Source organism: Symphalangus syndactylus, chromosome 5 (genome assembly GCF_028878055.3).
Source record: "Symphalangus syndactylus isolate Jambi chromosome 5, NHGRI_mSymSyn1-v2.1_pri, whole genome shotgun sequence".
NCBI classification, from domain to species: domain Eukaryota; kingdom Metazoa; phylum Chordata; class Mammalia; order Primates; family Hylobatidae; genus Symphalangus; species Symphalangus syndactylus.
The window spans coordinates 20,614,787-21,169,470 of NC_072427.2; the positions used below are offsets into that span (position 1 = coordinate 20,614,787).

Below are 554,684 nucleotides of genomic sequence, written 5' to 3' on the forward strand. Positions count from 1 at the left end.
GGGAACTTTGAATAGATGACCAACCTCCATCAGCCTGTTTCTTCATCTGCAAAGTGGTAAAATAGCTTTATTCCACAGGGTTCTTTTAGGGTAGAAAAATACAGTATAGAATAATTATGGCCGGGCGCGGTGGCTCACGCTTGTAATCCCAGCACTTTGGGAGGCCGAGGTGGGCGGATCACGAGGTCAGGAGATCGAGACCACGGTGAAACCCCGTCTCTACTAAAAATACAAAAAAATTAGCCGGGCGTGGTGGCGGGCGCCTGTAGTCCCAGCTACTCGGAGAGGCTGAGGCAGGAGAATGGCGTGAACCCGGGAGGCGGAGCTTGCAGTGAGCCGAGATCGGGCCACTGCATTCCAGCCTGGGTGACAGAGCAAGACTCCGTCTCAAAAAAAAAAAAAAAAAAAAAAAAAAAAAGAATAATTATATATAATATAGTTTTTATTGTATAAAAATACAATATGCAATGTAAATAAGTATATGTAATATTATACATAACAATGTAATTCAGTATTTAGCACAGCACTAGCCAGATAATAAATGCCCAATAAGTATACAGAAGAAATAGAGACGACAACTACCAGTGCAATTCTTTTTTTTTTGAGATGGAGTCTTGCTCTGTCACCCAGGCTAGAGTGCAGTGGCGCGATCTCGGCTCACTGCAACCTCCACCTCCCAGGTTCAAGCAATTCTCCTGCCTCAGCCTCCTGAGTAGCTGGGATGACAGGCACACGCCATCACGCCTGGCTAATTTTTGTATTTTTAGAGGTTTTGCCATGTTGGCCAGGCTGGTCTCAAACTCCTGACCTCCAGTGATCCACCCACCTTAACCTCCCAAAGTGCTGGGATTATAGGTGTGAGCCACCATGCCCGGCCTACCAATGCAATTCTTAGAAACTGCTGAGTATGTTTTACTGATCTAAGGACACTTTGTTAGGCTAGGTCAAGGATTTATAATTTGAGGTTTATGGTGCCTTAGAGAAACTTACTTAAATTTTATGCGAAATGGTATATTTATGGGCATTTCTCTAGGGAGAAGGCGCAGAGTTTTCACCAGATTCTTAGATTCTCTGCTCTGGATAAGGTTAGGAACCAACATGGTTTCTATTTCTTAAGCCCACACCTCACTCCCATTAGGATGGCTCCTATCCAAAAAAACAAACAAAAAAAGGCCAGGTGCAGTGGCTCATGCCTGTAATCCCAGTACTTTGGAAGGCCAAGGCAGGCGGATCACCTGAGGTCAGGAGTTCGAGACCAGCCTGGCCAACATGGCAAGACCTCCGTATCTACGAAAAATACAAAAATTAGCCAGGGGTGGTGGCGGGCACCTGTAATTCCAGCTACTCAGGAGGCTGAGGCAGGAGAATTGTTTCAACCTGGGAGGCAGAGGTTGCAGTGAGCCGAGATTGCGCCATTGCACTCCAGCCTGGACCACAAGAGTGAAACTCCCTTTCAAAAAAAAAAAATAATAACAGAAAATAACAGAGATTGGAACATTATTGTATCAGGCTGTTCAGGCTTTCGTAATTAAAAAAAAAACCTACAGACTGCAGGTCAGGCATGGTGGCTCATGCCTGTAATCCCAGAGCTTTGGGAGGCCGAGGCAGGCTGATTATTTGAGCCCAGGAGTTCTAGACCAGCCTGGGCACCATAGTAAAATCCTGTCTCTATGAAAAATACAAAAAATTAGCTGGGCATAGCGGTGCGTGCCTATAGTCCCAGCTACTCGGGAGGCTGAAGTGGGAGGATAGTGGAGTCCAGGAGGCAGAGGTTGCAGTGAACTGAGATTGTACCACTGCACTCCAGCCTGAACAACTGAGTGAGAGCATGTCAAAAAAAAAACAAAAAACAAAAAACTACAGACTGGGTGGCTTAAACAACACAAATATATTTTCTCACATTTCTGGAGGCTGGATGTCCAAGATCAAGTTTCTGGCTGATTTGGTATCTGGTCAGCGCTCTCCTCCTGGCTTGCAAATGGCTGCCTCTTGCTCTGTCCTTACAAAGCCTTAGTTCCTTCGCATGGAGAGAAAAGGGCTAGCTCTCTGGTGCTCTTCTTTTTTTTGAGACAGAGCCTCGCTGTCTCCCCAGGCTGGAATGCAGTAGTGGTGTGATCTCGGCTCATATCAACCTCTGCCCCCCGGGTTCAAGCGATTCTCCTGCCTCACTGCCTCAGCCTCTGGTGCCCTTCTTTTTTTTTTTTTTTTTTTTCTTTTTTTGAAAAAGAGTTTCACTTTTGTTGCCCAGGCTGGAGTGCAATGGCACGATCTCGGCTCACTGCAACCTCTGCCTCCTGGGTTCAAACGATTCTACCCCCTCAGGTAGCTGGGATTACAGTCATGCGCCACCTTGCCCAGCTAATTTTGTATTTTTACTAGAGATGGAGTTTCTCCATGTTGGTCAGGATGGTCTCGAACTCCCAACCTCAGGTGATCCACCTGCCTTAGCCTCCCAAAGTGCTGGGATTATAGGCGTGAGCCACCACGCCCAGCTGCTCTTCTTATAAGAACTTAAATTCTTATGTTTTTGAATATTACCTAATTTAACACTGGTTACTTTCTTACTCCAAATACAACCATATTGGGGGTTAGGGCTTCAATATATGAATTTGGGGGGCATGCAAACATTCAGTTCATAACACTTTTTCAGCTTTAAAAAGGAAGGAGATTCAGACACGTGCTACAACATTGATGAGTCTTGAGGACATGATGCTAAATAAAATATGCCAGATAAAAAAGGAAAAATGCTGTATGATTCCACTGAGATGAGGTACCTAGACTAGTCAAACTCATAGAGACAGAAAGGAGAAGGGCAGTGACCATGGGCTGTGGGGAGCAGGGAATGAGGAGTTATTGGTTAATAGGTACAGAGTTTCAGTTTTGCAAGATGAAGAGTTCTGGAGATGGATGTTGGTGATGGTTGCACAACAATGCGAATCTACTTACTACCATTGAACTACATGCTTAAAAATGGTCAAGATGGGCCAGTGCGGTGGCTCCCATCTGTAATCCCAGCACTTTGAGAGGCCGAGGTGGGTGGATCACCTGAGGTCAGGAGTTCGAGAGCAGGCTGACCAACAAGGTGAAACCCTATATCTACTAAAAATACAAAAATTAGCCGGGTGTGGTGGTATGCACCTATAGTCCCAGCTACTCAGGAGGCTGAGGCAGAAGAATTGCTTGAACCTGGGAGGTGGAGGTTGCAGTGAGTTGAGATCGCACCACCGCACTCCAGGCTGAGTGATGGAGCAAGACTCCGTCTCAAAAAAAAAAAAAAAAAGGTCAATATGGTGAATTTTATGTTATATGTATTTTGTCATAATTTAAAATGATAAATAAGGCCAGACGCTGTGGCTCACGCCTGTAAACCCCAGCACTTTGGGAGGCTAAGGCAGGCGGATCACTTGAGCCCCAATGTTTGAGACCAACCTTGACAACATGGCGGAACTCCATCTCTACAAAAACACAAAAATTAGCTGGGTATGGTGGCACACACCCACAGTCCCAGCTACTTGGGAGGCTGAGGTGGGAGGATCACCTGAGCCCACGTGGTCGAGGCTGCAGTGACCTGTGATTGGCCACCGCACTCCAGCCTGTGTGACAAAGTGAGACCCTGTCTCAAACAAAAATAATACAATAACATAATAAATAAGTAAAGCCACCCTAAAACCATCGTCCAACTCCTGCACCACTGGGTCCTGAGGAGTGGTTAAAGGTGTGCGCTTTGAAATGAGATAGACCTGGCTTCTCATAGACCCACACATGAACTTGGAAAAGGTAGATGTTCAATCTTCAAAAATGTCTCTTAAACCAAAATATGCATTTTATCTTTCAAGTGACTAAATCTTACTGAGCACCAGGTTCCCTCTAGACTTCTTGGGACTCTATTAACAAATTGCCAGTGGTCAGGCTGTTTGGACAGTCCCTGAATAGATTCCCCAGCCTAAGCCGGGACTGGTAACATGAACTGGCCTGTGAATATTTCAGAGTGTCCACTGGCTTAGCTCTGTTCACCCTGTTGAAAAGACAGCTCTGTATGTATGTTTCAGACAGCATTTTACAAGGGGCCACACCTCTGATTCCAGAAATAAAGAGCAAGTAACTCCATTGTCCTTAAACTTGTCAAGTTTGTTCCCTGCGAAGGTACTTCATGGATCTAACACTGACACCTAGAAAGACCCCAGTTGGTTATTTTGATGCATCTAGCCCAACTCGGTAACAGAACCAGTGACAGCCTCGCCAGGCTATTAGTTCCACCTCAAAGAATGGTTGGAATTCACCCCAAGGGATGTTTGACACGGAAGAGCCTAAACGATCATTTCATCTTTCCCCATGCTTTGCTTGTTTGTTTGTTTTCAGATGGGAGTCTCACTCTGTCGCCCAGGCTGGAGTGCAGTGGCACGATCTCGGCTCACTGCAAGCTCCGCCTCCCAGGTTCACGGCATTCTCCTGCCTCAGCCTCTCAAGTAGCTGGGACTGCAGGCGTGTGCCACCACACCTAGCTAGTTATTTTTTATTTTTAGTAGAGACGGGGTTTTGCCATGTTGTCTAGGCTGGTCTTGAACTCCTGACCTCAAGTGATCCTCCCGCCTCAGCCTCCCAAAGATCACAGGCATGAGCCATGGCTCCTGGACCCCATGCTTTTACAAATGAGGAAACTGAGTCGTAGAGAGGGTTAAGCAACTTCCTGAATAGAAATAAAAAGTAGGAATGGGAATCAAACCTAGGCCTTTGGGATCCAGTGTGGTGGCACGCACGTGCCAGTAATCCCAACTACTGGGGAGGCTGAGGCATGTTTCCACGACAACAGGCTATCTCACAAAAATGTGTCTCATGAGTCTCTAAGTAATCTCAGTTTAAGGACCAAGCCAACTGTCTCTGTAATGCTTCGGTTTTAATATATGCACTGTCAAAGTGAGCATGTATAAAAATGTACATTGTCAGCTATGATAATTAAATCCTACTCATCGGAACACTCCACTATAACAGCAAGCATCACATCATTTTGTAACTGTCTCTTAGCTGGTCCACCTCCTCTACCTCCTCCACTAAACTGCGCATTCCCTGACAACAGGGTTGACTTGTTCCCGTCTTAACCCCTTGTCTGATACAAGGTATTATGACCCTAGATATATAGGAGTTAGATCATTGTGCAAGTGAGACTTGTGCCATTTATAAGGACAAATACTCATTTTATATTTTAGTCTTACAAGGAAAAAGGCATCTGAGAAAACGTAGGGCATATGCAAGGGCCCTCACAAATTGAGCATAACACAAATCTGCAGATATCTTGCTTCGTTATTGTTGCTTGGGGTTGTGTTTTTTGTTTTATTTTTTGCTTGATAATAAGATTAAAGCCTCATATGTATGTCAGAAAGTAGGGTGGCTGAATCTAATATCTTAGCATGTCCCATATTTTAAGCATAGTAGCTGCTCTATTTTCCAAATTGTTGACCGTTTAAGTATCAAGAAGCCATGTGGTCCAGTCAGAGAAACATGCATCTAACAACTAAAAGTGACTTCAGGCCAGGCGCAGGGGCTCACGCCTATAATATCAGCACGTTGGGAGGCCCAGATGGGCAGATCACTGGAGGCCAGGAGTTTGAGACCAGCCTGGCCAACACAGGGAAACCCCAACTCTACCAAAAATACAAAAATTAGCTGGGAGTGGTGGCGCACGCCTTTAAGTCCCAGCTACTTGGGAGGCTGAGGCAGGAGATTCGCTTGAACCTGAGAAGCAGAGGTTGCAGTGAGCCGAGATCGTGCCACTGCACTCCAGCCTGGGCAGCAAAAAAAAAGAAGAAAAGCAAGGAAAGGAAAAGAAAAGAAAAGAAAAGAAAGAAAAAAGAAAAGAAAAGAAAAAACAACTTCAAAATAATTCAGATCCTTCCCTTGTATTTCTCAGAAGCCATGAAGCAGGGCCAAATAAATGGTCCAGAGCAGCCCTTATGAGAAAGCCCTTTCCTTTTCTAACCTTATACTCTAGCTGCTTCAGCGCCTCCTTCTACATATTTTTGGTGCTCATCTGGATCAAAATGTTGGAATAACACCACAAATTTATCTTCTCCCCAATCTCAAACTCATAAAATGCTACTAAATTAATTTAAAAGGCATAAACCTTCAATGGTAGAAGGAATAGCAGGTGGATCACACACAAGAGATTTCAGCAAAGCTCTGCAAGATGAGGAGCACCTGGAGAAGAGTAACTACTGGGTGGGCTGAAGAAGTCCCAGCCAAGAGTAAGGTGTTCAGCGTAACACCCGGGAAGGATGTCAGCAAGTCTTGCACAAACTTAGAGAGACTTGGGATTCAGAAATGCTTGGTGGGAGTGAAATGCGAGCTGAAATAGAAAATTATGGAAGATGTCCATATGGAACAAGCGGACTCACCACCAACGTTCAAATCCACCCACTTCACATGCACCTGTGGAAACACAAACACCTGCGAACAATATATATTCCCTCCAGACGAACTATCAGATAATCTCTTCTTCAAGAAACTGAATGTTCCAGGGGAAAGAATCCTGTGTTCTAGCCTTTAGGGGCCCAGGATAATGGACAGCAGCCCTCTGGGTTACCCTGACGCAGAGACTTCCATGGGAGAAGCCCCACCTACAAAATGCGAAAGAGTGCAATCCCTAAGAAGGGGGATTTAGCAATATGGAGCAAAATTACATATGCATTTGTTCTCTGACCAGCAAGCCCACGTCCACAAATCTATGCAAAAGATACATCGACAAACTATGAAAAAGACATATATACAACAGTATTCATTGCAACTGTATTTGTAACAGCAAAAGACTGGAACCAAATGTCAATAGGAATGGGTCGACTAAACATTCAACCCAAAACAATGGAGAGCTCTGTAACTATAAAAAGAAATAAGGAAGATGCCTGTGAACTTCTAGGAGTTGATCTTCATGAAGTATTGTTCAGGGGCAGGGAAAGCCAAGCACATTCCCTTTTGTGTAAGAAGGGGGAAATATAAATATGAAAACATATATTTATCTTTTGAAATAAACAATGAAAGAGTAAAACACAATCGATTTTTAAATGCTTATCTAAATATCTCAGTTAAAAGGTGGAAATTGGCAGACTCAATAAAAAAAGCAAGACCCAACTACTGTATATGTTCTTTATAAGAAATACATTTTATTTTGTTTATTTATTTATTTATTTATTTATTTTTAAGATAGAGTCTCGCTCTGTCACCCAGGCTGGAGTGCAGTGGCTCACTGCAACCTCTGCCTCCCGGGTTCAAGCAATTGTCCTCCCTCAGCCTCCCCAGTAGTTAGGATTACTGGCACGTGTGTGCCACCACGCTGGCTAATTTTTTTTTTTTTTGAGATGGAGTCTTACTCTATCTCCCAGGCTGGAGTGTAGTGGGACGATCTCAGCTCACTGCAACCTCTGCCTCCCAGGTTCAAGCGATTCTCCTGCCTCAGCCTCCCGAGTAGCTGGGACTACAGGCATACGCCACCATGCACAGCTAATTTTTTTTTTTTTTTTTTTTTGTATTTTAGTGGAGACAGGGTTTCACCATTTTGGCCAGGATGGTCTCAAACTCCTGGAATCAAGTGATCTGCCTGCTTTGGCCTCCCAAAGTGCTGGGATTACAGGTGTGAGCCACCGTGACCAGCAAGAAACACACTTTAATCATAAAGACACTTTGCAAGATCTACCATGCAGGGCGGATCACGAGGCCAAGAGATGGAGATCATCCTGGCCAACATGGTGAAACTGTCTCTACTAAAAATACAAAAATTAGCCAAGTGTGGTGGCAGGCGCCTATAGTCCCAGCTACCTGGGAGGCTGAGGCAGGAGAATCACTTGAACCTGGGAGGTGGAGGTTGCAGTGAGCCGAGATCTTGCCACTGCACTCCAGCCTGGCGATAGAGCGAGACTCTGTCTCAAAAAAAAAAAAAAAGAAAGATCAACCATACAAACTCTAAACCTAAGAAAGCTAGTGTGACTATTAAAATAGCAGGCAAGGTAAACTTCAAGAGAAAGAGTATTCCTAAAGATCAAGAAAGACATTTCATTCCAATAAAAAGGTTGATTCATCAAGAAAAAACAGAAGGATCTTAACTGTGCACACACCTCATAACGTAGTTCCCAGATACATGAAACAAAAATCGATGGTACTGATTTTCAGCACAGTTCTCAGCAACATTAGGAGGTAGGTCTCTCATTTGTCACTTTCAGAGTGCACGTGGAGTTGACAGCTGGCTGTCCTGAGCCTACCATTAAAATAACAAGTGTGCACCACAATCCTCATGCCTCTCATTGATGCATGGCATCCGAGGGCCACAGCCACTGCATAAGCAAATACCTCACTTTCCACCTGTACCTTACCCAAATTCACTGCAGGCCAAAAGCTTAATAATTTTGATGACACTGCATACCAGGTATTACCATATCCCCCTCCCAATCACTAATAATGAGTTCCTTGAGATGACCTTAAGGTGAGTAATCCTGCTCCAAAATTCTTTTTTAAGGGTCTGCTTTCTAGGGTCATGCCTGTTATTAAATATGTTGGTCAGAGCTTCCCAGACAACCGAACCTGAGGCAATCCCAAGGAGCTTGGTGTGGGTGGTGGGGAAGGAGGGAGAGCAACGGAGGAGGCACTACCAGCTGGCCCCAGCACAGTCAGATAGGACCATCAGCTTCTCAGCACAGTCTGTCTGGGAGGGGAGAAATGGGGAAGAATTGATCAACTGGCTCTATCTTCACCAGTCAAAGCTTGGCCCTAAGGCTACACTGTTAGGGACACCCACTGCGGACCCACTGTGTCTCCCACCTCAGTGTGCGCAGGGAAACCTTCTGGGCGTGAGGGAAGAATCACACAGTGTGGCATGAAGAGAGTTGCTGTCAAAGTGTGTCTGGGATGGTGATCAGAGCCCGTGAAAAGATGCTTCTAGCAGCAACAGCTAGAACAAGATGTGAGACAGAGAATCCAGAATGATGCATGGGAGGGGTCTGATAGAATCTACTAAATCTACACCTAACGGCACACTTAAATGTGAAACAGTGAGTGTTCTTCCCCCGGGGTCAGGAACAAGACAAGTTTTCCCATGAGCACTGTTTTTATCAACAATGTACCAGAAGTCAGAGGCAGTGCAAGAAGGCAAGAGGAAGGATAAGAACCATAATGGGCCACGCGCATTGGCTCACACCTGTAATCCCAGAAATCTGGGAGGCCAAGGTGGGTGGATCATCTGAGGTCAGGAGTTCCAGACCAGCCTGGCCCTGAGGTCAGGAGTTCCAGACGAGCCTGGCCAGCATGGTGAAACCCTGTCTCTATTAAAAATACAAAAAGTTAGCTGGGCGTGGTGGCGCTCACCTGTAATCCCAGTTACTGAGAGGCTGAGGCAGGAGAATCACTTGAACCCAGGAGGCAGAGGTTGCAGTGAGCCGAGATCGCTCCACAATGCTCCAGCCTGGGCAACAGAGTGAGACTCAGTCTCAAAAACAAACAAACAAACACAAAACCATAATGATTGAAAATAAGTAAATAAAACTGCTATGATTCACAGAAAATTTGAAAGAACCTATAGATTAACCATTAGTATTAATAAATGAATTTATTAGGGAATCTGGAGATAAAAGTCAGTTCAAAAATCAGTTGTATTTCTATAGGGGAGCAACAAACTAATAGAAAATGAAATTTCAAGCTAAATACCATTTGCAACAGTATGAAAAAGCATCAAACAGTTCCTGAATCTGGAACCCACAGGTGTACATTGAGTCACTCAAGGCTGATCATTTAAAAGCAAAAACAACGTTCAAATCCACCCACTTGCACCTGCACCTGTGGAAACACAAACACCTGGGAACAATATATATTCCCTCCAGATGAACTATCAGATAATCTCTTCTTCAAGAAACTGAATGTTCCAGGGGAAAGAATCCTGTGTTCTAGCCTTTAGGGGCCCAGGATAATGGACAGCAGCCCTCCGGGTCACCCTGACGCAGAGACTTCCACGGGAGAAGCCCCACCTACAAAATGCTGTTGGGCACCTGTAATCCCAGCTACTGGGGAGGCTGAGGTGGGAGAATTGTGAAAGAGTGCAATCCCTAAGAAGGGGGATTTAGCAATATGGAGCAAAATTACATATGCATTTGTTCTCTGACCAGAGAGCCCATGTCCACAAATCTATGCAAAAGATACATTGACAAACTATGAAAAAGGCATATATACAACAGTATTCATTGCAACTGTATTTGCAATAGCAAAAGACTGGAACCCAGGAGGTGAAGGTTGCAGTGAGCTGAGATTGTGCCACTACACTCCAGCCTGGGTAACAGTGCGAGACTCCATCTCAAAAAAAAAAAAAAAAAAAAGAAGCCTGGATTGGCATGGTAGAGTTCTAGGGCATTGTATCCACACGGTTGTTGGGTTCAAGTGTCTAAGATTGACAAGCTTTAAAAAATTAAAATTAAAAAAAGCAACACCCTGTCACCCAAGCTGGAGTGCAGTGGTGCAATCATGGCTGAGTGCAGTGGTGCAATCATGGCTCACTGCAGCCTCAGACTCCTGGGCTCAAGCAATCCTCCCGCCTCAGCCTCCCAAACAGCTGAGACTACAAGCAAGCACAACACCACCCAGCTAACTTTAAAAATATTTTTTGTAGAGATGGGCTCTTGCTATGTTGCCCAAGCTGCTTTCGAACTCCTGGGCTCAAGTGATCCTCCAGCATGGGCCTCCCAAAGTGCTGGGATTACAGCCTTGAGCTACTGTGGTATGACCTGGTTGGGAAGCTTTTAAAGGGAATCTTAGAAATGTTAGATCCCAAGAAGAATGGATGGGCTCTGAAGCATAAAAGGCAACTCAGAAATTAATATGAATACATGTTTAAATATAGCACTAGACAGCTCGTCAATTGCAGCTCAACTCAGCTCTCACCTGGTTCTGTATGAATTACATTCAGTATGGCAGGTGGTATATTTTCACGTGCTTTGTGGGGAGGTGCAGCCTCTAATCTGAGGTGTGCCCATCACCTTTTGTGGCCTTACGTGCCTTGGCAGAGTTCCCAAGCTGGGCCTTCAGGTTCACAACCTTGTGGAAGCCTCACAGGGTGAGGATTAAGTGAGATAATAGAAATTAAACGACTTTGAAAGAACATGATGTACCTGCACAAATACCAAAAAATGCTTTAGGTTCTTTGAGGACTTCTTGTCATTCTTTTGTATTCTCCTTTCTCTTCTGCTTTTAGATGGAGTCTCACTGTCTCCCAGAATGAAGTGCAGTGGTGCAATCTCAGCTCACTGCAACCTCTGCCTCCAGGGGCTTCTCCTGCCTCAGCCTCCCAAGTAGCTGGGACTATAGGCGCACACCACCATGCCCAGCTAACTTTTATATTTTTAGTAGAGACAGGGTTTCGCCATGTTGGCCAGGCTGGTCCTGAACTCCTGACTTAAGTGATCTGCCCGCCTCGGCCTCCCAAAGTGCTGGGATTATAGACATGAGCCACCAAGCCCAGCCTGAGCCAATTTCAATTTCTTCTTCACCCTCATCCCTCAAGCCAATCTCAGGTACCTCTTGGGAGAACCGCCTCAACCCCAGCAAGCACTGCTGTTCCGACTCTTGTTATGCTTGCCTGGACCAGTGCGGTTGTCTACCATTGATTGGTCTGTCCACCTGGAGCCTTTGTACCTCTAGTCTTCCACTCCTCTCCAGAAGATGAAGCTTCCTAAACCTCAGACCACATCATGCAGATACAGGAATGTTTCTTTGCCCCATAGTCTATCAGGTTAAAAATGTTTCCTTCTATTATTAGTAAATAGGATTTTTTTTTTTTTTTAAATCCGGACAGGGCATGGTGGCTCACGCCTATAATCCCAGCACTTTGGGAGGCCGAGGCAGGCAGATCACTTGAGGTCAGGAATTTGAGAGCAGCCTGGACAACATGGGGAAACCCTGTCTCTACTAAAAACAGAAAAATTAGCTGGGCGTGGTGTCGGGCACCTATAATCCCAGCTACTTGGGAGGTTGAGGCAGAAGAATCGCTTGAACCTGGGAGGCGGAGGTTGCAGTGAGCCAAGACCATGCCACTGCACTCCAGCCTGGATGAACAGTCTAGAAGAAAAAAAAAAAAAGAAAAATAAAAATACCCAGGAATGGGTATTAATTTCATTAAGTCTCTTTTTTTAGTATCTCTTAAACTTCTCATATCAGTGGGTTCTTATTGGACCCACTGATATGCCATATCACAGTAACATATTTTCCATTTTTATACCATTTTAACCCTCCTGAGATAAACTCTTCTTCATGGTGATAGTAGATAATTGTTTTAAATTGAATTCAATTTGCTAGCATTTTGTTTGGGATTTTTTATGGCAATAATTCTCCATAATTAGGACTGTGCAATAGAGGTAATTTTCAAAAAGCAAGCTGCACAGCCCTTCGTTTCCACAGAAACCCAAAATGTAGTTGTGGGTGGGAAGCAGGCAGGAAGGGGTTTGTGGTGGAAAGAGTGGGAAGAGCGGAAGGAAAGTAGTGACTACAAGCTCCCCACTCTGTTTCCACCAGCAACGCTTCATCTTTTACAGCCTTTTCACACTGGGGTTCCATGTGTGGTTTTTTGGTATTGACATTATCTGAGTAAAATAAATGAAATGGTTTTCCATCTCTTCATGTGCGCTGAACCACTTTAAATAACATGGAAAATTATCTGTTTCTTAAAACATTTTAACTCAGATCCTTTTATGCAGGGAGGGACAATGAGAGGGTCAGTAAGTTTTTGATAATTTTTTTAATTGACATTTTTGTAGAGATCATTGCAGATACACATGCAGTTGTAAGAAACAATAGGGGCTCTTTGTACACTTTGTCCAGTTTTCCCCAAGGGTAATAGTTTGCAAAACTATAGTATACTGCCGGGCACGGTGGCTCAAGCCTGTAATCCTAGCACTTTGAGAAGCCGAGGTGGGTGGATAACTTGAGATCAGGAGCCCGAGACCAGCCTGGCCAACATGGTGAAATCCCGTCTCTACTAAACATACAAAAATTAGCGGGGGCAAGGTGCAGTGGCTCAAGCTGGGCAGGGTAGGCCTGGCATTTTGGGAGGCCAAGGCAGGTGAATGGCCTGGGGTCGGGAGTTCAAGACCAGCCTGGCTAACATGGTAAAATCCTATCTATACAAAAATACAGGCCGGGCCCGCAGTGGCTCACGCCTGTAATCTCAGCACTTTGGGAAGCCAAGGCAGGCATAACACGTGAGGTTGGGAGTTCAAGACCAGCCTGACCAACATGGAGAAACCCTATCTCTACTAAAAATACAAAATTAGCTGGGCATGGTGGTGCATGCCTGTAATCCCAGCTACTTGGGAGGCTGAGGCAGGAGAATCACTTGAACCTGGGAGGTGGAGGTTGTGGTGAGCCGAGGTTGCGGTGAGCCGAGATCGCGCCACTGCACTCCAGTCTGGGCAACAAAAGCAAAATGTGTGTATATATATATATATATATATATATAAATATACAGGAAACATACCTGTATCTGCATGATGTGGTCTGAGGTTTAGGAAGCTTCATCTTCTGGAGGGGAGTGGAAGACTAGAGGGACAAAGGCTCCAGGTGGACAGACCAATCAATCATAGATAGATAGATAGATAGATAGATAGATAGATAGATAGATAGATAAATTAGCTGGGCATGATGTCCGGCTGCTTAAAATCCCAGCTACTCCAGAAGCTGAGGCAGGAGAATCGCTTGAACCCAGGAGGCGGAGGTTGCAGTGAGCCAAGATCACGCCACTGCATTCCAGCCTGGGCAACACAGTGAGACTCCGTTTCAATTAAAAAAAATAAAAACAAAAATAAAAAAAGAAGTTTTTATTTATCCAGGGTAAATGCCCAACAGTGCAACTGCTGGATTGTGTGGTGAGTGCATATATCATTTTATAAGAAACTGCAAAATTATTTTCCAGAGTTGTGATATCATTTTGTATTTCTGCTAGTAAATGCATGAGTAATTCAGTTTCTCTGTTTCCTTGCCAGCATTTGGTGTTGTCATTTTCTACTGTAGCCATTCTAATAGATATACAGCCAGTCCTCCATATCCATGGGTTCCATGTTCATGCATTCAACCAACTGAGGATCAAAAATATATTTTATTTCAAAGACGGTGGTTGTGTCTGTACTGAATATGTAAAAAAAAAATTCTTGTCCTTATTTCCTAAACAATACAATATGACAACTATTTACCTAGCATTTACATTGTATTAGGGTTTTCTTAACTTTTTTTTTTTTTTTTTTTTGAGAGACAAGAGTCTTTACTCTCTTGCCCAAGCTGTAGTGCAATGATGTGATTACAGCTCACTGCAGCCTTGAACCCTGGGCTCAAGCAATTCTCCCACCTCAGCCTCCGAAGCAGCTAGGACTATAGGCATGCACTACCATGCCCAACTAATTAAAAAAATTTTTTTTGTTGTTTTTTGTAAAGACAGGGTGTCACTATTGCCCGGGCTGGTCTCAAACCCCTGGCCTCAAGCAATCTTCCCACCTCATCCTCCCAAAGCACTGGGATTATAAGCATGAGCCACTGCACCTGGCCTGTATTAGGTATTAGAAGTAACCTAGAGATGATTTAAAGTATACAGGAGGACTACATAGGTTAGTAGTACATAGGTTAGGTACACCATTTTACATCAGGGACGTGAGCATCTGTGGAGTTTGTTGTCTGTGGGGGAAGAGGGGCACTGGAACCGACCCCTCATGGATATGGTCAGTTCCAGTACCCCTCATGGAAATGGAGGGATGACTGTACAGGACATCTCATTGTGATTTTAACTTGCATTTCCCTCATGCCTAATAATGTTGAACATCTTTCATATGCCTATTTTGTCACCCTGTATCTTTTTCAGTAAAATTTCTGTTCATGTCTTTTGCGCTTTTTCTAATTGGATGGTTTGTTTGTTTTTGTTGTTGTTGTTACTATTGAGTTTTGAGAGTTTTTTAAACAGTATTCCACCTTTATCCTCGGGAGACACATTCCAAGACCCCCCAAGTGAATGCCTGAAATGCAGATAGTGCTGAACTCTGTACATACTATGTTTTTTCCTTCACATACACACCCAGGATAAAGTGTAATTTATAAATTAGGCACAGTAAGAGATTAATAACAACAACTTATAATTAAGTTTTTTGGGTTTTTTTGTGAGACAGAGTCTCACTCAGTCACCCAGGCTGGAGTGCAGTGGTGCGATCTCGGCTTACTGCAGCCTCTGCCTCCCGGGTTCAAGCGATTCTCCTGCCTCAGCCTCCCAAGTAGCTGGGATTACAGGCACCCGCCACCACGCCCAGCTAATTTTTGTATTTTTAGTGGAGATGGGGTTTCGCCATGTTGGCCAGACTGCTCTCGAACTCCTGACCTAACATGATCCACCCGCCTCAGCCTCCCAAATTGCTGGGATTATAGGCATGAGCCACCGTGCCTGGCCAATAATTAAGTTATTATTAGTAAAGTATTATTAAGTAAAATAAGGGTTACTTGAACACAGGCACTGTGACACTGGAACAATCAGTCTGGTAACTGAGATGGCTACTAAGTGACTTCCAGGTAGCTAGTGTGGACAGTGTGGATATCCCAGGCAAAGGAATGACTCACATCCCAGTGAGGGGGAGAGGACTGGCACGAGATTTCATCATGTTACTCCGGACAGTGCACAATTTAAAACTTATGAATTGTTTATTTCTGGAATGTTCCATTTAATATTTTCAGATACTGACTGAGAGCAGATACCTGAAACCACAGAAAGTCAAACCAAGGATAAGTAAGGATCACTGTATATTCCAGATACTAGTCCTTTGCTGGATATGTGGTTTGCAGATATTTTCTCCTAGTGTATAATTTGTCTTCATCCTCTTCACATGGACATAAACAGCAAAAAAAAAAAAAAAAAAAAATTATTTATTTATTTATTTATTTGACATGGAGGCTCACTCTGTTGCCCAGGCTGGAGTGCAGTGGTGCGATCTCAGCTCACTGCAACTTCTGCCTCCAGGGTTGAAGCAATTCAGTTCTCCTGCCTCAGCCTCCTGAGTAGCTGGGATTATAGGCGCCCGCCACTATGCCCAGCTAAGTTTTTGTATTCTTCGTAAAGGCAGGGTTTCACCATGTTGGCCAGGCTGGTCTCTTAACTCCTGACCTCATGATCCACCCGCCTCAGCCTCCCAAGGTGCTGGGATTACAGGTGTGAGCCACCGCACCTGGCCAAAAAAATTTAATTTTGATGAAGTCCGATTTATCAATTTTTTCTTTTATGAATCATGCTTTTGGTATCAAATCTAAACACTTTGCCTAGTGCTAAATCCTGAAAATTTTTGCCTATTTTTTAAAAAATTACAGTTTTATGTCTACATCACATTGTACTCCATAAATGTATACAATTATGATTTGGTAATTAAAAATAATATTAATAAAAAATCTAAATGGGTCATAGACTTAAATGTAGACATGGCAGAAGGTGAGAGGGCGAGAGAGAGAAAAGGAGCCAAACTTACCTTTTTATATTGAACCCACTCCTGGGATAACAAACCCACTCCTGCTATAATGGCATTAATCCATTAATAGGGGCAGAGCCCACAAGGCCTAATTACTTCTTAAAGATCCCAGTTCTATTAATGTTATAATAGCAATTACATTTTTGTTTTGTTTTGTTTTCGAGATGGAGTTTTGTTCTTGTTGCCCAGGCTGGAGTGCAATGGCGTGATCTCGGCTCACCGCAACCTCTGCCTCCTGGGTTCAAGCAATTCTCCTGCTTCAGCCTCCCGAGTAGCTGGGATTACAGGAGCCACCACAGCCGGCTAGTTTATTTGTTTTCTGTTTTGTTTTGTTTTTGAGACGGAGTTTCGCTGTTGTTGCCCAGGCTGGAGTGCAATTGCATGATCTCAGTTCACTGAAACCTCTGGCCTCCCATGTTCAAGCGATTCTCTTGCCTCCCGAGTAGCTCGAATTACAGGCGCCTGCCACAAAGCCCAGCTAATTTTTTGTATTTTTAGTAGAGATGGGGTTTCTCCATGTTGGTCAGCTGGTCTCAAACTCCCAACCTCAGGTGATCCGCAAGCCTTGGCCTCCCGAAGTGCTGGGATTACAGGCATGAGCCACCGCACCCAGCCCAGTAATTACATTTTAACATAAATTTTGGAGAGGACAAACATTCAAACCATAGCAGGATAATACTAGCCTCACAAAATAACTTTGGAAATATTCCTATGCCTTCTATTTTCTGGAAGAAATTGTGTAAAATTGGCATTCATTATTCTTTAAATGTTAGAATTTTCCAGTGAGACTATCTAGGCCTGGATATTTTTGCAGGGAGAGCTTTGAAATTGTTAATTCAATTCCTTCAGTGGTTATGGGACTAGTCAGATTTTCTGTTTCATCTTGGTTGAGTCTTGATAGTTTGTGGTTTTTGAAGGATCGGTCCATTGCATAAAGTTGTCAAATTTATCACTGTAAAGCTGTGTATTAGTCCATTCTCACGCTGCTATAAGGACATACCTAAGACTGGGTAATTTATAAAGAAAAAGGGGTTTTGGCTGGGCATAGTGGCTCACACCTATAATCCTAGCACTTGGGGAGGCTGAGACGGGTAGATCACTTGAGGTCAGGAGTTCAAGACCAGCCTGGCCAACATGTGAAATCCCATCTCTACTTAAAATACAAAAGTTAGCCAGGCATGGTGGTGCATGCCTGTAATCACAGCTGTTTGGGAGGCTGAGGCAGGAGAATTGCTTGAGACGGAGGTTGCAATGAGCTGAGATCACAACATTGCCCTCCAGCCTGGGAGACAAGAATGAAACTCCATCTCAAAAAAAAAAGAAAGAAAGAAAAGAAAAAGAGGTTTGTTGGACTCACAGTTCCACATGACTGGGGAGGCCTCATAATCATTGCAGAAGGCAAAGGAAGAAAAAAGGCACATCTTACATGGTGGCAGGCAAAAGAGCCTGTGCAAGGAAACTACGCTTTATAAAACCATCAGATCTCATGAGAACAGCACAGGAAAACCCACCCCCATGATTCAATTACCTCCCACTGGGTCCCTCCCATGACGTGTGGGGATTATGGGAGCTACAGTTCAAGATGAGATTTGGGTGGGGACAGAGCCAAACCATATCAAGTTGTTTACAGAATGCCTTTATTATCTTTGTTTAAAAAAAAACTCTATAGGATCTGTAGCAATATCCCCTATTTAATTCTTGTTGTTGGTAATTTGTGTCTTCTTTTGTTTTCGTCACTCTTACTAGAAGTTTATCAATTTTACTGATGTTTTTCCTAAGAATCAGATTTTTTTTTTTTTTGAGCCCTCTCTCACCCAGGCTGGAGTGCAATGGCACACTGTCCACTCACTGCAGCCTCCACCTCCTGAGTTCAAGCGATTCTCCTGCCTCAGCTTCCTGAGTAGCTGGGACTACAGGCGCATGTCACCACGCCCAGCTAATTTTTGTATTTTTAGTAGAGGCGGGGTTTCACCATGTTGGCCAGGGTAGTCTCAATCTCTTGACCTCATGATCCGCCCACCTCGGCCTCCCAAAGTGCTGGGATTACAGGCATGAGTCACCGTGCCCGGCCTCCTTTTTTCTAATGTAAGCATTTAGTGCTATCAATTTCCCACTAGACACTGCTTTCCCTACATCCTACATATTATGATAGGCTGTATTTTTGTTTTCATTCTGTTCTACATAATTTTTCATAGTCAGCAGTGTACATTTATTATTTATGGTCCACTCTCATACAAATGATGTCGTGAAGAACGTCCATTTACCAACAATTTTGAACCATGTCTTGTGTAAAAAACAAACAAACAAAACAGAAATGTTCTCAAACTCAGGCGTACATCTGAAAACAACTCAAACAAACTTGGAGGAAAGTTAGAAAGAAACTATATTGGAAGGAGGGGGTGTAGGGACGCTGTCAGCTCAGCTATGTGTAGGTTTCTTGAAGGTCCAATCTTCTCATGTGAGAGAGAAAGTATGGAACATTTGCCAGCTGGTGCACACCAAATCAATCCTCTTTTCAGTATTGAAACAAACAGCATCTTATTAAGAACTTGGTTTCTCTACTTTACAGGGAATTAGACTACTTCTGTGACTTTTAATATTGTATTGTCAGGAAAGTTTTCTTGTTGGGATTGTGTATGTATTTGCTAATTATTTCTACCTTTAAGACTTATTTTCTAACCCATAGATTATTTAGAAATGTGTTCAATTCCTACATGTTTAGAGGTTTTCTGTTTGTTTTTCTGTAATTGTTTTCTAGTTCGATTCCTTTATGGTCAGAGAACACATTTTCTATAATTTCTTTTTCTTTTTTCATTTGTTGAAGTTTGGTTTATGGCCCAAGATATGATACATCTTGGTGAATGCTTCATAGGTACCTGGGGAAAAAATGTATATTCTGTTGTTGGAAGGAGTGTTTGATAAATGTCAATTAGAGCCTGTGGACTGATTGTGCTCTTCAGATCTATATCCTCTCTGGTTTTCTAATAGTACTATCAGTTGCTGAATGGAGGGTTTTAAAGTTCCCAACTATGATTGTGCATTTGTCTATTTCTCCTTTTAGTTTTATACTATTTACTTCATGTATTTTGAGGCTCTCTTTTTTGGTGCATTCACATTTAGAATCACCATGTCATCCTGATAGATTAATCCTTTTTTATTGTCATTGAACTGTTCTTTCTCTCTCTCTCTTTCTTTCTTTCTGTCTGTCTGTCTTCTAGGCTCCCAGGCCCACTTGCCCCTACAGATCTTGGCAGGGGATGAGGCCTAGGATTATGCTTTTTTTTTTTTTTTTTAGACAGGGTCCTGCCCTGTTCGCTCTGTCGCCCAGGCTGGAGTGCAGTGACCTAATCTAGGCTCACTGCAACCTCTGCCTCCCGGGCTCATGCAATCCTCCCACCTCATCCTCCCAAGTAGTTGGGACTGTACATGCCTGCCACCACACCTGGCTACTTTTTGTATTTTTTTGTAGAGATGGGGTTTTGCCATGTTGCCCAGGCTGGTCTCAAACTCCCGGGCTTGAGCAATTATTTGTGTTTTCTACATCTTTGAGGCAGTTTCAATAACCTATATTTTCCCAGAAAATCTTCAGCCTTATTGAGGTTCTCAAAATATTTTGTTAAACTGTTGCATATTGAGTGTATATGCATACATGGTGTTTTTATATTTATACAATATTTGCAATTATCTATAAATAGTGTATACTTTACAGCATTGTTTGTAAGATGTTATAATGTACATAAATATGATTGTACTTTATGTATCCATTTGCCAATTGCTTTCTCACTCAACAAGAGTCTTCAAGATGTATCCGTGTTGGCACATAAAGACAGCTGGTTACTTTTCATTGGTGCGTGGGTGATCCTTTGTATAAATAAACAGTAACAGTTAATTTACTCATAGGCCTTGTTTTTCCTGTGGTGAGTTTTCAGTATATGATGGACCTGGGGAGGCTTGGTAGCAGGACAATTGGCAGGACTGCTAGCCAGAAGCCAGTTTATTTTTACTCTTCTCATCTTCCCTCCCCCATGACCCCACTTACTCCTCCCAGGGCCTCTTTTTCTTTTCTTGAATCTGTCCCCGCAATTTCCCATGCCAAGTCTTCATTTACACCTTGAGATGCTTTTCTACCCCTTTTGAATTTTACCCACTTAGCAAGACCCAGTGCAAATGTTAACTCCAAACCTCATCTTTTCTTCTCCAACTCTGCCATGGCATATTATTTGACTCTCTATTGCATTCTTTGTTTTCTTTTTTCTTTTTTTGCAACATTAGGCATTATTTGTGCTATTTTTAACAACAAGGACTAGGATTTATTCACCTTTGTATCCCTTCTCTCTCTAGATCTACTCAACTCCCAGCATTGTGCCTAAAACATGTTGCGTGCTTGATAGACATTTTGAAATCAACACATTAATGAACTAAGCCTGTGGTCTTTAAACAACCCCTAGATAACATCCCCAATTGGGTACTCATGGACTCATTTGAACATGGAACCAAATTCCACAGGGCTCACTGTCTATTTTTCTGGAGGAGCTTTTCTGGAACCAAGCCCAGGAATCTTCCAGTCCTGTCCTGGCTACATCCCCACAGCTTTCATGGATGCCAAGGAGGGGCCCCAAGGAGTGGAGGCCACCCCCTCTGCCATCAACAACTAGCAAGTATTAGAATCCTAATGCTATAAGATTTTCAGGGGTGGCAAGTGAGAAGTTCTTATCCCTCCAGCTGGGGAGTTATCAGAGATGACATTGATAATAATGGTGACATTCACAGCTAGAGTTTATTAGCTCCCAGGCTCTGCCATAAGTGCTCTACACAGAATTTTGTTTTGTTTTGTTTTGTTTTGAGACAGAGTTTCACTCTTGTTGCCCAGGCTGGAGTGCAATGGCTCACTGCAACCTCTGCCTCCTGGGTTCAAGTGATTCTCCTGCCTCAGCCTCCCAAGTAGCTGGGATTACAGGTGCATGCTACCACGCCCAGCTAATTTTTGCATTTTTAGTAGAGACGGGGTTTCACCATGTTGGCCAGGATGGTCTAGAGCTTCTGACCTTAGGTGATCTGCCTGCCTCGGCCTCCTAAAGTGCTGGGATTACAGGCGTGAGCCACTGTGCCCAACCTTACATAGAATGATTTTTTAAAATCTAACCTTTTCAGAACCTTATGAAGTAGGAATTATTATTATTCCCCTTTTACTGATGGGAAAATTGGGGCCTTGAGAGGTAAAATCAGCTGTCCATGGCACCCACAAGGTGGCAGAGCCAGGATGCAAACTCAGGTTTTCTGGGTTTCTCCAAATGCCATTTCTTTCCTCTTTCCTGCTCTCCCTCACTCTCTTCCTTTGTTCCTTCCTTCTGAACATTATTTTTTGATTATACAGAGAAACCCCGAATACATTTTTCTAAAACTCCAGATCATATGGATAGAGTACAAGCCTCCCTTATCCTTCTTCTTCCTCTTATTCATACATAGAAATATATCATTTTAATTGATTTTTTGAGCTTCCAACTTGGTTTTTGAATTATTATTATTATTATTATTTTTGAGATGGACTCTTGCTCTGTCACCCAGGCTGGAGTGCAGTGGCGCGATCTCGGCTCACTGCAACCTCTGCCTCCTGGGTTCAAGTGATTCTCCTGCCTCAGCCTCCAGACTAGCTGGGACTACAGGCGCCCACCACCACGCCCAGCTAATTTTTTGTATTTTTAGTAGAGATGGGGTTTCACCATGTTAGCGAGGATGGCCTCGATCTCCTGACCTCATGATCCACCCCCCTCAGCCTCCCAAAGTGCGGGGATTACAGGTGTGAGCCACTATGCCCGGCCTTTGAATTATTTTTTGAATAAACAATAGATTCCCATGGCTCAGAAAAGAAACTAACTAACAAGGTGTCCTGTGGAGTCCACCTCTGCCCCATATTACCCCTCCCCACTTACAGGGGGCTGCTGGGTTATTTTCTGAATGTCCTCGAGGGAATCTTAATTCACACACATGCATTTCCACGAGTGTTTTCTGAATTCTCCCACTTGGGGGCCAAAAGTTAGCACCCTATACAAACTGTTTTGCATCTTCAACTGTTGTTTGTTAACCATTGTTCCCTATTGTGTTTTTCCTCCTCATTTCTGGGAAGGAAAGGAGTAGGGCAGGCCTGGCCAGTGTTTCTAAATGGTGGCATTTGTTCTGACACCACTTCTCTTCCTCCCTGTAGCTCCTTCCCCCACTTCTGGTTTTATTTATTATTTATTTATTTATTTATTTTGAGACAGAGTCTTGCTCTGTCACCCAGGCTGGAGTGCAGTGGCATGTTCTCAGCTTACTGCAATCTCCGCCTCCCAGGTTCAAGCGATTCTCCTGCCTCAGCCTCCTGAGTAGCTGAGATTACAGGTGTGTGCCACCATGCCCGGCTAATTTTTGTATTTTTAGTAGAGATGAGGTTTCACCATGTTGGTCAGGTTGGTCTCGAACTCCTGACCTCAGGTGATCTGCCTGCCTCAGCCTCCCAGAGTGCTGGCATTACAGGCGTGAGCCACGGCGCCTGGCCCTTCCCGCCTTTTTGGTAGCTCCCCCGCCACTGGCATCTCTGGCCAGGCCTTGGACACCTAAAGCTCCCCCTGCTGTTTCTGCACATGCCTGCTGCCCCATAGACCAGACTAGTCATACCCTTCATTCTTCCATGCCACTGTAGCACGCTAGTGCATGAGCGTGAAACCACCTTTGCAAAAATCCTAACTGAGAAAATTATGATGGCCAGGCGTGGTGGTTCATGACTAATCCCAGCACTTAGGGAGGCCAAGGCAGGTGGATCACCTGAGGTCGAGATTTCGAGACCAGCCTGGCCAAAATGGAGAAACCCCGTCTCTACTAAAAACACAAAAATTAGCCGGGCATAGTGGCACATGTCTGTAATCTCAGCTACTTGGGAGGCTGAAGCACGAGAATCACTTGAACCCAGGAGGCAGAGGTGGCAGTGAGCCAAGATCTTGCCATTGCACCCCAGCCTGGATGACAGAGTGAGACTCTGTCTCAGAAAAAATAAATAAATAAATAAATAAATAAATAAATAAATAAATAAATAAAATTATGATAATGAAAGAGATCAGACCTAACTGACCCCATCTTGCTTCTAACCTGTAAACTGTCCTTGTTCATTCCTGGGCGTAGGCCAAACTAGCTTTCGGAAGGAATTTAGTGTATGGTTTAAGTAATGGCCCTTCCCAAAAGGCTAAACTCTTCTTGTAAAACAAATGAAAGGCCACCACCAAGTCAAGATGAGAAGGGCTGGAATTCTAAATATTACCAGCCATCATTCCAGAGGTCATAAGATTTGCAACTTCCTCAATTACTCTTGAAGGTGACATCACTCTTATGAACCTAAGACTAGCTTTTTGAGATGTATTTTCAGGCTTTTGCATTTCTAACAACTGGATGGCCCCACCTGGACCTGCCAACCAGTTCTGCGGCCCCCAATCAGGAGCTGACTCAGCAGAAGAGAACAGCTTCGACGCCCTATGATTTTATCCCCAAGCCAGCCAATTGGCACTGCCAATTCACTGGCCCCCTACCCACCAGATTATCCTTAAAAACTCTAATCCCTGAGTTTTCGAGGAAACTGATTTGAGTAATAATAAAACTCTGGTCTCCCGCACAGCCGGCTCTGCATGAATTGCTCTTTTTCCATTGCAATTCCCCTGTCTTGATAAATTGGCTCTGTCTAGGTAGCAGGCAAGGTGAACACATTGGGCGGTTACAAGCATGCTTTCTATGTCAGACAAAGGTCTTCATGATGGCATTGCCAGAGGTGTGGGAGGAAATAATTTAGAGAAAGGGGCTTCATGAAGACCGATGTGTGGCTGCAGCTTCTTTAGATAGAAGGAGTAGGCCGGGTGCAGTGGCTCAGGCCTGTAATCCCAGCACTTTGGGAGGCTAAGGAGGGCAGATCACTTGAGGCCAGGAGTTCGAGACCAGCCTGGCCAACATGGTGAAACCCTGTCTTTACTAAAAACACAAAAATTAGCCGGGTGTGGTGGCATGCGCCTGTAATCCTAGCTACGCGGGAGGCTGAGGCAGGAGAATTGCTGGAACCCGGGAGGCACAGGTTGCAGTGAGCCGAGATCGTACCACTGCACTCTAGCCTGGGCAACAGAGTGAGACTCCGTCTCAAAAAAAAAAAAACAAAAAAAACATGGAAGAAGCAGTGAGAGTCAGATTGTAGCAGGACGAGCTGCAGACAAAACTTCTCAGACACCGGGTTAAAGAAGGAAGGAGCTTTATTTAGCCAGGAGCTTCTGCAGACTTGCGTCTCAAAAGCTGAGCTCCCCAAGTGAACAATTCTTGTCCCTTTTAAGAGCTTACGACTCTAAGGTGGTCCACGTGAGAGGGTCGTCATCGATTGAGCAAGCAGGGGGTACATGACTGGGGGCTGCATGCACCGGTAATCAGAACAGAACAGAACAGGACAGGGATTTTCACAATGCTTTTCCATACAATGTCTGGAATCTATAGATAACATAACTGGTTAGGTCTGGGGTCGATCTTTAACTACCAGGCTCAGGGCGTGGCACTGGGCTGTCTGCCTGTGGATTTCATTTCTGCCTTTTAGTTTTCACTTCTTCTTTCTTTGGAGGCAGAAACTGGGCATAAGACAATATGAGGGGTGGTCTCCTCCCTTAAGATGGCTTCTATCTCAGGCAGTCACCACACTGTCACCAGGTGAAAACACGACACCTTTCCACCTCCTCCAGCTGCTGTCCCTGCCAGACCCAGCCCTCCTGCTCCTTTGTGTGCCCAGGGCCAGCAGTGACTCACCAGTGACCTTAATCCTGGCTGCTCCCCCAAGAAGGCAACCACTGACACCTGGCTCCTCCCTTGGGAACTGAAGTTGACAAAGCCACTTTTTGCCACTGCCTTGCCCTGAGTGGGTTCCATCTTTGGGGGGCTAGATTAAAAATTGAAGACTTGATTCAATAGATCCAACGCCAAGATCAGAATCTCCTAATTTTGTGGTGGTGGACACTATCTCTGAAGCTACATTGAGTTCATTCTGAATTCACTGGATAAATATTTATGGAGAGCTTCCAGGTCTGGAGATGAGGCCCTGCTCTCACGGGACTTATATTTTGGAAGAGGAGACAGTCAATCAAATCCCACTCCCCCCAAATAAAATTTATATCTGTGTATCTTATTGTCAATGCCCTCCATCAGAAACACCTGTAGTTGAACAACTTGAGCTTATTGTTGCGAGGGAGACCACACATGACGGGGTAACCATGGGGCATCTCAGTACAAGCGTGTTAAGAAGAACCTGTAATAGGATTTGGGCTTTGGTTGGGTGGCTTTGGAGAGGACCCAAGGAAGTAGGGATTTGCTCTGCATCAGCTGCCCTCAGAAAGCAGGGATAAGTCTGGGATAGGGTATCTTATCCAAAAGGACAGCAGACTAGAGTGAGGCTAAAGCTAGAATCAACCGAGAGGCAGCAGTCATTCATAGCCGCCGGAGGAGGAGGATGTTTGACACTTTGGGGCTTGGACAATGTTGGTGCTTTGACTGTGTTCAGACATGATGATGGAGTGGGCTCGTTTGTCTTGACCACTCATGATCACAGAGTGCTCTTTTCTTTTTTTTTTTAGATGGAGTCTTGCTCTTGTCACTCAGGCTGGAGTGCAATGGCGCAGTCTAGGCTCACTGCAACTTCTGCCTCCCGGGTTCAAGTGATTCTCTTGCCTCAGCCTCCTGAGTAGCTGGGATTACAGGTCCCTGCCACCACGCCCAGCTAATTTTTGTGTTTTTAGTAGAGACAGGGTTTCTCTATGTTGGCCAGGCTGGTCTTGAACTCCTGACCTCATGATCCACCCATCTTGGCCTCCCAAAGTGCTGGGATTACAGGTGTGAGCCACCGCGCCTGGCCAGAGTGCTCTTTTCTGATGCTGATGGTTGGGACATTGTTTATGTTCAACAGGAGAGCACCAAGGCCTAGCTATGCATGTAGGCCAGCTCCTTCCTGCCAGGGGTTGCCTCTCTCTCTCTCTCTCTGTTTCACTGTGTGTGTGTGTGTGTGTGTGTGTGTATGTGTATATACTTTCAGGTGGAAGTAAGTGCCTTGGAGATATGGACTAGGGTGAGGGACTGCCAGGAGTGGGGAATGTGGCTGCTTAAGGTGGTCAGGAGGGCCTAGGTGGCAAGGTGACATGTGAGCAGAAACCGGAAGGAAGTGGGGGAGGGAAGTGTGTGGCCGTCTGAAGGAGAGCGATCCTATAGAGCAACAAGGGCAAGGCCCTGAGCGGGAGTGGGCTTGGCCTGTTTGAGGCCTTGGAAAGGGATCAGTGGGTCAGGAGCAGAGCATGTCAGGGTCAGGAACAGGGAGGTGGGAGTTGATGTGTGACAGTGGCCCAGGCCAGACCAGGGCAGGCTTGTGGGCCAATGGTAGTCACTTTGGCCTTCACTCTGAGTGAGGTGGGAGCTACTGGTGGATTTCGAGGGGTAGACAGACTTAACGAAATTATCTTATAAAAAGATCCCTCTGGCTGCTGTGTTGAGAACAGATTCTATGGGAGCAGGGTGGAAGAGGGAGATGGTCTGGAGGCTGCCAAACGTCACAGAGGACAGACAATGACAGTGTCTCTAGACCAGCCTAGGGGTGGCAGTGGAAGTAGTAAGTACTCAGACTCAACACAGATTTCCTGATGGATTGGACATGGGGTAGGAGAGAATGACGCCAAGCTTCATCTTACAAAAGGAAAGACTGAGTTGTCCTTTCCTGAGATGGGGAAGCCCACATGGAGAGCAGCCATAGGAGCTCAGTGGAGACAGTTTGAGGGTAAGCTGCCCTAGACATGCACTGGAGATACCCAGAAAGCAGCTGCACCCATGGGCTTGGAGCTTATGGAGAAGGCGTGGTGGGAGCACAGAGTTGGCAGTTGCCAGTGCTTATATGAACATAAGGCATGGGCCTGGATGAAATCACCTAAAGGGTGTAGATAGGGAAGGGAATAGGTCTTCTTATCTCCCTATGCGCCCTACGCTCGCTTCCTGGGCACTCCAATATTTGTAGGTCTGAGAAGTGAGGAGGAATCAGCAGAGGAGACTAAAAAGAACATCTGAGAAGGTAGAAAGAAAACCAAGAGGCCGGGCGAGGTGGCTCACGCCTGTAAGCCCAGCACTTTGGGAGGCCAAGGTGGGTGGATCACCTGAAGTCGGGAGTCTGAGACCAGCCTGACCAACATGGAGAAACCCCGTCTCTACTAAAAATACAGAATTAGCCAGGCGTGGTGGTGCATGCCTGTGATCCCAGCTACTCCAGAGGCTGAGGCAGGAGAATCGCTTGAACTCGGGAGGCAGAGGTTGCGGTGAGCCGAGATCGCACCATTGCATTCCAGCCTGGGCAACAAGAGCGAAACTCCATCTTAAAAAAAAAAAAAGAACCAAGAATTTGATCATCTATTAACAAATATATATTAAATTCTATACATCATCCCAGAATTTCTGAGACTTCAGATTCTGGGTCACCAGGAATACTAGCTAGATGGCAATGCTGGGAGGAAGGTATTGGTAAGGACTCTTGGTGAACAACAGGCATCTATCTATTCTTCCCTCTTCCTTGTTAACAGAACCCTGACTTTGAGGAGGTGATGTACTAACATAAAAGTCTACATTTCCCAGCTGCTCTTGCAGGTGGGAAAACTAAATTCTGTCCATAAACAAAAGTGTTGTGTGGGACTTCTGCAGTCTGCATAAATAGAGCTAACCAGGCTGGAAGACACACATCTCATGCTTTTCTGCCATGATTCCTTCCTACTGTCTGGGATATAGATGTTAGAGTTGGAGCCCTAGCAGCCATCTTGGACTATGGGGCAACCTTGCAAATGGGAACCAAGCATTACAGATGAAGGAATAAAAATATAGTGGCCTGTGTTTCTGACAACTGTGGAGTTGCCAACAAGGGATAGCTTAACTTTAGATTTCTTTTGCATAAGCAAGAAACTTCTATCTTGTTTCAGTCACAGTTAATTTTGGGTTTTCTGTCATATGCAGTAAAAACTAATTCTAACGGATATGAGATTTATTCACAGTATTTCAAAACTGTGTAGACAACTTTGATGCAGCCCCAAGAGTTCTGAGATGAATTCATGGTCCCTGCCCTCCCAGAACTCCCTGCACAGCAGGTGGACTAGGTAAGCAGGCCATTACAACACTGGCTGGTAAGGGCTGTGTTGACGGTAATGCTCCAGGGTCCGTAATAGATGGCAAGGCATACTTCCTTTCTTCCTCTCATCTTCTTTCAAATCGTACCTAAATTCTATTAACTCCACACGTGTTCTTGGTCTGATTTTGTCCCATTGCTTATACTGTATTTGATTTTAATATATTCTAGTACCTAATTTAAGCCTTGGAGTTGAAGAGAGGAAAAATTATAATGTGGACCAGATTTTACGGGGCGGTTGGCACTTATAATTTTACAGCGAACCTGCATAGAATAATAAGCAACAGTTATAAACTTGCCAAGAATCAATTTTGCATGTGGAGCTTCATTCAACCAACAATTCTATAAACACTCTAGCGCCAGAAAATCGAGAGGATAAAACTACAAATATGATCTCTGTCATTTCCTTAATGAAGCAATTACTTTGATGCTAATGTGTTGGAGCTGGTTCCTTCCCACAGGTTCATGGTCTCGCTGACTTCAGGAATGAAGCTGTGGACCTTCCCGGTGAGTGTTACAGCTCTTAGAGGTGGTGTGGACCCAAAGAGTGAGCAGCAGAAAGATTTACCGTGGAGAGCAAAAGAACAAAGCTCCCACAGCGTGGAAAGGGACCCAAGTGGGTTGCTCCTCCTGGCTGGGGGTGGCCAGCTTTTATTCCCTTATTTGACCCTGTCCATGTGCTGCTGATTGGTCCATTTTACAGAGTGCTGATTGGTCCATTTTACAAACCTCTAGCTAGTCACAGAGCGCTGATTGGTGCATTTCTACAGAGCACTGATTGGTATATTTTACAAACCTCTACCTAGCTACAGAGCGCTGATTGGTGTGTTTTACAATCCTCTTGTAATACAGAAAGTTTCTCCAAGTCCCCACTGGACCCAGAAGTCCAGCTGGCTTCACCTCTCACTAACTTTTCTCTTCGGAAGGCACCTTAACAGTGCATTTGGCAAGCTTCTTACCTCTGGCCAATACTATTCATAAATATCAGAACCCTGGTGCCTTAGATGCCAGCAGATCCGGGCCAAATGGAAGCACAAATCTATATTGAGCACTTACTACATGCCAGGCCTATTCCATATGTTATCTTAATCTTTCCCATACCCCTGCAAGAAAGGTTTTAGAATCCTCTTCACCAGTAAGAACCAGACACCAGAGAGTCGGAGCCATCTGCTTCAGTCCTACCCAGCTCTTGAGGGGCAGGGCGGGGCTTCAAACCCAGAACATCAAACTGTTCCCCAAAAATGCCTTCCCTGGTGGTATCTTCTCATCATCTCCCAGTCTTTTAACCCTGGCATATCTGTCCTGTCTAAGCAGCTTTCTACCCAGGGGCTCCATTTCCCAGGTTCCACCAGTCACAATCCTATCCCCTCTCCCAAATCTTTGTACACTTTCTTAAACCTTCCTTGCACCTCCCACCTCCACCTCCGTCAGAGTGACCTCTGCTTCCTGGGAATTTCCCCGCCCCAGGCTTGGCTCTTTCGTTCTTATCACTTTCTATGCTTTACCTTTTGTATCCTTAAGCAACCTACTTGAATTACCGATTTTCATTGGGAGGGAGAAAAGAGAGGACATTTACTGCGCACTCATTTGTCTGGGAGTTTGTCTCCTTTAATCCCCCAAATAATCCGATGAGGAGTTTTTATCTGCCGCTTTACGGATGAGATTGGACACACACAACAAGCTGAAGTAGTAGTCAGGAGGGAAAAGGACGAGGAATCACAAACCGTTCTCCCCCTCCAAGACGAGTGCATGGTGTGGGCGTCCAGGACACGTTCCTGGGAGAAATTATTGGATGGATGGATGAATGAATGAATTCATATTTAAAGTCTGGCTTACGAAAGGAGTTTAGTGAGAAATGACACAGAGAAGAGAGCTGAAATACCCCGAAAAATACAGATTTCAAGTACAGGTGGGGTTTGGAGGCTGCAGAAAGTCCCAAACATTCAAACAAGCCCAGAGTGAAAGAAAGGGTTTCATTAACACTCGGGCAACTACAACTGTGGCTCTGCAGAGTCTAAAGAGATCTACAACACTTGTGACCCGAACACAAAAGAGGCATATGCAATCTACAGTGCTCCCTCTGGAAAGCTCTAGAACACCGTCGCGTTTTGTTCCCAAACTTGGGCCGCGGGGGTGGGCAGGCGCCTGTCTCTTTAAGAATCTGGTCGAAGTCCTTTTCCTCGCCCCGCCCCGCCCCCGGCCCCCCTCCCCGTCACCGGGCCCCCTCCCACCTCGGTGCCGGCGCGGCCTGGGGCCCACCCCCTTCTTCTCTGCGGCTGCACTGAAGGGCTCGGCTGCCCATCCGTCACAGAGGCGATGCCTCTGATTGGCTGCTGCGCTTCGGGCCGGGAGGCGGGGCGGGAAGGCCGGAGAAACTAGTTTGTTGGCGGCGCCTAGGCTGTACCGCAGCGGGAGCGTTTTTGGCTGTGGAGAGCCGGCCGACGGGAGCCGCGGCGGAGCCTGTTGAGCTCGCGCGGGCGGCCAGGAGTGGTCTCTGAGGCGGCGGCGGCGGCGGGGATCGCCTCCGGCAGTGAGTACCCAGGCCGAGCTGGGGCGCCGTGCTCTGGCCACAGCACCCGCGCCCCCGCTCTCTGCGCTGGGGCTCACCACCCCGGGCCGGGCCGGGACCAAGCGTTTGGAGCCCCCGCGGGACTGCGTGTCCCGGGAGGAGCCCGCGCGGCTGGGGCAGGGGCCCTGGGACAATGGTGGGGAGCGGCGGCCGGCCGGCACCCCGCGGCTCCGCGAGGGAATTCGCCGAGAGCTCTGCGCGAGGGAATGAATTGTTTGGCAAATGGATGTTGCGCGCGGGAGCCGCTACTCTTTCCCCAGGGAGTGGTTGATTCATTGAGTCCGCAGACTCCCTTTTTAAAAAATTACTATTGATCCTGGAAAGAGAGACTGCTTGTCTTTGAGGATGCGACCGGCGATGCCCCTCGCGTCGAACGCCCAGGCCGGATGGCTGCCTGCCCGGCGCAGAGCGAGGGCCCGGGGTTCACAAGGGGAGGGTCTGCGCGGGCCTGGCCGCGGAGCCCCGGGCCGTTCACGTTCCTCCTGCCAGGGTCCCTCGTTTCGGTTTGCAGAACTGTCCAGCGGCAGAGAAAGGTCGCACTCGAAGGCACACCCACCTGTCCACCTGGGTGGCGGCCAGCCTGGCAGGTCCAGGGCAAGCCCTCCAGCCTGACTCTAATTCCCACACTTTCCCTGGATCCGAGACACCACCGCGCGATGTTACGCCCCCACTCCCCCCCTGTCTCTTTCGTAGTTGCTTTAGAAGCTTTTCTTTTGGGGGATTGTGCCCGGGAGATACCAGATACTTTTTTTGTGTTGCTGCTCTAAGCCCCCAAAGTGCATTCCCATTGTCTTTGAACAAAGAAACATCTCTCTAGAGGCCTGACCCAACGAACTGTGGGTGAGGGGGCGGACCCAGGCCCCTGCAGATTTAATCTGGACGCTCTTGGATCCTGCTGGATCCCGGTGGCTTTGACCTTGGGGAAGGTGGGCTGGGCTTTGACTCTACTCGGTAGTCAGGGCAGAGAATGCCAGGTGTCTGGACCATTTGGTTGCACTCTATCGGCCCAATAGAGGGAGGGAGGGAAGGAAGTTAGCAGTGGCCACCAGGAGAGGAGGCAGGATCCCACGGTCTGTATCCTGGACCAGGTTCCAGTGACCGTGATGGGGCCAAGCCCTTTGGGACCTTGGGCCCCAGTCTCCCCATTCATAGGAGGAACTGATGCTCAGTGTGCTGATCTGAGCTGTGAGGATTCCTGGCATGTTGGTGAAGGCTTGCGTGGGGATCTAGGGAAGAGTAGGACACAAAGTCTACCCCACCTCAGGGTCCATTTGGTGTCCCAAGACCGGAGGCCCTCGGGTCCACAAGCTGTGCCTGTGAAGGTTGACCGGAGTCAGTCTTTTTCCGGTCTGGCAGCTATTTCAGTTTTGAGTCATTTGTCAGGCAGTGATTCCACGGAGGTTGATAAAAGGGAGGTAGAAATGGAAGACACCTTCATCCTGGGGCCTTGGGCTGCAGTTGGATTTATGTATGTGGCGCGGAGAGAAGAGCGGTGGGCAAGTTGTATGCTCTACATCGGAAGCAGGTTCTGCAGCCCTATGCCCCTTAATAGCGTTTTAAATCTGCGGGCACCCCGTGTGGGCAGAAGAGAGCAGGAAGAAAAGAGAACAATTACCCAGTGAAAGCAAGCTTGGTTCGTCCCGTCTATCACTTGGGCGGGGGCAGGGGGGAAGGATAGGATGAGTGAGAGTGTTATTTAGTGGATGGTTTCTGATTGATTGATTCATTCATTCATTCATTCATTCATTGTTTGAACAGACTTGATTGGGCACCTGCTGTGTGCCAGGCCCTGGGTTAGGTGCTGGAGACTCTTCCTTTAGTGAGCATCTAGATGAGGGAGTGCTGGCATATGGATTAGGGGCCCTGACACATCGTAGTGATAGAGGCAGCAAGAGGAAAGGAGACTCAGGTGGGCAAGGCTTCCTGGGGAGAGGATGCCTTGACTAAGATGAGAAAGGCACGTCATAGCCCAGATTCCAGGTGTGGGGCAGCCACCTTTCTCCTGTTGCTCACCCACACTTCTCCCAGAGGCCAATTCATTGCCAACCCCAAGATAGTCACAGGTTGAGGCCATGGAGAATGCAAGTGGGAGGTGGTAGAAGGTTTGCTGTCGTCCGTAGTGTCTGGCCGCACAGTCAGCCGTCCAGCGCATTTGCAGGAAGCTGGATGGCTTCTGGATGCAGCCTCTCTTCTCTGGGGGTCCTGGGAGAACCTACCCACCTGGTCCCAAAGACCAGCCTATTGTCTGAGCCCCTAGTCGCTCTGTACCAGCAGGCAGTGTAGGCATAGCCTGGTCAGTGTGGGCAGAGCTGGCACAAGAAAACAAAGTGGCCAGACACAAATGAATTGGTTGATTGAGATGCTGGTTTTCATCTAATGTGGTAAATTTAATAATTTAATTGCCTCAGCCAGCCAAGGCTGTTGAAGCATTTTCCTCACCAGGAAACACTTAGTTGGAACAAGCTCGGGGTAGAGGAGGGAGGTGCAGGGGAGGAGGGAGGAGGGAGAACTTAAGCATCCACAGCTTTCAGTCACAGCATCCCAACAGGACTTATCAATCAGCAGCTATCCCCAGCTGATGGAAGTCAGCCCAGCCCCTACAGTAGGTTCCAGCCCCTTTCCTGGACCACCTCATTGCTGTACCAACCTAAAGCTGTCAAAAGCTGTTACCTGTCATCTTCAAGACATCATCATCCCATACTGCCTCCAGGTCCTTCTGGGGCTGTTCGGAGCTGGGGAAGGGGTGCTGTGGGATTAGGTGGGGAAGCGAAGGGGTTTAGGGATAGGAAGGGCTCCCTGTTAAGTCCTTTTAACACAGGAGCAGTGGAAAGAGCACGGGATTTGGCACCAGACTGGGGTTCAAATGCTGTGGGTCTGTGATCAAGTTCCTTAACCTCATTGAGCATTGTTAGCTTTTTTCAGGGATATGGTGAAAGTTAACCACCATACTATGCAGAATCCCCTAGAATGGGGTCTGGCACCAAGTGGGTGTCAGTCATGCCGGGCTCCCCTTTCCGTTTTTTGTTTTTGTTCTCTGGGTGCAGAATTGAGGTTGGGTGCTTGTTGCTCTGCAGCTGACTTGCAGCCCTCCCCTGAGTCCTCAGTCACCTCCCCCCACCCCCCACCCCCTACCTCTCTTGCCACTCTTTCTTACTGCTAAACCTTTCCTTCCAAGCCCTGTCCCAGCACCCTGTTGGATGATAAACAATAGGTGTGTGTGGCTTATTGACCTTTTTTTCTTTTGAGAAGGAGTCTTGCTCTGTCGCCCAGGCTGGAGTGCAATGGTGCCATCTTGGCTCACTGCAACTTCAGCCTCCTGGGTTCAAGCGATTCTCCCACCTCAGCCTCCTGAGTAGCTGGGATTACAGCACATACCACTATGCCTGGCTAATTTTTGTATTTCTGTAGAGACAGGGTTTCTCCATGTTGTCCAGGCTGGTCTTGAACGTTCTCCTGACCTCAGATGATCTGCCTGCCTCAGCCTCCCAAAGTGCTGAGATTACAGGCATGAGCCACTGTGCCTGGCCTTTTTTTTTTTTTGAGACGGAGTCTTACTCTATCACCCAGGCTGGAGTGCAGTGGTGCGATCTCAGCTCACTGCAACCTCCACCTCTCGAGTTCAAGCAGTTCTCTGCCTCAGCTTCCCTAGTAGCTGGGATTACAGGCACCCGCCACCATGCTCAGCTAATTTTTGTATTTTTAGTAGAGACGGGGTTTCACCATGTTGGCCAGGCTGGTCTTGAACTCCTGACCTCGTGATCCACCCGCTTCGGTCTCCCAAAGTGCTGGGATTACAGGTGTGAGCCACCGCACCTGGCCTTTTTTTTTTTTTTTTTTAATGGCAGCTCTGGGGTCTCAGAAATCAATTTCATTGAGAAATTGCACCATATTTTCTGCAAATACATAAAAATCTTCCCAGCCATACTTTTCTCCCACGTGGTCTCCTGTGCCCTGAGTTGGGTACAGAGTCTGTATGAGGCTCACCTGGGCCACTTCTTGTTTCAACGTGACCAAGGCCTGAGGCCAACTCCATCTCTTCACCATCCCATAGCTAGAACCCTCAGACCTGGAACCTGTTGGCAGAAAGAGCACTTGAGTCGGAGTAGGGGAGTCCTGCTTGGCCCCTGCTTGCCTGTGTGACTCCATGCAGGTTCCCCTACCCCTGTGAGCCTCAATTTGCTCTCCTGTATAATACTTCTACTAAATGTTTTGCTATGAAATTTCAAAAGTTCTTGCAAGCTCTGGTGTTCAGCAGTTTTATAAGGCTTGAGTTACTTGCTTAGCCTTTCTGGTCAGGAAGAGCTTGAGCAGCCAGTACAGTACAGAGGGGTCAATTTAGAAGTCAGGAATGGACCGGGCGCAGTGGCTCACCCCTGTAATCCCAGCACTTTGGGGGCCGAGGCGGGTGGATCACCTGAGGTTGGGAGTTTGAGACCAGCCTGACCAACATGGAGAAACCCCTTGTCTACTAAAAATACAAAATTAGCTGGGTGTGGTGGCACATGCCTGTAATCCCAGCTACTTGGGAGGCTGAGGCAGGTGAATCACCTGAACCGGGAGGCGGAGGTTGCAGCGAGCCGAGATTGCACCATTGCACTCCAGCCTGGGCGACAAGAGCGAAACTCCGTCTCAACAACAACAAATATAGAAGTCAGGAATGGGGTGCTAGTTCCAGCTCTACCTTGGATGTGTGCTGTGGGAATTGGGCAAGTTACTTTCTCTGGGATCTAGTTGTTTCACCTGTAGAATGAGAGGGGTGACGTAGGCAAGCTCCTAGTTTCCTGAAGACTCGATTCAGATTTTCCCAGTAACTCCAAAGGGCCGGGGCTATTCTTGAGCCTCCAGCAGTTCCCTGTCCCTGCCCACTGCCTCAGAGTTTGGGGCCTCCTGTGAAGGGGCTGGTGGAGACGGAAGACTGCATCAGGGGAGCACCATGCTGGGCTTAGGGGAGCAGGCGTGGGCTCAAAGGAAGGTGGTGTGTGGGTTACTCATTTCTCAAGGCCGCTGCTCTGACTGGTCATGGGCAGGGAGCTGGGCAGCAGTTTGTGGGAGCACCAGGATGACCCCCTCTGGAATGGCTAGGGTGAGACTTCCCTGGTGGGATGTCCCTTGGGCACGGAGCCAGGGCCACCTCCCAGCAGAGAGTTGGACAACGAGCTTTGAGGAGCAAGGGAGATCTTGGGCAAATTAGCTGGATGTGTTGGCAGGCGCCTATAATTCCAGCTACTTGGGAGGCTGAGGCAGGAGAATCGCTTGAACCCCGGAGGCAGAAGTTGCAGTAAGCCGAGATTGCGCCATGGCACTGCAGCCTGGGCAACAGAGTAAGAGTCTGTCTTAAAAAAAAAAAAAAAAAGGGGGGGGATCTCGAGGGAGCCCAGCGGGGCAGGAGGAGGCGGCTGAGCACTAGCCTGCAAGACCAGTTGGATGGCTCCTCCCACGGGGGAGCAGGGCTGAGCAGGCCGTGGGAGCGAGCGCTGTGCCTGCTGCCACCAGCCCAAGGGCCACATTCACCTTAGGTGTCACTCCCCACCCACCTCTGCCAGGAGGAGCCTTCCACCATCAGCCGAGTGGTGAGGAGTAGGATGCAGGGAAAGGATGGAGACAAAAAAGCCTTGCTTACATTTTTTGCCTGTTCCCATTGGGCCCCCAAGGAGAGGCTGACTACAGATCCATCTAGGCTGAGCAGAATTAATTTCCTAATTAAGATAAGGAGAAGCTTTGCTCATTCAAACTCCAGGACAAGCTGCCAGCCAGGTTTGCTGTTGGCCAGGCCAGTTTGTCTGAGAGGAGTGAGGGCCAGGAAATGGAGGAGCTCTTTTTCTAGAAAACCATGATGATTCCGTCCATTGTCCGGAGTTCATGTTCTGCACCCTAGCTGGGCTTGTGAGATCTTGGCAGCAAGTCCCTTAACCTGTGAACGCCTTTGTTATTCACAGGCTTGGAAATCTGAGGGAGAAAGGTACCCAGCTCTGTTCATACAACAAACATTTATTTAGTTTTCTGAATGGCTTGCCCTGGACTAGAAGCTGAGGAAAGAAAGTCAGGTTCAAAGAGCTCTTGCTTGGGAGCTCAGCGTCTGATGTGGGAGGCAGACAGGCAGGTATGGCACAGCGCTAGGGTCTCAATAGGGGGCATGTTGAGAGTCTGCCTCAGTTTCCTCGTTGATAAGGTGAGGAAGTGGACTGTTGGTTTCCTCATTTCAAATGTGTCCAGGGAATTTTTTTTTCCCCCGTCTGTTCTCTGCCAGGCTCTGGGATTCAGTGGAGAACAAGGCAAGGTCGTCCCCGATCCCCTCCTGATCCCACATTCAGCTGAGGGAGGCAGACAACAGACTGACAAAAATATGCAGCTGCAGAGGAAGTGGACAGGGAGGTGTGGGAAGATGGTCAAGTGAGGATGCCCTCCGAAGAGGGGTCAAGGAAGGCCTCTCTGGGGTGGTGACATTTGAGCCAGCCATGGGAGGATCAGAGAAAGGCGTGCCAGGTGGGGAGCACAGCTCGTGCAAAGGCTGGGCCTGTGTGGGCTGCGGACAGAGACACCATGAGGCACAGCGAGGCACCACACCCTGCCATTCTGCAGTCCTCTGGTGCAGGGGGAGACTGAGGATAACATTGTCCTCTTTCATTTTATTGTTTTTCTCTGATTTAAATAATATATCAGTGTATTTCCTTTTTTTTTTTTTTTTTTTTTTTTTTTTAGATCTAGTTTCCCTCTCATTGCCCAGGCTGGAGTGCGGTGGCGGGATCTCAGCTCACTGCAACCTCCGCTTCCTGGGTTCAAGCGATTCTCCTGCCTCAGCCTCCCAAGTAGCTGGGATTACAGGCGCAAGCCACCACACCCAGCTAGGATTTCCTTTATAAATGAAAAATATAGGAAAAGATGGAGCACAGTGTGAGGGTCCATCCCCTCTTTTGTGTCTGTCCACAGATGGGTGCATACCCTTCTAGTCCTCCGTTGTATGTGCAGATTTTGCATTTACATAATTTGAAACATACTCAATACTCTACAACTTAATACCACTTAATGTGTGGTGGAGCTCTATTTCACAGTGTCATCATATTCCACACTGCAGCCAAACCATCATTTCCTCTCATTGTGTCCTAAGGAGAGACTTTAGGTCATGCCTCATTTTCCCTGTATGATCAATGAAATCTTGTGTGTCCTTCATCATGCATCTTTATGAGCAAGTGTGATTATTTTAAATTTTCATTGTCAAAGCCAAATGCCCTTTGCAAAGACATCCAGTTTACTGTCCCACTAATAATAGTGCCTGAGTGCCCATTTCTCTACAGCCTCACCACATTTTTTTTTTTTTTTTTTTTTTTTGAGACTGAGTTTCACTCTTGTCACCCAGGCTGGAGTGCAATGGGGTGATCTCAGCTTATAGCAACCTCCGCCTCCCGGGTTCAAGCGATTCTTCTGCCTCAGCCTCCCAAGTAGCTGGGTTTACAGGCAAGCCCCACCATGCCCAGCTAATTTTGTATTTTTAGTAGATACTGGGTTTCTCCATGTTGGCCAGGCTGGTCTCAAACTCCTGACCTCAGGTGATCTGCCTGCCTCGGCCTCCTGAAGTGCTGGGATTACAGGCGTGAGCCACTGCGCCCAGCTCCCAAATTTTTGATGTTATCTGCATTTTTAGTTTTAGCTAATGTGATGGGCTGGGGGGGCGGGTGGAATCTCATTGTTCCATTACAAAAAAAAAGTTTATTCAGGCTTTGTGCTTTGATTCTAGTCCACTTTTGTCTTTCCAGAAGATCAAAGTTTATTGATTGCTGGTTCTGCCTCTTATTGGTCTCCTGACCTCAGCTGGGGACTCATCTGTGAAATGAGGCCCTTTAATCTCTGCCCGCCCCTGCCCCCCACTAGGCTGCTGTATTTTTTGCATGGGAAAACATTCCTGAAAGTTCATTTTATGCTGAAAAGCTCTGCAAACATGAAGAGGCGTGGTTTTTACTAGCGAAATGGAAATATCTGGAACATTTGAGTGAATTCAGGTGTTTCTAAACAGCCAGCAGATCCAGGGGAGGAGCTGGGGTGACTTTAGCCATGTGCAGCAGAGCTGGCCTTAGGTGGGAGGTGTCTGCCTTTTGTCCCAGAGATGCACGGGGCCTTACCTGGCTGAGAGAGCCATCTGGCTGGGCTTGAGAGCTCTTCACAGAGGACTGGCCCAGTCAATGATCTGTCACCTGTCTGCAGGAATAAAGAAATGAGCCAGGAGGGCAGAGAGAGTTCCCTAGCTGGTCCAGAGAAAGGCCCAGAAAGGGGCAGTGGCCACCACAGACTAAACCCTGTGTTTACTTGCCTGTGCGGTCCCAGGAGGCATCAGGCCCCATGATAGAGGAGCCGGGGAACTGCTGACCATGGCCTGGGCCCCAGAGGAATTCATTACTGCTGGGTACCTGGGGACGTTTTGGCCAGGCTCTCCCCACCCTTCAGGAAGCAACATCCAGGTTTGGCCATGATTTCCCTGCTGCCTTGGAGATGACTCAGAACCAAGCTCCAGAGGAGGCTCCTGTGATCCCAGCCAGCCTGACATACTTGGAACAGTCTCAGGGACAGATGTAGGTAGGGGGAAGGGAGAGGGTAACCAAGGGGACAATGGGACCCTCAAAGGGCTTTGGTAGGGAGGCCTCCTGCCTTTATACCTCTGCAGCTAGTGAGCAGGAGAAGGGAAAGGGGAGAGGCCTCGCTGAAAGCAGTGTTTGCATTTATTAGACACCTCCTGATTCTGAGAGTTGGGTGTTTCATTAAGAGAGTAAGGGAAACATCTCACTCTAGAGCTGGTTTTGCATGGTCCTCCTGGGGCAGGGGGGGTGAGTCGGCTGCCCTTGCTGGGCTCCTGTCCCACTACCATTGTGAGCGCAGCTTGAAGGCATTTTGCTGAGTTGGAGTGAGGTCGAATCACCAGGTTTCTTTTCAGGCATCAACTGGTATATCTGTGTTGCAGGAAGTTGCAGTTGCTATTTTTACCACTCCAACCAGGACTTTTTACTGGGAGGTACAATTACAAGCAAAATGCCAGGGTTTGGCTGGTTAGCTAAGCCCCGGGAGGCTGCTGTGGGCTGAGGCAGGGGCCACTGCACATGGTCCTTGCTGTGTTGTACAAAACAAGACACGTTTGCATGTGGACACACACCTACCCTGGTTGCTGGGCGGCTTTGTCCGAACCACTTCCTGTGCCTGGAGTTTCCTCTAGGTGGAAAAAAGGACTTTGCTGGGTTTTGCTCAGATAATTGTACCTGGCTGCCAGGGCAGCTCCAAAGCTGTAAGCATTGTAGTTCTGACTGCCCAGGAGGTTGAAACTTTGTTAAATGAAATTGAGAACCTACTCTATACTACCCACTCTGCTAAGGACCAGGATATAGAAATACATCAGTTGGCCGGGTGCAGTGGCTCACGTCTATAATCCCAGCACTTTGGGAGGCTGAGGCAGGCAGATCATGAGGTCAGGAGATCGAGACCATCCTGGCTAACATTGTGAAACCTCGTTTCTACTAAAAATACAAAACATTAGCCAGGTGTCGTGGTGGGCGCCTGTAGTCCCAGCTACTCAGGAGGCTGAGGCAGGAGAATGGTGTGAACCCAGGAGGCGGAGCTGGCAGTGAGCCGAGATCGTACCACTGCACTCCAACCTGGGTGACAGAGTGAGACACTGTCTCAGAAAAAAAAAAAAAAAGAAATACATCAGTCTCTGCTCTCTGGCATCACATGTCTAGGAATTGAAAATGCAGAAAGCGTGAGTTGTCTCTGCACCTTTTGGGTGATTACCTGGTGTGTTTTTAATATCTATGCATTATGACTAGAGGCCAGGTGGGGCTTATATTGGTTTCTATTGCAGCATAACACATCATCACAGGCTTAGTGGCTTAATGAGTACCTACTGATTAGTGCACAGTTGTGTAGGCTGGAAGTCTGGGCTGGCCTGACTGGCTTCTCTACTTAGGGTCTCACAAGTCCAAAATCAGGGTGCAACTGGACTGGGCTCTTGAGGCTCTGGTGAACAATCTGCTTCCAGGCTCAGGTTTTTGGCAGAATCGAGTTCCTTATGGTTGTAGGACTGAGGTCAGTCCCCATTTCCTTGCTGGCTGCAGCTGGGTTCCAATCTCAGTGCCCTCCATCTTCAAACCTGTAGTGATGTGTCAGATCCTTTCTTGCTTTGAATCTCTGACTTTTACTTTTCGGACCAGCTGGAGAAAACTCTGCTTTTTTTTTTTTTTTTTTGAGACTGAGTTTCACTCTTGTTGCCTGGGCTGAGTGCAATGGCGCAACCTCAGCTCACTGCAACCTCTGCCTCCCAGGTTCAAGCAGTTCTCCTGCCTCAGCCTCCTGAGTAGCTGGGATTACAGGTGTGTGCCACCATGCCTGGCTAATTTTTTGTATTTTTAGTAGATACGGGGTTTCATCATGCTGGCCAGGCTGGTCTCGAACTCCTGACCTCAGGTGATCCGCCTGCCTTGGCCTCCCAAAGTGCAGGGATTACAGGCATGAGCCACCGTGCCCGGCCAACTCTGCTTTTAAGGGGCTTATTGACTAGATCAGGCTCACCCAGATAATCTCCCTTCTTTAAGATCAACCGATTGATCAGTAACACCATTAATTACCTATGTAGCACACATTAATTAGATTTGAAAATCTCTGTCATGATCACAGGAATCAGGCCCACATCCATGGACCTGCATCAATAACAATATTATCAATAACAGCAACTCTCATGAATCAAGCAAAATTTGTGTCCCACCATGCTACACTCTTTACATGTATTCTCTCTTAATTCTGAGGATGGTACCTCGAGGTCGGGACAGTTATTTTCACCCGTTTTTCAGATGAGAAAACTGAGTCTCAGAGAATTTCAGTATCTTGGACCAGTTTTACAGGTAGCAATGGCAGTGCTGGGATTTGAAACCGGGGACTCTTAGCATCTAACCTTCCTGGTAGGCTGCCCAGGGTTGGTATCTGCAATTCGCTTTGTATGATTTATGGAACACCATCCAGAAAAGAGTTAAGGTTTGCTCTTTCCCATCTAGCTTTTAAAATTCTTTTTTTTTTTTTTTTGAGATGGAGTCTTGCTCTGTCACCCAGGCTGGGGTGCAGTGGTGCGATCTCAGCTCACTGCAACCCGCGTCTCCTGGGTTCAAGCGATTCTCCTGTCTCAGCTTCCTGAGTAGGTGGGATTACAGATGCCTGCTACCATGCCTGGCTAATTTTTCTATTTTTAGTAGAGAGGGGGTTTCACCATGTTGACTAGGCTAGTCTTGAATTCCTGACCTCAGGTGATCTGTCCACCTCAGCCTCCCAAAATGCTGTGATTATAGGCGTGAACCATCACGCCTGGCCTAAAATGTTTAAATATGGCTGGGCACAGTGGCTCAGGCCTGTAATCCCAGCACTTTGGGGGAGGCCAAGGCGGGTGGATCACCTGAGGTCAGGAGTTTGAGACCAGCCTGGCCAATATGGCAAACCCTCATCTCTACCAAAAAAAAAAAAAATACAAAAATTAGCCGGCTGTGGTAATCCCAGCTACTTGGGAGGCCGAAGCAGGAGAATAGCTTGAACCCAGGAGGTGGAGGATTGCAGTGAGCCGAGGTCGCATCGCTGCACTCCAGCTTGGGCGATAGAGCAAGACTATGTCTCAAAATAAATAAATAATAAAATGTTTAAATATGGTATATGTTGATTATATTGCAAATAATACGGCAGGTACCAGGCAGGCACCAGGGAACTCTCAGGTGGGTCTAACAGATCTCTGGATCATTTTGATTCTTTCTCCCATGGGTATTGTGGCTAATCCCTGTTTATTCAGCAGTATTTATTACGCATCTAATCAATTCTAGGTAGCAAAGATGACACAGAACACTGTGTTTGAGCTGCCAGTGCAGAGAAGGGCACAATACGCAGTGACCTGAGGAGTGAACAGTGCTGTCCAGCAGTAGAAGAAAGGCTACCGTGCTGCAGCAAAGACACAGAGGGCAGAAGAACGTTCATTCTAGAGACAAGACAAAATTGTGTTATTTACTGCATGCCATATGCCCTGTGCGTCGCATGGAGCACCACATTGTAGGTGCTCAGATTTCAGTGTATTTACTGCATTCATTTTCTGAGCATGTACTATGGACAAGGCCATCCACATGCCCGACAAATGTAAAATCCAGAGTGGGGTGCGGCTATGAAAGGAGAGATTATGGAGGGGAGGGTGTGGGGCTGAGCAGGGAGAATGAGGGGAAGGGAGGGGGAGAGCTAAAGCCGAGAGAGGGAGGAAGAGGGGCTGGGGGTGGGACAAAGCTAGAAAGGGAACCGATTGGCTGGGCGCGGTGGCTCACGCTTGTAATCCCAGCATTTTGGGAGGCCGAGGCGAGCGGATCACGAGGTCAGGAGATCGAGACCACGGTGAAACCCCGTCTCTACTAAAAATACAAAAAAATTAGCCGGGCGTGGTGGCGGGCGCCTGTAGTCCCAGCTACTCGGAGAGGCTGAGGCAGGAGAATGGCATGAACCCGGGAGGTGGAGCTTGCAGTGAGCCGAGATTGCGCCACTGCACTCCAGCCTAGGCGACAGAGCGAGACTCCGTCTCAAAAAAAAAAAAAAAAAAAAGAAAGGGAACCGATTGAACACGGCTTGGATGTGAAAGCCTCCTTGAAGGCTTTTGGGCGGGAGCGCTCACAATTTGGCACTGGGTTGGTAGGTGTGGGAAGAGAGGGTTCAGGGGCCTGGCCATAACCTGGCCTGCAGTGGTGACGGCAAGACTGGGAAGGAAAACCCCAATGCAAGGTCCCAGGAAGGAGGATGCAGTGGAACTTGGTGGCTAAACAATATGCTAAAAATGTGTACATGAGTGACTGGCTATTTATGGGCACCCATGTTTTTGCTATAAATATACGTACATATGTAATTTCAAGAGACCGAGAGTTATCAACTGCAAAGCCCAAGTGTAGCAGTCCACTCATGGCCCCTGTACTTTGCTACTGGAGGGCCTGCCCTCTACAAACCCCTGAGTTCTGTTTTTTTTGGAGAGGGATGAGGTGGTCCTGTGGGTGAGAGAAGGCTTTTGATAATGAAGGGAGGAGCAGGCAGGGCCAGGTCATTAGAGGGAGGCAGCCAGCAGTGGGTGAGAGGGTACTGGGTCCAGCTGCCTCCGGTGACAAGCAGGCTCTAGTGCCTGCATCGTAGTACAAATGGGATGGAGACCCCCTGCATAGGCCCCCATGCTTCCTACAGAATTTTCTTTTTCTGAGTTCTTAAAAAAAAACTGTGGTTAGTGTGGAGGATAAGAAAAATCTGGCCAGGCGCGGTGGCTCACACCTGTAATCCCAGCACTTTGGGAGGCTGAGGCGGGTGGATTACTGGAGATGAGGAGTTCAAGACCAGCCTGGCCAACATGGTGAAACCCCGTCTCTACTAAAAATACAAAAAATTAGCCGGCATGGTGGCATGCACCTGTAATCCCAGCTACTTGGGAGGCTGAGGCAGGAGAATTGCTTGAACCCGGGAGGTGGAGGTTGCAGTGAGCTGACATCACACCATTGCACTGCAACCTGGGCAAAAAGAACGAAACTCTGTCTCAAAAAAGAAAAATCTGCTACCCTAATGTTCTCAACGTGTGGTCTGGGTGTCCCTGAGATTCTCTTGGTGGAGAGTCCACAAGGTCAAAACTATTTTCATGGTAATACTAAAACATTATTTGCCTTTTTCACTCATTCTCTCCAGAGTGCATAATTCAGTGAACCGATGTTTTCTAAATGGCCGATGCCTGATGTTACAAAATCACGCATGAGTAAACAATCCATTCAAAGTGCAGGGCAGGCTGTCAGATGGGAATGCCACTGAGTACAAAAGTTCATTGATACGGGCTCAGATTTCACATTGCAGCCAACCTTTAAGGCACTATATTTGTCACGTCTTAGTGTAGTATCAGAGAAGAGTATCCACAATTATCTGAAAATAAAATCTCCCTTTTCCAACTATCTGTGTAAGGTTGGATTTTCTTTATATTGTACAGTCAAAACAATGCATTTCAACAGATTGCGTGCAAAAGCGGATATGAGAATCCGGCCACTATCTTCAATTAAAAAACTGTTTTAATTGATTTTTTTGGTCAAGAAATAATTTTTAAAAATGACGTGTAACAGTTGCACATATTTTGGGGACACCTGTGATATTTTGATACACAGCATATAGTGTGTAATGATCAAATCAGGTAACTGGGATACCCATCACCTGAAACATTTATCTTTTCTTGGGAAATTGATTTATGAAGAACACCTGTTACTGCTGGGCACAGTGGCTCACACCTGTAATCCCATCACTTTGGGAGACCGAAGCAGGTGGATCATTTGAGGTCAGGAATTTGAAACCAGCTTGGCCAACATGGTGAAACCCCATCTCTACTAAAAATGCAGAAAACTTAGCTGGGTGTGGTGGCACATGCCTGTAACCCCAGCTACTTGGGAGGCTGAGGCAGGAGAATTGCTTGAACCTGGGAGGTGGAGGTTGCAGTGAGCCAAGATCATGCCATTGCGCTCCAGCCTGGGCAGCAGAAAAACATTTCTTATTTGTGTTAATGTGATGGATTTATTATTTTAAATTAACATAATTTTTTGCTCAGTTTTAATTTCAACTCTGGTAAATTCCAATAGGCAAAACCACATAAACAGAAGCCCCTTAGGGTCCTCAGTCATTTTTCAGTTGTAAAAAGATCCTGAGACCAAACAGTTTGAGAACAGCTGTACTACCTAAAGTCCCTGAAAACCAGGAGCAAGGTGTTGGACCGTGTGCCTAGCTCTGAACATCATCTTCCCTCTTCAGTCCCTCACCAGTCCTTTGGGGTTGGTGTAATTCTTTTCATGTCTGTTTCACAAGTGAGGAAACTGAGGCACTGAGAATGAATACCGGGCACAGGTCTCACAGGGCAGAGGTGGGAGTGCCAGCACGTGGGGATGTCCCAGGCAGAGAGGAAGGCAGATGTCAGGGGGCGGGACAGGGGGAGCCTGCTCTGTATGCTCTAGTCCTCCGCCTAGTACGCAGTGCTCAGCCTGGCAGGGAGGTGTATCTCCGTGTGCTGTCTCCTTTCCTGAGGCCCGGGAAGACAGGCATAGGTTTGCTGTGGCAGCGGGAGGCTTGGGAAATCAAGAGTTTGTAATAGCATGCCTCTGTTCAGGCACACGCAGTGTTGGTGTGCTTCATCTTCATAAATATCCCACATTTTGCTGTTTTGGAGTGAAACAGCTTTGAATACTGGCCTCAGCCAAACTAAGGATGTGTGCGCATTGCTTATCTTCTCAGAGCCTCAGTTTGCGTATCTCTACAGCCAGGACAGTGAGACCTTGTGAAGATGTTGAAAGGATTGAATGAAAGAATGTAGATAGGGCTCCTGCACAAAGGCTCACATACAGCAAGGTGCTTGAAGATACTACTACTTTGGACACAGAGTTCAATAGGTCAAAAGGGTGTGCAGCGACAGCAGTCTCCTCTGCTCTCCTCTCCACCAAAGCTAGCAGTAACCGATTTCTTACACAGCCTGCCAGAGATAGTTTGTGCACATGCCAGTAGGCGTGTCTATATTATATACATGTGTGTGTATGAATAGTCTGGTTTTTAACACATATCAAAGGTAACATCTGAGCTGGGCGCGGTGGCTCACACCTGTAATCCCAGCACTTTGGGAGACCGAGGTGGGCAGATCACCTGAGGTTGGGAGTTCGAGACTAGCCTGACCAACATGGAGAAACTCTGTCTCTACTAAAAATACAAAATTAGCTGGGCATGGTGGCACATGCTTGTAATCCCAGCTACTTGGGAGGCTGAGGCAGGAGAATCACTTGAACTGGGGATGTGGAGGTTGCGATGAGCCGAGATTGCACCATTGCACTCCAGCCTGGGCAACAAGAGTGAAACTCCATCTCATAAAAAAAAAAAAAAAAAAAAAGTAACATCTGATACACAACTCTTTCATTTTAGTGCAGAAAGCCAGTCCTTTAGTTTTTGTTTTTGTTTTTAAGACGAAGTCTTGCTCCTGTCACCCAGGCTGGAGTGCAATGGTGCGATTTTGGCTCACTGCAACCTCCGCCTCCTGGGTTCAAGCAGTTCTCCTGCCTCAGCCTCCTGAGTAGCTGGGATTACAGGTGCCCGCCATCACCATGTTGGCCAGGCTGGTCTGGAACTCCTGACCTCAGGTGATCCACCCACCTCGGCCTCCCAAAGTAGTACTAGTTTTACAAGCATGAGCCACTGCGCCCGGCCCCTTTGGTTTTTTTAGATAGCGATGTGGTACTTCACTCTGTGCATGTACCCAAGTTTATCTCACTAGGCCTCTTATTCGTGAACATTGTAGTTGTTCGCAGCCCTTCCTTATGTAACCATGCTGCAGCGTGTAACCATTTTGTAATCATGTGCAGGCAAGATGGAAGGGAAATTTTTAGGAGTGGAAATGCTGGGGCAGAGGGCACATGCATTTGTCATTTTGTAAGATGTTGCCCAATTGTTGTCTGAAGAGATTGTGCCAGCTATGCTCCCCTTGCTCTCATCTCTGTCGGCGGGTAAAGAAAGAGGTGTGTCTTGGGCTTTGGGAATTGAGAGGCATTCTCATTCTGATTCAGCATCAGTGTTGACAGCCTGGAGAAGAACAGAGCTTCTGGAGAAAAGGGAGAAAGAAATTCACTGCCAGTAAGTGGCCAGTGCTTGGCTTTTGTTCTTTTTTTGTTCTGTTCTGCATGTTTGTGTTCCTCCAGAACTGTCACTCCCAGTGGTTCATTGAAAGTGATATCTAGGCCAGAGTGCTTTTAATGGCTCCATCTGTGAGACCAGACAGGAGGAGAGGCAGCCTCCCTCCAGGTCCTCAGACTGCATCTGTTTGCGAAGGGCCAGGCCAGTCCTGCTGCAGAGGGGGAATCCTCCTCAGGAGGCCACGTTTGCTTTGGAGGGAGCCAGTCTCGCTGCCCCTCTTTGTTTCTCTCTCTGGCTTGCTCTGGGTAAGTGGAAGGAAATGAGTTACTTTACCAGATGGGTGAACCTGAGTGCTGAGTTCTTTGTCCCCTCTGTGGTGAGAGCAGTGGAGTCCATTTTATTGGCATTACTCCCGTCTGGAGCAGCAGCTGGGCTTGCGATGACTCCCAGCTCTGGGGTCCAGAGAAAGCCTGGGCAGCGCCCCCAAGCTGAGGGGGTTGGGATGCGGCAGGCAGAAGCCAGGTGGCACCTTCCATCTGCCTTGACAGATTTAGAGGGGCTGCCACCCCTCCCTGAGCTGAAAGAAGCCTCTTCATTGCGGGATGGTTTAAGTGTGGCTTGCGGGTGGCCTACCTGGTAAATAGAACTTTTAGGACGGTATGACATAAAACATTTTTTCTCAAAAGGATTTATCTCAAGAGAATACAGTGAACCAACAGAAGCAAAAGGCATTAGTTTTTCCTTGGATACAAATTCAGAAAATTATGGGTGAATGGATTCGTAAACCATAGTGATGTGTTTCCACAGACATTACAATTTACAGTTGATAACCACAAAGACACTAGACTAAGGTTTCTGAGGGCTCCGGAAGGCCGGGTCCCCAGTGCCTGCACTTGGCAGGCCTTAATCAGTCTTTGTTCAGTAGTGAGGGAAGAACAGGAAAATGGCAACTCTGTGAAAAGTTGAGGTAAAATCAGTGTAAAATAGTATTCTGTAACTGAAATAATTTAAAAGTGTTTGTTTTGGGATAAAAGCTGAAAATAATAAGCCAAAGTGAAAATAGTAGTTGGGTTTGCAGTGTTTCTCAATCTTATTGGCACCTCCCTACCCCTAAACCATTTTAGATGTTTTTTCCTAATTGCACCCACCCTCCTCGTTGCATTTTAATACCACATGTATATCTATGCCTTATACATACAATGAAGAAGAGTTTTTCATTCCCCAAGAACTAAGCTGTATGTCCCCATCCACTGCCTCCTCCCTGCTCACTCTGGTCAGGCAGTGTGGTTCTAGGGCATAAGTGTCTTTTCTGTCTTGCTCCTCACTGTTATGTCAGTAAAAGACAACACAGTAGAGCTCCTGGGTGTGGCTTTTGGCCTCTCTCACTTGGTCTGTGGAGCTCCCACTCAAGAAGACAGGACACTGGGCAGAAAGGCAGGTGCTGCCCACCCATGGCTGCATCTATCTGCACCTGCCCCGGGCTGGATGTGTGGCCTGGACAGTTCCTCCCATGGGAGGGCTTGCTGGCTTCTCTTCTTAGCAAGATGGCTTCTCTTTAAAAAAAAAAAAAAAATTGTTGGTAAGGAGCTGGCCAAATCCATACGTTGCCTTTGAGTAGCTGGGCAAGTCCTGGATAGGTCCTTTCTCTAAGGTGAGCTTTCTCAATCCTGATTCCCTGTCTGATCACAGAGGCTGCTCCCTACCAGGACCAGTGACCCATAGGAGAGAAGTGGATATCATGGGGCCTGGGAGCTTAATCCTCTTCGGGATCCCTCTGTCCTGGTTGCACAGAAGCTGGTGGAGAAGGACTGCTTAAGGGGTAGACGGAGAGGACAGTGTCCTGGTTCTGGGACCTGCTGGTGGACACAGGGCTGAGGCCCCACAGACCTCTCTTCTGTCCCCTTTGGTGCTCAGCAAAGAGAGGGATGGCCTGGATTTGAACACTGTCCCTTCCCCAGTCTTGGGTCAGTGAGCTCACATAGTGTAGTTGTGGGAACAGACTCAATAAGACAGAGCCCTGGACTCTGCCCCCACTCCTTGTGTAGCTTTGGGCAAATTGCCTAACACCTCTCTGCCCAGTTTCCTAAGCTGTGAAACGCAGACGATGTTTATACCTAAGGCTGAGTAGGGATGAGGTGAGTTAACACATGAAGCGCTGAGACGGTGCCCAGCATATCGTACTAAGCAACTGTGATTAGCACTGTTGTTGCCGTTATCATTAACCTGTGAGCTTCTATTTTCTTATCAGTAAATTTTTTACAGAAATGATGTGACATATGGCAGGATTGGACTTTCTGGCGCTCTGGTGGGTGAGTGAAGGTGTGTAGCTGGATTTGGCCAGTGAGATGTGAATAGAAGTGCTGTGTGTCTTTTCAGGCCAAGCATTTAATTGTCGGTGCTATGCTTTACAGAGCTCTCTCTCTGCCCTTTGGCATAGTGACTGGTGACATGGTGGCAGCTCTGTCATCTGGGTTCCTAGGAGTGGGATTGATGAGAACACTCATCACTGCCTGAACCATGATGCATGTATTAATAGTATGAGCAAGAAATAAAATCTTTCTCCTGTACAGCTGCTGAGATTTGGGAGTTGTTCCTTGCTGCAGCAGAACCTCATCCATCCTGATTAAGACAGAAAGTCATAACCATGTTGAGCTTGGTTGTGAGGATTAAATTTTGTATGTAAAATGCCTAGCACAGTATCAGGTACATGATAGTCATGCATTTGATTTGGCTCCCTTCCTGGCCAGAATCCCCTACTGACTTTTAGCAGCAAGTGTTGCTTCATCTTCCAGCAGAGTTTCACAGGGCTTGACCCCTTACCTCCTGTTCTGTGCCTTCTTTGTGAAGAAGAGCTTCACCAAACTGGGTAGGGCCCAGCATGGTGCACCGCCCAACCCGTTCCTCTGGAGTGGAGAAGGCGTCCCTCTCAACTTGTAATCATAGCTTCCACTCCCTGGTGACCAGAGGCTGCAGTCACCCTGGGACTCAATCCTGGAAGTTAAAGCAGCTGCCCTTCAAGTATGCTCAATGTTTGGGTGCGTTAAGTAAAAAGGCTGGAGCATGTGGAGAAGGCACTGAAACATCGGCCGCCCCTCTGGGTCTGTCGGGACCTCCCTTCACTCTCCAGGCTTTGGCTGCAGGCTGATGGGTAGGGCCATGTGTAGAGTAATCCTCTGATTCATTGTCCACAAGGGACACTGGGTCTGTGTCTGGGTGGGGAAGGAGACACAAGTTTGAGAGCATTGGTTGGTGGCACTGTTGATCTTGACCTCAGGAAAGCAGGTGAATCCAGGTGGTCTCACTGCGTGCACTGTCAGAGGCTGCGAAAGGGCTGTGGTTCTGTGCTATTGGGGTGGGCATTGGCTGGGAGCTATTCGATGCAGGGACCTCATGGGATTGCCTGAAGGGGAAGCCCGTTTATTACCAAGCATTGTCTGAAGCAGACATTCTCAGCCTTTCCCTGATCCTTGCTCCATTCTAGAACTGCCCCATGGGCAGCCCATTCCTGTGCAGGAGTCATGGGGGCCAAAGTGAGGCAAGGAAGCTGGGGTGAGGCTGAGGGCTGGGAGGTCTAAGTACTGCCCAGCAAACTGTCCACCTGAGACCAGAAGGTGCCATTTCACAATTCTTGTGACTTCACTGCAGGTTTCAGATCTTTTTTCTTTTTTTTTTGAGATGGAGTCTTGCTCTGTCGCCCAGGCTGGAGTGCAGTGGTGACATCTCGGCTCACTGCAACCTCCGCCTCCTGAGTTCAGGCCATTCTCCTGCCTCAGCCTCCTGAGTAGCTGGGACTATAGGCACCTGCCACCACACCCAGCTAATTTTTTTGTATTTTTAGTAGAGGCAGGGTTTCACTGTGTTAGCCAGGATGGTCTCGATCTCCTGACCTCATGATCTGCCCGCCTCAGCCTCCCAAAGTGCTGGAATTATAGGTGTGAGCCACCGTGCCTGGCCTCAGATCTTTTCACAATAAAAAGATGAAACAAAACCAAACTAAATAAATATGCACATTGAAAAATATAATTCAGATTAGTTACAGTTTAAATAACAAGATACAATATTGAATAAATATGCAGAAAGGTTTTTTTTTTGCTATTGATTGATTGAGATGGAGCCTCTCTGTCGCCCAGGCTGGAGTGCAGTGGCACGATCTTGGCTGACTGCAGCCTCCGCCTCCCAGGTTCAAGCAATTCTTCTGCCTCAGCCTCCCAAGTAGCTGGGACTACAGGCGCGTGCCACCATGCCCAGCTAATTTTTATACTTTTAATAGAGACGGGGTTTCACCATGTTGGCCAGGCTGGTCTGGAAATCCTGACCTCAGGTGGTAGGCCTGCCTCAGCCTCCCAAAGTGCTGGGATTACAGGCATGAGCCACCGTGCCCTGCCCGCTTTTTTTTTTTTTTTTTTTTTTCTGAGACGGAGTCTTGCTTTGTTGCCTAGGCTAGAGTGCAGTGGTACAATCTCACCTCACTGCAACCTTCACCTCCCAGGTTTGAGCAGTTCTCCTGCCTCAACCTCCCAAGTAGCTGGGACTACAGGTGCGTGCCACCATGCCCAGCTAATTTTTATACTTTTAGTAGAGATGGGGTTTCACCATATTGGCCAGGCTGGTCTCCAGCTCCTGACCTCAGCTGATCTGCCCCCTTCAGCCTTCCAAAGTGCTGGGATTACAGGCATGAGCCACTGTGCCCTGCCTGCATTTTTTTTTTTTTTTTTGAGACAGAGTCTCGCTCTGTCGCCCAGGCTGGAGTGCAGTGGTGTGATCTCGGCCCACTGCAACCTCCACTTGGTGGGTTCAAGCAATTCTCATGCTATAATCTCCCAAGTAGCTAGGACTACAGGCGTGTGCCAACATGCCCAGCTAATTTTTTGTATTTTTAGTAGAGACGGGGTTTCACCATGTTGGCCAGGCTGGTCTCGAACTCTACACCTTGTGATCCGCCTGCCTCAGCCTCCCAAAGTGCTGGGATTGCAGGCGTGAGCCACCACGCCTGGCCGCTTTTTTTTTTTTTTTTTTTTAAACAGGCCATTGAAAGGCAGCAACCTGGCTGGGCGCCCTCACGCATGATTGCTGCCCCCACAGCCTCTGAAACCCAGGCAGGGGACCTCAGGCCAGGTGGCTGGTGCATCCTACCTAATATGCGCTGCCAGCCCTCAGGAGGGGACAGGAGAGCAAGGAGTTCATCTTTCCATCTCCTTTCCTCCCACTGCTTACTGAACACCTCCGCCTTCCTGAGGAATTAGGAGCTCAGAGTCTGCAGTTAGGCCCAAGTTCCAAGAATGTGGCCTTAAGTCTGTTTCCTTATCAATAAAACGGGAATGATGGAAGTCCTGGCAAAGGGACATGTTGAGGTCCTTGCAGCTCTATGTTTTCATGAAGTCATTGTTGGTGGAATCCTGACTCCGATGCACCCAGTGCATACTTGGTGCCAGGAAAGGCCGTGTCTTGGGTTTCTGTGAGCATCGGCTCCTGCAGGGTGGCCATGAACCACTGTGCGGGTTGTTCACTGCACAAGGGCACCCAGCCTCATGCAGCCTGAATTTCAGCTGCATTTTCCTCTCTAAGTCTTGTGCTTGGGCCCAGAGCCACATCTCTCAAAAAGCCCAAAAGCCAGGTTTGGCTTTTCCGAGTTTCCAAAGGTGCTTTCCTGCTAACCCAGAGACTGGTACACTGCAGGTACACTGGCATACACTGGCAAACTAAAAATAATCGCCCTGGCCGGGCACAGTGGCTCATGCCTGTAATCCCAGCACTTTGGGAGGCTAAGACGGGCGGATCACCTGAGGTCAGGAGTTCGAGACCAGCCTGGCCAACATGGTCAATGTTTTTACTCTTCTCTAGTAAAAATACAAAAATTAGCCAGGCGTGGTGGTGGGTGCCTGTAATCCCAGCTACTCAGGAGACTGAGGCAGGAGAATTGCTTGAACCTGGGAGTCGGAGGTTGCAGTGAGCCGAGAGTGCGCCATTGCACTCCAGCCTGGGAGACAGAGCAAGACTCCGTCTCAAAAAAAAACAGAAAAGAAAAAAAAGAAAATCGCACTGCGGGATTAGGGAGGGGTTTTCATTTTGTACCAGGGGGCCATACGGATTGGCCGTGGCCCTGAGCTCCGGAGATAATTTGAGCTGTTCATGCCTGGGGACTATGCAGGCTGAGCCCCGTGTCTCTCTCCTTTCCCCATCCTCTAGTGAAGAATGATGGAGCTGACACCCTCGTTTTGAGCCTTGCTAACTCCTGGTTAGTGGAGGCAGGTGGGAAGGGGTTAGTGCTGCAGCCATACTAAGTCAGGCCTTCCTGAGACTGGCACAGAAAAAGCAGCTTTGATGGCATCCAGGTTCCTATTTCTCTCAGGATAGGCCTTTCGCTTTCGGTCACTGGAATCTTCTGTGAGTGTGGCAAGTTTTCTTCAGAAAGTCTCACCCCTTGGCTAGTTTGTTTCTTCATGCATTTAACTTTCCAAAGATGTTCTGGAGAAGGGAGCTGGGCACATTGTTACCCGGTACATTTTAGCTGAGTTTGTAGGTAAGGATTCCCTGGGGAGCAGTGCTGTCCAAGGTGGATGCACCCCTCGTAGCAGGGTGAAGAGTTGCTGGTTTGTGGCATTGCAGCATTGTACAATTACACTATGTGCCTTAAATCCATCAAAGCTCAGGACGATGCTTAGGTCATCAGAACAATTCTGTGATATGTGCAGAGTGAGAGTGTCTGATTGATTATGGCCCCAAAGACGCGAGCTGTGGGCACAGGGAGGCTTCCCGGGGCCTGCTTTTGGGCCCTCTCACATGCTCCCCACCCCCTGCCGCTGGGAGCCTCTGGCTTAGGCTGCTTTTGCATCCCCAGGCTCTGCTATGAGGCTGGGTACGTCACTGTTACTGAACACATATATCTTGAGCAACTGAAAATAATCACACACAACCATTCTTCTGGGTGCTGGATGGAAGGGGTGGAGGGACACACAGCTAAGACCGCTTACCGAGACAAGCAGCCCCTGATCACCAATTCAGGGCACTGATGACCCTGTGAGTCCTTAAGTGACAGTCCTTAGCAAAGGGGGGCAGACCAGAGGACCACAGGGCTCCACTTGGCCCTCTGCCCAGGCTTCCATCTTGGGTAGGTGGCAACACGGCTGTCACCCCTTCCCACTCCCAGCCCTGGTCCAGTCTAGTCAGCAGTCCTAGGGAAAGGGCCTGCTTCGTTCCTCAAAGTTCCAGTGAACATCTTAGTATAGAGTCCCACTGGTCTGTCCTGGGTGTAGGCCCCATCACAGCGGTTGGGAAGATGACACTAGCTGATCAGCCAGGCCTGGCACGTGTCCACTCCCCACCTGATCCCCAGGGCCCAGTGATGTGCAGCACCCGGGGCCCAGTGCCCATCCCGGGATCCCACCCGCTGAGCTGCCTGGAGGCAGGTGGTTCCCAGAGAACAGTCAGGGCGTGAGTGCGAGGAGGAGGTGGCATTGTGTTGGTGCGAGTAAAATGACACGTGTCTACCACATGTCAGGTGTCGCAGCCGCCTGGGCAGCATTCACCACTGCCTCGGCCTTCCTCTCCTCTGGGTCTTGAAAGTGGCTGGGCTGGCAGTCATGGTGGAGTTGATGTGAATGAGTTTCGTGTACTGTGGCTCAGGGCTTCATCATGGGCATAGGAAGAGATGGACAGGTCCATGCCATCAAGTCAAGTGACCTCTGTGCTGGGATCTGTCCTGGGTGTTGAGGTCACATCAGTGAGCCCCACACATGGTCCCTGCCTTTCTGGGCCTCCTGTGCAGTTGGGGAGACAGTACACAAATAACAGGCCCAGAAGCTGTTTGGGCCTCAGCATCCTTGCCTGTAAAGTGGGGCTCCAGTGCCTCACTTGGGATCAGGCTGAGTCGGTGAGTGAGTGGCTGCCATCAGTGGAAGACTGGCTCAGGGGCAGGCGCTGCCCAGAAGGAGACGGGACAAACAGGGGAAACAACTGGGCAGGTGCTTCTGCCCTTGGCACAGAGGTACCCCAGGCTGGCGGCTGTCTAGGGGGTGTGGGAACCTGCCTGGGTGTGTACGTGAGTTGCCAGCATCTGCGTCAGCAGGCAGGCATTCTTGGCGCCGACTTTGGCAGGATATCTGTCAGCTCTGGGACCCTGGGTTGCCGCTCACTGTTGGCTTGGAGAGGTCACTGCTCTGCCTCCTTCTCTGGACCATTGTGGTTGCTCTGTTTCAATTTTCCCTGCTTTTTGGCTTTCTCGGTCTTCTGGGTCTTGCTTTGTCCTGCCCATTGCCCTCTCAAGCAGCCCAGTTAACACAGTGCCCCAGAGTGGAGTTACTTCTAGGTGTGGTGGTTCCAGGGCCATAGTTACTAAGGTGAGGAGCTGGGATTCCAGCTCGGGCTGTCTGTAAGAAGAATCCCAGAGGGGCTCGCCCCACACTTGGAGTGTCCAAGCCCAGGCATTCAAGCTACTGTTCAGCCCAAGCTCAGAACCAGCCTCCCTCCCGGCAGGGCCAGGGTGGGGCAGGGGGCAGGTGCGATGAGGTGCCTAGGGACCTAGAGCAGGGAGGTCCTTGGAAGCACAGGTGTGTTGATAATGGAACTGAAGCCAAACCTCAGCGTCAGGGCCCTTGAACGTGACCTCAGTGGAGAGGGCTTGGGCTTAGGAGTCCCAGGGCTTGAACTAGCGTTCTTCCTGGTCCTTGGCTCTCCATGTTTCCCCCAACACGGTCTGCACACCAGAGGCAACAAATGCCTCTTAAAATGTCCTGACACTGTTGGGTGGGGCAAGAGGGGACAGGGCCACATTTGGGAAATTGTCTGATCACCAAGGGGGTGGTCTGGAGTGAGGAAACTGGAGTGAGGGTTTAGCAATCACAACAAGATTTGGGGAAATGTCGCAGGGTCTGGAATTCAGATTGGGCAATTCTGATCAGTCCCGGGCCAAGCTGTTTGCAAAGCTTCCCTTAGATTAGATCAGCACAGCCTCTCAAGGCCCTGTGCCACTGCATCTGAGGGCCCAGCTTCGAGGATGCACCCAGGAAATAGTTGCCAACAAGTGAGTTGTGGAGGCCTGAGTAGGATGGGGATTTCACTTTACAAGAAAATAATAGTGAGGTACAGGATGGAGGTGGAGCCAGGATACAGCCGGGACCTGCGTCCAGTGCTCTCGCCCCAACCCCCAGAAGGGCTAACCGCATATAGCCTCAGAGCCCTGTGGCCTGTGGGCTGCAGGTTTGGACAGCAGTGTCTTAGGCCGGTCCTCGGTGTACAGTCTACCTGGAGCTTGGGGGTCCAAGCAGCAAGGCCATTCCGGCGTCTGTGCCCTCTCTGCCTAAGCCCAGAAGCAGAGACCTTGCTAGCTCTAATCTCGTCAATTTGTGGCTTCTCTGCCTCTTTGCCAGAGGAGGAGTGAGCAAGAGAGAGCCATGTAGTCGGACACTCATTTACAATTTCATTGACGCGTGAAATCGTTTCCTACCTTTACCAGATTATTACCTAAGTAGAAAATTGACTTGGAGTGGGAGGCGGCAGGAGAGTTACATACTTTTGAAAATTAAAAATGAAAAACTTTGTTATTTAGGGTCCTTTGTTTTTCTTGGCCCCGTTACCAGCAGGAAGACAGCAGCACAGGCTTTTGGGGGTCAAGATACTAGAATGCAGTTTGCTTTTTGGCCACGTTTTCTTTTCTTTTTTTTTTTTTTTCAGGCTTAATTCACTTTATTTTTCTTGTATAAAAACGCTGTTGTAGCCACAGCTGGAGCCTGGGTCCTCTGCATGGAGACTCTGGTGAGGGTCTTGACAAGGTGGTCAGTGAATTCCTGATCGGGAAACTTGGTGAATACAGTCTCCTTCCACAGGTCAGGGGGACAGGTAGCTGTGGTCTTCGAGATGGCCTCAAAGGTGTTGGCCATGTTTTCTCTAGGTATATGAGTTTTGCTGCCTACTGGCTGAGCCTTGAGTTCATAGTACTGAACCGGGGCCTTGGGTCATGCCACTCACTGGACATTAATGACAGGGCTTTGGAATTCCCCTAGATCGAGCAAGCACTGAACCTGTTTGTTGGCCATCACAACATCACTCTGAGCGCCAGGTCCCCAGGCCTGGTGGAGAAGGGCAGACAAAGGAGGCAGGGGAGGCATCGCGTTGGCCCAAGATCCTGGAGTCAATTGGGGGACCCGGGAAGCTCTGGCTGCATGTTTCTCTGCTTTGCTGAGGCAAATCTGGATCACTTCAGTTAGGGTTCAGCATGTCCTGCTGTCATCTTGGGCCTCTGCCTTGGTCTCAAGGGTGCGTCACTGGCAGCCCCACCTCCAGGCCATCACTTGCCCTAGCTAGGTAAGGAGCCCTGTGGAGACACCTGGATTCGGAGAACATGTCTCCACTGAGCACTTGGGCCTTGATGGCGGCTCTTGTTCCAAGGCAAGGGGGATGTCTAGCCAGTACCGCTTGGAGCCCAGCCCAGGGCAGAGCCTGCTGGGAGCAGGGAAGTGGGTACGTGAGGCTCCGCTTGGGCATCCACGGCAAACCCTGCAGGGATTAGTCACAGAGATCAGGCTCCAGATCCGGACAGTCCATGTGAAAATCCTGGCTGTGGCGGTTTGGGTAGTTTCTTTGCCTCTCTGAGCTGTGGCTTCCTTAGCTCTAAAATGGGACTTACAAGAGAAGCTTCTGCAGAGGACTGTCATGAGAGTGGACTGCGGTCAAAGGCATCAGTTACTTAGCACTTCCCGGACACCTGCCTGAGTCAGGAACACCGTTTGCATGTCCTCTTAACCATGGGAGGCAGCCTCAACTCGAGCTTGCCTAGGGAGTGGCTCATCTGCAGGCCACAGATGTTTGTCCCAGAGCTGGCCCATACCCTGAGAACAAAACCAGTTTCTGCAGGGCAGGGTGAGACCCAGCCACTCTTGCCTGTGTCGTCCTTGGCGACATGGTTGCGGGAGAGGAGCTTGGTTTAGCAGAGGTGAGCAGAGAGTGGGTGGGAGGGGGCAAGGGGGCTTGTGCTGAAGAGTGAGTCCTGAGAGGGCAGATGGACAGGAGGGGCTCCTCTGACCTGTGGGCTTGTTCCCCCACAGGCTGGCGCACCATGTCGGTCAGTGTCCATGAGACCCGCAAGTCGCGGAGCAGCACGGGGTCCATGAACGTCACGCTCTTCCACAAGGCCTCCCACCCGGACTGTGTGCTGGCCCACCTCAACACGCTTCGCAAGCACTGCATGTTCACCGACGTCACGCTCTGGGCGGGCGACCGTGCCTTCCCCTGTCACCGTGCCGTGCTGGCCGCCTCTAGCCGCTACTTTGAGGCCATGTTCAGCCATGGCCTGCGGGAGAGCCGGGACGACACTGTCAACTTCCAGGACAACCTGCACCCGGAAGTGCTGGAGCTGCTGCTGGACTTTGCCTACTCCTCACGCATCGCCATCAACGAGGAGAACGCTGAGTCACTGCTGGAGGCGGGCGACATGCTGCAGTTCCACGACGTGCGGGACGCTGCCGCCGAGTTCCTGGAGAAGAACCTTTTCCCCTCTAACTGCCTGGGCATGATGCTGCTCTCGGACGCCCACCAGTGCCGCCGGCTGTACGAGTTCTCCTGGCGCATGTGCCTGGTGCACTTTGAGACGGTGAGGCAGAGCGAGGACTTCAACAGCCTGTCCAAGGACACACTGCTGGACCTCATCTCGAGTGACGAGCTGGAGACCGAGGACGAGCGGGTGGTCTTCGAGGCCATCCTCCAGTGGGTGAAGCATGACCTGGAGCCGCGGAAGGTCCACTTGCCCGAGCTCCTCCGCAGCGTGCGTCTGGCCTTGCTACCGTCCGACTGCCTGCAGGAGGCCGTCTCCAGCGAGGCCCTCCTCACGGCAGACGAGCGCACCAAGCTTATCATAGATGAGGCCCTGCGCTGCAAGACCAGGATCCTGCAGAATGACGGCGTGGTCACCAGCCCCTGTGCCCGGCCACGCAAGGCGGGCCACACGCTACTCATCCTGGGGGGCCAGACCTTCATGTGTGACAAGATCTACCAGGTGGACCACAAGGCCAAGGAGATCATCCCCAAGGCCGACCTGCCCAGCCCCCGGAAAGAGTTCAGCGCCTCAGCGATCGGCTGCAAGGTCTATGTGACAGGGGGCAGGGGCTCCGAGAACGGGGTCTCCAAGGACGTCTGGGTGTACGACACCGTACATGAGGAATGGTCCAAGGCGGCGCCCATGCTGATTGCCCGCTTTGGCCATGGCTCAGCTGAGCTGGAGAACTGTCTCTATGTGGTGGGGGGACACACGTCCCTGGCAGGTGTCTTCCCGGCCTCACCTTCTGTCTCCCTGAAACAAGTGGAGAAATACGACCCTGGGACCAACAAGTGGATGATGGTGGCCCCCTTGAGGGACGGCGTCAGCAATGCCGCGGTGGTGAGCGCCAAGCTGAAGCTCTTTGTTTTCGGAGGAACCAGCATCCACCGGGACATGGTGTCCAAGGTCCAGTGCTATGACCCCTCGGAGAACAGGTGGACGATCAAGGCCGAGTGCCCCCAGCCTTGGCGGTACACAGCCGCTGCCGTCCTGGGCAGCCAGATCTTCATCATGGGAGGTGACACGGAATTCACGGCCGCCTCAGCCTACCGCTTTGACTGTGAGACCAACCAGTGGACGCGGATTGGGGACATGACTGCCAAGCGCATGTCCTGCCATGCCCTGGCTTCCGGCAACAAGCTGTATGTGGTCGGGGGCTACTTTGGGACCCAGAGGTGTAAGACTCTGGACTGCTATGACCCCACTTCAGATACATGGAACTGCATCACCACGGTGCCCTACTCACTTATTCCCACGGCCTTTGTCAGCACCTGGAAGCACCTGCCCGCGTGATGAGCACCTGCCGAGCCCAGCCAGGTGAGTCCCTGGCAGCCCACGGCCACTCTGAGTCTGGAAAGGTCATGGGGGAATGCAGTCCCACGTCTTCCTACGCTGGGTGAAGGTCACCGTGTCTTCCAGGGAAGTCTGGGTGGGCAGCAGGTGGCTGGTATGCTCTGGAATGAACTCCTGGCTCTGCCTTCTATTTGCAGTTAACCTGGAGCGAATTATTGAACCAGTCTGCAAAATGGGGACAGTAACCATAGTTAGACCAACATGGTGGTTCCCAAACATGGCTACACTTCGGAATCACCCGGGGACCTTTTGACAGTGCTGTGTGGAGCACAGGTCAACCTGCAGAGTCTGAGGGTGCAGTCTCCACACAAGCCTGCTCTTACTTTTGACACCAGGTGCAACAAAGGGGGCCTCCCAAACCACCCTTGGTCAGTTTTGCCAGAAAGACTTACAGAAGTCGCTGAAGGCTGTTAGCTCACAGTTACGGTTTATTACAGGGGAAAGATACAGATTAAGATAAGCCAAGGGAAGAGACATGTACGAAGGCAGAGTCCAGGAGAATGGCCCCCTCCCCAAGGAATCAGGACAGTGTTACTCTCCTGGCACTGATGAGTGATGATATGTATGAAGATTGCCAACCAGGCCCGGGCATGGTGGCTCATGCCTATAATCCCAGCACTTTAGGAGGGCTGAGGTGGGCAGATGGCTTGAGCCTACTTTAAGACCAGCCTGGGCAACGTGAAAGTCAGTCCTGGCCGGGTGCGGTGGCTCATGCCTGTAATCCCAGCACTTTGGGAGGCCGAGGCAGGCAGATCACGAGGTCAGGAGATCAAGACCATCCTGGCTAACAGGTGAAACTCCATCCCTACTAAAAATACAAAAAATGAGCCAGGCATGGTGGTGCACACCTGTAATCCCAGCTACTTGGGAGGCTGAGGTGGGAGGCTGAGGTAGGAGGATCACTTGAACCTGGGAGGTGGAGGCTGCAGTGAGCCAAGATCATGCCACTGCACTCCAGCCTAGGTGACAGAGTGAGACTCCGTCTCAAAAAAAAAAAAGATTGCCAACCAGGCATGACATCCATGTCTAAATGGTGGAATCCCCCCAAAAACTGTTAACTGTAAACCCTAAAGCCTGCATGGTAGGAACAGACAGCCTTGGTTTGAGTCCTGTTTCTCCTGGGGGCAGCTGTGTGCTCAGCAGCGTGCAAGGGATGGGGAGAAGTCCTTCCTCAAAGCCTGCAGGTGTCTAGCTTAAGCGAGGTCATCCTTGAGGGCCTTGGAGCAGGGCTTCCTGCAGAGCGAGTGTCCGTGGGTTGCTGCCATGCTGTCATTGTGTGGAATCGCTATGAAAACAGGTGACACGGAAGGCACTCTGTGGGAGGTGATGGTGGGACAGAGGCACTGGGAGCAGTTTGAGCCAGGCCCTGCAGACCCTGCAGTGAAGGGAAGGTACGGGCAGGAGGAGCGTCTCATCTGGTGCTGGTTTAATCTCCTGAGAAGCTGAGCTGGGGTCAGGGTCTTCCTGCAGCAAATAGGGGCAGGATTGGCGTGAGGTCCTGCCACAAGAAAGGGTATCCCGGCCAGCCTGGCAGGGTACTGGGGTAGATGCCAGAGAAGGGCTTTGTGCCCAACACGCCCTCTGTGTTTAGGGCCTGGGAAAGGCCAGGGTGCGTGCCACTAGCCCTTGGCCATTCTCCCGGCTCATGCTCTCCCGGGCCCCACACCCCTGGGATTGGGGCAGGAGATCCCTTGGGTGCACTCTGCCTCCAGCACAGGACGAGACTGTGCAAGATGAGCTGTCCTGCCGGAGGGAGCCGAGCTGCTGCCCACGATCCTGCAGCGCTGGGCGATGGCACTGATCCCTGTGTGTGGGCTCAGCTTCAGGTCATAGGAACCCTGTCAGGAGCTGGCCCGAGCTGAAAAATTAATTTCCTCAGTGAGCCAGCGGCTGCTGATACAAATGCTGCGAGCTCTACCCAGTGAAGGCAGTCATTAGCTGGGATTGCTTCTCAATGGAAGCTGATGGCTCAGCCTCTAACTCAGACCCAGCCAAGCCTTCGAGTCCCTTAAAGGGACATGGTGGCAGGCAAGGAGGACCCAAGCATGAGCATCAAATTGGTGAAGGGTGTTTGGGCTCACAGAGGCCAGCCTGAATAGGAACACCGCTTTTCTTTTGTCTTTTTCTTTTCTTTTCTTTTTTTTTTTTTTGAGACAGTCTTGCTCTGTCACCCAGGCTGGAGTGCAGGGTACGATCTCAGCTCACTGCACCCTCCGCCTCCCAGGTTCAAGCAATTCTTGTTCCTCAGCTTCTTGAGTAACTGGGATTACAGGCGTGTGCCACCACATCTGGCTCGCTTTTTTCTTTTACAGCTTTTCTGTTTTCTTTTCTTTTCTTTTTTTTTTTTTTTTTTTTTGAGACAGAGTCTCGTTCTTCCCCAGGCTGGAGCGTAATGGCACGATCTCGGCTCACTGCCACCTCTGCCTCCTGGGTTCAAGCGATTCTCCTGCCTCAGCCTCCTGAGTAGCTTGGATTACCGGTGCCTGCCACCACACCCAGCTAATTTTTGTATTTGTAGTAGAGACGGGGTTTCACTGTGTTGGCCAGGCTGGTCTCAAACTCCTGACCTCAGGTGATCCACCCGCCTCGGCCTTCTAAAGTGCTGGGATTACAGGTGTGAGCCATCGCCCCCAGTCTTCTTCTTTTTTTTTAATCTGCTCTCTTTGGAGAAAAATCAGACCTGCCGAATTTCTTGATTTCCTGAGGAGTGAGATTCCAAGAGGATACTGGCATTTCCTCATTAATTCCCTGTTGCTATCCTCTAGATCATTTAGAAACCTGGGGAATGTCACCTGTGGGAAATGGAGGCCCCTCCCACCTAGGCCAGCCAGGCTGGGCAGGGTGAGGGGGCCCATGCTGCTGGCCTCAGGCAGCTAAGACGATCTCTGGTCTGAGCCTCCAGACCAGAGGCTGCCCCCTGCCTACCCTCCAGGTCGGAGGCTCCTTCCCATCTGGCCCTGCCCTGTCAGCTGGACCTGGTGAGTCATGTACTCTCCCAGGAATTGCTCTGATCCCAGGGACCCTGGAAGGGGAGCATGCATGGTGTCTTGGTTGTGACTTTTTGGCTGCTTCACCCTGGACTGTCTACTTGATTCCCCTGAGGCTCAGCTTCCCCATCTGGACAACGGGAGTGGAAATCGTATTACTCATAGCACTAGAATAGAGATCAAATGATTGCCAGTTTCAGAAGCAGCTTAAAAGGGGTAGCGATGGAGGACAGGGAGATGCTGTTGATGATGGTTTTGGGGTGCTGTGGGCTGCAAGGGCCTCTAGATGTCCCTGCTTAGCCCCTCCCTCTGAAAGGCCTGTCCACCCATGACTGCTGTTCCTCGGCAGGCACTTGCCCTGTGCCCACTGGAGTCCTCCTCAGTCTGTAATGGGATTGCTGCCATCAGCTCCATTTAGGGATGAGGAAGCGGACACACAAGACTGAGCCAGTCCCAGATCTGATGGGGAAGCTACTTCCAGACCCTGTCATCCCAGAGCCATGTCCCCAAGGCGTTCTGGGCTGTGTGCTTCCTCGGCTGCTGCGCTGAGTCCAGGTTGCTCTTAAGCTTCTGCCACTGCCCTGCGTTCCAGCTGCTTCCTTCTCATGGGCCTGGCGGCCATCCAGAGACCCTCCACGCAGCCCCTCCTCTGCCTGAGGCTGCCCCAGTCCCATGGCTTCTGTCCCCTCACTATGACCCTGGGTTGTTCCCATGCTGTGCAAAGCTCCTCCTGTCCCGCTTCTGCCTGGACAGCTCAGTGTCCGAGTTCTCTTCAAAGGCAGGGAGTGAGCTGGGCTCTCCATAGAAGGGCCTGCAGCCCAGAAGCCGATGCCTGAGCTTGCCTGGCCTTCCCCGGGTCCCCAGGAAATGGAGCCACAGTGGCTGCAAGCAGAGCTCTGGCTGCTCAGGCGGCCACTGCGGAGCTGTCAGGGCTGAGCCAGAGGAGAGCCCCCAACTCAGGCAGCCGCAGACCGGGGCCTGTGCTGTGGATCTGAGTGGCAGGGGCCAAGCCCTGGAACCAGACAAGGCTCGCGGGGAGCTGGATGGAGTGTCCTTGACAAGGACGGGGCCAGGAAGGGTGGAAACAAAGCACTCCTGCCACCTCTGTCGCGGTGGGCGCCCCTGGTGACCATGGCACTTCCCACTGAGCTTGGCTGCCTGCAGCCCCAACCAGTGCATCGGCCACCTAGAATGTCGTCTGGCAGTGCCTGGGCCCGAGATGGCTTCTGTGACCACCCCACTCCCTACGTTCCCCTCCCTGACCCTGTTCTCCTAGACAGCAGCGGGGATCAGGCCGAGGGTGCTGGGGAGAAGTCCAGCTCTCACTAGTCCGCACGAGCATGGCTGAGTCTCCTGCCTCCATGCTGGGCCCAATTACCCCTGTCCCTGGAGGCCCCTTTCCAGCCATCCTGCAAGACTCTGACGTAAGCTTCAGAAGCCACCAGGAGGTCTCCTGCACACTGTGGCCTCTGCACCCCAGATCATGGCCCCTGTTTGTCCACAAGCATTTTTTTTCCTGTCCTGGCCACCTGTTGGAGCTCTTCGTAGGTGTGAGCATCTGCAGCGAGTCCCCTGTCATTCTCCAGAGCTGCTTGTCGTAGGTCCTGCTGTTAGAGGGCGCCCACTAGGACTCTGAGAGGTGAGACAGTTGGCATCACATGAATGGCAAGTCAGGGCTGGAGTAGGAATTGAGCCCTGAGTGTGCCGCCTGCCTGCAGGCGCCTCTGGGGAGCTGGCCACGGGCATCCTCACGTCTGCGCCCCTGGCACAGAGCACAGGCTTGGCCAGCAGCCGCCCAGAAGTGGCGGGGAATTGCTGAGCTGGAACCTGAGCGACCTCCAGGGCAGCCCCTTGCTGCAGTGTTGCGGCTGGATCCACAGCCTAGGGGATAGCAGCCAGCGGCTGCAGGAGGCCCCCGCTTACCCACTAGGGGTGGTCTTGCTGTGAACATTCTCTCCTTTTCTCTCTTTCTGTCCCACTGGGTACCCCCTACTCCAGGCCCTTTAAGGCGTAGACCCCCAACCCTTCTCTCCCACCTGCCTCCAGCATGGGGGGCTGTCGAATGCAAGGCAGGCATCCAGCTGCCGACAGCTTGTCTTCTCTTCACGGGCGTTGCTGGGGCCTAGCCACTGGGGTGCAGGGCAGGGCTCCAGTCCTGGCTCTGGGAAAGGCCGAGCTCATGAATCCACTGTGGGCTCCGTCACTGCTGCAGGAGGGACAGTGCAGCACATTCTCTCCTGTCTTAAAAGAAGTTGGTACAGATGGGAAATCCCAGAGCACAGGCCTGGGGGTTTCTGCCAGCCTTGAGGGTTGGGCCTGGCTAAGCGAGTGCTCCGGCTAAGCGACGGAGTCCATCTGTCCAGGCATCAGCAGTCATTCGTTCCTGTGCCAGGCTGGGGGATAGAGCACCATCCCACCCTCGATGGGGCAGGCCCTACACCAGCAACCCACAGGATACACGTTGGCCAAGGCCTGCTGCACACAGGAGGTGCAGGGCGGCTGCTGACCCTTGTCCACTCTGCAAGCTGGAGGATTAGCCCATTTCACAGGTGAGGAGGCCAGGCCCCAGGGAGCACCTGCCAAAAATTAAAGGGACCCAGCCTGAGAGGGAACACAGGAGCCTGGCCCCGAGGCTCCCCAACCCCTGTGCCTCTAGCTGTCATCTGTATTCCTCTCAGCAACTCAGGGTGCCTTGGGGGACACCCCCAGGTAGGTAGCGTGGCTATTTAGTTCCAGGTAGCAGTGAGGCCTTGCCCTGAAGGGACCACATGTCAGCATGTGGCGTGCTGGGACGGGGCCAAGACCGGGCAGCCAGGCCCCGGAGGTTCGGATTTGCCGTCTTAGAGCATCTCAGGATGGTTAGGGCCTCTGTGACCCCAGCTTCTCACTTGTGAGGAGCTTGAAGGGATTTGGGGGCCTTCTCAGTCGCCCAACCCAGCCTCTGTATCTGGAAACAACTTGACCACGTGGGGAGGGCAGAATTCCTGCAAAGCAGCCTTCAGAGAGCAGAGGGCCCAGCATGGTGAGAGATGGAGAGGTGACCCCACTTAAAGAGGACAGTCCCATGGAGCGTCAGTGCTGGCTTCAGTGTTGTAATTGAAATGTTACTAAGGTTACTTAATACACACAAGCATACAACTAGAAAGCCCCTTATGTTCTTGTTCTGACACAACTGTAAAACTAACACATACAGCTTAAATACAACCAAAGCCAAAAACCCCGGACAGCGTCACCATTAATCACTGCTTTGCTGAGGCTGCTTGCCTCGTGGAGTGGATGAACACGCAGGGTTGCTAGAGCACTCCGCCTGCCTATGCCCCCCCTGTGCGAGAGGGCTCACCTTTTTCCCTTTCAGGGCCTCGGAGTGGTATGTGACAGGGAACTTACTCTATTAGGGGAATTGGCTCACTTGGTGATAGAGGCTGAGAAGTCCCATGATAGGCTGCAAGCTGCAGAACCAGGAGAGCCGGGGCAGACCTCAGCCCAAGTATGAAGAACCAAGGGCCTGGGGTGGGGGTGGGGTGGTGGGCAGCAGGTCCCAGACGCCAGAGAACCTGGAGCTCTGATGCCTGGTGGCAGGAAAAGAGCAACCTAGCTCCAGAAGAAAGAAACCTGAGTTCCCGTTTCCTTAGCTTTTTATTCCACCAGGGCCCCAGCCCATCCGATGGTGCTCACCTGCACTAAGGGCAGATCTTCCCCACCCAGGCCACGGCTCTCATGCAGGTCGCCTCTGGAAGCACCCACACAGACTGACCAGGGCGGCCCAGCCATTCAAATCAAGTACCAAGCCGCCTGGGTTTCCCTTCCAGCACTGAGAATACGTAATGTGTCCCCAGGCGTCTGGGTATCCCCGAATCCAATCAAGTTGACACCTGAGTCATCTGCCACACTCAGTGGGGAAAGCAGGCCTGGGGTACCTGAATCACCAGACTGCGCTGCTGGCGAATGTTGGATCCGGCGTTCTGGGCAGCTGTGTCGTTGTCATTTTGTTCCAGATCAGGTCAGAACAGTACAATGTGGCCACTGATTGATTTTCTCTTCCTCTCCTCCTTCCACAGACCGCGGCCCTCAGTGTCACAGCGTGGCCTTGGCTTGTCTGCCACAGCGGGAGCTAAGCTGGCCCTGGGCCAGCACTCCGAGAGGTAGAAGGGGCCCTGCCAGCTCTGGGGAGCAGCAGCCTTGGGCTATTCTGAGCTTTAGGCAAGAGAAAAGAAGCACATCTCTTGCATCTGTGCCCCCGGGGGCCTCTTCAGCTTTGCAGTGGTTTGTGGGAAGACATACCTCCCAGAGGGGCATGGACTGCCACCAGGACTGACCCTGGCGTCGGGGAGAAGGACACTTGCAGAGCCTTGAGATCGCCTGTTTGGCAGGTCCTGGACTGGGGCTGGGCAGGCAGGGGCAGGGAGGAGCCCCGGGTGGGCTTCGGTGCTGCAGCGCTGCCACATATCCTTTCCCTCCTGGCCCGCCCTGCTGGGGCTCTACTGCCATCTATAGATGGTGTCCCGGGCCTGGGAAACCAGGTTCCCAGGGGTTGAGACCAGAAAGGTGACCAGGACAGATTTTATAAGGTGCAGAAACTGCGGGGGTCCTCAGTGACATCCACGAGGCCTTATTAGCAAAGGATACCCAGACCTCTAAGGTTTGTGGGCCCCTTCCACAAAGCTGTAAGTCCCAGCCCACCTACTCAGGGCCTTGCTCAGTGCTGTGGCCTGGTGGGGACACAGTTGCACGTGGCCACTCAGTGGAGCTGGGCCTGCAGCAGACTCAAGGCTCCGAATGCCCTGGGGGTCACCCCTCCCCTCCCCTCCTCAGAGCCCACCCTGAGAAGCAGCAGTGACTCCATGGCACACACCTGCCAGCAGCACTGGGGGCTTCTCCCCAGGAGACCGCGCTGCCCTCCAAGACCAGGAGCAGCTGTGAGCTGGAGACAGCAGAGGGACCCCAGGGTGTCCCCCTGCAGATCCCACCGGGGCCGCATCCATCTCGGTGTGGAGGACAGTGGCGGGGCCCTCACCATCCTCTTGCGTCTTCGCCCCCATTTGCTCCCTGAGCTCCAAGATAAGAATGGCCCCGAGAGAACTGCTGAACATTTGTTCATTGCTGTCACCTCCTGTGTCACTGGGTCCCTCATCAGCACCTCCCCGACACCTGGGCTGTGGAGAGGTTGGCGCTGGGCTGTTGGAGAGGATGGTGTCAGTGACCATCCTAACGCCTCTCACTCCCAAGCCACCGTTTGAGAGGGAGGGGTGTTGGTGCCCTGACAGGGGGCTGGGCAGGGTGTCCAAACTTGTGGCTTCCCAGGCACCTGCAGTGTGAACACTGCTTGGCTGGCTCAGGTTTAGGGCCGCGGAGGGGGCTGTGCCACATACCAGTTACTTAAGCAGCCCCGAGTGTCCCCCATGCCTTGGTGCGGGTCCTGGAGGCCTCTTGGGGCTGGGACCTTTGGGCAGGGTTTGCCCACTGATGCGCGCCCGCCGTGGGGCACTGGCTGCATGGGGCTCCTTGGACCCTATAGACCCAGCAGACCCCGCCTGTGTCAGGTCGGCTGCCCGAAGGCACCTGGCTGTGGTCCCAGGGGACGGCTCTGCTGGCGCACTCAGGAGCCCGGCTGCGGGGACTGCAGGGAGGGCGCCTGGACCCGTGGGGTTGCTTCATTGAGATAAAGCACACTTATCACATAGCACAGAGGACGTGCCATGGTGCTTTCCCCAAAAGTTGTGTTGCTTTTATCAGTTTTCTAACTTAATAAAAAGAGTTGAGAAAATTCTTTGCCTGCCTTGTGTGCTGGGATCAGTCTTGGAGACATTGCTGGTGGCTGACTTTGGTCCTGTCCCACCAGCCAAGGCTCAACGCCTGCCTGCTGGCATCTGCCCCTCTCATGAGCTGGGAAGGGGGAACCCACCCAGATGAGAGGTCTCCCCATTCCTGTGCCTCCTGAAGTTACTTTAGAAGCCATGAAGTTGATTCCGTGGAGATTCCTGATCCTGTCTGCCCCTCCTGAGAGCGATTCTTTCCTGGAAACTCTGGTAAATAGAAGCTGGGGATGTAAGTCCATCCTTTCGAAAAGGCAGAACCTCCAGGTGATGCTCCTTTGTCTGAAAATAACCCAAGCACCATTCAGAGGGGCGAAATGGCTCCAGGAGGCAGCTTCATGGCCGCAGCGCCAGCTCGTGGCACCGTTGCGCCCATTGGTTGCGCCGTGGGCCCTGGTCCACCTGCCCTCCTCGTGCGTTTTCTTTTTTCTTTTTTTTTTCTCATTCGTTTTCATAGTCACCATGAACCTCATGAGCTCAGGCATATGCTCGCGGGTAAACGTCGTGTTCTGTGTTTTGTGGTCTCACCTTCAGGCGCCCCTCAGACAGCGGGCAGCCAGAGAAGGCCCTGCCATGGCGCAGCCTGCGTGCGGGGTGGCTGTGCTGTGAACAGGAACCTGGAGGTGCCCCAGCATGGTGGCTCTCGGCAGTAGCTTCCATGGTGCTCAGTGGTGTGCTGGCCCACAAAATCCAAATGGCGCCTTCACAGTGTAAGAAGTGCTTCCGATGCTGGCCTAGGGGCATGATGCCACATTCCTTAGAAAATGGAATGGTCTTGAGTGGGTGTGTCTCAGAGGTGAGTACGGTGCGTGTAGAAGGGCCAAGAGCAGAGAGGGCCTCGTCCCTCCCCCTGCCCAGAGGCACAGCCCTGGGAGGGGCGTCCTGGGACTCACCTCACACTGTCTGCTCCTGCAGCAGTGGTGGGGGCCACAGGTGAACGCCACCACTTCCACACACGCCTGAGCGCTTCACTCTGGGCATCCAAAGCCGGGAGTGGGCTCCAGCTAGAGTCCTGTGAGTACAGCCCTGACAGCAGCAGAGGTGAAGTTCCCTGTCACGCAGTCACAGGGTGAGTGTGAGCCAGCTGCGGCCCACAGGGCTCCAACTCTGTCCCCCTCTCTCTCCAACTCCCACCCCGTCTCTCCCTGCCCTGCCGTCTTCCATGCAAGGCAGCGGTTTCCTGGTCCACCCTGGCCATCCCAGCCCCGGCCATCCCATCTGCATTCCAGCCAGTGGAAAGGGGAGGAGAGAAAGTGATGGGCAAGCCTGTTTTAAGGGCATGACCCAGAAGTTGTACCATAACTTCTGCATTTTCCCAACAGCTAGAACTCAGTCACATCCACGCCTGGCTGCGAGCGGGACTGGAAAGTGCCCCGAGGAAACTCCAGGACTCCAACGCCAAGTAAAGGGAGCATAGATATTAGACAGGTAGCAGCCTCTTCGTCTACATGCTGGGTCAGGGGTTGGAAGGAACCCGGGCACACCGCCGTGCCTCCCGCTTCTCTGGGAGCATGCAGGGCCGTCATCTGCCAAGATCCTGGCTCTTGTCAAACCCTTCTTGTCAAGCAGTTGTCAAGCCCTGACTGTGTGCTGCCCACTGGCCAGTGCTTTGCATAATTACCTCCTTTAACCCTCACAGTGACCCCTGGAGGTAGACATTCTTGTCCTCTTCTTGCTGATGAAGAAATGGGTCCAGAGGTCACAGTAACTTGCCCAAGGTCTCATGCTAGAAGGAGGAGGAGGAGGTAACACCGTTGCAACTGACAGAATGTGGACTTGGAGCTAGGCCCACCTGGGTTTGAGTTCAAGCTCTCGTGTGGCTCTCATGTATGTTCAAGCTTGGTTAAACCACTTGATTCTCTGATAAAGGCTTAATGATAGCAGGGTTAAGAGTTGAGGTCAAGTTCTGTAAAGCACTAAACACCATGACCAATGCCCAGATAGCCCTTTACAGAGGGAGAATGGCCGTCACATTGCAGCAGTGGAACTGGGATTTGAAACCAAGCCATATGCTACGTTGTGGGGGCTGGGAGCAGTGTTGCTTCCAGTCATTGCCCAGCAGGCCTAGCTCCATGTTCCTTGGCCTCCCAGGGGTCAGACTGAGTCTGGAATGGGGCTTGGGGAAGGGAGAAGGTGCCTTCCTCATCAGTGATGGGGCAAGGTCTCCCCGGAAACCTCGGTCCCAAGATGGCCAGTGGAGCTTTCCTGGGTTGTGCCTGATGCAGGAAAGAAAACGGGCCATCTTGGAGGCTTTGGCATCCTGAGAGCCTGCCTGGGGGGACTGTCAAGTTGTCAAGGGCAAGGAGAGGGTAGCCAACTGCCTCCTCCACCTGGCTGCTCAGCCAGGTCTCCCTGCCTTCAAAGGACATTTCTTTGGTCAGGAACTGACAAGAATGAGCCCAGAGTCATCCACCCCAAGGGTGTATGGCAACCACCCCTTGCTCAACACTGAAGGCTGTAAATCATAGTGGGGAAAGAAGCAACCTCTTCAGAAGCAGTTGTCTACTGAGCGCAGCTTGGAAAGAGCCTTGGTTCTTCTGGATCATCCCTGGGGGGATATTTCGCAGAGGAAGAAACTTGCATGCCCCGTCCATCATGTCCCAGCCCCGGCCCCACGCCCAGCCCCGATGGATCTGCCCGGCCTCTCTCCTTCAGGAGGTGGGAATGGTCTCTTCCAACTTGAAGAGGCCATGAAGGTGATCGGCCCCCTAGCTGCTCTTCTTCCATCAGGCCCAGCCCTACCTGACCTGCAGCTTGGCCCGCCCATGGCACCTGCAGAGGTTCAGGCCCTGCCCAGGGAGCCAGGGTGATTTGGGTGAATTTCCCAGAACGGGCACAGTATTGTCCTGCATTTTCCCTTGCCTTGTTGGCCTTTGGGATGTCAAGGAAAAGCCTAGAATAGGCCTCAGGCTTCTTAACTTGGGATTTGGGATCAAATTCAGGGGGTCCATGCACTTCGGTGGGAGAAGAATGACACCTTTGTTTTCACTAACTTCTGACTGAGGTTAATGATCAAGTGATCTGCCCACCTCTGCCTCCCAAAGTGCTGGGATTACAGGTGAGAGCCACCTCACCTAGCCCCAGGTCACTGTTGAGGTCACCATTTTAAAGCTGAGGAAACATGCTCAGCATGGCAGCAGAAGCTCTGGCGGTTTCTGTGTGTCTGGCCCCATCTGCTCAGGCCCCCTGAACCTGGGGGGCCTTGCTCTGGCCCTGGGGTTGGCCTGGGTTTGGCACCTGGCACTCGGGCCCCTGAGGGTTTGCAGTAGGGGAGCAGTGGCTTTTTTGAGTTGAATTGAGTAGGGCTGGACTCCTTTCCTGTCCTTTCTGCAGGTAAAGGAGATAAGCAGCGTTGCTCTGTTACCCAGAGAAGCTTCCAGACACTCCTGGGTTGCACGATAGATTAAGTAATTCTATTGATGGGCACCAGCTCCATGCCAGGACCCAGGGCTCCAAAGCCATTTCCAAGTAGACTCATCACAGCTTCCCCACTCAGCTTGCAGGGCTGGTGGGGAACCAGGGAAGATGAGAGCAAGAGGATGTGTCCCACATCCCGCCAAGCCCACCCTGCGGTGGCTCTACCAGCGTCGGGACCGCAGAGGGAACAGGATGGCACAGTCTTATCCTGACACGTGCATTCAGGATCAATGCAGGCTCCGAGAGCGAGTGCCATGGGTGACTTCTCCACGGCCGCACTTTCTCCACATCGGCTCCTGTGAGCTTCCTCAGAGCTTTCCAAGCTGGCCCCGCGTCTGTCCACTCTGCAGAGTGAACATTGAGGTACTGTGTGTCTCTCATCTGTACAACCCTAACTAGGGCCTCATCAAAGACTGTCGAGGAGCAGGTCCTGTCTCTCCCTCTCTCCATCTCCCCACTTCCCATGGCAAATAGTGAGCTTTTTAAAATGGGAGTTGAAGCCATACCAAAAAGCCAGCACTGTTAAATGCAGCTGTGACATTTGCCTGAGAGAGGTGGCCAGGTGGGGTGGGGGGCGGTGGGTTTCAGCTCCCAGTCTGCCCTCCAAGCTGGTGTTGCCAGCTGTGGCTGCCTCTTTCCTGTAGGCCTGCGAGGTCCCTGCCATGCCTGTCTCCTCCTCCCAGCAGGAGTGTGGGCTCTGCTCTGGGATCAAAGCCAGACCTTTGCAGCCCATGTGCTTGGCTCCCTCAGCTGAGCCTCAGGACATGGGTCCTCAGTCTGCACTGTGCAGCGTGAGGGGCCACACTGCAGTCAAGCCAGCTGGGTGCAAACAGCAGTTCTTCTTCTACTTGGTGGCCCTACTTGGGAAGGTCCCTCTGCTCCTGTAACTTCATTTCCTCATTTATACAAAGAAAAAAACAGATCATATTGCTTGTTGTAAGGATTGAACTAAATCGGGTAAAGAGGCTACTAGATTTCCGTCAACGATGTCCATTTCCTTTGCCCCATATATGTTTCCAGCTTGAGTAAAGAGTGTGTATATATGTGTGTGTGTGTGTGTGTGTGGTGTATGTGTGTGTGAAAATGAACTAGAAAGAAGAAAGCATTCCAGCTTTTCTGGGGAGTTGAAGGCAATTTCAATAAAAATACATGTTTCCGGCCGGGAACGGTGGCTCATACCTGTAATCCCAGCAGTGTGGGAGGCTAAGGCAAGTGGATCACTGGAGGTCGGGAGTTCGAGACCAGCCTGGCCAACATGGTGAAACCCCCGTGGTGGCAGGCGCTTGTATTCCCAGCTACTCAGGAGGCTGAGGCAGGAGAATCACTTGAACCCAGGAGGCAGAGGTTGTAGTGCGCACGAGATTGCACCGCTGCCCCTCCAACCACGGTGACAGAGTTTGACTCTGTCTCAAAACAGTAAACAACAACAAAAAGTTTCCCTTTTGGCTGTGGCTGCCAGGAAGCCCAGAGCCCACCAGGAGGCTCCTCACAGAGGCGCGTCCTCCCTCCTGTTGGCACAAGTGCTTTGTCCTCCCTCCATGGCTTGGAATTGTATGAGCCACCCCAGAAAAATGGTTATTGCAATCACAGGTTCAAAGGACCTCAACTTCTGCTTGGAAAGCGTGCAGAGTCTTAAAAAACTTTCTGTGACTCCCTGATTTTCAGACTTTTCTCTTCAGGAGGCTGATCACCTCCAGGAAGACTGATTTCCTGTGTTGTTGGTGGGGACAGTCACCCCCAGGTCCAAGCCTCAGTGTGATGACTGAAAGAAGAGTGTTCTGGTTGGGTGCTTTGCTCAGTGCATGCTGAGCCCGGAGGGTCAGGCAGTGGCTTGGCAGATCTTCCCCAGGCGACCTAGAATGTCACTGGGCATGAGCTGGGTTTGTCCAGGCTTGTCTGAGCTGTAGTCAGGGCTAGCGGGTGAGGAGGTGTTTCTCTCTCTTCCCAGGTAAAAGCCAGGGCTTCAAATGCTTGTGGTGATGGAGAAAGCAGGAAGAAACCAGGGCCCACCTTCCTTGGGGGGGAAGTGGTCCAGCACACAGGGCTCCCACCGCAGAGAAGAGCTTTGTGATGGGCCCCAGGCTGGGCGAGTCCTGAGGAACTCCTCTGGGATCTGGGGATGCGCTTCACCAGAACCGTGCCTCTGCCCTTGCCTGTTCCCCCCTTCCCACCTTTCTTCCTCAGTCACCCTTCTTTCATTTCACAAAAGAAAGTTATCTCTCGCCCCTCCTGAAACTCATTATGGTGCATTGCTAAGGATGTAAAAACATCTGGGGCACCAAATGGACGTGTTAAGGTTGGGCAGCATGAGGGGAAAGGTGGATTGCAAAGCATATGGTTGTTAAACAGGGCAGTGCCTTTTGGAATTCAATTGACAAGCACATGGCAAGATTCCATATCTTTGTGTGTCCATCTACTCACCTGCCTGTCCATCCACCCACGCATCCACCCATCTACCCACCCATCCACTCACCCATCCACCTGCCCGTGCACCCACTCATCAACCTACCCACCATTCATTCATCCACCCATCCATCCATCCAACCATCCATCCATCCATCCATCCCATCTACTCATTCATCTTACCTCTCTCCCTCCCTATTATTAAGTCATAATTCAGAAGTGAGGTAGTTGTCACTAAACATTTTTAGTTGTCAACTAAATAACATTTTAATTTAAATTTAAAAGCAATCAAACCTTTTTAATGGAAATTGAATTCTGAATTGGCCAATCAGTTTGCCAAGAAGTACTGGCTTTGCTAATGAGGTCACATGGTGGGCATTTTCTGTAAGTTGAACAACTTAAGCCTTTAGCCCTAAATATATTGGAAGCATGAAAATAATGCCCCAGATTATATACTGTAATCCCAGCAGTGTGGGAGGCTAAGGTACTGTAATAGTTACACTTGTGATACCGTTTGAGAGCTACACATACAGCCCTGTGAAAGGTACATGGTGGTTCGCATTTGTTGTAGGAGGACACGAGCCAAAAGTGCTCATCAGTGGCTGTGTCTTCCCTTCAGAAGCCAGCACAGAGCTGCACGTGGGACTTAGCTGGATTTCCTCTCTGCCTTTTGGGGCGAGATATGGCTGATGCCTTGATGTGGAGGAGGAAACAGCGGCATCGAGCCCATGCCCACAGTTGGCCTGAGGCCCACTCGGCACCTGGTGCCAACCCAGAGCAGTGAGAGGAGGTAGGAATTCCAGGAATGAGTGGGCTGGCCCTGGGCTGGTTCCAACAGGCTCCCTGCCCTGGCAGAGGCTCCAAATCTGAGGTTCCTTCCAGAGGAGGCCAGGCCAGGTGCAGCGATGGGGTTGGGAGTCTAAGGTAGGGACAGAAGGGGTGACCCTGTAACCTGAAACGCTTCAGTTGTCTCATTTCAAATACCCCTGTATGGAAATAAGCTAATGACATTATTGCACAGAAAATGCTATGTGACCATCCAACATAGAGAGTTAGTGACTTGGAAAGATGCTTATGATATAAAGTGGAAAAAGGCAGGATGATCCCATTATATAAAATAAACTGTGTGTGTTTATAGAAAAGAGACCGGGAGGGTGGACCCCAGTGTGAATTGTGCTTATTTCTAGATGTTCACTGTAGGTGATTTTTAGAAACAGCCTTCCTGAAGTATAATTGATGTACAAATAAACTACACATACTTAAACTATACAGTTCTGTAGATTCTGACATATGTCTGTACTCATGAAACTTTCATCACAATCATCATAGTGACATCTATCACCCATGAAAGCTTCCTTATGTCCCCTTGTTCATATGAATTAACAGTTTTATTGAGACAGAGACATAATTCACATACCATACAATCCACCTATTGAAAGGGTACAATCGGCCAGGCGCTCATGTCTGTAATCCAGGCACTTTGGGAGGCCAAGGCGGGCACATCGCCTGAGGTCAGGAGTTTGAGACCAGCCTGACCAACATGGCGAAACCCCATCTCTACTAAAAATACAAAATTAGCCGTGCGTGGTTCACATGCCTATAATCCCAGCTACTCAGGAGACTGAGGCTGGAGAAGCGCTTGAACCTGGGAGGCAGAGGTTGCAGTGAACCGAGATCGAGCCACTGCATTTCAGCCTGGGCAACAGAGTGAGACTCCCATCTCAAAAAAAAAAAAAAAAAAAAAAAAAAGCAAATTCCTTGGCTTCAGCTTTGGATATTCTGATTCATTACATCTGAGGTTGGGCCCAGGGATATGCATTTTAACCAGCAGTCCAGATCATTCTAAAGCAGGTGGGTTTTTGCCTGGCTCTGGCTGGGCCAACTGCTGAACTCCATGAGCCCTGTGTGATCACCCACTAGAGGAAGTGACAGTTGACCTGAGCTAAGCTAAGGGAGGTAGAGGTGGCTGCTGTGAGCCAGACCGCGCGTGTGTGTGTGTGTGTGTGTGCGTGTGTGTGTGTGTGTACGCGCGTGTGTGTGTGTACGCGCGTGTGTGTGTGTGCGCGCGCGCGCGTGTGTGTGTGTACGCGCGCGTGCGCGTGTGTGTGTGTGTGCGCATGTGTGTGTGTACGCGCGTGTGTGTGTGTGTGCGCGCGCGTGTGTGTGCGTGTGTGTGTGTGTACGCGCGCGTGTGTGTGTGTGTGTGTGTGTGCGCGCGTGTGTGCGTGTGTGTGGCTGTGTGCTGCCCAGGAAGATGGAGAAGACCGAGTCTGCCCCCCTGGAGAGCTCTCTTCAGACTCAGGACATGAATCCAGGGCCACTGCCGTGGCAGCTGTCCCGCGGCTCCGCTGACATGCTTCCAGATGAGTGTGCTGGGCGCCAGATTAAGCACTCCGCTCATCTCTTCAGCATCATGACGAATGTGCACGCCACCTGCAGACTCTGCAGACCCTTCTGAAAGAGGAAATGGAGACAGAGGTTTAATAGCTTGGCCACTTGGCTACGAGCGGCAGGCCTGGAGTCTGTGCCCATCCTGGGGCCTCCGCGTGGCCCCCTCAGCCCCTGTCCACAGCCCTCCCCGACAGAGGGCACCCCAGTGTGGCCCTCTTCTAGGCTCCTCAGGGCAGGCAGCCCTGCTTCACTTGCCCAGCAGCCCTCTCCTTTGGACCGCAGAGAAGAACCGAGGTTGTCCAGGTAACTGCCGCCTCAAACTCCGAAGCTGGGGGTGGGGTGGGAAGTCCAGGGACAGCTCAAAGGGAAGCGGTGACCAGGGAGGAAGGGAGAGAAAAGCAGGCTGGCTTCCAGCTGGTCCATTCCAAGGAGCCCCGTTATGACCCCCCTCCCCACAACTCTGAGGCCTCCAGGGTCCTTATCCCCGGCAGGGTCCAGATTCTGTTTCCCAGGAAGAAGAAAGTAAGTTTCCCAAAGGCATGGGGAGAGAGGGGTAGCCCACACATCTGTGGGACTAGGGCTGTGTAGAGCAAGCCATTACCATATGAAAGGAGGAGGCCTTAGCGGGGGTGGGAAGGGCCAAGGCTGTCACTTGGATACCAAAGGCAGCTGGGGATAGTGGAGGGGGCAGGGGTGGGGAGGCAGCGAGGGAGGGCCCCAAACTGGGGCGGAGGGGGTAGGCTGCTGGGGTCCTGGGACCCACATCCTCCCCATTTAGGGCACACGCCACTTCCTCCCACTTGTGACCCCTCTCTGGCCCAGGGGGACACCCACAGGGGTGGCAGGACGGTGCTGGAACTGGACTGCCCCAGGACCCTCTGGGTGACCTGCCACTGTGCCCCTGAAGAAGTAGAGTCAAATTTTAAGGACAAAGGAGTCTCTGAAGACTCCAAAGAACAGGAACTGTGGCGGGGACGGGGAGGTGGGGGCCTTGGGGAGGCACTTCTTGCTGTGCAGAGGCTGGATGAGGGGGTTGTTACCCCCTGGCAGGGAGTTCAGGGAGTTCCAGGTCTGAGGTCTAACAATCTGCAGCTCAGCTCGCCTGCCCTCTGCTCCTGTGGCTGCTTCCAAGGAAATCGCAAGGCTTGCACGCTGCATGCCTCCTCTCCTCCCAAGCTCCTCCCTGGCCTTTTGGTTTTTGGGGCCTCCTAGTGTCCTCCCCACACTTCGGTTTAGACCGCTGTCTTGCAGCATCAGCGACTCCCACTTCTTTTCCGGCAGGGCTGTGGCTGCAGACGGCATCTCCTGCTAGTTCACAGGTGGCCGCCCCTAGGCCACAGGTTTTCCCTGGGGATGAGGGACCTTCAAACAGAAAATGGCTACTTTCTTTTTTTTTTTTTTTTTTTTATTTTTTTTTTATTTTTTATTTTTTTTTGAGACGGAGTCTCGCTCTGTCACCCAGGCTGGAGTGCAGTGGCGCGATCTCGGCTCACTGCAAGCTCCGCCTCCCGGGTTCACGCCATTCTCCTGCCTCAGCCTCTCCGAGTAGCTGGGACTACAGGCGCCCGCCACCACGCCCGGCTAATTTTTTGTATTTTTAGTAGAGACGGGGTTTCACCGTGGTCTCGATCTCCTGACCTCGTGATCCGCCCGCCTCGGCCTCCCAAAGTGCTGGGATTACAAGCGTGAGCCACCGCGCCCGGCCCAGAAAATGGCTACTTTCATAGGAGCCACCTGGCGGTCAAGTCTGTGCTGTGGCAGAGGCTCTGGGCACAGCAGCATCCGTTAGGAGTGGGCAGAGACTTAAGCCCCTGTTGAATGGCTGTCTAGTGTTCTTGGGGCCCTCTGTGCTTTGTGTCTCTGCTGTTCTGGAAGAGAATGGAATCTTCTCGCTCTTCTTGCCTCCCAGACAGAGCCTGTCCCTGGCTCAGAACCAACTGCGGTGGAGAGCGGAGGAGGGAGGCCATGGGAACCACTCCTCTTGCCCTGCTGAGGGTGTCTGGGTGGATGAGGGCCACTGCGGACCCAGGCCAGGATGGCTGCTGTGGGGGAGGAGACCGCTGGGGCAGCAGTGACAGCCAAGAGCAGCGAGTGAGAGAAAAAAAGACCAGTGTTTTACTGGCTTACGGGGAGGCAGTATCACCAGGGCTACAACACTCTGCAAAGAAACCCGTGCACTTCCAAGTTCGTGGTGAAAGGAAAGATACTTGGCAGCTGGGCAGGACTCTTTTTTTTTTTTTTTTTTTTTTTTTTTTTTTTTTTTTTAGATGGAGTCTCGCTCTGTTACCAGGCTGGAGTGCAGTGGCACGATCTCTGCTCACTGCAACGTCCGCCTCCCGGGTTCAAGCAATTCTTCTGCCTCAACCTCCCGAGTAGCTGGGATTACAGGTATGTGCCACCACGCCTGGCTAATTTTTGTATTTTTAGTAGAGATGGGGTTTCACCACGCCCAGCTAATTTTTGTATTTTTACTAGAGACGGGGCTTCACCATGTTGGCCAGGCTGGTCTCGAACCCCTGAGCTCAAGTGACCCAACCGCCTTGGCCTCCCAAAGTGCTGGATTACAGGCGTGAGCCACCGCTCCCGGCCACGATGTTCTTCTTGGTGACTGTCAGGGAGGGGCGGGGAGCTGGGAAGTGAAGTGGCCAAGCGGGGACTACGGGCAGCTTTGCCCAGGTTCTCTGCGTTACTGCAAGCAGCACAGTTCTCCAAGGCCCAGGTGGATTTAAGGGCCTTCCTGTAGGTCCAGAAAGCGCAGACCCGGAAGAGTAGGAAGCCAGTAATCTAAAAATGGAAGGCACAGGCTGTGCTGGTGGAGCCAGTGACAGCTGGAGCCCTGTGTGTCTCCAGGGGAGCCCCGACATTCCGGGATCAGACCCAGTGAATCACCCGGGAGCTACAAGCAGAGAGGATCTTTCTTCTTGAATTAGTTTCTGGCAGTTGCTCTAGTTTGGGGGTGGGATGGGGTGGACAATGTTAGCGAAGGAAGAGAAGCTAACAAATATTAAGGGAAGTCGCAGGCTCTATAGCAAAGTCCCTGTTCACTGTATTGACTTATGTGGAAATACAAAGTTTTGGCTCTTGGCATAAACTGACTTTAGGGCTGATCAGTCACTCTCTGGGTTTGGGTCCCACTCCAAGAGACAGTGAACGCGTCCCCAGCAGCTGCTTGGTGCAGAAGGCCTCGCCTCAAGAGCTCTGGGGATGGATGGGGAGTATCCCTTCTACAGGAACCAGGAATAGGAATAAATCACAGCACCAACCAGGACTTCACAGGAAATTTATTATTATTATTTTTTTTTTGAAAGGGCTGAGGGAGACTTTACAAGGGTCTGAAGCTGGTAACTAGAAGGAAAGATAAATAAAATACAAAGCCAGTATGTTGTGGCAAAAGTCCAGAAAACACAATGAAAAAAAATCTTTACAGTTTAAAACTGCTTCACTTTATACATAATTACAAATTAATATACAGCATCTGGGTTTTAACCCGTCTTTTTTATTTAATAGGATTTAGCACAGAAACGTCCATAGAGCATTTGGAAACAAGCAATGAGAGCAGAGGTATCCGGTGTATCCCAACCACCCTCCTGCGGATCGCCGCGCCTCCCCTGCGCATCCCACGTGGGCAGCAGCACACAGGAGACCACAGGCTAAGCTTGAACCACAGGCAAACTAACTCACCAGGCACGCCCCATGGCCTGTGCTCACGCCGTCAGGTGGTGACGAAACGTAGGGGAAGCTCAGGCCGGGGAAGGTGTGGGGGTGAGTGCTTCCTGCAGAAGCCCCTCCGGACTGCAGCACAGGTGCTCCCACCTGGTTGTAGGGCAGGTCACCCACTTCGGTGGCAGGGGACACAGCCAGTGGGGGGTTGCCCGCGTTTAACCCTTAGTGAGATGGAGAAGTAATTCATGGCCTATCAATCTTTTGACGATTAAGTTAGATGAGTACTTGGAAAGATGCCTTTATTTTCCCTTCCTCTCCCCGCCCCCGTTTTATGGCAGCATTAAAACACTTTTTATTTTAAAGCCTGGCCAGCAGGCAGTAGATTCCCAGGCTCTGGTTAACAAGGAATGCTTTGCGACATTGAAAGGAAAGTTCAAAACCAAGCCCAAACTCCCTGCCCTCTTCTTTGTCTCTGAGGATGGACGAGAGCGACGGGGCTGGCTGGGACACATCCGTAGGTGGCTGCGCACCTACGTGGTCCTGCTGAAGGCAGGCAAGGCACACAGATCTCCAGCAGCCGCTGCCCCCATTCCATCCACAGGGTTATTTTTAGGCTCCCACATTCCCAGGACGTCCAAACGCAGAGGGTGCACATCGTTCTGCAGTGTCTGGGGTCACTTCATAGCCACCCTCTTTGTGACCACTGAAGCCCATTCACCAGGACTATCTTTCCAAATCCCCTCCCAGGGCCTGGCTGTCCTCTGGGCACAGTTGGGCCACCCATCATTAGAGTAAACCTCAACTCCAATGCAAATACTAAAATCCTTGGGAAGACCTGGCTACAGAAAAAGAGCCCCAGAGACAAAAATGATGAAATAGAAAGCACTTCTGTGGACAGCAACTTCTGGATCAAGTTCTGGCCTCTAAGGTTATGGTCCCACCCTCTACTAAGGCAGGGTCTATCTAGTTCAACCCTTGCACACACTAACACCTCCCCTCCCACATCAAGAAACAACGCCAAGGGTCTCAAAACTTTGTGCTCACGACTAATACTGAGGCCTCAGGAAGGTAACAAATACGGGAGAAAATGAGCAAAGGGGCAACTCTGAATGGTATTACCCTGAGACACAGAAGGGGAAAAAAGGTAAGATTCGTACCTTTCCAAAAAAACCCTGGTAAGGATTCTTCCCCCCAGATAGCTCTCACGGGGGTAGAGGGAATACTGGCAAAGGTTGAAAGTGGCAGTTTGCATGTTTTTAACCCTCTCCATTTTCTAAGAAGAAAACACAGTCAATACATTTGATTGTCTTGAAAATGAAGCCAACCAATGAGAGCATTTAAAGTGCACATGTCACCTAACCGGAATGACTGCAATTGAGAGAAGATGCAGTCTCGTTCCAGGAAGCTCACTCGATTCTGGAAATCTGGGGGCTCTGGATAGTAACTCCATCTTTCCCCCAAAACTTAAGCACAATTTCAGGCACCTGATTTCTTTAGCTTGGTGGAGAACATGGCATCCTGGTGTGGAAACAGTACAGGGAATTCAGTCCGAGTCACCCCAGAAAACAAACCCTTCTCGTGACAGAAACCAAGACAGGCCATTAGATCCACAACTAGAGCACTGTCAAGGCCACGAGCAAAAGCACAGGCAGCCACCATCCCAGGTAAATCCCCAGGACAGGAACAAATCCCCTTGAGGACAGCTTCCAAGGGGGAAGAGAGATGACAAAGGTATGTAAGCACAGTTCTTGGTAAGTGGTTCTCCTTCTGCACTGCAGACTGTATTCCTGGATGAAGTTGGGTGGTTTGGGGGAATTCCGGGCACTACTTTCTGATTTTAAACTTGTCCAACCAGAACCTGACCAAATCGTTTTAAGTAAGTGGGGTCTGGGCAGACGTGAAATCTCCATTTAAAAAAAAAAAAAAAAAAAAAAAAAACTACCAAAACAACCAAAGCAGGACAGCTGGGGGGTAGGAGAGACTCTCACATCGATGCCAAGCTCTGTGGCGACGTGCTCTAACTTCAGCACCCACGGTGTTTTTGTGAAGAGCACGTACGCGAGTGAATCCAATCAGCACCAACCTCTTATTGTTCCACACCCGGAGAACAGGGGTACCCAGCCTACGTTTACAAGGAGAAGAATGCAGGTTCAGTACTGCCCTCCTGCAAATCCCAGGAGGGGAACTCGGAGCCAGTGACCAGAAAACACAGCCAAGCCCCGGGGTAGATCAGATTCAGTTACAGATTCAGCTGTAACTTGGAGCTGTATGGACTGGTGAAAGAAAGCAACTTAACTTTTTGTTTAGGGTCTTTGCAAGGGGACATATGTTCAATAGAAAAATCAGCAGGTTTTGGCCTTTGGTCTGTTTCTGAAGGGTGGGTATTCTCCATGACAGAAAAAGGCAAAGATAGCTCAGAGGTGGTGAGTTTCTTCATTCTCAAACAAGGGAGAAGACATCCTTTGATTAAAGAATGAGGCGGGGTGGGGGAGGGAAGGACATGGACCCCTCCCTTTAAAATTTCATCTGGGCCTTCAAGGCACTTCAAAAGACAGAGTGAGCGGTGCTGGCTGCCACTTCACTTGGTATTGACTGGATAGTTTAGACTGTTGGGCTAGTCGTGGCTCACGCTTAAAAAAGAAAAGCAAACACAAACACACAAATACAATAAATAAAACAAATCTAGGCTACAAATTTTAAACCAGACCTCTTTCAAATAAACTGAAAGATAAATATCTCCATCTGCAAGGCCAGCTTGCAATTCATCGATAAGCACCAAGTTACAGATTTTTCTTTTTTAAAGTGTGCTCAAAGCCCCATGCTTCTGAGGGGCAAAAAAGCAAGAATTGAAGGCCACATTGGAAGCACAAAATTTTCCAGGGCCTCCCTTCTGGTGTACGGGGCCTCAGAGGGCAACATTACCATGAACTGTCCTGCACACACCAGCTGGGGAAAGCCTCAAGTGAACACCTCAAAACACGGTGGGAAAAGCAAAAGCAAAGCTGAGCAGCAGGCAGCCATCCGTATCCACTTCCAGGGACAGAGTACAATTCAACAACAGACCTTTAGATACGTTTTTGAAGAAATCCAATTTTGCCAAGGCCTCCTAACATAAGAAGGGTGCTTTCACAACCACGCCTTCCGGGCCAGCTCCTCTCCAGATCTGCACTGGCAGGAAGTGCTACACATGGCTTCACCCTTCGCCTGAACCCACTTCTCAGCCAGCTGTCCTAGCTTCAGAGCACAGCTTCTGCCTGGCCTGGGTGGGAGGCTGACCCCTGGCGGGTGGTGTGCCCACAGGGCACGCCCTCACCCAGCAAGGGCCAGGCAGCTGCTGTCTGGGAGAGGCACAACGGGGGCTATGGAACACAGCCAGGAGGCCGTGGCCACTTCTGAGTGGTCAGTGACAATCAAAAGGTGTCACGCTGCAGGGATAATGGTGAGTAGGCCTCTTCACTTTATCCGTGCCCAAAACATGTGGGTAAACATCCTGGAAAACCAGGATATTTCTTCTGGATTTGATGACAAAATGAGATACCATGGGTTGTTTTGTTGCTTTAGTGCCCGAAACACCGAGATCGAGGTGGTGCAGATTACGTCTTTTATACACATCAAGCCTTCTCTCACTGGTTTCACAAATGTTTGTCATCCCTAAAATGAAATGAGAAATACATGCAGAACAGGGGTGATATGTGCATGGGATGGGTTTAGAGGGAAACCAGTCTCTGAGGAGTACTGGGTGAACTGCTGATATGTAGGGGCTCCAGGTCCGTCCAGGCACTGCTCTTGTGCTGAGCTAAGTTGACCAGATGCCTGGTGCAGACTGGGCCTTCTTCTAGCATTCCCTGTGTATATATGCAGACAGGTCCCCATGTATGTACACAGATCAAGTCCAAAACATGTGCTGTTTGGTTTTGTGTTCCCCCAAATAAAAGGCAGTCGGAGGTTCAGACCTTACTTGGATCCACTCTTTCAGCCTCTAGGAATTCCTGACATGTCCAAAACCATCACCTGTACTTACGAGGCCATTACTTTCAGTGTAATCCTGAGTAGGGCCAGCCCAACCTGAGAGTCCTGGGCAGTCACAAATCATGGTCGAAGCAGGGTCTGGGCCTCCTTCCCCACCCTGACACTCAAGATCATCTGTTCCTTCTTGTCCAGGACCTGGGGCCGCCCAGGAGGACTGGACGCTGAGGAGCAGTGGGCGTCCAGTGTAAGAGACTTGTGTACGCGGGGACAGCAGGAGAGGTGGGCTGGCCAGGTTCAGGAGGCAGCTGCCTCAGCAGAGAGGAAGAGGGTCAGCAGAAGATCTCTTCACCCTCTGCTGATACTTCTGACATGGGACCATCTGGAAATGTGAAAACCAAGAATGAAAAAAATTCAGAAAAACTGCTCCTTTCATTGAACTTCCTCCCCAACCCAAAGTCTTCTGTAATGCAAACAGGTGACTGGGGCTTATGGGCAATTAACTCTGTGCACAAGGGTTTCTGAACAAATTTGGTTAATAGGTTCTTAGTGATATCCTTGACTGTCTAATGCTCCCTTTAACTTTTAAATAAGCACTAGAATTAATGAAGAGGCCAGGAAAATGTACATTTTTCTTCAACCTCTCACACAGAAAGGAGAGATCAATCCTACGGGGGAGAAATTGGCACATGAACAGGGAGGCATTTAGTAGAATTCAGCCGCAGGCTCTGTGGCCGCTGGCACATTAGCCTCTGTGAGCTTCAGTTTCCTCACTTCTCTTGGGGTTAGCAGTGCCAACTTCATACAGTCATTTGAGGGTTAAATCACCAAACGCTAGCTGTTATCAATGACTACTCTAGGCCCAGAAAGGCAAGGAGGACTTGAATTACTTCACTGAGAGGTGAGCTCCAGTTCCTCTATCGGATAATGCCTTGAAAATGAAACCCATGCTCTCTGCTTCTGCACACGTGCCACACAGAGTGGGTTCTTAATGTTCACTGCATGAGCGCTCTTAGCAAGCGGAGCTGGTGAGAAGGATGGCAGTTTGGCTTTTGAGCATCTGAACTGTCCCCTTTTCAACCCCGCCCCATGCCACTAAAATCTACCCTCTCTCAGAATGCAGACACTATGGCCGCAGGGAGAGCAGGTGTGCGTGACTCACCACCGGGCTGAGAGCGGCTGGTTTTGTTCTTCTTTTTTTTCTCCTTCTTTTCCTTTGGCTTCGTTAACCCAAACAGGCGGGTAGAGGCAGAGGTGGACGCAGGGGCCTGGCTCTGCCCTTCTGGTCCTTTGTTTGTCTGGATGGTTGAACTCAGTATGTGAAAAGGCCCCTTATCTTTGTGTGTCCGAGAGATGCTGTTTCTTTTTGGGGACACTGAAAGTTCTGAGTCCAATGACCCTGATTTGGCTATGGAAGGTGCAGATGGCGAGGGGGGCTCCTCAGGACTGGGGAAGAATGATGGGATCCTCATCAGCTTGGTATGTGGATGGGAAACCTATACATATTCAAGAGAAGGGTTTTCACTTAGAGGCTGTCAGCGTCCCTGATGCCCACTCAATAAATCCTGGCTGAATGCAACTGGGTGTGCTGGCTGGGTACTTACCCACCTCTGTGAACTCTACAGAGCTCACTTCTGTGGACTGCACAGAGCTTGGTTTCATTAGCTGCCCTCCCCCAAGTAGTATCTATAAACATGTTAAAAATACCGCCCTTAATACTGTTAATACTTTTATGACATACACAAACGCCGGTGTTGTAAAAAACTGATAGTACCTTTGATGGGGCGACTTAGAAAAGAATTCCCATTCCCTGAAGAAACAAGGAGAGCTACTTAAGATTGCTCTACACAGGGATGCAGATAATTATTTTAGGGCAAACAGATTATAGAAGCCTGTTCACGTTAGAGGATAAGTGGAAAAGCCGAGCTTACACCAAAAATCCTAGTTGAAGGTTAAACCAGAGATAAAGAGGATCATCTAATCTGGGTTCTCTTAGCTGCCTGGGAAGCCTCCTTTGTCAAAGCACTGATTTTATTGGGATAGGGGTGGAATCCCTCCTTATGTCATAAAAAGCAACACATGACATTTGCTGACCCCCGCCCCTATATATTTGGCAACATCTGCAGAAAGCTACAACTGCCCCCTACTCTGGAAGTTGTCAGTATAACTTTCTTTCATGGTCCAAGGTCAATCAATCGAACAAACAGCAACATGATATGCTTTTCAAAACACAGGCAGATCTGTGTACACCCAGGCTCTCCATCTGCCACAAGCATCCATGTTTCGGAATAACTAAGGAATATCACTGAAATAAGCTCAGGAGTGAGTGTGCTGAATAACCAAAAGCCTTCCAATATAAGCAGCAGCTATAGAGAAAGAAAGGTTTTTCATCAGCAGTAGAGAGGCAAATCAGGAACTATGCAGAACGCAGCTGTCTCAACATCCCCAAGCAAGAATATCATCCGTCCACAAGAGGAGTGGCTGCTTCCCCTAGTTGCTGGGATGGGCGTTTCCCTCCGTAACTGCCTCCCGCCGATCCTGCCATATGGGTTCTTCCAGCAACTCTGGCCTGAGAGCCATTTCCTGCTGTCTCAGGACCACAGGCACCACATGTTCTGGAGGCTCTTTTATTCTTGGTGTGCTTCCCCATTAAGCTACAAGTTCCTTCAGGTTGGGGCCATGCCTGATTTCTGATGTGGCACAGAGCAGTGGCATTGCTCCTAAAATCCTGGATGGCCGACTGCCATTTTCTCAGACACACTGAGACTCCTCTAGCTGAGGGAAGTGCCAACTCCAAATATCCATTACTGCCCTGGCCAAAATGTCCCAGCACTTCCATTCTCTTTTTCAGCCTCTTAGAGATGCAAAAAGCAGAAAAAGACTTTCTCCCTCTGCCTTTCAGGGTAAAACAAAGATTCTTTTTGTTTTGTGTGTGTGTGTGTGTGTGTGTGTGTTTTTGAGACGGAGTTGCTCAGGCTGGAGTGCAATGGCGAGATCTCGGCTCACTGCAATCCCCATCTCCCCGGTTCAAGGGATTCTCATACCTCAGACTCCCAAGTAGCTGGGATTATAGGCACCTGCCACCATACAGAAATAGGCGCCAGCTAATTTCTGTATTTTTAGTAGAGACGCGGTTTTCCCATGTTGACCAGGCTGGTCTCAAACTCCTGGCCTTAAGAGATCCACCTGCCTCGGCCTCCCAAGGTGCTGGGACTAGAGGCGTGAGCACTGTGTCCAGCTACAAAGATTCTTAAAAACAGTTTTTTTTTTTTTTTTTTTTTTAGGAGAGACAGTCTCCCTCTGTTGCCCAGGCTGGTCAAGCTACCCTCTCACCTCAGCCTCCTAAAGTGCTGGGATCACAGGCATGAGCATCTGGCCAAAAACAGGCTCTATATTTCTGCTCACTTTCTTACCTTGCTTAGTACACAGGGGGTCTTAATTAATAGCATCATTAGGTTGCTCTCAGCAGGGAGTCCCATTACCTGACACAGGTCCCGTTCTGTCTGCCTCTGGCTGAGCCGCTCTGCCTCCCGGCGCAGCTGCTCCTGTTCCCTCTCGAGCTGTTTCTGGGCAGCACGCAGTCGCTCCAGGTCATACTGGTATGTGCCCTTCTTCTGCTGGAGCTCCTCCCGCTCCTTTTCCAGGTCCTGCTGCCCCTGCTGCACCTTCTCCTCGCGCTGGGCCAGGAGGGCCTCCCGCTCCCGCAGCTCCCTCTCACGAGCTTCCCACTCACGCTCGCGCCTGCGCTTCTCCTCGAGGTACTGGGCCTGCTGCTTCTGCAGGTTGGCCAGGTCCTGGCGCTGCTTCTCCAGGCTGCGCTGCTTCTCCTGCTCAATGAGGGAGCTCGGGCGGGACAAGCTGCGAGTGAGCGCCCTCTCGCTCAGCACCAGTTTCTGGTCCTCAATGTAGCTGTCCTGCTGCAGCACCACACCCTGAGGAGGCACACAGAGGAGAGCCCTGCATCTCTGGCCAGGACGACAGCGAACTTCTGGATCCCTGCGGACCCCACACCAGGGTGCACCAGGCACTATGATGGACTAGAACTCTCCCCTCACTTTTCAAGCCCATCTAATAAAAATGCTCCAGGATAATTGCAGACGTTTATCACACAAGAACCTCAAAGGTGCAGGAACTCACAGGTTTTTGTCAAATCTGGTCGCATGCTGTTTGCAGTCACTGGTATTACCTGGGGTAGTTGTGTGTGTGTGTGTGTTTGTGTGTGTGTGTGTGTGTGTGTGTTGGAAGTGGGAGAAACTAGGAATGAGATAGGTTAGATCTTCAAGAAAGGAAGTGAGCAGAATTTGAGGATGTTCCTGGGAAGTCTGAAACAGAAGCTGTATTAGGAAGGCCACTCTATTCAAATACCACACAGAGATATAGAATATAGAAACTTATAATCATACTTAAGGCTTTCTAAAGTGAAATAATCTCCCAAATGCATGTTAGCACGCTATGTGGTTTGTAGCATTGGTTATCAAGCCATGCCTACAGCACACCAGCTCTTCACTAATTCTAGTCCTGGAAGGTCGATGCATTCTGTAACTTTCTCACCACGAGAGCCAGTCTTCCCTAACTGAGGGCCCCATTTACCCATAAACAGCCTGCAAACCTCAAAGATCCAAGTCAACAACAGCCCCAGCCGCTGTTCTCTAGACAAATAAACGCAGGGATGGAAGATGAAGGCACGCACCTGCAGAGTGCTGAGGAGCTCGTGGAGATGAACAACGCTGTGGACAACCTGCTGCCAAAGGAACAAAATGGAAACATTCGATTCAGGGCTTTATGAATCTCAGAATCCACCACACTAATGTTTAACTGATAAGATGGCTTCTTTAAGATACAACTAAATGCTTGTATCTTTATGAAGTATTTTCAAACCGAAAGCACCAAAGAAACTAAGCAAGCACCAGCAGCCAAGAAAAACAGAAGACCAAAGTGACCTATGTGTAGGAGGAATATCAGCACAAGTTAAAATGTATTAGAAAGCTTCCATTACTTAAAATGACTAGAATAACAACAACACACATATCAACGCAACAGAACAGAAATTCCAGAAACTTCCCATAACAATTCAGCATGTAGGTAGCATTGCAAATCAATGGAAAGAAAAGAATATTCAATTAATTGTTCTGAGAAAATTGGCTAAATTTCTGAAAAAAATTGAGTTGAGATCTTAGCTCACATTAAAAAAAAAGGCTCAAATATCTCAAAATGTTAAAGGTAAAAAATAAACCATATTTATGTCCAGCCAGGGCAAGACAGCGAGATCCTATTTCAAAAAAAAAAAAAAAAGAGCTGGAAGGAACTAGAACTGTTTTTTAACCTTGAAACAGGGAAGGCTTTGCAAACACAGAAGTAATGGAAGAAACCACACGATTTTTTTCAAAAATTTCTATGTAAAAATGTAAAATTAAAATTAAAAGGCAAAGAACAAACTAATAGAAATTCAAATGGAAAAATCTTTCATTTAAAAAAGGCTCTCATAGAACATTATGACCAAAAAAATACCCTAGTAGAAAAATAGGCCAGGAACACAAACCAGCAATTTACAGAAGAAATATAAATGGCCAATAGCATAACATATTAAAAATGACTCAACCTTATTTGAAATCAAATAAATGCAAAATAAAATAAATGACCCAAACTTATCAAACGAACAAAAACTTAATAAGAATGATAATACTCAATGTTGGTAAAAGATGAAAATGAGCATCTGTATGTCTAATGGGTAGTACCAAGCACTGCAAAACCTCCTTTCAATAGCATTTTGGCATATTCGGGAAATAATCAGAGAGCTGTGAAAAATCAATGTATGTATAAAGATTTTCTTGGCTCACTGCTTTAAAAGCAAAACATAGAAAAACAGTTAACTATCAGAAAGATTAAGTAAATTATGGTACACAATAATATGAAGTTGTTCAACAGCATGCTTTGTAAAAATATGCCTTGGGGAAATGTTTTTAATGCATATTAAGAGGAAGAAAAGCAAGATATGAAGCTCTAGAAAGTACTGATACCCAATTATGTAAAACTATTTTTATACTATTCACACATACACAACTTGGATATGTTATGTAGAAGGCTGGAAATATAAACACCAAACATTTAACGGTAGCTATTTTTCAGTGGTGGGATTATGTTTATTATCAAGTAACTTATGTTACTTATCTACCATGAACATGTATTCCTTTTATAATACCTAAATCATTTAAAAACAAAACACAAAAATCTTAATTACCAGGCTTAGCTCTTCTGAGAAAATTTTTTACCCCTTATTCTTTTTTTTTTTTTTTTTTTGAGACGGACACGGAGTTTCACTCTTGTCCAGGCTGGAGTGCAGTGGTGCGATCTTGGCCCACTGCAACCTCCGCCTCCCGGGTTGAAGCAATTCTCCTGCCTCAGCCTCTTGAGTAGCTGGGATTACAGGCATCCACCACCACGCCTGGCTAATTTTTTGTATTTTTAGTAGAGACAGGGTTTCACCATGTTAGCCAGGCTGGTCTGGAACTCCTGACCTCAAGTGATCCACCCGCCTCCGCCTCCCAAAGTGTTGGGATTACAGGCGTGAGCCACCGAGCCCGGCCCCTCTTATTTTATTCTTAATAAACAGAGAGAAGTAACAGAAGAATCTGCCGACTCTAGCTAAGCATTTATAGTGTCTAATCCATACCGAAATGTCTGAAAAACAAACAGGTCTTGTACTATTTCTTACCCTGATTCTTCTAACTAAATATAGGGGAAAAAGTGGCCATAAAGAAAAATCAAGGCCAGGAGCAGTGACTCACGCCTGTAACCCCAGCACTTTGGGAGGCTGAGGTGGGCAGATCACCTGAGGTCAGGAGTTCGAGACTAGCCTGGGCAACATGGTGAAACCCCGTCACTACTAAAATACAAAAAAATCAGCTGGGTGCGGTAGTGTGGGCCTGTAGTCCCAGCTACTCTGGAGGCCGAGGCAGGAGAATTGCTTGAACCTGGGAGGCGGAGGCTGCAGTGAGCTAATTTTCAAGCAGCAGATCCAGAGAGCAAGTAGCTTCCATAAGCTCAGGTTTGTCGTTTAAAGATAAGCACACTGAAGGATTCCTTCAGGACTCCACTGTATTTAGACTTTTGTGGCAACAAATATAAAACAATATCCTTCTATATGTTAGGGGGAAAAAGGAAAGATTCCCCTTAAAATTTCAAAATAAAGTTCCTTGGAGACTTTTACGTTAAAAGCAAGAACAAGAAAAAGAAGAAACACAATCAACATCCTTGAGAAGTATATTCTAAAAAGCGACTATCATGTATCGGCTTCTAGTCTGCTTACAAAGTCAAATACTCAGAATTAATTTTGGAGATGGCAGTAATCTGAAGATTATGTCACAACAAGGAGTCCGGGGGGTGGGGCGGGGGATGGGCATCCTTCCAGAAGGACACCAAGGCTGCTTCACAGATAAAACACATATTAAGTCTAAACCAATACTGAAAGAAGAAGATATGGCTGGGCACGGTGGCTCATGCCTGTAATCCTAGCACTTTGGGAGGCCCAGGTGGGCAGATTGCCTGAGGTTAGGAGTTCAAGGTCAGCCCGGCCAACATGATGAAAACTCGTCTCTACTAAAAATACAAAAAATTAGTCAGGCGTGGTAGCGTATGCCTGTAATCCCAGCTACTCGGGAGGCCGAGGCAGGGGAATCGCTTGAATCCGGGAGATGGAGGTTGCAGTAAAAAAAAAAAAGATGATGATATAACTTGAGTACTTGAAGGATAAGAAATTACTGTGTCAAATTACCCACAAGTTAAATGCCTATGTTCCAGACCTGTGGCTCTTAGTATCAGGCTTGTGATAGAGAAATGGCTGCTATGAATTCTACTGTGTGCTTAGACCAAAGGAAACCACCACATGGGTTTCACAGGCCCTATTTAGAGAAAGCTCATTAAAAGCAAGAAGCGCTGGATAAGGTGGCTTATGTCTGTCATCCCAGCACCTTGGGAAGCTGAGGCAGGTGAACTGCTTGTGTCCAGGAGTTTGAGACCAGCCTGGGCAACATGGCAAAACCCTGTCTCTACAAAAAATACAAAAGTTAGCCAGGCATGGTGACAGGCATGCCTGTGGTCCCAGCTACTCTGGAGGATTGCCTGAGCCTGGGAGGTAGAGGTTGCAGCGAGCTGGGTGATAGAGTGAGACCCCATCTCAAAAAAAAAAAAAAAAAAAAAAAAAAGAAAAAACAGCAAGAGGCTTCCTTAAGGACAGAGAATCAAAGAGAGACTCAAAGGCCATCTTAGCAGGCAATTCTGTAACTGGCAAAATTCCAAGATGGTGCCCCTAGGACCAAAGAAAGGGGAAAGGTCAAGGAAACTGACAACTGTATTGTTTACACGTACAGATGATAGCCAGCAGTTAGCCTCTTCGTAACAGCAAAAGAAAAAAAAAAAAGGAAAAAACAATATTCCTAACTTGACAATGATAACAAACACAAGTTTTCTTAAATAGTTCATAATGTCCTTACCTCACTGTTTCTTTTAAGCATAAATACCAGGTTAGCATTTCCACCCTATGAAACAAAAAACATACATATAAAAAAATGAAGATCTTGATGCAAAAACGACATTCAGTGTGTTTCTGTGTTAGGCTGTAGCTTTCCATTTTCTTTCTTTTCTACCACAGCCTCTCACTAAGGTAGTGAAGGTTTAAGAGGTTGAACTATTTATCACTGATACCTTGTAAGGAGGTCAGGTCGGTTTGGAGCACCTGAAACAAACCTTCTAATGAAACTGGTCCTGCCAGGACCATGGTAGAGTTATGAATGTAAACACACCGCCCTAGGCCAGTGAGGCTAAACAGCCAATAATGTGGAACTCTTAACTGTACTATTTGTTTTAAAAATGTGATTTTCCCTGAAAATAATTTTATTAAAAGCAACAATTCAGGCATCCAAAACAACATCAAAGTGAAATAATTTCAAAGGTTATGAATTCAGAGGAAAGTGCCAAGGAGGTTCACAGTGTATTTTAAAGACAAATACCTTTTTTAGGCCACTATCTGATTCCGTTCTCCTAAGATCTTGGCCATCATCTCCCTCTTCCTTCTCGCCTCCTAAACAAAAAATAGGTATTTTTTTTTTAAAGTTGTGAAACAGATTAGCCAAGGAAAGAATATAATATAAGTATCTTGGGGATGTAGTATTTCTGAAACCTACTGATGCCCCCAAAAAGGGCTGCCACCAAGCAGCTAAGTGATTATTAATAATTTTACGGATGCAGAAGAAATGGAAGCAGGAACATGTATTATTACTCTTTTAGCTGAGATCTTAGGAAAACCTTTTTTGTTACTCAAAATGAATATGAGTCTGACTGACAAGCTCTTGAGATCTCACTAAGAAATTTACTGATTGAATGGGAGCAGAGATGTAGCTACTAAAGTACAAGTCATTTTGAGTTGTGTTGGATGGTCAAGGATTGCCTATAAAAGCTCATGACTTCCCATCATTTACCTTTTGAAGCATTCATCTGATGGCTGTCAAATCCTCCAAAAGTCTCCGCTCTCCGGGGCAGGGAAACAGGACCGACCACACCTTCTTGCTCAATGGGGCTGCTGACAGTCGGCCCAAGTGTGCCTCCCAGATTTCCACTCACCAAACCCTGAAGGATCTCCACTGGAATAAAGGAAACATGCAAAGCTGACATCTTTCAATGAGGAGAAAACAAGTTCATAGTATATATGATATGTACAAAGAGCACGATTGGAAAGTTCCAAAGACTGACTGGATGAGTTCCTTTGCTTAGAGAAGGGTCTCAGCTCAGGGTATGTGTTTTAGTTGGATTCTACTAGAAATTTAGAGATAAGAACTTCCACTTTATATACAAGAGGCCTAAGAAATTTAAAAGTGTACAGGGAAGGCAAAGTAATTTACTAGAAGTGACATGGCTTCTTGAATCATATCCAAAGCAGCCAGAAGATATTCCCTGGAAAGTAAGATGGACTGATTTGAGAACAGCAAGTAAAACAGTCAGGATTTCTGGCTTTGCCAATATGGAGTGAGTTCAAGGGGCTACAGTAGTCTAAGAATTTGCATCTCAACTCTGGCCCACTAGGGTTCTTTTCTAGGGTATGGCTCACAAAAAGAAGAAAGTGGAGAAAATGGAATAAAAGTTAAACGGGAGAAAAAGAGATAAAGAAAAAGAAGGGCCAGGTGGAATAAGGGAGGGAACCAATAGCAGGAAATCTGATAAGACAAGCCATATTAAAAAAGAAAAACTACACAAAAATGATAGACGAGTCCTATGGTGTGAGAAAAGCTATCTGAACCTGTAAACTGAAGACACTAATTTCACATAAAAATGAGCAATAGAAAATACTGAAGTCAAATCCCATATAAAGTTGAGAACAGGGAGTGATGGTGGGGAGAACACAGGGTCTGACTTCTCTACAGATAATAAAAGCACATCAGAAAGACACATCCATAAAATAAGTGAGCAAAACACATTAAGAAAATGACAAAAGACAGCCGGGTGCAGTGGCTCATGCCTGTAATCCCAGCACTTTGGGAGGCCGAGGCGGGTGGATCGCCTGAGGTCAGGAGTTCAAGACCAACATGGAGAAACCCCATCTCTACTAAAAATACAAAAAATTAGCCGGGCATAGTGGTGCATGCCCGTAATCCCAGCTACTCATGACAGCATGAACGTAGGGTAACAAATACCAAGGAATATTCTTGTAAAACTACTTGTACTTAGAAAAAAATCCTTTGAGCATCTAGGCAAAGAGCATGTTACTTACATGGGGAAAATCAAATTATTATCAGTCTCTGATGGCAATGCTTTATGCCAGAAAAACAATGAAACGACATACTTGAGAGTAATTAATACCTTGGGGAAGAAAATATGAACAAGCCAAAAATTTTATATTCAGCAAAATAGACTTTAAAGTATAAAGGGCATAAATTATTACCAGCATGCAAGAGCTCAGGGACTATTACTCTCATGAACCTTTCCTGAGGCACATGCTAGAGAATCAGCTTCACGTATCTATATGACTAGAGGGTGACTGACCTAAGAACTTCTGGTAAGCATAAATTATGTTCACTGGGTGAACTATGGTTCACTGGGTAAGACTATGGTCAAGGCTTACAAGGAGAGCATACGGCATGTTAACAGTTATAAACTGACAGTGTAGACAGAGCACCACTATTTTTTCAAAACCGGGAGAATGGGGACAGCAAGTAAAAGTCATATGTAGTGGTAACAGCATTACTATTAGAATATATTAGTATCAAAATAGTGTTAGTAATACTATTAGTATTACTAACAGTATTAGTATTACTAATTAGTATTACTAACAGTATTACTGTTAGTAATACTAATTAGTAATACTAACAGTTATGAGTAATAGGTTGGATAAAGCCAGAAAGTAAATATATAACATTCTAATTCTATGATGTATCCTTAAGAACAAGGATTTACAATGTGAAAGAAAGGAAATACAGATGTAATACTAAATAGGTTTAGTTAAAAAAACATTGTAGTCCACAGTTTGATTAGGAGTATCAATGTGAATTCAAGTGTGTGTGTATACATACATTTATATATATATATATATACACATATTATATGTTCAATAGGTATTTAAATTACATATATATAATGTAAAACATATATATAATGTTATATATATGTTTTTCCCCAAGCTCTGTCCACTGAAAAGGCCCAACCTAGTAACGATCAACAACCTAGCAGCAATGACCACCCCCAGTACCCAGACTGTGGTCTGAAAATATAATTTCCCACTAAAAGAAACCAGAACTCTTGGAGAAATGGCTGATACCAGGTCTGGGGCAGAAAACAATTAAGATGAGCCTGGAACAACTTACTATACCAGGAGCTCTCAAAGACTACTATGATCATGTCCACAGAACTAGAAACCAAAGAAAAAGGTGTTCAAAAAAGGAACATTTTGAGCTTTTAATAAGGTTAGGAATTGCAATGACTTGAAACCCATCAAACATGTTTCTTTTCTTTTTTTTGAGACAGAGTCTCGCTCCGTTGCCCAGTCTGGAGTGCGATGGTGCAATCTCAGCTCACTGCAACCTCTGCTTCCTGGGTTCAAGTGATTCTCCTGCCTCAGCCTCCTGAGGAGCTGGGACTACAGGCACACATCACCACACCCGGCTAATTTTTGTATTTTTAGTAGGGATGGGGTTTCACCACATGGGCCAGGCTGGTCTTGAACTCCTGACCTCAGGTGATCCACCCATCTCAGCCTCCCAAAGCGCTGGGATTATAGAAATGAGCCACTGCGCCCAGCCCCATCAAACATGTTTCAATTCATGAGTCCATAATAAAAACTATGGGTCACTTTCAGAAGATGTTCATGGTCTTAAAAACTGGTAAATAAATGGAGGGGGAAAATAATCAAGCATATATCCTTTTATCTTTTCTTATATGTCACAAAAAAAGAGACAACTAGGTATATATGCCCCCTCAATGAAAGAACACAACACTATAAGGGCACAATTTACCAAAGAGATCAAGTTTGAGTAATTAATTAAACCTCTGAATCCAGCTGCAAATATGAAGGAAACAGAGGACAGAACTGTATGAATAAAATCCAAACTGTGGGACACTCTCTAAGTCAAAAAGCTCAGATTGTTCAAAGATAAATTATATGGAAAAACAAAGGATGGTGGGGGGAACTGTAAATTAAGAATTTAAAGATGCACATCAAAAAACATAAGCAAGCTAAACTATAACGTCTAGGAGTAGGCACTTAAGCCATAAAGATATAAGTGACTAATGGCTGGGCGCAGTGGCTCATGCCTATAATATCAGCACTTTGAGAGGCCAAGGTGGGTGGATTGCTTGAGGTCAGGAGTTTGAGACCAGCTTGGCCAACATAGTGAAACCCTGTCTCTATGGAAAATACAAAAATTAGCTGGGTGTGGTGGTGCACACCTGTAGTCCCAGCTACTTGGGAGGCTGAGGCGAGAGAATCACTTCAACCCACGACGGGGAGGTTGCAGTGAGCCAAGATCACACCACTGCACTCCAGCCTGGGAAACAGAGCAGCAAGATCCTGCCAAAAAAAAAGAAGTATAAGTGACTAATTTTTAAAAAGTCAGAATAACTGCTCCTTTTGGAGGGAAGGAGGTGTGATAGGGACAGGGCACGTGGAGGAAGGGGCTTCAGGGTGTCTGGCCACATTTAATTTCTTGATGTGAGTAGTGGTTAAAAGGATATTCACCTGATAATTTACTATAGTGAAATATTTGTTTTGGATAATTTTCTGCATTTGTGCTTTAAAGTAAAAAAAGTAAAAACTGGCAGGTAATACTAGTGTGTAAACCACTCTGGGAGTAGATGAAGAGGGGGCAATGCTGAATGTTAATTACCCTCATTTATTGCACTTTTCATTAAAGGTCCTCCTTTGAGAGCTTCTTCTGTGTTGGAGCGGAAGAGAACTCTAGGGCTATGTGTTGGGGAGCAATCCTCTGGGAGAGGGGTGCTGCACTCAGCCATGTCCCGGAAAATCATCTCCTTCTCTTCCAACAAGAGTAGGATTTGTTGGTCCTTCTGTTGAAGTTGTTCTGCAGGAAGGAGAAAATGATCTGTGATTTGATTGGTGTTTAGTATTATGAGATGACTAAGACGCGAGCACCATCTTGTGGTAATTTATGGAAAGGGACAAGACAGGACACCCTCCCCACCCACTGCCCTTTCTTTTTCATCATGACAGCAATATTGTTTCTGTTCTGTGATTTCTATCTGGAAAACCATTCTGCATCTTTTTGGCGAACCATGGAAATTGTGACATAACAAGTCTGCACTTTGCTTCCACTCCCTTGTCCCCTGTTTACTTCTCAGCCCACTACTCTCTAGCTTCTGTCCACTCTGCAACTGCTTTCCCAGCTCAACTTTATGACTGAATCCAATGAGGTCTTTTAGGTTGTTTTTTCCAGCATTGATGATTACTTCTTTCTTTAAAACATGTTTCCTTCTTTAACTTTTAGGACACCGATTCTCTTCCTACCATTCTTTATCCGGACACTTTACAGATCTGCCATCTGCAATGGAATCTCTTATTGGACTCCTGTCTCAGCTCCATCCTGAGCTGTCTTTTTTTTTTTTTTTTTTTTTGAGACAGATTTTCACTCTTATTGCCCAGACTGGAGTGCAATGGCACACTCTTGGCTCACTGCAACCTCCACCTCCTGGGTTCAAGCGATTAAGCGGTTCTCCTGCCTCAGCCTCCTGAGGAGCTGGGATTACAGGCATATACCACCACGCCTGGCTAATTTTGTATTTTTAGTAGAGACAGGGTTTCACCATGTTGGCCAGGCTGGTCTCGAACTCCTGACCTCAGGTGATCTGCCCGCCTTGGCCTCCCAAAGTGCTGGGATTACAGGTGTGAGCCACTGCACCTGGCCTGAGCTGTCTTCTTTACCTTACCCACTTTCCTCTTGAGGATCTCATTCATCCCCATGGCTTCAATTACCTTCTTTCTGTATGCTGATAATCCATCAAAAATCCTCCCCCTTCTTAGCAGCAGACCATGAGGCCCAAGTGGCCGCCTCTAGTGAGATGCCTTGTTCTCAGCATGTTGAGAAACTAATCTTTCTCCAGTCCACTACCTCCTCCCTTTAGTGTGGAATCTCTTTCTCAGTCAACAACTCTTCATCTTCCAGGTCACCTGATTTGGAAACCTGTGAGAGATTCTGTCTCCTCACTCTGTCCCACCACCAACTGACCAGACTCTTTTTTTTTTGAGACAGAGTCTCGTTCAGCCACCCAGGCTGAAGTGCAGTGGCACTAACTCAGCTCACTGAAACCTCCACCTCCCTCCGCCTCCCGGGTTCAAGCGATTCTCCTGCCTCAGCCTCCCAATTAGCTGGGATTACAGGCACGCGCCACCATGCCCGGCTAATTTTTGTATTTTTAGTACAGATGGGGTTTCACCATGTTGGTCAGGCTGGTTCGAACTCCTGACCTTGTGATCCGTCCACCGCGGCCTCCCAAAGTGCTGGGATTACAGGCGTGAGCCACCGAGCCTGGCCAACTGACCAGATTTTAATGACCTTATTTCTTACTCACATCTGTTCCCTCTCCAGCTCATTCTCACTTAACCTATCCTAACAGTCTTCCAAATGGTCTTTCTACTTCCAGTGGCTTCCCATTCCCTCAAGCAACTCTCCTAACTAGCTTCAACATGTTAAAAAAAATTTTTTTTTTTTTTTTTTTTTAAATTACATGAGTCCCTTGTTGCCTTTTAATACCTGGTGCTTTTCCAGCTTAAGCTCCCATCCCTTAGCCCTGATTCTCCAGACACACCGAACCTGTCATTCCTTGGCAGACATGTCAAGTCCTTTTTCACCTTTGCACACAACTACTCTTGTGTGCTGAGATAATTTTTTTCAGATGTAGCTCATGCACCAGCTTCTCTGTGAGACTTACTAGAGGCAGGATGAGCAGATCCCACACATGTTAATTGTGCCTGTGGTTTAATAAATCACTGTGTGGCCCATCACTGATGTATGTCTCCCCTGCTAGGGTGTGAGCTTCTCAAGGGCAAGGGCTCTTCTTAAGGAATCTTTGCATCTGTTGTACCTAGCAGTATGCCTAGCCAGGTACTTGACAAAATTTAAAGAAGGAAGATTTTTATCCTTGTCATCCAAATCATGGGCCAATAAATTTGCTATAACTCTGGCTCTGGTCTAAATCTGTCCATAGTTTTAATTTCCCCCTCAGTGAGACAGAATGCTATCATCTGTATGGCTTTAAGGCCTAACCAAACTCCTTAGGTGCTTACATTTATTTAACTCTAAGCCTTATTTCTATCCAAAGCATAGTCTTTACTTTGAAACATTCGATAAGCCACTGGCAAAGAGTAAAGAGCACCAGGCTTTGCTAAGACAGGGGCTTAGCCACTAACTACACACGTAACCCTGGGACACTGACAAGACTACACAAAACAGTCAGCACTCAATAAACAAGGGTCAAACATAGAGCGATACATACCTTTCTCCCAAAACTTCACCTCACAACTCATTTGTAAACACGCGGATAAGTGATAACGCTAGGGACTGGGGGAGGATTAAATCAGATTAACTGGAGAATTCTTTTCCCCAAATTCCTTTCTCTCCTTGTTTTAATCTTAGATGTGACTACAAATTTTGGCAAATTTGCCTGTGACAAAGTACAGAGAATGTCATGAGGTTTGAGAACACTGATCCTGAGTCAAGAGAATCAATATTCTCTTGACCCAGTATTGGACACATCCTTATAGCCATTCTTTACCAGGACTCATGTCAGCCTGGACTTGGTTTCTCTTTTGTTAACAGCTATTCATTTCGCTGCTTTCAAGTGCCTGCTGGGGTAGCTTTAGAACTGAGGGCAAACCCGTACCTTTAAAATCCACCAGCAGTCTTCTGCAACTGCAGACATTCCAGACAAGGGGCTCAGACCACTCCTAATGCCTCACCTTTTAATTCTCGGGCTTTGGTGTCCAACATTTTCTTTTCTTCCTCATTCTCACTAGGAATTCCTTCATCTTCATCTCTGTTCCTAATACAACCCAAACAAGACAGAACAAAAAGTTCCTTAGATGTCAATTACTCTGGTCACAGTCCAGCCTATTATGAAGTCACAGAGAGACATCAGGAGGGCTGGGAAGGGTGGAGCCTGGTGGTTAACTTACAGGGTGTTAATTGTGTCCTGAATGATCTGAATCCAGCTGTTTCGTTCCTCTTTGGAGCTGGCATGGACTTCTACCATCTCTGGATCTTTCATCCCCATGCTGATCAGGAATAAACCTTTCTCCTCATGTGCCACTTCTCTCACAATCAGCTTCTTTAAAGAGATCACTGTTGACTTCTGGTCCTGGAAAAAGGGACGAGGGCAAATAAAAGATACATATACAATATTCTAACTCTTAGGGACAGCTTCAATCTAAGGTAAGACAAGATGCTGTTAAAAAAGCACACAGTTTGAAAAACAACGGCTGCTTTAGGATAAAGAGAAGTATCTCCTTATTTCATTCAGATTTTAACAAACAAAGATTTTCAAAAGGGAAATAGTAATTTATGGCTCCAAAGGTTCCAGTCATGTTTCCTACACGATGAATCTTTCCAGGTTCCCCAAAGAATCCAGTCAGCAATATTATACATGAGCACCATTTATGGGCTCAAATGTGAGAAATACTCCAGTGATAGGTTTCTTCATAGATCAAATAGTCAGATGTCCAAAGACACTAAAAGAAGACTGTGATGAAACAGAATAATAATTTTTTGGGAAGCGGGGATGCCAGAAAATTGTGAGGGCATGTGAGAAATTACTCAGAGGAATTTGTCCTGAGCCATTTAATTTTGACAGGGCGGGGGAGAGCAATAATATAGTGCTTACATTCCAAAACTAAACTAGCTGCTTATAATACTATTACAAAAATAATTCAGCTTACCAATGATGCAAAGATGTACTTCTGGTCTTTTTCTTGAAGGAAAACTAAAATGTCAGTGAGAAGAACTGCTTGAACCTCTGGAAAATGGAAATGGGAGAAGGGAACATAGAACAATGACTACCTAATAGTTACTCACAGTCAGAAGGGTTTTTATTGAAGGGTGTTTCAGCAATACATACACCCCTATAAGGGCAAACTATGATCTGAGATCGCACTCCTCCAAACCAACAGTTTTACAGTTCTCCAGGATTCAGATCTGGTCACCAGATTTTTAGCAGCATTTTAAAATGGGATTTATCACCAAAGCCTTGTTTTGGAAAAGTTTAAATACTCAGTCCTAGAAATATATATCCCATAAGACAAGATTTTAAGAACAAAGCTGAAAAGCTGGACTTGCACAGATGTTAAAAAGCAACATATAGCAGGATACTCCAAAAAATACTCAAGTTGCAATATTTTTCGACTTCTGATTACAGTAATGGGAAATGTGTGGGGCAGGAGACAGGAATGCTGCCCAAAGATGAAGTATAGAAATATCTAAGTCTAATGAAAAGACGTCTTCCACACCCTCAAAAGAACGAAAAGTGGCCACACAGGCGCCTTCCAGTCTTACAGGTACATGTGAATATAGGGCTTTTTCCTCAGCTCCACAACAGTCAGCTTAAACTCTTGCTCTGACTAATCCTCTAGGAGTAGGTAGTAACATTTTCCACTAGTCTCCTGAGGATAGTTTGATGTCTCTGGAGTTGAGTCTATCTCAAGCTAGCAGGCTGGCCCCTATGTAACATCTTCACTGTGGAAAGTGAAGTCCACAATTCCCTGGGAAAGGATGGAACTGACTGATGCAGTCCACGCTCCACCTTTTCTTCTACCTCTGCCGCAACTGGAATCCCCTTTCTGTGGAATTCACTGCAAAGCTATGAAGAAAACAGAAGCAAGGACATCTGATTCCTAGGGAGGTCTAATTTTTTTAGGCTAAACTACTGCAATTTTCTGTGTACTGCCATCAGTTATAAAAAAGTTTTTCTTTTTTAAAGTTTACTTTTAAATAATTCAGGCGCCTGCACCCTCCCCCTCCCCCCAAAAAAGCGAGACACAAATTTTAACTTCATTGAATCTTGAAGTTTATATGATCAGTGTCAGTGGCTCAGAGAAAAACAATCCCACCCCTTTCAAAGAGTACCCGACATAGTACTGGCTGTTCTTGGCATGAATTCACTTGGGGGTGAAAATGACTAAACACCAACTCCTATCTCTACAGGAGGCATTCCAGGCCAGAAAACCTATCGTTCTGCCACTGGCTTGAGCACAGCTTTATTCCAACAGCTGGGATCTACTAGTTTTTATTTTGCGAATAAATAAATTGCTATGTCAAGGAAAGAATAAAGCGCTGTTTCCAGGCAGCAGCAGCTCTAGGAAATTCAGGCCTTTACAAGAAAGGGCAGTTATTTCTGAACTGCCAGCCTGCTTAAAAGCCTCAAAGAGAGCTAGGGCTCTCAGAACATCACAGAATATTAGGACTGGAGGGAAGGAGCCTTAGTTCGAGTTTATCACAGAACCATGAAATACACAGCCAGTTGGTAGTGGGAAAGGAGATTTCTTTCTCTGAATCTTTTCTGCCCTTCTTTTTTATGCCTTCTGCTACAATGCAGGCCCAGATGAGCTCTTCCCCAAAGCACTGCACAGTCTCTTATCTGTCACCAGTCTCTCTTCACTCCAGCTGCACTCTAAACTGCCCCTAGTCGTTACACTGAAAACCACCTCATGTATCTCTTTCCTGCTTGCCGTTCTCCTTTTTGAACCCATTCTTTGCCTCCTCTCCCTCATCAATAGTATCAACTGTTAACTCCTCAGTCTGGAGAATGCACCTCATTACAACCTGGCCTCTCCCGTTTCTTTGGGCTGGTTTCCCGTCACTCCCGTCATTCACTCTGCTGTGTGAGAGTCCCGGGTGTCCACTCTTCCCTGGACGTGCCACATCCTTTCAACTCTGTGCTTCCCCTTTCTCTTCCTTAGTGTGGGGAACACTTTCTCCTTATGTGCCGTCATCCTTCAAGACTTGGCTCTATTGCTGTTCCTCTTGCTTTCTCCTCCATTCCAGCACTCGCCACAGTGTAGAGCAGGTACCTCTTTCCAAGGCTCTTCATTTTGATTTCAACTTCTAAGCAGGGTGTTCTGCTTTATTCATTGTTGAAGCCAGCTGATTGACCGGAACTTCTTTACTATTTGTTCTAAGCATGGGTATTTCCTATAGCAGTTATCTACATCATCACTTACACCTCAGAAATGAAAGCAGCACCCATTTCCTCCACCTTCTTTCTATGCCAGTGAGGCTGACAGCACTGGCCTACCCTGCTTCAAATGTCCTCAGCTCACTGAGGCAGGGCGAAGGGGTGGGTATAATTCAAGGCTATTGGTGTAACATATAGGCCCATGGAGTACATAGGTTTGATGAAAACAAACAAAAAAAATCAAACGTACACATGAATTAAAAAACAAGCCTCATAGCTTCATTAACTTGATACGGCTGACCATCTGAAATGTAAAAATTAAAACCAAATGGAAAATGGGCGTCCTTTATGATTTATTTTGCTTTAAAGATACATGAATAGCATAAAATATAATAATAAATCTAATTGACGTGGGTTAAACTTAACTTTCTATTAGGTGTCTGGAGCTGCAAATTCCTCTAACATCTCTTGTGAACAAGTGATGTGTTTTGAACTCACAGATTCTGTGAAACTCACTGATTGTGTCTCCCTCTTTGTGAGTTTTGCCATAGACCCCAATTCCAACCTGGCTGTCCATCTCTTGTAGGGGAATACACCTTCCTTGACAGCTTGCATATGTGCACCAATCTTATGCTTTGCTTTGTTTTTTTAAAATCTTATTTTCCATTTTCCCTGACTGCATCACTTCTTTGTCATCTTACTCTATTTTGTATGATTTTGTAGGCCATCAAAAACCATTTTTGATATAAGATTATGAAGAACTAAATGCCTGTTGCTCCTGGGTGGTGTTTGGAGATGGGCTGTCTGGGAAAAAAATCTGGTAGTGAATTTCCAACAAAAGCACTTGGATTTTGCCTGTTTTACCTGGGCACACACTTAGACAAAAGAGCCAAGCCTTACCTTTCAACCTTCCTGCTGCATTCTTCAGAAACACACTCCCATCACGTACAAGCTTCTTCCGTTTCAAATCTTCCTTGGCAAACATCTGACCACTCTTCATCCTCATGATTGACTTGCTATCTGTCTTCGTATAAATCTCATTGAGACGCACTTTCTTTTCATAACTTGCCACTTCGCTGTCTACAGCTCCAATCACATCCTTCACCAGGCTCAAGGACTGTGCTAGATCTTCCTGCTCCACTTCATTGTCTTGGAAGGAAAGAATAATTCTGCTTTTTATGGCTCTCTTTGGACAAAGGCAGAAGCAGGGGAATCCTGACTTCTCACTCCATATCATCTTTTCCCTTTGTGACTATGCTATCAGAGGGAAGCCAACACGTCAGAGATCATCTGCCTATCCTTCTTGCTGTCCTAAGTTTGATTCTAAAAAAAGTCAGAAGTTTTCAATGATATAAATAATATGCAATCATATGTTGTGCTTTAAAATAAAAGGAACTAAAGACTTCTAGGAGGGAGAGTAGTAGCAGGAAGAGCAACCAAGTTTTTTTTTTTTTATTTATATCTTTGTTTTACTTAATCTTTAATGTACTGCCTTGTAATCTTTAATATAACTACCTAGGAACAGAATTAGCCAAGAGAGAGAAACCAGGAATTACTGATTAAGTGAAAAACAGCAGCAATTCTAGCAGTTCTGGGAATAACTGGTGGAAATTATCTCCCAGTCTAGTCATAAGAGAACAGTGTTCAGGTCACTGAACTCTGGATGGAATCAATGTGGTCCCTTTCCTTCTTGCTATCATCTACCCTAAGTCTGGTAACATAGCAGTCCAAATTTTCATTCAAGAAAATTCAAGATAAAACACAAGGTCTCTTTTAGACATACTAGAGCATGAAATAGCACTTCCGTGGGGCCTCCAGTACTACTGGCCACAGAGGAAACAGTCCACTGACATACAAAGACTGAGTTAGAAAGAAGCCTTACCTTTGGTACACTGCAATATTCTTTGGAATAAAACTGGGTACTTGGTAATCCGCTGAGTTACAAGCAATATGCACTCTGGAATTCCAAGCCTTCTAACAAGTGAACTGCTCATCTTCTTCTGCAAGGGAGTAAACAGACTGTGAGGAATCACATGAAAAAGGCTCTAATGAATGCCGACAGGGACACATGGCTCTCAACAATGACGGGGATTTTCATGTTTTTTATCAATACCTTTACAAAGGCTTGAAAACGCTTATCCTTGGCATAAAGGTCTTTGAAGTAGTTTACAGACTGGTTATGTTGCCCACAAAACTTGCCATATGTCTTCTTTAAACGTTCTGCATTCTCACCTGAAAACTGCAGAGAAAAGAAAACAGAAGTTATGCCATGGGGCGCCAAACTCATAATACCATTTTGTGAAATGTTTCCAGTCTACTTATAAAAGTCAAGAGTGCTTCCTCATAAATTCTCCCAAAAGAATCAAATGGTGCAGCAGCTTTGGAAAGCAGTCTGGCAGTTACTCAAGAGGTTCAACTTTAAATGGGTAGACTATATGGCACGTGGATTAAATCTCAATAAAGCTGTTATGCAGATTTGAAAAACAACTAAAAATTAAAGAAACTTTATGTACTGTGCACACAGAAAATGCAAAATGTATTCTAACTTCTATTTGTCATAAACAGAGTAATAAAACAATGAGATTCACTAGGAGTTTTTCATGAGACAATCTTAAATATCTGACCTTGATCAGTTAGACAGACATCACAAACAGCCATCATTACCTAGGGATCTGTTTGTACTACTGACTTCAGGCCAGCAGTCCTAATAATTCTACGAGGCCCTTAAATCATTCCCAAATGTGTGCAATCTCAATGATTCATCTAAAGGTATGTTCACTTTGCAGTAAATCAATGAATTTCTGTATGCAGTTCCTAAAATACATGCTAATCATTGATTTCCATGTACTACAAATCTCCAGAGGCAACACAAATTGATCCTTACCAAAAAACTGGAAAGAAGGATCAGGGTAGATTTTCACTTCACCATTTACCAATGGAGGAGCTGAGACAGAGGGACGGTAAGTTATCTGCTCATATGACAAAGCAAATGCTCCAAAGGTTGATCCTAGCACTGGCACACAGAACGAGCAAACGGATACTATGAGTTAAACTGTGAATTCTAGCACCAAAGATCTTACTAGGGGTTGTACACAAGTACAAGGAGGTACAAATGGTAATACAAGTCAAAGTCTGATGAAGTACTAAGTTAGATAAAGTAAAAGTTAGATGAAACCAAAGAGGAGGGGCAGAGAGGGAAATGAAAATGCCCAAGGGGATGTTTCAGGAGGAAAGGTCATCATTTGTGGGTCTTAATTTTGAGCTCTATCTGTTGCAGCTATCTGTATTCAAACATTTACCGCACTGCATTTGCATTTATTTCATAACATGCTTACTTTTACTCCTAGAATAGGAGTTCCCTGAAGCAGAGGCCTAAGCCATATCCCCCTTTGTAGTTCCACCTGGCATTTAATAGATGCTCAGTAAATACCTGAAAAATGAATGAGTGAATGTGCTAATAAATTAATGAAGTGAGGGGTATGAGCTCAAGACTACAAACGAAAGACAAAATTTATAATTCTCAGACAAATGTTCCAGCAATTAAGCCTCTGCTTACACATCAGCAGATATTTGCCCAAAATCTTTGGGGAATTTGCATCTTTGGGGAATCTGCATCTCTGGGGAAATATCTAGTTAGATGTACATGTTATACCCCTCCACCTGTAAAGGTTTACTGGCAATGTGTTTTTCAAGAAGAATATTCTAAAAAGAAACATTAAAATCTGTTTATGACAATCACATCTACAAGTACCAAAGTAACTTTTAGCTGAATTTTCTGGAGTATGACTAAAACCATACTACACCTTGATGAAAGTATCAACAATACATATTTTATTAAGCATTTTACAGATAGTCACTTATTCAATTTTCTCTGCTTTAGCTGGTTTTTAGATATATGAGATCCTTCTGATTTGAGGCAGAGGGGAAAGTTGAAGATTTCCAACACACACACACACACACACACACACACACTTATATTTTTTTGAGACAGGGTCTCGCTCTGTTGCCCAGGCTGGAGTGCAATGGCACAATCTCGGTTCACTGCAAGCTCCGCCTCCCAGGTGCATGCCATTCTCCTGCCTCAGCCTCCCGAGTAGCTGGGACTACAGGCACCGGCCACCACGCCCGGCTAATTTTTTGTATTTTTAGTAGAGATGGGGTTTCACCATGTTAGCCAGGATGGTCTCGATCTCCTGACCTTGTGATCTGCCCGCCTCGGCCTCCCAAAGTGCTGGGATAACAGGCGTAAGCCACCGCGCCCGACCTATTTTTTTAAATTTTGAGTTGGGGTCTCATTCTCTTGCCCAGGTTGGAGTACAGTGGCACAATCATCACCATGGCTTGCCGCAACTTTGAACTCCTAGGCTCAAGTGATCCTCCCACCTCAGGCTCCTGAGTGGTTGGGACCACAAGTGTGCACTACCACACCTGGCTCATTTTTTCATTTTTTTTTTTGTTGTTGTTGAGACAGTTCTTGCTATGTTGCCCAGGCTGGTCTTGAACACCTGGCTTCAAGCAATCCACCCGCCTCAGCCTCCCGAAGTGTTGGGATTACAGGTGTGAGCCACTGTGCCCAGCCCCAAATATTTAAATAATTTTCCTTTTTTTTCCTTTTTTTTTTTTTGAGACAGAGTCTCACTCCGTCTTCCAAGCTGGAGTGCAGTAGCACGATCTCGGCTCACTGCAACTTCTGCCTCCCAGGTTCAAGCGATTCTTGTGCCTCAGCCTCCCATATGCCACCACGCCTAGCTAATTTTTGTATTTTTAGTAGAGACGGGGTTTCATCATGTTGGCCAGGCTGGTCTTGAACTCCTGACCTCAAGTGATCCGCCCTCCTCGTCTCCCAAAGTGCTGGGATTACAGGCATGAGCCACTGTGCCTGGCCATATTAGTTGATTTCTTAAACTATACTGTTTCTGATGATGGCACAGACTCCGAGGAAGAAAAACTAAGTTTTACTGAGCATCTATCATATGCATTAGGTACTTTCATATATACCCTCCCTTTAACTTTCCAAAATAACATTAGGAGAGAAACCCTACTGTCCGCATTTTACAGAAAAGGAAATCAAGGCTCCAGAGAAATTAAATAAGCTCCCTGAGCTTACACAGATAATAAATGGTAGAAAGAAAATGTGAATGCATGGCTATGGAACCCCATAACTTCCCTTTTTCCCAGTGTATATAAGAACCTGAGATCCTTCCCATTCTCACCTGATTTACAAGCACATCCCCTATCCTCTTGATGAGAAAGTTCTTTTCACTTTTATCTACCAGAGACTCCTTCTTCCGCTCCAGAATCCTCTGAAAGAACTGGCTATGGATACTGATCAGCTCATCCAAACAGGGGAACAGCTTTTCTACCATCTGCTGCTCAAAAAGCAGATCCGTCATCATCCCCCGGCTGTACACATCACTCATGATCTTGAGAGTGCGGACATGATGTAACTCTGTCTGCATCAATTCTAAAAGGAGGAAAAAGATCAAGTGTCAGGAACACTCTTTTATAAGGATCTCCCTCAAAGATCATCTGCTGCAGTCCCAAAGCTAGTTTAGAGCCCAATTTGAACCTTAAAATTGGGTCAATAGTTATCTTTCCCCTAGAAGTGTTCTCATTTTTTTTTTTTTAAGACAGGGTCTGGCTCTGTCACCCAGGCTGAAGTGCAGGCTGAAGTCACGGCTCACTGCAGCCTCGACCTCCTGGGCTCAAGCGATCTTTCTGCTTTAGCCTCTTGAGTAGCTGGGGCTGCAGGTACGCGCCATCACGCCTGGCTGATTTTTGTATTTTTTATAGAAATGGGGTTTCACTATGTTCCCAGGCTGGTCTTGAACTCTGGGCTCGAGTGATCCACCCGCCTCAGCTTCCCAGAGTGCTGGCATTACAAGTATGAGCCGCTGCGCCTGGTCAAGTGTTTTCATCTTATTCCTCTATTTTTTACGTGTCCTATTTTCTGATAATAGGTACACTGGATTCCATCAGTCTTAAATTATGATTTCCAAAGAGGTTTTCACTGAATTCAGCACCTGTCGTAACTGACTGTATATACCCAGTTCTCAGAAATGACTTGTGTTTAGTCTAGTTTTTAGTGTAGGTAAGGAACAAAACGGAGACACCTCCTTCTAGGACTGCTGTATAAATAAGCACTCATATATAAGTACAACGTTCAGTAGAACCGAAAAGAGAAGAGTGGGGCAAAAAGGAGACAGGATACAAACAGGACCATGTCTATGTACCTTAAAGTTTTTAAAGGAAATCTTTTCAAGAAGCCACATACTAAAAAACTGATTTTCCATAGCCCAACAAATTACCGCTTAAAAATGCTGGACAATGCAAATCAAATATAATCAGAGCAAAATGAAGAATCTCACCATATATTACTTCTTGCCGTTTGACCACATCTTTCTTTTGCTGTTTTAGAAACTTGGTGTCTATTATCCGACTCCAAGACTCTGCTTCCAGCTGTTTGGAATCAATCTCAAAGTCTCCCAGTAGTTGTCCTTCATTCATGTCTGTACCTACTCCTCAATATATCAAAAAATCAATATCAGAATCAGTTTGTGACCTGCAGAATAAGCCTATGTTGGACTTTCCTCAAGATGAGAGTTGATTTCATAAGATGCATGAATACAGGGGATATTCACAGAGATCATATTCTAGTAGCAGAAAAAAATCAATATCCTGTTCAGGAGTGACAGACTCTACATTCGAGACTTTGGTTAAGAGTAATAAACATGACATAAATCAAACATGATTAAGACATGACTTCTATCTACACGAAGTTAAGAATTGGAAGGGACCTGGTACCTTTTCATATTTAAGACAGCAGGCTTACAATTGCTCTGTGAGCTACAACTGTACATGTACAAAAGTCTAAGGGAAGGAAAAGATTTGTACTAAAGAGTATGCCCACATTGAAATAAATGACATCCTTCACTTGACAGCTGATGGATGAGTTTGATTACCCAGTCATTACAAAGCACTGGACACTTTACTGACAATTTAGAGAATCTTCACAGGATACAGAAGAGGCAGGCACTATCACTCCATTAAGACTTATATTCTAGGTAATGACACACACACAATCCCTACAGAGGCATAAAATACAGGCCATAACTTCCTCTTACCCTCATCAGTAAGTGATTCTGTTGATTCATTGACCTTGCTGATTTTATTTAGTGAGTCTGTTGAATGAGACAGGAATTTCCAGGTGTTTGACATGTTCTCATCATTGCCAACTCTGGGGACAAAAGAAAAATACATACTGTCAAATACATTCTGATAACCTATGGCTTGCATTCTTAAATGAGTACTAGAAGACTCTAGAATGACAACTGGCTGGAAGTACTACAGTGACTGAAGACAAATTGCTTATGTTGGGGCCACAGCAACATGCACACTGCCTGGTAACAAAGTCGGGAGCATTTAGTATCACTGTAGATAGACTCAAATTGTGAGGACTTTTTGAGCCTTTTTAAAAAAAGTGATAAGAAGCAAGGGGAACTTTCTTCCATCAAACCATGTACACATTATATAAGAAACTTTCTGTTTAAAACTTATTGCCTAACCAGTACACTGTTTTTTCTGTTCTCTAAATAACTACAGATCTAGCACTTAAAATCAACTATGTTCTCTTTGGACTTTCTCAATCCCAACCCACCAGCTAGCACAGCAGGCACTCAATTGACGTGTGAGTAGACACAAAAGCAAGAACACTTTAAAGACCAACTTTTGAAAGTTACAATGCATACAAACTTTGGTAACGTTACAACTTTTGAAAAGCACACTTTTGGAAATAATGAGAATACAAAGACAAAACAAAACAAAAATACCTGAAACTTTTTAGAGGAGGAGAAAACATTAGCCAGCACAGAGGTTAGGAATTACAAACAAAAGGAGACTTTTGCATCCTTTAGTTAGGAATTTTGCTCCAAGATAGGTTAAAGAGATACTCTGAGTCCTACGTTTGAAATGGCTTATTCACCTGATGGGAAGGCAGGCATCTTACCCAAAATAGTCAGCAACATCATTATCAGCCCCCTGCTAACCACTTGACAGCCAAGGCCTGGCCAGGAGACCAGAAAAGAAACTCAGTGCAAATGAGTGAGTGAAAACCTAATAGTAATAATTGGGTCAGCACTCACCTCCATGAAACTGACTTAAGTGTTAAAAGGCAAAGATGTAAAACAGAGGTAAGAAGAAACAAAACCACCAGGTTTACCTGAACAATAGAAAAGCATGACACCTGGAAGTGGTTGCAACCCAAAATTCTGAATTAAATCACCCTTTTTCCTATTCCTACTTATTTTGATCTAAAAAAATCATCTTTTTAGAACTCAGATTCTTCAAAAGTAGGGCTGATGATATACAAAAGCCTACAGCAACCAGCCTGCTAAGGGTATTTAAAGGAGATCCTTGCGACAGAATGACCATCATGACATGCATCAGAAACATAATCCCCATCCTGGCTAACACGGTGAAACCCCGTCTCTACTAAAAATACAAAAAATTAGCCAGGCGTGGTGGCAGGTGCCTGTAGTCTCAGCTACTCGAGAGGCTGAGGCAGAAGAATGGCATGAACCCGCGAGGCGGAGCTTGCAGTGAGCCTAGATAGCGCCACTGCAGTCCGGCCCGGGCAAAGAGCGAGACTCTGTCTCAAAAAAAAAAAAACAAAGAAACATAATCCCCATCGTCCTTGCCTGCACCAACCCATGACTTTATAGATTTATTTCTTAAAAAAAAAAGCTTTTTGTCAAATGATGTGATTATTATGCTTTTGTCACCTAGATGCCAACTGTGCTATCTTTAAATATCGCCCATCACTTACCCAGCAATGTTCTGTATGGAGACACTTTTGGAGAGTGAGACACTCTGCTGGGATCGTCTATTGGCAAATATCGGGGTGGCAGTGGTTTCATCCACCAGGAGGACTGCGGACCGAGGACGCTCCTTGGGCTGTGAGGCTGCAAAAGGAGGACACTAACTGAAGCACCACCCATCCAGTCCCACCTAGTACTGACCCATCTGACAAATAACAAACAGAAGTAAGGCGCTTTACGGTGGATTTGCCCTGGAACTGTAAGTTAGTGTAAAAACTCCATGGAGGATAGTTTGGTGATAACTATTGAAATTGTAAATGCCTATATTCTTCGATCCAGCAATTTCACTTTTAGGCTATGTTTATTTTACAAGATATACCTGCATATTCATGAAATGATGTTGTATCCAAAGTTACTCAATACGACACCATTGGTAAAAGCAAGACTGAAAATGACGTATCACAAGAAGACTGGTAAGTTATAGTACACCACATAGCAGAATACAATGCCACTTACAAAAAATGAGGACACTTTCCAAGTACTGACACAGATAGATCTATCTCCAAGATCTATTAAGAGGAGGAAAATCAAAGTGCAGAACAAAGTATATAACAGGCTATCTTTCATGATGAAAAGAAGGAAAAATAATCCAAGTTGTATTTACTTTAACAAGCAAACTCCAGGAAAATAAATAAAAAAAACTAAGAAGAGTGGTTACCTCTGGGGTGGGATAGGCAATGGGGATAAAGAATCCTGTGGGAGTATTACGTATTTTAATATTTAAGCTGTAAATAAGATTGAAAGAATTTTTTTTTTTTTTTTTTTTGAGACTGAGTCTCCTTCTGTCGCCCAGGCTGGAGTGCAGTGGCGCGATCTCGGCTCACTGCAAGCTCCGCCTCCCGGGTTCATGCCATTCTCCTGCCTCAGTCTCCCGAGTAGCTGGGATTACAGGAACACACCACCACGCCCGGCTGATTTTTTGTATTTTTAGTAGAGACGGGGTTTCACTATGTTGGCCAGACTGGTCTCAAACTCCTGACCTCGTGATCCTCCCGCCTCGGCCTCCCAAAGTGCTGGGATTACAGGCGTGAGCCACCGCGCCTGGCCCCAAGATTAAAAGAATTTTAAGGGTAAAAGGAACCTTAGAGATAACTGGGAGCAGAGTTCTTTTGGACAGTTCACCATGAAAACATCTGGAGTGCCTGTTAGATATGGAATTCTCAGCCCCCCTTGTCTTCTAGGGGTGGAACCCAAGAGTCTACGTATCTTACAGGCTCAAATGATTCTTCTGCTCACTGCTAGAGAGCACAGATTTTGATGACTTCCTTTAATTTACAGATGAGGAAAATTTAACACTTGTTTAACATCTGTAACTACAGATGATCCTTGAACAACATGGGTTTGAACTACATAGATCCCCTTATATGTGGAATTTCTTCTGCCTCTGCCACCCCTGAGACAGCAAGACCAACCCCTCTTTTCTTCCTCTTCCTCCTTCTTGGTCTACTCAATGTGAAAACGACAAGGATGAAGACCTTTATGATGATCTACTTCCACTTAACAAATAGTAAATATACTTTCTTTTCCTTATGATTTTTAAAATAACATTTTTTCCTTTGGCTTAATTTATTGTAAGAATACAGTATGTAATACACATAACAAACAAAATGCATTAATTGACTGTTTATGTTATTGGTAAAGCTTCTGGTCAACAGTAGGCTATTAGTAGGTAAGTTCTGGGGGAGTCAAAAAGTTTTATGTGGATTTTTGACTGCATGGGGGCGGGGCTGGCATGCCTATCGTCCGAGTTATTCAAGGGTCAATTCTAATTTGTTCTCATAATGCATATTTCTCATTAACATGACTGAAGAGGAAACTGGAGATCTAACTTGCTAAAGTGGTCACACCGGCACTTGGGAATATTTTTCCTTGGTAACTGACTTGCTGTCCCATTCACAGGTTGCATTATCTGTCCATCCCCAGGAGTGTCAAGAGGTGAAGGAAATAAGACTGGGGTGGTAGTTATGACTTCACAGTATTTCAGGATGTCTTTGATTCAATAAGCATTAACATAATCATTAATTTCCAATTCAAATTCTATTTACAAGATGACAACACAATAAAATAGCAGAAACCTGACATACTACAACCTGACCAGACTCTAGCTGCAGGAAGTACGCAAGGAGTATGGGATGTGGCCCTACCCCTCTGCCCCCACCCCCACCCCCACCCAAGAGAAAAAGAGCAAGTGGGTAGAAAAGAGAATGAGCTTAAGAGTTAAAGGGCCTGCAGCATAACCTGAATGTTTCTGAAGGGAGGTCAGTGAGCAGATAAAATCTGATGGAGGAAGAAAACACTAGTTCTTGAAGAATGGCAAGGATGTGGATGGGTCAGAAGAAAAAGAGAGGACAATTCTGATGAGAAGAACCGTGGAAATGAAGGCAGAAGTAATTATGTAGTATTAATGTAAAAGGGAGACACAGAGTAGAAGAGGAAGCAGGTAGAAGGAATCGGTGAAAAGGCTGGAAAAGCAGAATGATGTTAGGCAGAGCTCATAATAACTTGTATCTACAAGCCAGCATAGGGGGAAGAAAATAACAGCTTTCCTTGTTTGTAACCAATCCATATTCTACCCAAGTAAGTGACTCAATATTGCCGTTTCCTTATTTGTGATGATTATAGCAGTGAAAGCTAACACTTAAGGAATGTTTACTACTAAGTACTTTATAGGTATGATCTGATTTAAACCTGACTACCACCCTATGATACTATTATTATCCTCTTACAGAGGAAGAAAATGAGGCACAGAGAGGTTTGGTAATGTCCAGTTACACAGCTATTAAGCAGTGGTGTCAGACTTGAATCCATACAATTAGAATTCACAATCTGTACTCTAGACCACTGTGTTGCCTCAGTGGAGTACAACAGGAATAAGAATATTTGTGGGAGGGCCAGGTACGGTGGCTCATGCCTATAATCCCAGCACTTTGGGAGGCCAAGGCAGACGGATCCCTTGAGGTTGAAAATTCGAGACAAGCCTAGCCAACATGGTGAAACCCCATCTCTAGTAAAAATACAAAAATTAGCTGGGTGTGGTGGCTTGCACCTGTAATCCCAGCTACTTTGGAGGCTGAGGCAGGAGAACTACTTGAACCCAGAAGGCAGACGTTGCAGTGAGCAGAGATCATGCCACTGTACTCCAGCCTGGGAGACAGAGCAAGACCCTGTCTCAAGAAAAAGAAAAAAAAAAAAAAAAAAAAAAGAATACTTGCGGGGGTCAAAGGTAATACTCATGAACCTTGCACATAATAGGCATTTGTTTTTAAGAAAGACATGAAAATAAGAAAGAAAACAGACTTCTGAAACAACAGATAATATCACAAGAAAAAAAAGCATTTTAGGAAACTAGACATAAAAAGTATGTGGAATGGGTGAGATCACAGACTGAAGTGGGTGTCAACCTGGAGAAGCTCCTCTTCTAGTCATCTACATGTGAAGATGGTTAATAACCAGATTAAATATGTCTAAAGGGAATCACACTCTTCTGGGAGTGTGGACTAGTACAACCATTCAGGAGCTATCTGGAGGTGCTCAGAGAAATTAGGCATAAAGCAGTGGTTTTCAAGCTTCAGTGGGCATCAGAATCACCTGGAGGATCTATTAAAAACACAGGCCAGGCTGGGTGCGGTGGCTCATGCCTGTTATCTCAGCACTTTGGGAGGCCAAGGCATGAGGATTGCTTGAGGCCAGGAGTTTGAGATGAGCCTGGGCAATGTAGTGAGACCCCGTCCCTACAAAAAAATTTAAAAATCAGCCAGGCATGGCAGTGCACACCTGGAGTGCCAGCAACACAGGAGTCTGAGGTGAGAGGACTTCTTGAGCCCAGGAGTTTGAGGTTAGAGTGAGCTATGATCACACCACTGCACTCCAGCCTGGGTGACAAAGCAAGACCCTGTCTCTATTAAACACACTCCCACGCACCACAAAAAAACACAGAATGCTGGCCCCATCCCACAGTTTGTGATTCACAGATCAGGGTGGGGCCCAAGAATCTCTACTTCTAAACAACTACATTTTCCAGAACATTGTCTGGGGAAAGTCTCACAGAGGCTCCATGGAGCCAGCTAAGAAGATATTAATCATTGCATTATTTATGGTGGTAGCTGGAAGCAATGTAAATATTGTCTCTAGGGGAACTTAAAATGTGAAATATGCTTATGAAAGAACACCATGCCATAGTCTGAAACAATAGCGTACAATAACATGCATATCTCAAAACAATATTGAGTGAAAAAAATAAGCAGAATATATAAGCATAAGTCATATTATCTAATTTAAATTCACACAAAATAATAATTTTTTTTCAAAGTATACATATGTCTAAAAATATGGCAGATTAGAAGGACATACATTAAATATACTACAGTGAGAATGAGACAGGGAATGGGGAGTGAAAAGGGGAAGGTATCAGTAAAACCAAAGTGGAGTCTTGTACACACTGTTGAAAACAGTTTGATGTGAATGGAAGGGTGTGATTTACTCAATTCTGAGTAACACTTGAGATCCTTAGAAATAATAAAAAAAAGAACCATTTTCTATAACTTCTCAGTTTAGAAAGAAGTTTAGGCCGGGCATGGTGGTGCATGCCTGTAATCCCAGCTACTGGGGAGGTTGAGGCAGGAGAATCGCTTGAACCGGGGAGGTTGAGGCAGGAGAATCGCTTGAACCAGGGAGGTGGAGGTTGCAGTGAGCCGAGATTGTGCTATTGAACTCCAGCCTGGGCAACAGAGCGAGACTCCGTCTCAAAAAAAAAAAAGTTTAACAAGCCAGATCTCATTTGATTTGTATGATTGTAAGGCACTAAAAACAAGTCTTTTAATTCTCAACTATTATTAAAGAGGAAATTGAGATGTGCAGGGGTCAACTGCTTAAACACACAGGGCAAATGTGCTGCCTTTAAGCTAATACACAGACTGTTTTAGAAACCTTCCAAGAGGGTTTGATGGTATAATGTTAAGGTATGGGTCAAGGAATCTGCAGGATACAACAGCAGCCTTCTCTCACCACAAAATAGGTATTTGTATCTTGACTATGAATAATAACTGAATATTACAACAGCATTTTTACATTCAGAACCAGAAAGTCAGAAAGGGAATTGAGAGGTGGGCTGAGCTACTTACGCTTGTTTCTCATAATGACCGTGGGCAGTGATGATGTGTCATGTGCCTGAAGGCTCCCTTTGGGCTGCTAAAGAGAAAGAAAAGTCAGTCCATTGACAATTCACCTCTGTCAAGCCCTGAGAAGCCGAGTAGGAAGGGAGCAAGCAGTTCAGCTTCCTTTCCCACTCTGACTTTCGCAATGCCCTAAGCACCCTGTGTCCCAGCCACGGTTGCCCCCAATTGCCATCCGCTAACCCTGCCACGTACTCCAATGCCACAGATGCTGTCTATCCTGCCTGGAATGCTTTTCTCACCTTCAGAGGCATGGCATTCTTCCCCTGCAAGACGATTTCAGTGTTGCCTCCTTGGTAAAGCCATCTATAGCTTCTCTCCTCTCCTCACTCAAGGCAGTGACTGGCACCCCTTTCTCATTTATAGTAACTGTCTGCCTGTCCATCTTCCCCAATAGATTGCTGGTGCCTTAAGGGCAGTGTCTTTTGACTTTTGCATTTCATTTCCAGCAACTAGCATTTATAAGGTGCTAAATTATTGGGTAAAATACTAATTTTAGTTAAGAATTTTGTTGTAGCCATGTAGCAAAAATACTTTGAGAAATTACAGATTGAAGCAATTAATCTGAGATAAATCATTAGAAGAAATAGGTTACTTCCTATTTAAAATGAAATTCCAGGCAGGGTGCGGTGACTCACACCTGTAATCCCAGCACTTTGGGAGGCCGAGAAGGGTGGATCACCTGAGGTCAGGAGTTCGAGACCAGTCCAACCAACATGGCGAAACCCTGTCTCAACTAAAAATATAAAAATTAGCTGGGCATGGTGACAGGCGCCTGTAATCTCAGCTACTTGGGAGGCTGAGGCAAGAGAATTGCTTGAACCCGGGAGGCGGAGGTTGCAGTGAGCCAAGAATGAGCCATTGCACTCCAGCCTGGGTGACAGAGTGAGACTCTGTCTCTAAAATAAAATAAAATTCCCCTTTTAGGTTATATTCTCTTATATGGGAGATGCTGTATCTCTATCATGATCATTCTGTTTAAACTAGTACATTCACAACAACTGAGTCTTACCAGAGATCACAAACTCAAATGACTATAGTGTTGGCAGGTAACAAATGACAGAAGCAAGCTGGGGTGGGGTGGGGTGTGGGAAGGCAGTGGTGGCCTGGAACTGGCATATCCTGTCTAAAAGAGGCAGCATCACTCAGCTCCAGCCATCCCTCCCTCCCTGTGAGGTGCTCAGGCTCCAATGACGGAGCGGACTCCTGCCCTCAGCCTGCTTAATGAGTTTGGAGCTTATATTCTAGTGGGGGGAAGATACAGACCATAAGAAATCTATATAATAATAAATAAAGATGGGTAAATACAGACTCTAAGAAGGTGATAAGTACTATGGAAAAAAGGAAAAACTGGGAGTGCTGGGTACAAGGAAATATCAGGGAGCCGAGGGTTATAAATCTTCCAATTTTTTCAGGAGAACTTAAGAATCCAAACTGATATAAAACATGATTTTGAAAGAGCTGTACTAACTCACATTTTAAAAATACTACATGAGCCAAACAAAATACATGTCCAAGGGCTAAAGAAGATCTGGGCTATCCTATTTTTTGCCATTTTGACGCTAGTTTTAGTGCTTCTCAAAGTGAGGTCCTCGGACTATCAGCATCATCTGAGAACTTACTAGAAATGCAAATTCCTGGACTCTCCCTCAGAATCTGAAACTCTGCTAGTTGCTGGAAATGAAATGCAAAAGTCAAAAGACACTGCCCTTAAGGCACCAGCAATCTATTGGGGAAGATGGACAGGCAGACAGTTACTATAAATGAGAAAGGGGTGCCAGTCACTGCCTTGAGTGAGGAGAGGAGAGAAGCTATAGATGGCTTTACCAAGGAGGCAACACTGAAATCGTCTTGCAGGGGAAGAATGCCATGCCTCTGAAGGTGAGAAAAGCATTCCAGGCAGGATAGACAGCATCTGTGGCATTGGAGTACGTGGCAGGGTTAGCGGATGGCAATTGGGGGCAACCGTGGCTGGGCTCAGTAAGTTGTCTTTCAATAAGCCCTCAAGTTGATTCTGATGCACATTCCAGATTGAGGTCATGGCACTAGATAACTGTGTTTGGTGACTGATGAAGCACACAGCTCATTAATCATCTGTGTTGACATAGTTGGAAAGCACTCCTTTGACAAGGAATGAAGAGACACTTACAGGTGACTAGGACATTGAAAACCTCACAGGCTACCTAAAAGGTATGGCCCCAACCCACACTATTTTTTTAAGGGCCACTGGAAAAGCATGATTACATAGCATACATGCTCAGGGCAGATACCACCATAAAACAGGCACTTTCTATTCTTACGTCATGTGATCAGAGCCACCTGTATTACGTACCTGAGGAGAAAAGTGCTACCAGACAGGCTGGGGCTAACTGTAACACCCTCCCCACCCCCACCAGCAAGTCAATGCCCCTGACCTCCACCTGCTGCCCTGATGGTCCTAAAGGAGGAAGACAGGTATATGAACAGCAGGGTAGGCCTGCAGACATAGTTAAGAAGAAAACCACTTTAAGAGCAACACGGAAATATTAAAATCACCAAGAAATGTATATTGAACGTGAAGAAGTTCTGAAAGCATTTTCTTTTCTGAAAGTCTAATTCCCCAGTGTTACTTAAGAAGAGAACTGATTGTTTAAGAGAAAAAATACTTTTGTTATAATTTATTCTCAAACTTGGTACCAAATGATTAAAATAAACAAAATCCACCACAACCTCAACTCTCCCAACTCCCGAGGATTTTGCTGGTTTAAACCCTTTTATTTTAAGCCTTCTTTTAGCCAGAAAGTCTTACCTTCATTTTGACCTTTGCACAGGAGGCTAGACTTTCTCGGCAGCCTTTGTGGACAAAAGCACTGCAATCTGAAAAGAAAGCAAACCCAAGGTCACATGGACAAAGCAAACAGATCCCAGATTCTGAGTTTCCACTGCTGCCATAAGTGGCCTCTGAATTTCAAAGTGAAGTCACTCACGTGTGAGAATGTGACTAACTGAAATTACAGATTGCAGTCCTCTTCTAGGAAGCAGGTCTGTAATGTTATTTGGAGGAGGAAAAACACGAGCAGATGTGATTTTTTTTTTTTCGGTGTTCGTGTCTTTATTTGGAGACTGGGAGACAGATTACAGCTTAATGAGAGGAACAATGACTCAAGTGATCTGATTGGAAGGGTGAGTTTCCTGCTGGCCCTTAGGGAGCGACAGATGTGATTTCTAATTAACAAAAACTAGTAAGTCTGCAACTTTTCAGACAGGAAGCTGAGAGGCTACCAAAACTAAAAGTGAAAGTGTCTGCCATCGATGTGTAAGTCTAAATTACAAATAAATACATTAATAAAGCCCCTAACAGGGGTTGCAAAATTTGCATGACTGTAATAAAGCACAGAATATAAAATCTGAAAAGCTTAACTACGCTGGACTTTTTGCAACCCATTCTCTGACACAGGAACCACACACGAAAGGTCACTGAAAGCCCCACATCCACCTCTGGGAACTGTGACTTAAGAGAAAATGGAGACTTCTTGAAAGATAAAGCAGAGACCACAATTTGGCAAGGACAGCATTTTATCTCAATTCCTTTACTTTTCACTCCCTTGGCCTACAAGGGCCACTGAAGTAAAAACCCAGGCCTCTGTGTCTCAGAAGGCTTACCATCAGCTCTCAGCGCTGCTATAAAGTCACATAACAGAACTGTTCCAGGAAGCCAGAGGTAAAGCAGAAACAAATGAAAGATCTGTCTGTGGGGACACTCTCATGGGAAGGGCTCACTCAGGAAATCAACCACAGATACCATTCACTAGGCAATGCCTCACAGACTGATTCAGGAAGCATCACAGGTCCTGTCTACATCAATTTACCAGTTAAGGGCCAACATCTCTTTTAGCCCAGACATACGGATTTGTCAGGGACTGGAGTGATGATGGGGAGGCGGGGAAACCAGAAAGGCGACTACTAGAATCCCAGACCTCAAAGGCCTTTTCCATTCCTTTTGTAACACTTCCTTTAATACCCACTTGGTTCACAGGTCTCCTCCTTAATACCACCGGCACAGTGTATCGAGACTCTCTTAGGTTTTTCTCTATCCCCTCTCTGGGGCAGGGACCATTCACCCACTGCTGAATCTTCAATTAAGCCTCTCTAGCATAGTGCCTGGCTCATGCATCCTATTCAAATGTTCCTCTGTAGGCCCTACTATGTCTATTTAAACTAAAATTAGATGAATGCCCATTATAGTATGTCAAACATCAATTTAGTAACACAAAAGGACAGCTGTCAAACTAAATTTGACGTAGGTCCTGGCTCTGCTTATTAGTTAGTATGACCCTAGTACAAGTCCCTTCTCAACAGGCCCCCGTTTCCTCATCTATAAAATTAAAAAGGAGAAATCACATTTTCCCCCAGGTTCCCTCTGCTGTGATTCTATCAGATGGTAGTAAGTGAGTTTCAGGCTGCTGGACCCACAGCAAGAAGCATAACAAAGTGGTCGAGGCAAACGGCTTTATTTATTTTCTAGTAAGCCAAAATGTGTTTCTGCCCATCCTCACGAGCACTATTCTTACTCAGGGTGTATGGTGCGCCCCCCCTCCTCTGCCACACAGATGCCTGGGACTTGCAGCTGGCATGCTCCTTTCTGGTTTCTTCCCCTCCCATTAGTTGATCCATCATCTCCTTTCCATGCACAGACTTGAAAGCCCACCCCACCCAAACCCTTTCTCTTCACAAATCCCCACTCAGCTAAAGTCTTTCAAATACATCATCTTTAAGTCCATTTCTCTTTCCATTCTACAGAAAAAGTATAAAAAGACTATGAGCAGGCAAAGTCAATGATTAGTAGATCTGTGTTTTTCAGCATGCTGAATCCTCAGTATATAATGCTGAAGAGAATAAAGCAAATTACAAAATGAGAGGTACTGTATGGTAGTATTTATGTAGGCTAAAAACAAAAACAAATTATATGTTGTTTATGTATGAGAATAAATTATAAAACACAGACTACAAATGCACTGAATTCATGACAGTGCTTATCCTTGGGGAGGAAGGAAGATGCATGGGGCAGGGAAACAAAGGGGAATCTGAACTTAACCATAATGGTTTCTTAAAAAGTGAAACAATCTGAAGCCGTCTGACAGAATGTTACTATGTGTTCATTTTGAATCATGGACACGTACCTGTTAAATTACCTATGTATAATACTTTGTATTAACATTTTTCAAAATTTAAAAAAAAAATTAATTTCTAAAAAATCATCACACTCTAATGTCGTTCAAAGTTCCTTAGATTTGCTTATAAACATTTCCATATCCTTTTGCATAATCCATTTATCGCATCTTGTGATAACTTAAAAATAAGATTTTATTGTCTTATAATCCAGTTACAAAAGTATATTTTTTTCTTTTGTTTTATTGAAAATCTATAATATTTTAGGCACCTAAGGGCAACACAGGAGGTGGTAGATTTGCTGGAGAACCAGCTAATTCTGATCTGCAAAAGTGACCAAGAACACTCTGGGCAGAATTTGTTTCCAAGTTCTGTTCTTTCTGTTCCTTTCTTTCCCAACCAGTTCCAACACCCTACAGAGATTTAAGCAATGATGATTTTTAAGGGAGTGGCACTATCACTTTTAAAAAGGTTTCAGCAATATTCAAACTCTCAGGCCAGTGTTTGAGTGTCTAAGATGAACATAAAAGCAGAAAAAAATCATTTAAAATGTGCTTCTAGTAAAGAACTTTTCACATAAATTCACTTGTAATTAACTGAAACATGTCCCCAAACCCACAACCCAGCTGGAAGTTTAACACGCTCTATATTATGGTCATGAGTCTTGTCTTAGTGATAGTTTGCATGGACATCTCCTTAACATGCTGAAGTACCTACGTGAAAAACACTCAACTTGTTTCCAAGTTGTCCTGGACTCAATTCACAGTGACAGTTTTAGTGCTGTGTGTGGGTGATTTAGAAACTTCAGCCCCACTGACATCAGCCAAAGTCATGAAATTACAATCTTACTCTCTGTTTGGGAAAACAGAAAATTACCAAGAACACAAGAATTGAAGACAAATCTAATACATTTTTAAGCTCTCTGCCACAAACCATACCATGTTGTTATGAAGATCAGAGAATAATTATCTGGCCTTTTATTTATTTATTTGATAGATTTCCTAATAGCAGTAGGCAATATGCTTTCATTTTTTAAAATTCTTCAAAAAGGTCTCAGCACAGTGGTTTATGGGAACAGAGTTGATTCTTAATCGGATTCCTCTGTACTTAAAACAAACGGCCCAGCCTTCAACTTCTTTCTTTGCTACAAGGAGGCATCAAACCAAAGAAAATGAAGTTAAACCCACATGACTGGAAACTATCATCTATCTATTGCTGTATCATTTTTTTAACCCATGCCACCAACCACCACAGATCTTTGGCGAGTGGTTATATACTGTGTGTTTTTTATCTTTCGGAAGAAACATAAAACAAACCATTAGCAAGGCTAACTTAAGAAAATCAACTTTATACAATGATAAGAGGAGTGGCCATGCCAAACTGAAATGAAATGACAGAATATCAAAGGACTGCCTACACAGAAACGAGCCACCTTTGTGAGCTGAGTCATATGCAGCCAGGGCTCTGAAAAAAGAGGTCTTCCAGTACTTCAGTCCACTGATCATCATTTGGGAATAGGCTGAAGACTTCTGACTGTTCTGCCTACGGATGTGAGCGGCAAAATCTAACTGGGAAAAATGACCTGATCCTTCTCCAGGACACGAGTTGAGTAATTACCTTTATGTATAGAAATGCACAACTTTCTCCTATCATTTCAACTCTAACCAAGAAAATGAAAATAAAACAAAAAACAGTTAAATATGAGCAAATTTAGAAATGCATGCTACAAAATTCTTTCTGCAACTTTAAACTTCTTGTTTAAAATCTTTAACAAGGGCGACATGCCAAAACCCCACCTCTACAAAAAACACAAAAATTAGCTGGGTATGGTGATGTATGCCTATAGCACCAGCTACTCAGGAGGCTGAGGCAGGAGGATCACTTGAGCCTGGGAGGTCAAGGCCGTAGTGAGCCATGATCACGCCACTCCACTCCAGCCTGGGCAACAGAGTGAGACCATATCTCTTAAAAAAAATTATTTTATATATATATATATATATGTATTTTTGTTTTGTTTTGTTTTTTGTTTTTTTTTGAGATGGAGTCTTGCTCTGTCACCCAAGCTGGAGTGCAGTGCTACGATCTTGGCTCACTGCAACCTCTGCCTCCTGGGTTCAAGCAATTCTGCTGTCTCAGCCTCCTGAGTAGCTGGGATTACTGGTCCATGCCACTATGCCTGACTAATTTTTTGTATTTTTAGTAGAGATGGTATTTCACCATGTTGGCCAGGCTGGTCTCAAACTCCTAACCTCAGGTAATCCACCTGCCTCAGCCTTCCAAAGTGCTGGGATCACAGGCATGAGCCACTGCACCTGGCCAATAAATAAAATCTTTGGGGGATTTGAGACATCGCCCTATCTGGACTAAGAGTGCTTATATGCAAAAGGCATGTGAGATGTTCTTGGTAGCTGGTGTAATAACCACAGTGCTGATGTACAGAACAAGAGGAAAGCCACAAAAAAGAGCCAAATCATCTCAGCTCAAGTAGCCCCAGCAGCAGTTTTCGTAAGAACACTGGTAAACAAAAATGAAACAAAATGAAAGTGTTCTGCTTAAAAAAGAATTGCCTTTATTGCTTAGGGTCTTTTTTTTACCTTCCTTTTCCCTAAGTAACAAACTTCCTTCCTTTAATCAACTATATGTATTTTATTCTCTCATATAAGCAATGAACTATAAATGCCGGAAAACTGTCTGTCTAGACAGCAACTTTCCTGATGAAATCAGAAGCAAAATCTAACCATCACACACATTCTAAATTCTTATGTTTCCTACTTAGATTGCAGCTGGTTTACTTGTTTATTTTTTATGTAAAAGAAACATCCTACCACAAAAGTACTGAAATGCTGCTAGCACAACAGCAAATAAATCAGCAATAATCTCAGTATCATTTTACATCTGTTTAAAGCAAGCAAAACAGAACCACTGGCAAGACCCCAAATCTGAACATAACAAATTCCTTATTCTGAAAGACCCCACTAAGTCACTAAGCTTTTCAAAGAACAAATTATTTGTGGCAGCTGGAAAGAACAGCTGATTATTCAAGGACAGCTTTACATAATAGAGAAACAAGAGTTGAAAAGACATTCCCTTATTAACCCTGTTAAAGTCACCTAATCCTAAAGCAAGAGTAGAGTTTTGGCTGAGATAAAAAGTCCCAGTTTCTTGTATAAACCATCATAATATATCATCATGATGGACTATATGGCTGATCTTTCTAACCACAAGTCAAAGGTGACTAGGCAGTGCTGAGGGTATGAAGCTCTAGCCAGGGGTCAGCCAAACAGGATTACACTTAACCACAATGGGAAGCCACTGTCTCCTAAGAGCACAAAGGTTTCCTAGGAGGTAAATGACTAACTGCATGGACGCTACATTTCCTATGACTCCTGGGAAGATCTCGGACATGAGAGGCGATGGAGGGAAGTGACAAAAGATTCTGGGTCCCCAAATTACTCATATTTTCTACTTCCTGCCAAGATAACACATGGGACTTCATACATACAAACATTCAGCTTCTTCAGGAAGCTGAAGATAATAGCCTATTACTTTGGTTCCTTTGAGAAGATGACTACATACTATTTTGTTGCTTTCAATCCTTCTCACTCTCTTTTGTTTTTCTGAGTCAGAATCTTGCTGTGTCGCCCAGGCTGAAGTGCAATGGCACGATCTTTGGCTCACTATAACCTCCGCCTCCCGGGTTCAAGCAGTTCTCCTGCCTCAGCCTCCCGAGTAGCTGGGGATTACAAGCGCCCGCCACAACGCCGAGCTAATTTTTTGTATTTTTAGTAGAGATGGGGTTTCACCATGTTGGTCAGGCTGGTCTTGAATGCCTGACCTCGTGATCCTCCTATCTTGGCCCTCTGAAGTGCTGGGATTATAGGCCTGAGCCACCGTGCCTGGCCTACCCCCTTCTTTTTGTAAGAGGCAGGCTGCAGACCGTCTTACATAAACCTTAATGCTGTCACCAGATGTTGAGACTATTTCTACATTACTTCTGGAGTAAAGTGGTATGCAAATTAAAGAATGTATTTTTGAAACTTAGGTGCATATTAGGGTAACAGTCAAGCCCAACTTAAACTACTCCTTTTTGCTGTCTGATTCTTTTCAGTTTAAACCTCAAATACGGCCAGGCGCGGTGGCTCACGCCTGTAATCCCAACACTTTGGGAGCCTTAGGAGGGTGGATCACCTGAGGTCAGGAGTTCAAGACCAGCCTGGCCAATATGGTGAAACCCCAACTCTAATAAAAATACAAAAACAATTAGCCAGGTGTGGTGGCGTGTTCCTGTAGTCCCAGCTACTTGGGAGATTGAGGCAGAAGAATTACTTGAACCTGGGAGGAGGAGGTTGCAGTGAGCCGAGATTGCGCCACTGTACTCCAGCCTAGGTGACAGAGTGAGACTCCATCTCAAACAAACAAAAAACAAACAAACAAAAAACCCTCAAATATGTTAACTCTTTTTCCTGGTTTTTGCTGAGCAAGTAGAACTAAGATAATCTCTGATATTTGATTAGATCAAGCCATTACCAAAAATCAAAGAACAACTAGCAAAGTTTATTATGACCCCTGTCCCCACCGACAGACTTCCCAAACAGAAAAGACTTTAGTCTAGCGATAACACACTGGACTTCATGAAATGACGTGCCTCCAGAAAAAGCAAATTCCTTGGATGACTTCATATTTAAAAAAGTCCCATTCCACTTATAAACACTATTAGCACAGAACTGGTAGCCAATCCACTATTTCACTGGTTTTCCAAAATACTAGAAAAACTCTAAAAAGTCTTACATGAAATAAAATATTAATATACTGTGTTCAAATATGTAAAATAGTACAGATTTATTTTGAGTTGCAATTTTAATATTTACTTTCAAAGTTAATGAGAACAATGAAGTAGCTGTGATGAACTAAAAAATGTGAGATCAGAGGTACATGACATTTGCAATTCACTTATCTACCATAACCTCTAATTTCTTTCTATATTTAATTTTGAGTACATGATACAGAGAACATCTTAACATTCTTCATGTAGATAACCAATATTAGCAGTTTATTTTTTTAATGGCTTGCCTTGCAATCACAGTATAATCTTCAATTAATTAGAGATGGAAAAATGAGTAGGTAGGCTGATAGCTAAAGCTAGTATGTTGATGTTAAAATTTGGGAATTACACCTTTAAGAATGTATGTTTTTATGTAGTTTTAAATATACATAAATTCAGAAATCTGTGGAGCTTCCAAACACCTGACATCCTGAAATCTACTGCCCTATCCATTAAACTATTTAATTACTACACAGAAGTGTGGCTGAGAATCTCAGACTCTCAAACCTTTCATACAGCTTTCCCCAGTCAATACCAAACCCTACACAAGTGATTTTCCATGGGTACCTCTGGCATCATTGGGCAATGGAAGTCTCCAAGAGGTAACCCAGATCTTGCTCTCCAGAGGTGGTTCTAGCACATACGACACTGATAGCATAAGGAGTCTAATAACGTGTGGTGTCCTAGCTATGTGTGCTTCATCATCCAGGGAGTCCAGTAAAAGAGAATTTCTATTATGTTTAACTAGAAGACATATCAAGAAAGCAAAAATGGGCTTAGGATGCCTGTGCATTCTCCTACATTAACTGAATATTTTTGCTATCTGATAAATTTGTTATATGCCAGTTACAGGTTTAATTCTGAGTGATAGTCTAATGTAGACAAAGACTTAATACAGCCAAAGAGGGCAAATTTCAACTATTTGTAACCTAGAAATAATGTATATACACAAGTCAATGGCAATACGAGGCTAAATATACACTGGCATATATTAGACAACTTCTTTTAGCCTAAACTTAAAATTGCAAAATTAGCTGGAGCTAGTCATGGAAAGGTACAGCCACTCATTATAACCATAAACCAACGGTTCTTAAATCTATTGTCCTCTATAGCACAAGATTCTTTGGGTCTTCAAAAAGACTGTCTATAACTTTCAACCTTAAATCTCCTGATAATGTTTTACATCACAATACAGTACTGAGAGTTGGTAGATCAACTATACTACCTCTGATTCAAGCTGGTGCTATCAATAACAGTGGTAGAACAACTCTCCTTAAGGCTTATAAGCTTACTCTGTTCTGGTAGTAATTCTGCTTTGTCCATTTAATTCTCAAATCAAATACCAACCTATTTTGTGCCTTCATCAGAGATCAGCTGATAAATAACTAGAAAAACCTTTGAAACTATCAGTGGTCCAATATTTACATTTTGTTTTTAGACATACAAATAATATGTAAGCACATTCTTTAAAAATTCAAACAATATAAAAGAATAAAATAAAGAGTCCTCTTCAACTCCTTTTCTCTTTATTTCTCTTTTTTCAGATTGTTAACAGTGTGGTGTATAGCCTTTCAGATATTTTTGTAAAAAGAATTTTTTTTTTTGAGATGGAGTTTCACTCTTGTTGCCCAGGCTGAAGTGCAGTGGTGTGATCTCAGCTCACTGCAACCTCTGCCTCCCGGGTTCAAGCAATTCTCCTGCCTCAGCCTCCTGAGTAGCTGGGATTACAGGCGTGCACCACCAGGCCCGGCTAATTTTTTGTTTTTTAGTAGAGATGGGGTTTCACCATGTTGCCCAGCCTGGTCTCGAACTCCTGACCTCAGGTGTTCTGCCTGCCTCAGCCTCCCAAAGTGCAGGGATTACAGCTGTGAGCCACCATGCCTGGCCTATTTTTGTAAATTTATATAAACTGTTTGTTTTCCAGAAACTAGGATCATGCTGTATATACTGTTCTATTTACTGACTTTTCAACTCATCAAAATGTCTTGGAGAGCTCCGTCTGCACCTGCAAATCTCTCCCAGGTCTTGGCACATTATGGTCCTTGGGCTGACTGAATTAGGCCCACAGCCTGTATTCGTAAAATTTTTTTTTTTTTTTTTTTTTTTTTGAGACAAGGTCTCGCTCTGTTGCCCAGGCTGGAGTGCAGTGGCTTGATCTCGGCTCACTGCAACCTCTGTCTCCTGGGTTCGAGAGATTCTCCTCCCTCAGCCTCCCAAGTAGCTGGGATTACAGGTGTGCACCACCATGCCCGGCTAATTTTTGTATTTTTAGTAGAGATGGAGTTTCACCACGTTGGCCAGGCTGGTCTCGAACTCCTGACCTCAAATGATCTACCTGCCTAGGCCTCCCAAAGTGCTGGGATTACAGGAATGAGCCACCGTGCCAGGCCTGTAAATAAATTTTTATTGGGACACAGTCACATCCATTGTCTATGGTTGCTTTTGTGCTACAAGGACAGAGTCCAGTAGTGATGACAAAGACCTGATGGGCTGCAAAGCCTAACATACCACTGGTTCCTTTGCAGAAAAAGTTTGGCAACCTCTGATCTGTCCTATATTCTCTCTCTCTCCCTTTTTTTTTTTTTTTTTTTTTGAGACGGAGTCTTGCTCTGTCACCCAGACTGGAGTGTAGTGGCTCAATCTCGGCTCACTGCAACCTCTGTCTCCCAAGTTCAAGCAATTCTCCTGCCTCAGCCTCCCGAGTAGCTGGGACTACAGGCACCGCCACCATGCCCGACTAATTTTTATATTTTTAGTAGAGATGGGTTTCACCACGTTGGCCAGCTGGTTTCCAACTCCTCACCTCAAGTGATCCGCCAGCCTCAGCCTCCCAAAGTGCTGGGATTACAGGCACGAGGCACCGTGCCTGGCCCTTATATTCTCTCTTTAGTATCAGCCTATCCATCTATATACTATACAAAATATACTATATTTTATGGATGGATATTTAAATTGCTTTCAATTTTTCCAGAATATAAACAATGTTACAATAAATAAGTACCAAGGATTATACTTTAGAATTCCTTTTTTTAAGCCACTGTGGGTGCCTGGCTCATATTGATATTCAATAAATATTTATTGACAAACTGCTTTTGAATGAATCACATATCAAACACAGTAGCTTGCAGAATTCAGTCAAATGAACTTTGTTGATTGACTTCATATAAGATCAAGGACTTAAGGGTATAATTACTGATGATTAAATGTAAAAAATAAATCCAGTGTGAAGTCATTAAGATTTTCTAGACTGAAGCTCTCCCCTTACTAATGCAGGCAACAGAGTAGAAGCCATCTTCTTCCTTTACAAACAATTATAAATCAGGACAATATGCTGAAATATTTGAAAAACTCCATGAATACCTTTCAATGACTATTTCCATGCTTTAAATTTTACTCAGTTGTTTTTAAATCTACCCATTAGTTGTTACGTCTTTTTCTTCCATCATAGATTCTATTCGTTTCATCCTTTTAGTAATTTTATTTATTTTTTTGAGATGGAGTCTCGCTATGTCGCCCAGACTGAAGTGCAGTGGCGTGACCTCAGCTCACTGCAACCTCCGCCTCCTGAGTTCAAGAGATGCTCCTGCCTCAGCCTACTGAGTAGCTGGGATTACAGGCGCACGCCACCACGCCTGGCTAATTTTTGTATTTTTAGTAGAGACAGGGTTTCACCATGTTGGTCAGGCTGGTCTTGAACTCCTGACCTCGTGATCCACCCACCTCAGCCTCCCAAAGTGCTGGGATTACAGGCATGAGCCACCGCGCCCGGCCCCTCTTAGTGATTTTCAACATCTCTTGCTTGTACATCCCCTAATTCTTCCTTATGGTGATTTACTTCCTTATGTGGCATCTATGTATCTTTTATTGTGAGCTCGGCTTCATAGGATTTTTTTCCTCCTGTGGTAGCCTTGGGTATACTGATTTGTCAACCTAATCCAATGGAGCAGTTCTACATCTGCTACAGGCTGGGTCCCTCAAGGATCTGTCATTCCTAAACTGGAATTTCATGAAACCTCTTGTGAAAGTTTCTTAGCCTGAAGTTCCAGCACATACAGACGGTGTAAACTTGGACTCCAGATTCATCAATTCTCACTGAGGGACCTGGGGAGACTGCAAGGTTCCTTTCTGCTTCTGAAGGCCAGTGGGTAGAATTTTTCAAGGCCCTTCATCATTGATGTTAGTCTTAAAACAGCGTTTCTTATACAGGGGTCTCAGTTCCAGCTCCCACTACATACCCTGAGGCCACATATCTTGACCCCAAATGAGGGCGCATGCTCTTTACTGCTCTGAGTTCCCTCAGGAATTTTCTATTTGGCAGGTTCAGCTATGTATTAATTTTTTAAAAAATATATTTTATTTAGCATTTTATATTTTATAGCAGAAGGCAGGTATCTAGTCTGCTTTACTGATGAAGTTCCCCGAATATTAATTTCATACTGCCAGTCAAGAAATATAGCCTCTTCCCATTTTTCTGAGATCAGGGCTCTCCAAAAGAAGAACTGGCACATTGCAAGGAGGGATGTAAAAAACGATCCCTTGGAACACAGGAGGAAGATTTTACAGCTCTTATTTAAAATGACTTCTTAACGTAGAAGAAAAATTGAGTTAACGTCTAATTGACACGCGGGTGCCTTGCTCAGTCTTTATGTTAGGCAGCCTCACTTTATATGTGACACTAGAGGCTTCTTAAGGAGCGGGGTGTTCTTCACTCAGGAGATGGGCTAGGCATGCATAATCCACATTTGTTTACTTTCAGCATGTTGTGATGAATGGAAACATACAGGTACCCAATAAAGTGGGCTTATGGATTACATTACCTGGTTTCAACTAAAATCAAATGAAAATGATGAATTACACAAATTCCTTCAAAGAAGTCATGGATCAAAGACAATACTAATCATACTAATAACTAACCAGAGAACAAGAAAATGGCAATTCTGAGACTTCTCTTATTTCTAGAATGAGCTCTCTGAAAGTATGGCATAGTAGGACTCGTATGTAATTTTTATGTTATGTATGTATCCTATGTGAGTATGCTAAAAATGTTTTAATAATAGGTGAACATGCTATAAAATGTTTGGTGATTACTGCTCTAGGCAACCAGGTTATTCCAGTACTAAGAGGCTGTGTCCAGTGGCTAAAAAACTAAACTACAGACCTTCGACTGGTGTCCCAGAAGAGTCCTATTAGAACCTGGGTTCCAAAATAAACACTGGAGGAGTACTGAACAGTGACAGTCTCTTGTTTCCCAGAGGTTACATGAAATTATTATTATGTGGTAGTGGCTCTCAACGGTCTGGCAAGTCACAAATGAAGGATGACATTAATGTGTGTGATCTCTGCCCACAAGGATGCATGAGGATTTGGGTGAGAGCTCTCATGGTTTTTTGTTACTTTTGAAAAACTAGGACAGTAAAACAAATAGTGTTGCTGACTACTTTGGGGGTATAACATCCATAAAAATCACTTTACATGAATGTGTGTCATAAAGTCAGTCATTTCAAAAAGTCACAGGAACTGTAGCACAGATTAGACAGGCTGTGGGCTGTGTGCTAGCTGTAACTCCACTCATTCTCTTCCATGCAAGAAAGTGAGTGGAAATCATCACAGAAGTAACTTCCAATCTGTCCAAATATACGTTTTTTTTTTGTTTGTTTTTTGTTTTTTTTTGAGATGGAGTCTCACCCTGTTGCCCAGGCTGGAGTGCAATGGCACGATCTCGGCGCACTGCAACCTCCCCCTCCCAGGTTCAAGCGATTCTCCTGCCTCAGCCTCCCGAGTAGTTGAGGTTACAGGCACGTGTCACCAAGCCCAGCTAATTTTGTATTTTTAGTAGAGACGGGGTTTCGCCATGTTGGCCAGGCTGGTTTTGAATTCCTGTCTTCAGGTGATCCGCTCACCTCAGCCTCCCAAAGTGCTATGATTACAGTCGTGAGCCACCACATCTGGCCCAAATACACTTTTAAACATTTCAAATTTCTACCAGGCACGGTGGTGTATGCCTAATACCAGCTACTCAAGAGGCTGGCTGAGCCGGAAGATCACTTGATGTCAGGAGGTCAAGACAGCCTGGGCAACTAGTGAGACCCTGTCTCCAAAAAAAAAAAAAAAATCAGATTTCAGTAAGTTAACTACTTTTAGTAAGAAATTACTTGGGATATCCAACATAAATGACTGAAAACAAGATTTCAGGACATCATGGTCTGAGAGTTGCTCCTTAACATCTGAATTCGTCACCATTTTGTCTGAACTGGTTATAGATATAATATCATGTTAATTACCTCAGCCTTCCGGGTGACTGGGCTGGCCCTGGGCTGGCTGGAACTCCAGACTGTCACCTCTGACCACAAGCAGCCACCTTGATTTACCCTGGTATGCTCTACAAATACTACTTCTTATCTGGGCACTGACAAAATTTTGAGATGCATTGCCTTAGAGCAAAAACGTGCAAATTATGGTCTGCGGGCTAAATGTGGCTTGAAGCCTAATTTTGTATAGCCCGTGAGCTAAGAATAATTTTTACATTTTAAATAGTTTGTAAAAATCAAAAAACTATTACATAACAAAAATTTTACGAAATTCAAATTTCAGTATCCATAAGTGAAGTTCTATTGGAATCACACTCATTGGTTTATGTATTGTCTATGGCTGCTTTTGCACTGCAACTGCAGAGTTCAAGAATTGTGACAGAGACCATGTGGGTCACGACGTCTAAGATACTTTGTATCTGGTCTTGTACAGAAAAAGTTAAGCAACTCCTGCCTGAGAGTGTCTTATCAAAACCAGGAACAATGCTCAGTTAGCAGACTTGGCTTTCAGCAGGTCAGCATAGAATGTCTCCGAGCTCAGAGGTGCTCTCCCTTGGCCATCACTATGGCTTAATGTTGGTAATGGTTGAAGCATATACCAAAGTAATAGAATAAAAATGAGCACATATGATCTAACAGAAGACCACTGAGTAGCTTTAGGGTTTGGGGCTATGGATAATTTTGATGCTGACACAGACTTTTAAAACGTGGAGTGGTTTAGAGATCATAGAACAGAGTGCAGATGCTCCTCATCCTTTCAATGAGGCTACATCCACATAAACCCATGGTAAGTTGAAAATACTGTAAGTCAAAAATGCATTTAAATACACCTAACCTTCTGGACATCATAGCTTAGCCTGGCCTATCTTAAACATGCTCAAACACTTATATTAGACTATAGTTGGCCAAAATTATGTAGCACAAAGCCAGTTTTATGATAAAACATTGACTATCTCATGTAATTTATTGAATACTACACTAAATGTGAAAAACAAAATGAGTGTACAGGTACTCAAAGTACAGTTTCTACTGAATGTGTATTGCTTTTGAACCACTGTAAAGTTAAAAAAACTGTAAGTTGAACCATCTTAACTTGACTGTATTTGAAATTGGGGCTGTCTGAAAAAAATATAGGCTGTATGTTACATATCTAGAATTTCTTTTATCATGTCTAAAGAAAGATATAAAAAGGGTTACTTCTCCAAATGAATGAGGAACAGATAAGGAGTGGGGACAGGAAACTAGAAATGAGCTTTCCTGAGCCAAGAGAGTTCCATCTTATGAGAAGAAGAAGCATGTCTCTTACTTGCACAAGTATAGGCATCTTTGTTGGTGAAGGGCTTCATGCACTGGCTACAGCTGATGGGACCCACAACAGGAATGGAACTGAAAGTGTGCCCATTGACAGTCTTCTTATCTTTCTCCTTGTCTTTAGAATCTTTCTCCTTCTCCTTAATCTTATCTTTTTCTTTTTCCTTTTCCTGCCGAAGAAAAGAAAAGAATGCACAGTTAATTGAACACTGGAGGGCCTTCTCCTTATCTGGGCACCCAGATGGCATGTGGTCAACGGTGGCTGGTGACTATTTTGGACAGGAGTGAGAAACAAAGTTCTGGGCAAAGTGGTTTTTTTTTGTTTTTTTTTTTTTTTAAATTAAGGTGTTGGCATGCAAGCTACATTAGAAAATTCACACGAAAACTGGGCAGGCGGAACAGTTCTGGCAGTGGCTTATTCATTGGTTACTTCTACCGACAGACACAATACCCAAGGGCCAGCACTGCAAGGAGGCTTCTGATGCCTCAGCACAGCCCTTCCTCAGCTGGCTACAGCACAGTCCACACAGGAAGAGAGCCATGGGTTTAGGGCCAGCTTTAGGCAGAGGGCAGAAAAAAGGGTGGTAGCAATTCTGGGATCAGCCTGAGGGAGAGAAAGATGCCTGGGTGGCATGAAAAATTACCGAGGCTCCTCTCTAACTTTCTCACATCAATCACATATCCCTAAGTGACGGAGTACCTATGAAGTTTCCTCCTTTACTCTAGTTAGAAATATTAAATATGCCCCACATATACATTTTCAGTTTCTGCTAACTAGAAATTTTAAGGTTTATAAATATTAACTTTGTCCTAATTTTCAAACTGGCAAGAGGAGACTCATAAGAAGGGGAGGCTGGAAAACCGTACAGTGGTTAAGAATACGGACAATGGTACCAGACCTCGGTTCAGATTCAGGTACTACTACTACTACTGCCACCACCACCACTACCACCACTACTACTACTCGGTAATAGCGTGACCCTAGGTAAATTATTTCTCTGAGCCTTAGTTTTCTCATTTCTCAAATGGGAATAATCACAAAAGTACCCATCTCATATGTTTTTTAAAACATATGACAATTAGGTGAGATAATACATTTCTAAAGCATTTGGTACAGTGCCTGGCACACAGTGAATACACAATAACACCTAGCAATATTATTAATTATTCATAATTTACTGGAAATGAGTTTCATTAGCTCATTATTCTCCTAAGCCAACACAGAAAGGTATTGCTTGCGGTAAGGGAAAGGAAGTTTTGATGTGAGCAGGGAAGATAGAAGAAATAGGGGAGTGGCTAAAGGACAACGGTGCAGGGCAGGGAGGATAGGAGAATGCACGGATGACAGGAAGGAGCCTTGTTAATAATTTTTCTCAAAAACCACCTTTGTTGTTCCTCAAGCTAGTTACCAACAGGGTCACTTCCTTTAAGAAAACAAGGTCCCAGGGAAAGGAAGTCCCAAGGCTTAGTTGCTCACTCCTCTACCCTGAGTACCTAGGGGTGCAGGAAGTCAGGAAAAGCAGGCAGTGTCCCTAGGTTGGAAAGATAAGCTTCCTACACCGTGCTCTGACCTCTTTTGTGAAGCTCCTTTCTTTCCTGTGGTCTTCCCTCACTTGTCAGAGTAGCAACAGAAACTGATACTCATCTTGTGCTTCCTGTGTGCCCAGCCACTGCCCAGGTGCTTCTACTTACTGAGCAGGCCATAACCGGGCCAGGTACAAAGCACAGGGGACACCAGCAAATGAGAGATCAGACTGGGTGAACAGTGGGGGCACTGGGCTGGGAGTCAGGAGCTCTAAGTGCCAGATTACGTTGGCCATGTCACCTCAAGAATACTGCAGGAATGTCAGAAATGTTCTAGAGACAGACTGAAAGCAGAGGACTCATATGACATCAAGCCTCAATCTAAGAGAGGTTGTTATCAAAGCTTACACAGTCATGAACAGGAATGGAAAGGAATTCAAACCTTGAAAAACTGAAGAACTACTGATGAGTGGTGGGTCCTTAATTAAATATCTAAACCAGTCAGGGACATTTCAGGTGGACACCATCCTTAGGAGGCCAGGACCATGGGGATGTAACCATGCTCTCCATAAAAGGTCCTTTGGAAGCACTGTTTGGCAGAGTACTTGGCTGGCTAATCAGTATCAAATAAATAATTTCCTTTCAAACCAACTGGACTACAAAGAACTACCATTCACAGGGTAGGAGGTTTTACCTATTGCCAATACTATTGTTATGTCCTAAAAAAAATCCAGGAAAATGGGTGTCCCAAGTCAGTGATCATGACAACCACTAAATGCCTTACATTTTGAATCAATGTCTTCTACATACATCATTTCGTCTGACTCAATAACTCTGAAGTGGGCAGGGTGAGCATTATGCTTCCCATTTTACAACATAGAGGATAAAGATAATAAATAACAGCTAAAAATCTGAACAGTTACTACATGCTAAGCACTGTAATAAGCAATTTACTTGTATTTTCTCACAACAACCCAATGATAATACTAGGTATTATCTCCATTTTACATCTGAAGAGATTGAAGCTTAGAGATGTTTAATAATGCATTTGAGGCCACACGCCAATAACTGCTCAAGCTGAAATTAAGATTCAGATCTGGCTGACTGTAAAGCTCAGCTCTCACACACTGCACTATGCTGCCAGGGACTGGAGAGGTTGCTTGACTTGCAAAAGGTCACACAACAGATGATCAGCACAGTCAAAATGGGAACCCAGGTCTTCTGACTTTCTGTTCAGAACCCATCCACTGTAATGAAATGGTAAATAATTGCTAGATCTATGATCATGTGAAGTCTTTTGTGTTAATCAAATACATATAATGAACATCTAAGAGCCAAATTACTACACTTTTGAACTATAAAAAATAATGAGAGAGGAAGGGAGAAAAACTCCTTCACTTTACAAAACAGGAAGCTGTTCTGAGTGAAAATTGGTAATCGCTAAAGTACATAAAACTTTAGTAATAATCAACAACTAAATTCGGGTTTTTTCAAATAATTTCTTTCTTTTAACTAAATTTTGCTAACGTTTTTTCCATGCATAAAATGTTAAATGGAAAAGCATCTGATATTTTTGCTCAGGAAAGTTAAATTATACTTCAATCGTTTAAAAAATCTTTTTATGGCAACCAGCTTATCCTCTCAAGCCTTGCAATGCTCTTCCAACCTGAATAAATAAGAAATAGCTTCCTTTTCCAACAATCCAAATTAGTTTTTCCCAGGATAGAAACAAAACAAAACAACCAACTCCACTGGCTCTGTGTTTACTAGAATTTAGTGCTTTAAAGAAGTCAGGCTCTTACCTCCCCATGCTTTGGTCCTATGAATCTCACTGTTACGTGGGGTACTTCATGAAACCGACCCCATTTTATCGACATGACTTGACCCCCATGCCAGGAAATGTGCTCTCACAGAAGCAGGGGCGCATGCCGTCAGGGCATAGCTCAGCAGCTTTGAGCTGCCATTAGTGAAATCGTAAGAGGAAGCCAGAGACTGGTTGAGAAAGGGAAGGAGGGAGGGCTGAGGCTGCTTGTTTCCTTAAGACAGTCTTAACTGTTTGAATGCTGCTGGTAAAGCCAACAACCCTTGTTACAAAGGATACAGGAAATGAAACAAGACCTCACTCCCCCCAAAAACAGTGTGTGTGGACCCTGCTTAAGCAGCAATATAAGAACTCTAGCAAGGTTTGAGGCCAAGTTTTTACATGGGAAGTTAAGGAACACATCTTATCTATTTTAAAGTAGACTCCTCATTTTATAAAATGCAGTGAGTTTCATAAGAAAACTTTTTAGTGAAGTCGCCTGGTGTAAAGTGGTGACTAGTTATTTTCTGAAGTTTGACTTTTCCATGTTTAACAACTGGCAAAATGCTTTAGCTGTGTGCTGGGGAAACAGGCTAACGGTATTTAACAGGGATAGATGGAGGTAACAACTGCACTAGGACACTATCAAAGGTGATTCTTCACTTTTCCAAAAATACCGCTTTATACATGTAATTACAATAAAAAGAACACTCTGGACAACTGTGAAAACATGATATGATCGAACAACTGTCATGTTACAGATCTTTAATCAAAGAAGGAATGAGAACTATATTTAAAATTAAGTCTTTGTAAACACTACTCTAGGAGGCACTTCTGAAAGGCCGATGGGTACAGCTCTTTTTTATACAGACCACAGGACCTAGGAGCTGTAACTGAATGTCCTGTTACAAAGTCATGTAGTATACTTGCAGCTGTGCAGGAATTTAACCTGTGCACTCAAAAATACCTACTTCAAATCAAATAGATTTGTCTAAAACATTTCTAACCACCTCTTGTTTGTCTACAAAGAGGAACGCTTAGTATTAGGTTGGTGCAAAAGTAACTGCGGTTTAGAAAAAAAAAAAACAGTGTGATGGGATGGTTTGAAGAGGGTCATTCCACACTCCCTTTGTAAACTCCAACGCCATGCATATGAGTGTTTAAATACTCTGTAACATGCAAAATTACTTAGCAGGAAACAGCACTATCTCTCAAAGATACTAAGACAAAAGCAGAAACTGTCAGTCTTCCTGCTATACTTCCTGTTTGGCACCCACCCCCGCCCCATCTTCCACAAACACATTCAATATATTTATCTAATCTAATCACTTATGCCAGTCGGTGATAATTTTCAAAAGGACATAGGATCAAGGACTCAATTTCTTAAGTTTATATACAAAACCCAGTGCTCCAGACAAAATGTGTTACCCTCCTAGGAACGTGAACAGTTTACTGCCTACTGGCTTTTGGCTTCTTTGGACATGTTTAAGAACTGTTTATCATCACAATTATACAACTGAATGGAATATATCTAGGTTAATCACTATAACCTATTTTCATAAAGATATATATATCATGCAAAAGGAAAGCAGACATTTTCAAATAATCCTTAGAAACTTTTCTAAGAGTTACAGGTGGCATTTTAATATTATATTCAGTAGATGCTTAAATTTTTCCTTTAAAAGATGTAGGTCTAGTTTTATTGTATGGTGGATTAATAGAACAATTGGATCAGATGGTCTCTCACATCATCTATTTAAAAAATAATTTTTAAAAACTGAAAACTTATCATTTTCACAGAAAAATCAGTGTCAATATCCATAATAGCACTTTCAATTTGTTAACATTATGGAGAAGTAACATTATTCAATAGTTAAGAACGACATTAGAGTTAGCATCACTATGCTAAGAAAATTTAATATTCATTAATTTTTACGTTACCATTTAGAAAATACAGTACTTCTGCATGGTAAAATGCTATGCAGATACATAGCATAGTGAGGGTATTTAACACAAAATATACTGCTTTACTATTTCCCCTATTTCCTTCCTTTCTCTCTCTCTCTCTCTTTTTTAAGAGACAGGGTCTTGCTCCATTGCCCAGGCTGGAGTGCACACAGCTTACTGCAGCCTTGAACTCCTGCACTCAAGTGATCCTCTTGCCTCAGCCTCCTGAATAGCTAGGACTACAGGTGTGCGCCACTACGCCCAGCTAATTTTACAATTTTTTTTGTAGAGATGAGGTCTCACTATACTGCCCAGGCTGACCTTGAACTCTTGGTCTCAAGTGATCTTCTCATCTCAGCCTCAAAGTACTGAGATTACAGGTGTGTACCACTGTGCCCCACCCCCACCTTTTAAAAAATCATCTTTTGCTACATTGACAAAAGTCAAGCGGTTATAATTTTATTTAAAAGTGAGCTAATAACAACTCACTATAAAAGGTGACTTACAGTTGCCACTAGGACACTCTAAACACTTGGTAATGGGAAATGGACTACAATCCAGGGTTACGAATTTGTAATTTTTTTGAGTTTCCACTGCTAAAGACAGCACGACCCCAACAGATCAAATCTTGAAGCCAAGTCTGAAAGAGGAACCAATCTCAATTGCAAAAGAGTGTTGTCATTTTGACAAAGGAGATGATCAGAGGCAAGAGGTCAACTGATACTAAAAGTTTCTACCAGTGATCACAGATGTCCGTCTAACACAAAATATGTTTTCTCCTATCCTTTCTGCTCATCCCCTCCTGGCAAACTCCAGTCCTTTCGGATTAAAAAAGTTAAAAGAAAAAAATTACACTGTATAGAAACATTTTGTTTAAACACAAAATGTTGAGTACTACTTCCTGGAAGTCAGATAACAGGAGGTTGTGTGACTTGAAGCATACATCTCTGTGCCTCAGTTTGTAAAATAAGGAGGCTAGGCTGAGGGCTGAGACTTTTTTAAAGGTCAGGGTCCAGTTTCTAAATTCCATCTTACATTGTGTTTTTTTCCCATCATGTGTATGTTTTTACCTTATCCATGAGATCAGTGGTATATTCAGTGCTCTGTCCTAAAACTCCATGACACTGGGGAGATAGCTAGAAAGGGGGAATCTCCACTTATTTATTGGTCTTCCACGAAAAGCTTGTTTGAAGACAAGATTCAGTAGTTTAAAAGCAAAATAAAAAACAACGAAAACATTTTGAATGCATCCAAACTAGATCATAAAGTTTTTCAAGGTCAGGACTATGAGCTTTAGTTCTCTTAGGTGCCTGTTAACACCTAGCGGAATGCTAAGACTATACAAGGCATTTAATAACACTTGGCTAATTTATATTGATCTGTCCAAGGGGATTTTCTTTTGTTGATACCAACTAGTATCCAAGCCAGCAGTGGTAAGTAAAATAGGTAAGGCTCTATTTTAAGCATGGCTGCCAATATGTAAATATGTAGAATACTGGTAAAGCAGTATTCTTTGACCTTCATTTTTTTTTTTTTGAATTATAAAACAAGGCTGAGTCTGAAGTTAAATGTGTGATTATGCTAGAAATAATTTGCTAGACTCTTTGCATCTCTCCCTGATTGCCTGCTTTCTCTCCATTCTGTACTTGGACAGGAGAAACGAAGAGAAAATACAATTCTTGTGGCAGGTTTTGTGGAAAAATTTCTTTGAATGTATTTGCTAAACCAAGAGATCTTACAAAACATGGTAAAATACTTTGGCTATATTTCCATCAGCCCACTGAATTGATGGCTTAGTGCACCTTGTTTTGTGAGGGAGGAGGCAATGCCCTTTTATGACAATATTCTTGAATTCAATGTTTATTTCCTTACTTCTAAGTATGCATGTATGTACATGTGTGTATATATCTGTATGTGCAGGTATATACTACACACACACACACACACGCACACACACACACACACACAGTGATTCCTTGCAAGAGTTCCTTAACAGATTTCAAATTTTTATCTACTTATGTCTTTATTTTGTTAGAGGGTATTGTGGGTAGATGAATAGGGTATGAGAGGCAAAAAGTTTTTCCACACGGACTTGAAATGGAATCAGTTTTGGTTTAGCACTGGGAATCAGTATAAGAAAGTGAACTTCTTTTCTCCCTTTCTTTGAAAATATGTTTTTAAAAAAGATTAGAAATATGTAAAACAAAACATTAAGCGTAATTATCTCTACGTGGGGTTATTCCAAGAGATTTTCATTCTTTTACTTTTAGATTTTGAAGATTCCCATAATGAGCATGTGAAAAATAATTAGACAAAAAATGTTACTTTAGGCTGGGCACAGTGGATCACACCCAGGGCTTTGGGAGGCTGCAGCGGGAAGAGTGTTTGAGGTAAGGCATTAGACTGGCCTGGACAAAACCGCAAGACTTCCATCTTTACAAACAAATTAAAACATAGCTCAGCACGATGGCGCATGACTGTAGTCCTGGCTACTCGGGAGGCTATGGTGCGAGGCAGGAAATTGCTTGAGCCTGGCAGTTCAAGACTGCAGTGAGCTATGGTCACGCCACTGTGCTCCAGCCTGGGTGATAGAGTGGAGCCTTCTACACACACAGACACACACAGACACACACAGACACACACACACACACACACACTTGGTTTAAACATTTATTTAATCTCTTAATCACTAAGAGAATATATTCTAAATGCTCCTAATTAGAAATAGATCTAAGAAATCATATTAGTCTTAAAAGTTCTTGTAATCTTCTGTGGGATAATCCTTCCCTCTAAACCCAAATATAAATATTTTCAATCCTTTGATCTTGGCATAAAATCCTTCTGTTGCATTTAAACTGATATTACAGATTTAAGCACTGTGGTTTAAGAGTATGGGATTTGAAACCAAAGAGATCTGGTCTGAACTACTTCTTCACATTAGAGGAGCATCCTCGGTAAGGTACATCACTTTTGGAAAAGAGAGATAATACCTACCTGACAGGGTTGTTGAAAGGGTTAAATAATATATGGAAAGCACTTAGCATATAGTGAAAACTCAGTAACTGGTAGTTCCACTTCTTGCTATTTTTCTTCTTCTTATTTTCCTTTAAATATTAGGCAATTTCGGAGAGTAATCCTGAATTTATTTCCATTTATGTCCCCATGATTTAACCAGTTTTGGTGTGAATGCAGGCTATGACAGGATCCTACTGAGGTGATCACAAGCAATGCCCACAGTGATACTTACTTTGCTCTTCTTGCTGCTGGACATTTTATTCTTGATGTAGCTGAATGTACGACTGACTTTTGTTCCACTCTTCCATTCAGAATCTTTCTTGGAGAAGCTATGTGGCAGTAAACTATAGTTCTCTTCTGTTATACTAAATAAAAACAAGAAGATCGATTTTTTTAAAGGGCTACAGAAGTTAAATAAAAGTGAAGCAGAATAAAAGGTAGATGAAGGCTGCTGAATGGCTTTCTATAGAACAGAGTATGCCACAATGCCCAGGTTCTGTTATCAAAACTTGGCTAAGTTTCCTTAGATCCATCACTAATGTTTTCTTGTTCACTTGTTTGTTTTGGAGACAGAGTCTTGCTCTGAGTGGTGTGGTGATAGCTCAGTGCAGCCTCGAACTCCCGAGCTCACGCAATCTTACTGCCTCAGCCTCTAGGGTAAGCTGGGACTAAAGGCACATGCCACCATGCCTGGCTATTTTTCAAATTTTTTTTGTAGAGATGGGGTCTTGCTATGTTGCCCAGGCTAATTTTGAACTCCTGGCTTCACACAATCCTCCCACCTCAGCCTCCCAAAGTGCTGGTATTACAGGCGTGAGCCTGGCCCATTTTTAATGTTTTAATTATGGATTTTCAGTGACCTCATGTTAAAAAGAGCCTGTCAATTATTCAATAATTATTTTATATGGAATCTATTCATCTATAATAGCACTCAATCTGCTAACTCCTTTGCAACAAATGAGTGCTTGAAAGGAAACCCATATATGTAGCAGAATGACAGGGTACTTGTTAATAGGAGTTGCAAACCAAGGAATCTTACGACTGGCCACATACCCAAGTTCCTTAACGGTAGAGATCACAACTTTTTTCTAGCCTTTGGCATACGGGACAATCAGGACTGTGGACTGGTCCATGCAGCTAGGTTCAATTTTAGGAGGGAACGTACTGAGCAGCAGGCAGAATTGAGGCACAGTGTTGAAAGATCAATTTTAGGAGTTTTATGTAGATTCAGATTTACTGATCTACCTGTTCAAGAAGCCTACATAAAATCTAAGTCCATCCAAGATGGACATGTTCTAACTTAGGAAATTTGCAGTGGTTAATTTTCTTAAATGCTGGGCATTTGGGGCAGGTGCGGTGCTCACACCTGTAATCCCAGCACTTTGGGAGGCTGAGGCGGGCAGATCACAAGGTCACGAGTTCGAGACCAGCCTCACCAACAGTAGTGAAACCCCGTCTCTACTAAAAAATACAAAAATTAGCCGGGTATGGTGGCACGCGCCTGTAGTCTCAGCTACCCGGGAAGCTGAGGCAGGAAAATCGCTTGAACCCGGGAGGCGGACGTTGCAGTGAGCCGAGATTGTGCCACTGCACTCCAGCCAGGGTGACACAGTGAGACTCTGTCTCAAAAAAACAAACAAACAACAAAAAAACAGCTGGGCATTCAAATAAACAATCTGTTATATAGAAAAGGCATCCATTTATACTACTTTGCTTAGGTGTTCTAAAATAGTTATTTTAGACGTTTCCCACAGAACAGCAGTGATTGCCTCTAGGGCCTCTGTGAGAGGGCAGGTGGCAGGCAGAAGCAGCACCATAAGGAGTCCTGTCAACAGTCAGTTTATTTATATATGCGTTGTTTACAAAATACAGCATTCTGTTTTTAAGATAAGAGGGAAATGGTATGAAAACCACTGCTCTAGAAAGGAGAAAGAATAAATAAGCTATAAAAGCAGTGCAAAGAGAAGCATTCATTGCAAGGGTTCTGAATCAGAATCATAACTGATGCCTCTGTGAAAAAGAAGGCAACTCAGAAAAAATTAAAGGGCAGCCATAGGAACCCCAATTATATTTCAAGTAGAATATTCTGTCTCATAAGCATGAAAACCTAAATAAAAATAATGAGTCAGAACAGAAATTTTTTGCTTGTTGTCAAGTAAAGAATCAATTTGTGGCCAGGCACGGTGGCTCATGCCTGTAATCCCAGCACTTTGGGAAGCCGAGGCAGATGGATCACCTGAGGTCAGGAGTTTGAGACCTGCCTGACCAACACGGAGAAACTCCATCTCTACTAAAAATACAAAATTAGCCGGGCGTGGTGGCGCATGCCTGTCATCCCAGCCACTCAGGAGGCTGAGGCAGGAGAATTGCCCCAACCCAGGAGGCAGAGGCTGCAGTGAGCCGAGATGGTGCCATTGCACTCCAGACTGGGCAACAAGAGCGAAACTCTGTCTCAAAAAAAAAAAAAAAAAAAAAAAAGAATCAATTTGTTTACTTCGACAGAGCTATGTATCATTTACATGTATACAGAACAGCTTTAAAGCTTAAAATAGCTAAGAGTATTATTGCACACACACACAGACACTAATATGAAACAAAATGTTGTTAGACTGTTAGATTTAGGAATTAAAAATCCCCATAAGCAAACGGTGCACAAGTTCATAAAGTCAAATAATAGTGTACCCTCACATCAATAAATACAACCAATTTTTATCATGAGGACAGTGTAATTAATAAAACTACTGAAGACATTAACTTTAAGATACAGCCTTCACGACAAAACCACTTTTAATCATTATTCCAAATTTATCACTCAAAGAAGAACCCAATAAGCTTAATTAACTTAGTTTACGTAATTAAATGGCCTAAGAGATTTCAAATTTTCTTCATTTTATTTCTGGAAAAAGGAGTAACAAATTTATAGTACCTCTCAGTCAGATTAGCACTGGTATTGTGGAAGGTACTGTGGAAGGGCCGTGAATCTAGAAAACAAGGCAGAAGAAAAGTTAGAACCAAAAAATTTAACATTGATGACAGGTAGAATATTTATAAATTGACAATGACACAGCTAAAGCAAAAACAGCATGTGAAAGTCAGCACATGGTACCTCCTCCTTCTAAAGGTTTGAAAGAAGGAAAAATTAAACTTGAAACCCTCAAATTAGAACCAGAAGTAGGTAGTGAATTTCTCATAAAGAAAATAAGTTTAATCCAGGATTCAAGTAACTAAAAAGACTCCAAATAACTTTTTCTAATGCTTAAACACATATGAAGCATGCTTAATTCTAGTTCTTATCAATCTTCAGTTTGCACAAACCATCCTTCTGAGATGACATCATAGGAAGAATATAGAATAGGAAATTAAATGTCATATTTTATCCCTGTTAATACTGCTTTTATATGTTTCTGTAAGATCTAACTCATCTCTAATATTTTCATGAGAATTGCTAGAAACAGATTAGCAAACAGGAAAGAGCATCAGAACTGGCTTATCAAATCTTGGCCCTGTCACTAATTTGGGATGAGACCTTCGGATTTCATTTCCTCATCTGTGAAATGAGGGAGATAAAACAGATGGCAAAGTCCTTTCCAGGCTAATAGAGATAAAAATGAATGAGGCAGATACATACTTCTTCCTTCCACAACTACTGGACCATAAACTGCCGCAGGTCATTACAATTCTAAGACTATGTCAGATATGGCAATATGAAGAAAAAAACAGAAGGAATATTATTATTTTGATCTACCACATGTTAATAAAGATCGAGTTACTGAAGACTTAGATGAGAGCAAGGCCTCAGTCATAGTGATATGTGATTTTCAGTTTTCAGGAGATCAGTTAGAGAACTATTTCCATGTATATTCCAGGGAAACAAAGGTGACTCTGTAACACTATTTTAATGATTTAGACAAAACACCTTCCTTTTTCCTTGAGGTTGGTTTCAAGGATCTCTGAGATTACTGTAAGCAAAACTTTAATCTGATAGAGATTTGAAGATGTGCTACTACCAGATTACCAGCATTTGGGCCAGGCACGGTGGCTCATGCCTGTAATCCCAACACTTTGGGAGGCTGAGGCAGGCGGATCACTTGAGGTCAGGAGTTCAAGACCAGCCTGATCAACATGGCAAAACCCCTTCTCTACTAAAAATACAAAAACTGGCCAGGCGTGGTGGCGCATGCCTGTAGTCCCAGCTACTCGGGAGGCTGAGGCAAGAGAACTGATTGAACACAGGAGGTCAAGGTTGCAGTGAGCCGAGATCGCGCCACTGCACTCCAGCCTGGGTGACAGAGCGAGATTCCATCTCAAAAACAAAAACAAACAAAAAAACCCCCAGATTACCAGCATTTGAAACTCTTCAACTCTCAAACTGTTCTAGATTCTGAACAGAAATCCAAAACTGTAGTTATTATTTTTATTTATTATTATTACAAATTTTTTTAGAAACAAGGACTCGCCATGTTGCCCAGGCTGGTCTTGAACCCCTGGGCTCAGGCGATCCTCCTGTCTCGGCTTCCCAAAGTGCTGGGATTACAGGTGTGAGCCATTGCACCTGGTTAAATTTAAATTGCCAACAGGTAGGAATAATACATAAGAAACCTTAAAACAAATTCTAAGTCTTCAAAAGATTGCCTTCCGTATTTTTTTCCTTTTTCCCAATTTGGGGTTCTTCTTCTATTCATTTCACTTATAACACATGGTAACAACAGCCAGGTAAGAGGGAAAGATTAGCAGAATAAGAATATCTGGGATCCATCCCCAGGTTCTGCATAATCTAGGTATAAAATATCAGCATTTTAATCTCATGATGCCTTAGTGTACTTAAAAAAATCAAGAGGATAGTTTAAATCAGTGGTTTTAAAACTTTTTCTGCCCAAGGAAACTTCAGTGATATAAGCAGCATTAAATTTTCTAAGCTTGCCTGGATTCTATTATACATTTAAGCAATTACCTAGTAAGTTACCACCCTAGTAATATGAACTAAATAAAAATAAAATTCATAATGCAGAAAAATACCAGCCAACACAAAGCAGGGCCAATCATAAGCTTCCAGCAGGTATCTGTGGAATAAATTAAAGACTGAACACATATGTGATTGAGTACTAGGAGAATCTATGACTCCTATATTTTCAACTTTTCCACTGCTAAAAATTTTAATTAAGTTATGATGACCTTTTAGATGTGGTTCTGAACGCAGTAATTAATCCACCAATGCCTCTGAAATTCCTAAAGTGTCATCAAGTTTTCAGAGCACCTAAGAGTAGAAAACAACCAACGCTACTTCCATGACAAAATTACGGACAAAAGAAATGAAAAAAAATGAAACTTGTCATGAAAGTTAGCCTGCAAAGTATTATTGTAGGTAAATAATATATTTCAACTAGATTATCTTTCAAGGCATGAAATAACCTGCAGATTTATACTACAGCCAGGAACTTCAGGGTGGAACTACTGGATGGACACAGTTGATATTTTTCAGAGTGTGTTCCATGGAACACCAGTTTCATGAAATGTTGTATACAGTGCTGCACATATTGTGGTTTTCTAGTTAATACATTTGGGAGAAACAGTATATTGAACACTGCCTTGAAAATCCACAATGTAACACAACGTTAGCATTTTAAATCTGCTTAACCCAGAGTTTCCTAAATTTACTAATATTTGGCCATGAACCAACCCCTCCCTTTTGGTTCTCCCTGCCCACACATAATTCTTACTAGTAGTTTTGAATTTAAGGAACACATTTTGAGAAATACTTGATTAAAAAGTTTCTGCAAGCTTCCGTATTTTTAGGGTTCCATTGTGTCGGATTAACTGAGTGACCAGTGCTGTTACAGGATCATAATTCTGTATTAGCAAGACCTTGTTTTGTTTTTTTTTGAGATGGAGTCTCACACTGTCGCCTGGGCTGGAGTGCAATGGCATGATCTTGGCCACTGCAACCTCCGCCTCCTGGGTTCAAGCAATTCTCCTACCTCAGCCTCCTGAATAGCTGGGATTACAGGAGCCCGCAACCACACTCGGCTAATTTTTCGTATTGTTAGTAGAGATGGGGTTTCACTATGTTGGCCAGACTGGTCTTGAACTCCCGACCTCGTGATCCGCCCACCTCAGCCTCCCAAAGTGCTGGAATTACAGGCGTGAGCCACTGTGCCCGACTGGGACCTTGGTTTATTTGTCATGCTGACCTGGCTACTTCCCGGTATATTACAAATACTTTGATTTTTTTTTTTGAGATGAAGTCTCACTCTGTCACTCAGGCTAGAGTGTAGTGGCATGATCTCGGCTCACTGCAACCTCCGCCTCCCAGGTTCAAGCGATTCTCCTGCCTCAGTCTCCCAAGTAACTGGGACTACAGGTGCCCATCACTATGCCCAGCTAATTTGTTTTTTGTTTTTTTAGTAGAGACAGGGTTTCGCCATGTTGGCCAGGCTGGTCCCAAACTCCTGACCTCAAGTGATCCCCCCATCCTCGGCCTCCCAAAGTGCTGGGATTAGAGGTGTGAGCCACTGCACCCGGCCTATTACAAATATTCTGAAATGAAACAGCTTTGAAAATTTCTGAATACCCAAAGTTAGAGTGGATTTTCACAACTTTCCTTCTATTACAAATGGGATCATCTTATTCTGTGTCTATTTTTCAAACATCTTTTATTAGTGAAAAATATCCCAAATCCTTAATAAGGCCTCCATTTAAAACCAAATTAACTAAACTGTCTTAATGTGCATAAGGCACTTCCCTTTAAGAATAGTGTGAAAATGCCAGTTTGAGAAACAATATTACTGAAACTTAGAATCAGCAAGTGGTAGGGAATTAGGGTGCTTAATCATATGGGTATGGTAATTGTCTCAGACTCATAATACTAGTTACATAAAAACAATTTTATTTAACTTTCTATTATAAGTGGTCTCTCCATTAAAAGCAATCCTGGAATATTCTAGAAATCTTGCACAACTGAAGACTGTAATTTTCATGAAGGGGGAATTTCTTTCTTTTCCAAGTTTACTAAAATTGATACCTTGTAAAGTTTTTATACTAGGCATTATCAAGGAAGAATGTATTCATCTGAAGCCTACAGCTTATCCAAAGAACTAAAAATAAAAGTTCAAAAGGAGAGAGAAAGTAGGAGATAAATACATATATAACTCCAGCTGGGCGCTGTGGCTCACGCCTGTTAATCCCAGTACTTTGGGAGGCCGAGGCAGGAGGATCACGAGGTCAAGAGATCGAGATCATCCTGGATAACATGGTGAAACCCCGTCTCTACTAAAAATACAAAAAAAATTAGCTGGGCGTGGTGGCAGACACCTGTAGTCCCAGCTACTCGTGAGGCTGAGGCAAAAGAATGGCGTGAACCTGGGAGCCGAGATCGTGCCACTGCACTCCAGCCTGGGCGACAGAGCGAGACTCCATCTCAAAAACAAACAAAAAAAAAAAACAAAAAAAAACCGTATATAACTCCCTCCCTCTAATTCATAGGGTCTAATCTTAAAGAAAAGGTATTTTTAAAGAAATGGTCTGAAAAGGAGAAGAAAAAAAGTGTAACAATAGCTTTTAAATACCACAGATGAACATGTAGATATCTGTCCCATGAGACAGATCAAAACAAGGAAAATAAAACTTACATTAAATGGTCAAATAAAAAGTTTTGTGAAATTAGCACACAGTATTATTACAAAGAGTACACAATGGGATGGGAACACATCCCCTATACCTTTGAGGGTATCTGTGTGCTAGAAAGATTATCTTGTGCCCTGGAATCAGGAGGCCAGTGGCTCAGTGTTAGTACTATACAGAAGACAAAAAAATGTTCTATCCAAACCAATTCTCAAAGGCAAGCATAAAGACAAATGACTTACAAAGGATGGCATGCAAGAGGCTAAAAGCCCCCAAACAATTTCTTAGTACCAAGCCTACAGCATTTTCTGAGCTGGTCAGACCTTCAAGAACAGTCACTGGACACCAAAGTTGCTTACTTACTATGCAACTCCTCCTCCTCATCACTCGAATAAGAAGAGCCAAGAGAAAAGAGAGTTTTAGACTTAAGGAGGAGCGGAGAGATGCTGATGGAGATCCGCCTTGCTGGCCACATCTGCTGCTGAGCTGAGAAGGAGGTTCACAGAAGACATTAGAGCACGCACGGATTACTCCAGGGCCTTCAGCATATGGGGAAACAGTATAATGTCAATGGCCTATGTGGTTTCGGGAAATGCTGTCTAGGTGAATGATGTAATAATTTGTTTACATTCTCATTTCCATTTCTGAATATACAGAATTCTAATGCAGTTTCTAAAAAATTTGGCTAATAAATACATACCTGTTAGATTATGAAAATAAGAATGATCACAATTCATACCTGGGGTTCTCTTCCTTAAAAGTATACTAAAAGCATCTGGTAGTGGTGTTCCTCGGGATTTTATATCTGGCTCTCTTCTCCCTCACTCCAAATCTTCTCATTCACTCTACCTCTTAACAACAATCTGCATACAAGACACTGGTGACTCACATCTTTCTAATCTGGAAGCCAGATCTCTCTGTTTAGCTCTAGGCTCATTCCTCTCCCTGCTCACCTGTGGGTGGATGTTCCACAGGCAGCTAAAGCTCCAAAAGCAGGTAAGTAAACTTATCTTTTCCTGCAGACCTGTTCCTCCTCCTGTGTTCCTTCATTTAGTGAGTGGTACCAACATCTAACTCATTAATCAAGATGGAAACCTGGGCACCATCCCTGAATCCTTCTATCACACTTCACTAGGCTTTTTCACTTTGTCTTCCAGCTCAACCTCTATTCCTCCCCTATTGCCACTGCTCTCTGCCTTGGTTTAGGACACTGTCTACTACTGTAACTTGAATCCTGCAAAAGCCTTCTATTGGCTGGGCGCGGTGGCTCATGCCTGTCATCCCAGCACTTTGGGAGGCCGACGTGGGCAAATCATGAGGTCAGGAGTTTGAGACTAGCCTGGCCAACATGGTGAAACCCCGTCTCTACTAAAAATACAAAAAATTAGCTGGGCATAGTGGTGAGCACCTGTAAACCCAGCTACTCAGGAGGCTGAGGCAGGAGAATTGCCTGAACCCGGGGGGCAGAAGTTGCAGTGAGCCGAGACAGCGCCACTACAGTCCAGCCTGGGCGATGGAGTGAGACTCCGTCTCAAAAAAAAAAAAAAAAAAAAGCCTTCTACTGATCCAATCTCTCCTCCCAATACATTCTCACTATGGTCAGCCTGAAGTGTTCTAATCAATTATTTGATCAATTTAATCAATGTAAATGATTCCAATTCCCTCAGGCAGAGGCCCAAATTCCTCAGTCTTGCTTTCCACATACTAATTCACCCAGCTAATTCCCAGTTTCCTTCTGGTCCAAACTTTAATATTACTTTTCCTCAGTCAGCCTTCTCTGACCCCTTAGGTCTATCAGTCCTATAACATCAAATGTTTAAGTTGCTGCATTTACCATTTTCTGTTAGATTCACTTATTCTCATCTGTAAATGTGGTGAGGAAAGGAACCCTACCTGTGAGTTCACCCCTCTCCTACCACTGTCTAGCCTGGTGTATGGAAAAGAGTAGGTACTCAAATATTTACTGGATAAACACATTAATAAATGAACTTCCCTTTATCAGACTTTCTGGAATCTCAATGTCCTAAATGAAATGAGAGAAAAAGCCCTGTACCTACCTATTATGAAAGCCACTCCACACCCCAGATAAATGCTAAGTGACATCACTGTTTGCTGTTGCAGCTACTCCAAGTAACAGATCAAAGAAATGTTGGTACAAATACACACTAGTTTCTCAGGCAGTTAGAGTCTTGTGCAAAAAGTAAGATACTACTGTAATGTGTGTTCTGATGTGCCTCCAAATGTGAAACAGATTTAGAAAATGAAAATGAGCTGCCTGTATTACTCAGAATCTAAGAACATCTCCTTCATGTGTCACAAAATCATGGATCATAAGGAAAAATCTTATGTGATGAGTACCTAGAGTATCCCTGACATACAGAAATTTCCAACATATATAAAGGAAATGTTCTGGTAACACAACAATTCAATTTTATAAGGTATTTGAATTAAAGTTTATATTTATATATGCATTTAATGAATATGCATGTTTTCCAGCCTTACAATTTAATAAAAATGTCAAAAAGAAGTCTGATTACATTTTTGTTCCGATGTATTTGTCAATGTTATCTTTTCCAAACAGAACTGTGCTAAGAATATATATAATATATTCATACACACACACACACACACACACACACACACACACACATATTTCAGTAAATTCCCGTCACAGTTAGAGAGAGAAGAAATCCAGAAAACAGAGATAAAATATCCTCAATAGCACTGATGCCTAACTTTCCAGAGGCCCACCTTGATCTTTGGTCACACAGATCCTTTACCTTTTTAAAGATCTGGTACAGATATATAACTGCCACAGTTCAGCTCTCAAGATGGCCTTAGCTGTCACAGTCTAATGCATGCCATACAACCACAAGCTACTACTCCCATCAAAACATGCTTAAGAAACTTGGCAGACTCACATGCCATAAGCAAAGGTGTAAAAATGACCACAAGGGAAACTGCCCTTCTTTGTGATACATATAGAGTACTCCTGAAATGCTTGGGGTCAGAAGTATTTCAGATTTTGAATTTTGGAATATTTGCATATATATGATGAGACATCTTGGGGAAGGGAACCACATCTGAGTATGAAATTCATTTGTTTCATATACAGCTTATATACATAGCTTGAAGGTAATTTTATATAATATTTTACATAATTTTGTTAAGGCCTTATATGTGGAATTTTCCACTTCTGGCATCATGTTGGTGCTCAAACGTTTCAGATTTTGGAGAATTTCAGACTTTCAAATTAGGGATGCTCAACCTGTAACAAACCATGCAAAATGAAGGGGAAAATGAAATCTCATTAAGAAGCATATGAAGTTAAAACATCTAAAGGGTCCAATTCCCCTTTCAACATTATCACCACTAATGTGTTTCCAGGGATGCAATCAAGCAGATTCTCTATTATTTGAAGCATCTTCTAGGTGGGAGCAATGAAAAGGTTAAAAATACAGCCATAGAAAGGGATCATCTGGGTCGGGCACGGTGGCTCATGCCTGTAATCCCAGCACTTTGGGAGGCCGAGGCGGACGGATCACGAGGGCAGGAGATCGAGACCATTCTAGCTAACACCGTAAAATCCCGTCTCTACTAAAAAAATACAAAAAAAATTAGCCAGGTGTGGTGGTGGGCACCTGCAGTCCCAGCTACTGGGGAGGCTGAGGCAGGAGAATGGCGTGAACCTGAGAGACAGAGCTTGCAGTGAGCCAAGATCATGCCACTGCACTCCAGCCTGGGCGACAGAACAAGATTGTCTCCAAAAAAAAAAGGATCATGTGTAATAACTGAATTCTATACATGTGCAAATAAAATTTATTTTTAAGTTCTATCAAGAAACCATCTATGTTTCCCAGCACAGTGGGCGAAAAAGGCCCCACACAATCTTTCTCTGATGCAAGGAGGAGAAATGCTGTGAACACATTCCGTGGAGAAGTTTCTCTCAGGGCAGTCCTCCCAGGCACCAAGCCTCATGACACAGCCAGCACCTGTGCTACTGCGACCCCCTAAAAAATGGCCGGCAAGTCACGCTCATCATATCCCACCCTTCGAATTAAGATAGTAAGTCCAAGACCAGAGCCACTGCAGCTTTTCCCATCCTCTGTGGTTCCTAAAGAAGCTACTGCTTGCCTACTTTCCACCCCAGAAAGTGATACAGAAATATTTTAGTCACCCTCTCTATTCAGTATTTTCCTTTACATCAATAGATTTTTTTAAAAACAGATCCCAGCTTAGAAATAATGCTACAAGTTTGTCTGTTTTTCTAATCTAGCAAGTGACCAAAAAAAAGACATTCTGGACAACAGCTCAGTGGAAATACACTTTCAGAAATGCTCAAGTTTTACTGACAGCTGTGATAAACTGTGGTCGAGGAAAACTAATAATTTCTTTAGAAGGAAAAAGAGCACAGGTAAAAGCTGGAAAGCAGTGAGATTAGGTTGAGTTTAGAAAACATTCTGTTCCTAAACAAGCACGCTCATAATAAACAGCCAAGTGCAAGACAACAAGGGACAATGTCCTAGCAATGGTGAGTAATGTTTAACCTTGCTTAAGCTGTGGGCAGAGAAAAATGGACCCTGGCACTGTTCAGGTTATTATGAACAATCACACTCCACAATGACAGCATGTGCTCATTATATGACAGAAAATATGCTATGGACTTCAAATGAAGTCAGATTTAAGCCACATCACATTATCATCCCCATTTAACAGTTGAATTGAGGCAGAGAGCTTCAGTAACAAGCTCAAAGTAATACAGCCACTAAGTGCTTAAAATATCAGTTAAAATATTTTAAGTGTACCAAACATTTTAGGCTTTAAAAATCACTGAAGATTTTAATTATGACACTATTTCAGTTAGGGAGACTATGACCATAGATGAATCATGCTGAGTATTTAAGTGACTTGGAATTGAACACTTGAGTCTGGAGCAAATTATGAAGTATCAGTTATCCCGAGGCTTAAGGCATACCACACACACTTTAACACAAGTTTTGGCCTTCTCTTTAGTCAGAATTTTAACATTTCCAAAATGATGTATTATGTTTCTAGTGCAGAATAACAAATACAGTTGGGAAACTATTTTAATTGTATATAGGAGGAACTAAGGAGAAGTAGTGACATTAAGGTTGATGGGTCCTTCTGTTGCAGCATATGCTATTAGGAAGGTACGTGGGGCTAGCTATCATTCCAGCCTGCATGAAACACATGCTACAAATCAGAAGGAGGGTATTACATTTGGATGAAAGGAATAAACTCTTGCTTGAAGTTCCACTTTTGACAGCAGTCTACTACTGAAATCAGGTTCCCTAGGTGAGTTAAGCAGAAAAATTCTCAGCAATGGGAAGAAAAGCTCTATGTGTCAGAACCTCTAGAATACTGCTTTGGGGAGTTAGCTGTATTATTTATGGTGTTTGGATAGCAACTGAAAACACAGTCAAAAGCACCTTGTTTTGTGAAGGAAAAATAATGAAGTGTTTCATCCACAAGGAAAGAAAGCATGTCACAAAATATAGGAAAAAGGTCTCTCTATGGGACACATTCTGTCGGTACTAGGTATCTGTTGCTATAGAAGTACAATATCCACTATGTCACCACACTTGCTGGTCATGGAAGGAGGGCACACTCAGCTGAAATGTCTCACTTAAGAGTACCTTCTGGCCTTCTCTGGCTACTGAGTGCTAGCATTCTGGCTTACCAAATTCACTGCAAACTATTCAATTGTAATTTCCATTCTATACAAGCCAAATGTCTAACTCAAAGCCAAATTTAAAAAGAAATCAAAACAAGCAAAAACAGGAAAAGCTATTTCTGTCACAGTTCTGGTGGACATATCTTTGAAAATAAGTCTTCATTAGACACCTTTTGTCAAATAGGCTAGATTTGTATTTGAAATATTAATCACATGAAAACAAAAAAAAGTTAACAGAATCATCCTTTATGTCTTTCTCTCTCTCTCTTTTTTTTTTTTGAGGCAGTGTCTCACTCTATCACCCAGGCTGGGATGCAGTGGTGCCATCACAGCTCACTGCAGCCTTGACCTCCTGGGCTCATGATCCTCTTGCCTCAGCCTCTGAAGAGCTGGACTACAGGCATGTGTCACCATGTCTGGCTAGAGTCAGCCATTATGTCTTAATTCCACTGTGAAAATTTTAAAAATTAGGATCCCAGTAAGTCATGAAGTGAGATGGAACATCCCATGAATACAGGGCATCTGCTTCTGTCACCAACTCTTAAACTGAATTATATCAGGGAACAATGAGGAAACCCCATAAACACCAGGAGAGTGTGTTTATTTCCTTTGCTTCAGCCTCCAAGACACATGGTCTTTCAGCAGCAAAGAACATAATGTATCACTCACTCCCTCTTTGATGAGAATTTAATCTTTATATCCAGATCCCACACAGCAACTACTCATTAAAAAATCAACATTTAAAAAATAAAAAACGAGGCTTCTCAAAGAACAAGTTGCCTTTTTTGTGACAAACAACACTGATCCAATCCAAGTATGTTTTTGAGCATCACAAGGCCCTGTGCTTATGGATGCCATGACATCTCTACATAACTTCCAGCGCCGGTTGATCTGAACCCGCATACAGGTCCACTAACCCCTTTCAGGTGTAATCCTACTGGCCTTCACTCAACTTAAATCTCTGTCTCAGTCTTGCTTTGTCCTTCTTGAGCTTGACATTGTAGAAAAGCTCAGGGTGCCAGGTTTCTCCACTGACAAATTCATGGAAGACAGAGATCAACTGAGGAACTTTTTAGATTAAAGGGGTCTAAAGAGACATGCCAACTTAATTCAATGTATATTCTTAGATGGAATCTTGGACCCAGAAATAAGTGAGAAAATTTGAAATCTGAGTAAGGTGTACATACTAGATAACATAATTTTATCGATATTAATTTCCTGATTTGGATAATTATACTATGGTAATATAGTACTACCATAGTATATAAGAGTACCTTAAACTCTTATATACTAATGCTGGCACTCAGCAGCCAGAGAAGCCAGTATATGGTACTCATACACTATGGTAATATAAGACAATATCTTTGTTTTTAGAAAATATACACTAAATTAGAGGTAAAGGAGTGTTATGGATATAACTTTCTCAAGTGTTTCAGAAAAAATCTTTAAGGGGAGTGATAAAGAGAGGGAGAGAGGCTGGCGAAACAAGTATTCTAACATTTGAGGACTGGAAGTGAAGAATACATGGGAATACTTTGTACTATTTTTGCAATTTTTTTTTCCCAGTGTATATTATTTGTAACTATTTTTCAAGTCTAAAATTATTTCAAAATAAAAAAATTTTAAAAAGTGTGTCAGATTTATGCCCACGAATACAATAAACTTAATGTATTAAGGATATTTTTAGGTAAAAGGAAGAAGATCTCAACATAAAACCCTATGCCACCTTTTCTGTTTAAGTGCTGAGCCACTCAAAGAAGCAGTAAGCAAATTTTGGCAGGTAATGTTAAGGGTCTTAAAGTGAGAAAAATAATAGGAAGAGTGGTTAAGATTTAATATATTTAATTTTTTAAAAAAGTAGTATACTCACTGTCCAATCCAGGATGGCTGATTGTCATTAATGAGATGGATTTTGTCAATGGAGAGGAAATGGCTGATGTACAGTAATTAAATCCCTGCTGCTTAGATCTGTGACATATCTGTGAAGTAAAAAAGTAAAGAACAGGTTGTAAGCATATGCTCTCATATTTCTAGATAAGCATAAAACCTTGTAATTAGACCCACATAGTAAAATAAGGCAGTAAAGAAGGGGGTGAGAGCACAGGGCTTGTGGTCAGACAGACTTAGGTTAATGTCTGCTCCTGCTACTTAACAGCTGCTCGATTTCAGAAAAGTTACTTAGCTTTTCTGAGGCTTAGTTTTCTCATCTGTAAAATAGGGATCATTAGAGTATCCATTCTTTACAGTGGTTCTGTATCCCTCATAGCATCTAACAATGTTTCAAACTTAGTAAGTACTTAATAAATATCTGCTGGATGCATAATCACTTAAAAATAATTTCACTGGAAATATCAAACTACATACAATACTTGTTCTTTGAAAATCTAAATATTTCTTCATACAGATATAGTAGAATATCAGTAATAGTATTCTGATTTTGCTTTATTTTTATTTATTTATTTATTTTTTTTAAGACAGAGTCTCACTCTGTCACCCAGCTGATGTGCAGTGGCATAATCTTGGCTTACTGCAACCTCCGCCTCTGGGTTAAAACGATTCTCCTGCCTCAGCCTCCTGAGTAGCTGGGATTACAGGTGCGTGCCACCACTCGCAGCTAATTTTTGTATTTTTAGTAGAGATGGGGTTTCACCATGTTGGTCAGGCAGGTCTCGAACTCCTGACCTTGTGATCTGCCCGCCTCGGCCTCCCAAAGTGTTGGGATTACAGGCGTGAGCCACTGCGCCCAGTCTATTTTTATTTTTGAGACAGAGTCTCACTCTGTCGCTCAGGGTGGAGTGCAGTGGCATGATCTCGGCTCACTGCAACCTCCGCCTCCCAGGTTCAAGCGATTCTCCTGCCTCAGCCTCCTGAGTAGCTGGGATTACAGGGGTGCACCACCATGCCCAGCTAATTTTTTGTATTTTTGGTAGAGACAGGGTTTCACCATGTTGGCCAGGCTGGTCTTAAATCCCTGAGCTCAACTGATCCACCCACCTCAGCCTCCCAAAGTGCTGGGATTATAGATGTGAACCACCAGGCCTGGCCTCTGATTTTAAGTAATAGGAAATTGAGATTCAAATAAAGTGTCTTAAGATCACAAACAAAACAACAGTGTATCTGGAAAGAAGCCTAAATCTCTTCCCTATCCTCTTTTAAGATGATACTGATTCTACATGAACATAAAGATAACTGAAATTTGATAATTTAACTCTCTCAGTAAATTCACAGCAGCTTTGAGACCATGTAATCCAACCACCTGTAGAAGTTTCTGGTACAATATCCCTGAAAGACAGTCATCTAGTGCCCACTAGCACACTTCTGGTGATAAGAGCCCATTCCAATTGTTAACTGACTTTATCGTTAATCCTTTCCCTTCACAGAATGAAATCTGCCTCCTTATGACTCACACATGTTGAAAGGGAAGCAGCAAAAAATCCGTTACTAGCATGAACTTGACTCAATTAGGCCAGACTTCTGATTATTTAGAGCTTGTTTCATGCGTAACCATGGCAGCTGAGGCAAACAGTTGCTATGTTTCAAATACAACTGTGAGGTCTAAAAAATGACCTCAGTGAAAGGCAGAGACTTTTAACAGGAAGTTGGCTGCAGGCAACTCGTCCAGATCAGAGTGAAACAAGCAGCTCAAATACCTACTCTGAGGTTCCATACAAGATAAAAACTATGGGTAAGTAGAGATTCCAGGAAGGCTAAGCATAGCAAGGCACTAAAACAACAACTTTATCTAGAAAGACTGAATCAGAAAGTCCACTTCAGAAAGACAGTCCATTTTAGAAACACATCAGTGGTAGTAACATCTTACTAAAATGCAGGGTTATCTGTCAAATTCCTGGAAATATCCATCTTAGAAAAGGTATCACATAAATAATATTAAGAAAATTAAATCATTCTTATTTCCTCATTGAAAACTCATCTACTCCAAAAACCTGGAAAAAAGTAGACAAATTAATAGCCAGGAACTCTTGAGTTTAATACTGTTCAGCTAATAATAGCCACTTACACGGCCTTAGGCAAGTCATTTAAATGAGCTTGAGCTGAATCTGAAGGGATATATCAGTCTTGGTCTATGATTCTGTTTACAAATCCACAATTTTGGTATTTTACCTCATCTTGTAAATGATTTCCGAAGGATTCTATAAATTCAAAGTGCAATTTATTTTAAAGATTTTTCCTTCCTTCCTTCCTTCCTTCCTTCCTTCCTTCCTTCCTTCCTTCCTTCCTTCCTTCCTTCCTTCCTTCCTTCCTTCCTTCCTTCCTTCCTTCCTTCCTTCCTTCCTTCCTTCCTTCCTTCCTTCCTTCCTTCCTTCCTTCCTTCCTTCCTTCCTTCCTTCCTTCCTTCCTTCCTTCCTTCCTTCCTTCCTTCCTACAATCTACTCAGCTTGCTACTGCCCGCGCTGCGGACTGCCTGGGACTGCCGACGCGCGCCACCGCTGCCTGCCGCTACAATCTACTCAGCTTGCTACTGCCCGCGCCGCGGACTGCCTGGGACTGCCGACGCGCGCCACCGCTGCCTGCCTTTTCTCCTTTGGATGCAGGCACGCGTTCGCCATCTTGGCCACGCTGGTCGCCAGCTCCTGACGCCGACTGCTCTGCCCGCCTCAGCCTTCCGAGGTACTGGGACTACAGACGGAGTCTCGCTCACCCAGTGCTCGGTGTTGCCCGGGCTGGAGGGCGGTGGCGTGGTCTGGCCTCGCGGCAGCCTCTACCCCCCGACCGCCTGCCTTGGCCTGCCAGGGTGCTGGGATTGCAGCCCCTGCCGGGCCGCCGCCCCATCTGGAAGGTGGGGAGCGCCTCTGCCCGGCCGCCCCGTCTGGGAGGTGAGGAGCACCTCTGCCCGGCCACCCCGTCTGGGAAGTGAGGAGCGCCTCTGCCCGGCCGCCCTGTCTGGGAAGTGAGGAGCGCCTCTGCCCGGCCACCCACCGTCTGGGAAGTGAGGAGCGCCTCTGCCCGGCCACTCACCGTCTGGGAAGTGAGGAGCGCCTCTGCCCGGCCACCCACCGTCTGGGAAGTGAGGAGCGCCTCTGCCCGGCCACCCACCGTCTGGGAAGTGAGGAGCGCCTCTGCCCGGCCACCCACCGTCTGGGAAGTGAGGAGCGCCTCTGCCCGGCCACCCACCGTCTGGGAAGTGAGGAGCGCCTCTGCCCGGCCACCCACCGTCTGGGAAGTGAGGAGCGCCTCTGCCCGGCCACCCACCGTCTGGGAAGTGAGGAGCGCCTCTGCCCGGCCACCCACCGTCTGGGAAGTGAGGAGCGCCTCTGCCCGGCCGCCCCGTCTGGGAAGTGAGGAGCACCTCTGCCCGGCCGCCCCGTCCGGGAAGAAGTGAGGAGCGCCTCTGCCCGGCCGCCCCGTCTGGGAAGAAGTGGGGAATGCCTCTGCCCGGGCGCCCCGTCCGGGAAGAAGTGGGGAGCGCCTCTGCCCGGCCGCCCCGTCCGGGAAGAAGTGAGGAGCGCCTCTGCCCGGCCGCCCCGTCCGGGAAGAAGTGAGGAGCGCCTCTGCCCGGCCGCCCCGTCCGGGAAGAAGTGAGGAGCGCCTCTGCCCGGCCGCCCCGTCCGGGAAGAAGTGAGGAGCGCCTCTGCCAAGTCGCCCCGTCTGGGAAGTGAGGAGCTCCTCTGCCCGGCCGCCCCGTCCGGGAAGAAATGAGGAGCGCCTCTGCCCGGGCGCCCCGTCCGGGAAGAAGTGAGGAGCGCCTCTGCCCGGCCGTCCCGTCTGGGAAGTGAGGAGCACCTCTGCCCGGCCGCCCCATCCGGGAAGAAATGAGGAGCGCCTCTGCCCGGGCGCCCCATCCGGGAAGAAGTGAGGAGCGCCTCTGCCCGGCCGCCCCATCCGGGAAGAAGTGAGGAGCGCCTCTGCCCGGCCGCCCCGTCTGGGAAGTGAGGAGCGCCTCTGCCCGGCCACCCACCGGCTGGGAAGTGAGGAGCGCCTCTGCCCGGCCACCCACCGTCTGGGAAGTGAGGAGCGCCTCTGCCCGGCCACCCACCGTCTGGGAAGTGAGGAGCGCCTCTGCCCGGCCGCCCACCATCTGGGAAGTGAGGAGCGCCTCTGCCCGGCCGCACCGTCGGGAAGAAGTGAGGAGCGCCCCTGCCCGGCCGCCCTGTCCGGGAAGAAGTGAGGAGCGCCTCTGCCCGGCCGCCCCGTCTGGGAGGTGAGGAGCGCCTCTGCCCGGCCTCCCATCGTCTGGGAGGTGAGGAGCGCCTCTGCCCGGCCACCCATCGTCTGGGAGGTGAGGAGCGCCTCTACCCGGCCACCCATCGTCTGGAAAGTGAGGAGCGCCTCTGCCCGGCTGCCCCATCTGGGAAGTGAGGAGTGCCTCTGCCCGGCCACCCATCGTCTGGGAGGTGAGGAGCGCCTCTGCCCGGCCGCCCATCGTCTGGGAAGTGAGGAGCGCCTCTGCCCGGCCACCCATCGTCTGGGAAGTGGGGAGCACCTCTGCCCGACCACCCATCGTCTGGGAAGTGAGGAGCGCCTCTGCCCGGCCACCTATCGTCTGGGAAGAAGTGAGGAGCGTCTCTGCCTGGCCGCCCCGTCTGGGAAGTGAGGAGCCCCTCTGCCCGGCCGCCCCGTGTCTGGGTAGAAGTGAGGAGCTCCTCTGCCTGGCCGCTCCGTCTGGGAGGTCTACCACGGAGGCCAGAGGCAATGTGGGGGCTGGACGTGGTGGCTCACGCCTGTGGTCCCGGCACTCTGGGGGGCGAGGCGGGTTGATCACTTCGGGCTAGGAGTTCGAGACCAGTCTGGCCAACTTGGCGAAACATGAAGAATACAACAGACAAACCAACCAACCAACTCAATGACAACAAAACAGGTCTACCCTGGAGTCATACTCTAATTTTTTCTATTTTCTTCCCTTTCTGATCCTTTATCCCACTTTCTTTTTCTTCCTCTTCCTTCTCCCTCTTCTTTGTCAAATAGAGGATTGAGTTATTATCACTGATCCATATAAAGTCCCTCTCTCATTTATTTTAACTCCCACCCCCATTTCTATTCCCCGACTTCCCATGTGCAACCTTCCTAATATGTTTGATACGCATCTTTTTGTTTGTATGTATTTTTAGAAAATGTTTATTGTTTTTGTATGCAAAAAAAAAATTAATAAAAAAAAAAAAAAAAAAAAGATTTTTTCACTGATTTACCCTTAGCAAAGCTGTGCTCAGTAGCCACCCAAGAATTGTTCCTATTTTTTTCTTCCTTTTTCTGTTACCATTAGGCTAAGTAAATCTAAATCACTTGCTTCAACAAGCATATTCTTCATATTCCTATTTTTTCTAACTCTTTCTGAAGTATCAGAACAAGTAGAAAAATTTTTTAAATGGGCAAAATTCACTCTTCAACTGATTTTCATTATGCCTAAATCTCTATTCGTCTGGTCTCACACAAGCATAAGTGTTACAATAATTACTAAGATAATCCTTCAGTGTCAAGTTTATATTTGGTCATGTTCATGCTTCGTAGTAGGATGCAATAAAAATTTAAACTTCTACACAAAGTCCTACTCAGCAAATCAAGGAAGAGGCTGTTAACATTTTTGTTTAATTAGAAATGTATCATTAGATTTTTGCCTCAAACTCCAGTCATCTATTCAAAAACAGTTTTTTTTTAATTATAAGTCTTTCATTTGGAGGAAATAAGATGCATCCCAGAATGCTTTCATAAATTAATCAGTCTTCTGACCCAAGAGGAAGAGAAAAGACTTGCAGTGAGGTACAATGCTATAAAAGCAAATAATTTGAATTCTCAACTCAAAACCTCCCTGAGGGATTGTCAAAAGTGGTAAGTGATAATGAGGACACCCAGAAGATGAGAACTAAGAAATCACTTTGATTTGGCTGACATGGAAATCCATGACCTTCAAGACAGGAGTTTCAAGAGACTGGTGGCAGCAGAAATTAAGAGATGATTAGGTGGTGATATAGAGAAGGCAAAGGCCAGGAGCAGTGGCTCACACCTGTAATGCCAGCACTTTGGGAGACTGAGGCAGAAGGATCACTTGAACTGGGGAAGTTGAAGCTGCAGTGACCTGTGATGGCACTACTGCACTCCAGTCTGGGCGACAGAGTGAGACCCTGTCTCTAAATAAGTAAATAAATAAAATTTTAAAAAGAGAAGGCAGGGAGCATAGATGCTCTCTTAAGAATTCTGGTAGGCATCAGAGTGAACAGGCAACCTACAGAATGGCAGAAAATTTTTGCAATCTACCCCTCTGACAAAGGGCTAATATCCAGAATCTACAAAGAACTTAAAGAAATTTATAAGAAAAAAAAAACTCCATCAAAAAGTGGGCAAAGGATATGAACACACACTTCTCAAAAGAAGACATTTATGCAGCCAACAGACACATGAAAAAATGCTCATCATCACTGGCCATCAGAGAAATGCAAATCAAAATCACAATGAGATACCATCTCACACCAGTTAGAATGGTGATCATTAAAAAGTCAGGAAACAACTGATGCTGGAGAGGATGTGGAGAAATAGGAAGGGCTTTTACACTGTTGGTGGGACTGTAAACTAGTTCAACCATTGTGGAAGACAGTGTGGTGATTCCTCAAGGATCTAGAACTAGAAATACCATTTGACCCAACAATCCCATTAGTGAGTATATACCCAAAGGATTATAAATCATGCTACTATAAAGACACATGCACACGTATGTTTATCGCGGCACTGTTAACAATAGCAAAGACTTGGAACCAACCCAAATGTCCATCAATGATAGACTGGATTAAGAAAATGTGGCACATATACACCATGGAATACTATGTAGCCATAAAAAAGGATGAGTTAATGTCCTGTGCAGGGAGATGGATGAAGCTGGAAACCATCATTCTGAGTAAACTATCGCCAAGGACAGAAAACCAAACACTGCATGTTCTCACTCATAGGTGGAAACTGAACAATGAGAACACGTGGACACAGGGCGGGGCACATCACACACCGGGGCCTGTTGTGAGGTAGGGGGTTGGGGGAGGGATAGCATTAGGAGAAATACCTAATGTAAATGACGAGTTAATGGGTGCAGCAAACCAACATGGCACATGTATACCTATGTAACAAATCTGCACATTGTGCACATGTACCCTAGAACTTAAGGTGTAAAAATAATAATTAAAAAAAAAAAATGAATTCTGGTAGGGATGGGAAGGAGAGAGAATCAACTGACATTTCCTGGAAGGTGTAGTAAGAAAGTTTTCTTTTTTATTTTTTTCCTACAAAGGAGAAACTTGGGATATGTTTTAGAGAACTGGGAAAATTAATAATGATATGTAGCATATTTCAAGATTCATTTTACTATTGAGAGGGTAAGAGACGGTCTCAGATAAGAAGGAAAAACTCAATTTAATATCCTGGATACTTTCCTAATTTTAAAAAGTGTGCCTTGATGGAATATTTAAATCTATGCAGATTAATGGTATTCTTTATTTTTTTCTTTTTTATTTTTAGAGACAGAGTCTCGCTCTGTCACCCAAGCTGGAGTGCAGTGGTTCAATCACGGCTCAATGCAGTCTTAAACTCCTGGTCTCAAGTAATCCTCCTACCTCAGCCTCCGAAGTAGCTGGGACTACAGGCACAAGCCACCATGTCCAGCTAATTTTTAAATTTTTTGTAGAGATGGGGGGGGTCCTGCTATGTTGCCCAGGCTGGTCTTGAACTCCTGGGCTCAATTGATCCTCCCGCCTCAACCTCCCAAAGCACTGGGATTATAGTCATGAGCTACCATGCCTGGCCCTTTTTAATTAAGTGCTGAAAACCTGGTTTAGTGCTAGATTAAGTATATCATATAATGGGTAAGTAATCATAGCTACTAGCCTTATACTACCAGAAGCCTTGCCTTCTATATTCATATTTTGTGAAATACATTTTTTCCAAATTAGACATATTTAAGACTTACCTGCTGATCAAACATCCTATGTTTTCTCTGGCCTGACTCCAGATCCTCTTCTGAAAGTGACACCAAAGAGTCAATCCGTTCCTCACCACTGAATGGGTGTCTGAGCTCTTTGGCATTTGCAGAGCTTACTTCTAGAGACAAGGATGGCTTGTTTCCGATACCAGCTCCTCCTGTCAAGCCTTCTAGACTGAAACTGAACACAGGGCACAAAAGTTAATTCATTCTATTTCTGGGTCTCAAAAACAAAGGAGGACACAAAATCCCTTTGGGTATATCTCCCTTGTTTGTGTATTATTTCTATGTCAGCTAGCAAAACTGTCTAAAAGGGCATGGCACAAAGAATACCACCTACCTTTCCCCCACAGATCTTGGAATACTGAGAAAGAATACTGCACTTAGATTTTCTCATTGCATTAAATTTATCCAAATGTTGAACCACCTAAGATCACTTCTCAGATTTTTTTCCATACACTATATGGACAGATCATAGTTATCTGATATTTTATATATGTTTTTTCCTTGATCTAAATAATCTTTGTGAATCTAACTCTACTAATGCCAAGTAATTAAATGTCACAGAGAAAATATGAGCTTAAGTAACTTTCAGAAGGCAAACTGGGTAACTTGCCCTTATGTCCATTAAGTGGACCTTTATAATTTTACGTTCAAGTTGACCTTTATAATTTTACAGGTATGCTTTCACCCTAGAAAACCCAAGTGTTACTCATGAGCATTACCATCTACGCACACCTGGCCAAACTACTGCTGACAGGCTTCTCCAGAATTGTTAGTTGCGACAGGCACATACAATACCTTAATGAACAAATGCTGAAAAGCAACCAGGTCTAAGAGTAGAAAGAGTTGTAATTTTTTGCCTGGATATTGGTAAAGGGAACAAAGGCAATCAGGATTTGGCATTTTAAAGAGGATTCCTCCAAGAAAGATTCTGTGGTTTGCAGAATGAAAAGCATTTTCAGTAAGCAGAAGGCTACAGAGACAGGTTAGTGATTTAACCTCCTTGGGTTGCTAACTAGAATAATTCACATCTGTTACAACTGCAGCGGAAACTTCTTTAAAATAACCAAGATCTCAAAACATAGCTGCAGCTGACCATGTTCTCAGCTAACAATGAGCTGGAATTCAATCTGAAGGTATACTGAAGCTACTTAGTTACCTCCACTCAAGGAAAACTGTACAGAAAATTGCTCCAATTAAGTTCATACCTACCAGTCCAGGACTTGTATTTGCTTTTTTTAATTTTTATTTATTTATTTATTTTGGTTTTGTAAATAACTTACGAACTGAAGCCATATATCTCTATTTTCTCAAGTAGGTAAATTAAACAATGGATATGTTTTTCTTCAATATAATAGAAATCATGACTAACTACAAGTAAATGTCTCTGTAAACCTCATTTTCTTGCTTTTCCGTTTTTTGTTTTTGTTTTTGTTTTTGTTTTTGAGACAGAGCCTCCCTCTGTTGCCCAGGCTGGAGTGCAGTGGCGCGATCTTGGCTCACTGCTACCTCCATCTCCCGGGTTCAAGTGGTTCTCCTGCCTTAGCCTCCCAAGTAGCTGGGATTACAGGCACCTGCTACCGTGTCTGGCTAATTTTTGTATTTTTAGTAGAGATGGGGTTTCACCATGTTGTTCAGGCTGGTCTCCAATGCCTGACCTCAGGTGATCCACCCACTGCAGCCTCCCAAAGTACTGGGATTATAGGTGTGAGCCACCATGCCTGGCCTGTAAAACTCACTTTCAATACCAGGGATAAGAAGAGGGGCTAAGTGAAGAAGAAATTACTTGAAAAGCCTAAGAAAACCAGATCTATGCTTACTGCAAAACTTAATTCTGAAAATGTTTTAGTAATTAAATCTGGCTGTTCAGTAGAGAGAAGAATATGAAACGATGAGGAGTCTCTGAATTTGGAATCTACACAGAATGGTGGATTTAGAAGCATAATAGAAATCAGTGCATCTTATTAGCTGCCTTGGTTCTTTGATTGTTTTCTTCGGGTTCCAAGAATTTTTAGGATCTGAAAATCAAGACCGACCAAAACAGAGAGAGATAAATCTGTGCAGAAAACATCAAATCTATGGCCATTTGAGACACACAGGATGCATCACCTGACTCTGGGGCTGCATCCCTTCAGTTGAGTTATTGACACCCATAGCAAAGGCAATGAAACGCTGTGCACACAGACAAAGCAGGCTGCACATATGCATCCCAGCCACACAGAAGCCAGCTCCAAGCCAAAAGCCCTGATGGCATATTTTATGGTTCCCCATTTGGTGGCTGGACACATAACAATATCATACCTTCTGTAATTAAAGTCAGCACTCAGGCCAGCAGAGTACTGCACACCAGAGGGGCACCAGCTCATACTGGGGATGACATCAAAGACAGAAACAGAAATGCAGGGAGAAAAGAGGAAACAGGAATGGGGTTATTAGGTTTAAAAATGAAGGGCATAGTTAGAGACAGACGGATTTATTTGATCAACAAAAAATTTAGGAATGTAACATTGACAATTTTTAAAAAGGCTATAATAAAAAACCATAGAAACTTAAAAATGTTTTCTTGTCTAGACAGTGTTGTGGAAAAGACTGTGGGTTCTTTACAGTATCACCAGTTCAACCTGAAACCCAAAAATTCCTTCCAGTGAACCATGGCAACTACCTATGGCTTGCTCTTCAGACATGAGAGGTATTTCAAACTCCACCAATGGGTACAATCTCTCCGTACATCCCATACTCCCATATCACCCTTACCACAGTATCTCTAATCCTAGACTTTTTAAAAGAGACAGTGACAAATTGTGCTCTGGTGGGCTCATGGAGTCATCAGTTTTTTTTGTTTTTTTTTTTTTTCATGTGTTTCCATTACGGATCCAACCAAACCAGACAATTAATTAATAGATTCTGCATGATAAGATACTTAGTCAACACTGGCATCCATCTTCAAACCCTACTCACTAGGCTGTTACGTTGAAGCATATAACACTGATTATATTATTTGCTTATATTTTAATGACAATGAAAATTCCCCCCCAAGACAGAGTCTCACTCTTGTTGCCCAGGCTAGAGTGTAATGGTACGATCGTGGCTCACCGCAACCTCTGTCTCCCAGGTTCAAGCGATTCTCCTGCCTCAGCCTCCCGAGTAGCTGGGATTACAGGTGTGCACCACCACACCCAGCCAATTTTGTATTTTTTTTTAGTAGAGACGGGCTTTCACCATGTTGGTCAGGGTGGTCTCAAACTCCTGACCTCAAGTGATCCACCTGCCTCAGCCTCCCAAAGTGCTGGGATTTTAGGCTTGAGCCACCACACCTAGCTGATAATAAAAATTTTAAAAAAGGAATTCTATGGCACTGCCTTAGAAATGTATCTTTTTAATTTCAAGTTTGTTTCCATCTTTCCCGCAAGATAAAAAAAAATCCATCTGATCATCTACTTCCTTGAATATCCCAGTAGGGGTGTCTACTATCAAGCAGCAGGGACAGAAAATCTGGGGTTGGAAATGCTAAGTAAACACCACTGGCTAAAACAATAATCAATTCAAAATGCTGTGTGTTCTATGAAGGAAACTGCATGGCAACGTCGGGATTTTTATTAACAAAAGCTATCATTTAAAAAATACCCTGCTACCTGGGCCATAAAGTTCTAGGTGATATGCTTTTGTTTTCTGAGAAGAGATAAAGGAACAGCTTGTGGACAATAAAACCACTCAGCTCCCTCCAGAATCTTGCAGATGGGAAGACCTGGCACCAAAAACACCTATATTGGATACATCTAATAACTTTTGTTTTGTTGTCAAGTGGGGTTTTTGGCTGGAGAAAGGAGACAAAGAAAATGGTGGGAGGATGTAAGAGCTACCCCATGGCTCTTTTAAAAAATCTTTACCGTATCATTTAAAACTAAATACTATAAAACATTTTAAATCAGATTAAATTAGTGGTATAAAGCTTACAAGTGCAGAAGCAGAAAGTAAAAATATAGTGGAGACACTTCGCTGGGTCTGGTAAGTGGGATGAGACTGACATAATTTACTTGTGTGAGGAGAAGATACATATTTTACAAACACACATAAGACTCAGAAGTCCATTCTTTGACATTATTAACTTAAATTTTAAACTTCCAGTTAATAAATAGGCATATTTTTACCTAAATATCCAACTTCTTTTTTAGAAAAAGAATGTGGCAAATAAGTAAGTGAACATACACTGCCAAACCATCATTCTTAAAAATAATCTCCTTCTACAGATTTAAATGTTCCTTTACTTTCAGGATATGACAATGATGTGGAAGACTGTGAGGAGATTTAACACGAAGAGAGTGAAAAACAATAGGGAGACAGGAAGACAGACATGATAGCTTTTTTTTTTTTGAGACTTAGACTCACTCTGTTACCCAGGCTGGAGTGCAGTTGCAGGATCTCGGCTCACTGCAACCTCTGCCTCCCGGGTTCAAGCAATTCTCCTGCCTCAGCCTCCTGAGTAGCTGGGATTACAGGCGCATGCCACCACACCTAGCTAATTTTTGTGTTTTTAGTAGAGATGAGGTTTCACCATGTTTCCCAGGCTGGTCTCAAATTCCTGGGCTCAAGCAATCCATCTGGCTCAGCCTCCCAAAGTGCTGGGATTACAGGCGTGAGCCACCGTGCCCGGCCAAGATATAACAGCTTTTCTAAGGAACCAGGAAGGAAGTTGCAGATGGTCTACAACATCTGCCCTTTCTGGTAACAGAAAACTCCTTTCATAATTAAGAGTATTTTTGAAAGCATCGTCATTTCCTCAATTCCTCAATTAGTAGGGATATTTAGTAGTTTTTTGGCTTTGAGATTTGGAAAGTTCTAGATTAAAAAACAACAATGTCCCTCCTCCTGCCTTATAATACCTGTTGTAATGTTTCGATTTTACAAAATTTTAAATTATACATTACGTTCTTCCTACAAAAATAAGTTTCACTAGGGATGAAACTGGCTGGAGTTGTTGATGACAGGCACATCTATACACTAACTCGGACGCATCCAGCAATCTGTCATCTCCCACCTTGTCATCCAGGTGCATGTTTTTAATAAGTTCATACTGAAGAGCTTTAATAAAGACCCAGACAAACGTATCTCCAAAGAACCTTCTACTGAAATACTTATTTAGTAGAGATGGGGTTAAAACTTATTTAACAACTTATTTTCTGGAAGAACAATTTCATAGGAATCATGATTATCTGAAATTCATGAGAATATCTGAATTTCAGCTCAATTTCTTGCCTAAAATCTGGAATTAAAGAAAGCATCCACTTGAAAAAGACAAAGTAGGAAAGATCACTATTTGCCTACTTGCCAACAAACAGGTTCAGCTAATAGTTAAAAATATTTCTTTACAAATGCCTCCTAATGTGAGAAACTAACAGTAATATAACCCTAATTTTTGGATTTCTAAATATTTTTCTAAACAATGAAAGAAAAGGTCACTAATGACTTCTAAAGAAAATCCAATGGAAAATTTGAAGCAAATTAGCAATCTGACTAGAAATTACTTCTCAGCTTATAAATCATTTATTTTTAGCTTCAAAATATTACTTGACAAATACTAATTAAGGAATTCAAAGGCCAAGGAATGAACCTACGCCTCTGACTTGCTTTAAGAAATGACTACATCCACAATGGAATGGAAAATGCCAGGTGGTCTAGTAATAAAGTCCTTCATTACATTATTAAACAATGTGTTGACAATACTTTAGGGCCTGTGCACAAGCACATACACATTCCTGGTTTTTCTTTTGTGGAGAAAAAAAAAAAGTACTCCCCAGGGTCCATTAAATAGGCACGACATAGACAATTCTTCGAACTCTCCTAGAGAAAGCTAGGTGAGACCCTATTATCACAGTCATCTGAAAAACAATAAGCACAAGATTTTAAAAAATTAAAGGCCGGGCGCGGTGGCCCAAGCCTGTAATCCCAGCACTTTGGGAGGCCGAGGCGGGCGGATCACGAGGTCAGGAGATCGAGACCATCCTGGCTAACACAGTGAAACCCCATCTCTACTAAAAATACAAAAAATTAGCCGGACGTGTTGGCAGGCGCCTGTAGTCCCAGCTACTCGGGAGGCTGAGGCAGGAGAATGGCATGAACCCGGGAGGCGGAGCTTGCAGTGAGCCGAGATCGCGCCATTGCACTCCCGCCTGGGAGACAGAGCAAGACTCCGTTTCAAAAAAAAAAAAAAAAAAAAAAAAATTAAAAATAATTTTTAAAAAAGATAAAATAGCATAAAACTTCAAATTAAAGAAAACATTTCATATAAAATGGACACTGGCAATTACTAAGTACCTATATTTTATTTGCCTGAATTAGATGGGACATTACTTAAAAGCAGATGGTCCAATCATGGATTAAGCAGAATGAGATGCTTGTTAGTATATGCTCAGAAGTGACATGGTTAGTCCATCAAGTTAATGAACTCTGTACCTTCTTCTATGAATGGGAGGTCTCCTGACAACATCCCCAAGAACTCGCATTGAACTGAAAATGAATGGTGAAGAGGTCAGTGTTGCAGGTGAAACAAAATGGGATACAAATGCATGAAACATACAGACACCACACTGGGGAGAGAGACACTACTCAAAGAGAAATGGCAAGGGAAGAGAATGAAGGAATGTGGAATGAGAAAAACATCAGGACCAAAAGGGCCCAACAATTTCTGTGGAGGGCTACTTTGCTCCTCCCCTTGCTCCAAGGAGTTAATCAGATGGCAAAAGTTATAAAGTTTATTAAATTATTAAAGAATCAGAAAAAAATTACTACTCAAAGCTTTAAAGGGGTTTTTCTTAACACTTTAAAATTCAGGTTATACTACATGCAGGTAATACCATAACAATTAGTCAAACTAATTAAAACCTCACTCTCATTCCATTATCTTCAGAGGTATTAGAACAGTGGTCCTAGGTAAGCCCTAGCAGTAAATTCAAACAGGAGATCCCATGACATTATGCAGGATAAAAATAAGTAGAGTTCTAGTCTCAGTTCAGTCTAGAACTGAACTGAGATCACCATGTATGGCAAATCATTTATTCTGAGCTTCAATTTCCTCATCTGAGCTACATGACAGAGACAGTCACATGGAGCTCTAAAATCAAAGTTGTGACAAAGGAACCCATAGTGGATTACAAAGAAAAAGGGATTGTATAGAAAATAAACCCTCATTCCTTGATGCTGTTATCATCTAAGATAAGGCTGTCCTGCCAAAAAAGTTACATTTGCTTCAAGAAGAGAATTCTGGCTGTAGGGATCATTCACCATGCTCTTACATTTTCTGTTGCTCTGAATGCCTAAATAAAAAAAGAGTACACCATGGGCAAAACTGGGAAATTACTTTTTATATAATCTAGGGTCTCAAACGTATATAAAAACAAGCTAGCAGAAAAAGCATGCTGCTTATTTTTAAGGTTAGCATCCTACATGCCACCATAGAATAATATGGAATTATAGAAACAGCATTTGACTAAGAGATCAGAGACCTTGGATAAATGATGCAAACTACCTGCACCAGTCTTCTCATCTGCAAACATGGGGATAATACCACCTGACTCATGGAGAGGACTGAAAAATTATATCAGATATGTGTTATAAAGAGAGTCTGAAAAGATTAGCAAATTAGGAAAGTGTAAGAAGGTGTTACTGTGAGCTCCATGAAGGCAGGGACTTTGTCTTGTTTACCTATCTCCAGAACCTAGAGCAGTGTCTGGCACATAGCGAGTGTTCAATATATGTTGGCTGAATAAATAAGTGAATGAAGGTGATTAGACAGCCATAATATTATCAGGAAATTGAGAAATTTGAGCAAACTGCTACAGCTGAGCTGTTTATATCAATGATTATTATTACTATTATTATTATTATTTTGAGACAGGGTCTCACTGTTGCCCAGACTGGAGTGCAGTAGTATGATCATGGCTCACTGCAGCCTCGAACTTCTGGGCTGAAGCGATCCTCCCATCTCATCCTCTCGAGTAGCTGGGACCACAGGCATGTACTACCATACGCAGCTGTTTTCTTTTTTGCAGACATGGGATCTCCTATGTTGCCTAGGCTGGTCTCAAACTCCTGGGCTCATGAGATTATATCAATTGTTTTAAAACAACTGTCAGTCTCATCCCTTATCGGTTTTACTTATTAGCAAAGTAGCTTTGGAATAAGCACACTCTTGTAAATATAGTAGGCACTACCATACTCATTCTTTAAAGCTAAAACCATCTGCTTACATTTGTCTAGCCAGCCAGCAGTCAGAAGTCAAATTCAGGCCAGGCACGGTGGCTCATGCCTGTGATCCCAGTACTTTGGGAGGCCAAGGCGGGTGGATCACGAGGTCAGGAGATCGAGACCATCCTGACTAAGATGGTGAAACCCCGTCTCTACTAAAAATACAAAAAAAATTAGCCAGGCATGGTGGCGGGTGCCTGTAGTCCCAGCTACTCGGGAGGCTGAGGCAGGAAAATGGTGTGAACCTAGGAGGCGGAGCTTGCAGGGAGCCGAGACTGCGCCACTGTACTCCAGCCTGGGCAACAGAGCGAGACTCCATTTCAGAGAAAAAAAAAAAAAAAGTCAAATTCGACATATCTTCATATAGCCTGCTTCCAAACTGAAGGACTGATACTGGGTGATACTTAATACAAGTTCCCACCTACGAAAATCCCAACAATTTAATGGTATGTAATGAATGTAATGAGTCTTATATCCTCTTAAGGGTTAAACAATGGTAATTTAGACTTTATCGAAACTTTCTGTATTAGAAACAGAAGGTTTTAATTCTCAGGAAATACTCTGAAAAACTCTGATGTGTTAAGACTGTAAGACTTCATGTTTGTTTCTTAATTCAAAGTTGACATGAAACTACTGCCTCCAATATTTTCTCATTCATAAGTTTCATTAATGTGGTAACAATAAATGTTCCCATTTACTAAACACTCATTATATGACAATCACATTTCATTGTATTATTAAAAATAATAATGAAGGTATTTTACAGATGAGAAAATTAAAGCTTAGAGGGGTCAGGTGACTTGCCCAAGGTCATCTACATAGTAAATTATGGAGCTGGGGTCTGAACACAGATTTTCCTGATTCCAAAGCCTATATTCTTTCTTCTGTACTATGGGGTCTCCTAAATCCTTTTACCAACAATAATACAAATCAGAAGCTTTTCAAAAGCAAGCAGACACTGAGACACTACACAAACCGCCTCCCATCTCACCTCCGGTGGTTCATTTCTGCATCGCTGGCTGCATTTTTCCCAGGCCCCCAGCTGTGCCTCCGGAAGGGGGAAAGAGAGCGCATGGAGCTCCTTAGGACAGAGCAGTTTGCAGGCACTTCAGTGATACTGTCCATCTCCTCCTCCTCCACGTCACCTGGGTCAGCAGGCTCACTCTCACTTTCTCGACCCTCAGCTCCCATCCCATGGCTGTAGAATCCATCAAGGCTTTGCCGATCTCTTGACCTGTTTGGCTTTAAAATCTGGGAGAGAGACACATCACTGCCATGAGAAGAATGTCGGTCCAGTGAAGCCGTGTCATCGGTGGATGAACTGGATCCGGTGATATCACAGGCCAACTGCTCTTCCTCTGGCTGTAATGGAGAGAAAGGACGTATGGTTGAAGCCAGCAGGGCCAATCAGACAGCCTCAGTTATTCTAGATCAAGCCAATGGCTTCTCAGTGGATTCCAGGCAGGCAAGATCATAATCGGCTTCAGAGACTTGTTTTTTTAATAGGATGATCACAATTGGATTCAAATCCCCCCTGGACTCTAGAAGAGAAACAGTCTAGATCTATCCTCTTTTTTTTTGTTTGTTTGTTTTTGAGACAGAGTCTCACTCTGTCGCCCAGGCTGGAGTACAGTGGCTCCATCTTAGCTCACCACAACCTCCGCCTCCTGGGTTCAAGAGATTATCCTGCCTCAGCCTCCCAAGTAGCTGGGATTACAGGCATGCACCACCACGCCTGGCTAATTTTTGTATTTTTAGTACAGACAGGGTTTCACCATGTTGGCCAGGCTGGTCTCTAACTCCTGACTTCAAGTGATCCACCCACCTCAGCCTCCCAAAATGCTGGGATTACAGGCGTAAGCCACTGCGCCCGGCCTAGGTCTAACCTCTTTTTATCCTCTTACTAGAGGTACTAGACTAGAAGTACCTCATTTTTTCTTTCTTTTTTTTCCAATTTGAGACAGGGTCTCACTCTGTCACCCAGGCTGGAGTGCAGTGGTGAAATCACGGCTCACTGCAGCCTTGACCTCCTGGGCTCAAGTGATCCTCCTACCTCAGCCTCCTGAATGGCTGGAACTACAAGCATGTGCCAGCATGTTGAGCTAATTTTTTGTGTGTATTTCTTTTAGACACGGGGTTTCACCATGTTGCCCAGGATGGTCTTCAACTCCTGGGATCCAGCAATCCTCCTGCCTTGGCTTCCCAAAGTGCTGGGATTACAGGTTTGAGCCACCGTAAGCAACCCATTTTTTTCTTTCTTTAAGAGGAAAAATGTCAAATTTATGTTAGTACTTTCAGTCAATATCACCAACTGCAATGAAGGGAATCCATTTGTCTCTGGGTTTTTTGTATATGAAAACTAAATTCATAATGTGTTAGGTTTAATTACTTTTTATAAGCTTTAACTGAAAACAAAGCAGTCTGCTTGGCTACAATAATAATGTGCTGAAATTAATATTCCAAAAGGAAGTCTGTGGTTGTTTTTAGTGGCCTTCTGAAAAACGTGGAATAGCTTATGACCCCACCTGAAGTTTGCCACAAATGCATAAGTACCTGTTACAAATATCTAAATGGAAGAAAGCTATACATTTTTCTCATTTCACTGAGAACTGGCTGAGTGTTATGAGGCCAAATTACACATTAAATAATCAGTCCTGGCAATGAGGTCTTTGATAAAGTGATGATGCTCTTTCCTGGCTAACCTCTAGCGCCTAACAGGTTCTGTGTAACTTTGTTCTAGTAGCCTGACATTTTCTACTTGTTGAAACATACCAGTGGCTGGGCGTGGTGGCTCACACCTGTAATCCCAGCTACTGGGGAGGCTGAGGCAGGAAAATGTCTTGAACCTGAGAGGGAGCGAGGGAGGGAGATACTAGAACACAGAATTTGATGGGTGAGGGAAAGATGAGCTTCACGGTACCCAAAAGGCCAAAAGAAGTGTCTAAGAGATGCTTGATCATACTCAAGATGTGGACACTGTCTTAATAGCTATTTTGCACTCTTATGGGATGGGGGCAGGCAACAGCGAAGGGCATTTTGTAATTCTTTTTCCCTTTTTCACAATATTTTCCTAATTAGTCTACTCAATGTTTTAATTAAGGGTAAAAAAAATTTATGGTTCTTCAAGAAAGAGAAAAAAATTATGAAAATCTTTCGGCTTTAAAATAGAAAACAAGCTCTATACTATAAGGAGACAGGTTTTAAAGGTTTGATGCAGTAGTTCAAAAGCACACTACCTTCTAAAAGCACCCTTTCTACCTTTTGGGCTTGATCTCACAAGCTAATAAGAAGGCTTTCTTTTTCCAGTTCTGTGGAGTCCAGTTTCCTAGATTGTTTGTTAAGTAATGTATGAAATGGGAATGAGAGAGAAGATGCATGGGGATCACTGGCCAGGTCAAACTGAGGCCTAGATTTTCCAATGGACTCAGGCATGAGTAGCAGAATCAAGATTTGAACCCAGGCCGATTTCAACTCAAATTGCCCTATTCTGGTATCTCAGTCATCTTTTTAAAACCCTGTAAGAACAAGATATCAAAGTCAGTATCAGAAAAGTCCCTTCACTGGGTCACTCTGTAAAATAAAACCATGGTTAACCAAGTAAATTCTAAATTACGGTGGGTATTATTTTAAAATTAAATAACTGACTATGCTTGTTGAGTGAGGGCCTCGGGGGTTTCCTAAAGGGGTCCTATTCACGGAGCAACTCTCCATGGACAAGAACAATGTAAATGGTCTCATGAATGTTTCGGCTTTCTCACTGTACTGGGTTGAACAGTGTCCTCCTCAGATACATGTCCTCCTCAGAATGTGACCTTATTTGGAAAGAGGGTCTTTGCAGATGTAATTGATGAGGTTATACTGGAGTAGGGTGGATCCAAAATGTCCCCAGATCCAACATGAATGGTGTCCCTGCAAGAGGAGAAGAGACACAAAAAGACACACAGGAGAGAATACCACGTGAAGACGGAGGAGAGATTGGAGTGCAGTGTATACAACCCAAGGAACACCAAGGACTGTGAACAAGCAGCAGAGACTAGGAGAGAGGCCATTTTCTCAGAGCCCACAGAAGGAAAGCAGCCCCACTGACGTGGTGATTAGGATCTCCAGCCTCCAGAACTGGGACCAAGTAAGTTCCTGTTGTTTTCAGCCACCCAGCTTCCAGTAGTTTCTTCCAGCAGCCCTAGGAAGCTAATATACTCATGCTTAACTGCCTAAATGTCTAATTCTCAAAATAATACCAAGGGACAAACAGAATGAACACCAATAAAGCAAAATGTATAACAAGCCTGTTCTAAAACACACAAAAAACGCTTCAAGGCAAACAAAACTTTTGAGTTAAAGTTTCCATTTATTAATTTACCATACAGCCTTCTTACAAGTTAGCTCTTCTCAGTTTGGAGATAACTCACAGACAGTTATACAGGTGCTTCTTCACTCTGGCATCCAATCTTGGAAGGATTTTGCCTTGAAAAAAAGGCCTGCTATCTCTGGCACTTAACTAATCTGAAGTTTATAAAACAATCATCTACCCTTTTGAGAGTCATTAAAATAAGGTGGGAAAATCTTTGGTGGCCTGTTTATACACATTTTAAAAACAAAGAGATCTGTCTAGAATATATTCTCAACACAAAGCCTTTCTTCCTAATATGTGCTTTTAACTCTGATCTCACTGAAACTACATGATTTCTACAGTCTTGCGCATCTGGTAAGAATAAAGTTCACACAGAATAATATTATTATACTCAGTATTTTTACTGCAGTATGCAGCTCTTACTATGAATTGGTGGTTATTACTTGAAAAAGGAAAACAAAACATCACTGGTGAAAATGTAAAATGGTACAACCACTTGGGAAAAGATCTGTTTCTTAGCAAACTAAACCTATACCTACCATATAATCTAACAATTCGAATCCTAAGTATTTCTCAAGAGAAATGATATTATTTAGATTCCATTTATACGAACTTCTGAAACAGAGAAAACTCATCTGTGGTGGGAAAACAATTAAGACAGCTGCTGCACTGAGAGGGTGTGAATGGAGACTGACTGGGAAGAGACATGAGGCAACTCCAAAGCGATGCTTATAGTCTGTACCCTGCTGCAGGCTGTGTACAATAGTGAATGAAGGCTTCTATCAAAAGTCACTGATGGGTGCTCACTTCAGTAGCACATACACTAAATTGGAACAATGCACAGAAGATTAGCATGGCCTCTGTGCAAGGATGATGCACACATTCGTGAAGCAGTCATTAAATTTTTTTTTTAAAAAAGTCACTGACTGGTACCCTCAAGATTGTACATTTCACTGTATGTAAATTTCACCGAAAAACCCAACCAGCCTATAAACAATACTGAATTCTAAGTATTCAGAGGTGAAGTATATTGATATTTGTAACTTACCTCAAAGAATTTAGGCAAACTGGGTAGACAGAAGGATGGACAGATATATAGTTACATAATAGAGCAAATACAATTAAAAGTTAATTGTAGGATCTACGTAGTGGGTATATGGGTGTTCACTGCACAATTCTCCAAATTTTCTATATGCCTCAATATATTCTTAATAAAAGGTTGGGAAAAATGCCTGATTGGCTTTCTTAGCCAGAGTTACATCATACAAGTATGGATACATAAGTGTATACAGAGGTATAAACATTATAAACATAAAATTACAAAACTGCTGCATACTTTATATCTTATTACTATACTTGAAGAAATCATGCTTAATACTGCCAAAATACTGATCCTTTAATCTCCATTTATTCCCAAATATTTATTATTATTATTTGTAATAATACACAAGGCACTCTACTATGTGCCTTGGAAAATTATGGCTCACATTTTAAACACCTAACACATGCCAACCATTTAATCCATTTATGTTCAATATTTTAAGAAAAGTACCTGATTACAAGCATTACCACTGGTTCACAGTTTTAAATTTTTAATAATTTCAGCACTTGTGCATAGGCAATTGTAGTTTGGTTTTTTTTTGTTTTTTTTTTTTTGAGACGAGTTTCACTCTGTTGCCCAGGCTGGAGTACGGTGGCATGATCTCAGCTCACTGCAACCTCTACCTCCCAGGTTCAAATGATTCTCCTGCCTCAGCCTCCTGAGTAGCTGGGATTACAGGCGCCTGCCACCATGTCCAGCTAATTTCTGTATTTTTAGTAGAGATGGGGTTTCACCATGTTGGCCAGGCTGGTCTTGAACTCCTGACCTCCAGTGATCCGCCTGCCTCAGCCTCTCAAAGTGCTGGGATTATAGGTATAAGCCACCACGTCCAGCAGCAACTGTCGTTTTCTTAATTAGGATTCTGTAAATACATTTATTTTTATTTATTTTTAAGACAGCATCTCCCTCTGTTGCCCAGGTTGGAGCGCAGTTGCACAATCACAGCTCATTGCAGCCTTGAACTTCAAGGCTCAAGTGATCCTCTCGCCTCTGCCTCCCAAGTAGCTGGGACTACAGACGTGTGCCACCATGCCTGGCTAATTTTTAAATTTTTTAGTAGAGACAGGTTCTCACGATGTTGCCCAGGCTGGTGTCAATCTCCTGGACTCAAGCAGTCCTCCCACTTCAGCCTCCCAAAGTGTTGGGATTACAAGTGTGAACCAGCGTACCTGGCTTACATTTACTTTTATCTCGAAAAGGTTTATTATTTTAAGTAATTTTTTGGCTTGGGGATCAAGGACCTGAGAAAAATTACAACACATGAAAGAAGGATGTTCCCTTTAGGTTTTGTATCTTACATAAGTCATTTTGATTTTTTTAAATCAATTGTAGATACATCTGCTAACCTGGAGAAAAAAAATACACAGAAGGGCCTTGATTTACCTCTCTTTGGGAAGACAGGCAGCAACTATTAATATTTCCTGTAGACTTTAATTATCCTTTTGGAAAGTAGAGTGGCCTAGATCATGTATATTTTATAATCATACTTTCTCTCTTAGCTAGTGCCAAAAAGAATCCTAGGATTTCTTTTCACTTTAAAAATAAAATCTAAATTTTATGCTACTGATTAAAGACCTTAGGAACCCACACATATTCATGAGAATAAACGTGAAGCTCATAACACTCACTAAAGAGTCATTTACCAGGAGGCATACTGAAAGGAAAGACAGGGTTAAGGTGAAAAGGTCACGACAAACATTACGGGCTGTTAAAGACCTCTGTGAGGCCAGAGACACAAATGGCTGCAGGAAGTGACCTCATGTACCACTCATGGTTCACAGAAAAAGATGTTGCAATGTCTTGCCTAAAGATTATTTTTTAGAGATGGAGAAGAGGGTTAGAACCTGGGAACAAACTGCAAGACATTTTGATATTTTGCATAGCACACTCTGTGGGTGACCACTGAGGAAGACTTTTAAGGAAGCAGCTGATGGCCTATCTGCCAGTGCCACACTTTTATTTAATCACTGGCTATTAGAGTAGGTTCGGGGAGGTTGAGAGTAAAATAAAAAATGAACAGATTTTAAAGTCAGGCCTAGATGCAAACCTCAAGTTGGCTGCTCACCCACTAAGTAATTTTGGATACATTTCTTTACCCATCAGTGCCTCTGTTTCCTCAAGAGCATAAAACCACCCACTCGTCAGGATTGCTGGGCAGACAAATGGAGATAAAAAATTTTAAAAATTTAGTTCAGTATCTACTGTACAGTAAGTATCCTGTCAATATTAGTCTCTCTCCTTTTTGTAAGTCAGCCCTTGGTTTTATTAATGCTAGAGCAAACATTTATTGCAAAGCCTCTCCTGGTCACAGGCTACTTCGGTAGAGCAAAAACACTAAGAGAAAAATCCTCCCCATCTCTTCTCAGGCCATTTAGACATTCTCAAGCGTGCATGAAGAGGTGAAAGTGAAGCTACCATTTCTGCTTTTCCCTAAGTAGTCTAGTATAAAATGTAGGTGTTATTTATTTACTTACTTATTTTTGAGACAAGGTCTTGCTCTGTCACCCAAGCTGGAGTGCAGTGGTGCCATCACGGCTCACTGCAGCCTTAACCTCCTAGACTTAAGTGATCCTCCCACCTCAGCCTCCTGAATAGCTGGGACCACAGGTGTGCACCACCATGTCCGGCTAATTTTTGTATTTTTTGGAGAGACAAGGTCCCATTATATTGGCTCAGGCTGATCTCAAACTCCTTGACTCAAGTGATCCTCCTGCCTTAGCCTCCCAAAATGCTAAGATCCACCATGCCTGGCCTCCTTCAACTTTTAAAAATTGTATCTGTCTAGTATTCTTGAAAAAAAAAATCTTCCAAATCTAGCACAGGTCATTTATATGAGCAATTTTATAAATGGTTCTGGGAAAATAAGAAGGCAAAATATAGAAAATTCTAATTCTTCTTAGCTAGGAAAACCATTCAATTAAGTGACCAGAAGTAACTCTGAGTCTGCGGAGATGGTAACATCCAGGCACAAGCTGTCATGCACCTAGGAGGTTGCAAGCAAGCATTTCTTAATGAAGACACTTCAATTTTTAAAAAACTTTTTACGTCAAAATTTTCAAACATATATAAATGTTTAACAAATCTCTGTATATCCATGACCTAGTTTCAATGATTATCAATGATCCCATTTTCAAGCTGGAACTCGGAGATACTATCTAATCTGTTTATCTCAGTATGTTTTTAGCGACACCTATTTTCAGAATGGTATTCCCCTTGCGGGGAATAGAATTCCTTACAATTAAAACCTCAGAGTCACAGTGGAAATTACCTAAATTCTGATATTATAAAAAAATAAATAAAATAACATAAAACTATTGATTTCTCTTTTCCTAAGTAAAGAGAAAGGCAGATCTTCTAAATGTGGAGTTTTTACTTCATAGAATTTTTTGTCAAGTCACCATGAGTGACAACGACAGAAATCCTTAAGGTTGCATCGTATTAAATAAGTCTTTCCAAAGACCTTGAGAGGACAATGAGCCCAAGAAAAAAAGTCAGGGAAGGCCAAAAATGAAAGGAAGGCACACAGGGTACATTCACAGAGGCACTGATACGCTCCTGATTCCCAAATCTTTAGGTCTCTATTCTTGTAACTTCTCTTTTTTTTTTATTTTTACTTTTGAGACGGAGTTTCACTCCTGTTGCCCAGGCTGGAGTGCAGTGGTGTGATCTCAGCTCACTTCAGCCTCGACCTCCTGGGTTTGAGCCTCAGCCTCCCGAGTAGCTGAGATTACAGGCACGCGCCACCATGCCCAGCTAATTTTTTTGTATTTTTAGTAGAGACGGGTTTTCACCATTTCCAGGCTGGTCTCGAACTCCTGACCTCAAGTGATCCACCCGCCTTGGCCTCCCAAATTGCTGGGATTACATGCATAAGCCACCACACCCTGCCTATTCTTGTAACTTCTACACAGCATCATTCACCATCTTGGACAACCTAATCACCCACTAACACAACCCCTCTCACCACTTCTCCGAGCTCATTATAAAACAAGAAGGAACCATCTTGGTAGATGCAACAGTGTTTCTGCCTCTTCACCTCCTTACCATTAAGAAAACCACTTGTGGCATATAATTGAGTAGCATTTGCCATCTCTGCTGTGGGAAAGCCCTCTATTCTTCTCAGGGGAACAAAACAGAACTTGCTGCAACTAGAAACAAACATAAGCAAAAGAAAGCAAACTGCCCCCATACCCCACCTCCCTTAGCCTCCAATTATATGCAAATGTGAGCTGATTCATGTGGAAGGGCTCCATCAAAGACATCTAGAAAGTTCCAATTAAGCAGGCTAGATGAGGATGAGTGATATGACCACACTCAGCAGGAAGCTTCAGGCCTAAACACATTAACCAGAAATGACTCTACAGCTGGTTTATAAATATGACATCATATAGTCTGAGCTGCAGTCCTTGCTGCCCACTGAGAACTGTTCACTGTCATCTGACTTAATTAGTTCCAAAGGAACTTCCATTTCTTTGACTCCCAAGTGAGCTTCAAAATCTGCATTTAACTAGCCACAATTTCACATTAAATAACTTTGGCCACTGCTTTTTTCTTTCCTTTTTTTTTGTTTTTGGAGACAGAGTCTCGCTCTGCCGCCCAGGCTGGAGTTCAGTGGCGCGAACTCTACTCACTGCAACCTCCGCCTCCTGGGTTCAAGTGAGCACGCCCAGCTAATTTTTATATTTTTAGTAGAGACGGGGTTTCACCATGTTGGTCAGGCTGGTCTCGAACTCCTGACCTCAAGGGGCCCACCCACTTCAGCCTCCCAAAGTGTTGGGATTACAAGCGTGAGCCACCATGCCCAGTCCAATGCCTTTTTCTAAACCCTGGTAATCTCGCGCTTCCTTCTCCAAGAGAACATTTGAATGCCTCTCAGAGTGAGTGAGGCCCTACAGGGCTAGCTGGATCACAACTTACTAGCAGGAGTTACATATTTAGGGAAACAGGAGAGCACAAGAGGGGGAAAAAGTTGGAAAAGAGTTCGGGAAGCCCAAATAGGAACACGAAAGCCGTGGGACAAAAATGAAAGGAAGGTCCACACAATACCTTTGTGAAGATGATGCTGTCCATGTCATCACTGGGTGAGTGAAAGAGGTCGGAATCACTCCCAGATTCTCTTTTAAGTACACCTTGTTTTGAGGTACACTCTCTGCCCAGTCCAACATCCAGGAAGTCCTCACATTCTGAAAAAGAGAATTTATTCACCAATATTGAAAAAAAAAATCCAAAACACAAAAAACAAAAAGAACCACTTCCTTTTCACCTCAGCAACCAGTCTTTTAAATCTCTCTCTCACTCTTTTCTCTTCCTTCCCTCCCTGTTTATTTCTTTTTTCAATATTAAGAAGCTATAAAGGACACAGTCAAATTAGTAGCTCTGCTACTCCAATTCTAGGTTGAAATAGCTCCTACAGGACAATCATGCGTCTGCCACGTTTATATTAGGTACAGAAAGATAAAAGGATGATTTAGAAGCATATTCTACTTCTATTTAGATACTTGAATGGTAATGTTTTCCTCGTGGTAGTGAGTGAATTTTTTTTCTTTTGTCTTCAAAATCCAAAGTCTTTTACTAGCAACTATGTGATGGGGGTTTGTTTTAAACTTATAGGTTCTACTGAATAATAAAAGAAATATAACTTTTCTTACCATAAATAGCTCTTAAATTGGGGGCATAATGTGCCAAAGTGGAAAAATGTATCATTTAGAATCTGTTTTCAGTTCAATAACTAGAACAGGGACCCTGGCAAACCAGAGGGAGGGGTCTGTGACAGAAATACCACCTTGGTACATCGAGGAAGCCTAAAAACTTAGTAGATTGAAATAAGCAAGGTATTCTCTCTTATTAACTTTGCTTTTTTGTTTTGTGTTGTTTATTTTGAGACAAGTTCTCATTCTGTTGCCCAGGCTGTACTGCAGTGGCACAATCTCAGCTCACTTCAACCTCCGCCTCCTGGGCTCAAGCAATCCTCACACCTTAGCCTCCCAAGTAGCCGGGACTGCAGGCACATGCCACCAAGTCCAGTTTATTTTTTGTAAAGATGGGGTTTTGGCATGTTGCCCAGGCTATTAACTTTGTAAACAAAAGTGACATGTGACTGGGTACCAATACGGTTAAAGAGATTTGTGGATGGTGAAACCAAGAACCCAAGTCCATTACTGAGTGGATATGAGCTTCCTTCAAGAAGTTTTTGCAACTTCCGCCTCCTGGGTTCAAGCGATTCTCCTGCTTCAGCCTCCTGAATAGCTGGGAATACAGGCACGTGCCACCATGCCTGGCTAACTTTTTTTTTTTTTTTTTTGTATTTTTAGTAGAGATGAGGTTTCACCATGTTAGCCAGGATGGTCACCATCTCCTAACCTTGTGATCTGCCTGCCTCAGCCTCCCAAAGTGCTAGGATTACAGGCGTGAGCCACTGGGCTTGGCCCTAAGAAGTTTAAAGATAAAAGTCATGGCCGGGCATGGTGGCTCAAGCCTGTAATCCCAGCACTTTGGGAGGTTAAGCCAGGCGGATCACCTGAGGCCAGGAGTTCGAGAACAGCCTGGCCAACATGGTGAAACCCCGTCTCTACTAAAAATGCAAAAAATTAGCCAGGCATGGTGGCAGGTGCTTGTAATCCCAGCTACTTGGGAGGCTGAGGCAGAAGAATCGCTTGAACCTGGGAGGCGGAGGCTGCAGTGAGCCAAGATCACACCATTGCACTCCAGCCTAGGTGACACAGGGCAACTTCATTTCCAAAAAAAAGGATAAAAGTCATGCATCTCTGTTTTTGTAAGCAAGTTAATGTGTTATTTGGACAACCAGGTAGGCATGCTTTATCAAATTTGTAGGTGACACTAAGTGATGAGGGACAGGGCAGGAAACCTGGCTATCTAGGAGTTAAAGAGAACTCTACTTGGAGGTTTTGGGGGAAGCAAATTCAAGAGGAACTGACAGTACAACGTGATGACAAAACCAAAGAAACACTAATAGTTTTAGTCTCTATTAGTAAATAGTACACTGGCATCCAAAACGGGGACAGTCCTGTCACTATGCGCCATCCAGACCACACCCTCAGGATTGTACTTGTTCCTAAATAATATCTAAAGTAGAACACTGATAAACAAAAATGTGTATGTAGTAATGGGGTCATGACAGTCAAAACATCTGAGATACATTCAGCTTACCGAGGAGCCTGAAGAAAATGTGCCTGAAGACTGTCACAGATTCCCTCTGTGCTGCTCCAGAGGCAGAACAAAGACCAGTGAGTGTGAGCCACAGAGCTTCACTAAAACGGGGCTTCTTGGCAATAGGTTGGGTGGCCCATAAAGCAGTGACTATCACTTTACCAGAAGGGTTTTGGAACAGAGAATGACTATGTCAAGATATTACAGAAAAGGTATCTGCACAGAGAGGGAAGTGAGGGTTGGACTAGATAACTTTCAATGTCTCCTTTGACTATTAGATTCTATGCTTGGATGATAATTATGTTGTCTCTGTGTGTTGAAAGTGGGAAGAAATAGTTGTTCTAATCAACAGTTAATTAATTAGTGACAATCACTAAATTATTTGCTCTGGTAGCTTAGAGCAAGGGTCAAGGATGCATTGCATTGGTATAGGTCATAAATCACTTGCCAATAAAATTACTTTTTCTACTAGTTAAGCATCTGGCTAAATACTGGGGAGTATCCAAATAAAAAGAAATGTTTAGTGTTGGGGGGAAGCAGTTTACTGTCTTGTGGCAGAAATGAACATATTAGAAGACAATTTCAACAAAGAATTACAAAAAAAAAAATGCCATAGGAAGTGAGACAGGGCTCATGGATGAATCTGAAAATCTTTCGGTTAAAGAAAAAATCACCTTAGTCTGTTTCAGTCTTGGTTCAAACTATTTCGGAGTGTGTTAGTTCAATGGGAACAGCCCTGCCTTTAACAGACTGGAAACTACGGGTATTCTGGAGGTTTTTTGTTTTGTTTTTTTTTTTCACATTTCCTAGAGTATGTAGTAACCTAGGAGGAGTTGGTGGGTGTGATCTATTCCTTCTCCTTTCCCCACTTGAAAAAATAAAAAAATGCCTTTCCGTGGTTGAGGGAAAAATAGAGGGGCTGGCCAAGAAAAGAAAGGGCTGTCACAGCAACTACGCTGAGCTGCTCGCTGTCCAGCTGGCCCTCTAACAGACCACGTCCAAATTCCAGACTGGAAAACAAACTAGCTCACGATATTCGAATGGAAAATTCATGGGGAAGATCCAGAGTCAGTCCTGGTAGGAATACCTCACCCAGAAAATAAATTCAAGCCAGCACCACAAGGGATAACAAACTAAGTTTGGGATGAGAGTCTGCTCTCTGAGATAAAGCTGACTGTTGAGGTGGGAAAGAGGGAAAAGTACAGAAAGAAGGGCTAAGATGGAGAGAGAGGGACCGTAAACCATTATAACCCCCTAACGCCATGGGGCGGGGGGGGGGGGAGGTGGGGGGAATCCCTAAAGGCAGAGCTAATCCACACCCGGTGTCACATGAATTGGTAAGTTTTCAAAATTAATAAAATCTTTTCTTTCTTCCTGTATGTCCCCTTCCTACCGAATAAAGGGGAGCGGCATATCTAAGTGTAAACAAGAGTAAAGAGCTCTGGTTTTCGAGTTAGACTGATCAGGCTTAAATCTAGGTCTGACTACTTAATAGAAGAAAAATTCCAGGCAAGAAGTAATTTCACCCCTCTCAGGTGCCATTTCCATAACAGTGACAAGAGATGATTAGTACTTCCCTAAAGGAGTCATAGTGACAGGAATAATTTATACACATAGTAACCAGAACTCTGGTTTCCAGCACATAGCAGGTGTGTGATATATGTGTCTAATGAAGTTAAGGCTTCATTAACTTTTAATGTATGATTCAGTAAGTATCCAGATGACAGTACCTTAAAGGTGGACATAGGTAGGGCCAGTCCCATTTTATGAGCCATATGTAAATCTGTCTATAATTTTTATGTACTGAGCTATTAGCTTTTCAGAAGCTAACAGAATACAAACTTTTTAAAAGGTGTTATCTAGTCATTTGGGTTTAAAACGACATATATGCCAACAAACTGTTGTTGGGGAAGGGCTGGAAAACACACTGCTGACATGCAGTGGGCTCTGTTATGTCATACTAATCACAATTCTATTTTGTAATTTCTCCATTATTGAAGAGTATACAAAGTGATTTTAAAAGACAGTATCTTGGCCAGGCGTGGTGGCTCATGCCTGTAATCCCTTTGTAAGCGCTTTGGGAGGACGAGGCGGATGGATCACGAGGTCAGGAGATTGAGACCATCGTGGCTAATACGGTGAAACCCCATCTCTACTAAAAATGCAAAAAAATTAGTCGGGTGTGGTGGCGGGCGCCTGTAGTCCCAGCTACTCAGGAGGCTGAGGCAGGAGAATGGCGTGAACCTGGGAGGTGGAGCTTGCGATGAGCTGAGATTGTGCCACTGCATTCCAGCCTGGGTGACAGAACAAGACTCCGTTATTTATTTATTTATTTATTTATTTATTTGAGATGGAGTCTTGCTCTGTCGCCCAGGCTGGAGTGCAGTGGCGTGATCTTGGCTCACTGCAACCTCCACCTCCCGGGTTCAAGTGATTCTTCTGCCTCAGCCTCCCAAGTAGCTGGGATTACAGAGGCGTGCCATCACACCCAGCTAATTTTTGCATTTTTAGTAGAGATGGGGGTTTCACCATATTGGCCAGGCTGGTCTCGAACTCCTGATCTCATGATCTGTCTGCCTTGGCCTCCCCAAGTGTTGAGATTACAGGCATGAGCCACCTCACCTGGCCAAAAGACAGTATCTTATTTGTTCTAATACTATTGCTCCCTTGAGGAAGTATTTATAAAGTAAAATACAGAAACCTGCAAAACAAAGTACCTGGGATTCACAAAAACACTATGCCGAAAATCAAAATCTCAGGTCTGAAGCTCAGCAGCATAATTCTGATCTGCAATCCTGTTAAATTGAGATTTTAAAATAATTACTCTAAAAATACTAAATTGCTTATGCTTGGGGTTAGGGTGTACAGTAGGTCTACAGAATTCAAAATTGTGTCCTGGGGAAAATGTCCAGGGGTTCAAAAATTATTTCTCTAAATATAGAAATTAAACTATGATGTGTGGAGATTGTTCCTTCCTATGAATATTCTAACTGTGAGCAACCTCATTTAACCTTTACTTGGCAGAAAGTTTCACTCTTGGGTGGTTTTAATTACACTTTTAGAAAAAGCCCCAAACAGTTTAAGGAACCAAAACACAGTAGTAAGTGGTACACGTTTAAGTAGAAGGTTCTAGGAGGCTACATGGGGGAAGTGTCAGCTAAATCTGTGAACAGGGCCAATCTTGTAAAACTTGGACCCTGAACACAACTATAGCATAATATCCTTAACTACTCTCAAAAAATGAGACAAAAATAGAGAAAAACACTTTTCATATTTCTTTTCAGTATTTCCTTTGTAGTAAATGTCAGAGAATTGAGAATCAGTAGGAAACTGCTCTGGAGTTAGAGGATTCAAAACAATTTGTTTTTAAATTTAATACTACTGGAGGGTATCTACATGTAAACTATTTCTAACAAGACCTGCAAATGAAGACTAGGTAATTTTTAAAGCTGGGCAGTAAAAATTGGGAAGGCAAACAGAGGCTTGTTTGGTGAAACAGACTAAAAAACTCAGAATGCAAATTACTAGTATTCACTTAGCAGCCGTAGGAACAGGCGCAGGGATTACTCATCATGTTATCTGTACTACACCCTCAAAATGAGACAGGCTACTAACACTTTACAGATGGGAGGCAGACAACAGAGCACAAAGACATTAGGGAACATACTTTACGTCACACAGAGTTAGAAGCTGGACCTGGTTTAAAAGTTGGGAATCCTAACTAACCACAAGCCATGTGCTGTGTCATTAACAAGCAAGGTCTTAAGAGCATCATAGCCTCAAGCGTTGTTAGGAATAACTCAAAGGTACTTAAGGAAAGACTCAATTCCTGACCATGCGTCCAAAGTGTAATGGTTCTCAACCCTGGGTACACAGTAGGGTAACCAAAGGAGCTTATAAAGATTTTGATATCTAGGCCACACCCCACCCAATTAAATCAGAATATCTGGAGGTAGGACCCAGGCATCAGTATATTTTTAAAGCTTGTTCAGCCAGATAACTCCAATGTGCATTCAAAATTGAGAACCTCAGGTTTGGTTAACAGTATATTTATACTTTTACCAGATTAAAAATTCTATGTCATATGTATATGCACAGCATAGACGTCTTCACAAATGAATAAATCATAAAGCCACCTATGATGTCCATTGCTATCAAAATAAAATTCAGGTAATTATATGTGCTCATCTTCAACTGTAAGACAAAATGCCTACAAACCCAAATCACATATATCCCTTCCTCTGATTTATTGTATAGCATGCTAAGGAAGGGCAGATCTCCAAATAAAACGATCTGCCAGAGTGGGCCTGCAGCTCCAGAAAACAAATGGATAATCTCAGCTTACCTGGGCTCTGCTTGGAAGCCAGAAGAGATGCTGCATCAGGGCATGGCTCTATTGTACACCAGTTTTCTCGGTTTATCTGAAAGAAAAGGAAAACACTGAGTTTCAGACATTGAAGTAATGGGAGATAATTTTATAGGTGCCAAAATTATGTCAACTGACCAATATTCCTATCTTTTTCTTTAATACAGGGTGAGCAAACTTTTGTCAAGGGAAAAAAAATTTTTTTTCACAATATAACCACAGCAATCTATACTCAAGGATCTTAAGAGGTTGTCAATAACAATTAGGCATACAAAAGCAATAGGAAAAGATACATAAAGATGAAGGCCATAGTGTAGGCCAGGGGTAAAATTAAAAAAGTTAACAAATGAAATTGACTAAATATTAAAATACATATTTGGAGTGGCTCATGCCTGTAATCCCAACACTTTGGGAGGCTGAGGTGGGAGGATTCCTTGAGGCCAGGAGTTCAAGACAAGTTAGGCCAACATGGCGAAACCCCATCTCTACTAAAATACAGAAATTACCTAGGCATGGTGGTGGTGCATGCCTGTAATCCCAGCTAGTCAGGAGGCTGAGGCACGAGAATTGCTTAAACCCGGGAGGCAGATGTTGCAGTGAGTCGAGATCACGCCACTGCACTCCAGCCTGGGCGACAGAGCAAGATGCCATCTCAAAAAAAACAGGCTCAAAGGGGTTGCTGAAGTAATAAAGAGCAGGACTGGTGCTGGAATGCCAAGTCTGTGTTATTCTAAAAAAGCAAATACTTCCCCCCTCCCCATAAATTAAAAAAAAATTAAATATCGCCTTTACACCTCCTAACCATCTTAATATTATAATTCTCTTTGATTAAATTTTAAAAATTACCATTGAAGATTTCAATACTCCTCTCTTAGTTAATTGATTAATACAAACAAAATCAGCAAGATAGAGAAAACTTGAAAAACCTCAACCAATTTGAGCTAACACAATATAGAACACTCCACCCAATAATAGCATAAGAAACATTCTTCTCAAGTGCACTTGGAATGTTCATATTCTAGCACATAAAACAAACCTCAAATAAAACAAACATATACTGTAGCACAAGTCTTAAATATAAGAGAATTAAAATAATAAAAAGTATGCTCTGTGATCCCAACAGTATTAAATCAGAAATCCAAAACAAAAGATACTTGGGAAAAACTCAAATATTTGAAAAAATTTTTAAAAACTTCTAAATAGGCTGGGCGCGGCGGCTCACGCCTGTAATCCCAGCACTTTGGGAGGCTGCGGCAGGCGGATCACAAGGTCAGGAGATGGAGACCATCCTGGCTAACACGGTGAAATCCCATCTCTACTAAAAAAAAAAAAAAATACAAAAAAATTAGCCGGGCATGGTGGCAGGCGCCTGCAGTCGCAGCTACTCAGGAGGCTGAGGCAGGAGAATGGCATGAATCTGGGAGGCGCAGCTTGCATTGAGTGAAGATCGCGCCACTGCACTCCAGCCTGGGTGACAGAGATTAAAAAAAAAAACTTCTAAATAACCCAATGAAAGTAGAAATATTAAGAAAAAGAAGAAAATACTCTGAATTGAATAAAAATTAAAACACCACATATAAAAATTTGTGGATATAACTAAAGCAGTGCTAACAGCAATATTTATAACATTACATGCCTATATTAGAACATAAGGTTTCAAATCAGTGATCTAAACTTCTACCTTATGAAACTAGAAAAAGAGGAGTAAATTAACCCAAAGCAAGCAGGATAAAGAAAATAAAGAACAGAAATCAATTAAATAGAAAACAGAAGAACAGTAAAATCAATGAAACCAAAAGCTGGTTCCTTATAAGGGTCAATAATATCAATACAACTCTGGCGAGGCTAATCAAAAAAGAAAAGCTACAAATGACAGGAATCAGGAATTACAGTGCGACACCATTACAGATCCTATATACTGAAAAAATAAATATTATGAACATCACTGCAATAAATTCGTCAAGTTGGATGAAATAGTAGCATTCCATGACACTATACAACTACCAAAATTCACTCAAGAAAACATAGATAATCTAAATAGCCTTATTCTATTAAAGCAATTGAGTCCATAGTTTAAAACTTTATTACAAGGAAAACTTCAGGCCTAGATGACTTCAGTGGTGAATGCTACCAAACATTTAAGAAAGAAATGTCAACTCTACACAAGCTCTTACAGAAAACAGAAGAAAAGTATTTACAATGCAGCTCATTTTATGAGCCTAGCATTACTCTGAAATCAAAACCAGACAGATACAAGAAAACTATAGCTCAATATTCCTCAAGAATATAGATGCAAAAAAACCTTAACAAAATTTTAGGTTAATGGAATCCGCAATATATATCATGAGCAAATGGGTTCATCCCAGGAATTTAAGGTTGGTTTAGCACTTGAAAAATCAGTTTATTAACAGACCAAAAAACTCACCAACTAATGATCATCATTAGATGAAAATAATTTGGGGCCGGGAGCGGCGGCTCACGCCTGTAATCCCAGCACTTTGGGAGGCCAAGGCAGGCAGATCACTTCAAGGGCAGGAGTTCAAGATCAGCCTGGCCAACATGGTGAAACCACGTCTCTACTAAAACTACAAAAACTAGCCAGGTGCGGTGGTGGGGCTCTGTAATCCCAGCTACTAGGGAGCCTGAGGCATGAGAATCACTTGAACCCGGGAGGCAGAGGTTGCAGTGAGCCGTGATTGTGCCACTGAACACCAGCCTGGGTAACAAAGCAAGAATCTGTCTCAAAGGAAAAAAAAAAATCAGCAAAATTCAACATCTATTCATGATAAAAACTCTCAGAACACTAGGAACAGAAAGGAAATTACTCACCCTGACAAAGGCATCTATAAAAAACCTACGGTTCACATTATATTTACTGGTGAAAGACTGAATGCTTTCATTCTGAGATCAGTAACCAAAGATGTCCATTTTCATCACTTTTATTCAACAATATTCTGGAGGTCCTAGCCAGTACAGTAAAGCAGAAAAAGAAAGAAAACGTATACCATTGGAAAGGAAGAAGTGAAACTTGGTTTATTCACAAATGGCCTGACTGCCTATGTAGAAAATCCTAAGGAATCTATAAAAATACTGGAATAAATAATGTATTAATAAAAGCAAGGTTGCCAGATACAAAGTCAACATACTAGCAATGAGCAATTAGAAATTGAAATTAAAAATAAAAGCAATACCATTTACAAAAGCCTCAATAAATATAAAATAATTAGGGATAATTTTAAGAAAATATAAGTAAGACTCATACTCTGAAACCTTTATAAAACACTGTTGAGAAAAATTAATGCAGACTTAAATAAATACAGAGATACCATGAGATCAGAAGACTCAATACAGTTGTTAATTGTCCTCAAATTGATCACTACATGATTTCAAGACTTACTATAAAAGCTGCACTAAACAAACCAGTGTGATATTAAACGGCAGACATACAGATCAATGGCAGAGAAGAGAGAATCCACAAACAGACCTTCACAGATATGGCCCACTGATTTTTGACAAAGATGCAAGATATTTTAATGAAGAACATAGTCTTATGAACAAATGATGCTATAACGACTGGATACTAATACGTAAACAAATAAAACTCCCCAAGATCTAAAATCTTATACCAAACCTTACCACCTATAAAAATGAACTCAGGATACATTATATATCTAAATGTTCAACCTAAGACTATAAAACTCCTAAAGAAGACAGAGGGAAACACTTTTATGGGATCTTCGGTTACACAAAGATTTCTTAAATAGTACATTTTTTTAAAACATGAGAAAAAAGATAAATCTATGTCAACCTTAAAAACTTTTACTCCTCAAAAGCCATTGTTAGGAAAACAAAAAGGCAAACTAAAAACTGAAGGAAAATATTTATAAAACAATTATCTGCTAAGAACTCCTACCCGGAATATTTAAAAATAAAAGAAACTCTCACAATGCAGTAACAAAGCAACATAATTTTTTAAATGGGCAAAAGATTTGAATAAACATTTTATTTAAAAAGATATACGAAAGGCAGATAAGCAAAAAAAAGATATTCAGCATCATTAATCCACAGGAAAATGTAAATTAAAATCACAAGGACATACCAACAGACATCCATTACAACAGTCAAAATTTGAGACTGATAATACCAAATGTTGGTAAAGATGTGGAGCAACTACAACACAGAACTGTTGCTGAAAGAATGCAAGATAGTATAGCCATTTTGGGAAAGCAGTTTAGCAGTTTTTTATAATGTCAAACATATACTTACACACAACATAGCATCCCATTCATTTACTGAAGAAGAATCAAAACCTACTGTCACACAAAGACTTGCACTGGAATTTTTAAAGCACTTTAATTCATGAGAGCTCCAAACTAGAAACAGCCCAGATTGCCATCAAATGGTAAATGGATAAGCAAATTGTAATATATCCATACAATGTTATAGATTCACAGTAAGAAGAAATGAACTGCTGATACAAACAACATGGATGAATCTCAAGAGTATTATGGTAAGTTAAAAAAAAAAAAAAAAACCAGACTCAAAAGACTACCTATTGTATGGTTCTATCTATGCAGTATTTAGAAAAGGCAAACCTACAGTAGCAAGAAAACATTAGTGATCAGCAGAGACTGAAAGAGAAGACTGACTACAGGGAGACAGAACGGAACTTCTGAGCTGACAGAAATGTTCCTATTATGATGCGGTAGTAATTACACAATTTAAATATTTGTCAAAGCTCGCCAAACTATAAACTTATATTGGTTAATTTTGTTGTATGGAAATTTATACCAGAATAAAGCTGAAAACAAATACATTCTCAAAAACAGAAGTATAAAATATAAAATAAATTTGTCTTCACAATTCCCACGCACCTTAACATTATAACCCTTTAATCATTAAAACTGACATACTCAGATGTAATTCTAAATAATATGAGCAGAAATATCTAAACAAACTACTAAGTAGTTGTGAATTTTTGTATGCTCAAAGACAGAAGCCTTGATTTTATTCAATAACCTCTGAAATATATTTCTGATCACTTTAGTGAGAAGATTAAACTCTTCTGCTGATAAAGATCAACAGTTTTACTGTATATGCTAAGTGGCATAAGGCAGAAAGCCAGGGGACATTTTGTCAAATTACAACTGTTTGACAATAAAATGAATGAAAGGAATTAAACTGCTTGCAAATAACCAGGCAAACTAGAACCACATGAAACAAAACACTTTATCATTTGCTCTGTTCAGCTATTTTACTATTACAGAGAGGAAAAACAGCAGGAGTCAGGGGCCATCAAGGTTTCAGTTCCTGGTGTGTTACAAAATGATGCCAAAAATGTAAAAGTAATCCTGAATGGAACTGAATCTTCAGCAGGTGCCCTGGGATTACACTTATTAAAAAATATCCTTTCTGAAATGTATTTTAAGGTGTACACAATAAGGAAGTAACCACAAATTTTGTAACTTTACCGACACCCTATCCACATCTTTCAAAGAATTGAAACAACACATTTTCTTCTAAAAAAAAAAAAAAAAAAAAAGCCAGGCACAGTGGCTCATGCCTGTAATCCCAGCACTTTGGGAGGCAGAGGCGGGCGGATCACGAGGTCAGGAGATCGAGACCATCCTGGCTAACACAGTGAAACCCCGTCTCTACTAAAAATACAAAAAAAATTAGCCGGGTGTGGTGGCGGGCGCCTGTAGTCCCAGCTACTCAGGAGGCCGAGGCAGGAGAATGGCGTGAACCCGGGAGACGCAGCTTGCAGTGAGCCGAGATTGCAACACTGCACTCCAGCCTGGGCGACAGGGCAAGACTCCATCTCAAAAAAAAAAAAAAGAAAAAAAAAAGTCATTCAGAGAATTTTCTCTTATTTTGAAACTGCATTTCATTTGAAATGAGCCAAATTTTACTTACTGTGAAATAAGATTCTCTGCTAACAGAACCACTGTACTGCAATACAAAACTACACTTTTAAACTGGAAGGGAAAAAATTACTTCCCCCTCCCGCCCCTATTATTCTTGTAATAAGAAGAGGCTGCATGAATACAGCAACAAGTTTAGATAGTTAACAGAAATAAAAGAGCTCAGATGATTCTTTAGCGATAAGTAAAGCATCTGGAAATGAACTACTACGAATTACCATATTACTGTCTCCTACCTTGACCTTCAACAAGTTTTTTGGCCAACATTTTAGAAAACCCTATTAAAGTTCTATTTCTGCCGGGTGCGGTGGCACAGGCCTGTAATCCCAGCACTTTGGGAGGCCAAGGCAGGCGGATCACAACGTCAGGAGTTCGAGACCATCCTGGCCAACATAGTGAAACTCCGTCTATACTAAAAAAATACAAAAATTATCTGGGCGTGGTGGCACGTGCCGGTAGTCCCAGCTACTTGGGAAGCTGAGACAGGAGAACCGCTTGAACCAGGGAGTCACAGGTTGCAGTGAGCCAAGATCGCGCCACAGCACTCCAGCCTGGCGACAGGAGCAAGACTCCGCCTCAAAAAAAAAAAAAAAATTCTATTTCTTAGAATACTCTTCATTACCTTCTCAATACCACATGTCATTCCATAGCCAATGAGTAAAGTGAACATTATTTGCTTTGAATATGCAAGCAACTAAGACTCTCTATACTTTTCCTGTCATTTTAGGTACATGTGTTACATAAAGTGAGTTTCACATTTTACAAAATTATATACAATAAACACATACTACTAGAACAAAATTAAAGTTAAATATCTTTAAGTAAATATACTAATTTCTGAGTAACAGTGATGAGAACATATTCATGTTGGGAAACAATTCTCCATGTCCCTCTTGCATTTCTGCAGGTTCTGTCAGCAAAAGTCCTGATGGCTCTTTTATTCTAGACTATCTTTTCAAGACTGTTTGTATATCAAACAACCTTAGAAGATAAAAATATTGTTTCCTTCTGAAGCAAAGGGCAGGTTTGTTTCTCTCCAGTATAATAAAGATAATGTTTCAGTCAAGGGCAAAGGTCACACAGGCTCTGTCCACTGTATAAAAATTCAGATTTCTTCAGGTTTAGATTTCTCAGCTGTGACACAGCATCAACCTGGACCCTTTCGTGTTGCCTGCATAGGGCTTAGGAAGCAAGGAGAACCAACAAGAAGGTGATGCTGATGCTTCTGGCTATGCAATAATACATTTATCTGTCTCTGACCCTAGAATCCCATGACTTCAGCCAGCACCCATGAAACTGTGTCAGGATGTAAGTTAACTTGCCAACTTGCAAGTATGGTAAAATTTCAGATCCACCACATTAACAATTAGTAATTGTTTAATTAATATTAATTAATTAAATATATACTATTAATAGTATACATTATATAGTATTAAAAATTTTACACACAGTGGCAGCCAAAAATCTCTTGACATGTTACACGTCTGTGGTGCAATCTCCTAATCTATTTTCAATTGGGTGGATATGTCTGAGTGACCACAAAGAGACAACTTATATTCCTTTTAACTTTCCTGTGGTTTCCCAAATTTTCTTCAATGGTTATATATTTCTTTTCTTTTAAAAAAATTTATCTTGAGAAACTTATTTTGTAACAACTTCAGGCTGATACAAAAAATATTATACACAAAAAGTAGAAAACCTTAGGTTGCAAAGACAGCACAGAAAGTTCCCATTTATCCCCACTCCCTTCCTCACCGGTTTCTCCAACGTTAACATCTTACATAACCATGACACAGTTGTCAATACTAAGACCAACACTGGTACATTACTATTAAGTAAACTCCAGACTTTATTTGGATTTCACTTGTTTTCCCACTAGTGTTCTCTTTCTGTTCCAGGATCTCATCCAAATTACCACATTGCATTTGGAGTGTGTGTGTGTGTGTGTGTGAAAGTGTGTGTGTGTATTATTTTGCATTTTAACATCTTTATTGAGATGTAATTCACATAATAGAAAACTGGCCCATTTAATGTATATAATTCAATAGTACTAGTATATTCATAGAGTTGTGTAACCATCACCACTATGTAATTTTAAACATTTGTATCTTGACAAAAGAAACTCTATATCCATTAGTAGTCATGCCTCACCCCCATCCCCTGTCCCCTAGTGCCTAGAGAGCCAGGAATCTATTTCTATCTCTACAGATTTGCTTACTCAGGACATTTCATACAAATAGAGTCACACATTATTTGGTCTTTCATGCTGGGTTCTTTCACTTAGCAAAATGTTTTCGAGGTTCACCCATGTTGAAGCATGTAACAGTACTTTACTTCTTTTATTTCCAAATAATATTCTACTGTATAGATATAGCCACATTTTACTTATCTATGCATCAGTTGATGGAGATCTGGGTTGTTGTTTTTTTTACCCCCCACTTTCTGACTGTGACGAATGATGCTGCTATGAACATTCAGAGTTTTTGTGTGGACATGTTTTCAATTCTCCTGGGCATATACCTAGGACTGAAACTGCTGGGTTACATACATGATAACTTTATGTTTAATACTTTAAGGAGATGTCAGACTGTTTTCCAAAGTGGCTGTACCATTCGACAATTTTTCTACATTCTTGTCAACACCAATTTTTGTTATCTTTTTTATTGTAGCTACCAAAGTAGGTGTGACATGGGTGCTCATCCTGAGTTTTGTTTTTTTTTTTTAATGGAAAATATTTTAAAATCTATTGCTACTTTCTAGAAGAGGAAGATAGTGTGAAGATGTAATGCTTGCCATGCTGGGATGTTTCTATCCTTCTTCTGTTTTGTAAAAACTGTGTTAAGTATCTTCTATATAATAAACACTGTACCAAGCCTTAAAAGCAGTAGTAGTAAAATAGCTTGTCCTCAAAGAACTCACAGCTTACATGTTAGATGTGAAAATGTTAGGTCGGTCAATAAGCCTACCACAGCATCTTGCATAGTTGACAATGAAATGTGTGTTCACTTGAACAATGCATGCTGTAATTAATAGAGATGGGAATGACAGTGAATGGAACACTATATTGCATACAGTATTTTCAGGGCTACATATATTTCTGGTTGGGTCACAAATGTTATATATACAGAGACACTGGACCAGAGTAACAATTTTCCATTTTAGTTCAGTGTGTGTCTGTGTGTGTGTGTGTGTGTGTGTGTGTGTGTGTGTGTGTGTGTAAAAGAGAGAATAGAGAAGTCAGAGATGGCACACACCAGTGTCTAAGAGCCAGAGAACTTGGAAGATTAGCGCTTCACAGAAGCTGCTGCAGAGAAGTCAAAGCAGATACAAAACAAAAAGAAGTTACTGAATTTGGCAACTGTGAGCTCAGGAGTTCAAGACCAGCCTGGGCAACAAGGTAAACCGCTGTCTCCACAAAAAATACAAAAATTAGCTGGACATGGTTGTGGGCACCTGTAATCACAGCTACTCAGGAGGCTGAGGTGGGAGGCTGGCTTGAGCCCGGGAGGTGGAGGTTTCAGTGAGCCAAGACAGCACTGCTGTACTCCAGCCTGGGCGACACAGCCAGACACTGCCTCAAAAAAAAAAAGGCTGTAAAAGAACTCATTATATTTCTAGATTCATGATACTTTAAAGTACCATCCCATAGATTTGACCTTTTTGCAGACCCGTGAGAAGGCACGTTGCCATTTTAGAGAGGATGAAAACATACTCAGTGAGGCTTGGTGATTTGTGGAGAGCATACATGTAGATGAACTATATTGTATTCATAGCTTTATCTGCTCAAAAGACCATAAGCTTCCTAAGAACAAAATCGCCATCTATTTAACGGATCTCCCCAGTGAGTAGTAAGTGCATGGTTCATGGTGGATGCTTAATAAATAATCTTTGAATTCATTATCCTCAGTGATTCTGAAGAAAAAAGTGGAGAGACTCCTTGAGGATTACAGCCCTGCTTCTCTTTATTAGACCCATAAAAAACCTGAGGCCAAAGGAGGCAAAGTAATTTGATGAAAGTAATAAATATTTCAAAACAGAGGACCCAAGGTTTCCTCACTTCCAGTCCACCACAAATTTCCCCCTCAAGAGTCTCTTCTTGTTCTTTTCCCTTTTTCTTGTTTCTCCTTTCATTTTCCCTACTTCCCTCACTTCCGTCCTTTTCAGAAAAAGAAGCTCTGTCACCCCAGGCTGGAGTACAGTGGTGCAATCATACCTCACTGCAGCCTCAAACTCCTGGGCTCAAGCAATCTTCCTGTCTCAGCCTCCTGGGTAGCTAGGACTACAGGCATGTGCCACCATGCCCAGCTGTTCTTTAAAATTTTTTTTGGAGAGACAGGGATCTCACAATGTTGCTTAGGCTGGTCTTGAATTCCTAGCCTCAAGCAATCCTCCCACCTCGGCTTCCCAAAGCATTAGGATTACAGCCGTGAGCCACTGTGCCACCTCTTCTTATTCTTTGCTTTGTCTTAGAATTCAGTAATAATTGTTTAAAATTTTTTAGTATTAAATTGAATAAGTTTGGAAAAGTGTATTTCACATCTTCAAGAAAGATTTATTGGAAAATAGTCATTGTTGATTTAGACAAAAATATTTAGAAAATAAGGCATTACTGAAATGACACAAGTAAAATATGAAACTGGATACCAATTTTTCTAAATATCAAAATGCTGTAACTAAAAAAAAACTGCTGTTTGTTTGTTTGTTGCTGGCTCTGTCAATTACTAGGATCCTGTGGTTTTAATCACCAGCAGTTAACTAACAATGATATCCTGAGGAGGCTCACTGTCTCTAAGAACACAAGAAGCTTAAGCAAATCTGAGATGATACACACTTTCACGCAAGTTCTCTCTTCTGAATTAGCCTTCATTCATAAACATTTAAAAGTAAAACCCACACTGAAGAACAGTAACATTTCCGGTAATTCAGGGCTTCTGCACCAGGATTGGGAAATCTAGCAGAAGGCGGCTTCTTAACGCTATCTTGCTGTCAGCTACACACTGACACTCACCCACACAACTAGCCAGCAGCACTTACGGAGTGCTCACTTTAGGCAAGAAACCAGGCTAAGGTACAGCAATAGACAGGAAGGTGAAAAAGACATGATTCTGATTACAATTGGCATAGTAGCTCCCACGGTTTATAAGTATAATTTTGATACAAAATGCCTTGGTTTACAAAGGCTTGACGTCCCAAGATGATAGATACATACATACATCCTTATGAGTCTATGGATTATCAGATTCAGTGAGATAGCTCCACAAACCATGGCCTGTAAGGTTGGAAACACTGATTAATTTGTGTAATACAATAGGTACACAAATAGCTAAAATCCACAAAAGAAAGTCCCCAGCATGAAAATAATTCCTGCTCAAGAATCCGGGAAAAGTTCAACAAAAGTGTTGGTATGTGAGGTAGGCTTTAAAAGTGGACAACATGCTTGAGAGAGAAAGATAGTAAGGCACGGAATTCTAGCTATACGAAAAAAGCATGAGCAAAGCAGTTAGGACACTCCAGAGCTGGCCTTCATAGCCTTTCATGTCACAGACTCCTTCAAGAATCTGCAGGAAGCCATGGAACCCTCACCAGGAACATGCACGCTACGTCACAATCGGCGGTTCTTTGCATAGCCTCATAACCCAGGTTAAAGACCTTTGCTTTTGATGTTTTTCAGGAACACAAAAAGCCCAACAGTATTCAGAAGTGGAAACTGAGCAAGGAAGAACAACAGGAGATACAGCTACAATGAATCTAGGCTTTGTTCTCTAACAAGAGTGGACCCTGCCAATCACATAAGCAAGGTAGTAAAAAGATCAGTACTATACTTGGCCAATAACTCTAGATGCGTACAGATAAAATGGGAGAGTAGGGAGGAAGGAAACACACGGCATCTGAGGCACAAAGGCCAGTTAGGATGAGCCTGAACTAGTCTAGTCTAGAGGTAGTGTATACCTGGACTGGGAAGCACATAAAAGGTATACATCAGAGAGCTAGTACAAAGGGCAAAATTCACAGAAGTAAAAGAAAAATGGGTCAAAGATCCACAATGAACAGATATAGGAAATCTAGAGGGAAGAAGATGGTGTACTCTGTTTGCCCATGTTGAGTTTGAAATAACAATATGTCCTGCAAATGGTTACACAAGGTTTTGGAAGCTGAAGAGAAAGGCTGGCGCTAGCTTCATTTGTTCTTGAGATAATGGATGAAAAGAGAGTGCAAGAGAGCCAAGGCAGAAAAGAAAAGAAAAGACACCCTAAAGGTGGCATTCATAGTAGATAATACCTATTTGCAGATGGGGTGGTTTGGAAAGCTCATACTTGCTGGCTTCTTACAAACACAAACAGGATAAAACTAAGTGTGCACTGGGGAAATGCAAATCAAAATCACAATGAAGTAACACTTCATATCCAACAGGACAGCTATCATTTAAACAAAAAAGATAGAAAATAAGTGTTGGCGAGGATGTGTTGAAATTGGAATTCTTGTTCATTGCTGGTGGGAATGTAAAATGGTACAGCCATTGCAGAAAACAGTATGGCAGTTTCTCAAAAAAAAAAAAAAAATTAAACACACAATTACCTTATGATTCTGCAATTCCACTTCCGGGTATACGTGCAAAGAATTGTAAGCAGGAACTCAAACAGATATTTGTATACCAATGTTCATAACAGCATTATTTGAAACAGCCAAATGGGGGCAACAGCCCAATGTCAATTGATGGATGAATGGGTAAACAAAATATGGTATATACTTACAATGGAATATTATTTTGCCTTAAAAAGGAAATTCTGACACATGCTGTAATATGGATGAACCTTAAAGATATTATGCTAAGTGAAATAAGACAGTCACAAAAGGACAAATGTTGTATGACTCCACTTAGTACCTAGAGTAGTCAAATTCATAGAGACAGAAAATAGAATGGTAGTTGCCAAACTAGCAAGCAAAGAGAATGGGAAGTTAGTGTTTAACAGGTAAAGAATTCCAGGTTGGGAATATGAAAAAGTTCTGGAGAGATAGCTGGTGGAATGGTTATATAACAATGTGAATATACTTAATGCCACCGAACTATATACCTAAAAATGGTTAAAATTTATGGTACGTACATTTTATCACAATTAAGAAATGAATGTGCAACAGTTAGAGATGTGCAAGCTTGTTTAGAGAAAAGTAGTCAGGCAGCCCACACAGAGTCAGAGCCAGTAATCTGGGCCAGACGCTACCAATCATGGTCAATGTCATTAACCAGAGGACAAGCTCCATATGTACTGTGTGTGGAAAGAATGTCAAAACATGTATCAGCATTTTCAACCACATCCTGTGAAACAGCAATACCAAGCATATCATATTCATGTGTGAAGAATATCGTGCTTCCTATAAAGTAAGCTGCTTAAGAAATGTAAAGTTGATTACAAAACATCTCCCCCTCCTTCTGCCCTATTTCAGAATCACTGATGTGGCAGATACATTTGTTCTAGTCTTGGTTCTATTTATCAACAACTCCACTATTTCTTTCTCACTCAAACAACCAAGGCAACTTAAAGGCCACACTATGTGGCTCCATTTGAAACACTGTCAGAGTGCTTCCTACAGGCCAGATGCAATGCCAGGCCCTGAGTACATACATGGAAAGACATCTGAAACTTTGTTTTTTAAGCGATGGGAGTCTTGCTAGTATGCTCAGGCTGGTCTTGAACTCCTGGCCTCAAGTGATCCTCTTGTCTCAATCTCCTAAAGTGCTGAGGTTACAGGCGTGATGTGAGCCACTGTGCCTGGCCACATCTGAAACATATACTGCAGGAAATCAAAAGCCACCAGACATTTTTTTTATTAGAGGGATCTTGTTCTCATGTTAGTCTCTTTTCCAAACGTGATTCAAAGACTGAGGTTTTCACGCTAACAGATAAATTGGTTCCTTACACTATCAACACTCTTCTCAGTCAGTTCTGACACTAGGCTTGGCAAAAGATTCTGATCATCAGCAGAATTAGGAGACAGGATAGGAAAAATCATCAGTGTTGGCACTGCAAATAATTTGAGTTTAAAGAGAAAAATGAAGATGATTATGTATCTTTCTATTCGGATTTACCCTTTTGGAATCTTGAGCTGTGAACAAAGTATAGGATTGGCAATTGACTAAATGGGTAGGAAAGTGAATGGGTGATTTAGAAAAGCAAGTAGCTGGAAATGTGGAAAACATAGATTTTACCATTAAACATCTACATCTTTTGGAGAGACAAGTCACCAAAACATACATTTTGGCTCTGATCACATTTATGACACTTTAGCTAAAAACCAGAGTCATTGGTTTTCCTTTGTCCATACTATCTCCATGACAACCAGTTCATGGACACCACAGGTATTCAACATCCAAAGTTCTGGTGAATTATGGTGCACATGAAATATGGCATAATGGAAGTTACCTCAGAAGAAATGCCAGACCTCTCCAGGTAACTTTGAAATTTCTGACATGAAGCCTATGGACCCCTTGTGATTATCCCTAAACCACACCCACAATGTGTTCCCATCAGTCAGAAAATAGAGCTGTACATATTTTCAGTGGAGAGGGAATTGTCTTTGTTTCTGGCAGTGTTTCTGTTACTGTTCGTATCTGAACATCCTAATAATACAGCTCATGGTTACACCCAGCCTTCCCAGGCACTGCCCATATTTACTTCCTCTGCAACTGTCTCAGGAGATCCTGCCTGAGCTACAAGGCTGAACAAAAGGAAGCAAAAACCCACCATCCGGACATAGAAGCCAACACTTGAGTCAAAGTCTTTTCAGGGAATTGGACTGTATCTGAGTGGCTATATATATGGCTGTCTTCAATCCAGAGCCTCCTTATGTCTTTTGTTTCATTGCAATGCGGACATCTCTTACAGTAAGCAAACTTTTAGGGAATGTGTGTTTCTCTGCAAAATGACACCATAATTAGAGACAGACTATTCCTCCTCAGCCTTAGCCAATGAGCTTGTGTGGCCTGCCCAAGTGTCTTGAGTCGGGAGGGGATCGTCCTCCTCTGTAAATATTTTCATTCAATGTAAACAAAACACAGTTGCAAATCTTTTAACCATTCAGCTAATGTTCTAATTACTGCCTACAAAATACTCTCTATAAATCATCAGTAACAAGAACAATCACATTACTATTAACAGGCAGTATTTTTCCAGGTACCTAAAGTTACAAAATTAGTAAAACAGCAGTGGCCCAGGCCAAAAGCAGTGCAAATCCACAGTTAATCCTTGATTCTGACCTGCTTCCTTTTGGTACGCTAATTTTACAGTCAGTTTCTGATACCTGCTGTCCTCTAGTAATGCTCACCATGAGCTAAAGTTGGCTACTGAACTCAGTTAGGTGAAAGCTCCCATCAGTTACCAACTTCCGAGGTCAACACTAGCTTTTTGAAGGATGCTGAGAAAAATGGGCATATTGGTACCAAAGGGCCCATGCCAACAATTACAATTCTTTCATATCCCATTTTTAGCATATGATTCATAGTTACCAACCACATACTGTAAGTGTCAGAAGTGCATGCATCAAGAAAAGGAGAACTGGGGGAATGTCAAATACAGAGGAACAGGAATGGGTACGTGTATATTACGCTGGAGAACAGACAGGTGGGTGACCAAGGAATACTATCAACTTAGGTTTTATCACTTAGAAAAAGTTCAGAATAGAGGTAATATTTCAGAGGCATTGGGGGTTGATGATGGGACAGAAGAGCTGATGTGAGGATGACACTAGCATACCCAGCCTCAGGGAAATCTTACAAGAAGGTCTTGATACAGAAAAGCAACCATGAAACTATGCAGAACTAACAAAGGAAGCAGGGCAGAATGCAGAAGAAGCCAAATAAAGTGTGGGTACATACATAACACAGAATGAGAATGCTGAAGCTAATCTACAGTGAATTATTAGGATGCCAATGGGAGGGACTGGAGTTGTTAAATGTGGAATACCAAAGTGACAGGCTCACAATTTAAACTCTGTAATTATTGCCATATTTCACCTCATCTGTTAAACACAATTTATATAACATGATATTTATGAATCCATACTTACAAAGATAAATTCATTTAACCAACAAACGTTGTTTTGAGTGTTTAGATAATATTAATGAACAGATAAAATTGACAAACTCCTTAGTACAAAAAAAGCAAATTTCCACAGATAAAACTGGAGAACATGCACATGAAGGCTTGAGAATTTATGTGGCACAGGCACCCAACATAACTATAGTTTTTAAAACACTGATAGAAAATACTGAAATTAGAAATAATTTTGTAGAAATAATTGGAGAACACTACCAAATGGTTTTTTAGAATTGTGAGAAAACTTTGCTAAAAATCATGGGACAAAATGAACTTATATGCCATGGTGTACCTGTCCTAAGTATTGTAGAAGGAATTCCTGCACTGAGAAAGAAGAGAACAAAAGTCTAAGATAGAAAAAGAACACATATGCATATATCAATAAAAGCTAATATACATATTCATATAATAAGAGGAATTTATCGACTCAAAAAAGAGGTCTAGAATAGCAGGAAAAACATGGACTTTGAAAACAGTCCAACCTGGGACTGCACTCTATTATCAATTACATATGAGATGTGAGACACTGGGAAAGTTATTAACTACACCAATCTGTTTTCCCATACATAAAATGAGACAAAGAGTAGGAATGTAAACACTAAATGCCTGCGTCTCATATCCATTCACTTCTTCCCACTTCAGACCACAAAACCCTCTTATCCTGCCTGTGCTATCATAACGGCAGGCTAACCGATTACTCCCAGAACCATCTTTTCAACACGTACACTGAGAGGCAAGGCATCCTCCCCACAGCTGTTAAGGCCTTGCTCTTCCAGGTCCCACCTCTGACTTAGGCCTTCTCATCCTGCTACCCCACTTTCTACTCAAGGTGCTCCCATCTGCCACAATGGCCCTGTCCATTCCTTCCTTCCTCAGGGCCCTGTTATTTGCTGTTCATTCTTTCTAGAGAGCTCTTCCTTAGCACAGCTAGTGTCTTTCCATCCTCTGGAGATCAGCTTTTTAAGTGTCTGCACCTCGAAAAGATCTTCTGTCTAAAGACCATTCTATCTGAAATAGTTCTGCCCATTATTCCCTACACAGCACTTTAGTCATTTCTTTCAAATCCATTATAAGCTTGTACTTATTTCTCTATTTATTGTCTATCTTTAAGCAATAATGGGATAAAGACTGTACCCCGTGGCTCACATGGGATAGGTACTTAGGTTTAAGTTTATAGTTATCAATGATGTTGTCTTCTCCATCTCCAAAGCAAAGAAACTAACACCAAACGTCCCCATCTCATTTCAAACTGGAAACAGGGTGTTTTCAGGCCTCCTAGTGTTTATTTACTAATGACTATTTTCTGAGAAGTGAAGTTTTCTCTACTGAAAATCTTTTATTATTTATTGGGCAGGATAGTACAAATAAACAAAGACAAACACCTTTATTAGCTGTAGGTTTGTGGGGAAAACAAAAAACAAAAAACCACATTCTTGTCACTCAAGTTCTTCATACCCCTTACCATGCTCAAGAAAACCCTTGGGCTCTTCATATGAATATGGGGTAAAAAGTAACTGTCTGGCAAGTCTCAAATTAAGTAACGTATATGGAGGTGCTTCATTAAAACTATAAAACAGCAACTCTGAGGCCAATAAGCCTGTACTGTTTTAGCTCCATTCACAAAGTCTTTCCATGCCCACCTAGAGTATAAAGTATTATATATTTTAGCATTATTTTAAATGTTCAATATTTCTTGTGATACTCAGATTTTCTTTTTATCCTTCTCCCCACCCGCAGGCAAAATCATAGGGTATCATGGACATAAAGATCCTAAAAATGAGATTCTCCTAAATACATTATATGAGGACAAAAATTTTAAAACATCACTGTGATCTCACAGAGAAAATCACATTTCTGAGAAACCAAAATGAATAATATCTTGGAACAATTTCAAAACACCAAGTTACCAACTGCTGGCAGCCGAGGCCCAGCAAGTCAACCACCTGATAGTGATTATGGAGAGACAATGACAACACTCTACCACAAATCACAACTCCTCTACCTAGTGCCCTACCCAGCATGGCATTTCATTGGTTTTTGTGTCTAGCCTTCTGAGCCCATTCCTTAGCCTCACTCGACCCAAGAAAAAAAAAAAAAACCCAAGTAATAAACTGAATTGATAAATCAACAAAATAGGTCCACTATTTCCTTGACCAAGGCAATATATTTCCAATTCGCTTAAAATGACCCTCACCTCCACATACACCCTCACAAGTTCAGATACTGAGGTTCTTTCTGTCATCTATGAAGTGCTTGGTTGACTTCCAATTTCCCCTGCCTTTGCCAGAAAATTGCTAAATTTCCAAAAAGTGCTCTTTGAGCTGTCCAACATTCCCAGACTCTCATCTTACCGGCTGGAGGAGTTCTTACTAATTTTAGATTCAAGGATGCCTTCTGTGAGCAATTAGCTATTCAGAGTCTCCGCCCCCATCCTGCTTAGACACCAAACATCACTAATGCTGAGAACACAAACAAATACAGCTATCAACAAAGTCAGAAGCTACCTCTGAAAAGCAGTCAAACCAAGCCAAAAGGTCAGCTCTGCCATCTTAATAGACAGGTTTATTGGAAATCCTTCCAAAAGAAATAAATGTTGCCTATCTTTCCCCTAAAGAATTGAGCGAGACAGTAGCAGAAAAACAGAAAAGACTCAGACAAAAGACAGAAATACTTAAAAGACAGAGGCAGAGAGAGAGAGACTGACAGAGAAAGAGACCAGGCAGATGGGGGTGGAGTCTAGGGGCAGAGGGGTGACAGAGACAGAAGGACAAACAGAGCAACTTGGAAGGTGAATTTCTCTCTCCGTGATTTTCAACAGTATGAGGTTCTCCCAAGCATAAGAATCCATTTTAATGAAAGTAAAATTACATTTCAACAGTAAGTGGTCCAATGCTGATTCCCAAGCACCTACTGCTTCCTGTTCAGATATTCCTTTAAGAGGCTTACACTCACCCCTCATCCTCCATTGTGCACAGATTTCTCGGCCTTTCTCCCAATACAGGAGGGCCAGGGATATGGCTACTGAGTTCACAGCGCTAAAACAGCCTGCAGAGCTTCAGAATGCATGAGGTGCGGCCCCCCTTACCTTCAGCAATACCACATCCACAGTTCTGTCCACCTTGGAGATGTCACAGAGGCTGTAGCGCCTCTTGTGCCGTTCATACATTTTGCCCAAATGCAGGAAAGAACAGAGAAAATGCAAGAAGTATATCCACTGTTAACTTGGGGACCAGTGCAAGTCCTTAGTTCCAAATTTCTCACGGTGAGGTGGAGGAGATCTCTGCCTTCCAGACTCCTCTCTATTAAAACTCTCAAAGGGGTCAAAAACAATGAATTAAAAAGAAATAAAGCAGAATCCAATTCCTTGAACTGACTGAGAACTTGCTGGTAACTTCAGAGTGCTGGAAAGATGAATGTAGAACTCATAATATAAACAATAAATACCACCTCATGCTATACTTTGTGCAGATCTTGACTGAAAGAGAAGCAAACACCGTTTCCATCACTGGCAACGACTCCAGTAAAAAAATAAAGAATAAACTGGCTAAGCATAACGGCTGATACACGTAGATAAAAAAACCCAAGGCGGCAATAAAAATCCAGTATATACTTTGCCAGGAAGAGGGAGAGAAAGAAAGGAAGACAACGCTATTTCAAAGCGATGGCATGAAAAAAGTCATTAGATTCTGTTCTTGCTTAAAACAAAAACAAAGACAAAGAAAATCTACTTTTCCTTAAAGAAAAAAAAGTAGAAGCTGGGAGATGCTTTTCAAAGTAAAGTCTTTAGAATCTGTCTCTTGCTCACCAGGCAGTAGGGCTTGGTTTTGATTTAAGTTGAAAATCTCTAAGGACAGCAGAGTAAAAGGGAAAAAAAAAAAAGACCACTCCTGCTGTACTCCCTCCCTCCCTAGCCAGCCTCCTCCTCCCTTTTTCCTTCTCTCTCAAGAACGTCACTGCTTGCCCTTTCAGCTCTGCACCCGCAGCCTTGGAGGTTTGAAAACCCAATTGCAGTTGTGGGAACATGATTCATCTATGGACGAAGAGAAAAACAAGGCTTCCTTTTCCAACCCCCTTCTTCTTCCTCCTCCTCCTCCCACCCCTATGAAAAAGGCTCTGTCAGGCATTGCAAGATGCAGCTCAGTTCTTTGATGTCAGAATAGTAGTATGCTAATAAAGGAAGGGGGGTGTTATACTAAACACCACAAGCGTATACAACAGACTTGTTGCGAGGTACAGAAAACTGAAACTACCCAGAGCATACACTGTACCTCCCTGCCAAATGCAAAGCAATGATTGAACACGAGAAAAATGTCAGCCAAATATTGCAGTTATGTCTCTAGGATCGAGACATGGCTACAAATGTGTCTGATAAGGTTTAAAAATTATCAAGAGTTAAGCTTTATTTTTGGGGACGGAGAAGGGATGATGGAGTTGATTTAAAGAAAATGAAAAAGAAAAGGAGTGGAACAAAGGAGTTCTGTGTATGTTAATATTTGTTGTGACTAAGCATAGCTGCCTGGCTGGGACTTCTCCTTCAATGTTTCTATGCACACTAACCGGGTCTTGAATGTGGGTCTGCTACTTCATTTGCCTGTTTTCTTACTATTCCAGACCCTTCTAGCCCACACCCTATCTAACATTCTCAGGGACAGACTTACTTCAGAATGCATTCTCTCACCTGAGACATTCTCTTACTTGGATCATAAATGATTTGGGAGGGAAAAGGATGAGGAACTGAGGGAAGCAAAAAGCAGAAAGGAGTGAAGAAACAAAACAAAAAGGGATTTTAAAAAAAAGGATTTCTCTTTCTAGGAGCTGCTGACATTTTCCTTGAGTTGGCCAGAGTAGTCCTTAGCTAGGCTGTGAAAGCAGGGGCTCAAATACCACAACAGAAGGGGAGAGGAGAGATTTAACACCTACATTTCTGTTGACATTGCAAACAAAGTTGGTGAAAAGGTTTTTCAGGAGCTAAAAAACAGATATAGAAAAAGGGTATAGATGAGTTGCCGTGTCCTCAGGCCAGATATTCAAGTTGCTGACCAACTTAAAGGAGGGAAATACAGCAAACTCTGCTAAGAAGAGTGCAAACATTTTCCTCAACTTTCTATTAATACACCACAGCTACAGGCTTTAATCTGAAATAAAAGCCATAAGGTTTTATCTCCCTGTTCCTCACTGGTTCATGTGAGGAATGAAGGTGGACAACCCCTCCCCTCCTCATGCCCCAAGTGAGCCTTGGCTCTGTAGTGGTACTAACATATGCAGTGAAACAGATGTTGCTTTTCATTACAAATGAGGCTAGAAAACAGTAGAAACAAGACGATTTGACAGAGATTTAAAAGTTGTAAATAAAATTCTTGCTCAGGCTTATCAAAAGCATGGGAACCTGACCAGAGATTTACAAATACTTCCAAACTATGTGGTCTAGGGCACAGATAGAAAGAGCCTTTAGGCTTGAATGTATAGATAAACTGATACTTTATTATCTTTTCTGTAAAAGCTTTCACCAAGCTAGAATGTAGAACTCGCCCTTCTTCTTTTTTTGAACACAGAGCTGCCTCCCCTCTGTCCTCAATATGGTTTGTTCCTCACTGCCACTCCCTTCTGTTTTAATTAGAATCAAATGATTCCTGCTTCCAAGGTTCCCAGGCATCTGTCTCTCTAGGGATCAGAGATGGTTTAATCACCATTAAAACCCTCCTACTGGCTGGGCGCGGTGGCTCACGCCTGTAATCCCAACACTTTGGAAGGCCGAAGCAGGCAGATCATGAGGTCAAGAGATCCAGATCCTGGCCAACATGGCGAAACCCCCGTCTCTACTAAAAATACAAAAATTAGCCAGGCATGGTGGCACATGCCTGTAGTCCCAACTACTCGGGAGGCTGAGGCAGAAGAATTGTTTGAACCTGGGAGGCAGAGGATGCAGTGAGCCAAGATCGCACCACTGTAGTACAGCCTGGCAACAGAGTGGGACTCCGCCTCAAAAAAAAAAAGGTTTTCTACCCTAACCCTGTCCAGTGACTTAAATGCAGATAATCTATATCAATGTTAACAGATATTTTGTGACTTCTAGTGGAGGCAAGCAAAAGAAATAGGTAACAAGGTGTCTGTCTTCAGGAAGTTTATAGGAGAGAGAAACTTGTTTCAAAATAATATAATTTTCTGAAAGAGTCTAGATTACTGTTTGAGACATATAGACTAACCTTTTTATTTCTAACTTCTGGCTTTGTGCCACAGGCTGGAAAGCTAGATTTCCTGCTCTTTCTGCATATTAAAGGACAATTCCTTAAATATTCTGTTCCTTGTTGGAGGACAAATACCCTGGGTGGGAAACAAATGCTCTGGGTGGAGTAAAGAGTCTGTGTTGCTTTCCCCTCTGGATCTGCTCAGCACTCCCCAACAGAAGACAGAATCTGCAGTCTTGTGCTTTTGCAGTTGATGTGACAATTCCAAGTTTTTTATCAAAAACATCTGGAACCACTGAACAGTAATTCTGCTAGGATTTTGAAATACAGCAACCAATCATTTCATATCTAAACCAGAGCTGAGAGTTAAAAATTTAAAGGAAGTTCTGAGTTTATTTCCCTCTTCTTTTAATTTGGGGAACCTATAGTAAAATATTTTATTATTTATAGCCATACTACTTAATAGTAGTTACGTACAGTATTAATTATCTCTCCTTTCTCTCTGCAGCCTCCATCCTGCCCTCTATCCACACAAAGGGTCCCAGATTCTTTAAAAACAACCAGTGCTTTTAGTCTGTCTCATGCCACAGGGCCAACATGCAATTCTTAAAGATTCCAGAAAATGAAATATAAAAATATTTTATACATCTTAATTTAGCTATAGCATTTGTGTTCACGAATTAAATTTTCATTTGATTTACTTAACTACAATATCTAACATCTTACCAAATTGTTAAAGCATTCTTATGGGTCAACACTGTGGCTGCTTTAGTTCCAGTTAGGGCAGAAGCCCGTCTGGAGTCTCACAGCAAAGTTTCTGAATTAGGACACCACCTAGTGGGGGATGCTGAAGACCCAAACAGAACACCAAAGGCCAGTGAATATTTTTGTGGGGGTGTGGGGATAGGGGTAGGGCTCATCCTCTGCTACTACGTATTTTTTCCTGAAACCCCAAAGTGAACATAAAGTAGCAGCATGTGAATGGACACTGGTTAATGACTCACCAATGATCAATTTTACTCTCTGCAGAGAACACAAGGTACTAAGTGAAAATCAAGGGTTGTCTTCCTAGGTATGCCATTATCTCACTGAGCAACTTGGGAGATATTAGTTTGACCCTCTGGACCAAGATTTCCAAAAGGAAAAATGAGAGAGATTCAACGCTACGTCATATCTGAAGATCCTTCTTGCTCTAATATTATATACTGCCAGTCTGAGATTAGGAAGTTATCACATGCCATATAGTTCATAGGATACGGTAGTTTCAGAGGAGGAAGAAAAGGGAATTGAGACATTCTCTTAAAACTTGCAGAAAACATTATTCCTGTATAATGACACTTTCTACCTTTGTTCTTCACATGAAATGGAAAGGAAGGAAAAGTTTACCACAGTCAACAATTTTCATTAATCTAAACTTAAATATAGTGATCCATCCAGACTTACACATATGTTGGTGGTAAAATGTATTAGAATACAGATAAAACATTTAGCCTCCACTTGAGCAACTCCTTTGGAAGGCCGAAGCAGGCAGATCATGAGGTCAAGAGATCCAGATCCTGGCCAACATGGCGATAATAGACTGCTTCAAATAAGACGAATGAATATTTGAGAGGTGAAAGAAGAAAATACTTTACAACGGCTGCAAAGGCATTGTCTCCAATTAGGCTTTCCTTGTACTATGGCTCCAGGAGAAGCAGGTCTACTGTTCCCTCCTAGCATTGACTAATACACAGATTTGAAGGTTACAAGACAGTAAAAGGGTAAAGGAGAAGGAGAAACCTAGAAGGCCATAACCACCATTTCTTTTCAAATTAGTAGCAAGCAGTAGCCAACAGCTCCTTTCCTTAACCCTTTACTGTCTTTGCAAGAAGAAAACTTAAGACAATTTAACTGGCAGCAGCAAACTGACAATAGCAACAATTAAAATAACAACAAATTAATATGGAACAATATAAGAAAAAAGTATCTTCGTAAACTTGTGCTCTTTACAGGAACAAGGTCTCATGGATCATACACACAAATGTTAAATTCTACTAAAATTACCAACAGCTTTGTGAAACAAAAGGAGGGAGGAAGAAAGAAAGGGAGATGGCAGAATCAATATTTCAGTTGGGAAAACAGTGACAGGATAGTTTAATCTTGAGGACAAGTCTTCTGGAGCAAGATTTATTAACCACAACATTTACTGATACCTCCTGTTTGCCAGGTGCTTCCACAGGTACAATTTCATTGATTCCTCCAAAAAGCTATAAGGGTGAAATTTTACTATTTTACAGATGAGGAAAAGTAGCACTCAGAGTTTAAATCAGTTATATAACATCACACAGCTAATAAAACAGATTTGCTTTAAACTCAGTTGTGTAAATCAGTCTTTCCACTACATCTTATTTTGCCACTTGATAAATCCCCCAAGAAATGAAACTATAACAAAGTTAGTATTTGAGGAAAGAAAACTTGGGATTTATTACTCATAATCAATATTCCTACATTTGATTTTACACAAATGCTAAAGGACAGAAAAAGATGTTATTTTTTTAAATAAAAATGCCAAGTGATTCTTGATTTTACATTAAACGGACTCAGCTTCTCTGCCAACATTTCAGTATTTGACATTCCACTTTTAAAAAGTTTCTCACTGTAGTAATATCTTACAAAAATCAGAATGAACAAACCAAACATACAGACTAAAAGATCTCTGGATATTGACAATTGCTATCCAAGTCTTCCTGAAAATGAACAGATACACTGATCTGGCTTTTCTCTTTGGAGCAAACATTCGTTATTTCTTTTGGCAGCATTTCAGATATTTAAAGATGGCCATCGTGCCTCATTACCCTCTTCAGGCTTCTCTTTCGAATCATGATTCCCACAACGGTTCCTCAGAGTACCTGAGTGCTCTCTAGTTAGTTTTCTTCTTGTGATGTGGATGCCTCAAACAAAATCCTCTGACATGGTGCACACTGGGATGACTAAAATCAAACTGGTTTTCTTGACACACATACCACACCGCTAGAAGGATAAGCTTATTGTGAAATAAACTTACTTCCCATACATTTTCTTTCAGTGTGACTTAGAGCATCAGGTCTCCTTTAAACTATAATCTTGTGATTTTATTTTAAAACCTACTTTATAGCTTTCTGTATAGATACATTCTCTCATATAAATTCTCATTTGTTTTAAAGTTACCATTTTAGCCTAAAGAGAGTATAGTGAACCTAAATTCCATCACTGAAATAACAGTTGTTTCTCCAAACTCTGTATCATTTATAAATCTGAAGAGCAAGGCTAACGATGGAACCCAGAATTATATCACTAAAAGCCTCCCCGGTAGGACATCTGTCCATCAATCAGCACTCCTAATATATACATATATATATATATTTAGACAGAGTCTCGCTCTGTCGCCCAGGCTGGAGTGCAGTGGTGAGATCTTGGCTCAATCCAAGCTCCGCCTCCCAGGTTCACGCCATTCTCCTGCCTCAGCCTCCTGAGTAGCTGGGACTACAGCCGCCCGCCACCACGCTCGGCTAATTTTCTAAATTTTTAGTAGAGACGGGGTTTCACCGTGTTAGCCAGGATGGTCTCGATCTCCTGACCTCGTGATCCACCCGCCTCAGCCTCCCAAAGTGCTGGGATTATAGGCGTGAGACACCGCACCCGGCCCCAGCACTCCTAAGATTAAGTAAAATGCTGGTCTATTGGCTACAAAGCCAACTGAATTCTGAGTCCCATTCCTCCATCTTCTATACAATACAGAATAATTAGTAAAACTTCTTCCTGAAATTAATACATACTAAATGTGTGGCATTCTCCTATTCAACCTGTCAAACAATGCTATCCAAAAGGGAAATGAGACACTACTCATGCAGCGTACTGCTTGATAACCATTTATGTTGTCTATTTAAAACCAGATCCTGAAGACTGTTGTATTTGACAAAACTGTAAGCCATATTTATTCAGTTTTGAATCTTCTAACAACATTTCTTTTTAGCATGACCACAAGAACATAAGACAGTCCAGCACCGACAAATAAAAACAATAACAAAAGCCACTTCATAATAGTACAATGACACAAGAACTTCTTCTCACATGTAGAAATCTTACCAATTTCATGAAGCCCGTAAGTGCAAATTTTTGAGTAAAATTACTATAAATAATAGCATCCCTTTTAAGGTATTAAGGTAAGAAGAAGATGTTCTCTCCACATTTACATTTTTTTCTTTTTTTTTTTTTTTTTTTTTTGTGAGACAGGGTCTCACTCTGTTGCCCAGACTGGAGTGCAGTGGTACAATCTTGGCTCACCACAACCTTCGCCTCCCAGGCTCAAGTGATTCTCCTGCCTCAACCTCCTGAGTAGCTGGGGATTCTAGGCACGTGTCACTACTACCCAGCTAATTTTTCTATTTTTAGTAGAGACGGGGTTTCACCATGTTAGCCTGGCTGGTCTTGAACTCCTGACCTCAAATGACCCACCCGCCTCAGCCTCCCAAACTGCTGGGATTTACAGGCATGGGCCACCACGCCTGACCTACTTAAACATGCTAACTATACCACCAAATAGTCAATTCAAATGAATTCACAACCTTATGCTATTTTTCCCACCCAAATAGTTGGTATATATACAAGTGCAAAATGCATATGTGATTCAGACAAAACCACCAGTAAAAAAAAAAAAATATTTCAGATGGTAATCTAGATCTTGAAAAGTATTTATTATGAGTTAATTTTTAAACAGGTTTACTGAAGTATAATTTACATATAATAAACTGCACCTATTCAAAGCATAATAAATGTTTCACGTATTGTCAAATTTTCCTAAACATGTTTTTAAGATACATTAGAATTTTTAAAACCTGAGGGCCAAGAACATTAAACATGGCAAATTGAGTAACTAACAATTTCAACAACAACCAGGAAATTTCACATGGAAAATTTGTGACATTATTGGGACTGTATAGTACAACTCCATGTCACTGCCCTAAATCTTCAATAAGCTTTTCACTAAAGTTTAATCATTAGGCAAATATTTATTAAACATGTACGCTTGGCACTGAGGATATGGCAGTGAACAAAATGGACATTAAATAATTACAATCATGTTTGAGACTGGCCCTTAGAGTATATTACTAATCTGAGACTTGATGGAAGACTTAATAGGAATTAACCAGGCAAAGGGTGTATACGTGTAGATGGTGCTGTAGGGAGGCAGGGAAGGAAAGCCAGAGAGACTGACTGGTGTCTAAGTTCAGGCAGAAGACTGCATAAGGCCCAGAGAGAAAAAAGAGCACAGAGACAAAGGATGAGGCCAGCCCCAGCTGAACATCTTACTTGTGTTCACAAGTGTATCGTCTCCAGTTTCATCCATGTCCCTACAAAGGACATGAACTCATCATTTTTTATGGCTGCATAGTATTCCATGGTGCATATGTGCCACATTTTCTTAATCCAGTCTATCATTCTCAGTAAACTATTGCAAGGACAAAAAACCAAACACCGCATGTTCTCACTCATAGGTGGGAATTGAACAATGAGAACTCATGGACACAGGAAGGGGAACATCACACTCCGGGGACTGTTGTGGGGTGGGGGGAGGGGGGAGGGACAGCATTAGGAGATACACCTAATGCTAAATGACAAGTTAATGGGTGCAGCAAACCAACATGGCACACGGATACATATGTAACAAACCTGCACATTGTGCACATGTACCCTAAAACCTAAATATTAAAAAATAAAATAAGCCGGGCGCGGTGGCTCACGCCTGTAATCCCAGCACTTTGGGAGGCTGAGGCGGGTGGATCACGAGGTCAGGAGATCGAGACCACGGTGAAACCCCGTCTCTACTAAAAATACAAAAAAATTAGCCGGGCGTGGTGGCGGGCGCCTGTAGTCCCAGCTACTCGGAGAGGCTGAGGCAGGAGAATGGCGTGAACCCGGGAGGCGGAGCTTGCAGTGAGCCGAGATTGCGCCACTGCACTCCAGCCTGGGTGACAGAGCAAGACTCCGTCTCAAAAAAAAAAAAAATAAAAAATAAAAAAATAAAAAAATAAAAAATAAAATAAAATAAAATAAAAATATGTCCTTAAGATATAGGGACCTTGCCATTGATTCAAAAAACAACAACAACAAAAAAACAAAACAAAACAAAAAAAAAAAGCAAGTGCATTGTCGCTACAACAGGAAAAGCAATCGAAGAATTGTTAGCAAGGGAAAGGCAGGATCGCATCTGTCTTTCAAAAATATTTTTTTCTGGAATACGCTCAAAAGACAGGAGGGAGCAAGCCTAGAGACAGATGAGTTAGAAAGCTGTTAGAGAAGTCAGATGAGAAATGATGGCAGCATGAACTCAGGTGCCGAAAGCAGAGCTCAAGAAAAGAAACCGAGAGTCCAAAAATATTTAACATTAACAGGATATTGGGCATTGGGGTGGGAGCAGAAGTAAAAGAAGTGTGATGACGGACTAGGTTTCTGTCCTGAACAACTAGGTAAAGGGCGGAATGCAGCAGAAGTAGGTGGCAGGGAGAGATTAGATGATGAATTCACTTTTAGACACAGTGAATCTGAGACATGGTATCTCAGAGACATCCGAGCAGAGCCATGGTAGGCAGTTCAAAGTGTGTGACTGGAACTCAGGGGAATGGCTGGGGTTGGGCATTCAGATTTGGAAATTAACACACAGAGATGGCATCAAGGAAACTAAATGGAGAAAGTATTTCAAAGAAAGGATAGTAAACAGTGCGAAATGCTGTAAAAAGGTCACGCAAATAAAAGATCTGGATTTTGCTAGGCAAATATTTTGTAGATCTTGGTGAGGGTAGTTCTGGTGTAGTTGTAGACTGATGAAAACTGGATATAAATATTCTATTTCACAGGGGAAAACTTAAGGTTTTTTGGGGGGGGGAGTGGGGGGGGTGGAGTTTCACTCTTGTTGCCCAGGCTGGAGTGCAGTGGCGCCATGTTGACTCACTGCAACCTCTGCCTCCCGGGTTCTAGTGATTCTCCTGCCTCAGCCTCCCAAGTAGCTGGGATTACAAGCGCTTGCCACCACGCCCGGCTAATTTTTTTATTTTTAGTAGAGACGGGGGAGTTTCACCATGTTAGCCAGGCTGGTCTTGAACTCCTGACCTCAGGTGATCCACCCACCTCGGCCTCCCAAAGTGCTGGGATTACAGGCCTGAGCCACCACGCCCGGCCCTTAAGCTCTATCTGTATACTAACTCTTCGGAGTTTTCTCTTAAGACATTTTTTTCCTTTAGAGAAAGTGCTTTAAGTGAATCCTTATATAATGGTTGCTATAAGACTTCTAACCTGACAATAAATACTTTAGATTGTTAAGAACTTTAAGAAGTAAACAAAACACTGACAGAGAAAAAGGGACCGTTAGCAAGAAGTGAGTTCCATGCATCACGACTATCCTTTTGTATACTTTTGATTGTGTCAAAGAGATCCTGCCACAGAAACCAAAACAGAACACTTGAATACACATACTGCTATCTTTGTCAGGAATACGAACAAAGGTTTCATATAGCTGAAGGAGAGAGGCAGGGTGGACAAGTGTTTTGGCAAGGAAATGGAAAAAGAAGGGAAGAGGCAACAAGTGAGAAACTCCTTTTCCATATGATCATCTACGGAAATAAGAACAAACTTCATTCCATAAAAAACAAAGGCAATGAGGTAAAAGGAAACAATGCTGACATTTACTGACCGTAATTCTGTCGTGGGATCTCGTCGTCATCAGCATGCCACGGTCAATTAGTAGCAAACTAATGAATATTAGCCGAATTTCTTTACCCATTCAGCAAATACCTAAGTGTCTGCTGTAGGTGAGTTGCCCTGTAAGGTGTTATGAGAGATACACAAATACATAAGGCATTTTTGAGTCCTCAAAGAAAATATAGCAGGAGCGACTGCATGAAACACAAACACAAGACAGCTTGGGTAGGTAGTACAGATGAAAAGCAGAATTTCAGCAAAAGGAAGAGGATCTCTGGCTGAAGTGATAAGAAAGAAAAGATGCTGTTTTAAAATAAACGGAAGGAAACAGAGAAAATGGAAGAGAGGAAGTGGGTGTTGTATATGAAGAGTGTGAGTGAAGGTAAAGATGTTAATGAATGCCAGGTATGACAGAGGAATAGCACGATGTCTGGTTACATGCATCAGATTCATGCAAGGGACTGCTATGACATCAGGTAGGAAAAGCATTAACAGCATAGGTTATACAAACAGATGATGCAAAAAGAAAACTACCGTATGATCTAGGAATCCCACTACTGGGTATATATCCAAAGGACATGAAATCAGTATTCACTCTCATGTTTAGTATACTATTCACAATAGCCAAGATATGGAACCAAGTTAAGTGTCCATCGACAGATGAATGGATAAAGAAAATGTGGTACATATACACAATAGAATATTATTTAGCTATAAAAAATAATGAAATCCTGTTATTTACGGCAAGATGGATGAGCCTGGAGGACACTATGTTAAATGAAATAAACCAGGTACAGAAAAACAACCACCATAAGATCTCACTGATAATGTGGAATCTAAAGAAGTTGATTTCACAGAAATAAAGAGTACAACAGTGGTTACTAGAGGCTGAGACAACGATGGGGAGAAGAGAATGGGGAGAGGTTGGTCAATGGGTAAAGAGTCATAAGAGGAACAAATGTAGTGTTTCACCACACCGAAGGGTGACTATAGTTAGCAATAATATATTGTATATTTCAAACTAGCTGGAAAAGAGACGATTTTGAATGTTTTCACCATTAAGAAATAATTAATGTTTGAGGTGACAGATACGCTAATTATCCTAATTTGATCACTACACATTGTATACGTACCAAAATATCACACTGTACTCCATAAATATGTACAACTATGTGTCAATTAAAAATGAAAAAAGCATATGATGTTACGCTAAAGAGTTTAAGACTCTATTCAGGGGCAACAGGGAGCCAGTGAAGATGTCTGAACAAAGAAGTGATACGACTTAGGCAGTCATTCAGAAAGGCAGTACAAAAGTCTTTAGCTTCATCCAGTCTAATCTCCCTTGTCTGGATTTCAGACTACTCCATGACCCTTAACCAATCTCATTTTCTATTGTTCTTCAAGATAAAGCCTAATTGTGTCTCAAGGTTCCACAATCAGAATATGGTTCTTCCTACTTCAATGGCCCCGGCTCTCAGAACAATCATGGTTTCTGGAATTCCCTCTCTTGCCTGTCCACCTTAGTCAAAGTCCATCCTTTAATTCTACTTTCCCAATTCAGCTCTCTCTGCCTACTCTAACCCTCCTTACAATGCTCTCCTTTGAACCACTATGGGGCTTAGACTCTGCCTTGCTGACTCTATGGTGTCCTGCCCTGTATTGTTCATTGCTACAGCATGTTGGTCTGATTCTAAGCAAATAATAATTCTTAAAGGCAACAGCCATTTCTTAAACTTCTCCAGAGTGCCAAAAATGGTATGAGACATCCAAGGTGAGACAAATAACTAATAATGTCTTCGTTTACCACCACAATCACAACCCTAAGACTTTCAATGGCTGACCAAATTTAGTTATTAAACAAGGAGAGAAAATAATTTTGCCTGAAGTAGTTTCTGTATTAGAAGAATACTCCTGGCCAGACACAAAAACTCCTGCTCAAAATAACCACAACCCAAGGAAAATATGAATCCCATATAAAATAAAAATGTATTACTTTAGGAAATTACTTGACTTCTTATTTTTCTCTTCACTGCAAAAAGAATAGCTCTAGCATAGTCACACAGTCAGACAAGCCAAAAAATGATTCAGCTTCCCATGGAAGACTTCCCTCATCCCTCCAGGCAAATATACACCATTGTACAGTCATGCTCTCCAAAAAATGCAGAGGTACAACTTGCTCTTTTTATCAACTGTCCAAAAAAACAAAGCAAAGGGGAAAAGAGAGAAGTCCTTCATGAAAAAGCCTATTTGTCAACACTACTGCCAGGTTAATTTTGGCATTCACTCATACTCAAAGCAATAAACTTGCTTCTGTTCATTCAGAGACTATTATTTGGAGCTTGTATTTTGAGAATTTTACACTTAACTAGAACACATATTTTAATATTCTGGAAATTTTTAAGAAAGTATAGTTTAACTCTGTTTACCTTAGATTACACTGTAAACATTCGCTTTGGAAGGGTTATCACAAAAATATGTTTAAAGAGTGGAGAATGCTCCTTTACTTAAATACATAATAGCAGAGATGTCTCATACAGGAAACATCAAAGGAAGTGAAGGGACAAATGAGTAGCTTAGTGACTCTATTAAGCTAGCATCATGGTTAGAGGCATGAACTCTGGTGCTAGACTGCCTTAAGCAAGTTATAAAACCGTTCTGTTTCTCAGTTTCTCACCTATAAAATGGGGATAAAAATAAAGGCAAATGGTTAAAAAAAAAAAAGCTGTGAGCAATAAATGAATTAATGTATGTTACATTTTTGTCTTATTTTTTAAAAGGAGGTATTGAAGTCAGCCTACAAGGGTGCATATAAAATAAAACCAAGTAACTATGGTAAATTCTGACTCAAGTCAGAATGGAAAGAACAAAACACTTTTGCTTTCAATCAGACTGCCATATCCCCTCTGGATCTATTTTGTACCATGATACAGGAAAGCAGAGGGAAAAGTGAAGTTTTCTGATTCTCTGATAACTGGAGAAGGTAGGGAGCTACCTCAAAAACTAAGAATAAAGGAACTACTAAGTATCTGAAGCTGTTTTACAAAGAAGTACTTATTTAAAAGCCAAGATAGACTAGGAACACAGATCGAAGAGTTAAGTCTCAAAAAAAAGAAAAAAAGAAAAAAGCCTCTTCATCCGAGGCAAAGGGAAAGAAGAAAAGACAGATATTTATAGATTTTTCCTGGCCAATCCCCAAGTGCCTAATTTGGATTGAACTTAAAATGTCCCCGAAACAATCCCCACCCAGAAGGCTGAAATACTAGTGTGACCCATTGGGGTAAAGAGCATCTAGCTCTGAGAGGTGATCCTGGGAAAGAAGCCTTGCACCATGACCACTTCTCTGGCCTTTTCTCTCACCTTTCAAGATTCTTCTACTTCAGTCACAAAAGTCAACTTACTGTTCTCAGTTTATTCTACACCTGGCTGCTTCCATGTCCTTGACCCTGCCATGATGTTCTTCCCAGTCTAGGCAAAACCAGAAAAGTCTTTAAGATCTCTTCAACTGTAGTCACCCCCATGATGCCTCCACCAAACACCTCAGTGAAAAAACTGGCCTATCTTGCCTCTGACTCCATTAGAACTGTGTTAGCACTCATTCATCGATTATCACAGTTACGTAGGGGCCTGCTGTACAAGTCTCTTGGAATGAGACATCTCTTATTTCTTTGGATTTCTTAGCATTCAACAAATGGCTTCTGTGTAAATAAATATGTATCTCTGAAAAGGATCTTTCAGGTAAAGAAACTCATGCTCAAGGGTAGATCAAACCTGGGCTGGGCACTGTGGCTCACGCCTGTAATTCCAGCACTTTGGGAGGCTGAGGCAGGCAGATCACCTGAGGTCAGGTGTTCAAGACTAGCCTGGCCAACATGGTGAAACCCCTTCTCTACTAAAAATACAAAAATCAGCTGGGCGTGGTGGTGGGTACTTGTAATCCCAGCAACTCAGGAGGCTGATGCAGGAGAATTGTTTGAACTCTAGAGGCGGAGATTGCAGTGAGCCAAGATCATGCCACTGCACTCCAGCCTGGGTGACAGAGCAAGACTCCATCTCAAAAAAAAAAAAAAAAAAAAAAAAAAGAGTAGATCAAACCAGTGCAGAAAATCTAGATTCAGAAGCTCCTTTATTTAAAAATGTAAAATAAACCATAAATTTCTGACACACAGATATGCACTAAAGAAAAAGGGCATCTACTCTGCCCACTACAAACAAATGGTACTAGTAGTTAGACCTTATAAATACATGAGATCGATCAGAAATTTATCATTAAATGGAGGATATTCTGTCTACCCTTAAGGCTGTTTTAAAAATTTTAATCCACTTTATTGAGGCATGATAGAAATACAAAAAGTTATGTATATTTAAAGTACACAACTTGATAAGCTTGAAGACTGAATGCTTTTTTAAAATATAAATGTAAGTTTGGGTGGGTTCCATAAAATTATCCATCCTTGAGATATGTCTAAATACATATTGATTTTTATATTATTTGTTCACAATTATTTATAAGCTTATATCCTAGTACCTTTTTAAAACAATTTTATTTTAAGTTCCGGGCTACATGTGCATGACTTGGGAGGTTTGTTACACAGGTAAACATGTGCCATGTTTGTTTGCTGCACCTATCAATCCATCAACTCAGGTATTAAACCCAGCATGCATCAGCTATTTATCCTGATGCTTTCCCACCTCCCACCTCACCCCCCAACAGGCCCCAGTGTGTGTTGTTTCCCTCCCTGCCTCCACGTGTTCTCATTTTTCAGCTCCCACTTATAAGTGAGAACATGCAGTGTTTGGTTTTCTGTTCCTGTGTTAGTTTGCTGAGGATAATGGCTTCCAGCTCCATCCACGTCCCTGCAAAAGACCCTTTCGAAGTGTGCAAATATCTCCTTCTGGAATTTATATGAATGTTCCACAATTGTTCCCAGTGAAACTTTTAAATATACTCTCCACAAAATGGTAAATTAGCATTTTGATAATCTCTCAAAAAATAAAGGGACATATGTGTTTAATGGCTCCGAAGCTTGCAAAGCACTGACTGTCGGGAATAGTTTATCTAGGAAATTAGGTAATCCAAGGGGATTAAAAGCATAAATTATTATCAGGGGCACCCATGAGCTCCCAGTGCAGCACTGAGCAGGAAACATGTAAGTTTCTAGCCATCTATAGATTATTAACATCTCTCTTCTGACTGCCCTATGAAGATGTTACAGTAAACATCGGTGGTATTCAAGAGCTTAGCATATGGTTTATTGTTAAGAAGAACTTCCTAAATCTTCCTAATCTTTCTTTCATGTAAGTAGGGTTTTCCTGGGTCTGAATTCTAATGGCTCTATGCATCTAACTCTCATTCTGATGAACCTAAAGAAGCTTTTGAAGCCCGGGTGCAGCGGTTCATGCCTGTAATCCCAGCATTTTGGGAGGCCGAGGTGGGTGGATCACCTGAGGTCAGGAGTTCAAGACCAGCCTGACCAACACGGTGAAACCCCATCTCTACTAAAAATACAAAAATTAGCTGGGAGTGGTGGTGGGTGCCTGTAATCCTAGCTACTCGGGAAGCTGAGGCAGGAGAACTGCTTGAACCCGGGAGGCAGAGGTTGCAATGAGCCAAGATTGCAGCATTGCACTCCAGCCTGAGTGACAGAGTGAGGCTCCAACTTAAAAAAAAAAAAAAAAAAAAAAAAAAAAAAAAAAAGGCAGCAGCTTTTGATTGGTTCTATTTCATCACTGAGTCAATTATCCAAATTGTACACAGACAGAAAGATGAATCACCTCTCTTGGTTCAGTCCTAAATACTCATTTTAATGAGTTATCAATGAGGACCTTCCTATTCTTCACCTAATTTTTAGCTGCAACTCCTGCCACAGTGATTAAATCAGCTTTTCAACCGCAATTTACAAAACTTAAATCTTCAAATATATTTATTATGTAAATAGGTAGTAGTTTTTTTTTTTAAAGTGACCTATTTAAGGTTGTCAATGCCCTGAAGGAAAGAAAATAATAAATGAAGTAAATACTGTATCCCCTTATGTAGAGTTCCCTGAAGCAATACTTACAGAAAACTGTCAACTAACTAGAGATCAGCCTTGCTGAAGTTCTTCCTGTGTCCCTTTTTCTTTTGAGACACTCAACATACATCAGACATTATAAATGCCTGCCATGTGTGAGACATGTGACAAGTCACTGTGCATGAAAACATGGCTGAAGCAGAGTCACTGGCAGAAGGCAGCAGAGCTCCCAGTGCAGTCCTTAGTGAGGCACATGAGATACACTGCAATTCCACTGGGTCTGCTTCAGTGTGGGGAAGGAGAAGAGTACAATAGGAGGCCTGAGAGAGTGAACAGGACACCACAGGTAACACTGCACATCAGGGAAGGGCTTTAAAGAAGGAAAGAGTACCCATGTCGACTCCAGAGATGCATTTCAGGCACAGAATACATTGAGTGAATACAACAATAAATTTCAAATAATAAGGGGGTTCTGGCGAGGCTGACAGCTGGACTGTGGGGTGAAACAGTATAGCTGATGGGACTGTACAAGTAATCTTCAGAGACAGATTGTAAAGTCCATGTATGCCACAACACAAAGTTTAAAAACCAAGGAGCTATTTAATTTACTTTGAGCAAGAATCTGCAACATGGGCTAGACCAAGTGGTTCTCAAAGTGTGGTCTGCAAAACCTTGAGGAGACCTTTTCAGGGTGTCTGTGTGATCAAAACTATTTTCATAGTAATGCTAAGATGTTACTTGCCTTTTTACTGTGTTGACATCTGCACTGATGGTGCCTTAGCACAAACCAAGGCATTGGTGCCAAAATGAATCAGGAGTCATTATAGTCTTCACTGCCATACTCTGAGTATACACCTTTTTAAAATTCTGTGTGACAAAATGGGAAGCAAACACAAAATACTTCTGTGTATGTGATGTGATGCCTGTCTTGAGAAAAATCACTTGTACGGTTATTTTAAGTTGTGAGATAAACTGCTTTTTTTCAGGAAACAACACTTTACTTAAAAGAATGACTGACAAATAATGGTTATTCAGAACTTGGGGTATTTTCTTAGAACCTGCTTCTCAAGGGAAACAACTGACAGTATTTATAGTTGATGATAAAATTTAGACTTCAAATGAAAATGAAAATTCTGGAAAGCCTGTAGTTGTCACTACGAGTTTGCCAATTAACAAATACTTAAAGACATTTCTGATGAGACTAGTAGTAATATTAACAAATTTGAGTTTCTGATATTGTAGAATGAAACATTCAACATTTGGAAGAGTTGTTATTACTTAGTGAATCAATATTTTCCAAATGATCAACGTAGGATTTCACAAAATTATGCATAAGTAAAAGATTCATTGAAAGTATGATAGGCTGGGTGCAGTGGCTCATGCCTGTAATCCCAGCACTTTGGGAAGCCAAGGCGGGCGGATCACTAGGGCAGGAGTTCAAGACCAGGCTGGCCAACATGGTGAAATCCCGTCTCTACTAAAAATACAAAAATTAGTCAGGTGTGGTGGTGCACATCTGTAATTCCAGCTACTGGGGAGGCTGAGGCAGGAGAATCGCTTGAACCCAGAAGGTTGGGGGTGGCAGTAAGCCAAGACTGCACCACTGCACTCCAGCCTGGGTGACAGAGCAAGACTCCGTTTCAAAAAAAAAAAAAAAATATGAGATAGACCAGACCCGGCACAGTGGCTCACATCAGTAATCGCAGCACTTTGGGAGGCTGAGGCGGGAGGATCACCTGAGATCAGGAGTTGGAGACCAGCCTGGCCAACATGGAGAAACCCCATCTCTATTAAAAATACAAAAATTAGCTGGGCATGGTGACGCATGCCTGTAATCTCAGCTACCTGGGAGGCTGAGGCACAAGAATGCCTTGAACCTGGGCAGTAGATGTTGCAGTGGGCCGAGATTGTGCCACTGCACTCCAGCCTGGATGACAGAGTGAGACACAGTACAAAAAGTTCAATGATATGATTTCAGATTGCACACTGAAAGTAGCTTTTAAGAACCTACTATTTGTCAATTCTGATCTAGTATCAAAGAATATCACAATTATTTGAGAAAACTATTAAGTTAGTTCTCCCTTTTCTATACTTCAACTAAAACAATATATTGCAATAGGCTTAATGCATAAAAGATGTAAGAATCCAAATATTTTAAGTCAGAAATTAAAACAATACCACTCCTCTAAGTTTTTTATAAAAAAGTAATTTTTTGTAGAAAAAAATATTCTTTATAAAAATATAATTTTAATAATGATTAGTTTATTGTAGTAAATGAATTAATAAATATTTTTTAAATTTCTCAGTTTTAATTTCTAATACAGTAAACATTTCTAGATATAACCTATATAAACAAAAGCTCTTTGGGGCTCTTAATTTTTAAAAAAGTAAAGCGATCTTAAGACCAAAGAGTTTTAGAACTGATTATAAGGAATACAAGAATAGCTGGAAGAAAAAACACACACACACACAAAAACAAAGGATTCAGATGAGAGAAAATGGAGAGTATGAGTTCCCTAAATTGGCAGTTTAATGTGATAAGTTAAATTTACTGTCTCAGGAAAAAAAGCTTTTCTTATTTTGGGGGAAAAGGATGGAATCTTGGATGAGAGCTTTCTAACTTAACAGACTGAATGAAAGCTAACGCCTTTAGTTATATGTGAGATTAGGTCTAAACAATTTCATAACATTATGAATGATGCTGGTGAATTAAGAATAATTACAGCAAGAACAATAAACACAGATGGTTTTCCGAAGGGCAAATAAAATTATTTAGGAAAAGACTTTTGATGACCTATGTGCTAATGAAGTTAACTGAAAGGTACTTCCTAAGGGACTATATGGCTGAATAAGTCTCATTCCATTTTTGAAAGACCAGGGCAAATGGTAAGTTGACATGAGTAACTCTTTTTAATGCAAGTTCCTGAATTATTATTCAGATTAGTGCCGATTAACGTACATTTTAATACATAATAGTAAATGATATCCCCATAACAATAATTCTGAGCCATCAAGAAGAGGATAAATTTTGCTCAGCATTTAAGAAGCCAGCCAAGTATATGGATATTTTAGAAATATAGTATACCAAAGGTGTCAGAGTAGAAGATCTGGCACGTAAGGCTTTACCTCCAGCTACCTGACTGCCATTCCAAAAAGATTAACTTGTCACAGGTTCTACAATGGAAATGTTCCAGTTTAATTATAAGAGGGTCTTCACTCTTGGGGAAAGTGATACTAGGAAGAGCCACAGACACAATGCTAAGGAATGGAAGGTAAAAACGTGGTAGAAGATTTTTATCTCCCTGACAAAGACAAGTTGTTTCTTCAGCTCAGTTATTCATTGTGGTCATCAGGACATAAATGCTTTTGGGGGTTGGGTAGGGGAATATATTCCTTTAAAAGGCTACCTTGTTAAATTTAAAATTAATGTCATGCATTTGTTAAATCTTTTAATTACTATTTGTTTATTAAAAAGAACTTCCTGAAGGAACATTTGTGCTGTGAAAATGGATGTCAATATTTAAAGTCCTGTCTACTACATTAAAGACGGCCCAGCAGTGCCTCTACTTAGCAGCAGCTGTTGAAATTTCCTCCGAGTAATTGTGTATATCTAAAAGTAAAAGCTTTGCTTTTAAAAATATTTAACAATTCGTACTTTTTATTTATTTAGATTTGTGCAATTATCTTCCTCCATTAGACTAAACTAGTTGGTTATGTGATAAAACGCTTTTCAGAGGAAGAATAGTAAGCTAGCCTTTTTTTTTTTTTTTTTTTTTTTCAATCTAAGCTATTCCCATCTTCCCCATTCTATGCTGGGGTGATATACCACAAGGAGTTACAGGAACAACTGCTAAAAGAGTTAAACATCTTGGGCCTTTACACAGCTGTTGCCATATCATGGCTTTGGTGCATGGTCGGCCACAGATGCTGTCAAGAGGCGTATGTTTAGTTATCCTTTTGCTTCCCCAACCCCTACATTAAAGGTCTCCTTCATCTTCTCTGTCCTTTTTGCTACCTCCCTTCTTCCTGCTCCAAGCTCCCACAAACCAGCCTTAATAAAAGAGGAAGGATCAAGGCAACATTTCACATCAGTCATATTTCAGGGCACCTTCATGTTTGTTTGCTAATAGATGGTTGGTATTATCTAACCAATAGGGTGATTCCAAGTTTTAAAAAACAGCAAGACTAATTCAGACGTAATATTATTTCTTAATTTTTTTTTAAATAGGGATGGGGTCTCACTTTGTTGCCTAGGCTGGTTTTGAATGCCTGGGCTCAAGCAATCCTCCCACCTTGGCCTCCCAAAGTGCCGGGATTACAGGCGTGAACCACCTCACCCAGCCCAGAGATAATATTCATAAAAGGTATGCATTATTTTGTTTTTATTTAACCCCTCTTCCTTCCCAAAGAGTTATGCCAAGAAACAGACAAATGGCAGTATAAGTTCCCATTAGGAATAAAACAAAGAAAACTTCGCATTGTTAGGCACTGATGAGCTTGCCACCTCCCACCTTCTAGGACAGCTAGAAGCACAGTAGCTCCCCAAGATGAGACCACAACCAGTGAGTAGGTAGAGATACACTGTAACTCTGATACCCAGCAGCAAATGTCAATCACCTGAATTCACTACTGCCAGAATCACTTAAGACCCTCCAGTGGCTACAAAGAAGCCTGTGGGGCTATGACGGGTGGGATGAGCCAATGACAAATTCTATTCTTTTTCAAATCCTACAGAACACAGTCTTTTGATTTAAAAGCAAACCTAAGAGCACTTGTCCACATTATATTATATGCTAATCTTCAAACACTATTTCTTCTCACAGCTTGCAGGTACTCCCTTTAATGCGTTCGGCTGCAACAGCCACTGCAGGAAAGTTCCATGACAGGAAAGCCAGGATTTAAATCCTTTTCCTCACTCAAGGAGGAAAGAGCAGGCTCAGAGAAGGGAAAAACAATCCACTGAGCTTGATGTGAAGCAGATACAGCACCAGGTTTCAGCACTAATGAAGGAAGAGGGCCAGAGCTCTATTTCCCTCCTTTCCATCATCCCATTAGGGAAACCTAATGACTCCTGGGAAGGAACATAGCCTATTGTGTTGACTACAAGGGTAATAGGGACAGGAACTGTTTCATAGCAAAACAATCATGATACACGCGTCACTTTCTGGAACTGGAATGAAAAGTCTGACCCCCTATTTTAAGGCAAGCAATGCTGTCAACAGGGAAAATCCTTTGAGTGATACATTTCAGCAGAATTCCACTTAATGCCTGATGTTACAATGCTACTAGAAGTGAACAGTAGAAGGGACAGTGGTGCAGATAGGCCTAAACAATGGAAAATTCCTTCTCTGAGTTCCCACGACCCAGGTATCAACTCCTGGTTCATTTCTTTGTTTTTCCCAATAGAGCTTCTTGAGGGATGAGATCTGTCTTATTTTACCCACCATGGCATCCCTGGTTTCTATTGCAACGTTCAGCATACAAAATAGTACATGTTTGCAGATTAAAGGCTCAATTTTGCTTTGGAAATGCACAAGAGTAACATCTCCTGGAAGAAGGGACTATGTTCCAACAGCATAATTTACTGTTGGAATCTTTGCTACAAATGTTTAAAGTAAGGATTCGTGCATGGACATATGTTTTTTCCATGCCTCTCCCGCTGACAAGTCAGTCTGTGGCTTCCCACAGTTTCTGGCTTTCATGGGGTGGAATGAGAGAAAAAATTCCTGAGCCTCTTAGAATAAATGTCCTATTGCCCACAAAGTAGAGACTGCACACTACACGGGCTCTGATGCTTCTCATCATGCATCCTCTCCAGAATGGACCAGGCCTAGGCCCAATTTCAAGAAGCCTGTGGGTGGCTGAGGTGGTACCCCCTGGTTCTTCTTTAGCCCAGCATGGCAGGGGGAGTCCAAACCAACCCATTGTCTTCAGGCCCCTCCACCTAAAAAGAGCTTGGCTTATAGTTGATTCAAGGGAAAAAATAAACACAACAAAATTTTTGGTAGCAAAATAAGGAGGAAGGATGACAAAGAAATTAATGATGTCAAAAATAAAACTGACCATACCACATTTTCCTTGAGTTATTATTTTCATAGAAACCAAAAGATAAAAGAATATTTATTGGAAAGGGGATCCTACAATTCTGCTTTTCTCAGGGCAACCAGGATCTTACCCTAAGGAAGAACATGACAAGCAGAAGGCTCTTCCATTTTTCACATCATTCATCTGCTCTCAGAAAACGCTGGCATTACACAAACCTGGATTTCACAGTGACTCATGCAGGCTTATTGCGTTGGTAGGTAACAATTTTCACTAAATTTCAAGGAAGGTAACACATAACAGGCACACCCAAAAATAAAGATGCCATGTTCAGGACAGGAGAAGGCAACAGGGAATGGGAATCTTAAATCTACCCAGATCACCCTATACTGTGATCTGCACATGGCCCAGCCACAAGCCTCCAAGTATCTGTGTCAGAAGGCAATTTGCTAAAAGGAAGTACTGCAGAGTCACCAGTGCAGCAGATGCACACAGCTCATCAACCACAACAAAGGGATCAAGTGTACATATTCAGCTGTATCCTTCCCATAATTTTTCTTAATGTATGGGGAGTGGGGATTAAAGGGTTTCATAAAGTAGAGGAAAGTCACTGACCAGTAAAGATGGTCCTATTTAAGCATTTCCTATTTAAGAATCTCCAGCAGAAATACTGGAGAGGTTTCCAGTGTGCCTCTGGCTTACCATGTGACACTGAAGAGCTTACTTCAGTGACAGGTTACATCTAAGACAGAGGTGGGCAAGGAGAGGCTCCTGGGCATCACAAATGATGGCAGGCCCTTTGAGCATGCTAACTCTTTGGGGACTCCAGTTCCTTTCTTGCAAATTAAAGGGCACATGCCTTATGCTCACTAAAATTCCTCCCTAAACTAATATTCTATAATGAGAACAATTATTTTTGAAAGACTTTTGGATTCCCATAGTTATAGAATCTGGAGTATAAATAGAAAAGACCTCTAAATGGTTCCATTACAAATTTTTTGATCACATGCTGTTTTTACATAAATCAAAAGGGAGCAGGACATCTCCAGTTCAAGTATGTTTTTCTACTAATCTATCTTTCTTCAAGGGGATTCCAAGCAATAAAATAATTCACAATTTTTAACTACTTAGCCTCTCCACCATGTTTTTTTTTTTTCTGCCTCAGAGAAGGGGTTCAGCAAAAACTTCCCAGATGTGCCACTCCCAAGGTACTTCATACTCTATGCAGTAAAAGAAACACACACGTACACACGTATCTCACATAAATGAAAGCGCCAAGCCAAATTTATCCTTTCAAATATGTATTTATCCATAAAGGCCAACTGTGAAGCTATACATTTACCCCAATTATTCCTATTATAATTAGTTCAAACTGTTTCAGAAATCTTTTGCAACCATCTTCAGTACAAACACTGAAATCACATGTGAAAAATCTGACTCATTTTTATACCTCCATAACCCCAAATTCCAACCCCAGAGTGACTAGGTTTTTTATTTTATTTTGAGACAGGGTCTCATTCTGTTGCCCAGACTAGGGTGCAGTGGCATAATCATGGGTCACCGCAGCCTCCACCTCCCCAGGCTCAGATGATCCTCCCACCTCAGCCTCCCAAGGAGCATGCCACCAAGGCTGGCTAATTTTTGTATTTTTGGTAGAGACAGGGTTTTGCCCAGGCTGGTTGTGAACTCCTGGGCTCAAGCAATCCACCTGCCTCCATCTCCCAAAGTGCTAGGATTATAGCTGTGAGTCACCACACCCAGCAACTATGCTTTCAAAACTCTTAAATATATATCAATACTGATGACTCAGTCAGGAGCAAATGCCAACTACAGAAAAAGAAGATCAATACAATAAACATTTTGGCTTACTCTGACTTCTGAGTTAGGTTTAAACTTAGATATTTTAAATGTGCTCATAAGAGTATTCTCTGTCCTGAACTTTATGAAAGGCATTTTTACCATCAACTAACTTTCTTTGAAGACTTCACATGTGCACTTAAGACAGTGTCCCAATTGCTGAGGTCCACAGCAGTGATAGGGTTTTGGGTGTCCTCAGAATAGAAGCAAAATGTCTACATCACTGTATGAAATGAAAGAGGCAGGAAGGGAGAACACAAACTTTCAATGGCTGAATGGAAATATTTAAACAGAAATACTACTTGTTTCAATTTCCACATGGTTCATATACTACTGAATACTTCCATTTTTCATATTCTATGGTAAATTTTATGTTTTTCAGTTTCCTAATGAAATGTTTTGTTTTTTTTTTAACCTGGATTACTGCCAGATCAGTTACCTTGCAAACTGATGAGTCTCTGGCAATCCTTAGGCAATTCTATGATCTTCGAAGGGCTGAGTGTATTGTGAAAGTAAAAAAATAACTACAAGGCTGGAAACCGGATCAATGGCTCCCTGAAGCTATCCCTGTTCTTGTCAATAGACTATTGATACCACCTGTGCTACAACATGGGTCTCACCAAGGAAATACCATTACGTTTCAGACAGGAATTTTTCAAGAAGTATTCCTCTCTGTGATCTCCTATAGCACATTAATGGTATCTGGTAACATGTCTCACATACTGCATTCATGTATCGTGATTATATCTGTATATGTTTGCTTTTTTTAATTTAACTAGACTCTAGGTATGCTGAGGGCAAAAAGGATACCTAACTTTCAAAAATTATCTGGTATTTGGCAGGGTGCAGTGGCTCATGCCTGTATTCCCAGAACTTTGGGAGGCTGAGGTGGGAGGGTCGCTGAGTCCAGGAGTTTGAGATCAGCCTGGGCAACATTGTGGAGACCCTGTCTCTACAAATATTTAAAAATTAGCTAGGTGTGGTGGCTTGCACCTGTGGTCTCAGCTATTCTGGAGGCTAAGGTGGGAGTATCACTTGAGCCCAGGAAGTTGAGGCTGCAGTGAGCTATGATCATGCCACTGCACTCCAACCTGGGCAACAAAGTGAGACCCTATCTCCACAAAACAAAAATGAAAACAAAAAAAAAAACTCCAAATTTGATGCAATAATTTGTCCAGGGAAAAATAATCATTTAATGTTTACTAAATGAATAAATGAATGAAATTAAAGCCACAAGCTAATATCACAAAATTGAGCAGCCTAGGAGACTAGAAACATCTGAAATTGGTGCCCCTGAAACTTTTTCTGGATAAAGTAGACAACTCCATATATAGTGGACAACTCCGTAAACAGTGTACGTATTTACTCTTCTGGTGGCCAACTAGCGACACATCACTAGCCTCTTGTTAAAATCCACAATCAAAACCTAATATGGAATATCTAAAACTGCCTAAATTGTAGGTACCCAGGTAGATCCCTGAGGAGGACCTAGGCCTTTCTCAAAGGTCAAATGACATCTCTCTTTTAATTTTCTACTATGGAAACTTTCTCTTTTATAGGCAAAAACAAGCAGCTCTAAGTCATATTTATGTCAGTAAGCAACACAGAACTTACAACCACAAGCAATACATAGTTTTTTTCTAAGAGATCACCTATTGGTAGCCCTTCCAAATGTACTGGTAGAAATAATGGCTACACCCAAGCCTATATTTCTGATACATAATGCATATATCTTGATTCCCACAGTGCGAAAATAACACTCTTTAAAAACTTCCTTAGAAAGGAGAATTTAGCATCCATTTCACTGAAAGTTATCTTTTCACAAGCACCTGTATGTTTACCTGTATTTTAACACTCAAGAATATATCTTATTTACCGGTTTAATAATTGCCTTTCCTACTGGAATATGAGCCTTTGAATGCAGAGACTAATCTATTTTCACTGCAGCATATCTGAGGCATAGCACAGAGTTCAATGAACATTTGTTGAACTGAGTACTGAATAAATTAGTACACCCTTGCAGTAAACATAAAGTGACATGGAAGGTTAAATGAGTACCACTGTGGCCTGATATAATTGATAGCTTCTTCCAAGACCATTTAAAAATCGTTATCTAAAATCACTCATACATACTGTCTTAAGATGGGACTGATAATTCTGAGTTAGTTTAAAATGAGATTAGAATTATATCTATTGCCTTTAAAATGCCTATTATAGGCTAGAATTTCCTAACTCTAGTTAATACAAACAACCTTTGTAAGAGGCATCAATATCCCAAATTTACAGATGAGGAAACAGCCTCTAAATAAATGAATCAAAATTATTCAGCTGGTAATTGGCAAAACTGGGGTTAAAACCTTAATTCGCTGAGCTCCATAATCTTTCCCTTATACTTAGCTATTATCATTGGCTGTCAATATAATAAGAATGAACAAAAGAGAAATGAGTGTAAGTAGTAGACAGAAAGAGTGCTAAGACTCAGATACAGTTATTTTCACTCAAGGGGGGTGGCATGAGAAACACATCCCCTCTAAAATGCACACATGACCTATGATTCAGCAGTTCTATGAAAGAAAAAAGTAGATTCTAGTATAATTGATTTTAATATCACAGAACAAAACACCTTGGAAAACATTTAAGACAAAAGTGATTAGTTAAGGATTTGGTTAAAGAATGTGTGATTTAAAAAAAAAAAAAAATTCCCACATGGTGGCTCACACCTGTAATCCTGCACCTTGGGAGGCCAAGGCAGGAGGATTACTTGTGCCCAGGAGTTCAAGATCTGCAACACAGCAAGATCAGAGAAATTAAATAACTTGCTTAAGGTCACAAATGTACAACTAGATCATTAAATTATACCTTTACATACATTATCTATGGGTAGTTTTACACTAAGTTTATAGTTTTGCCACTTGTGACTTTGACTTTACGGTCTGGGATTCTTTGAGGTACTTCTTTTCTGCAATTGTATTAAAAATTTGTATTAGGAGCCACTGATAATTTCCTGGAAACTCTCCATTTCAGAGGAGATACAGAGTCTCCAAAAAATTTACATGAAAAAAACTGAGAATTAAATTTTCTGTGGTTGATGCTAGCTCTAGCTTTGGACCTAAATGGGATAATTTAGGGAGAGCCTGCCTCTCTTAAATGCCAAATGTATGCAGATAAGACTTTCTGGCAACTCAGAAAGTGGCCAATTTGCCTTTCCCTAGGTGACACACACTTCACAAAACTATCTATGTGAATATGATGGCAGAAACATTTTTAAAGGACCTTTTTAAAAACTGACAACTATTAAATAACAGGGTGGGATGTATAAGCCATTTTGAATATCAGCATTATAAGTTGTTGGGTTAGTTACCAAATAGCTTAGAGGCTGCCATATTTTCCCATGGCAGCTGAGCATGAAGGCTGTGAACAGCCACACAAAACAAAAGCTTTTAACCAAATTCCTAGACTAGGGAGGGAAATACAAGTTCGCCCCCTTTAGACAACAGAAAGATAACAGAGTGTTTCATTAAATATAATAAAAGGACATAGTTCAGGAAAATATTAACAGGCAATATTCTAAGACCAACAATGCCCTTACTACAATCCTGAAGAAACAAACATGAATACTGTTGTAAAAATAACTAAGAATGGAAATTCAGTTAATTTGATGTTTGGCTGTATAATTGCAAAAAAAAAAAAAAAAAAAAAAAAAAAAAAAAAAAAAAAAAAAAAAAAAAAGATCACGGTTCTGATTTTAAATGCTTTCTTGATTGAGGCAGGTATGTTAAATAAAGAGTAGCTTTTCCCAGTAACCTAATACTCAACACATGGGATTTTACAGTTGTCCTTGAACATAGTTGTTCTTGAGTGTTTGACTGCTAGGACCATAGGAACCCTGACAATATATACTGGTTTGTAGAATTAACTGTTCCATATGGCTAATAAGCTTATGCAAAGAGCATTCAGAAAGGGAACTATTATTGAGATACCTCAATAAACAGATGCCCCAGGGAGGGAAGGTCCTTCCTAATGAACTTGGCCATATCTTCAAGAGAAAAGATCCCTGCAACATATGATATTGGTTTGCAGTACTGGGGCATACTATGAAGGCGAATGGTGTCAGAAGGCCTTCTTTTCTGAACTTAAGTATTTAATGTCATCTCCCGCTTTCCTCCAGCATCTGGCTCAATATCATACCATTCTTTAGGAAATAAAAGGCAGGTCTAAAAAATCTTCCTAATTTCTGCACCAAAAGCAAGCACTTTGGAAAAACATCATCTTAGTGGTATTTAGTTGCAGCTAAACAGATTATAGTAAGAACATAAGACTTGAAGTGTATCAGCTTACATCTTAAAATGGCTGAAGGAATTTCTTCAACTATTACCAAAAGCATGAAAGTATAACGTAATGGTTTTAGAATTTCAGCATGCATAAGTATCATTCAGGGATGCTTGTTTAAAACGCAAAACCCCATCCTAAACCAAGTGGATGGGACTTCCCAAATGTACCCTCAGATGATTCTTCAGGAAATAGTATAGTGGAAAAATTATTAGCATAGAAATTGGGTTCTAGTCCAGCTGACAGTTAACTAGCTGTGAAACAAGGTAAGTCATTTAACTATCCTGAATCCATTTCTTCTCTTATAAAGCAAAGGTGCTGGACTTCAGAAAATCTTTAAGGTTCTTTCAAATTGTAAGGGTCTCAGAAGTAAAACAAGTTCCATGTCTTTCAATTGCAAATTAATGTATGAAACTATTCCTGAAGCTTTTATAATGTGTTCAAGAAGCAGTAACTGAGTCTGAACCACCATATTCCACTAGTTACTAAAATAAGTGAATAGCATATTGTAATCTGAAGTTACTAAACTAATAATAATGCTAAGCTGTACTTATTTTGAGCCAAGCTCTGATCTAAGTACTTGATATATATTAACTCACTAAGGAAAAAAAGATGACAACGAAAGGTAATCTGAATACCTTGAAACCAGTAAAGCATATAGGGGGAGGTAATGTTGAATATCAAATTGCAATGGGCATTAAAATTTTGGCAATACTCAGTAACAAACCACAATTATAATAAAACGATACAATTGATGGGAATAAACCACATTATGTGTAAAGTAGTAACTTTGCCTCAAAAATTGTGAACATTTTCAACCAAATAAAGAAATATCAGTAAAGACTATCAAGAAACCTGCAGCATTTAACACATACATGTGTTTTCTCTGAGAATATAAGTAAACGAATACAGATACTAATTCCTTCACGAACTATGATTTTCAGCACTGGACCTTTAAAGTAAGGATTTATTTACAATACATGTGTCAAACAGGTTAAGGAATGAAAAATTACTCCTCAGTTTGTATGACAGATATCAGACTAAAGGACTAAAGAAAACAAGAACTCAACTGTAGCTTTTTTCTTTAAATCCTTGGTAGTGCCACTCGACAGAGGTTCTTATGCTCTGACCATTACACGTTTAGAGAATGTTACAAAACTTCCCTAAGAATTTAAATGGATTATTTACATTTATTAGAAAACTGCCATAAATTTACCATAGTACTGGTTTTCAAGCCGGTAGCAAAGCGTAAGATATAGGAATTTGTCCTATTTTACATTTGGAGAGGATGATTCAGTGATTCAATGAAGCAATGACTGGCCTATTCCTAAGGCACGCAGATAGATGGGGTATGTGGCAGAAAGATCGGGTTAAATATTACACAAATGCCACTCCTCCCTCAAATATAATCACAGACTCTAACCCTTTTCAGCATGAAAACAGACTCTAGAAGGTTAAAACTAGAGAAAGATTAGAGACAAGGAAACTGAGCTCTAGAGAGGCTGTCAAAAAGCTATTTGGGAAAGACAGAACTTGATCCCACTCCCAACTTGTAGTTTAAAAACCAGAGGTTTCACCACAAAACAATTTAAGAAATCTGCTTGCTTCTTTTTTCTTTTCTTCCACTGGTGCACAAGTATTTATTAGGCAGGGGCTCACATGCTATTGCCAGTGGGATATTAACTCTTTTTTACAGCCCATGAAAAAAACTTTAAGTAGACTTTTTTTTTTTCAAGACAGAGTGTTACTCTGTCGCCCAGGCTGGAGTGCAGTGGTGCGATCTCGGCTCACTGCAACCTCCCGGGTCAAGCGATTTCTGGCTAATTTTTGTATTTTTTTTTTTTTTTTTTTTTTCAGTAGAGACAAGGTTTCACCATGTTAGCCAGGCTGGTCTCGAACTCCTGACCTCAAGTGATCTGCCCACTTCAGCCTCCCAAAGTGGCAGAATTACAGGCATGAGCCGCTGTGCCCGGCTGAGATTTTACATTTTTTTAATGGCTGGAAACATAATTCAAAACAATAATATTTCACAACACGTGACCATCACATGAAATTCAAATTTCAGTGTCCATAATAAAGTTGTATTTAAGCACAGTGACACTCCTTTGTTTACATACTATCTACGGCCACTTTCACACTCACAGCAAAGCTTACCAGTTGTGAGACCACATGTCTCACAAAGCATTTACAAAAGTCTGTCCTTTACAAAATGTTTGCAGACCTCTGCTCTCTTTCCCCATCCAGTGAAAACCTATATGATGAATATAGTATGTGAAGAGTTAAATGGGAAAAATGAAAGTGTGTGTCTGATTTATCCTTTCAACTCACAGCAAATAAGGCAAGTTTGTCAGAGCACCATGGAGAAGAGTTAAGTCGTAAGATTTCACATCATTGTAAGAATGCTGTGAACACAAAAACTTCCTGAATTTAGGCCTGCAAATCCTCAAGAACTGAAAATCCCACTGACATATGCTTTCCCCAACTCTACACGGTGGAAGCAAACACAAAGCATAAGGTATTGATATCTCCCAGCTAGAGACAAATTACGTGGTTCTCAGGGTTCTTATAGCAACTTTACCAATCAGAGCACAGGTTGCTTGAGTCAAGGAGAAATTGCCCTGTTGTGTAAGTCCTAGATTAGAAATCAAACCTCAAACTCTTCCAGCTGCCTTTGGCCTCAAGCTAGTCATGTGACTCTCCAAGGGTCTATTCTTTAATCCGTAAAATAAGGTATGCTGACCAACCAGAGGAATATTCACTCTCTCAACTCTTAAAACTAGAGAAAAAAGGAGAAGAGGAAAGGGACTGAGAAAGGAGACCTTTTCTTTAAGTAATGTTTTGTTTTCTTCTTTATAGCAGACAAGATACCATTAGAATAGAGATATCCCTCATCAGAAAGCAAAGGGTCTAGAGCCAAGTACCAGCCTGGATTCAATGACTCTAATCACTACAATATTAAAATGGAGTACTAAGAAACAGAGGTATTTGAATTCAAGGATGTGAGTTTTTTCCTTCCCTTTCTAAGGGGCTTCTGGAAACAAAGACACATGTACCCATGCAGGGTGTGTTCTCTTTTCTTCTCACAGGGGTAAAAGCAACATTTGTCTGAATAATGCCTGCTTTACAAGTAGCCACCCAGGCATTAGTCATGAATATTATGTGTAATAAGGGCGGGTTAGAACAGTCAGCACCTTCATACCAACAGTATTCCAATACAACAAGGCTTGTTCATCACTGTTCATACTCTTGAAACAATCTGGGATAGTCTGTTCCACTTACCTACCGTGAAATTTCAAGAAAAAATACCACTTAGTCCTTTGAAGAGTAAAAACAGTGCAATGTCAAGTGTAGCCCAAGGAACATGGACTTTCAAAGGGGCAGCATGAGTAAGTTCACTAACTTGATTTTCAGCTTTCTAATTTTTTTTTTTTTTTTTTTTTTTTGGACCACCATGGAATCTAAAGCATAGGGCACTATTTCTCTCAACAAGTTTGTTTTAAAAGTTAATAGCTGTCTGGGTGCAGTGGCTCACGCCTGTACTTCCAGCACGTTGGGAGGCCAGGGCGGGTGGATCACTTGAAATAATAAGTCTGAGACCAGCCTGGCCAACATGGCAAAACCCCGTCTCTACTAAAAATACAAAAAATTAGCCGGGCGTGATGATGAGTCCCTGTAATTCCAGCTACTCGGGAGGCTGAGACAAGAGAATCGCTCCAACCCAGGAGGCGGAGGTTGCAATGAGCCAAGATCCTGCCATTGTACTCCAGCCTGGGTGACAGAGTGAGACTTCATCTCAAAAAAATAAAATAAAAGTTAATAGCTTTAAACAAAGAAAAATAATCTCAAGACCTTGAAGAAAAATATTTTTAAAACCAAATAAATGGAAATTACCATATGACCCAGCAACTCCACTAGGTATATAAAAACATGTCCACATAATTTTGTACACAAATGTACATAACAGCATTATTTACAGTAGCCAAAAAGTGGAAACAATCCAAATCCACAAAAAAATGTGGTATATCTATACAACGGAACAGTATTTGACAATAAAAAATGAAATACTGATCAATGTCACAACACGGATGAAACTTGAAAATATTATGCTAAGTGAAAGAAGCCAGTCACAAAAGATCACATATTGTGTTATACCATTTATATGAAGTTCTGGAATGGGCAATTTACGTACTATCTACAGCCACTTTCACACTCTCACAGCAAATCTCTCTATGGATTTACAGAGAGCAAAAGTAGATTAATGAGCTGGGGGAGGGAAAAGTGAAGGAGAGGCACACTGCTAATGGGTCGGGGGGTTCTTTTTGGAGTGATAATGTTCTGAAATTAGAGCCTTAGTGGCGATGGTTGCAGAACTCCATAAATCTATTTAAAACCAATGACCTATGCACTTTATTTGATTGGGTGGATTTTATGGTATGTGAATCATATCCCAAAAAAGCTATTCTTTAAAAAAAAAAAAACAAAAAAAAAAACAAAAAAAAAAAACCATATTGATTGAACCTTTTTTTCTCTTATTTTTTTTTTTTTTTTTTTGAGATGGTGTCTTGCTCTGTCACTCAGGCTAGAGTGCTATGGCACGATCTTAGCTCACTGCAACCTCCGCCTCCCAGGTTCAAATGATTCTCATGCCTCAGCCTTCCAAGTAGCTGGGATTACAGGCGTCCACCACCACACCCGACTAATTTTTTTGTATTTTTAGTAGAAACAGGGTTTCACCAATTTGGTCAGGCTGATCTTAAACTTCCGATCTCAGGTAATTCACCCACCTCGGCCTCCCAAAGTACTGGGATTACACGTGTGAGCCACCGCATCTGGCCTATTGAACCTGTTTTTTCATTGATGAAAACGATATACTTCATAATTCAGACAGTTACTATTGAGCTATAAAGTAAAAATCTCATTTTGGCTATCAGTTTTTATATAAAGAAAGAAGAGTCAGGTTTAAGAAGGGTTTATCGGCCGGGTGCCATGACTCACATCTGTAATCCCAGCACTTTGGGAGGCTGAGGCGGGTGGATCACTTGAGGCCAGTTCAAAAACAGCCTGGCCAACATGGCAAAACCCCATCTCCACATAAAGTACAAAAATTAGTCGGTCATGGTGGCGCATGCCTGTAATTTCAGCTACTCAGGAGGCGAAGGCAGGAGAATCGCTTTCACTCAGGAAGAAGAGGTTGCAGTGAGCTGAAATCGTACCACTGCACTCCAGCCTGGGTGACAAGAGCAAAACTCCACCTTAGAAAAAAAAAAAAAGAAAAACAAGGAAAGAAAGAAAGAAAAGGTTTACAGATCCCCTTTTGTGATAGCTCAGATTTTGTGACAATTTAAACTTACTGACAAATCTTAAAGTCTTGTGCTCAAGGGGAAAATGTTTTTCAGCATAATCTGTAAGAAAACATGTAATAGCCCATTCCAAAACTTGGCTGTGTGGTATATACCATTTATGAAAGCTTAACTGCAGCAACATATACACATTTATATAACAGCACAAGAGAGAAGGGGGAAAATACTATTTTGCCCACTTACCCTCAAATAAAAGACAAAGCCATAAATAAGACACAGCAGAACAGGATAAACACATTTTGTGCTCGTACAGACTTACTGATGCCACTTACCGCCTGGGTCATTGGGCCTTGCTTCATCTTCAGTGTAGCAGCTATGCTCCCTACAGCCACTTCTTCAGAAACTGAACTTGCTCTAAAATCCACTTCATCTTCAGCTTTCACATCTGGCATTTCTGAAAGTGCAGAGGGGTTACAGAGTACATTTTTAAAAACTGATTCCTGTGCCTTACTATTCATACAACATGCTCCAGGTTTCATGCGTTTTTTCTTTTGCGTTATAATGGAAAAGTATTCTTTTGCTGTCAGCGGCTAGTGTCATTTCTGACCCTATGCTGAGCTATTCCTTTATCACATGGTTATTGGTTTTCCCTAGCCTTTGTAGGGGCTTGGAACTAAGTGAGGATCCAATTCAATGTCTTTTGAACATCCATTTCACTACTGACTTTTTATGACAAATCTAAGTGTAGCACCAACTTGCATATGGAAAACTAAATTCATAAGCTTCAGGGGAACAGATTAATAGCTGAAGCTAGGTAGTCCATCTTGGCCATCATCAAAAAAGCAAGAAGGATTTGTACAAAACAAAAAGGAAAAAGCCACTGAGAATGAGACAAGGCCTCTGGGACAAGTATGACTTTCAGTAACATACAACACACTCTGATCCACTCATCACTGTAACCAGTAAGAATGAACTACTCAGCAGTTACTTCTTATTTTTAACCCTTATTTCTTCCAAAACTGAAACCTAATCACAGACTAGCTATCCTTTTCTTTTTTTTTTTTTTTTTTTTTTTGAGACGGAGTCTCGCTCTGTTGCCCAGGCTGGAGTGCAGTGGCGCAATCTTGGCTCACTGCAAGCTCCGCCTCCCAGGTTCATGCCATTCTCCTGCCTCAGCCTCTCCGAGTAGCTGGGACTACAGGCGCCCGCCACCACGCCCGGCTAATTTTTTGTATTTTTAGTAGAGACGGGGTTTCACCGCGGTCTCACCGTGGTCTCGATCTCCTGACCTCGTGATCCGCCCGCCTCGGCCTCCCAAAGTGCTGGGATTACAAGCGTGAGCCACCGCGCCCGGCTTAGCTATCCTTTTCTTAAGAGAAACGTTTCTGTGCATGTTTTCTCAAGAATTACATAGTTGTCTTCTTGCTGGCCATGTTGACAGACCAAAAACAGTGGTGGTTTTTGTTACTTGACCACCACATGGTCAAGCAAATACAGGAAGGAAAGATAAACGATGTCTGAGGCAAATTTAGGCTTCTGACACTTCTTTAAAGGGGACTAACGATTGAACAGTCAAAATTCACCTTAATAATCCAAATGCAAATGGAACCGTCATCTCGATTTCATGTGGAAATGTATCTGTGGTTATTAACCTAGTGATGCCACTACTCTGGCGAGAAAAATGCTCTCCACACTAAAGAGCACAGAAGTTTCTTTCACCAAAGAATAAATTATATTAAGATTTTATTCTAGGAGCACATGACATGTACAAAAGTCTACCTTAAGTTTGTAAGAGTTACATTTCTGTAGATGAACCTCTTTTCTTCTTTCTTTGCCCTTATAATTATGTAATCTTACCAGCAGTTTAAAAACGGGTAAACAAGTTTCCTTGCCCAAAGAACCAAAATCTGTGTTAAATTTCAGAAAATGTTATTAAAGTTAAAATCTGACTAAGCAATCCCCTTAGAACTATCCCTTGATCAAAACATCTCTAAGTGAGTCAGAGTAATTTCTGGGGGGAAAGAGGGTTGCTTTCCTCTGGGGATGTGATTTTTGGTACCTCCTTCCTTTCCTATACCTATCAACTTTGAAAAGATGCATCTTGGCACAGCAACCAATCACACTAGTAAACAGTGATTACTGACACTTGAGGGGTGTCGGCAGCCTCTGCAGGACTGGCGTGGCTCAGTCATGCACCACTAATTTCCTAAGCACTGTGGTCAATGCTTTTGGTGGGTCAAGGGCCACATCCCCTTCTTTCAAACTGGCTCCTTCCAAATCAGCAGTTAAACCTATGTCTTCTCACTCATAAAACAGTATGATTAAATCTATGAGTAGAATGTCAACTTGACAGAAAATACCCTTTGGCTCTGAGATCACACTCAGGTGTTTTTTCTCTAAAGCAATGTGACCACGGATTTTCCCAATCCTGGCCATTTTCTGAAGAAAGCACCGATTTCTTCATGACTGGCTACTTTCTCTGTAGTCTGAGACCATGAATACGGAGTTCCTCTGCAGTTTGAGACCATGAGTATGACTCCTTTTGGTAACAGGACAAGTAACTCACCTACACAAAATTTACCAACCCCAAGCCCACATATACTGCTGAAAGTCCATACATTTTTCTTCCTTCTCAAAACCTCAAAATCCTAAACATCCATCATTTCTCACCATCTTTACTATATGTGCTAATAAAAATAAAAGCCTGAAATTCCCCCTGGTTTTTACTTTTTGTCACAGGATACTACAGAGACTATCCCCACAGAGTTCACACTTGCTTGAGTTAAATTCTGACCACTGAGCCAGAAAGAGAAATAATTCCAGCCCATGTGGCCAAGGACGCAGCACAGAAATGAAAAGAACATCACCAGGCATCAGCTTACAGCCACTCCCATTCTTCTGAAATGCCAACCTGCCAGGGCCCCAAAATAGACTTGTTGTTGTGGCTTTTTTTAAAAATTAGAGACCTCATTTAAATCCCGAGACAACAGCCAACAAGTATCTATCACTAACAATCCAAAACATTAATAAAACTAAAAAGCTAAAGTCATCAAAAATTCTACCTCGGATTCCTTAAATCCCTCAACTGGGGAGGAAAAAGATTATAAATGGCTAAAAGCCCTTTACCAGGGAAAATGACCACTGTATTTAAACTGCACTTCTTCCAAAGCAACTTCTTTTGCTCCACTGATTCATTTCTCTCCATAACCCTCCCCCGCATTCTTAACACATACGTGTAAAGGGATTTTCAAAAATTGAAAAGAACAGCAAAAATAAACAATAAAGACAAAACAGGCTACTTCTTACCTACAAACGCCTAGGGGCAAGCATAGAGATAGGTCTTCTGTCTACAGCTGGTAACAGGTGGTGGTATAAAAGTGTGCATCAAACTGACCTTTAAAGACTTCAGGAGTCAAGATCGTGTCCGACTCTCGTTTCAGCTTCAGCCTCAACCCCCGATAAGAAGTTTTATTCAGATAGTTTATTTCCACGGAGCAATAGCGGTTTCTCTTTGCTGTCTCGGAACATGGTTACCCACAGATGGAACAGGCTGCTGTGTGAGCAATCTGCTCAGTGCAGCTGCTTCACCAAGATAAAGCAGACACAAGGTCTGCCCTGTGACAGCAGTTCAGCAGACTGGGCTTGGGCGGAAATCCTGCATCCTATCCCCTGCACTGTGCAGGGTCTTGAATTCCCAGACTGCTGCCCAAAAGCAACAGGCAATGGAACTAGAGGTCCGCTCCCCATGCAGGAAAAGGAAGGAGTTCCCCGTTAACACCCCTAGCCCCCCCCCTAAAAAAAACAAAAACAAACAAAAAAAACCACCAATGACCTAATACCACCATTTTGGATGTTGGGAATTCAGCTTAGAACAATACTTACAGCTGTTCATGAAACCACTCTGACTCTAAATTTGCTCAGAATACAGACTAGGATGATAGGGGAGGAAGGGAGTTTCAGGCTTGTAGATAAAACATAGCTTTTTGGCACTGTTTTCTATGGTACTAGAGAAAAGGATTAAGCCATGTGAATAAAAATATCTACTAAATTCTTTCATCATTTTAGAGTACCTGTGATCTAGGCATTGTTTTCTAGGTTTGCAAAGTTGCAACCACTCCAGAATGACAGACAGGAGTGTGTTTATAAGCTTAAGCAACCAAGCAGTAAGTCTACAATACAGGAAGCAAAATCTGTCCAACCCTGAGATGACGCGCCTCTCCTGATGGTGGTGACTATTAACTTGGCTACCTACCCAATGAGTGCAAGACCTCAAAACAACAAAGATGCCTGTATTTTTACCAGGACACCACAGTGACTCTTAAGAGAATCTGCTTCTCAGACTGTTAATTTTGTATTATGTTTTGCTTACCTGTTGCTGGCTCAGGCCCCTGGACAGGTAAAATAATCTTCTCTGGCTCCTCCCTTCCAGCAAAACATCCTGCAAGGCTCCCCGTGGCTTCCTCAGGAGTACTGCCCATTGGCAGGCTCTCCCCAGGTGGGAAAGTACTCATTTTTTCTGTAAAAGCATTCTCTAGCCCTTCAGTGAGAGGACCCAACTCAGGGCTGGACAGTGACATGTGACAGGCCTCCCCCTCAGTAAGCAGTGCTCCAGCGGCCTTGACTTGTTCGATGACAGCATCCACTATACGACTGGCAGTCTCCTCTATCAAGTCTGCTCCCTTAGGCAGAGGTGCGGCCTGGGCAGAGACCGTGCAAGGTAGAGAGGGAGTGCTCCTTTCACTGCCTGAGGGTGGGGCTCGCATGACTTCCCTCACACCAGCTGGGGCCCCATCATCATGGGCTGAGAGCCCCATGTCTGTGGGGAGCTCCTTGGCAGCAGGCTGCAGGACAGGATGTGCTTCATCGTCTATTTGGGCTTCCTCAGCGTCGCCCATGGTACAGCTGTGGTCTGCTCCCTCCAGCTTCCCTTTCTCCCAATCAAGAGGTATCATCTCTGGGGTTCCAACTCCCTGTGGGTCAGTCACACCTTTGTCCTGTAAAGCTACTGGCAAACTTAGGATGGCATTCTTCTCTTGGCTCAACAAGACGTTTGGCATCAGGATGTCTTGGGTGTTGTGTGATATATTCTCTCTTCTGGGCTCAGCCGTACCTTGTAGAGCATTAACCCCTGTAACATCCACCGTCACATTTCCACTCACCTCACAGGCACTAGTTTTTCCCTGGGATTGAGTGTTCTTCACTCCAACATCCAGAGGAGAAGGCTGACTGCAATTAAGAGCCTCAGACCCATCAGACCCATCTGGCATCAGACATGGCAACAGAGCGGAGCTGCTGTGCTCTGCCCCCAAGGCTTCCTGCCTTGAGTCTGTGGCCAGACTTGCTCCTGGTGGCACCAGGCTCTGGGCAGCCCCACCTTGAGTCAGCAGTGAGACCTGTGGGGCCACTTCCTTGTTATGTTCAGTTTCTGTCTTAAGACAGGCAGACGGTGCACCCGGTGAATTACTTAGCTGAAGTGCTTTGTCTTTGGCACAGTCAGTTGATATCGATTTTTCATGACATTGTAGAGTATCTTGTCCAGGAGGTGGTGTTCTCTGCTCTTCTTGCAATGTTCCTGAAGACAAAGCACTTTCCTTAATAGAGGAACAGGTCACTGCTTTATCCTTATCTTGTTCCTGAGCTGCAGAGCTTTCTGAAACCACCAGAAGTTTTCCTTCTTCAGTCAAAACTGAATCTAAAGCCAAAGTGGTCTTACCCACACTTTGCAGGGAAGAGTCAGTGTCCCCCTTGATATTCAGAGCTTCTGGGGTTGCTGGAGCGGCAGGACCCTCATGCTCTCCACCAAGTCCTGTGAGACTGGTATTCCCCATCCCGCGCTGAAGCTCTGCAGCAGTGGAGGATGTGGACAGGCCTGCTGCCCTGTCTTCTAGGGGCTGCGTATCAGGCTCATTCGAATCTCCATCTGGGCCATCTCTACAATCTGTAGCCGTATGTAGTTCAGGAGTTGCTGTTCCCTTTTCTTTCTGGGAGGGGACAAAAGAAAGTGCGTCATCCTTGGTTACTGATTCACTGCCTGGACTGTTTGCCAGAGAGAAAGTACTGTCTGATATTACTGCCTGGTCTGGCACCAGTTCTTTCTCCATTTTAGGGACAACTGGATGTGGATGTGAAACCCCCTCAAGCATATTTGTTAAAGGTTTATCTAGTTTCACATCTTTTCGTTGGCCTTTGTTATCCACCACTTTGAAAGGACAAAAATCCACCTGTTCCTGGGTATCCCTTACAGGGTCAGAGGTGACTGTATTAGCCTGTGGGTCTTCACAGTGGGAGGCATTGGGTGGATCTTGTGAGCTGGGTTGCCTTGCTGTGGTGCTTTCGGGCTCGCTAACTATGTTATCACACAGTTTTGCAACCAAATCGCCACTAGAAGTCACTGTGCTCTGCTGACATGCAGAGTCTGCACAAAGTTTATCGTCTCCAGTTGTAGAACAAATGGGTGAGGATTTGCCCTTTTGGCTTTGAGCATGAGATGAATTTGTTTCTGAGTTCTGGTGTGGCATTACATCTTCTTCTAGCCCAAGAAGGGCTAAATCTGAGGATGACATTGCCTCACCTATGCCTGCTGCTAAGAGAGTATAAGGTTCTAATCCATCTGAAATCTTGTCTTTTGCAGCAGCTGGAATCACCACAGAATTCTGATCTACTGGAGCATCAGCACTCTCCTCATGACTTCGTGAAGTTTCCGTTTCCGCTGTTTTTTCAGTGGAGGTTTCTTCACTACTTAATGCAAGTGAAGACTCAGCAGGTTTTTTACCATCCAGGGAACTGGCGGCAGGGGCACAGTTTGGAACACTGATTTTATCCACAGGCTTACTTGTGACGTGCACGTCAGAGGCTCCAGTTGTGCCAATATTAGAGTTCTCAAATCTTTCCTTTGTACTTTCCCCTCCTTGAAGCACATTCTTCTGAACAGTGGCATCTGGGTTCATGAGCCCATGTTCCATTTCCCGTGCAGTCTCTGGGGTACTGACATTTGTTGTTGAAATGCCTCCCAGTTCACCTCCAGAGGAATACTGGGCTGTGCCTGGCTCCATGACCAAGTCTCTCTGAAGCATAGCATCTCCACTGCTCAGGGACTCCTGGTCTGTGGGCATTCCAGATTTTGTTCCAGTTTCTTCATTTCTGTTTCCACAGGACGAAAGGCCTTCCGTGCCCTTTACTCCACAATCAGGCAAGCTCTGAAGGCAGCTGTCTTGATCAGATACAGTTCCAGAGTCCACAATAGGTGCTGGCTCCACCTCTTCCCCTTTTCTTTCCACGCCTTTATTTTTCTTCCTACAGGAACGGTCTGTATTCTCCTCCTCAACTATGCTTGACAAATCACAGGAACTTTCAGTCTGTGCAACAGGGCTCCCTGGGCAGCACTGAGTGCTCTCAGTCTCTTCATTAGAAGAAAGTTGCTGAGGGTCCATGGGCTCCGGTGCACAGGGAAGAAACTGGCCATCTGTCTCTGGGGCACTGGAAGGATCCTGTGCCATCGTCATTAAGGGCATAAGATTGTCCATCTGCTTGAGGTTTGTTTTCTAGGAGGAAATGAAATACACTTTTAAAAAGTACCCACAGGAGAAGATGTCACTGACACCTCTAAGCAAAAATCCTGTTGGAGAGAACTCACTTCCATTCTAGCCCTTCTAAGGTCACATGATAAGCAAATCTAAAAGAATACAAATAAATTTCCTCTTATTTCTGATATTACTTTCCTTTCATATCTGCCTATATACTGGGATGTTCAAAATGGATTAGGATATATGAAATATCTACTTTCTAAATTTTGAACTTATTTTAGGAAGTAGATTAAAATTGAGTCTCGCCAGGCATGGTGGCTCACGCCTGTAATCCCAGCACTTTGGGAGGCTGAGGCAGGCAGATCACCTGAGGTCAGGAGTTCCAGACCAGCCTCAACATGGAGAAACCCTGTCTCTACTAAAAATACAAAATTAGCCAGGCATGGTAATGCATGCTTGTAATCTCAGCTACTCGGCAGGCTGAGGCAGGAGAATTGCTTGAACCTGCGAGGCGTAGGTTGCGGTGAGCCGAGATAGCGCCATTGCACTCCAGCCTGGGCAACAAGAGTGAAACTCCGTCTCAAAAAAAAAAGAGTCTCAAAAACCTGATTTTTAAAAAGCTCAGTGAATATCTTCAAATGAGCTGCTAACATTAAGGTGGGCTCTCTCATTCTGAGGCCAGGCTGGAGTGCAGTGGTGTGATCATAGTTCACTGCAGCCTTGAACTCCTGGGCTCAGGTGACCCTGCTGCCTCAGCCTCTTGAGTAGCTACGACTACAGGTGTGCACCATTGCACCTGGCTAATTGTTTTATTTTTTGTAGAGACAGGGTCTCACTATGTTGCCCAGGCTGTTCTCCAACTCCTGAGCCTACAGGATCCTCCTACCTTGGCCTCCCAAAGTGCTGGGATTATAGGGTGTGAGCCACTGTGTCCCACCTATATTTTTCACTATCTTCAGAGGGGCAGAGCCTACTTCCGCCCTGCCTCATATATACGAGTAAAAACAAATTCTAGCTCTCTTCCATTACAAGGTGCAGCCAATGCTCCTGTGCCCTAAATACTTACTGAGGGGTTCAGCGTCCTTTAATCCCCAAAATATGTTCCAACCAATCTAACTTAACCATCGAGTTATAGGGTCCTAATTTCAGAAACAGTGGCATGGCAGATATTTTCACCTTTTGATAAAATCAGAACATATTAAATATAAAATAAATGAGAACATATACCTATATACTGTCAGAGTATATTATGGATACTGTATGTAATCTCAAAAACGGATTTTGCAACTTTAAAGTATTTTAAAAATATAAACAGATACAACCAACGGCATGGGAATGATTAAGAAAATCAAGGTTCATAAAACTGATGGAAGAAATACTAGCCATTATTAACTATGAGGACCATATTGCAATTGGAAAAAAGTTATTAATCTAAGTTTATAAATATGCAAAAATCCCATATGCACGCAGCAAGGTTTAAAATGGAGAAAAACAAATACAGGTGATCTTTAGTGATTTTACCTTTGTATCAAAATTTCAAAAATTCTTACAAAAATATTTTCTCAACACCTAAAATCTACTTTTCCAAACATCTGGTTTGCTCGCCACTCATTACCTCATCTACTGCAATAATATGCATACCTACTGCCATCCATCCTCTCATTCACCTACTCACTCAGTGAATACATTGAGCACTTATAGGGTTCCATCATCAGACCATTCCTATCTACCTACCGAGCCTACTGTAAAAGTTTATACGTACAAGTATAAAATGTGTCATGCTTGTTAAAGTCTTTCTATTAGAGTGTACAAGCAAAATGGACTTTCATTAAAGGTTTCTGTGTTAGGCTACTTAAGAGTATTCAAAATTAGCTTATTTCCAGTCCTGCTGAGAGTACGACAGTCTCCTAAAAATCAGGAAATTAAGTCATTAAATTTAATAAATGGTAAACATTATAAAACAGAAATCTGGAGAAACAAGTAGTGTTGCCTAAAGAAAGTAGCACATGTATGTTCCCACAGTTTTAATTTCTCGCATTTGCCTGCCAACTATTCCCATATCTTGGCAGGTACCTTTGGCACCTGCAAAACTGTATCTTCAAGTGGACTACCATTCACCTAGTAAAAAGAGCTCTAAGGAAAAACCTGATTGCCTAGAAGTCCACTAAGAGGAAAATGAAATGTCACTTGCTCTGGAACAAACACAATTCTAAAACACAAAAGTGGGAGCATCACATAACCCTATGGAATTTCTTGGCTTGCTGGTCTCAAATAATGCATGCTCCCAAAGAAGACTCTGGCATTGAGCTGACCTTAAATGAAATTATTGTCAAGTGGTTTCCAAATCAAATCAGCTCTGAAATAAACTGGGTGGAAAAATCACCTAAACACAGCCTTTCAGATGTTATGGCCAAGAGAGATGTACATATATGACGTTTCTGTTATTCGTAATAAATGCTAACAGGGAGTCTGTAATGTTTTTATGTCTGGCAACAAATTTATCTTGAAGACTTGAGTGGATTATAAAATCTTTTCTGTTTTTTTTAGTGATCTTTGTATCATACAACTATTGATTTAAATACAGTAACACTATATTTAAATGGTACGTATCATCACTCACTAAAATAGTTGTAAAAATACTCCTGATTAAATTTGGTTCTTGTTCTTTGGCAACAATCTCAGAAACTGTTTTGCTTCTTTCATTTTGTAAAGTTACGCCAAACATAGACAAATATCCTTTTATGCCGGGAAAATTTAGTTCTAGTTGTTGCATATTTCTGTACCTGAAACGCGTGTCTTTCATTATGCCCAAAACCAATGAAAAAAACCTCTCAGTCCCCCTACTGCTACAACCTTAATGCTAGCTCTGATCTGTAAGTGGTACCATTTAATACTTCTAATACTGCTTTACAGGTCTCACATGGGGAAAGTCTTTCTCTTTCTGTTTTTGAGACAAGGTCCTGCTCTGTCACCCAGGCAGGAGTGCAGTGGTGTAATCTCGGCTCACTGCAACCTCTGCCTCCCAGGCTCACGTGATCTGCCTGCCTCAGACCCCCGATTAGCTGGGACTATCGGCGTACACCACCATGCCCAGCTAATTTCTGTAGAGCCGGAGTCTCTCCATGTTGCCCAGGCTGGTCTCAAACTCCTGAGCTCAAGTGACCCACCTGTGTTGGCCTTCCAAAGTGCTGAGATTACAGGCATGAGCCACTGTGCCTGGCCAGGGAAGTTTTTGTTGTTGTTGTTGTTTTTGTTTTTTTTTTTTTTTTTTTGAGACGGAGTCTCGCTCTATTGCCCAGGCTGGAGTGCAGTGGCGCAATCTCGGCTCACTGCAAGCTCCACCTCCTGGGTTCACGCCATTCTCCTGCCCCAGCCGTCCGAGTAGCTGGGACTACAGGCGCCCACCACCAGACCAGCTAATTTTTTGTATTTTTAGCAGAGACGGGGTTTCACTGTGTTAGCCAGGATGATCTCGATCTCCTGACCTCGTGATCCGCCCGTCTCGGCCTCCCACCAGGAAAGTATTTTTATGTTCTAATTATATCAAGGTTCATTGGAGGAGGGTGGGGACACACATACAAAACACACACATGCACATACTTAAAAGCTTTGTGACTTACCATTAGTTGCTGTTGGATGTTCATAAGTTTAAAAATGTGTCCAGTGCAACTGTCTCCAGGAAATGGGTGTTCATGATGTGAATCAGACTCAGAGGTTAACGTATAGATGTCCAACTCTCGATGATGCCTCACAGAACAGTCTCCATAGGGTATTTCATAGAATAAACTGCTCCAGGAGTCTGGTTCTCCAGCATTCTCCCTACACGCAAGCAATCTCTGGTTAATATATATATATATATTCTGCCTCCTAGGCACAGGCTTAACCTTCTAAGTCTTACTTCATATTTCTAACCTGATTGTTCTTTGAGGTTCCACAGCAAAAATTAGTATATATACCTCCCAAATGATTCAGGCATATAACAAATAGCTCCATCCTCCTCACAAGAGATCACAAATGGGTTAAATGAAAACTGCAGGACTCCTAGCCCTAACAATGTTCTTTAGATCAAGATAAAGAGATGTCTGGGATCTAATAATAGTTAATATTATGCTAACAACCAAGTAATGAGGAAGTGCAAGGAAGATGGTTTTAGCCTGATTTTCAACAAAATCAAGGCTTATTAAGAGGTGCTCTTAAAATAAATTAGACCATATGCTAACTACAGTCAATTATAATGGCAAGAGAAGAACCACTCACTCCAACCCTTATAAGGGCACTCCAACTTTTCTAACAATAGGTGCAGAAAACACCCTCAAGATTATTGAAGTCAATTACACAAAGAAAAACTGTTACGATGACATATTGTTCAACACTTGTCAATATAATTATCATATCCTATTTGGAATAAAGCACTTGGTTCCAAGAACTTAAAGTTAAAATTCGTAAAATTTAAAAAACAAGCAAGTCTGCTCAACTCATATCATTATAAACATATATAACAACTTTCCACCATTATATGCCAACTGATTTGAACAAGGCAAGTGGGTTTCTCCTCTAAAGGCTACAGCACCTCCAATTCCACCCTTGCTTCCAGAAGGCATACCCATGCCCGTAATGCCTGCTGTGATACCACACATAATCTGCGCTGTGCTTTTTTGCAGCAGATGAAAGAATCTTGGGGCATACAAAAAACAGGGATGAGGGACACAATCATACCCCACACAATTTCATATTATTAACTATTGTACTTGAGCACACATTTCAAGTGTTAAGCACCCTCTTCTACATTCAGCACAAATGTAAATGTCTGAAGCCCTAACCGTTGGTGTCACTATTCTTTCTCATTAGTTTGATACACAGTATGGTATACAGAGTTACAGATTTCTGGGTACAAAATTTTATTTCCTACCTATACGATGCTAGACAAATTTCTTAACTTTTCTGAGCCTTAATTTCATAATATGCAAACATGGATATTATAATCTAAGCACTGTTTTGAGAATTAGAGAAAATGTGCATAAAAAACATCTATGGTGTTTGACACAGAGAAATCACACACGGATACTGCCTATTCTTCCTCCTTCTACTCTTTCATTTGTTTAAAAATAATTCCTAGTAAGCCTTCCCTTCTTAAAAGTAGAAAAACATTTCTACTTTTTTCTATTTTTCTACTTGTATCAGAAAATCCTACTTTCTCTGAAAGCTTTAAACATAATGAAAACACTCCTCAAACAGCATTCTGATAAGGTGCCTAGCAGCTCAAAGATCAGGCACAATAATAGATTATGCTTTCCATCAACCCTTTCTTCCTTATCTGAAATATTATTTTTCCTTTCCTTACAACATTAACACTTTTGAATATCATTTATTTATTTATTTATTTATTTATTTATTTATTTATTTTTGAGACAGAGTCCTGCTCTGTCGCCCAGGCTGGAGGGCAGTGGTGCGATCTTGGCTCACTGCAACCTCTAACTCCCAGGTTCCTGCGATTCTCCTGCCTCAGCCTCCTGCTGTGATTACAGCTGCGTCCACCATGCCCAGCTAATTTTTTTTGTATTTTTAGTAGAGACGGGGGTTTTGCCACATTGGCCAGGCTGGTCTTTAACTCCTGACCTCAGGTGATCCATCCACCTTGGCCTCCCAACCTATATCACAGTTATAATCCCACCAAAGCAAACAATAGATTGCTAAAGTATCCCTGAGATACTGGGAGGAAGGTTATATTTTATCATGTTTTAAAATCGAAGAAATTAAAGAATTAAGAAATTACTATAGACATGCTATCTAGCCACTGAAAAATATGAGAAAGATTACTTCAACTGTCTCTCCAGAGTTTTTTCTACTAAGTCACACCTGTCTGTCATTAACAATTCACCTGAGACTAATTGGAATTTTAAAGCTAAAAATATGCTACAGTGGCAGCCATAAAAAAGGATGAGTTCATGTCCTTTGCAGGGAAATGGATGAAGCTGGAAACCATCATTCTCAGCAAACTAACACAGGAACAGAAAACCAAACACCACATGTTCTCACTCATAAGTGGGAGCTGAACAATGAGAACACATGGACACAGGAAGGGGAACATCACACACTGGGGTCTGTCAGGCGGTTGGGGGCTAGGGGAGGGAGAGCATTAGGAGAAATACCTAATGTAGATGACGGGTTGGCGGGTGCAGCAAACCACCATGGCACATGTATACCTATGTAATAAACCTGCATGTTCTATACATGCATCCCAGAACTTAAAGTATAATAATAAAAAAAATTTTTTTTAAATGCTACAGTGGAAAACCTATAAGGCAATGGAAAATCATGTACTGGCTGAGGGTAATAATAATTAAGTGTACTCAAAAAACTACTATTACAACTTCCACACCCAACAGTGGCTCCCCAAAAGCATCTTAAAATAAGAACGACATACGTTATACTAGATGTTTTACGTATTTTACTAAGCTGCCACACTCTGAGTGAAATGACCTCAAACAGAAAAGCACTTGTAAAATACTCTCAACAGTTCAAAGAAATGACTCAAAGTCAAATAGCGGGGAGACAACTTCTCTATCAATTTAGCTTTCAAGCCTACATTGACATAGTCACTAACATGCCTTATTGTGTGGCAGACATTAGTGGCATATCTGCTTAATCAGATTATCACATACAGCCATATTCCAACAAAAAAGATCGCTGAAAACAAAACCTGCTTTATATACCACCACTGAGCATGACCCAAATATAACAAGATTAGAGGACACTGCCAAGGCAGGAACAATTAAAAAGTGATACAGTCCATTCTCCTCGAAATGGAGTATTCTACCAACCTTCTCAAAATTAAATTTGAGAATTTAATTCTCAAATTGTTCCATTTCTAATATCTAAACCTTGGGAAATCCCTTTCTCTAACCACAGCCTACTTACCTTCTACCTCTCCCACTCTCACCTTCCAGAGGAATGTGCTTTTGTTGTCACAATTACCTCCAGGTACTAACCCTTCAATCTCCCAATTCATGTCCCTGGGGACTTTTGTTGCTTCCTCGTCCCTCTAGATACTAAAGATCAGTCATTGCAAGTATTTTTCCACTGGCTTCCATGAATATCTGTTGCTACTGACACTCTTCCAAACTCATTTCGCCTACAGGTCTGGGTAAGTCCCATCATCCATTCATTCAGCAAGTATGTATGTGCCAGGCACTATTTAAGGTACTGGTGAAGCAAACCAAAATCTCTGTTCTGTCGAACAAGGGGGACAACAGCAATCAAGATGAAAAAGTAAAACACCTAGAAGATAGCAAGTGCTACAGAGACTAAAGCAGGAATGAAGGTTGCGATTTTAAATGTGGTGGATCAAGGGTGGCCTCATTAATGTGACATTTCAGAAAATATATTTCCTGCTCTGTGTTACCACTGTACAAAACCTTTAATGGGTCCACTAGCAAAATCTGGCAACACTCTATGCATAAGAATGTTTACTGCAACTTTTGGCACAACTTCATTAAAAACTGGAAGCAATCTAACCAGTTAGTAACTGAAGCGCTGATTGGTAAATTAAAGAACAGATCTATAGACTATTATGTAGCCATTAAAAATAACTGAAATAAAAGTTGAATAACATTGAAATCTACAAAGTCCTATGAAATAAGCAAAATAAAAAGTAAAAAAAAGTACGTAAGTCTAGTCTGTAAAACGCATAAATATAAAAAGTATCAGGGTGGTTGAGATATACATTTTACCAATCTTTTTAATAATTGCTTCAAAAGTTCCATTCAGCCAGGCCTCATTGCTGCTCAGTAATCCTTTTACTCACCTGTATACTAATATTCCCCTCACTGGGATTAAAGTTTATATAATTTCCTCTAATGCCAAACATTAACCTTGCCTACTTCATTCTCAAAAGACCTTTTCTCCTTTCTCAGTGATAAGCTTGAGGCCATCTAATGTAAGCCAAAACAACTGTCCTTACAAAACAAACAAACAAACAAAAAAAACAGCAATGCATTTCCCCACCCTCTCCAACTTGAGGATACCTCTTCTAGACAGAGGTTTCGCTCTGTTTCCTCCTGCCCTCCTTGGGTCCCTGCTTCAGTAAATCATCCCCTGGCTGGTTGCGGTTTTCCACCCACTTCTGGACTAGCTCCTTCCCCGCTCCAGCAGTAGCAATCCTTATTCAACCCTGTCGAACAGTTCTCACCCGAGGAATATGGCCCCCAGGGGACATTTGACAATATCTGGAGACATCTTTGGTTGTCACAACTAAGGAGTAGGAGGGGATCCTACAACGCACAGAACTGCTCCCTACAACAAAGAATTATCAGGCCCAAACTTGGTAGTGCTGGAATCGAGAAATCCTGCTGAACGCACCGAAACACGTTCTGTCTTCCTCTTTCCTTCAGGGAGTCTCACCACCTCTACCTCCTTTCCAGCCATTTCAACATTTTAAGGCTTTGTGATCTGGCTCCTACTCACTTTGGTTTTTGTTTTTTGAGACGGAGTCTCGTTCTGTCACCCAGGCTGGAGTGCAGTGGCGCAATCTCGGCTCACTGCAACCTCTGCCTCCCAGGTTCAAGAGATTCTCCTGCCTCAGCCTCCCGAGTAGCTGGGATTACAGGGTGTGTGCCATCACACTTGGCTAATTTTTCTATTTTTAGTAGAGACGGGGTTTCGCCATGTTGGCCAGGCTGGTCTTGAACTCCTGACCTCAGGTGATCCATCCTTCTCTACCTCCCAAAGTGCTGGGATTACAGGCATCAGCCACCACACCAGGCCTCCTGCTCACTCTGAATGCTACCAAAGCTTTGTCACAGGTTTCCAGTGATAAGTAAATATCAAAATCCAGTGGCTTTTTTTTTCTTTTTTTGAGACGGAGTCTTGCTCTGTCGCCCAGGCTGGAGTGCAGTGGTGTAATCTCGGCTCACTGCAAGCTCCACCTCCCAGGTTCACGCCATTCTCCTGCCTCAGCTTCCCGAGTAGCTGGGACTACGGGCGCCCGCCACCACGCCTGGCTAATTTCTTGTGTTTTTAGTAGAGACAGGGTTTCACTGTGTTAGCCAGGATGGTCTCGATCTCCTGACCTCGTGATCCACCTGCCTCGGCCTCCCAAAGTGCTGGGATTACAGGCATGAGCCACCGCGCCCGCCCCAGTGGCCTTTCTTTATCCCTGTCAACCCTGAGTTTTGCAGAATTTAAAAATGTTGATCTGGCCGGGCGTGGTGGCTCAAGCCTGTAATCCCAGCACTTTGGGAGGCCGAGGCGGGCGGATCACGAGGTCAGGAGATCGAGACCGCGGTGAAACCCCGTCTCTACGCCTGGGCGACAGAGCGAGACTCTGTCTCAAAAAAAAAAAAAAACAAAAAAACAAATAAAAATGTTGATCTGGCTGGGTGTGGTGGCTCACAGTTGTTAATCCCAGCACTTTGGAAGGCCGAGGCGGGCAGATCACCTGAGGTCAGGAATTCAAGGCCAGCCTGGCCAACATGGCGAAACCCCCTTTCTACCAAAAATACAAAAATTAGCCAGGTGTGGTGGCGTGCACCTGTAATCCCAGCTACTCGGGAGGCTGAGGCAGGAGAATCGCCTGAACCCGGGAGGCAGAGGTTGCAGGGAGCCGAGATCGTAGCATTGCACTGCAGCCTGGGCAATAAGAGTGAAACTCTATCTCAAAAAAAAAAAAAAAAAAGAAAAGAAAAGAAAAAAATACATTGATCTGATTCTTCTTTTAAAATGTATTCTCATTTGCCATCCACAAAAACCCATCCTACCCATCTACTGTTTTCCCTGGCTTCTCTTCCTCATCTCCTAGAGGTGAACACATCAATTCTCTGAATTCAGTCCTCTTTTTTCATCCATCCTTTTCCACAGCCCCAGTTTACCCCCACAATCTCTTTCTCTTGACTCAAAGTCTTAGTTCTGCACCAACACTTCCAACTACTTTATGAATGTCTTTACCAGGGTGTCTAATGGGCACCTTCAAATTTCAAACCTCAATTTTATGTTACTCCATAACCAAAAGCAGCAGCAATGCCAAACCTATTTCCATTTATGAAACCACTGCTACCCCTAGTAATACCACTTCCCTTGTTCAGAACATTCTGAACATGTTGACTTTGTGTTTGCAATGCTTCCCCCATTCAGCTCCTTATTTCAAATCCTATAGGCACTGGTCTAGTTCAGACTTTGACTGAATTACCTGGACTCTTACAGCCACTCTTATTATGGGGCAATTACCCTAGGGCCTTCACTACCCCCCAATCTATCAGAAATAACTGTTTCAAAGCAATAGTGACATCATTCTTTTGCTCAAAAGCTCTGTTCTACAAAACAAAACAACGCTTTTGTTGTTCTTTGTGTATTCAGAGTAAAATACATGTGTGCCTGTATCACCTAGGCTTTCTCTCTTCATCACAACCTTAATTCTACAAAGCATCCTATCTCTACTATATATATAAAGAGCCACAGAACTTCATGACCAAGGTCACCCAGCTAATAAGCAGAGGCAGAACACCATCTCTTTCCACTCTACCACAGTGCCTTGATAGGCCATGCCACACCAGCAACTCTTCTGCCGGGCCATCACCATTCTCCGTATTCACGGATGTTCTTTTCCAGCCAGTTAATCTTCTTATACCCCATTCTGCAGCCAAACTGTAAATGTGCATTCCTCAAAGACACCTCATCACCCAGGGATTCCAGCCTATCCAAAACCCACCCATCTTTCGGTCTGGCTTACTGATCGCTTTTCCGTTCTTTTCTCTATGGACAAAGGATGTTTTCCCTCCTCCATATTATATTACTCTCTTGTGCCTTTTTTTCTCTTTTTTTTTTTTTTTTTTTTTTTTTTGATAGAGGGTTGCTCATGCTGGAGTGCACTGGTGCAATCTCAGCTCACTGCAGCCTCAACCTCTGGGGCTCGAGTGATCCTCCCACTTCAGCCCCCTGTGTAGCTGAGACTACAGGCACGCACCACCACACGAGCTAATTTTTGGATTTTTTCCTAGAGACACGGTTTTGTCATGTTGCTCAGGCTGGTCTTGAACTCCTGGGCTTAAGCAATCTGCCTGCCTCAAGCAATCCGCCTACCTCAGTCTCCCAAAGTGCTGGGATTACAGGCGTGAGCCACTGCGCCTGATCTCTAGTGGCTTTAAAAAATATACACACACACACCTCTTTGGGCTATTTAATAGGTATTTATATACGTTTCTCAGCTCTCTCACTAGAACAGAAGCTCTGTATTAGGTGTGGGACAGTGTCTGGTGGAGTTGCATTTTACTGAGGGTTTAAGATCCAAAGTTGGCACAGTGGCTCACGTCTGTAATCCCAGCACTTTGGGAGGCCGACGCAGGCAGATCACAAGGTCAGGAGATTGAGACCATCCTGGCTAACACTGGGAAACCCCGTCTCCACAAAAAAAATACAAAAAATTAGCTGGGTGTGGTGGCACGCACCTGTAATCCCAGCTACTCAGAAGTCTGAGGCAGAAGAATTGCTTGAACCCAAGAGGTGGAGGTTGCAGTGAGTCAAGATTGCACCACTGCACTCCAGCCTGGGCAACAGAGCGAGGATCCATTTAAAAAAAAAAAAAAAAAGTAAGTCATTTTCTTTTTTCTAATTACTCCCAACTAAAACTTTGTTTTAATAGTCTAGCCTCATAAACTAATATTAAAAGACCATTCAATGAAACATTTACTGAACACCTATTAAGTGGTAGGCACTATGCTAGAGGCTAGAGCTACAAAGATATATGACATCTGTCTCAACATTAATGTCTCAACATTAATTATTGTTGGCCATAGTTTGGCTTACTGAAGTTACTGCCACCTTCACAGATGCAAAAAGGCAGGAAAGAATGTATTAGGAGTTTTACCCTTACATGTGTGACATTTTATGCACTAAATATAGCATATTTCATCAAAATTAAGATGCCATCATCTTATGTACCACTAAAGCAAAAAACTGTTGCAAATTAAATTATAATAAAATCATATAGCAGCATTGATCAAAATGTACCTGATTTAAGATGCACATTTGAAGACACTGTAACAGAGTATAAAGTGAATTGTCTCTCTGAAGCACTGGTAGTGATAGTACAAATAGTTCACATGAACCATTAGTTCCAACATCATCTGCCTCACAGTATGCTCTGTTTAACTTAATGTTACCATGCACCTATGTTCCCAAAGTATGCAACCAATGGACAGCAAACACCTGTGAAGAAAGCAGCTCAGAGGCTTTATATAGAGCTGCAAGGAACCTGAGAGATCATGGCTTGATACAATTTCACAAATACAACTAAGACACTAGCTTTCAAACTTTTAAGTAGCTGCATGTTTTCAGATAAAATCATATGCAGAAATAGAGTGGCTATGTGTGACAGGGCCAGTAGAGAGAAGGAAAGGCAAGGCCCTGCTCTCTCTCTGTCCACTCTCCTTCTTAGGTGAACTGTGAGGCCCATACCCTATAATCCTAGGTGTATCTGAATGCTCTACAACTCTAGCACAGAATTTCTTTATGTACAACTACCACATTTCAATTTTAAATCCATCTTCTGCATTCAGTCTCCTTTAGACTTGTAAAATAACTACTCAGCATTCTCTTGATTGGAAGCCCTTCCTATGTCTACAGTTGGTAATTAAGTTGTCCATCAGCCTTGTGTTTCTGCCATAAAGAGGACTGTGGCTGGGTATCTAAAATTTACCTTGAAAAATGTGAACAAAGATTATATTGTAACCAAATCAGGTCTTGCAGGACAGGAAAGCATAACTACAAATGCACTAGAAATTCTGGTTGTTTCAGTTGGTGAATTAACAGGCACCATAGCCTCAGATGACACTTTAAAAAAACAAAGACAAAAGACAAGTGAAAGAAAGATCTGTAGATGAAGGCATGTAAATACTGCAGGAAGGTCTATAGAGATTTCTACTGCCTTCTGATTTTTTTTTTTTAATTCCAATGAGGAAACTATCAACCTGAATAAAGGAAATGGCACTTTACCACCAATTGTGGCAATTATGCAGTACAGGCATTGTTTCATTACTACATCAGATAGTGTTAAAGCCTCTTAGATTTTCACACTCAACCAGATTTCAAAACAGACTTTAAGATATGAAAAGCTGACAATATGATTACCTTGAAATTTTCAATCTTCCTGTCATGAGGTAATTAATACTGTTTTTAAACATCCTTTGGGAGCCCTGAATTACATCTAGTTTCCAGCACACTTCCAGGAGCAGTCTCTATCTTGTGAGCTCAGCAAGACTTGCTGAACTGCACTATAACAATCTTACTCAACTGTAAGCCCCATTGAGAACCAGGACCATGTATCTCCCGACCTGCTGATCTCCACTACTCAGCACAATCTCTTGACATACATAGGTACTCAAGTATTTGTTGGGATTTCACTCCAGGGCAGAAGAGTACAAACATTATTCTGTTTTACTCACAATGTTTAAGATGGTTTGAGATCATCACTCTCTGAGGAGACAGATATTCCAAGGAAGTAATTCTAGTACAACCCAATGTAGTGGCAGTAATGGCTCAAAAGGCACAGGTGGCAAAGGAGACTAAAGCATAACAACTAAATTCAGTGTGTGATCCAGATCAGGAGGAAAAATACTTAAAAGAATACTATTAAGCAGATGGTGAAAAGTAGAATATAAACTACTATATAGTAGATTATTGTATTAATGATAAATTACTAATTTTGATAAATGCACTGTTACTGTATTTAGTGACTGTCCTTGTTCTTAGGAAATATATGCTGAAATATTTAGCAACAGAAGGTCATGATTCCGCAACTTACTCTCGAAGACTTCAGTAAAATTCTATATATGTATATGTATACACACACAGATAAAGCAAATGTAACCAAAAGTTAAGAATCAGAGAATTTGGATGAAGGGTATATAGGAGTTCATTGCACTTTTCTTGCATCTTTTCTGAGTTCAAAATTTTTCAAAATACAAAGTTAAATGTAAAACAGTATTTTAATAAAGGCAGAGGTAAAAATTGCTTCATTCTTCTGTTATTATTATTTACTAAAGGTAGGGAAGAAACTAGTATTATCTGAGTACTTAAACAGATACTGACAGAAAATTTTAAGTACACTACTTTAATCCTCTTATCAGTCCTTCAAAGTAGTAGTATTCCGGTTTCAGAGATGAGGAAATTGAGAACAGAAATATTAACATATTTGTTCAAGGTATACCACATACATTAGCACTTTGATAAACCTCAGTTCAAAATCAAACTTTACCACTTACAAGAAGTAAAAACTTGAGCTAGATACTTAACCTCTTTGAGCATGCATCTTGACCTATAAAAAATGTAACAGTCCTTTTAAAAGGCTGCTGTGAAAAAGCAAAGAAAGTTGTTGTGGAAATTAATGAGGATAGTAAATAAATTATTTAATAATGCCTGGCACACAGTAGGCAGTCAATAAATATTAGCACCCTCTTACTTAGCACATTGCTAACAAGTAATGGATTTGAATCCAGGTTGGGCTGCTCCCAAAGCCTGTGCTCTCCCCCTTATATAATGCTGCATTACTTTAAGTGGAAAGGGCTGGTTTTTATAGGAACAGTTCATGCGGTGCCCACAGCAGGAAGTATTCAGGGTAATTTGAAGGCAACAAGGAGCAAAGAGGTCTTTAAGAGAAAAATTTTTTTATGAGTCAAAGGAATGTTCCTTCCAAGTAGAACATTTTTCAACACACATTCTCTGATAAAAAGTTCCAAAGTCCACCATATGCTACATTGATCAACAGAATGGTGAGCGTTGAAGAGACTGTCAAAATGTTGGACAAACTGCCTAGCCCAAATTCTCATTCTCCGTCTAAAAAAAATAAAATAAAAAACAAGCACATTCTACTCAAATGAGGGACAATATTGATTCCGACAGGCTGGAAAATGGCATGCCCACATTGTTCACCATATTGTTCACAAAATTGACACCAATCTACCTTTTCCTATGAGGAGAAAAATACCAATTCACTACAAATTTATCTAATTATGTTCAACTGAGACTTCCCTAGAGGCTAAATCACAGTGTGATAAGGGAAAAGTATAGGTGCTGAAGTTGGAGTAGAATCCCATTTATACCATGGTCTGATCTAAGACAAATTATTTCACTTCTATGAGCCAGAGTTTTTTATCTGTTTAAAGAAAAGTGGGCGCCAGGTGCGGTGGCTCACACGTGTAATCCCAGCACCTTGGGAGACCGAAGCAGGTGGATCACCTGAGGTCAGGAGTTTGAGACCAGCCTGGCCAATATGGTGAAACCCTATCTCTACTAAAAATACAAAAAAAAAAAAAAAAAAAAACACAACCTGCTGGGCGTGGTGGTGCGCGCCTGTAGTCCCAGCTACTCAGGTGGCTGAGGCAGGAGAATCACTTGAACCCAGGAGGCAGAGGTTGCAGTGAGCCGAGATCGTGCCATCGCACTCCAGCTCGGGCAACAAGAGCGAAACTCGGTCTCAAAAAAAAAAAAAAAAAAAAAGAAAGAAAGAAAAGGAAAGCGGGATAACAGCAGTTTTCTTACAGAGACTCAAGGATTAAGATATAAGGACAGAGTGTTTTTTTTTGTTGTTGTTTTTAGGTTTTTTTTTTTTTTTTTTTTTTTTTGAGGTGGAGTCTCGCTCTGTCACCCAGGATGGAGTGCAGTGGCACAACCTCAACTCACTGCAACCACCACCTTCCAGGCACAAGCGATTCTCCCACCTCAGCCTGCCAAGTGGCTAGGATTACAGGCGTTTGCCACCATGCCTGGCTAAGTTTTGTATTTTTAGTAGAGACGGGGTTTCACCTTGTTGGCCAGACTGGTCTCAAACTCCTGACCTCAGGTGATCCGCCCGCCTGGGCCTCCGAAACTGCTGGGATTACAGGCGTGAGCCACCGCGCCCAGCTGAGATATACATTCTTAATATGCATACTACTAGTAAGTACTCATTAAACACTGGTTTCTATTTCCAAAACATAACCACTTCCTTTCATTGTTAATATTTATCAACTGCTTAACAATGTATCAGATATTGAACTGTGCATTTGGTACACATCATCTCATTTACTCTCATAATCATTCTGTGAAGGAGAATATTATTACCATAATTTGCAGGTCAGGAAACTGAAGTTGTGAGAAATGTAGTAACTTGCCTAACAGCTACTAAGTAATGGAGCCAGCCAGCATCTGGGTCAACAATCTAAACCACCACACAAACCTACCTCTGCTGCCTATTTTGTAGCAGAGAATGCAGACAGAGGAAACTAAAAATATATATAAATTTTTAAAATACACATTTTGAGAGACTACTGTGCAAGTTCTAGATCATTGTGCACTATGGATATGGGTAGAGCAGTTAGTAGTCCATGGAGTCTATGGTCATTTTTCTCTTGCTTTTTATCCTGAGGGGCTACTTCGCTCCCTTTCTCAGTAAGTCCATAGCTTCTGGAGTACTACCTTACTCCAATAGCCAAAGTTGTATTTTTTAGTCCTACCTTACTGTACTGCTTTCAAGATCTCAAAAAAAGTGATTTTCCACATACTGCCACTATATTAGTTATACATGCATCGATAATCTAATATACCAACATTCACAAGATTAGTAAAAATTAAAGTTAAATCGATTTTATACTAGACAGACATGTATAAATTTATTGATGTGATCAAGGTATTTAGTTGATTCCTCTTACTGAATCAGATTTAAGCCACCAACCTGATTCAATAAAACTCTAAGGAATCAATTTTCAGATGCAATGTTAAGCTCAGTCTCACTAAAGTAACCTTTTAACCTTAGCTGCACTTTGAAATTGCCTGGAGATCTTTTAAAAATCCTTATGTCCACAGGCTGGGCGTGGTGGCTCAGGCCTATAATCCGAACACTTTGGGAGGCCAAGGTGGGTGGATCACCTGAGGTCAGGAGTTCAAGACCAGCCTGGCCAATGCGATGAAACCCTGTCTCTACTAAAAATACAAAAATTAGCCAGGTGTGGTGGCAGGCACTTGTAATACCAGCTACTTGGGAGGCTGAGGAAGGAGAATCACTTGAACCTGGGAGGCGGAGTTTGCAGTGAGCCGAGATCGTGCCATTGCGCTCCAGCCTGGGCGGCGAGTGAAACTGTGTCTTTAAAAAAAAAAAAAAAAATCCTTATGTCCAGATGGCATATCACATCTATCAAATCAAAATCTCTAGAGGTGGTCCTCAGGCATGTGTTTTTTAAAGCTTCTGCGGAGACTTTAATGTGCAGCCAAGGTTGTAAAACACTGCATTAAAGTAACCTACAGGTGGCAGTTATTTAAAAAAGAAAAGCAGAGTTAATATTGGCCACATTGCAATGAACATGGGAGTTGCAAACATCATTTCCTTTGACCTAATTATACAATTCCTTGAAATTTAGTCTAAGGAAATAATTTAACAGAAGCAAAAAATCAGTAGGTAAAAGATAAGGCTCACTCCAGCACTCATTAGTTTTAGTTTTTTAAAAAATCAGAAATATTCAATATTAGTTGAATAATTTAGATACTCATAATAAAAGAGGGTCTCAAAATATTTATAAAGACCATAGAAATAGATAAAAATATGAGAAAGTGAAACTATCAGACTACAAAACAGAGTATCAGCTACAACTGTTATTAAAAATTCTATATAATGTGGGAGGTAATATCTGATAATAAAATAAACCTGTCTTATGCAGGTGCATCATGAATATTATTATGTACAACTTAATTATTTTTTTTTTTTTTTTTTTTTTTGAGACGGAGTCTCGCTCTGTCGCCCAGGCTGGAGTGCAGTGGCGCAATCTCGGCTCACTGCAAGCTCCGCCTCCCGGGTTCACGCCATTCTCCTGCCTCAGCCTCTCCGAGTAGCTGGGACTACAGGCGCCTGCCACCACGCCCGGCTAATTTTTTTTTTTGTATTTTTAGTAGAGACGGGGTTTCACCGTGGTCTCGATCTCCTGAACTCGTGATTCGCCCGCCTCGGCCTCCCAAAGTGCTGCGACTACAAGCGTGAGCCACCACGCCCGGCCCAACTTAATTATTAAAAATAAATAAGCTGGGTGCAGTGACTTACACCTGTGTTCCCAGCACTTTGGGAGGCTGAGGTGAGAAGACTGCTTGAGGCCAAGAGTTCGAGACCAGGCTGGGCAAAACAGGGAGACCACCCCCACTCTCTCCAAAAAAAAATTAGCCAGGCCTGGTGGTGCCCACCTGTAGTCCTAGCTACTTGGGAGGCTGAGGTGAGTGGTCAAGGCTGCAGTGAGCTATGGTCTCACCACAGCACTCTAGACTGGGTGACAGACCAGCAAGAGGAAGAATTAATTCATTATTTTATTTTTACTGTTTTTTGTTTTTTTTTTTAGGTGGAGACAGCAGGTATCACAGGAGCTCCTTGAAACGAACACAGGAGTAATAAACCATGACGCAGACATCTGAGCTTAGGCTCCAATGCAGTTATATTTAGTTCGCACTAGACCAACACCAACATCAAATAGATCTTCATCTAAGAAACAATCACAGATAATCTTTACTCACTCAGTAATGTACTTTCTCTTTTCCAACCTTCTCATTCCCCAGATGACTTAGAGCACCTAAGTGACTGTAAGTTATAAGTGGTTAAATAAAGCAGGGGTCCCTAACCCCCAGGCCACAAACCAGCACCAGTCTATGGCCTGTTAGGCCACACAGCAGGAGGTAAGTGCAGGCTAGAGAGTGAAGCTTCATCTGTATTTACAGCTGCTCCCCACTGCTGGCATTACCACCTGAACTCCGCCTCCTGTCAGATCAGTGGTAGCATTAGATTCTCACAGGAGCGTGAACCCCATCGTGAACTGCGTATGCGAGGGATCTAGGCTCCTTATGTGAATCTAATGTTTGATGACCTGTCACTGTCTCCAATCACCCCCGATGGGACTGTTTAGCTGCAGGAAAACAAGCTCAGGGCTCCCACTAATTCTATATTATGGTGTTGTATAATTATTTCATTATATATTACAATGCAGTGATGACAGAAATAAAGTGCATGATAAATGTAATGTGCTTGAATAATCCCCTCAACCATCACATCCCCTCCTCCCACAGGTCCATGAAAAAATTGTCTTCCACAAAATCAGTCCCTGGTGCCAAAAAAAATTGGGGACTACTGAAATAGAGATTTCTATTTAAATATTACTTAAATTTGTATTTATACACAAACTAGGTTGATCTATGTCAGAACTTGTGTGTCTCTATTCCATGACAGCTATTGGTTTGTTATTGGGGATGGTAAACGGAGGGAGGAGGAGGAGGGAGGGGAAAGGGAAGGGAGGAGTACACACTCATCTTTAAAATGTCAGAAAGTTTCTTTAGCTTTCTCGCGGGGCAAAAACACAAAACAAAATCAAACAGAAACCCTGTAGGATTACCAATTTAAACAACAGAATCAGGAGAGAAAGGAATGCACATCCATTTCTTCCAGTTTTATTCCTGAAGATCATGAGAAACTTAAATACGATATAAAGATTAAGAACTAAATATGAACCCAAAACTCCAGTGTAATGGTGAATGTTAAAATCAGCTGATTAACAAGCTTCCAACTTAATGGAGAAGCGATGTGTTCTATACTTACAGAAACTGGTAACTTTAATCACAATGAAGTCATCACTCTGTAAACTAGCTTTTCCAGTTCAGAAAAAAAGACATATTTTTGCTCATTTGTCTGGGCAGGACCCCCATCTTCAGGCATGAAGTTCACTTAACTATGTATGAGGTTATCATCACTAAAATTCAAGAAAAGAACCCATACTCAACAAGTCCAATAAGCTTCTAATGACCTTGCATATTTTCATATAGCCCACTGACCTGATTTGGCACTTTTCATAAGTTATAATTAAAGTTGATTAATCCTATTTACAAACAGTTAAATTAATAAAATAGGTCCTCATAAAGAGATAATGCCTTTTGGACAAACTAGATGTGACTTTTCTCATGTTTCTCCTGTAATTTGCTGCTTTTGCAGAAACATATAACATTGATTCACTCTCCCTCATAATAGCACTGCACAATAAATAGGTAAGGTGGGTCAGAGAACTTCTCAAATTACTTACGAACCATCAGATTTTTTTTAACTTTCCAATACATCACTGAAGCAAAGATTCTAAAAATGAACTACTGGAAAACTGAAATTTAATGTACACTGATTCTGGGGAGAAAAGCTACTGGCAGAAGAGATAAGCATAGCATAGATAGGAATATGGCATGTGGTATAAGCTATAGATCCACTGGACAAGGTTTCATTTTCTCCCAAAGGTAAACTTCATATAGGCCTGAGCGAAGCTGAAAACCAATTGAACAACAGCAAGAGTATTTTAAAAGTTCAGTCCCACTCAGTCTTTATTATTGTTGTTATTGCTATTAAAATCAAAAGTATCCAAATATCAGCTGTAACAGTCATGTTCTAAAGAGGTTCTGTTGCGTGGGCATGGGGGCTCATGTCTGTAATCCAGCATTTTAGGAGTCTGGGGCAGGCAAATCACTGGAGTCCAGGAGTTTGAGACCAGCCTGGGCAACATACAAGACCGCATCTCTACACAAAATTTTCAAAAGTTAGCCAGGTACGTTAGTTAGTGGTGGTGCGTGCCTGTAGTCTCAGCTACTGGGGAAGCTGAGGTAGGATGTCAAGGCTACAGTGAGCCATGACTGGGCCACTGCACTCCAGCCTGGGCAACAGAATGAGACCTTATCTCAAAACAAACAAACAAAACACACAAAAAACCACACCCAACAAAAACAACAACAAAAGAAGTTCTATGATTTGTTGAAATGATTTCCCTGAATTAAATGTGAAATATCAGGAACAAATCACAGTACATAATAAATATAATACGATTGTAAAGCTGTATTCAGTTTTTCAGAGCATTTTCATCATAAATATCTTATTTAATCTTCCAAGTAACAAGGCCAAGGTTCTGCAGATAGATAGTGTTTAGGCAAATCAACCAAGGTTTCACAGAGCTGAGGGCTGAAATGAGGGCTAAAAAATAAATTTTAAAATTCATTCCAAGCAATCTGTTTATTCTAAAGCAATTTAGTGTAGCAATTTATGTGGATTAATGAGCAGAAAGAAAAGATAAAAGCAAAATGTTTCTTTAGATCACATTTTAAAATGGCACTAAGAGGTATTCTACTGAACACTTAAACAACAAAACCATTTCAAAAGCACATATTCTCTAAAAGGAAGTGTATATGCAAAAATCCCAGAAGACATTTACAGCAAAATTGTGTAGAGAATTTTCATTTACTCTGTATGTAGTCTAAAACGCAAATCCAAATCTTCATTTAAGGAAAATAAAACAGGTGCTTATGGTAGAAAATGTCTTCGACTGGAAATGGTGGCTTCTTCAGAAGAGCTTTCTGAGGAGGTGACCTAACAACTGACCTGAGTGGTATGAAAGAGCCAGCATGCAGAGTTAGGGAACAAGAACATTAGGCAATGTGTACAGCAAGTACAAAGATCCTGAGGCGGCAATGAGCTGGCCAGGGAGGTTAGAGCCAGTGTAGCTGTGCAGACAGGGCAATGGGAATGAGGAAACGTTATGAAATGAGGTCTCATTTGTACTGGGTTCCTTTGTTATGAAATGAGGTCTCATTTGTATTGGGTTCAGAGTTGTATCGGGTTCAGATTTCACAGAGCTTTATGAGTCCTGGTAGGAACTAGGATTTTATTCTTGGAGGGGTGAGAAAACATTAGGGGGAGGAAGGCAAAAATGAAAAAACAAAAGAAGGATGCTAACAATATTTACTACAGTCATGTGCTACTAGCCATGTTTCAGTCTATGATAGACCATATATGGAATGATGGTCCAATAAGATTATAATGGAGCTGGAAAATTCCTATCACCCAATGATGTTACGGCTGTCATAATGTTGTAATGCACTGCATATCTGCAGTGATACTGGTGAAAGCAAACCTACTGCGCTGCCAGTCATATAAAAGTATAGCACATAAAATTATGTATAGTACATATTTGATAACGACAATAAAATGACTATGTTGTTGGTTTATTATTTACTTTTAATCGTCACAAAAACTCTGAGGCAGTTATCAGTGAATTTCCATTTTCCATGTGTGGAAACTGAGACTTAGTGGATAATTTCCCCAAGAATTCACAGCTGTAAGTGAAATGGCCACAATTTGTACTCAGATCTAATTCTAAAACTTATGTGCCTCCTTCCACTATCCACAACGAAACCTACCTCTAAAAAAGTTTCAAACCACATTCAAATTATACTAACTGGATGTCTGATGTAATATTTATAAGAAGCTAATGAAGTATATTAGGGTTTCTGTTATAAATTTTATAAAATCCATAGCAAGTTTTTCAACTGCAAAATAACACAAATTACAGGCCATTTCTCAGAGATAAGGTTACAGCATCCAAACCAAGTGTCTACAGTTTATATATATGATACAACAAAATTCAGTAAGCCCAGGATGAGTTTCAACTAATTTTCTAGCATTCTACCTGCCATGCAATTATCAACAACCAATCAACCTCTGCCTTCTTACCTTGCCTAGCATGCTCAAGAAAACATTGGGGTTTTATGCTTACATATAAAACCCAGTCAAATTAACTTAACCGCAGAGAAAAACACTTTTCTGATCCTAACAACACAAGTCCTTCAGGGAAGTTCAATGATGCTTCAGGTTGAGTTGCAGCAAAAAGCCAGAGAAAATGTCAGAGAATAAACAATGAAGATTAACAAGGCATTGGTCTAGAAGCTGATACTCACACATGGCTGCCCAAGCACCACGAATATCGCAAGCCCATTCTCTTTTAGTTTTGGCTTCATACCACAGCTTTAAAAGTAGAGGAAAGCAGTCTGGTTATCCCTCCTAAAGGCGTGTTTTGCTCCAAGTTTACTTCTGCCAAGGAACTGCAGCATCTAGTTCCTTTTTTGAGGGCTATTGCAATATCTTCTCAAAACCACATCACCATAATAGTGTCAAACCTTAATGAGTTCTACAAAACCAACCACAACTCTACTCAAATAGAGCTGGAGAAGCTAAATGCCAGAAAGGGGTAGGGGGTGGGGGATAGCTAATCCACCTCAAAATGATGTATCTTAGCTATCTGTAGGGAACTCACTGCTAGGCTAGTTATGGTCAGATACGCATTCCTGCATACCCAGGGCCATGAGATATTTTAGCACTGAAACTTAGTTTTCCTCTTTTCCTTCCTTTTTTTTGGGGGAGGAGGGAACATAGAACTGCCACTCTCGCCTTAATAATTAGCATAAGCAGAGTGCAAAGAAAAAGAAGGCACATCCTTTAAGCAACTACTGTCTATGAGTACTTTGTTCTAAATTTTGCTTTCAAACAAAAAAAGTTTTATAAGGTAATTGTTAGAGCACAAGCTGGAAAGTCACACAGAGTTGGTTTGATTCCTTACTCTGACCTTACCATCTTTGTGATCTTGGACTACTTAAATTTCTCTGCGCTTCAATTTCCTCATCTGTAAAGTGAAAATACTAAATTTGTCATGAGGATTAAATGAACGTGAATGCAAAATGTTAGCTGTCTGGCCACCCGAAATGATCGATATATTGTGACTGTGTGGTATACTCGAGGGCTGGTAAAATTCTTTTTTTTTTTTTTTTTTTGAGACGGAGTCTTGCTCTGTCCCCCAGGCTGGAGTGCAGTGGCGCAATCTCGGTTCACTGCAAGCTCTGCCTCCCGGGCTCACGCCATTCTCCTGCCTCAGCCTCCTGAGTAGCTGGGACTACAGGCGCCCGCCACCACGCCCGGCTAATTTTTTGTATTTTTAGTAGAGACGGGGTTTCACCGTGTTAGCCAGGATGGTCTCGATCTCCTGACCTCGTGATCCGCCCGCCTCGGCCTCCCAAAGTGCTGGGATTACAGGCTTGAGCCACCGCGCCCGGCCGAGGGCTGGTAAAATTCTAATGAACCAAAAAAGAAGGCAACTTTTGAGTATTAGACTTAAAGAAAAAAGAAAAAAAAAGTAAGGGAAGCTTGCTTGTGGGGTGTCAAGCAACTACCCCTACATCACCTACCACTATTTACCCTCCAAAAATCTGTGAGGAAAATGGGGCTTGGTTTCCCCACTAGGTCAAGAGACAGTTACAATTGTGGGTGAGGCTGACTAGGAAACAGTAAGTCAGAAACTGAATGGTGGTTAAAAGAGATATCATATTCATACGAACCTGAAATATTTCCAATGAATTGTCCTTCCTAGCTCTCCAAATAAAGAGATATCTAAGCTCCTAAGAACTTTATAAACATGTTCTTGTTTAATCCTAACAGATCTATGAGGTACATATTATTTTTCCCTATTTTGTAGATGAAGAAACTGAGGTCTATAGAGATGTTAAACAATAGGGACACACCCAAGTTCAGCTTTGCCATTTTTAAGGCCAAAGAGATGGATGCCTGCTGAACAAGGATTAAGTGATTACAGGGTTACCATCATTATCAGTGAGGCAGCACCACCAATACAAGAAATACTATTAAAATAAGGAGTACTACGTAAGCGTTCTCTACATAATCTAAAGCAGTGGTCCCCAGTATTTTTGGCACCAAGGACCAGTTTTATGGAAGGCAATTTTTCCACAGATGAGGGGGCAGAGTATGGAATGGTTTGGGGATGAAACTGTTCCACCTCAGATCATCAGGCATTAGATTCTCATAAGAAGCATGCAACCTAGATCCCTCACATACACAGTTCATGATACGGTTCCCGCTCCTATGAGAATCTAATGCCACCACTGACTGGACAGAAGGCAAGCTCAGGTGGTGATGCTCGCTCACCCGCCTGACACTCACCTCTTGCTGTGCAACCTGGGTCCTAACAGTCCATGGACCAGTACCAGTCTGCAGCCTAGGCATTGGGGACCCCGATTTAAAGTACAAATCTCCTTATGTGCTTTTTATGCAGAAATTCTATTGGCCAGTTAAAGCATAAAATATGTACTACAAGAATAAAATGTTACAATAATCAGTGACTGTAAAAACTGTTAATGTCATGTGCAAAAACAACTGAAGAGTTTTCAAATGGATAAATATTTTGACAGTTAAAATGAATATTAAGAGATAGTGCACTGGCTAGATAACCTTAGGAAGAACATTTTATCTTTATTAAGCCAACAAATATTTATCAAAATTTAAATGGTTTAAGAATTACAGATATTAGGCCAGGCACGGTGGCTCATGCCTGTGATCCCAGCACCTTGGGAGGCTGAGGAAGGCGGATCACCTGAGGTCAGGAGTTCAAGACCAGCCTGGCTAATATGGTGAAACCCCATTTCCGCTAAAACTACAAAAAATTGGCTGGGCATGGTAGCGAGTGCCCGTAATCCCAGCTACTCGGGAGGCCGAGGCAGGAGAATTGCTTGAATCCGGGAGGTGGAGGTTGCAGTGAGCTGAGATCGTGCCACTGCACTCCAAATTGGGCAAAAGAGTGAAACTCCATCTCCAAAAAAAAAAAAAAAAAAAAGAATTACAGATGTTAGATTATATAAAAACTCTAGCTTTAACTTTTTATTAACTAGTGTTCAGAACATTAAACATTAAATAAAACAATTTTTTAAATTGTAGATATTCCATTTAGGCCATGTGTCTTTCTAGGGTAAGTTCAATTTGAAAATCATTCACGTAAGAATAAAATTCAGAGCAGAATGTCAACATTGCCATCTCCAAATTTTATAAGAAAAAATGGCCAAAATCATGTATAAAAACTATGATAAATCCATCCTGGCTAACACGGTGAAAAAACGTACAAAAAAAATTAGCCAGGCATGGTGGCACACGCCTGTAGTTCCAGCCATTCAGGAGGCTGAGGCAGGAGAATCACTTGAACCCGGCAGGCGGAGGTTGCAGTGAGCCAAGATTGCACCACTGCACTTCAGCCTGGATGACAGAACAAGACTCCGTCTCAAAAACAAACAAAAACAAAAACAAAAAAAAGGCCAAAAAAACTATGATAAATTATCCTCGATCCTGATATAAATGTATTTTTTTAAAGTGTTAGGAAAAATATTAGGTACCTCAAATACGTTTTGTTTTCATTAATGAAACAAAATAGGCTTTAATGAGAATACTTAAGAATACTGCTCCTTATTTATGTCTATGGACACTAAAGATTTAAACAAAACCTTGTCAAAATGATTATTATACAATGATAACCAATTTCAGCAGCTAAAAGATTTTTGTGATTCATTACATCTAACACAAAATTCCTTCTAGAACATGTTACTAAAAAACATCCCTGAATTATAACTGTCTGTAGTTCAACTAGATAGAGATCTTACTGATGTGCCAGGAGAAGTTGTATATGCTGTTTAATGAATCAAGAACAATCTAGAAGTTGGTAATGCTGAGAAACTGTTCCCCTATTATAAGGTTAAACTTTCAAAACATAACAGGTAGATATTAATAAATGTATAGGATTGGTTGTATTTTTTTACTACCTCTTATTTATCCTTGTATCACGTAACTTCATTCTATGCTGGTGATATTCTGCTTCAGCCAAATATTGATTTTAGTGAAAATGTTTATTCAACACACCTAGTTTTTTTCTTGTTTCCACAATCACTTCTATTTCTGCCAATAATAAATGCAGTTAAAATGTTCAAGTCATTCTTTCTATTGGTATGCCTTTAAGAAAACTTTAGAATTGACCAAGTAAAAATCATATGTAGTTTTTAAAGAGTAGAAGGTGCCATCAACTGATCCTTCATTTTCTCACACATGACTATCAAGCCCTATACTCCAGGTCTGTATTTTCTTCCACTTAAGCCTGAAGTGAAGTCAGAAACAAATCACATGCTGTTGCCATAGAAAATCTGTTACCACAGATTAAGTAGCGTAATTTCACAACTCTGAACACTCTAAGTCTAAATGTTATATGGCAACCAAGAACAAACACGTACCTTGCTCAGTATACATGTGTCATTCCGCAGGGAGAGAAAAGAAGTTAATAGAAACACAAGATGCTTGGAATGGCTCTGCGATTCCAACCGACTTTCAATTCCTACCCATCTTCTTAGAAAGCCCAAGGGAGTGTAAAAGTTCACGGGACTTGGGAGTTACAACCTGGTTCAAATTATTCTTCCATCACTTACCAGCTGTGGCTATATTTCCTTGTGCAATAGAGATAAAATGCCCACCTTCAAAGGGCTGAGGAGAGGATAAATATATGAGAATTTATACAAAATACCTAGCAACGAATACAATAAATTGCTCTGTAAGTACAATATTATCTTCAGAAAGTACATTTTGCAATTTTGTAGCATGTTGCCAGATAGGTAATCCTGAGATTACTAGTTATATGGTTTAAAAAATACAAAATGTCAAAATTCTTAAAGTCGTCCAGCTGAAAACTTAGGGGAAAAAAAAGGCACTGAGAACCAGAGTTATTAATCATCATAAATTAATTAGGTTAAAAGCCTGAGAATGCTACCAAACATGCCTCCTCACAAAATTCTATGAATAAATCCGAATACAACCTAAAGACAGGTTGTGAAAACAGCGACTAACTATATGGCCTTGGACAAGCTGCTTTAGCCTCCCTGAGGTTTGCTGAGGGGTTTTAAATGAAAACGCATGTAAAACACCAAGGCAGTACTGTGCATAATACAAAGCAGGTATTCAATATTCAATAAATGTTAGTCTCCTTCCCCATTCTCTAGTTTCCACTCAGTTCTACAACCTTGTCTTTACCAAGACACAAAGACCTAGATCACACAATGACAAAGGAAGTCAGATACGAAGGGATGAACAGACTGATGAATGGGACTCTGGCCAGATGTCAAGTTATCCCAAATCCTGCCTCTCTGCTTATTATTTTTAAGGTAAGTCTGTATATTTGTTTCATCTTTTGCTTTACTCTGCAAAAGCAAAGTCTCCAAACTTGTTTTGCACCAGATGGGCTACTGAGGACCCACTTGTCAAGTAGCTGAAGAGAAATCTAAAAGGGCAAAATTACTATGTTGGCAGAACATCTTGCTCAATAGCACTTGGTTCCATTGTGAAATATGTATTCTTGAGTAGTTACTCTACCACCTAACCCTACACCTAGGTTTCAAGTGCAAGTGTCTTGTAAGGACTTGAGAGCTTACAGGCACAAACTCTTTGAAAGGGGCCAATAGTGCCTACTACAGTAAATCATGACTGAGTACCTAAGCTTGTCAGGCTGGGTCTGTGTTCAACATTCACATGTGTCCTCTCAATCTGGACAGATCGGTGGACTTTAGGTTCTGTTACTTTGCAACCTTGTGAACTGAGACCTTGGACAAGTCACTTTACCTCTCTGGCCTCAGTTTCCTCAATTATAAAACAGAGATGGCCAGGTGCAGTGGCTCACGTCTGTAATCCCAGCACTTTGGGAGGCTGAGGCGGGCAGATCACGAGGTCATGAAATCGAGACCAGCCTGACCAACATGGTGAAACCCCGTCTCTACTAAAAACTCAAAAATAAGCCGGGTGTGGTGGTGCACGCCTGTAATCCCAGCAACTCGGGAGGCTAAGGCAGGAGAATTGCTTGAACCCGGGAGGTGGAGGCTGCAGTGAGCCAGGATCATGCCACTGCACTCCAGCCTGGGTGACAGCAATAGTCTGTCTCAATCAATCAGTCAATCAGAGATGACCATACTTACCCTATGTAAAATGGTAGCTTGAATGTAATCAACCATACTTTAAAAGTCATATAATGGGTAATATAAATGTATAGTTATTATAGTAAGAACCTTGTTTTCCTCAAAAAACATATAGACTAGAAACCATATAACCCTTTACATTTAAGAGTCATTTAATACTGTACCCTAGTAGCCTCGTCCTGAGTCTCTTCTTTCTCTCTGCCAAATTTTTGTAGAGGGAAGAATATGGGCCTCGGCATTCCACAGCTGTCTGTGTAACAGTAGCTCTACCATTTTCTATATAGCCTTGGACTAGTTACTTTAATTCTGAGCCTCCATATTTCTCCCGCAAAACACAGATAATGCCTATTTCACAAGGTTGATACAAGGTTGAAATGAAATAATATCTGTAATGTACCAACCATGGTTTCTAGTGCAGTACAGGCATTCAATAAAGGAAGATTTGTTCAGCTGATACTAAAAATAAGACGACATTTATGAGGACAAATATGTTTAAACTGGCTCTTATGGCAATTGAAATATTTCAGCACTTGTATGCCACCACTCCAGAGTTGAAATTCTTAAAATAAATACTCTTCTTATAAGGGTGGAAGGATTGTAAATGATTTTTTATCCATCTAAAATTCCTTGTTCCATTAATCTACAGGCATCAACATCACAGCATGTATCACAGGGCCAAACTAATTTTATTCCCTAAAGTATGAAAAACTGACATAGGCATTAGAAGGAAAAGAAAATTAAAGAAAGGGAAATGGGGCAGCTCGCGGTTTCCTGGCTTCCAGGTGCCTTCCCTCCCCTCGTTTGTTTGTCCCGCGATTCCCGTGCTTTGGGCTGCAGCGGAGTTAACCGAGGCGGCCGCCCAACCTCTGCCCCTCTGCGGAGCCCGCGGGTAGGCGGAGCCCTGGCTGGAACCGAGCTGCCCCGACCCACCCCAAAATCCGATAGTGGATTCGTTCCTCCATGTGGCAAATGTTTATGGAGCACCGCCCCTCTAAGGCCCAGTGCCAGCAGGCGAAGGTGGACGTGGTGGATAGCGTGAGCTGGAGGGAAAGGTTTTCTAAAGAGAGCTCGAGGCTACAATCTACTCGGCTTGCTGCTGCCCGCGCCGCGGACTGCCTGGGTCTGCCGGCGCGCGCCACCGCTGCCTGCCTTTTCTCCTTTGGATGCAGGCACGCGTTCGCCATCTTGGCCACGCTGCTCGCCAGCTCCTGACGCCGAGTGCTCTGCCCGCCTCAGCCTCCCGAGGTACTGGGACTACAGACGGAGTCTCGCTCACCCGGTGCTCGGTGTTGCCCGGGCTGGAGTGCGGTGGCGTGGTCTGGCCTCGCGGCAGCCTCTACCCCCCGGCCGCCTGCCTTGGCCTGCCAGGGTGCTGGGATTGCAGCCCCTGCCCGGCCGCCGCCCCATCTGGAAGGTGGGGAGCGCCTCTGCCCGGCCGCCCCGTCTGGGAAGTGTGGAGGGCCTCTGCCCGGCCGCCTCGTCTGGGAAGTGAGCAGCGCCTCTGCCCGGCCACCCCGTCCGGGAAGAAGTGAGGAGCGCCTCTGCCCGGGCGCCCCGTCCGGGAAGAAGTGAGGAGCGCCTCTGCCCGGCCGCCCCGTCTGGGAAGAAGTGAGGAGGGCCTCTGCCCGGCCGCCCAGTCCGGGAAGAAGTGAGGAGCGCCTCTGCCCGGCCGCCCCGTCCGGGAAGAAGTGAGGAGCGCCTCTGCCCGGCCACCCCGTCTGGGAAGTGAGGAGCGCCTCTGCCCGGCCGCCCCGTCCGGGAAGAAATGAGGAACGCCTCTGCCCGGCCACCCCGTCCGGGAAGAAGTGAGGAGCGCCTCTGCCCAGCCGCCCCGTCCGAGAAGAAGTGAGGAGCGCCTCTGCCCGGCCGCCCCGTCTGGGAAGCGAGGAGCGCCTCTGCCCGGCCGCCCCATCCGGGAAGAAATGAGGAGCGCCTCTGCCCGGCCACCCACCGTCTGGGAAGTGAGGAGCGCCTCTGCCCGGCCACCCACCGTCTGGGAAGTGAGGAGCGCCTCTGCCCGGCCACCCACCGTCTGGGAAGTGAGGAGCGCCTCTGCCCGGCCACCCACCGTCTGGGAAGTGAGGAGCGCCTCTGCCCGGCCACCCCGTCTGGGAAGTGAGGAGCGCCTCTGCCCGGCCGCCCCGTCTGGGAAGTGAGGAGCGCCTCTGCCCGGCCACCCACCGTCTGGGAAGTGAGGAGCGCCTCTGCCCGGCCACCCACCGTCTGGGAAGTGAGGAGCGCCTCTGCCCGGCCGCCCCGTCTGGGAAGTGAGGAGCGCCTCTGCCCGGCCACCCATCGTCTGGGAAGTGAGGAGCGCCTCTGCCCGGCCTCCCATCGTCTGGGAGGTGAGGAGCGCCTCTGCCCGGCCGCCCCGTCCAGGAGGAAGTGAGGAGCGCCTCTGCCCGGCCGCCCCGTCCGGGAAGAAGTGAGGAGCGCCTCTGCCCGGCCACCCATCGTCTGGGAAGTGAGGAGCGCCTCTGCCCGGCCTCCCATCGTCTGGGAGGTGAGGAGCGCCTCTGCCCGGCCGCCCCGTCCAGGAGGAAGTGAGGAGCGCCTCTGCCCGGCCGCCCCGTCCGGGAAGAAGTGAGGAGCGCCTCTGCCCGGCCGCCCCGTCCGGGGAGAAGTGAGGAGCGCCTCTGCCCGGCCGCCCCGTCCGGGAAGAAGTGAGGAGCGCCTCTGCCCGGCCGCCCCGTCCGGGAAGAAGTGAGGAGTGCCTCTGCCCGGCCGCCCCCGTCCGGGAAGAAGTGAGGAGCGCCTCTGCCCGGCTGCCCCGTCTGGGAAGTGAGGAGCGCCTCTGCCCGGCCGCCCCGTCCGGGAAGAAATGAGGAGCGCCTCTGCCCGGGCGCCCCGTCCGGGAAGAAGTGAGGAGCGCCTCTGCCCGGCCGCCCACCGTCTGGGAAGTGAGGTGCGCCTCTGCCCGGCCACCCACCGTCTGGGAAGTGAGGAGCGCCTCTGCCCGGCCGCCCCGTCTGGGAAGTGAGGAGCGCCTCTGCCCGGCCGCCCCGTCTGGGAAGAAATGAGGAGCGCCTCTGCCCGGCCACCCACCGTCTGGGAAGTGAGGAGCGCCTCTGCCCGGCCACCCACCGTCTGGGAAGTGAGGAGCGCCTCTGCCCGGCCACCCACCGTCTGGGAAGTGAGGAGCGCCTCTGCCCGGCCACCCACCGTCTGGGAAGTGAGGAGCGCCTCTGCCCGGCCACCCCGTCTGGGAAGTGAGGAGCGCCTCTGCCCGGCCGCCCCGTCTGGGAAGTGAGGAGCGCCTCTGCCCGGCCACCCACCGTCTGGGAAGTGAGGAGCGCCTCTGCCCGGCCACCCACCGTCTGGGAAGTGAGGAGCGCCTCTGCCCGGCCACCCACCGTCTGGGAAGTGAGGAGCGCCTCTGCCCGGCCGCCCCGTCTGGGAAGTGAGGAGCGCCTCTGCCCGGCCACCCATCGTCTGGGAAGTGAGGAGCGCCTCTGCCCGGCCTCCCATCGTCTGGGAGGTGAGGAGCGCCTCTGCCCGGCCGCCCCGTCCAGGAGGAAGTGAGGAGCGCCTCTGCCCGGCCGCCCCGTCCGGGAAGAAGTGAGGAGCGCCTCTGCCCGGCCACCCATCGTCTGGGAAGTGAGGAGCGCCTCTGCCCGGCCTCCCATCGTCTGGGAGGTGAGGAGCGCCTCTGCCCGGCCGCCCCGTCCAGGAGGAAGTGAGGAGCGCCTCTGCCCGGCCGCCCCGTCCGGGAAGAAGTGAGGAGCGCCTCTGCCCGGCCGCCCCGTCTGGGAAGAAATGAGGAGCGCCTCTGCCCGGCCACCCACCGTCTGGGAAGTGAGCAGCGCCTCTGCCCGGACGCCCCGTCCGGGAAGAAGTGAGGAGCGCCTCTGCCCGGACGCCCCGTCCGGGAAGAAGTGAGGAGCGCCTCTGCCCGGCCGCCCCGTCCGGGAAGAAGTGAGGAGCGCCTCTGCCCGGCCGCCCCGTCCGGGAAGAAGTGAGGAGGGCCTCTGCCCGGCCGCCCCGTCCGGGAAGAAGTGAGGAGCGCCTCTGCCCGGCCGCCCAGTCCGGGAAGAAGTGAGGAGCGCCTCTGCCCGGCCGCCCAGTCCGGGAAGAAGTGAGGAGCGCCTCTGCCCGGCCACCCCGTCTGGGAAGTGAGGAGCGCCTCTGCCCGGCCGCCCCGTCCGGGAAGAAATGAGGAGCGCCTCTGCCCGGCCGCCCCGTCCGGGAAGAAGTGAGGAGCGCCTCTGCCCGGCCGCCCCGTCCGAGAAGAAGTGAGGAGCGCCTCTGCCCGGCCGCCCCGTCTGGGAAGCGAGGAGCGCCTCTGCCCGGCCACCCCGTCCGGGAAGAAATGAGGAGCGCCTCTCCCCGGCCACCCACCGTCTGGGAAGTGAGGAGCGCCTCTGCCCGGCCGCCCCGTCTGGGAAGTGAGGAGCGCCTCTGCCCGGCCACCCACCGTCTGGGAAGTGAGGAGCGCCTCTGCCCGGCCACCCACCGTCTGGGAAGTGAGGAGCGCCTCTGCCCGGCCACCCCGTCTGGGAAGTGAGGAGCGCCTCTGCCCGGCCGCCCCGTCTGGGAAGTGAGGAGCGCCTCTGCCCGGCCACCCACCGTCTGGGAAGTGAGGAGCGCCTCTGCCCGGCCACCCACCGTCTGGGAAGTGAGGAGCGCCTCTGCCCGGCCACCCACCGTCTGGGAAGTGAGGAGCGCCTCTGCCCGGCCGCCCCGTCTGGGAAGTGAGGAGCGCCTCTGCCCGGCCACCCATCGTCTGGGAAGTGAGGAGCGCCTCTGCCCGGCCACCCATCGTCTGGGAGGTGAGGAGCGCCTCTGCCCGGCCTCCCATCGTCTGGGAGGTGAGGAGCGCCTCTGCCCGGCCGCCCCGTCCGGGAGGAAGTGAGGAGCGCCTCTGCCCGGCCGCCCCGTCCGGGAAGAAGTGAGGAGCGCCTCTGCCCGGCCGCCCCGTCCGGGAAGAAGTGAGGAGCGCCTCTGCCCGGCCGCCCCGTCCGGGAAGAAGTGAGGAGCGCCTCTGCCCGGCCGCCCCCGTCCGGGAAGAAGTGAGGAGCGCCTCTGCCCGGCCGCCCCGTCTGGGAAGTGAGGAGCGCCTCTGCCCGGCCGCCCCGTCCGGGAAGAAATGAGGAGCGCCTCTGCCCGGGCGCCCCGTCCGGGAAGAAGTGAGGAGCGCCTCTGCCCGGCCGCCCCATCCGGGAAGAAGTGAGGAGCGCCTCTGCCCGGCCACCCATCGTCTGGGAAGTGAGGTGCGCCTCTGCCCGGCCACCCACCGTCTGGGAAGTGAGGAGCGCCTCTGCCCGGCCGCCCCGTCTGGGAAGTGAGGAGCGCCTCTGCCCGGCCGCCCCGTCTGGGAAGTGAGGAGGGCCTCTGCCCGGACGCCCCGTCTGGGAAGTGAGCAGCGCCTCTGCCCGGCCGCCCCGTCCGGGAAGAAGTGAGGAGCGCCTCTGCCCGGCCGCCCCGTCCGGGAAGAAGTGAGGAGCGCCTCTGCCCGGCCGCCCCGTCCGGGAAGAAGTGAGGAGCGCCTCTGCCCGGCCGCCCCGTCCGGGAAGAAGTGAGGAGCGCCTCTGCCCGGCCGCCCCGTTGGGAAGAAGTGAGGAGCGCCTCTGCCCGGCCGCCCCGTCTGGGAGGTGAGGAGCGCCTCTGCCCGGCCACCCATCGTCTGGGAGGTGAGGAGCGCCTCTGCCCGGCCACCCATCGTCTGGGAGGTGAGGAGCGCCTCTTCCCGGCCACCCATCGTCTGGGAGGTGAGGAGCGCCTCTGCCCGGCCACCCATCGTCTGGAAAGTGAGGAGCGCCTCTGCCCGGCTGCCCCATCTGGGAAGTGAGGAGTGCCTCTGCCCGGCCACCCATCGTCTGGGAGGTGAGGAGCGCCTCTGCCCGGCCACCCATTGTCCGGGAAGTGGGGAGCGCCTCTGCCCGACCACCCATCGTCTGGGAAGTGAGGAGCGCCTCTGCCCGGTCACCTATCGTCTGGGAAGAAGTGAGGAGCGTCTCTGCCTGGCCGCCCCGTCTGGGAAGTGAGGGCCAGAAGCAATGTGGGGGCTGGACGTGGTGGCTCACGCCTGTTGTCCCGGCACTCTGGGGGGCGAGGCGGGTTGATCACTTCGGGCTAGGAGTTCGAGACCAGTCTGGCCAACTTGGTGAAACATGAAGAATACAACAGACAAACCAAGCAACCAACTCAATGACAACAAAACAGGTCTACCCTGGAGTCATACTCTAATTTTTTCTATTTTCCTCCCTTTCTGATCCTTTATCCCACTTTCTTTTTCTTCCTCTTCCTTCTCCCTCTTCTTTGTCAAATAGAGGATTGAGTTATTATCACTGATCCATATAAAGTTCCTCTCTCATTTATTTTAACTCCCACCCCCATTTCTATTCCCCGACTTCCCATGTGCAACCTTCCTAATATGTTTGATACGCATCTTTTTGTTTGTATGTATTTTTAGAAAGTGATTATTGTTTTTGTATGCAAAAAAAATTAATAAAAAAAAAAAAAAGGAGAAACTTCTTGAAAAAAAAAAAAAAAAAAAAAAAAAAAAGAAAGGGAAATGGGGGTAACATTTATGTCAATCACTGAGTTATGCTCTCTACATGAATTATTTCTCAAAGCAACCCATTGAAGATAGTCCTCTTCTTCTTCTTGTGAGACAAAAAAAAAAAAAAAGGCACTGAGGTTTGGAAAGGTTAAGTGAATCACCTAAGATAAATAATACAGTTTCACAGAAGTAGATTGGATTCAAAACCTGCCAGTCTAACTACAATTCTCCAATCTCTCTACTAACTTTAATTCACAGAGAACTACAAGAAATATTACAAAACAAGACATCTGGTAGACCAATCAACTGGAATTTGAGTTTCACTGATCAGCTAACTCTAATTTTACTGATGTCATTATTATTATTAATATATAAGAAATGTTCAAATAGAGTATCTTAGAGTTTAACAAAGTATTTGCACAAATCTTTTTTTAGTTAAAATAACCTTGTGATGTAGGCAGACCAGGTATTATCATTAAGAGAGGGGAAACATGAGACTCAGTGGATAGGTGACATTTTCCAAGTCACACTAACTACTAAGTAGGCAGGCTTAGATTTTAATTAAGCTTTTAATCCGTAAGCAATTCTACCATACCATACTACCATCTTTCTCCAAGATGAAATATTTATAGCACCTTTATTTGCTCCACAAAAATAACCAGAATCTGTATGACAAATAAGCACTAATTTTTCATATTGCATATACTAGAGACTGGGTTATCATCCAGGAAGTAGATAGTAATATCCTTTATTTATGAGATGAAGAAATCAAGGCTTAGCAAGGAAAGTTTGCAAATGGCAGAGCCAAAATGCAAACCTAGGTTTGACTTCCAAGTTTGCACACCTAGTCACTACCTGGAGCCTCCTCTTACTCTCAAGCTCCCTCGTACCCCCAACATGGGTGATCCAAGTCCCAAGATTTCTACTTTGTGATGTGTGAGTAAGAGATCAACCCGATCCAATAACATCTGGCTCTAATATTTTCTTCTTAGATAACTACAATGCCACACTCATCTGATATTGTCACTTCCTAGCATTCATGACACCAAGAGCCTGCAAACTGGGGTCTTTACCTATTCTCTCCATCACTCACTAGGTAGGCGACCATGGGTGGGGTCTTCAAATCAGAGGAGATGATTGTCCAACTAAAGGAGAAGTAGGCCTACATGTTTTGGGTACTCTTCTGGGGCTAAGATTTCTCAGGCAAGACAGAAAATTAAAGAAAGGGAAATAAGAGATAACATACATGTCTATCACTGAGTTATGCTCCCTACATGAATTCTTTCATTTACTTAAAGTGAAACTTAAGTACAATGTATTTAAGATGAATTTTCAGATCACAAATGCATTCATATTCATAATGTAAGATCTAAATATAAGCTAAAGTGAAACAGCAAGTCAACAAAAGCTCTGCCTTCCCTAACACTGAACAAAGTGAAAGTTAACAATCATGGGTTACAAAAAAGGGAAACTGTAAAAAATGTCCTGAGTAGTAATTACTATCTGGTAGGATTTAAAATAAAGTTCAAGCGTTTTCTAAAGGGATAGGTCTCAGAGAATCCTTGTATGTCCCAGAATGGCTAATCATAATTTTCACAGAAGATTTGGTTTATCAAAACAGACTGGCAATCAAAACAAGCCTTGAACAAAGAAACACAAAAAGAACTTGGGCCCTAACCAGCACAAGGCTCCCCACACCCCACTTAAAAATTAAAAAGCAAAAAACAAGGTAAAGCACCAAGGAATTAAAACGACAAATGTATTTGGAAGGGCTATAAATGGGGTTAAATAAGCTTGACTTTTCAGTAAAGTGTAGAATGCAACTAGTTATTCAATAAATGTAAAATGTACATGGCCATACTTCAATTTCATACTAACTGAAAAGAGGCAATAAAAGAGGCCGGCTTATATGTGGACAATTTCATTTTTAAAAAGCAGGATGGGGAATAAGATACCCAAAGTCTAAAACTATTAGAAAGACAGCATCATACATTGTGGCGATGCTTAACTTTCTACAAACCTCTTCGTGAATCTCACCAACAAATGCTTTATTCAGAAAAACATGTGCATAAACGTTTATAATTTCAAGAGATACAGACCCCATGAAGTCTATTCTTGGGCCACTTTTTAAGAATCCCAGGAGTGGAAGGAAAGAGCTCTGGACAGCCTTTCGGCTTCTATTTCTGGCCCTACCACCTTGTTATCCTAATCCAACCACTTTGTCTCTCCGGATCTCAGTTTCATCTGTCAAAGATGATCTTTTCTTTTTAAGGCTGTAGTATTCCGTTATATGAATATAACACATTGTCCATTTATCAGTGATGGACATCTAGGTTGTTTACACTTCTGGCTGTGTGTGTGTGTGTGTGTGTGTGTGTGTGTGTGTGTGTGTTTGGTAACAGACAAATAATTATATAAATTTATTTATTTATGGGGTATAATGTGATGTTTTAATCTATGTATATACTATAGAAAGATAAAATCAAGCTAAGTAACATATCCATCATCTCAGCTACTTATTTTTTTGTGGTGAGAAATATATTCTTTTAGCAATTTTGAAATACATATTATTCTGACACATGTTACAACATAGATGAACCTTGAGGACATTAGCTATGTGAAAGACAGACACAGAAAGACAGATGTTGCATGATTTCACTTATATGAGGTACCTAGAATGGGCAAATTCTTAGAGACAGAAAGGAGAACAGAGGTTGTCAGGGGCTGGGGGAAAGGAAGTTAGGTTTGGGTGATGACAAAGTTCTGGAAATAATAGCGGTGATGGTTACATAACTTTGTAAGTGTTGAGTGTACTGAATGCCATTGAATGCTGTACCTAAAATTTACTATTTTAATCACTTTTATGTTATGTATATAGAACAAGAAAGGGGAAGGAAAGGAGAAAAGAAAACCAGTAACAAAATGATCATTCTTGATCCTTTAACAACCGAAATTCTACCAAATTCTACTAGAATCATTCTCAGACTGAGTGACTGGGGACAATCACCCCCTTTCCATTTTTTAATTGCTAATTATGACTCAGAACTTTTTCTAAGCTTCAGAACAGTAACATCCCAGAATTCAAGTTAAGAGCTAGATCTGCAGCAAGGTGCTCATCCTCTCCTATCAGGGTCCTCTACTTGGAAATTTCTCAGGTTGGTTTTCCCTTACCAATCTCCCTTCAAAAGGAGGTTAAGTGGCTTTCCCACATGTAACAGAAGTAGTACTTTAAAGCAAGCAAAAAAAAGTCCAAGAACAAACACACTCTAGTTTCCTTAAAGCTGTGCTGCAATAATAGTCTTGTGACATCCCCTCCAAGGATATAAGGAAGCTGTTGTAATCACTTTATTTCCCCATTTGGATGGCAGTCCTTAACCAACTCTGCTTCCCAGCAAAAATCAAATTTAGAGGAAATGCATTTGAACTTCACAATAGTTATGTGGAGTTAACTGTTTCAACTTCTGAAACAAGGCCTCTCTTCCTGAGGCCATGAGGCTACCTGTAGAATGAATCCAATCACTGGCCAGATGGGAAGTGTGAAGGAGTAGAATGTATCACTCCCTGGAATACTGTCTTAGGAGAGCTCAGGTATCCAAAGCTCATTTGAGATAAGTGCCCCTCCTACCACCACTGTATCCTGTAGCACCCATCAGAAAGCTTTCTGCAAAGAACCGTCTGTCTAGCATGATAGGGAAAGGTATAAGCTTGGCAAGTGAAGTAAGAAAAAGCTGTTTACATAACCATAAGTAGCATTACATTCTGTGATCTCTTCTTGGTCCTTCCAGACTATATACCCAGTTAAAAATGGTAAAACATAAAGCACAACTAAATTAAATCTGGCATGAGCAAAATATCTGCGAATTTGCTAATACTGACTCAATTTGCACAGGTCCCTCAATTGCTAAAGAACACAGATCCAATGGGGTTTATACTTGTTCAGATAATGTGGTGGAAAAGATAATGATGATAACCACAAAACTAATAAAAATATATTAAACAACAGAAACTATTCTTGAAACTTCTTTATATAAACATTCCAACAAAAACTTTTGGCTGCTCTAGTGCATTTATTTCTTTCTTTATACAAGAATAAAAGAGCGCTCTTCAAATGTTTTGACTAACAACCTTCCTCCAGAGAACTCTTTAAAGAGTCAGGACATATAATAATTGAGCCCAAAGACAGACAGGATTTCCTACTGCACATTTCCAAGACAATTCAGTTGCTTTTTATTGCTGTTCATATGAAGAAACCACCGCTCTCAAATTTTATTCACAGAAATTACATTCAATCCAAAACTTAATTGTTTACCATATTTTCTGTATGCAATTATAATATGGAAGTACTGGTTTCTAATTAACTCTTTCAAGTCTTAAAGACATACCATAAAAAAATATATGATATAGGAAATCTGTTTCCTCTTGTACTAAACCAGGATAAACTGTATACATTGGTAATGTTATGCTACCTCCACAGACAAGGCTCATTCTGACTTTTGAGTAAAATAGTAAAATATAAGAGATAAGAATTGAAGAAGGCAGGCAGGCAGAGGAGAGAGAAAATGGTAACATGACTTACGTTTCTCTCTCAGACAATGAAGTGGTTAGCAGGAGCCAGCAGAAGGCAAGGTACAGAATTGAGGTTTTAATTTGTGGCAAACACACACTGAGATGCCAAGTGGGTGGTACTCCTATGAATCGGGGGTGGGGCTGGGGATGAGAGGAGAGAAATAAGGAAGAAGGAGCACTTACTCGGTTAGAAGCTGGTGCAGCTTGTGATAGCCTCGCTCCAAGGCCAAGCTCACAGGCGTCGCCCCTTCCTGGTTGTGGATACTGAGAGCTCCGCGGCCACCTGGCTTCTGCAACAGGAACCACGTCAACCTCAGCAGTCCCAGCCGCACAGCAAAATGCATCAATGTCTCTCGCGGGCCAGCATCTGTAAATGGGGGAGAAAATGAACATAAGTGAGGAAAATATAAAAACAAAAAACAAACAAACATAAATACAAGTTATGTAAACACCACTGCCTCCAAGTGCCTAAGATTGTAAAGTTAAGCTACAACATACAGTGTGAACAGCTTTATTGTGGCCAGGTAGAATGAGCCCTCAAGTAAAGGCAAAACAAAGCTACAAAAGCATAGAAAGTATAGGAAGCAAAATCTTCAATTGAACACAGCCCTGCAAAAGAGAATCAGGCCATTTCTATATTCTGACTTCATATACAGTGTTTGTTCAACCAATTTCACAGGCAGGCATATAAAGGTGACCCACACACATATTCTTTTACTCAAATAATAATAACAGAAGCAAATGCAGCCCCACAACATCAGGTCTAAGAGGGAATAGCTGTTGGGACTTAAATGGGTGTATCATAAACGGTATAATTACTTTTTAAAAGAACACCCAGACAGGAGTCGGCTAGTTAAACACTAAAAACAGGTTCTGCTTGTTCAGTACACATGGGTCTTTTTATTCCTCCACAATAAGGGCAAATCAAATTTCTGGCACTGCCAGCTTTGTTTATTTGTTTAATGAGAGGAAGAAATGCATCTTCTGGCACAATAAGGAAGACTAACTCTAAGACAATCCACTAATAACTGCAGAAAGGAAAATGTTTATTTCACTTGAAATAAAGGCTCCCTCTTAGTAAAGTAAGTCACTCTGAAAGTGACGGAATGAGGAAGGGCTTGTAGTTAGACAAATCTGGGTTCGAATCTGGCATTTACCATCTGTGTGACCAAGCGCGATTCACGTAACATCTCTGAACTTCATTTTCTTCATCCCTAAAGTGAGATGCCAACACCTCACTCATAGAGTTGTAACAAACGAGAAGAGGTAGATGAAATGCTAGTACTATGACTGGCTATAGTAGATATTCATTAAATTCCAGTTCCTCTCTGTTTCCCTGCTCTCTTCACTGTCCTCTTGGACATCAAATTACATCCAAGGTTCACTAGCAATACTCTCTTCCTCAGCAGTCCTCTGTGCCCAACCTAGGATGACAGGAGCTAAGGTCTTTGCAGGGATGCCACATATAGCCCCACAAGGCTGTACTACACTTAACTCCAGGGAGCTGGGAATGGCACCCTGAAGTTGTGCCTGCCTCAGCTTAGCTATCATCTCTCATTCTTCATGGCTTCCCACGGGTCTAAACTTCTTCACTGAGCACTCAGACTTTTTGGACCCCAGTGGTTTTCTCCTTACTATGAAGTCCTCAAATGCTTCTATACGTGAATATCACAAAGGAATGAACAGATTTTTGAAGCTGTGATTTTACACTGAATTACGCTGTTTCCAAATGTCATCTGTGTATTAGTCTGGTATCCCTATTTCCAAGGTAAATTTCCTTGGAAGCACAATTTTTCATATTGTATATTTTCCCTACAGAACTGTATACGCATGGACCAATTCAGGAGTTAAAGGGTGTTTAACCAGAGGCACATTGCTGGAAAGATTATGCCCCAGAAGCAACAACTACATGTGCAGGTACAAATTTTAATAATCAACACCTCTGTGCAGGTGGCAAGGCCAGACAAAAGGATAAATAGCAAATCCTCACGAAAGATCAAATAGCACCATCTAACTTGTGCCTTACAGTTGTTCTGACATCCTTATCAAAAACAAAAGAGCTAATGAGGCACTAACTAGGAAATACGTGATTCTTTAGAGGCTAGTTATTTCCAACCTTGAAGCAGCTGTCTCTTTACCACCCTCCCAGAACCACTCTTCTGATTTGTTATTTGTTCTGAGTCAGCTGAGTATTTGAGTAGAAATCCCAATGCTTGGCCGGGCGCGGTGGCTCACGCTTGTAATTCCAGCACTTTGGGAGGCCGAGGCGGGCGGATCACGAGGTCAGGAGATCCAGACCACGGTGAAACCCTGTCTCTACTAAAAATACAAAAAATTAGCCGGGCGTGGTGGTGGGCGCCTGTAGTCCCAGCTACTCAGGAGGCTGAGGCAGGAGAACGGCGTGAACCCGGGAGGCGGAGCTTGCAGTGAGCGGAGATCGCGCCACTGCACTCCAGCCTTGGGGACAGAGCGAGACTCCATCTCAAAAAAAAAAAAAAATATATACACACACACACACACACACACACACACACACACACACACTAATTAGCTAAGAAAAAATATTTATGAAAAGCTACCAAGGCCAGGTGCAGTGGCTCAAGCCTGTAATCCCAGCACTTTGGGAGGCCGAGGCGGGAGGATCACAAGGTCAGGAGATCAAGACCATCCTGGCTAACACGGTGAAACCCCGTCTCTACTAAAAATATAAAAAATTAGGCGGGCGTGGTGGCAGGTGCCTGTAGTCCCAGCTACTCGGGAAGCTGAGGCAGGAGAATGGCGTGAACCCAGGAGGTGGAGGTTGCAGTGAGCCAAGAAAGCGCCACTGCACTCCAGCCTGGGTGACAGAGCGAGACTCTGTCTCAAAAAAAAAGAAAAGCTATCAAACACTCTGAAGGGAGGTGGGAACTGAATTATCAAATGATTATGGTGGGCGACCTATTAACCAACATCAGATATATAGAATTGGGAATACACAGGCTATTCTTACTGTAGTTTTTCCTAAACCTGTCTTCCACCTCTCCACCCAAATTTCTCTTTGAGGGGAGAATTCTTGCCCCCCAAGATGATCAGATCTCTTTTTACTTGGTTATACAATATCATAAGTAAATAAGAATGAAGATTTCCCCCAGGACGTTTCTCCCTGCTTCCTCTAGAGCAAGTCTGCAGTGGGCCCATCCTACATTACCTGGGAGTTATGCTGATTGCTACTGCACAAGGGTCTCTCAGGGAAAACACTCTCCTAATTTACCATTTTCACTAACCACCGAGCTGAGAAACTAAGTGAGACTTGGAAAACTCAGAGAAAAAAATGTCCTTGCCCTACCATTCACACTGCATCCAGATGAATCCTTATCACCTGCATTTAAGGCAGAACTGTGGCAAACAGTACAATGTGTAGAAGCTTGTTTATATAACTAGGGATGAGAGAACGTCCGGAAGATTTAAAAAGACAAACTCCCTCCTGTTCATATTTAAAGTGAAGATTAATTTTTGTAACAAGTAAAACATCAATGTTCTGTGTCTCTAAATGGTACATTCAAAATGAATAGCTTATAAACTAGCACACATATCAGAATACACTTTCCTCCATTTCACAGATGAGGAAATTAAGTAACAGAGAGATTAAGTATTTTGCACAAACTCTTGCAATGAAGCCAGGATGCAAACAAACTGACTCCAATGCCCCTGCTTTTCCCACTTTGCAAGAGCAAAGTTAAACCCAGAATTCTCAACTTTATGCTCATGCCTGAAGTTCAGGGAGACTTAAGAAATTTACCATATGTAAATGTGTGCAGGTAGGCACCTATAAACATTGTTTTCTGAGGAGAAATCTGCGCAATTTCCAAAGGAGTCACTGACCTGAAGAAAGCTAAAAAGCACTGCAACTAAACAATTAAAACAGTAGGAGGATTAGCCATAAATCTTACATACTACTTTGTGTAAGTATTAGGCTAGAATACCTGCAAACATCCTAGCTTTCAACAGCAAGAAGTCCTGTTACGTAACAAGGTACCTTATTTACCTGTATTACCTCAGGCATCATGGTTACTTTGTATGTTTCTCCTTTAAATACCTACTTAAAAGTATTTGATGTGCAACTCATTGATGTGAACAGACTATTCCATTACATTCATCCCTCAACAGCAGGCATGATGGACTCTTAACTGATGCTACTCTCCCCTTACTGTACCCAGTGTTCCTAGATTCTAATCAACAATTAAAAGAACAATTTAAACTGCAGAATTGAATTGAGCACAGAAAATCAGATTCCTGATCCCAGTTGTTGACCTAAAGACAGTTCTATCAAGTCACTTGCATGCATTTCACCTTGTAAAGTATACAACTTACACGATTTCTTTTGTTATTTTAAATATATGTACAATAAAATTCACCTTTAGGGGGTGTACACTCCTGTGAGTTTTAACACATGCATAGATTCTTATAGCCACCACCACGAACAAGATACAAAACAACTCCAACAACCCAAAGAATTCTCTCATGATACCTCTTTGCAGTCAGACTTTTCCCCCACTCCCAGCTCCTAGCAACTACTCATCTGTTCTCTTTTTCTATAATTTTGCATTTTCCAGAATATCATATAAATAGAATCATATAGTATGGAACCTTTGGAAACTGACTTCATTTTCCTAGCATGATGCATTTAAAACGCATCCAAGTTGTTGCACATGTCAACAGTTTGCTTCTTTTTATTGCTGAGTAGCATTCCACTGTATGGATATATTACAGTTTGCTTCTATATTCACTCAGTGAGGGAAATCCGGGTTATTTCCAGTTTTTGATGATTATGAATAACACTACTATGAGCACATCTGTGCAAAGACTTTTTGGTGACTACAGATTTTCATTTCTCTAGGATAAACGCCCAAAAGTGGGATTACTGGGTCATATGCTAAGTGTATGTTTAATTTTACAGGAAACTGCCAAATATTGCTAGAGTGGTTATACATTTTGCATTCCTACAAGCAACATATGAGATGTTCTTCAACTTTGCCAGCACTTGGTATTCTTCATCTTAGCCATTATGATAAATGTGTAATGATATCTCATCGTGTTTTTAATAAGTATTTCCTTCCTTAAGTGTTCAAATTTGGTTTGGCCTTTGTTAGCACTGCTTGAGCAATTTTGTGCAACAGAAAATTTACCAGTACACTGACAGTACAAAAAAATATTAAAGCTGGCCAATTAAAGACAAGGAAGTTAAGGTCCAAACAGAGGAAGTGGCCGGGCACGGTGGCTCACGCCTGTAATCCTAACACTTTGGGAGGCTGAGGCGGGTGGATTGCCTGAGCTCAGGAGTTCGAGACCAGCCTCGGCAACATGGTCAAACTCCGTCTCTACTAAAATACAAAAAAACGTAGCAGGGCGTGGCAACATGTGCCTGTATTCCCAGCTACTTGGGAGGCTAAGGCAGGAGAATCGCTTGAACCCAGGAGATAGAGGTCGCAGTGAGCCAAGAATGCACCATTGCACTCCAGCCTGGGCGACAGAGTGAGACTCCATCTCAAAAAAAAGAAAAAGAGAGAGGAAGTGATATGCCCAAAGTTTCGGATGTTTGCTTTTTCTAATAGTTGTTTTTAATCACGGTAACATAAAACTATCCAACTCCTGGGACCCTCTTTAAACAAGACAAAACAAAACCATAAAACACCATAAGCCCCACAAATAACTTATGCGGTACTATCTTGACACTGATTTGTGAAAGGCAGCCAGAATAAACATTCCTGTATCAATACAGAAATGGGAGGAGCTAGAGGTATTAAGGCCCATCACCAAGTTTCTGAAGAGGCACTCATGCCTTATATAATGTCAAATATTCTGATCTCTAAAGAATAGCAAGACAGAAGTTTTTTGGACACTATACTTAAAAAAAGAAGCAAAGGATAAATCCTTTCTTCCTTGATTTGATACTTCCCTTCAGGTTTTACCTGGGCAGGACTATCCAGGTAGAATCTGACAGTATGCACCTGACAGTATGGAACACTGTTCTGACGGCTGATCACAGGCTTAACTGTTAAATTTAGTAGATTTAAGAGAATCAAAGCTGGCAAAGACTTCTTTACCATTCTTCCATGGAAAAAGACAAAATTCATCTGAGTGTAGAAACTAACTATGCCATGGCCCAGGCCCCTATGGGTATTTCTCCTCAGGAACTGCTCACCTGTGGAGAGGGTGACTTGTGGTCTGCTCACCCAACATAATTCAATACTCAAAGCTGGGTGGACTCTACAGGGCAGTGGTGTGACTGACCAGCTCTTTCATTGAAGACATAGAAAGTACAAGCAGACCCTTCTGGCAGGAGCTCTAACATCAGGCTTCCAATCTAGATTTCATCAGTAATAAAGTAAACATTTTGGTCTCTATCTCAAGACTCCTAAATCGTTTGATTGGACTTGAACTCAGAAGGGAAACTGGATGTTACTTATTGAACTCCAGGTACACATTATGTTTCATTAAAAAATATCTATACAATTATGACATCAAGTAGGTGTCATTCGCTACTAGAATTATGTGGGAAAACCCTTGTTTGAGTAACAGGACTTACTATGTAAATGTTTTTGAAAAAGTGGAGTTCTGGCCGGGCGCAGTGGCTCATGCCTATAATCCCAGAACTTTGTTTGGGAGACCAAGGCAGGTAGATTACCTAAGGTCAGGAGTTCGAGACCAGCCTAACATGGTGAAACTCTGTCTCTACTTAAAAAAAAAAAAGAAAATACAAAAATTAGCCGGGCATGGTGGCACATGCCTGTAATCCCAACTATTTGGGAGGCTGAGGCAGGAGAATCACCTGAACCCGGGAGGTGGAGGCTGCAGTGAGCCGAGATCATGCCACTGCACTCCAGCCTGGGCAACAAGCGCAAAAGCCCGTCTCAAAACAAACAAACAAACAAACACAAAAGTCCTTTCTTCAGTGAACTCTCATAGGGAGGGCCAACAGATAAAGTCAGTAAGAGTGACACTAACCTGGTTAAGGAAGTGTGTGGTTTCTAAGAGCACACCCTGTTCTCAGGCTCCTCCCACTCACTGCCCAATCTTTCCTCTCCTTTACTTCCAGGCTATCTTTAGAGAACTTCAGAATACAATAATGAAAACCATGTCTTTGATCATTAAACACCAAAAAGTAACTCTGCGTCTCTCCTCAGGAAGACCGTGTCACTTTCTACACTTGAGAGATCAAGTCTGAAATCCAGACCCACAGGAAGGTGATGTGCCACTCTCCTTGCGTAATCCCTAGGGTCATTTCGCTGCAACAACATGCTTAACAGCTCAACTGAAGAACCTAGAAGAGATACCACTGAGGCCACTTTCCTACAGTAATTCTAAGATTTACTCAGCCTCTGTGGAAGATCTGAATATGATGACCATAGAAAAGCAGCCCCATTAAAAAAAAATAGAAATATCACAAACTTAAAGTTTGTTTGTAGATCATATAAATTCTCACCATGCAAACTCTGATCTGTCCCCAACACACTCCACTCTGCGGGCAGCTTCAGGTGCCTGAATGCCAGCACCAACTTCTTATCAAGGGAATTCACATCCCCAGATGGGGGTCCTGACTGGTCAAGAAAACGGGTAAAGTTCAAAGCCTGCTGATTTCCAGCACTGGTTGCTAGGAATTGAGCTGCATCATACGCTTCATCCTGGACAAAATGAAAGTCTTCTTCAGCCACCACAAACACAGGAAGGCCCTCTTTGGAAGCACAGAGCTGCACCTTCACTGTTTCACAGCAATCATGACCTAAAGAAAACACAGGCAGCAAATAAAACAGTATTAGAGCCTCACTGCTGAAATGACACTGGTGGGTCCTCTTAGCTCTTATTTCATGACATACAAATTTCTCCTCCTAAAAAACACCCCCCTCCTTCCTCTTGAGCTCTGACAGCATTTTTCCAAACTTCTTAAAACTCCATTTTCAGCTTTTATTTGCAAATATGAATTCCCTTAACAAAGAACAAAAAACTTTGTATCCCAGCTTTCACCATGCCTATAACATGGTATCTGGAACTGACCAGGCTCTGAATGTCAACAAGGGCTATTCAATTTGAACAGATTTAAGAATGAAAACTGAAGGACCTGCAAGGCCTAGCATACGATGGAAAGTCCAACAGCTACTGAACTAAATTAGATCTGAAAACATAACAGGAAAAAATATCACTCATACAAGTTATACAGGAAGAATTTTACAGATTCACTAGCACTTGCTTTATTATCACAATACAAAGGCTCACATGATGAAGCACTTGGAAAAGTACATAATTACTTGATTTTATTTTACTACTATGAGCAATCCAAGGCCTAAAAAATAAATAATGATTTTTGTTCTCAGATACACATTATTTCCCATCTCAACCACTAATGTAATGAGGACTTCAATGAAATTACCTGGTTTGCATGAGGAAAATGCAATGCTGTGGCTGGGAGCCCAGTTCAGGAAACGCAAACATGCCAAGGACTCCATGGTGCCCAGTGTACAGACTAGCAGGCACCTCAGGAGTGGTGACTGGAGGCAGAAAACTGCATGCCACTCCAAAGAGCTCGGCTGGAGCCAGGTCAGCAAGATTTAACACCACGTGTCTATGGGTAAGGCCTTCTTGGAGAATCGGGCTTTCTTTTGAAATTTTAGCCTCACAGAATTACATATTTCCAATATTCAGAATATACTCATCACAATGCACACTGCATTTCCCCTGTTTTCACACACTGATCTCCAATAGCCAGAACTATGCTCCTATCATCATCCTTCTCCCATTATCTTTCTGATGACAGAAAAGAAAAGAAAGTAGAGTTAATGTTTTTGTTTGGGTAATGCCACTTCGTGCTCTGCCTGATTTATCACGGGCACCATGCACATGCCACTTCCCTGAATCTCTAACACATTCAGACTGCTCTTCTACAGCTAAGGGCATGGAGGGAAACCCTCTACATGGTCCCTGAGACTGAATTTCCATACCACGGGCACAGGCCAACAGAGGTTTCAGACTTGGAACGAACTAAGCTTTCTGCTGTCTTTGAAAGAGACAATGTTTCTTCCATGTAATCAGAACAATAAGTAAGTTGATTTTCCACATGCTTTTTTCCCAAGGGCCTCCTTAAGCCCTCATCCTGTGGCAAAAGAAATCTCTCACTTCTATATAACTCTAGGGTGGTAGGAAGTATTTACCAAGCAAATACGTAGTACATGCCAGGCATCTGACAATCACCTCTCCACAACAGTTTTATGAGGCATGTATTGTCCTCAATTTATAGATGAGAAACTGAGACTTAAAGAAGTAACTTGCCCCTGTTACACAGATATTAAGGTGTAGAATTCATTATTCAGGGTCAAGGCTGATGCCAAAGGACATGGTCTATTGTATCAGGATGCAAGAGTTTTGTATCACATTGCCTATAAATAGGGCAATGTGTTTGAAGAGGAAGAAGGCTAAGAGCTAAGTCCCTGCCTAAGAGGAGCCTAACACTTGGAATGATGGGCTAGTATGACTTTTAAGCAGAATAATTGGTTCATGAACCATGAAGATAAGTCTTCACATGAACACTGAATCCACACGATACTCCCACTGCCTTCCAAGCTGAATTCTTTCTAAGGCTGTAGAAAGCTGAAGCATCCTCTGCCTAGTGTGTGTGTGTGCAAGCACGAGCATGTGCACATGCATGCACACTTTATAATAATGTATATGTGGTATTTATACATTTAATATATGAAAGAGAATTAGGGGAAAAAAGCAATATTTCTTTGAAGGGCAGCCAGCCTAACTACACAGACATCAATGTTAGCAGAAACAAGCCAAATGATTCAGTTAGTAAGATTTGTCTATTTTTCTAGCAGAAAATGTTTCTTTTAAAATATTCTCTAACATCTGACTCAGTTTTGTTCAAGAGCTAAAAGCTAGACATCCATCAAGTCCAGGCACTATGATCAGAAGGTGAAGATGAGTAAAGTAAGGAGTCTCAACTCCCCAGAGATTCACGGTCCATAACAGAGAATCAAACAAGTTGCAGATAACTGCAATGAAATCAAAATGAGAGGAGCTCTACAAGAACTTTCCTATCTAAAATACCTAAATATCTAAACACAGTGCAATTTGGAGAGAGGAGTGGTGCATTCCACATGTGGGCAAAAGCAGGAGATTTCACAAAGGAGATGGCAATTAAGAAGGACTTAGGCCAGGCGCGATGACTCACACTGTAATCCCAGCACTTTGGGAGGCCGAGGCAGGCAGATCACTTGAGGCCAGGAGTTCGAGACCAGCCTGGCCAACATGGCGAGACTTTGTCTGTACTAAAAATAAAAATTAGCCAGGCACCTGTAGTCCCAGCTACTAGGGAGGCTGAGGCAGGAGAATCGCTTGAACCTGGGAGGTGGAGGTTGCCATGAGCCAAAATCGTGCCACTGGACTCCAGCCTGGGAGACAGAGACTCTGTCTCTAAATAAATAAATAAATAAATAAAATCTAGAAGGGGCCTCCTAAATTCTTTAATATTATCAGCCAAAACACCATACATAGCCTCACTTAATTTCCAAATAAACTGATGGTGGATGGATGATGAACGATGGATGGATGGAGTGATACGTATGTCAGTCAGGAGAACTGCTTTAAAGAAGAAATGTTGTGGTTTGTCAATAGAATCAATATATAGCATTGTCCCATTTATCCAAAATTAAGCTAATCTGTAAACTTCTGAAAGTCCTTTGAGGTAGATATGAATGTCAATAAAGACCAAAATTTCACAATACAATGATGATGATGTAAGTAATTTGAGATCCAAATTGAATTATGCCTTCAAACCTTACATTTACAGTGCCTTAGAAGAGAGATTACACTATGTAAAACAGAATATCCACTGCCCTATCCATTTAACCAGTCCTTTTCCTTTCCTATTGATCTCCTTCCTCAAGCCTATGCAAAGATGGGAAACCTGAACCCTTGAATGAGAAAGGGAGTCACAATACTACTAAAAGTAAACATCATTCACACAGCAAAAAGCCATGGTGAAGCAATGCTACCTTACCCAAAACTGTGAAGTGCCAAAGTAAAGTATCTACACAGAAATTTGTCTGGAATTGCTAAAATGACTGTTTACTCAGGCAGAATGGGATGAGGGCGAATGACAGGGAGAGAAACAGAACAAGGTGGGATAGGTGTGTGCATGTGGGGGTGTTGTGCTTGGCAACAACAATATGCTTATCTCTTTCTGCTGCATTAGCAGAGTTTGTTAGCAGGTGAATGGATGGATGTGTTAGCTACTGTCAGCTCTGTGTATAACTAAAATCAAACTGTATAACCGAGAAGGCAGAATGTCAGAAATAGCCATGAAAGAGATATCTGAGAAACTATCCAATTTTTAATCCAATGTTTTCCCTTCAGATATGAATTCAAAATCTGAAGAAAAAACTATGAATCATCATAAGTAAAATATGCCATAAATCTGGAATTTGTTTGGTATGATTAGAGGCTTCTTTTTCAAAAGAAAACCTGAGGGTTAAAAGATGAGTGGGGAACTCAGGGTTTCCTGGATTAGTCTTTATTAAACTTAGAGTACATTGGAAGCATTACTACTTATCAAGAATAAAGTACCTCACCCTACTGTCTGGAAATCAACCACACCAGTTTGGCAGGCCTACTCTCTCACATTAATGTTTTCCATTAGGTTCAAGTGTCTCTCGAGATTATTTTTTAATTCCTATAACCTTTCTGATAAAGCACCTGGGGGGGAAATCAGCATTTTTTAAAAAGTTACATAATACAGACTCAATAATAAAAATAAAATCACCGCATATGCCTACACCAAACCTCTTACTATCATAAATTAGCTCTAGAGACATGACTATTTGCAACAGGGCCATTAGTCATATGACTACCTTTGTACATAAAGACTGCAGGGTTATTTATTTATTTATTTATTTTGAGATGGAGTCTCGCTCTGTCTCCCAGGCTGGAGTGCAGTGGCACCATCTCGGCTCACTGCAAGCTCTGCCTCCCGGGTTCATGCCATTCTTCTGCCTCAGCCTCCTGAGGACTACAGGCGCCCGTCACCATGCCCTGCTAATTTTTTTGTATTTTTGTAGAGACAGGGTTTCACTGTGTTAGCCAGGATGGTCTCGATCTCCTGACCTCGTGATCCGCCCGCCTCGGCCTCCCAAAATGCTAGGATTACACCTTACACCGTGCCTGGCCAACTGCAGGGTTATTAACAATGTCTACAATTACACTGCAAAGACATGGGGATGGGAAACTGCATCCAATTTGATATAATAACCACAATCTAACTTTCTGCATAAAAACAGAAGCTGCAGTAGGAAGAACAGTAGCAGGATTTTCAGTTAGTTCCATGGTGTTTTTCCTTTGATTCAATTTCCTGGTAACAAGAAAGGAAAATAAAAATCCCAATCTTCTTTTTAAAAAGGGAAGTTCTGAAAATTTTACTGAACTTATGAAGGCAGCTACTCTAGAGGATTTAGAGAGGGGAAGGAGAGAGAGAAACTATTGGAAGAAATGCGGCCCGAACTTTAATTCCATATTTTAAATTAGGAATTAATTTCTGAACTTCTCACACTATCAAGTCCACTTACAAGAGAAATATAAATTATGGGGTGGGAGAAGTCTGCTCCCAGCTGAGTAAACTGTAGTGATCCTCATCAAGTATGCTGGCAATTAGCTGTCAAGTAGAAGATACTAGGTTTGAACTCCAGCTCCACTGCAACATATTTGGTTATCCTGAGAAAGTCATTCAACCTTGAAGCCTGTTTTCCTTGTACACAAAATGAGAACACCATCAACCTTATGGATTGTTAAAAACATTAAAGCTGTGCACAAAGTATCTGGCATAAAATGGGCAACTAAAACTGGTAGTTTTTATTATTAGCTATTAAAATGCTTCTGTTTAGGAAACTCAAGGAAAACAGATCCCTAATACTCTACAAACAGCTTCTCCAGCATGGCCCAACAAAGCTTGCCATTGGCACTGTAGGACTGAAAAAATAAAGAGAGGAGAGAAGGAATAAACAAAAACACAAGGAGCACCTAGGTGAGAAACGGAAACTTAACTATTGATGGTCCTCTTAATATCACCTGATCTGCACCTTTTTTATGCTGGCAGGTCAGGAGGTGTGTGTATGTGTGAGGTTGGGAGAGCTCTCCTGCAGGCTCCTTCTCACTATATGGAGCACCGCACCCATGGAAACGAAATACTGCTACTGATAAACAAAACTGCTGAAGCACAGCCCAAGAATTACTTCATTTCCTATTAAGCTAAAAGTGGAATGCATCCCATCTGGGCCCTCTCTTTTGAGGATGAAACAATAGGAACTTTGTTTCATCAGCTATCCAAAAAGAACCCCTAATAGCGTTTGCTGGGCCAGCCAAGCCCAGTCCCACACAGATGTCACCTTCTAAGAGAAAAAATGATGGAAAATATAAAAATAATATCTTTATTACTTCAGTTTGGCATCAAAGTCTCTAAAAATTTGGTGTCTTTTTCTTCCTTCTGAAGTGTCTATGATAGGGTTAAAGGAAACAAATTTTCAGTCTTCAGATCCAGACTCTAATAGGAAATGGGATTATGTGCAGAAGTATGCACCCACTGCTGGGTTTTGGTGACCTAATGGTAGTGTGCAAATTTGGTATATGTGTAGAATGTCTCTGTGTACAGGAGTATTTAATCAGAAGAAAACAAAGAGTAGGCACAGGAATTTCACCATGCGCATTTTAGAGGAGGAAGGAGAGATTTAATGCTAAAAATGTGCTCTGCTATATTCCAGCCCACACCTCTAAGGCAGTGTTTCTCAGCCTTTTCTTCCGTTATCATATCCCAAAGAGCCTTTTCAGACATTATTCTCTATTCACTCCTCACTTCATGAAACTTTAATACCACAGATATACCACAAATTTGTGTAACTGTGTTTTACATACACATAGTAAGTTTTTTTTGGTCCCCAAAGGGCAATTTTCACCCCCTTGGGAGGATATCACTCCCTTAATATTGTATGCCCTAGGATTCCAGTGCTGTGTTCATGGTTCCAAAGTTATGAAATATAAAATTTCCTCATAACATTACAACAGGGCCGGGTGCGGTGGCTCATGCTTGTAATCCCAGCACTGTCGGGGGCCGAGGCGGGCGGATCACGAGGTCAGGAGATCAAGACCATCCTGGCTAACACGGTGAAGCCCCGTCTCTACTAAAAAATACAAAAAATTAGCCGGGTATGGTGGCGGGTGCCTGTAGTCCCAGCCACTCGGGAGGCTGAGGCAGGAGAATGGTGTGAACCCGGGAAGTGGAGCTTGCAGTGAGCAGAGATTGCGCCACTGCACTCCAGCCTGGGCAACAGAGTGAGACACCCTCTCAAAAAAAAAAAAAAATTTACAACTAAGGACAGTAGATAACAGATTTTTTTCCTCTTCAACTAGTTCTCACTCTGTTTTTCCAGTATAACCACTATATGTACTAAGTAGCATTAGGACAGTAATTCAAGTTTTGTAGAATATAAAATCTCACTAAGGAAATAATATAAATATATAGTAAAAAACATAAATTACATTAAAACATTTATTTATTTTACTTTAACCTTTTTTTTAATTTTTTTATTTTTTTATTATACTTTAGGTTTTAGGGTACATGTGCACAATGTGCAGGTTTGTTATATAAGTGATTGCTCTAAGAATTAACATGTCAGAATATATCATAGCACTTATCACAATCTACTTCAGATGCTTACTAATTTAATGTAGTCTTACACAGCATTATTCTCTCTCTCCTTTTGTGGATCCATTGTTATGCATATTACATACATGTATCTAAATTAAAATTTATATATATTTAAATTAAAATGAATAAAGCAATCACTTTGTAACGAAAAAAAAGAATATAAAATCTCATCTGTCTAGAGATAGCTTTATAGTAAGAGTATTTCAGAATAAGGAGACTGTTAGAAAAAGTCCAATAAAAATAACTGATTACCTTGACAGGAGTTGCGAGGGGCAGGGCCAGGCTGCGAGATGGGGGGTGTCAGAATTCTCTAATTAAGCCCATTAAATTAAAAGTCTACAACTTCTTTTCAAATATGCTATTCAATTTGGTCATACTGGACATCTGCTGCTAGAAAGTAACTCTTGGTTCACAAGAAATGAAAGAGGCCAGGCATGGTGGCTCACGCCTGTAATCCCAACACTTTGCTAGGTGGAGGCAGAAGGATCACTTAGCCCAGGAGTTTGAGACCAGCCTGGGCAACGCAGGGAGACATCATCTCTACACACACACACACACAAAAATTAGCCACTTATGATGGTAAGTGCTACTTGGGAGGCTGAGGTATAAGAATAACTTCAGCCTGGGAAGTCAAGCCTGCAGTGAGCTGTGATTGTGCCGCTGCACTTCAGCCTGGACAAAAGAGTGAGACGCTGCCTCAAAACAAAACAAAAAAAAAAGAGAAAGAAAAAGAAAGACATAACATATTATAACTCAGACCATTTGTTGCAATCTGGGCTGCAATTTTTTTCTTTAAACCCAAAAGAACTTCTGACCAGGTAAATGTATTTTTCTTTTTTAATGACAAATCTACTTTATTAAGTACCTTCCCTTATCAGTGAAAAAGAAAAGGAAAATATAAAAGAGCTGAGTCAAATTTGGAGTCAATAAAGGTGTGTAGTTCTTCAAACAAGAACCCTTGCTGTGAATTCTAAAAATAAATAACAGACATGCTGAAAAAGATTTTATGAAAGATTCTGCACCAAAGCCTTTTACAAAAATAGTATACAAAACCCGCTAAACATCCTGTTCCATCTTCCACTCTGAAATCACTGCTTGGTCTAAATTCAGTTTCGTTAATAAAAACGAACACAATAAAACAGTGCTCTATGCCCCCATCCCACCCCAACAATTATCTTCAAAGGATGTCCACATTTTGTACACTATTTGCCAATCCTACATAGGTCTTAAAAAAACAAATCTCAGCTTTATCTCTGGAGAAAAATCACTGGTTAATTAAAATGTCATTTAGGGTTGTATTTGTTTACTATGAAGAGACAATAATGGAATATTTTACTTTCATTTATTACTAAGGCAACACCTTTCATTATCAGAAGTATATTTCCAACTCAAGCTATGTTTCAAGGCAAATTATATTCTTGAACTAGCCACTTTCATAGGTGTTTTGAATGTAATATTTTATTATAAAGCTTTGGTTAGCCTCCAGGGTTTATCAGCACAAAGATAGATTTATTTTCAAAAGACAGGACATTCTTTTCAGCCTTCAGAATGTTTTCATAGAAAATTACTATGTATCATAAAAATATCATGCTCACTGTAAACATTTAAACAACTCAGGCTGGGCGTGGTGGCTCACAACTGTAATCCCAGCACTTTGGGAGGCCAAGGCGGGTGGATCACGAGGTCAGGAGATCAAGACATCCTGGCTAACGTGGTGAAACCCTGTCTCTCCTAAAAATACAACAAAATTAGCCGGGTGTGGTGGCGGGCACCTGTAGTCCCAGCTACTCAGAGGCCGAGGCAGGAGAATGGCGTGAACCCGGGAGGCGGAGCTTGCAGTGAGCCGAGATCATGCCACTGCACTCCAGCCTGGACGACAGAGCAAGACTCCGTCCCAAAAAAAAAAAAATTTAAAGATAGATAAAGTAGAAAGTCAAAGTCTCCACCTACCTGCCCTCTAAGATGTTACTACTTATGCTTAAAATACTTTATTTTTAAAACGGAGGGGAAATCACATCATAACTACTTTAAAAGGCCTTTACAACTTCTTTGTAATTACACATAGACACACATACACACACACAGGGGAATGGGGAAAGCGGGCAGGAGGGAGGGACAGACAGACACACACACTTCATTGTAGGACTTATTACAAAACACGCAAAAAAAAAGAGAGAAAACTGAGATGGGTGGGAGATGGGCCTGCAATTTCAATATCTGAAGTCAAAACAATTTATTAGGAGATAATTTAGAATGTCTACGTGTCAACTCTATTTAGGGAAATATTAATTTGATAAAAGGTCACAGACTAACATCAAAAAGTAGCTGCCTTTTGAAGGTTAATCAATCCTTTGGTTTTAGGAAAAACTAAAATGTTACAAAACACACACACAGTGAAACACACAGAGAACTCAAAGAAAAATCAGAGCCAGCAATCTGGATGAAACATGAAAAATAAAAAAATAATAATAAAAGCAAGAAGAGGCCGGGCACGGTGGCTCACGCCTGTAATCCCAGCACTTTGGGAGGCCGAGGTGGGCAGATCACAAGGTCAGGAGTTCAAGACCAGCCTGGCCAAGATGGTGAAACCCCATCTCTACTAAAAATACAAAATTTAGCCAGGCATTGTGGTGTGCCTGTAATCCCAGCTGCTCAGGAGGCTGAGGCAGGAGAATTGCTTGAACCCAGGAGACAGAGGTTGCAGTGAGCCAAGATCATGCCATTGCATTCCAGCCTGGGCAACAGAGCAAAACTCCTTCTTGGGGTGGGGGCTGGGGGGCAAGAACAAGGCACAAAGCTCTTTTTCTTCTCTTAACCAAAATGACTAGAAATTGCAGAGCTAGTCCCACACGTAAGCACAAAGACTGCAGAGACATCCCTGTAGGCAGTAGCTGCTGCAACAAACAGACTATGCACATTTATCCAGGAACTGGGATGCACAGTGCACTGCATGGACTTTCCACGAAGACTGGACTTTCTGTGCAGATTCTTGACTAATCTAGCACTGCCCTCAGCAAACAGGAAATCTGAGGCTATCAATGCAGCTAAGTGATACACAAAAATCATCGGACTCCTTCTCCAAGCTAACAATGCAACTCAAGAAGCCAGAGACTCCTTTTGAATTTATTAAAAAACAAAAAAGGGGGGCGGGGAGGAGGGTTACGTGTGAGTGTGAGTGTATTCACATACATACACATCTTTCTAGAAGAGCAGCTTCTGGGAAGCCGGATGTGTGACACAGTAGAAATGTTGTTCTATCAAGTGACAGTTTCCTAGAACAGCCTTCTTAGCATATACCAATGAAGAAACCAAACAAAGATCCTTGTCCTCATAAAGCTGACACTTTAGTTGGGGCAGATAGAAAATAAATAAGATAAATAAGCAAAATATATGTGAGAAGTTGAAAAGTGCAATGGAGAAAAATAAAGCAGGAAAGGGGGGTAGGGAATGTGGAGAGGAGGCAGCTGAGTATTTTTATGAGCTGGACGGAAAGGCCCCACTGAGGAGGTGATACTGAGTAAGGGCCTGAAGGAAGGGAAGGCACAAGTCTAAGTCCACAAAGGCAGATTTAAAGAAGTTCAGGTCCAGGCTAAAGAATTTACCCCATGATATAAACAAGAAATGCAAAACAAGTTAACCCCCAAAATGCCTCTATCTCTACCCATCCACAATAAATTACCAAACTAAGCCAAATGACAGTAGCTAAAAAAGACAAGTAACCAGAAAAATCTCATATGTGATAAGTAGAGCAATAGGGTCCGGTCAGGAATCTCCTTTGCTTAGTTAATAGAGTTTCTACTACACCAACTAAGGATCTCACTGGTACCCTTGCACACATATAAAGGCTCACATGTTAAAGTGTTGCCTTACTCTGCATTTGGCCTTCCAGAGGTAAAAGAAGGTCTTTTAGGGACTCTAATCCTTTTGTTACCTCTGCTGTGATGAGGCACCTCATCAGCTACCTGACTAAATTCAGGTGGGAAGCAGAACGTTCAGGCCAATGGGACGGGGGGTGGGGGGTAGTTATCTGACCTCATAAGCATGATGGAAAATACTGGAATGTGGCTAAGAGGAGAGATGATTAGTAGAAAACGAAAGAAAAGCCAGGTACTAGGTAGGACTCCAGGGTCAAAGCAAAGGGGTCAGGAATGATTTCTGAGGATTCGGACCAAATTAGAGGAAAGGAGCAGAGTCTAATACTCATTCTGCTTGGCTTGGGTAGGCAGGGCAAGGGTACTTATATAGACATATATAAAGAGGTACTAGAATAAAAGCCAAGGGAAGAAATGAGAACTAGAGCTCAGAAAGGTAGGCTGAGGACAATGTAGAAGGATCTGGTATAAACTTCAGAGCTCCAGGCTGTCATACAAGTTCAGTGACTCTGGGAAAGTAATTGCCTGCTGCCATCCTAATTTAAGGACTTTACCAGTAAAGGCATAAGGGCTTCCAGGTACATCCCTCTCCACCAATAGAACAGACTTTGTTGGGATTTGTGACTGAGGATCACAGGACACAGGCCATGCTTGTTATATTTGCCTTTTCCCTTATATCTGCTTGCAGTCTCCTTGTATCTACTTATATGCCCTTTCTAGATATATATGCACACACAGGTATATAAACACACAGCCCTCGAACTTTAACCCTAAAGTGTTCCTATTATAGGAAGTATTATGTTTATAAAAATTACCTCAATTCCTTTCCTAATGAGAACTGAGTCACAGACTGATCGATTATACCTAGGTTAAGAAGCTGTTTCTCCCCATCACCAACACATAATAAATGTTCAGCAATGGTGATACTGCATGGTACCTGCTAGACAGCAGACCTCAAGTTCCAGAGAAGCCTTTCTGATATGATATACATCACAGGAAACAAGATGACTGGAGCTGTGGGTTACAAGGAAGGATATCTAATACACTTCAGAAAAGAAATCAGTATCTACGCTGACTGCCTTCTTTTATTTCCTGTCCATAAAAATTTGGAAATAATATACCTAGAGACTCTCTAGAATCTTTAAATCCTTGAATTTTCAACATCATTTTTGCCAAGTAGGAGGATAAATACAGCTTTCAACTGTCATAATCCCAGTTCTTAAATAAGTTATAATTTACAGAATTTGGTAGGTGGCTGACATAACAGTAATATACATAAAATGGCACAGCAATAAAAAACTGGCAATCTGCTCCAATACCAGTAGGACCAGATATTCAAACTGCTTTATAAACTAATAAATTTTTTTACACTGTCTACACTTCACTCTTCCTGTCACTCTATACTAATAAACATAGAATAAAAGGGTTTAAGAACTAGGAAAAGCTAGAAAGGACCCCATTCAAATACTTACCAGGAGCAATGGTCTCCAATGTATCAGAACTGACCTTCCGAGTACTTGTACAGTGACGGAGGGTGGAACCCAAAAATACCAAGTAAAACACTACATCATCTTCAACTTTGTCCTCTTCAGCAAGCAGCACTGTAACAACACAATCACCCTAGGAAAGGAAACAATACAGCAAGTTTACATTAGTAAGGTTCCTCTTCGCAGCCTATCTTTATCAAACATCATATTTAAGGGAAAATCAAATGTATCATCTAAACCATGCCCCCATTCTGGTAAGTTGAAACAAGTATAAAGATTGAGCACTTATGCACCAGGCAATCATCTAGGCATTCACAATACGGAATGAACCTGAAAATAAGATCACTCTCTCTTCTTTAAACTTAAATTTTAGTGGAGGTGATTAGACAAATAAGTTAACCAACAAGATAAAGGAAAACTTCACTTGATGAATGGGTTGAAAAGGGGAGGGGCGGGGGAGACATAGAAGAAAATCCAAAAATAAGGCAGAAAGGATGGAGGGGTGTAATAAATGATCACATCCTTATACTCAGAATGCTCCCTAACTCCTGTGTTCCAGTTGACAGTAATTCTCTAAATTCTATATCCCATAAATCATTACCAAGTCCATACATTCTCCAGCAGGAGGCTTGCCTGGAAAGGGTAGAGTGCAAAGAAGATGAGCTTGGGCTCCAGCCTAAGTGCATAGCAGGCTACAACATCCAGGTTTGTGTAAGTATATGCTATGATGTTTGCACAACAAACAAAATCACCTAATACCACATTTCTCAGAACATATCCCCATAGTTTCAACAACACACGACTGTTATAGGAAAGCTCCTGGAACATGTTCAACTCTCAGTCTGTAATATTTTTAACCTATTTCAATAGGAGGCTGCTTTTCTAATAATTTGTATTTCCTGACCATCTGGCATTCCTACTCTTCTTTATCCACCCCTACATTAATCCCAAAAAAAATCAGACAAAAATCTTGGGCCAATAACTTTGTCTATGACTTTGCAACTATTAGAAGGTAAGACATCTTTGTCTTTCAGTTGATTTTTTTTGAGACGGAGTTTCCCTCTTGTTGCCCAGGCTGGAGTGTAGTGGCGTGATCTTGGCTCACTGCAACCTCCAACTCCTAGGTTCAAGCGATCCTCGTGTCTCAGCCTCCTGAGTAGCTGGGATTACAGGCACCCACCGCCAGCTAAATTTTTAGCCCAGCTAAATTTTTTTGTATTTTTAGTAGAGACAAGATTTCGCCATGTTGGCCAGGTTGGTCTCGAATCCTGATCTCAGATGATCCACCCATCTAAGCCTCCCAAAGTGCTAGGATTACAGGAGTAAGCCACCGTACCTGGCCACAAATACTCTTTAGTAGTTTTTATATATTGATTTTTTTTTAAATCAAGGCCAGTAGCTAAATATATTCTATGAAATACAGTCCTAATTACTAGCATTCTCCCAATTACGAACTATATAATTCCTGTTGTAACCGTAACAAAAGATTACAAAGCATCAAGGTTTAAAGCACTGAGATTTAACACTATATAAATCTTAATAATGCACTATAGAAAAATCAATCTAGAGAAGGCTGGACCATTTTAGTATCATAATTAGGGGAGTAAATTCTCATTACGTACAGAATATTTTTCCTTTCGATTTTAGCAACAATTAAAGCCAACAAGAGAAACATACCACCCTGTGGTCACAATTTACTAAGCCCAGCAGCATAACTGAGCAGAAGGTAGTTTTTTACTAAACACTGAAAAGCAAAAATCATCAAGTCAAACCTAGGAACCAGGTCTATTAACAAACAACGCTCCAGTGGGTCCATGACTACTACTATGACTACCACAGTGGTGCATTTGACAGTGTCCTAATCCAAGGAATATCACAGCTGGTAAAACAGAATTATCTCTGACTTCAGTTACTACTCAGAATTAGACTTTTGTCTTGTTTATAAGACTCCCTCTTGGAAACATTTCTGAAAAGCTTAGCCTGGTAAAATGTGTAATCTTTGGCGTGATGCAACCAGTTAAAAAGATGTTTGCAGCATGTATAAGATGAGTCAATTTCTCAAGGTAGTGAAATATCCTCATAGCCTGAAAAAAGTACAAATGAAAAGTTCCATCCTTTGCAGCATAGGTTGACAAACTATGACTAGGTTGACAAACTGTGACCCACAAGTCAATTCCAGCCTCCCACCATCCCCTTGTTTTATATTTTGCGGGGGTGGGGGTTAGGGTTAGGGAAGAAAGAAGGCCTTTTAATCCTTTTAATGTGAAAATTACATGAAATTCAAATTTCACTGTCAATAAATAAAGGTTTAATTGAACCCAACCCATTCATTTACCCACCATCCATGGCTAGTTTTGCACTATAATGGGTCATAGAAGGTAATGAGTACGTGAGAACTTAGCCCACAGCCTAAATTATTTAGTAACTGGACTTTTAAAAAAAAAAAAAAAATTCACTTTGATTTCTAACCTGGTATTCTAAGAATATATCTTCCTTTTCAAGATCAAGAATTTTGTCCTCACATGAGACCCAACATCTTGCTGGGAGACTCTCGGTGCCCCAAGATACTAGTGAAGTCTGGGCCTTCCTTCGGGGACAGAGGAGGTGGCTAATTACAGGCAGATGAAATCCTTTTTGCAATGCTTTCAATATGAACCTCTTGACAAGTAAGTTTTAAATTGTAAAACAAGTAATTTTTAAATTGCTTTCATACCTTTAATTGTGTTTTTGTTGTTGTTTGAGACAGGGTCTCACTTAGTTTCCCAGGCTGGAGTGCAGTGTTACAATCAGGGCTCACCACAGCCTCCAGTTCCAGGACTCAAGTGATCCTCCCCCTGCTGCCTCCCAAGTAGCTGGGACGACAGGCATGCACCACCACTTCTGGCTTTTTAAATTTTTTATAGAGATCAGGTATCCCTACGTTGCCCAGGATGGTCTCAAACTCCTGAACTCAAGCGATCCTCCAGCCTCAGCCTGCCAAAAATGTTGAAATTACAGGCATGAGCCACTGCACCTGGTCTGTAGTTTTTTTGTTGTTTTTTGTTTGTTTTTAATATAAAGTCACACTACCTTATGCCCAAAATATTCAGAACACAGAAGCTCGATTCATTTCAAAGCCTCTTGAAATTTAGATTCCAAAGGCACCTGGAATTAAAAATATCTGTTTTCTCTGAACTTGAAGGAGTATTCTCTGCACACTGATAAAGTCACTGAGAGCAAATAACAAACTGCATTTCAGCCACTAACTCCCATTTTACTCCAGCAGAACCAGGTACCTACTATTACTTGACATGGTTTTTAAAGATTAAATGAGTAGAATGGTGATGAAAAAATAACAAGGAAAAACAGATCTAGGTAACAATTTTTGTCATGATGCTTTAATCCTACCATCCTTAAAGAATACTCTGGTATTAATAAATTACTCTGCTGTGCCTGGGAAAGACCAGCCTACAGAATAAATAGATACATCAGTCTGGCTACACAGTGAACAAGTCTGCCATGTTTCTAAATAACATAAAATAGATCAACTTATTAGCAAGGGCAATTTTCAAGACATTCTCAATTATCATTTTAGTTTGACCCAACCTCAGGAAGAGTACACACCTACATCACCACCCTCTTCCAATAATCTGAACTTAAGAAACAGTGTGATCCCCTTACACAGATATTTTCCATGTTTCTTCATTAGTGAGAAATGTATCCCTGAAACTGATAATTTTTTCAGGGTCCTAATTAGTTTTGCTGACAGATGACACAAAAACTAATGGAAAAGACGTCTATACTAGGCCTTATTCTGTAAATATAGGTTAGCTCCCCCCACCCCCATATAAATAAACTGTGATCTAAAATATCACCTATCAAATCACTTACTTGCAAATAAAAACAGGTTTTTATAAAAGAGTTACTTTAAAATGGGATTTTAAAAGGTAGCCACGGTCTCACTTTTCCCCATCCTGAAGTAATTCTTAGAGTAGCTACGTACTATAATAATGGCACTGTAACTTCCTTTATATATTAAGTTTAAAAATTTTTTTTCACTTAGATTTCTACCCTGGAATTCTAGGAACATATTTTCCTTTTCTAGAACAAAGATTTCCTCACTTCATAAGACCCAACATCTTGCTGGGAGACTCTCCATGTCCCAAGATACTAGTGGTCTGAGGCTTTCCTTTAACTGGGAAAAGTAACTTGATGAAAAAAAAAAAAGTGCGATGGGAAAGGGAAAGGTATTTGGGGGATGAGAAGAGTCAAATTACAGTGCAGGGATGAATGGAAAGAAATGGGCTTTGAACAGGGAAGGTAGTAGATATGGATTAGGAGAATGAGATAGAAAGCCCTGTAGGAGGAAGGGTGAAAGACAGGATGGCACCAATGTCATCTTAGATAGTAAGAACGTGTCAGCCATAGATTTTCAAAGGTGGGCCCGGTGAGCAGCAAAGAAATCACAGTGGTATACTGGAGCTGGCTTGTGTGGGCTCATGAGTGCTCATTGTTAAATTTTCAGGAATTCTGCAAGACAGCTGTTAAACACAGCCACTATTAAAAATTACATGATACAGACTGATAACTAAGTAAATTGCATTAAAAACAAATGTCATAAATACTCAAAACTTATCACTTTCTAATTATTTACCACAACATACTATTCTCTATGCTCTGGAGGTTTGTATCTATTGTATCCAGACAGCAGAAATTCCACATAATGGTGTGCTGCTGCATGTCTTCACAACTCACATCTCTTGTCAAATCTGTATTCGTAATGTGGTATGGATACCTGAAATCAACCATTATGGGAGTATTTACACCACTGAAATTGGCAAATGATATAAATCACACCAGCACACCACTGAGAACAGGTCAGCAGAAGGGAAGGAGAGGGGAAAGGGGGAGAATTTACACAGGGAGGGACCAAGGAAGGCCGTGGCAGGCCCATTTAAGAGACATCACCACTTACGCAAAGAATGGAGGTCTTGCTGTAAGACAAAACCGAGTCAAGTATAAACCATCACAGATTATAGGTAACAGTGTCGTCATAGTTCTTCTCACAGCAGTTCAGTATTATCACCACCTTAAGTTAACTTGTTAGTTTATAACTTGTTAGTGTATCACCGTAATTAAGAAGATGATCTCCGACACCAACCTGCCTGTGTCTTTATCACAGTATGGTATATCACTTTATATCTGTTTAACTTGGGGTATGTTGTTTAACTTCCTTATGCCATAATGGAGTACAAGAATCATCAACCTTATCTCATAAGGTCGTTTTGAAGAATTAAGTGATTGACAAAAGGAAAGCACCTATATCGAGTGTCTGGCACATAATATTCAATAAATGACTACTATTATAATGTGCCAGGATGTACACCCCATTAGAGCATGTTTTATTCACTGAGAAACCTGCTTTGTCTAGACTAATAAGTTACATCTGAAAAGACAGAAAGGGAGACACCAAAACTTTAATGGCAGTTATTCCTAGATGGAATTTTAATACACCATGTGCTTTTCTGAGTTTTCCGATTTTTAACATGTTTGTTTTTAAAAATTCGACAACAGAAAAGATGTTTAAAATGTTAAAGAAGTTGTTAAAAACACAACAAAGATGTTGGAGAAATGCTCACTTATGGCTTATAAATAACAAAGGGGAAAGCAGAACTTTGGCAGATAACACCTGAATCAAGTGATTTAAAAAAAAAGTAAAAATAATCAGAGAGAAATAAGCCAACATCACGTTTCACATAGCACACACTAAGGACACAGCATCACTTATAGTGTTCCTAACAAAAATGCATAACTTCAATCTAGTCATGAGAAAACATCAGACAAACTTAAATTGAAGGGGCATCTATGTAAAAAAATGGCCTGCAACTCTTCAGAAAATGTCACTAACAAAAGACAAAGATTGAGGTCCTGTTTCAGACTAAAGAAGACTAAAAAGATTTGCCAACTAAACACAACACATGATTTTGGAGCGAATCCTTAACAAAAACAAGCTGCTATTAAGGATATTATTGGGACAACTGGCAAAATCTGAATGAGGTTTACAGATTAACATGGAACCAATGTTAAAATTCCTGGCTTTGGTATTGTGCTGTGGTTATGAAAGAACACCTTTGTTCTCAGAAACTACGCAACAAAGTGTTTGGGGTAAAGGGACGTGATACCTACAATTTACTCTCCAATGGTTCAGTAAAGAAATGATAAGAGACAGAATGATTAAGCAAATATGGCAAAATGTTAACAGTTGGAAAATAGGGGCTTCAGGTTTATAAGATGTAATATCTGTTCTATTCTTACAGCTTTTCTATAAACTTGAAATTATTTCAGAATAAAGTTTCCAAGAAATATCTGCTCAAATAATTTATAATCAAATATTTGAAGTTAAAAGGTATAAAATTTAGATTTCTGAGTTTATTTTGTATATCCTGCAGTCACATATTTTATGTAAAGACATTCTTGTAGGCTCTGAGAATTGTGAAATTATAACAAAAACTACCTTTCAATCCAGAATCTTAAAAGTTTCACAGGCCTTCCCAAATTTACTTCCCAGTCTGACAAAATGACAGGATTTATACCTACTGCAAATTTGGGAAAAGTGAAACAAAGGAGTTAGGTAAACTAAGTAAAAACTGACTGTTATTATAGGGTTTTACCTTTCCATGAGGTAGCAATTATTACAGTACCAAAAAAAAAAAAACCCTCAAAATCTCATTAACCAACGTTGCTTGTATTCACATAACTATCTTCATTCTCTCCTTTAAACACACAATTGATAGGCAATTGGTAACACTTTGCCCGATTACTCTGCTAAAACAACCAAACACTGACAGGTAGCTACAACTTTTCCATAGGCTAAAAGGCAAAGCCATGGCATTTTAACTTGGCAACTCATGGCAGCCAGTGTTCAATTTCATTAAAGGCTTACACAACAGAGGAACACTCGGTAGCAATGAACATTATCTAGTGCACAGGTATTGGTTGCTAATACCATTCTCCAATAAAAAGAACTGAGTCCCTTCAGAGACTTGGCTGATTCCAGGGCTGGGTCAGAGTATCTATAAGATGACACTGTAACATCTTGTTTTGACAGAAAACAATGAAGTGCTCAAAAAAATGATGGGGCCGTGTCTTAAGGACACAGAAGCCAGACTCAAGTGGCTTCCTCTGTACAAACCTGGGACAATTTAAAGACTAAACAATCAAGAACAGCAATAAATTATAAACAAATTTTTTAACAAATAGGAAGTCATGAGTCCATATTAATAACAGTAGATAAATTATAGAGCAGAGAAGGGAGTTCCTATGAGTATCGCAGAATGACAGGGGCTGACTGCTAAAAGAGGGCAGATTGCTGGAATAGTAAAATTATCACTGCGCAAACATATGGTAAAGACTCACTCTGGCAAAAAGTTATCAATGAATGCTCAATCCAGAGGGAGATTCTGAGGAGGAACAGCATACATATTACACAGTCTTTAAGTGTCTCCCCAAAGACTGCTTATTAGTTATAAGAGAGAAAAAAAAAGTAAAAAAAAGTAGTATCCATTCAGCGAAATCTGCCAATACACTGAACAGGTTAATCAAAACAAAGACAGATGACAGATGTGTCTCCAGAGTCGCAAACTGAGAAGGACACAAGGTTACCTATGCAGCGCTCTGACCAAGCATGCAAGCCCTCAACCTAATCACAAGCAAACATCAGGCAATGAGAAACAGTCTATTAAGAAAGAGGAGAGGGCACTGTATTCTTCAAAACCGGAAAAGATAGAAGATAAAGAAAGGGTGTGGACGTGTTCCAGATTAAAGAAGGCTAAGAGACATGACAACTAAAGAGCAGTATCTATCCTAATGTGATTACAAAGGAGAATATCCCTATTTTAGGAAATACATACTGAAGCATTTTAGAAATAAACAGCCAGGTTACATGTAACTTACTGACAGATAATTAAGGAAAAAAATTGTTAGCCTACAGGTAAATAGCTAGAGTGAAAATGATAAAGCAAATGGTGTAAGATGTTAACAACAGGTGTTGTCCTAAGTAAAGAATATATGAGTATTCTTTGTACTACTTTTGGAAAACTTTTCATAAAATTACTTTTTAATATTTTTAATATTTTGGAATTATTTCCACATTAAAAGTTTTAAAAACATAAAAATAAAAAATTGTAAAACCTCCAAGGCTTCCCCCAAAAAACTGTAAAAAGCCTTTAAAATAAATTAAGGGCTGGGGTTGTGGGAAGCCCTATCAGTACAGATGTGGAAAAAGCTCTATCATTAACAGCAAATGTAGAAGTTCCTTCAGCCTCACACTGAGAGCATGGAGCCTGTCCATGCTCACACAAGTGCCTTTTACCCAAGGACCTAGGAAAAATAAGTAATACAACACCACAGACATTTTTATCACTAAACTAAAATTACAAAAATAGTCAACACTGGGCCAGGCACAGTGGCTCATGCCTGTAATCCCAGCACTTTGGGAGGCCAAGGCGGGCGGATCTACTAAAAATACAAAAAAATTAGCTGGGCGTGGTGGCGGGTGCCTGTAGTCCCAGCTACTCAGGAGGCTGAGGCAGGAGAATGGTATGAACCCAGAAGGCAGAGCTTGCAGTGAGCCGAGATCGTGCCACTGCACTCCAGCCTGGGCTACAGAGCGAGACTCCATCTCAAAAACATACATACATACATACATACATACATACATACATACATACATACATACAAATAGTCAACACTGTAGGAGTATGGTAAAGGTGAGAAAGGAAGATGAGTCAGCACATACTACTGCATTTTCTGAATGCCTACTGCAGGTGAGGGGCTGACTGAGGTGCTTTGCAAATACTGCAAGGTATCTTTATCTCCACTTTAGAGATGAGAAAGCTGTAACCGAGAGTATTTTTTAAATCTTGCCTTTAAAAAGCTAGAAGGGGTCAAGCAGAGATTCAAATCCAAGCAGGATTCCTAAGTCTGTATTCTTTCCTCTATATCCTAACCTTGAAGTTAAGAAGAGGAGACAGAGTTAGGTGTGGAGAAAAAAGAGATAGGTGTAAAGAGATCATTGTTGATAGAAGGAACATGTTACATAGCAAGCAAGTTGCAGGTATCGAAGGACTACAGGGTATACGAGAAAGAGGGTGCTGAGAACAAGAAAGATGGAAGAGTCTGGAGATGGGGGAAGGGAGGAGAAGCAGGAGGTCTGCTTGCACTTACAGTAAACCCAAACCCAGACACAATGGCTGCTTGGGCCCAAACATGTGTGACAAAGTCAGAGAGATGTGCAATTGTGTGCACTGCGCTGTACATGTTTCTCTTCACCACCTGAGGCTTGTGGAAAACAAGAACTGTCTTTGGAAACTTCACACAAGGCCTATCTAGCATTAGGAAGTTGTTCCATAACTGAGTAAATAAAGATGGCAGAGATGAGCTTATGCTGAATATTAATGGCAAGCCAAAAGATTCATACTTGAACCTGTGTAGGCGAGGAATAAAAAAAAAGACACAGTCTTATGTGGTATATACTGAAAGAAAAATGGGGGGTGAGGGGGTGTTAAAGGCAGCAAATATTCCAGAAAGATTTCTCTCACAGTCACGTCCTAAGAAGGAAAAAGAATAGAGACAAAGAAACCATTTGGAGAAAATAATACAAAAACACAATGTGAGAAAGTAAAAAGTGCTTAACTGCCATGGTAGCAAGACAATCTAAAAAAATAATAAATGTGAGAAAAAAATTCTGTTAAAAATAATTTGGGCCAGGCGCAGTGGCTCATGCCTGTACTCCCAGCCCCTGGGGAGGCCAAGGTGGGAGGATCTCTTGAGCCAGGAGATGCAGACTGAGTGAGCTATGATCACACCACTGCACTCTAGCCTGGAACAGGGCAAGACCTTGTCTCTCAAATTAATAATAATAATAATAATTTGATGAAATATGACAACTGACTGGATGGGACTGGAAGACAGTACGCATGAAGCAGAATTAAGAGAAAAAGGGGTATCTCTAAGGAAAACTAGTGGCTTGTGGGAGTAATTTCTGATAAGATGATGAGGCTTTGAATCTGAAGTTTCATATATCAGCAGGGTAGACAGGATAGATATTTGTACTTACTCTATATCCAAAAGGTAAGTAACAGGGTAAGCTGTCAAAAAAGGGCTAGCCTGGCCAGTCAGATCTGAGAGTCAACCTGCACTAAGTTAAGAACTAAAGGCCGGGCACGGTGGCTCATGCTTGTAATCCCAGCACTTTGGGAGGCCGAGGCGGGCGGATCACGAGGTCAGGAGATCGAGACCATGGTGAAACCCCGTCTCTACTAAAAATACAAAAAATTAGCCGGGCGTGGTGGTGGGCGCCTGTAGTCCCAGCTACTCGGAGAGGCTGAGGCAGGAGAATGGCGTGAACCCGGGAGGCGGAGCTTGCAGTGAGCTGAGATCGCGCCACTGCACTCCAGCCTGGGCAACAGAGCGAGACTCCGTCTCCAAAAAAAAAGAACTAAAACCTTGACTGTAGATGAGTTTGTGGTAACAGAGAGCCAATGACTAGACATTGGTGTTTCCGCAAAGGAGGGCAGTAAGAAGAAATGGATCCAGAGAAACAGGCCAAACAAGGGGAGAAACCAGAGAATAGAGGATCAACAAAGCCAAAAGAGGCAAGGATATAAAAGACTTGCAGCATTAAAATGAATGACTTTTTAAAAAGAAATCCTCAGAACAAACAATGGAAGAGAGATGTCTCAAGAAAAGCAACAAACTCAGAATTTTCTTTTTTTCTCTAGCCTTAAGTGGGTTTTTTCATAACATATCTTTCATCTATCTATTCTAATGCCTTGAACCCAGAAATGGCCCTATGGACCCAAGAGGAACTTAAACTCAAGTGCCACCTAAAAAGATGGGATTTGCCATATCTCTCTCTATTAATGGCAGTCACAAGTGAGCACTATGCAGCCAAAACTTAGAATACTTGTTCCCCATTTCTAATCTTTCAGAAAGCTCATTTGCTAAACTAAAATAATGATCCCTTTCCAGATTCATGATACATTCAATTCCATACCATTTAAAATATTTCAAGAGTTCTCTTTATTTTAACCACCTACTGTTAATAACACCCTTGGTAACTACGAAAGCCTTTCAGGATGATACAATCTTGACAAGATATAATTGTTCATCTGTGATAATTAGGTGGAAAGCTAGCCTGCATTAATTAAAGGATTTTCAAATGACTTACTGCTAGCAAATATAGATATAGAACTGCCATCCATTACTGGGATCATTTTTTAAAATACAAACATTGGCCAGGCACGGTGGCTCACGCCTGTAATCCCAGCACTTTGGGAGGCCGAGGTGGGCGGATCACGAGGTCAGGAGATCGAGATTGTCCTGGCTAACACGGTGAAACCCCGTCTCTCCTAAAAATACAAAAAATTAGCCGGGTGTGGTTGCAGGCACCTGTAGTCCCAGCTTCTCCGGAGGCTGAGGCAGGAGAATGGCCTGAACCTGGGAGGTGGAGCTTGCAGTGAGGTGAGATCGCACCACTGCACTCCAGCCTGGGCGACACAGCGAGCCTCCATCTCAAAAAAATAAAAAAAAAATAAATACAAACATTATATGAAATAATGAATAATGTTGATAGGTAAATGAGTCTTAAAATATCTGAAAATATTTTGTTCCTTTAAACATTTCCTTTTATTATTACATCAATAATTGTATACTAGCAATAAAATGTATTACTAATATAATTATACATTTATTACTACTATAATAAATACTGTATTAGTACATATACTGACTTCTCTAGGTACAGGGAGATGAATGCCCAAACTCTACCTTGAAGAATATGACCAAAAAGACTTCTGTGGAGAAATGTCTAAGCCCAGTGCTGCTCAAAGCTCAAGACAGATCACCTCGAGCAGGCATACACTCTCTGAAAGCTGATGCCATCACAGTGAAGCTGGGCCAGAGACTGCATCTCATTCATCTTTGTACACAGCCTCTTCAGGGAAAAAAGACACATACAATTGCAGCTGTATAAAAAGCATAGTAGGAGAAGCAAGGACCAGGGACTGCAGGGATTAGAGGAGGCCCTTGACTGCCTGAGCAAAACGCAGGGCAGGGAGGCCTCCCACAGTCTTCTCAAACACAGGTCACCTGGAAGGAGCCTGAGGAATACCGATTCTCTCTCACCTGATTTCAAATTCTGTTTGAAAGAAATGATATTTGCTACCAGTGGACAGGGGTGACATGTGGGGGGAGGTGACAGAGGCTACAAACTAAATCCAAAACCATTCAGCTGTCAGACCTGAGAGTTTCTAAATACTGGATATAATGACGCTTATAAAATGTCATATAACACTAGCAAACCCCAAAGAAACACAAACCTTGTATTTCTAACTTTGTGAATACCCTGAAGTGCTATCCCTTGGCCTTCCTTACATCGGAATTCATTCAAAAGGAGAATATCACAAAATTTAATTATAGGATAAATGAGTTATATTTGTGCTGTCTAATTTACTGGAGTGCTCTAGAAAATGAAAGACAAATTCATAAGGCACGGTCACAGCAAAGCAGTACCCCAAGGCTCCTTAGGATGAGAACGTAAATATATGATGTTATTGCCATCAAGCTAGAAAACAGAAATCTTACCAGAAGAAAAAAATCCAAATTCCTAAATCACTGAACAGAGCTATCCTATTCCGTTGGTCCTTTAGTATTACCTCAAAGTAGCATGAATGGTTCTCAGAGTAGCTTCGTTTCTCTGGGAAATCAACACCATTACAAAGTAAGCATATGCACAAAAATCTTTAATATTATTTAGCACTCACTATTTCTTAAATGCAACATGCTACTCGGTAACAAGATATCAGCCACCACACATGGTAGTGAAGTATAAAAATGGAGGCTGGGAAACAGAATCAGAATCAGTCACTTAATAGCTACAGACCCCTGATAAGAACCACTTGAAACTCATTTTGTCAGTAAAATGAATTCCTTCATTACAAAACTTACTGTAATATGTGTCAGACACTGTTAAGAACTAGGCCTCAAACATTAAAGACAAGGCCCTTTGCCCTCATGGAGCTTATATTTTAGCAGGTAAGACAAATTATAGAAAGTAACATTAGAGGGAAAGTTCTATTAGAAAGAGTAGGACAGTATAAAGGAGTTAAAGTTTGTCTGAAACAGGGATGAGAGGATACTTTTCCTGACAAGAGTGGTCTGGAAAAGCTCCTCCAAGGAAGCCAAATTCGAGCTGAAACCTGAATGAAGCAAGTTAAGGGAAGATAAAGAAAGCAGTTAAGGCAAAGGGAATATATCGAGTGCAAGGCAAGTACAAACTGAGCGTGTTCAAAAAACAGCAAAGGTCGGTCTGGAGGAGCAAATGAATAAACACTGGATAGAAGGTGAGGTTGGAATATGGATTTTTTTTTCTTTTTCTTTTTCTTTTTTAGTGTGATGTTAAACCATTGGAGGGTTTTGAAAAGACTGATTACACCAGTCCCCAGAAGCTCGCATTCTTAGCCACACGACCACCACCTGTCATCAGGTGTCGGTGACATCCAAATTGGCTGACTAAAAGAATGTCATGCCCTCTGTCTTGGGGCAAAGAGAAACTTAGAAGTTAGGTGACTTGTTCTGTCTTTGCTATGGTTTCTAGACAAAAGGCAGTCAGCTTCGTGCCATACAACACCAAATGTTTCCTTTTTAATCCCCATTTCATCTAACATCAGGATTGGCAAACTTTGTCTGTAAAGACTCAGATGGTAAATATTTTCGGCTTTGTGGGAAATATGGTTACTACTGCAACTACTCATTTCTATTTATTTTTTTTTGTAGCACAAAAGGAGCCATAGACAATACATAAAGAAATGGGAGTGACTATGTTTCAACAAAACTTTATTTACAAAAACAGGCAGCAGGCCAGATTTGGTTCACAGGCTGTAGCTTGCCAACCACTAGTCTAATATGACCTTTTAATACAGTTTTCCAGAAGTTCACACACCCCCTAAGACATCAACAAAAAACAGATTAAGACCCCCGATTTAGTAGAAGAAACTCATGCCAACATACAGTTACAGTGATATAACAAGTGCTATAAACAGAGGGCTATGGCCTAACAGAAGATAAAGAAAGAGAAGGAAGAAAATTTGCCAGAGGAGACTACAAAGGCTACCCAGAGAAAGTAAAATTTATGAATTTCAAAAGCTGTGTAGGAGCTGACTAGGAAGACAAGAGATAAAGTCACTCCAAGGAGGGGAGAGGATGTACCAAGGCAAAGAACTGAACAAACACGGCGTATTCAAGGACTAACGGACCATGGCTTCAGCATAGGGAACATGGGCATAAAGGAGTGCCAAGGATTAGCCTTTATACTCTAGACCAAGGGGGCCCATGAAAGGATTAATAACATCATCTGTCCCACGTGCTTTCTGTACATGGTTGGTGAAGGTCAGGTAAGACGATCATAAACAACTGTTTTATATAACACTAATAACCATTAGTCTTCATATGTCCCCTTAGCAGTGGTCATCCCTGACCATCCTAAATGAAGTATGAGCTCTCCTACCTTAACTCTCCTTATCTATCTTGCCCTGCTTTATTTTTTCCATAGCATCATTTACTATCTGACACATATTTATTCATGTATGCCTATTTAATACAATACAGTATATAATATACCTATATATATATATATATACATAAAATTCTAAGAGCATGTATTTATGTATTTATCTGAATTCCCCTTCCCTCCCAACTGTTACATAAGCTTCCTGAGAGGTGGGATCATATTTGTTTTATTTAATGTTATATCATTGCCTAAAGGTATGTCTCTTTGTTTTAGGTGCTCAATAAATGTTGGCCAAATGATGCACGAATTCCTTTCCGGACTCTCTTTCTGTAAACAATCTTTTTTTGTTGTTTTTGAGATGGAGTCCCACTCTGTTGCCCAGGCTGGAGCACAGTGGCGCAATCTCAGCTCACTGCAACCTCCACCTCATGGGTTCAAGCGATTATCCTGCCTCAGTCTTCCCAGTGGCTGGGATTACAGGTGCCCGGCTAATTTTTCTGTATTAGTAGAGACGGAGTTTCACCATGTTGGCCAGCCTGGTCTTGAACTCCTGACCTCAGGTGATCCGCCCACCTCCTCAGTCTCCCAAAGTGATGGGATTACAGGCGTGAGCCACCACGCCCAGCCTGACAATCTTTCTACGATTCATGTTAAATACTTAAGATGACTGGATGAGAAATTAATTAAAAGATCTAGAGTCTAATGGTCTGGGTATGCCAAATTTTTAGCTCAGTTGCCCTTAAGAAGTCACTTAAAATATAACTAAAATTCAAAAAGACTAATGACAAGAAGAGCACCCAACAGCTTCACCCATATTTATTTAACCTAGGGGCTTTTCCTATATCTGTCTCAGCAGGAAAATACTAAGATAGTATCCACATCCCTCAAAATAAAACGCATTCTTGAAACTAGCCAACAAAGCCATTTTTATAAATCTTTCTTTAAAAGACACCTCAAAGTATCTCATGCAACATGAATAGAAATCCACCAAGAAATTTATCGACTTTTACATAAAGTCATTCCAGATATAGACTTAGGTTGACTTCACTGTTAGAAAATATTAAAGGGTTTTATTTGGCATTTAAGGTTACTTTTTATTTAAACTAGGCTAATCTTTTGCCAAATAAAGATACTGGCCAATGAAATCCCTATAACCTGTCTTCTTTTTTAATCAAGTTGTGTGTATACCTGCCAAAAGCATACCCCTTTCTCAATGCCAATACAAAACTACTATTTTAAATACTACTACCAGTCATAGCCCAAATTCATACTGTCTTCTAGCTTCATAATTTTGCAACCCTAAGATACAGGATAATTCTTAAAGATGTCCAGGCACCACCTATTTGGTCCATTAAAACAAAGCCAGCAGATGGCGCTCAATAAATCTACTCAAGTTCCGTGTCTACGGAGTCGTTTTAGAGATTGTTCTAACAGGGATTTCAGACAGAAAAGAAATTAAACTACTCAAGTTTGGATATAATTTAATGTATGGTCCCTTTAATGAGAAGTATTCCTTAAAAGGAAGAGAGTGTTGAAAAACTGTAAGAGTGTAAGTTCTTCTTGTTTCAATGTACAATTCTCCCTCTCAAGTCTATTTTTGTCAAGCAAAGCTAAATTGTTCAGATGGTGCTGGCTTTCCTATTGGCTTTAAAACACATGTGCGCACGCACACACAGAGAGTGAGAGCAAAAGAGAGAGAGAGTGAGAGAGAGAGAGAGAGAGATAGGGGAGAGGGGGAGAGGGAGAGGGAGCCCGAGGGAGAGCAAGAGCGAGACAGCAAGAGAGAGAGAGCGAGAGAGAGAGAGCAAGCGAGAGCGTCTCTACCTCTGAAAAATGTGTCACAACTCTCTGGAACTGGTAGAATTATTAATTAGGTCAATACTTAAAGAGACATTCTCCCTTTTGCTAACAAGACCAGATATTTGGCTAAAATGCAGACACGTAAGGATTTTGATTTTTTTTTTTTTTTTTTTTTTTTTTGAGACAGGGTGTTGTGCCCTGTTACCCAGGCTGGAGTACAGTGGTGCGACCATGGCTCACTGCAGCTTCGATCTTCCAGGCTAGAGCAACCCTCCTGTCACAGCCTCCCAAATAGCTGGGACTACAAATGCATGCCACCATGCCTGGCTAATTTTTTCCTTTTTTTTTTTTTTTTTTTTTTTTAAAAGACAGGGTCTCACCATATTGCATAGGCTGGTCCTGAACTCCTGGGCTCAAGCTATCCTCCCACTTCAGCCTCCCAAAGTGCTGGGATTACAAGCATGAGCCACTGCGCCCAGACTGTATTAATTCTCCATAAAAATTTAATGAAAGAGAAGTGATTAGATAAAATCAATCTCTCTGGCTCCTCATTCCTCACTCCTTTCCCTCTCCTCTCTCCTCTCCCAGAGAGCAGATGGTTGAAGATTATACTCGGCTACTTTGTTGCTGATTGCAAAGGTGACATTCTGTCATTAAAATCTGAAGATTTGACTTCTGTTCTCACCTATATCTTACAGTTATTCACCTAGCTTTCTTGGTTATTTATTATCCTCAGTTCTCTTGTTTTTTCTCCAAAGTCATCAGTTAAGTTGGGACTCCAGGCTTCTAAGCTGGCCTCCACACACTAGGAAGCACAGTCTCCAAAATACAATCTGATTAAGCTACTCTCCTAATAAAGCCCTATGCCTGAGCATGTCCCTTCAACACACAGCACACAAAGCCCCCGACAACCTAGCCCTCACTGACCCCTCCAGCATCATCTCCCTCACAGAGCTTCTCCTCGAACACTTTGCTACAAGCATACCAAGCCACTGAGAATTTATGAACACATGTTCAAGGTTCACTCTTCCTACCTGTCTCGCTACTTGGCCACGCTGCTCCTTTTATCTGTCACACTGATGATCAGAGCGAGAGAGTAAAGCATGAAAGACAATGCCTTTCTTTTCTAAGTAGAAACCTTGGCCCCTTCCTCAGATGAAGGGCCTCCTTACCTGATCTAATACATACTATGCCTCACCCACTGCAGGCAGATCAAGGTCCCCTCTGATTCCATGAGTCCATCAGGTTTGCACAATGGGCATCTCTGCACCAGCAATGCCTAAGTCAGGGAGCCCAGCAGGTCAAACTGAATCACCTCTGGTCACACATCATTCCTAACCCAGGGTACAACATGCTGAGACCATGGAAAAGAGACATTCAAAGTTGGGAAGTGGGACACTGTCAACTACAAGATTAAGAAGGGAAGGTACCAATACAGAATGGACAGCATTGCTTTGGGGGCTGTAGTACCAGAGGAAGACCACAGGCTTTGAAATCACGTGACTTAGAATACCAGCTTCCCTTGTTAGCAGCTGTGTGTTTAAAACTGCTGATTCTTTTAGGAGCTACCTCAAATTCCCTGTAAGAACTCCTAGATTGTAAACTCTAGGAGGATGGAAATTATTATAATCCCATATCCGAAATGCACGAAATAATGGCTCTTGTATCAAATGCTTACTGTGTGCCAGGACTGTCTTAAATGTCTTACACAAATTAAGGTTGCCATTTAATCCCCTTACCACGATATAAAGTAAGTACTAAGGTATTTTAACAAGGTATACCAAGTACGTAGCATACGCTAGGTACAAAGAAAATGTTCCTATCCATTCCCAAGTAAATAGAAACATCCCACATTTCATAATCTCCATGTCTCTACCTCTCTTACTCCCTTCTAGTAAAACACACTATTTCTCAAACAGAGCCAAATAAAGTATGGTAATAAAATTGATTACTTTTTGGTTTTACTTAATAATAGGTGAAGAATTTTAACTAAATGGCAAATAAGTCTTACAAAAAAAACTCTGAAAAGGTGTCATATGGAAATTTAGGAGAAGAAAATCCGTCCAATTAATTTTAACGGTAAACCAGCTTTTTTGTAAAGCTGGTTAAGCTTTCTAATTTCTAACAAATAGTTACATGAGTATCAAACAACCTACAGTACTTCACCACAAAAGTAATCAGAAAAAAATTCTATCATTTAAGATATTATCACTTTTCTTATCCAGTGTTACCAGTAAAACCATTTCACAAAAATACATATTTTAAGTTTTCCTTTTTAAGTGTAGACATTTTTTAAAGAAATAAGCCAACTTTATGAAAATCTTTCTAAGGGATATTACAAATTTCCAGGCCTAAGAAGGCCTACTGATAAAGGTGGGCAGGAATATTAACTGAGCAACTGATATGTATTAAGATTTTTACATGTAGGAATGACATACTTAACTGCTGAAGATTAAATTACATATGTTAAATGCTTCTCAAAGTAACTGATGTTTAGTAAGTATTCAATAATTGCCAAATATTGCTGTCACTTTCTAAATCACATGTAGTGCTCATGAAAAATCCTGTAATATACATACTACCCTATATTACAGAACTTTTAAGATGAAGACTCTAAGGCTCCCACAGTAGGGCAGGAATTTAAAGCTGTGTCTACTTGACTCCTAAGCCCATACACTTTCTCTACATGGGTTCTCAAAGTGTTGGATCACCTGGGAACTTACCAGAAATGCAATTTTTCACCCCATCCCAAACCTGGTAAATCAGAAACTCTAGGGTGTAGCCCAGCAATCTGGGTTTTAATAAGCCCTCCTGGTGACCCAATGCACGCTCAAGTTTGAGAACCAGTGACCCCGCAGCACCACGCTCCACTGTACCAGTTACCACAAAGGTCTAGTGTCTGGTCCCTAAATGGCTCCCCTTCTTCCCAACAAATTCCACTTTTCAGTGCTTCCTTCTGACTTTAATAATCTCACCAACATCCTTATTTCACAAATCCTAGGCAATAGCCCGCTTCTTCCCTGCACCATGCAGGGTTAAAAGCTGACAGAGAGGAGCAATATACTGACATCATTAAAAGCCTAGGTTTCTGAAGAAAGGTCTGGTTTGAATTCTAACTCTGTTCTTACTAGCTACATGACCTCAAGAAGCGACAAAAGTTCTCTGACACTTTCCTCTGCTTTAAAATGTAGAAAAACATAGTTATCTCATGAGATCATTAAGATGATTAAATGAGAAAAATGAATGTAGGACATATAGCATAGTGGATAAGTACTAGCAGGTATGGAATAAACGGAGGCTTAAGATCAGCGTTTGAACACAATACACATTTCCGCCAACCTCTACTGCATACAAATGCACACATATATAGTATGGCAAACGAAAAATCAACATCCCATACTCACCAGAAAAACTGAAATCTCGGTACACCATTTTTAAAAACACCTATCTCTGTCTCACGGTCAAGGAGAAGAATTACTTTGTATTCTGAGACTTAGCAAGATATGGGCAACACATAATCATGAGTATATGGTGGCAAGAATATAATAAATTTCACAGGGATCTGGAAAATGAGGATTTGTGCAGGAACAATACTGGCTGTAAGAAATACCCACAGTTGTAGCTTCTTAATATTATGCTGCCTGGGATCCCTAAACCATACAAGACAGGACAAACTACACAATAATACACTTCACTCAAAGTAGAATTTAGGAACACAAGAGGTGACTGAGAAGAAAATGGTGTTCACGAGTGACGGTAGGTGAAGATCACTCCTGGCCTTAACTAACGCCGGAAGATGACAGGAATGGTAGGAAATGCTCCCACAATCAGATTGGTGGGTCCCATGAACCAAAAAAGGAATGTACCATCGCCTGAGCAGTAAGATAAAACTCACATTTCCTTCTGTGGACAAAACAAAGAGAGACAGCTGAGAATGCCACCCCAGCCGCCAGATGCTCTGTATATCACATGGGGTCAACAGTTAATCCAGACACAGAGCTTTGTGAAGGGCTCCAAATGCACAAGAGCCAATAGCTCTTTCCTGGTTTAAAAGGGGTAACAAACAAACACATTTCTGGGAGTACAGGTGACATTCTCTGTACTTAAAGATAAATACCCTAAGTTACAGCCCCCACATAAAAGGATCGAAAAGGAAATAAGCAGAATCTCTGGGGGGGGGAAATGTGCCTGAATGAAGAAAAAGCACTGAAGATGTGCATCACCAACCCATCAAACAATCAATAAATTCGTGTATCTTCCAGAAAAATGTAATTTCTACCTCCGTGCTGATACAAATAAATGTTCCCAATGTTCTACTTGAAGGGAGCTATTTATAGATTTCTGAATTATAGATTCAGTGGGCTGACTTCACGAATCTAGCTAATAGTCTCATCTCAGGTGACAGAACTTCCAAAGAGAGCAATGAAAATCTTACAATCAACATACTAGAACTTTAAAATATAAATCTTCCTGTCTCAAACCTAATGCATAGGTTTGTCGGACCAATAAAATGAGATTTGTGTCATAAGAAGCAAACATAGAGAGTTCCAAGTAAATACCCACACACCACACGGAAGTACTAGGCTACTGTGGTTGAAATCCAGTTTTTCACCTGTTATCAGTTCTAGGTTTTCACTAGGTACCTCTTAGAGGCTCTACCCAAAGATCAAAGCAAAGTGACACATTGTCCCAGATCACAAAATCCCCCTGTGTGGTTTCATTTATTGGCTGATGAACTACAGTAACCTTCCTTTTGGGGTCATAAATCCTAAGCAAAAAGAAAACTCTCATCTTTGGCAAATCAGACATTTATAATCATCCATGTATGAGGCAACACCCTTTCCCAAAGAACAGCTTTAATTCTACTTGGAAACAATAAAAAAATACTAGCATTATGATGTACAAAGTACTGTGATAGAAGCTGAAGTAAAAATGAGAGCAATAAAATAATAATTCAGATACAAAGCCCCTGTCCTCAAGGAACATAATAAATGGAAAAGGCATGCATACAAATGTGCATCTAAAGTGCTCAAGCTCTTATTAGAAAGTCTCCACACAGTAGCTGCGGCATAGGAGTAGAAGTGACAGATCCACAAGACGATGAAAGCTCAGGAGGGGCTCCACGGAGACAAGTGGCAGGAAATGAATCCTGAAAGATAAGCACTTTTCTTTATGCATGTGTTGGGGACTGGCGGGGCTCAGGGGTGCAGTTCAGAGAGAGGAAGAGATGCCGTAACAGTTTCACATGGCTGAAGGCTAGCTTACATAGAGTTGGAATTGGTTTACCTGAAGTACCAATGACTCAGCGCGGGATCCATGGCTAGGGATTTTTAAACTCCAAATGCTGACATTAAAATACTGCTTTCATTTATGCTGTCCAAAAATCTGTCTCAGCAGCCCGTCTACAACCTCATTTCAAAACCTACTGCTCTTACCAATTCTATTTGCATCATAATCTGCGCTGCTGCTACTACTGCAAAGCATATGGGGCTTTAATCATCTACAATCATACAAGGAATAATTTGTGAAAAATTCTAAGTGACATAAAAATATCATGAAAAAATGTGAAGTGTTAATTCCCTTAATTGTCCACTGAAAATCACTGCTATCTCTTACAAAGAGATATCCAACCCTGTATTCGATAGCACACACCTTGATATTATTCTGAGTCAATAATGTAGCGATAATTTACTCAGGAAGCTGCCTTTAAAAAAGACAAGTCATAGATCTGTCCTTTTGAAATAACATCTTACTTAATATATACACTTTCCCCTGCATCTTCACAGGCAACCGCTGCTGATGGGTTACACAGTCAGCCGTGTTGAAAAGTATAAATGTACCCATACAGTTCCAATTTAATTCATAGGAACCTCTTTGTTCATTTGGTTTATATGCTTAAACTTTGGAGTGCATCAGAATCACGTGAAGGGCTTATTTTAAAGTGACTTTTTGGGCCCCACCCTCCGGCATTTAGGTCTAGGATGGGGCATAAACATCTGCATTTCTACCAAGTTCCTAGTGGTGCTCATGCCCCTGGCTGCTGGTTGCGGACCTCACACTGAGAGCCAGTGCCCTAGAGAAGTCCAGACGGCAGTCATTCCAGGTCACCCCACATACCAATTACCACTGAGAGTAAGCAAGTTTTATAGGATGTATGTCTTACATTTGAAAAAGAGATGGTAAATGGAGTTCAGTGCTAAAGACAACCTCTAAATGTAGATGTGATGTAAGCATCAAGCTTCAAACGACCGGATCAAGGACAGTATCAACCTGAGGAGCTGATAGTGAAACCATCCCCCCGTGCAGAGATGAAATGGGAAGAGCAAAAGTTTTTAGTTCGAATTACTGCTTCACCTCTTCCTAGCTATGTTCCTTCATCTATAAAATGGATCTCACACGGGTGAGGAGATAAAGCAAGTAAGTTACCTTACAAGGAAGATGTTCAGTAAAAGGTAGTTGCTACCTAAGCTAACAAGGGAAAGAGCTCTCAGCACAAGTATTTATGCAGAAGATGCAAGAGGAAGCCACACAATGTAACTTTTACATGCACTATGTCAAAATAAAGGAGGTAGGTCTCTTTTTAAAACTACCTATATCTAAAGTTTTATCTATGATCAGGCTCACTGTGATATATATATATATATATCTCACCTCATTTAATCCTTACTACCACACTCTAAGGTTGTTGTAAAAACATAACTGTCCTCCCTCAGGCTTCCAAGGCAGCTCCTCCTCCAAACTGTTTGCTCATTGATGGTACACCATTCTCCCTCTGTCCCTCACACTGAAACCCTCAGTGGCCATTCTGTGGCTCCTTGAGGCTTTCAGTCATTCTACCAGACAAAATCCGTATGTTCTTCCTGCAGAACAGCTTCATCATCCCCAGATCTCATTCTGTGTGCTGTAACACTGAAGTGATAGGCCTACTTACTTGATAGCCCCTTACTGCTCTCCTTCTACTCTGTATTTTGGGTGTGACTTTCATCATGCTACTATTTGCCTGCTCAAAAGATCTCCAGTTGCTCTTCACACTGTTAGCCTGTGTAAAACCCCGTATTTCCTTCATTGGTGCTAACCAACAGAATTTTCTGCAATGATGGAAATACTTTCTATCTGCACTTAGTATGGTAGCCACTAGCTATGTGTAGCAACTGAGCACTATTTGATGAAGTGAATTTTTAATTCTATTTCACTTTAATTAAACAGCCACATGTGGCTAATGACTACATTACTAAACAGAGCAGCTATATATAATCTCATCTCCAGGTGTCCTTCAACGTGAACTGCCCACGCTGGTCAAGCAAAGTCTCTCCCCACAACTGATAACACTCTTCCATGCCTTACTCCGAAGACTGTGCTTCCTCCTCTCACTCTGCTCCTGCCAGTCTCCACAGCCTATCTATCCAGGCTGGTAGAGCCCCCACGTTTTCTGAAGGCTTCCCAATTACATCTGCCAATATTTCATTCCTCTCCCTGCCATGAACAATCACTGTCTGCACAGCTCGTCTAGCAGCACTCCAATAGGTATTCCTTGCACTGTAATTTATCTACTCATGCATCGGAGCCCCTTCCTCCCCAGTGAAAGAATCTATTCTTCTAAGATCAAATCTCCCATTTACCTAACAGGTGCTTCACAAATACTTGTTTTAAATGAATTAAAGGTACAGAGTGATATATTTTAATCTTTCTTGGACAGCAAGACTTCTCTTCACTAGTACCAAATGGAAATTTTAATCCCCTCACTGTTATTTGATAGCTTGGCAAACACCCAGTTATTGAAAAAGTATCCTGTAAAAAGGCTCTGAAAAGTCTTTGACCCATGTACCTTTGTCTGTTCTAAAAATGCCAAGGAAAAATGAGAAAATACTACTTACAAATGAAAAACCCATTAACTTCAAAGCAAGTTTCTAGAAACTGATTAAAAAGTCCAACAGAAGGAAACTGAAATTCCTGCTCTGTGAAACCATCAAAAGCTAGACGGAGGAACCCTTGATTTCCTTATTCTTCTGGCAGGTCTCAGATCTGGCTGGACAAGGCCGCCAGCCCACAGATGCTGGAGCAGACCTATCAGAAATGTATTGTTAAGGCAAAGGCAGGTAATCCATTTAAGAGATCAGGAGGCTGATAAGGCTCTTTGTATAAGCAAAATGTATCCTAATAGCCAAGTGAGAAGCACAGCCAGGTTATTTCAGAGCCTGCTGTGGAAACACATTTCCTAGGAAGAACGATAAAACTGTGCCATTACCAAATTAGCCTTCCCTATAAAGAGACCAACTGAGAACATTAAGCTGAGGTAACCTAATTTCTGTGGACCTTCAAAAATTTGATTATTTATGCAAACTACACTTGTTCAGGAATAAATTTTTTTAACTGACAAAAATTTTAAAACCTCCTCCTCCTAATCATAGTATCTCCGCTTGCATGCTCGTCTTCTGAGGTCTGTTCTAATTAGCATAAACAGAGCAGCACGTTAATCTACACGCAAAGTACAAGTCTTCATGGAGGCTGAAAATGTAAGTCTGGAGTAAACAGGAACCCAATGTGGTGGTAGAAAATCACTCTGATAAGCTTTTCTGGAGATCTAAATGCAAGTCCAGTGGATATGCTCTTCTGATTTCCCTTCTTTAAATGGGCTTTTGAGGGAAAAAAGGAGGTGAGGGCTTTGTAGCCACTCACAGGATGCGAACCCTACATCCACCCTGGCTGTAAAGTGGATACAATAACCAAACCCTGTATGTCCATTGTCATGATTAAATCAGGCAAATGTGTATTAAGTGCTGGCCATGGTTCCTTGCCCAGAATAGGTTCTCAACCAATACTAGAACCCTAACTTTTCCCTGGGAAAACGGAACAACATCATAAGGAACGGTTCCTATTCTAATAGAAACAGTTTAAAATCACTGGAGATTTTGTTTTGCACATTTTAAACAAAGAAAGGCATCCAGTGCCAGATATTCTTTCTTATGGTGCTCTTCTATTATCAGGATGTTTTGCCTCCTCCCACAAGCAGTTACATGCAAAAATATTTGGTACTGAGAGAAAACAAGACAGGAAGGACAACATAATCAACCAGACCTGTTGGGGTTCTGGAAATTTGTTTTATAATTGGAATGGCTCTTCCCCTTGAAAATCTAATAAGTGTGGGTTTTATCCCAAACATATGGCAGGTAATGATTATTATCCCATATATTACCTTCGAGCATGCCTTGGAAAAAACTGAAATCTCACATCTGAGTATCTCACTGGCTTTAAAAAGTATTTAATTTGCAGGGGCAAAAATATGCTGTTTGGCTTTCCTGAGGGAGACACAGAGATGTGTTCAATAGACCATAAATCTTTTTTTTTTTTTTTTTTTTTGAGACGGAGTCTTGCTCTGTCTCCCAGGCGGGAGTGCAATGGCGCGATCTCGGCTCACTGCAAGCTCCGCCTCCCGGGTTCATGCCATTCTCCTGCCTCAGCCTCCCGAGTAGCTGGGACTACAGGCGCCTGCCAACACGTCCGGCTAATTTTTTTTTTTTGTATTAGACCATAAATCTTAAGAGACACAAAAAAGCAAGTTTATAGCTGAAGAATCTGAGATATGCTTATAGTCGTTTTAGTTAGTGAATCATCAGCATCGAATACAAGCCATCTGAGTCAGTGTTCCGTAGAGCCATCCACTCTGGCGTTACAGCTGCACAGATCATTAACCACAAGGGTCCAATGCCCACCGAAACATGTTGGAAACCAGTAAAGAACATTATTCTAACACAGAAAAAGCATCAAAGAACCGCAGGAGCTGAGCTTTACAAGAGAAATGCCTTACTGTTCCAGGGCCTTGGTCTTACTCTCACTGATCCAGAGCTAATGTGTCACCATCCTCTTGAGGAATCTCTAAGTATAAAGATGAAATAGCTGAGCATATACTTTATTGAGATGGCTAATACTGACTTTCCTATAACAAAAGTCACAAAACACATTTTATCTTGACTACTTCCCTCACTATAGAGGGATTTCAAATAATAACTGTAAACTATTTTCCAATCTACCTACAATCCATAAAGACAGTCTAATCCTCACCTGTTCACCCCACCAAGAAAGGAGTACAATGCTATCTTTTTGAATATTCCTCTTATTCATCTTCCAATTGCTACATTTTTTTCTTACTTAGCCCATTTGTTCTGAATCTTATACTATAACTTCTCTGTGCATGTACTTTGAGTATTAAATTCAAAACAATTAGGGACCTGCCTCCTGTACACCAGCTAAGCTAATTATTTGCAGATTCTGCTACCTGTTCAGACCTCTCGTAACCTGCTGTGAAACTGTAGGCAACTTCCCTCAATCTCTCTCTGTAGTTCAGTATCCTCACTCTTCCGGAAGACTGGGCTCAACCACTCCTAACATACAACAATTCCTATGACTCATCAAATTTGTCACCAGTCCTGACCTCTCCCATAAAGTCCATTCCTACATGTAAAGCTGACTGTAGGACATTCACTTGGGTGTAGTAAAGTGATGAGAGGACAGAGGAAGTGACTTTCTCTGGCATATCAAGTATGGGATTCATCCATGTCGCCTAATTCTTGATAGCTATTATTTCCTTGTACCTTGCAGAGCTTCAGGCCTGGCCTAGACAGATCTCTTCCAGACTAAGCCTGAGGCCTGAGATAAGGGGCATCCAAAGACCCTTTCCTCCTCTTTCATCAGAAGTCTAAAACTCTTGTTTCCTTTTCAGCTGTTAGTCTGAGGGAGGATTTATTTACTGTTTCTAGCGTCTAGTTGCTAGGTGGCTAGATCCGGTAGGGCTTAGAGTGTGGGAGTGGTGATAGAGCCCATTCTGTTTGTTTTATAAATACCAACCTTTCCTTCATGTGCTTGGCTTTTTCTTTTATCATCTGACAGCATCCCTCATCCCTTACCTCATCTAGGACAAGACTATGCTTTGTATCTTGACAGGGAGGAGAGCTCTAGAGACAAAGGGTGCATGTACTATGTTCATAAAAAATAGAAGCAGTCACATGGCTTGCCATAAACAAATGGCTAAGATTATAACTCCCAAAAGAACTAAGATAATTCAGGACTGGAGAGATATAGGCACTATTTCTAGTACGCTTCTTCAACTAGGTAAGATATCTCACAAAATGCATCTCTATAATAAAACTCTATCAAACACACTCAGCTGTACTTCACAGGGATGCTGTAAGGATTTCCTTACAGTTTCAAAGGTTCCACATGCACCATAAAGACAAGGTTATCACCTTCATTTCCCTGTTGGCCACACCTTCAATAACAAAGATGACATCACCAGCTACTCAGGGCCTATGCTAGGCAGATTAATAAACGAAACCTGGGAAACAAATGAGCAATTTTAAGAAAAGTAGCTCTTAAATGAAGTGAATTTCATTAAAATTTTAGTAGTCTTATCTAAACTGTAGTCCATTCACTCACTCAATGAATGTTTACTAAGTGCCTACTATGTTCCATATTAAAAATGGTCATTATAGCTCAGCAGAGAATTACATTTCTTAAATAACCATGTGTATACACAAAGGCAGAGGCAATGCTCCCTTAAACCTCAGGCAATTTATCACTCAAAATGAGCTCTCTGTTGACATCAGCCCTTTCACCTACATTCAAGGGTATACCTTGCACAGAACAAGTGTACCCCATTTTAGGAAAATCTAATATGCAAAAGATACCTCCAAACCAGAAACAACTTTAGAGGGCGAAAGTGAACAACTACTCATACCATCTCTCATATGCCCAATTCCACTGGAACAGATAAACTATGTACATTCAATACCACCTTAACTAAGGTATCAAAGTTAACATTTCCAATAATCGGAAAAGAATACATCATGTGTCCTCCTAATGTGATACTCCAAGAACATCACTCATGTAGTACCATTGCCAAAATCATGACAAAACATGCTACGAAATAAAATTAAGAGACTAAAGAGATATAATGTGTTTAAATCCTGGACTGAAGGAAAAGGGTGCTATAATGGACATTATTGGGAAAATTAGAGAAATGTGAATATAGACTTACATCATATAGGAGTATTACATCAATGTTACAATTCCTGTTTTTTGTTAATTATACTGTGGTTATGAAGCAGAATGTCCTAGTTCTTAGGAAATATAGCTGAAATATTTAAGGGGAATAGAGTATAATGTTTGCAACTTTCAAATGACTACAACAAATAAAAATATATAATACAGAGAATAAGCAAATGTGACTACATTTAACAAGAGTTGATAGAGGTGAAGTTATTGTATTCTTCTTGTAACTTCTCTGTACATTTAAAGTTTTGTTTTGTTTTTTGAGATGGGGTCTCGCTCTGTAGCCCAGGCTATAGTGCAGTGGTATGTTCATAGCTCACTGCAGCCTTGAACTCCTGGGCTCAAGCGATCCTCCTGCCTTAGCCTCCCAAGGTACTAGGATTACAGGCATGAGCCACTGTGCTTGGCCTTGGAGTTATTTCAAATAAAACCCATTAAATCTTTTAAAACATGAAATGGAAGAGTAAACTTGGGTTACCTATTCTTCAAAAGGACTTTATTTCTGCAAGTCTCTATAATAAGTGCTATGACATGTTTGCGTGTTATGGAACAGTTGTGGACTTGGTATTTGTAATAAGACAGCTTGGTATATAGGAGAATGAAAATGAATTTCAGAGTAACTATTTCTGGGTAAAGCCCCACTTCTGCCATTCACTAGATGAACTGTCTTAAGCTTATGTTTCCTTATGTATGACGAGGGTAACGATGCAGCTTCCTCTGCTCTCGCGCTGGTAACATTGCTGTGAGCACTGCATGCATTAACATGAGGCGTGCAAATGTGCTTTCTTAACTATGAGGTACTATGCAAACATGAGCTCTTGTTTTTAAGGAGCTGTCATCCAGAAAGGTTACAGGTGATGCAAATGAATTACACAACTGCAGGTAAAGTACCCATAGAAAATGAGAGAATGAAAGGACTACTATTAAATCATATTATACACCACTTATTCAGGTTCACAAATGGAGTAACAGAAGCAAGTTTTGAAAATATATAGTTTTTTTCCTCCCACAAAGCAATCCAGCCATGAAACAATATAAAAACAAAGAAGTATTCTTTATTACACTGTCCTCTCGTAAGAGCCAAATCTGCTAAAAATATATATATTCCTTAATTCAAGAACATCCATTTATATCTAAATGTGGATCTTAATGATAAATAGAAAGGACTAAAACTATTTTTTCCTCAAAAGGGTAGTCCAAAATATGTATGTTTAAACTACCTAAGAATCCCATCTGCCCAGGGTCAGCAGATCCACATTAGGATAAATCCCAGCATCCCTAAGAGGTCTGACTTGACCTCAAGCCAGAAGGAGCTCTAATGTTTTCTGAGTACACACAGGGATAGGCGCTGTAGTGGGGTTCAGATGTGAGGGAAGGTAGGCCCAGGGAGATTATCCAATAGTCTGTTAAATCTTACAAGATCCAGCTTCTTCCTCATCCCCTCCCTAAATCTCCAACTTCATGCAGAAGAGATTGGACCCCTCCCCCTTGCACTCACTAAGCCCCAGCCACTGTTCTGTTCCTCAAACATATTAAGTTACTACTTCTCATTTTAGAGTTTCTGCATTTGTTCCCTTGGGCTAGAACACTTCTAGGAGCTTCACATGCTGGCTCCTTCAGGTCTCAGCCTAAGTGACATGACCCTCCAAGGCCTTCCCTGACCACCCAATATAAAATAGCCCCTGGTCAGGCACCATCACATCGCCATTTCATTTATTTTCATAGAGCTCTTCTTCCTGATATGTTATCTTGCTGTCTTCCTTCTTCTCACTACAATGCAAGCACCAGGAGAACAGGGACCTTCTGTTTTGTTCATGGCTAAATCTCCAGCATCCAGAACAGGTCTTGGCACAAAGAAGGCACCTGAATAAAAGAATAAATTGCCCAGCTCCAGCCCAAAGTTTACTTCCAATCCTGATGTATAAGTGAAATTAAGAAACACCAGGAACAAAATGTTTAAGGCTCAAATGCAACCCAGGTTTCTGGAACTCGTTTCCTGACTCAACTTTGTCTTCTACACCAGAGTCCACTATACTAATTCCATACACTCTTTTACCTTCTCAAAGAGCTCATCTATTCTTACAGTCAAAAGAATCAATTTCTCAGAGATGACTCAAACGACTTCACTTCAAAACCAACTTCCTTGCTCTGTAGTTTCAAGCACATACCTCCACCTATCAACAGGACACCCATGTGACTTTATTTAACATGTGTAAAGAACAAGCTCATCATCTCCTTCTTCTCTATACCTGATGATGGCATCAGCTGTCACTCACACTCAAGTTCTCAATCAACTGTCATTCATGGTTCTCTTTCACTCCCTGTGTCTAATAAAGCATTTGGCCCTGCTGTTTCTTTTGAAATATTTCTTGTATCTGCCACTGCCTCTCCATCTTTCCTCTCTCTAAACGATCCAGGCCCTCATACCAAGAAGGATACTACTAAGCTACTCAGAGTTTTTAGCACTACTACTAAATGGAGCTGAAAATGCAATTCTTATAAATTCATCTGGCAATAATCATTACTTTTGTGGCGGCTGTGGGAAAAACCCAACTTAGTAATGTAACTAGCTTGCCTAACATAAAGGTTGTACTCATGCAATCAGAGCTAACAGACAGGAAAACCAAGGCATAGCCATATTGAGCTACTGGACTCCAAAGCTTCAGGCCAGGGTCCTGCACATTTTACAGTGAACATTTCATTGAAAATAATTCATTAAAAGAGCTTAATTTAAACATCTAACAGTACTGCCACCTGTACACTTTGGAACCTTCCTTACATTTTTAACTATTGCAACGTATTCTGGACACATCTTTATTCAAAGGCTGATTAAAATATTTATTTGGGTCCAGCCTATTTGTCTTAACTGACAGATAAAAGTTCTTCTCCAGGTACAGTGTTTTTCCTTATTTAGCAGCAATATTCTCTCTTCTACTGATGACACTCACCCCTGGCAGATCCCAAATATGATCTAAATGAAAATCTTCACAATCTTTGTTCTCTTGCTTCTTTCTTTCCCTAGGTGCAGAGAACTGCCCCCATCACCCTGCTCAATGGGCTATCATAAAACAGCTACTTTTCCTCACCAAAACAGCATAAATCCCTGCAACTTGACTCAGTTCACTGAGAATCCAATACATTGTTACTCTCCTTTTAAAAAGGAGATAATATATTGCCCCATTAAGTATTACTGTTGATGGACATACTTGAATCCTGAAGTTTAAAGAAGTATTCTTCAGTAGAGCCTGCTCAAGTCAATTAAACACAAACATATACAAAGCACTTAGTGTATTAACTTTGTTACTCAGAACTGAGCTGTGCTTCCCTAACGGAATGAAACTTTTTAAAGCTTAACAAGGTTTACAGTGGTTTCTATGACTTAAGTCCGGAAAACAAAGGTTCAATTCACAATTTACCACTAATTAGCTGTGCCATCTTATCACAACATCTTCAGACCTCATTTCCTCATGTCTAAAAGGGAGAGGTTGAAGCATATATTAGCTAAAGCATTTATTAACTCTAAAGTTCTCAGGCTCCATGATGGCAAGATCAGAGTTTCTAACTGACCTAACTGCATTTATCCTCTCCTTCCCAATTATCCTTTATCACTAATTTTCTAAAACTACTACTCTATTAGTTTTCTACTGCTGTTACAAAAAATTATCACAAACTCAGTGGCTGAAGACAACACAAATGTATTATCATATTATCATTTCTGGAAGTCAGAAGTCCAAAATGACTTTCACTTGTTTAAAAATCAAGGTACCAGCAGGGCTGCGTTCCTTCTAGAGTCTCCATGTGGAGAAAGTGTTCTTTTGCTATTTCCAGCTTCTAGAGCTGCATTCCGTGGCTCATGGGCTCCTTCCTCTATGTTCTAAGCCAGCAGTGTAGCATCTTCAAATCTCTGACCACTGACTCTCCTGATACTCCCTCTCACTCACGAGAACCCCTGTAATTACAATGGGACGCTCAGATATTTCAGAATAACCTCCCATCTTAAGATCCTTAACTTAATCAAGTATGAAAAGTTCCTTTTGCCATGTAAGGTAAATATTCATAGGTTCTAGGGATTAAGAAGTGAATAAATTTGGGGGAGCCATCCTTCTGCATAACACAACTACTTATTTACAACAGTTCCCTAATCAAAAACCTTTAATACTCAAAACCAGACAAAGACATCACAAGAAAACTATAGAAAATATCTCTATGTATAGACACAAAAGTCCTCAAAATACTTTCAAAACAAATCCAACAACATATAAAAAAGATTGTGCAGCATTATCAAATGATACTTATCTCAGAAATGCCAGGTTGGCTTAACATTAAAAATTCAACCAAGGTAGCCTGGCAATACAGCAAGACTTTATCTCTAAAAATAAAAACAGGCCAGGCAGGATGGCTCACACTGTAATCCCAGCACTTCGGGAAGCCGAGGTGGAAGGATCACTTGAGCCCAGCCTGGGCAGCATAGTCAGATCTCGTCTCTACAAAAAAAAAAAAAAAAATAGCTGGGCATGGATGCACATGCCTGTGGTTCCAGCTACTCAGGAGGCTGAGGTGGGAAGATCATTTGAGCCTGGGAGATCGCAGCTACAGTGAGTCATGGTCATGCCACTGCACTCCAGCTTGGGTGACAGAGCAAGACCTTGTCTCAATAAATAAATAAATAGCCAGGCATGGTGGCGCACACCTGTAGTCCTAGCTACTCAGGAGGCTGAGGTGGGATGATCCCTTGATCCCAGGAGTTCCACGATGCTGTGAGCTATGATCATGTCACTGCACTCCAGCCTGGGTGACAGAGCAAGGCCCCATCTCTATAAATAAATAAAAACTATTTAATTGAGTCAATGTAATATATCACATTAATGAAAGGAAAAAAGCCACATGGCCATCTCAACACAGAAAGATCACCTGACAAAATCCAACATGTTTTCATCATAAAAATAGTCAAACTAGGAATAGAAGGGAACGTCCTCATCTAACAAAAGGTACCTGTGAAAAACCCACACCTAACAACATCATACTTAATGGTGAAAGCTTGGATGCTTTCTCTTTAAGATCAGGAAAAGACAAGGATGTTTGCGCTCACCATTTCTATTCAATGTTGTACCAGAGATGCTTCTCAGGGCAATTAGGCAAGAAAAGGAAATAAAAGGCATCCAGATTGGAAAGGAAGAAAACGATCTCCGATCACTTGATACTGTACAGAGAAAATCCTAAGGCATCCACTTAAAAACTGTGGCCAAATAAGTTTGATTATAGTTTGTAACTCATCTCTGACACAAGGCTATAGTTTCAGAGATCAGAACACAAAAATCAACAGTATTTCTATATATAAGCAATGAACAATTAAAAACTGAACAATTGGTCAGGCGCCGTGGCTCATGCCTGTAATCCCAGCACTTTGGGAGCCGGGTGGATCACGAGGTGAGGAGTTCGAGACCACCCTGGCAAACATGGTAAAACCCCATCTCTAATAAAAATACAAAAAATTAGCCAGGAGTGGTGGCAGGCACCTATAGTCCTAGCTACCTGGGAGGCTGAGGCAGGAGAATGGCATGAACCTGGGAGGCGGAGCTTGCAGTGAGCCGAGATCGCGCCACTGCACTCCAGCCTGGGCAACAGAGCAGGACTCCATCAAAAAAAAAAAAAAAAAAAAAAAAAAACTGAACAATTAAGATAACAAAATTAATACCATCAAAATCAATAAAATCATAAGCAACAAATTTCAAGGAAGTACCAAGTTTATACAGTGAAAACTACCAAACACTGTTGAAAGAAATCAAAAACAACCTAAATGAAAGGAATCAAATTCAGAGTCCAGAAAAAATTCCTCACACTTATGATCAATTTCAACAAAGATGCCCAAGACAATTCAGTGGGAGAAAGAATAGTCTTTTCAACAAATGCTGCTGGAACAACTAGAGATCCACATGCAAAAGAAAAAAGTTGGACTCTTCCCTTACAAAATACACAAAAAGGAACTCTCATATTACATACCTAAATGTAAGAGCTAAACCTATAAAATTCCTAGATGAAAACATAGGAATAAATCTCTGTGACTTTAGGTTAGGCAAAGAATTCTTCTTAGATATGACGCCAAAAAAAAAAAAGCAACAACAGAACATTATCAAAACTGAAAATTTTTGTGCTTGAAAGGATAGCATCAAGAAAGTGAAATGACAACCCACTGAATGAGAGAAGTCCCTCACTTTAGGGAGATGAGTCCTAAAGAAAACAGCACTCTTGCCAATGACATACTGCCGCCTAGTTGCAACATAAGGTAAATCACAGTGGCAGTAGGAGGATCTCCACACCACTTTTACAGAAATGAACTGCAGGTAAAAAATAAGAAGCTACAGTACTGTTTGGCAGGACAATTTGTTTCATGCGTGCATACTATCGCCCTGACTAAATTAACTCTCGAGTCTTACAGGTATTATTTGTTTTCAGTTCCATGCATAGATTAGCCATTTAGTATTTACTAAATCAAACTCAATTTCTGAAGTGTCTTACACCAATATATTCATGCATAAATGGTTAAAATTTTCCTTGAGAATCCATCACCTGAGAGTGTGGCTTATTATAACAAGTAAACAGAACAGATAAATACAAAATAATAAGAAATCTCATGATTTACTCACATATAAGGGAGCTTGCTGTGGATTAAGTTTCATGACCCAGGACACTGAAACAGAAATGGAATAAATGAGAATAAAATTAAAAGTTGTCATCAAAAATATATAAGCCACCTAAAGTCCTAGGTGTCATGCATAGCTCTATGAGTACAATCCCGTGCCCGAGATTATCATATGCCCAGCCGTATGCTATACACTAAGAGATTTAGGAAGGAAGCGGGGTCAGGGATTGATCCCAGACTCAATCTTTTCAAGTGGGGAAGAAAGATCTTCCGATTGAAAAATAAAGACAAAAGGCTTCACTGTCACAGACGTTTCAACAACCAACAGGATATTTAAAACAGTTATCAAAGCAAAACCACTGTATGTTCACTTACATTTTTACATAGTCCCTCAAACTCACAAAATGCTGTTTACTCAGGGACTTCTTCCGGTCTTACTAGGGAGCCTGGAAAGTGAGGGGAGGATTGCAAGGGACCACTAGAACGCCCTTCCTCAATTCCCCTTCTCTGAGCAGGGAGGCTACAGCTTGCCTCTCTAACCACTAAAAGGCATGACCCTCCTCAAAGTTAGTAGCTGGATTCCCTGATTGTTATGTTCACTAAATGAATTCTCATAAAAATCTCATTAAGATTTAGAGAAGGCTTCCAGGGTTGAATCCCTGAACGTTAAGAATAGCATGTTCTTAAAAGTTTCACTTGGTGATTGGACCAGGACTTCATCTAGGCTATAAACGCTCAGAATGGTAGGTCCTTTACCAAACACCCGGAGTTTGAGTATAAAGTGATCTCATGCTCTTAAGAGTCAGAGAAACAGAACCAAGTGACTTCACTATAATTTGATCTGAGGAAGTTTCTTACTCACAATAGGTAAATGAAGGCACATACTAACCAGCAAAATAAACAAAAGTATAAAGTGTCATTCATACATGCAAAAAAAAACAGACAAAATAACAAACTCTGTGTTCTAACAAATCACAAAAGCCTCACTAAAATTAAAATGACCAAATGTTTGGACTGAAAAGCAATGCCTTGGTAGCCCAGCCATGCCTAACTCGAATAACAGAACCATCTCGATATTAGTCCTCACAGATCTGCCACAGATCAAGCTGTGTATGTCTTGGATCACGACTTCACCAAAAAGCAGTTAACACACACTTAGAGGCAAAAAAATCTACATCAGCCTCCTAAATGCAATCATCTCCACACCAGTTGCAGGTCCCAAGCTTCAATGTGTTCTGCTGGACAACGCAGTAGAAAGCTGATAAGCAAGTGGCTTTCCCCCACTGACTGAACCACCTCCATGCCCATGCCCATTCATTCTCTGGTCCACCCCATGCGCTATAACAGACCTCCTGGCTCAGGGTACTCTTTCCTTCCTGACTGCCTTCACTTAATGACTTTGTACTTTTAGGTGCAAAAATTATCTGCAGAAATCCACACTGAAAACCAAACTTGGGAAAGACAGCAATAACCAACCAACATTTTTAGAAGAACAAAGTCAATTTCAAGCCCATCAGATTCAAACAGCAAGCATGGATGAAAATAAAAGATTGAAAGGCTTGAGTACCTTCTCAATGTATTAAATATCTATTTAATTTAAAATTAAGCTCACTGTGCTCACTGCACTTTTAATCAGCTTTCCAGGTCCTGCTCAGACTTGCCTAGGACATGGGAATGAAAGAACCTACAAATTTATGGACCAATCTTCCTTAACTAACTTGTCAAGTGTTCCTGCATCGAGCAGAAGAAATTAACAGTGAAATTTATACAGGAATTAACATCTTGTTAATCCACAAAAATTAAAAGAGTGTCATCCAATCTTGTGGCTTCCCTGGGCCACACTGGAAGAAGAAGAATTGTGTTGTGCCACACATAAAATATACTAACACTAATAATAGCTGATAAGCTTTAAAAAAAATTGCAAAAAATGAAAATCTCATAATTTGTTTGTTTGTTTTTGAGATGGAGTCTCGCTCTGTCGCCCAGGCTAGAGCACAGTGGCACAATCTTGGCTCACTGCAACCTCTGCCTCCTGGGTTCAAGCAATTCTCCTGCCTCAGCCTCCCGAGTAGCTGAGATCACAGGCACCAGCCACAACACCCAGCTAGTTTTTTGTATTTTCAGTAGAGACAGGGTTTCACTATGATGAACAAGCTGCTCCTGAACTCCTGACCTCAGGTGATCCACCCGCCTTGGCCTCCCAAAGTGCTGGGATTACAGGCGTGAGCCACCATGCCCGGCCAATGTTTTAAGAAAGTTTACGAATTTGTATTGGGCCACATTCAAAGCCTTCACAGGCTGCATGCAGCCTGCAGGCCACGGTTTGGACAAGCTTGGATTAGAGAAATCTACAGAGACAAACTAGTGTCTTAGTAGCCCTCTGATGTTTCGTGATTTGCAAGAAACTTAGGATGACTATGTGTAAAGACCACAGACATCAATTTAACTGAATGGTTCCCACCACACTGGAATGAGGAAGCTGAGCAAACTCAGAGGACTCTAAGAAAGGGCTGATGTCATCTGAACTGTTTGGAATTATAAACTCCTCTAAACATGTTTCAAAACCAGAACTCGTAAGAGTTGTTCTGATACACGGATTAAAAGAGGGATGACAAAGTGTCTGTCCCTCACACTGGTCAAAGGGACAGGTCATTGTTATGCTGGCAACACAGGCTGCTGAAAAGAATGTATCTGTCAAAAGTAATCAAAGTAGGCCGGGCGCTGTGGCTCACGCCTGTAATCCCAGCACTTTGGGAGGCCAAGGCGGGCGGATCATAAGGTCAGGAGATCGAGACCATCCTGGCTAACACGGTGAAACCCCGTCTCTACTAAAAATACAAAAAATTAGCCGGGGGAGGTGGTGGGCGCCTGTAGCCCCAGCTACTTGGGAGGCTGAGGCAGGAGAATGGCGTGAACCCCAGGGGGCGGAGCCTGCAGTGAGCCGAGATCGCGCCACTGCACTCCAGCCTGGGCAACAGCGAGACTCTGTCTCAAAAAAAAAAAAAAAAAAGTAATCAAAGTAATGACCCCAGAAGGCTCCAGAAACAGACTGGTAAATTCAGGTTGCTTTCAGACTTCCACCATCCTGACACACAAGGGGAAAGACAAAACTAACATTTACAGAGCATTATATTTGATATTACATTTAATCCCCATTAAAAAGACACTATTTCCCCTATTTCACTAGTGAAAAAATTGATCTTTCAAAGGTTAAATCATTTAACACCAAGGTCAAAGGGTAAGTTGGAGAGACCAGATTCAAACCCAGTCTGACGTTAAAACATGGGTTTTCCCTCCACGTCGTAAGAGGATCTCCTGCTAATGACCTCAAATCTTGACTTGCCCTACACCTCAAGCCCCATCCTACAAACTCTCCCTGACATTGTTAATTCAGCTGTCATTGTGCACCTACAATGTGCCAGACACCATACTCCTCAAGACTCTGCAGGCACAGAAGGAACAGACAAAAATCCCTACCTTCATAGATATTATTCTAGGGGTAACACAGGTAAATAAAACATTAAAATAAATAGTTTTCACATAGTAACAAACTCTATAGAGAAAAATAAAACAGAAGAAGGAATAGCAAATGAGGGAGACGCCATTTTAAACATGGTGCTGAGGGAAGACCTCCCTGAAAAGATATCATTTATCCCAAAAATAAAAAAGCAAGTAATAGAAATAACAGGTAAAACGTGTTCTAGACACTTAAACCTGCCACAACATTGAGAACTCGGTTCTGATGCAAAACCTCGCTGCATATAATGGATTAACTTATTTTATACATTTAAACAAACAAACTCTACTTAAGAACTGTGCTCTGAAGGAAGGAGCATATTACAGGAAGGCAGTTTTTGGTCAGAGTAAACACACTGAAAAACTAAACCTATTGAAAGACCAAGACCAATTGAAAGTCTTTGCTTTGTCAGTAGACTTTTTGACCAAATGCAAAATTAAAGAAACACACCATGCCCATCCAATGATTTCACCAAGGAATTTTAAGAGAGAAAATCCTACTTCTTCATCACCCAGTAGCCAGTGAAATGACTGAGCAAAATTCACAAGTTCACTGGGGCTGCTTTCATGTAACACAGGGACAATACATGACAGACAGTGGAACCCTACAGGTTGCCTAGTATTTGAAAGACTGAAGAGGAGGAAATGTCAAAATTCAAAGTCTTTAATGATGTGGTTTTAAATATGTTCAGCAATTTCACCACTCAGTAGTAAAGCCAGCTACAGTTGTAAGGAATCAGAAATTTGAGGGGTGGGAAATAAGCAGAAGCACAGAAGTTAAGGAACTGTATTCTTCCCACATTTTCCATTTTATTTTATACTGATGAGAAACAACAAATTTAATAGTTTTCTGCTGTATAAAAGAGACACATTCACTTTATGTCAAAATAAGAGTCACTCAATTTTAATACAACTATCTCAATTCATAAATTAACATTCTCCCCCATTGACCACACACAGTAAGTCTCTTATGGTGGTGTTGATTAGAGAAGCAAAAGTTGCTGCCACAATTCTCTTCCTGCATTTTAATATAATCATCAGTCTTTTCTTCATAGAGTGCAGTGTGGACACCATCATCAGAATGTACCAGCACTGGGTGTGCAAAGTTTACAAAGATTAGCAATAGCAAAAGTTTGGAGATTTTTGAAATTCATGCTGCTGCAAAGAACTGTGTAAAAACTCAATCACTATAGAGGACCACAGAGAAACTCAGGCATGAAGTTATATGGCTGCGTGATTGGTTTGGGAGAAGGAACAGAAAGCATTTCCACCAACCCATAGGTCTGAACAAATGACTGCAAAACCTCAGAAGCTACGAAAATGTTTACATACTAACCAAATACCTCTTAATAAGCCAAAGAAACAGTGTGTCCCCTTAGGCCAGACGCGGTGGCGCACGCCTGTAATCCCAGAATTTTGGGAGGCCAAGGCAGGCCGATCACTTCAGGTAAGGAGTTTCAGACCATCCTGGCCAACAAGGTGAAACCCCGTCTCTACAAAAAATACAGAAATTAGCCGGGAGTGGTGGCGGGCACCTGTAATCCCAGTTTCTGGGGAGGCTGAGGCGTGAGAATCGTTTGAAGCTGGGAGGTGGAAGTTGCAGTGAGCCCAGATCGCGCCATTGCACTCCAGCCTGGGCAACAAGAGAGAAACTCTGTCTCAAAAAATAAATAAATAAATAAGAAGAAGAAAGAAATGGTGTGTCTCTACCCAACAGCTTTATACATCTCACAGATATTTTCAGCTTAACCACCCCCCACCCCCACCACCTACATCTCAATACAGTAAAGTAATAGGGTGCCATACAATATTCTCTAGACAACAAATCAAATTAAATCCCAAGTCCTCTACAATTAACTGTATTACCTTGAGCAAGTCACTTAACTTGTCTGAATCTTAGTCTCCTTATGTGCAGAAAGAGCATAATAATGCTTGCCTATACTGTGGCGTTAGTGGAAGAGATGATCCAGGTAAAGTATTAAAGCACACTGACAGGCACATAGCAGAAGCCACTGCTTCTCCCTCTTGCAGAGTTCCTGAGTCTCAATGGAGATTAACCCCACGTAAGATACTTTGAAATCCATAAATGGCTAAACGAAAGGCTTCAGATACTCAGAGATGCCTTTCTGGTAACTTCTTAAAATACATTGGTGGGTAAACTACAATTCTAAAATACAATACAATAATCATAGAAAAGAAACTGGAGGAACGAACACCAAAATGTTAAGTGTACATATCTCTGGAGATTACAGGAAATTTTCATCCCTAAATAATCTGTTTCTTAACTGTAACTGTTCAAATAATGAACAGATACTACTTTTTAATCAGGAAGAAAACATTATACACAGCACGTCTGTTTTAAAGTCCCTTGTCATTCAATACGTCACAACTGTACTGGAAATAAGTAAAAAGACACTGTTTCCTAAATGTGTAAAACTGAAGACATCTACAATCTTACCAAAAGTCCCTAGAACCAATAAAAAAAAATTAAAATGAGAATGTATCCAGATGTACATTAACATCAATCAAATGCACTATTCTTCAGCCACACCTACACATGCTACAAGAGAAGCCTTTAACAAGCGCTCCACCGTTAATGACATGTCCCTAAAAAGGGGGTAGGGAGTCACAGGCCCCACATCATATAACAAACTGGAAACCCTTCTGTACCTGTTAACTTGGTGATCTCAGCATATTTGCTAAGGACCAGCTGTCCAGGTCTGACATACCTACCACATCAATTGACAGGGTTTTTGTCACTCTCAACAGGGAAGCTTCCAAATCCACCAAAAAACAGGAGGGGGCAAATCACCCCCACATCTGCTCCCAGTCCCAACAGGCGGGTGGCAGCTGTCTGGGACTCAGCCAAGTATAAATAGAGCATTTTTACCTGCAGGGTACTTCCATGGCACAATGTGCTTCAAATGAATTTCCATGGCCAGGGATCCTGCTAAGACTGGACTACAGTCAATCCTTCAAAACCCACAAAAATTTCGGGTGAGGGTTAATGTGGAAATGACAATGCATACTTTGGATTCTTTTAAGAGTCAATGTTCAGCTTTTCCTCCAGGAAAATAACAGGATCCAAAAACTCTTTCCTTCATCCCACGGAGCCTGGGCTGCTGGCTATAAAAATATGCCCTGGCTGGGGAGGTTGGGAGTATGAGCTAGAAATTCTGAACAACGGAAGAAGACCAGGATACAAAAAGTAAATACGCTTTTCCTGTTGAAGATGCCAAGTTCTATCAAAAAAGTAAAATACCACATGGGCCAAATATATTTCCTGAATAAGGGACTGAGGAAGTCTTACAAGACCCTCATGAATGCTTTACTTTTGTTTGCAGCTACATTAATAACTGAGCAGTTAGTTTTAAGCAGCGATTCTTGAACCTTAGTACACATGAACATCAGTTTAAGGCCTTGTTAAATAAGGCTGATTCTCATTCCCAGGACCAGAAAGAGTAGAAATCGGGAGACCAAATCTGGTGATGCTTTTGCTCTGGAATCATGACTCACACTTCGAGAACAATGATGTTAAGACTGATAATATGTGTCTGATTCTCATACAGAACAGTTAGCCCTGCTCTGCCCCACTATCATATGATGGTACTTACTAGCCACCAAGACAAAACGCAAAGCACTGAGCCCAAATGGGTAGGGCGGAGGGTTGGGAGTGGGACAAAGCAGGTAGGTAGGACATGAAGGAAATGAAGAGTCTAACACAGGATAACATTCAACAGTAAAACAAAAGAACACAGCAAATTAAAACAACAGCAACGACAAAACAGTAACACCCACGTTCACTCATTTAATTTATTCTTTATCAACGCTGGATTACTCAAAATGCATAAATGATCCTGAGTTTGGGCCAAACACATGCACAAACACAAAATCAATGTAATTGTCATGGAATAAAAAATCAGAACTCTTACAATAATGAAATACAAATAACTTAAAATAGTAAGTTAAGTGTAGTTTTAAAAAATCAGAACTCTGACATCCTTATAATCATTTTAGAGTTTACTCTGAAAGTTGTGTAGGAGAGTACACTATAATCTTTTCGATGTTTAAGGTATCTTTTTCTTGACATATATTTATAATATGTGCCTGGCACATAAAAACTCAATAAAGGGAGATAATCTCACATTTCTGAGCCCCTAAAAATTACATGTACTAAGTTATTGAGCTTTAGCAATAAATAATATGTGGTTCCTACCACTTTAGTAAAGGGTCATATGTATGTAAACAGGTATTACAGTATGATGAGCACAATAATAAAAATGTTACAAGGATCAGGAAGGAGCAATAAACTCTCTAGAAGATGGGGGACCCAGACAGAGATTACTGGAAGAAGCAAACCATGGGGAAAGTTCCACCAAGTGGACACAGGAGGAGAAGCATAGGACAGAAGGAACTGCACATGCCAGATATGACAGCACAGTGAGTAGCTGAGAAATACAAAGATGAATAGGAAGTGCATGCAGGGGATCGTGGGGAAGGAGTCACAAGAGGCATCCAGGTCAATCCACATACCTCAAAGTTGCCTGGCCTTAGAGGCAGAGAGAGAGAAGAAAATACATAAACCACTGTGACATAGCTCCATACTAAAGAAATCTCAGCCATTATACAAGGGAAAAATAAATGTGTTGCAGCTAAATGGGGAAAAAAGAAATCATGGCCCTATAATGGCAGTGGTATCAACAAAGCTCTGCCTTTTTCTTTTTCTTTTTTTGTTTCTTTTTTTAAGCTCAGTTCAAATTTCTATTCATTCACAACTGCAGGTTCAAAGACTCACAAAAAGCAGCACTGGAAAAAGTTTGTAATTGTGTAGCCTAAACTCAAACCCAGACATAGCAAGGATCTGTCGGGGGCCCCAGCCAACACGGCCAGGCCAGACTCCGACCATGTCTTCCCTGAGCTGCAGCAAACAACAGCTGGTGCCCAATCAATTTACACCAGCCCCTGGAGTTTCTTAATCCCAATCCCAAGTTACAAGAACTTACAGGTAGAAGGGGTCTTGGAAGTAGCCCAGATCATTCTTCTTCCCCAAGGAGGACTCACTGCCAATGTGCCTGTCTCTGCTTGTAGACTTGAGCACCGGGGCCTTATCACCCTGAGAAAATCTCTCTATGCCCCACTCACACCTCTGACTCAACCTTCCTAAAATGCTATTTTCATTCTGTAGCACCCTCTCTGCCTTCACAGAAGTAAGTAATCTTTTAGAACAGTTCTTTTGGGATACCAATGCCTTTACTTTAGGGAGTTCTAGGGCATGGCACTCAAATAGTAACCTACCATGACTCAAGAAGGGGAGAGAAAAGCATAAACATAAAATGTGATCACAGTTTTGGGAACACATTTAACCCACCTTAGTTTTTATAGAGCTTCCAACCTCCAGAGCTTAAAGATGGAGCCCTGTACTCTGGGACCCATATTCCTAAATGCTGCATCCACAGACACACATGGCCAGCACATGATTAAGCTCACTACATTTCTTCTGTAAAAAATTAAACGTACTTATTTTACAACAACGATGGACACGCCACTTGGATGAATAGATATTAAAGGAAGGAATGATTGCAGAGTCCTCATTAAGATTAGAGACAACCTTCTAGTACTTAAGAATCATTTGATGACCCCTAACAGACTAATGTAAGGTAAAAATTAGAATACTAATGTAATTCAGAGACAGAAACAAAAAGACCTAGAATTGAGTTGTAAATGTGGCACTTACTGGCTGTGTTACCTTGGACAAGTTACTTAACTACCAAGCTTTATTTTCCTCATCTGTAAAATAGGAATACATAAAATTTGTAGTTAAAGGTTTAACACAGTGGTAGGCAATAAGAAAATACTTAATAAAGTAAGTTCCTGTTCTTCTTGCTTGGTATAAATTACATGATAGCCTTTCAGCACTAACCTTGTATCACATTCAACTACCACATCTCTCAGGATATCCTAATCACTGTGTCGATCCCTAATTCTAAATAAAAGGTGACGGTGAGGGAAATATATACTCCAACAGATAAGGTACTCTATTAAACATAACGTTTATCATTGGTGAGCTCTCGGAAGCCATCCACCATGCCCCCACTACCCCTCTGGTGCCTCCAGATAGTGTTCAGGATCCCTCATTATCTATATAGTCCTACTAAGCACTCTCTTCTCCATACCACACCTTCCATCCAGTCCCTGCATACCTCACACCTTCCATCCAGTCCCTGCATACCTCACGTGCATGCACCATGCTCAGTCCAGTCCTCACGTCTCTGCTCATGTTCATGCCCCCCACCCTTGCCGATTTTAATAGGATTATCACTGATAATCTAACCCACACTATCAGCAGTAAGTCAAATACTCTCTTCTATTTTTCTTTTATTTTCGTGCTTGCCTTCTCTCCCCAACTTGTTTTTAATCTAGTCTATTGCATTGCAGATGTCTCCTGTAGCACCCTCCACACCACTACTGCTCATGCCACAGCATCTGGCACAGTACTGAGCCCCCAACGAATGCTAGAGAAGTAACTGTTTCACATGAACATCAGAGACAGAGAAATCCATCAGCTGCTTTGCTGCACCATAGTTTGATGGCAAGGGATCCACAGTTATAGCTGTAAGTACAAAAATCAACCCATCAAAACAAAAATGTCTAATCACTCTAGCCCCAGAAGGTTAAACTGGTAGCTCATTAAAGGCAGCATGAATTCTGCTAAGTGTTAAGCAATCCAGCCTGAAGCAATTTGCTTAATCTGCCAGAGAGGTAACAGGGACCAGAGCTGGGGAATTCAACATCATATAACTAGACAACCTCAAAGTGAAGGGGAGGACAAAGAGCTACTTAACACTATACTTAGGATCCCACATGATGGTTGGTACCTCTGGAAAGAGGAACTCATGGACATGTTATTTCAATTCTCTTTTGGTGTTTAACACAGGCTTGTGGTTTCCTGCAAAAATGGTTTCTGCTGCTTTGCAAAGATCTATATGGAGAAGAAAACTCCCACTGGCCATTCCACAGGTGAGAATTTTGCCACCAGCTGTATCCTGTTATCCAAAGGAAACGGGAACCGTAAGCTGCCAGGAGGTCCAGACACAGGAGAGCAAGGCCGTAATTCAGTTAAGTGCTGACACTCCTATCCCTACAGTAATAAGAATAAACTTTAAATTTAGAAAAATTCTTACACAGCTGGGTTTTATGTAAATTAACTTCAGGAGGGGTTAAAATAGATATCCGGCAAAGAGACTGCCAAATTCAAGCCTTCACACTTCCTTCATCCTCCCCAGCCTGTATCAACCAAAAAGCAGGCCGCCCAATGGGCTAAACCAATTATAAACCACCTGGAAAGACTAAATATAGGTAAGTAGGCTCTCACACAAATGAGGACATTACTGAGCTGGATGACCTTACCTGGACAAATGCGCGACCTGTTAGGAATGATTTCCGAGGCACACACAGCCCACCTTCTCAGACACGTTATGTGACTATCAAACGAGTCACACAAGTGTCAGAGGGGATCAGAGACATTAAAAATGTCAGTTACCTTGTAAATTATTAAATTGATTCTTGTCTTGAGAATAAATATTGTCTTCAATGTTATAATTTCACAATACTAAGTCTTTAACATCTTAAGAACAATGACACTGGAAACACAAGGTGGCAGGTTTTTGTTAAACCACCTATCAAAATTGGAAGGAAAAGTTTTAAACAAGACTTCAAATTAAAAACTTGTATATGTCATAATTAAGTGAAAATCCTGCAGATATGAGGAAAACTTCAATATTCTAAGCAGTCCCCTATTAAAAATTTTGTTAATGTTAATTGCTTCAATGAAAAATTTTATTTCTAATGGGGCATTTCTACTCATAAAACACTCCTGGCATGAGTAATCCCTTAGACAGTCATTCTTGCTCTTACATACTGAGCAGGGATATTTCTGAAAATACTAATGCATTTATTTTATGTGGCAAAGAACTAGGTTAGTCAACTAAAAGCACATGAAAATTAATTATCAACACTGATGCCACATCGATACAGAACTTGTGATAACATGAATGGCATTTTTAGCAGAGAATTTGACTATTTAAAGACAGCATTTGGGGAGTGGAGCAGAGGGAAAGAAGGGAATCAGGAATATATTTTTTAAACTATGAAAATAATGGACCTATGAGCTTTTACCTCTTGGAGGAAGAGCTGAGAACATGTTAGCTTGTGTTTTTTAACCACTGCTACTCCTGCTGATGGAGAGTCAGCCACATGTTTGATAGAGAAACCCATGTTTACAGTTGGGAACACTTTTTTCATCCTATGTAAGTCACCTAGAGAAAGAACTGATATCACTGAGATTTTAACTTTAAACTTTCAAAGTAGTAGTTGAGTGAGCTGTATTTCTTAAGGATTCTGCTGTTCAAGTAAGAAATGAGGATTTTATTTCCTCATTGCTTCCCATTATCATTTTTTTCTTGTTGCTTATCCCAAGTCAGATATGCCTGTTCACTGGGTTAGTGTCAGTGAAAGATGAAGTTTACAGAACATCTACTGTGCACTAAATTGCTGCACAGATGGCATCTCATTTGACATACCACAGGCCTCTGAGGCGAGTGGTTATTAACTCTGTTTTATACAGAGGAGGGAGGCCCCTGGCTAGCAAGGGGTTGGGCTTCAGCTCCCTCCCGTCTCATGACCCTCTTACTATGACCAAAGCAGTCCATCATTCTTCAGTTGACGTGGGATGTTTAGTTGATTCTGAGCTTTGGCTGTCTCTGGGTTTTTGGAGCAACCAGAGTTCTTTGGTTTTTCAGATGAGTCTGAATTTTGGCCATCTTCTAACGATGACTAATCTAGCACTGAAACAACTTGTGTGTTGCAGTGGGGGCCTGCTGTGGGGCCTATTTAACTGATGTGGAGAATCAGAAAGCCAAGGTCTCAGCATTCTCTGGAGAGTTTATTTGGACTTTTTATAGTTCATTCTATCTCTAATCTCTGTCTAGAGTATGCACTGAAATATTTGCTGAATTGAATTATTTCCCTTTCAAATACTTTTTGTTTGTGTGGTTTACATCTTCTCTTACTTGTGCCTTCCACATCAAATTGCTCTCCTGATGACCTAGGTCTGTAAGCCTACATCCCTACTCTTCACTCCCACCCCCATGCCCGCACCCAGTTAACAAAACCTGCAAAGCAGTAGCTTTACTTTTAGGACTCCGTACCTTGAAATCTTCAGTCTGTTTTCCCTAAATTAATTTAATTTTTGATTGTAACAGTTTTCAGGGAAAGTAGCCAGTTGTGCTCCTTGTGTGCTTATTATGACCAAATTATTAGCACGTGGGTCATTCTGTTACAACAGTGATTTTATGAAACACCTACATGTATTTTTTGAATTTTTGAAGTGTAGTAATTTTAAAGGAAAGGGTACTATTTAGTAGATGTCTAGCTGTTTCTCTAGCTATATTCTTGTGTATGTGTCACGTACATTAAATATTTAAAGTGCCATATACATAGTAATATGGCCTGTTTCCACATTTACTAGAAACAACAATTTATCATTATGCATTTCTGTTATATAAGTGCTATTTATCTTTTCATACACAGCTACAAACGCTAAAATGTTTTAAAGCACCAGGTCTGTATTTTTCATGACAACCTTATTTTTTATTATCTTAGTTCAGGTGGAGAAATTAATTTTGTTCCTCCCCTATATGTAATATGTAAACCCTCTAAGAGTTTCCTACTAAGAGGAGTTCAAAGCTGGGTGTGGTGGTGCACACCTATAGTCTCAACTACCTGGGAGGCTAAGGGGAGAGGATTGCTTGAGCATCTCCTCCCTTGAGAAGTTTGAGGCCAGCCTGGGAAACATAGCAAGATCCTTTGTCTACATTTTTTAAAATGTCAAAAAGAGGAGTTCACAAAAGTTGAAATTCAGGGAATGAACACTGAAGCTTCTCTTAAGTGTGTTATTTCTAAATCCAGAACGAGTGTTATATTACCCCAATTTAGACTGGCAATAACTTTTTAATAATTTGATAAAAAGCCATGTATTTAACCTTTCTTCTAAACCATTTTCATTGAACTGCTGAAGTTATGAAAATTTGTTGAGTTGTTGTTTTTGTTTTTGTTTTTTTTTAAGAGATGGGTCTTACTATATTGCCCAGGCTAGACTCCAACTCCTGGGCTCAAGTGATCCTCCTGCCTCAGCCTCCCGAGTACTTGGGACTACAGGTGGGCACCACTACACCAGCTTCCTGCTTTGTTTTTTTTTTTTAACCTAGTATATGACTTTAAACTCAGATCTAATCTAACCAATTCTTCATCATAGCATTGTTAAACAATTACAAGTTGAAATTTCAAATAACTGTAATAGCATAAAAAATCATGAAATACTTAGGGACAAATTTAATGAAATGTGTAAGGCCTGTATACTGAAGACTGAAAAACTTGCTTAAAAAAATACAAAACTAAAGATCTTTTAAACTAGAGAGATATATGGTAAATATATTAGCTTAATATCATTAAATGTCAACTTTCCCCCAAACTGATCTACAAATTTAATGCATTTCTAATAAAAACGCCAGTAGTCTTTCATAAGGCAAGCTGATTCAAAAACACATGCAAATGCAAATGACTTAAAATATTCGAATCAATTTGAAAAAATAAACAGAGGTAGTATAAGTTCAAAGACTTGTATTACCTATTATGTGATCCCATTCTTATGCAATTCTAGAAAAGGCAAAAGTAGTGACACAATGTTAAACCAGTGCTTGCCTGGACCCAGGGATGGGGGGAGGCGATTACAAATGGACAAGAAGAAACCTGGGAGTGACAGGAATGTTCTATTTCCTGATTGTGGTGGTGGTTACATATGCAGTTATCAGAACCAACTGACCTAAGCACTTAAAATGCGTGAATTTTATTGTGTTTAAATTATACCCTAAATAAAGAAGTTATTTTTTTGTTTTGTTTTGTTTTTGAGACGGAGTCTCACTCTGTCACCCAGGCTGGAGTGCAGTGGTGCCATCTCAGCTCACTGCAAGCTCCGCCTCCTGGGTTCATGCCATTCTCCTGCCTCAGCCTCCCGAGTAGCTGGGACTACAGGCACCTGCCACCACACCCAGCTAATTTTTTTGTATTTTTAGTAGAGACGGGGTTTCACCATGTTAGCCAGGATGGTCTCGATCTCCTGACCTTGTGATCTGCCTGCCTTGGCCTCCCAAAGTGCTGGGATTAAAGGCGTGAGCCACCGCGCCCAGCCAATAAAGAAGATTTTTAAACTTTTTAAAAATATCTTCAAACAATTCAACAGTTCTTTATAATGCTGTAATGCTTTGTGTCATTGTGTTGAACACCAATTGTCACTATTCCATGGCTGGGCCTGGTAGAAAATCTCAGCTTCCTCCACAATGAGGGCAGTAACAGGCTGGCAACAAGAGCCCAGCATGAAGTCACAAGGGACGTGGAAAGTACATAAAACTAGGTAACTAAGATAGTGCCAGATGTTTGTTTAAAAGCACTACAAAGTGAATAGATAATAAGGATAAGAATGAGTAAAATTACACTGAAACTTAACCAACTGCAGTCATGATGTTATAGCTCAAAGAAAGCATAAAATTGAATGTTCCTGAGTTGCTGCATCTGTTTCTCCCCACATCTCCAAAGTAACATAAAATCACTGAACTCTCTTCACTGTCAGTGCTTAAAGCACTGAGCCTTTGTCTAACTGCATGTCTGTCAGATGCATGCTGGCTACTTTAAACAAAAGAAAGTGACTAGGGCATACTGACTTTATTAAAGTTACAAAATGAAAGGCAAGGAGGGATGAGAAAAGCTATTTTGGAAAGGGAAAAGCTATTTTAAAAAGACCAATCGTGAGCCTCTAAACAAGTTAAGAATTTGAAAGAACCTTGTACAAACCACGTAATCTCTCTAGGTGTCAGATTATTCCTCTATAAAACAAACTATGTTTTAATGCTACTGTTTTAAACACCTACGTTTGTTTTATAAAGCAGTATGTCTGAGTTGAAAGTGAATTACCTTTAATAGCATCCAAACAGAATCAGGCACAACTCTTATAAACTGCCGTTTTAAAAAGGCATTGGCAGTTCTTCCTCCTCTACTATGGACTCTTAGGAATGCAGATTGTGTTTTGTTTTGGTTTGGTTTGGTTTGATTTGGTTTGGTTTTTTGAGACGGAGTTTCACTCTTGTCACCCAGGCTGGAGTGCAATGGCGAGGTCTCGGCTCACTGCAACCTCCGCCTCCTGGGTTCAAGTGATTCTTGTGCCTCAGCCTCCCGAGTAGCTGGGATTACAGGTGCCCACCACAATGCCCGACTAATTTTTTGTATTTTTTGTAGAGACGGGGTTTCACCATGTTGGTCAGGCTGGTCTCGAACTCCTGACCTCAGGTGATCCACCCACTTTCGCCTCCCAAAGTGCTGGGATTACAGGTGTTGAGCCACCACGCCCGGCTGATTCAGTTTTCTTTAGTACTGCCCCATATGTTACTTGGAAGAGAGATTATTGAAGGTTGCCTTTCCCTTGTAGCGAGAAGTTGAGAAACAGTACCATTATTTCAGAACACTCATGAACTTTTGTCTTTAAATAGTACAATTCTCTGCTAAAAATGCCATTCACATTACCACAAGTTCTGTACCGACATGGCATGTACATTGTTAAACTGGAGTTGATAGTTTTCATGTGCTTTTAGTTGACTAATCTAGTTCTTTGCCACCTGAAATACATGCATTAGTATTTTAAGATTCTCTGTTCAGGGGTCTAATGTGTTCTGGCCAAAGTCTATGTGCACATTTATTAGCAGATGAGTTAGTTATTTAATGCATGCTGCTTAACAATCACAGTATCCTTGGGCTGGAGGAAAACAGGTCAAATAATAAATCTGTATCTTGCAGGTGGTGGGTCCACCAGAAACAGCCTGCAAGTGATGACTCCGAATGAACAGCTATTCCAGAAGTACACTTAGGGATCAATGCTAAACTTTATACCTAAAACAGCATCTGTCTTTACCGGATTAATCCATTTGTCACAATCTGGAACTACCTGGAAAGAGGTAATCCTGCTGACAGGAACACCCAATAGTAATATCCACCGTACACAGCAACTACACCCCTAACCTCAGGTCTATCTATTCTAGAAGGCACTATTATATGCAATTCCTTATTAATAGAGGCACTTTCTGGTTGCAATAGGACATATATCCGCATATGAGATCTCTCATTTATCCTCTTAAACATTTACACACCTGGCCGGGTGCGGTGGCTCACGCCTGTAATCCCAGCACTTCGGGAGGCCAAGGCGGGTGGATCACCTGAGGTCAGGAGTTCAAGACCAGCCTGGCTGACGTGGTGAAACTCCATCTCTACTAATAATACAAAAATTAGCTGGGCGTGCTAGTGCACGCCTGTAGTCCAAGCTACTGGGGAGGCTGAGGCAAAAGAATTGCTTGAACCCAGGAGGCGGAGGCTGCAGTGAGCTGAGATCGCGCCATTGCACTCCAGCCTGGGTGACAAGAGCAAAACTCTGATTCAAAAAAAAAAAAAAATTTACACACCTAATAAGGGCCAGATCAACTGGTAGTCACAGCCCTCGAGGAGCTCTCAATCCGTTAGGAGAGACCTGTATGTAAACTCCTAATTGCAAGGCAGTGAAAATATTCCACAAGTATTTGCAAAGCATAAAGGGTGAAATGGGGGCAGCTTCACAGAAGTTATGCTCACTGACCTAAAAAAATTAGTAAAGACTAAACTCATTCCCCAAATATTAATTTAATTATATTTTAAGTCAGACTTTATACAAAATTCTATAAATCCAGTTCATATTAGAAACTACTTGTTCTGCTTTGTTTGGATAAAGAACAAAATATCTGAAATTGATACAACAGAACTCATCTGAGAGAACCAAGACATCTCTTTAGTAGCCTGGTGTTCTTTAAAGCATCAAAGCTATACCGTTAAAATGCTAATATGCCTATTCTTCCAAGCTACAAATCACAACTGATTTTACCAAAACTTAATTTTATCTCGGTCTGTTTCCAAAGATTTACTACCTCTCATCTGCTACTAGAGATTTTACATAGTCCAAACTTAGAGGACAACTACTAAAACCATGAAAAGTCATAACATAGTGTGATTTTCCAATCTTAATATACCTCTAGAAGGGATAAGACTCGGACCATCTTAAAGGGGCATCGACCATAACAGAGTATATTCAGGCTATTTCAAACATGTAATGCAAATTGAGGGCCAGACTAGAAAAACACACTGGCTTCCCAATTCCAGTTTCTTGCAGCCTTAATAAGTCTTCATGGAATACCTCAAAAGTTCCTTTACCCTGAGAAATATAAGAATGCTTTTCCAACATAGTCTTACAATATTCATTCACCCAAGAAAGAGTTTAAGAACCACCTACTCACACAATATTTTGAAGTTTTGTTGCTCTTTCACATTATTGAGACAAAAATACAAAGAAATTTAAATGTGCAAATTTGAGTACTTGAACATATTAGAAATCAGGCATCAAAAATGTCCTCCTCAACTCTGCCTCCGTCAACAATTGAGTCAGTAAGCTGGATGAGGACAGAGAGCACACACTGACCAAACTTGCTGGATCTAATGGGCAACAGGTTGGATAACAGAGCCGAAAAGATTGCAGGCCAAAATATCAACCCCTGAAATGGCCCATTATTATTTTAGTTATTCACTCTTTCACCAAAATTCAGTAAGCAGTTATTACTAGGCATATTGTGTTACATACTGCAGATAGAACAGTAAAAATACAGTCTTTTCCCTCAAAGTAGATATGTTCCAAGAGAAACAGATACGAAAACAAGGAAGACACAAGGGAGTGGCCAATTCTACCTAGGAAAGAAAGGATGGTGAGGAAGGCTTCAGAGAGGTAATCTGATCTGAATCTCAGAAGTTGAAAGAATAAAAAAAGCCTGACAATACATTAGGGATGACAAAGAAGTCATTCTAGATGGATAAAACTGTGTGTATGTTCACAGAGACACAACTCATGGCTCTTTAAGGGAACAATTAATGGTGGCCCAGTAGGAACAGATCACAAGGTAATATGAGGATGCTGTGAAGGGGAAAGGTGGGAGGGAGGGCTCGCAAAGTAGACAAGTTCAAAATCACAATCACTCAAACATTTATTGAGTACCTACCATGTACCAAGTACTGAATATACATCTATGCAAGGTCTATATTTAGAATCAACTACATCAAATAAAGGTAGAAAAGCACAGAAGCACTTGTAAAATATACTACAGTGTTGACAAATGAATAATCAACAGTATAAAATGGGTGCCAAAATTGTTGGTGTGCACTAATACATGGATGATTGAGTTACATACGTGTGTGTGTGTGTGTGTGTGTGTGTAGTTAATACAATAATATATGTAGTATCCAATGCAGAGAAGGTAATGAGTGATTCCAAATTACTATTTACTCAACAAACCTAGAATATTAATGGTCCATGCTGGGAACCCACCAAGACAGACACAGATAAAATTTTTAAAAGGTTGGGAACAAAGCGAAGGGATGGTAAACAAAATAAAAATCATGTTGTAAAAACAGCACTGGACAAAAATTAAAGAGGATTAACCAGGAAAAAAGATCCAAGGATCTTTAAAGGATCTTTAAGTTTCTCTTAATTCCAAGATTCCAAAGCTTAACAACTGAGCAAAAATTTAAAAGCTTATTCTGGTGTTTTAAAGGTTTTATTCAAGTCATCACTGTCACCAACAAAAAGTACTGTGTGCCTATTATGATGAATAAGATGCAGTGATAGACAGTACAAATGGGAAGAGGAATACGAAACTGAATCTGGCAAAGGATTCAAAAATGACTGATCCAGGCCGGGCGCGGTGGCTCACGCTTGTAATCCCAGCACTTTGGGAGGCCGAGGCGGGCGGATCACGAGGTCAGGAGATCGAGACCACGGTGAAACCCCGTCTCTACTAAAAAATACAAAAAATTAGCCGGGCGTGGTGGCGGGCGCCTGTAGTCCCAGCTACTCGGAGAGGCTGAGGCAGGAGAATGGCGTGAACCCAGGAGGCGGAGCTTGCAGTGAGCCGAGATTGCGCCACTGCACTCCAGCCTGGGCGACAGAGCGAGACTCCGTCTCAAAAAAAAAAAAAAAAAAAAAAAAAAAAATGACTGATCCAAATACTTGCCTTTAAAAGATCTCTAGCCTACTAAAGAACAGAAGTCAGATCCATAAACAGATATATACAGCAAGGTTAAAAAGTAATTAATGCCTGGCCGGGCGTGGTGGCTCACGCCTGTAATCCCAGCACTTTGGGAGGCTGAGGCAGGCAGATCACGAGGTCAGGAGATCAAGACCATCCTGGCTAACACGTGAAACTGCGTCTCTACTAAAAAAAATACAAAAAAAAAAAAAAATTAGCCAGGCATGGTGGCAGGCACCTGTAGTCCCAGCTACTCGGGGGGCTGAGGCAGGAGTATGGCATGAACCCGGGAGGCAGAGCTTGCAGTGAGCCGAGATCGTGCCACTGCACTCCAGCCTGGGCAACAGAGCGAGACTCCGTCTCAAAAAAAAAAAAAAAAAAAAAAGTAATTAATGCCTAAAGATCAATAAAGGTAATTAGGTAATTACAAGCAGGTTTAGGAGAAAACTAGTTTAGTCTCTGGTTTCATCATTAAACTATGCTTAGAAATTAAAGAACTAGTAAAAGAAGAAAAAGGGACGGGGTAAGCAATTGAAAATTCTAAACCGACATAACCTTATTGTTAGAAAGATGCTGATACAAATTTGTTAATGGCCTTGACCCTGGTATCAGACTGCCTGAGGTTAAATTCTAGCTACACTGCTCCCGAGTTATATAAGCTTGAGCAGCTCAATTTAACTCTGAGCCTCAGACTTCTCTTTGGTAAAGACAGATGAATAAGAACCTACCGGTTCTAACCTCCCTCTTTGAAATTAACTCCTTAAAACAGAATAATTACACAAAAACTAGAGAGTTAGAAATGACCTAGGATAACTGGCTATGATAAAACCAAAATGAAATCAAAGGAATAAATATGAATGTGGAAGGGTATCATACAGATTAAGTTTCAAAAGTCAGGAATAGATATTATCCATATTCTACAAGAAAATGGACAATAGGGCTCAAAGAACTTGTTTAAGGACACTGCTCAAAAGTTGTAAACTCTGGAGTCAACCTAAATCAAAAGCTCTTTTTTTTAAACTCTAGACTGTATTACCTTCCAAAATCTGTAACTGGATTTCTAACAACTATTTTTAACACATACTGGAGCACACACATGGATGAGCACGGGCACAACAGGGACAGGGAAGGGAGATATTTCAGTATTTATGAAGAGGAAAAGTCACCAGTCAGATAAAACAGAAAAGAGGAAGGCATGCCAGACTTTAACCCTTTGGTTGCTGGATCATAGACGCCGTGTGGAAAAGGGAAGAGTGATCATCGGGGAGGTTCAAGAGCAACTAGGACAAAAAGAAGTAGGAACAGGGCCTCGGGAGCAGTATTTCAAAACTGTAACAATCATTATGGCTTCCCCCGTACATACTACCTGGCTGCTGAGCATACAAGTATGCATTTCTAAAAAGGTTATGGTTAAAATCACAGGAATCTGGCTTCCAAATTTCAATCAAGGCACATTGGCAAGGACTCATTACCAACTGACTCCTAGCACTGCCACCAGCAACATCACCCAGGAAAAAAATAAAATAAAATAAAGACCCAACAAAAGCCTCCCCAGTAGTCGCTTTATGTTGAAGCTGACTCAGATATCAATAGAGCTCACTGCCTTTGATGTAGCCAGTCTAGCTCAAATGCTTCAGTCTCCTTTTTGCCCTTTCTCAGAAACAAGAAGAGGGTGGCAGGAAAGGAAAGCAAAGAAAAAGGGCAGAGGGAAAAGCAGCACACACAAAAAGATCCAGTGTTCACTACAGATCTCCAAAAGAAACCAGCCCTGGCACGTTTCAAAAAACCACCATCCATATTCTACCATTTTGTGCAATTTAGTCTTGGCTGCAATTTAATCTAGTGATCTCATAACAGTGTGGATCTGTAAGACCCAGAAAGAAACACTATAGCAATTGAAATCAGTCAGGCTTGATAAAATCAGATCGTTGGGGAGAAAAAAGTCAAGCCTAAATTATTCTTAGGCTCAATGTGAAAGGAGCATCCTTTTAATTTGTCAAACGGCAACGATCTCTACATAATTCCTACATTAAATTTATAAAATGTTCATCCCTTGTTTGTTCAAATATTTTTTCTTTCCCATGCTCCCTTCTTTTTAGAACTCCAATTACATGCATATTATAGACCTTTTAAAGACTGTCCCACATTTTCCAGGTTCGGTTCATTTTGTTTCAATCTCCTTTTCTCTCTGTTCTTCAAATTCGGTAATTCTTACTGAACGACAGTGCAATGATTTTTTTCTGTCATCTCTGTTTTGCTATTAAACTTATCCTGTAAAATTTTTATTTCAAATAAATTTTTTTAGTTTCTATTTCTCTGCTACATTTCATAGCTTTGATTCTAAGTAGATTTTCCTGTGTGTAAATGAGTATAGTAATAACAGCTGCTTTAAAATCCTTATCAGCTAAGTTTAATATGTGGTCATCTTGGGATCCAATCCCCATTAATTAGTTGGTCTCTTGAGAATGGGTCACACTTTCCGGTTTCTTCAAATTTTGAGTAACTTTAGATGTATCCTGGGCGTTGTGGCAACTCCGGATTTTTCTATTCCTCCAAAGAATGCTGACTTTTTGTTTTGTTTTACCAGGTAGTTAAACTCAGATGGCAAACTTCTGTCTCTTGATGGTAGCGCCGATCTCTACTCAGTTTTAAGCATTAGCGTGGATGCCCCATTCAGATGGTATGGGGTATGGTTCAGTGATTTGGATAGAATTTCTATGCAGAATTAGGGATGTCCCCTGTCGGGGCACTCTTTCTTCGTGTTCCAATGGCTATGATTGATGGGACAAGTGATAACCACCTCAGGCTTCCTATGGTCTTCCAGCTGTCACATGAGGCCTGCCATCAGGTGAGAAGCCATGAAAAACAAGAAACTCATCCAGTGACTGCTGGTCTTCCACATACCAACTGCCATGCAGTTGTTTTTTTGTACTTTATCCAGGTTTATAGTTGGCAAATTAAGGCAGGATAAGTGAATCTGGTATTCATATAAGAATTACACTGGAATGCAAGTTTAACAAATAGAGGAAATCAGTAATTTTATTTCATTTAATAAAATTACCAAAGTTAAAATTCTTGTTCAGATTTCTCTATGGGAAAGGAAAGTACATGCCTGTAAAGACACACTGAGAAAACATAAACTCCCAACATCTTAGCTTTACTACAAAAACTTCTATCCAAAAGGGACTCAGATATAATGTCACTCTATTTTAAACTGTCACGTGCAAATGACATATTTGAAGCAACAAACTATCAACAGGAAAAGAACCACCATGGCTGAAGAAAATAGGAGCAGAAAGAAAAAAAGTTAACAAGAAGGAAAGAGACTTCCCTGCACCCCTCCCCCGACAAAAAAAAAAAAAAACTATTTAAAAAGTGAAAACAGTAACCCAAAAAATAGGGGGATTTAGTATGTAGTAAAAATTGTTGAACACATTATCAGGATACAAATATCACTATATTGGTTAATTCACACACTCAAACTTTTCAGGGTTAACACTGTGTTAGCACTGTACAAAGTTCTGAGGATAGAGATGAAATTATATACTGGCCAGGCACAGTGGCTCACACCTGTAATCCCAGCACTCTGGGAGGCCAAGGTGGGCAGATCACCTGAGGTCAGGAGTTTGAGACCAGCCTGGCCAACATGGCGAAACCCCGTCTCTACTAAAAATACAAAAATTAGCCAGTCATGGTAGCAGACACCTGTAATCGCAGCTACTTGGGAGGCTGAGGCAGGATAATTGCTTGAACCCGGGAGGTGGTGGTCGCAGTGAGCCAAGATCATGCCACTGCACTCCAGCCTGGGAGACAGAGAGAGACTCTGTCTCAAAAAAATAAAGTAAAATAAAATTATACAGTCCTTGTCCTTAAAGAGCTTAATATCTAGTGAAAAATAAGAAATTAGCTATATAACTTGATAAGACAGAGAAGATGCAATGAAAGTATATTCATTTTCTATTGATGTCATAAACTACCACAAATTTAGTAACTTAAAATAACAAAAAAAACTCTGTTGCCCCATTCTGTAGGTTAGAAATCTGAGATCGATCTCACAGGGCTAAAAATCAAGGTGTCATCTGAGCTACATTCCTTTCCAGAGGCTCTACGGGAAAATCTTTCTCCCTGACCTTTATTGCAGCTTCTAGTGGGCACTTGCATCTCTTGGCTGCGGCCCCTTTCTCCATCTTCAGAGCCAGCAAAGTCAAATTTATCTGACCTTTCTTCAACTGTCATCTCTCTCTCTCTCTTCCCACAGGCAAGAAAGGTTCTCTGCTTTTAAAGATTCCTATGATTAGACTGGCCCATCTGGGTAATCCAAGATAATCTCCACATCTCAAGGTCTTTCATCTTAATTGTATCTTCAGAGAACCTTGTGCCATATAAGGTAAAATGTTCACAGGTTGCAAGGATAAGGACACGGACAACTTTGGGGGGGCCACTATCCTGTCTACCACAGAAAGTATCATAAATGGCTCAATAAACATGGAGCAAGGAAGGATTTCTGTCCAGACTGGGGGTGACAGGGTTCAGGAATAATGTCACACCAGTGAACTTCCGCTGTATCTTCTGAGAACGCATTACAATGATGGGTAAAATGCAGGGCAAGCTGTGTCGGGGGCTGTGTACTTTCCAGGGAGAATAAACAGCCTGTACAAATGCATATGCACATAAAATTTCACACAACAGTCAGAAAACTGCTAGAAGTTTGATAGCAAAAGCTTGGTGAGTGTGTGTGTGATAGGAGCAGGAGAAAACGCCAGAAAGATAAAAAGAAACAATTATAGACTAATATAGAGTTAAACTTGACTCCAGGTGCAATGGGAAGCCATTAAAAGTCTGTAAGCATTAAAATAGCATGACGTATGCCCAAGAAAGCAATTTTTGCCCTTGATATGAAAACACATTTGAAAAAGTAAGTCTGTAAGAAGGAACTTGGGAGGCTATTGCAGCTGTCCCGATAAAAACTAGTGAACCTAAATATGGGCAATAGTAATAGGGATGAAGAGGAGAAAACAAATCTGAGAAATATTTGAAAGGTAGCATGGCTAGAACTTAGTGATCCAATATACCTGAGAGTGAAGACTACGTAGGAGTCTAGAAAGATTTTCACCTTAATTAGATAGATGATGGTACTGTTAAGGAAAAGCAGGCTAGGCCGGGTGCGGTGGCTCACGCCTGTAATCCCAGCACTTTGGGAGGCTGAGGCGGGCAGATCACAAGGTCAGGAGATTGAGACTATCCTAACATGGTGAAACCCTGTCTCTACTAAAAATACAAAAAATTAGCTGGGGGTTGTGGCGGGCGCCTGTAATCCCAGCTACCCAGGAGGCTGAGGCAGGAGAATGGCATGAACCTGGGAGGCGGAGCTTGCAGTGAGCCGAGATCACGCCACTGCACTCCAGCCTGGGCGACACAGCGAGACTCCATCTCAAAAAAAAAAAAAGAAAAGAAAAAGCAGGCTGAGCGTGGTGGCTCAGGCTTGTAATCCTAGCACTTTGGGAGGCCGAGGCGGGCAGATCACTTGAGGTGAGGCGTTCAAAACCAGCCTGGCCAACATGATGAAACCCCGTCTCTACTAAAAATACAACAACAAAAAAAAAATTAGCCGGGCGTGGTGGCAGGCACCTGTAATTCCAGCTATGCTGGAGGCTGAGGCAGGATAATCTTTTGAACCCGGAAGGCAGAGGTTGCAGGGAGCTGAGATCACACCACTGCACTCCAGCCTGGGTGACAGAGTGAGACGAAGAAAAGAAAAAGTAGATGAGCAAGTAGTAATTTCAGGGGAATACAAGTTAAATTCAAGATGTGTTACTTTTGAGGTGTCTTTGATACAGTCAAAGGATAACAGTTTGTGACAATGAACACCAGAAAGATGGATATAGGGATCTAAAGTTCATGAAAAGTCTTGGTTAGAGCTGTAGATTTGGAAATCATTTGCACAAAAGTGATAGTTTATGACACGAAGGTAGTTGAAATTGTCTAGACAAGTATATGCAGAAAAGTATGACTCAATGCAACACACTAAGGAAAACAAATATTTAGAAAGAAGCCAGACGGGAACAAGAAAGCCTGGAGTGATAGAAGCCATTAAGGAGGAGACTATTCCAGCAACACAGTAAGACTGATGCTTATAATATAATGATGGCACGAAGTTGTCATGGAAAACTTAAGCTGTTAAGTAATTTATTAAAGTATATTACGTTTTTTAAGAAACATTTATCCAAGATGCCTAAAATAAGGTTTTCAGGAGGGAAAATCTTCAGTTGTAAAAACTGCCATTCAAAATGATTACCCTAAGTTCCAATGCAGTAGAAATCTGTCTAATCCATATTAGGTATTAAAAATCAAACATTTACAAATAACTGTGTCTATAAGGATTTTATTTGCACTATTAAAATCTGGAAATAATCTATATAACAGGAAAATGATTATTTTAATATATAAATTAGAGCTATAAGGGGAACTTAATAACATCTACAAATGCTTAATCAATGTAAAGTGATAACTAAAATACAGATGTGTTGCACTCCATACATATATAGTAAAAAAAAAAAAAAAAAAGAGAGAGAGAGAGAGAAAAGAAAAACAGAGAAGAAAAAGAAAGGGGAAGACTCAAATGTTCATAGTGATTATCCCTAGAAGTTACAATTATGGGTAATTTTCATTTTTCTACTTCATATTCTAAAGTTTCCGTAAGTTAAGGTCTACGTATTTCAGAATTTCCATAACAAACATATATTACTAAAAATCAGAAAAACTGGAATATCTATTTTTAAGGGATACTTAAAAGTTAGTATTTTCAACTTTTTTTTGAGACGGAGTCTCGCTCTGTCATCAGGCTGGAGTGCAGTGGCGCAATCTGGGCTCACTGCAACCTCTGCTTCCCGGGTTCAAGCAATTCTCCTGCCTCAGCCTCCCGAGTAGCTGGGATTACAAGTGCGTGCCACCACACCCGACTAATTTTTGTATTTTTAGTAGAGACAGGGTTTCACCATGTTGGTCAGGCTGGTCTTGATTTTGTGACCTCATGATCCGTCTGCCTCGGCCTCCCAAAGTGCTGGGATTACAGGCGTGAGCCACCGCACCCGGCCTCTTTATAACTTTTTAAGGCAGTGCCTCACCCCTGGAAGAGACCTACTTCTATGTAGCAAACATTCAAATCTCTCTTCATGAAGCTCTGGCTTAGAAAGGTCAAACAGAATAGTCATTACAATTAAGTAATGTAGTCAACTCAAAATCCTTCTCCACCGAAGGCTTCAGTTGTGTAACAGACGACAGACATGGTAAGCAAAAGAGCCTAAAGGCACATTATTTGTTTGTTACCATGCAACCTGAGGAAACAGCTGTGTCCAAATACAGAGTGACATACAGATCACTCCAAGGAGTCAGGGCTACAACTAGACGCCAAGGGTGCTGAAACAGGCGCTCTCCAATCTCCACCTCCTTCTACTATGGCTCCAATTCTGTACACTGCTGAACAGAATCAGTACAGTGCTTCCCAAAAGAAAGGTAGGAAGTATCTCTCTTTTTAAGAAATCTCCATGGCTTCCTTCACCCTTTAAAAAAGAAAAGTGTTTAAAAGCCAAGATGGTGTTTTCCTTAAAAGAGAATGTGTCCTCTTTAATTCTGGTGGCTAATTTCTCATCTTCCAAAGAAGCTGCCACAATGATATATTACAGTAGGCCCTCAATCACCAAAAAAAGAAGCACTCACTGTGGTGTCAAACAGACCTAAATTAGAATTTTAGACATGCCTCTTACTATTTTAGATGTGTTACTTTTTAAAAACTGATTTAAAAATACAAATGCAGAATATATTATTTCTATGAGGTCTGGGGTACTTCATTCAACCTTCACTTTACAGGTTCAGGTTACTGGCCAGAAAAAAGGGGATCATGCCCTTTTTATAACACTGTGGGGAAGTATACAAGAAAATGTAACTAGAATGTCTCGCTACAGTTGGTGCCTGACTCACAGTAGATAATAAACTATAGTCATTACTGTTATTGTATTGAATGGACTGAGGAATACTTCTCCAAATCCATAACCTCATGAAATTTTTAGAGAAGGTTCATGATCTCAACAAGAACATATAGTAATAATTTTACATGAGATGAGTAGACCCATTTTGGAGAGAAAACTGCCAACATGAGCTATAAGGAAATAGAAAGTGGATCAAGACCATCCCTGGCTAACACAGTGAAACTCCGTCTCTACTAAAAATCTAAAAAATGAGCCAAGCGTGGTGGGGGGCGCCTGTAGTCCCAGCTACTCGGGAGGCTGAGGCAGGAGAATGGCGTGAACCCAGGAGGCGGAGCTTGCAGTGAGCCAAGATCGTGCCACTGCACTCCAGCCTGGGCGACAGAACAAGACTCCGTCTCAAAAAAAACAAAGAAAATAGAAAGTGGGCTACTCTGGGAACACTGCCTCTGGGGTAGCCCTGCTCTGCAAGGAACAGTAAAAAACACCTTATTAATAGTCAACCTCAATTCGAAGCAGAAAGGTCTGTTTAACTAAAAATGTTCAGTGTATATATCCAAGTGACTAAACAATTAAACACCTCTGATTTTGCTTACAAGAAGAAAAATGAACTTGCAGAAGTTTAGAGTGGAAAGCCAGAAAGGGTATGATTCTTTACTCCAAAACTGAACTGTACCTTGGAAAAATGCCACGGACTATAAAAAAGAGCTTTTCTGATTTTCTAATTATGTTTGCAGCAAGACAAATAAGGAAGATCTAAGACTTAAGGCTCAGAGTGGTGACATGCAAAAGAAAGTATATAAAAGAGTTCTTTTTCTATTTTATGTCCTCCTTTTCTATCAATGAGAATGAACTTCAGGGTACATAACATAGAATAAATAAGTCACACTATCTGACTTAAAGGAGTCTGTCCCAGGCTAGAAAGAGATACTTCCTAAGTCCCAAAAGAAGATTATTTAAGAATAAAACAGATGGAAGATTACAAAGGGATTACAGTAGTTTGCAGTAAGAAGCTAGATTCAACAATCTGTAATCTATTGAGTTTTATCTCAGTGTCAGACACAAATTGTTAAAGGGATGGACTGTGAGCCTTTGAAAGGGAAGCAATAATATAAAAGCTCAGCATATACCTATAAGAAGACACACCACAGTTCTTTTTTTAAAATAAATTTTATCATCCAAGGGATTGGTAACAGAGACTAAGGAAAACTAAAAACACTGTGTCTGAATTTGAGTAAAACCTATGCCCAAATCCCCTATGTTATTGCTGTGAACAAACTGAAGAAATCTGGGTTGAGACATCATGGTGGCTATAGGTATAAAGAGTGTGACTAAAATTCCCCTCCTGCAGCTCATGCTTTTGTCTGTGCTTCTAGGTGAAATCTAGAAATTTAGAGAAGCATTGTGGGAGGGGGAGAATATGCCTCGTGTCCCACTGTTGCCATCCTCAACCCTATAATGGTTCTGTAAACAAAGCAAAATGAATAATTCATAAATATCTACAAGAAACAAGATTTTTGTATAGGCGATGCCAACTCTTCCCCAATCCCACTCTGCCTAATTCTAATTAACACATTTGCCAATGACTTAAAAAAAACTAATGATCAAATGATCAAATACACAGACTATATTAGGTTCACTAAGAACATTAATACATTAAAAGGCAGACTGAAGATCCAGAAGTCCTAAAAGGCTAAAAGCATGTACCAAGCATAGACATGAGAGGCCCAATACACCAAGATGAAATTTAATATGGATACACATAAATCATGTACTTCCGTCAAAACACCCAGGTTCTTCATTGAAACTCCCAAATGAACTCACAGAAGACAAGAAATCTATCTTAAAGTGGCATACACAGAAAGGAATTGTGATTTTTGGTGCCTAAAAATCTCTCTGTCAGTAAGACAACGGATCGAGAAAGGAGATAATCTGGATCAATTTCTTGCTGCCCGTTAAGAGATCAAATGAGCTTCAGTGAGTAACTCAAAACAGTTATGAAATTTGGGTCAAGATAACAACTAAGGTGTGCAAGGTCTCGTTCTGGGGTGATGAAAAGATTCTAAAATTGACCACAGTGACAGTTGAACAACTCTCTGGATATACTAAAATAACTGTACACTTCAAATGGGTAAGTTATATAGCATGTGAATTACCTCACGATAAGATTTTTTTTTAAAACAGTTTGAATGGCTAGGGAGTGGCCAACAGAGCCGACTAGAGGCAGCTAGTGTGTGTGACTCTCACAGAGAGGAACAGAAGTGGTGAGTAAATACAACACCTTCAACTGAAACATCCAGGTACTCTCACTGGGATTAATCAAGGAAACAACTTGACCCACAGAGAACAGAGAAAAGCAAGGCAGGACAACAGCGCACCTGGGAGCAACACGGAGCCAGTGGTTCCTCCCCGACTCAGGGAAGCGGTGAGTGAATGAGCAACCCCAGGAAACCACGCTTCTCCCACAGATCTTTGCAAACTTCGGGTTAGGAGATCGCCTTGTGAACCCACTCCACCAGTGCCTTCAGTCTTCAGTCTGACCAAAAGAGCCATGTGGAGTCTTGGCATGCGTGAAGACCTTGGAGCCTTGGATACTTGGGCTTTCTGGCAACAGTAGCTGTACCTCCGGCAGGGTGGGAGGTTAGACTCCTGTACATACCCCTAGGAAAGAGGCTGAATCCAGGGAACTGAGCAGCAAGAGCCCACAGGATCCACTTCCATGGCAGCCCACAAGATAAGACCCATTGGCTTGGAATTCTAGCCAGCTGCCAGTAGTGGCACTGCACCTCCCTAAGAAGGAGCACCTAGGGGAAGAGGTGGGCCACCATCTTTGCCGTTCCAGCCTTTGTGCTTTGGAGACTCTGAGCTGACCCGGAGCAGAAGGGATGCCCCAGCACAGTACAGCACAGTACAGCACAGCACAGCACAGCACAGTACAGCACAGCACAGCACGGCACAGCACAGCTGCTCTACCCAAACGTGGCCAGGCTGCTGCTTTAAGCAGGTGCCCAATCCCATTCCTCCTCACTGGGTAAGACCTCCCAACCTGGGCCTCCAGCCACCCCTGCCCAAGCTCTCCAGCCAACAGAGATCTGAAGCCCCCTGGAACAAAGCTTCCAGAGGGAGGGGTGGCCACCATCTTTGCTGTTTGGGTGACTCAGCTGTTCCAGCCTTAGAGCTTCAGGGGAGTGTCTGAGGCAACCGAGGGCTGAAGTGGACCCCCAGCACAGCATACATGCTCTACCAAAACGTGGCCAGACTGCTTTTTTAAGCGGTCCTGATCCTGTTCCTCCTCACTGGGGGACCTCCCAACCGGAGTCTCCAGCCACTTCCTATAGGTGCCTTTGGACCAGCAACAGGTCCATTCCTCCCCGGGACAAAGCTCCCAGAGGGAAGGACAGGCTGCCATCTTTGCTGTTTCACAGTCTTCACTGGTAACACCTCTAGATTCTGGAAAATCCGAGGTGACCAGGGACTGTTGCAGGCCTCAAGTATACCACAGCAGCCCTAGGCAAAAGTGGCCAGACTGTTACGTGGGTGGCTGTTCCCCTATCTCCTCGCAGGGCAGGTCCTCCAAGCCTGGGGCTCCAGCCACCCCCAACCAGAGCTACTGAGCTAGCACCAACTCAGCAACTCCCTGGACAGAGCCTCTAGTGGCAACTAGAAGCCTCTCAGCCACTGACTCTACTGTGGAACTGCCCTTGCCACCCTCGGTCTGAAGAGGAGCAAAGACATTAAGTGCCTTATCCACACTCCAACAAGCTGCAGCCAACTCAAGGAGAGGAGGCCAGTCCATCTCCCACAGGTCCCACACACCTCCGACGGCTCATCACCAGACAGGGAACCAACCCCTGGCTTGGGCCCACAGCACAGACCCTCCATCCTGGGCTGACTGCACTGAGCAATTGCTCACCTGCATCTCTCTGAGGTGAAGCCCCCAGGAACCAAGCAAACAACCCTTGGCCAAAACCATTAATAAGATCTCTCCCTCTGCAGCCTGTAAGCTGGGGGAGGAACATAAACACTGAGATCTCCCCAGAGCTGTACTGGATGTCATGAACTACAGCCAGCACTCAAGGGGGAGAGGAACCCATACTTTCAGGACACTGAGAGGGAATATGGCTACAACTGTGAGGAAACATAGGGGAGCCACACAACTGAACAACTGTTTAGTCTACCAACTGTCTAATAAGCCTAAGAGCCACCTGCTGGATCATACCCCAAAGCTTCAACACCAAAGATACCTAACATACCCTCCCCTCTGAAACCAGAAACAAGAAGTCAGCTCCAAATAAAGACCCTACACAAAACCTCGACTCAGTGAAAACATCCAGTAAAGAAGTCTATTGACCATACTCAATCTACACTGCAGTTAAAGTAATACCCACACACACTGACGAGAAACAACCAACACAAGAACTCTAGTAACTCAAATGGCCAGAGTGTCATATGTCCTTCAAATGACTGTACCAGTTCTCCAACAACAGTTCTTAACCAGGCCAAGTGGGCTGGAATGACAGAAACATAATCCCGAATATGGATAGGAACAAAGATTATTGAGATTTGGGATGATGGCAAAACCCAACCCAAGGAAAATAAGAATCATAATAAAGTGATACAGGAGCTGAAGGATGAAATAGCCAGTATTAAAAAAAAAAAAAAAAAAAAAAAACCAACCCTAAGGGATCTGACAGAGCTGAGTATCACACTACAAGAATTTCACAATGCAATGACAAGAATTAACAGCAGAATAAACCAAAGCTAAGGAAAGAATTTCAGAACTTGAAGACTGGTTTTCTGAAATAAGACAGACAGAAATAAAGACAAAAGAATAAAAAGGAATGAACAAAACCTCCGAGAAATTATGTAAAGAGGCCAAAACTACAAATCATTGGCATCCCTCAAAGGGAAACGGAGAAAGCCAACAACTTAGAAAGTATGTTTCAGGATATCATCCACAAAAACTTTCCCAACTTTGCTAGAGAGGCCAACAGTCAAATCCAGGAAATACAGAGAACTCCTGCAATATTCTACACATGAAGATTATCCTCAAGACATGTAAGTGTCAGATTTTCCAAGATGAAAATTAAAGAATAAATGTTAAAGGCAGTTAGGGAAAAAGAGCAGGTCACCTGCAAAGGGATCCCCATCAGGCTAACAGTGGATCTCTCAGCTGAAACCCTACAAGCCAGAAGAGATTGGGGGCCTATATTCAACATTCTTTAAAAAAATCTTCAAGAATTTCATATCCAGCCAAACTAAGATTCTGAAGCAAAAGAGAAATAAGATCCTATCAATTTTGTTGATCTTTTCAAAAAACCAGCTCCTGGATTCATTAATTTTTTGAAGGGTTTTTTGTGTCTCTATTTCCTTCAGTTCTGCTCTGATTTTAGTTATTTCTTGCCTTCTGCTAGCTTTTGAATGTGTTTGCTCTTGCTTTTCTAATTCTTTTAATTGTGATGTTAGGGTGTCAATTTTGGATCTTTCCTGCTTTCCCTTGTGGGCATTTAGTGCTATAAATTTCCCTCTACACACTGCTTTGAATGTGTCCCAGAGATTCTGGTATGTTGTGTCTTTGTTCTCGTTGGTTTCAAAGAACATCTTTATTTCTGTCTTCATTTCGTTATGTACCCAGTAGTCATTCAGGAGCAGGTTGTTCAGCTTCCATGTAGTTGAGCGGTTTTGAGTGAGTTTCTTAATCCTGAGTTCTAGTTTGATTGAACTGTGGTCTGAGAGACAGTTTGTTATAATTTCGGTTCTTTTACATTTGCTGAGGAGTGCTTTACTTCCAACTATGTGGTCAATTTTGGAATAGGTGTGGTGTGGTGCTGAAAAAAATGTATATTCTGTTGATTTGGGGTGGAGAGTTCTGTAGATGTGTATTAGGTCTGCTTGGTGCAGAGCTGAGTTCAATTCCTGGGTATCCTTGTTAACTTTCTGTCTGGTTGATCTGTCTAATGTTGACAGTGGGGTGTTAAAGTCTCCCATTATTATTGTGTGGGAGTCTAAGTCTCTTTGTAGGTCACTCAGGACTTGCTTTATGAATCTGGGTGCTCCTGTACTGGGTGCATATATATTTAGGATAGTTAGCTCTTCTTGTTGAATTGATCCCTTTACCATTATGTAATAATGGCCTTCTTTGTCTCTTTTGATCTTTGTTGGTTTAAAGTCTGTTTTATTGGACACTAGGATTGCAACCCCTGCCTTTTTCTGTTTTCTGTTTGCTTGGTAGATCTTCCTCCATTCTTTTATTTTGAGCCTATGTGTGTCTCTGCACGTGAGATGGGTTTCCTGAATACAGCACACTGATGGGTCTTGACTCTTTATCCAATTTGCCAGTCTATGTCTTTTAATTGGAGCATTTAGTCCATTTACATTTAAAGTTAATATTGTTATGTGTGAATTTGATCCTGTCATTATGATGTTAGGTGGTTATTTTGCTCGTTAGTTGATGCGGTTTCTTCCTAGCTTCGATGGTCTTTACAATTCGGCATGATTTTGCAGTGGCTGGTACCGGTTGTTCCTTTCCATGTTTAGTGCTTCCTTCAGGAGCTCTTTTAGGGCAGGCTTGGTGGTGACAAAATCTCTCAGCAGTTGCTTGCCTGTAAAGGATTTGATTTCTCCTTCACTTATGAAGCTTAGTTTGGCTGGATATGAAATTCTGGGTTGAAAATTCTTTTCTTTAAGAATGTTGAATATTGGCCACCACTCTCTTCTGGCTTGTAGAGTTTCTGCCGAGAGATCAGCTGTTAGTCTGATGTGCTTCCCTTTGTAGGTAACCCGACCTTTCTCTCTGGCTGCTCTTAACAATTTTTCCTTCATTTCAACTTTGGTGAATCTGACAATTATGTGTCTTGGAGTTGCTCTTCTAAAGACACATGCACACGTTATGTTTATTGCAGCACTATTCACAATAGCAAAGACTTGGAACCAACCCAAATGTCCAACAACGACAGACTGGATTAAGAAAATGTGGCACATATACACCATGGAATACTATGCAGCCATAAAAAATGATGAGTTCATGTCCTTTGTAGGGACATGGATGACACTGGAAATCATCATTCTCAGTAAACTATCACAAGGACAAAAACCCAAACACCGCATGTTCTCACTCATAGGTGGGAATTGAACAATGAGAACACATGGACACAGGAAGGGGAACATCACACTCTGGGGACTGTTGTGTGGTGGGGGGAGGGGGGAGGGATAGCATTAGGAGATACACCTAATGCTAAATGACGAGTTAATGGGTGCAGCACACCAACGTGGCACATGTATACATATGTAACAAACCTGCACATTGTGCACATGTACCCTAAAACTTAAAAGTATAATAATAATAATAATAAAAAAAAAGAGAAATAAGATCCTTTTCAGGAAAGCAAATGTCGAGAGACTTCATTACCACTAGATCTGCCCTTAAAAAAGATCTTGAAAGGAGCACCAAATATAGAAAAGAAAGACCGCTACCAGTTAATACAAAAACACACTTAAACACAGAGACCAGTATCACTGTAAATCAATGACACAAACAAGCCAACAAAATAACCAGCTAACAGCACAATGACAGGATCAAATCCACACATATCATTACTAATCTTGAATGTAAACAGGCTAAATGCCCCCATTAAAAGGCACAAAGTGGCAAGGATAAAAAAGCAAGACCCAATGGTATGCTGTCTTCTTTCAAGAGACACATCTCACACATAGTGACACTCATAGACTCAAAATAAAGGGATGGAGAAAAATCTACCAAGCAAATGGAAAACACAAAAAAGTAGGGGTTGCAATCCTAATTTCAGACAAAACAGACTCCAAACCAACAAGGATCAAACAAGACAAGGAAGGGCATGGGATAATGGTAAAGGGTTCAATTCAACAAGAAGACCTAACGATCTTAAATATATACACACCCAACAGAGGAGCACCCAGAGTCATAAGGCAAGTTCTTAGAGACCTACAAAGAGACATGGACTCCCCACACAATAATAGTGAGAGACTTCAACACTCCACTGACAGTATTAGACAGACTGAGGCAGAAAATTAACAAAGATATTCAGGATCTAAACTTAGCATTGAACCAAATGGATCTGACAGACCTTTTACAGAAGTCTCCAACCAAAAGCAAGAGAATATACATTCTTCTCATCACGACATGGTGCATACTCTAAAATCAACCATATAATTGGACATAAAACAATCCTCACAAAAGTAAAAGAAACCAAATGATACCAAACACACACTCAGACCACAGCGCAATGAAAATAGGAGTCAACACAATGAAAATCACTCAAAACCATTCAATTACATGGAAAATAAGAACATGCTCCTGAAGGACTTTCAGGTAAATAATGAAATTAAGGCAGAAATCCAGAAGTTATGTGAAAATAATGAGAACAAAGATACAACATAACAGAATCTCTGGGACACAGCTAAGGTGGTGTTAAGAGGAAAATTCATAGCACCAAATGCCCACACAAAAAAAGAAAGATCTCAAATTAACAACCTAATCTCACAACTGAAAGAATTAGAGAAGAACAAATCAACCCCAAGGCTAGCAGAAGAAGAAAAATAACAAAAATCAGAGCTGAACTGAAGGAAATCAAGATATGAAAAATCATTCAAAAGACTGCTAAACTAATTAAGAAAAGATCCAAATAAATACAATTAGAAGTGACACAGGGAATGTTACTACTGACTCCATAAAAATAAAAACAACCGTGAGAAACTACTACAAACACCTCTACCCATACAAACTAGAAAAACTAGAAGAGATAGATAAATTCCTGGACACATAAACCCCCACCCGGACTGAGCAAGGAAGAAATTTATTCCCTAAACAGACCAATAATGAGCTCCAAAATTGAATCAGTAATAAGAGCATACCAACCAAAAAAGGGCCAGGACCTGATGGATTCACAGCCTAATTCTACTAGATATACAAGGAAGAGCTGGTACCATTCCTACAGAAACTATTCCAAAAAATTGAGGAGGAGGGACTTCTCCCAACTCATTCTATGAGGCCAGCATCATCTTGATACCAAAACCTGGCAGAAATACTACAAAAAAAAAAAAGAAAACTTCAGGCCAATATCCTTGATGAACATCAGTGCAAAAATCCTCAATAAAATACTTGCAAACCAAATCCAACAGCACATCAAAAAGCCAATCCACCATGATCGAGTAAGCTTCATCCCCAGATGCAAGTTGGTTCAACATACAAAAACCAATCAATGTGATTCATCACATAAACAGACTAATAAAAACCACATATCTCAATAGATGCAGAAAAGGCTTTTGATAAAATTCAACATCGCTTTATGTTAAAAACTCTCAATAAACTAGGTATTGAAGGAATATACCTCAAAATAGTAAGAGACACCTATGACAAATCCACAGCCAACATCATACTGAATGGGCAAAAGTATTCCCCCTTGAAAACTGGCACAAGACAAAGACGCTCTCTCTCACCACTTCTATTCAACGTAGTATTGGAAATCCTAGCCAGAGCAATCAGGCAAGAGAAAGAAGTAAAGGGCACCCAAGTAGGAAGAGAGGAAGTCAAACTATCTCTATTTGCAGATGACATGATTCTGTATCTACAAAACCCCATAGTCTTGGCCCAAAAGCTCCTTCAGCTGATAAACAACTTCACCAAAGTTGCAGGATACAAAAATCAATGTACAAAAATCACTAGCATTCCTATACACCAACAGCAACCAAATGGAGAGCCAAATCAGAAAGGCAATCCCATTCACAACTGCCATAAATAAAATAAAACAACATAACATAACATAACATAACATAACATAACATAACATAACATAACATAACATAACATACCTAGGACTACAGCTAACCAGGGAGGTGAAAGATCTATACAAGGAGAATTATAAAATACTGCTCAAAGAAATCAGAGAAGACACAAACAAATGGAAAAACGTCCATGCTCATGGATAGGAAGAATCAATATCATTAAAATGGGTATACTGCCCAAAGCAATTTACAGATCCAATGTTATTTCTATTAAACTACCAATGACATTCTTCACAGAACTTGAAAAAAATTATTTTAAAAATTATATGGAACCTGAGGAAAAAAGTTTTCTTTTTTCCTTTCAGAAAAAAAAACCCTGGCCGGGCGCGGTGGCTCACGCTTGTAATCCCAGCACTTTGGGAGGCCGAGGCGGGCAGATCACGAGGTCAGGAGATCGAGACCACGGTGAAACCCCGTCTCTACTAAAAATACAAAAAATTAGCCGGGCGTGGTGGCGGGCGCCTGTAGTCCCAGCTACTCAGAGAGGCTGAGGCAGGAGAATGGCATGAACCCGGGAGGCGGAGCTTGCAGTAAGCCGAGATTGTGCCACTGCACTCCAGCCTGGGTGACAGAGCGAGACTCCGTCTCAAAAAAAAAAAAAAAAGAAAAAAAAACCCTGAATAGCCAAGGCAATCCTTAGCAAAAAGAACAAAGCTGGAAGAATCACGTTACTCAATTTCAAACTATACTACAAGGCTACAGTGACCAAAACAGCATGGTATTGGTACAAAACAGGCACACAAACCAATGGAACAAAATAGAGAGCCCAGAAATAAGGTCACACATCTACGACCATCTGTTCTTTGACGAAGCTGACAAAAACAAGCAATAGGGAAAAGACTCCCTATTCAATAAATGGTGTTAGGATAACAGGCTAACCATATGTACAAGTTTGAAGCTGGATCCCTTCCTTACATTCTGTATAAAAATTAACTCAAGATGGATTAAAGACTTAAATGTAAAACCCAAATCTATAAAAACCCTGGAAGACAACCTAGGCGATATCATCCTGGATGTAGGAACAGACAAAGATTTCATGACAAAGACACCAAAAGCAATCACAAAAAAAAAGGAAAAATTGATAAATGGGATCTAATTAAGCTTAAGAGCTTCTGCACAGCAAAACAAACTGTCAACAGAGTAGACAATCTACAGAATGGGAGAAAATATTTGCAAACTATGCATGTGACAAAGGTCTAATATCCAGCATCTATAAGGAACTTAAATTTACAAAAGAAAAACAAACAACCCTAGTAAAAAGTGAGCAAATGACATGAACATACACTTCTCAAAAGAAGACATACATGTAGCCAACAAGCATATGAAAAAAAGCTCAATATCACTGATCATTAGAGAAAGGCAAATCAAAACCACAATAAGACATCAACTCACATAACTCAGAATGGCTATTATTAAAAAGTCAAAAAATAGCAGATGCTGGCAAGGTTGCAGGGAAAAGGAACCCTTATACACTGCTGGTGAGTCGGTAAATTAGTTCAACCATTGTGGAAAGCAGTATAGAGATTCCTCAAAGAGCTAAAGGCAGAACTACCATTCAACCCAGCAATCCCATTATTGAGTATATACCCAGAGGATTATAAATCATTCTACCAGAAAGACACATGCATACAAATGTTCACTGCAGCACTGTTCACAACAGCAAAGACAAGGAATCAACATAAATGCCCATCAATGACAGACTGGATAAAGAATATGTAGTACATACACACCTTGAAATACTACATAGCCATTAAAAAGAATGAGATCATGTCTTTTGTGGGAACATGGATGAAGCTGGAGGCTATTATCCTTAGCAAATTAACACAAGAACAGAAAACCAAATACTGCATGTTCTCACTTGTAAGTGGAAGCTAAATGATAAGAACTTACTAACACAAAGAAGGAAACAACAGACACTGGGGTCTATTTGGGGGTGGGGGAGGAGGGAGAGGAGCAGAAAGGATAACCGTTATATATGGAACTTAATACCTGAGTGATGTAATAATATGTACAACAAACACCCATGACGTGTGTTTATCTGTGTAGCAAACCTTCACATGTATCCCCAAACCTAAAATAAAAATTTTTTTTAAAAAAGAGTTAAAAATCAAATCCAGGTCCATCTCCTATCCATTTTGTTGAAGAACTCTTATTTTAAAATAATAATAATAACAGATTTATTCATTTACTTATTTTGAGATGGAATCTCACTCTGTCACCAGGCTGGAGTGCACTGGTGCAATCTCAGCTCACTACAACCTCCACCTCCCTGGTTCCAGAGATTCTCCTGCCTCAGCCTCCCAAGTAGCTGGGATTACAGGCACGCACCACCACACCCAGCTAATTTTTGTATTTTTGGTAGAGATGGGGTTTCATCATGTTGGCCAGGATGGTCTCGATCTCTTGACCTTGTGATCTCCTGGCCTCGGCCTCCCAAAGTGCCGGGATTACAGGTGTGAGCTGCCACACCCGGCCTAAATTTATTATTTTAAAAAGCAAATCAGAGGCTCTGTCATTTTCTGACTACACATTCACTTTTTTAAGTTTAACCCATTTTCCCATTCCTTCCTTGGTGAAACCCAGATATTTATGCTGCCTTTAAGAGCACACCATTTATTTATATAATGTTTAACAATGTGTGATGAATTTTAAATTCAATCCTCTTCATCAGAGCCTGGCTAGAGCTTTAAGAAGGGCTGGGCAGCCTGAGCAACAGAGCGAGACTCCATCTCAAAAAAAAAAAAAAAGAAAGAAAAAAAGAAAAAAAAAAAAGAAGGGCTGGGCAAAGTGGGGAAGACGAAAAGGCATGTTTACTTGGCCAGACCAGCTAATTCCAGATTGTCCTCGCATCCAACAAATACATTTCCATCCCATTCTCTCAGTTTCAACTATTGCTTATACGCAAACCACTCTCAACTTTGAGTCTCTAGCCCTAAAGTCTTTTCTAAGCTCCATAACCTAATTGCCAAATGCCTGATAGACATCCTAGTCCCCTTGGATGTTCTGCACTGAATCCATCTTCTACATGCTCATTCGTTGTCCTTTATCCTCATTAGCGGTCTCACCTCAAGCTCTCATAAAACTATTTCCTTCTCCTTCACTGCCTACCATTGCCTGTCAACAAATCCTATTTCGTTTACCTCCACACTGTCTCCTTATCCATCCCTACTGCCCAAGTCCTTTGTCCTCACTCCTGGACCTATTCCCTGCTGTTGTCTTTGCCTCTAAGCATAACTATCTTCCACATTATCACAAGGTTCAACTGCCCCACAACTTGAATATAGTATGTGTCAATTCTCTGGTCAAATCTTTCCAAGGACTTCTTGCTTTCTTCACATTAAAGCCAAATTCCCTAGTCCCAAATCACTATCTATATCTTTATTTCCTGCTGCCATCACAACTCTAGCAATACCAAGTTGCTCACCAACCATGGCACTTTTACAACTAAAACAAGATAAATAGAAAAAAGTGTATATTTTAAAACAAAGAAAGGGAGGGATTTAGAATGTTCCCAACACAAATGTTAAATGCTTGAAGTGATGGATATCCCAATTACCCTGATTTGATCAGTACACATTGTAGATTGTAATAAATATCACATGTACCCCATAAAAATGTATAATTATGTATCCGCAGAAATTAAAAACAAAATTACCTTAAGAATTAAAAATAAATAAATAGAAGCGTCAAGCACAGCGCCATTACAAGGAGACAAAATATGAATAATTTTTAGCTCTCTCTGTTTGTGCCTTAATACAGACTGATGTTTCTCACAGATAGTTGGCATCTTTCTCTCCAAGTCTGTAAGTAAGTACTATAATAAAGGTAAGTCACAGTGCTATGAAAGTCCAAAGGGAGATGTAATGAAATGACTGCTCATAAGAGCACACTGTCATATAAACTACTTCCATAATATGACAAGTGGGTAGAAAAATACAATTAAATAACATTTCAGGAAACAAAATATCCTAAATAACTAAATTTCCTGCCTAATTTATGCATCAATGATTACTAAAAATCCTAAGATGTATGGGTTTTCTTTCCTGTCTCAAGAATTAGAACATATCAATCAGTTTTCTCTGGGCTACCAGTGATACCATCAGAGCCTATAACTCCCACTGTGAGCTCTCGAAATGCAAATTTAGAGATGAAGCCCCTTTCAGTGGTAAGGTGCCAAGTTGTTGACCATTTTCTTTGGTATTGTAGGGGCCTCAAAACAATGCCCACAAACTGTACTAACTGAATGTTCATAAGAGTTATCCAGCATCTTTTAAACATAGATAAGGACATTCATTCCAAAGAACTGTTTTGATCAGATAGGTTTTTTTTGATCAGATAGTTTCCCAGTACTTATCAGAGATCAGAGGATAAGGGCTTTTTGACTGAATAAGCATATGGAAGGTGAGGGAAAAGAAGGGAACAGTTCATTTAAAGTATTATATACTTTAAAAGAATACATTAAATGGAAAAGCAACATGCATGACCCCTTTGCAACTTCTTTCTTCCTTAATTCTCTCAGCTAAAAAACAGATTTCAAAACAGCTATGATGATTGTACCATACGAAGAGTTAACTCCTTTTGTGGTAACAGAATACCCAAAGGCAAAGGGGCTAGGAGAGAAAGCCTCCAGCAAGTAAGAGGTCCAAAGAGGAAAGCTGAAGGACACAAAGAACAAAATTAATTCACCAGGAAGGGTTGCTAAAGTCCTGGTGTTGACTTCACTAAATTTTAACTAAATTATAATCCCCTTCCCACAAAAGCCTCTGTGGTCATGTCTTCTGAAAAAGATTAAGACTGATTCTGTAGTCCATCTTAGACATTCTAAAAAGATTACATTGAGTTTTTTGGCATTTCACTTACAGATTTTCTTCCCAATTTTTCTAACATGTGAAAAGGGAAAAGACGTCTGTGCAAAGATTTTACTCTAAACAACTGCTTGCTCCCATGTAGATTTGTTCTGCAACCAAGTCAAAGGTTCCCTGGCACTAGAAAAAGAGATGTGAAAACATTTTACTTTTTATTGCCTTTAGGATTTCATTTCCATGCCTCCTCAACTACCTTCTATTGCTCATCCTGGTTCACTAGTCCAAATGTACTAAGGTGAAATCTGGAAGCAGCCACCTTTCATTGTCTTCTATTTTGCCTGTCTGAATAAGGCTGAGGTAGCAGCAAGGTGCTCCACTCTAGCCTGAGTTCTAAATGTTGAACCCAAGCAAAACAACTGTCATGAATAAATATAATTCATATAACAAGTAGCTGGCTCGAGTGGAAAGCCCTAAATCACTAAATAAAATAATTTGCCAATTAATAGAATGGATTAATATAAAGAAGTCTGCTTCAAACTGTCCAAATATCCCACCTCCCTTTGTACTCATTATAGCCCCAAGCCTTAGCCTGAATCACTAGGATAAAAATTCCTGCCAGCAGATGTCAATCAGGGGAAAGGCCCTGAATTCCTGTACAAACATATCAACCACCTTTCTGTTTTCAAAAAGGTTACTATGGCAACAAAATAAACAACAGATTAGAATAAGCTACGCCATTTGATAAAGTGAGCACATAAATGGCAAGTTCTGGCAGTCAAGTAGCCTTGACAGTCATAAATACCTCCTAAATGAAGAAGGAAAAATCAGGCTCCAGAATCTCAAACATCCTACACACACACACACACACACACACTTTTTTTTTTTACATGAAATCAGTGCTTTTTACCCACTGACACAAATGCAAATACAGTCATGTACCGCAAAATGGCTTTCCAGCCAACCACGAACCGCATATAAGACAGCAGTCAGTCACATAAGATTATAATGCTGTTTTTATACTGTACCTTTTCTATGTTTAGATATAGATACTTACCATTGTGTTACAACTGCAAATACTCTGTTATCATATCGCCAGAAATTTATTTCATGGTTCTACTAACAAAAATAAATAAATAAATAAATAAATAAGGAATGCTGACATACCACAGAAGGATCCTTGCTGAGTAGGTAGTTCATTTTACAGATGAAGAAAGTGTGTGGACTTGCATGGGAATCCACAGCTAGTAATTAGTTAATACTTAAGAAAGCAGGCCGGGCGCGGTGGCTCACGCTTGTAATCCCAGCACTTTGGGAGGCCGAGGCGGGCGGATCACGAGGTCAGGAGATCCAGACCACGGTGAAACCCCGTCTCTACTAAAAATACAAAAAATTAGCCGGGCGTGGTGGCGGGCGCCTGTAGTCCCAGCTACTCGGAGAGGCTGAGGCAGGAGAATGGCGTGAACCCGGGAGGTGGGGAGCTTGCAGTGAGCCAAGATCGCGCCACTGCACTCCAGCCTGGGCGAAAGAGCAAGACTTCGTCTCAAAAAAAAAAAAAAAAAAAAAAAAAAAAAAAAAAAAGAAAGCAAAATTGATGATGAAATCAATCCAATTCAAGAAATGTTCCCTATTAAAACTCTAAGCTCTCTTATTTTATCTTTTTATTCAGCTAATAAACACTAAAGCTAAAACAGGGTCTCAGAGTTGAAAGCACAATACAGAAAGGAGAAGAGAAACAAGTCTTAATTTGAGTAGGACATAAGGGGATCTTGTGACTTCTAAATCTGATAGAAAATAAAAGGAAGACCACAGAAGCCAGAAAACTGTGTGTGGGGAGTGGGGGGAGAACTTCCTTTCTTAAATCATGAAATAAGACACAGGTTAACAATTTTAACTGAATGATACTTAAGTTTTCCCCAACTTTTCAAATCCACCACATACTAGCTGAATGACACTGGGCAAATTATTTAACCCAAGCCTAAAAAAAGCAGGGAGTTAGGGAGGATGAAGACAGGAAACAAATTTTTCATGCTATTTTAATGTAATTTTAATACTTCACAGAGCTTTCTGGGATACACGGCCTAGCTCACAATAGATGCTCATCAAATGTGAGTTCCCATCCTTTTCCCTTCTCAAGAGAAATATTTTTTAAAAGGCCTGAATCCATCAGTAGATCCAAAAATTATTCCAAGAAACTATGTGGTCCAGAGTCCCTATTTCAATCGCATAAAAAAGTGTTGCTGAGCCAAAATCAGGATGGCAATGATAGGGGAAGAAAGTTTTTTCTTCATACTTGCGGTAATTTCCAAACGTTTCTGTAATAAACATGTTTTACTTCAACTACTTGGAAAAAGAAAATAAAATGTTTTAAGAAGAGTTTCATCATTCTCATGCTAGAAATACACACACACACACACACACACATATATATGTATATATATATATTTTTTTTTTTTGAGACGGAATCTTGCTCTGTCACCCAGGCTAGAGTGCAGTGGTGTGATCTCGGCTCACTGCAACCTCCGCCTCCTGGGTTCAAGCAATTCTCCTGCCTCAGCCTCCTGAGTAGCTGGGATTACAGGCACCTGCCACCGTGCCCAGCTAATTTTTGTATTTTTAGTAGAGACAGGGTTTCACCATGTTGGCCAGGCTGGTCTCGAACTCCTGACCTCGTGATCCGCCCACCTCAGCCTCCCAAAGTGCTGGGATTACAGGCATGAGCCACCGCGCCCAGCCTAAAAATATTTTTAACAAGTGTTCTGTCTGATAGCTTGTACTATCCTAGGCTTACCCAGCCCTAACTGTGTAAAATAAGATTTCATAATCATCCCTAGGGAGAGGATAACAGAGTCATCTTCTTAACTAAAGCCAAACTGACCAGAACTCTATTCATTGTTCACAAAGACTGAATATCTTCTTAAAGGGCAGAATCAAGCCAAGTGAACTATGATACAAAAGCTCCCTACAATAAGGCCAAGACCCAAGACCAACTCCTTTCCTCCCTCTTCTCCCAATTCAGTCAGAAAATGAAGGCCTGTGTTCACAGCATATGTAAGACTGAGAGGCAGTAATACAGTTTATCAGAAAAAAAAACTTTTAAGAGACTTATCAATAAATGGCACCAAAACAAGCAAATATCCACATGCAAAAAATGAACTTACACCCTAGCTTACACCACACACAAAAATAAACCCAAATGTGGATCACAGATACAAACACACAAACTACAAAACATCTAGAAGAAAACATAAGAGAAAATCTTTGTGATCTTGGCTAAGGCAAAGATCTCTTAGATATATGACAACAAATGTATGATCTATAAAAGAAAACATGATACACTAGATTTCATCAAAATTAAAAACTTTTCCTCTTCAAAAGACACCATCAAGAAAATTGAAAGACAGGACACGTCACAGACTAGGAAAAAATATTTGCAAATTATATAAATTAATAAAGGGCCTATATCCAGGATATATAAAGAACTCTTAAAACTCAATACAAAAACAGTAAATTTTTTTAATAGGCAAAAGGTTTGAACAGACACTTGACCAACGAAAATAAACAAATGGCAAATATGAACAGTAAAAAAATGCTTAACATTATTGGTCATTATCAATACACACCCACCAGAATGGCCATTAAAAAAAAGACTAAAAATACCAAGTATTGGCAAAATGTGTGCAAAACTGAAGCCCTCATATATTGCTGGAGGAACTGTAAAATGTATAGTCACTTTGGAAAACAGTGTTACCCAGCAATTCCACTCCTAGGTATCTACATATGTGAAAACACAATCACACAAAACACCTCAACTGAACAGAAATGTGTAAACCTTCGAATGACACCAATGACACCAGCTTGTTTTGTTTTGTTTCGTTGTTTTGTTCTTTTGGAGTTTCTCTTGCTTTCAAACTGTGGGCTCTTATAATTGCTGTATCAGTCCCTACAGTGAAATCTACTTGCATTATTTAAGCCACTGCAGAATTTTTTTAAAATTTCCACCACACTAAGCCATTCCCAAAATTAATCCTTGGCTTCTAAATGGTCATTATTACCTTGGCAGAGGCGAGAAAAAAGAGGCAGAAGTAAACTTCTTCAAACTGCATATATGACAAGAGTAACTGGATGGCTCTGAGAAAGTAGCTTTCATAGCAAAAAGAAAAGTGTGTAAGAGAACTTGATGCAATGCCCTGTTGACAGCTTTGTCACTATTTAGATACTCCCCTCCCTTTTAGGTACCTGAGTGACCTCAGATGAAAACTGATTTTGAAAAGAGTCACCTATGCAAATCCTAGACAGAACATTTTTTACTGATGAATATAGAAAGAAAGCTCCTTTATCTATTTGACAAGCTCTTTTTTATCTGCTTGTTTAAGATTTTGCATCAGCTCTTCAGTATCAAAGTCAAGATCCTCCCAGATAAAATCCATGAATTTACAACACAGTCAGTAAGTTACAATAATAGCAGCATTTCAGAACACATGAATAAATTCCAGGAAAAGAGAAATTTAAATTAAGAAAAAGTTTTCATCTATAAAACAGAAATATGCCTGATAGAAACAGAGCTATAAAGTTGTGTGAACAAGTCTACAACAAGTAAGCTAGCTGAGGACCTGCTAGTCATGGTCAAAAGAAAAGGCAAAGGGAGGAGATGACCATTGTGTGTGCTTAGAGGAAGGGAAGGGCAGAGACATTCTGACTGGTTCTTCTAGATGAACAAACTGGTTCGGCTAAAGTAATTGCTAAATATAAAGGGTGGGCACAGAACACTGCCAACACTAAAAGCTTTGTTAGGTATTCTTTTTCCTTTACAGTAATTTCCAAATGCTTCCTTAACTTTTCAGTGACAACCTGGTTTTTTTAAATTTTTTAATTTTTTTATTTTTGAGACGGAGTCTCGCTCTGTCACCCAGGCTGGAGTGCAGTGGCACAATCTCGGCTCACCACAACCTCCATCTCCCGGGTTCAAGTGATTCTCCTGCCTCAGCCTCCCGAGTAGCTGGGATTACAGGCACGCGCCACCATGCCCAACTAATTTTTATATTTTTAGTAGAGAGGGGTTTCACCACGTTGGTCAGGCTGGTCTCGGTGATCCACCCACTTCAGCCTCCCAAAGTGCTGGGATTACAGGCGTAAGCCACCACATCTGGCTGACAACCTGGTTTTAATGAAACCATACTAATCTTACACAAACATCCATGTGTTTAGGAAGCTTAGCTAATACCAAGAAGGGATGATCAGGAAGTCCCCAGAATTGGGTTTAAACCAAAAACAAAGGCTAAGGAGTTTGTGGACTGACTAGGCATTCACAGCATTTCTAAGTATCACTAATTGTGAGGTGGCATCATCTTCCACCTATAAATCGAAGAAAAAGTGTAGGAAAGCAAAAATGCCCACTACCAACAAAGACGTGGAGAAACAAGTGCTCCCATACTTAGATGATGGGAATGAAATAAGAAGTGGTCACAAACATTTTGGATAAAATTTAACACATTTAACATCTATATATGAAGATACTTGAAAACGTTCCAACTTTAATCCAGTAATTTTACTTTATCATAAGGAAATAACGTTGGAATTGAGAGGAAAAGTTGTTTTGGAGGGGGGATGTTGCTGCCTAACAACAGAGAACTGGTGAAATGAGATAGCTCCAAAGAACAGAATTATGCTATCCCTTAAAATACTACTCCAAAAAAAAAAAAAAACTGTACAGAAGGGGAACACAGTGTTAAAGGGGGAAAAAAAGGAGGAAATAATGGTATATGATTTAATATTTTAAAAACTATTTTTAAAACCATGTAAGAAAGAGAAAAAAGCAAGAAGAAAACTAAAATGTGAAGTATCTCAAGGTAATGGGGTGTATATTTTTTTCTCTTTCTATATTTTCCAAATTGTAACCATCGCCTATATACTTGGGAGGTAGCAGAGAAAGGAGATAGCAGACAATCCCACCACCACCACCTTTCAAAAATATGACAGCAAACTCCCTATCAACCAAAGTAAACAAAGTAGTTAGAAATCTGATAAGAGCCTCCCCCAGTGTTTTCTGCCCTTTTGTAGTAATACGACTCAAAGTGACGGAAATTAGTCCATAGCAACACTGCCAGGATCATGGATCATTTTTTTCACCTTGCATTATATTAGCTTCATAAAAGTCAATTTTGCAAAGTGAATGAAAATTTAGTGGTATCATGAGGCCTTATATCCACTTAGGTCTTTTTCAGATAACAAAGTAAAGTTTTTCCTGGTTAATATACTGAATTCTAACATTCTCCTTGTAAACTTTAAAACTTTCCCAGAATAGTAAAGACATCAATAGTAATCTTTATCACCAGTAAGCTACTACTGAATGATGCCCTAAGAGGGAATTCAGTAGAATTCTCCCATATTTTACAAATCACTTTCTGCATAAAAAATGTTTCAGCTATCCTCAAACTGAATCAACTTTTTTTTTTTAAGACTTGCAAAGGCATGAACAGAGCTCAAGGTTAGGAAAATAATGGGGTAAAAAGATAATCCAAAATAAATATGTTAGCTTGCATTTTTCCCCTCATTGAAAGAAAAGTACATTTTTATAGAAGATAAAGTGGGCAGGATTTTGCAGCCAAAATAAACTATAGAGTTAGGCTAAGTTAGGAATGAGGTTAGAATTGAGTTGAAATAGCTAAAAGAGAAAGCTATTTTCCATTGTTCTTAGACTAAAATACGTATTCTTCCGGAAAAAAAAAAAAGAAATGAGAACTAATCTGGTATGTAACATTCAACATTCAAAAAAATAAGAATCCAGTGTTGGAAAGTGCCTGAACAGCACTGGGATCTGAACAGCCTCCCAATGAAATTTAGGCATCTTTTTTCATACATCAAATCCCAGATCTGCACAACTACAGCAACTCTTCATTTGGATCCGTAACTGTACCACTGTTGACATTTCTTTTGCCTGAACCTCTCCAAATAAATAAAAACATGTAAGAACACAACTCTATCTTTCAGATTATATTATAGAGTTGATCTGCTAAAGAATCTGGTAATCATCTTTTTACCATCTAATTGAGTTTCATATTGCCTACAAGCAAGAATATTGTAAAATGTAAACCACTTTAAAATGTTTTAAAATATTTCAGAATTTAGGATTTTTACTTAACATCTTGAAGTTACTACCTAAAAGCTGGAAAGAGTTGACTTTAGGACCACTAACACAAATCAGCCAAACACTAAGGGACACAGTAACCAGCACCTCATCACCTGACCACTCCTCCACCTCAAAGCTTTTATATCCACTCTCAGTTTAATACCTCTTTGATTTTCCTGTTAACTCAAGATAGTAAAGCAATATTTGAGGCTTGGTATATATAAGACACTCTGCTAAGTTCTTCACATTGTCTTAATTCATTCTTATAAAATCTCTTTAAAGAATGTACTAGCACTACCCTTGTTTTACACATGAGAAAAATGAGGTGTGGGGAGCATAAGTAATTTGCCTAGAGTTACAGAGCTGGAAGAGCTAAGGTATGAATGTAAAGAGTTCAGCTTCCAGACTTAAGTTCGTAATCACTATATTGGGATAAACAAAGGGATATTTTAGATTTTCCTGATATACCTTGTTCCTCAATTTATAGCAAATCAGGCTTCTAAACAATGTTATAATGTTGCTTGCCCTAGAGTGGGCATGAGCCTCTACACCATCACTGTGAATGTCTGAGAAGTAATACATTTATGGTTATTCCATTCTCTGGAATCACAATGCAGCAGCGATTATTTTTAAAATGCTGATTATTCACTAACTATGACCTTTCTCTCTCAGTATCACCAGAAGAACCAATAGCTGCTTACCAACTTGATAAGGAAAAGAGAAAAGTGATGATGATGATCTAGCCTGGTCCTGGGGCAACAGATAAAAGCTAAAAACACAGGTTCTAAAAGCATGTGTGGATTTGAATGTGGGATCTTTTCATTTGTTAGCTCTTTGACCTAGTGCAAGTATTTAAACCCTCAAAGCCTTGCTTTTTCACCTGCAAAATGTGGATAACAACAGCACTACTCACACAGGTATTATAAATATTAGGCCAATGTACATAAGGCCAGCAAGCATGACGCCCCGTATATGGTAGGTATTCAAATGCTAGTTGTTATACATAATGATTAGGATAAGAATGAAGAAGGCCAAAGAGTAACTGTCTGACATGTTAAAACAGAACAAAAGGCAGAAACGCTACCAAGACCCACAGTATCACTCTAACCACAGGAGTAGAAATGACTAAAACTTCAAGACAGCTTAGCTGTACAGGTGGTTCAGTGAAGTACAACATACAGCCTTTAAGAAACAAACCCACCGCCAGCCACTAGCATTCCAATCACTCACATCCCCGATGGGAAAGATTAAGTCACATAATCTCTCTCTACAATTGAAGAGAAAGTGTCAGCTTATTTCTATTCAGCTAACAGTGTTTACAACTTCAACTAATTTCTAACTGCTTAGGAGAGACAAGTTAACTAACTAAATTTTTACTACTATAAGGCAGATATATAACTTGAAAGTAGGAGCCAGTAAAACACTGCCAAGAAGAGGTTGTATTCAACATGCTACAATGATTAAGACATGTAATTAGCCCATTACAGTAAACAATGGTGCCCTTATTAAGGATAAACTTTACCCCAGTGTGCCTCCAAAATACAGATTTAAATTACAGGGTCCATATTAATGAGACTTTACAGAATATGACGAGGCATTCTATTAAATACAAAAGTTTAGTCCAAAAGATATGCGAATAAATGAAGCCTACTTTACTAGATTCTACAATTAATTCCAAGACAGACTGAATTTACTTCCACACTAGACATTCTGCCTAAATCCATTATAGATTACATTCACAGATCCGCTAACTAAACATGTTGAATGAGCCAAAAGGCACCCAAGTTCCATTATTCCCACTTCAGAGTAAAGTGCAGGGGAAAACGCAAGGGAATATTCAAAAGATAAAAACAAACATGCTTTGGAGAACTAAAGAAATTATCCTTGATAGCATAAATCCCAGTGCATATCAGCATCACAGATTGCTGCGCTACCCTAGACCTACTGAATTAAAATCTCTCCAGGATATTCTCATCCAGAGCCCGGACTGAGAATAGCCTCCCTGTTATAACTATGCAGATTTGTGCTCTCTTCCCCACTCTGAACAGCCAGTGGTTTGGTTTTTGGTTGGCTGGTTGGTTGGCTGGTTGATCTATGGCCGTGTGGCACTTATCATACTCACCAATTATGTGCACACTTTAACTCCCAAACCGAATCCTAAATTTCCTGAAGGCCAGAGGGAGGTTACTATTTTCTTAGGCATCTAGGACCAAATCATGTCAACAAAGAGTACTACAGCAGATATTCAACTAATACAGAAAATTAGTCCAATCAAGATAGAATTTTAAGAAATAGTTTAGGGAATTACTTCCATTGCTGCAAAGAGGTAGTCAGGCCTCTCTCTGACTCTTCCCTACCCTGAAAAACAGCTCCCAGATGGACCATTAGTCTCGCACGAGAGAAATGAAAGGAGATTATCTGGGAAAACTGCTAGAAGTAACACATGATTCCAAATTAGGAACTCAAGATAATTAAGAACTCAAGAAAATATGCTAGGAAAAACAGATAGGGGGCCCAAGAGGTGTAAAAGTAAATAATTAGGTAGAAAAATTGTAGTAGTTAGGCCATTCTAAAGTAAGAGAGTAATATCGTTTGTCTTTTGTGGTCATAAAAGTCATACAAGATCTTTTCAGTCAATATTTCAGCTCCACTAGCTATATAACATTACTTTATGCACGTACCACAGTTTCTTCATCTGTAAGTGGGGTAAGAACACCACTACAAGGTAAGGAAAAGCAAAATCTACATTGTAAAGCACTTGTTCATTGTCTGGCACATCCTAAGTGTTCAATAAAGATTAATTCCCTTCCTCTCCAGGTGGAAACTCAGAAGGTAAGATAACGAAAATAATGATTATCTGGTAGAAAAGTAGTGGATGGTCATTCTAATACCATTTTTAACTGTGTGCTTTCTCAGCGGTGTTTTTGTTTTTCCTGTAGACAACCCATAGTACTACCGACAGCTACCATCTCTGATATACAAGATCACCAGAAAGCCAAAAGTGAGTGTAAGGCCAAGAAATTTTATATGTCCTTGTTAGAAACAAGACATTAGTTGCATGGGTACAAACCCACAAATGATCATTTAAAACCCCCAGCCACTTTGAAAAACAAGGAGAAAACGTATTCTGAGGCTTGGGGTGAAACTTTGCAAAAAGTCTGGGAAACAGCTTCCAGCCTTCACAGCTTTAAATAAGGGTAAGGCCAGGTGAGGTGGCTCATGCCTGTAATCCCAGCACTTTGGGAGGCCAAGGCAGGCAGATCACCGAAGGTGGAGGGTTTGAGACCAGCCTGACCAACATGGAGAAACCCCACCTCTATTAAAAATACAAAATTAGCCAGGCGTGGTGGCGCATGCCTGTAATCCCAGCTGCTGGGGAGGCTGAGGCAGGAGAATCACTTGAACCCAAGAGGCAGAGGTTGCGGTGAGCCAAGATCGCACCATTGTACTCCAGCCTGGGCAACAAGAGAAAAACTCTGTCTCAATCAATCAATCAATAAAGGTACCATGGCCTGATCAGGCCTAGGAAAGTAAAGGAGTCACTGTGATCTTTATACAGGAGGAAAAGCAAGAGAATTACATTAAGAAAAACAGGCAAAAAACCAGACTTGTTCATGTGGCCAGGAAGAACACTTGAAGTCAAATAGAGTGAGCACCTGGAGAACCAGGTGGGTTCTGGTTTCAAATAGTTCTCAGGAGTGTAAGTTGGACAGTAAGCTCAGTTTGTCAGTGTTCCTCTGAAAACTGGTGATGCAGGACTAAACACATTTGATACTTCAAATATTCTGCTGTTGTCGCCTTCCCTAACAGGCCACCCCTTTCTCCTTGTTTTGACATACTTTTATTATTGTAATTCAAGATCAACTTAGCAACTCTGACAGCCATGTCACTTATGACTAACATAAGCTTATTATGGTCAACTAAATGCTCCACTTAAACCAAGATTTCCTTCATCTATATTTCCATAACTGGTTTTCTAGACCCCAATGCAGGTCCTTAGAATTAATACTATAATTGGGCCTTATCAGAGTTGCCTCTTTAGCCCTCAAATTCCTCATCAATAAAATGAACAAATTTGACGACATAATTTCAATGGTTTCTTCCAGTTTTAAAACTACAGTCTAGCATTTACCAAACATATGTGGTTAACGTTTTACTTTTAAAGCATGTGTGTGCGCGCGCACACACAACTACAAACTTGCCTAGAGGAGTCGATAGACTTGCATACCACTCATACTCCCATCATAAAAGTGCTCTATCAAGCGTTTAGGATAACACAGTCCTTTCAAAACATCAGGTACTAGGAGAAGGAAGGAGAAAAAAATCTCAAAATTTCTAGTAACTAGTGTTGTTTATTCCCATGAAATACAGACAGAAGACCTGGACAAATTAAGAACAAGGTTTCAATTCTTATAAACCAGAAAACAATACTAATGAGGTTGTGTGGAAACAGTACTTCAGACATGTATAACTTAAAATCTCTAGTCAACACAACTATATACCAATGATGGCCACAAGAATTACATGGAAATAATTCTTTAGAGATGTTTATGAAGGAAAGGATATCATCAGAAAATACATTGTACTGCACTGTCTTTTAAAAAATACTGCAGACAGAGATAGGGTAATGGCTAGAATCTCTCTCTACTTAGGATCTTAAATGACAAAGTAACTGAGCAGAAACTGTGCTAGACAAATAAACCTCAACAACTATCACATACCATCTTCCAACAAGTTTTTCCTGAATGACACTGAGAACCAAGAATATTTTCTCTCATTTACATTTTTATGATCATTTGGTTTTCTTTATAAGACCACATGTAAAAATACACTTTAAATATGTGCAAGTGTGTCAGTTATAACCAAAAAAAATCAAAAAACAAAAATTTATCCGCAGACTGTGCTACCTCAATATTCAGGTGAATTTGCATACACACAAACTCATTCTCTTAGATTTCTACCTATTTTTGTTTTAGATGATCCTAAACAGTAATCACAGAGCCCACTAAACAGTAAAGGCTCACTCGCACTCGCACACAATGGGAGATGACTGAGTTCTTGCCCCAGTCACTGAACACTGCTTCTTTGTCAACTTTCCTAATTAGCACTTGGCTTATTAATTCAAGGTCTCATAATACAGTGACACCTTACATTTAGACTAAGCAAGGGACCCATTAGTATTAATGACTAAACCAATATAAAATATTTTAAAGAAGATTTCCATAACATACAGAATCCTGATTAAGAGCCAAAACTGGATATTACAGAATGAACCAAGGATTATCCTATGCAAAGTTCTTCTGGATGAATTAGTCCTTCACCAATATTGCCATTGCTCAAGTATTTTTGGAGCTTCTTTTTCACAAGAATCTTCAAAAATAGCATTAGAAAGGCATTACTTTATAGATGTCTCTTTTCTTTCTTCACATAAAACAAATACTTCGCAATCTGATAAGGAGTCTTTTTTTTTTTTAAACCAATCTTGTTTCTGAGTATCTTTTGGGCTATTTTTAAAAACCAAAAACCTCATCTGCTCAAGAAAACTTATCTACCCCACCAATTAACAACAGTACTTTCAAAAAAAGTCTTGCCCTAATTCCCACAGTAATGGAAAGAGGATAATTAAGTCCTATCTGAGGTTCTTTTTTTTTTTTTGAGACAGAGTCTCACTCTGTCGCCCAGGCTGGAGTGCAGTGGCACAATCTCAACTCACTGCAACCTCCACCTTCTGGGTTCAAGCGATTCTCCTGTCTCAGCCTCCCGAGTAGATGGGATTACAGGCACGTGCCACCACACCGGCTGATTTTTTATATTTTTGGTAGAGAAGAGGTTTCACCATGTTGGCCAGGCTAGTCTTGAACTCCTGACCTCAAGTGATCTGCCCACCTCGGCCTTCCAAAGTGCTGGGATTACAGGTGTGAGCCACTAGGACCAGCCTCTAGTGTAAGTTCTTAGAGGAATCTTAAAATGAAAAAATAGTTTGACATTCCCAAAACTGTTTTCCAAGAACCAAAAGGTTTTATCTTATATAAACACACCTAGAAAATTGTAATTTATAACCAGGCTTTTTATACATAACAAAAAGGTAATCTCAATAAAAATAAATAATAAACCTGAATACAAGCATATCTCATTTTAATGCATTTCACTTTATTACACTTCAAAGATATAGATTTTTAACATATTGAAGGTTTGTGGCAACCCTACATCAAGCAAGTCTATCAGCACCATTTTTCCAAAACACATGTGGCTCACTTCATGCCTCTGTGTCACGTTTTGGTGATGCTCACAATATTTCAAACATCTTATTATATCTGTTATGGTAATCTGTGATCATTGATCTTTTATGTTTTTTATGTTACTATTGTAATTGTTTTAGGGCACCACCAACTGTGCCCACAGAAGACAGCAAACTAAATAAATGTTGTCTATGTTCTAACTGCTCCACCAACTTGCTGCTACCCCATCTCTCTCCCTCTTCTTGAGTCTCCCTATTCCCTGAGACACGGTAATATTGAAATGAGACCAATGAATAACCCCATGATGGCTTCTAAGTGTTCAAGTGAAAAGGAAGAATCACACATCTCTCACTTTAACTCAAAAGCTAGAAACAATTAAGCTTAGCAAGGAAGGCATGTCAAAAGCTGAGACAGGCAGAAAGCTGGGCCTCTTGCAACAAACAGCCAAGTTGTGAATGCAAAGGAAAAGTTCTTGCAGAAAATTTAAAGTGTTATTCCAGTGAGCACATAAATAGTAACAAAGCACAATAGCCTTATTATTATTAACAAATTAACAATATGAAAGCTTGAGTGGTCTGGATAGAAGATCAAGCCAGCCACAGCATTCCCTTAAACCAAAGGCCAATCCAGAGCAAGGCCCTAAATAATCTCTTCAGTTCTATGAAGGCTGAGACAGGTGAAGAAGCTGTAGAAGAAAAGCTAGCAAGCTAGCAGAGCCTGGTTCATGAGGTTTAAGGACAAGAAGCTATCTCCATAACATAAAAGTGCACTACGAACCAGCAAGTGCTGACACAGAAGCTGCAGCAAGTTATCCAGATAATCTAGACAAATGATGAAAGTAGCTACACTAAACACAGATTTTCAGTGTAGACAAAACAGCCTTATACTGGAAGAAGACGCCATCTAGGACTTCCATAGCTAGAGAGGGAAAGTCAATGCCTGGCTTCAAAACCTCAAAGGACAAGCTGACTCTCTTGCTAGGGGCTAATGCGGCTGATGACTTTAAGTTGAAGCCAATGCTCATTTACCATTCTAAAAATTCTAGAGCCCATAAGAATTATGCTAAGCCTACTCTGTGTTTCCATAACTAGAACAAAGCCTGGACAGGACATCTGTTTATAGCATGGTTTAATAATTATTTTAAGGTCACTGTTGTGACCTACTGCCCAGAAAAAAAAGACTCCTGCTCACTGACAATGCACCTGGGTCACCCAAGAGCTATGACGGACATGAACAAGGAGGTTAATGTTGTTTTCATGCCTGCTAACGCACTTGCTTTCTTCAGCCCACTGATCCAGAAGTAAGTTTGACTTTCAAGTCTTATTATTTAAGAAACTAATTTCATAATCCTAGACCTGCCATCCATCCTCTGATGAATCTGGGCAAAGCCAATTGAAAACCTTCTGCAAAGGATTCACCATTCTAGATGCCATCAAGAACATTCACAATTCATGGGAGAACATCAAAATATCAACATTAACAGGAGTTTTGGAAGAAGTTGATTCCAGCTCTGATGGATGACTTGGAGGGGTTCTGGACTTCAATGGAGGAAGTCACTGGACATGTGGTGGAAACAGCAAGACAATTAGAATTGGAAGTGGAGCCTGAAGATATGACTGAATTCCTGCAATCTCATGATAAAACTTGAACAGATGGCAGGTTGCTTCTTATGGAATGAGCAAAGAAAGTAGTTTCTAGACATGGAATCTACTCTTGGTGCAGATGCTGTGCATTGTTGAAATGACAACAAAGGATTTAGAATATTACATAAACTCAGTTGATCAACTAGCAGCAGGGTTGGAGAGGAGTGACTCCAATTTTGAAACGAGTTTCTACTGTGGGCAAAATGCTATCCAACAGCATCACATGTTACAGAGAAATCTTTTGTCAAGGAAGAGTCAATCAATGCAGCAAACTTCACTGTTGTCTTATTTTAAGAAATTGCCTAAGCTGCTCCAATCTTCAGCAATCATCACCCGATCAGTCAGTCAAATACACCTATTTGTATTCAAATAGGTCACTTCTATACTGGCCATGCAACTGTTTTGCACAACCAGAAAATATCATATTAATAAGTCACCTATTTTACTGCAGAACATCTGCATTGCTGAGATGGGTTTGCTGCCAAAATAAGAAATTGTACACTAACAGCAACTCCTATTCATGAGAGAGTTGGGTTGGCTTTTCTTTCCTAATTTAGAATCATATGCAGGTATGCACAGAGAAGGATGCAACACCTCATTTGGTTTGGTTTGGTTAGGGTAGGGTAAACAAGGTAAGTTCTTTCTTAAACTGCTCCATTATTAAAACAAAACAAAAAAACCTCTGTTCAAATTATGAGAAGAGTTAAGTCCAAACTAACCAATTACATTACTTCCTTAAAGATTAGTCAAAATGGTGCATAACTTGAAAACTGAAGAGAGTACTTCCCCAATCATAAGGACAAAGTTTTCTCAGGGCTCCAAGCCTTTCCTACCTTAACTCCAAGCCTTTCCTCCCCTTTCCCCTGCTAACTCTTCCTCATCTTACAGAACATGATCATGTAACCATCATCTTCTTCATGAAACAATCCCCTAATTCTCTCAACTCACTCTAAACTGGGCCAGGTAGCCTTCCTCTCTGCTCTCTAACGCACACCTCAAATCTCTTAACAGCACCTCCATACTGTAACTGTTGGTTTCCTAGTGTGTCCTCTCCTACCAACATATAAGCTCTCTAAAGGTCCTAAATATGTACATACCCAGGCTCATGCCTGTAATCCCAGCACTTTGGGAGGCTGAGGTGGGCGGATCACCTGAGGTCAGGAGTTCAAGACCAGCCTGGCCAACAAGGTGAAACCTCATCTCTACTAAAAATACAAAAACTAGCCAGGCATGGTGGTGTGTGCCTGTAATCCCAGCTACTCGGGAGGCTGAGGCAGGAGAATCGCTTGAACCCAGGAGGTGGAGGTTGCAGTGAGCTGAGATCGTATCACTGCACTCCAGCCTGGAGCGAGACTCTGTCTCAAAAAACAAAACAAACAAAATATGTACATACCCAGGACCAGACATACTAGTTGGTACATGGTAATTATTCAAATGACTCTGGATAAATCTCTGCCAAGAGAGATCATGATAGAGGCCACCATCGTCTGTACTATTCACATCAGTGCTCTATTTCCAGTAACAAAGACCTTTGGAATGCTGACATATACTGGAGCACCTACTTAAGTGCCAGGCAGTGAGTTTTAGGTACTGGATATATGAGACATAGAGCAGAGACCTCCCTTATGGAGCACAAATGGTGACATTATAAACCAAACTGCAAATGTTCCTTATGCAACATGGTGGAAATGCAGTTAACAATGCATACACACCAAAAAACAGCACATGGGAAAATAAACTTTTAGTAGAAAATGAAAAACAATAATAAGCCTACAAAGTAGAAAGTCCCTTCTGTCGCCTTTCTTGGACCTGTGAAAGGTTGTAACTCATTAACAGAGGAGGAAGGGCCTTTGCTTCTTCCAATTATATTATGAAAATCTAGACAAGAGTGAATATTAGAGAGAAGGGCAAAGAAAAAAATACAAAGTTGAGAGTATACACAGGCACGCGCGCACACACACACACACACACACACACAGCCATCAAAACATTTGCTACTGTCCTGCAACCTCTCAAATCAAATATTGGGCTTTCATTCTGACAGTGCCAGAAATGATCAAACGTTTCCTGCCATTTATTCCACTTCCTGTGCTCTAATTCAAGCCCCTTTAATATCTTTCTCAAAAACGCCATGAGAGCCAGTGAAGGCTTTCTCAATACAGCAAATAACCAGAGAGGGAGAATTATTCGGCTAGGAGGGGCAACGGAGTAAGAGACCCACTCCAGCTGTTCCACAAGTTCAAATGTGCAGATAAGCTTCCATCTATTTTTAGTTTTTGCTTTGCTCACCCTTTGAGAATGACTAGTACACCACAACAACACTAAAGCAACATTCTCCCTTAATTTATTCTAATTATATGTGCCTTGGACTATTTTGACACCTGGAGATTTCACAAAATAGTTGCTTGTTTTCTCTGAGACTGTCACCGTTTTCTAAAACTTGAGAAACTAGGCATGAAACAAAATCACTGCCTGCATTTCTAAGTCATCATCCATCTGCACCTCTGTTTAATAAAAGTCTATATGTTGGAAATAGTTCTCAGACCTCCACATAATTCAACTGTCCTAATCTATAACTAGGAATGAACCACACTCCTTAAAATGCAGAATTCCAATTTTTTTTTTAGAGAGACACAGTCTTGCCATGTTGCCCAGTCTGGCCTCAAACTTCTGGACTTAAGCAATCCTCCTACTTCAGCCTGTTACGTATTCTCATTTTTAATGTAGTCCTTTTAAATTTTTTCCAATAAAAAAGTAATAGCCCACATTTAAGAAAATATTGGGGGAAATTCTCTTTCAATATTTCAGCTTCCTTTCCCTATAATTCCATCCCATTCAGATAATTTCCCTTACATCAAATAGCTAGCTCTTGACCTTCTTCGAAAATGGGCCGCACACTTTTGCCCTTAGCAAAGTTTTCTGGCATTACTCTCTGGGGAAATAAAGTACTCTTCCTCCTAATCCCAATTAGGGTAAGAGTTTTAAGTATCAACTTTCAATGAGTATTTGTCTTTTCTATCTCATGGTACGGTCAACTGATTGCTTCATATTGAATAAAAAGATAATCAGAATAATACCATACCCTGTATCCATTCTTTTCAAGCAGGAAAAATAAGAAATCAACTCCAAAGATGAATGAACAGACTGGTCTAGGGAAGCCATCAATCCTATCCAAAGTCATGGGCCAGATATCCCAAGAAGCTGTTTTGCAGCTCAGCAGACAAAAGAAGTGACAACAGTCTACATCTTGAAGCCATCACTGCTCTATCAGAACACTGTTTCGAGAGTCAGATTAAAAAAAAAACAAGAGTCAGATTCAGACACTTAAGCCTTCTAGAAATGACAGATGAATATGAAAGGTGTGCCTTCTTTCTCTCATCCTCTTCACTCTTTACAGCCTTATAGAGAAAATGAGGTACACAATTTCCCTTCTCTGTGCCCTACTTATCCTTAGATATTGACACTTATCAACAGAATAGATGACATACATATGTTGATTACCACTGACAAAAGGCATATACTATCTTTCAAGCTTTTTAAAAAAAGCTATCATTATTTTGAAATGAGACATAAATGCTGGTTAACCATCTCTATACATCCCCTCTCCACCCCCCCAACAACAAAACTCACTAAACTTGGAAAATATTTTACTCTCCCTCCTCAACCCAAAAACTAGAATACCAAGAATCTTTTACTCTTAAATGATTAGGTAACTATATTTTCATCTATTTTGCAACTAAGCAATCCTATACATAATAATATCCAGGTCAAAAGTGACATACAATTGTTTTCCAGAATGATACACAAATGTATCAGGGGCCATGTTACTTGTATGACTAAGCTCAGTCCAAAATGCAGATCAAGTTCATCAGCATGATCAGTGAGTCTTTACCAGGAACAGAAATGGGGCAACAAAAAGGCAACTCACAGAGTATCAAAAGGAGAGCATTTTATAAAGTGGCCCTGAGGCTGCCATAATTAAATCTCTCAGAACTACGCATTCTTTTAATGCATATAAAGAAGTTTGCAAAGTACTTGCAAAGAAGTTTGAAAATTTTACAAATCCTATGATGATATGAGACAAAGATTATACTTAAAGCAAACAGTGTCCACTGTGGAATGTCCAAAAATATGCAAAGACTCTTCCCATCACCACCAAATTTTTCTGGAAATAATGGTTCTAATTAATGGTTCTGGAAATTATGGTTCTAATTAAACCCTTCAGGGTGGCATCCTTGAGCACAGAATCCATTTCTTATTTTAATATCTGAACATCTAAACAATGCCCAGCACACAGCAGGTACTATAAGCAGACTGCTGAATTTAATTATCTATACTTAAACCCATGTACAATATTTCAACCGTCTCCTTTTTGTGGTTAAAGTGGTCTTAGCCACTTGGGGTCTTTATTATTAATGATAACTATGTGATTGCATTCCTTATCTCTAGACTAAATGCAGTTATTTGCCTTTTAAATACTACTTAAATATTTTATTTTAACCTACATCATCTCCTGTTAAGTAAAATTTTTAAACATGGGAAAGACAACCAAATACCTGCATTATGACAAGGCTACTTTATCACTTTTTGTCATGACTGATTTTATTAAACTAGTGGGTATAATTATATGCTACAAGCTTAAATAATTCAACAACATGCAAAACCGAAGTCTTGGTTTCTTTACTGCTTATAGTACTGGCCACTGCACAGGCATCAGGGCCACACAATCCCATTATAGAGCCACTAGCCACATCTCAATTTGGGTTAGCCACATTTCAACTTGAAGAAATGTGGCTAGCCTGAACTGAGATGTGCTATACATCTAAAATACACACACTGACTTTGAAGATGGTACAAAAGGCCAGGCATGGTGGCTCACACCTGTAATCCCAGCACTTTGGGAGGCCAAGATGGGAAGATCGTCTGGGGCCCAGGAGTTAGAGACCTGCCTGGGCAACAAAGTGAGACCCTGTCTCTACAAAACAAAATATAAAATAATTAGACAGCCATGGTGGCGCACGCCTGTAGTCCCAGCTACTCGGGAGGCTGAGGCAGGAGGGTCCCTTGAGCCCAGGAAATTGAGACTGCACTGATCTATGATCCTGCCACTGCACTCCAGCCTGGGCAACAGAGACAGACCCTATCTCAGAATAATAATAATAATAAATAATGAAGATGGTACAAAAAGAGAATGTAAAAATGTAAAATATCTCAATTTTATAATTACATTTAAAATGAACTTTTATATATTGAACTAAAATATTAAAATAAACTTCTCCTTTAATGTAGCAACTAGGAAATTTTAAATTACCTAGTGGCTGATATTATACTTCTACTGGACAGTACTGGACTGGAGCCAGACAAATCTAGGTTCAATTACCAGTATTAATAACTTCCTTGGTTTTGTGCTGCCTGATCAGCTGCTTAATACATGAGCTTCATTTCTCCATCTGTAAAACTAGAATAATGTCACCTTCTTCACTAGCTCCTGGTGAGGATTAATGAGCACTTAGAACATAATGGTTGGAATACAGCAAAAAATGGCAAAATGACAGTCATGTTTAATCGGCAAAAGAAAGATTACAAACTTTGCTCTCAAATAAGTATCTCACAAAGTTTATCAATGGGCTAACAACAGATTGTTCTTTTAACAATTCGTTACTTGTCGTTATATTGCAACATTTCCATTCCTAATACCCATTAATCATACTGATTAATTTGACTCTACAACCTTGAACAATACTACATTCCAGTAATTTCTGGTTAATTTTTACATAAACGAATATTTTCTAACTTAAACGCCCACTGCTCATACACTATTTCGATTCTACCAAAAAGGACCAGTGAATATCAGAAAGATTCCTTTGGTCATACATACCAATTTTAAATTAAGACAAAGAAAAAGCAGTGAAGTCAAAAAGCAGTGAAGTCACCCATCCCTGAAAATGAGGTTTCTAAAATCTCAAAGTCTAAAAACTACTGGAAGCTCATCTGGCAGATATTAAAGGAAGCTGGCTCCTGCCTAGGATAAACTATTAATATTTCTAATATCAATCCAAAACTTAGTATCAAACAATCAGAAAACAATAAAAGGCAAAGAAAAAAGTTACCTTTTGTTCCTATGCTAGCAAGCTTTTAAGGGAAACTTAATGCAAAAAATCAGCTGTTCAAGTTAAGCATTAATTTTCTTTTGGAAAGGAATGAAACAAAGACAAACTAGTGAATAAAAATCCCCTATTTCATTTTGAAGCATAGCACATTTATATGACTCTAATATATCAAACTCCACCACGTAACAAATGTCAATCCTATAAATAATCATTTGTGGACAGCCAAGCTTACACATTACAGAACAATTTTAAGAACCCCAAATGTCTAAGAACCCCCAAAATTTGCTACCTTTTAATGGGCAGGGAAAAGGAGAAATGAACCACGATAGGGAAACTACGGCCTTGCTGAAGAGTGGAATGGAGTGAACATACTGGTTTTCAGATGGGTCAGTTTTCAGCAGAATGACCTTAACAGTATCTCTGACATTCAAACACACATCAAAATTCCATAATCATAATAGATGTGATTCAATACTTAACATATCCTGCAAGTTAAAGCAAATTATGCAGCTTCTCTCAAATTTCCTTTTGCCCACTAAAAACTAGTTAGCCATGGAAGAAATTAAGTACCTGAGACATACTCATTGATCACTGGAGTCCCAAAAATTATTGTAGCTACCAGTCATGTCCACAGGAATTAGTGCATAGAGGTATAAAATATGACTTTACATTAATGAAACTGATCATTTCTAAAGTGGCTTACCAGCAGGGAGGAAAAAAACCAGAATTAACAAAAGCACCAGTCCACCACAGTACCTGGCTACCCACAACTGAGTCTTGAACAAAATGTTACTCAGGCTGTTCACATAGTAGCCCCACTCCCAAGAAAGTACTGAAATAGGACATCTTTTATTTATTTTTTAACTCCTTCCCCAAGAACCTAGCACACTGCTAAACATAAACTGCACAATGAATAGAGGTATTTAACTAAATATTATGTCTCCATTTATGCAAATACATAGTACAATAAACTCTGCAATTATAAAAGAGTAACCTATTCTTTTTTTTTTTTTTTTTTTTTTTTTTTTTTTTGAGACGGAGTCTTGCTCTGTCGCCCAGGCTGGAGTGCAGTGGCGCAATCTCGGCTCACTGCAAGCTCCGCCTCCCGGGTTCACGCCATTCTCCTGCCTCAGCCTCTCCGAGTAGCTGGGACTACAGGCGCCCGCCACCACGCCCGGCTAATTTTTTGTATTTTTTTAGTAGAGACGGGGTTTCACCGTGGTCTCGATCTCCTGACCTCGTGATCCGCCCGCCTCGGCCTCCCAAAGTGCTGGGATTACAAGCGTGAGCCACCGCGCCCGGCCAAGAGTAACCTATTCTTTAATGCTCTCAAAATTTTAGAATGTCCTTCCCTCCTCGACTCCTCAAAGCAAATATAGTTGCTCCATACTTCTGTGCTCTCATCTCACTTTGTTCGAATCTTCCCATTGACATTTACCATACTGACTCATTATCCTTCTATTTACAAATTTGCCTTGATCCATGAAAATTGAGCTCAAGAGGTTATGCATACTGAACCACAGGGCTTTAAGTGCACCAGCTCTTTCATAAACCTCCCATTATTTTTTAGAAGCTAATCATCAATATACAAATCTCATTTTTTTATTAGCACAAACACATTTATTTATTAACCAAAGGGATGATCCTAATTAATCCAACACACTTTGAAATAGCTGCATGTGAAATGTTTGTGATAAAGATAACTGAACACAGTAATGAAAAAAAAAAAAGACAAACAGTATGGAGATTTGCTCATTGAACTGAACTTGGTCATTCTCTTAATTAACTCCTGTCCAAAGTGATGATTGAATTTTTATTCTACTTTTTCACAGATTCGAGTACAGGTGACACTGTTCATGACACAGTCCACCACTAATTTCCCATCTTTCAATTTTCTTGTTATTGTGCTTTCCTTCCCACCCCACTCTTGATGCTGAACCAATGCACCATCTGTAAAGTTGCAGACAGTCTGAGTTTTTCTGCCATCAGCTGTGGTTTCTTCAAACTTCGCTCCCAGGGTACAAGAAAACTGTGTTGTTTTCAAAGTGCTCTCGGTTTTTATGGTGAGGTTTTTGCCATCACAAGTGATGATACAATCTGGCTTGGCCATTGCGCCCATTTTTCGCAAAGCTATTCCCGCTCCTAGCTCCTTCATGTATTCATTAAAGCCTTTGCTGTCCACCAGGTGCCATCTTCCTTCCAGCTGCTGAACTGTGGCCATGGTGGGTGCGGGCGAGCTGGCGTGCAGAGCGGGGTCTGCGTCGGTGTGGCAGCGTGCTGTCACATCTCATTTTTTTTTAAAGGCATTTCTGTCTGAAACTCCTGGGATGCTGTTACTAATTACAGAAAAATTATGAATTTTCAGAGTAACTTCACTACCCCCCAAACCTGAGAGCAAAATTTAAGAAACGAACCACTCCAACACCAGAAAACCCAACCAAAACAGTTGACAGGTCACACTTCCTCACACTCTGAAGTTACACTTAGGTGATTTTCTCCTATCCTAAAGCACCAATTGCACATAACAATCCCAGAATCCATTTTAGAAAACAGAATACTAACCCTCCTCCCAGATCATTTTAGTCACATCCAGTCATATACTTCTCTAATACAATGCAAAGGCTAAGACAAGAGAAGGCATCAGGCAAATGTCAATGGTCTCTCCTTAACGTTACGACATCTCAATTTGTCATTTGCTCAAAGAGACTTTGAAAAAGAAACAAGAACAAATTAACCATTCATCTTAAAAATGCATCCACACCAGGAGAAGGCACTCTGACATAAGAATTAACAAAACATGTAGTCCACCAACTTGCTTATCTTATTTTGGAGCTCCCTCACCCTTTTCAAATTATATACATAAGGGAACACTCTGTACCTATACCACATGTATTAATACCAAGAGGATTTTTTCCCATCTTCATTCTCTATATCATCATCTATATCTCACTACCCCTCATTTTTGTGTATGTATAGAAACCTTGTTAATGATCATTGGAATACAAAGCTATTGACTAGTTCAGAAGGAAAAAAAGAAAGCATGGTGGTCTTATTCCTCTTGTATATTTTTTTTATTGTGCTACTATTCATAAGTTCTCATTTTGTTTGTTCCTCATTTTCAAAAACCCTTCACACGATTAGCAATTGAATTCTACCACAAAACATGTATTAGAAATGAATAGGCAATCTTTACAACAGTTTAAATTTGCCCCGTCAAAGCCTGTTTACAGAATACAAATCTGAAAGACAAGTACCAATTATACACAGGCCACAATAGTGCTGAACAAAGGGAAGACTGGTTTCAAGAGACAGTATGAACATTGGAGAAAAATCTGGGAATAACACGTGAGTTAAACATGACGAAAAACCTTAAAAAGAGTTACACTTTTTTCCTCTGCTTTTCAGGCTATAACAGGTACTCTCATTTCCATTTCCACTGAGGTGGCAAAAAAGGTTGGAGAAAACAATGAAAGGTGAATGAGTATAATAAAGTATAATTAAAATATACATATATTCTTTAACAGAGGAGTATAATGGATAATGTAAATAAAGCTGTTCATATAAATTTCAAAATACATGTACCAACACAATTTTAAAGTAGCTGTCTATGTAATATAAAGTTGAGTTAGTTAGGCATGTGGGATACTGTGAATATAAATGCTTCTGAGGCGCTCTCAATCAACAAACCCACCAAGCAGAAACAACTGCTGTGCTAAGAATCCTAACGAGGGCCTGAGAACACACTGTGATCTCACCATCGGGAGCTGAAACCGTGATGACACATGTTCCTGTGCAGGGTGCCTGGGTCGAGTCACTTCCCCTCTCTGAATCTGTACTTTCATGTTTGCTTTTTCAGTCACCTGATGCTTGCAGCACAATAACCCAAAAGCCAGGGGTCACAGCAATAGTGCTATTCTCCTCACCTTCACCTGACTTCAACTCCATCCCCATCTCCTTGTCTCCCAATGGGAAAACTCCTGAAAATAACATTTTCAGACAATCTAAGGTTTCTATACCCCTGAATGAAATGAAAGAACTAGCATAAGCAATGACAACTGAACTACAGCCATCCTGAAAATCTCTCCAACCTTGAGCTAGATTCACATACTAACTACTAGTAATCGTAAGAAACTAAGCCCACAGTCTTCCAGTTATGGTCTGTTCTGAAGTTCTGAAAGAACCACCTTCTAAAGATCTGGTTCCACAAAACAGTACACGACTACATGACCTGGGATAAAAAGATAACACGCGCAGGATCTTCAGCCACTGCTCAACCTTGCATCAACAATCTTCAGACAACGGCATTCTGCACTTTTCCCTAAGGATCAATTAGTAGTGCGGACACAGTGCTGACTTACAAACTGTTCTGTGAGGCAGAACATCATGATGAAAAGCTCAGGCTTTCAATTTCAACTTAAACTAAATCTAAAACTTGGCTCTACTACTTACCCCTAAAATAAGCTTGGGCCAATTACCTGACCCGCCAGTGCCTTAGCCCTCTGATTTGTAAAACTAAGGCAATATATACGTTGCAGGATAAGATAAAGGTTAGAGGAGATAATATAGGTACGGTGTTCAGTGCAGTGTCAGGCACATTATTAAGTGCCCAATAAATATAACTCAGCATTATGAAAGTAGAGACTAATTAAGTATTTTCCTCTGTGTTGTTTCTATAAAGATTTTCAAATAAGAAACTAAAGTATTTCATGAGGATCAGCTTATTTCAATCCATTGTAAGCTATAATCAGTGGTTTGAAAGTTCTCGGTTGGGGCCGGGCGCGGTGGCTCACGCTTGTAATCCCAGCACTTTGGGAGGCCGAGGCGGGCGGATCACGAGGTCAGGAGATCGAGACCACGGTGAAACCCCGTCTCTACTAAAAATACAAAAAATTAGCCGGGCGTGGTGGCGGGCGCCTGTAGTCCCAGCTACTCGGAGAGGCTGAGGCAGGAGAATGGCGTGAACCCGGGAGGTGGAGCTTGCAGTGAGCCGAGATTGCGCCACTGCACTCCAGCCTGGGCGACAGAGCGAGACTCCGTCTCAAAAAAAAAAAAAAAAAAAGAAAGTTCTCGGTTGCCTGAGATCCCTCCTTTTTACTCCCAAAAATTAAGAATCCCAAAGAGCTTTTGTTATGTGGGCTATATTTACGGGTACTTTATTGTATCAGAAATTAAAACTGAAAAATTTATAAAGTATTAATTCATGTTAAAATTCCATGAACTCATTACACATGAAATAAACATACTTTTATGAAAAATAACTATGTTTTCCAAAACAAAACAGAAATAAGAAGGTGGCATTGTTTTACATTTTGGCAAATCTCTTTAATGTCTGGCTTAACAGAAGACAGCTGGATTCTCATATCTGCTTCTGCATGCAAACTGTTACACTATTTGGGGAAGTACATTTTTAAAATTTTGCCTCACACAGATACCCAATTTGAAAAAGGAGTGGTATTTTAATAGTCTTTTGGGATAGTTGTTAATATTCTTTTTCCATGTTACACCAAAACTTGACAAGTGGTAGTTTCTTAAAGGGTTAGTCTCAATGTGAAATCTGAAACCATATCAATGACCATTTTGTACTCTGTTACATTAAAAGTGACTGGTCTTTCTCTTTTATCCAAGAATGATTTTGCTGTAACATCATACATTGATCATTTGTGAAAATACTGGTTCCTTGAGTTATGCAGATCTTCCAAATGTAGATACATTTCATTATACAATATCAAAAATATATCATTACTATACTCATAAAGCTTTTAAATACTGAAAAGCTGTCAAGCTCATGGTGGCAAATACACGTTTTCCAAAATTCTGATTTTCACTTGCAAACTCAAATTTTATCACTGGCAACAAATGCTCTCCACTACTTCCTTGAAGTAAAAGGCTTGCTTTATTTTCAAGAAGGTATCTGCTAAATACCCAATTTCTGGATAGCCACAGCTTATTACAGTCCTCCCTTCAAATAAAAATGGAATTTCATTTAAAAAAGCAGTTAGTTGGCCAGGTGTGGTGGCTCACGCCTATAATCCCAGCACTCTGGGAGGCGGAGGCGGGTGAATCACGAGGATCACGAGGTCAGGATATCAAGACCATCCTGGCTAACACGGTGAAACCCCGTCTCTACTAAAAATACAAGAAAATTAGTAGGGTGTGGTGGCGGGTGCCTGTAGTCCCAGCTACTCGGGAGGCTGATGCAGGAGAATGGCATGAACCCAGGAGGCGGAGCTTGCAGTGAGCCGAGATCACACCACTGCACTCCAGCCTGGGCGACAGACAAAGTGAGACTCTGTCTCAAAAAAAAAAAAAAAAAAAAAAACTACTAGCTGCATCAAAGAATATAATCAACAGAGTAAAACGGCAACCCACAGAATGGGAGAAAATGTTAGCAACTCTTATTTGATAAGAGATTAATATTTAGAATACATAATTCCTACAACCAATTTTAAAAAAGGGTAACGGGCCAGACATGGTAGCTCATACATGTAATCCCAGCACTTTGGGAGGAAGATCACCTGAGGTCAGGAGTTCGAGATCAGCCTAGACAACATGATGAAACCCTGTCTCCACTAAAAATACAAAAAATTAGCTGGGTGTGGGCGCGCACATCTGTCATCCCAGCTACTCATGAGGCTGAGGCAGGAGAATCGCTTGAACCTGGGTGGCAGAGGTTGCGGCAAGCAGAGATCGTGCCACTGCACTCCAGCCTAGGCAACGAGTGAAACTCCATCTCAAAAAAATAATTTAATTAAAATAAAATAAAAATAAAAAATGGGCAAAGGATTTGAACAAATATTTCTCCAAAGAAGATATACAAATAGCCAATAACCACATAAAAAGATGCTCACATCACTGATTACTAGAAAAATGCAAATCAAAACCACAATGAGATATCACTTCACATGCTGTAAGATGACTACTGTCACAAAAACAGAAAATAACAAGTCTTGGTGAGGGTACAGAGAAACTGGAACACTTGTGCACTGCTGTTAGAAATGTAAAATGGTACAGCCACTATGAAAAACAGTATGGCAGCTCCTCAAAAAATTAAAAATAGAATATGATCCAGCAATTCCACCTCTGGACACATACGCCAAAGAACTGAAAGCAGGGACTTAGAAAGATATCTGTACGCCCGCGGTCAAAGCAACATTATTCACAATAACCCATATGTGGAAACAACTCTAGTGCCCATTGGTGGATGAATGGATAAACAAAATGTGGTATATACATACAATGGAATATTATTCTGCCTTAAAAAGGAAATACATTCTGACACATGCTACAACATGGATGAACTCTAATGACACTGTGCTAAGTGAAGTAAGCCAGTCCCAAGAACACAGACTGGGTGGTATCATTTACATAAAGTACCCAGAATAGTCAAATTCATAGAAACGGAAAGTAGAACAGTATTTGCCAAGGACATGCAGGAGAGAGAAATAGAGAGTTATTGTTTCATGGGTACAAAATTTCAGTTCTGCAACATGAAAAGAGTTATGGAAATGGACAGTGGTGATCACTGCACGACAATGTGAATGTGCTAAATGCCACTGCCTCTACACTTAAAAATGATTAAGATGGTAAATGGTTAAGATGGTAAATTTTACGGTATGTGTATTTTACCACAATTAACATTTTTTAATATTCTTAAAATATCAATTACTGGCATGCAGTAAGCAGTTGGTACTTTCTAGATGAATAAATGGACTCCAAAATAGATTGTGAGCAAAATCAAGAACCACTTTGAATGAGGTAATCTAAGCCAAACTCAAACATTACCACTTCCAGGAAGCCAACTCCTCTCCCATGCCAGAATGAATCATGCCCCTCAGTGCACTCTCATTCACCCAGCAGCCTGTGCTAGAAATTTCCAGTTATTCTGGACAACTACCACCTCCTAATTCCCACCATCTACTCACCAAGTTTCATCCATTCAATTTTCAAAATGTCCATTAGATCTGCTGGCTCCCTTCCAACTTCACTGCATTCAAGCCCTCACAATCTGTCCTAAACAATGGTAATGGCCTCCTCTAACTTGTCTGAGAGGCAATGCTCCCTTCTCCAACTCCACCAAGCCACTATCCTCTACTGCTCTCAGAATGAGGTGTCCAAAACAAAACCAGACTATCCTCCCTTTTGCTTCAAGAGGACAAACTAAAAGACGCTTCCACTCACCCCATTTTGACTTTCTAACCTAATTCAGTGACCACACCCTATCCACACAAAATAATTCTACACCTCACTGCTCACTGAGCTCAAACACACCAAGCTCTTTGACGTCTGTTTCTTTGCACACAGTGTATCACAGCAGAACCATCATTCCACTCTTTCTCTCCCCAACCCAGGCCTGGCAAATTCCTACTCACGCTTTAAGACCCAGCACAGGCTGGGTACGATGGCTCATCCTACATATAATCCCAGCACTTTGGGAGGCCAAGGCAGGCAGATCACCTGAGGTCAGAAGTTGGAGATCAGCCTGGCCAACATGGTGAAACCCTGTCTCTACTAAAAATACAAAAAAAAAAAAAAAAATTTTGCCAGGCATGGTGGCGCATGCCTGTAGTCCCAGCCACTCGGGAGGCTGAAACAGGAGAATCTCTTGAACCCAGGAGGCGGAGGTTGCAGTGAGCCCAGATCATGCCATGGCATTCCAGCCTGGGTGACAGAGCAAGACTGTCTCAAAAAAAAAAAAAAAAAAAAAAAAAAAAAAAGACCCAGCACAACCGTCCCATCCCTCATCCCTCATCTGTGTTCCTTAGAGGCCTGTATACCACAAAGTTGGTACTATAACACTGTTGCACAACAAATTTCCATATCTCTCACTATACTCCAATTATCTTTGCATTCCTAGTGGCTGGTGCACATTCCTTCTGCTTAAACATTTCTTCAATGAGCTTCTACTACTTGTAACTAGCATAAAATGTATTATTTCTGTTTTGTGAGCAGGACAAAAAATCCAGAGATCTTATCCTCCACAGACACACTCTTTGTGGCCTAGGACTGTGCTTTACTCTGCCTTGGTTCTTTCAGAGCCTAGCCCATAATATGCTGTTTCATATTGTCTGCTGAAAGGAATTTCAAAATAAAACTGCCCCTAGAAACCATCAAATTAGCTTTTATTATGCATTTTTCTCTCAAAGTATCTATGTTCTCCTAACACAAAATGTTATGAAATCTAATTACATTTACAAAAATTAGCAAAGAAACAACACTGCAAACAACTTATTAGCCAATTCATGTCTCCTAAAGCAGTAACACAGATAGCATAACTAGTTTATTTCTGAATTCTTATTTCCAAATAGGAATTCAGATTGGAAAGGTCAGTAACTGCTGTATATATAATACCTCTTCTTCTACCTTCCAATGTCCTATACCATAATTGATCTACTCTTAAAGAAAAAAAATTCTCCCCAATTATAGGTACAACCACAGACAAAAAATAAATGCTTGCTGGACACATATGTGTCCAGCGACGAGCAATATGATATATAAAATAGGTACTGTTTTTCCCATCTTCTTACACACAAGGGAACTGCAGCTCCAAAAAAAAAAAAACAAAAAAACCTATTTCTAGTCCAAGGTCACAAAAATTAGTCGAGAGAGAGCAAGACTTGAAACCACAATCATAAAACCATACAATGCCATGGGAATTTTAATCATGGTCCCTTCACTCAGGATGGTAAAGCACACTTACAGGCACAATGGGAATAACTACACTACCGTGGGGTGTGCAGTCTTAATCAAAGATCCAGAGAAATAGTTTATTTATCCACTCTAGTTTTTGTATCTTAAGAGCATTTTGGTCTGGCTCAGTGGCTCACACCTGTAATCCCAGCACTTTGGGAGGCCAAGGCAGGAGGATCGCTTGAGGCCAGGAGTTTGAAACCAGCCTGGGCAACATAGTGAGACCCTGTCTCTACAAAATAAAAATTACAAAATTAGTTGGGCATGGTGGCACATGCCTATAGATCTAGCTACTCAAGAAGCTGAAGTGGCAGGTCTGCTTGAGCCCAGGAGTTCGAGGCTGTGGTGAGCTGTGATCACCACTGTACTCTAACAGCCTTGGCGATGGGCAAGACTCTGTCTCAAAAAAAAGAGTGGGCGTGAGGGCAGGTATTCTACCAGTAGTATCACATGCAACAAAGAGTACTTCCTTCAAGAAACATATACAACACCTTTCATTTGTCCTAAAGGCTACTCCATTAGAAAAGTCTGGAACTGCTTGCAAACTGCAACAGAAAGAACACTGGCTTTGGAATGAAATTGACTTTGGCCGAAGTTCTGGATCCTGCCCTTACTAGCTCAACAAGTATCCTAGCTTCTTTGTATCTCATATTTCTGTAACTAAAACACAGAGATAAAATCTTCACAGGTTAGTGAATAAGGCAAATAAACAGCATCTAGCACATAGTAAGCACTCAATAAATAAATAAAGTTTCCTTCATCCTGTGCCAACTCTACCAGAATTTTGTGTCCAATTTTTGTATCCACACTAGATTAGAATTCAAATAACTTACCCAGTCCATAGTAAAATTAGTATGTGAATCATGGATTTTTGTCAAACTCATTTGTTTCGTGGATTCAAACTTCACAACCAAAGTTAACAAAGTGAGCTAGAAGCCAAACTAAACTAGAATCTGGGTCTTTTAAACTACCCAGTTCAAAGCTGTTTAGTAAAAGGGGAAAGACTTACACTATATGAAGAGAAACCAGAGTATCAGTTCGGAACTCTGATTCAAAGGCACAAATCTTTCAGGAAAACATCAGTAGAAACAACAAGACACCAAGACAAAACTAAGTCTGAATCGATTAAAACACATGACTCATCTATTCATAAGCTCTAGACTTAGAAGTCACATTAAGAAACTTCACAATGGATCTTTAAAACACAAAACAGACTTTAAACAATGGTAAGGAAAGCTCATCAGAATGTGCTAGGATACAGCATTCCAGATAGCTCATGAAAAAAAGAAAAAAACACAACCACTGCCACATAAGGCCCTACTGAGTACTAAGAATGAACACACACAATGATAATAGCTAGAAGGAGGTAACTGCAAGCAAGGAAGGCAAAATAACTTTAAAGATAGTAACAATTTGTCAAACAAAGGCAAATTAATCATTGGCTTTTCAACACAGTCACAATCTAACAGCCATTCATTCAGTAAAGATTACTGAGCCCCTACCATAAGCTGGGAGCTAGGTACTAAAGATACAAAGGTGTGACACTAGCCCAGTAAAGGGAATGAGATATACACGTACAACTTTACAACCAGGATAGGAAACAGTGTGCCAGAAACACTTGAGAGGTCAGAAAGACGGCTTATAACCAACTGTGAGAATGAAGCAGGGTTTATGTAGGAAATATCCTTCAAGACTTAGCTTGAAAAGCTAAGGCAGAATTGGACATGAACAGATGGGAAGGAACATTCTGTGTGTCCCTAGGGTCTAGCCTCCACACTGGCACACAAAGTAATCAATATATGTTTCTCAAATGCATGAATGGGCAAAGGCACATGATGATAAATACTTCACCATGTTGAGAGAACAGTTTTTAAAGCATGTTGTTGCAGAACCAAACTGTGGCAGGCCTTACTCAGATTTTATTCTGTGGGCAATGAGGAACTACTATTTTCAAATAGGGCAGTGATACGACCAAAGCTGAGCTAAAAGAAGAATAAACTGACAGAACATAAAACAGGTGACAGCTAAAAGAGAAAATCTGCCTTTAACTATGCTATTGACCTTATCTGCATCCGAGGTAATCATGCTTCAATCTTGGTCAGTTCCTCTCCTTAAAAATCTTTTACACTAATGATTTCTGATGATGTGTGTAGTAAAGTCAGGACAAGCTAGACTATACTATAGTAACAACAACCAGAAGGTATCAGAAGTTAACACAATGAAGTTTACTCCTCACTCACTCAAAGATCACTATGGCTCCAGGCAACTCTCTGGGGCAGCTATCCTTCAAGCCTCAGGGCAGTATTCCAACCTGATTTCATCATGTGGTACTGTCATATCTACTTTGCTTCCAGGTCCAAAAGCAAGGAAAGACAGAGAGGATTTCACGTCAGACTTTTTTTTTTTTTTTTTTTTTTTGAGAGGAGTTTTGCCCTTGTTGCCCAGGCTGGCGTGCAATTGTGTGGTCTTGGCTCAGCGAGAATCGCTTGAACCACCTCCCGGGTTCAAGCAATTCTCCTGTCTCAGCCTTCCAAGTACCCGGGATTACAGACATGCGCCACCACGCCCGGCTAATTTTTGTATTTTTAGTAAAGACAAGGTTTCACTATGTTGATCAGGCTGATCTCAAACTCCTGACCTCAGGTGATCCACCCACCTCAGCTTCCCAAAGTGCTGGGATTACAGGCATGAGCCACTGCACCCGACCTCACACCAGCTTTTAAATGCTTCTAGCCAAAAGTAACACCTTTCTATGGCACACAGCAAGTCACAAGACCATGCCATCTTGAAATAGGCTGGGAAATGTGATATTCCACTGCAAAAAGAAGGAGAACTAGAAATTGTAGTGAGTAGCACTAATGCCCACCATATTTTGATATTTTTACCAGTGTCCAGCAATAAATTATGTTGTAAAGAAAAAAAATGCCCAATTTCTTTGCATTAGGTACCACCATGGTAAATCCGTTCTTAGGGCATCAAAGTTAGCACCACATTGATCATAAAACAATCTAATCTCCGTATGTTCACTGACTCTAAAGAATTTATCATCACCTATTTTAGATTTTTTCATATCTATTACTCTTTTAGGAATAATTTCCAACCATTAAAACATAGCTTATTTCATTCTGCTCTAATCTCATAAATTTCTCATTTTTTCCTTATTTATGAGGACGTAACAGATAAGGAATGGGATATACAATATGATCAAATCATTTCTGCCCTATTATTAAGAGTCCTTGGCATAACAAGCAGTTAAGAACAATGAAAGCTGCTAATCACTTATATTACCAGGTTTCATTAATGAAAAACATGAGTAATAGCGGTGCTATTAAAAACATCCCACAGCTACAAAACTCCTGTAACTTTAAGAAAGGCAGGTGAACATAATAAAGAATGCACACATTTTAGAAACACAATCCTAGTTTCAACCCCCAGCTCTTGCACTTCCTGGCTGTGGGAGTTTAGCCAAGCTACACAATCTTAGTAAGCCTCAACTACCATTTACGGCAGAGCTAACTCCAGCTACTTCACAAGACCACCCCAGGGTTAAGTGAGACAATACAGATAAAATGCTACAAAGTAAGTGCTCAAAAAAAATAGCAGCTAGTATAAATAGGTTTTGATAAGCAAGGAATACGATTCTTTGCATCTTTTTATCAGGATTTCCCAAGCTCCCGGAGAGCTAAAAAGTACTTTAATTTCTAACTGCTTAGTTGAGAAATATCTCATGGGCAGTTAACATCAGAGCACAGCCTAGTAGTCAGATACCACGATCATCCATTGTATTATACAGTTCCTTCATGATTCAGCCAGTAAAATTTCCCTAACTCTGAAGAACTTATACCAAGAACAAAGACATCCAGCCAATAGATGGAGATTCATAAACACCAAATCCTAGGCACCAGAAGGCACTTTCAACATATTTCAGTCCAGATGTTTCCAAACTGATTTTTTGGCCATGGAAGCGTCTTCGAAGGAAACATTACAGGAAACTCACAAAAAAAAAAAAAAAAAAACTAGAGGAAAGTGGAACAACTCTGTGTAGCACCACTTGCTCTCTTTTTCATGCCCTTCCCAATCCCATTTGGGCCCTTGATGTAATTCCAAGGATCTCCAGGACTTGAGGATACTTTTTGGGGAAAACACAACAAATAACCAAACAAAAACCTGATACAGTTTAACCGTTTCATTTTTGATGGGAGAACTGAGGTGGAGTGGGCTAAGCAACTTGCCCAAGGTTGTCGGCAGCAAACTAAGCCAAATTTATTGAATCCTAATCCAGTGACTGTTCACTAGCAAGTTTTTCTCAGCTACAGAATGCTTTACATCAGAATTTATCCTTTACATTTCTACCAGTCAGTGAGTTTCCACCTTCCTATTTTTAATCTGGCATTCTTATTACTACTGTCTTGTTACTCATTCTCTTATTACTTTGTTCCCCATTATTATTGTCCTATGTCCCAGAAAAACTGCATAGAAACATTTAATTCCTACCACTGATTTACCAAGCTAATTGTTTACCTCAGATCCCTAAGACAGGAAAGAAAGTAGTGAGACCTAAGGAAGAATCCTCTGAAATGTGAGATACCAAGGTCCTATTTGTTGGTTGACCAGCTAATTGTTATTACTCTCTTTTTTGCAACCTCAAAGGGACAGTTTATCAAGAAAATACTGAGACAAAAACGACTAGCTTCTTTGGTAAACAGTTTATTATAGCTCAAGTTACTAGGGGGAGGAAACAGTAAAAAAGCAGAATGGCACACTTCTGAGATTTAAGCCCAAATAATGTGGTTGTAACAGAGGAAACAAATCAGAGCTGGCCTTGCCCCAAAAGATTTCCAAAACAGAGGTCCTTTGGGAGGCCTATAAAAATTCTGATCAATTCGGGTTGGCAGAGAAGACGTCCTCAAAATTCCACATAGGGTTCCTTACCAAAACAAAGTAACATCTAGACTTCATAATGAAACTGAACAGTTCAACAATCAGGTATACTACATAAAAAACTGGGTGGTTTCAAGACCACAGAAGCCCTCCCACATCTGAATTAACTATCTACATGTTCCAAGACTTTATTATAGAACCATCATAAATCAAACTTCTACTTCTAGTGATATAATATGCCAGGCACGGTGGCTCGTGTCTATAATGCCAGCTCTTTGAGAGGCCAAGGCAAGTGGATCACCTGAGGTCAGGAGTTTGAGATCAGCTTAACCAACACGGCAAAACCCAATCTCCTATAAAAATATGAAAATTAGCCAGGCATGGTGACACACACCTGTGGTCCCAGCTACCTGGGAGGTTGAGGCAGAAGAATTGCTTGAATCCGGGAGGTGGAGGTTGCAGTGAGCTGAGATTGTGCCACTGCACCCTAGCCTGAGCAACAGAGACTCTGTTTAAAAAAAAATATATATATATATCTATATATATATGGCTACTAAATTATAATTAATCAGCTATTTCTCTGTAACCAGAAATAGGCTGAATATCAACCAGATACTCCTAAGAATGTTCAACAAAACAAACTGGTGTATTGACAGTGCCAAGAGATCACCTTACACACCTACCTGACTTACAACTCCCTATACAACTAGTTCTTCCTACTTATAATACAGAAAACCTTCACAAATATTATGATTGAAAATTATTATTATAGCTGAGACCAATTAACTAATCTTTGGCTCAGAGAAAAAGGTTTGCCTATATTAAAGTCAAGAACACGGTTCCAACGTTTAATTTGCTTGTTTTCTTGATTATCTAAACCATGATGTCCATATGTAACTGTGATTTGAGGAACATATGTGGATTATACATATTTGTACTTTCAAAACTAAATTTTGTTTTTTAATTTTTTTTTTAGAGACAGGATCTTGCTTTGTCACCCAGGCTGGCGTAAAGGCAGGGTGATCGTAGCTCACTGTAACCTCTAACTCATGGACTCAAGTGATCCTTCCGCCTCAGCCTCTCAGGTAGCTACAACTACAGGCATGCATCACCACCCAGCTAATTTTTTAATTTTTATTTTGTAGAGACAGGCTCTCACTATGTTGCCCAGGCTGGTCCTGAACTCCTAGCCTCCTGACTTTAAGCTATCCTCCCACCTCAACCTCTCAAAGTGCTGAGATTATAAGTGTGAGCCACTGAGCCTGGCCCAGAACTAAAAGCTTTAACAGTCAGGCACAGTGGCTCATGCCTGTAATCCCAGAACTTTGGGAGGCCCAGGTGGGAGGATCACTTGAGGCCAAGAGTTTTGAGACCAGCCTGGTTAACACAGTAAGACTCCATCTCTAGAAAAAATAATAAATAAATAAATAAGCTATATCAGTAATTCTAATATGCATTTAGATATGCAACAGAATGGCCATAGATCATCTCTCACAGGGCTCTTTGTGTAGAAGAGGATCTTACTCCTTAGCATCTCTAAATCTTATTTCAAATACTTCCCCATTTTTTTGCTGGAGTTAATTTGAACTGACAACTAAGAACAAGCCAAAGGAACATGATATCAGTGACTTTATTTGAAAGTTTCCTCCATGTGTCTTTTAATATTGGGAACTCAGATTAACTTTCAGCACATAAGAGGGCAGTAACTGCGGCCCGGCGCGGTGGCTCACGCTTGTAATCCCAGCACTCTGGGAGGCCGAGGCGGGCAGATCACGAGGTCAGGAGATCAAGACCACGGTGAAACCCCGTCTCTACTAAAAAATACAAAAAATTAGCCGGGCGTGGTGGCGGGCGCCTGTAGTCCCAGCTACTCGGAGAGGCTGAGGCAGGAGAATGGCGTAAACCCGGGAGGCGGAGCTTGCAGTGAGCCGAGATTGTGCCACTGCACTCCAGCCTGGGTGACAGAGCGAGACTCCACCTCGAAAAAAAAAAAGAGGGCAGTAACTATGCTTCATGAGTTTCTTCACATCCTTTTAGAAATAGAGTTGTGGCCAGGCGCGGTAGCTCATGCCTATAATCCCAGCACTTTGGAAGGCCAAGGCAGGCGGATCACGAGGTCAGGAGATTGAGACCATGGTGAAACCCCGTCTCTACTAAAAATACAAAAAATTAGCCGGGCGTGGTGTCGGGCGCGGTGGCGGGCGCCCGTAGTCCCAGCTATTCAGGAGGCTGAGGCAGAAGAATGGCGTGAACCCAGGAAGCGGAGCTTGCAGTGAGCTGAGATGGCGCCACTGCACTCCAGCCTGGGCAACACAGTGAGACTCCGTCTCAAAAAATTAAAAAAAAAAAAAAAATAGAAATACAGAGTTCTGGCCGGGCGCGGTGGCTCACGCTTGTAATCCCAGCACTTTGGGAGGCCGAGGCGGGCGGATCACGAGGTCAGGAGATCGAGACCATGGTGAAACCCCGTCTCTACTAAAAATACAAAAAATAAGCCGGGCGTGGTGGCGGGCGCCTGTAGTCCCAGCTACTCAGAGAGGCTGAGGCAGGAGAATGGCGTGAACCCAGGAAGCTGAGCTTGCAGTGAGCCGAGATTGCGCCACTGCACTCCAGCCTGGGCGACAGAGCGAGACTCCGTCTCAAAAAAAAAAAGAAATACAGAGTTCTTTCATTTTTTCTTTGGTTGCCAGTAATCCAGTAATTCTATGAGTAATTATCTTATGGCATCTAAAACTTTAAAAACGTGTTTTCTAAAGGTTATGGGAAAATAGTAAATAGGAACTGTCATATTCTGCCAGTAGAAGTGACATAAGCTTTCTGTAGACAACTTGACAATATCTATGAACAGCTGCTGAAATGTACACCATTTGCCCTAACAATTCCATTTCTCTGTGAGAACAAAGTAAACAAGGACACACAGATGTATGTATAAGGCTGTTCTTCAAAGCAATGTTTATAATAGCATAGAGGAAAGAGGAAGGAGGAAGAGTGATGGGGAAAAAAGATACACAACTTATTCAAATAATAGGAAATGAACTGAAGATAAACTTAAGTCCATACAAAGAAATACTATATAGCCATTAAAATAACTACATCAGTTACTTGAAATCATATAAAGGTGGCTGGCGGAAACACGTGGATCACTTGAGGTCAGGAGTTCAAGACCAGCCTGGCCAACATGGTGAAACCCCATCTCTACTAAAAATCCAAAAATTAGCCAAAAAAAGAAATCATATAAAGGTATACTGAGGAAATGTTTTATAACCTGTTTATGCTCAAGAGTACATAAAATATGCCACATATGGCTATTCCACATACAGGTTGTATATATGTACATACACACACTCTCTCTCTACAAGTTTGCAAGTTTGGAAAGAAAAATTATACCAAACAATTTTCTCTAGGTAGTGTCATTTAATGTGTACTTTTTTGGGACTATAGTTCCTAAATTTCTAGAGGAACTGTACATTACTAGTGCAATAAAAATAAGACTTATTAAAAATGTCTTTCATAAATCATGAAAACGATCTGATGACTCCTAGAATAACAGATTAACCATAAAAATAAATCTACTGGCAAAGTCAAAGTTACGTAAAGTTCTGCCAAAATAATAGCTCACAGTGATGTCCCTTTCACATAATTACTCGTTTCAACTCTTGCCAGAATGAGGAATGCTGAGCAGAGTATGAGTTCTAGAGTAAGATCCACGTTCAAGTATGAACTCAGCTGCGTACTAACTGTGTGACCCTGGGCAAGTCGAGCCTCTCTGGGCCTCTGTCTCGTCATCAATAAAATATGGATACTTATACATTTTGTGAGGATTAGAGTTACGAGGATTAAAATGAGATAAGGGTTTGTAGAGTACTTACTACTACACTTGGCAAATGGAAAGTAATAATAAATGATGGCAATTATCACTATTATTTTTACTGCCTATCAATCAAGAAACAAAATCATGAGTGCTTTTAAGGGCAGCGACTACATCTTATTTTGTTTATTCCTCAATCCCTGGCACCCAGTACACAATAGGCCTTAAATAAAATGCTGACTGAAGTATATATAAAATTAGCTATTAATTTCTCTGAGCTTCAATTTCCTTTTCTGGTAAAATCATAAAAATACCTTCCTTACAGAGATAAGACCTGATCTACGTAAGACGCTTAGATCAATAATAGCTACCAATAGATTAATAATGGTTCCCAATAAATGACAGCTATTATATTAGTGAACTTGTCCCTGCAGATTTCAACATGCGTCAAGGCTGAGGGGACAGAATAAATACAATTTTTCTTCTGAATTAGTATTTGAGTCCCGAGATATCTCACAGATGAACCATTACCTTTATTTGAGCTCAGGAAAGAAAACTCTCCATTTCCAGGCACATATCCCAGTGAGCTAACTAATAAAGTGATCATCTTTAGACTGCCACAAGCACTTTTGGCAAAGCAGCCAAAATAATTGTTTACCACAGAGGGGGTGAAAGAGGAGTATTTCAAAGAATCTATGCACTTAGGACATAATATTTACAAAAAGTGCTATGAAAAACAATGTATCAATTGTTTTTGGGCCTTCAAATGAAAGCTTTTAAGATATCAACACTATTTTTAAATACATTGCCAAATAAGTTATTAAGGAAATACAAGATTTATGGAGGTATTCAATTACCTTAAAACGTATTTTCTTTCACAAAAATCAAAATACTTGGGAATGCATTATTTAAAAAATAATCCTCCGGGGGAGAAAAAAAATCACCAAATTCAATGGGGGGAACAAAAGACTACTGACGTGAAAACAAAAATAATTATGTATAAATCATAGCATTCCTGTGCTGGTACTTAAACAGTTATCTAAGAAAAAAAAAAAAAGTCTAACATACGAGAGGACTCAAAAAAATTGCACAGATGAGTAATTTGTGCAGTTTTAATTTTCCATGTCTAATTTGACAGAAACCTCAAATTTCATATAAAAGTGCTTAATAAAAGGTTTGCAGTCCTATTTCTGCAATTACTCTGCTGAAAGGAAAATAGGCTACTCAGCATTCATTTGCTTTGAGTTAAAGTTGTCTGTTTCATATCCTGGAAACCTATCGTGCCTTGTTTTACAGAGGCATTTCATGGTTTACAGTATTATATATTGGAGTAAAAATGCCATTTAAAAATCACTAAAAAGAAGAGTTGGTAGTGACTTTCAGGACAACTAGGACGAACATATTATAGTAAAGCATGGGAGAATTTTATGGTATATGAACTATATCAAAACAAAGCTTTTTTTAAAAAAAATGCATGTAGAGAATAGCGAAATCTTGCTAGAATCTGGGTAATGAGTATATGAGTCAATTCTACTGTTCTATTGTGAATATGTTTTACAGTCATAATTTTGTTTTTTAATTAAACCAGCCATCATGCACCCACATTCTGAGGTCAACCATCCATATGCCAATGATGAAGTTGCTGAAGAGGTTAAAATGTAAAGTGACAGAGCCCTACGTGGACCAAGCACAACAACCAGGCAAGAGCTGTATAGATTTTACCACCAAACTTGGTTAACACCAAACTTCCATTTAACATGGTGTCTTCTCTTTCCCCAAAAGAAATGCTTTAAACTGACCAAAATCAAACTAAAACTGATGCTAGAAAAGAAAAAATAAACATCTGTTCATTTATTCACAACAGGATGGATTTTATTAAGCTTAACATACACATGTATGTTATATGTGTGTGTGTGTGTGTGTGTGTGTGTGTGTGTATAGTCAAAAATTCATTCATCCTTCCATCAACCCAAATATTTCTTGAGAAGCAACTATTATGTGCCATTGTTACTGGGAATACAGTAATCAACAAAGCAGATAAAATTTGACCTCAAGAAGTTTATAATCTGGGAGGAAAGATAGACATGTTATATTACCTTACCCTATCTATTCAGTGGGCAATCTGACAGTACATCCTACTAAATTAACCGGGGAAAGGAAATGAACACTGGGCAAAGACAATATGGAAAAACCAAAGAGGTAACCAAAAACAGTACAACTCAAATCCCTAATCTAAATAGGAAAAACAGTCATTTATTGGATTGTTTGGAAACCAGCTAGGTTTCCAGAAGAAAACTTCTATCTTGTCTTTTTTTTTTTTTTTTTTTTGAGACGCAGTCTCGCTCTGTCACCCAGGCTGGAGTGCAGTGGCGCGATCTCGGCTCACTGCAAGCTCCACCTCCCGGGTTCACGCCATTCTCCTGCCTCAGCCTCTCCAAGTAGCTGGGACTACAGGCGCCCGCCACCACGCCCGGCTAATTTTTTTTGTATTTTTAGTAGAGACAGGGTTTCACCGTGGTCTCGATCTCCTGACCTCGTGATCCGCCCGCCTCGGCCTCCCAGAGTGCTGGGATTACAAGCGTGAGCCACCGCGCCCGGCCTTCTATCTTGTCTTATACATACAATCTGTCCTATCAAAAAAGTCTCCCTTTTCAAAAAGATAAATAAACATTACCTTCAGATATCCTTTCAAATAAAAGAGTAACTTTAACCATTTAACTAAGCCAATCTCAATTATTCATAATTCATATATAGTATTACTCAATGTCCAGCTGTACAATATTCCTTCCAAGTTGCCATAAATCTTGGCAGAACAGAAAGATAAGTTTAAACCTGGGTGTATTTCATGTTACAAAGAGGTTCAACAGCCACAGCCAACTCATCCCACTTTTAAATTTTCAGATTTCAAGAAGAGAAGGAAAGGGATGGAGAAAAAAAAAAAGAAAGACTTGAAAAACAACACTATTGGATGGAGGCAAAAGTTTCAGGGCCATTCTTATATAGCCCCATTAAAAGAACAGATTCTCATTCATGATAAAAATTTAATTAAATATACATACTAAGCTATCAGAATTCTCCTTTCTGCCATCACATACTAAGGTTTCTCTGGCAAGGTTATCTACACAAAAGATTCCTCTGAACAATGAACGGTTCCTCTGAACAATGGGCTATAAGCAATGATGAAAAGGAACTTGAATGTCCTGTCTTAGGAAACTACCCAGACACACTATTTATCAAATAATTCTATTTACTGTACTGTATTAGAAAAAGAAAAAGTGTTTACAGTAATAAGGTTGGCAAGAATATTAAGAAAATTAATTAGTTACTCCAAGCAAAGTAGAAAGGAGTCGTTGCAACTCTGAAGAATCCTCACTAACGTGAAAATAACCTCTGTCCCATTTCATGTCCAAGAGCCTAAGTTTTATCTTTCTCTGGCCATCCTTCTAGGACTCAGTGAAAGGTGAGTCAGCAAATACCATTTCACAGAACAAAAGAACTCAAGGGCAAAAGAAGAGCAGTAACCTGCTCAAGGTCACACAGTCAATTATATGACAGAACCCCGCTAAATTGGGACTACTGTGTCCTTCCAACTATAAACCTTGCCAAGTTAAAGCCATTTTACCAGGGGGTGGGAGGAGAGGAGATGGAATCAGGTGACAAGCAGTAGTGAGGCAACTAGCAAAGTATCTAGTTACAGAGCTATTATTTCCTAAATCAAGAGTGAAAAATAAAAGATTTTTTCCCTAGAAATTAACATGCATGCTCCATTCATTTGCCAGAGTCTCTGCTCCAACAACATCCTGGCCTTCAACATGCTCAAAGGGATGAATCAAGGACAATTCCATTTAAGGGACTACGGAAGAGAAAGTTGCATTACATGACCCAGGTCTTTCCCCAACCATTCCACCCTGTGTCTTCTGTTGGGTCCACATAATCCACTCCCCTGCATTACGCAGAAGATATGCACCCAAAAAATGTGTTTGATATGAGCCAAACTGGGCTGAAAGCTAGGGGGGTAAGAAAAGATGTTTAGAACTTCATGGTGCATACCTGTATCTTTCTTACTGAGGGCTTGCTTACTCCTTCTCCCCCAACACTCCAGTACTACTAAAACGAACCTTAAAAACTGGTTTTTCAACTTCCTATATAGGTTACACATGAACTAATTAAATGTTTGTAAAACACTTTGAAGATGTGAACAAATGTGTAAATGTTAATTATTAATGTCCATCCACAAAGCTTCTGTATGTGAAGGAAAATACAATTCTACTGACAAGTTTCTGCTACTTTCAAGGCACAAACATGGAAGCCTAGCATGTTTTTAAGAATTCTAGGAAAACTTTAAGAGCAGACCACATTGATTTTCTATTTACACCAAGAACAAGATGGAATTTTAAACTGGCTACTTTGGATATAATTATATCAAAGTGAAAAAAATCTGACTTATGGCATATATAATAAAACTAGAGTTATGTATATATATAGTCACAATGTCCCAGATGAAAGTTGTAGTTCACTGACTTGAGAGAAGCAAACTTAAATCTCTAAACCCTAGTTTTTTTCATCAAAAAAGGGAGAAATAATAATATCTATCTTATAGGATTACTGTAAGGAATTAAGACAATGTAGATGAACATAACATGTAGGTAAACACACAAAAGTTTCTTAAAACTTTACTTTTTCGAAAACACCTTTTAGAAAATGACCTCAAAAAACCCCTCTAGACTGGACATACACACTACTCTATGCTCTAAAGATACACACAGCACTATTTTGGCAGGAATGCCCAAGCAAAAGCTTTGGCTATTACTGCTCACTGACCCATGCATGCCTTTACTCCCTGAAGAGAGGAAGCACCTCAGCCAGCCCGCAAGCCTTCATGTGATCAAATGAACACTTAGAACTCTACTTCCCAACTCTTGTTACCATATTTTTTTCCCCAAATAACTCCCAAACTGCAAAGTCTCATCTATAGTTCCTTTGTATTCTGAGCCCAGCCGCTCTGCGTACAAAGCATCCAAGAGGATGTACACTCTGTGTACAAAGCATCCAAAAACCATTTTCTTCCAGCTTGTTAAAGGTAAAAGAAATTATTTCCATGCAATGTCACAACGGACCTCCCTTCTCCCACTCCAGAAACACACCCACTTAGACAAGGCAGAACTCAAATGCCAAGACAAAGATGATAGATTAATTTACAGATACCACCCAAATGACTGAGTATGTTTTTAGAAGTGATTCATGAATTACTGAAAATGTCAAATTTGTCAAAAGCCCCTGTCATATCCACCACCTTTAGGACAGCTATCACCTGGGAAAAAGGATTCTTCTAAAAATCTAAGTTAATGTTGATGGTATAATTCAGATTTTAAAACAAAACAACTTCATGCTCAGTTCAATTATTCTGAAGAAATCTGCCCACCACAATGCAACATAAAGTACCCTTTCAACAAAATGGGGCCACAATTAGCCCGGTGGGAAGAGTATGTGCTAACAATTTTTCCAGGAACTGTTATGTACTCATTTCAAAACCACCCAGAGCCAGGTGCAGTGGTGTGTGCCTGTAGTCACAGCAACTAGGAAGGCTGGAGTGGGGGGATCACTTAAACCCAAGAGTTCAAGTCCAGCCTAGGCAACACAGCAAAACCTCATTTCTTGACCAAAAAAAAAGAAAAAAAAATACTCTTAACTGATTCCCATCTATGATTAAGATTATTCTGTAATCCCAGCACTTTGGGAGGCCAAGGCGGGTGGATCACGAGGTCAGGAGATCAAGACCATCCTGGCCAACATGGTGAAACCCGTCTCTACTAAAACTACAAAAATTAGCCGGGCGTGGTGGTGCATGCCTGTAGTCCCAGCTACTCAGGAGGCTGAGGCAGAAGAATCGCTTGAACCTGGGAGGCGGACGTTGCAGTGAGCCGAGATAGCGCCACTGCACTCCAGCCTTGGCGACAGAGCGAGACTCCATCTCAAAAAAAAAAAAAAAAAAAAAAAATTATTAAGTTCTCACGTTTTTAAGATGATAGACTATACATAGTAAAAAAAAAAAAAAATGGAATAAGTAATATCAGCAACCACAAACAAATGAAATCCATTACCCCAGAAACTCACCAACTGAGCCCAACCTCAAAAAATATTAACTCCTTTTATTAAGAATAAGAATAGGGCTGGGCACGGTGACTCACGCCTGTAATCCCAGCACTTTGGGAAGCGGAGGTGGGTGGATCACGAGGTCAGGAGTTCAAGAATAGCCTGGCCAACATGGTGAAACCTCATCTCTACTAAAAATACAAAAATTAGCCAGGCATGGTGGCACATGCCTACAGTCCCAGCTACTCGGGAGGCTGAGGCAGAAGAATTGCTTGAACCTGGGAGGCGGAGGTTGCAGTGAGCCGAGGTCACGCCACTGCACTCCAGCCTGGGTGACAGAGCAAGACTCTGTCTCAGAAAAAAAGAATAAGGGGGCCAGGTGCAATGGCTCACACCTATGATCCCAGCACTTTGGGAGGCCAAGGTGAGTGGATCGCTTGAGTCTAAGAGTTCAAGAACAGCCTGGACAACCTGGCAAAACACCATCTCTACAAAAAGTACAAAAATTAGCTGGACGTGGTAGTGCACACCGGTGGTCCCAGCTGTTCGGGAAACTAAGGTGGGAGAATCACTTGAGCCCAGAAGGCAGAGGTTGCAGTGAGCCGAGATCGCGCCACCGCACTCCAGCCTGGTCAAAGGAGTGAGACCCTGTCTTAAAAAAAAAAAAAAAAAAAAAAGGAATAAAGACAAATATACACTCTGCAGAAAATCAGAAGATCAAAAGTTACCCTCATCTACTTTGCAGTAGCCTCCTTCCAGACTATCTTCGTATATGTGTATGTGAAGTACACTCAAATAATACGCTAGCATCACATAAAAACGCCATTATCTTTCCACTATCACCAATATCCTTAGAGTATACAAATGCAAAATAGAGTTCACTAATATTTTTATCATGCTCAGAGAAGAAAAGTTTTCAGCATGTTTGGAATCCTAACTAATTCTGATATAATATGCAAGATAATTGTTTTAGGTCACTATCATCTTCCTTCATTCATATCTAGTCTTCCTTTAGTTACTATACATAGTGGTGGTTGTTTTATGACTGTCATGATTACTAACTACTATGCCATGAGCCCCTATTATGGAGCTTTATACAGCCCTAATTCCCACTAAAACCTCCCACTCTCCCTTCTCTATCTACAATTCTCTAATTCATACACCCAGTCCAGACCATCACTGAACTCCAGAACTGTATATCCAAATGCTTACTGATACCTTCACTTAAAAATTTCACAGATCTCAAACTTAGCATGTTAACAGGGAAATCACAATTTCAACCTCTCAGCAAACTGATTCCACATCTTCCCCATTTACCCAGTCGTTCAGGTAAAACACCTAGGAATCCTCCTTAATTTCTTTCTTTCCTTTAGAACCTTTTTCCAATCTGTAAGTAATCCTATAGTTCTATTTTCAGTGTATATGGATTCAAACCACTTCTCACCACTTTCGCTGCTACCACCCTAATCCAAGCCACCATCTTCTCTAGCCTGAACTATTGCAAATCTCTTAACTAGTCTCTCTGTTTCCACTACTGCTCCCTATGCCAAGAGTAAAGTTTTTAAAGCCTAAATCAACTCTTGTCATGCCTTGCTCAAATCCTTCAGCTGTTTCCCACCATCCTTAAGAGCCTATTTGATCTGGTCTCTGGCTACACATACAAACCTTATCTCCTCACGCTCTTTCTCACCCATTCCAGCCACACCAGGCTCCCTGTTCATTCTCCCATCTCAGGCCCTTTGCACTTGATGTTCCTTCCATACTGAACATACTTCCTCTGAATCTTCATGTGGGCTTGCTCCCTTGACCTTCTTCAGGTCTGTTCCAATCTCACCTCCTCAGTAAGGCCTTGTCTGACCTCCCCAATCTCTGCTAATACTCTTCATATCCTTCCTAGAATCATCACCACCAGACATGCCTGCAATTGTTTGTTCACTCATTTATTTTCTACTTCTGTCAATAGGATATAGATTAATGGCAGCAACTACAGATGTCACTGAATAGCCATTACCTAGAACCGTGCCTGACAAACAAAAGATACTTGAAAAAATTAACAAACAACCCTACAAGGTATGTCATATAACCATTTGCCAAAAGAGAAAAGAGAAGATTAGATTTCAGAGACAAATAACTTACCTAAAGCTGCATGGTAAATAAATAGCAAATGCGCCTGAAAGAGCCAGCACCCTACCCACTGACTCACTACAACCTGTGACATAAAGCATATATGCTAAGAAACAAAAACGCAAAAGCAAGCATTTCTACATGAAAACACCAGATCACAAGTGTTACAGATCTTTTAGAATTTGTCTAGCAGGTTTTCTGGTATTCACTGGAAGACTCCCCCACGGGGGGGCAGAAATAATAGATTACAGTGATCCTTCTCTTTCTGTTCATCACCATAGCAATTCATTTCTTTGATTAATCTTAGGTATGTACCATGTGCCTCTTCAACTAAAAGATATCTACATTTTTTTGTATTTCCCACAAAGCAATGGCTGAGCTACTGTCAGAAGACAGTCAACAAATACTTCTTTGTTATTTATACCCCCAAAGATTTTGAGAATCCTGTAATGAAACTTAAAGAACCACCAACAAAGCATACTCACTCAAAGGACTTCAGCTGCTAACCATGATGGAGTAACTGGATCCAGATTTATCCTGGCATCCTCCCTAACTACTAGAAAAGTGGACAAAATGTATGAGGCAGCATCCTTTAGAGCCTGAACAACAGGCAGCACAGAACTGCAGTCCCAAAGAGAAGGGAACAAATGAGATAAGCCCTAAAATCGCCCCAGCTTTCTGGCTGGAGGTACCTTCTAGACCACCGTGCAATGAGGAGGATCAAGCACAACATGGCAGCCTTGTCAAGTTTAGAAGACAAACATAGCTTGGGAAGGCTAAGGAGTCTGAAAATTGCAGAGTACGAGAGGAGGGAGTTGCATGAAAAAGGAGCTCCAGAAATCAGCACAGAGGCCCCATGAGTCTCACACAGAGTAGTAAGCCAAGCATGCATATTGTAAAAATACATGAGGGCAAGCAAAGAATCACCCAGGAAATGTAAGCTAAATGATCCCCAAAGTTTACACAGGGCTGGGAGACATTTGTGTTCTCAACTAATACAGTCCTCACCGGGAGCCCAATTCTTCAATGAAAACTACAGGAGCCTCATGCCTTAGTAATGGGGTGTAACAAGCAACTTACACGCATAAGTTTGGCAACTTAACTTGCCAAAACAAAGTATGATACTCTTTAATGCAATGGTTCTTGTGTTTGAAATAACTTTTCCCCCAAGGAGACATTTGACATTTAACAGATAAGGACTCAACAACTATCATGAATATTATACATGTGATCAAGAATCTATTTTAAAAATGAACATAACTGGAAACAAATGGAAGAAATAAAAAAAGATTCAGTAGCAAATGGAACCCAAAGACATGTAAAAAATAATACATCACGACTAAATGAGTATTATCACAAGAATGCAAAGCTATTTCAACATATTATGCCAGACTAAAGAAGAAAAAAACATATGATTATGTCAATAAATACAGAAAAACCTTTGACAACATTCAATATCTATTCATGATAAAAACTCTCAACAAACTAAACACAGAAGACAACTTCCTCAACTTGATAAAAGACATCTACAAAAACAAATACCTATGGCTACCATCATATTAATGGTCAAACACTCAGTGTTTTCCCCTCTAACATCAGGAAAAAAAAAAAGGATGCCCACTTGTAAAACTCCTATTACACATTACACTGAGGGTCCTAGACAGTTCCGCAAAGTAACAAAAAGAAATCATGCCCGGCACGGTAGCTCACGCCTGTAATCCTAGCACTTTGGGAGGCTGAGGCTGGCAGATCACTTGAGGTCAGGAGTTTGAGACCAGCCTGGCCAACGTGGTGAAACCCAGTCTCTACTTTAAAAAAAAAAAAAAAAAAATTAGCCGGGCATGACAACATGCACCTGTAATCCCAGCTACTTAGGAGGCTGAGGCACGAGAATCACTTGAACCTGGGGGGCCACAGGTTGCAGTGAGCCGAGATCGCACCACTGCACTCCAGCCTGGGCGACAGAGCTAGACTCTATCTCAAAAAAAAAAAAAAAAAAAAAGGAAATGAAAGTATACAAAGTGAAAACGAAGAAATCAAACTGCCCTTATTTGCCAATGACATTAATGTCTATGCAGAAAATTCCAAAAATCTACAAAAAAAGCTTCTATTACTAAAAATGAGTTTAGCAAGGGTGTAGGATCCAAGGTCAGCAAATAAAATGATCTTTCTATATACCAGCAATGAACAACTGGAAACTGAGAAATATCATTCACAACAGCACCAGAACACATGAAATACATGTATAAGATTACAAAACACATGCAAGATCCAATTGCTAAAAACTACAAAACACTCATCAAAAATCTAAGGTCTAAATAAATAGATATGCCATGTTCATGGCTCATTATTAAAATGTCAATTGCCTCCTAACTGATTTCCAGCTTCAACACAATGCCAATAAAAAACCACAGCAGCCTGGGCATGGTGGCTCATGCCTGTAATCCCTACACTTTGGGAGGCCACAGTGGGAGGATCGCTTCATCCTGGGAGTTTGAGACCAGCCTGGGCAACACAGACTCTGTCTCTACAAAAATAAAAAAATTAGCCAGGTAGTGCATGACTGTGATCCCAGCTACTTGGGAGGCTGACGTGGCAGAATCGCTTGGGCCCAGGAGATCAAGGCTGTGGTGAGTGGTGATCCTACCACTGCATTCCACACTGGACAACTGAGTGAGACCCTATCTGTTTTTTTTTTTTTTTTTTTTTTTTGAGACTGAATCTTGCTCTGTCACCCAGGCTGGAGTGAAGTGGCGCAATGTCAGCTCACTGTAACCTCCATCTCCCGGGTTCAAGCAATTCTCCTGTCTCAGCCTCCCAAGTAGCTGGGATTACAGGTGCCAGCTATTTTTTGTATTTTTAGTAGAGACGGGGTTTTGCCATGTCAGCCAGGCTGGTCTCGAACTCCTGATCTCAGGTGATCCACCCGCCTCAGCCTCCCAAAGTGCTAGGATTACAGGCGTGAGCCACCACACCCGGCTGAGACCTCATCTTAAAAAAGAAAAAGAAAAAAAAGAAAAAGAAAAACTCAGCAGGACTTGAGGATAACAGCAAGATAAATCTAAAATATGCACAAAAATGCAATGCAACTAGAATACCCAAAAAACAATTCTGAAGAATAATAAGGTAACTCACGCTACCTGATTTTAAAACTTACTCTAAGGTGACAGTAATCAACGGTGAGGTGACAGAGAAATGAAAGACACAGATCAATGGAATACGAGAGAGAATCCAGAAACAGATCCACACATTTATGATCAACTTGCAAATAAAAGGCATAAAGGTAATGAACAGAGAAAGGACAGTCTTTTCAAAAACTGTTGCTGGGGGCCAGGCGCGGTGGCTCACGCTTGTAATCCCAGCACTTTGGGAGGCCGAGGCGGGCGGATCACGAGGTCAGGAGATTGAGACCACGGTGAAACCCCGTCTCTACTAAAAATACAAAAAATTGGCCAGGCGTGGTGGTGGGCGCCTGTAGTCCCAGCTACTCAGAGAGGCTAAGGCAGGAGAATGGCGTGAACCCGGGAGGCGGAGCTTGCAGTGAACCGAGATTGCGCCACTGCACTCCAGCCTGGGCGACAGAGCCAGACTCCATCTCAAAAAAAAAAAACTGTTGCTGGAAAAATTGTAAATCCATCCACAAAAAAATAAACTCAATGCATACCTTGCACCATTTAGGAAAATTAAATCAAAGCAGATAATAAATGTAAATGTTAAATTTTAAGCGATAAAACTTCTAGGAGAGCCGGGCACAATAGCTCGCGCCTGTAATCCCAGCACTTTGGGAGGCTGCAGTGGGCGGCTCACTTGAGGTCAGGCGTTCGAGACCACCCTGGCCAACATGGTGAAACCCCATCACTACTAAAAATACAAAAATTAGTCTGGCGTGGTGGTGGGTGCCTGTAATCCTAGCTACTCGGGAGGCTGAGGCAGGAGAATCACTTGAACCTGGGAGGTGGAGGTTTCAGTGAGCAAGATCTCACTCACTCCAGCCTGGACGACAAAGCGAGACTCCATCTCTAAAAAAAAAAAAAAAATAACTTCTAGGAGAAAATATAGGGAAAAGTCTTTGAGATCTTAAGTTAGGCAAAGATTTCTAAACTATTATACCAAAAGCATGATCCACTCAGGGTAAAAAAAAAACACACACTGGATATCATAAAAATTAAGAACTTCTGCTCTTCAAAAGACATTATTAAGACAAGTAGGCCAGACACAGTGGCTCGCACCTGTAATCCCAGCACTTTGGGAGGCCGAGGCAGGTGGATCACTTGAAGTTAGGAGTTCAGGATCAGCCTGGCCAACATGGAGAAGCCCCATCTCTACTAAAATACAAAAATTAGCTGGGTGTGGTGGTGTGTGCCTGTAATCCCAGCTACTCGGGAGGTTAAGGCAGGAGAATCACTTGAACCCAGGAGGCAGAGGCTGCAGCGAGCCAAGATCGCACCACTGTACTCCAGTCTGGGTGACAGAGCCAAACTTCATCTCGAAACAAACAAACAAAAAAAGCCATAATTAAGACAAGTAAAAACAGACTAGGAGAAAATAGTTATTTGCAAATCATATATTTGATTCCAGAGTATATACAAAAACTCATTTTTTAAGCAAAAGATTTTGAATTGACAAAGAATGACAAATAATCATATGAAAAGATACTTAATATCATTAGTCATTGGGCAAATGAATAAAAAGGCTACATTCTGTGTGATTCCATTTTTACAACATTCTTGAAAAGGCAAAAAACCATGGAGACAGAAAACAGATCAGCAATTTCCAGAGTCTGGGGGTAGAGAACCAGTTGAGTACAAAAGGGCTCAGAAGAATTCTGGAGGATGAAGGAACTGTCCTATTTGAAGCAGTGGATATATGAATGTATACACCTGTCAAAACTCAGAGGACGTTACACTAAAATGGCGGAATTTTAGTGAATGTAAACTATACATATGAATAATTAAAGAATGAAAAAATAGAGACTAAAGAGATACAATGATGTGCTGAGTGAACTTTCATTTTACCCTGTCCAAAATTTTTCTTAATCAACTATAAAAGGCATTTGGGGGACAAATAGAGAAAGTTGAACAGGTATTGAATAATATTATAGAATTAATGTTAATCTTTCTTGTTGTGAATAACTGCAGTTGGTTATGTAGAAAAAGGGTCAGCAAACTTCTGTGAAAGACCAGACAGTAAATATTTTCTGCTTTGTGGACCACACGGTCTCTGCTGTAACTACTCAACTCTGCCACTATAGCACCAAAGTAGCCAGAGAAGAGCTTACAGAGTGACATAAATGGTAAAAAACCTCACACCTTTTCCTTCTCTCCCATACTAGCATCCATATCATACAAACACACTGATATCCACCTTCCCCAGGCACTGAACACAGCATTGCCTCACACAAATGTTCATACAATCACGGTATTTCAGTACCAGGTCCATCCTTCCAGCAAGGTCTGACAAAAACACATTATCCATTCATCTTCTATTTATAACGTCACAATCAACTTGTAGGTGGGTGAGAAAACTATAAATATGAGGACAAACGCATGAAACAAACTTTCTTCCACTGACCAGTGAGGACAGATGCATGAAACAAACTTTTTTTTTTTTTTTTTTTGAGATGGAGTCTTGCTCTGTCGCCCAGACTGGAGCGCAGTGGCACGATCTCGGCTCATTGCAACCTCCACCTCCCGGGTTCAAGCGATTCTCCTGCCTCAGCCTCCCAAGTAGCTGGGATTACAGGCACCTGCCACCCTGCGGGCTAGTTTTTGTATTTTTAGTAGAGATGGGGTTTCACCATGTTGGCCAGGCTGGTCTTGAACTCCTGACCTCAAGTGATCCGCCCGCCTCAGCCTCCCAAAGTGCTGGGATTACAGGCATGAGCCACCACGCCAGGCTATGAAACAAACTTTCTTCCACCCACGGCTTTCTCCTCTCTCCCCACTTACAGCAGTAAGACAGCCTAACCTGGGAAAGAGAGAGGGAAGCTACTTCCAAATGGACGCCTGTCCCCATCAGTAATAACCAAGTCTATTCAAGTGCTAGATGTTAACTTTAAAAGAAGGGAACATCAAAAGTCCAAGTTTCTTCGCCTAGCTTTGTCAGGAATGTTTTTACCCTCAATCTGTAAGTGTGACCAAATATAATTTTTAAAGGTTCATCCTCGATCTGTAAGTTTGATCAAATATGATTTTTAAAGGTTTACTATAATCTCTTCATCAGAAAACTAATGGAAACATGGAACAAAATCTAAAGAAATGTCCTTAACAGGTAAATATTTCTACAATGTATCTACTCCATCTGGTACTGTAAGTATTCTAAACTATGCTAGTATAGCTCCTTTAAATCACTGCCTTCTTCTGTAAATGGTGTCACCTTTAAAGTGTTATCTTGAAGAGGAAGTGAGTGATTTGCTCATGTCTCTGTACTGAACTAACACTGTTAGCACCCAGTCCAGTTCTACCTTAAACAAGTTTGAGAAATACAGACATAATCCACACTTGTTATTTGTCAAGACTAAGGTAAAATAAAGTTGGAACTCATATCCTCTTATGACTGATGTACTGAAAACAATCCATCTCTCACCATTTCCTAAATAGCATAGTCACAAAGAGCTCTACCCTACCAAGCCACTCTGCAGGTCCCACTCTCAAAAGAAGACTCACAGGTGACTGAGAAGATAAACTCGCTATTGTTTCCATTATCCTTCAGTTCATCTGGCACCTCTGAAGAAATAGATTTGGATAAGACTCACAAGTCTCAGGGCCCCTTCTTTATGAAAGAAATAGCTAAACCTCTACACTCAGAAGCATCAGACTTTTAAGAATGCTTAAGTCATGTAAAAATGTATCAAAATTATTATCATTACAGCTACCAGGAAACAGCTACCTACTCCATGTTAGATACTGCAGTTAAGTACTTCACATAGTTTCAGTGATTCCTAACAACACTGCAAAGCACGTTACTAACGCTTATGGAGTAGGAAACTGAAGCTCTGAGAGGCTATGCAACTAGTCAATGGAAATGTGGAGATCTGAACTCTACCTAGTTCCAAAGGGTGTAAAAATTTCTCATTTTTTTCCAATTTCACAGTGGAGGGAGAGTTGTGACTAGATTTGTCCAACAATTTTAATAATTTCACCGGCTGGGTGAAGTGGCTCACGCCTGTAATTCCAACACTGTGGGAGGCTGAAGTGGGAGGATGGCTTGGGTCCAGGAGTTAGAGACAACTGGGCAACAGTGAAGATTCCGACTCTAAAAAAAATAATAATAATTTCACAAAAAGCGGGGGGCCCATTTCTAAATTGGAACCTCTTGTTGAAATCCTTGGAGCACTAGTTAAGCCTACTTCTTTTCAAAAAATAATCGACAGATTAAAAAAAGATTAGAAATCCTTTTAAAGTAAATGTCATCACAGATCTGAAAGTGAACTGTCATTTTGGACAGGTCCCCAGAGTTAGTGGCTCTCTCCTGTGTACGCTAGCTACCACCAGGCAGTAAAAATAATTTACCCAATTCAAACACATACCGTGCCTGCACTATGTTAAGACCACTGGCAAAGACGGTAAAAAGCTAAATAAGGTCTATCACAGCCCTCAAGGAGTTAAAGGACTAGAAGAGGAGTCCATTTATACTATAGTATGTGTGCAGTTACCATTTAGTCAAGGCAAACGAAGTGTGAGAAATCCTAATACAATAGTACCTACAGTATAACATGCCATCACCGCCCTGAGAAGGAAAGCAACTGGTGCACTCGTCACGTTATGTTGTAGGTAGCACTTGCTTAGATTATGTCCCTCCCTGACAATCCCTTCCCTACAATCACACACACACAACCACAAAACCAGGAAGGGAAGCCATCGAGCGAGTATTGTGAATCCCAAAAGTGGCTCTGTAGTTTAAAAGTGCAATGCCTGTGCCTGAAGAAAATTTGTCTTTAGCTTCATCAGATGAAGAAAAGTGGTTTTATAACACAAGGCCCACCAAACCAGAAAAGCCCAGGAACGCTTCTCCACAGGACTCACTTAGCATGAGAAATCACTCAGAGCAAACTGACACACACAGTATTTCTCAAATTTTTCTTTTTCATTTAGCAGATGGTAAAGGAATACAAGTGAAGTTAACAATATATGACCCTCTGGCCATTTTGCTCCACTATGAATGACAGACATTTAAGCTAGTTCCATCTGGGGAACTGAAACAATCATGTTCCTATCAGAAGCCACACAAACCAAATTAAGTGTTAATATGTGCACCCAAACTTGACAAAACTTGTACTTGCCGGGCGCGGTGGCTCATGCCTGTAATCCCAGCACTTGGGAGGCCGAGGCGGGCGGATCCCGAGGTCAGGAGATCGAGACCATCCTGGCTAACACGGTGAGACCCCGTCTCTACTAAAAATACAAAAAAATTAGCCGGGCGTGGTGGCGGGCGCCTGTGGTCCCAGCTACTGGGGAGGCTGAGGCAGGAGAATGGTGTGAACCCGGGAGGCGGAGCTTGCAGTGAGCCGAGATCGTGCCACTGCACTCCAGCCTGGGTGACAGAGCGAGACTCCGTCTCAAAAAAAAAAAAAAAAAAAAAAAAAAAACTTGTACTTAATGCAGCCTGCAAATCCCCAAGAGTCCACGACGGAATACAAGAACAGTAACAATGATTTATCTCAACTGATCTTAGCTCCTTCACAAACTTGCCAATAATGACCTTTCAAGAACTGCACCGTTTCTCCTCATCTGGGCAATCCAATGGCTTAGAAAAACTGAATAAATTGCTTCTTCGAAAAATAAAACACTTGTTGTGGAGGGGAGTACTAACAACAACAACAAAAAAGGCACACTGGTTTTTACTGTACTGAAGCAATAAACTCTCCAAATAACTTCATTAAAGAGTGTCATTAGCAAAGAATGAACACCAAAATACCGCTCAATCCAACTTTCATTGTGAATTCCGGGATCTAGAAAATTAAATGTGACGGTATCACTCTGCTGTAAGAACTATTTCCAAAACAAACCAAACCTATCTACCCCCTTTCTTGATTTTTTTAAAAAAAGAAAGTTTTAGGGTTTTTCCTTTTTTCAATTTCACATACTTCTTGGCTTTGAAAAAAAAAAAAAAAAGTTTTGTTTGGTCTCAAAGTATAGCTGCAAGCTGAGCCGGCTGGCTGCACGAGTCCCAGGGCGCATGGGGACCGCACGGGTCTCCTGAGCCGCTCGCCTGCGACCGGCGCGGGTCAGCTGGGCCGCGCCCCCGAGAAGCCGCGGAGAGGCACCGACAGGCGGGCCGGCCCGACGTGTTTACCTTCCGCGTCCGCCCCGGGGAGCTGCTCCCTCGCGCCCGCAGCACTTGTTCGCGGCGCGGACTCTACACCGCTGCCGCCCGCCCCAGGGGAGGAGTGAGCCCGCCCCGGCGGCGCCGACCCGGGGACCCGGGGCCTCGCTGGGGGCGGAGCGCCTGAGGGAGCCTCCACGGCCAGGCGCGCCCCCCACCCGGAAAGCGGCGACGGCTCCCAAGTTGGGCTGCGGAGTGGGAGGCGCGCCGAGCCCCGAGCAGACAATGCGGGAGAAGGGTGATGCGGCGGGAGGAGGGGTCCGCAGAGCTGAGGTCCCGGCGCCGCCCGGCAACCAGTCTGTCCAGCCCGCCACCGAAACCCTCGCAGCCCCCGCCCCTCCTCCGGGGCCCGCCCCCACCGAGCAACCGCAGGGGACTGGCCGCGCTCCGCACCCCGACCCACAAATCACAAAACTTCCCCCAACTCCGCCAACTAAGTTGCGCTCTCACCGTGCGGCTCCCGGGGCTCCCCCGCGGGCCGAGCCGGGATAACTCCTCACCTTCGCCGCAGAGAAAGACAATAGGCGGCCGCTCTCCCGACGGCGGCTAAAGCGGCGGCGACCGAGGCGAGCAATGGGCACGGCAGTCTCGGCGGAGCACAGGCGCTTCACCGCGGCTGCTCCGGCTCCGCGCTGGCCCTGCACGCAGCCCCAGCCCGCGCATGCGCCGAAAGCTGCTGGCGGGGGTGGGGGGGAAACGGGGCATGCGGGAAGGCGGTAACGCCTGCGAGTCCTCCCATGAGTACACGCGGAGCAAGAACTGCGAGCTGGGATTGCACGGCAGAACTGCCCATCTCGCTGCATGAGACCAATAGTAAGGCTCCTGGGCGGGGCACTCAGGTTGCTAAGGGAGGCTGAGGTTGACCGCCGCAGCTGCTCGGCGGCAAAGTGATCAAAGTAGGGTGACTGGCAGAGGCTGCTATGGGAAATGCCCACCCACGGTCTCCTCTCCGCCCTGTCTCCAGAAACCGCCCTTCCTCTGTATGCTGGTGGTTACCTGAGCTGCAGCACTTAACCACACACATCGTGAAATGATTTACTCCTCTATTTCCCCCACTTCAACTCAGGAAGTGGGGTTTAGTCTTCTGTGTCCACAGCCTAGGACAGTCTCAGGTATTAGGTATTAAATATAGGTATTAAACAAGTGTTAGATGGATGCTTGGCGCTATGGCGGAATCACAATTGTGACAGTGCATTCCGTGAACTTCTGGCTACTCGATCACCACAAAGTCATTCCGTGTTCGAGCTGCAAAGGACCTCAGAACTCATCTGGTTGCTTTGGGAAACAAAATGTGGTCCGTGTACCAACGGTGGCCGAGGAGAATATATTAGTTTGTACACGAAGAAACTTCGTTTTTCAAATAGTTAAGTGTTTTCGGTGCGCATTAGGAGGGAAATGCCTATCACGTCAAACCACTGTTTCATTAATGTTATTTCTTAGGTCAAATAAAAAGTGGCAAACAACGAAAGCACTTCAAGAAAAGTGTTAAGTAAAAAATTGAGACACTTTATATGCAGTTCAAGAACGTGTAAAACTAGTTGATTGTGACTGAAGTAAGAACAGTGGTTAGGTAGAAGGAGAAGATTATTGGCTGGGAAGGAGGAGGAGGGAACCCTCTGGGGTGCTGGCTCTGTATTTTGACCTGGGTGATGGATAACAAAAGTATATACATGAATAAAAAATACATCCAGTGCACTTTAGTGCACTTTGCACATTTTAAACATGTATTTTTAATGTCAGTTTTCAAAAATCTGGTACAGGATATCCCTCTCCCCCAAAAAAAAGCAAAGATGCAAATGACTGCCATTTGGGAAACACTGATCCAGGCAGGCTCACTAGCACTGACCAAACACCTGAGAAAGGGTATTGTGAATACCTGAGGTGTGTGCCAGGAACTTCCATTGTGGAATAGCTCCAAATCTCAGAAATGCTCCTAATGTTGAGCTCTGGTGCTCACATATATTTTCTCTTTTTTTATTTTTTCTTTCTTTTTTTTTTTTTTTTTTTGAGGCAGAGTTTCACTCTTGCTGCCCAGGCTGGAGTGCAACGGTGCAATCTCAGCTCACTGTAACCTCCACCTCCAGGGTTCAAGCAATTCTCCTGCCTCAGCCTCCCGAGTAGCTGGGATTACAGGCACCCACCACCACACCCGGCTAATTTTTTTATTTTTAGTAGAGATAGTGTTTCACCATGTTGGCCAGGCTGGTCTCAAACTCCTGACCTCAGGTGCTCCACCCACCTCGGCCTCCCAAAGTGCTGGGATTACAGGCATGAGCCACCGCACCCGGCCCTATTTTCTGAAGTAACCCTCACCGAATGGCTTTAAAAAAAAAAAGAAAAAGGCCAAGCATGCCCAGTTCTTCGTGTGAAATTATTTCTGTATCATTTCATCATGCTGCTCACCCTCTTCCACTGTTCTCTAATCTGTCCTTGTTGATATTTAAAAGCTGGCACAAGGCCTGGCGCGGTGGCTCACACCTGTAATCCCATCACTTTGGGAGGCTGAGGAGGGCAGATCGCTCGAGCCCAGGAGTTTGAGACCAGCCTGGGCATCAGTTGAAACCCCACGTGTACTAACAAATACAAAAATTAGCCAAGCGTGGTAGCCCAAATCTTAGCTACTTGGGAGCTCAGGTGGAAGGATTGCTTGAGCCCAGGAGGCAGAGGTTGCAGTGAGCCAAATCATGCCACTGTACTCCAGCCTGGGTGACAGAGGCAGACCCTATCTCAAAAAAAAAAAAAAAAGAAAGAAAGAAAGAAAGAAACTAAAAAAAAGGCTGGCACAGAGAGAAAAGACACCTCGATCCTAGACCTGACTGATGGCCTCAAAGCAGCCTATCATGAGCCAGTCACTTCTCAAAGAACCTGAGTCTTCTGTGAAGCAAGAGTGCTAACCAAGAAAATTACTTGGACCCTAACATTTGATAACCCAGTGACCTTCCCCCTTAGAACCTGGCCTGTTTGTTTCAGAGGCAGCAGTAAATGTTACAGTGTCATCTTTCTACAGACACTGACAACACCGTTCCCTGCTCCCCGCCTCAGCAGGATTTACACCTTTCCAGTGGGCTGCAGGAAAAGTTAAGAGTCTAGCACTTCTCGAATTTACTGTGCTTACAAATCACCTGGGAAAGTTTGTTAAATGTGGATTCTGATTCAGTAAGTCCGGGGTGGCATCTGGGATTCTGCATTTCTAAAAAGCTCCCAGGTGCTACTGATGTAGCTATTCTGAAACCTGACTTTTTTTTTTTTTTTTTAATACACAGTCTCGCTCTATTGTCCAGGCTGGAATGCAGTGGCACGATCTCGGCTCACTGAAACCTCCGCCTCCCCGGTTCAAGCGATTATCCTGCCTCAGCCCCCCAAGTAGCTAGGATTACAGGTTCACACCACCACACCTGGCTAGTTTTTGTATTTTTAGTAGAGACAGAGTGTCACCATATTGGCCAGGCTGGTCTTGAACTCCTGACCTTAGGCGATCTGCCCGCCTTTGCCTCCCAAAGTGCTGGGATTACAGGCATGAACCACCATGCCCAGCCTGAAACCCAACTTTGAAGGCAAGAGTCTACCCTAAATTCCCCAAACAGTTGAGCCCTCTGTCCTCTTTGGGAATTGCTAAATTGTTATCTGCGTGGCTGATGTCGTCTCATCATTCAGGCCAAATGATCCTCCTCAGAGAAACCTTCCTTGGCCACCCTCCCTAAATTGACTCACTCTAATCTAGTCCCTCTCTTGCATATTACTCAGTTTTTTCCATAGCATTTATCTCAATCTGAAAGTACCTTATTTATCTTGTGTGTTTATTGGCTCCTCCCACTATAATGTAAGCTCCTTGAAGTATGCTGTGTTTACCCCCTCTCTCCTGCCCCTCTAATAGTATCTGGTCCACAATATGGACTCAATAAATGTCTCGCATTAGTGACTTTGTACAGAAGAAGCTATTATAAGGAGCCTTCAAACTGAGTGTCCCTGATACTAAAGACTTGTTCTTCCAAGGTGTACCAAATATTCCTACACAGTATGCCACATTTCACAGAAAGAGGTTGCAGGTTTAATCATTTTCTCATGTACTCTGAGTAAGTTTGCAAGCCAGGAAAGATGCCTTACTAAGCAGTGGTAGGGTTTTGTATCTCTGAACTATCTCTCCATTGACTTATATCTTCCCAACTGATTTACACAGGTTCTATATAATACCTAAAAATATAACAAGAATAAATCCCATTTTACAGAGAGTTCCTGGCAATGCCAAAGCAAAGAAAAAACAAAATTAACACAGTTAAAAGAGCATAAATTTCTCTTGAAGCGCACACTGTCTAACCTGTCCACTTTGATAACAGAAGCACTGGAACAAGTATGTCCCAGTGTTCCTTCACAGCAGTGGACATTGTATTGCTTTTGTGATACAAATAGGGCCCTGATCATGCTTTGAGAGCTTCCACTCTCAGCTCCTTGCTTGGTGCAAAGCCAAATCTACCCCAGCCCCAATTCCATGGCCTCAGCATGGAATCCAGACCTGACTCTCCTGATGTATCCCATCCACGGGCAACAGTGACTACTTCCAGACTACTCTGCTGGAACTAGGGTCTTGTTTGATTGGAATATTTGTCTCCCTTAAATGGAAACTGGAAGGATATGCCTGTCAGCCATCTTGTCACCACAAAGAAAGAACCTTTAGAATGGAACTGGAACAACGGGAAGTAAACAGAGATGAAGAAAAACAGTGTCTTAGTGACACTAGTTGAACTGCTGAATCCAGCAATGTAGACTTTTCGATCCTGTAGGCCAATTTAAAGCCTGGCACAGTGGAGGTTTCTCTCAGGAGATTTCTCTCACTTGCATCCAGAAGAGTTCTAATTGCCACACCATCCATGAGCTGATGATCCCTGGCCAATTCCCTGACAAACGTCTATTGAGAGTTTACCGTGTTCCAGGCATTACTCATGGTCCTCGGGTTATAGGTGAAGAAGAGATTACTGTCTTTAAGAAACTCACAGTCAATTGAAGGCAGGCAAACCAGGAAGAAATCAAATGTGTAGGTGCCTTTAAAGAGGCCAATGCAGGGTGTTACAGGGAACAGAGAGGAGTATTTCTCCTAGTTAAAGGATGAAAGTTTAGGAAAGACATCCAAGAGGATGAGACAGATAGGCTGGGTCTTGGAAGACAATCAGGCAGATAAAGAAGAGTGGGGTAGTGCAGCAGCCTAGGGTGTGTGTGCACCGATAATGAAATGACCTTTCTAGAAAAGGGAAGAGCAAATTGAAAGACACAGAGGTATCAGAAACACAACACACATAAGAAACTGGGCGGGAGATGAAGCTGAGGGCGGGGAGTGGAAACCAGGTCATGAATGGCCTGGTACGCGGCCCTGGTAAAGAGTGTGGCCCAATAAGGCACAGAGGAAGCCTCAAAATGTGTGAAGAAATAGAACAACAATGACAGCAGATTTTCATCTTGTAATAGAAAGATCACCTTACCACTATATGTCGAGGCTGGATTTAAGTTGGGGATGAGGATGGAAGAGAACAGGGGAATCTCTAAGAGAAAGCTTCCTCCAGGCAGAAGGTTTTGCCATCTAGAGCTGAATTTTTATTTCTTGGGGGCAGAGGGAATCTTGCCTCCTTGATGTCAAGCCCAATGTTATCCAATATATATGAGCCATATGTATGCTTTAGAATTTTCCAGTAGTCACATTTAAAAAGTAAAAAAGAAGCAGGTGAAATTTATTAATGGGGTATTTTTACATTCTATCTATTGTGCTAAGTCTTCAAAATAATCCAGTGTGTATTTACACTTACAGCACATTTCAGTTCAGTCTAGTCACATTTCAACTGCTCAAAAGCCATGTGTGGCAGATGGCTGGTGTACTAGACAGCAAAGGTGAGGTTGATTGCTTCTGATACAGAGCCTCTATCTAGGAATTCCTTCCAAACCTCAGTATGTTCCTAAAACCAAAATTCCTGCACCATACCTCTTCATTTGCATTATCTCATTTATTCATCACCACAACCCTAGGCTGGCACTATTATCCTCCTTTTACAAGTAACAAGTAATCTCTTTTACAGAGATTCAGCAATTTGCTCCAAGTCACATAGCTACTGATTGGCACTGCTTATCGTTCAAGAGACGAAAACTAAGGGAAAGTTGCCAAATCCAAGTTAGAATAGTATTTGAATACAATTTCCCTCATTAGGGCTCTCTCACCTCCTCCTCCTCCCCTCTGTACTTGGAACTATGAACCTATCTAGTCAGCCTAGCTACAGAGGAGGTGCTCAGTAGAGACTTGATTAAGCAACCAGTTCCTTATTGAGAATACATCTCAGGAATTCTACAGGCACAAACTAAGCAGAGAAATGGCTTAAGGTTATATGCTGGATTGTGGGTAAATGCACAGTAAATGGCATTTATCATTATGATTATTACCAGGTCAGATACTATTAACATTTTAGGGACCTTGCTGCATATTCATTGCAAGCAGTCTTCCACAACAGTTGTGCTGATTTATAATTTACATCCCTGTCATCAGGGCATCAGAGTGCCTAACCTCTCTAAGTTCTTCTTGTATGAAACAGAAGGAGTTTAGAAGTGGTCAGAACTGGCCGGGCGCAGTGGCTCACACCTGTAATCCCAGCACTTTGGGAGGCCCAGGCGAGCAGATCACAAGGTCAAGAGATCAAGACCATCCTGGCTAACACAGTGAAACCCCATCTCTACTAAAAATACAAACAATTAGCTGGGCGTGGTGGCACGCGCCTATAGTCGCAGCTACTCGGGAGGCTGAGGCAGGAGAATTGCTTGAACCCAGGAGGCGGAGGTTGCAGTGAGCTGAGATCACACCACTCCAGCCTGGGCTACAGAGCAAGACTCTGTCTCAAAAAAAAAAGAAAGAAAGAAAAAAGAAGAATTCAGAGCTAAGTTTGGATCATGGATGCTCAAATTCTTTGTCTGTAAAGGGATCACTCCCACCCAATAGCCACATTATAACAAATATAACCCTAAGCACATTATCTGGCACAATGCAAGTTGCTCTGTCCACTTCACGTCCCTCCTCCACTTACCCCTTGAGAGACAATAAGATAAAAGGAAGTCTAGGAGTAGATCTGATTATGCAGAAAAATTGATAATTGACAAATGCAGGGAAATATGCACCTTGCCAAAATTGTAATAGAGAATTTTCAACAAAAAGTGCATATTGTCATGTACTGACTTCCTCAATAGATGCAGCAGCCACCCAGTCTCCTGCCCCCAGAGGCTCCCCAGCCTTTAGTTAGTAAATGCCAGATGTACTGCTTATTGATAGAACAATTTATTTCATTTCTGAAACCCTTGCTTTTCTCCATAATGACCTTCCCAGCAAAAGGTTTGCTTGAAGGCTGCTCGTGGGACAAAATTGAGCTTCTAAAGTCATTATGTTTCCAGTGGTAGAAGGGTGAGGGACGCTGGGTTGATGGGGGGGAAGGAATCACAAATGCCTCAGGATTAAGGGACCACCCTGGCCCCAAACAAAGTTATTGCCATTTTAGCCTGGAGTCAGGGGATTTAATTTTAGGGGCATGAAAGGGTCCAGAGATTCTCTCTCAATAACTGCAAAATAAAACTAGAGTCACTTCTCAGGGTAGCGTTATTTTGATTTGGTTAGGTTTCATTTGGTATTGACTTTATATGCGCATTCCAGTTTGGAGAAGATGGAGGCTGTTTTTCTGCCTCCAGAAAGATTTATGGGTGAGCTCAAGTACTGCACATTTCCTCCTATTGCTTTTCTCTTCATGCCCAACCTTTTCCAGTTTATTCAGCTGCTCTCATAATTATCCCCAATTATTTATAATGGTAGGTTTCTGAAGCTGGAGTTAGAGAAACACCATGTTTTTGAGCCCCAAACGCTATTTAATGGAAATGGACTCCAACAACTCATGTGAGGCCTAAGCTCAGGCTTTCTTGGGAAGAACTTCTTAAAAAATTTTCTTCATTACTAATAGAATTTTTTTCCAAAACTATATTGAATTTTCTGTATTAAAGGAAAGAAGTCCTTATTTGTGTACAACTATTACAAATAACGGCAGTCTTGGCACAGCTTAAATCAGTTTTTCTTAAAGTGCCTCTCTTGGAGCATTAACTCCTTAGAAAAACCATTGTCTGTTTAAATGAATAGAAGAAATGCTTTATTTTATATTTCTCTCCTCATGAAGATTAACTGTGCGTAGTAGCATTACATATTAAGGCCTTGAGAAGTCCTGCATTTAAAAAACCCCAACTGTTTGGCTTTGCTTAATCCTATATTACTCAAACTTATTTGACCATGACACCAACTGCCCTTGGAAAACACATTAATATATCATATCCCATTAAGGGCACATTTTTGAGAAACACTGCCTGAACCCGTTCAACCCATCTTCCAGAAAGAACAGAGTAGGTATTACTGACTCTGAAGCACCATTTACCATTTACCCACTGTTAATGGAATAAATGTATGTGTTCTCTCGGAAGCTCATATGTTGAAACCCTAATCCCCAGTGTGGTGATATGAAGAGGTAGGAACTTTGGGAAATAATTAGGTTTAGATGAAATCATCAGGGTGGAGCTCCCATGATGGGATTGGTGCCCTTATAAGAAGAGGAAGAAACACCAGGCTGGGCATGGTGGTTCACGCCTATAATCCCAGCAATTTGGGAGGCCAAGGCAAGTGGATCACTTAAGGTCAGGAGTTCGAGACCAGCCTGGCCAATATGATGAAACCCTGTCTCTACTAAAAATACAAAAATTACCTGGGTGTGGTAGTGCACACCTGTAATCCCAGCTACTGGGGAGGCTGAAGCAGGAGAATCTCTTGAACCCAGGAGGTGGAGGTTGCAATGAGCCAAGATTGCACCAATGCACTCCAGCCTGAGCAACAGAGTGAGACTCCATCTCAAAAAACAAAAAAGGAAACACCAGAGGCTCCTCTCTCTGCTACGTAAGAAAACAGAGAAAGGGTGGCCATCTGCAAGTAAGGAAGCAGGCCCTCACCAAGGAGTGAGTCTGCCAGCACCTTGATCTTAGACTTTTCAGCCTCCGGAATGAGAAATAAATGTCTGTTATTTAACCTACCCAGTCTATGGTATTTTGTAATAGCAGCTTGAGCTAAGACACCCACACTATCATTTGTTTCAAAAGGGACCCTTAGTCCAAACCAAGAGGTGATTCCTTAGTTCAGAAAGGAAAATAGGCCGGGCGCGGTGGCCCACGTCTGTTATCCCAGCACTTTGGGAAGCCGAGGCGGGCGGATCACGAGCTGGGGAGATCAAGACCATCCTGGCTAACACGGTGAAACCCCGTCTCTACTAAAAATACAAAAAAATTAGCCGCGCGTGGTGGTGGGCGCCTGTAGTCCCAGTTACTTGGGAGGCTGAGGCAGGACAATGGCGTGAACCCAGTAGGCGGAGCTGAGATTGCACCACTGCACTCCAGCCTGGGCGACAGAGCAAAGCTCCGTCAAAAAAAAAAAAAGAAAAAGAAAGAAAGAAAGAAAGAAAGAAAGAAGAAAGAAAGAAAGAAAGAAAGAAAGAAAGAAAGAAAGAAAGAAAGAAAGAAAGGAAAGAAGGAAAATAAAGCCGAGCGCATTGGTGCACGCCTGTAATCCCAGCACTTTGGGAGACTGATGGGGGTGGATACCTGAGGTCAGCAGTTCACGACCAGCCTAACTAACATGGTGAAACTCCGTCTCTACTAAATACAAAAATATTAGCGGAGTGTGGTGGTGCACGCCTGTAATCCGAGCTACTTTGGAGGCTGAGACAGGAGAATCGCTTGAACCCAGGAGGCAGAGGTTGCAGCAAGCTAAGATCGCACCATTGTACTCCAGCCTGGGCAACAAGAGCGAAATTCCGTCTCAAAAAACAAAAAACAAAAAAGAAAAAAAAGAAAAGAAAAAGGAAAAACGAAAGAAAACAGATGCTTCCTAAATCTCATCCGCAGCTTGATCAGATCACTCCTACTAGGTTTCACACTCTACTCCCTCTCACTACAAGCACCTCTTCACCTGAATTGCCTGCTGGACCACAAACTTGGCTCCAAAAGTGAGAAATCCTTCTGTCCCTCATCTGCTTGATTTTCTGCTTTCCTTCTCCCTCAATCCCATCCACTCATTTCCAGCATGCTGCCTTTTCATTCTGCCGCAATCTCTTTTACAAATCAAGGTAAAGTTTCCCATTCCTACTTCTCTTGGGCTCATTCACCAACTTTTGACGTAGGATTGCCATATTCTTCTAACTGGTTTTCCTGCATCTAATAACTCCCAACTAGTCCATAGTCTTCTCTGTAACAGAATGATTTTCCTAAAAGTACAGCCCTGACTTTTCACTTTCCTGCTCAAAAGACTTAAATGGCTCCCTTTTGCTTACAGAATAATACTAAACACTTTAGCAGAGAATTCAAAAGTAATTGACTTCCAGTGTCAACTCACATAAAAACTACATTAAACTTCTTCTCTATCTAAACCTAACTCCCCACTCAAAGCCTTGAACTTTTTGCATGTAAACAGACCTACATTACCGAGGACACTAGAACTGAGTGCCTAAAATCTCTTTAATCTGTCTTCCCCGGGAAGTAGTTCATGATCTAACTAAACTCCCTGCTAAACATCATTTATTTCAGTCCCCGCCAGAATTTTACTTTATAATTTAAGCTTTCTGGTTTATATCTCTAGTCCTTACAGTCTGCCTTCAAACTTATTCAAATCTCTCTTATCTTAAAAAATGCATAAAATCCTTGATCCAAGTACATTCTTAGGACACTGTCCCATCTCTCTTTTTGCCTTTGCCATCATACTTTTTAGCCTACTGGTTCCACCTCCTCATCACTTGCCCTCTTTTCTTAAAATCAATCTTATTAAGGTAAAATATACATTCAACAAATATTCCAATTTTAAGTGTACAATTCAATGAGTGTGACAAACGTGTAAGCATCCCAATAACTAAGAAATAGAACATTTCTGAGGTCTCCACAAGTTTTTATATGCCCCTGCCCACAATTCCCACCCCTACCTCCGTGACCCTAGGCTATGCTAATTTTCTTTTTGTTTCTTTCCTTCTTCTTTCTCTCTCTCTCTCTATGTAGAGTTATCTATCTATCTATCTATCTATCTCTGTCTTTTTTTTTTTTGTGGTGGGGAGGACGGAGTCTCCCTCTGTTGCCCAGGCTGGAGTGCAATGGCACAATCTCGGTTCACTGCAGCCTCCACCTCCTAGGTTCAAACAATTCTCCTGTCTCAGCCTCCCAAGTAGCTGGGATTACAGACATGCACCACCATGCTCGGTTAATTTTTTATTTTTGGTGGAGACGAGGTTTCACCATGTTGGCCAGGCCAGTCTCCAACTCCTGACCTCAGGTGATCCGCCAGCCTCGGCCCCCCAAAGTGCTGGGATTACAGGCATGAGCCACCATGCCCGGCCTTATTTCTGTCTTTTTTGGGACAGGGTCTCATTCTGTTGCCCAGACTGGGTGCAGTGGCATGATCATAGCTCACTGCAGCCTTGACATCCCACGCTGAAGTGATCTCTACCTCAGCCTCTTGAGTAGCCGGGATGACAGGCATGCACCACCATGGCCAGCTAGTTTTTTTCTTTTTAAAATTTTTTATAGAGACAGGGTCTCCCTATGTTGCCCAGGCTGGTCTTGAACTCCTGGGCTCAAGTGATCCTCCCGCCTCGGCCTCCAAAGTGCTGTGATTACAGGCATGAGCCATCATGTACGGTCTGATTTTCTTTCTATCATTATAGATAAAGTTTGTCTCAGAGTTTGTTTAAATGGAATTGTGGAGTATGTGCCTTTGGCAAGTATGTTATTTATAGCTGTATAAGACATTACCCTCCTAATTTAGTTTAAAACTGCAAATATTTATTATCTTGCAAAGTTTCTGAGAGTTAGGACTCTGTAAGCTACTTAGATGGATGGTTCTGGCTCAAGATCTCTCCATGAAATTGCAGTGAAGCTGTCAGTAAAGCTGCATTCTCTGGACTGAAACTGGAGGATTCACTTCCAAGCTTACTCACCTGGCTGTTGTCAGGAAGTTTCTACTTCTTGCTATTTGGGCCTTTCCTTAGGACTGCTCACAACGTGGCTGCTCACAGACTGAGTGATGTGAGAGACAGAGAGAGAGAGAGACCGAAAGAGAGAGCAGAAGCAACACTATATTTATGACATAGTCTTTAAGTTGTATACCAACACTTCTGCCTTATTCTTTTCATTAGAAGCAAGTCACTAAGCTCAGCCCACATTTAAGAGGGGATTACACAAAGGACTGAATTCTAAGAGGTGGGGCGCATCAGGGTCCATCTTGAAGGCTAACTATAGCAATCTAGTCTCTGGCCCTTCATTGATTCATGTTCTTCCCACATAGAAAAAGTACTCAGCACCTCCCAAGACCCTCAAAAATCTCAGCCCATTATAATATCAGCCCAAAGTCCAGAATCTCTTAACCAAAATGAGGTCCAGCTGTGGATATAGCCCTCTCATATAGTTCTTCTTAACCATTAAGCCTATGAAGTCTGCGAAATAGGCAAGTATTGTGCCCCCTACACACACATACACACACACACACAATGTACAATGGGGAAACAGGCAAAAGATAATCACTATAGACATTCCTGTTCAAAAAGGGAGGAAATGGGGAATATAAAGGCATCATTGCTGTGGACAAGCCATGGTGGTCCATAGCAATTCTGAATCTATCTTGAGAAGTGTTGTGAGTTCCTTGATTAGGACTCAGTCCCAGTTCTTCCCAGGAGTGATTCTCATAGCTCTTGGTTCCCTCTTCTGAGTTATCTTTCCTTTTTAATGACAGGTAGTGTGTGTTTGCAATAGATTAGTTTTCTCAGCCCGCTTCTTGTTGAATTTGAGAATCCAAAGGCCTCTTTTCATTTTGTATTGTCTCTGCCTCTTTCAATCTAAGATTATGGTGTTTCTACTCATGTAATTATTTTAAATATGTAGTGGATTTCTTATGAATCTTAATGGGGTCCATGTCATTAAATTAAAGTCATACTTGCAAGTCTCTTTGATATAAGCACTTCTCTACTTTGGGTTTCTGCCGATAGGCAGCAATTTTTTTTTTCTTTTGGGACAGGGTCTCACTCTGTCACTCAGGCTGGAGTGCAGTGGCACAGTCACAGTTCACTGCAGGTTCAACCTCCTGAGTTCAAGCCCTCCTCTCACCTCAGCTTCCTGAGTAGCTAGGACTACAAATAGGTACTACTACACCCAGCTAATTTTTAAAATCTTTGTAGATAGGGTCTTGCTATGTTGCCCAGGCTGGTCTCAAACTCCTGGGCTCAAGTGATCCTCCTGCCTTGGCCTCCCAAAGTACTGGGATTAAAGGTGTGACCCAGCATGGCCCAGCCGAGACAACACTCTTAAGCTTCTTAGAAGCCCTATTCTTTGATCAAGAGGATCTGTTCACCACACCCTTACAATCTTTTTTTTTTTTTTTTTTTGAGACAGAGTTTCACTCTTTTTGCCCAGGCTGGAGTGCAATGGCGCGATCTCGGCTCACTGCAACCTCTGCCTCCCAGGTTCAAGTGATTCTCCTGCCTCAGCCTCCCAAGTAGCTGGGATTACAGGCGCCTGCTACCATGCCCGGCTTTTTTTGTATTTTTAGTAGAGATAGGGTTTCACCATGTTGGCCAGGGTGGTCTTGATCTCTCCACCTCGTGATCCGCCCACCCCGGCCTCCCAAAGTGCTGGGATTACAGGCGTGAGCCACCACGCCCAGCCCACACCCTTACAATCTTAAGAGGCTTTTTGTTGGACTAAAGAGTACTGTAAGGCTCCACTTTTAAGCTTTGTGAAGTTTTAACCAAGGATTTATAGATACACCCTTGGCTTTGGCTTTGGACCATGTTTCCCTAGCAGTTTCCTGGATTTGGTCTTTCCTCAGAAGCCATTAAATTTTTTTTTTTTTTCTTTTTGAAATATGTTTTGTTGCCCAGGCTGGAGTGCAGTGGCACCATCTTGGCTCACTGCAACCTCCACCTCCCAGGTTCAGGTAATCCTCCCACCTCAGCCTCCCGAGTAGCTGGGAGTACAGGTGCATGCCACCACACCCGGCTATTTTTTTTTTTTGGTAGAGACAGGATTTCACCATGTTGACCAGGCTGGTCTCAAACTCCTGAGTTCAAGCAATCTGCCCATTTCAGCCTCTCAAAGTGCTGGGATTAGAGGCATGAGCCACCGTGCCTGCCCCCAAAATTTTAATATCATTTGCCATCTAGAGAGTCTAGGAATCTTTTTCTTTTATCGAGACTCAGTCTCGCTGTATCCCCCAGGCTGAAGTGCAGTGGTGCAATCTCAGCTCACTGCAAACTCCGCCTCCTGGATTCAAACGATTCACATGCCTCAGCCTCCCAATTAGCTGGGATTACAGGCACCTGCCACCACGCCTGGCTACCTTTTGTATTTTTAGTAGATACAGGGTTTCACCATGTTGGCCAGGCTGGTCTCGAACTCCCGACCTCAAGTGATCCACCCGCCTCAGCCTCCCAAAATGCTGGGATTACAGGCGTGAGCCACCGTGCCCCGCTCAGTCTAGGAATCTTCAAAGCCATCTCCTTTTTGTTTGACAATCCTTCCATTAGTTAATTCCTTTCTCTTGTGTTTTTCTATAAGAAGCAAAAAGAGACCAGGTGGCATCTGGAGTGATGAACATATGATTGAAGCTGAGCTAATAAAAGACAGCCCTGAGACTTAAAAGTATTGGAAAACACAAACTCTCATTCCACTGGGAGTAGAGAGCTGGTAGAATGGGGGCCTGAAGTTCTAATGGTCATCTTGTCACTATGAGGGAAGAGCTTTCTGAGAAAAAAACCAAGACAGAGGGAAGCAGAGCTAAGAGAGGGTGATGGGGAAAGACTAGAAATCTCCTTAACTTGATCTCTCAGTTCCTTAGGGACATTTTCTACCACCCATATTACTGTAGGCAGCAACAATGCTAAACTTTCTGCTACTGCATTAAAAATCCCCTTTTATCTAATTTCCAATAAGATTGTCATCATTTTTCCCTTAAGGGAAAAATGGCTGTCCTCACTGACAGCCTCCTTGAAGTCCACAATTCTACTAATCATGTGTTCAAGACACTTTAAGCTTTCACTATCGGTCTCTTCAAAATCCTCACAGCTTTTCCAGCTTCTACTTACTTACTGGTTCCAAAGCAATTCCAACATTTAGATTTTTACTGCATCAGCACCCACCCTTGGTACAAAAATCTGCATTACTTACCTACTGGTGTGTAATACATTTCCAGCAAATTTACCAGCTTAGACTCAAACAAACATTTGTTATTTCACACAGTTGCTGAGGACCAGAAATCAAGAATGGCTTAGTGGTGTGGTTCTGGCTCAGGGTCTCTCATGAGGAAGCAGTGAAACTGTCAGTAAAGTTCTAGTCTCGGCTAGAACTGGAATTGGAAGATCCACTTCCAAGCTTATTCCCTTGACTAAAGGAACCTTCGGTTTCTCACCTCATGAGCCATTTCATAGCGCTGATTATAAAATGGCTTCTGCCAGAGTGAGTGATCTGAGAGAAAGAAGCAAGAGAAACAGAGAAATAAGAGTAGAAGCCACACTGTATTTACGATCTAGTTTCCAAGCCACATACCATCACTTCTGCCTTACTCTATTCGTTAGAATGAAGTCACGGCCAGGCACGGTGGCTCACGCCTGTAATCCTAACACTTTGGGAGGCCGAGGCGGGCGGTTCACGAGGTCAGGAGATCGAGACCATCCTGGCTAACATGGTGAAACCCCGTCTCTACTAAAAATACAAAAAATTAGCCAGGCGTGGTGGCAAGCGTCTGTAGTCCCAGCTGATCGGGAGGCTGAGGCAGGAGAATGGCATGAACCCGGGAGGCGGAGCTTGCAGTGAGCCGAGATCGTGCCACTGCACTCCAGCCTGGGCGACAGAGCGAGACTCTGTCTCAAAAAAAAAAAAAAAAGAAGGAAGTCACTAAGTCCAGTCCACACTCAAGGGGAGAGGAAGAAATAAAGACATGAATTCCAGGAAGCAGATCTCACTGGGACCATCTTGGAGTCTGGCCACCACAGCAAATTACTAAGCCTCTCGTATGTGTCTGTTAGTGTCCTTACCTGTAAAATAGAAATAATAGAAGTATTTAACTCACATGGCTGCTGTGAGGTGGAATGAGAGAATACATATAAAGCACTTTAGAATAATATGTGGCACAAAGCAAAAAATATAATAAATATTGGCCCTTATTATTGTTTTAACCATGTGAATGACTCTCAAATATTTCTCTCAGTGCTCAGGGCACTCGATATAGTGTTCAAAGCACTAATTATACTTTTTTGACTGCCTTGATGACTTCCGGTAACTTAAATATATATGTCCCAAACCAACATCTTTGTATTCATTAAGGAGCTTTTAGTCCATTGGCTCAAGAAAAAAACCAAAAGGGAAATTTAAGTCCAGAGAAAGATTTCAAACAAGTCTGGTTCCAGATGACCCAATATGCCGTTAGGAATCTGTCTCTCCCCAACACCTTCTTCATCTCTCCCCATTGCCTTCTCCTGGTTCTGCTCTCCTCTGTCTTGGTTTCTTTCTCAGAAACCTCCTCCCTCATAGTGACAAGATGATCGCCAGAAGCTTCGATTCCCCATTTTATCAGCTCCCTACCCCAAAATGAAATAAGAGTTTCTGTATCTTTTATCAAAAGTCTACTACTGGCTGGGCATGGTGGCTCATGCCTGCAATCTCAGCACTTTGGGAGGCCGAGGCAAGTAGATCACTTGAGGCTGGGAGTTTGAGACCAGCCTGGCCAACATGGCAAAACCCCGTCTCCACAAAAAGTACAAAAATTAGCCGGGTGCGGTGGTGTGTTTGCCTGTAATCCCAGCTACTTAGGAGGCTGGGGCAGGAGAATTGCTTGAACCCGGGAGGCAGAGGTTGCAGTGAGCTGAGATGGTGCCACTGTACTCCAGCCTGGGCAACAGAGTGAGACTCCATCTCTAAACAAAACAAAGTCTATTACCAACATTACTGTAGGCAGCAATTGGACTAAACTTTCTACTATTGCATCAAAAGTCTCAGGGCTGTCTTTCATTGGCCCAGCTTTGATCATATATCCATCCATACATCACTATAGCACTGTAGGGAGGTCATTGAAGAAGTGTTGGTTCCTTGGCCAGGTACAGTGGCTCATGCCTGTAATCCCAGCACTTTGGGAGGCTGAGCCAGGCGAACTGCTTGAGGTCAGGAGTTTGAGACTGGCCTGGCTAACATGGTGAAACCCTGTCTCTACTAAAAATTAAAAAATTAGCCAGGCATGGTGGTACATGCCTATAATCTCAGCTATTTGGGAGGCTGAGGCAGGAGAATCGCTTGAACCTGGGAAGTGGAGGTTGCAGTGAGCCAAGATTGAGCCACTGCACTTCAGCCTGGGCAACAGAGTGAGACTCTGTCTCCAAATAAAAAAATAAAAAAAAAAAAAAAGGTTTCCCCATAATCTTTATCATTTCCCTATCCTTCATTGATTTCCTAATTTTACATAAATTAATATGCAGACTTAGCTTAAATTTCTATCCTCCCACTATTATACTTGAATTAATATGCAATTGTATATAAAAATTATAGAGCCATGCCCGAGGGCCTAAGATATAAAATGTTCTGATGGGTTAGGCCCAGGTCATGTGTTCGCCCACTGAGTCAAAGAGAGTGTCAGTTACACCTGAGCCATATGAACTGAGAATGTGGCGAAAGCCCTGTGCTTAGAAGAAAATTGACATACTGTGGCCAGAAGCAAGTAGGATTGATGCCAGGCAAGCAAAACCAACAGATGCCCTTCTTAATCACCTTCCCTCCCAAATCCATTCCTTTTCCTATGTTCCATCCTTCAGTAAAGGTCACCTCTTGGGCTGACAACCTCTGACACCTAAATCTGCCCTGCCCCAAGTATCCAGACTGATGCCATGCTCTTCTGACTCTACAGCTCTATGTGCCCAGAATGTGTTCTCTGGTTTCCTTCTGTCCTGCCCCTATTCATATGGTTCCCTCTACCTAGAAGATCCATCCACAGCATCTCTGCCTGGCAAATTCCACAAACCTTAAAGACTGGCTCAAGAACACCCCCTCCATGAAGCCCATTATTGATTTATTGAGAGGAGTCCAATCAGTCACCAACTTACAGGAATATAGTGTTGAGTCCCACTTTTATTTGGGAGCTGCTCTCACAGTTAAGTAGAACTCTAAATCAAGACACCTGGAAACAGACACAGGCTAGAAGCTGGTCCTTCACCTCTCTCCTCTACCTCTTTATCCTCACATTCACTTCCTTTCACACAAAGCAAGCACTTTGCAAATGCCAAAACTGCCTAAATACAGAAACTCATTCAGTCCGAAAAAAGCACTGGGAGAATGTTTTTAACATCTCACATCTGTGTCTCAATTTGTGAAACCTTATTGAAGTTTATGAAAGAGCTACTTAATTTTTCTTTCCCTTTTTGGCTTTGATTCAGATTTGATGGGTCTCCATCACATCAGCTCGAAGATGCCTTCTGCTAATGCACTTAAGTCTTGACCTACAGACCCCGGTGGGTGGATAATTACCAGCTGAGCTATGATGGAGCTCCACGTGGGGAGGACTTGGCCTCAGCATACCTTAGGGACAAAGCTTGTGACACAAGCCACTCTTTAGCTGGGGTAATTTTAGCTGGTCTCTTGAAGTGCATATCAGATATATTTGGAAATCTGCTTCACTTCTCTTTGTTTTTTCTTCTAAGAATCTCCATCTTTCCCCTTTCTTTCTTCTTTCTCTTTCTTTCCCTTTCTTTCCTTTCTTTCTTTTCTTTCTTTCTTTCTCTCTCTCTCTCTTTCTTTTTCTTTCTTTCTTTCTTTTTTTTTTGAGACGGAGACTCACTCTGTAGCCCAGGTTAGAGTGCAGTGGTGCGATCTCGGCTCACTGCAAGCTCCGCCACCTGAGTTCATGCCATTCTCCTGCCTCAGCCTCCCGAGCAGCTGGGACTACAGGCGCCCACCACCACATCCAGCTAATTTTTTGTATTTTTAGTAGAGACGGGGTTTCACTGTGTTAGCTAGGATGGTCTCAATCTCCTGACCTCGTGATCCACCCGCCTCGGCCTCCCAGAGTCCTGAGATTACAGGCATGAGCCACCGTGCCCGGCCTCTTTCTTTCTGTCTGTCTGTCTGTTTGTCTTTCTTTCCTTTTTTGGCAGAGTCTCGCTGCAACACCCAGACTGGAGTGCAGTGGTGCAATCTCGGCTCACTGCAACCTTCAGTTCCCAGGTTCAAGCGATTCTCCTGCCTCAGCCTCCTGAGTAGCTGGGACTACAGTTGCATACAACCACGCCCGGCTAAATTTTGTATTTTTAGTAGAAACAGGGTTTCATCGTGTTGGCCAGGCTGGTCTTGAACTCCTGACATCGAATGATCCACCTGCCTCGGCCTCGCAAAGTGCTTGGCTTACAAGTGTGTGCCACCGCGCCTTGCCCCTCTTTTCATTTTTAAGTACACCACTACCTTCTGGTTTTCTTCTGTAGGTATTTGGCAATAGGAAGACGGCAGTCATAACACACACACACACACACACACACACACACACACACACACACACACACAGACTGATTTAAAAAGCGAGACCAAACCTAACTTCAAGCAGGGTTGCCAAGTCAGAGAGGAAAAATAGCTTTTATGTTGGGCCCTTGGCCTGCCCGTGCTGACAGTTACATACATTCCAGCTTGTCACTTGCCTCTGACTTACTTTCCCAAATACTTCCATTGAGTTATGCCACTTATCACCTGCTTAGTATGTGACACTTCATCGGCCAAGACAAATGTCACATTAGGAAAGTTGTCCAGCGAATGAGGGCAATAAAGGATTGAAATACAAAAAGTCTGGGCTTTTTCTTTTAATCCACTTTCTAGTTCTGCTTTCCAGATCTTGCCTGTGGTTGGGGCTGGTTGGATTTTTTACTATGAGTGAGAGTGTTGTATTTAGGTTACAAAGGGAGATATTCCAATAAATGGAGAAACTGGTTAAGACAAACTGCCCTTGAAACTCAAAAACCTTGACGGTAAATTTGACCAAAAGTAGTGACAGTGATGAAAAACAAATGTTCACAAATATTACAGAGCTACCAAAAATGAGGTCACTGGATTTTCAGGGTACTTCTGTAGACTTCTCACAATCATGTATATATATATTTTTCATGAAGTGAGCTAAGTTCTTTTGAAAGTAAGAAGCTAACAGCTTTGGTTAGAGCCAGAAATAGAAGGCAAGCACTGGTGTGCCTTAATGGCGAGACTTTGCGGTCATTACCTGCTTCTGCTAATAAATTTCAAGGTTAGGTTACAGCCTTTCTCACTTCTGAGGGGCTTCTCAGAACCTGTTTTTCAAAGTGAAGATCACTGTCTCCAGATTTGGTAAAAATACCATAGCTCCTGTTCATAGCATGAGTACCATTGATTTGGCTCTGCAGGTAAAAGAATAGCAAATCAGTAAGTCTCAGTATCAATATTCCTATTCAAGTCCAACCTTCCCCACTCCCTACAGCAAATAAAACCCAAATTCCACCTAACACGAGGTACTTGGACAATTTTAATTTTTGAAGATGTTACTTTTTCTTTACGTGGAAGGAAAGGAAGTTGGGTATTATCATGAGTTCATAAAAATAAGTCAAATCTGTGGACATAAATTTTCATGGCAATTTTAAAAAGCAAATCTGGGCCAGGCATGGTGGCTCATGCCTGGAGTGTCATCACTTTGAGAGGCCAAGGTGGGAGGATCACTTGAGCCCCAGAGTTTGAGACCAGCCTAGGCAACATTGTGAGACCCCCATCTCTACAAAAATATTAAAAAAATTATCGGGGCATGGTGGCACATGCCTGTACTCCTAGCTACTCAGGAGGCTGAGGTGGGAGAATTGCTTGAACCCAAGAGTTCAAGGCTGCAGTGAGCTATGATCATGCCACCGCACTCTACCTGGGCAACAGAGCAAGACCCTGTCTCTAAGCAAATAAATAAATAAAATTTAAAAAGCAAATCTGGGCTGGGCACGGTGGCACATGCCTGTAATCCTTGCACTTTGGGAGGCCAAGGTGGGTGGATGGCCTGAGCTAGGAGTTCAAGACCAGCCTGGGCAACATGGTGAAATCCCGTCTCTACTAAAATACAAAAAATTAGCCAGGCATGGTGGCGGGTGCCTGTAGTCTCAGCTACTTGGGAGACTGAGGTGGGAGAAATGCTTGAACCTGGGAGGCGGAGGTTGCAGTGAGCCGAGATTGCTCCACTGCACTCCAACCTGGGTAATAGAGCGAGATTCCGTCTTAAAAAAAAAAAAAAAAAAAAAAGGCTGGGTGCGGTGGCTCATGCCTGTAATCCTAGCACTTTGGGAGGCCGAGGCGGATGGATCACCTGAGGTCAGGAGTTCGAGACCAGCCTGACCAATATGGAGAAACCCCATATCTACTAAAATACAAAAAAAATTAGCCGGGCGTGGAGGCGCATGCCTGTAATCCCAGTTACTCGGGAGGCTGAGGCAGGAGAATCACTTGAACCCAGGAGGCGGAGGTTGTAGTGAGCCAAGATCGCGCCATCACACTCCAGCCTGGGCGACAAGAGCGAAAACTCTGTCTTAAAAAAAAAAAAAAAAAAAAGCAAATCTGATCATGTTACCCTGCTGCTTGGAATCCTTCAAAGATTCTCCATATCTGTCATGTTTAAACCCAAATCACATAGCTTAGCCACCCGGAACCTTTGTGATCTGACCCCTGACCAACTCTCCAGCCTCTGTTTCAGCCCTGTCTTCCACAGTACAATCCCTATGGCCTGCCTGTCAGAACCAAAGGCGATTTCCCATCATGTGCCTGCGCATATGCTGTTGCCTCTGCTGGCAGAGTGATCCTCACCCTCCTTCTTTACCGGGTCTACTCCTGCTTGCCCTTTCTGGCAAGCCCCATCTGCCCCACTTCCCACCAAGCCTTACTTCCAAACAGCAACACACACACCCCTCACACAGTTCCTGAGAATCCTATTTGGACGCTCTTCCTGAGATGTGTTCAGCACCCTATTTTTGCCTTCATATATCTTACAACAGTCTTATTTGTCTGTGTTCCACTCTAAATAAGATCCACACCTCATTTATCTATCTCTAGCTCCTGGTTCAGTCTCTAATACAGAATAAGTACTTAATCATTTTTATTGAATAAAAGAATAATTGAATTGCCCATTTCCGTTTCTGGAATACACAGTGTCTCAGGATGCCCTTCTGTGAATTTCTGATCAATGAATCCTATGTTACAAAGAATAGATGACTCTAGACCTCTCAAAAGGACTTTCAAATACAGAAAGAAGTTCAGGTCAGCCCAGGAGATTGGGCGACCAAGATATAATTAACCATGAGTCAAACACTGGCCTGTGCACTTTAGTATGTATTTTCTCATCTAATCTTCCTAACAACAGTTAAATGTAAGTCTTGTTTTCTCCATCTTACAGATGAATACGCTGTCCAAAGCCCACGCAGCAGGGAAGTCTTAGAGTTGGGGACTCATTTCCAGATTTTTTTTTTTTTTTTCAAGACAGTCTCACTCTGCCCCCAGGCTGGAATGCAGTAGTGCAATCACGGCTCACTGCAGCCTTGATCTCCTGGGCTCAAGCAATCCTCCCAACTCAGTCCCCTGAATAGTTGGGACCAGGAATGCAATCACGCCTAGCTAATTTTATTCCTTTTTTTTTTGTAGAGTTGGGGTCTCAACTATATTTTCCAGGCTAGTCTTGAAATCCTGGCTTCAAGTGATCCTCCTGCCTTGGCTTCCCAAAGTGCTGGGATTACAGGTATAAGCCATCAAGCTCAGTCCATTTCCAGGTCTTTATTTATTTTTTTATTTTTATTTTTATTTTTTTGAGATGAAGTCTTGCTCTGTCTCCCAGGCTGGAGTACAGTGGCATGATCTCAGCTCACTGCAACTTTCACCTCCTGGGTTCAAGCAATTTTCCTGCCTCAGTCTCTCAAGTAGCTGGGATTACAGGCACCCACCACCAGGCCCAGCTAATTTTTTTGTATTTTTGGTAGAGACAGAGTTTCACCATGTTGGCCTAGCTAGTCTCGAACTTCTGACCTCAAGTGATCCACCCGCCTCGGCCTCCCAAAGTGCTGGAATTACAGGTGTGAGCCACCATGCCCGGCCTTTTTCCAGGTCCTTATGATTCTAAATTCCTGTTCTCTTTTCATATAGCATGAATGTGCAACTTCTTTTTCTTTCTCTAGGAGGATCTGGGTGAGGGGAACATTTCTGGCTTGTCTTTTGAAAGAAATAAATGCAGACTATTGAGACCTACAGGAGCCTAGGTCTGTCTGCGTTTGGAGCACCAGGTGATCCTGACCCTCCCCGACTACTGCATTTACTCAGGAAGTTCAGATTCAGAGAAAGAGGTTGACCTAGAGAAGATGGGGCAAACCTGGACCAAGGGGACACTTTTGACAAGACTTTTCTATTTGGTTTAAGCCTCTACAAACCGATATCATTGTTTTTAGTACAGCATGCACTAATTGCATCGATATTTTATTTTTGGCTACTTCATGTTGCCGATATTATTTAACAACATAGGCCGGGTGCGGTGGCTCAAACCTGTAATCCTAGCACTTTGGGTGGCCGAGGTGGGCGGATCACGAGGTCAGAAGTTCGAGACCATCCTGGCCAACATCGTGAAACCCTGTCTCTACTAAAAATACAAAAAAATTAGCAGGGCGTGGTGGCAGGCGCCTGTAGTCCCAGCTACTCGGGAGGCTGAGACAGGAGAATGGCGTGAACCCGGGAGGCGGAGCTTGCAGTGAGCCGAGATGGTGCCACTGCACTCCAGCCTGGGCAACAGAGCCAGACTCTGTCTCAAAAAAAAAAAAAAAAAAAGTATATATATATATATATATTTTTATATATATATAAATATAAATATGTCCCTTCATTTTGGATGCATTATACACATCTTTCCTGAGTTCTTGAATACAGTGATGTGCAGAATTGAACAGGTGCATTTCCATCTATGTGGCCTTAGGATTGTTTCTGCTAGAGTAGAATGAAGTTTGGTAGTTTGGTCAATGACCATAATGCCACTCAGCTATCCAGTCTGTCTCTCTCTGGCACATTAGCACTGCCCTTTTCCCCCAGGGCAGTCCACTTTAGTCCACTGGAATTTGTGAAACCAGCTGCACCATGGCAAGCCCTGGCCTAGGATTAATTTGGCAGGGAGGTTATTCTGAGAAGTCTCTGACTCATAACTTTGGGGCTAACTCTGAGCACCAAGCTCCAGCCCTGCCCTCTTTTGATTTTTCTCTGTGCTGATTCATTCTGGGTTGGGACTTTATTGTCAGCAGTCCTAATTGTATATGGGTGGAACTTGGATTTTAAATATGGCAAGGAGACAAGTCTAGGGCGTCTACTAGCTTTGTTATTAATTGTGTCATTTTTTATTAATTGAAAAAAGGAAGAAAAGAAGGGATGATAGGAAGTAGAGAAAAAGGAAGTAAAAAATATATATATATCCCACTGACCCAAGCTGAAACCTATTCTCTTCCACCCTTTATATTTTCTCCAAGCCCTTGGAAAGGCTTGTCCTGAATCTTGTTCACATGAGAAGAAGCCAGGTACAGTAGAAAAAGTACAGTCAGGCACAGTGGCTAATGCTTGTAATCCTAGCACTTTGGGAGGCCAAGGTGGGCGGATCACCTGAGGTCAGGAGTTCGAGGCCAGCCTGGCCAACATGGTGAAACCCGGTCTCTACTAAAAATACAAAAATTAGCCAGGCTTGGTGGTGCCTGCCTATAATTCCAGCTACTCAGGAGGCTGAGGCAGGAGAGTCGCTTGAACCCAGGAGGTGGAGGTTGCAGTGAGCAGAGATCACGCTCTCCAGCCTGGGTGACAGAGCGAGACTCTGTCTCAAAAAAAAAAAAAAAGAGAGAGTATAGATTTTGGGGTTAGCATATCTGAATAATTGTATGATCATGAGCAATTTATTTAAACCTCTTTGAAACTGTTTCCCAATCTGTAAAACAGCAATAATATTTACTTTTAGGGTTGTCATGACGGTTAGAAATATTCTGTATAAAGTGTCTGGTACATTAAAAAGCATTAATAACTTGAAAATATCGTTATAGCTATTTTTATTTTTATTATTTATTTATTTATTTTTGAGACGGAGTCTCCCTCTGTCGCCCAGGCTGGAGTGCAGTGGTGCAATCTCGGCTCACTGCAAGCTCTGCCTCCTGGGTTCAAGCCATTCTCCTGCCTCAGCCTCCCGAGTAGCTGGGACTACAGGCTCCCACCACCATGCCCAGCTAATTTTTTGTATTTTTTTAGTGGAGATGGGTTTTCACCGTGTTAGCCAGGATGGTCTCGATCTCCTGACCTCATGATCCACCTACCTTGGCCTCCCAATATGCTGGGATTACAGGCGAGAGCTACCACGCCCGGCCAATATCTGAATAATTGTATGATCATGGGCAAGTTATTTAAACCTCTTTGAACTTCTGTTTCCCAATCAATATTCCTAGCGATAGTATTTACCTTTAGGGTGTCATGATGGTTAGAAATATTCTATATAAGGTGTCTGGCACATTAAAAAGCATTAATAACTTGCAAATATTATTGTTATAGCTATTTTTATTAAGGGATCCTTTGAAGCAGTGAGAATGTAGCCTCGCAGAATAGACTGAAAGTTTAAATTTCATTCCTCTGAAATTGTGGCAGAGTGTTCTATGCTCCCTTTGAGTGGAGACTTGGGTATGTCTAAGTACAATGGTGGCTGGGTCTCAGGGACTGATTCTGGCTGTGAGAATACCCAAAAGAGTCAGCATAGGAGAGGATCAAGCAACAATCAGAAGTCACGTATTTGGGGAAGCAGTAGGAACTGGAGATAAAGAGCTCCCTTAGTGGCTGGCAACTCCCCATTTACTAACGGAATAATCTTGTACAAGTTGCATAAATCACTGTGACTTGGTTCTCTTATCTGTGTCTACCTTTTGGGTTGCCATGAGGATTAGAGGAGATCACACATGGAAAGTGTCTAGCACAAATTAAAGTGCTCAGTAAAGAATTATCTCACATGTGGAGAGACAAATTGCAACGTACCAAGTTCAAGTGTAGTTTGGCATAGACTTTGGAGTAATACTACCTTGTTCAGATCTGAGCTCCACTACTGTCTGTCTCACTTTCTCATCTGTGAAATGGATATAATCGCTTCCTTGTCTGTACTTATCACATTCATGTGTTAGGAGGAATAATTTTTTTTTTTTTTTTTTGAGACAGAGTCTCGCTCTGTCGCCCAGGCTGGAGTGCAGTGGCGCAATCTCGGCTCACTGCAAGCTCTGCCTCCTGGGTTCACACCATTCTTCTGCCTCAGCCTCCCGAGCAGCTGGGACTACAGGCGCCCGCCACCATGCCTGCCTAATTTTTTGTATTTTTAGTAGAGATGGGGTTTCTCCGTGTTAGCTAGGATGGTCTTGATCTCCTGACCTCGTGATCCACCCGCCTCGGACTCCCAAAGTGCTAGGATTACAGGCGTGAGCCACCACGCCCGGCCTAGGAGAAATAATTTTGAGTCAATATATGTAAAGCATTTATAATACGGTCAAGTACTATATCAATAAATATTAAATAAATACATAGAGAAGTCAGTGCTATGACAAGAACAGAAGGCAAAACTAGAAGGATAAAAAACTAAATTGAGCTGGACACAGTGAAATGTGCCTGTAATCCCAGTTACTTGGGAAGCTGAGACAGGAGGATTAGTTGAGCCCAGAAGTTTGACACGAGCCTGGGCAACATAGTGAAATCTCATCTCTAAATAAATAAATAAATAAATTTTTTTTTTTGAGACGGAGTCTCGCTCTGTCGCCCAGACTGGAGTGCAGTGGCGCAATCTCGGCTCACTGCAAGCTCCACCTCCCGGGTTCACGCCATTCTCCTGCCTCAGCCTCTCTGAGTAGCTGGGACTACAGGCGCCCGCCACCACGCCCGGCTAATTTTTTGTATTTTTAGTAGAGACGGGGTTTCACTGTGGTCTCAATCTCCTGACCTCGTGATCCGCCCGCCTCGGCCTCCCAAAGTGCTGGGATTACAAGCATGAGCCACCACGCCCGGCCTATAAATAAAGTTGTTGACTCTTGACTAGAGTGGGCCATGAAGAACAAAAGCAGTAGTGGCCAGGCACAGTGGCCCACACCTGTAATCTTGGGAGGCTGAGGGGGGTGGATCTCTTGAGCTCAGGAGTTCGAGACCAGCCTGAGCAACATGACGAAACCCTGTCTCTACCAAAAATACAAAAATTAGCTGGGCATGGTAGCAGATGCTTGTATTCCCACCTACTTGGGAGGCTGAGGTGGTGTTTCACTTGAGCCCGTGAGGTTGAGGCTGCAGTGAGCTGAGATCTTGCCAGTGCCCTCCAGCCTAGGCGACAGAGCCAGACCCTGTCTCAAAAGAAAGAAAAAAAAGGAAGGAAGGAAGGAAGGAAGGAAGGAAGGAAGGAAGGAAGAAAAGAGGGAGGGAGGGAGGGGAAAGAAGGAAGGAAGGAAGGAAGGAAGGAAGGAAGGAAGGAAGGAAGGAAGGAGCAAAGTAGTAGTGAAGCAAGTGCTTCCTCCTCTTTTTTTCTTTCTTTTTAAAAATTGGCTACAGGCAGTAAGGGGTGAGGGTGTGTCAGCCTGAGTTAAAGACCAGGATGTGAGTGGACACAGTCCTTCCAAGCTGCCATGGACCCCAGGAAAACGCCATGGGATCACTGTAACAGCAAGTCCTGCTTCCTTAGCTTCCCAGACCTGGTGCCTGAGAGCAGCTCTAAGCCTTTTCTGTGGGGGTGGGCTTGGTTAGCAAAAACTCACTCCATGGGAATGGCCACTGCTTTCAAGAGGTCCACGGCCATTTCCAAGGCCAAGTGACTGAGTAGATGGGAAACCCCGGTGACTTCTGCTTCTTCTGCTGTCTGACTTTGGTGCACAAGCGGGATGTAAAGTATTCAAATTCCAGGGATAGAGCCAACTGTGCAAATTCCTGACAGGCAAATTGAGACCCATTATCCGTAATTACAGTTGCCCGAATTCCATGCCAGCGAGACCCTGTTTTCCAGCAGTCAGCAATAGCAGCTGCTGCCCTGGTGCCAAAAGCATCCAGGGAAAGTCCCAGGAATGGAGATGAGCAGCCCTCACAGGGTATTCCTGACAGCCTCTGTCAAGAATACCAAATCTTCTCACTTAAAACCTGGAGATGGCTCCTGTAGCTCTCAGGATTAACTCTTTGGCTAGGCTTGTCATAGTTTGGAACATCACCATCTTGAACTTCTTTTCCCCAACAACCTTCACTTAAGCCCTGCTGAATTGCTTGTTTATAATGAACGACCTGATCCCTGATTCCAACCTATTGCCCCTCATTAAGGCGCTTCCTTATATGTGATTTAGTCCTTGGGCCAGGAATGACCTCATCACCAACTCCTACTCATCCTTAAAAACTCAGCTCGTGTAGCCCCAGCTACTCGGGAGGCTGAGGCAGGAGAATTGCTTGAACCCGGGAGGCAGAGGTTGCGGTGAGCTGAGATCGTGCCATTGCACTCCAGACTGGCGACAGAGCGAGATTCTGTCTCAAAAAAAAAAAAAAAAAAATGAAATAAAAACTCTTAGCTCATGCCTCCTTCTCTTCTCTGAGAAGCCTTCCTCGACATCCTCAGTCTGGATTTGATTTTTTTTCTGTTGGGCTCCCATTGTACCTGTGTTCACACAACACAACACTGTCATTCTTTGTTTGATTTGTCTCCTCTGCTAGAGTGCAAGCCCCCTGAGGGCAGGGACCATATCTTATTAGATTTTCTCAGAACCCAGCACAATATCCAGTATCACTGGGCATCTATCCAATGACTGTCAGCTCATCAATAAATGACATCTTCCCTGCTGTAATGCTAATGAAATTGTTCTTTCACTTGGTTAGATCAGATGATCCTCCTCAGAGATTACTGCTCAAACTTACTCTTAAAAGCAACCAGCGAAAACCCACAAAGAAAATTTCACTGGTATACTGAGTGTAAACTCAACTCACCACATGCCCTTCTATTTTTAATGCTGTTTAATCTTTCGAGGTTGGGTTTCCTAGGTATATAATAAGGCACAAAGACTTAATGAACCTTGTTGCTTCTGTTTTGTCATGGTGCTCTATTGAGGTCTTATTTAAATAGGATTTTGTGCTAGTCTCGTCATAGTTATTAACCAAGTCCAAAGGTTTTTATTCAATTTCTAGCCATAGCATTATTTGAAGTGTAACTATTAAGAAATGTCTTTTTTTTTTTTTTTTTTTTGAGACAGAATCTCACTAACTCTGTTGTCTAGGCTGGAGTGCAGTGGCATGATCTCAGCTAATTGCAACCTCCACCTCCCAGGTTCAAGTGATCTCCTGCCTCAGCCTCCCGAGTAGCTGGGATTACAGGCACCCGCCATCACGCCCAGCTAATTTTTGTATTTTTAGTAGAGATGGGGTTTTACCATGTTGGTCAGGCTGGTCTCGAACTCCCGATCTCAGGTGATCCACCTGCTTCAGCCTCTCAAAGTGCTGGGATTATAGGCGTAAGCCAGTGCACCTGGCCAGAAATGTCTACTTTAAGTGAAAGTACAAAAACATATTTATCTAAATGACTGTTTCCCTCACTATAGACCCCTTGCAAATCTAGCCACCTGTCTTTGCTTTTTTTTTTGCCTTGAGACGGAGTCTCGCTGTGTTGCCCAGGTGGGAGTGCAGTGGCACGATCTTGGCTCGCTGCAAACTCTGCCTCCCGAGTTCAAGCGATTCTCCTGCCTCAGCCTCCTGCGTAGCTGGGATTACAGGTGCCTGCCACAACACCTGGCTAATTTTTGTGTTTTTTTTAGTAGATACAGGGCTTCACCATGTTGGCCAGGCTGGTCTCAAACTCCTGACCTCAGGTGATCCAGCCACCTCGACCTCCCAAAAGACTGGGGTTACAGGCGTGAGCCACCGTGCCCAGCCTAGCCATCTCTCCTGAGATAATATCGTGGCTATTTGAAATAGCTTTGGGTCTCTACTTTTTATTTTTGCTGTCACAGAGAGTTGGTGATCCTTGCTTGAAGAGCGGTTTTGTTACTTTAAAACCCAAAACTATAGCAACAAATACTATTGTCCAATAAAATATCCACCTTATGTAACTTCTGGAAACAGTGTTGAACATGCACACCATTAGTTGGAAATCAGATATGTTAGGTAGTACATATTTTTTAATTTAAAAAGTAATAGTTACATAATTACTTTTAAATGCATTAACTGTATATATATGACAAGCACGTTGAACCCATAATTTGATGGATATTGCTTACGGAAAAGCTATATTGCTTAAGGAAAAACTTACTTAAGTAAAAATACAGTGAGTTAAATTGCTGAGAGATAGTAAGCAGTAACCCAGGTTATGAGGATGAGACGAAGATTGTAAAGGGGGCACATAAATGACTAAGGTGTGAGAAACACCTGTGGAATGAAAAGAGCGGAGGCTCTGGGGCTCCAGTTATTTTACTTATTATCTGGGAGCCTGTGGCCAAGTGACTTACCTTCTCTGAGCCCCACTTGCTGATCCATGCTGTGAGAGTGAGTTGCAGTGGTGATCAGAGATAAGGTTCATGGGTACTCAGCACCGTACCTAAAGGGCTCCATAGTGAGAATTTTTTAAAAATTAGAACCACTCTCATAGGACAAAGATATTAAGTCTACATTTAAAAAGTTGCCACAGTTTGGCCAGGTGCAGTGGCTCACGCCTGTAATCCCAGCACTTTGGGAGGCCAAGGTGGGCGGATCACGAGGTCAGGAGTTTGACACCATCCTAGCCAACATAGTGAAACACTGTCTCTACTAAAAATACAAAAAAAAAAAAAAAAAATTAGCCAGGCATGGTGGCGTGCACCTGTAATTCCAGCTACTCAGCAGACTGAGGCAGGAGAATTGCTTTAACCCGGGAGGCGGAGGTTGCAGTGAGCCAAGATCGGGCCACTGCACTCCAGCCCGGGCGACAGTACAAGACTCCACCTCAAAAAAAAAAAAAAAGAAAAGAAAAAGAAAAAAGTTGCCACAGTTTGAAAGGGAAAACCAGGGACATTTCATTAAGCATGATGAGCATAAGGTGGCAGCTGGATATTACATTCAAGGTATGCCTTTGAATGTATTCACTTGGGCATGTTGGTTAAGGGACCAATCACAGAATGAAGGAGTCAGATAGTTATACCTTATATGATGCTAAATAACTGGCGCTACCCTTGAACTCTAAGAGTTTATCAACTCATAGATATTAAGACATGAGATTCTGTCCCTTACTGACCCTTATAATCTCTCTCTCTCTCTCTCTTTTCCTTGGTCAACTCAAAGCTTAAAACTAAATTCACAGCTCACTTCTAGAAATCTGTATCACCTGATCAACCACTTGCTCTTCCCCTTCACCTATACTCCTATGCTAAAGTGCACTTTCCTTGGTCCTGGTATTTTTTTTTCTCACTTTGCCATTGTATTATACAGATTCCCATTAAAAAAAATTTTTTTAATATAGAGACCTGTCTCACTATGTTGCCCAGGCTGGTCCTGAACTCCTGGGCTCAAGCAATCCTCTCCCCTTGGCCTCCCAAAGTGCTGGGATTATAGGCGTGAGCCACCGTGCCTGGCCCAGATTCCCATTTTGTATGGGTCCAATGCAAAAGGGAGAATACCTAAATGTCTTAGTCACCTCAGGCTGACATAATCAAACTGCTTAACAGTGCGAATTAATTTTCTCACAGTTCTGGAGGCTGGAAGCCCAAGATCAGTGTGTCCATATGGTCAGATTCTGGTGAGGGCTCTTTTCTCAGCTTGCAGATGGTTGCCTTCTTGCTTTGTCCTCACATGGCTTGGCAGTTGGAGGATGTCAAGTGTAAGCCCCCTAGTGTCTCTTATAAAGGCACTAATCCCCTCATGATCCCCCCACTGTCATGATCTCATCTCATCCTAATCACCTCCCAAAGGCCCCATCTCCAAATACCATCACACTGGGGGTTGGAGGTTCAACATATGAATTTTGGAAGGCTACAACATTCAGGCCATGACACTAAGTAAATAATCAGATAATAAGAATCATGTCATCTTTTGCCAAGAGCCAGCAATTTATCATCTGTGTCCCACCAGAATTTCCAGACCATCCAAAGAAACGTCTTCTTTCTTGGATCAGTCACTGTAAAACTAGGCAAGTGTGCTAACAACAGGCCACAAATATTGGTTCTTATATGGAGCCAAGTGTATATCCTTTATATCCCTAGTTATTCATCAGCCGTCACTGATTCACAAAAGATAGGCAAGACCTCCTGACATATCAATTTAGTGGGTTCTCTTCCTCACTCTAGTTGGTCACCCCAAGTGTATAAAATGAGAGCCTACAACGTGGCAGGCAAGTGTAGGATGTTATGACCTCATCTAATCTCACAATTCTGACAGTGCAAATTATTGCACTGTGTTTTGGGGTGAGAAATTACGGCTCAATAAGATTAGTTAATGTGCATAGCATTAAGCAACCTATAATTGAGGAGCTCAGATCTGAACCAGAGTCAGTCTGAATATAAAGGCTCCGAGAGGACTTAGATATATTACTCGTCAAATGTTCATTCACTCATTGAACTTCCTGACCTGTGCCAGGCTCTACGTAGGCAATAACAATGAATAAAATAGAACAACAACAACAACAAAATTCCAGGCCGGGCACAGTGGATCATGCCTGAAATCCCAGCACTTTGGGAGGCCGAGGCAGGTGGATCACCTGAGGTCAGGAATTTGAGACCACCACCCTGGCCAATATGGTGAAAGCCCGTCTCTACCAAAAATACAAAAATTAGCCGGGCGTGGCGGCAGGAACCTCTAATCCCAGCTACTCAGGAGGCTGAGGCATGAGAATTGCTTGAACCTGGGAGGTAGAGGTTGCAGTGAGCCAAGATCATGCCACTGCACTCCAGCCTGGGTGACACAATGAGTCTCTGTCTAAAAAAAAAAAAAAAAAAAATTCCTGCCCTTATGACTTACTTACAGGAGACAGATAATAAACAAAACAAGTAAGTAAAATAAGTAGCATATCATACAGTGATAAGTAAAAGAAAAAGCAGGGCAGTGGGGTGGGGTGCAATGGTTTGTGCCTGTAATTCCAGCAATTTGGGAGGCTGAGGCAGGAGAATTGTTTGAACCCAGGAGTTTGAAACAAGACAGGGCAACATAGTGAGACGCCATCTCTACAAAAACATTTAAAAATTACCTGTGCATGGTGGTGCATGCCTGTAGTCCCAGCTACTCGGAAAGTTGAAGCAGGAAGATCACTTGAGCCCAGGATTTCAAGGTTACAGTGAGCTATGATTGCACCACTGCATGCCAGCTGGGTGACAGAGTGAGACCCAGGCTCAACACACACAAACACACACACACACACACACACACCCAACAACAACAAAGAGAAAAAAACAAGGGAGGGGGACTAGGCTGACTGGGCTGGAAGGAACCACAATTTAAAATACAGTCATCAGGAAAGACCTTACTGAGAAAGAGATAGTTAAGCAAAGACATGGAAACAGTAAGTTGTATGAGAATGTCGTTAACCCTGACGCTCCAAAGGTTCACGGGAGAGTGACGATTTTTGAAAAGCCATTGTGTCAGGACTCTTTTTGTTGTAAATGATAGGAAAATAGGCTCACCATGACTTCAGCAAGAAGGGGGAATGTATTAGCTCAAGGAATTGAAAAGTCCGGGTCAGGCTGGAGTCAGGGGTCAAACAACGTCATTCGGACACGACCTAGTTCATTTTGCATTTCTGCTTTTTCTGTGGTGGTTTATTTTCTAGTTCCATGTGGAGGTAGAATGGCTATCAGCAACCCCAGGCCAACATCCTGCAGAGTTCAAACCTAGAATGGAAGAAAGAGTGCCTCTTTACCAGCAGGCCAGGCAAAAGACTCAGTGCATATTATTGGGTCACAGGCTCCCTTGGGCTCATCTGAACACTTGACTATGATCCGGAACATATGGCTCTGATCGGCTGGGCTCAGTCACCTGCCTAACCCTGGAGTCACAGGGAGAGTTAACATACTGACAGCAGTGGAAGGTGGGGCCCCGAGGAAATATGGGGTGTTGACTGCAGAGTAGAGAAAGCAGCAAGTATCCATGATATCACTGATCTAAAAATAATTTCTTTTATGATATTGCGTAAATTGTTGATGCAGTTTGCTCCATGCCCAAAGGGTGGTTAATAACAGATTACAGATTTCTCCCTAAGAGATGATCTACAGAAAGCCTAAGCTCCTTCAGTGGGACTTCTGGATTTCTGGGGTCCCCTGTCACTACAAAGGACATGTGAGCAGCGCATTCACAAGCTCTCAGAGCTTCAAGCGTGGCTGAATGTTTGGTTTTATACAGTGACCTCTTGTGCTTCCTCCGTGGGCTTTAGTGAGCCATGTCACAAGTGCCTGACATCCCCAGTGTCAGAAGCTCAAGGCTCAGACTGACCTGTTATCTATGGGGCCTGACAACATTCTAGAGACATAGTCCTAAATTCTGAAAACCTAGTCCACTACTTGAATAGAATCTTGGTGTATTTCTAGGAAACTCCATTTTTATGCTTTGATGTTAGACAGCCCTGGGGCTAGATTTTGACTATCACTTACCTGCTGGGGGACCCTGAACAAGTCATGTGACTGACTTCTTGAGCCTCAGGTTTCATATTTGCATAATGAGGTCATTAAAATGAGTAAATAAATGACCATGTATAAAGAATCTAGTAACAGCCTGGCATACAGCGGGAGCTCAGAAAATTTGTTTCATTTTTTTCCACTTCCCTGCTCCCTTTTTCCGTGAGGCCATTACCAGGCTTCCCTGGAGTCCATGTTATGCAACTTGCAGATAAACCTGTCAAATAAAAAGGAAAGGAATGAAAGGGATGGGTAAATGAACCCTGGGGCAGTGCTGGGGGATGTGTAGTTGAGTGGAAAATCATAGACTTTGGAACAAAACTGAATGTTAAATACAGGCCCCATCCCTTGTTAGATAGAAGGCCTTGGGAAAATTACTTAATATTCCAGAGTCCCAATACCCACAATGAGAAAACAATTACTGCCGTTTACTCAGGCTGTGAGAGTTAGTTGAAACAATGTAACCTGGCACACAGTAGGCCTTCCATGAGTCCTAGTTCTCTTTGTTTGCAAAAGTAATTTAATACTTGGGTGAAAGTGATTGACAATCAAGACACTTACACACAAAAATGCCCAGAGAATATTATTTTCCTGAAGGCTCAAACATCCAGACATTTGCTTGTTCTCCTCCCTTTTTGCTTCTGCAATTTTTTCCCCTTACGTTGGAAGCTGGGAAATAAAAGTCAGTCAACAAAGCCGTACTGACAACATGTCATGCCCGAAGGGAATACTATGTGTTACGGATGGGAAACCAAATCAGCCATAATCCTTGTCCTTGAGAAGGTTTGACTTAATCGGGGGAAATAAAACATGCAAAAGAGGTTATTTAAAATGCTTATGAATAGCCTGCTGACCAAATGCCAAGGTAGACCATGAAAGAATGACCAGGTTTGGATGTGAAAAGTCAGGAGGGTTTCTAAGGACAGAGATTAGGAGGGAGAAGAACCCCCAGCAGAAGCCTAGAGGTGGAATGAAAAACCTCCTGCCTGTGGGATGGTGACCTCACTGACTTATCTGCACACCAGGAAGGCATTGTGTAGAGGTCATGAGATAACAAGTCAAGAGGCTCTTGAGCAATCAAATGAGGTCAATCACAAGTCTATGTTATTACCTGTTACTAGTGCTGGTAACACAAACAAATCCAGTCTCCCAAACTGGTTGGAAAAAGAGCTGAAACTTTCATCCACCATAAGGTGGGGACCATTCCTCTTATGACTTTTTTATGTAAATCTGAACTTTCTGGCAATTCTTACATAGAAATAAAACTACATGTCTCTGTGTAGGGTTGCATTGGACAAGACCTGGAACTCCGTCAGGTGCCGCATGTCAGCATAGTAATGGTGCCACCTCTTACTGGAGCTTAAATCACTGGACCTTCCCACCTCCACAATCAAGGACAGAGGATGCTGGTGTACGCTCCCAAGCCCACCTTAGTGTCTGAATAAAACCCTCCTCTGCGCTCCTCTCTACAGCTGGGTGTCATCGTGGCGTGATGGCTATGAGCTGGCTCTGTTTCTCACTGGCTGTGTGAAACTCAGCCAGCTAAATAGGAGGATGATACTACTAATGGTAATTCTTTCCTGTAATTGTAATTAATTGGGAGGTAATTAATTTAAAAGGCTTAGCATAGTGTCTGGCACACAGTAATCACTTACTAAATAGTACTTATTATCTTAAACTAGCTTGAAGTTTGGACACTATTTTTCTCTAGAGCAGAAAGGGCAGATTTATGTGACCCAGAATGGAGGGGAGCTCCATTCATTAGGAATGGATTTAAACCCAGAGGTGATTCTAGCATGGTAGAGTGGAGAATCTTCTACCTTTACTCTTCCAGCATATTTGAATGTTTGAAGCACTCTTTGGTGGGAAGGTTAATGGAAAGACTCAGTGGAGTGTGTGTACGCTTTTTTTTTTTTTTTGAGTATTCAAAGTACGGTAACTTTTTCAGGGCATTGCTTAGAAATGGACATGTGTGTGTGAGTTATGCATAAATGAAAATATAAATATAGAGCTTTATACATATAAGTAAGTTTATTAATTTTCAATATGATGGATCTGATGCCACTGAAGACAGAAAGACTCAGCACGGCTTTACCACAGACTAAATGTGTGATCTGGAGAAAGTTATTTAAGCCCCAGCTCAATTTCCTCAATTGTAAATTGTTATTATTATCGAACTCAGAGTCTTATCATGAGGATTAAACAAGATACCAAATGAAGTGTGCCTGGCCCACAGATGTTAAATGAGAGTTTAATAGAGACATGGAGCATTGTCATCAAAGTCTTGGTTTCTTACCCAGCTCATTTACTCTCTAGGATAGTTTGGAAGAAATTATACATAAGAGACAGCCTGCTTGGGGAAGACTTGATGAGGAGGAGAACTGGTTGGGTGGACATATTTGATCCTTGATGCAACTCCAATGTGTGTAATGGCAACCTAAACCTCCTTTAGACAGATGATGGTAGTCATGCAGTTTGTCATGGTAGGAGGTTTCAAAATAAATTTCCTCTGCAGCAGTGCTAGGTTGTTTGCTTAGGAGATTGTACTTCTGACCTAGATCCACCCTCTCTCTCTGGACCACAGCTGATAAAGAGAAACATCTGGATTCTCCAGGTTCACTGGTGTGGGAGGAGGAGAGGGTGGAGATCTGGGCTGAGAGTGAAGACACCTGGATTCTGGTCCCACTCACCGCTTGCCCATGGGCACATCACTTCATCTCTGAGTCTCAGCTTCCATGGGTTCAAACTGATGTTCTCTAAATTCTTTCCAAGTTTTAGTATCTCGTAGTTCTACGAATGTGTAACTTACTTTCTAGCTGAAGAACATGATCATACTAGACAAAGGCAATGCCAAAATGAGATCGCCTCATTCCGTTATGCAATTTCTTTGGCTTTCTAAAAGGAGTAGGGTGGGATTCAGCCAGATGAATAATGATGAGCAAACATGTCTCTAAATCCAGGATGCAGAGTCTGGTCTTTAATAACTTGGAGGCAATGCCCTGTGACCTCTCTAACGCCCCCACCCCAGCTGTCCGACACAGGGCTCCTGGTTGGGAGGAATTGCTCTTACTCTTTGGCGAGGTTATTCTATTGGATTTCAGAGCTGGTTTTCAAGTCTCTGTCATTCCAGAGAGACTCCCCTCGGTTCTCAGGCACCCAGCAGAGGCAGCTCACACCCTCTCTCCACATGTTACTGTGGATGAATGTGTCAGAGCAAGTCGAGTCATGGGAAAGGCATGAGCTCTCCTACCTGCTCCCGAGGCAGGTCCCTCCAGGAGTATTTTCTCTGGCACCAAGCTTAGTCACTTGCCAAGCTCTCAAAACAGAGATGTCTCTAAAATTCCAGGAGAACTGTTTATTCCCAGGCAAAGTACCTTATTTGGTGGTAAACATAAAATGGATAGAAGCTCTCTTCTGAGAAAAGCCACCCACTGAGTGATGAGAACTGGCCACCCAGAATATAACTGGGCACTTACTAGCACAAGCAAGTATAATTGCCATTGTGACATTTTTAAAGCCCTTGGCCATTGATGAAGCCCTTTTGCGTGCTTTGCACCAACTTACTGGCTTCACCACAACTCTATGTAATAGGTAGTATTATTTTTAAATTAATTAATTATTATTATTTTTGAGATGGAGTCTTGCTGTGTCGCCCAGGCTGGAGTGTAGTGGCATGATCTCAGGTCACTGCAACCTCCACCTCCTAGGTTGAAGCTACTCTTCTGCCGCAGCCTCCCGAGTAGCTGGGATTACAAGCACCAGCCACCACACCTAGCTCATTTTTGTAATTTTTAGTAGAGATGGGGTTTTGCTGTGTTGCTTAGGCTGGTCTTGAACTCCTGACCTCAGGTGATCTGGCTGCCTTGGCCTCCCAAAGTGCTAGGATTACAGGCGTGAGCTACTGCACCCAGCCTTTTTTTTTTTTTTTTTTTTTTTTTGGAGAGACAGGTTCTCACTCTGTCACCCAGGCTGGAGTGCAGCAGTGCAATCATGGCTCATTGTAATGATAGGTATTATTAAACCTATTTTACCGATGAGGAAAGTGAATTTTAGGAAGACTAATTTTTGCCCAAAGTCACATAACAGATAAAGAGTGAGTCTGGGACCTTAACTCAAGTCTTCTGACCCTGAATTCAGTGTTTTTACCATCAGTACAACAGAACCAGGAAGTCCATTCAAATCTACATCCCCATATAAGCAGGAAGAACTCTGTGAATACTTCTTGGTCAATGATCTCGTGATTCATCAGCCCAATTTTCTTGACAATATCATTTTTATAGCCGTTTAGTCATTTTCCTGACAATGGCTCATGCGCAACAAAATTAATCAGATAAGATATTGGAGCTGCTCTTGAGAAGTTTACATTCCAGAGAAACAATTCAAATGGGAGAACAGTGTTTTATGATTTTGGTTTAAAGTCAGCGCAGAATAAGGGTTAAGAGACTAAAAAAAAAACCTCTTATGGAAAAATTAGTTTACTAAGGCAAGTTAAAATCATCAATACTTTCTTTTTTTTTTTTTTTTTTGAGACAGAGTCGTGCTTTGTCGCCCAGGCTGGAGTGCAGTGGCACAATCTCAGCTCACTGCAAGCTCCGCCTCCTGGGTTCACACCATTCTCCTGCCTCAGCCTCCCGAGTAACTGGGACTACAGGCGCCTGCCACCACGCCCCACTAATTTTTTGTATTTTTAGTAGAGACGGGGTTTCACCATGTTAGCCAGGATGGTCTCGATCTTCTGACCTTGTGATCCGCCCACCTCTGCCTCCCAAAGTGCTGGGATTACAGGTGTGGGCCACCGCGCCTGGCCAATACATTCTTTAATTCACCAAGTATTTGCTAAGCATCTGTTATGTGTCAAGCTCTGTACTAGCAACTAAGAACCAATGATAAATAAGACTTAGTCCCTACTAGGTAACTTAACAGTTCTCAGGGGTAGGTAGAGATGTCAATATGTCATTGCAATGGAGTGTAATAAGGGCCCCAGGAAAGCCACAAAGTTTTGTGGCACGTAGAGGCAGAGAAGGCTTAACAGAAGAGGTAAATTTTTTTTGAGACAGGGTCTCACTGTGTTGCCCAGGCTGGAGTGCAGTGGTGCAATTATGGCTCACTGCAACTTCCACCTCACGGGTTCAAGCGATTCTCCCACCTCAGCCTCCTGAGTAGCTGGGACTACAGATGCATGCCACCACACCTAGCTAATTTCTGTACTTTTAGTAAAGATGAGTTTTCACCATGTTGGCCAGGCTGGTCTCCAACTCCTGACCTCAAGTTATCCCCCCACCTCAGCCTCCCAAAGTGCTGGGATTACAAGCGTGAGCTACCACACCCAGCCTGAAGCAGTCATATTTTACCTGAAGTGTAAACAATTAACAAAAATTGCCAAATAAAGTGTACATGATCATTTGAGAAAATCATCATCATCACGACCATCATCATCAGTACCACCACCGTCACTCTATAATTACCTCCTATGTGCCAGACATTCTACTAAGCCTTCTGTATACATTAACTCATTTGATCCTCTCAGCAAACCACAGGGAGGTATTGTAATTGTCCCCAATTTTTCAGATGAGGAAAATGATGAGAGAGATTAAGTGGCTTACCCAAAGTCACCCAGAGTCAGGATATGAACCTGTGCCATCTGGTTCCAGAGATCATATGGTTGATAATGGAAGGAACAACCGGTACAAAGATGAGAAGGTATGCATGGGTGTTTATGTGAAGGATTGAGATTATTTCAGTGTGGCTGGAACATGGTGTACATATCGTGTCTACCTCAGTGGCTCTCCCAATCTCTGTGCCTCTTCTCCTGTTTTCTCATCATTCTCTCTATGCAGTACATTTTAAATACATAGCTTGAGCTTTTGAACCACACTACAGATGCAGACTTGGGCTCCAAATCTGAAAAAAAATGCTAGCCTGTGGTTATAACCTCTTAGAGATCAGTGTTTTTTCTTTTCTTTCTCCCTGAATCTGATTGGTGCCAACACCTCGCTTTCCATCATCCCATGGGGTGCTGTGGGAGGGGCCAGTTTACTTCTGGTTCACACGGACTTGAGGAGGTGACTGTGGAATCCCTGGTAATCCCTAGCCTTGACTTCTGTGTTCTTGCTTCCAGAATCCATCAAAACCACAGCTCAATTTTGCAGCTTGGAGAATTCAGATGGACAAATGCCTTCACAGGAAAGGTGGCTTTGATGTTCCACTTACTTCTCTGGGTTCTTGCTTTCTCTTAGACTTGAGGTTGGAATTTCTTACCATCCTGTCAGCAATTTGATGCTTTTTCAAATATGAAAAGAGAATTATCCAGCATGCTTAGTTATTTTCAGCAGGAGAGTTGGTCTAAATGACTAGTCCTTCAACTAGAGGAAACTCAAAGTCCCAAGACTCATCCAACTTTCACAACAATCCTATGATGTAGATACAATTAACTTGATTTTTCCAATGAGCCAAATGTGATTCAGGGAGTTTAAATAACTTGCAAAAGGTCACACAGTTAATAGATGATAGGGCCAAGGTTCCAACCCAAATTTCTCTGAGTTTAATTTCCACATCTCTCCCACCACATTCCCAGGTTCACCACTCACTAGCTGTGTGGCCTTGGGGAAGTCACTTAACCTCTCTGTGTTTAAATTTTCTCATTTACAAAATGAAGGTAATAAAAGAATCAACATCAAAAAATTGTGCCAATGAAATGAATTAGTACATGTAAAGCATTTCTAACTATGCCTTGCACATAAAAAGAATAAATGTTTGCAGTTTCTAACATTATTATTATAGTTCTCTAGGGAAATCAAACTTGTCCAGAAGCTGGAAGTTTATGACCTATGACTTATTTAGAGAATACTTGCCAATCTCAATCTCTATCTCTCTGTCACACACACACACACACACAGACACACACACATACACACACACACTGTCTCTCATTCATTCATTCATTCACCCTTTATAGGCAGCCTTCAGTGTGTAAGGCCTTCTACACAGAGTACATTTACGTCTTGCAGAGCTTTGTACCAAGGCCATGGGTTTCTTCCCACTCTGCAGTCCTGTTTTCCAAAGGGAGGAGGAACTTCCCTTCTGGTCTCTAGGATAACAGAGGAGGCCTGTCTGAGTAAATAAACATTTTGGAGTTACAGTATGTGTTGATGTCCTTTCCTGTTTTCTTCTCCTGTTTCTGTAGCCTCCTGGTACACAGTGGACAGACAGGGAGTTACTCTTGTGGAGGCTCTGCCACCAGGCCCTCACCTATCCCAGATGACAGAAGTCCTAAAGCATTAATTAGTTGCATCTTTTTTTTTTCCAAGTGTCAGCTACCTCTTTAGAGACTGCCAGACCCTCTCTGAAGATGAGAGGCCAAACCCAGGGGAGCCAGAGAGTCATTCATCAGATGAAGAGGTGACTAGCCACAAATATCCATCAATTACTTGCCATGTGCAAGGAACACTGCGTTGATGTTGTGGAGGACAGGAAGGTTATCATGACACAGCCTTGTGATGAGGTAAGGAGCACAACAGCTCGTAAATAATTTTCATTTAACAACAGAAGATTGTCATAAGGCAGTATTTAGGTACAAAGTGAATGAAATAGCTGTCGATGCTGGTACAAGGGATTCAGAGGGGAAAGAGGGAAGTGTGTGTGTGTGTGTGTGTGTGTGTGGTGGAGTGTGAATGTATGTGTTTTGTGATTGGTGTCAGGGTCCAACTTGGGAGGCAAGTTGAGTGAGAACACTCTCCATGGGATAGGGTGTGGGAAAATAGTGGGGTTTAGTTTAGGGTCCAGGAAATATGGGGAAGGACTAGAGGCAATATATCTAGTTAGAGTACAAAGATTCTAGGTGTCAGCCATGGTCACAGTACGTATTTAATCTGAAAGGTGGTTCAAGGCAACCCATATGAAATCAAGCGGTGTCCACCTTGACCTTGTTCCTTTAAACCAGCTGGCCTATCCACGCACCACACATTTATTGGTAAGGCTAGTCCTGGATGCATTAATGCCTTTTCTTTTTGAGACAGGATCTCACTTTGTAGCATAGGCTGCAGTGCAGTGGCATGAACATGGATCTTTGCGGCTTTGATCTCCAGGGGTCAGGTGATCCTCCTGTAGCTGGTACCATAGGCGTGCGCCACCACGCCCAGCTAGTTTTGTATTTTTAGTAGAGACAAGGTTTCACCATGTTGCCCAGGTCAGTCTTGAATTCCTGGGCTCAAGTGATGGGCCCGCTTCAGCCTCCCAAAGTGCTGGGATTACAGGCGTGAGCCACCACACCCAGTCCATCAACACCTTTTCTAATAATAATCTAGAATCCTTCACTCTTGCCCTTGAGAATAGGAAAGTGAAAGGCTTCCTAACTCAGAGACTTATTAGACCGTGAAAGCAGAAGAGTTAGCTTCTGGTCATTCAAAATAAACTGAACCTAACCTCTCTTGTTCCAGCCTCTGAATCCCAGGTTTCATAAAGCTTGTTTCTGTTCTCATACTACTTCCTGTGGATCCTTATTCCTGTAGATGTAATCTTGGGCCTGGATGAAATGAAGCATAAAGAAGGAGTCAAAGACAGTGATTAAGAACTAGGCCGGGTGCGATGGCTCACGCCTGTAATCCCAGCACTTTGGGTGGCTGAGGCAGGTGGATCACAAGTTCAGGAGATCGAGACCATCCTGGCTAACATGGTGAAACCCCGTCTCTACTAAAAATACAAAATATTAGCTGGGCATTGTGGCGGGCGCCTGTAGCCCCAGCTACTTGGGAGGCTGAGGCAGGAGTATGGTGTGAACCCGGGAGGCGGAGCTTGCAGTGAGCCAAGATCACACCACTGCACTCCAGCCTGGACGACAGAGCGAGACTCCATCTCAAAAAAACAAAAAAGACAAAAAAGACAGTGATTAAGAACTAAGACCAAGAAAAAGCAAGAAAAAGGCTCATCCTATATGATTCCTGGTAAGCACTGCAGAGGTGGGCATGGCTTTTTTTTTTTTTTTTTTTTTGAGAGGGAGTTTTCACTCTTGTTGCCCAGGCTGGAGTGCAATGGCACGATCTTGGCTCACCACAACCTGGCATTTTTAAAGTGTTGACCAGGGTGAACCATTCTGGAGTGTCAATGGCATAAAATAGTATTAGTATGTTTTTTGTTTGTAAATGTTATCAAGATGTGATTCAATTGAAATCTTTTTTTTTTTTTGACAGAGTCTCACTCTGTCACCCAGGCTAGAGTGCAGTGGTGCCATCTCAGCTTCCCAAGTAGCTGGGACTACAGGCCTGCTCCACCATGCCTGGCTAATTTTTGTATTTTTAGTAGAGATGGGGTTTCAACATGTTGGCCAGGCTGGTCTTGAACTCCTGACTTCAAGTGACCTGCCATCCTTGGCCTCCCCAAAGTGCTGAGATTACAGGTGTGAGCCACCGTGCCCAGATTGAAATATTTAATACTAATAATTCCATTATTCTGTTTGATGTTTGCATACCAGTAGGTGTAAAACACAAAGGTAGCTGCAGATCCGGTTGCTCAGTAGTTCTTAACCTTAATGCCACCAGCTGAATGGTTGTGAGGTGTTTTCAAGGTACTTCTTTCTTGTGTTGCTTTGAGAGTAAGGATAAGGGAATGAAAATAGCAGAACGAGCAATGGAAAAAGGAGGGAGCGGGATTTTAACCTTGGCCCCCAAGAGGCAGCAAAGGAAAAACAACACAAAGAGAATGAGAAATCCAGACAGTCATTGAAAGGAGAGGGAAATGCAAGAGAAAGCAAAGGCTGTAGGGTAGGAAATAGATAGAGACTGAGAGTCCTAAGCATGGGCACTAAAGGGACTGGGGTAGTCTCAGTTGGAGACGGCAGCATTTTCCAGAAAGATTAAAGCCCATTATTACCTTTAGAAACAAAAAGGATGTTGGAAGCAGAGAGCACAGTGGTGTGACTGCCCTGCTGTGGTTCATGAGCTAGATGCCAGCCGAGGTAAAATCCCCGGAGCAGGAGCTGAGAAGGGAAACATCCTCCACATGGGCAGACACATGCTGCAGAGCCTGGAAATCATCCCAATGTAGATCCCTTTTTAAAAGCCATCAAAACAGTGCGTGCAGGTACATTTCCAGCAACTGACTAGGGGTTGAGGGTTGCAGCCGAGCTGAGCTGGGAGTCTCGACAGATTCAAATGGACCAAGCCTTTGACCACAAAGGAGAAGAGAATGCACAATAATTTTTTTGAGCACAATAATGCCGTGAAGAGGATGCTCTTACCTCCATTTTGCAGGTGAGCAAAGAGATGGAGTATACAGTGATAACGCATTATTCATCCCTGCCCAAGGTCACACGTGAGAAAGTGTGAACCTGGGATTCAAACCCCAGCCTTTCTGTCCTCAAGCCTCACCACTTACGTCATATTGGGCATCGTTTCATTTTTTGAAATCTCACCTAGGGCCAACTTCTTTATATACTTTCTCTGAGCTATAACAGGATCCAGCCACGCGCTTAAGTGTCAGCATGTCAGCATTTCAAAAACCTGCCACTTCCACATGACCGTAACACCTAGAGCTAAAATAGGGCAGGATCTCAGGGCCCAGGCATCTCTTTCCTTTTCTGATGATTTCATGGAGTGTGGGGGCAGGGAGCCCTGAGTGGGTAGAGTCCAGATTAGGAAATATTTCCTTAACTGGCCCTAAGGCGTGTGCTCATATATTTCTTTCCTTATATTCATAGACTTATTTAAGAAATATAGACCCCAGAAGATGAACACATTCAATAGATTTTCCTTCTGTTATTTGGAGGAATGATGTGATATGATTGATTTCTATCTTTGTTAAAACATTTAATTACATCTTTCATCTTAAATTATTTGAAAATAGAAGCATTTTTAATAAAAATGGCTGTATAGGGGAAAGTAACTAATATTCACTGTGAGCCTGTTTGTGTCAGGTGCTTTAATCTAGATGATTTCCTTTACTTCTATGGGGAAGGTATTACTATGGCCACTTCACAGAGGAGGAAACTGAGGTTCAGAGACATTACCAAAATAGTAGGTGGTCAGAGCTGGGATTTGAACCCAAGGACACTTGAATCTTGACTAGGCAACATGTCAGGCTTTTAAGAAGGAAGTCTTGGGATTAAAATAGAAAAAACATTTAAGGAGCTTAGGACAATATCTGGGACATAGTAAGCTTTAAATGAATGTTCAGTATTGTTACTGGTGTTATTATTATTGAAAGATGATCTGTAAGACCACCTTAAAATTTAAAAAAAAAAATTTTGAGACAGAGTTTGGCTCTGTCATCCAGGCTGAAGTGCAGTGGTGCAATCGCAGCTCACTGCAGCCTCGACCTCCTGGGCTCAAGCGATCCTCCCACCTCAGCCTCCTGAGTAGCTGAGACTACAGAAGCATGTCGCCATGCCCGGCTAATTTTTAAAAAATGTTTTGTAGGGATGGGGTCTTGTTATGTTGCCCAGGCTGGTCTTGAACTCTTGGGCTGAAGTGATCCTCCTGCCTCTGCCTCCCAAAGTGCTAGGATTATAGGTGTATAACCACACCCAACCAAAGACCACATTTTAAAGAGAATATCTGATGTATTGATTTTCAACCACATCCGGCAGATGAATGAATATCTGGAGATACGACAGTGATCATTATTCTGATGGTAACACTGGCAGGTTACATTTACACCATGATTTGGACTTTGCAGTCTTTCCAAGGTGTCCCCATTCCTAGGGAAAACGGACCATCCTATAGGATTCCAGGAGGCTATTGACTTGTCTTTTGATAGTCAACAGCTGGAAGGAAAGATAGAGGGATTGTATGAGTTCTGAGTGCTGGCCGCAGTTGTAAAAATGCAAGCTCAGGCCTTCCTTGTAATTAGCAGAAAACAGTCATAGGTCAGAGATAAGAAACAGAAGGGCTGAGTCCGTTGTGGGAAGCTTGCCTGGAACCCTCTCTGCTAAAGCATTCCCGAGGTTGGTGGAGAGGATCAGGGTGAGCTTCTTACTGACGACCTGTCTAAAAAATCAGAGGAACGGCTGATATTTAAGGAATTTTTTATCTCCATTTTCCCCCTTGAAATTTGGTTCATGTGGGCTACTAGTTTGCTATTTCATTTTTCCGGTGTTTAGAAAAATAAGTTACATTTCGGTGACTATTTCCTTGCTCTGGCCCTTGCTGTTGGCCATGCTGTTTACCCTTCCTGCCTGAGCACCTCCTGCTGGCTCCTCAGGGCTTACTCAAGAATCTTTTTTTTTCAGTGGCACAATCTCGGCTCACTGCAACCTCTGCCTCCCGGGTTCAAGCGATTCTCCTGCCTCAGCCTCCTGAGTAGCTGGGATTACAGGCATGCGCCACCACACGCCCCCCCCCCTTTTTTTTTTTGAGATGAAGTCTCAGTCTGTCGCCCAGGCTGGAGTGCAGTGGCGCAATCTCGGCTCCCTGCAAGCTCTGCCTCCCTGGTTCACGCCATTCTCCTGCCTCAGCCTCCCGAGTAGCTGGCACTAAAGGCGCCCGCCACCACGCCTGGCTAATTTTTTGTATTTTTAGGAGAGACAAGGTTTCACCGTGTTAGCCAGGATGGTCTCGATCTCCTGACCTCGTGATCTGCCCGCCTCGGCCTCCTAAAATGCTGGGATTATAGGCGTGAGCCACCACGCCCGGCCCCACACCCGGCTTATTTTTGTATTTTTAGTAGAGAGGGGGTTTCACCATGTTGGTCAGGCTGATCTCGAACCCCTGACCTTGTGATCCGCCTGCCTTGGCCTCCCAAAGTGCTAGAGATTACAGGCATGAGCCACTGCGCCCGGCCTCAAGCATCTTAAGCCTCCCTGAACTGCTTGCTTCTCCTCCTCTCTCTCCCCAGTCTAGGCTAAGTACCCGCTCTCAAGGGCATCCCAGGCATGCTTCTCTACCTATATCATAGCCCATATTACTTTGAAGTGATGTCTCTTTCTGCATTGAAAATGTTTGGTAAGCATCTGAATCTCCTTTCAGAGAGGAGCACCTGGGCCTTATATCCTTCATCAACAGAGCAACTGGTATGCAGTAAGTGCTCAGGAAAGAGGAGTCCAATGGAAATGCCTCCAAAACAGAGTGAACCCATCTGTCAGTCCACCATGCAGGCGATAGTCAGAATCACATGACTAAAAACAACCTACTTCCAGTTTTATTTATTTATTTATTATTTTTAGTGTTTTCTAATTGCCAAATCTTATTTTGAGGGATAAAAAGCCAGAAAGGTGAATCTGAAAATCTAGGTATAAGTATAGATGAGCCAGGTGCGGTGGCTTACACCTGTAATCCCAGCACTTTGAGAAGCCAAGGCGGGCAGATCACAAGGTCAGGAGTTCAAGACCAGCCTGGCCAATATAGTGAAACCTCATCTCTACTAAAAAAACTACAAAGATTAGCCGGGCGTGGGGCGGGCGCCTGTACTCCCAGCTACTTGGGAGGCTGAGGCAGGAGAATCGCTTGAACCTGGGAGGTGGAGGTTGCAGTGAGCAGAGATTGCACCACTGCACTCCAGTCTGGGCAATAGAGCGAGATTCTGACTCAAAAAAATAGATAGATAATAGATAGATACATAGATAGATAGATAGATAGATAGATAGATAGATAGATAGATAGGTATGACAAAATGACCACGGATGACAAGGATGAAAGTTTGGGTGATGGATCTTCTCTTTCCCAGAGATAGACTTCCTTGGGCCTGCCTAATGTTGTCACTGTTCATTTAATGTCCCTTTAGGTCAACAGCCAGAAATGGAGACAGATGCTGGCTTCCGTAGCAGCAGGCTGCCTCTAGCAGGTCTTTTTCCAGTTCTAAGCTGGGATCCGAGCCTGTTGTGGGCTACAGTACGCAGGATTTGCACTTCCCTGGCGCATGGATGAGACACTGTGATCCAATTGGTAGCTGAAATTCCATGTTTATGCAGAAGAACATCTGTAGACTTTGTCTCTGGTACAGCCCAGTTACAGTCAGACTCGGTATTTAAAGAATGAAGCAAAGCAACCACAGAAAGAGATAAAATGGCAAGAACTCTCTGTCTGGAGTCTTTGTAGTTGTTTCAAATATGAATAGACAGGAAAAGAAAATAGGACGATAGAGGGTGGGGGTGGGGACAGAGATATGAGCATTTATCTACTAGAGCTGACATATGATCAGTCCTGTGTCAGCTTTGGGGTGGAGAGAACCCAGACGATTTGGATCCAGATAGATGTGGGCTCCTGGCTCTGGCATGTGCATGATGATGCTGGTACAAGGTTATTCACTGCAACATTGTTTTTTTTTTTTTTTTTTTTTGAGACGGAGTCTCGCTGTGTCACCCAGGCTAGAGTGCAGTGGCACGATCTTGGCTCACTGCAAGCTCCGCCTCCCGGGTTCACGCCATTCTCCTGCCTCAGCCTCTCCGAGTAGCTGGGACTACAGGCGCCCGCCACCATGCCCGGCTAATTTTTTGTATTTTTAGTAGAGAGGGGGTTTCACCATGGTCTCGATCTCCTGACCTCGTGATCCGCCCGCCTCGGCCTCCCAAAGTGCTGGGATTACAAGCATGAGCCACCGCGCCCGGCCAACATTGTTTATAGTAGCAAAAGACAGGAAACAACCCTATGTCCACCAACAGAAGACTGCTCCATTAAATTATGGTATGTCCATATAATGGAATACTGTGCAGCTGCAAAATGAAAAGAATGAGGAAGCTCTTTATGTGCTGGTAATGAAAAGATCTCAAGATATTTTGTTGATCTCAAGCTCTTTATGTGCTTAAAGAAAAAAAAGTAAGGCATGGAACAGTATGCACGGTATGCCATGTTTTGTGTAAAAATGGAGAAAAATAAGACTTCGTACTCTATTAACTGGGATATGCATAAAGAAATGCTAAAAGTATACAAGGAACAAATGGTGGTTACCTGTGTTTGTGGCAAGGAGACAGATGGGGGAAACTGACAATCTGAGGGTCAGTAGACAGGAGACTTTGTATTGTATACCTTTCTACGGTTTTGATTTTTTTTTTTTTTTTTTTTTTTTTGAGCCAGAGTCATGCTCTGTCACCCAGGCTGGAGTGCAGTGGCATGATCTTGGTTCACTGCAACGTCTACCTCCTGGGCTCAAAAGATTCTCCTGCCTCAGCCTCCCCAGTAGCTGGGATTATAGGCACATGCCACCATGCTGGGCTAATTTTTGTATTTTTAATGGAGACGGGGTTTCATCATGTTGGTCACGCTGGTCTGGAACTCCTGACCTCAGGTGATCTGCCCACCTTGGCCTGCCAAAGTGCTGGGATTACAGGCATGAGCCACCACGCCTGGCCCCCTTTATACGGTTTTGATTTTTGAATCATATGACTATATTACCTACTTATAAGCCAAATCAAACAAACAAGCATCATAGCTCTGTCATTTTTACCAGCTGACCCTGGCAAGTTACTTAACCTCTTCCAGTCCCACTTTCCACATTAGAGAAATGGGGATATTTATATTTGCCCCACTGGGCTGTGAGGTCACTGAACGTCACTGAACAATGGAACATAGAAAGCACAAAACACAGAGCGGGGTGGGGTGGGGGGAATGGGTGCTCCCAAAGGGTGGATCATACCCCTTCCCTATAGCAATGCCAGCGTCTCTCAGGTGTTGTGTGTGATTGTGATGTGTTGGCTCACATTTCTCAAGAAGCACTTCAGGAGCCACTTTCTGCTGCTTGCCCTGTTGTGAATCTGTCCGAGTCCTCACCCCAGTTAAAAATGTCCAGTGACCTTAAGAGTTCAAGCACCTCTGAACACTCCTCTGGTAGGCGGGGCAAGCCTCTAGAAACTTCTGCTTCACTTTTCTGGTTGGTTGATTTCTCTCCACTCAGCTCCCCCTGCAGAGCCCACTCCCACTCACCCTCCTGGGGAGCAGTCCCCGCCTCAGGTACCTCACTGTGACAGAAGCCGGTTCACTGAACACTGAACATTTGGACAGTATTTGGGTCCATTCTGTCTCCATCTTGCTCGATTGCCCTCTCTCTGAATCAGTTCTCTGGGCTTCAGAATCTTGAAGTCAGAGGACAGTTGCCTCTTATTGGAGAAGCAAAACCTTCTGCCCCCAGGCAGTCTCCCTTAGGAGGCCACTTGGCACATCCGGCGCTCCCTTGGTAACTTAGAGGCCCCGGGGTGCTCTAACTTCCAGGCTGGCATGTGATCTGCTGCAGGCCTGTGTAGAGAGCCCTCAGTGGGGTGGGATGATGTGAGGAAAGAACAGAGTGTTCCGGGCAGAACAAAGCCAGCTGCAAATTTGCTCAGGCCCTTTCGTTTCTTCCTTGAAGGGACCAAGTGCAGCCTCTAGCGGCTGCTTCTGGACATGGTCACCGGAGTCAGACCTGTGGGACTTGTGGGACTTGTTCACCTTAAACTGGGCCACAGCTCCGGAGCCCGAGGAGGCAGCAGGACTTGCTGACATGGTTCTCTGAAAACCTTCACCAGGCACAGTTGTGGTCTGTTCCGCAGGCCAGTGCATGAGTCAGACTGAACGTGTACCCCATGCAGCTCAGGTCCAGGGTTCAGGACCAGGCTGATTTCTGCAGTGAGCTCAGCTTCCTAACCCACAAGGGCGTGCAGAACTCCCCCTTGCTCCATCCTGTAGCTGCACCCTCTGCCCTAACCTCCTCCCCGCCCTCCTCCCCACCAGCTCTCATCCCCACCTCCATTGCCATGGGCTGTCTGCAGCGATGGCAGGGGTTTGCAGCTGTTAGTGGCTGCTTTCCCTGAAGTTCTTCTTTGCACAGATCCTGAGACTTGATATTTGTTGAAGAACAACATCAATCCAATTTGAGTAAGTTGAAAGCAGACCTGAAGTTGAACCGGACCCATTCGCCTTAACTTATTTTCTAGGTTATTTAAAAACGTATAACATCAACTCTTCTTACAAATTTTGGTATTGTGGAATGCTAGGTTGGAAATACTAATCAAATAGATCTCTCTTATTTCATGGAAGACCAGTATAAATTCTCTGTTCCCTAATGAAAACAAACAAACCCCCCAAACAAAAACACCAAACACTTGAGCTCTCATCGGGTACATGAAACTATTTCAGGGGCTGGGCACGGCATTTCCTCTAACCCAAGGTGAATCCCTTTAGGGCACTCAAAGGGCTGTAGCACAGCATTTACTTTTTTCCACATATTCCTTCAAATTTCTATTTTCTATATTACCAGCTACCATCCACAGAGAGTCATAAATCCCCTGAAGGAGTCGTATGTGACCCCACGTGATTAACTTTGCATCTGTTTTGCAGCTGTTCACTCTGCAGTTTTATTTTGCCTTTTGGAAAACTCAGAGCAGTGCTTCTCAAATGTTAATGTGCATACGACGAATCACGTGGGCATCTTGTTAAAATGCAGAGTTTTGAGTCGAGGGTCTGGGGAGGGCTGAGATTGTGCAGTTCTAAGGAGACGCCAGGTGGTGCCAATTCTGCTGCACTGGACACCACACTTAGAGTGGCGAGGTCACTAAATAATAGGAGCGAAAGGATTGTGAGAACACCGACATCAGTGAGAAGGAGGCTGGCTACAGAGACCATGGTAGGAGTTTTCCTTGGTGGTTCTGCTCTTCTCTCCTCGTCCTTTCACTTTCCCTTTCCTTGTAAATATCCTTTACTGTGGTCTTTCTTTGATTAAAAAGGAACTGTGTGAGCAGAGCCAAAGGCCACATTCATCTATGGGTAGCATCTGTGCTTCTTCAGGTCATCTGGGCTGGAAGAAAACAAAAAAGTTCTGCAGCCAGCGATAACTGAAACCAGTGAGACTACTGCAGCCTGTGGGTGTGCACCCAGAAACAGACCCAAAGCCAGCGGTTTCAGTTCCCTCAACTTGATTTTACTAATGTGATAGAGAGGCAGCAAACATCTGCAAGGAACCAGAAATCCTTCGTTTACGTGTGCTGTAATCTAAAACAGTTTCTCAACCGTGGCGCCGCTGACATCTTGGGCTGCCTAATAGTTTGCTGACCGGGAGGCCGAGTGTCCTGTGCATTGCAGGCTGTTTAGCAGCATCCCTGGACTCTACCCACAAGATGCCAGCAGCACTCCCAAGCTGTGACAACCCAAAATACCTCCAGACATCGCCAGATGTCAACTAGAGGGGCAAAATTGCCCCCGATTGAGAATTACTGGTGTAGGATAGGATAAGGTATAATTTGTCAGTTCTACAGAATGTCTACCTTCCCCATAGGGGAAGAAAGTTTTTTCTTCATACTTGTAATTTCCAAATGTTTCTGTAATAAACATGTTTTACTTTTATAGTTAGAAACAACTATTTGGAAAAAGAAAATAAAATGTTTTAAGAAGAGTTTCATCATTCTCATGCTAGAAAAAAAATATATATATATATATTTTTTTTGAGACAGAGTCTCGCTCTATCGCCCAGGCTGGAGTCCAGTGGTGTGATCTCGGCTCACTGCAACCTCTGCCTCCTGAATTCAAGCAATTCTCCTCCCTCAGCCTCCTGAGTAGCTGGGATTACAGGCACCTGCCACCATGCCCAGCTAATTTTTGTATTTTTAGTAGAGATGCGGTTTCACCATGTTGTCCAGGCTGGTCTGGAACTCCTGACCTCAGGTGATCCGTCTGCCTCAGCCTCCCAAAGCCTTAGGATTATGGGCGTGAGCCACCACGCCTGGCCCTTAGTGAACTGTTTCTGAGTCATCACCAAGTGAAATTTCCAGATAAGTGAAGCTAAGGCATGTGGGTTTATATTCTGTGCTTCTTCTAACTAATTAATTCTGGCTTCTAGAGAAAAAGATCTGAGATTGTTCACATGCAGCAGGGAAGAACATTGTCTACCATGGGTTTGGGTGTGGGGTGGAGGTGCCATTATGCTTGCTGTGGATTTGTCTTCTTAAAAACTGAATTGCCATCTTCCCTTGCACCCTAACATTTGGTTTGCTCTCAATAAGGCAGTAGCTGTGGACTAATGGAAAGCATGTTGGCCTCGGGGTCTGAAGATTTGAGCTGGAATCTCAGCTATGCCACTCACTATGACCTTGAATGAGTGGGTCATTGACTCTCCCCTCCTGAGCTTGGACTATGAGCTATTCATTCCCAGCTCATAAGGTGTGTGTGAGGATTAGAGGAGACGATAGATGAAAGCATCTGCTTAGTACCCGGCTTATGGGGAGTGCTCAATCATTTATGTGCATTTATACAACCCTTATTTATTTATCCATCCAATAAGTAGGTGACACAAATTTGGGGGCAGGGAATATGATCCTGTACTGAATACTTAGAAAATCTCCGAAGATGAAAATAGGGCGCTAAAGGGGCTTGTTCAGGAGAAAGGAAGCATCCTTTCCTTTGGGTCAAACATCCTCTCAAAGTGAAGGTATATTTAGAAGCCTTCAAACTGGCTTCCCGCTCTAAGGGAAGAAATATTTGCATTTGTAGAGATGACCTATTAGGGAAGCTCTAATAAATTCTCAAAGTGTGGTTCCTTGACCTGCAGCATCAGCATCACGTGAGAACTTGTCAGGAATGAAATGACAAAGGCCAGCTCCTAAAACTCAGTCGATTTGTAGGTAAAATACTCAGGCCCTCGCTCATAGGCTTGGTTCTTACAAACTTCAGATGCTTTTAATCCACAGCAGAGAAGAAACAGCAAATAAAAAGTGAAGTGGAGCTATTAGAAGGTGGACCAATAAAGGCAGAGATAAGACGGCAATCGATGGAGAAAATTCAAATACTAAGTCCAGACTTAAGCTCTTTAAATGTGGGGTAAACAACAACATACTTCCTCAATAGCCTATGGTCATTACTTAATATTCTAAAGGGAGATATCTATAGTGCTGGCCTAGAATCATCAAGAAAAACTTAAACCATGTTTTTGTGTTCTGTTTAAAATGGTAGGATGGTATGGATTTCAGAAAGACTTTTTTTTTTTTTTTTTTTTTTTAGATAGAGATTCACTTTTCTTGCCCAGGCTGGAATACAATGGCACCATCTCGGCTCACTGCAACCTCCACCTCCTGGGTTTAAGCGCTTCTCTTGTCTCAGCCTCCCGAGTAGCTGGGATTACAGGCATGCGCCACCATGCCCAGCCAATTTTTGTATTTTTAGTAGAGATGGGTTTTCAACATGTGGGTCAGGCTGGTCCCAAACTCCTGACCTCAGGTGATCTGCCCGCCTCAGCCTCCCAAAGTGCTGGGATTACAGGCGTGAGCCACTGCACCCGGCCAGAAGACTTTTTTGAAATAAAAAATATACTTCAAATAACATTTGAGTACTTTAAGGAGTTAGCTTTACTTATTTGGGAATTTCACTTTGTGGCATGCTTCCTTCCCTCAAGAAACTGATCAATGAGGCATCACGGTAACTTGTTGAGGTCAAGAGCCATTCCCCATACCTTTACCCACTCCTGTTTGACCACACTGTAAGAACTCAATAAATACGTGTTGGTTGATTAAGCTTCCCTCTAGGCATTGGGAAAAAAATGGGGTAAACCCAATTGTTTTGTAGTTATCATGCTGTTGCCACCATGCCCGATTATTGCTTTTATCTTCAAAGCCCAATGTTCCCTGCTGATTTCTGTATTGTTTGCTTCTTTTCTTCTTTGCAGAAAATGAAATCTATGCATGGAGTGCAACCTTGCTGAGAACATTTGTTTCCTTTCTATATTGTCTCTCCATGGCCTGCTCGCTCCCTTCAGGTACTAATCATAATTATAGCTATTCAAGATTCAGTGAATTTCATCATTCCTTGTTACCAGATATGAAAATCATTGATTGGTTCAAGGATTGGCTATTTATTGAGATGACTTATTAGGGAAGCCCTAATAAGAGCTTCTCAGAGCATAGTCCCTGGACCAGCAGCACTAGAATCACCAGGGAGCTTGTCAGAAATGCAAATTTTCAGGCCCCACTCAGACCTACTGAATTAGAAACACAAGGAATGGAGCCCAGCAATCTTGGTTAACAAGCCTGCCAGGTGATTCTGATGGCTGGTCAGGTTTGAGGGTGGCTGTTCTGGAGTACCATCCTTCATCTCACCCCTTACTGTACCAAAGGAAGTGGGGTGGAGTTGGGGGAGAAAAGTTGTCCTCAGTTCAGAATATTTGGAATATAAACCTACAGAGATAACTAAGCTTAGTAGAAACAGCACAGGCTGAGATAAACCTCGGCTTAAATTCTGGCTCTGGCTACATGTCTTTGAGCATAGCATTAATACACCCTAAATGTTATTAACCATTTTGTGACTCAGTGTCCTTAATGCTTTGCAGAAGCTAAATGTTAGGTCTCTGGCCCTTATGTTGTTTAGGCACTAGAAGTGTTTCCACTTGGAAAAATGTGTCTTCCTATGAAAACCACATTTGGTGCCCAGAACCAAATGTATCTGAAATACTAACTTAGCTTTATACTTTAGGTATATTATGGGTTAAAAACACACTTAACAGGCTTTTGTGTGCTGGCTTGGGAACTTTATTATCCATTTATTTCATCATTTATTCATGCCTTTTAAAAAAGCACAATACAATTTCCCTATGGGGAAATATATTCCAAGTTCCAAAAATGTAATTTACACATAACTTTTGTGACATGCTCTGTTCATTTGGTGTCTCTATGCATCCATTATATCTTTAATGTAATCCAGATAGTCAAACTCAAGGAGCAGGGATCTGGAAGCTCCACAAAATGAGTATCTTTCCTCAATACTAGTAAATAGTCTTTGTAACTAAGTAAAACTCAAAAGTTGTGACTTGTTTTCAGTACTGACTACGCTCAGTTGAAAACAAAGAATAAGACGTTAGGGCAAACCTGGGCTGATTGAGGCATAGAAGAAAATGGAAACACAGAGTTTGGGCACCTGTTTGGCCATGAAGCCACATCCATTGTGTGCAGGGTAAGTTCTCACTGAGCCTCCTAGCACCTTAGCCACCACATCATAAGGTGACTTCAATGCTGTAATTCAAGGGCAAGAGCTCTAGACTTTTGAAATGAACCACCCATTTTTTTTTCTAAGACGAAATGCACAAATTGTGAGAAGAGATCTCAGCTTTTGTTGCAGATCTGTAAGTTTTCTCCTCTTTAAAATTGGCCTGAGCCAGGCGTGGTCCCAGCTAGTCGGGAGGGACCTGTAGTCCCAGCTAGTCAGGAGGGACCTGTAGTCCCAGCTAGTCAGGAGGCTGAGGCAGGAGGATGGCTTGAGCCCAGGAGTTTCAGGCTGCAGTGAGCTATGATCACACTGCTGCACTCCAGCCTGGGCAACAGAGCAAGATGTTGTCCCTAACAACGACAACAACAAAATTGGTCTGTGAAAATTTAAATGAAGACTGCTAATTTGTGTGAAGCAGTGTGGTATAGTAGGTAGTGTGTGCATGAGGGGCAGAGGATCTGAGTAACCCTGGCCTTATTTCTTGCATATTATCTGATTTTTTTTTTTTGAGATGGAGTCTTGCTCTGTTGCCCAAGCTGGAGTGCAGTGGTGTGATCTTGGCTCACTCCAACCTCCACCTCCTGGGTTCAAGCAATTCTCCTGCCTCAGCCTCCAGAGTAGCTGGGGCTATAGGTGTATGCCACCACGCCCAGCTAACTTTTGTATTTTTAATAGAGATAGGGTTTCACCATGTTGGCTAGGCTAGTCTCAAACTCCTGACCTCAGGTGATCCACCTGCCTCGGCCTCCCAAAGTGCTGGGATTACAGGCCTGAGCCACCGCGCCTGGCATAATCTGATCTTTGACAAGTTATGCAACCTCTTTCAGCCTAAGTTTTCACATCTGTAAAGGAGTAATAATAATACTAATGATACTCAACCTTCCTAATTCCCAGGGCTATTGTTGTAAGGAACAAATAAGATGATATATGTTAACATCTTAACCAGTCTATATGGACATGGAATATTTATCTAGGAAAAAAACCTAGAAAGTCATCAAGTGGAGCATTGTTGACCACAGGGGGCTCTTTTGATAGCAGAATGAACAGGAAGTAACCACGGATGGAATGGACTTGCATAATGAGAGAGATTTTTTTCTAGCCAACATTTAACCCTTTTTCCTGCTTACAGCCAATGACTCTTGATAGCTGGACAAGGTGTTCATGTATGTTTCTCACAGGTATTTTTAGGGGAGTTTCTGCAGAGGGCATTTGTGTGGAACTTTCCAACAGTTAGTGGGAATAAATTAGGGCAGTAGAAATACAGTTGAAGAATCTGAACTTGAAAAACTGTAAACGGCAAGCCATACAAAAGTGAACCTAGTGAAACAGTAAAGCTATGTTTGTCCTGTCACTCATGACTGCGCTTACCCGTCCAGAGGTCTGAAGGTTTAGTCTCTGAAGGGATCAAAGAGAGAAGCCTCTGGATGGGATACTCGAGACATATTTGTGGGTGTGAGCACAATACCAGTGAACACCATGCTAAAAACAGAGATTGAATGGCTATATGCACACTGAATTCAGAATGAAGGCCGGGCGTGGTGGCTCATGCCTGTAATCCCAGCACTTTGGGAGGGCAGATCACTTGAGGCCAGGAGTTGGAAAGCAGCCTGGCCAACATGGCAAAACTCTGTCTCTACTAAAAATACAAAAATTAGTTGGGTGTGGTGGGACATACCTATAATCCCAGCTACTTGGGAGGCTGAGACATGAAAATAATTTGAACCTGGGAGGTGGAGGTTGCATTGAGCTGAGATTGCACCACTGCACTCCATTCTGGGTGACAGAGGGAGACTCTGTCCAGAAAAAAAAAAAAAAAAAAAACCCAGAATGAAGGGACTCATTGTCTTCTTCCTCCAACCAGAACATTGGTAGCAAGGACATTACCTCTAGGCAGGAGGACAGAAGGCTTTTCTTTAAGAAATTGACCAGATCAAGAAAAAAATGCCTACATATACTGACATCAGTGTTTTACCCCAACAGGTACCATCTACACAATCCTAGAATGAAGTTCAAAGTCAACAAAGCTCATCATATGCTCAGAGCTTCAAATCAGGTTTTCTTCTCTACTGGTTAGTATAAGTAGATGGCCAAGAAGCACTAGTTATCTGAGAAAGTCTCTAACATGATAGGTTGGGATGAAGAAAGCAAAAAACCCACAACAGCTTAAAGAATACACAGGCAAGACAGGGAGAAAAGAAAGTAATAGAAAATAATCTATTATTAAAACCCTCAGAAGGAAAGGAAAGGATACTCCATCTATGGAAAAAAAACCAAGATGCTATCTATAAAAAGAAATATTTGGAGGACAAAAATGTGCTCCTGGAAATTAAAAACATGATACTAGAAATTAGAAACTCAGTAGAAGAAAAGGAAATCAGCTAGAAAGTAGAATAAAAAATATAGAAATAGAAACTAAGCTAAAAATGTAAGAAAGTTAAAGGATCAGGAGATCTAATATCTGAATAATGTGAGTTTCCAGAGTGAAAGAACAGAACACAAAGGGGAGGAAATCATCAAAGAAAGAGTTCAAGAAAATTCCTCACATTAAAAGACATTAGTTGTCAGATTGGAAGGGTCTGTTGGATTTACAACAAAATGAGTAAAGACAGATTTACAACAATGCACATGTTGTGAAGTTTTAGAACACTGGGAACAAATAAGTTTCTACAATCTTTGAAAGAAAAAACTTGATCCTTTTTTGTATTTATCATACAAAGGATTGGTAACAGAAGTGGCTTTGAACTTTTGAATCACAACCTTGAAGACAAGAAAATAATAGAGCAGTGCCTTCCAAATTCTGAAGGAAAATTATTTCCATTCTAGAATTCTATATGTAAACTATCACTTCAATTTGAGAGGTGAAAAACTACTTTTTCAGGTGTGCAAAATCTGTAAAACTGGATCTTAGGCAAGCTTTCTTAAGAGGAATTAGGAGATCCAGTTAGAAGAGAGCCCCCTGGAGGATGAGAAGATCCCAGAATGAGAGCCGTGCCAGTGGTGCAGATTAGAAGGGTAGACTAGAGAGACAGATTGAGTGCTGTCATCAACAATTCCCCTGCTGACATTTACTTTTTTTTTTCAACTTTAGGAAAGCATGCCTGGGTTTCATATTAGCTTCTAATCTTGTCTTGACCACATATTGATGAAATTCCTACATCACTGCTGCTTAGACCAGGTCATTTATTTCACCTCACAGAATTGTTCTGTTTTCATTACTCCTGAAGGCTAGTTGGCAAGGACTGGGGTCAGGTCACGGCAAGTTTAGAAGCAGAAAATACTCAATTCAGAGTATAGTCCATCCATTCAGAATGCTAGACATCCTTTGCCTGGCTCACAGGACAGTCCTGTCTGATGGCCCAATTGTGGCAAGCCCTGTTACTGAGGACTCACTGGTATGCCTGGCCCTATGACTTCACCGGAAGGGGCTGTGATGAACATTGAGGGCAGCTAGAGACAGAGCGTGACCTGGAGACTTCTTCAGCTTTTCTTTTCTTGGAAGCCTTCATCTAAAAGTGGTGATGTTATCTGTTTTGTTGTTGTTGTTGTTGTTGTTGTTGTTTTTGAGACGAAGTCTCGCTCTGTCGCCCAGGCTGGAGTGCAGTGGCCGGATCTCGGCTCACTGCAAGCTCCACCCCCTGGGTTCACACCATTCTCCTGCCTCAGCCTCCCGAGTAGCTGGGACTACAGGCACCCGCCACCGTGCCCAGCTAATTTTTTTTGTATTTTTAGTAGAGATGGGGTTTCACTGTGTTAGCCAGGATGGTCTCCATCTCCTGACCTTGTCATCCGCCCGCCTTGGCCTCCCAAAGTGCTGGGATTACAGGCATGAGCCACCGCACCCGGCCGATATTATCAGTTCTTTACAGGGCTAGGGTTGTGCTGACTACTGAGTTTTTCAAAATGAAACAACTATTTTTTAGGGATACATACATTTGTGCTACAACTTAATAAAATGCAAAGGAATGCTTAACATTAAAGTCAGAACAGTGGTTAATTCTCTGGGGAGTGAGGGAGAACAGGGTGCAATTAGGGAAGGGCAGGGAGTGGACTTTAAAATGACTTGTAATGTATTAGTATTTCTCAACCTAGGTAGGGGGTATATTGTTGTGTAATTCTTACTATTTTGAAAGTGTAGGTTGGGCCTGGTGGCTCACGCTTGTAATCCCAGCACTTTGGGAGGCCAGGGCGGGCAGATCGCTTGAGTTCAGGTGTTTGAGACTAGCCTGAGCAACATGGTGAAATACCATCTCTACTAAAAATGCAAAAATTAGCTGGGTGCGGTGGCATGTGCCTGTAGTCCCAGCTACTTGGGAGGCTGAGGTGGGAGGGTCGCTTGAGCCCAGGAAGTTCAGGCTGCACGTGAGCCAAAACTGCATCACTGCACTGCAGCCTGGGCAACTGAGACCCTGTCTCAAATAAAAGTGCACATATACAGTTTCTACATTCTTCTCTATTATCTATATTGTAATACAGTTTTTAAAAATTATTTTTAATGTTTATGGATACATAATAGTTGTATGTATTTATGGGGATACATGTGATATTTTGATACAAGCACGTAATGTGTAATGATCAAATCAGGGTAACTGGGATATCCATCACTTCAAACATTTATCATTTCTTTGTGTTAGGAACATTCCAATTCTACTCTTTCATTGATTTTGAAATATGAAATAATTATTGTTAGCTATTGTTTCCCTATTGTGATGTCAAACACTAGATCTCATTTTTTTTACCTAACTGTATTTTTTACCCATTGACCAACTCCTCTTTGTCCCTGACCCCACTACCTTTCCCAGCCTCTGGTAACTATTCTTCTACTCTCTATCTCCAAGAGTTCAATTTTTTTCTCTGCTCCCCCATATGAGTGATAACATGTGATATTTGTCTTTTTGTGCCTGGCTTATCTCACTTAACATAATGTCCTCCAGTTCCATCCATGTTGTTGCAAATGACAGTATCTCATTCTTTTTTCATGGCCAAATAATATTCCATTGTGTATGTGTATCACATTTTTTGATCCATTCATTTATTGGTGAACATTTAGGTTGATTCTCTACGTTGGCTGTGAATAGTGCTGCGATAAACATGAGTGCAGATAAGAACGCATAAGAGTGCAGATATCTCTTCAGTATATTGTTTTCCTTTCTTTTGGGCGTATACCCAACAGTGGGATTGCTGGATCATATGGTAATTCTATTTTTAGATTTTTTGTGAAACCTTCATACTGTTCTCCACCTTGTCTGTACTAATTTACATTCTCACCACCACTGAATGAGGGTTCCCCTTTCTCCACATCCTTACCAACATTCGCTACTGCCTGTCTTTTGGATAAGAGCTATTTTAACTGGGGTGAGATAATATCTTGTTGTAGTTTTGATATGCATTTCTGTTATGAGTAATGAGATTGAGGATTTTTTCATATAACTGTTGGTCATTTATATGTCTTTTTTTTTTTTCTTGCTTTTTTTTTTTTTTTGAGACAGGGTCTTGCTCCGTTGCCCAGGCTGGAGAGCAGTAGTGTGATCTCAGCTCATTGCAACCTTCGCCTCCCAGGTTCAGGCAATTCTCCTGCCTCAGCCTCCTGAGTAGCTGGGATTATAGGCACATGCCACCACGCCTAGCTAATTTTTGTATTTTTAGTAGAGTTGGGGATTTTGCCATATTGGCCAGGCTGGTCTTGAACCCCTGACCTCAAGCGATCTGCCCGCCCTGACCTCCTAAAGTGCTGGGATTACAGACATGAACCACGGTGCCCGGCCTCGTTTGTATGTCTTCTTTTGAGAGATGTCTATTCAGATCTTTTCCCATTTTTAAATTGGGTTTTTCTTTTTTTGCTATGGAGTTGTTTGAGCTCCTTATATATTGTGGTTATTAATCCTTTATCAGATGGGTAGTTTGCAGATATTTTCTCCCCTCTGTGAGTTGTCTCTTCACTTTGTTGGTTGTTTCTTTTGCTGTGCAGAAACTTTTTAGCTTAAGATGTTCCCAGTTGTCCACTTTTGTTTTGGTTGCCTGTGCTTTTAAGGTCTTACTCAGGAAACATTTGCCCAGAGCAATGTCCTGGAACATTTCCCCAGTGTTTTCTTTTAGTAATTTTATGGCTTCAGGTCTTAGATGTAAGTCTTTAATCCATTTTCATTTGACTTTTTTTTTTTTTTTTTTGAGACTGAGTTTCGCTCTTGTTGCCCAGGCTGGAGTGCAATGGCATGATCTCGGCTCACCGCAACCTCTGCCACCTGGGTTCAAGCGATTCTCCTGCCTCAGCCTCCTGCATAGCTGGGATTACAGGCATGCACCACCACGCCCAGCTAGTTTTGCATTTTTAGTAGAGACAGGGTTTCTCCATGTTGGTCAGGCTAGTCTCGAACTCCCGACCTCAGGTGATCTGCCTGCCTCGGCCTCCCAAAGTGCTGGGATTACAGGCATGAGCCACTGCAATCGGCCAATTTGATTTTTATATATGGTGAGAGATAGGGGCCTAGTTTCATTCTTCTGCATATGGATATCTATTCATAATAGAGTTTTAAAATACAAATGGACCCAAAGTTATGCAGCAGATGAGGGATTCCTAGAGTGGATGCTTGAGTTATGTTGAGCTCCAAACCCCAAGGCTTAAGGTAGAATTATTTTGGTTCTGGTAGAGAGGAGGAAACTCCCAATTCCTTAGTATTAAATTCTCACTTGCTGTGGCCTGTTCTGCAAGGATCGAGTCACAGGAAACATCAAGAAAGATGTGGTTAGTTCTTTACCAACTGCTGGACTGCTGGAATGTTCTCTGCCTTGATTCAGATGTTACTGGGGTGGGAGGGAAGCCCCTAATTATAGTCAGTTACTGACTCATATCCATACTTTGCTCATGGTTATTTCCTCTGAGAAGAAAATATGTGGTATTTTTGCCTAATGGGTGCGTGTGTGTGTTGTTTGTTATCTCTCCACAGCGTCTTTACTTGACCTTTAGCTGTAGGGTTGGGCCTTCCTAGGAGCTCTTAAGTCTGCTCCAGCTGTGCACACTGCTGCTGGATTGCTTTCACAGGCACACCCGGAATGTGGGTGTGGCATTGAAATACGCAGCTCTCTGGGGTGTCATTTCACACTACCTGCTGTGGTCAGTAGTAACTGAACAGGATCTGGAAGCACACCTGCTCCTAGGAACTAGTCAGGACTCCCTAGGTTACAAGGAGCAGAAACCCAATGCACAGATTTAAATGCAAAAAAGACTTACTGGCATACGTAACTGCACAGCATTGGAGGAGATTCAGGTACAGCTGGATCCAGGCCCCCACAGGATCATTGGAAGCTATTTCTGTCTGCTTTCTTCTGTACTGGCCTCTTTTCAGGTGCACTCTCCCCCGTCTGGTGGCCTGGGGCAGTTACAGTCTTGCGTTAATATTTTACTCGTTTATTAACTCCAGTATTTTTTATATACTGAGTTCTTTTTGAATGCTCTCTCAATAATTTCAGCAAAGGTTTGGAGACTTTTAATGGTCCAGGTAGGGCTATGTAACCATCTCTGAAGCAATCACATTGGCTAGGGTGGTAGAGTGGTCTCACCAAGAGGGCACACATGCCCACCCCATTTCTGAGGGAGGGGCTTAGATCCACATGACACGGATCGAGAAAAGAAAGGTAGCTTTTGTTATAACAACTATTTGTACATACAAACTTCTCTGGAGTTAATTTTAGATAACTAATTTTTGAATAGTGATGTTTGCAATGATAGATTATAAATCTAATTTGTGAACATTGTCTTCCTACCTAACCATATTTTATGAATTTCCACACTTAATGAAAATATGCTTTAAAAACATAGAAGTTTTCAATTCAAATGAGTAAGAAAGTTTCTGTGCCAGGCATGGTGGCTCATGCCTGTAATCCCAGAACTTTGGGAGGCTGAGGCGGGCAGATCACTTGAGGTCAGGAGTTTGCAACCAGCCTGGACAACATGGTGAAACCTCGTCTCTACTAAAAATACAAAAATTAGCTGGGCATGGTGGTGGGAGCCTGCAATCCCAGCTACCTGGGAGACTGAGGCAGAAGAATCACTTGAACCTGGGAGGCAGAGATTGCACTTAGCCAAGATCCTGCCACTACACTCCAGCCTGGGCGACAGAACGAGACTCCGTCTCAAACATATATATATATATTTTTTAGTAAAGCAATTGGGCAGCAACAGAGCTCTTATGTCTTTATATTGAATGGAAGAAAAACCAAACAGAAGAAATCTACTGCTTCTGACAGATCTTAGGATATAATTATTCAGACTTGGGGCCTTGAGTTCAATTTGATTCATTGAAAGCTCAGGAAACATTTTGGTTTGGTTTAAAGACTTGCCCATTTAGTTTTCCTACTGAAGGGATTTCTAACACAGTACCTGGAAAAAGAAAGTGTTTCTAGATTGAAGGAGTTTGCTGCAAATCTTCTCTCTTATTAAAGAAATACTCGGCCGGGCGTGGTGGCTCACGCTTGTAATCCCAGCACTTTGGGAGGCCGAGGCGGGCGGATCACGAGGTCAGGAGATCGAGACCACGGTGAAACCCCGTCTCTACTAAAAATACAAAAAATTAGCCGGGCGCGGTGGCGGGCGCCTGTAGTCCCAGCTACTCGGAGAGGCTGAGGCAGGAGAATGGCGTGAACCCGGGAGGCGGAGCTTGCAGTGAGCCGAGATCGCGCCACTGCACTCTAGCCTGGGCGACAGAGCGAGACCCCGCCTCAAAAAAAAAAAAAAAAAAAGAAATACTCGTATTTCTGACTTCATATTTTCCCTTCTCTGAGGGGGGCTTGTATTCTCTTTCATTGCACAGGAGTAAGATGCATTTTGGAGACGCATCGCTTGATTTTAACTTCTGGCTCTGTTTCTCTGACTGTGACTTCATCAGAAAGCTAGTCACTCAGTGCCTTTCTATGCTTCCATTTCCTCATCTGTGGAAACCTACATAGGATAACCTAGAGAAACTACTTAGGATGGTGCCTGGCACGTAGTAAGCCCTTCATTGGTGTTTGCTACCATTATTGTTATTTCATGAGCTCTCAAAGCACACAACCACAGGCCTGTTTTACTTCTGGTTGAGATGAAGCTTGGAGGGCAGAGGGCAGACGCCTGAAGCTAAGCAGCTTATTAAAAGTAGAATAGAAATAGATGAGAGGAAACCAAAGTGCTTTTCTCTTTAGATAGTTATCAAAGCACGCTTCGCTGCAGACTATGGGCTTGGGTATGGCCAGAGATCAAAGGCCCTCTTATGTGCAGTGACATTTCTGAGCACAGGGCTGAGTTATAAAACCCTTGAATGGAAGGTTTTGGCACTTGGAACACGGCTTGGGCTAGAAGGGCAGGGTTTTTATAGAGGCGATTCATGGAAGTGCTTATGCTGGTGAAGAACCCAGACTGTTATGACTCACTTGTCTCTTTATTGCTTTGGACCAAGAACTGTTGTTTCCTTTTAAGTCCCTCTGTAGGAGCTGAGCTACAGACTAGGGCCAAGATAACCCTTTCAGGAAGACACAGTGGCTTCAGTGAGTGTGAACGGGAATATTGCCTTGTTGGGCTCTGGGTCAAGTGTCCTGGAGAAGCAGAATAAAGATTTTATTTTACCAGGGTAGAATTGCTTTTGGAAACTGGCAGCATCCTTAAAATCTTAAACTTCAGATAAGCTTTCCTTTTGTCTGTCTGCCATTTTCATTCTCTGAAAGCCCAAACTAAATTTGATGGTGTGACAAGCAGAGGACAGAAGAACAACTTTGGAAAGTAGAAATTAATGTGTCTGGGCTGCTACATATAGAACTAGGGATAGTAGAAGGGGTCATTTGAAGTCCAGGTTGCCTGAGGTCCTGCTAGATCTCCTGGGAAAAACTGAAGGGGACTTTTGGACTGATGGTGAGGCCTCATGCGGTAGGCAGACTCCTAAGATATACTGCAGTGCACTCCAACTCCTGCTCCTTACCTCTTTAGGTCAGCTCCTCCCCTTGTGTTCAGGCCAGACCTATTGACCTGCTTCTCATGAATGGAATATTACAAAAGCAATGGGATGTCACTTTCATGATGAGGTTGCAAGAGGCTGTGATTTCTTCTTTGCTAGGAATCTCTCTTGCTGCTGCTTTCTCCTCTCTCTTGAATTCTTGGCTTGTGTGCTTTGATGCTGAAACCAGCTTCCATGTTGGAGGAACCTGCAAGGCAAGAAATCAAGAGCAGCTTCTAGTCAGCATCCAGCAGAGAACTGGGTCCTCAGCCCAACAGCCCGTAAGGAAGTGAAACCTGCCAACCGCCACCAGATGAGTTTGGAAGTATATCTTGTCCCAGTTGAACTTTGTGTTGACTGTAGCGCAACTGGAGTAATTTTCAATGCAGCAATAGATAAAGAATATACCAGGTCAGTAAAATTTACTGTCTTGAACAAGGAGGGAAACAAAGATTACCCTCAAACTCTGGGGCTTTGGATACTCATTGTGAGTTTGGAACTTATTGTGAAGTAGCAGATCATCCAGAATTCAAGGAGACAGTGGTTCTTCGTCCCTGGGGGATCCTAGGTAATGTTATGGTCTCCAGTACAGAGCTTGGCAGTTATTCCAAGACATTTGAGAAAGGATGCTAAAGCCAAGAGTGCCAGGATTTCTTTGGGACTCCTAATTGAAGCTGAAGTCACTGGTTGGGAGAAAATCTCCTCCTTGGTGAACAGGAGCAGGAAGTATTAAGTGTGGGGAAAGACAGAGGCAAATCCAAGTCTTTATTTATTTATAATTCTGGTTTCAGAATGGAGCTACCACATGGTCAGGAAGAAGAGACTCACAAAGAAAGATGAAGGTTGCAGAGAGGTGCTATGGAAATAGCACATGCTGAAGGAGTCTTCTAAGCAGCCCAGAGGCGATGACATACCGGTGCCAGCAGAGGAGGAGAACCACGCTTCAGTATAACAAAAACTTCAATGAATCATGCTCAATGTGGAAAAGTTGAATAGACATGGCTAAGGATAAAAGAAAAGAACATACACATAATCTCACTACCCAGAGAGAAGCAATGTTGACATATTTTTCTTCCTCAATGCATATTTATATATTGTTGATATTTTTACTGTCTGTGCAATTTCGCTTTGATTAAACATTTAAATTATGAAATAATTCAAACATACCAAAACAATATGTCACCAAGTGTGGCAGTTTGGATTAAGATGGGTGGCAATAGAATGAGTTCCCCTTCATTCCAGGCAATAACATTGGCTTAGACAAGAAAGACATTTATTTTTCTCTCCCCTTAACTATGTCTGTAGGTGGTCAATCCAGGGCTGGTTTGGCAGTTCTATGTCATCATCTCTGGGGATGCAACCTCCACCACTTTGGTGTGCCATTCTTGGGATGCCTTTGTGTTTGCAAATGGTTGTTGGAACTCCAGAAATCTCACCCACATCCTACCCCATAGGAATTCCTCTTTCTCTCTAAAGAAACTCCCAAGAACATTTATACCACACTTTCATTCATATCTTGTTGGCTAAAATGTAGTAACATGGCCACATCTAATTGTGTGATAGGTGGGAAATGAAGTTTTAATTCAAGATGATGTGATCAGCTAAAAAATTCTTTGCCAGGCTGTGGAACCATCAACCAGATTTAACATATAATATCACTTCGCTAATTTGGATCTCTTTAAAATTTTTTTAAATTAAGAAATGAAGAGTTAGGCCAGGTACACTGGCTCATGCCTGTAATCCCAGAACTTTGGGAGGCTGAGGAAGGTAGATCGCTTGAGCCCAGGAGTTTGATACCAGCCTGGGCAACATGACAAAACCCCATCTCTACTAAAAACAAAAAAATTAGCCAGGTGTGGTGGCATGCGTCTGTAATCCCAGCTGCTTGGGAGGCTGAGATGGGAGGATCTCCTGAGCCCAGAGAGTTTGAGGTTGCAGTGAGCTGTGATAGCCCCACTGTACTCTAGCCTGGGTAACAGAGTGAAACCCTATCTCAAAATAGAAAAAAAAGAAAGAAATGAAGAGTTAAAGATATAGATAGACTCTACTTTCACCAAGGATATAGAAAGCTAAAAAAGTATTACTCCCACATAACAAGAAAAAGCCAGATAAACTACAACATTGTAACTTTTCTTAAACCCATCTGAGAATTGAGTTAGGAGGGTGACTAAGCAGCCTGAAATCCAAGCAAAGACCGGCCCCTCTGAGAAGAGAGAAGATCCACACATTAGCTCCCCTTTGGGCAGAGCATGGGTGGTAGACACATCGGGTACTATATTAGTAGGTAAGAAGTCAAATAAAATTTGTAATGATTTGGTAAAAGCTGAGTATGGGCTACGTTGACAGTATAGAAACCTTGGGATCCCAGACACCAGGGAAGTTCACACTTATTAGTAGTTTCTTCTCCATGGACTTCTGTTGAGTGCTCACAAGAAAGATTGAGTCAAGGAGGGAGAAGAACAGAAAGTTCTCTAGTTGGTTAAGACCTGAAGGATGGAGGAAATTGGTCCCTGCCACAGGAGACTCCTCCCCTGTGGAACCAAAGCCATGAGCTATTGAAGGAGAAGCTGCCAACTGAGAGGTAGCACCACAGTGAGGACCCAGGGAGCTGGGGGAAAGGTCAAAGACAACATTCTTTCTATGCCAGGGAAAGGGGTAGGAAAACATTCTAAGTGTGAATGCTATACCAATACAACTAGCAGCCTCCTACTGGTGGGAAAAGTGCAGGAAGCTATGTCTTGCACAAGACCTAAAGAAAAAAGCAGAATTTGGCTTACAGTGGGGAAGAAAGGCAGGATCAGTAAGAAAGTCACACCTCTGAGACCCAGGCACAAACAGCTTACCCATTTGACAGAAAATCCTCTTCCTTCCAACAGAGAATTCCCCCTTCTCCCTCCCCCTGCCCCACAAAATCAGGTGAGCAAGCACTGAGTTTCAAGCAATGCAGCTTACTACTGCGGAAGAGACAAGAGCATGGGAGGAGATCCCCTGTGTATTGCACACACAAAGGAAGGCTGAAAACTAAGGGTGGAGTAGAGATATTTAGAAAAACCCTCCAGCATCCAGCCCCCACACCAAGCACAAGGTCACACTAGAGGAATTTGAAGCCACTGGTTGACTAGTTACACTGAAGGTAACTATAGCAACAAAATCCCCTTCTCAGTTCCTGACCAGATTGACTCACCCTCCCTGCCCCACTAATAACCTAATTTTAAAAATGTGTAAATGTGGTGGGGTGCAGTGGCTCATGCCTGTAATCCCAGCACTTTGGGAGGCTGGGGCAGGTGGATCACCTGAGGTCAGGAGTGTGAGACCAGCCTGGACAACATGATGAAACCCTGTCTCTACTGAAAATGCAAAAATTAGCTGGGTGTGGTGGTGCACGTCTGTAATCCCAGCTACTCGGGAGGCTGAGGCATGAGAATCACTTGAACCCGGGAGGCAGAGGTTGCAGTGAGCCGAGATTGCGCCATTGCATTCCAGCCTGGATTACAGAGCAAGACTCTGTCTCAAAAAAAAAAAAAAAAAAAAATGTGTATCCATTTTCAGGCACAAGTACTATTTATCTTCATCTTTATTCTACGCACACTGTCCAGCAGTCAGTAAAAAAAAAAAAAAAAAAAAAATACGAGATGTACACATAAGAAAAAAAGCCTGAGTAAAGATGAATAAAACCAATTTATCTATTTTTATTTTTAATTTAAAAAAAATTTCAATAGCTTTTGAGGTACGGTGGTTTTGGGCTAATGGAAGAATTATATGGTGATGAGTTCTGAGATTTTAGTGCACCCATCACCTGAGTAGTGTACATTGAACCCAATATGTAGTTTTTTTTGTCCCACAACCGCTTCTTACTCTCCCTGTTCAGAGGCTCCATAGTGCAGTATATCATTCTGTATGCCTTTGTGTCCTCATAGCTTAGCTCCCACTTATAAGTGAGAACATACGATGTTTGATTTTCCATTTCTGAGTTACTTCACTCAGAATAATAGCCTCCAGTTTCATCCAAGTTGTTGCAGGCATTATTTTGTTCCTTTTTATGGCTGAGTAGTAGTCTATGGTGTACATATACCACATTTTCTTTATTCATTCATTAGTTGATGGGCACTTAGGTTGGTTCCATATCTTTGCAATTGTGAATTGGGCTGCAATAAACATACACGTACATGTTTTTTTTTTTTTTTTCTTTCATATAATGACTTACTTTCCTTTGGGTAGATACCCTGGAGTGGGATTGCTGGATCAAATGGTAGATCTACTTTTAGATCTAGATTTCTTTAAGAAATCTCCATACTGTTTTCCATAGAGGTTGTAATAATTTACATTCCCAGCAGCAGTGTATAAGCATTCCCTTTTCACTACCTCCACACCAACATCTATTTTTTTGACTTTTTAATAATGACCATTCTGGCAGAAGTAAGGTGATATCTCATTTTGGTATTAATTTGCATTCCCCTGATGATTACTGATGTTGAGTATTTTTTCATATGTTTGTTGGCCACTTGTATATCTTCTTCTGAGAAATATTATTCATATTTTTTGCCCACTTTTTGATGGGGCTATTTTTTTTCTTGCTGAATTGAGTCCCTTGTGAATTCTGGATACTAGTCCTTTCTCAGATGCACAGTGTGCAAAAATTTTCTCATAATCTATGGGTTATCTGTTTACTCTGCTGATTATTTTTTGTGCTGTGCAGAAGCTTTTAAATTTAATCAGGTCTCATTTATTTATTTTTGTTTTGTTGGGGTTTTAGTTATGAATTCTTTGTCTAAGCCAATGTCCAGAAGAGTTTTTTTAAGGTTACCTTCTAGAATTTTTATGGTTTTGACTCTTAGATTTAAGTCTTTGATTCACCTTGAGTTAATTTTTGTATAATGTGAGCAATACAGACCCAGTTTCATTCTTCTAAATGTGGCTTGCCAGTTTTCCCAGCACCTTTTATTAAATAGGGTATCCTCTCTCCAATCTATGTTTTTGTATGCTTTGTTGAAGATCAGTTGGCTGTAAATATTTGGCTTCATTTCTAGGTCCTCTATTCTGTTGCATTTGCCTAAGTGCCTGCTTTTATAGCAGTACCACGCTGTTTTGGTAACTATGGCCTTGTAGTATAACTTGAAGTCTGGTAATGTGATGCCTCCAGATTTGTTCTTTTTGTTTAGGATTGCTTTGACTATTCTGGCTCTTTTTTGTCCCATATGAATTTTAGGATTGTTTTTCTAATTCTGTGAAAAATGATATTGGTATTTTGATGAAATTGCATTGAATCTGTAGATTGCTTTGGGCAGTATGTTCATTTTCACAAGATTGATTCTTCCAACCCACAAACATGGGATGTGTTTCCATTTATGCCATCTATGATTTCTTCCAACAGTGTTTTGTAGTTCTCCTTGCAGGTACCTTTCATCTCCTTGGTTAGGTATATTCCTAGGTTTTTTGTTTTTGTTTTTGTTTTTTTGTTGTTTTTTTTTGTTTTGTTTTGCACCTGTTGTGAGAGGGATTGAGTTCTGGATTTGATTCTTAGCTTGGCCATTGTTGGTGTATAGCAGCGCTACTGATTCGTGTACACTGATTTGGTAATCTGAGACTTTACTGAATTAATTTATCAAATCTAGGAGTCTTTTGGAGAAGTCTTTAGGGCTTTCTGGGTATATGATAATACCATCAGTGAACAGTTATAGTTTGACTTCCTCTTTTCCAATTTGGTTTCCCTATATTTCTTCCTCCTGTCTGATTGCTCTGGCCAGGACTTCCAGTAATACGTTGAATAGAAGTGGTGAAAGTGGGCATCCTTGTCTTGTTCCAGCTCTCAGGGGGAATGCTTTCAACCTTTTCTTATTCAATATGGTTTTGGCTGTGGATTTGTCATATATGGCTTTTATTAATTTGAGTACTTTATTAATTTGAAAATTTATTAAGTACTTTCTATGCCTAGTTTGTTGAGGGTTTTTTAAATCATAAAGTGATGCTGAATTTTATCAAATCCTTTTTCTGCATCTACTGAGATGATAATATAGGTTTTGTTTCTAATTCTGTTTATGTGATGTATTACATTTATTGACTTGCATATGTTAAACCATCCCTGCATCCCTGGGATGAAACCAACTTGATCACAGTGTATTGTCTTTTTGATGTGCTGTTGGATTCAGTTAGCTAGTGTTTTATTGAGGTTTTTGCATGTGTGTTCGTCAGGAATATTGGTCTGGAGTTTTCTTTTTTTGTTATGTCCTTTCCTGGTTTCGGTATCAGGGTGATACCAGCTTCATAGAACGATTTAAAGAGGATTCCCTCTTTCTCATTCTTTTGGAATAGTTTCAGTAGTATTAGTACCAACTCTTTGAATGTCTGGTAGAATTCAGCTATGAATCCTTTTGGCCCTGGGATTTTTTTTGTTGGCATTTTAAAAAACGTACTGATTCAATCTCACTGCTTGTTATTGGTCTGTTCAGGGTTTCTGTTTCTTCCTGATCTAATCTAGGAGGGTTGTATGCTTCTAGGAATTTATCCATTTCCTCTAGGTTTTCTGTTTTGTGTGCATAGAGGTGTTCAGAGTAGTCTCCAATAGCATTTTGTATTTCTGTAGTGTTGGTTGTATGTCTCCAGTTTCATTTCTAATTGAGCCTATTTGAATCTTCTCTCTTCTTTTCTTGGTTAATCTAGCTAATGATCTATCAATTTTGTTTATCTTTTCAAAGAATCAGCTTTTTGTTTCATTGATCTTTTGTATTTTTTTGGTTTCAATTTCATTTAGTTCTGCTCTCATCTTTGTTATTTCTTCTCCTCCTCCTCCTCCTCCTCCTTCTTCTTTTCTTTCTTTCTTTCTTTTTTTTGAGATAGAGTCTCACTCTGTCATTCAGGCTGTCGTGCAGTGGCGTGGTCTTTGTTCACTGCAACCTCCACTTCCTGGGTTCAAGTGATTCTCATGCCTTAGCCTCCTGAGTAGCTAGGATTACAGGCACCCATCATCATGCCTGGCTAATTTTTGTATTTTTAGTAGATATGGGATTTCACCATGTTGGCCTGACTGATCTCGAACTCCTGACTTCAAGCAACCTGCCGTCCTCAGTCTCCCCAAAGTGCTGGGATTACAGGTATGAGCCACTGTGTCCATCCTGTGTTTTTTTAAATTTCTTTTCCTCCCCTTAAGGATGTGACTTAAATGTTTATAGTTTATTGTAGCCTAATTCAGGGGTGAAGGCTCTGTATGCTTTAAGGGGTGCTTTCAGGGGTGAAGGCTCTGTATGAGTTCCTTGGTTGTAGAGTCTTTGGATGATGGCTTTTTCAGATGCTGGTTGTAGTAGCACTGTGCTCAGTGTGTGAGCAAGTTCACTGTCTCCCATAGGATTGGAATGACAGAGGTCTCTTGAAGCTTATCTCATTCCCCCATATTATGCACTTCTTTCTTTCTTTATTTTTCCCCCAGTATTTTATTTACTGGGTTGCATAGTCCAGGCTTCAGACCAAAAGGGGAGCTAGCCATGGATGAAAACCAGCTGTGGCTAAAGCAGGTGGGTAAATGCAATAACCAATGATGGACAGAGGTCCCTGCCTTGACAGAGGTGGCTGAGGGAGCTCTCAGTGAAACATGCTGAGGTCTTATCTGAAGGAAGGACTGGAGCCACCTCAGCTCTTCTGCCAGGCCAGCAGGAAAGCTATCCACCTCCCAGACACACTCTTGATCCAGTCTTCTGGCTATTTAGAGCAGATAGGCACCTCTACTCATCTGCAGGAATGTTGATGTTCCAAGTAGAGAGGAATTGTGACTCTGTCTCTCGTGCAAGCCTGCACTGGAGGGTGCTCCTCTGGTAGGGATGCAGTCACCCTGAAGTGTTCCAGAGAGGCTGTCTAGAGGTGCACCCACACTGAGTTCCCATGGGAAAAGCCCCAGCTGTGTTTGCAGTGGTGAATCAGGTGGAAAAGAAATCCCCCTCTCCAAGGCCCTTCACAAACACCAGCACTGCCTGACTTGTGGGGGGAGAGCTACAGATTTTCCCTGCTGATCCCAGCACTGCAATTGTGCCTCTGCTGAAGGAAACTTCCCACCAGCAGAAAGACCCGAGACTCAAGGCTTGCTGTCTGGGTTCTTTTGTCCCACAGGGTGTTCCCTTGATGGGGTGCGCTCCCCCTTCCTTTAGGAGTGGGAGGCCCTGACAGCCAGACTACTGTGAATGCTGTTACTCCACAATGCTGTTACACATTGGGAGTCTAGCCACCCAATGTGGCTGCCACACTGCAGCCTGGTACTAGGGAATGTCTGCAAGGGATCCAGAGTTGTGATCTGCCCTCAAGTCTCCCAGCAGCGGGTACCAGCACCAGCTCTAATAGGAGTGGCAGGGGAGTGATATAGACTCAGAGATTCCTTGGTTATAGAAAGTCTTCATGTATTGGCTTCCTCAAATGCCCATTTGGGTAGTAATAAATCGGTCACATGGGTAGATTCAGGACCTCCTGGTTAGCCAGAGTGGGTGCATGCAATGGTGATGGCTGGGGTCACACACAAGTTTTCTCCTTCCTGGGCACAGTGTTATTCTACCTGCAGATGCTGTAATGGACTCTGTGAGTTGGCCTCCAGCCAGGAAGTGATGCTTGCCAAAGAGCACCAGCTATAGCAGAAGTGATGGGATTTGTGCTTGCCTTATGCTACCCAGGGCTGGTACTTTGGATTATCAGGCAATGGGTGGGACCATAAAGCTCCGAAAAGTTTCTGTTCTTTGTGTTTCTAAAAGTTTCTGTCTTTTGTGTTAAGCTACCAGGGCAGGTGGTGGGCAAAGCAGGTGGGGGCTGGGTCAGGCAGGTCCATGTTTTGACTCTTCACATGTGGTGCTAGCAGTGGCCCCTGTGGGAGTTGTGGGGGTGGTTCTTTGGCCATTGGGATAATGTTCCAGAGAGGAGCATAACTGCCTCTGCTGCACAGGAGAGTTCACACAGGGAGTGGGGAGTAACAGGCAGCAGTAAGCCACACCCAGCTCCCGTGCACTTGGCAAGGCAGATCTCTTACCTACAGTATTCTGCTAGCAGCAGCCAGCTAAGTTCCTGGCCATCTATGCTTAGAACTCAAAACTTCTTTGGGCCATAAGCCTTCCCCTGTGGAGACAAGAACCATGGCTTTCAGGCCATGCCCCTCCCAGTCTGCCTGCACAGCCAGGGCACCCAGCTCATTTGCTCATGGCTGCAGCACACTTCCCATTCGCTCCTGGGTTCTGGCCAAGGGAGTTCTTCCCCATTCAAGGTTATATCGTGAAATTCAGTTGGAAGCTTCTTTTAATTAACTCAGGCAATGGCTGCTGCCTGAGTAAGTTGGCAGACTTTTGTGCGGTCTCCTGTGTGGCAGAATAAGGAATGGCTTCCCTTGGTCCATGCTGGAGACTGGGAGTGCATGCAAAGTTCTTCCTGCTGCCATTTGTGCTTTAACATTCCTCTCCACTCTCAAAATCAGTTCCAGTGTTGGTTAAGGCCTTTCCCTGTGGCCTAGATTACCAGGTTCCCTGGTGGGGGTATATACCCTGGAGGCAGTCTCTCTCCCTCTCACACTCTAGGGACTTACAGTTTTTTGTTTCTTTTTTTTAACCTGGCTCATGCCATAGGCTGCAGCCTGCTACTTTAAAAAAATAATCTGTGGGCCAGGTGTGGTGGTTCATGCCTGTAATCCCAGCACTTTGGGAGCCCAAGGCAGGTGGATCACTTGAGGTCAGGAGTTTGAGACCAGCCTGGCCAACATGGTGAAACCCCATCTCTACTAAAAATACAAAAATTAACTGGTGGTGATGCATGTCTGTAGTCCCAGCTACTCTGGAGGCTGAGGCAGGAGAATCGCTTGAACCCAGGAGGCAGAGGTTGCAGTGAGCCGCGATTGTGCCACTCCACTCCAGCCTGGGTGACAGAGTGAGACTCCATCTCAAAAAAATAAAATAAAATAAAATAAAATAAAATAAAATAAAATAAAATAAAATAAAATAAAATAAAAATTATGTGTGGATTTTAGTTTTCCTGTTTAGTTCCTGCAATGTTCCTTGGGAATAAAGTCACAGTGTGAATATCTACAGGCTATTTCGTCTGTCCAAGTGCGAGTGACATGTGAACACTGCTCCGATCTGTCATCTTGGAGAATAAAAGCAATCCTAAAGACTACCTAGATGTTGAGACTATCTGGGAACTTAAAATAACTATGATTAATATGTTAAAGGCTCCACTGGAAAACGGAAACAACATGTATGAATAGACGGATTTCAGTAGAGAGATAAAATATATGAAAGAGTCAAATTTAATTGATAGAAACAAAAAACAAGGTAACAGATATGAATTATGTCAATGAGCAGTTCAGGAGACTTTACATTGCTGAGGAAAGAATATATGAACCTGAAGACAGGTCGTTAAAAATTACGCAAACCAAAACACAAAGAGAAAAAAAAGTAAAAACCCCAGAGCACCCAAAAGCTATGAGACAATATCGAATGGTCTAACATAAGTGTAATTAGAATACCAGAAGGAGAAGAGAGAAACAGTGAGGTAGAAGACATAAACTATATTACTCACCCCATTTTTTCTTCTTAAAGCTAACCACTTATCCTAAAGTGAGTGTGTATTACTTCCATCCTGTTTTAATACTTTTTAGCATAGCTAAATGTACCACCAAATATGTGTATAGGTTCAGACCTGAATGGATTTGAAACAATGGAGTTGCTTTTGTTTTTAAATGTATATAAATGGCATCATGTATCCTTTTTTTTTTTTGAGACAGAGTCTTGCTCTGTCGCCCAGGCTGGAGTGCAGTGGCACAATCTCGGCTCACTGCAAGCTCCGCCTCCCGGGTTCACGCCATTCTCCTGCCTCAGCCTCTCAGAGTAGCTGGGACTACAGGCGCCCGCCACCACGCCCAGCTAATTTTTTGTATTTTTTTTAGTAGAGACGGGGTTTCACCGTAGTCTTGATCTCCTGACCTCGTGATCCGCCCGCCTCGGCCCATGTATCCTTTTTGTAATTTACTTTTTTAAATTAAAAATTAACATTCATTAATTTTTACTGTATAGTATCCCATTATATAGTTTACTTATTCCCCAAATGATAGAAAAACTGGTTTATTTTAGTTTTTACTATTATAAAATTATATATAATAATATATTATATATTATATATAATTAGTTTTTATAATATAAAATTATTGCAATTCTGCAATAAACATATTTACACATGACATTGTGAACATGTGAATTTCATAATGTATTCCACAGTGTGCAATTCTGAGTTGAGAAAAAGCAATTTTTTTTTTTTAGAAGAGTCTTGCTCTGTCACCCAGGCTGGAGTGCAGTGGTGTCATCTCAGCTCACTGCAACCTCCACCTCCCAGGTTCAATTAATTCTCCTGCCTCACCCTCCCAAGTAGCTGGGATTATAGGTGCCCACCACTATACCTGGCTAATTTTTGTATTTTTAGTAGAGATGGGGTCTCACCAGGTTGGCCAGGCTGATCTCGAACTCCTGACCTCAACTGATCTGTCTGTCTCTGCCTCCCAAAGTGCTAGGATTATAGGTGTGACCACCATGCCCTGCAAGAAAAAGCAATTTTCATTATTACTATTGCCAAATTGTTCATTAAAGTGGTTAAACTGATTTACACCTCCACTAGCAGTGAATAATAATTTCTAATTCTTGACATTTTCATAAACAGTATTATCAGACTCTTACTTGCTGCCAGATTATAGGTGTAAAATTATTGTTGTTTTAATTTGCATTTTCCCTGAACATCTTTTTTTTTTTTTGAGACAGTTTTGCTCTGTCACCCACGTCGGACTGCAGTGGTGCCATCTCGGCTCACTGCAACCTCCACCTCTCGGGTTCAAGCAATTCTCATGCCTCAGCCTCCCAAGAAGCTGGGATTACAGGCAACCACCACCACGCCTGGCTAATTTCTTTTATATTTTTAGTAGAGACAGGATTTTGCCATGTTGGCCAGGCTGGTCTCGAACTCCTGGCCTCAAGTGATCTGCTCACCTTGACCTCCCAAAGTGCTGAGATTATAGGCATGAGCCACTGCGTCCAGCCCTGAATATCTTTTTGTATCTTTATTGGACATTTATGTTTCTGTTTATGTAAATTCCGTGATCATATTATTTGCCCATTTTTAATTGCATTGTTTGTCTTTTTCCTATTATTTTGTAAGATGTCTTTATCCCAGTTGATTAGTCTTTGTTTATTATATGCTTATCTGTGGCTGGATTTTTATTTTTGTTATGAGCTCCTTTTTTTTATATAGGTATTAGAATTTTAATTTGTAAAATTTAACAATTGTTCTCTTTTGTGTTTTTGCTGCCTTATGAAGTGCTTTTTTACTGTAATATCATAAAATTACATTTTCCTCTATTTTCTTCCCAAAGTGCTAGAAATGTTGTTTTTCGCATTTGCAAGTTGTTATATGTGAGATAGGGTCTCATTTATCATTTTCTTCATGAAGCCAATTGTCCTGGTACTATATTTTCAATTGTGTTTTCTTTCCCCAGTGTTTTCAAATGCCACTGTTGTCTAGTTTCAAGTTGCCACTTATATGTGGGTGGGTCTGTTTTTAGGCTTCTTATTCTGTTCTCTTGGCCTGTTTTTCTGTCTTGTTGCCTCTTCTATTTGCTTCACTTAACATTATTTCATAGGAACATATGAGGACATTTAGAGGCGGCCAACAGTGTCTGGACCACTGAGAGAACAGCTGTAAGAACTAGAGTGTTTATTTTTCTTCCTTTTCTTGGGCTTTATTTCTAATTGAGAAATAATAATTATATATATTTGTAGGGTATAATGTGATATGTCAATACATGTATGCATTGTGGAATGAGCAAATCAGGCTAATTTTGAGGAGTTTTGGTTCCTGATGAGCTTACTGGGCATAGACTGGAGAACAAGAGACTACTCCAAAACCCTCTGGATCACCGCTCTCATTAAATATGATGAGCAAGCCACATGGCTGGCGCTGTGAGTGTGATGATAGGCTTTGGGGAAAAGGAAAGGGGAACTTCAGCCTGTTCTCATCCCGTATTCTTTCACCTGAAAGTTTATTTGAATTATTGAAATTCTTACCATAGCTTAGATTATTAAAAATTAAACCTTCTGATGCAAGAGGTAACATACTTACGTACCAGAGTAGGGAATTGTTTTAAAGAAACATAAATGTTTCCTACTTTTCTTTTTTCTCATAGGGTAATAAAAAGTGAAGGTGGAAGAAATCTTTGAGATCATCTAGTACGGGTCGCCCAGATGGAATTTTAAGAAGAAGTTTGTTATACTGATGTACTATGTTCTTATGACAGTTGTGGAGGAAGAGCAAGAGTCATTTTAAGTCAGAAGAAAGTGATTTCACGAATACTCCCTGGCTAGCTTGACATCTGTCTTCTGAAGTTGGAGGGTCTAGGGCAGCTCTATGACTCATACCTGAAAAGTCTAAAATCAGGAGGCCGTGGTTGGAGTTGGTCCTGCCTGGCAGCAGAGTGACAGGTGATGGCTGTACCCTGAGCTACACTTTCACTAATAACGGGCAAAGATGCCTGTTTTTAGAGCTGTGGAAAGGAAGATTTGAACTGGAATAAATTTATATTATTCATATTACATTGGACTAGTCCCAAATTATGTAATTATTAGGTTATTTGAGATTTTATGCAGGAATAGGGAAGAAACTGCAGAGAAAGTTTGAAGGGGTGGGGAGAAATAATAAAGTTAGTTTTTTTTTCTTATACTCCTTTGGGTGCTGCTTAATGAAAACACTAGTTAAATATGAATCTTCAGGTCAGGTGCAGTTGTTCACACCTGTGATCCCAGCACTTTGGGAGGCCAAGGTGGGTGGATCACCTGAGGCCAGGAGTTCGAGACAAGACTGGCCAACACAGTGAAAATCCGTCTCTATTAAAAATTCAAAAATTAGCCAGGCATGGTGGTGCACACCTGTAATCCCAGCTACTCAGGAGGCTGAGGCAGGAGAATGGCTTGAACCCAGGAGGTGGAAGTCCCAGTGAGCACATCCCGCCACTGCACTCCAGCCTGGGCAACAGAGCGAGACTCCATCTCAGAAAAAAAAATATGTATATATGTATATGTGTGTGTATATATATGCATATGTGTGTATGTGTGTATATATATATATGTATGTATGTATATATATATATATATATATGAATCTTCAGATTGGGGAATCATAACAAATCACAACTAAGATAAAATAAACATTTAGGTAAAGTCACAAAGAGAATATATTTTTTAAATTCCTGCCTGCCCCCCCAACCCCTCTGAGAATATCATGTGACTCTAAATGTGTGATACTCTGAGGATCCAACATCACATGTGTGATATTCTGGGCAAAAATGAATAACCCGAATCTAATAAAGAAATATCAGACAAACAAAATGAGAAACATTGTATTTAAAAATTTGGGGGAAAGGAGTATAATAAAACTGTCCATGTAATAAAAGACAAAAGCTACATAAATAGTCCAGATTCAGGAAGGCTTAAAATATATAACAACTGAATGCAATGCCTGAGAAGAGATTGGGTTGTGTACTTGAGGTAGGGAGATGGGGGAAGAATGTGATAAAGGACATTACCAGGCCAACTGAAGAAACCAGGAGAAGAATGGAAGATTAATAAAAATGTATCATTGTTAAATTTATTAAAGTTGATAACTGAGCTGAGGGTTATACAAGAGAGAGTCTGTACTCTTAGGAAATGCACACTGAAGTATTTAGGGGTAAAGAGCACAGTATGCATACCATATCCTCAAGTGGTTCAGAAATAATTATTTTTTTTTGAGATAGAGTCTTGCTCTTGTCGCCCAGGCTGGAGTGTAGTGGTGCGATCTGGGCTCACTGCAACCTCTGCCTCCCCCAGGTTCAAGCGATTCTCCTGCCTCAGCCTCCTGAGTAGCTGTGATTACAGGCTCCCGCCACCATGCCCAGCTAATTTTTTGTGTTTTTAGTAGAGACGGGGTTTCGCCGTGTTAGTCAGGCTGGTCGTGAACTCCTGACCTCAAATGATCCACATGCCTCAGCCTCCGAAAGTGATGGTATTACAGTCATGAGCCACCTTGCCCAGCTGCAGAACTAAAACATTTTAATATCCTAATATTTTCTTTGTAATTCATGCATGTTAAAATGTTAAGATTATTTTTATTTTTAAATTTGTGTTATTATTTATTTATTTATTTAGAGACAGGGTCTTGCTCTGTTGCCCAGGCTGGAGTGCAGTGGTGAGATTTTGGCTCACTGCAGCCTGTAAGGCTTAAGAGATCCTCCTGCCTCAGCCTCCTGAGTAGCTGGGACTACAGGTGTGCACCACCACACTTAGCTAATTTTTGTATTTTTTTGTAGAGATGGGGTTTTGCCATGTTGCTCACACTGGTCTCGAACTCCTGGGCTCAAACCGTCTGCCCACCTCAGCCTCCCAAAGTGCTGGGTTTATAGACATGAGCCACCAAGCTCATTCTAAAATTTAAGGTAAGAAAAAAAAAACCTATAACTTCTTAAATGGTTAGGGGAAAATAGAGGGAATAAAGAAAACAAGATACCCTCTCTTTTCCAAAAAAGGGCTAGGAAACGAAAAGCATAAAAGTAGAAATACACAAAATAAATAGTGAAAATATGTTTCACTATATTGGCAATCACAGGGAATGTAAGTATCTATAAAATAGAAAATCATAGAGAAGTCAAAACAAACTAATCAGATCTATATGTATCAACACAAACAAGTCTCAGATACATTGTACTGCGTTTATAAAATAAGATGCAAAAGGATATCATAGTAAGGGATCGGTTTGTAAATTTAAAAAATGACATAAAACAACATTGTATATTGTTTATAGATACAAATATATGTAGCAAAATTATAGATGCAAAAATACACACCAACTTAATGATAGTGTTTATTTCTGGAGATGAGAGAGGGCAGGAATGGGAGAAAGAGATGAGAGTAAATCTTTTTTTTTGAGACAGAGTCTCACACTGTAGCCCCGGCTGGGGTGCAATGGCACAATCTTAGCTCACTGCAACCTCCACCTCCCAGGTTCAAGTGATTCTCGTGCCTCAGCCTCCCAAGTAACTGGAATTACAGGTGTGTGCCACCACTCCTGACTAATTTTTGTATTTTTAAGTGAAGACAGGGTTTTACCATGTTGGCCAGGCTGGTCTCGAACTCCCAGCCTCAAGTGATCTGCCTGCCTCGGCCTCCCTAACTGCTGGGATTATAGGAATGAGCCACTGCACCCAGCCTGTGAGAGTGATCTTAACTGTATCTGCAATTTTTTCCTTAAAAAACAAAAATTAACAATTCTGAAATGACACATAACTAAAAGTTAATGTGTTACATCTGGGTTGACCACAAATGGGTGTCTGTTATATTTATTTCTGGATTTTTCTGTGCATTTAAATTATTTGATAATTAAATCTCTGTATTTTCTATTTCTTAATTACATTTTTCTAAGGACATAGAGATGATGCAGTCCTGCTCTCACAGGTGCTGGCTGAGGTGCTTATTAAAATACAGCTTCTAAAAATAGTGCCAGAACTATATTGGGTGGGGGGGTGCTGGTAAGGGAGCTGAGTCCTCATCTGTTATAGCAGGAAGACAATGGGTAGTGTCTGATGCTGGTTATTTGTGGGCCTAGGGTCCCTCCCAGTTTCATGCTCTTCCCTGCTCCACTGAGTCCCAGTGGACTGCACTGTCCAGGCTTTCTTCCTAGCTTGCTTTCAGGTTCAGCCAGTGGGAGGCTCTGTGGGAAGATGGGAGGGTGGGATTCAACAGAGGTCAGGGTAGCTCTTCCCAGCTCTCTTCCTGCTTTGGCATGCTATATCTGACTGGAGCTGCATCCTGGGTACAACTCTTACTCACTGGGCTCTGATAAGTGTTTCCTTCCCTTGTCTCAATAGGTCCTGGAAGCGGGGAGGGTAGTAGTAGCTTTTCACCATTGCTAGTCTCTAGGTGTCCTACCATACCTTGTTTGTTACCTTACCCAGTCCAGAAACTCTGTAAATAGTCCCTTCATTAAAGCCTTTTCATTTTAACCATCTGGGATGGCACAAGAAACACTGTGAAAAGTAAAAATTGCTTTTGTTTGTTTGTTTGTTTCAGAACTCCTTTGCTGTGGATGAGAAGATTGACTAGGTGACTTGTTCCAAGTTCAAAGCCTGTTTGCATAAAACAACAACGACTTGTCTTTGTTTTGTTTTGTTATTTTGAGACAGGATCTTGCTCTGTCGCTCAGGTTGGAGGGCAGTGGTGCAATCATGGCTCACTGTAGCCTCGACCTCCTAGGCTCAGATGATTCTCCCGCCTCCGCTGCCTGAGTAGCTGGGACCACAGGTGCATGCTATCATGCCCAGCTAGTATTTTTAAATGATTTTTGTAGAGATAGGATCTCCCTATGATGCCCAGGCTGGTCTTGAACTCCTGAGCCCAAGCAATCTTCTTGCCTTGGCCTTCCAAAGTGCTGAGGTTACAGGTGTGAGCCACCGCACCTGGTCACAATTTGATTTGAGAGCATATGGTTGACAACATCTTGATGAAAAGGGATATGGCTGGCCAGGCATGGTGGCTCACACTTGTAATCCCAGCACACTGGGAGGCCAAGGTGGGCAGATCACGAGGTCAGTTCAAGACCAACCTGGCCAACATGGCAAAACCCCATCTCTACTAACAATTGACAAATTAGCTGGGTGTGGTAGGGGGTGGCTCTAGTCCCAGCTACTCAGGAGGTTGAGGCAGGAGAATCGCTTGAACCCGGGAGGCGGAGGTTGCAGTGAGCCAAGATTGTGCCACTGCACTTCAGCCTGGGTGACAGAGAGAGACTCCATCTCAAAAAAAAAAAAAAAAAAAAAAAAAAAGGGGATATGGCTGATGATACACACAGAAAGATCTACTCTCCTAAGACCTTGTGCCCCAAGAATTTTATGACTTCTTGGATGGTATCAATTGTGTTTTATGATTTATTTATTCATTTACTTGATAAGTTTTGATCGAGTGCTGCTCTGTACCAAGAACTGTGTCAAGAAATGGGGATACATTGTTGTGCGAGAGGAAGTCCTCATGTGCCAGGAGTTTACAGTAGACAGGGGAAGATACGCAAACTCATTACGAAGAAATAAGGTAAATGCGAGGGGAATGGAAGCAGACAGTGCTCTGGAGTACTCAGGAGGGTTATTCAGCCCAGCCTTACACTGTCAGGAATAGTTTCCCAAAAGAAAGGACATCTAACCTGAGAGCTGAAGAATAAATACTAGTTAGCCAAGTTAAGGAGGATGGGTAGATGGGAGGGAGTGAGTTTTAGTTTTAAGGCATTCTAGGTAGAGAGAAAAGCAATTTGGGCAAATCTGGTAGGGGATAAAAATCATTTGGGAAACTGAAAGTCAGTCTCTTGAGTTGATTGCAGGAGGAGAGGGTGAGATAAGTTAGGAGAAGAAAAACAGGGATCAGATCACAAAAAACCTTTTAAGTAAGATTAAGGGTAGGGGTATTATTATGAGGTCAATACAAAGCCATTAGATCTTTTGAGTAGGTGGTATGCAGTGTAATTGCATTTGCATTTTTAAAAGATTACCTTGTCTATACGGTGAGAATAAACTGGAGGTGGATAAGAGCGGAGGCAGCTCCCTTAGGAGGTTATTGCTGTAGCCCAGGCCAGAGATCGTGAGTTGAACTTGAGGCTGGGGCTGGAGAGACGCGGCCAGAGAAGAACATATGGCTGAAGCGGGCAACCTGAAACCATTCAGGAAATTATTGTCATTAGAGGACAGCCCGGCCAAAGGCAAATTGTTCTGTCCTTATTTGATCTCAGCTGGACTATGAACTCTGGGGGGACAGGGACTATTTTGTATTCATCCCCGTTTCCAGCACTACGAAAGTACTCAGGAAATGAATGTTCTTCCTAAGTGAGTCTCAGTGACGTGGTGTTTGGATAGCGTGGTAACCCTCACGCCTTTGCTGACCCACCTTTATTAGGGAAGTTCAGCAGCGATTGTGGAGTCGATGTGTAGCGCTACTGCGGCAGGGACATTAAGGTGCAGAAGCTTTACCCAGTTCACAGTGCACACTGAAATACCCAGGCTGGTTTTTCCTGACTCAGTTCTCTTCTGCCATCTGCTGGGACAGTCTTTCATAGCACATCAAAGCAAGATCACCAACGAAGACAAGCCTGAAAGCTTTGTGGGAGCCGCGGTGGACAATGCCTTGGGTAAGTTTACGACTTAGTCAGAGATGCAAGTATCACATCCAAACCACTGTCCATTTGAAGCTAATCTTCAGTATGTATTTCCCAAAGACAAAATGTCTTTTTTATAAGAATGAGTTCATGTCCTTTGCAGGGACATGGATGAAGCTGGAAACCATCATTCTCAGCAAACTAACACAGGAACAGAAAACCAGACACTGCATGTTCTCACTCATAAGCGGGAGCTGAACAATGAGAACACATGGACACAGGGAGGCGAACATCACACACGGGCCTGTTGCGGGGTAGGGGGCAACGGGAGGGAGAGCATTAGGACAAATACCTAATGTATACGGGTCTTAAAACCAAGATAACAGGTTAATAGGTGCAGCAAACCACCATAGCACATGGAATGGATACTTTTTTTTTTTTTTTTTTTGAGACGGAGTCTCGGTCTGTCTCCCAGGCTCCGGAGTGCAGTGGCGCAAACTCGGCTCACTGCAAGCTCCGCCTCCCAGGTTCACGCCATTCTCCTGCCTCAGCCTCCCAAGTAGCTGGAACTACAGGTGACCGCCACCACACCCGGCTAATTTTTTTGTATTTTTAGTAGAGACGGGGTTTCACCGTGTTAGCCAGGATGGTCTCGATCTCCTGACCTCGTGATCCACCCGCCTCGGCCTCCCAAAGTGCTGGGATTATAGGCTTGAGCCACCGCGCCCGGCCGCACATGGATACTTATGTAACAAACATGCAGGTTCTGCACGTGTATCCCAGAACTTAAAAAAAAAAAAAAAGTGGTTTTTTTTTTTTTTTTTTGAGATTAAGTCTTGCTTTGTCACCCAGGCTCCAGGCTGGGGTGCAGTAGCATGAACACGGCTCAGTGTAGCCTAGCCTCTTCCTGGGTTCGAGAAATCCTCCCACCTCAGCCTCCCAAAGCGCTGAGATTTCAGGCATGAGCTGCCATGCCGGCCCATGCAGACTATCTTAAATGTCTGTATTCTCCTTTGAGTTTTTGCAGCAACCTTACGATAGCCATATATTATAACTTTTTTTTTTTTTTTTTGAGACAGAGTCTCCCTCTGTCGCCCAGGCTGGAGTGCAGTGGCGCAATCTCGGCTCACTGCAAGCTCCACCTCCCGGGTTCACGCCATTCTCCTGCCTCAGCCTCTCCGAGTAGCTGGGACTACAGGCGCCCGCCACCACACCCGGCTAATTTTTTGTATTTTTAGTAGAGACGGGGTTTCACCGTGGTCTCGATCTCCTGACCTCGTGATCCGCCCACCTCGGCCTCCCAAAGTGCTGGGATTACAAGCGTGAGCCACTGTGCCTGGCCCCATGTGTATCATTGATGAGGATTTATTTCCCCATCAGCAACCCTGGACAACTAAATAGTGCAAACAACTACATGTATGAATGACTCCCAGGGGTTTCTTTCCCTTTTTTTTTGGCAAGATGGTATCTTAAGAGCAGGAAAAAATTGACCAAGTTCTTATGAGAGAGAAATAAATTCTTCCAGCATGCCACTGTCAGTAACAATAAATAAATTGCCATAAATAAGATCTAGGTCTTACAAATATGTCTGCTACCTGGGACAAGCCCAGAGCCAAATCACAACTCACTATCCAGAACGTGGTTGAAAAATGTGCCAGTTTCCCTTAGACACACAGCATATTCCTTGCTGCAGTGTAATTGGAGTTTTTAAAAAAACGTTTTAACAGAAGATTCCATAGAGGAGGCACAGAAGAGTGAGTGGTTGGGATCAGTGTTGAGCCTCATAACTTTCTCTTTAGTGTCTGACTTGCATCTGCTCGAGCAGGTCTGTTTTATTAATGCTTACTGGCCTAAAGCTACAGCCATAATATTAAAGATGCGATGTTAGCACAGCATTGACATATAGATTGTCTTCCATAAGAAAGAAATTAATGCTTGCATAGGATATTGAAGCCCTGGCTTTCCTCCAACTTTCTGGCCTCCATGTTCAAAGGCTGGATTAAAGATAAAGATTACAAAGGGGCCCCTAAGGGGGGTACCATTAAGAATGGGATAGAGATCAACGAAAGCTAGACTAGGGGACTAAGGCTGAGTTATCACCTCACCTCAATGTGAGACCGGACTTCCTCCCCATTGCTCAATCCTCAAGCATCAGGTAATCCATATGGACTAGCAGGTACTTGGTAAAGATGGAAACAAAGTGATCCCTTGACTCATACACATCCAAACAGCTTTGTCAGGCAGGTGGCAGAATTTCATTTATCATAAATGCTGAGGTCCTTTTGTCACTAAGAATAAGAGAGTGTAGCCACCTCCAGTTTGATCCAGGTCAATATTCATGCTCAAAATATTAAAGGGTGGAGCATTTAAATTCAGTTTCTACACAGCTGCCATCTTGGATACCAAGGACTCTGAAACCCCAGCCCAGGAGGCCCCTCCAAGCAGATGAGAACAACATGAGTCTCAACCACAAGGGAAGGTGGGGGGTTGAGTGGGAAGATCACAACCCAGTAACCTGGTCCGTGCTTCAGGGCAGGACTCCAGACACATGAATAGAGAAGGCCTTAGAAACCAGAGGCTGGGTGGAGGGAAAGCTGCACCAACAGAGTACACTCAGAATTGGGAGCCAGGGGACTGGAGGTGATGCTGCTGCAGACTCCCCGAGATGTTCAGACTAGATGCGTCTGATAAAAGAAAACTGACTCCTCAGGAACTCCCTCTCCCGTGGGAACAAGTTCCTCTTGGGAATGGTTGCTTCCATGGGTTCCGGGTCAGAGGGAGATTAGACTGTGGCTGAGCAGCCTGATTAGGGCTTTGTTCCTGAGCCAGGCTTGGCAAAGTTCTTCTGCAAAGAGCAGTAAATATTTTTATTTTTATTTATATATATATTTATGTATTTAGAGACAGTCTTGCTCTGTTGCCCAGGCTGGAGTACAGTGGTGTGATCTTAGCTCACTGCAGCCTTTCCTCCCAGGTTCAAATGATTCTCCTGCCTCAGCCTCCCTTGTAGCTGGGATTACAGGTGCGCAACACCACGCTCTACTAATTTTTTGTATTTTTAGTAGAAACAGCGTTTCACCGTGTTGGCCAGGCTGGTCTCTAATTCCTGGCCTCAAGTAATCTGCCTCCCTCAGCCTTCCAAAGTTCTGAGATTACAGGTGTGAGCCACTACGCCTGGCCAAGGGTAGTAAATAGTTTTAGCTTTGCAGGTCATAGGCTGTGTCTTGCTGTCACTCAATTCTGCCCTTGTAGCACAGAAGCAGCCACAGACAATATGTAAAAAATGGGCATGGCTGCATTTCCCACCCCCCCAAAACAAAACCTTTATTTACAAAAACAGGCAGTGGGCCAGATTTGTCTTGCAGAATGTAGTTGGCTGACACCTGTTCTGGAGAAAAATACTCTTTTCTCCACAAGGCCATCCCCTCCTATCCATCAGGCCTCTTGTTTATGGCCCAATGTGGGTGCTTGTCGGTACTTCTATTTTCCTCCTTTCTCCTTTGCTTTTCTTTCTCTGCTCCTTTTTTGTTTCTTTCTCCTATATCTTCAATCTCTTTGTTTTTCTTGTAAAGCACTTGCCCACTACATTGTAATGTAATCATCTGCACCCAGATCTGTCCTCTACTGGACTTCCTTAAGGCTCTGTTTCTGTTTATAGTTTTCCTGCAATGCTTTATAGGCAGTCGGTGCTCATTCAATGTTAGCTAATCAGCCTGCTCAACTGGGGTAGTTTACTCCTTTTCCTGAATGCCTGGTCTCCCCCCATAACCTCCACAGCAGCTGTGTTTCAGGAGCAGCTCCTCCTCTCTGTTTGGAGCTCTCAGTGTTGGAGGAATAGACACTGGGATAGGATTCTCTGAGTCAAGAACCTTCAGCAGCTGGTCCCTGCCTGAAGAGAGAGCTGCTGTTCCAGTTCACAGCACACCTGGTTGTGACAGGAGAACAAAGGAGCCCTGGCAGGAGCATGAGTCAGACCAAGAGGGGGTGAAAGCCTTTTGGTGAAGGTCTCAGAAGGCAGAAGTCCTTTCATAGGGCTCAAGTCAGAGGTGTTCCACCCAAGAGGATGTCTGGCAGGTGGCAGCTTCCTTTCTACACTCTTGCCGCATTCATCCTCTCTTTGGCCCTCATCTCTTCCAAGAGAAGGACTCCTTCCTCCTGTTTTGCAAAATGACTGATTTTCATTTATGCCAATCTAGTTGACAGACCCGGGTCAACGCAGGGCTAAGGTAAGCGTCTGACTTCACAAGCCCCTGGGGCAGCAGCTCCTCTGATGGTTACAAAGAGCCGCTCAGGAGATGTCGGGCCTCCCCACATGGTCTTTTTTGGGAAAGAACTTACCTGCTGAGTGTGCATCTTAGAGGCCTGCTGTGCTTTTCGCTCCAGAAACGGTGTCATCTGGGGCTTGGCCTCAGTCCATGTTGCTCCTGGTCTCCTTCGGTGAGACATTTCCGCTTCCACTCCTCCTTGGCCTCTTGCTAGTTTCACAGATGCACCGACACATCCATTTTTAATCTGACCAAATCAATTACAAATGTTACAGATTGTAATTACCCAAGGAACTCCCGAAAACTAATTATGTAATACGCAATCCCCAGAATAAATTACACCTTTCCTTTGGCTTGATGTTCCAGAAAACTGTTTTCTGCTCATGCCTGTAATCCCAGCCCTTTGGGAGGCAGAGGTGGGCGGATCACCTGAGGTCGGGAGTTCGAGACCAGCCTGACCAACATAGAGAAACCCTGTCTCTACTAAAAATACAAATTAGCCGGGCATGGTGGTGCATGCCTGTAACCACAGATACTCAGGAGGCTGAGGCAGGAGAATCGCTTGAAGCCGGGAGGCAGAGGATGCAGAGAGCCAAGATTGCACCATTGTACTCTAGCCTGGGCAACAAGAGAGCAAAATTCCATCTCAAAAATAAATAAATAAATAAATAAATAAAATAAAAGAATGAGGCACATGTATTATGGCCATGAAAAGTTTTCTGTAAGTTTGAAAACATCAATTTTTTCAAGAGCATTAAAAGAAAAATTTTCTTGTAAATAAAGTAATAGATTTTTCCTGGTCCATAAAGAAAATAGGACCTGGAAAGAATAGATCTTATATTTAAACAAAACAAGGCTTTGATTGTGTTAATACAAAATAAAATATGACAAGGAAAAAATTAATTTTTTGTTAAATTCATTGTACTCAAGTTGGAAATCCTGGCTCCTTTCTTAGACACATACTATCTAATTTCATGTTGTTGTTGTTGAGACAGCATCTCACTCTGTTGCTCAGGCTGGAGTGCAGCGGCGCAATCATGCTCACTGCAGCCTTGACCTCCTGAATTCAATGGATCCTCCCGCCTCAGCCTCCTGAGTAGCTGGGACTATAGGCATGTGCCACCTAATATTTTGTATTCTTTGTAGAGATGGGGTTTCGCTATGTTGCCCAGGCTGGCCTCCAATTCCTGGAATCAAGCGATCTGCCCACCTTAGCCTCCCAAAGTGCTGTGATTACAGGTTTGAGACATCACACCCAGCCTCCAAGTTTTAATATAAACATATTTCTTAATTTCATTGTGGAAGGGGTCACATGACAGTAAAAGAATGCTTTAGAAATTGTCGTATCTACAATGCATGGGTCATTGGGACATCACCAGAAACTTTTCCTGTATTCTGTAAAGAATACAGGAAAATCCTTATAAAGTTATCTTGAAGTACAGGAGCAATTTCTAACATTTTGGGTTTTTTGGCAAAGCACAACATAGCTTTAATAAGACTAATGAGGACCAGGTTGTCATCTACAGGGACTAGACATCTTAATATCTGTTTTCTATTGGAGGGCTGGAGGGGCAGGGTACATCCAAGCACTCTGGAATCTGTTTTCCATGTGTGATGTACAGGTTGTAAAGCAGTCTTCCATTTGCACAAAGGGAAAGTAACAAAATTGTTTAAATTAACCAGAAGTCTGTAACGAGGTTAAGTAAAGGCTAAATATTGTCGTTTCTTGTTTATCATTAGGAACATGTCATGGTGGTAGTGCTGGTGATGAGGGTGACTGGGCTCAGAAATGATCATAGGTGTACCTAGGTTTTGAGGCCTAACTTTCTAGTTTCTAGAAATGAGGTTAGAAACAAGAGTACTGATCAAAATCTCCCTTGGCTATTATTACTGTTAATATGGTTTGCATCTAGAAAGACACAGAAAGCTCATTACCCATATTTTGTCTAATGGTAGTGAGGAAAACAGAGTAAGTTCATGAACACAGGGATTTAGCCTTGGATAATGAGGAAGGGTAGGAAGTAAGGTTACTGACATTTCTAAATGTCTGGAATCCGATTTGAGGCTGGGCATGGTGGCTCACACCTGTAATTCCAGCACTTCGGGAGGCCCAGGTGGGAGGATTGCTCATGGGCTGAGAGCCGAGTCCATTTTGGAGCAGAAGGATGGAGGGCAACGGAGAGAGAGAAGCCTCCAGGAAAATAATGGGGCTGATAGAGTATCCAGTATATCTTAGTTTTTGGATAATTATCACTAGGCATTTGATAGATTGGTTGAAGCATCTGAAAAAAATTGGTAGGTAATTGGTAAAAAACAAAAATAAAGAAAAACATAAACAAATGAAGGGAAAAAGTCTAAAGCAATTATTAACTCTGGGGGAATAAAGGAAAGAAATTAAACAATTTCAGTGCAGAACTTGGGTTAGGGAACAATATTTAGATAGCTACAAGAATGTAAATGCTTTTGATTTCATAAGATTGTGATCCAGTCAAATTGGTGTAATGGAGGCAAGGAAATTAAGACCTCATAAGGAAGGTAAGCCCTATACTGTGCTATGCCAGGAATTGACAGATACTGAAGAAAACAAATCAAGAAAGAGCAACATAAACATTCTTTAGAAATACAATGATAATCCGGGCATTGTGGCTCACACCTGTAATCCCAGCACTTTGGGAGGCCAAGGTGGGCGGATCACCTGAGTTCGGGAGTTCAAGTCCAGCCTGACCAACATGGAAAAAACCCATCTCTACTAAAAATACAAAATTAGCCAGGTGTGGTGGTGCATGCCTGTAATCCCAGCTACTCGGGAGACTGAGGCAGAAGAATCTCTTGAACCCGGGAGGTGGAGGTTGTGGTGAGCAGAGATCATGCCATTGCACTCCAGCCTGGGCAACAAGAGCAAATCTCCATCTCAAAAAAAAAAAAAATAAACACCAGAGGAAGTAGCAAAATCAGCTTAAAGTGATGGCCTCTGGGAATTAGGACTCAAAGGCAAGAAATGAAAGGGAAGAGTAAATGCTTTTTGATATAAGCCTTTTATTATCATTTTGTTCTTTTTTTCCTTTTCTTGTTTTACTTAGGATTTCTTGATCCAGATACCATTTTGTTCTTAGCTCTGTGTATCTAGTACTTTGATCAGAATTAAATATAATGTTGTAAGTTTTGGAGACCTGTTGTACAGCATGATGACTATAGGTAATAATCATGTATGCTTGAAAATTGCTAAGAAAGTAGATTTTTTGCTTTTATTATTATTATTATTATTATTTGAGATGGAGTCTCACGCTGTCACCCAGGCTGGAGTGCAGTGGTACAATTTCGGCTCACTGCAACCTCCGCCTCCCGGGTTCAAGCAAGTCTCTGCCTCAGCCTCCCAAGTAGCTGGGATTGCAGGCATCTGCCAGCAGGCCTGGCTAATTTTTGTGGTTTTAGTAGAGACGGGGTTTCACCATTTTGGCCAGGCTGGTCCTGAACTCCTGACCTCATGATCCACCTGCCTCAGCCTCCCAAAGTGCTGGGATTATAAGCATGAGCCACCGCAGCCGGCTATTTTTATTTTATTTTATTTATTATTTTTTTGACACGGAGTCTCACTGTGTCACCCAGGCTAGAGTGCAGTGGCACGATCTCAGCTCACTGCAACCCTTGCATCCTGGGTTCAAGTGATTCTCCTGCCTCAGCCTCCCGAGTAGCTGGGACTACAGGCCCGTGCCACCACGCCTGGCTAATTTTTGGTATTTTTAGTAGAGACGGGGTTTCACCATGTTAACTGGGATGGTCTCCATCTCCTGACCTTGTGATCCACCCGCCTCAGCCTCCCAAAGTGCTGAGATTACAGGAATGAGCCACTGTGCCCAGTCTGCTTTTATTATTTTTAATCACACATAGTTGTATATATTTATGGGGTACGGTATAGTATTTTATATATGTATACAATGTGTAATGATCAAATCGTAATTAGCATCTCCACCACCTCAAACATTTATCATTTCTTTGTTCTGGTAGCATTCAAAATCCACTCTTCTAGCTATTTAAAACTATATAATAAATTGCCATTAATTATAGTCACCCTATAGTGCTAAAGACACTAGAACTATTCTTCCTATCTAGCTGTACTCTTTGTTTTTGTTTTTGTTTTCTTTCCCCCCAGACAGGGTCTCATTTTATCCCTAAGGTTGGAATGCAGTGATGCAGTCACAACTCACTGTAGCCTTAACCTCTTAGACCCAAGTCATCCTTCCACCTCAGCTGCCCAAACAGCTGGGACCACAGGCATGCAACACCATGCCTGGCTAATTTTTAAATTTTTTGTAGAGAGTGGATCTCTGCATGTTGCCCAGCCTGGTCTCAAACTCCTGGGCTCAAGTGAGCCTCCCAAAGTGCTAGGATTACAGGCGTGAGCCACTGCACTCAGCCAGGTACTCTTGTGTCTGTTAACCTGTTAGCCAACCCTTGGTTACCCCCTCCTCCTTACCCTTCCTCACCTCTAGTAAACACTGTTCTAAGCAAAGAGATCTTAAATGTTCTTACCACAAAAATAATAATAAAAGTATGTGAGGTGATTAAAATGTTAATTAACTTGATTTAATCATTTCACAGTGTATGCATATATCAAAACATCACACTGAACACTGTAAATGTACACAATTTGTATTTGCCAATTATACTTTAATAAAGATGGGGGAAGAATTGAATACGATGTTAAAACAAAAACAATTGCAAAACCTAAAGAAAATTAATAAGCTAGTTCAGACCAGCCTTTTAGAGATGAGGTCACTGAAGTGCAGAGAGAGCTGAACTGACTTGTCTGATCTTAACACAGAAAGTCACCGGCAGAACTTGGCCTGAAATCCAAAGCCAAGCATTGTCTAATACCTCCAGCTCCTTCAATCCAGCCCTCCCGGGGCTCTGCTTGGGGAATTGGCATTGGTGACAAAGGGAATAGAGAGAAACATGCATAGAGTTCTCCATTTAGACTAACATATTCACACTGTGCCAGAGCGTCGGCCAGAAACAGTGCAAACTCCAAGAGTGCTCCCCCCAACCCTTTTCCCCTCCCCATCCTCTCTCATAATCAACTTCAGCTAAAAGGGCTGAGAAGAAAAGGGAATCTTAGATGACTCTCACTAGGGTATAAATGGCTCCCACCATGATTTTTATTTTATTGAGACATAACTCTAAAAACAGTTTGATGGATAGGATGCCAGGCAGTAGAATGAAGACAGATGGGGAAACTGCCTAGGGTCATGAAGAATGTGGAGGCACTGAGGTCTTGAGTAATTTTATAAAGAACACCTTAGGAAATGTCCAGCACCATGGTTTTTTACCTTCACTCAGGATCCACAAGGCCCCACGTTCTGACAGATTTTGTTTATCAGACAAATTGCACTCAGTCATGCTTCATTCATGTTCCCCGGAGAGTTCCCAGGTTACATAGAATTGAGATAATCTCCCCCCTCCCCGTCACCCCCACGAAGACACTCCATCTTTCTGTTTGCAATACAATCTTATACGGATCAATATTAGATTTTCATGGCGCTCTTTGCATTTTGCAACTATTGCTCAAGCTGGAGACCCAAAAAGAGCACTAGCTTTAGAGTCAAAGACCCCTGGGTTCCAGTTTCAGCTGAGAGACTGTGAGCACATCACTAGCCCACTCTAATCCTGTATCCCAGTTGTATAGTCACCTATTTCCCATCAATTGCAAGGCTGGAGAGAAAAGTGCCCACTCTGTGACCAGTACACAGTAGGAGCTTAGTACGCTTAGGTTCTCTTGCTTCCCCACTATCCTAATGTGTTAGGGGAAAGACAGAGATGTGGGGAATGGCATCTGGGAGGCTCCAGCTGTATGCTTCATAATACTACCAAAGAAAAATCTGAATTTGGCTTCAGTTTCCCATCTGCAAAACGAGACAGGACAGGAGTGGGTAGGAAGAGGAGGAGCTGGGCTTTGTTGGTTTAAGCTGGGCCCGTCTCATTCTGTAACGTGGACTTCACTGTCGGATCCAGCCCACTCCCCAGCTGGAGCTTCGCGTGCATCTGAACGTCTTTTGGCCAAGTCCAAGGCTGTCCAGGGTCGGGGTGGGGAGGCGGGGTGGTGGGTAGCGGGGTGGGGAGAAGCAGTTCCCACACATAACCTGTAGGTGGCACCAGAGCAGCGCAAGAGCCAAGGGTTCCGCTCCAGCCTTCCTGGAGACCGGGGCAGGGCGGGGTAGGGCTAGGCAGAGGTTGTGCACACCGCTTAGCTGGGCGGCGCCACCAGCGCGGCAGCGGATGGATCCACACCCTTTGAAATAGACACATAGGTCTTCTGGCTAATTTCCTCTCTTTAATAGGGTGATCATATGCTTTATCATCCAAATCCAGACACTTCAGAGAGTGAAAGGGGACACTAATAATTGCACCGGGACAATAGACACAACCTTAGCTGTACCTTGCAAACCAGAACGAACATATGGTTGCCCTACCCTCTGGTCACTTTTTCTTCCTTGTTTCCATTCTTTTTATTTTTTTTTTCTTTTTAAACACACAGCATTCTCTTTCCCCGAGCGCCATTGTCTTTTAAAATGCCCTTGCAATCAGGATATTTCCGACCATGCAACATCGGCTTTCGCATCTTAAGTCTGAACAGTCTCTCTGAACCCACCCCAAAGGCTGGTTTTAGCTTCCAGTCAGAAGACTCTGTTCCTGGCTTACTATCCCCATGACTCAGGAATTAAAGATGTCAGACGTGGAACAGTGGGCCTTATCTCAACTTTGGTGCCTCTTTGCTAAATTTATTCCTGTAATTTTTTTTTTTTTTTTTTCTGAGATAGAGTCTCACTCTGTCGCCCAGGATCCAGTGCAGTGGCGCGATCTCGGCTCACTGTAACCTCCGCCTCCCGGGTTGGAGTGGTTCTCCTCCCTCAGCCTCTCAAGTAGCTGGTACTATAGGCGCCCACCCCCATGCCCAGCTACTTTTTGTATTTTTAGTAGAGACGGGGTTTGACCACTTTGGCCAGGCTTGTCAGAAACTCCTGACCTCCGGTGGTCCGCCCGCCTCAGCCTCCCAAATTGCTGGGATTACAGGCGTGAGCCACCGCGCTTGGCCCTCTTCCTGTAATTTAGTTCTGAGTGCTCACGTCCTTTGTCTCTTTGAATTTACGTATATTGATTTATTGAATTGCAAGTAGACAAGCCCCATTAAGCAGGATTCTTTTTTTTTTTTTTTTTTTTGAGACGGAGTCTTGCTCTGTCACCCAGGTTGGAGTGCAGTGGCGCAATCTCGGCTCACTGCAAGCTCCGCCTCCCGGGTTCACGCCATTCTCCTGCCTCAGCCTCTCCGAGTAGCTGGGACTACAGGCGCCTAAGCAGGATTCTTATATTTCCAAGATCATCCCATTACGCCATTCAACCCCAAATTAGCATGCCATTTATCCCCTTGTTTCTGAACCCTCTTCACTTAATACTCGGAAACATCCATCCATTGCAAAATGGACTCAAACTTTGCTCACTTCCATTTTTAGTTATCCAAGTAATGATTTGTCTGGGGGAGTCATTAGTAGAGAATTGTGCCCTTAAATGTATTTTTGTAGTTGGATTCTGCTAGTTAATCTTCTCTCTGTCATTCTCACATTGCAACAAATGACTGTGGGTTTCTGTCTTAACCTAAAATCTAGGTTAGAAATTTGGTTTTATCTGAATAGGATATTAATAGATAATGTGAGAAAAAAATTTAATTTACTGAAACTTTTCTCAGCTAAGAATGACACTCATGGTCACAAATATGTATGTAAGCAAGCAGAAAATTGGGCTGTAAATATATAAACTCTTTTTTTGAAATGGAGCCTCACTCCGTCACCCAGGCTGGAGTTCAGTGGTGCAACCTCGGCTCACTGCAACCTCCCGCCTCCCAGGTTCAAGCAATTCTCCTGCCTCAGCCTCCCGAGTAGCTGGGATTACAGGCATCCGCCACCACACCTGGAAATTTTTTTTGTATTTTTAGTAGAGAAGGGGTTTCACCATGTTGGCCAGGCTGGTTTTGAACTCCTGACCTCAAGTTATCTGCCCGCCTCGGCCTCCCAGAGTGCTAGGATTACAGGCGTGAGCCACCGTGCCTGGCCTAAACTCTTAAAATATTATGTTTAGACACAAGATTTTCCTTTTTTTCTTCTTTTTTAGTAAAGTATATTTGCTATGGTTGGAATGATTGTGTCTCCTCCAAAATTCATGCTGGAACTTAAGACCCAATGTGATAGTATTAAGAGGTGGCGTGTTTAGGAGATGACTAAGCCGTGAGGGAGAAGCCCCCTCATGAATGGGATTAGTGACCTTATGAAAGGGCTTGAGGGAGCTACCCAGCTCGGTTTTGGTCTTTTGCTTTTCTGTCCTTTCCACCGTGTTAGGACACAGCGTTCCTCATCCCTGGAGGACTCAGCATTCAACGTGCCATCTTCGAAGCAGAGAGCAGCCCTCACTAGACTACAAACATGCAGGAACCTTGATCTTGAACTTCCCAGCCACCAGAACTGTGAGAAATACATTTTTGTTTTTTACACATTACCCAGTTTCAGCTGTTTTGTTACAGCAGCACAAATGGACTAAGACAGTATCTTACATACAGTGAGGTGCATGTACCTTAATTTACAACTCCATACTATTTACATATGTGCACACTCATATGACCACCATTCAGTTCAAGATACAGAATGCTTGCCTCACCACAGAGGACTCCCTCTTGCCCCTTCTCAGTTGCTATTCTCCTCAAAGTTAACAATGATACTGACCTCTGTCACCATGGAATAGTTTTGCCTGTTCTTGAACTTCATATAAATGGAATCATTCATTATGTGCACATTTGTGGCTGGCCTCTTTCATTCAACATCATCCTATGAGATTTAGCCATGTTTTGGGTACCGGTAGTACCCAAAGTTTATTTTTCTGCTTGTGTGGTTTTCCATATTTTATTTATTACCCTTCCTTTTTTTGTTTGTTTGTTTTCTGAGACACAGTCTCGCTCTGTTACCCAGGCAGGAGTGCAGTGGCATGATCTCGGCTCACTGCAACCTCCACCTCCTGGATTCAAGCAATTCTCCTGCCTCAGCCTCCTGAATAGCTGGGATTACAGGCATGCACCAGCATGCCCAGCTAATTTTTGTGTTTTAGTAGAGACGAGGTTTCACCATGCTGGCCAGGCTGGTCTCGAACTCCAGACCTCATGATCTGCCCACCTCGGCCTCCCAAAGTGCTGGGATTACAGGCATGAGCCACCGTGCCCGGCTATTTATTACCCTTCCATTTTTATGTCTAACTCAGTGTCTTGTGGGGTCTGTTGGTACTTTTTAGTTGGATTGATGTTAAAAATCTTCTTATCGATGGAGCTTAGGACATTTTTAGAAGACGAAAGCCTAATAAACCCAAGCCCCCCAATCTTAAGCCAACTTTCTTTCTCATGCCTGCTTCAGTTGCTCTTCTTCGTGTGGTATTTTTTTCCTCACAAAGCTGATGGAAAACCAAGGAACACAGAAGCTCTTCATCATGTTATCAGCTTACAGACGCTTGTCATCTGAACAACAGGGTAGATATTTATAATCTGAAATGTTAAAATAACAATAGCACACACTTACATACCACTAACTGCTGTTCAAAGTGGCTTTACATATACTATTTTCCTCACAACAACTCTGTGAAACAGACACTATTATTGTCATCCCCACATTTTGAATGGGGAAATTGAGGTAGAAAGAGACCATGTAACTTTCCCAAGGTGGTAGAGCCAGGGCTTGAACCTGTGTTTTCTGGTTTTAGAGGCTACACACTTCATCACCATACCATATTGTGTAGCCTGAAACTTCCTGTAGTTAAAGTATTTTCTTCTATTAGCTTGGGAGCATTTTCTGAATAATATGAATCTTATAAATTTCCTTGAAAGAATACGCGTAAATTGAAATGGAAGATCTAATATAGAATGTGTGGCATTCATGAATAAGTTATAGGACTCTCTGGTTTTAAATAATAATTATTTGCTTATCTTGTGACTTTTGTCACACAGGGCTGTAATGCGCTAGCCTCATTTTCCTTCTCTTCAATAGGAGGAGATGGACTCAGAGACAGGCACAATTTATCATAAAGTCTCATCACACTTTCCCTCACCATCTGGAAGCTGGAGAGAGGTTCATGAAATCTTGGCTGAGAAGTAGTTGAATGCCACTTGTAGCATAGCAAGTTTAAGAAAGATGATTTTACTTGCCAGTTCTGTTGCACAGGGTCCTGCAAGTTTTGACAATTAACATATGTGACCAACAGTTTTCTCACAAAGATTATCAGGGTTCTAGAGGAAATTATCTTCCAGTTTTATTCTGCTGCTAAAGTGCTATATTTCTTTTCTTTTCCTTTTTTTTTTTTTTTTTTTTTTTTTTTGACAGAATCTTGCTCTGTTGCCAGGCTGGAGTGCAGTGGTGCAATCTTGGCTCACTGCAACCTCCTGGGTTCAAGTGATTCCCCTGCCTCAGCCTCCCGAGTAGCTGGGACTACAGGTGCGACACCACACCCAGCTAATTTTTTGTATTTTAGTAGAGACGGGGTTTCACCATGTTGGCCAGCATGGTCTTGATCTCCTGACCTCATGATCTGCCTCCCTCGGCCTCCCAAAGTGCTGGGATTACAGGCATGAGCCACCACACCTGGCCAGTGCTATATTTCTTTATAAATGAACTAATTAATTCTTGATCACTTTTCACTAGACATTTCTTTTCCTCTTCATGCTGTTTTATGTCTCTTTATGCCCAGCCCCAGGTTTTTCCTTCTAACAGCAAGAAGATTATTGAAATTTTCTCTCTCTGTCAAACTCCCAGGCTCAAGTGATCCTCCCCCGTCTGCCTCTCGTGTAGCTGGCATTACAGGTGTGCACCACTGCGCCCTGCTGACTTTCTCTTTAACCTTCCCCCTGAGCATGTGTACACATACACACAAACATGAATATAGATACCCAGACATCCACATGAATATACAAACACACACACAGAGACATACACATATCTACAGGTACTTATTAGATATACATTTACAAACACAAACACACGTATGTACACATCTTCCTTCCATCTTCTTCTCAAGACTCAGGTTTCTTAGAGAGTGGAAAGAGCATTATACCATGAGTCAAGAATCAACTGTGCAACTTTGCTCAAGTGTCTTTCCTTTTGACATCTTGTTTATAGTAATAAACATCCTTACCCACCAATTAGGGTTATTTTGAAGATAAAACAGAAAGGAAGGATAACAGAATGATGGTATGTTGTATAGTTAAAAAAAAATTAATCTTGACCCAGAAGAGGTCTGGCCTTTGTCCCTGACTCCTAGGAGGTAATCTCCAACATGTAATGCCTGACAGGAGTATCTTTTCCTGTGGATCTTGGGTCTTGATGGATAGTCTAGTAGAAAGATTTAGGGTGGGGACTAGCCAGGCCAGGAAAACCAACTATGTGATTTAGAGTCCAGGCTTTAGGTCACCCCTGGAATGATGGGAGACTCAAAACTGAGAGCAACCACATGGACAATCAAGCATGCCTCTGTGATGAAGTTCCAGTAAAAACCCTGAACACTGAGGCTTGAGGGAGCCTCACTGGCTGGGAATACTCCATGTGTATTGGCACATAGCAAAGTCAGGAGGGTAATGCACTCTGACTGCATGGGGAAGGGATAATGGACACTCCATGTCTGGTGCCCTCCTGGACTCAGCCCTGTACCTTTCTTCCCCTGGCTGATTTTAATCTGTATCCTTTCTATGTAATCAAACCATAACTGTGGGTATAACAGCTTTCTGTGAGTTCTAGCCAGTTCTTAGAGGTAAGCAATCAGAGTTCATCTACTGCTTGCTGAAAAAACTATTTTAAAATCCCTAAACCAAAGAAGGCCAGAGTTCTCATGAATCTGACCCAACAGATTTTGAAGCCAAAGCTGAGGGCATTTGAAGCCAAAGCCAGGCTAGACAGAGACGAGGCTCCTGGGAGGGAACAGGTGCAGTCCTGCTCAGGCTGCAGTGTCCCCGGGCTACAGCTAGACAAGGGATCCCTCTGGGTCACAGCCTCTAGGGACAGAGTTTGGGGCAGGTTGACTGTCTGATTTGTAGGACTCTGGTTATGAGCTCAGCTGGGAAACTGTGTGGTAATGGGAAGAGAATGGTTTTGCTTTTCCAAATCATCCACCCTCTGCTTGCTTGATCCATATTGGAACTCAGTGTGGAAACAGTGCCTTTGAACAGCCTAAGCCTAAACTCTGGGCTGTGTGTCCAGTTTCCTGGCCTCCAGCTTTGTTCACGCCTTACCCCTGCCCATCACTGATACCGGATCCATCCTCCCAAATATCCTTTCATCATGTTACCTCCCTACCACCTCATGGCACCTTCTACACAACAGGAAATGTCTCCAACCTCAGCCTGGCATTCAAGGTTCTTTCTGATGTGGCCCACCTCTCACCACCCCACCACATCTCCCTGTGGGCCCTGCCAAATTGGATCATTTTTTTTCTATCCATGAGCTGTGAACTTTCCCACCTCCAAACTGTTGCTTATACTGTGTCCTTCCTCTGAATGTTTTCTTCCTCCCTCTCCCCAAGTCCAAATGCTATAGACTGAATTGGGTCTCCCCAAAATTCATACATTGGAGCTCTAATCCGCTATGTGATTGTATTTGGAAATAGGGCTCTTAGGAGATAATTAAAGTTAGGTGAGGGAGGAGGAGCAGATCAAGACGGCTGAATAGCAGCCTCCACCAATGATTCTCCTTGCAGGAAAATCAAATTTAACAACTGTCCACAGCAAAAAAGCATCTTCATAAGAACCAAAAATCAGGTGAGGACTCACAGTACCTGGCTTTAACTTCATATCGCTGAAAGAGGCACTGAGGAGGGTGGGAAAGACAGTCTTGAAACACTGATGTCACCCCTCCCCCATCCCTCAGCAGTGGCCGCTGTGGTGCTGAGAGAGAATCTGTGTGCTTGGGGGAGGGAGAATGCAGCAACTGTGGGACTCTGCCTTGAACTCAGTGCTGCCCTGTCACAGCAGAAAGCAAAACCAGGTGGAACTCTCATGACACCTGCCCATGGAGGGGGCATTTAGACCAGCCCTACCCAGAGGGGTTCACCCATCCCAGTAGTTAGGAGGCTTGAGGCTTGGGTTTTGACAAGCCTTGGCATGGCAGGCTGTCATGCTCTGGGGCCCTAAATAAACTTTCAAGCCAGTCTAGACCATAAGGACTTCAACTCCTAGGCAATTCCTAATGCCATGCTGGGCTCAGAGCCAGTGGACTCAGGGCACACGACCTAGAGAGACACCAGGCAGGGGAGCCAAGGGGGTGTTTGCACCACCCCTCCCCCAATCCCAGGCAGCGCAGCTTGCAGCAACAAAAGTGACTTCTTCCTTTTGCTTGAGGAGAGGAGGGGGAAGAGTAAAGAGGACTTTATCTTACATCTTGGATACCAGCTCAGCCACAGTAGGATAGAGCACTAGTCAGAGTTGAGAGGCCCCCATTCCAGGATGTAGCGCGTGAATTACATTTCTAGATACACCCTGGGCCAGAAGGGAACCTGCTGCCTTGAAGGAAAGAACTCAGTCCTGGCAGGATTCATCACCTGCTGACTCAAGAGCCCTTTTGCCCCAAATAACCTGCAGTGATACCCAGGTAGTATGCTATGGGCCTGGAGTAAGACTCTGAGGCATGCTGGCTTCAGGTGAGACCCAGCATATTCCCAGCTATGGTGGCTGTGGTGAGAGACTTCTTCTGTTTGAGAAAAGCAGAGAGAAACGTAAAAGGGACTCTGTCTTGCAGCTTAGGTACCTGCCTGGCCACAATGGGGTAGAGCATCAAATGGGCTCTTGTGGTCACTGATTCTAGGCCTTGGCTCTTAGACAGCATTTCTGGACCTGCTCTGACCTCACCCTGAAGGGTGGGTCCCAGGCCTGGAAGCATTCACCACAAGCAACTGAAGAGCCCTTGGGCCCTAAGTGAACATTGGCAGTAGCTTGGCAGTACTCCCTGTGGGCCTGTGGGGGTGGCCACAGGGTGAGGCTCCTCTGCCTGTGGAAAGGGGAAGGAAGAATGGGAAGGACTTTTTCACATGGTTTCAGTGCCAGTTCAGCCACCATAGACTAAAGCATCAGGTAAATTTCTGAGGTTTTTGACTCCAGTACCTGGCTCCCAGACAGCATCTCTGGACCCACCAGGGCCTGAGGGAACTCATTGCCCTGCAGGGAAGGACACAAGCATGGCTGGCTTTGCCACCTGCTGACTGTAGAGCCGTAGGCCTTGAGTGCACATAGGAGATAGCCAGGTAGTGTTTACAGCAGGCCTTGAGTGAGACCCAGTGCTTTGCTGGCTTTAGGTCTGATCCATTGCAGTCCCAGTGGTGGTGGCCATAGGGATGTTGTGTCAGCCCACCCCCAGCTCCAAGTGGCTCAGCAGAGAGAGCGACAGAGAGAGACTGAGACTGTTTGGGAGAAATGACAGGTAGAGGATAAGAGTCTCTGCCTGGTAGTCCAGAGAATTCTTCTAGATCTTACCCAAGACCACCAAGGCAGTACCTCTATGAGTCTGCAAGAACCATAGCATTGGCCGGGCACGGTGGCTCACGCCTGGAATCCCAGCACTTTGGGAGGCCGAGGCGGGTGGATCACGAGGTCAGGAGATCGTGACCATCCTGGCTAACACGGTGAAACCCCATCTCTACTAAAAATACAAAAAATTAGCCGGGCGAGGTGGCAGGAGGCTGAGGCAGGAGAATGGCGTGAACTCCCGGGGGGCGGAGGCTGCAATGGGCCGAGATCGCGCCACTGCACTCCAGCCTGGGTGAAAGAGCGAGACTTCGTCTCAAAAAAAAAAAGAACCATAGCATTACTGGGTTTGGCGTGTTCCCTAATGCAGATACAGTTTAGATCACAAGACCCACATCCTTCAAATACCTGGAGAGCCTTCCCAAGGATGGGTACAAACAAGCCCAGACTGAGAAGACTACAATAAATACCTAAATCTTGAATGCTAAGGCACTGACAAACAACTGCAAGCATCAGGACCATCCAGGAAAACATGACCTCACCAAAAAACTAGAGGGGCCAATCCTAGAGAAGCAGAGATAAGTGACCTCCAGACATAATTTAAAACAGCAGTTTTGGGGAAACTCAGAGAAATTAAAGATAACACAGAAAGAATTCAGAATTCTATAAGATAAATTTAACAATGAGATTGAAATAAAAAGAATCAAGCAGAAATTCTGGAGTTGAAAAATGCAATTGACATAATGAAGAATGCATCAGTCTCTTAATTGTGGAATTGATCAAGCAGAAAAAAAAATTAGTGAGCTTGAAGACAAGCTGTTTGAAAATATACAGTTAGAGAAGACAAAAAAAAATTTTTTTTTAATGAAGCATGCCCACGAAATCTGGAAAACAACCTCAAAAGGGCAAAGCCAAGAGTTACTGGCCTAAAGAGGAAAGAGAGAAATAGAAAGTTTATTCAAAGGGATAATAACAGAGAACTTTCTAAACCTAGAGAAAGCTATCAATATTCAAGTACAAGAAGATTATAGAATACCAAGCAGATTTAACCCAAAGAAGACTACCTGAAGACACTTAATACTGAAACTTCCAAAGGTCAAGGATAAAGAAAGGATCCAAAAGCAGCAAGAGAAAGGAAACAAATAACATACAATGGGGCCCCAATACGTCTGGCAGCAGATTTTCTGTGAAAACCTTACATGCTAGGAGAGAGCAGCATGACATATTTTAAGAGCTGAAGGAAAAAACTTTTACCCCAGAATAACATATCCAGTGAAAATATCCTTCGGACATGAAGGAGAAATAAAGACTTTCCCAGACAAACAAAAACTGAGGGATTTCATCAATACCAGACCTATCCTACAGGAAATGCTAAAGGGAGGTCTTCAATCAGAAATGAAAGGACATTAATGAGCAATAAGACATCATCTGAAGTTACAAAACTCACTGGTTAACAGTAAGTACACAGAAAAACACAGAGTATTATAACACTGTAATTGTGCAAACAACTCTTAAGTAGAATGACTAAAAGATGAACCAAACAAAAATAGTAATAACTTCAACAACTTTTCAAGACATAGTACAATAAGATGTAAGTAGACACGC

The 554,684-nt window shown here is 42.6% G+C and overlaps 3 protein-coding genes, 3 long non-coding RNA genes and 2 other non-coding genes across 23 annotated transcripts; 5 read left to right on the forward strand and 3 right to left on the reverse strand.

Annotated features, from left to right (window-relative positions):
* Window positions 1–31,047: 31,047 nt before the first annotated feature.
* Window positions 31,048–69,548, forward strand: KLHL25 (kelch like family member 25). 3 transcript variants are annotated; one of them, XM_055277335.2, is made up of 3 exons: window positions 31,048–31,222; window positions 58,957–60,761; window positions 67,843–69,548. In XM_055277335.2, exon 2 carries the CDS (start codon window positions 58,968–58,970, stop codon window positions 60,735–60,737), a length of 1,770 nt encoding a protein of 589 aa, XP_055133310.2. In that variant the 5' UTR covers window positions 31,048–31,222; window positions 58,957–58,967; the 3' UTR covers window positions 60,738–60,761; window positions 67,843–69,548. The 3 variants fall into 3 exon arrangements, with proteins under 3 accessions (XP_055133310.2, XP_055133312.2, XP_055133313.2); XM_055277337.2 differs by lacking the exon at window positions 31,048–31,222 and adding an exon at window positions 47,772–47,917; XM_055277338.2 differs by lacking the exon at window positions 31,048–31,222 and adding an exon at window positions 58,771–58,844.
* Window positions 69,549–81,071: 11,523 nt separating this feature from the next.
* On the reverse strand, window positions 81,072–449,285 carry AKAP13 (A-kinase anchoring protein 13). 14 transcript variants are annotated; one of them, XM_063638599.1, is made up of 38 exons: window positions 449,120–449,285; window positions 349,268–349,311; window positions 314,216–314,363; window positions 301,609–301,905; window positions 294,330–294,513; window positions 258,067–258,265; window positions 251,293–254,464; window positions 247,256–247,377; window positions 193,454–193,529; window positions 186,988–187,124; window positions 177,480–177,850; window positions 174,698–174,751; window positions 170,549–170,614; window positions 168,233–168,425; window positions 160,202–160,310; window positions 147,946–148,000; window positions 145,252–145,384; window positions 136,728–136,902; window positions 121,932–121,999; window positions 119,093–119,159; window positions 113,921–114,056; window positions 112,221–112,333; window positions 111,465–111,617; window positions 110,310–110,560; window positions 107,210–107,335; window positions 106,979–107,096; window positions 105,997–106,245; window positions 102,866–102,942; window positions 102,107–102,288; window positions 101,891–101,973; window positions 98,805–98,999; window positions 94,911–95,072; window positions 94,443–94,513; window positions 93,927–93,971; window positions 90,128–90,178; window positions 88,920–89,369; window positions 86,600–86,933; window positions 81,072–85,819 (listed from the first exon to the last, which is right to left on the reverse strand). In XM_063638599.1, the coding sequence occupies exons 2-38, from the start codon at window positions 349,298–349,300 to the stop codon at window positions 85,770–85,772; spliced, it is 8,505 nt and encodes a 2,834-aa protein (XP_063494669.1). In that variant the 5' UTR covers window positions 349,301–349,311; window positions 449,120–449,285; the 3' UTR covers window positions 81,072–85,769. The 14 variants fall into 14 exon arrangements, with proteins under 14 accessions (XP_063494669.1, XP_063494667.1, XP_063494668.1 ...); XM_063638597.1 differs by lacking the exon at window positions 449,120–449,285 and adding an exon at window positions 420,625–421,142 and having other exon boundaries at window positions 90,128–90,175; window positions 111,465–111,614; XM_063638598.1 differs by lacking the exon at window positions 449,120–449,285 and adding an exon at window positions 420,625–421,141 and having other exon boundaries at window positions 90,128–90,175; window positions 111,465–111,611.
* Window positions 181,639–181,746, forward strand: LOC129483601 (U6 spliceosomal RNA). The gene has a single exon (XR_008658123.1). It is a non-coding gene; the product is annotated as a U6 spliceosomal RNA (small nuclear RNA).
* Window positions 414,300–419,015, reverse strand: LOC129482122 (fatty acid-binding protein 5-like). Its single transcript, XM_055277368.2, has one exon. The coding sequence runs from the start codon at window positions 414,921–414,923 to the stop codon at window positions 414,516–414,518; it is 408 nt and encodes a 135-aa protein (XP_055133343.2). The 5' UTR covers window positions 414,924–419,015; the 3' UTR covers window positions 414,300–414,515.
* On the forward strand, window positions 439,455–439,516 carry LOC129483649 (U7 small nuclear RNA). The gene has a single exon (XR_008658157.1). It is a non-coding gene; the product is annotated as a U7 small nuclear RNA (small nuclear RNA).
* An 11,312-nt stretch (window positions 449,286–460,597) lies between the features above and the next one.
* On the reverse strand, window positions 460,598–482,519 carry LOC134736584 (uncharacterized). Its single transcript, XR_010120661.1, has 3 exons — window positions 482,333–482,519; window positions 479,195–479,291; window positions 460,598–460,718 (listed from the first exon to the last, which is right to left on the reverse strand). It is a non-coding gene; the product is annotated as an uncharacterized lncRNA (long non-coding RNA).
* A 146-nt stretch (window positions 482,520–482,665) lies between these two features.
* LOC134736585 (uncharacterized) lies at window positions 482,666–484,790 on the forward strand. Its single transcript, XR_010120662.1, has 2 exons — window positions 482,666–482,736; window positions 484,603–484,790. It is a non-coding gene; the product is annotated as an uncharacterized lncRNA (long non-coding RNA).
* A 15,705-nt stretch (window positions 484,791–500,495) lies between these two features.
* On the forward strand, window positions 500,496–516,301 carry LOC134736583 (uncharacterized). Its single transcript, XR_010120659.1, has 4 exons — window positions 500,496–500,839; window positions 503,867–503,956; window positions 507,160–507,248; window positions 515,927–516,301. It is a non-coding gene; the product is annotated as an uncharacterized lncRNA (long non-coding RNA).
* The last annotated feature ends 38,383 nt before the right edge of the window (window positions 516,302–554,684 follow it).

Excerpts from the sequence above, each read along its gene's own strand:
- KLHL25 (XM_055277335.2), top strand. The coding sequence starts at position 58,968 with ATGTCGGTCAGTGTCCATGAGACCCGCAAGTCGCGGAGCAGCACGGGG.
- LOC129482122 (XM_055277368.2), bottom strand. The coding sequence starts at position 414,923 with ATGGCCACAGTTCAGCAGCTGGAAGGAAGATGGCACCTGGTGGACAGC.
- AKAP13 (XM_063638593.1), bottom strand. The coding sequence starts at position 420,658 with ATGGACATTTTGAAAATTGAATGGATGAAACTTG. Across the intron at positions 349,312-420,624 it reads AATTGAATGGATGAAACTTG|TGTCCTGGGTCATGAAACTT; the intron begins GTGAGTAGATGG and ends TTTCTGTTTCAG. Across the intron at positions 101,974-102,106 it reads CAGGACACAATTAACACCCT|GAACAGAGATGAAGATGAAG; the intron begins GTAAGTTAACCA and ends GGGTTGTATTAG.